The sequence below is a fragment of the Lutra lutra genome, chromosome X, assembly GCF_902655055.1.
Source record: "Lutra lutra chromosome X, mLutLut1.2, whole genome shotgun sequence".
In the NCBI taxonomy this organism is placed as follows: domain Eukaryota; kingdom Metazoa; phylum Chordata; class Mammalia; order Carnivora; family Mustelidae; genus Lutra; species Lutra lutra.
Window position 1 is genome coordinate 34020319 of NC_062296.1, and position 576716 is coordinate 34597034.

Sequence of the window (576716 nt, forward strand, 5' to 3'; positions counted from 1 at the left end):
CAGAGCCAATGTTCAAATGCAGGATTTCTGGCTGGATTCTGCACATTTGTGTTCTTTCTACAATTTCATGCTGTGCTTTGTACAGTTCCCCATGTGCTGTGGATGCTCAACAAATAATCAATGACATCTACTGCCTGGCTCCTGACCAAGAGTAGAACACAGTGAAACTGTGCTCCATGCATCTTAAAACATGGGAATATAAAGAACAGATAAATGAAGAGAAGTGTAAAGTGTGTGCCAGGTGCTTAGTATTCACCATTTAGCATCAGCAGCGGGCGTCAATGTTGAGGCAATTCTATTTTCAGATGCCGCTAAATAAATTCATCTCCTTTCCCTGGTATGACAATAATAGTAATAAATTCTTCTGACTTTTCAAGATGAAACTCTGTCTCCTTACACTCCACTGAAGCAGAAAATACTAAGCAAAATTGGAGCAAAATCAGCAGCAGAAATTCTTGAATAAACTACATTTAGGGGAGGCTTGTCTACTTCAGATGGCAAAGGACATGAAATGAATCCATGCATTTCTGAGATGGAATCAATGATAATTAACCATAATAAAGGTCTCCTAGTAGATGAGTACTAAAGCCACTTTTTGCCCTGAGGTTTACCCTCTCCCATAAATTTTTTAAAAATATTTATTCATTTGAGAGAGAGAGAGAGAGAAAGAGCATGAGCAGGAGGGGCAGAGGGAAAGAGAGAATCTCAAGCAGACTCATGTTGAGCATGGAGCCTGATACAGGGCTCAATCTCACAACCCTGAGATGACAACCCTGGGGTCACGACCCTGAGATCATGACCCAGGTGGAAACCAAGTGTCAGAGGCCCAGCCAACTGCGTCACCCAGGTGCTCCATCTCTCCCATATAATTTTATCTAAAGAACTATTTCAGTTTAACCAGGACAGGTCAGACCTCCTAGAAAATTAGTGGTAGTAGAAAGTACTGTGGGCAGGAGTTTCTAAACCAAATTCTATCACTAACGATGTCAGGCAAATCATTTCTCCTCTCCTAAATGCGAAAATGTTGCCAGGTTAATGTTTTTTTCAATTGGAAAACGATTGACAGTTTTTATCAGTTTTAGAACCAATCATGCAAACACTGTCCCTATGATATTCATCCCCAAAACTAATCCACTAATGAGAAGAGTGGGAAAAAATGGAAAGGAGAATTTTCCTAGATGCTACGAGCAGAAAATCTGCCTCCTTGGAGGGCAGTTTGTTGCCCCACAATGATTTTCTTCAATCAGGATTGATACAAAGTGCAACAATTTTTCATACAGTTGTAATTGTTGTTTTAAGTTTTTCTTTGAATTCCAGTTAGTGAACATATAGTGTAATATTATTATTGTTTTGTTATTATTGTTAAACCAGATTGATTTGGTTAATTGCAGATCATATGCCTGTGATACAATTGTTTAAAATTTTTCAAAACCTTCTCTTTTTTTAAATTTTTTATTATGTTATGTTAGTCACCATACAGTACATTATTAGTTTCTGATGTAGTGTTCCATGACTCATTGTTTGTGTCTAACACCCAGTGCTCCATGTAATTTGTGCCCTCCTCAATACCCATGACTGGGCCAACCCATCCACCCATCCTCTTTAAAACCTTCAGTTGGTTTCCCGGAGTCCATAATCTCTCATGATTCATCTCCCTTTCTCATTCCCCTCCTTCATTTTTCCCTTCCTTCTCCTAATGTCCTCCATGCTATTCCTTATGTTCCAGAAATAAGTGAAACCATAAGATAATTGACTTTCTCTTCTTGACTTATTTCACTTAGCTTAATCTCCAGCTATTTCTAAAACTCTATCCTGTTGAAGCTATTATAAAAGTTGCTGGTTATAAGGAAATGACCCTAGCAAGTCACATTTGCATGTGGAAGAAAAGGTGTTAATCAGAAAGGTGAGGGGGATATTCAAATGGATTTTCCCTCCAAAGAAAGAAAGAGAGAAAGAAAGAAAGGAAGGAAGAAAGGAAGGAGGGAGGGAGACAGAGAGACTGGGAGGGAGGGAAGGAAGGAAGGAAGAAGGAAAGAAAAAGAAAGAAAGAAAGAAAGAAAGAAAGAAAGAAAGAAAGAAAGAAAGAAAGAGGGAACAGCAACTTGGCAGAGTAATCCTGGCAAGCACGAGGCCTCATGGTCCTCTGAACCACATCAACCAGGCTGTCTTCTTTGGTCCATAGAAAGGGAGGAAATAAAAGATGAAATGTGAGGGCATGCATTTGCCAACAAGCTGCGTAATGATTTTTTAGGCAGAAATACCCTAGTTGGTTTTTTCAACTCCACTGTTATGAGATTCCAGCACTGAAGTTCCAACAGTCTTTCATATGAATTAACATGAAGATAGGATTCAGCATAGATTCTAAATTTCACTGATGTCTGGGGCAAATTTCAGGGTAGATTAAGCTATAACTCATAATGGTTAAGGATTAATAAGGAATCATATTGTATCTCCATGTTTAGTACTTGCTCTGAATAATTAAACTATTTGTGCTATGTTTAGTTGTTTTAAAGATCTAGAACTAGAGATAAGACATAGACAGATATTGTAAAGGAAAGCTGTAAAAAATAATAGCTGTAACTGGACCTCAAAGAACATATGCCTGTTCAAATACTCTAGACCAAAGAATCAAGGTATATACTACCTACCTAATGTCAGAAGGGCAGGATCAGGTATAGAGGGATGGATTACCTTTTTAACACTCGCATTTTCAAGCTTTAGGTCACAACAGAAATGTCACATTCACAATTTGTATTTAGTCTCTAAATTGAAAATGTGAAGATCAATTAAACTGATTGAAATATTGCACTATAAGTCATTAACAAGATTTAAAAGGATTGAAAGTGAGGAACTTGTCTTCTGCTTATTGTGTTTCCCCCAGTAGTGACAAGCATGATCTTGGGCTCATGCTAGGCATCAATTACATAACTAGTAAGTGATTGGGTATAGAATAGGAGAGTCTTAGATTCGCTACTTGGCTGTTTGGTTTCTCTTTAGAAGCTGCTCTCTCTCCATGAATTATCAAATTAACATTAAGAGGAGACCACGAATTTGCAATTAAGAGTGAAGAGACCAGGCAAGAATACAGCTTGCCAAATGAAGCAATAATGTTAATTTTAGTTTCTCTTGGGGCTTACATAAAGAGAATTAGAGACTGGAGGGTGATCTTTGCCTCTTGGATCCAGTCTACTGGACATATCTCACTGTTATTTGCAGCTCAACATACCAAGTCATCATAACATTTTCTCACCACACAAAAATCACCTTCCCTTAGATATCTATCTCTGCCATTGATATTCCATTCTCCTAGTCCTCTAGGCTGAAAACCATGGTGAACATAAAATTTGTTATCCAAATCAGGACACTTAAGAGCAAAAGGGGGAGCTGTTAAAAATAATGCCAAGATAACTGGTTTAAACCAGAGCCTAGGGTCACCCTTTTCACATGACTCTTCCTCATCCTTTTCCAGATAGTAAATCATGTCACTTTTTCCTTCCACATTTATTAGACCAATGCTCTCTGACTCCAGACTAATTCAACCTTAATTCATTGTACCAGCTTGATATTCCTTAAAGCACCTTTTCAGCATGTTATTTCTCTGTTGAAGTCATCAAGGTCTAACACATTTACTGTCAGAAATACCAAGTCTAAAGGTCTGTGGAGAGTTTTCTTTCCCTCTCCCCCACTTTTGTTTTTACTGAGGTATAATTGACATACACCACAATATTAGTCTCAAGTGTACAGTATAATGCTTCAATACACATACACATTGCAAAATGATCCCCACAATTAGTCTAGTTACCATCCATCACTGTACATAGTTACACAATTTTTTGTTGTCATGAGAAATTTTAAGTTTTACTCTCTTAGCAAGCTTCAAATATTCAATACAGTATTTAACCATAGTATCCATGCTATATATTACACCCCCACAACATTGATTTTATAACTAGAAGTTTGTCCTTTTTGACCCTCTTCACCCATTTTACCCACTCCCATCCCCCATCTCTGGCAACCATCAGTCTGTTCTTTGTATCTATGAGCTTGTTTGTGTTACTGTTTTTGTTGTTGCTTTTTAGATTCCATATAGAGGTGAGATCACACAGGTGTGCCTGGGTGTCTCAGCTGGATTAGCGTCAGACTTTTGATTTTAGCTCTAATCATGATCTCAGGGTCCTGGTGTTGAGCCCTATGTCAGGGTCCATGCTCAGCAAGGAGTCTGCCTCAGGATTCTTTCTCTGTCTGTCACTCCCCCTGCTCACTGTCTCTCTATTAATATATATATATATATATATTTTTTTTTTAAGTGAGATCATACAGTAATTGTCTTTCTCTGTCTGAATTATTTCACTTAGCATGATGCCCTCAAGGTCCACCCGTGTTGTTGCCAATGATAAGATTTCATTCTCTTTATGGGTAAGTCATGTTCCATTGTATATGTACACCATACTTTCCTTATCCATTCATCCATCAATGAATACTTAGTTTGCTTCCATATCTCAGCTATTATAAACAATGCTTCAATGAACATGGGGGTGTATATATCTTTTGAGTTAATTTTCTTCAGGTAAATACTCAGAAGTAGGATTGTCAGATCATATGGAGGTTCTATTTTTCATTTTCTGAGAAACCTCCATAATGTTTTCCACAATAGCTACACCGATTTACCTTCCTACCATGGTGATGAGGATTCCATTTCTCCATGCCCTTCCCAATACTTGTTATTTCTTTTCTTTTTGCTAATAGCCATTCAAACAGGTGTGATGTGATATCTCATTGTTGTTTTGATTTGCATTTCCCTGCTGATTAGTGATGTTGAGCACCTTTTCAGGGGCCTGTTGGACATGTGTATGTCTTCTTTGAAAATATGTGTATTCAGATCCTCTGCCTCTTTTTATTTTTTTAAATTTTTAAAAATTTTTTATAAACATATAATGTATTTTTAGCCCCAGGGATACAGGTCTGTGAATCGCCAGGTTTACACACTTCACAGCACTCACCATAGCACATACCTTCCCCAATGTCCATAACCCCACCCCCCTCCCTACACCCCTCCCCCCAGCAACCCTCAGTTTGCTTTGTGAGATTGAGTCTCTGATGGTTTGTCTCCCTCCTGATCCCATTTTGTTTCATTTATTCTTTTCCTACCCCCCAACCCCCCCATGTTGCATCTCCACTTCCTCATATCAGGTAGATCATATAATAGTTGTCTTTCTCCAATTGACTTATTTCACTAAGCATAATACCCTCTATTTCCATCCACATCGTCGCAAATGGCAAGATTTCATTCCTTTTCATGGCTGCATAGTATTCCATTATATATATATATATATATATATATATATATATATATATATATATATATATACCACATCTTCTTCATCCATCCATCTGTTGATGGATTTCTAGGTTCTTTCCATAGTTTGGCTATTGCGGACATTGCTGCTATAAACATTCGGGTGCACGTGCCCCTTCGGATCACTACGTTTGTATCTTTAGGGTAAATACCCAGTAGTGCAATTGCTTGGTCATAGGGTAGCTCTATTTTCAACTTTTTGAGGAACCTCCATGCTGTTTTCCAGAGTGGTTACACCAGCTTGCATTCCCACTAACAGTGTAGGAGGGTTCCCCTTTCTCTGCATCCTCACTAGCATCTGTCATTTCCTGACTTGTTAATTTTAGCCGTTCTGACTGGTGTGAGGTGGTATCTCATTGTGGTTTCGATTTGTATTTCCCTGATGCTGAGTGAGGTGGAGCATTTTTCATGTTTCTGTGGCCAGCTGGATGACTTCTTTGCAGAAATGTCTGTTCATGCCCTCTGCCCATTTCTTGATTGGATTATTTGTTCTTTGGGTGTTGAGTTTGCTAAGCTCTTTATAGATTTTGGATACTAGCCCTTTATCTGATATGTCGTTTGCAAATATCTTCTCCCATTCTCTCAGTTGTCTTTTGGTTTTGTTAACTGTTCCCTTTGCTGTGCAAAAACTTTTGATCTTGATGAAATCCCAATAGTTCATTTTTGCCCTTGCTTCCCTTGCCTTTGGCGATGTTCCTAGGAAGAGGTTGCTACAGCTGAGGTGGAAGAGGTTGCTGCCTGTGTTCTCCTCAAGGATTTTGATGGATTCCTTTCTCACATTGAGGTCCTTCATCCATTTTGTGTCTATTTTCATGTGTGGTGTAAGGAAATGGTCCAATTTCATTTTTCTGCATGTGGCTGTCCAATTTATTGAAGAGGCTGTCTTTTTTCCATTGGACATTCTTTCCTGCTTTGTCGAAGATTAGTTGACCATAGAGTTGAGGGTCTATTTCTGGGCTCTCTATTCTGTTCCATTGATCTATGTGTCTGTTTTTGTGCCAGTACCATACTGTCTTGATGATGACAGCTTTGTAATAGAGCGTGAAGTCCGGAATTGTGATGCCACCAAGTCTGGCTTTCTTTTTCAATATTGCTTTGGCTATTCGAGGTCTTTTCTGGTTCCATATAAATTTTAGGATTATTTGTTCCATTTCTTTGAAAAAAAATGGATGGTATTTTGATAGGAATTGCATTAAATGTGTAGATTGCTTTAGGTAGCATAGACATTTTCACAATATTTGTTCTTCCAATCCATAAGCATGGCATGTTTTCCCATTTCTTTGTGTCTTCCTCAATTTCTTTCATGAGTACTTTATAGTTTTCTGAGTATAGATTATTTGCCTCTTTGTTTAGGTTTATTCCTAGGTATCTTATGGTTTTGGGTGCAATTGTAAATGGGATTGACTCCTTCATTTCTCTTTCTTCTGTCTTGTTGTTGGTGTAGAGAAATGCAACTGATTTCTGTGCATTGATTTTATATCCTGACACTTCCTGTACAAGTTGTAGCAGTTTTGGAGTGGAGTCTTTTGGGTTTTCCACATATAGTATCATATCATCTGCAAAGAGTGATAGTTTGACTTTTTTGCCAATTTGGATGCCTTTAATTTCTTTTTGTTGTCTGATTGCTGAGGCTAGGACTTCTTGTACTATGTTGAATAGCAGTGGTGATAATGGACATACCTGCTGTGTTCCTGACCTTAGTGGAAAAGCTTTCAGTTTTTCTCCATTGAGAGTGATATTTGCAGTGACCTCTGCCTCTTTTTAATCAGATTGTTTTTGTGGGTTTTTTTTTTTTTGCTATTAATTTGTATGAGTTCTCTATATACTGTGGATATTAGCCCCTTTTCAGATATATGATTTGCAAATATTTTCTCCCATTCAGTGGATTGCCTTTTCATTTTGTTGATAGTTGCATAACCTTTGATAGCTTTCATAATGATTCCTCTCTATTTTCACAACCATGTAGTCTGCCACTGTACACATGGGCACCCACCATTCTAATTTGTGAGGGTCTCCACAGTGCTTGAATACACCAGGCACTCTCATTTCTACGCCTCTACTCAAAATAATCTCCCCAAAGTCTCTTTCCTCTTTCCCAGTCTAAATCTACACAGTCTCACAGCGCCAGTACCCCAATGAACTCCTTTCCCTCTATCCTTCTAGAAAAGGAAAGTAAAGTAGGTTTCATCTTCCACACCAGCCTAATTAGCTGTTATTGACTGCAGATATATGTTGAGAAGGATTCTTAATCTGAGTCTAGGCTTTATGGGAATGAACAAAGTGATAGTCTATCCACATCTAGTGATGGGCGTGAGAGAGTGGAGTGGAGACATACAAACCACAGGTTAAATATCCCTACTCTAGATTCTTTCTACTATTTCATGCGGATTGGCCTAATCTCTCCCATTAGGACTATAAGCTTCTATAGGACCTAACACTGTTCGGGGACAGAGTAGAAGCTCAGTAGCAATGGCTGATGAAAGGTCTACGGAATAAATGAGTGCAAATTTCAATTTGACCTCCCTATCAGGAACATTTTGGGGGAATATAATGTTGTTATTGTTGTTAAAAACATAGGCTTTGAAAGCAGGGAGTTCTGTATTCTAATCCTGGATTGGCACCTTCATAGGCATGTGCCCTGAGCAAATGATTCAACCTTTCTACATGCCCAAGTTTCTTCAACTGGAAGATGAGAATAATGTTCATATCCACTCTGCATTGTGTGTGTGTGTGTGTGTGTGTGTGTTTGTAGTGTTTAAAATATAAGATCAGGTATATGTACTTAGCAGAGTTCCTGGCACATAGTTGGTGCTTCAACAAATTAGTTGCTGTTGTCTGAGTTTGTGTGTTTGAGCAAATACCTGTCCATAATTACTCCTATGGCAGGGAAAGCTCTATATTCCTGCCCTCCAGGGCTCCTTCCCCTCATGTTGTTCTTTGCCACCCCTCAAGAAAAAGCAGAACTAAATCTTTCATTCACACTGAAAGCTAAGGGGCCTAATGTGTTTGCTACAGCAGAGGTACTCCTATTTTGAAAGAAGGATGATGGAGAGAGGGGAGTGCTTTTCTCCAAAGAATGAATCCCAGTTGTTAACATGTTAAGAACTGACATACTAAAAAGTTGGGGAGAAATTTTTGAGGTGGGCTTAGGGGCCGCATATTTTTCACTGAAGCAACAACAAGAACATTGCAACTGCATGATTTCATAGTTTACCAAGCTCCTTTACGTACACACACTACACAGGCGCTTATAAGAGGCAGTTCCCCTTTTATTTAAATTTCTTAAAAAGAACATGCTTTTTTATTCACTCCTACTTAACATTTCCTTTCTCATTCTACACAATTAATGTTGCAAACCTTTATCTCTTTCCTCAAATTCCTTAGCATAGCATTCAAAGCCCTTTGTAATCCATTTCTAACCTATCTCTCATAGCTTTCCTACTCTCCCACTTCCTCCCAAAATATACACACAAGACACACATAGACACCCACCCTCAGCTCTGTAACATATTCTGATCAGTTATGCTTTCTCTCTCCCTCTATCTGCTACATCTATAACCAACATACCCACTCTTAATGTCCACCTTCCTCAAAACTCTCCCTTAAATTTCCCATGTCCCACCGCTCTCCAAGCTGAAAGCATTTAAATAGATAGCGCTTGCTGTCTGATAAGCCCTTTAGCGTGACTTTCCATTCCATTTCCATAGCAATCTGCACATGTTTTCACTATTGCACTTATCACATTGTGTTATAAGGAGCTGTGCACATATATGCTTTTGGAGGTCAGAACCTAATACCATGCATCTCTTTATACCCCATGCCAAGCACATTGCCTGACACATAAAGGCTTGTAGAAGGAATGAAATGCCCAAGGTAAACTATTAAGTTTTTGTCAGAGATAGGTTTAGAGCCTAGGTCTACCTCTCCCAAGGGACCATGACTTTCTTAAAGGCACAAACTTTTCAGCACTTAGTAAATAGAGGCACACAGTAAGTGCTTAATATATATTTCACTGAAATGGTAGACTCCACAAATACCAATGAACACCTACCAGCTTATAAGCCTTTGCCTCAGGTTATCCCATACCAACAGACAAAACGTACTCAGGTTCTGTCCCAACCCTCAAGACAAAACCACATGAAGTCCTAAGACATAGGACAGCGCGGGAAAGACTAAAGTAACAGAGTGTGTAGTCAGACTTTAAGATATGTGAGAGGGAAAGGATCTATAAAAGCTGAGATACAGAGGCTCACTTGGAGGAAGAGTATTGCAGATGTGGAGAACAGTACCATCACAGGTATTGCTACAGAGAGGAACACACTTAGGATCACTGAGGAGACCAATTCGGATGGAGTACATTTGGCACAATGGAAAGAAAACAGCACGTGGCTATGCAGAAGCAGATTACTGAGGGTCTTGAATGACAAGCTGGGGGTCTGAGCATACCTGGGGACAGTAGAGAGCCCCCAGAGGTTTGTGTGACAATTAATAAAGTAACAATCGAAGAAAGCGACAAAATGTTTGTCTTACCTTATACAGTCAATTATTAAATTATTAAATATATAAATTATTAAATTAATTTATTATTAAATATATAAATATATATTATTTATATATCTTATTATATATAATATATAATATATAAATATATAATATTTCTATATAATATATAAAATATATAATATATTATAATATATAATATATAATATATACATTATATATACATATATACATATGTATTATAATATACATAATACATAATATATTATATTATATATATAATATATAAAATAATATATAATATATAAATATATATTTTATTATATATTTATATATTTATATATTTAATATATAATATATTAAATATATAAAACTATATAAAACTGAGATTTTGGAATTATTTGAATTATTTGAATCTAAATACATTGGCATGAAGAGAGGTATTTTCACTATTTCCCCTCTGGATCTCTTTGGAATAGTAGATTAATAATTTAACATAACAGTATTTGGGAAGATGGGTGTCACATCTTAGATCAGCCATGGAAGTTCACAATGGTACTGGGTAAGCCACTGAACTCTGGGACTTATTTTCAGGCTCTCAAATATGTCTACCCTGCCTCTGGCTCCAACAGAGATTTATACTGATGCTGAAATAAAAAATGAGCAAAAGATTCTTCTCCTGCAATAACTAAAATTATCTATGATGGCTGCAGTGAAACCACTTCATATCTCTACCTTAAACAAATCTCATTATAAGATGCTACAAATCAATGTGACAAAGACAAACACACTAATAGAAAAATGAGCAAAGGATACAAAAAGGCAAAACACAGAAAAAAAATAAATACAAGTGGTCAATAAACAGAATGTAAATGAAAGCAAGGATAAATACTATTTTTTCTAACAGATTGTTAAAGATTTGTAAGACAAAAAAAAAAAAAAAAGATTTGTGAGACAGATAACACCCAGTGTGACAAGAGTTCCCAGAAGCAGGCTTTCTCTTGTATGCAGGTTAGTGTGTTTATTTGTGCAAATATTCTGAAAATCATTCTGCTATGCATCTCAACGACTTTCAAAATGCATATTCTTTGACTCAATATTTTCATTCCTAGGAACTGAGCCTCAGAAAATTATCAGAGAACAACACAAAGATGTAGCTACACAGATTAATTACATAATTATTTCTAATAGTAAAAACAAATGCAAATAATTTGTATGTCCAACAATTGAAGAATGTTAAATTATATCTTAGTATGTGTACAGTAGGTATTATACAGTCATTAAAAATGTCATAGAAGAAATATATAGTGACATGGAAAGATGGCCATCATATATCATTGAATGGGAAAACATACAGAATCCAGTCATATTTGGTAAAAAAAAATCTACTTGTGTGCAGTTGTATGTACGTATCTGTGTGGGTGCGTATATATGTGTGTGTGGGTGTGTGTGTATACTTAATGATTTTCATAGTATGAAGAGAGAGAGAAGACCAAAAAGGTTACATCCAACATGTTAGTAGTCATCTCTCAGTGGTGGGACTGTAAGTCCTTATTACCTTCTTTTTGCTTGTCTGTATTCTATATTTTATGTAATAAATATTACTTGTATTTTTTAAAGTTCTATTATAAAAATCACATTAGATGTCTAATAAATGTTTCTTTTAAAATGGCTTGTTTTTTAAGAGACATGAGCTCATTTAGAACCATTTCTGGTCTAGGCTGAGATTATGAGGACTTCTTGTTTTGTCAAAGGCAGGCAGTTTCCTTTCAACATTGGATGCTGGGGCCAAATTCTATTCAAGTTACCTTTCAAGGCAGCCACCTAGGAAGCAGTGGGTCAAGGCAGGTAAGGTCAGGCCAGTGTGGTAAAATCAAGAGAAGTCACAAGAGCCATTGGGCCACAGGGAAGCAAGGGGAAAGTTCAGGGCAGTCAAGAGGGTACCATGGATCTAGAAGAAATGAATAAAAGGCAAGATCTCAGCATCTCAGCAGGGAAGCCTGGCAAAGATCGGTTTTTACAGCACTAGACTGTGCTAAAGCATAAGGGTGGGAGCAGAGTCTGCATTTAAGGGGAGGGCCAGACAGAGGCTTCAAATCAGGCAAAAAGGAATAAATGACGAAGAGAGACTCCTCAGAAAGAATGAGGGACAGCAGCTCAAGAAGCAGTAGAGGAGGGCATGAGTGCTGAGGTTTTCATGCTGGATTTAAGCAGCCCTCCCGGCATGGTGTGATTGTTTCCCTAGGGCATCTACAGAAGTAGAATGATAGGTGTTGGGTGTTGAAGACCTTCTAACTAAATAGCATCTCCTTTCCTCACTCAGGTTATCAATTAAGAGATTTTTGGCTTTTTCATTTTAAAAATAAGGAAAAAATAAGAAAGATATTAAGAAATAAAGCTGACATTAGGGAACGTGTTTATTATCAGCCAGGTATACTTTCTCTTTCTAAAACCAAATTTACCCCCACTCAAGTCACAAGCAACATTAAACAGTAAAACTTACATCTCAGAGAAGTACAGGAAGACAGGTGCTCAACCTCATCCTCGCCTCCTAAGAGGAAGGAAAGGTGGAAGGGCTGGCCTTCACTGACTCAGTCCTGCTTCCAAACTCACCAGTAAAAATCAATCACTTCTCTCCCCTGGAGAGGAGTGAGTGAAGGAGCAGAGACAAGCCAAAAGTGCTATACTAATGGGACTCTCTTGGAGTGAAAGGAGATATCCAAAGTGAGGAGGAAGCATGCCTTCCCTAACAGCAAGATCATACGATCTAAACATCTCCAGTTTGACTGGACCCTGGCAAATCGCTCATTAAAAATATCTGTGCCAATTTGCGCTCCCTTAGTACCACTTTCTTCACATTTACAACAACATTTGGAATCCTTGGACTTTTAAAAATTTGCCAATGTATAGGTAAAAAGTGGTGTCTGATCATTTTTATTTGCATTTCCCTCCTAACTACTGAAGATAGGCACAATTCTCTTTTTTTTTCTAGTTTTTATTTAAATTCTAGTCTGTTCAAAAAAAAACATGGGTGCCTGGATGGCTCAGTCAGCGAAGCAACTGACTCTTGCTTTCTGCTCAGGTCATGATCTCAGTACCATGAGATCAAGCCCTGCTTCAGGCTCCACACTGGGCATGGAGTCTGCTTAAGATTCTCTCCCTCTTCCTCTCCACACCCCATTCATCCATGCTATTAATTAATTAGTTAGTTAATTAATTCTAGTTAGTTAACATACAGTTTAATATTGGTTTCAGGAGTAGAATTTAGCAGTGATTCTTTTTTTTTTAATTTTTTATTTTTTCAGCATAACAGTATTCATTATTTTTGCACCACACCCAGTGCTCCATGCAATCCGTGCCCTCTACAATACCCACCACCTGGTGCCCCCAACCTCCCACCCCCCACCCTTCAAAATTCTCAGATCGTTTTTCAGAGTCCATAGTCTCTCATGGTTCACCTCCCCTTCCAATTTCCCTCAACTCCCTTCTCCTCTCCATCTCCCCTTGTCCTCCATGCTATTTGTTATGCTCCACAAATAAGTGAAACCATATGATAATTGACTCTCTCTTAGCAGTGATTCTTAAGCATTCAGATTTTCTCTTCTTTGAATTGCATGCTTATACATTTTTAATTTTAATTCTTCTAATCGGGTCGTTAGTCTTTTTTTTTATATGTGTGTATATGTTCCTAAAATATTCTGGATCATTTGCCAGCTAAATGCTCTGCAAACATCTTACATTCTGTGAGGTATCTTTTGATGCACAGAAGAATTGATTTTAATGCATTCATCAATAGCTTCATTTATGGTTTGTCCTTCTTATGTCATGTTTATGAAATTCTTCCCAGCTCTGAGATTATATATTTGGCTACACAAAAATTATAGTTTTGCTTCTTCTATTAAAGTCTTTGTGATATCAAGTCTTCTGGTTACTAAAATGGAATATCCTTATCTTTTTCTTCAGGACTATTTTTCTTTCTTTTATTAAATGTTTTATAATTTTACAGTGTCTGTTACTTTTGTGAATGTATTTCTTTCCATCACATTTTTCTAAATTTAATTACTAGCATGTAAGTATTCCCTTGATTGTTTTTAAGAGAGGAGGTGGGGAGGGTCAGACGGAAGGAGAGAGAGAATCTCAAGGAATCTCAAGGCTCCATGCTCAATCTCACCACCCTGAGACCATGATCTGAGCTGGAATCAAGAATCAAACACTGAACTGACTAAGCCACCCAGGCACCCCTCCCTTGATTTTTAAATATTTTTCTTGTATCTAGATCACTTATTGAAGTTTCTTATTAATCCAATCTGATGGGTCCTTTCTTATAAAAATTTTGTTTAATTTATATTGGTTGTGATTAATGATTTTTTTTACCTGCTTTTGGCATTTTTTTTGCATTTTACCAACTTTGTAACTTGGCTTTTGTGTTTGTTCATAACTAGTTTTAATTATGTTAGTCACCATACAGTATGTCATTATTTTTTGATGTAGTATTCCATGATTCATTGTTTGTATATAACACCCAGTGCTCCATGCAATATGTCCCCTCCTTAATACCCATCACTGGGCTAAACCATCTCCCATCCCCGTCCCCTCTAAAATCCTCAGTTTGTTTCCCAGAGTCCATAGTCTCTCATGGTTCATCTCCCTCTCTGATTCCCCCCCTTCATTTTTCCCTTCCTTCTCCTAATGTCCTCCATGCTATTCCTTATGTTCCACAAGTAAGTGAAACCATATAATTGACTTTCTCTGCTTGACTTATTTCACTCAGCATAATCTCCTCCAGTTCCATCCATGTTGATGCAAAGGTTGGGTATTCATCTTTTCTGATGGCTAATATTCCATTGTATATATGGACTACATCTTCTTTATCCATTCATCTGTTGAAGGGCATCTCGGCTTTTTCCACAGTTTGGCAATTGTGGACATTGCTGCTAGTGAACTATGGGGTGCATGTAGCCCTTTTCACTACATCTGTATCTTTGGGGTAAATACCTAGTAGTGCAATTGCTGGGTCATAGGGCAGTTCTATTTTTAACTTTCTGAGGAACCTCCACACTATTTTTCCAAAGTGGCTGTACCAACTTTTATTCCCACCAACAGTGTAAGAGTAGTCCCCTTTCTCCACATCCTTCCCAAAATTTGTTGTTTCCTGTCTTGCTAATTTTTTCCATTCTAACTGATGTAAGGTGGTATCTCAATGGGGTTTTAATTTGAATTTTCCTGATGGCTAATTTTTCATGTGCCTGTTAGCCATTTGTATGTCTTCTTTAGAGAAGTGTTTGTTCATGTCTTCTGCCCATTTTTTGACTTGATTATTTCTCATTTGGATATTGAGTTTGAGAAGTTCTTTTTAGATCTTGGATATCAGCCCTTTATCTGTAGTGTCATTTGCAAATATCTTCTCCCATTCTGTGGGTTGTTTCTTTGTTTTGTTGACTGTTTCCTTTGCTGTGCAAAAGCTTTTGATCTTGATGAAGTCCCAAAAGTTCATTTTCGCTTTTGTTTCTCTTGCTTTTGGAGACGTGTTCTGAAAGAAGTTGTTGTGGTCGATGTTGAAGAGGTTACTGCCTATGTTCTCCTCTAGGATTTTGATGGATTCCTGTCTCATATAGAGGTCTTTCATCCATTTAAAGTTTATCTTTGTGTATAGTGTAAGAGAATGGTTGAGTTTCATTCTTCTAGACATAGCTGTCCAATTTTCCCTGCACCACTTATTGTCCATTCCTACTTTTTGTTGATTTTCTTTCTTTCATTTTCCTCCTGCTGGTTGGAAATTATAGCATATATTTTTTAGTGAGTAACTTTACATCATTGTTGCCTGTATCCTACTCCTTCCTTTTGGGTTCACTTTCTGTTTGTCAAAATATAATATTAAGTAATATTATATGCCAACTACACATCAATTAAAAATTCTTTTAAATGTAAATAAAGTAGTTCTCTTTTTGTATTTTAAGACTATATTTTTTAGAACATTTTTTGGTTCACAGAAAAATTGAGAAGAAGGTACACAGATTTCCCATATAGCCCCTAACCCCACACATGCAACTTCCCTCATTACAAACATCCTCCTCCAGAGTGGGACACCTGTTACAAATGATGAACCTACATTGATACATCCTTATCACTCAAAGTCCATACCTTACATTAGGGTTCACTTTTAGTGTTCATTTTATGGGTTTGGATAAATGTATAATGAAATGTACCTGTGATTATGGTATCACACAGAGTATTTTTACTGCCCTAGAAATCTGTTTGTCTTCATCCCTCCCTCCCCACTAACTCCTAGCAACCAATGATCTTTTTACTGTCTTTATAGTTTTGCCTTTTCCAGAATGTCACATACATAGAATTATATAAAGTGTAACTTTTTCAGATTGGCTTCTTTCATTTAGTAAAATGCACTGGGTGTTCTTCTTGTCTCTCACATCTTGATAACTCATTTAGTTTTAATGCTAAATAGTATTCCATTGTTTGGATATACTATAGCTCATATATCCACTCACCTACTAAAGGATGTCTAGGTTGCTTCCAAGTTTTAGCAATCATAAATAAAGCTGCTATAAACATTTGTGTTTATAGTTCATGTGTGCATGTAAGTTTCAACTCATTTGGATAAATACCAAGGAGTATAATGATAGCTGGATCATGTAAGAGCATGTCTAGTTTTGCAAGAAACCACCAAAACATCTTCTAAAGTAGCTATATCATTTTGCAATCCCACAAATAATGAATGGAAGTTCCTGTTGCCCCACATCTTCAACAGCATTTGGTATTGTCAGTAGTCTTGATTTTTGCCATTCTAATGGGTATGTAGTGATATCCCATTGGGCTTTTTTTAAATATCCCATTGTTTTAATTTGCATTTCCCTGATGATATATGATGAGGCACATGTATTCATATGTTCATTTACCATCTATATATCTTCTTTGATGTGGTCTTTGTTAAGGTCATGGACCCATTCTTCAATTGTTTTTTTTTTAATTGCTGAATGTTAAGCATTCTTTATGTATTTTGGATAACAGTCCTTTTATCAGACAGGTTTTTTGTAAATATTTTCTTCTAGTCTGTGTCTTGTCTTTTTATTCTTATGATAGTGTCTTTTGCAGAGCAAAATTTTTTTATTTTAATGAGGTCCAGTTTATCAATTATTTATTTCATCAAAACACTGTACTATTGGCAAAAGAATAAACAAATAGATCAATAGAACAAAACAGAGAACCCAGAAATAAACCCACATAAATATAGTCAACTGATCTTTCTCAAAGGATTAACAGCAATAGAATGAAGCAAAGATAGTTTTTTTCCAAAAAATGGTACTGGAACAACTGGACATTGACATGCAAAAAACTGAATCTGGACACGAACCATACTCTCTTCATAAAAAATAACTCAAAATTGATCACAGAACTAAATGTAAAATTCAAAACAATTAAATTCCTGAAGATAACATAGGAGAAAACTTAGATGACCTTGGGTTTGGTAGTAGCTTTTTATATACAACACCCAACCAAACTGAATCCAACAATGAGAAAATTCAGTTTGTCCAAAGGAACCAACTGAAGAACCATAATGAGATACCACCTCATACCTGTCACAATGGCTACAGTGAGTAATTCAGGGAAAAACAGATGCTGCTGAGGATGCAGAGAAAGGAGAACCCTCTTACACTCTTGGTGGGAATGCAGACTGGTGCAGCTACTCTAGAAAACAATATGGAGGTTCCTCAAAAAGTTAAAAATTGACCCACCCTATGACCCAACAATTGCACTATGTGGTATTTATTTAAAGGATTCAAACTTAGTGATTTGAAGGGGTGCATTCACTTCAATGTTTATAACAGCAATGTCTACAATAGCCAAAATATGGAAAGAGCCCAGCTGTCCATTGACAGTTGAATGGATAAAGAAGATGTAGTATACATATACAATGGAATATTACTCAGCCATCAAAAAGAATAAAAATTGCCATTTACAACAACATGGATGGAACTAGGAGATATTATGCTGAGCAAAATAACTCAGCCATTTGTTTTTAATCTTTATGTTCTTATGTTTAAAGGGGGCCTTTTTGTAGACAACATGTAGTTGGGTGTGTTTTTTTAATCCACTCTGACAGTCTCTGTCTTTTGATTGGTGAATTTAGACCACTGACATTCAAAATGATTATTGATATAGTTCAATTTATTATCATATTTATATTATTGTTTTCAATTTTTTGCCTTTGTTCTTATTTTTCTTTCACTCTTTTTTTGCATCTTGTGGTTTTAATTGAACATGTTATATAATTCCATTCTATCACCTCTCTTAAAATCTGTTATATTTATTTATTTTTAATTTTTTTAGTGTTTACTTAATGTTTGCAATATACATTTACAACAAATCCAAGTCCACTTTCAAATAATGCTGTACTGCTTCACTACTAGTCTGAACACTTTATAATAACAAAATAACCCCAATTCCTTCTTCTCTTCCCTTTTATCATTGCTTTCAATCATTTCACTTATATATAATCATAAATTAGCATACATATACATACACATACATCAAATATATTCATAGGAATACATAAATAATAACTTGTTGCTATTATTTTTGAACATGTTTCTGTTAGATCAATTAAGAATAAAAATAAAAATTTTTGTTTTACCTTCATTTATTCCTTCCTTAATATTATTTCTTTTTATGTATATCTGAGTTTCTGACTTAATATTATTTTCTTCTCTCTAAAGAACTTCTTTTACTTTTAGTTTTATTTTTTTTAAGAACTTCTTTTAACATATCTTGCAAAACAGGCCTACTGGCTACAAAACTCTCAATTTTTGTCAGAGAAAATTTTTTTTTTCAATTTTTAAGGGTAATTTCACAGAATACCGAATCATAGGTTGCTAGGGTTTTTCTCTCAACAATTTAAATATTTCATTCCCCTCATGCTTATATGGTTTCTGATTAAGTAGTTCTTTCTAAAAGGTCTTGTAAGTGATAAATTCTTTTAGTCTTCTTATATCTCAAAATGCCTTTATTTATCCCTCACTTATGAATGGTAGTTTATCTGGTTATAGTACTCTAAACTGGTACTTTTTTTTAGCATGTTGAGTGAAAATCTGCCTTCTACTACTCTCTGTGGCCTAGAATTTATTTAGCTTTTTCTTAAATTTAAATTTCTGTATTTTTATAGTTCCAAGATTTCTAACTGTATTTTTTTGTTTAATTTATGCCTGGATTATTTTTTAATGGATGTCTTTATGTATATTTGAGTATTTTAAACAAGCATATTTTAATATCATCTTCTGATTATGATATTTTCATCAGAAATCAATTCATTTCCTGGTTGTTTACCTTCCTTAGGTTTATTTTTTCTCAATTTTGTAATGTTAATTTGCAGGCTCAACTTGAGGATGATCAGCCAATCTTTCTCTTTCATCAATACTCTGTATAGTATGTTTTTAGTTGCCACTAATCACAAAACCCCCACCCCCCTCTGTAGTTCAGAACCAGGTGTCTTAGGCCCCATGTTTTGATATGATATTGGTGATATTGTAGATACAATTGTTGAGCTAATCAGAGATTTCGCTTAAGTTACAAATGCTAGCATATGTCTGCTTCTTCCCACTTCCTTGGTATACAGCTTTACACAAGTCAGAATCCCAAGCAATGAAGAACCTGTTTTCAACCTTCTCTCAATGCAGAGAAGTCTGACCTTCAACCCCAATTCAGAAAAGACTAATATCAGTCCCTACTTCTGAGTAGAAAGCCTAGCTCTAATTCTTAATCCTCCTATGAAGCGCTTTAAGTTCTGCTATTCCAAAATAGTTGATCATCCACCTACCTGTGTTTGCATCTAGAGTAGGATTGAAATAGACCTATGATATTAACCTTACCTTCAGGAGTGAGTTTTGTGTGTGTATGTGTTTCTGTTTAGTTTCCCATCCATGGAAATTTTTACCTTATTTGGGGAACAGCTGTGTTTTTTACATCTCCTCATTGCTGTGTGTTATGAAAGGAAGAATTCTTCATGAACTAACCATGCCATTTTGATCAAATGACTTTTGAAGTGTCTTTCATTTACTTTTATTTATGCTACTTGGTTTTTAAATAATTTAACTCTGTGACCTCTGAGGCACAGGTGATACAGGAAATAAAGAAAAAAGTACTCCTGGAGTTTTTATTAGAGAAGAGGACATTGTTGTCATTCTCTTCAGGAAAAGTGAAACAGAATGAAAAGAAAGTCTCAAATAAAACAGCAGAAGCCACTCTGCCTCTCTATCTGCCCTTCCCCTCCCTGCTGTTCCCTCCTCTCAGGGCTGCAGCTTACAGCTGGGCACTGCACAACTCAATGGACCATCAGTCACATGATTCAATGGAACTGGGGCCTGTAGAATTGGGCCATGTGGTGGCCCTGTGGCCCTGGATCTTTTCACCTTCACTCTTATCTCCATGCCTCTTCTCTCTGGAAGGAAAAAGAAAGTGAAAAACTCTGGTTTTATCTTTTCCTTTTCTTTTCTTTCTTTTCTTTTCTTTTTTTTTTTTTTTTTTTTGCCAGATGTTCACTTTCAATGTCTGAGCTATGGCTCTAACCCCTAAAGCTCAGTTTACAGTTATAGCACACTGATAGCCTGAGAAGATGTGTGTGTATGCATGTGCACACCTGTGTGTATATTTTGGGGAGGGGTGTTTATTATTAGTACCCCATTCTGGGGTTCCATAATGTAGTATGGGTGTGCAAACATGGTACCTTCTCAAGTGTAGTTCTTTCAAATATAGTCAATACCAGAAAAAAAATGAGATGCACATATTGAGGTTTTAAAAGTTCCAGTATATTCTTAAGGATCTAAAAGGCCATACAAATGGGTAAGACAATGTCCTTCCCCTGAAAAAAAAAAAAAAACTTTAAAAAGCCCTAATCTCTCATCTCTGTCTTATCTTGAGGCTCTGCATGTGCAAATAGGAGATAAAGGGCAAGACCTTATATTCCTTATAAGTTGGAGGGCTAACAGCATGCCCCCAAAATCATACAAGGACCCTCTGCAATGATTAAAAGACAGTTTGGTTCAAATAATTTAAGGAAATCACTGTTCAATCATTAGCTGACCACTAAGATAACTAATCAGAAACTTCAGTGACCATGCATGAAAAAGAATAGAGACTATACAGAATTAATACATGAAAGTCACTAAATAAACAAACAAAACCAGTATGCTAACAATAATAACCAATGACAACAATAAACACTGGGGTAGTGGGAATCCAATTTACAGATTTGACACATTATATTATTGAAAACATCCACTTTTCAACAAAAACTTACAATACATGCAAAGAAATAAGGAATTATGACTTATAGATATAAAAAGAAACACTCGGGCGCCTGGGTGGCTCAGTGGGTTAAGCCGCTGCCTTCGGCTCAGGTCATGATATCAGGGTCCTGGGATCGAGTTCCGCATCCGGCTCTCTGCTCAGCAGGGAGCCTACTTCCCTCTCTCTCTCTCTCTCTGCCTGCCTCTCTGTCTACTTGTGATCTCTCTCTGTCAAATAAACAAATAAAATCTTTAAAAAAAAAAAGAAAGAAAAAAAAGAAACACTCAATAGAAATTATCCCTGAGAAGGCTCAGATGTTGGATTTATTAGATGAAGATTTAAATGAGCTACTTTATTTTTTTTTTTAAAGATTTTATTTATTTATTTGACAGAGAGAAATCACAAGTAAGCAGAGAGGCAGGCAGAGAGAGAGGAGGAAGCAGGCTCCCTGCTGAGCAGAAAGCCCGATGCGGGGCTCGAACCCAGGACCTGGGATCATGACCTGAGCCGAAGGCAGCGGCTTAACCCACTGAGCCACCCAGGCGCCCCAAAATGAGCTACTTTAAATACCTCTTTAAAACACTATGTCTAGAGAACTAAAGGAAAGTATGAGAAGGATGCCTTATCAAACAGAGAACATCAATAAAGAAATAGGAATTATAAAAAGAACCAAACAGAAAATTTGAAATTTGAAAGTACAGTAACTGAAATGAGATTTTCATGAGAGGGGCTCACCATCAATCTGAGAAGGCAAAAAGAGTCAGCAAATTTATAAAAAGGTCAACTGAGATTATCTAGTATGAGAACAGAAATGGAAAAGAATACAGAAAAATGAATAGACCATAAGAGACCTATGGACACCATTGAACACTAAAATATACCTAATGAGAGTTTTAGAAGAAGAGGAGAAAGAAAGGAGGACAGAAGGAATTATTTGAAGAAACAATGGCTAAAACTACTAATTTGATGAGAAATCTTAATCTACAAGAAACTGAACAAATTCTAGGTAGGATAAACTCAAGAATATTTATACCTAAATACTGCTAAAACACAAAATGGAGACCAGACTTGAAAATTCCCTGAGCAAACAAAACCATTTAAGTCATATAAGCGAAACTTAATTAAGCTTGTTCTGCTAAACAAGCAAAACTTAACTTGGGCTGCTCTTGCAAATGCCTCTTATAATCATGAAAGAAACTTAAAATGGTACAAGGTAATTGCTACAATGGCACAAGGTAATTGTTTTTAATCTGGAAACACCCATCGTAATAACCAATCATAATAAAGATTAAGCAAACTCCTCATTTTTCCTTTATATGCCATTTTGTAACATCATGTCCCTAGCTTCATATCAGTCTTTGAATCTGAAAGCTCTCAATTTATGAAATGTTCTTATATACACAATAAATTCTGGCTAAATACTCTATTGATTTGGTGATTTTCATTTTGCTTTACCTGGAATTTTGACAACACATTATAACCAAACTATTTGAAAGTCAAAGAAAAAATCTTGAAAGTATTGCACGTAGTTGTTTCTACATTTTTTATTCTAAAATGTTTGTTTTAGGGTGAGAGGTGGTAGCTACACTTGTGGTAAGCATAGGATAACACAGAGAGAAGTTGAATCACTATATTGCACACCTGAAACTAATGTAACATTATGTCAATCATACTCAAATAAAAAAATAATGAAATGTATGCTTTAGGACTATTTATGTCGTCTCATATTCAAGTAGCCACACACAAGCATTAGAGTTTCATTTTTTTTAGATTATTTATTTATTTATTTACTTGACAGACAGAGATCACAAGTAGGCAGAGAGGCAGGCAGAGAGAGAGAGGAGGAAGCAGGCTCCCCGCAGAGCAGAGAGCCTGATGTGGGGCTCTATCCCAGGACCCTGGGATCATGACCTGAGCTGAAGGCAGAGGCTTTAACCCACTGAGCCACCCAGGTGCCCCTAGAGTTTCATTTTTATGGAAATGAATACCTATATGGAAAATTGTACTTATTTCTCTGTTACATTAGCTTACAGAAAGACTGATTTCTGAATCTTGAATCCATAATCAAAATGCTTACAGGCAAATTATTTCAGAGGAAAAAAACTTGATTATTAAATAAATCAAAATGTAAAAAGCTATTACAGAAATATCTCAACAATCAACTTTCATTTAGTCAGTATGATTGGGAAATGGCGTATTTCTTAATTGATCACTCTGGGCAACTAAAAGTTATCAGCCCTTTTTATTTTCTACATAAATTGCCATTTTTTTTCAATTAATCAAGATAACATGAAAAACACAAAATCTACTCTACTGAGAATGACCATTTTTTCTTCAGTGATTGAACCTTGTTTATAGCTTTAATGTTCCCATGGAGATTATGATGCTCATTATCCAGTACTAGAGATATGACTGGTTTTAGAAACTTGAGTTGGATATGTACCAAGTCCTAACCAGTCCTTGGATGTTGCTTTTTAAAAAATCAATTCCTTATGTCAGTTTTCTTATTCTTTCTCATCAAAGCAGGAGGTAGAAAATACCAAATAAATCTGCTTATTTGACCTTTGTATGGTCTAGACTTCAGATACATAAACAATTGTTTTACCTGGTTGTAAATGAAGTACTTTGAAAGCTATTGAGCACTTTTTAATGACTGGGGAAATGTTCAGTAGGCTTCTTCATAGGCTTTTTAAGGTCCTCTAGGGACATGAATAAGTTCACCCAATTTTCTAAGAAACCTTTCTTAAAGCCAGTGAGACTTTGCTGTAACAGAAGAATCTGCTTCAACGGTTTGAAAGGTCTGTGAGCTTGATTGAAGAAAAAGCCTATAAAGACCCAAAGTCTTATTTTTCTTGAGTCTAACTCTCTAGAGGAGATAAGAGTAGTACAAATCTGTTGGGGAACAACTTCAGAAAGTTTATTGGACATGGAAGAGGGCAGAGACCACTTCTTCTAACCTTCTTTAACAGGACTGCTACATAGCTGGGTTAATCTACAGAGCAGTAACTTTCTTTCCTAAAGGCCTGTGTGGCTGGGGCAGGAGAGAATACAAAGTCAAGTCACTACCAGGGTGGTAAGTCATTCATTCATTCATTCATTCATTCATTCATTCATTCAACAAGTATTTAATAGAAAGCTACCATGAACCAGGCACTGTACTAGGCCCTAGAGATACTACAGTGAACGTTAACAGACACAGATTGCATTGTTATGGAGGTTACAGTCTAGTGAAGAAAAATTATTATCCAAGTTCCCAATTATAAAAACTTTCATTAAGGGTTTCCTAAATGTCTTTCAAAATCCACTCCAAATTTATGTTAGCCAGTGAAACTTAGAGTCAATAATGAAGTGGTTTTTTTTTTTCAGCATTTTCCAAATTGCAGAGCACTGAGAAAAAATTAGAAACCTCCACCCCTACTTCAGCCCCATTTATAGCCCTCAAGACCATAGTACTATATCCTATGAAGCTGTTAGGGGCAACTACGGCCATTTAGGTTGCATTTGTTCCTCTTTGGCCCAGTCTGAAAATAGCACTCTTGATTCACCTAAAGAAGAAAATAGGGGCAGTTGGGTGGCTCAGTTGGTTAAGCGACTGACTCTTGATTTCAGCTCAGGTCATGATCTCAGGGTCATGAAATCAAGCCCCACATTGGGCTCTGTGCTCTGCCGGGAGTCTGCTTGAGATTCTCTCCCTCTGCCCCTCTCCCACTCATGCTTTCTCTCAAATAAATAAATAAATCTTTTTTTTAAGAAAAGAAGAAAGTACCCTGGGAAAGATACTATAACTTTATTCCCTTGTTTCTGTTTGGTCCTTAAACGTCTAGAAATCTGTTGGAAGAACCACTTCCTCCCAAATGGTGTTTTGTTTTATGGATTTGGTTAAATGCTCAATAAGCACATTAAAATATGTGTTGACCTACAGTTGCTCTCTCCTTCTCCTCTGTTTCCCTCTAACATTCCATTTGTAAACCTGCATGAACATTAACATGGAGATTTTGTGATCAGAGGAGTTATAAGGTCAGGGATTGGAACTGAATTGCTACAAAATAGTTTGATTAGCCATTGCTTTGAATGGATTAAAGCAGCATGAACACCTGCCTTGCTGAGAGGGACAAAAAGTGAGACTGTAGAAACAAATTAAACTCATTTTGTTTCCAGGGGAACATATAGACCATACTGAACATCATCCAATCTGTTTCTTTCTTTCCCGGTGGCTAATGAAAAGAAATTATGAAAAGGCATTCATCATTGACATGAAATCATCACACTTCTCACTAACTTCAGTGCTGGAGAAGTGGCATAAATGGCTTCATTACTGATATTTCTCTACACAATGCAGAGGTGATAAAGGCAAACTTTCATAATGAGCCAGGATAAACTGAACGGTCAGTCCACACCAGGTTATGAGGCAGGGCTGGAGAAAGTGGTGAAGAAGCAAGGAAAAAAAGCATCTCCAAATAATTACCACTTATCAATCTCCAGCTCTATAAGTGCTTCATAATTGCATTTGGCTCAACGCTGAGCTTTTTCCATTGAATATGTGCTGAGAGGCTTAAAAATCATGCACAAAAAAGGGAAGCTTACAGACCAAACAAACAAACAAACAAACAAAAACCAAACCAAACAAACAAACAAACAAAAAACCCATTCCCAATGGGACAAATCTCTGCAGGACCATGCACTGACATCAACATTCACAGCCAGTCAGGGGCTCTCTTGTATGCCTGAACCTGGTCAAAAATAACATCCTTCCTTTTGGAAGAATTAAAAAATGAAAGATTTAGCTTTCTTGATGTATCCTGACTACTTTTTTTCCTTGACTTCGTTCCAGACAATGTGGTCAGATCCCTTCCCCACGGGAGGGTGAGAAAACAGGGGGCCTCTCAGAAGTCCCTGCCTGACGTCCCTCTGAATCCCATGTGTAAACCAGATGGTCAGCACTGAGAAGAGTGGAAAGAAAGAGTGCTTTTCAGAGTCCAGAGAAAATGGGTAGGTGGGAAAATAACCTCAATTAATGTTATCAGAGAATAGTTTCCAATTGTTTCTTCCCATAGTCTTCCATATTCCATACTTGCCTTTATTAAAGCAAAAACCCAGATTGATCTCTTAGTACAGTTATTTAGCCTGAATTTAACCTGAATTCCAGGTTCCTCTGGAACCAGCATCCATGAATAGGCCTAAGAGGGTCCATTAACTTATGGAAATGGGCAGAAATTCACAGTCGTATGTCTATACAACTTGAAAAACATATTTCATAGCTATTATCAGATTCTCAATGGAATCTACATATTTCTTAGCTATTATCAGATTCTCAATGGAATCTTTTACTCTAAAAAGGTTAAACACCACTATTGTGAATCCTGGCACTACCGAACCATTTTCTGTCTTCCCTCTTGAATTTCAGTATATTAAAGCAGTGGATAGAGAGGTAAAAGAAAAGTGGCTATATATGCTCAGGTGGTGGGGGGCAATTTGTTTCAGTCAGGAGCAATTTATTGGAATTGGAAAAGCATCTCCACTGCTTAGGTTTCTGCCATATCCTTTAACCTCTTCAAGATTACCTGCCTTCTCCATTTTTATCTGCTCCTTCCGGAAGTGACAAACCATCAAACTCCAACTTGAAAAACACAGACTAATAAATCTATTTTAAGAACCTCATCTGTTCTAAGAGCCTGGCCCCAAGATTCTTTTACGTATACATGGAAATACTGTCCACACTTGGAATTCTTCCCATCTCATAGTCTTTATATTCTTTTTCATGTACCAAATTGAAATTTTTGTTTCTAAGAAAAGCTACCAAGTTATATCTTGACAACTTCTAAAACACAGATAACTTAATTAGTGCTGGCCTAACATCATTCTAGCTTCCTGGGCAGTGCACATATCCTTTGCTTCATAGGGACAGTAGAATTGTCCCGCCAAGTTTTAGAGATAGCAATTTTTTCAAGGTTCACCAACATTTCCTTCAGATGAATAAAAAGCAAATTCTTTGCAATGGACTACACAGTTGAACGTCCCCCTTCCCCAGTCATTCTCACTACTTTTCTGACCTCATCTTCTTCCATATTCTCTTCCTCTTTCACGTTGCTCTTTGCATATTGGACTCCTCATTGTTTCTTGAACACACAAGCACACTCTAGCCTCATATCTTGTGTACTGGTTGTTCCCTCTATCTAGAAAGGATTTCCCACCAGAAAATCCCATAGTTGGCTCCCATGCTTGCTTCAGGTCTCTACTTCAATATCACCTTATCAGAAAGACCGTTCCTAACCACCGTATTTCAAGTAGTGAGTAACTGCCACCCCAGGTTTCTCCTTATCCTTTACCTTCTTTTCTTTTTCTTTTTAGTATGTCTCACCACCTAACGTATGTTTATATTCTCCCCTCACTAGGCTATAAGTTCCATAAAGGCAGGAAATCTATCTACCATGTTTCCCACACTTTTTCCCAACACCTAATGCAATGCCTAGCATATAATAGGTACTCAAATATTTGTTGAATGAACAATGAACAGAGAGCTCAGAATAAAAGCTCTCAAATTGGGCTTCTCATTGGCAATTTAGGGGAAAAGAAAAAGTATCTGTATTAACCATGCACTTCATTTCTATTCAAAAGTGAGATGAGACCTTGAAGTATGTTTCACTGTCACACACTCCAATCTAAAATAAACTCTCATTATTCTTTGTCAAAGCTCCTTACCCTTTTATTTCATAGCACTATTCAACATGTGCAATTGTCATGTATTTATTTTTAAAAGATGTTCAACATGTTCTCCTTCTCATTAGAATGAAAGCTGATGAGGGGTCAGGGACACAATCTGCCTTGTTCACTACTTGTATTGCTAGTGCCCAAGTCACAGATGGGGACTTGCAGGACTCTCAATAAATGAGTTGAAAGAGTAAAGGAACAAATGAAAAGAACTTTATAGAAGTTAAATCCTCTTTTTTCTTAGCTAGACTGTTCCAATGCCAATGAAAAGGATACAGTTTTAAAAAATGGATAACACCCTCAAAATCACTGTTTAAATATTTGGAGTTGAAGTAGGGACATATAGGAAAGTAAGCCTCCAATTAATATGAATATTTTACTTTCCATTTTCGACCTATTTATGTGGAGCCTGGCTACAAATTTTGAAAAAGGAAAAAAAAATACCTGGTCAAATAGGAGGACGTGGGAGAGGATGTTTTCTCATATTTGGTTTGGTAAAGAAAACATAAACACAACATATTGCTAATGTTTTATTCTCCAGATCTATGAAAGAAGATAACATGTAGTACAGTCACAGACTTGTTTTAAATTTGGCAATTCTGTTTACTGTCTTGAATTCAAATCACTCAAAGCTCATTGAAACTTTATTTTCAAAGATAGAGCAGATGCATGAGAACAAGCATAAAACTTCTCTCATTGTTTCCTTTGGAGCCACAATCAAGTAAAACCCTACATTTGCATAACTATCCACAGCTGAACACTTTAACCTATATGAATTATTTCATTTAATGCTCACTACTCTGCCTGATGGTTACTAATGATATCACCATTTTCCACATGAATCAGCTATGACCTAGCAAGGAGTAAGGAAATTACCCAAGTTACATGGCTGATAGATGACAGAGCCAGGATTTTAAAGATTTTATGTATTTATTTTAGAGAGAGAGAGCATGGGGGGGAGGGAAGGGAGGGGCAGAAGGAGAGGCAGACACCCTGCTCAGCAGAGAGCCTGACCCCAGGTTGATCTCAGGACCCTGGGATCACGACCTGAGCTGAAGACAGATGCTTAACTGACTGAGCCACCCAGGCACCTCAAGAGTAAAGACTTTAATCTAGATTTTTTAGCTCCAAGTTCAGTGCTCCTTCTATGACATCCTTCTGTTTCCATATTTTCCCCATATGGAAGCTTTTTTTTCTAGGGTGACAAATTTGTCCTGGTTTGCCCAGGCCTTTCCTGCTTTAACACTGGAAGTCCTGTGTCCTAGGAACCCTCCCAGTCCCAGGTAAACCAGGATGGTTCATCACCCTAGTTGTCATTCAGACTGTATCTACAAATTCACCCTCTCTTCTACCTTACATTGCCCATAACTATAACCTAAATTTGATGTCGCCAAACTTGATATTTATTTTATCCCTGTGCTCTTATTTGTCATATGTTTATCCTTTGCATATATAAAACAAAGATTTAGAGAAAACAGCTCTATGTACTTTTTGCTTCAAGCCTAGTATAAACAGGCACTTAATAAAATCTGTTTAATAATCCTGTGATGGGCACCATGATTCGTGTTTAGGAAGGAGCATTGAAGACTAGATCTAAGATATGGGTCTACTCTTTGTTTATGCACAAGACCCTTCCCCTCTTCTGGATCTCAATTTCCTCACCTGAAAATAAGCATAATAATCCCTGCCCTGCTCACACCATAATGATGAAATAAGATGTGTGAAAATAATCTAAAAAGGGCTAAGTATACTAGCAATGTTGTATTAGAAAAGCAGGAGGCAATTGATGAACCTTGCATCCTGGGTAGTGTATATATGGAACAGCCTGATTCATGTCAGCCATTTTTTTACTCAGCACTGCCCTGGACGGCAAGCAGTGGATCATTAAGGCAGCAGAAAACAACAGATTAGCTCTGCCACATTCATATTATTCTGCCTGCACAGACATAACCTTAGCTTTGCCCTTATTATGGGCACCTGATGGCTGAGAACATAGCACACTTTCATCCTTCTTGGAGCCTGTTTACCTATTTACTGAACTTGCCAAATATGTTCCCTGCCTCTGGGTGCAATTAGCAATAGGCCAGATGTCACATCCTACCATTAGTACCTAGACCACTTCTCAGATGACAGGAAACTTAGAAATAGCCCCATGTTCATATTTCTAGATATTCAAAGTAAATGTAATTTTAAAAAGTGGACAATAACAAATGCTTGAAACTTGGAGAGCTTGTAACACACAATCTCTTCATCCAAAGAAGTAATGACATACGCCACAAACTTCCCAAATCTCTCAACACCTAGTTGTTTTTAACTAAAGAACTTGGTGATGAATACATGGCAAAAGTCTGAGATTAAATCTGAGGGGGGAAAATTATGCAAAAAAGACACAGTAGGGAAGAGGCATTCGCAGTTTGGCATTTCACCATATGTTTGAGCCTTTTTACAGAGCCAGAGTGAGACCCAAGATGAGGCTTTTGTCACAGTGACCATGACAGTTGAGCTGAGGCAACATCTTAAGGTTGGTGAGACTGTCCCCCCACACCTACTATCAGGAAAAACCAGATAACAGCAAAATTGTTAAATCAGTTGGTGCTTTAATACACTGCTACCTTCCTTTATGCTCCCCAGCTACATCCTCAAGTGGTGATTATTTCATCAGACCGACTGACAGGCCAGTCTCCTCCTCTCAAGAAAACTTTTTCTTTCTACCACCTTCTTTGCTGATGACTGTGGGTAAAACAAGTGGTAACCTCCCAAAGTAATATTCTACCCCTACTTTTTGCCTCCACCAATGTCTAATCTTCACACAGTAACCAGAGATATCCTTCTAAATTCTCCATAGATCCTATCTCATGCTGAGTAAAAGGCAAAGTACTTAAGTATTACCTATAAGATTCTCACCATCTACCTTCCAACTCCCCAGTTACCTCTCCAGTCTCTTATTTATTATTTATTTATTTATCCATTTATTTAAGAGAGAGCAAGCAAGCCCATGAGTGGAGGGAGAGACAGAGGACAGAGGGAGAGGGAGAGAGAGAACCCCAAACAGACTCCCCCACTGAGGGTGGAGCTCAACACAGGGCTCAGTCTCCATGAGATCATGACCTAAGTCAAAACCAAAAGTTGGACACTCAACCAACTGAGCCACCCAGGTGCCCCTCTCTGGCCCAATTTTTTACTGCTGTCCTTGTTCATTCAACTCCAGCCACACTGGCCCCTTTGGTACCCTGTATATGCATTAGCCACTCTTGTGCTTGAGGATCTTTGAACTTGTCCTGTACCCTCTGTATAGAAGTCTCCTCCCCATATTATTTGCATTTCTTCAGCCCTTTACTCAAATGTCACCTTTTCAGTGATCCATTCCCTCCTATCCCCTTCCCAAACTGAAACTTTCACTTAGGATACTCTCAATACTTTCTATCACATTTTCCTGCTTTATTTTTCTCCCTGGTACTTAGCACTGTCTAAAGTACAGTGGCATATTCTACTTACCATTTTATTGATCATCACCCTCAGAAATATTGTAAGTTCTAAAAAAGTGAGGACTTATGTCTTTCTTATATCCCTAGTACCTATAAAAGGGCCTTATTCATAGCAGGCACTTATTAAATATCTGTAAAGGAATTAAATGAGTGAATGAGTGAACGAGATTAATCCTATAGGATAAATTGCTAATGTAATCATCAGTTGAGTCTTTTTCTTTCCAGGAGAAAAGAATGACTGAACAGCTTAAACAATGAAAATACATGTCTCCATTTGCAGATAGATGAAGTATATACTGAGATACTTAAGGGCAAGGAGACTGCCTTCCCTACCTGGCCTCAGAGGTGCCATCATCACCCACTCCTTGCCTGGGATACTTAGCAGATAAGACTCATTAATACAATAAGATGCAGGGACTACTTCTGGCATAGGTAAAACTAGTTTGATTTTTTAAGCTACTCTAAATTGGGAATTTACTATATCCATACGCTTTACATAACCATCAAACTCATCACACAAACTTATCAAAGTATACATCATTATTCTTATTTTTATAAGATTGTATTTATTTATTTATTTGAGAGAAATAGAGAGAGCAGGAGGGGGGCAGAGGGAGTGAGAGAGGGAGAGAATCTCAAGCAGACTCCCCAGCAACTGTGGAGCCCCATGTGGACCAAAAATATAGAGAACCGGGTTTCAAACCCAGGTCAGTAGTGCACAGAGACTCTGTTCTTTCTGTTCTACCATACTTCTGTAGTTGAAGGGAGGACATGTACCCTTATCCAAGATTTTCATATGAACAATATGTCAAAATCTTCAGACTTGGCATTACTTAGCAACTGCAGAGAATATTTTCCATTCTCAGCTACAGACGGCCTTTGCACTGGCACAAATTATTTTTTGCCCTGCCCCGCCCCCTGCAGCACATGACAACAAATGTCAATCTTGCAGGCTGTTGACTGTATTTGCCTGTATGTCCCTCACTATATTTCATTTCTATTAGCACAGCTGGAGCTGGAAGGCCAAAACCAGAATTTCACACTTCAAGTGTCACATAGCAGTCTGATCGTGTTGGGAGAAGTAGAACACATGTACTCCTTCTTGTTTATAATATGCTTATAGGCACTAAGGAATTCCAAGCCTATATGACTGTACATTGCCAGTTTCCAGAAACAAAATGTTCCAATGAACACCAAATGAGCGGAAGGCACCAGTCTCCCTTGAAGTCTGCCAAATGATTTTCCTTCCCTTCTTACAGCCACCCTCTCCCAAAAAGGAAAGTCTGTTATTCATTCAATGTATGTTGGATGAACATAAAGGTCAGGCCCTGTGCTAAGTGCCAGGATGAATGTGATTTCATCTAGTAGAGGAGACAGACATAATCAGATCATAAATGACATCTGAGTGTGGCAAAGACTATAATGGGGATAGAAAGAGGATCCAGAGAGTACATAAAGAGGAGAAAGTTTGACTTTTTCTAGAGGATATAGGGAAAATTTTCCTAAAGAAATGTCAAATAACTTCTCAATTCTTTTTAAATTAACCATTTTTGGAACACCCAAGTTTTCAAGTTATGATGTTAAGCCCTATTCATCTAGATGTTGACCTCAAATGGGGGCAGTGAAGAGCTTACATTATGGTCAGTTCATTGAAGAGCAAGTGGTCCTGACTTCACCCCACATGTATTGATGGGTCTGTGGTTTGTAGCCCAGAGGTATGGAAGAATTTCCTAACATTGACCAACAACCCTGTAATACCAACCCTTGGTCAGAAGAAGGGCAAATGAAAATCTAAATCTAAATTCTAGAGGGCAGAGAATCCAACCAATTGAGTGGTTTGGAAACACAGGGCAGAGAGCAGGGGTCGGGGGTGGTGAGTAGAAACCCAGAATATGGGTTACTGACCTTATACTAAAGTTCAAAATAGTGCAACTCTGTGATTTTTTAAAACTGGGTTTCTGCATCTGCTTTTGCTTTCGATGAGCACCCTCTTGCTGAAAAAAATTGAGTAAAATGATCAAAACTTAAATAAAAATTTGGAGAAAAAAACTAATCTACTCACTCATTTTACAGATAAGGGAAACTGAGGCTCAAAGTAGGGAAATAATTTGCCCAGACGCCACTGCAACATGGAGCAAATGATTTTACCTCTAGGAGCTTCAGTTCCCCCTCTGTGAAATGGGAATTATAATAGTGTATTCCTCACCATTGTTTTGGTAATACACTGAGCTAATGTATTCAAATATGTAGGTCAGGGGCGCCTGGGTGGTTAAAGCCTCTGCCTTCGGCTCAGGTCATGATCTCATGGTCTAGGGATCGAGCCCCGAATCGGGCTCTCTGCTCAGCAGGGAGCCTGCCTCCTCCTCCTCTCTCTCTCCCTGCCTCTCTGCCTACTTGTGATCTATCTGTCAAATAAATAAAAATCTTAAAAAAAAACATGTAGGTCAGTGCCTGAAACAAAATAGATAGGGAAAAAATTGATTACTACCAGTATGATAATGATGATGGTGATGATGGTGATTATGATGATGATGTAATTAGTTCCAGCTAATTATTTAAAATTCAAGTTTCCTGCTTTGCAAACCAGCATTCTATTCTCTATATCAAATTGGCTCAGGACAAGCCTCTAAGCAGCACTGGTTAGCATGATTTGACACAGTTGATCACTCCTTTCTCCTGGATTTAATTTTTACATTTGGATTTCTGGGATAGGCCTTCACTGAGTTTGTCCTCCTACCTCACTGGCTGCTCCTTCTTTTTATTTATTTATTTATTTTTTTGGTAGGACATACCATATTTTTTTAAAATTTTTATAAACATATAATGTATTTTTATCCCCGGGGGTACAGGTCTGTGAATCGCCAGGTTTACACACTTCACAGCACTCACCTTAGCACATACCTTCCCCAATGTCCATAACCCCACCCCCCTCTCCCAACCCCCCTCCCCCCAGCAACCCTCAGTTTGTTTTGTGAGATTAAGAGTCACTTATGGTTTGTCTCACTCCCAATCCCATCTTGCTTCATTTGTTCTTCTCCTACCCCCTTAACCCCCCATGTTGCATCTCCACTTCCTCATATCAGGGAGATAATATGAGAGTTGTCTTTCTCCAATTGACTTATTTCCCTAAGCATGATACCCTCTAGTTCCATCCACGTCATCGCAAATGGTAAGATTTCATTCCTTTTCATAGCTGCCTAGTATTCCATTGTATATATATATATGTATATATATATGTATATATATATATATATACATATATATATACATATATATATATACCACATCTTCTTCATCCATTCATCTGTTGATGGATTTCTAGGTTCTTTCCATAGTTTGGCTATTGAGGACATTGCTGCTATAAACATTCGGGTGCACGTGCCCCTTCGGATCACTACGTTTGTATCTTTAGGGTAAATACCCAGTAGTGCAATTGCTTGGTCATAGGGTAGCTCTATTTTCAACTTTTTGAGGAACTTCCATGCTGTTTTCCAGAGTGGTTACACCAGCTTGCATTCCCACTAACAGTGTAGGAGGGTTCCCCTTTCTCTGCATCCTCACTAGCATCTGTCATTTCCTGACTTGTTAATTTTAGCCGTTCTGACTGGTGTGAGGTGGTATCTCATTGTGGTTTCGATTTGTATTTCCCTGATGCTGAGTGAGGTGGAGCATTTTTCATGTTTCTGTGGCCAGCTGGATGACTTCTTTGCAGAAATGTCTGTTCATGCCCTCTGCCCATTTCTTGATTGGATTATTTGTTCTTTGGGTGTTGAGTTTGCTAAGCTCTTTATAGATTTTGGATACTAGCCCTTTATCTGATATGTCGTTTGCAAATATCTTCACCCATTCTCTCAGTTGTCTTTTGGTTTTGTTAACTGTTCCCTTTGCTGTGCAAAAACTTCTGATCTTGATGAAATCCCAATAGTTCATTTTTGCCCTTGCTTCCCTTGCCTTTGGCGATGTTCCTAGGAAGAGGTTGCTACAGCTGAGGTGGAAGAGGTGGCTGCCTGTGTTCTCCTCAAGGATTTTGATGGATTCCTTTCTCACATTGAGGTCCTTCATCCATTTTGTGTCTATTTTCATGTGTGGTATAAGGAAATGGTCCAATTTCATTTTTTTGCATGTGGCTGTCCAATTTATTGAAGAGGCTGTCTTTTTTCCATTGGACATTCTTTCCTGCTTTGTCGAAGATTAATTGACTATAGAGTTGAGGGTCTATTTCTGGGCTCTCTATTCTGTTCCATTGATCTATGTGTCTGTTTTTGTGCCAGTACCATACTGTCTTGATGATGACAGCTTTGTAATAGAGCGTGAAGTCCGGAATTGTGATGCCACCGACTTTGGCATTCTTTTTCAATATTCCTTTGGCTATTGGAGGTCTTTTCTGGTTCCATATAAATTTTAGGATTATTTGTTCCATTTCTTTGAAAAAAATGTATGGTATTTTGTTGGTTTTTTTTAAGATTTTTTTTTGTATTATTTGACAGAGATCACAAGCAGGCAGAGAGGCAAGCAGAGAGAGAGAAGAGGAAGCACACTCCCCGAGGAGCAGAGAGCCTGATGCGGGGCTCGATCCCAGGACCCTGGGATCATGACCTGAGCCAAAGGTAGAGGCTTTAACTCACTGAGCCACCCAGGTGCCCTAAATAATGGATGGTACTTTGATAGGAATTGCATTAAATGTGTAGATAGCTTTAGGTAGCATAGACATTTTCACAATATTTATTCTTCCAATCCAGGAGCATGGAACATTTTTCCATTTCTTTGTGTCTTCCTCAATTTCTTTCATGAGTACTTTATAGTTTTCTGAGTATAGATTCTTAGTCTCTTTGGTTAGGTTTATTCCTAGGTATCTTATAGTTTTGGGTGCAATTGTAAATGGGATTGACTCCTTCATTTCTCTTTCTTCTGTCTTGTCGTTGGTGTAGAGAAATGCAACTGATTTCTGTGCATTGATTTTATATCCTGACACTTGACTGAATTCCTGTCTAAGTTCTAGCAGTTTTGGAGTGCAGTCTTTTGGGTTTTCCACATATAGTATCATATCATCTGCAAAGAGTGATAGTTTGGCTTCTTCTTTGCTGATTTGGATGCCTTTAATTTCCTTTTGTTGTCTGATTGCTGAGGGTAGGACTTCTAGTACTATGTTGAATAGCAGTGGTGATAATGGACATCCCTGCCATGTTCCTGACCTTAGCTGAAAAGCTTTCCATTTTTCTCCATTGAGAATGATATTTGCGGTGGGTTTTTCATAGATGGCTTTGATAATATTGAGGTATGTGCTGTCTATCCCTACACTTTGAAGAGTTTTGATCAGGAAGGGATGCTGTACTTTGTCAAATGCTTTTTCAGCATCTATGGAGAGTATCATATGGTTCTTGTTCTTTCTTTTATTAATGTGTTGTATCACATTGATTGATTTGCAGATGTTGAACCAACCTTGCAGCCCTGGAATAAATCCCACTTGGTCGTGGTGAATAATCCTTTTAATGTACTGTTTAATCCTATTGGCCAGTATTTTGGTGAGAAATTTTGCATCTGTGTTCATCAAGGATATTGGTCTCTAATTCTCTTTTTTGATGGGATCCTTGTCTGGTTTTGGGATCAAGGTAATGCTGGCCTCATAAAATGAGTTTGGAAGTCTTCCTTCCATTTTTATTTTTGGGAACAGTTTCAGGAGAATAGGAATTAGTTCTTCTTTAAATATTTGGTAGAATTCCCCCGGGAAGCCATCTGGCCCTGGGCTTTTTTTGTTTGGAGATTCTTGATGACTGTTTCAATCTCCTTACTGGTTATGGGTCTGTTCAGGCTTTCTCTTTCTTCCTGGTTCAGTTGTGGTAATTTATATGTCTCTAGGAATGCATCCATTTCTTCCAGATTGTCAAATTTGTTGGTGTAGAGTTGCTCATAGTACGTTCTTATAATTATCAGTATTTCTTTGGTGTTAGTTGTGATCTCTCCTCTTTCATTCATGATTTTATTTATTTGGGTCCTTTCTCTTTTCTTTTTGGTAAGTCTGGCCAGGGGTTTATCAATCTTATTAATTCTTTCAAAGAACCAGCTCCTAGTTTCGTTGATTTGTTCTATTGTTGTTTTGGTTTCTATTTCATTGATTTCTGCTGTGATCTTTATGATTTCTCTTCCCCTGCTGGGTTTAGGGTTTCTTTCTTGTTCTGTCTCAAGCTCCTTTAGGTGTAGGGTTAGGTTGTGTACCTGAGATCTTTCTTGTTTCTTGAGAAAGGCTTGTAGCGCTATATATTTTCCTCTCAGGACTGCCTTTGCTGTGTCCCACAGATTTGGAACTGTTGTGTTTTCATTATCTTTCTTTCCATGAATTTTTTCAATTCTTCTTTAATTTCCTGGTTGACCCATTCATTCTTTAGAAGGATGCTGTTTAATCTCCATGTTTTGGGTTCTTTCCAAATTTCCTCTTGTGATTAAGTTCTAGCTTCAGAGCATTGTGGTCTGAAAATATGCAGGGAATGATCCTAATCTTTTGATACCAGTTGATTTAGGACCGAGGATGTGATCTATTCTGGAGAATGTTCCATGTGCACCAGAGAAGAATGTGTATTCTGTTGCTTTGGGATGAAATGTTCTGAATATATCTGCGATGTCCATCTGGTCCAGTGTGTCATTTAAGGCCTTTATTTCCTTGTTGATCTTTTGCTTGGATGATCTGTCCATTTCCGTGAGGGGAGTGTTAAAGTCCCCTACTATTATTGTATTATTGTTGATGTGTTTCTTTGATTTTGTTACTAATTGGTTTATATAGTTGGCTGCTCCCACGTTAGGGGCACAGATATTTAAAATTGTTAGATCTTCTTGTTGGACAGATCCTTTGAGTATGATATAGTGTCCTTCCTCATCTCTTATTATAGTCTTTGGCTTAAAATCTAATTGATCTGATATAAGGATTGCCACCCCGGCTTTCTTCTGGTGTCCATTAGCATGGTAAATTCTTTTCCACCCCCTCACTTTAAATCTGGAGGTGTCTTCAGGTCTAAAATGAGTTTCTTGTAGGCAACATATAGATCGGTTTTGTTTTTTTATCCATTCTGATACCCTGTGTCTTTTGATTGGGGCATTTAGCCCATTAACATTCAGGGTAACTATTGAGAGATATGAATTTAGTGCCATTGTATTGCCTGTAAGGTGACTGTTACTGTATATTGTCTCTGTTCCTTTCTGATCTACTACTTTTAGGCTCTCTCTTTGCTTAGAGGACCCCTTTCAATATTTCCTGTAGAGCTGGCTTGGTGTTTGCAAATTCTTTCAGTTTTTTGTTTGTCCTGGAAGTTTTTAATCTCTCCTTCTATTTTCAATGATAGCCTAGCTGGGTATAGTATTCTTGGCTGCATGTTTTTCTCATTTAGTGCTCTGAATATATCATGCCAGCTCTTTCTGGCCTGCCAGGTCTCTGTGGATAAGTCTGCTGCCAATCTAATATTTTTACCATTGTACGTTACAGACTTCTTTTCCCGGGCTGCTTTCAGGATTTTCTCTTTGTCACTAAGACTTGTCAATTTGACCTATTCTTGTTGATTTTGAGGGGGGTTCTCTGCACCTCCTGGATTTTGATGCTTGTTCCCTTTGCCATATTGGGCAAATTCTCTCCAATAATTCTCTCCAATATACCTTCTGCTCCCCTCTCTCTTTCTTCTTCTTCTGGAATCCCAATTATTCTAATGTTGTTTTGTCTTATGGTGTCACTTATCTCTCGAATTCTCCCCTCGTGGTCCAGTAGCTGTTTGTCCCTCTTTTGCTCAGCTTCTTTATTCTCCGTCATTTGGTCTTCTATATCACTAATTCTTTTTTCTGCCTCATTTATCCTAGCAGTGAGAGCCTCCATTTTTTATTGCACCTCATTAATAGCTTCTTTTATTTCAACTTGGTTAGATTTTAGTTCTTTTATTTCTCCAGAAAGGGGTTTTATATCTCCCGAGAGGGTTTCTCTAATATCTTCCATGCTTTTTTGAGCCCGGCTAGAACCTTGAGAATCGTCATTCTGAGCTCTAGATCTGACATATTACCAAAGTCTGTATTGATTAGGTCCCTAGCCTTCGGTACTGCCTCTTGTTCTTTTTTTGTGTGTGTGGTGAATTTTTCAGCCTCATCATTTTGTCCAGATAAGAGTATATGAAGGAGCAAGTAAAATAGTAAAAGGGTGGCAAAGACCCCAGGAAAATACACTTTAACCAAATCAGAAGAGACCCCAAATCATCGGGGGGACAAAGGGGATAAAAAAAGGTTCAGGAAAAAAAAATAATTAAAAAAACGAATAAAGAAAAAATATAAAAAGGAAACATATATATATATATGTATATATATATATATATATATATGATAAACTAGAAAAAACGTTAAAAAAGAAAAAGGTAAAAGTTTAAAAAAAATTAAGAAGAAGAAAAAAATTGAAAAAAAAATTAAATTAACTGCAAGACTAAGGAATCATAGGGAGAAAGCCATGAGTCCTGTGCTTTGCTTTCTCCTCCTCTGGAATTCCGCTGCTCTCCTTGGTATTGAACCTGCACTCCTTGGTAGGTAGGTGAACTTGGTCCTGGCCGGATTTCTTGTTGGTCTTCTGTGGGAGGGGCCTGTTGTAGTGATTCTCAAGTGTCTTTGCCCCAGGCGGAATTGCGCCACCCAAGGGGCCGGGCTGAGTAATTTGCTCGGGTTTGCTTTCGGGAGCTTTTGTTCCCTGAGAGCTTTCCATAGAGTTCTGGAGGATGGGAATGAAGATGGCAGCCTCCCAGTCTCCGGCCCAGAGGAGCCAAGAGCTCGGGGACCCTCTCCTCAGTGCGCCCTCAGAGAATAGCACCCAATCACTCCCGTCTCCCTGGCCTCCGGCCGCGCTCCGAGATCACCCATCCTGCGACCGGTTCAAGGTAACCCCGAGCTGAGAGCTCACTCCTTGGCTCTGTCTCTGTAGCTGGCTTCCCCCTTCTAATACCTGCAAGCTCTGCGATACTCTGCGATACTGCGGACACCCTCGGTCCTTCTGTGACCCTGCTGGACCTAGGGCCACGCTGACCCCGCGTGGGCTTCACACTGGTTTAGCCTCTGGAGCGATGTCCCTCAGTGGAACAGACTTTTAAAAGTCCTGATTTAGTGCTCCGTTGCTCCGCCGCTTGCCGGGAGCCAGCCCCTCCCCCCACGGTCTATCTTCCCATAGCTTTGGATTTACTTCTCCGCCAGTCCTACCTTTAGACAGTTGTTGATTTTCTGTTTCTAGAATTGCTGTTCTTCTTTTTGATCTCCCGTTGGATTTATAGGTGTTTGCAATCTTTAGATAAGCCATCTAGCTGATCTTCTGCTACCTGATGTAGTCTCAGCCTGCTACTTCTCCACCATCTTGACTCCTCCCCCCTGGCTGCTCCTTCTTAATCTCCTCCACATCCTCCTCATTTCCCCCGACTGTTAACCACAGGGTTCAGGCTTCAGATCTCTCCTCTCTTCTACACTCATCCCCTGGGACATCTTATTTAGGCCCATAGCTTTAAATTCCCTCTATATGTTGAAGACTCAAAAATGTATATCACCAGTTCAGACCTCTCTCTCCTAAACTCCAGATTCATATCAACTGATACTAACCAACCATTTCAATATAGACATCTCAAAGTAAATATGACTAAAATAGAATTCCTGAGTTTTCTCCCAAATTTGCTCTTCCTCCCACCATTCCCCATTTCAGTAAATACGCACAACATCATCCCAGTTGTTCAAACCAAAACCCAGGCACATTTCTCTTTTCCTCTCATTCCATAGCCAGTCCATCAGCAATTCACATTGGCTGTGCCTATAAAATTCATGATATTCATGATAATCACAAATTTATTCATTTCTCATTATTGCATTGTTAAAGTCTTAGGCTCAGCCACCTCTACACTAATCACCCTGTATTCACTCTTGTCATCTTATAGACCATTCTCTGTGTAGTAGCCAGAGTGATCATTTTAAAATTGTTATCCAGAAAATGTGCTTCTGCAATGACTTCTCATTGGACATCCTTAGGTATAGCAGCATAGCCTTGCCCTCACTCACAACGCACTCTTTCTCACTATCTCACTTCTTTCCTTCATAGGAAAGTATTTGAAAACTTATGTACCTACATATGTAATATTTTTACTTGTTTACATTTTTAAATGTCTTCTACGTACACACTGGCCAATGGAATGTCATTGCCATGAAGAAGGAACTTTAACTTCTCCATTGCTATAGCCCCAGAATTTAGAACACATAGTGTCTGGCACAGTAGACTTTCAGCAAATAATTTTTGAGCACATGAATGAATATAGAAAACTGAACTAGAGACCTGACTTCATTGGGTTCCAACATTCCCTGCCTGTCTCTGTGAAGCTCCCTTTCCAAATGGAGTCCACATTCTAGGTAAGACCATAGGAAGTTTGGGAAGAAACTGCTTTCCACCTCATCTCAACTCTGACAGACAAATTAAACAACAATATAGCTCTCAGGGAGTTCTTTTTGTGGCAAAGCTGTGATTTCTCCAGTCTACAAATGATTTTAATGAGAAAGGATCCATCATGATCAAAAGTACTATTCCTAACTATGCTCATGATGAATGTGCAATAATTAAGATATTCCAACTAGTGTCACTTGCTTGGCACATTCCAATTATGGAGGATGCTAGAAATAAAAAGATCAAGAACATCACATGTTGCAAACATTGTATAGAGATGAGCACCTGCACAGAACCCTTCGGATAATACCTCTGATGATGAATTGTTTATTGCAACAGAAAGAAATTGACTTGTAAAATTATGGACACAGGGAAGGAGCATCAGGATCCTTGGCAACAGATCAAAGTTGGGGTTAAAAAGCAGTATTGTGGGGCTCCTGGGTGGCTCAGTGGGTTAAGCTGCTGCCTTCGGCTCGGGTCGTGATCTCAGGGTCCTGGGATTGAGCCCCGCATCGGGCTCTCTGCTCAGCAGGGAGCCTGCTTCCTCCTCTCTCTCTGCCTGCCTCTCTGCCTGCTTGTGATCTCTCTCTGTCAAATAAATAAATAAAATCTTTAAAAAAAAAAAAAAGGCAGTATTGTCCCTAGGCAACAATACACAATGTATAATTCAGGAATCTGTCCAGTGGAGGAAGTGATAAGTGCAAGGGTTTTTCAACATCTCCAGTCATTATTCAGTTACATGGGAAAGAAGTGAAAGAATAGAAGGAAATTTGGCCTGGAGTTTATAGCATGGTATGTTGCAACACTGAATTCACATTAGAATCACCTTTGTATATTAAAGCCACTCACCCCTAGGATTCACTCGCAGTCATTCTGATTTACTTAACCTGGAGCAAGTCCCAGGCACTAGTATGCTGTTTAAGATTATCAGGTGATTACAATCTGCAGTCAGGTTTGAGAACAGTTTTTAGCTGATACAAATCTTCAGAAGGCATCCTGTTTCTTTAACTCTGGTTCTCAAAGTTGGTCCCCAGATCTGCAGCAACGGTATCACTCAGAAATATGTTAGAAATGCAAATCATGGGGTCTCAACTCAGATCTACTGAATCAGAAACTCTGGGGACAGGGCCCAGTGATCTGTGGTTTAACAAGCCCTCCAGGTGATAAAGCACCCCTAAGCTGGAGAACCACTTCTTTAACCAGCAGTAACAGATTAAGCAAAGTGAATATATTCCTCTAACTGTAATAGAGTTAAACAGCTGAGGTGCAAGGAGCAGCTAGAGGCACTTTGACTACAAACTGGACTGAAGCTCTACAGCTGGAGCAGAGTTTTTGTGTGGCTCCCACTTCAAGAGAAAATGTTAGTGAGTTAAGACTGAACACTGAACCAAAATGTAAATCAAAGTTTAGATTAAATCTAATTATTTAGATTAAATCAAAGTTTAGATGATACCTGGAAATATTTAGGAATTAACAACAAAGGTACTGGTTCATAAAGGAAGATTTTCCTTTAAAATATATTAGTTCTATAGAAGTGCTTTAAAAAAAATTAGTGTACTACAGAAACCTGTGGGCAGCTTGTTAAAAATATAGATTCCTGGGCCCCACACCCAGAGATTCTGATTTACTTTTTAAAGATTTATTTTATTTATTTGAAAGAGAGAGAGCAGGGGGAGGGGCAGAGAGAGAGAGAGACAAGCAGACTCCCCACCAAGTAGGGAGCCCAGCACAGGCTGATTCTGGAAGCCTGAGATCATGACCTGGGCTGAAATCAAGAGTTGGACACTCCAACGACTGAGCCACTCAGGCACCCCCCTGAGATTCTGATTTAGTAGGCCTGGAGTGAGACCCATAGATTTACATTTTCAGTGAACTTTTTAGGTGATTCTTTAGTAGGTGGTCTTCTTACCAAACATTAAGAAATGCTGTACTGTATGAACTTGGTTTTATCAATGGGCTGATCTGGGGCACCTGGATGGCTCAGTGGGTTAAAGCCTCTGCCTTCGGCTCGGGTCATGATCCCAGGGTTCTGGGATCCAGTCCCATATCAGGCTCTCTGCTCAGCAGGGAGCCTGTTTCCTCCTCTCTCTCTGCCTGCCTCTCTGCCTACTTGTGATATCTGTCTGTTGAATAAATAAAATCTTATCAATGGGCTGATCAAAAAGAATTCTGATTGAATCCCAGTGTCAGTGGTCTAGATGGCAGATGAAATGTGTCCCTTGTAGAATTAATCATATGACCTTGCAAATAAACATACCTATTGACATCATTCTGGTGGCTATATACTAATTGGGAAGAAAATAACTGCAGAATTTAATGGCCTCTTGAATGCTGAATCTACCTGTCCAGAATTGCAGAATAACAACAATAATGCCAAAAACAAGACCCATAAAATGGACATGTGGAAGCTGACTGCAGCTTATTTTATATTTTCAATTTAATTCTTGTTTGGGACCTACTTATTTTGACTGTATGATCTAATTTCCTAAGTTCATCTCATAATAATTTTAGGAAGCCTTAGAATACCTATCTTGGCATGTAAAGTAATGGAGAGGTCACAGCTTTGTGACTGACCTATCCTATACCAGCCCAACACCATATATCTCTAGTCACAATCCATAAATATTCAATGATAGTAATGGCATCAAAAATTTCTCCTCTATTTCCAGACTATGAAAGGATGTATGCTTAAAATAGCCATAAATGGCAGATGAAGTAATCTACTATTCAGCTTAAAACAACATATACTGTGCATACACAAATTATATACATACACATACGGAAACACATTCATATTACAGGACTTTCAAACTCCACCTAGCTTTTTAGTCTCCTACCCCATCGTCTGGTTGAACTTATTAGAACAAAGACTACTCATTTATTGTTGTAGACCAAAGGCATTGTTTAGTCTCCCCAGGCCCCCGCCTTGGGCATGACTAGTCCAGGCAATTGTACAGGCCCTGATCTTTGACAGAAGGATCTATCTTCAGTAATAGGAAATAATTAGTTACAGATTGAACATAAATCTAGTTCTGCCTAACAAACCTAAAAGTAAGAACTGAACATATTGTTCTCTTTCCAAGTGGTGTCACTATGCTCCAGAACAAAACTCAAGAATATTTATAGAATACCAAATATATATATATATATATGTATATATATATATATATATATATATATATATAGCCAACTCCAACAAAGTAACAAGACTCACAATATCGGATATCAAATAAAAAATTATCAGGCATGCAAAGTGGCAGTAAAAGATGAGCCATAATGTGAAAATAAATCAACCCACCAAAACTGGTCCACTATTGGCATAGACATTACTATAAGCAGAAAAGGATACTTAAAATATATTATAACTGTATTCTACTACATTAAAAGTTAAAGATATGGAATATATAAAAAAGACCTAAATCAAATTTGTGGAGATGAAAACTACAATGTATGAGATGGAAAATGCTACTAGAAATAATTAATAACAGATTAGGTATGGAATTTAAAAAGGTCAATACACCTAAATCCACAAAAATAGCTAGTATCCAAAACAAAACACAAAGAGTAAAAAGGAGAAGGAAGAGAAGAAAAATATTTGAAGATGATGCACAAAAATTTTCACATTTGATAGAAATATAAAAACACAGACCCAAGAAGATCAAGAAAACTCAAATCAGTAAAACGAAGAAAAGAAGAAAACCACACCAGTTTACATCATAATCAAATTTCAGGAAAGCCAGTGATAAAAAGAAAATCTTAAAAGTAGTCAGAGAAAAAAGATACCTACGTAGAGTAAGAATGACAGATTTTTTTCATTGGAAACAATGCAAGTGAGAGGACAGTGTAGTATTATCTCCAAAACACGAAAAGAAAAAAACTGTCAAGAGAAAATATCTTCCATCAGAAAGGATGAATACCCAACTTTTGCATCAACATGGATGGAACTGGAGGATATTATGCTGAGAGATATAAGTCAAACAGAGAAAGTCAATTATATGGTTTCACTTACTTGTGGAACATAAGGAATAACATGGAGGACATTAGGAGAAGGAAAGGAAAAGTGAAGGAGGGGGGAAATCGGAGGGGGAGAGGAACCATGAGAGACTATAGACTCCAAGAAACAAACTGAAGGTTTTAGAGGGCAGGGGGGTGGGGAAATGGGTGAGCCTGGTGGTGGGCATTATGGAGGGCATGGATTGCATGGAGTACTGGGTGTTAAACAATGAATCTTGGAACACTACATCAAAAACTAATGATGTATTGTATGGTGACTAACATAACACAGTAAAAAAAAAAAAAAAAAAAAAAAAAAACAAGAGAAAATGTCTTCTGAAAATAAAGGGGACACAGCCCTATACTTTTGAGTATATACCCAAAAGAAGTAAAAGCAAGGACTTGAACAAGTATCTGTACACCCATGTTCAAAGCAACACTATTTGCCATAGTTAAAAGATGGGAACACAAATGTCCATCAACTGATGAGTGGATAAACAAAATGTGATATATACATAAAGTAGAATATTACTCAGCCTTAAAAATGAAGGTAACTGACACATACTATAACATGGCTGAACACTGAGGACTTTATACTAAGTGAAATAAACCACTCACCAAAAGACAAAAAAAGTGTGATTTCACTTATATGAGGTACCTAAAGTAGTCAGATTCAGAGACAGGAGAAGGGTGGTTGGCAGGGGCTGATAGCAGGGTAGTGGAGAGTTAGTATATGATGGGTATAGAGTTTCAGTTAAGAAAGATGAAAAAGGGGGCGCCTGGGTGGCTCAGTGGGTTAAGCCGCTGCCTTCAGCTCAGGTCATGATCTCACGGTCCTGGGATCGAGCCCCACATCGGGCTCTCTGCTCAGTGGGGAGCCTGCTTCCTCCTCTCTCTGCCTGCCTCTTTGCCTGCTTGTGATCTCTCTCTGTCAAATAAATAAATAAAATCTTTAAAAAAAAAAAAAAGAAAGATGAAAAAGTTCTGAATATGCATGTTAGTGATGGTTGTACAACAATGTGAATGTACTCAGCGTCACTGAACTGAATAATTTAAAATGGTTAAAATGGTAAATTTTATGTATATTTTACCACAATAAAAAAAAACTTTAAAAAAAATCTTTAAAAGGGGTATTAAAGATGTTTTCAGACACACAAAAGCTGATACAACTCATCATCAGCAAACCCATGCTTCAAGTTAACGTCTCTTAGAAGAAAAATTACACTAGATAGATACATAGATCTACAAAAAGAAATAAAGAACACCAAAAATGGTACACATAAAAGTAAAAGTATAAGAGAATTTGCTCTTATAATTTTAATACTGTAAGAGATAATTTACTGTTTAAAAAATAAAAACAATTTATTGTGATATTTGTTGCATGAATAAAAGCAAAATGCATAACAACTGTAGTACAAAGGCTTAGAAGAGAGAAGTGGAATTATACTCATGTAAGTCTCCCATACTATATGGTAAGTAGTATAATATCACTTGAAAATAGATTGTAATTAAAGATGTATATTATAAGCAACCCCCAAATACTAATAAAATTAGAAAACAAAGACAACATTAATAAGACAATGAAGGAGATTAAATGGAATTAAAAATTTCAGTTAATCCAAAATAAAGCAAAAAACAAAAAGGACAGGAAAGAGAACAAAGAACACATATGACAAATGAGAAAAAAATAGCGGGACGAAAGGATTAAAGTTAGCCATATCAACAATTACATTAAATGTAGATGGTCTAAACACCAGAAATGACTCAATTGTCCATCCACATATGAATGGATAAACAAAATGGTATTTCCATACAATGGAATACTGCTCATAAGTAAAAAGAAATAAATTGTTGATATACAACATTTAGATGTATATCAAAATAATTACATTGAGTTTAAAAAGCCAGACCAAAAAAAGGATATAGACTATATGATTCCATTTACATAAAAATCCAAGAAATGTAAACTATTATACTGTGACCAAAAACAGTTTTCTGGGGCTGAGAGGGGATTCCCAAAAGGCCTGTTAAAACTTTGGGAGATAATGGATATATTCACTATCTTTATGGTAATAATGGTTTCATGGCTGTAGACATATGTGAAAAAATTAAATTATATACTTTAAATATATAGTTTATGTATGCCAGTTATACCTCCATAAAGCTGTTATGGTTATTTTTTTAATGTACTGTGGGAGTTCTGAGCAGATAGACTCAAAATGGATCACAGTAGTAGGGCACGGAAGCTACATTTCTCATCTCATGAGTGTTAAGAATGATCTCTAGGGGTAAATTATTTTTTTCTAGGATCTGTATTTTCCTTGTAATGATGGGAGTATGGAAAAATCTCAAATTGTATGCCCACATCTGAAATGAATTAGTTCCACAGAACATAAGATATAGAAGGGTCTTAGAGGTCCAGTGGTTTTCAAACATTGCTCCACAGAGCACTGGAGTACTTCTGAGTTCTCCAGAGTGTGTGAAGAGGGTGGTGTTGCAGGAGTTGAGAAGACATAAGAGGGACTCTTCCATCCTGACTCAATTAGAGCAGCTCTACTCTTACGTGTTTTACATACTGAATTGCAGAGTAGTATTTTATTTTTTTCATTTTTTTTTTAATTTTTGGGAGGAGGGAGGGGCAGAGGAAGAGAGAGAATCTTAAGTAGGCTCCACACCCAGCATGGAGCCCAATGTGGGGCTCAATCTCACAATCCTGAGATCATGACCTGAGCTGAAATCAAGAGTGGGAGGCTTAACCAACTGAGCTACCCAGGCGCCCTGAGTAATAGTTTATTTAAAAAAAAAAAAACACCCCATGACTAAAAAGATAAAAATGGAACATCACAGGTATAGCTCAAAAAATGTGCTATGTGACTAATAATTTACTACATCCATTTATTGTACTTATTGTAGTGTAGCTAAAATGTTAAAGAGACTGGGAGGTCCTGCCTACTATGCTAGTTTCTCTAGTTATAGCATAACATAGGAAGGAAGAAGTTATTGAGAAAGAAAGCACAATGGGAAAGCTAGATGACTTAATTTTTCATGATCCAAGTCTTTGTTTAAAATGATACAGATAAATACTAAATCTAATAACAGATAAATAACTAATATCCATGCACTGGATAATCACTTTGTATGCATTAAGTTCCTAAATCTTCCCAACCATCTTATGGAATAAGAGCTATTTATCATCCTCAGTTGTCAGATGTGGAAATTGAGGCATAGAGGGATTAATTATTTAGCTGAAAAGCATAGAGCTATTAAGTGGTGAGGAAGTCAGGAACAGAACCCATATATGCATGACTCTAAAGCACATTCTCAACCATTACATGCTATTGCTCTCCGGTTCAACTATTTTCAAACTATATGGAATTCATTCATGGATGTTTTGGTGGTATAGAGAGAGAATGAGAAGGGGGGAGGGAATCTGACTCTTTGCCATTACTATCATCACTTTGTGATCATAGTAATTCTACCTCCATTTGTTTATATAAGATTTCCACTGAACACACATTTTCAATACTATAAAAATTTAAATAGGTTTGAAAAGCACTGACAATAGTATGATCCCTTCATGTTAACAAATGAAAATACTGAGGACACAAGGGGAATGTGCTCTACCTTTGGTAATAACATAGCAAGTTAGTGGCAGGCCTTGACTCTGTCCAGCATTATTTTCTCATATGCCATTATTTCACCATGAACCCCAACAAGGTCTTATCAAAATTTTAGTGGAATATATGAGTTTTGAAAAATCAAAATTGAAAGTAAGCAATGTCTAAAGAGAAGAACTTATTCTGAAATTCAGAGTGAGCTGTACTCCAGGAAGTGACAGCCATCTCTAACATACAGTACTCTAAGCAAAATATTTTTCCTTGACCACTAGTGGGTACTGAAGTGCACAAATAATTTAGTGCTTTAATGGAACTTTCTTAATGCATATCAGGTACAAGTCTGGGTAGGAATTTAAACTTAAGCTTCATGCATCAAGCTTTTCCTAGGGATATGCCATAAAACTGAAGAGAAGATAATCACAGCCAACCTTGCATTTGAAAATGACTCAACCAAGTTCTGGCAGAGCCAAGTTCTAGGCTTTGTGCTCATCCTCCGTCTCAGATTTCAGGGTCATTTTTTTCAGTTCCAGACCCTAAGACCTTTATCTCAGATATAAACCTCAGAACTTTGAGGGGGCCTACGAAATTCCTGAATTGTTCCACAAAATTTTGCATGTATGTGCATATTTCTAGAGAGTGAATACTTAATTTTCTTTAGAATCTCAAAGGAGTTCATAATGCCTAAAAGGTTAAGAAATGCTAGTTTAGACTGAGTTTCTATGAGTGCACTGGGCATTATGCCCTTTGTGAGATCAGAGGGAGGTAAGCTATCTTTTTGACCTGAAAGCTCCAGCAATAGTAAAAACTGAAGCTGGAATTTTATGTTTCTCCCTGCCTGCCTGCTTAATCTCCTTTGTGGGGAGTATGAAGAGAGGTAATAAAGAGAAACAAAAGCTAGATTATTTCTCTGTGTTCTGTTTATACGATGCCAGATAACCTATTTAGCATAAACTCTTGCCTTTTAACATGTTGTTTCAGTGTCATGCAGAGCTAGTATGATACAGTGGAGGAAAGTATAGGCTTTAGAGACAGACGCTGATTCAAATCCAGACTCCACCACTTTGCGAAAATTTAGTTAACTTCTTTAGGCCTCTGTTTTCTAATTTGTAAAATGGGAATTAAAGGAACTACTTCTTAATGTTGTAAGGTTAAATGGTATAAGGCAAAGAGCCTAGTAAATTGAAAGGGCATAATAAATAGTAGAAAATTTTTAAGTAGAATTCACTATTACCACCATAGGCACAACCTTTCTACTCCAGTTTTTTAAATTCCTTCTACATATTTCTCTCTGTTCTGCTAAATCTATTTGTTTCCTGGTTGGCCCCTTTCTTCCATCTTCCTTGCTTCCCCTCTTTCTTTCCCAGTATCTTTCTACCTTCCTCTCTTTAATCTCTCTCCTTCTCTCACTATACATCTGTCTTCCCTTCTATTCACCTAACAGGAAAGAGAGAAATATGAAGCAACTTGGAATTAAGACATGAATAGTCAAGGGAAAATAAAAGCCAAATTTCAAGGATATCAGGTCTCATTATTGAAGTTCTGCATCTTCACCTGAAATCTCATCTATAAATACATAATTACCTCTAAACTTACCATGTCCCCTTGAATGTTTCAATCTCAGCCTAAATCAATGTCAGGTTTCCTGTTGTACTCTGAGCTGAAAATAAGTCCCTGGGGTGCCATGGAGAGTTGAAGTTCTCCCTGAGCTCTTGCGCTTTTACTTAATTGAAAAGCCAAACATCTGAGAAATATTTACCCAAGAACTTGTTTGCTACATTAATTAATTAAAATATGATGCGAGCCCACTTACCAATGCCATAGAGACAGATAAGAGAGTTGACTAATTTTAAAACCTCCTTTAAAAAAGAGAAAACAGTAAAAGAAAGGATACATAAATAAATGCCTTAGATATTTTATTTTAACTTAAAACATAAATGTACCTTCCTTTCCCAATATTCTGATGTTGGACCAAGGCCAGCATTATAATTTTTCTTGTATAAAACTCATCCATAAGTGTCATTAATGATTTCTAGTTTCAGCTCATTTGACATGGAGTAAGAATCTATAGGCACTTGTAAAGCATACTGAGTGAAGAATCCTATATTGTGTAATCTTATTCCCAATTATTTATCAATGTAGTAATCCCATTTGGCTTGATAGTCCCATTTTTAGTGACATGGATTTACTGAAGTTTTCCAAATCAGTTTAGTATTTTGTTTTTATTATTAAATGTATCATATAAAAATAACTTATAATGGGAATGTAAAATATAAAGAATAAACATTAAATGGAGATCCACATACTCACAACCTAGCTTAAGAAATATATCATCGGGGTGCCTGGGTGGCTCAATGGGTTAAAGCCTCTGCCTTCAGCTCAGGTCATGATCCCAGGGTCCTGGGATCGAGCCCCAAATCGGGCTCTCTGCTTGGCAGGGAGCCTACTTCCTCCTCTCTCTCTACCTGCTTCTCTGACTACTTGTGATCTCTGTCAAATAAATAAATAAAATCTTAAAAAAAAAAGAAATGTATCATCACAGGCTCTACAACTGGGGATGCTTGCTGCTCTCGGCGCCAGGCCCAGCTTCCTTTAAAATGTCTACTGTTCACGAAGTTCTCTGCAAGCTCAGCTTGGAGGGTGATCACTCCATGCCCCCTAGTGCATATGGGTTGGTCAATGCATATACCAATTTTGATGCTGAGCATGATGCTCTGAACATTGAAACAGCCATCAAGACCAAAGGTGTGGATGAGGTCACCATTGTCAACATTTTGATCAAACGCAGCAATGAACAGAGACAAGATATTGCCTTCACCTACCAGAGAAGGACCAAAAAGGAACTTGCATTAACGCTGAAGTCAGCCTTGTCCGGCCACCTGGAGACAGTGATTTGGGGCCTATTAAAAACACCTGCTCAGTATGATGCTTCTGAGCTGAAAGTCTCCATGAAGGGACTGGAAACTGATGAGGAATCCCTCATTGAGATCATCTGCTCAAGGACCAAGAGCTTCCGGAAATTAACAGAGTCCACAAGGAAATGTACAAGACTGATCTGGAGAAGGACATCGTTTCTGACACATCTGGTGACTTCCAGAAGCTGATGGTTGCCCTTGCAAAGAGTAGAAGAGCAGAGGATGGCTCTGTCATTGATTATGAACTGATTGACCAAGATGCCCGGGATCTCTATGATGTCAGAGTGAAGAGGAAAGGAACTGATGTACCCAAGTGGATCAGCATCATGACTGAGCGGAGTGTGTGTCACCTCCAGAAAATATTTGATAGGTACAAGACTTTATGACATGTTGGAGAGCATCAAGAAGAAGGTCAAAGGAGAACTGGAAAATGCTAAACCTGGTCCAGTGCATTCAGAATAAGCCCCTGTATTTTGCTGACCGACTGTATGACTCCATGAAGGGCAAGGGGATTCATGATAAAGTTCTGATAAGAATCATGGTCTCTCACAGTGAAGTGGACGTGTTGAAAATTAGGTCTGAATTCAAGAGAAAGTATGGCAAGTCCTTGTATTACTACATCGAGCAAGACACAAAGGGCGACTACCAGAAAGCGCTGCTGTACCTGTGTGGTGGGAATGACTGAGGCCCAAGACGGTTGAGCATCCAGGAGTGGTGCTCCTTTGTTTCCAGCTAACAATTCTAGAAAATAGCTTGTGATTAATAGTCCCCTTGGGCCCGTCCCCGCAGGGATGGCATTAGTATCACCTGCTCCCCATTCTTATTGCAGTTGCCTAAGCATTGCCTGCCTCTTACGTCTAGTCTCTCCTTTTAGCCAAAGAAATGAGCATTCCAGGAGTTGGAAGTGAAATCTATGATGTGAAACACGTTGCCTCTTGTGTACTGTGTCATAAACAGATGAAAAAACTGAATTTTTACTTTATAAAAAAAAAGAAATATATCATCACAAATAACATTGAAGGCTCTTGTGTCAAGAACTGTCAACTGTCTGAGATTTTACCTTACTTATAAACTGATAAGTTGGCCTGCCACAGTTTCACAGATGTTGGCAAAAATCAATCTAGTTGTTTATCTTTATGCCAATACTACACTGTCATGATACTGTAGTATTATATTAAGACTTGAAAGTCAGCTAGTACAAGTCCTCCAAATTTTTTCCTTTTTTTAATTTGTTTTAGCTAATTTCGGTTCTTTATATTTCCATGTAAATTTGAGAACTATCTTTTCAATTTCAAAAAAAATGCCAGCATTTTAATTGGGATTGAAATAAATCTGTAGATAAAATTGTAAATAATTAACATTTTAATAATATCAATCTTTGTTCTGATTCATGGAAACAATACATGTCTCTACTTATTTAGGTCTTCTCTGATTTTTCTCAGTTTTACATATCTTTTCTCATATTAATCCATAAGTATTTAACATATCTTGATGCTACTGTTAATGGCATTTTTTCCATTGTAATTTTTGATTGTTGCTAATATATAAAAATACAACAAATGTTTATTGATGTACAGTTGACATGCAATGTTACATTGGTTTCAAGTGTACAACATAGTGATTCAGCAACCCTATATGCTATATTCACTACAAGTATAGGTACCATCTGTCACCATACAACACTATTACAATACCGTTAGTTATATTCCCTATGGTATAACTTTCATTCTTGTGACTTACTCATTTCATAATTGGAAGACTGTACCTCCCACTCCCCTTTACCCATTTTGCCCATCTGCCACCACACTCTCCTCTGGCAACTGTCAGTTAGTTTTCTGTATTTATGGATCTGTATCTGTTTGTTTTGACTCTTGGATTCTACATATAAGTGAAATAATAAGGTATTTGTCATTCTGTCAGACTCATTTCACTTATCATAGTACCCTCTACGTCCATCCATATTGTTTGCAAATCCAATATCTCATTCTTTTTTATGCCTGATTAATATTCCATTATATATATTTTCATCCATTCATCTATCCCTGGACTTTTAGGTTGTTTCCATAACTTGGCTACTGTAAATAATGCTGCAATAAACATAGGGATGTATACATCTTTTCAAATTAGTGTTTTCATTTTCTTTGGGTAAAAACCCAGTAATAGAAATATTGGACCATATGGTACTTCTATTTTTAACTTTTTGAGGGACCTCCATACTGTTTTCTACAGTTGTTGCACTGATTTTCATTCCCACCAACAGTGTGTTTGGAGGATTACTTTTTCTCCATACCAACATTTGTTATTTCTTGTCTTTTTGATTCTAGCCATTCTAACAGGTATAAGGTAATATATCATTATGGCTTTGATTTACATTTTCCTAATAATTAGTGATGTTGAGCATATTTTCATGTGTCTGTTGGCCATAGCATGTATGCTAAGAAAAATGTCTATTTAGGTCCAATTAAGTGGTATTTATCCCATGGATATGAGGATGTTTCAACATGCACAAATCAATGTGATATATCACATTAACAAAACGAAGTATAAAAAACATATAATTATCTCAATAGATGCAGAAAAAGCATTTGACAAAATTTAACATCTACTCATGATAAAAAACTTCCAACAATATGGGTTTAGATGGGGCATACTTCAACATAATGAAGGCCATATATGGCAAGCCCACAGTTAACATCATACTTAATGGTGAAAAGCTGAAATCTTTTCTTCTACAACCAGGAACAAGACAAAGATGGCCACTCTCATCACTTTTATTCAACATAGTACTAGAAATCCTAGCCACAGCAATCAGAAAAGAAAAAGAAATAAAAGACATTCAAATTGGTAAGGAAGAAGTAAAACTGTCGCTGTTGCAGAGGACATGATATTATACACAGAAAACCAGCAATAAACTACTAGAACTAATACATAAATTCAGTAAAGTGCAGGATACAAAATAAATGCACAGAAATATGTTGTGTTTTTTTGTACACTAATAACGAAGTTGCAGGAAGAGAAATTAAGAAAATACTCTCATTTATAATTTCACCAAAAAGAATAGAATTCCTAGGAATAAACTTAACCAAGGAGGTGAAAGACCTGTGCTCTGAAACTATAGAATACCAATGAAAGAAATTGAAGATGACATAAAAATGGAAAGATATACCATGCTCACAGATTGAAACAATTAATATTGTTGAAATGTCCATATTACCTAAAGTAATCTACAGATTCAGTACAATCCCCATCAAAAAACTAATAGTATCTTTCACTGAACTAGAGCAAATAATTCTGAAATTTGTATGGAACTGCAAAGACCCCTAATAGCCAAAGCACTTTTGAGAAAGCAGAATAAGGCTAGAGGTTTCATAACCCCAGATTTAAAGATATACTACAAAACTATAGTAACTAAAACAGTATGGTACTTGCACAAAAATAGACATACAGATCAATGGAAGAGGATAGAGAGCCCAGATACAAAAGCATGCTTATATTGTCAATTAACCTCTCACACAAGAGGCAAGAATATACAATGGAGAAGACAAGCTCTTCAAGAAACATTGCTGGGAAAACCAGATAGTTGCATGCAAAAAAATAAAAGTGAACCACTTCCTTACACCATACACAAAAATAAACTCAAAATGGATTATAGACTTAAACATGAGACCTGAAACCACAAAAAACCCTTAAAGAAAACATATTCAGTAATCTCTTAGACATCAGCCTTAGCAACATTTTCTAGATATGTTTCCTCAGGCAAGGGAAGCAAAAATAATTGAGACTACATAAAAAAAAATTTTTTTGTACAGGAAACCAGCAACAAAATAAAAACGCAGCCTACTGAATGGGAGAAGATATTTGCAAAGAATATATCTAATAGTGGGTTAATATCCAAAATACATAAAGAACTTATACAACTCAACACCAAAATAAATCAAATAATCTGATTTTTGTATGTTGATCTTCTATCCTGAACCTCTGCTAAATTCACTCAGTTTCAGTAGCTTTTTTTGATAGATTCCAACAGATTTTCTACATAGAAGATCATACAGTCTTAAAATCATAGCAGTTTTAGTTTCAGTTTTTCCTTGCCTATCTGGATTTTTCTTTCTTGCCATATAGCAATAGACAGAACTGCCAGTCTACTGTTGAATATAAGTGGTAAAAGATGACTTCCTTGCATCGTTTCATGATCTCAGGGCAGAAACATACTTTCACCTTTGCTTACAATGTTAGCTATAGTTTTCTGCCTGGCACACTTTATCAGGTTAAGATTTCCTTCTATTCCTAGTTTGCTGAGAATTTTTTATCAAAAATAAATGGTGGATTTTGTCAAATGCTTTATCTGTGTCTATTATGATCATACATTTTTCTGTTTTCATCTGTTAATTACATTCATCTTTGAGAATGAGCGTGTCAGTTTCCAACAACAACAACAACAAAAAAGATACAATACTCTGCCTCATGAGCCCTAATTACCCTTGCCTCCCCAGACTCTCGGCTTCCTCTCCTCTAATTACAGTTTAGTGGGCTCAGCCTTGGTTTCTCTCCCTGTGCCATTGTCTAAATACTCTCTCTAGACAGTAATCTAGGACTCACCTTTTTTTTTTCCTGTTTCTCAGGTATTAACCACCCTTCCTTCAATGATACCCAATGTCTTGGAAATTAATATTTTGTATGCTTTGCCCAGGTTTTTAAAGTTGTTTTAGGCAGAAGTGCAAATAAAGTTCCTATTATTCCATCTTGGTTGCAGGCAGAACTCTGTGGGTATTGAATTTTGTCAAATGATTTGCAGCATCTATTTGAGAAGAATCGAAGATTTCCTGCCTAGTGTCTATCAATGTTGTGAACTACATTGCTTGATTTTTCAAATAGGAAATCAAACTTTCAATATAGGGATGAAAATAAACCATGAGTTACTATCCTTTTTGTATATTGCTAGGTTCTATTTACTAATGTTTTGTTATGGATTTTTTGTTCATGAGGTATATTGATCTATAGTTTCCTTGTCTTTTATTTTTCTGATCTTCATATCAGGGAAATTCTGGCCTTATAAAATGTGCCATGAAATGTCCCCTCTTCCTCTATTTTCTAAATGACTTTGTGTACAGGTGATATTATTTCTTAAATATTTGGTAGAATCTACCAGTCAAGGCATTTGGGATTGGTGTTTGTACAGAGGTTTTGTACAGAGGTGTTTGTACAGAGGTTTTTCATTATAAATTCAATTTTAAAAAATTGATGTAAAGGTATTTAGATTTTCTACATCTTCTGTAGTCAATTTTCATCTACTGAATTTTAAACTTTAGTTACAGTATTTTTATATTTCTAGAAATTCTGTTTCATTACAATTCAAATCTGCTGGTTTATTTTTATACTTTCTTGTTCTCTAGAGATATTTTAACTTTATCTCTTACTTTTTAAAACATACTTTATAAACAGTTTAAAGAAATAATTTGTAACTCATAAGACCAACATCTGAAGACTTTTGGGGATACTACTGTTTTTTTTTTCCTTGCTGGTGCTCATTCATGGTGCCTTGATATATTTTGTGTGTAGTAATTTTTTCAAAGATTTCTTATTTATTTATTTGAGAGAGAGAGAGAAAGCATGAGGTGGGGAGGGTCAGAGTGAGAAGCAGGCTCCCCACTGAGCGGGGAGCCTGATGTGGGACTAGATCCTGGGACACCAAGATCACGACCTGAGCCACAGGCAGTCGCTTAACCAACTGAGCCACCCAGGCATCCTGTGCATAGTAATTTTGAGAGTGGGTTACTAAGTATTCTTAGAAAATTATTTTGGGACATTCTTTTTATTTTTTTATTGAGGTGAAAATCACATAGGAATAATCATCTTGAAGTGAAGAATTTAGTGATATTTACTACATTCACAGTGTTATACAATCACCATATCAATCTAGTTCTTAAATATTTTTGTCAGCCCAAAATTAAAACTCATGCCCACAAAGCAGTTAATCCCCTGGCAAACATTAATCTGACTTTCGGTATTGATGGATTTATCTATCCTGGACATTTTACACTAATAGAATCACACAATATGTGGTCTTTTGTGTCTGGGTTCTTTCACTTAGCATGTTTTCAAGCTTCACCCACGTTGCAATATGTATCACAATTTCATTAATTTTTATGGCTGAATAATACTCCCTTGGGGGGATGTACCATAATTGGCTCACCTACTCATTTATTAATGGGTATTTGGATCATTTCTACTTTTTGACTATTGTAAATACTGCTGCTATGAACATTCAGGTGCAAGTAGTTGTTTGAATACCAGTGTTTGATTATCTTGGGATAACAAAAAAGTGAAACTCCTGGATTGTCTGGCAATTATATGTTTAACTACTGAGTCACTTTCAATAGTTTATATTTTTCTAGAAGTCTATTTCTTCTAATTTTTTAACAGTATTATTATGAAGTGCTTTATAATATTCTTATTAATCTCTGCTATACCACTGCTTAAGTCCTTTATTTTATTCCTAATATTGCTCATTCAACTGGTTTTCACAAAAATAACAATTTTACTTTTTTTTTTTTTAAAGATTTATTTATTTATTTGACAGAGAGAAATCACAAGTAGGCAGAGAGTGAGGCAGAGAGAGAGGAGGAAGCAGGCTCCCTGCTGAGCAGAAAGCCCGATGCGGGGCTCGAACCCAGGACCTGGGATCATGACCTGAGCCGAAGGCAGCGGCTTAACCCATTGAGCCACCCAGGCACCCCACAATTTTACTTTTGTAGTCATGTTTCATTTATTGTCATAATATTAAAATTAAATTATGGAATTACAATAGCAAGTTCAATTGGCATAAACAGGTTTGGGGAAAAAAATACAGCCCTATCTTGTCTCTTTTACCTCTCCATTGGTGGCAGGAAGACTATTCTAATTTAATAGAGAGGAGTTTATCAGCTGCAAGCATTTAGTAAACCCTGGACATCAGTCAATATGTTTTACTAGAATGTAGAGATACAATTTTTAGTGTATATCAAATTCTCTCTATGCAGGATGAAAAGATGTATGTTTCAATTTGCTGAAAAGCATTTTAAAAATTTGAGTATAGTTGACAGTGTTACATTAGTTTCAGGTGTATGATACAGTGATTTAATAAATTTATACATTATGCTATGCTCACCACAAATATAGCTACCAAATACACTTTTCAATCCCTATGATCAGGTATGTAGTGTTTTTCATGTTCTCTGGTAATACAGAATTTTGGGTAGTTTTTGTTTTTGTTTTTGTTTTTTCAGAAAATGAGAAACTGTTAAGTTTGAGGGCTTCTCTTATATATTAATGAGCTTACAAGTTCTTAAAATTCTGTTTCATACACCCATGTGCAAATTCTTGACCTATGTAATGAAGACTTTTCAAATTAAAAATAATTCATGCCACCTACATAAAATAACCTTGCAAAAATTATATTTTGATGTCCATGCTATTAAAAATTTTTATTTGTGTATTTTTAAATTCCAGTATAGTTAACATATGTTATATTAGTTTCATGTGTAAAATATAGTGATTCAACAATTCTATACATTACTCAGGGCTCATCACAATAAGTGTACTCTTAATCCCCTTCACCTATTTCACCCATCCTCTTATCCACCTCCCCTCTGGCAACCACTAGTTTGTTTTATGTATAAAAAAGTCTGGTTTTTTGTTTCTCTTTTTTTCTTTGTTTTCTTAAAGTCCACATATGAGTGAAATCATATGGTATTAACCTCTAGATCCATCCGTGTTATTGCAAATGGCAAGATTCTGTGTTTTATGGCTGAGTAATAATGTGTGTGTGTGTGTGTGTGTGTGTGTGCGCGCGCGCTCTATCCATCCTTCTACAGATGAACACTTGTGTTCCATATCTTGGGTATAATAAATAATGCTGCAATAAACATAGGGGTGCATATATCTTTTTGAATTAGTGTTTTTGTTTTCTTCAGCAAGGAAAACCGAAGCAAAATTAAACCATTGGCACTATACCAAAATACAAATCTTTTGACAGTGAAGGAAACCATCAACAAAACAAAAAGACAACCCACTGAATGGGAGAAGATATTTGCAAATGATATATCCAATAAAGTGTTAAAACCCAAAGTAAATAAAGAACTTATACAACTCAATGCCAAAAAAAATCCAATTAAAAATGCTTCATGACCAATTTGAAAAGAAGACCAAAATTTTGCTTGTGGTTTGGCCCCAAGTGGGAACAAATAACAGTCATCCTAAAACTGAAGTTAACTAGATCATTCACTTTCTATAAACGTAATTCAAGAAAGCTGACTTGGTAAGCAGTAAAGAGAAATGCTGTGAAAACATCTTATATCAGCTCATCATTTTTAAAAGATTTTATTTGGGACACCTGGGTGGCTCAGTGGGTTAAGCCTCTACCTTCGGCTCAGGTCATGATCTCAGGGTCCTGGGATCGAGCCCCGAATCAGGCTCTCTGCTCGGCGGGGAGCCTGCTTCCCCCCCTCTCTCTTCCTGCCTCTCTGCCTACTTGTGATCTCTGTCTGTCTGTCAAATAAATAAATAAAATCTTTTAAAAAAATAAAAGATTTTATTTATTTGGGAGAGAGAAAGAGAGCATGAGCAGGGAGGAGTGGCAGAGGGAGGGGGGAGAGATGAGCATTCTCACTGCTGAGTGGGGAGCCCAATGCAGGGCTCCATCCCACCCTGAGATCATGACCTGAGCCAAGGTCAGACACTTAACCGATTGAGCCACCCAAGTGCCCCAACACATCATCATTTTTATTATTATTTTTATTTTTTAAGATTATATCTATTTATTTGACAGAGAGAGAGAGAGAGAATGAGAAAGGGAACATAAGCAAGGGGAGTGGAAGAGGGAGAAGCAGTCTTCCTACTGAGCAGGGAGCCCAATGCCGGGCTCAAGCCCAGGACCCTGGGATCATGACCTGAGCCAGAGACAGACGCTTAAAGACTGAGCCACCCAGGCGCCCCTCATCATCATCTTTAAAGAGATATAAACCACACCAGAGGCTGGCCAATAACAGGTGCAGCATAATAGGAATATGTATTTGGTCTCTTCCCTCTGCTTCTGAAACAGAGCTCCAAACTGTGGAAGGGGCCAGGATGCCCTTCAACCAATGAATGGATAAAGATGTGGTTCGTATATACAATGGGATATTACTCAGCCATCAGAAAAGATGAATACCCACCATTTGCACTGATATGGATGAAACTGGAGGGGATTATGCTAAGTGAAATAAGTCAAGCAGAGAAAGACAATTATCATATGGTTTTACTCATATGTGGAACATAAGGAATAGCACAGAGGACCACAGGGGAAGGGAGGAAAAACTGAATGGGAAGAAATCAGAGATAGAGACAAACCATGAGAGACTCTGGACTCTGGAAAGCAAACTGAGGGTTACAGAAGGGAACGGGTTGGTAACCAGGTGATGGGTATTAAGGAGGGCACATGTGGTGATGAGCACTGGGTGTTATATGTAACTAATGAATTGTTGACCACTACATCAAAAATTAATGATGTACTATATGCTGGCTAATTGAACATAAGAAAAAAAATACTTAAAAAAAAAAGGAAAAAGAAACAGAGTTCCTAGAATTCTTATAATTTCTTGAGTGACAGGTGTGCTGGGAGCACTGTTATCTCTAATATTTGGTATTTCACCATGGTTCCTGACACAGAATTCCTAATTCTTGTAATTCCTGAATGATGAAGGTGATAGGAGCAACTTAACACAGAGCTCCTAAATTCCTTGGAATTTTAAGGGTAATGGGAGCACCTTTTATTCTAACGAGGAGACTCTTGGTGTACTCCTAGATAGCTTCAGAAGGAAGACTGATACCAGAAAGGTGAAGCCATAATTAGAAGCTTGAAAATTTTACTTCCATTACCATCCCATGTGGAGGGAAGAGAGATTAGAGATTTCATTAATATCTGATCATGCCTACATGATGAAGACTTTATGAAAATCCCTAAATTATGGAGCTTAGAGAGCATCTGGCTTGGTGAACACATCCATGTGCCAGGAGGGTGGTACAGCCCAACTCCATGGAGACAGAAGCTCTAGCACTCAGGACCTTTCCAGAACTCATTGTGTGTACCTCTTCATTGGGCTGTTCACTGTATCCTTTATAATGTTTATAATAAACCAGTAAATGTAAATAGATGTTCCTCTAAGTTTTGCAAGCTTTTTCAACAAATTATCAAATCTGAGGAGGTTCACGTGGGGACCCCTAACTTTGTAGCCACGGCAAAGAGATGTGTGGATACCCTAAGGAACCACTACTTGCCAATGGCATCAAAAGTTAGGGCAATCTTGTGGAATTGAACATTTAAACATGTGAAGTCTGACATTGACTCTGAATAATTAATATCAGAATTTAGTTAAATTATAAGACATCCAGTTAGAGTTCAGAGTTGGAAAATTTGTTGGTGTGAGGAAGAAGAGCTATATATTTGGTATTAGAAGTGTTGTGAGTAGAGAGTAGTAAGTAGTTTTAGTTTTTAAGTGAATAGTTTTCTTTAACATGAAAGGTAGCAAGTACTGTAGATAATCAACAGATGAGCATTATTACACATTAGAGCTAATAACACTGTTCTTTGAGTTTAAAGATGACATAAGAGAAACACAGATAATATCATCTGGGCTCTCAAGATTTCTATACAATCCTTTCTCTGGTTGGCAAACTTTCCCATTCCTAACAACTGCTGTTTTAAGCTTGCACAAATTGCTCCCATCATAGCCAAACTCAACAGAATGTCTTGCTTCCTTTATCAGAGGGGGGGAAAAGTATCATTAAGTGTAAAATCCATCAAATTTCCTGCCTTAACACTCTAATACTTCTAATAATCGCAACCATATTTTCCTCCTCTCATATTTCAGAGGCCCATGTTTCCCCCACTCCAATTAAAGGCTGTCGTGGCCAAAGCTAATGCATCTTTTCCAAGACTTACACATTTTCACATCCAATGCCAGCTCTTTCACATATATACATTTTCATTATCACTCCTGTGATTATGACAATGGCCACCTCTACACTGGAGTGCACTCCCTTCCATATTCACCAGAACTCCATTAATGGTCCCTTCTCTCTCCTGTGCCTCCCTGTCTCCCATTGATTTCTTTAATAAAATGGATTGATTGGTTGCTGATTTCATTGAACATCAATAATTGTGGTCACTATAAAAAATTGGAAAATAGACAAAAAAGAAAAAAGATACTTTAAAGATACCCATAACACGCAGAGATAGATATTCTTGATACTTTGATGTCTTTTTCCTCCCCATCTCCCTAAACACAAATATATCCATATTTGTTGTGGTAGCTAGCCTCCAAGATGGTCCCCAATGATTCCCACTTCCTTGTATTCACACCCTTGTATAGTTCTTTCCCACATTGTAACAGGGTTTGTCTGTCTGACAAATATCAGATGACAGAAATGATAGTATGGCATTTCTGAGATTAGGTTAAAGAAGACTGTGGGTTTTTTTTCTTTGTCTCTGTCTCTATGCTCTTTTGGATCACTCACTCTAGGAGAAGTGAGCTGACATGTCATGGAAACACTCCAGTAGCTATTGGTTTTCCTGTACAGTAAGGAAAAGCAGCCTCTGGCCAATAGCCGTGAAGGAACTAAGAGATGACAACAACCATGTGAGTGAATTTGGAAGTGGATTCTACAATCCAGTCAAGCCTTGATATGACCACAGTCAAGCCTTGATATGACCACAGTCCTATCCAACAACTTTTCAGGAAATATGTGAGGGACTCTGAGCCAGAGCCACTCAGGTAAGCAATTCTCATATTCTTGACCCTTGAAAACTATGATACCACAAATGGTTTTTGTTTGAAACTATTAAGTTTTGGTAAAATTTGTTATGTAGCAATAGATAATTATCACCATAGTGTTCAGGAACCAGCTTCTTGCAAGAATATATTTCCATGTACATAAATCTGTTGCATTTCTATACACTAATAATGAAGCAACAGAAAAATAAATTGAAGAAAGAAATCCCATTTACAAATGCACCAAAAATAATAAAATACCTGGGAATAAACTTAACCAAGGAGATGAAAGACCTGTACTTTGAAAACTATAAAACACTGATGAAAGAAATTGAAGACAACACAAATGGAAAGATATTCCATGCTCATGGACTTGAAGAACAAATATTGTGAAAATGTCCATACTACCCAAAGCAACCTACAGATTTAATGCAATCCCTATCAAACTACATTTTTTTAACAGAACTAGAACAAATGATCCTAAAATTTGGATGGAACCACAAAAGATCCAGAATAGCCAAAACAAACTTGAAAAAAAAAGCTAAAGGTATCACAATTTCAGATTTTAAATTATACTACAAAATTATAATAATCAAAACAATATGGTACTGGCACAAAAACAAACACATAGATCAATGGAACAGGATAGAAAATACAGATACAAACTCACAATTACATGGTCAATTAGTCTTTCACAAAAGAGGCAAGAATAAGCAATGGGAAAGTCTCTTCAACAAATGGTGTTGGGAAACGTGTCAGCTACATGCAAAAGAATGAAAGTGGACTTCTTTCTCACACGATACACAAAAATAAACTCAGAATTGATCAAGGACCTATGTCTGAGACCCAAAACCATAAGAATCCTAGAAAAGCACACAGACAGTAATTTCTCTGACATGGACCATAGCAACAGTTTTCTAGATATGTCTCCTGAGGCAAAGGAAGTAAAAGCAAAAATAACTATTGGGACTACATCAAAATAAAAAACTTCTGCACAACAAAGCCAGAATCAAAACTGAAAGACAACCTACTGAGTGGGAGAAGATATTTGCAATTGACATATCTGATGAAAAGTTAGTATCCAAAATATACAAAGAACTGATACAACTCAACACCAAAAAACCAAATAATCCAATTTAAAAGTGGGTAGAAAACATGAACAGACATTTCTCCAAGGAAGACATCCAGATGACCAACAGACACATAGAAGATGCTCAACATCACTCATCATCAAGGAAATGCGAATTAAAACAAAATGAGATATCACCTTACACCTGTCAAAAACACAAGAAAGAACAAGTGTTGGCAAGGATATGGAGAGAAAGGAATCCTCTTGCACTGTTGGTGAAAATGAAAACTGATGCAGCCACTCTGGAAAACAGTATGGAGGTTCTTCAAAAAATTAAAATTAGAATGGCTCTATGATCCAGTAATCACACTACTGGGTATTTACCCAAAGAATACAAAGACACCAACTCAAAAAGGTACATGCACCCTATGTTTATAGCAGCCTTATTTACAATAACCAAATTATGGAAGCAACCCAAAAGTCCATCGATAGTTGAATGGATAAAGAAGATGTGGTATGTATATATACACATATATACATATGTACATATATATGTGCATATATATATACATATATACTATATATATTAGAAAACAGTTAAATTGTCTCTATTTGCAAATGACATTATATATATTATATGTACAAAATATATAATGGAATATTACTCTGTCATAAAAAATAATTAAATCTTGCCATGTGTCACAATATGATGGAGCTAGAGAGAATAATGTTAAGCAAAATAAGTCAGTCAGAGAAAGACAAATACTGTATGATCTCACTCATGTGGAATTTAAGAAACAAAACAAATGAACAAAGGAAAAAGAGAGAGAGAGAAGCCAGGAAACAGGTTCTGAACTATAGAGAACAAATTGATGGTTACCAGAGGGGAAGGGGGTGGTGAGGGATGGGTGAAATAAGTGACGGGGATTAAAGTATACAGTTATCATGATAACACTGAGTAATGTATAGAATTGTTGAATCACTATTCTACACCTAAAACTAATATAACACTGTATGTTAACTACACTGGAAGTAAGATTAAAAACTTAATGAAAATGAAAAAACAAAGTAAAACAACAGGAATATGTTTCCATATATGGCAATCCCATAGCTAACATCATATTCAATGGTGAAAAGCTGAAGGCTTTTCATCTAAGATCAGGAAAAAGACAAGGGTACTCAGTCTCACCACTCCTACTCAACATAGTACTGAAAGTCCTGGCTAGAGAAAGTAAATAAGAAATAGAAATAAAAAGCATCCAAACTGGAAAGAAAACAGTTAATTGTCTCTATTTGCAAATGACATAATATTATATATAGAAAAACTTAAAGAGTCCATTAAAAAACTGTTAGAACTAATAAATTCAGTAATACTGCAGGATACAAAATTAGTATACAAAAATTAGTTATGTTTCTATATATTAACAATGAACTATCAAAAAAATTAAAACAATCCCATTTATAATAGCATCAAAAAAATAAAATGCTTAGGAATAAATTTAACCAAGGAAGTGAAAGATCTATACACTGAAAACTATAAGACATTGATGAAAAAAATTGAAGACACAAAAAAAGAAAGCTATCCCATGTTCCTGGATTAGAAGAATTAATACTGTAAAAATGTCCATACTACCTAAAGCAATATACAGAGTCAATGCAATTCCCATAAAAATTCCATGGTGTTTTTTTTTTTTTTTCACAGAAAAAAAATTCTAAAATTTGTGTGGAATCACAAAAGATTCCAAGTAGACAAGGCAATCTTGAGAAAGAAGAACAAAGCTAGAAGCATCATCACACTTCCTTATTTCAAGTTATATTACAAAGCTATAGTAATAAAAACAGTATAGTACAAACATAAAAACAGACACAGACCAATGGGACAGAATAGAGGACCCAGAAATAAACCCACATGTATATGATGAACTAATCTTTGACAAGAATACACAGTGGGGAAAGGACAGTCTCTTTAATAAATGGTGCTGGGAAAACTGGAAATCCACATAGAAAAGAGTGACATTTTACTCTTACACTGTACACACAGATTAACTGGACATGGATTAAAGACATAACTATAAGACCCAATACCATAAAAATTCTAGAAGAAAACATAGGGGGAAAACTCCTTATCATTGGTTTTGGCAATGAATTTTTGGGTATGACATCAAAAACATAGACAACAAAAGCAAAAATAGGCAAGTGAGACTACATCAAACTAAAACACTTCTGTGCAGAAAAAGAAACTATTAATATAATGAATAGGTAGCCTACAGAATAGAAGAAAATATTTACAAACCATATATCTGATAAGGGGTTAATATCCAAAATATATAAGGAATCCACACAACTCAAAGCAAAAAAAAAAAAAAAAAAAAAAAAAAAAAACCCTGAACAAAAAGTGGCAAATGACCTAAATATACAATTTTCCCTCAAAAAGACATACAAATGTCCAGCAGGTATATGAAGTGGTACTCAACATCTGTAATCACCAGGGAAATGCAAATCAATGAAATATTATCTCATACCTGTTAAGATGCCTATTATAAAATAATATGTTGGTGAGACTGTGGAGAAGAGAGAACCCTTGTGTACTGTTGGTGGGAATGTAAATTGGTACAGTTGTGGAAAACAGTATGGATGTTCCTTTAAAGTTGAAAAACAGAACTACCATATGATTCAGCAATCTCACTTCTGAGCATGTATCCAAAAGATATGAAGTCAATATCTCAAAGATATAGCTGCCCTCCCATGTTCATGGTAGCATTATTCACAATAACTAAGATATGGAACCACTTAAGTGTCGTCAAACTATGGATAAAGAAAATGTGATGTACATACACATGACGTAATATTATTTGGCCGTAAAAATGAAGGGAGTCCTGCCATTTGCAAAAATGTGAATGAACCTGGAGGATATTATGTTAACTAAAATAAGCCAGAAACAAAAAGACAAATATTGTATGATCTCAATTATATGTAGAATCTTAAAAAGTAAATCTCATAAAACCAGAGAGTAGAACACTGGTTGCCAGGGGTTGTGGGGGTGGCAGGGAAGGGAGAGATATTGGTGAAAGCATACAAACTTTCAATTATAAGATGAATAAGTTCTGGATGTCTAATATACACTATGGTAATTATTATTAATAATATTTTATTATAATAAAATTACTTAAAATTTGTTAAGAGTAGATTTTAACTGTTCTCCCCACACACACAAAAAATGGTAACTATATGAAGTGATGGATGTGTTAATTTACTCAATTATAATTATTTACTTAATTATAATAATTGAGTAATATTTGTAATAATTTCACTATATATATAAAATCATCACTTTGTACACCTTAAAAATCATGCTGTACAACTTAAATATATAATTTTTATTTGTCAATCATACCTCAAAAAAGCTGGGAAAAATTAAAAAGAACATATTTCCAGTTCTATAACTAAGAGCTTTATATTATTATATTTAATGCCTGTGTTATATTTTATTTTAAAGGTAAACCATAATTTTCCCAGTTGATTCCCCTACCATTTCATGCTTAGGTTGCTTCCAAATTACAAACAATATTATGAATATAATTGATGTATCTATACATTAAATATTATAGATAAATAGCATTATTTCCTTAGAATAAATTACTGAAAGTAGAACTGCTCATTTAAAGTCTATAAATGTTTTTAAACTTTTAGAGTACATAATTAAATTCCCCCCCACAAATTTTTTTTTAAAGTTTGAAAGAACTCACCTATGAAACTCTGTGTAGTATTATTTCTCTTTGTTTTTATTTTGTTTTGTTGTTTGGTTTGTGGTTTTGTATATATATAGTTATTTGACAACATTTTCCATAGTTTCTAACTTTCTACCTTTCTTGGGTCAATTTGTATAATTTTCTCAAGATTCAAGATTTTAAATATACAACATCCTCTCTCTCTCTCTTTCCAATAGTGTGTACACTATGTCTGAGAAGATGTTAATTGTATGATTTAGACCCCAGGCCCTGAAATCAATCTACCTAGGTTTGAATCCTTTAACTTAGGCAAATTACTTACACTCTCAATATTTTCATTTGTAAAATAGCACCTGCTTCAGCACCTTCCCCAGGTGTTGTATGGATGAAATTAGTTAATATATGCAAGCATGTGGAACACTTAGAACAGTCCCTATAATATATTTAGCCCTCAGTTTTTTAAACTGAGACATATATTTTTCCCCCTGGGGCTGCCATTACAAAGTACCACAAACTGGATGACTTAGAACAACTGAAATTTATTCTCTCACAGTTTTGGAAGCTAGAGTCTAAAATCAATTTTCTGTAAGACGCTATTCTCTCCAAAGTTTCTAAAGGGAGAATCTTTTCTTGCTTCTTTGAACTCCTGGGGGCTCCTGATATTCCTTGTCTTGTATCAGCATAACTCCAGTCTCTGCCTCCATCTTCACATGGCCCCTTTTCCCTGTGTCTCTCTGTGTTTTTCTGTGTGTCCACCAATCACTGTGTGTGTCATTCTGTCTGCCCCCTCTTCTGTGTGCTCACCAGTCATTGGATTTAGGGCTCATGATCTTTCAGTATGACTTCACTTTAATTACATCTGCAAAGACTGTATTTTCAGTAAGGTCACACTCTGACATTGTGAATGAACTTGAATTTTGAGGGCACACTATTGGACCACTACATAATATTTCTAATGTTGTGCCTTCTTCTTTATTTCCTCTTATATTCTTGATTACTCTTGATTTCAAGAGTAAATCAGGATTTTTCAACTTATGTGTCATTTCAACATTTGATGCTTACTCTTACTTATCAGTTTTTCTGGGTTTCTATTTTCTTCTTTCATCTATAATCATTACTCATGCCTTCCTAATTTTCTTTTTCCTTTTCTAGCTTTGTGACTTATTTTTCTCCTTTGACAAAAAAAAGTATGTGGATTTTTCTTTGAATAAAACATTAAGAGTGCTCTCTAAGTTTTACTATATTGTACTCATCATTATTACATAAATAATATGTAACTGAAGTTTTGATTTTATCTTTGATCCAAAAATTATTTATTAGAGAAAGTTTCCTAAATGTTCTGCCTGCTTTGATTTTGTTTATGTATTTACTTTTGGATTTTAATAACTAAGCACATTGACTTGTGATTGGAGAATGTGAGATTATGACCTAAACTACCTCTGCTTTTTGTAATATATTTAAGTTTCTTTTGTGGTCTTTTTAATATGAAAACATTATTGTAAAAGTTTCATGAGCATTTAGTAAAAATGTGTGTTCTGTGTAGTATGCCAAGTTGTAGATATAGACCTATGTATAAAGTTGAACTTACTAATTTCTTCTTTGTCTAGTTGATCTGTCAATGACTAAGACAATTATAATGCACAGACTGCTACTTGTCAACCCAACAACCATTCTTTAATTTCTTCGTGATAGCAGAGACCTGTCTGACTTTAAGCTGGGCATAATGTCACCCAAATAAAAGACCATAATTTCCAGCTTCCCTTGCAGCTCCCAACTGACTACGTTCTGGCTACTGTGATTTAAGTGATGTGTGTGTGGCAGGGAAAGCTCTTCTTCAACCTTTCTCCTACATGGAATATAGCTATGATAGCTGAAGTTCAAGCAACAATTTTGGACTATAAGGCAATACACTAATGATGGTTGAACAGCAAGACATAAAGCCCTGGAATATCTATACCCAGAATTCTTTCCATAAGGGAGAAATAAGACTTTATCCAGTTTGAGCCCCTGCTATTGTAGTTTTTTCTACAATAGTTTATAAATTTGTAGTTTTCTACAAATAGTTTTTTCTACATGCAGCCAAAAGTAATTCTGATTAATACAGGTAGGTTAGTGTCTCCCGCTATGATCATTATTTTGTCAATTATTCCTTTAATAGCCTTTGTTTTATAAACTGTCATGCTACACTAGGTGGTGCATAAAAGTTCATGACTCATGTTTATTGTAGATATTAGCTTTTGTTAATAAAAAATAATGCTTTTTTCCCAACTAATTCATTATGCCTTACTTTTTTAATTCATTTGGTATTAATTTTACTCTTTTTATTATTTGACAATCTCTTTGTTTTTAACTTTTTTCATCTAAACTTCAAACCAGTGTTCCCACCACAGAACTGAAATCCCTCTTGTTAATGTCTCTTTATTGCTGAATTCCCTTGGTCTGTTTTCAATCTTCACTATACTTTATCTTTCTAGAACACTTCACACTTGTTTTTTTAAGATACTGTGTTTTGTTTAGTTTGGTTTGCTTTGCTTTGGTTTTCTTTCTGAAACCCAGAGCCACATTTCCAACCACATAGCTGAATCTCCCACAGCTGTCTCAAAATTGAATTCATCTTATTCCCATTTAAGCCTGTTTCCTTCAATATACCTCATTTTGGTTAATATAGACACAACCAACCTTAGCATGATCTTTCACTCTTCTTTGGGCTTTACATGTATTTCCAATTAGTTATCAAATCTTACCAATTTTACCTCAAAAGTTTCTCTTCCATCCTTCCTATCAGAGTTATTGCTTTAGTTCAGATGTTCATTGTCCTTTATTTGAACTATGGAAACAGTTCCTGACCCCATTCACCTCTAGTCTCTCCTTCATCCTCCATAAAGCTATCAATCCCATTCTCTGAAAATAAAACCAAAAATATTTGATTACATATCTACCTTGCTTTGAAAACATCTTTGTTGATTCTGCTCTGCCAAATTCCTTGGCAATCTGATACACTCCCTCTTCCATTTCATCCCCTCCCACACCTTCCCCACACACTTCCTATGTTCCAGCTATAGTAGAGTTCTCACATGACTAGACAATATGCTTTCAGTCAATCTTTTCACGGCTTCATATTTTTGTACATGTTGTTCCCTCTGCAGAGAATATCTTCTCTCTATTCTTTCTTCAGCACACTCTCATTAATCTTTCAATCTCCAGTTAAAATATCACCTATTCCATGAAGCCTTCCCAGACTCCCACAGAGTTAGTGATTAGTCGTTCTTTCTCCTCTATACATATCCCACCACTTTGCCCACACCACTGATACAGCACTAATCATGTTGTGATTATCTTTTGCAGTGTTTATTTCTCTCCTACAGATTTAAGCCTTCTTGAAACCAAGAACTGTCTTACTCCTAAATCTAGGATCTAACATGATGTCCGGCTTAAAAAAGGAACCCATAGCCATGGCCAGAATGAAGATTCCTGGTCTTCAAATCACCTAAACCCTCTCAGCTCATTAATGTCTAAAATTCTACCATTCCACCTCTGACTTAAGGCACTCACTACTGTGGAGATGTGTCTCCCAGATGGGCCAGAAGTGCTCATAGTTATTTTACCAGACCTTTTACCAGACCAGAACACATTTAGAGATATATAAAAACTGCATTTTCAGTACTAGGTACTTACAGGGGAAATGGGAGAAAAATCAGCATGCTTTGTTTGCAGAATCTTTGTTTTTCTTTCAATATAGTCCTGTGTCATCTTGGTAGAAAAAAACGAAGTAACTCAACACTTTTAGAATAAATAACCATGATTCTTTTGGTCAAATACACTGCTATGTGTTCTTTTCTCCCTTTCTCCTCCTGGAAATTCCATAAGGGTAGGAATCTTTGCTTTGTTTACTGATCAATACCAATCAATAATTATTTGTTAAATGAAAGAACAAGTGTATAAGAGAGTAGGGGTAGGGATGGTTGTATTACTTGGATTCAGAGTTCCTACCCTCCTCCAACTATTCAAGAAATCATAACCCACTGAGCCTGTTATATAACATTTATCATTAATGCCTCAATTCTAAGGCCTTTTCCACATCTGAACCTGTGATTCTATTAGAATCACCTGATATTGGCATATCTGGGTGGGATGGGGAGAATTAGAGAATAAATGCTTGCTTTGGACATGCATTAAAATGTCAAATCATGTTGATATATCCTCCAGCTTTACCCTCTAGGACTACTAAGTATTTATAGGGATATGTAACTGCCTCTGACAAGATTTTCCTAGGAATGGCTTTACCCTCTCATCGTCCCACTCTACATTGCTTCCCTATGCAGTGTGAGGCTCTTATACTGTGGGTCTGGCTGGTTGGTTTCTAGTTCCCAAATAGGAAAATGTTTATTTGTAGTGGTTACACCACATTGTTTTATGTGGCTTCGAAGGCACTGATGAAGCTCCTGTCAGGTCACTCTGCTTATAAGTCTAATGACACTCATTACCAACACAACTTTGAGGACACAACTGATATATTCCCCATCAGCCTCTTGCTAAACAAAGTGGGCTTCAGAAAACATGGCCTCTCTGTTGATGACCTGGTTAAGTCTGATGACCTCATTACTGAACATAGCCTTGGTAAGAGTGGGTCACAGATGATAAGAATAAAATCACTCAGGCTGACAAATGGGCTGTCTACAGGTGGTTGAGATCCTATATCTGAAAATTATCAGAGATGAGTACCCAGCCTTATGTAAAGAGAGATACTACATAAAAGTATAACTACAGGGCAGATGCTATTTTAAATATTCTTCAGCTTTTAACTTATTTGATCTCTTTTTTTTTAAAGATTTTTATTTATTTATTTGACAGAGAGAGATCACAAGTAGGCAGGCAGAGAGAGAGAGAGGGAAGCAGGCTCCCTGCTTTGCAGAGAGCCCGATGCGGGACTCGATCCCAGGACCCCGAGACCACGACCTGAGCTGAAGGCAGCGGCCTAACCCACTGAGCCACCCAGGCGCCCACTTATTTGATCTCTTAACAAACCTATGAGGTAGGTAATATTATCATTCCCACCTTACAAATAAAAAAAACTGAGGCACAGAGATTATGTAACTTCACAATCATCACTCTGTGGTGGGATCAGAATTTAAGCTCAGGCAGTCTCGCTCCAGATTCTATATAATCCCTGATACTTTAAAACTCATACCATTCTGCTAAATAGCCTTCTAACATTCTTGTTATACACCAAATTCCCAGTCACTGTATCACCACCATCCCCACCCTCTTCCATTCACTGAAAATTTTGGGTTTTCAACTTTGTCTACACACCAACTCCTGCCATCACCTTTAGTGACATCCGTGGCTGTATGGATGATGCAACCAAGACCCTAATCCTTCAGTTCTATTTCCAATTATCTTCTCCTCCTTCACTGTACCTCAGCCATCCACTCTCACAGCCACACCGTTGACTTTGTCAGGCTAGAAACTGCTCCTTCTCTAAAATTAATTTCTGACCCCACTCTCTTACCACAAGTCTCTCTATCCTTCTGCTGTGTGCACTTCATTCTCAAGATAATGAAGTTCTTCAACCTCACTGGGACCACCTGTTCATTGAGCCCTCTATTTTAACCACAACCATAGCCTCCACTTGCCTTTACTTCTCTCTGCATGGAGCTTGGATTCAACCATCCATCACATCCCCCACTCATTGGATCCACAATACTTCTATCACACCCCCTTAGCAAAATCCTGAATAATTTAACCATCTCCCTTCTCTGCATCTGCACTCAGTCTGCTGAGCAGGGTTAGAAGAAAACCAATTTGCTCTCAACAGTGCCTGGTGGTTTTAGTTTACACACTTAGCTGGATCTCCCGTTCTCAAAATTATTTTCTACATGCTCCTTAAACCTCCATACCCTTACACCTTGAGCCCTTCCTCTCAGTAAATGGTCTCATTTCCCAGTACTTCACAGAAAACATAAAAAGGTCAGAAGGAAACTCCCCCACCTTTGTACCATGAAATCTACAAACTTATTTTAATTCACACTGATGCTTTTTCCTCCTTCATTTATATTACAGTAGAAAAGATGCCCCCCACCTCTCTAAAGCTAATTCTGTACCCTTTGGGGACTCCACTATATTGATTTTCTCCTTTCTCCTTCCCTCCTTTTTTATTGGTTTCTTCCTATCATGATTTAAACATCTCAAAGGCTCTCTCATCTTAAAAATAAACAAAGAAAACCACCCTCACTTGACTCCATATGCCCCAATTAATCCCTCTTTCATTTCCTCTTTTCTGCCAGCTCTCTTGAATTCCCTCTTGAAATATTTATCCTTTGGCTACCACCCTCAACTGTTACTGGAATATCACACTATTCTGATTTTCCTCCTATCTCTCTAGTATTTTCAGTCTCTTTTGTGGCCTTTACTTCACTGCTTGATCTATAAATGTTGGAGGACTACACACAACTTAGCCCTCTGCCCTCTTCTATTTATACTTTCTCCTTAGGTGATATTAAATCACATGGCTTTAGATACTATGCACATGCTGACAATTTCCAAATCTTGTCACCGACCTTGACATCTTTTTGGAGATCCAGATTTATATGATCAACTCTGTAACATCTCCCCTTGGATGTCTCACAGGCATCTTAATTTCTTCCTATCCTGCCTGAACCCACATTCTTCCTCTCAAATATGTCTATCAGTTTTCCCACTTCAGTAAAATGGTATCACTATTCACCTACTTGCTCAAGCCAGAAGCTTAGAGATTGTCTTTGACACATTCTTCTTCCTCACCCATTACAGTCAATTCATCACTAAGTCTTAATGATTATATTTTGTAACTATCTGATGATTCTGTCCTCTTCTCTACAACCTGACTGTGACTGCCTTATTCTAGGCCACTATTACTTCTTTCCTATATTTCAGCACCCTCATAGCTAATCCTCCTGCCTCTAGTGTTCTTCTCCTCTATCGAAACAGAGTGATCATTTTAACATCATTTTAACATGGATTCCTGGTCACATAACTCTCCTCTTCAATGGCTTTTCATTTTTCTTGGGATAAATTTCAAAGTCTCAAGCATGACAAGTCGTCACATGATTTTATATAATTGCATAATCTAGCCTCTGACTATTATATGACTTTATAATTGCATATATGCAATATATGACATATAATTATATGACTATATAATTGCGTAATCTAGCCTCTGACTATTCTGTTTTTATTTTCTTTCTCTTCCTAAAACATATCATGTTTTGCCCAGAAATCCTCACATACTATGACCTTTGTCTGGAATTTTTCCCTCAAATCCAAGTGACAAGGAGAAATTGCCAATAGATGTTAATGATTTTATGGAAGTGGAGGCCTAAGGGAGAGGGAAGAATCCACAATAAACTTAAGTCTGGAGGACCGAAATAATAAAAATTCCTGATTATGTTTTACTTATTAAAATAAAATGGGTTTTCTGGGGAAAGTAGTCCATTTCAGAACTGAGTTTGAACTGATGTTTGAACATTTAAGTAGATAAGTATGGCTATAAGAGATAGAAACCAGAGAAGTTTATTTGCATGCCTATGAAAGAAGATGAGAAAGTAGGTATAGAGGGAAGTGAGGGTTTTCTATTTCATAGTTATCACATAAATACATGAAGAATAGATTATTAATTTTCCCATAATGGTCATTTACCATACAAAATGCCAAAGCAGAAAGGGAAATCAAACAAAAAATAAGGTATAAATAGAGGAATTAGGAAACAAAAGAGATAGATAGAAAAAGAATAGTAACATGGCAATAAAAAGTTCTTCCTTATCAGTAATTACTTTAAATGTGAATGGATTAAAGTCTAAAATTAAAAGGCAGAGATTGGCAGAATAGATTTAACAAACAACATAATCCAAGAATAGTCTGCCTTTAAGAGACTCACTTTAGAGCCAAAATACAAAGAGTTTGAAAGTGAAAGAATGGAAAGATATTCTATGCAAATAGCTACCAAAAGAAAGCTGGGGTGACTATACTAATTACAGAAAAATAGACTTTAAGTCAAAAATTGTTGTAAGGGACAAAGAAAAATACTATATACTGATAAAAGGTTCAACTCATCAAGAAGATCTAACAATATAAATATACATACACCAAACAATAGAGACCCAATATATATGATTCAAGAATTAAGGGAGAAAAAGTTCTAAAATAATAGTTGGAGACTTCAGTACCCCATTTTCAATAATGGATAGAAAAATGAGACCAAAAAAATGAATAATAAAATAGAAGATTTGACTAATACTATAAGCCAACTAGATGGAACAGATATTTGCAGAATACTCCACCCAAAAAATGTTTAGACCACAAAACAAATCTCAACAAATTTTAAAATATTGAAATCATAGAAAGAATCTTCACCAATCACAATGGAGCAAAGCTAGAAATAGAAATCAGTAAGACAAGGAAAACAGGAATCTCACAAACATAGAATTTAAATAGCAAACTCTCAAACAACAAAAGTATCAAAGAATAAATCACAAGCGAAAATTTTAAAATACATTAAGAATAAAAATGAGAATACAGCACACCAAATCTCATGTGATATAACGAAAGCTGTGTTCCAAGGGACACTTATATTGCAAACATCTGTGTTAAAAAAAAGAACTCAAGGGGCGCCTGGGTGGTTCAGTCATTAAGTGTCTGCCTTTGGCTCAGGTCATGATTCCAGGGTTCTGGGATCAAGCCCTATGTCAGAATCCCTGCTCAGCAGGAAGCCTGCTTCTCCCTCTCCCACTCCTGCTGCTTGTGTTCCCTCTCTCACTGTCTCTCTTTCTGTGTCAAATAAATAAATAGAATCTTTAAAAAAAAAAAGTAAATCAACAATCTAACTTTACACTTTAAGGAACTAAAAAAAAAAAAAAATTAAGGGGCGCCTGGGTGGCTCAGTGGGTTAAAGCCTCTGCCTTCGGCTCAGGTCATGATCTCAGGGTCCTGGGATGGAGCCCCACATCGGGCTCTCTGCTCTGCGGGGAGCCTGCTTCCCTCTCTCTCTGCCTGCCTCTCTGCCTACTTGTGATCTCTCTCTGTCAAATAAATAAAATCTTTAAAAAAAATTAAACCCAAAGTTAGCAGAAGGAAGGAAATAATAAAGATTAGAGAAGAGATAAAGCAAAGTGTAGTTCTTTAAAAATATCAACAAAATTAATAATATTTCATTAGACAGATTAAGAAAAGGGGGAAGATTCAAATTACTAAAATCAGAAATGAAAGTGGGGACATTTTACTCTCAATCGTACAAACATAAAACAGGTATAAGAAAAAAATTAAATAGTTGTATACAAAGAAATTAGATAACTGGAAATAAAATGGAAATATTTCTAGAAATATGAACTATCAAAACTGAAGAAGAAATAGAAATTCTGAAAAGATCTGTAAAAAGCAAAGGTATTCAGTCAGTAATCAAAAATGTTCCATAATCAAAATTGTTTCAAAGAAAAGCTCAGCACCAGATGGCTTCACTTGTGAATTTTATCAATTCTACCAATAAATTCTATCAATAAAGAATTATATCTATAAAGAAGAATTAAACCTAATCATTGTTAAACTCTTCCAAAAGATAGGAGAGAATACTTCCTAACTCATGCTTTGAGACCAACATTACTCTGATACCAAAGCCAGACCAAGACCTTAAAAGACAAAACTACAGTCCAGTATCCTTTATGAATACAGATGTAAAAATCCTCAATAATATACTATAACCTGAACTCAGCAGTATATTAGTAGGATTAGATACTATAATTGAGTGGGAATTAACCTAAGAATGTAAGGTTGGTTCAAGAAAATCAATCAATGTAATATATACCACATTAATAGAATGAAGGAAAAATTACATGATCATTTCTACTAATGAAAAAAAAGGGACATCTGATAAAACTCAACACCCGTTCATGATAAAAACCCTCAAAAATTAGGAATATAAAGCAATTTTTTCCACTTGATAAAGGGCATTTATGAAATACTCACAGATAACTTTATACTCAATTACAAAAAAATTGAAATCTTTTCCTCTAAAATCAGAAATAAGACAAGAATGCCCACTTTTTCACTTCTATTCCACATTGGACCAAAAGTTCTAGCCAGGGCAATTGGGCAAGAAAAAGAAATAAAAAGAATCCAAATTGGAAAGGAAGAAATAAAACTATCTCTACTTACAGACAGTATGAACTTATACACAGAAAACATCCTAAAGAATAAACAAACCAACTATTAGAGCTAATGGACAAACTAGACGAAGTGACAGGTTATACAAGATCAATGTGCACAAATCACTTATGTTTCTACACATTAGGAATAAACAATCCATAAAGGAAATTAAGGAAACAATTTAATTTTTCAATAGCATCAAAAAGAGTAAAATACTTGGGAATAAACTTAACCAAGGAGGAACAAGAGTTACACACTGAAAACTATAAAACACTCCTGAAAGAAATGAAAGAAAACCTAAATAAGTGGAATGATTGTGTGTCATACTTGGAGGACATTATTGTTAAGATGGAACTACTCTTCAAAGTGGTCTACAGATTCAGTATAATCACAACTAAAATCCTAATGGCCTTTTTTGATGAAATGGAAATGCTGATCCTCAAATTTATATGGAGGTGGGAGTCCCTGGATACCCAGATCAATCTTGAAAAAAGAAGAAAAAAAAAAAGAAGAAGAACAATTTTGGAGGTCTCACACTTAGTTATTTCAAAACTTAAGACAAAGCTACAGTAATTAGGAGTGCAATACTGGAACATAGTTAGACAAATTAACCCAACTGGGATAGAACTAAGGTTCCAGGGGAAACTAAGTGGCTCAGTCGGTTAAGTGGCCGTCTCTTGATTTCAGCTCAGGTCATGATCTCAGAGTTCTGGGATGGAGCCCCACACTGGGCTCCAGGCTCAGTGAGGAGTCTGCTTGAGGATTCTCTTTCTCTCTCCCTCTGATCCTCCCCCACTCTCATGCATGTGCTCTCTCCCTCTCAAATAAATAAATAAATCTTTTCTTTTAAACGAATTGAGGGTCCAGAGATAAACCATGTATCTATGGGCAAAATGACTTTTGACAAGCTGCCAAGACTCTAATGGGGAAGGAATCATTTTTCTCAACAGCTGATGCTGGGACCAGATATCCACATGCAAAAAAAATAAAATAAAAAAAATGAAAGTGACCCCCTATCTCACATCACAACAAAAATTAACTCAAAATCGGGGCACCTGGGTGGCTCAGTGGGTTAAGCCGCTGCCTTCGGCTCAGGTCATGATCTCAGGGTCCTGGGATCGAGTCCCGCATCGGGCTCTCTGCTCAGCAGGGAGCCTGCTTCCCTCTCTCTCTCTCTCTCTGCCTGCCTTTGTGTCTACTTGTGATCTCTCTCTGTCAAATAAATAAATAAAATCTTTAAAAAAAAATTAACTCAAAATTAATCAAAGACCTAAACATAAGAAATAAAAGCATAAAATGTTCATACAAAAACATCAAACTTGATCAAAATTATAGCTTTTTTTTTTTACAACTAATAAGACATGGAGCTGGAATTAAAACCAAAGTCTGTTGACTCCAAAGCTTACATTTTCTAATAGGACCCACTCTCCAAGAGACTTTCATAGCTAGTTCCTCACTACTCTGTCCATTAAGGATGTGTATCATTGATCAAGAATAAAGCACAGCTCACCAGATACTCCTTCACACCAACCAATCCTCCAGAAAAAAAATACTCAAATTAAAGATTTCATTTTTGTACCAAGCCCTTCCTGAAAAAAAAATCGCCTATTCTTGAAAAGGCAAGAGAAACAAACTTTCTCTGTCCTACCTTGTCCTCCACATATTTACAAAGCCTGACCTGCAACTAGGGTGCTTTTAGATCTCTCAGGAAGTCTTTATATGAAAAAAAAATTACCATCCCCTCATGCTTTCACTTTCCTTACTATGTAGATAGAGGCTTTACTTCTTAACAACTAGGGGAAAAAAAGGCTGAAGACAGAGCTATTCCTGAGAGAGAGAACATTCTGGTATTTTGATGAGGGCAGATCATATCACTCCGTGAGGGCAGGTTTTTAATAAGCTAAGGGGATGGGGGCAAGCAGAATAAAGACTAAACCTGCCCTTGCTGAGACCACACACAGAGTCAGTCACAAGGCAGCAAGACTTGACTGGGGTCTTGTCTCTGTCACTCTAAAAGAAACTTAGGCAAGGCCCAGTGTTCCCTAGGTGTTCTGTGATGCAGTAATTCCACTTTACAAATTTGCCCAGGGATAGCTGCATTTGCATTCCTATTAATGGTAGGCACAGCAAAGCCCTTAACTAATCCATGAAGTACAGTTCTGTTTACACTTTTATTAAGATGAATCACTATATAAGGCCTTATGCCATGATTACAGGGAACCTGTTATGATATAAGAATCTGAACACCCTTTTGAAATGTGAAACATGTTTTCAATTACTCACAGCCATTCATGGTCCCAATTCAGGCAAAACTTTCACTTAAAAAATTAGCCTTGGCAAGAGAATAGTAATTCACGAATATATAAAGTTTAAATGTCCCGATTGGTAGTGCCTGTGTTGGATTTTCACAAGCGACATATTGCCATCTATATCTGCACTGTGTTGACCTAGGACTTACTCAAAGCAAGTGACACTGGTGTAGGTCTGGCTCACCAGAAACTCATTTTCTAAGGCAGGCACTCAGCTGATTTTGAAAAGATACTCCCACTTCCTCCTCTCTTTTCCTTTGTTGAAATCCTGAGCAGGATCCTACAACTCACATTAGTGTTCTTTGACTTCCTAGGGCAACAAGAGACAGAGACAGCTGAGTTAAAACCTACAATCAACACTCCACAGAATTTTAAGAATCACCCCTTTTTCCATTCCATTCCTGTCCTTTGTCTTTACCACTGCTGAGTATTTCTCTAATGTGCAGGTGACTAGAAGCCCTTTCCTTTGTAAAGAAAAGCCTGCCTTTCAAACTGTTCAATTTGTTAAAGGCTTTGTGATGCTGTGGTAATGTCAATGCTGGATACATTGTTATGGTGTCCTATGTGTCACAGAAAAAGAAGTCACAAAAAATTCAACTTACAGCTATGGTGCTTAGCAAGACAAAGAGCAATCTCCCTAAGGCAGAACCTTAAAGAATAAGTCACTGTTTGAGGACAAAGGAAAATAAAAGGAGGAGAAAGCTGGGTTAGATTCAATCCAGGAACTAGTTATCCATGAAAATCTGTAACGCTTTCCCTTTAGGGACATAAAGGTCAATAGTTTCTTAGTATACTGAAGGCTGGAATTGTGCCTTTACAGGTCTTTGCTATAATCAACACCCCACTTACAGTGAGTACTCAACAGAAGTTCCATGTTGAATATAACAATGAATATAACAATGAATTTAATCATTTGTCAAAGTTTTTCAATTTGTCAGAATTCTCTGTTATGCTGTTTCCTCGCAAGCTATTCCATACTTTCTGAGATTCTGTTCAATACAAGATCTGGACAGGCTGTGTGGGGAGAATTACGGTAAAATACCGTCTTTGAGGTAGGACACTACTTTAAATGGCAGTGGTTCTCAGTGGGGAGGCCGATTCTGCCCCCTAGGGGACATGTGACAATGTCTGGAGACATTTTGAGTTGTCAAAAGGTGGGGAGTGTTACTGGCATCTAGTGGACAAAGGCTAGATATGCTGCTAAGCAATGTATAATGCCAGGACAGCCCTTCACAATAAGGAACCACATGGCCCCATAAGGTCAGTACTGCCTACATTGAGAAATCCTGCTTAAGGGGGAAAAGAAAATGCCTTTACTCTCTGGGTCTCTCACATCAATCTCACTGTGCCTCTGATATTACACCAAACTCTGATCTACCTGTCCCACTTACCACTCTAGTCAAGGCTGTGAGAAGAGTAAAGACAGCGCCCATGAGTGTTGAAATCTCAATTGCATTATGAAGTCATATCCAGATGGTGTTTGAATAGGCCAGGGCATTAGGCCAGCTAACCTCCCCTAGAAGCCAGGTAGATTTAGCCTCCATTACTCATACTCACTTCCACTTTTGGCTTTGAACCACTTCTGCAGTTGTAGCCTTTGGTTGCAAACTGCCTTAGGATAGTTCAAACAGACATACACTCTCAGCTACCAAGTAGAAAACTTGAATATTTCCATATTCACAGAGAAGATGAGCACCCCCCCCCTCCAAGGCTGACAAGCAACTGAGGCAAGCTTGGGTTCCTGCCCAAGTCAGCATACGGCATTAAAAGACTCTCCAGTGAGTTTGACCTAGAAGTCACATGGTGGTGCCTGACATTTGCTTGGTGTTTTTAACTTTAGAAGAGATTATATATCCTTGATCTCCTGAAGAGGTTAGCAGGGTAGGGTGAGTGCAAGAAGAAAATTTGGGGTCTTATCCACAATCCACTGGGAAAGCATCAAAATTCAAAAACACCCATAATCCCACTACGTTAAAAACAATTACACTGTGTATAAAGCCTTTGAAGGAGCAGGCTCACAAGAATAGGGTTCTCCTTCTCTTCCTGGGCACTGCTTCTTGTTACATCTTAGGCTTGGCTGGAATGCTCAGCTAGACCACACTTTGGTCAAAGAAAAAGAGACACCCCACTTGTCCAAGGCCTTGTCCAGAGCCACTTATCCTACTGACCCCTCATGCCAAAAGAGAAACCAGATTAATCACAACATTGACCTCGCTTGTTTGGGAAGCTCTGCATTTGAGGATTTTGGCCACAGTAGAACTGCCTTTGAATGGGAGAAAGGCAGAAAGGTTTCCAGAATCAAGTGATTTTTTTTTCTTGTATATCATTGCCCAATGTTTAGAAACACTTCCTGAAGTGTTTAAACCCTATGGGGAGGGGTCCATCTTCACCTCCCCAAACACACACACAAATACAAACTCTTCATCCCCCAAGGCAATACTTTTCTCAGATGACTTGCTCCCACACAAAGCTTAATATTCTCCAGAATACTGGGCCACCTCAGGCTGAAGGGGACTGAGGACAACAGAAAAACTTTTCTTGCTTGGTGCCCTGAGGGACTTTCCCAGGGTAGCCTAGGAGAGTTGCTAGGGCTCCCACTAAACATAACGACGCCAAGCTTCAATGACAAGGCAATGGAACACTGGGCTACTTAGACAGGGCAGAAGGTTCTGGCTCCTTCTACAGCTCAACTCAAGCTCACAGTGTGTGTGCAGGCAACACCTGGAAGAACAGTGGAGCATTCTCTGAGCTCCAGATTACTCTGAGAATGGGTAGGGAAAAGGGTTTCAAGTACCAGCCCAGCGTTCAAAAGGCAGAGAGCCTCGCACCCCCGCCTTTCTGAAGAGAGGAAATGAGGGAGATAAAAGACAAAGCCGCCGAGCTTTCGGGCTGTGAGGTCCGGCCACAAGATGCTGCCAGCTAGTGGACCTAAGTGCCTGCAGGTTGCAGGTAGTAGTCTCAGGCTTGGGGGCGGGGGGTGGTGGCGTGGAGCCATTCAGTTGGTCCCAAGAAGATTCAAGAGGATCTGCATTTGGGATGTAAGAGTATGGGGGGAGGGCTCATGGGACACAGAGGTACAAAAATCAGCGAGTCGCCCAAGTGTCCGGTGACACTGCCCTCCCCACATAGACGCCACTGCCACCACGAAGCAACTTACTCCCACATCCTACAATACCACTATCCGTCCCCACTCCCACCTCCTTTCAATCTAGGCTGGTCTTGGGAGACCGACCCTAAGGGTGAGAAGGACACAATGCGAGAATCTGACTAGTTCCCGGGCTGCCTGCACTGGGTTACACTAAATCCGTCAGGGATTAAAACCAGACCAGATGACCCCAGGTCAGCCCCTGGCGACTCAGGGTCCCACTGTCCCGCTGTCCGGCTGTCCACCGGTCGCTAGCCCACGCTCTCATTGGCTCAACTCCCCTTCCCCCGGGATGACGGGTGGCTGCCAGTGCACCCCCACCACCGCCAGCACAGAGCCTGGGCTGTGAGGGGTGGGGGTGGGGGTGTCACTGTCCAAAGCAGGGGGTACTCAAGCCAAGGGGCAAAAAGAGAGTCTGCAAGCCAACCTCCCCGAGGCGTTCCGGTCCCCTCTACCCGCACCCGCGCTCAGCCCCCCAGTCTCTGCCACCACCCAGGGGAGGGGGAGGCCCAGGGAGAGCATACGAACGAAACAGAAAATTCCGTACCGAGGGGGGAGAGATGAGGCGGTGGGACAGGGCAGCGGGGGGTGACTTGGGGTTGCGGCTGCGGCTTCCTTCCACCCCTGGCCACCGAGCTGCAGAGACGGCAGTAGCTGCTGCCCCTGCAGGCTGCCCCGTCCTCCCTCTTTCCCTCCTCCTTCCCCGCCTCCCCCGCCCCGCCCCGCCCGCCCCTGCCGGGAGCTGGGGGTGTGCGAGGCCTGGCCGGGGCTGGGGGAGGTGAGAGGTGCTTTCGCCACCGCAGCTTTCTCCCCCCACCCCCATACACACCATACACCACACACCACACACACACATACACACACACACCCCTCAACCGCGACGGGTTCTCCGCAGCTCGCAGACACCCAAAGGGAGGGAGAAAGGGAGAACAGGAGCAGAGGGAAGCCGGGAGCAGATAGAAGGGAAAAGAGCTCAGGGTTGGACATTTTTGGAGCTAGGGGTGGGGAGGAGAAAGGGAGCGCACCTCCTCGATTTTCCCCTCCCCACCCCTCTTTGCTTTTCTCTCCCCTTCGTTGTACAGCATTTTCCAGAAGCGGCAACAGAAGGGGACAGAAACCTCTAGTCGAGAAAGATTTGGAGGGGTGGCGGGGTCTCCCGCCAGCCGCTACCTGGCAGCTGGAGCTTGAGTGTGCGTTTGTGCATGTGGGAGTGTAAATGCGGTTCTCTCTCTGTGGCTCTCTCTCCCTGTCTCTCTCTCCCCGTCTCTCCTCTCTCTCCCCCTCACAGTCCCGTGTCGGCCGCCCCTGTCAGTTTGCCCCTGTCAGTTTCTTCCCTGGCTCTTATTGTGTGGCTGGCTGCGCGAAGGGAGTGCGTGTGTTTGAAGCGGCCCAGGCTGGGTCATACAGCCCGGAGAAGCGAGAGAACAGGCAGGGGGCGGGTGGAGTGAAGAGTTTCGGGGCGCTGACGGAGGCGAAAGGTGAGGAGGGCCGGCCAGCTACAGGGAAGTTTAGGGATAACTGAAGAGCGGAGGGAAAAACCAAGGTAGGAGCCTGCACTCGCGCCTCTCACCACACCCCGCCCCTTTCCCTGTGCTCCTCTGCCCGCCGCCGGGCAGCCTCCAGGCCCGCGGCTGTCCCAGGCGGCTGCTGTTTGCGCGCCGCCCGAAGACCCAGTCCCGCAAGGCGGCCGCACCGCGCGCCCTGGTTCGCCGACACCAGAGGACACAGATCCGGACGAACCACTTGGCCCCGGGGTAAGTCGACAGGCGGCCCTGTGCCTTCTGCTTCGCTGCTCGAGCGCTGGAGCGCTGCTGTAAGGGATGGCGAGGTGCGGGTTAAGTGAGGGTGCTGGGATGCTGAGGACTGGGAGGCGCTGGCTGTCGGGCTGTAGGCTGAGGTAGTGGGGTGCAGAGCAAAGCCAGCAACAGATTGTTTTTTGGACACAGGGAGAGAGATGCGATGGGGTAAAGCTCTAGGGGTGTCAGGAAAGGTGGCTCTTGTCAATGACCAAAAGAATCGTTTCTTTCCGGATATTCTACACCAGAGCTTTGCCCTACCCTGGTCAGTTATCTGCTCCATCCCTGGGTAGGTATCAGGCAGGTAAGAATCTGCTCCCAGGCTTCCTCAAAAACCACCTGGGAGGTAGATGGGCATGGGAATTAGGACACTGGCCTTGTTGCCAAACCCACTCTAAGATGCAGAGACCTGAGGTGAACTCATGAGAGTCCATTTACCCTTCTTTCTGTTTTGTATCTTTCAAACTTAAGAAATGACCAGATTTGTTTTCCTGACTTCCTTAAATGAACTAGGAAATTCAAATAGGGGGACCTCAGTCAGATCTCTGCTCTAAAGTAGACACCCCCTCCCTCCAAACACATATACTGACTTGGACATTATCATACCCCCCCCCCCACACACACACACACACGCAGGGGTACTGAGCTGTATTTGCAGATACTGGTATTTCTCCATGGACTCTAAGAATGTGACTATGAGAAGAGCTTCTTCCCCATTGCCAACCTGGGTTTCTGGCCATAGTCAGATATGCTGTGATGGCTGAGTGGCTAGCAAGGTTATCATTTCTTCGTGAAAAGCCTGAAGCCAAGAAACCAGCGGGGAAGACAGAATCTGTGAACTTTACCCGAGTTTATTATATGAGTAGGAGAGACACAGACGAATCAATAATGCTCCCTTTAGAGATTGTGCATACGTGTCAGCCCTACTTCAAATGAGAAATTACTACATTGATATGGTACCCAGACCCACTTGTCTATTGCCATGTAATTTATCTTCGTGGCATTTAGCAAATATGACAAGTTTGTATATCAGCATTCATTATTGTCTTTTGTCTGTCTCAGACTGGATTTTGGCGGTTTTGGTGTTTTACAGATGATTTATATCATGTCTCCTTTCCCATAGATTCTTACAAAGCTGAGATATAAATGGTGCCAAATAGTACCTTTCACTCACTCTTTAAAATCTTCTTATTGTAACTCAAAAGGCATGAAAATACATTCACATAGTAGCAAGTGGTTTCAAAGCAAATATTTAGCCTGAAATAAAGGAAACCCACAGGGTCAAGAGGAGCTGCTCTTTCTCTGTTTGCAAGATTGAAGGAAAAACTCAATGCCACTTGAAATCTATGTTTTGATTCCTTGGAGATGCTGCTCTCATGGATGGAGATATATATATATATATATATATATATATATATATATATAAAATCACATGGGGTGTGTGTGTGTGTGTGTGTGTGTGTGTGTGTGAGAGCGCGCGTGTATATTTTTTTCAAGGACTCAGATCAACCCCATACAATAAGGGCTCTGTGCTGCTGTAGCAGAGAGGGGAATGTTTGAATTTGTGCTTCCAAAGCACCCAGGCTCTTGTGTTAAACTTTCTATTTATTACTATGTTACCGGAATACAATGAATTACCTCCTTCCAACTCAGCAAATGAGAGAAACAGATTCTACATTAAGTGAAACTGTTTATGTTGTATTGGGCAATTTGTTCTAATGCTCACTGCTTAGAGACAGAACAGAATGAGGATTACTCAAGTAGGATCTGAAAATGTGCCCATTCTGTTACCTTTTTTAGGCAATCATAAGCAAATATCTTCTTAGATGGGTTAAAATTATACTTCGCCATAAATAGCAAAGACCGGGTTGCAGACAGGTAGGGAAGAACTGGTAATTTCATAATGGGGAAAAACTGAAAGCATCCACAGGGATGGAGCCTACGGAAGGCATAGGTCTCTGCTCTGTTCTTGGTGATGTGAGCATCTGGCTGCCACGGTGGGTCCTGATCCGCAGTTACTCAGGGAACAAGGAGGTAGGTAGTGAAGGGATAGAGAGCCAATATAGTCCTCAAATGTGTTGACAGAGGTTCCCCTGGCTTCAGTATATGCTCCAACATAGAAACCTGCACCAAATATCTCTCATCTCTGCCAACTATATGAGCCACAGTCCTAAGATTCCATTCTTTCTAGAATTCACAACCAGAATGACACACAGAACCATACAGGCTTGGAGAAGGATGGGCCAGAAAATTAAAGATATGAAGGAAGAGGAGAGGGACAGAAGAGAACCCAAAGATGTTTTGAAACATGTGGAAAGAAATCCATCCAGGTGTTTGCTTTCTTTTGCTCAGCTGAGGAGAGAATTAGTCCAGATAATTGATTCTGATGTGAAGCATGCTAAAATTGCATGCAATTTGTCTTGTAAACACTGAGTAAACAATAATAGAATTCCTTAGAACCAGAGAATTAGGAGCAATGGAGTACATTTTCTCTTTTGCCATTTCATTTCACTCCTTAGCATATTAAATTTCAATCTCTGAGCCATTCAGTTACTTAATTATCGAATGGATATTTCAAATGTGTCATGCTATTTCTTTCCAGCCTACTTTCAAATATTCTAATTTGTCTTTTGCCATGGCTCTATCACTGAAGGAGAGGCACCAAAGGATCTCTACCTGCTTTATTCCTGCCAAAGATGCTTGTTTTTAGCTAAGTACACTAAGCTGTTCAGAAGCCTCCTGTTAGCTGAAATATGAGGGACAGGACCTTTCTCCCCAAAGCACCCTGCATCCTAAGGTGCCACCAACCTAACCTGGCCTGGTCATTTTCCAGGTTTTCATGGACGGGTATGACAAAGTTTGCATCCTATAGGCAGAAAGGATGCCTCATTCTAGGCAGAAATTGCAGTAATCTGTTCTAGATCAGGGCAAAGCTGAGGCTAGCCAGTGAGCCCAGAGCTTAGTAGCTGAGATTTCCATAATGTCATTCTTTCTAAAACTCCATAGCTTCCCTTCTGTTGATGGGTCTCTCAAGTCCTCTGAGCCGTGAGACCAACTGACCCATCCTGATCACAAAGAAGGAGTCCTGAGTGATTCAGCTGTGGTCTCATACACAACATGTGCATCATGCTTGATTGAGCAACAAAAGATGATTTCTAAAAGAGATAAAAGCTGGTAGGACAGAGCAAAAAATTGCAGGTTCCCTAGGTTGGGCTCTCCATCACTCACTGTGGGGTTAGCACTTAGACGCTGGTAGCCAATGCAATTGCCCTAGCTTTTCGCTAGGAAGAGTTGATGGTAGAAATCAAGCAGGGATCAGGGCAGGGCCCAATGCCCTCATTTCACCTACACAGAAGTTGAGGCCCAGAGAGTAAAAATGACTTTCCAAAGTCATACAACTATGTAGCAAGAGAATCAAAGCCAGAACCCAAGACTGCCGGCTAGTACTGAACACATTTCCTAAAGCTCTCTGGAGATCTCTCCAGGAAGTCAAGAGGAAACTAAAACCACGTTTGCCAAGATTACAACCCTCTACTTCCTTGTCATGTTTATATTTACCATCTTTACTGCCATATCCTTGTTACTTGCCTTCTCACCCTCTACCTGCCCCCAATACACACACACACACACACACACACACACACACACACACACACACACACACACACAATTCTATACTGGCAGCTAAGAAAACATAGCATATGCCCAGCTAGCATATTCAGGTGGAGGGCAGAATTAAACATGACAAAGATTTAACTGCTCACACTTATCTGATCTAGCTCACACCACCAACAGCAAGGCATCTAGAAAACCCAGACTGTGCTTCACTCTGTTATTCTGGAGAATAGAAACCTATGGATTACAGTAACTATGGTTCTGGCTTTGTATAGTCATTCTCAGAACCAGCACCCATAAAAATGCACACACACACGCATTCACACACTTACTGAAAAATTAAGACAAAAGAAGCAGAAAAGACAGGCAGATGGTTTTCACAGTAGAGTCTGAGAAGGAAGGTTTGCGGGGGGGGGGGGGGGGGAGGAGGAGTGTTATTTCCTGTCTCCATTCTTTAGCCTTGATACCTGGTTTCAATTAATCCCACACTAGATTTTTTTTTTAAGGATCTGAGAAAATAGGCTGATGCAAGCACATCTCTTATAACCCAGTAGGAAAGATGATATGAAGAACTGCTATATTATAGTGAGGATATCACAAGGTTAGGAAAGAGAGGCTAGGATGGAGAGGGTTAGGGTCTTGCTACTCCCCACTGTTGTCCCCACAGCAGTAGCCTCACCATGCCCTGGGAGCTATTTATAAGTATAGACTCTTAAAATCTTCCTCGGACCTAGTGAATTGGAATCTGATTTTTAAGATTCCCCAGTGATTTGTTTGCATACTGAAGTCCGAGAGGCAATGGACTAGAGTTTATCCCAAAAAGCATCTGAAAGTCATTTGAAAATAAGCAATTATCCCCAGGGCATGCAGGGACAGTTCAAGTGGCTTATCACTTAAAAAAAATTAAAATATAAACTTTCCCCAGGTCCACTTCTTCCATTATCCAGTGTAAAAGTCTTAAATGTGGGCAAGAGAGTTGATTTAAAAGGAGTCATACCATAGGACTGTTTTGCCTACCAGGAGGACCTGGACTTGGGGGATGCACACAGACCTGAGTTCAAATCCAGATCCTGTCCACAAGTAACTGACTGTGTAAACTTGTACGAGGTACTTTGTCTCTCAGCCTCAGATTCCTCATCAGTATGATGGGATTAATAATAACATCTGCTGAGATTGAGTTGTTATAAAGATTACATGAGACACTATAAGACACTGACATACTGTGAACAATCAATACATGGAAGATATTATTATAATTAATATGTTTTGGTCATTAATTTTAGTTTGCTAAAAAACTAGTCATTGGATGTGATGTCATAGGGCACCTAGCACTTATTTCTAATTTGTGTGAATCACATTAGGCTTTCCACAAATAGAACATTAAGAAAAACATACAAAAGTAAAATATATTTCAACAGAATGGGGACCCCAAAACGAATATTATTCAGAAAGAATTAAAGGTGGTCCTGATGAAGGTCCTGATGAAATCACTTCATAGAAAAAGACTAAAGTCAGAAGTGACCCTATTCAGGGCATCTGGTGGCTCAGTTGGTCAAGTGTCTGACCCTTGGTTTCGGCTCAGGTCATGATCTCAGGTTGTGAGATCAAGCTCCATATCAGGCTCCACACCTAGAGGTGGAACCTGTTTGAGATTCTTTCTCCCTTTCCCTCTGCTCCTCTCCGCCACTCACACGCACATGCATGCTTTCTTCCTCTCTCTAAAGCACACACACACATACACACATACACAAGAATGGCCTATTATATGGCATGTCTCAAAATTACCGTTAGAAAGTGGTGAGGCTCTTTCTGCATGTTGCACATATGTGCTGTAGGCACACACATGTACACACACACACACCCTTCAATGGACCAACTGTGAAAAAAATCAAGGCTGAAATAGCATTCCAGGGGCAGAACTAAATATTACTGATTTCTGGCCTGATAACAACCTGTAAAATGGGTGAATAATAACCCCTACTTCATAGGGTAGATGTGAAATGATGCAGGCAAAAAAAAAAAATGATGACGGTAAAAGCAGAGTGGAGAAAATCAAAGGATATATTTTTTAACCTGAACTCACAAAAGGAACTAAGACATTATATATGAAGCTACGGTGATTTTTTTCCCCTAGAAAGTCATGATTTATTATTAGATAAGAAATACTTTTCCTTATCAACACATCTTCCAAAGGGCAGCTCAACAACAGTTAACACTTAGAGAGTGTGAAGTTATGTGCTAAGCGTTTTACATGCAACCTCTCATGTAAACCCTCAGGACAAGTCCACAAAATAGGTACATTATCCTCTTTATTGTACAGACAATACTAAAGCTCAAAGGAACTAAGTAACTTGCTCATTGTAGACTTTAATGACTTAGGTAAACACCATACCTATCACTATTTTACAGGTGAAAGAAATGGGAAACTCTTACCTTCACCCAGATCTCTACATGTTCAATTTTCCCACCCATAAAACATGATAGGCATATCATGAATTCCAATATTTCTATGAATTCCAATAATTCTATGAATTTTAATAAATTTTATGCATTCCAATAAAATCAATAAGCACTTGATTCTCCAAAACTTCTTAGTTGGCATATGGAGTCTGGGGCAGCCTCCATACAAAGACAAGAAAACAGGTGCCAAAGCCTCTGGGTCCCAGTCCTTTGGCATGTTTGCACCCTCCAGCTCTGAGGCACTGAGGTTGCCCAATAACCATTGATTTTCAAGAGGATCCAGATTAGTGAAGCATCAATAATCTTATAATAGATAATACTGATCACTAATTCTAAGATTTCTGTGATCACCCTAAATTAACAATAGCAATTGCTATCAATTATTGAACATCTTTGTATTAGTTCTCCATTGTGTCCACAACAACCATAAATTTAGCAGTTTCAAACAATGCACATTTATTGTTGTTATAGCTCTGCGTGTCAGAAATGGAGATCACTGGGCTAAAAATCAAGATGTCAGCAGGGCTGCATTTGCTTCTGGAGGCCCTAGGGGAGAATCTTTTTTTTTTCTTTTTTCTTTTTTTTCTTTTTTTTTTTTTTTTTTGCCCATTCAGGTTGTTGGCATAATTCACTTTCTTGCAGTTGTGGGACTGAAGTCCCAATTTCTTTACTGGTTGTCAGCTGGAGGTTTCTGGGAGCCCCCCACATTTCTTGGTCTGCTGCCCCATTCCTCCAACTTCAAAGTCAGTCAGGACAGTGAGTCCCTTCACACTCTGAATCTCTCCTGCCTCTTCTTCATTTGCATCTCTTTCTCTGACCCTGCAGTAGTAAATGGTGGAGGCAGGATTGGAAAATAGGTCTCTCTTCCTCCACTTTCCCACTTGGCCTACATTATACTGCCTCTTCATTGTCAGAAAGCTCTTTTGGTTGTTATTTTTTGTTGTCTTTGTTTTTTCTTTGTGCTTTCTCTTTTTTATTAAATTTTTGAATAGGTATTTTTTATCCATTTCTCAAAATCAGAATAAAAGGATATGCAGTAAAAAAGCTTGCTCCCACTCTGTTTACCATCTACTTGGTTGCCACCATCCTTTCCTTATTTTATTTTAATTTTTCATCTAGAACTTCTGAATGCAAATGCAAGAAACTATGAATTGATGTTCAGAAAGATCTTTATATCATAACAAAATCTCTGAAACAATAGCTCAAATCTGTCTTGTCCTTTTGCTGTGTTCTTACTACAGTGTAACTTTGGAAGAACTAACATCGGTATTAAGGGACAGAATTTTGAGCTAATCGGTTATCCAAGCAACTGGTGACTACACTCAGTTTCTAAGATACTGTACAGTCCCTTTGGCCCCATGATGCTTACCTGAATACCCTGTACACTATATTACCCTAATGCCTCAATATTATTATATACCCCACACTGGGGGAAAAACCATAACCATAACAAATTCATGAAACATAGCTAATATTATTCCATATAGTAATAAGATGACCATATTTTCAAATAAATAAGCACAATATCTTATTTATGAATAATCTTTGAAAAATTGCCATAGCTTTCTACCTAACTTGCAAAAGAATGTGGAATTCTTACATAATTGTAAACATTGAAAGAGACTACCATATATTGGGTAGCATGCTATGCAGTGACAGGCACACACACACACACACACACACACACAAAAGAAAACCATGAAAAATTACATTTAATTTTAAATAAAGAATTGTGCAAAGCTGATAACAAAATCAATATACTACAGCTAATTATTTTTGTTATCCCTGCTGTGGGCATTGGTCTTTAGCTGTGATTTAAGAACTGACCCCTCCCAGTGTTATCAGTTGCATGCAATATATACGTGACCTCTAGTAGCACAAAACAGAACATCTTTTTTTTTTTTTTTTTGACAGACAGAGATTACAAGTAGGCAGAGAGGCAGGCAGAGAGAGAGAGGAGGAAGCAGACTCCCTGCCGAGCAGAGAGCCTGATGCGGGGCTCTATCCCAGGACCTTGGGATCATGACCCGAGCCGCCGAAAGCAGAGGCTTTAACCCACTGAGCCACCCAGGCGCCCCCAAAACAGAACATCTTATCATCTCTTTTTGTTTCATCCTTTAAACCAGTGTTTTTCAAAATGTGGGCAATGATTCAAAGTACTTTGAAATCAGTTTAGCAGATTATCACCACTATTTTAAATTAAATCGATTAAAAGAGAAAAATGTGAATCATGTGTAGTAAGAGTAAACATTGTTTAATGACATTTTTGTTCAGTAATGCATGTGTGTGTGTGTATGTTAGTGTGTATATGTTTGCAAAGGTGAAGCCTTCTTTTTTTTTTTTTTTTTAAAGATTTTATTTATTTAACAGACAGAGGTCACAAGTAGGCAGAGAGGCAGGCAGAGAGAGAGAGAAAGGGAAGCAGGCTCCCCGCTGAGCAGAGAGCCCGACGCGGGGCTCGATCCCAGGACCCCGGGATCATGACCCGAGCCGAAGGCAGCGGCTTTAACCCACTGAGCCACCCAGGCGCCCCAAGGTGAAGCCTTCTTAAGATGTTCTCTCTCCCTCTCCTTCTTCCCCTCCTCCCATGTTCACTCTCCCTCTCTCTCAAAAAAAAAAAAAAAGAATCTCTGCTTAAACATAAAAACCATAAACTTCTGAACTATAAAGGCATTCCATGCTGTACCTTGACATTGTGGTCCCTAATCTGTGTCAATACTCAGAAAGCAGCAAGGATCTAAAACACAAACAAACAAAATTTTTAAAAATCCAATTAAAACAGAAATGCTTTCTCTCTGGGATATAGGACATCTGGAGATTTATAATACTTGCATTTGGAACTAAGCTTCCCAGTGGTCACTTCCTTTGCCATCTCTTAGATAACAATCACTCAGGGGCCCTGACCAGTGCTGAAACTAACATGAATGTCTGCAGTTTACATAAAATATTCTACCCCAAGATTCACCAAAGAACTCTGTGCTGTAGACTGTGTTGTCATCTTCACACAGTGGTCATCTCCAGAAACTTTTCCTAGATGAGTAAAATTTAGTTTAATGGTAACTACCAAGCAATGAAGAAAGATTGACATGAAAGTATGTTTGGGGATAAACTGAGGAAAAAATTGGTGGCATGATGATGCACAGGTAAAGGTTTTCCTAGGATGTTGATTTCTCAGAAGAGAGGATTTTTACATTTTTTGTATGGTAATTATGCCAGAGAACGGAAAAATGAGAGGACTCATGGGAAGAAAGAAATAGGAGAGTATTAAGGAACAATTAAACAATCCAATCTCCAAGTGGTAACTGAGCCCCTACAATCAAGCCCTTGACATATACTCACTAAGTATAGACTAGATGGAAGACACTGTAGGGTGCAAACATGCATCCCCATCCTTTTCCCTCTAGGAACTCACAACAGGGTCAGGAGTGAGTGGATGATAGGAGCAAACATGAAATGAAGTCACAATATGGCTTAGTAGAACATTGTGGTTTAATTCACTCATGGATTAAATCCATGCTTCCAAGGGATGGAGCTGGAAAGTTGGGTTGTGGTAAGATTGTGGAAGATTTTATCTATTAGGCTGTGGCTAGATTTAATTTAGAGGATAAAAGGGAGATAGAAATTGATTTGGAGATGAGAAATGAAATAATGGTAGCAATGTTTGGGGATGATTATTTCGTAAATGGTATGTAGGAAAGACCAATGGAGGAGCAAGAAATCACAGGCATATCAGTTAGAAAGAAATTATAGAAATTTAGGGATGAGGAATAAGTAGCACTGTGGTTAAGTAAAGAATCTAAGTCCAAACCCATTCTGGTGTGATTCTAGCTCTGCCACTCTGAGCCTTAGTTTTCTCACCTATGGAAAAAAAAATAGAATACCTACCTCATAATGCTATGAAGAAGTAAATATAAATTTAAAACACTTAGCCCGGTACTTAGCCACAGCAAACACTCATACACATTAACTGTTATAGTTATTATTATTGTTGTGGTTACTATAGTAGTGGACCTGCAAAGGATGGTGCATAAAGGACACATAAAGGAACAGTAGATACACGATTGTGATTGTGGTGAAGGTGGTCAAAGATGACTGTAAATTTTATCCGGTGACAGAAAATGGTGATGCCTTAAGCAAAGATGAAGGTGGGGTGAGAAAGGAAGATGATGAGTTAAGATTTCAATATCATGTTAAGTTTGACGTCAGGCAAGACATCCTCATGAAAATGTCCATCAAAAAATTTGAGGTACGGGAATGCAGCTCATGAGAGAACTTAGGAAATGAGATGAAAATTTGAGAAGTCACAGGTATAGGTATAAAAAATTACCTCTAAAAAATAGATTGAAAAATCTCCAAGGAAGAAAGTCAGAAAAAGGAGAAAAGTGAATAAAGTAGAATTTTTTGATCCATGCTTATTGGAGGGAAAGGAGCCAGAGAAAAAGTGATTGAAGGCAAAAGGAGACCTGTGTGAAACACTATGGAGAATTCACAAAAGAGAATATTCTATGCTCTGTGGAGACAAGATGTTTATAATCCAGTTGAAACAAGTTGACTTATAGACTTGTGATGGAAATCTTTATAAAGTATGAAACATGTAATAAATTCAATTTAAACATAGAAGCTCTCAGTTCTAAAATATACCTCATCTTGTTGACTAAAGAAGTCAAGATGATTTCATGGGTGTTTTAGCTCTTGAATAGCATTTGTTTGGAGATATGGGGGGTGCCTTTCAGATGAGAGGAATTGTGTGATCAAAGGTGAGAAGTTAGAAATGGGCACATCAAGTTTAAAGCAGAGAGAGATCATTCTGACAGGAGTGAAGGGGAGAAGATTAATAAAGGGAAGAGAGGAAAAAATTTTCAAATCAATCACATAGCTAATCTCAAGTTCCAGTGGAGGGGAATTTAAAATGTTCAGTCTCTTCTTGGTTTTAAAGCTGGATGTTTCATGTCACTTGTTTCTCACATGAAACTGGACTCCCAGCTTTCTTAGTTAAGGACTGAGTGGACAGCCTTGCTGTTAACAAGAATAATAATGTATGGAAGAAAATAACAAAGTAGGGTGAGGGGATGTGGGGGTGGGAGTGAGATGATGTGTTGGGTTTGGAACATGTTGAAGTCAAGATGCCAGTGGGACATCTAAGTACAGATGTTAAATAGGCAGTTAGATATATGGGTCTAGGACTCAAAGGAGAAGAAGTCTGAGCTAGAGATACAGATTAGGAAGTAAATATCTGATAATAGTAGCACAAAAATAACATGATGAAAATGAATATTTTATTAAACATATATTAACAACATGGTTCCAAGTGTTTTCCAAATAATAAATCATTTAACCTTCACAAGAACCCTATGAGGTCACATAAGTAGTATTTATTGGAGCCAGGATTTAAACCTAAGCAAGGAAACCCAAAAGCCCATGCTCTGAGTTACTACATTAACAGTAGGTGTTAGCCATGGAAGTAGAATAAATTACTCTAGGAGAGTAAACAAAGAAATAAGTCAACTATTGATCCTGGGAAATACCAACATTTGAGAAGTAGATAGAAAAAAAGAGCTTTCAGAAGAAGACTAATGGATCATAAAGGTAGAAGGAAAGCTGGAAGTGAGTGTTGCCATCAAAATCATGGGAGGAGAAAAGAATGGGGGTGTATCATCAGCATTAAGAAGTTATCCATGGTGGGGGAAGAAGTTATCAATTGGATTTGAGAACGTGAGGAGCCCTGAATAATTTAATGGTTAGAGCAGGGGCCAGCAAACCACAACCATTGGCCAAATCCAGGCCATTGCCTGTTTTTATGTGGACTGCAAGCTAAATATGGTCCTCATGGGTTTTTTTATTTTGTTTTTTATTTTATTTTTGAGGGAGAGTGTGTGTGTATGAGCAGGGGTGGGGTGAGATGGGGCAGAGGAAGAGGGAGATAGAGAATCTTAAGCAGGTTCCATGGCCAGCACAGAGCCTGCAACAGAGCTCAATCTCACAACCCCGAAATCATGACCTGAGCAGAAATCAAGCATTGGTCACCTAACTGACTGCGCCACCCAGATGCAACAGTCTTCACATTTTTAAATGCCTGAAAAAACTCAGAAGTAGCATAGTTCATAGCATGTGAAACTTATGACATTCAACTTCAATGTCCATAAGTTTTACTGAAACACAGTCACTCTCACCCATTTATTTATATTATCTATGTCTGCTTTCACACAAGAGCAGAGCTGCACAGTAACACCAGCAATCATCTGGCATGCAAAGCCTAAAACCTTCACTATCTCGGCCTTTAAAGAACAAGTCTGTGGGTAACTGAGTTAAAGTATGGGCTCTATGTCAGATTATCTCTGCTCAAATCCCAGTTCTACTTATTCATGGGACTATGTGACCTCAAATAAGTCACTCAAAGACTATCTATCTTGTCTATTAAATGGAGATTATCGTAGTATTTAGGTCAGAGGATTGTTGTGCGGATCGAATATGACTATTGCTATAATGTGCCCAATACAGTGGTCTGGTTCATCATAATAACCGAATAGATATTAGTTGCTTTTAATGTTCTGATGTTGTAAAAATGAGTCATGGAGACAGAAGATCAACTATAATAGGTGGCGAAAGGAATTGGAGATGAAAACTATACAAATGCAAGCTATGCTGTTGAGAATTTTCACAGTGCAGTTGAGGATGTTGGCAGAAATAGCTTGAATGGGAATTTGTATTTTGGATGATGAGATTCAAACACTTTCAAGGGCTTAGAAGGGGAGAATTGAGTGAAGAAGACTGAGCATCTGGGAAAAAATATGGTGCAACATACAGCAGAATTAGGGGGTAGAGGATCAAGAGCAGGAGTGCAGAGATTAGCCTTAGAAAGGAATAGGAATGCCTCAAAAAGTAAAGTCAAATTGGATACAGATAGAAGATCTGCCATGGAGGGAGGAAGGAAGGCTTTTTTCTGTGAGGTAGGAGACAAGGCAAGGTACAGGGTAACAGGATGGATCCCTGTCAGTGGGACTTTCAAAAGAAAGTCAACCCAAGAAATTAAAGAAAAGAAGTATGTATATAATAGCACCATGAGGTTGGCAGAGCTTAGAAAACCAGAACTTGGTGACACCAGTGTGCACAGCCAATGTGACTTTCTCTTCAGGTACTCAAAGCCTGAGAAATAAGCCTAGGAAATAAAGGTTTGAGTGGACTCAGGACTTGAAAAGTGTTGAAAGTCTTGGAAAATGCAATGTTAACCCGGCCCACTTGAACCTACACCAGCCTGTCCTTGGAACCACCAACTTGTCAGTAGACTCTGAACCATGCTCATCTGTATCCTGTCTGGTGTGGTACATGTGCATGATGTGTGTACATGTGCATGATGGCACAGCCTCCCAAACATTCCTGGATTTCTTTCCCTGAGGTCTCTTTGTAACATGGTAACAGAGACAGTGCACTGGAAAAGTCTGAGGAGGAACATAAACTGTGGCTTTTATGGAGAGAGAATGATACTGCTAATGGGAACTAGTGCCAGAAGTGGCTTAAGCATCTAGCAAAACTCCCATGAGCCTGACAATAAAACCCTTTTAATTTACGAGATGCAAGACACAGGTTTTATGCTGTCCCAGCACATATCCAAATAAAATGCTACAACAGCTAGTTTATTAGGTTTGGTTCCCTCGAGACCCCAAAGGTAAAGGCAAGGCTAACAGGCCAACTCCTGTCTGGGCAAAACAAAGGCAGAGCAGGGATGGGAGAAAGGGACATGTCTCCTTAGCTGCTGGAAGAGGCTAGAGATGAAAGAAATGAATGCTTTGGCTAAGAGTCAGGGTGGCAATGAAAAAAATGGAACAATGGGTGCTCCCAAAGAGGTGCTCACTTAGCTCATTTTGTGATGTGCAGTTCAGCTGACACAACAGGGTAGATCTGAGGATTCTGTACACATTCCCTTCCTGCTGGTGAAAGAGCTTCTCCTATAGGCATTTCTTCATCTTGCCTGACCTTTTGACCTGGGGCCCAGACAAGTGTGCTTTCCCCTTGGAGGTTGCCAGGCTCATTTGGTGGACCTATTAAAATGATGTAGAGAAGTTTGCAGTCACGTAGCATGGCACAGGACATTTCCCAAAGCACTCTCTCATTTAGCATTTTAAGCAAATGGGTGCGGTAACAAGAGCACTGACCCAGAAGTCAAAAGAGTCCTAGATTTAAGCACTAGATCTGCTACTTTCTAGTGGTGTAATCTTAAGACATTCAACCATTCTGGGCCTCAGCTTTTAGCATTTCTAAAATGAGGATAAGAGTACTGTCCTTGTAGATATGTTGTGGTGATTAGCACAGTGTCTGGATTATGATAAGCATTCATTGGCTGCCATCATTGTCATCATCATTATTTTCATTTACCATATAAAGACCCTGAAGCATGACTTCCAACAAAATTGGGCTTAAATCGGCCCCGCCACATAACCTTCCTGAGCTGGTTTCCTCATCCTAAATTTAAATCAGACTTCCTGATCAAACAAGATACTTTGTGTGAAAAGGTACACACTACTATTCAAATGCTCATTTTTCTGTTTGAGAGTGCTCCTCCTCATTTTATAGACAGAAAAAGCGACCTGAGTGGTAAAGACATTTACTGAAGCAACAACAAACCCGGAATGAGAACCCAAGGTCCTCTACTCTTAACCCATGGCTCTTCCCACTTGTATTCTCTGGGAGCAGTTGGTTCTGTATCCAGAATAAAGGGTCCCCACTCATGCCAGCAGTGGAGGCTCTGCTATTATGCTGACAGAGGCCCTTTCAGGCAGATGTCAGGAGCAAGGACTTCACACACTTCTTTGCCCTGGTTGCAACCAAATAGTATTTAAAAACACAGAGCTCTAACTACCATCTCTCTCAAAATACTTTCCTTTCCCCACTACCCCCTGACCTTGGTGTCTGAATTTCCATCAGGTGAGCTTTGTTCCTATAAGATTCAGCCCTGGCTCAAAAGATAAACTCCCTAGAATCTGCATACAATGCTTGCTACTTAGGATCAGTCATCAGTTCAATAGTAGGAATCAAATCTTCAGCTCTTTTTCTCTCTGGGAAGGGGAAAAAAAGAAAATCTAAGGTATAGGGGCGCCTGGGTGGCTCAGTGGGTTAAGCCTCTGCCTTCGGCTCAGGTCATGATCCCAGAGTCCTGGGATCAAGCCCCGCATCGGGCTCTCTGCTCCGCAGGGAGCCTGCCTCCACCTCTCTCTCTCTACCTGCCTCTCTGCCTACTTGTGATCTCTGTCTGTCAAATAAATAAATAAAATCTTTAAAAAAAAAAAAGAAAAAGAAAATCTAAGGTATAGGACACTATTCAGGCCTCCCGTACAGCTAAAGGATTCTAGAGATAACAGGGGAAATACTATAAATGGAGAGAGAGGCACATGAAGGGTAGGCTGTTAAAGCAGCCTCTCTGTACCCTTTCTGGGAATGGAGGGACAGGAAGGACCAAAAAGACATCCCTGAAATGTGGAAAAGAGTATGAACTTGGAATGGAAAGGTCAGGGTTCCCATATTACAAGCACATTTCTTAATCTCTCTAACCATGGTTTTTTCACCTGTAAAATGGAATGATAATTCTATCTACTTCATCAGATTGTTTAAAAAGTAAGAGAAAAACTATTTGTGTAAACATGCTTATAAATCCCTGCCCAGGTATAAAGGATTATTAAGATGCTGGCAACTAAAGGAACCTAGAAAACTTCTCAAAAGAGGTTCAAGGTTGCAGTGACCTTGACAACTAATAGCCAGATGAGATGCACGAGGTTCCTCCCAGCCTCTCTGCCATTCAGTGGAGCATCTCATGTACCTGCCATGCTTCACCTCTGAATCCCTCTCCCTCCCTACCTCTGGCAAAGGGGAGGACTTCACCAGCTTTCCCCTGGGGCTGGAACTAGGTCTCAGGAGCTTTGCAGAATGGACAATGGGCAGAAGGCAAGGTGGTTGAGACTGCATGCTTTCCCCCTGGCCAGCCACAGCCTCCAGACAGACACAAAGCCTCTGGCACCAAGCTGAGGAGGCAGAAACAATTAGGATGACCTCTCAGGGACACGGCCCTAGAGTCATTAAAACAGTGACATAACTGGCCTGCCAAATCTGAGACAGCAGACACACATTCTAGCAATATGGCAAAACAGTTGTCTCGACAAATAAATAAAGCAATATAAAAATAATTACCAAGACTATTAGCAATGTTTTCATCTCTCCTTTCCCTCTCCCTGACCCTGCTGGGCTCAGAGGCCCCACAAAGGTGGGAGCCAGTGGAAGAGTGGCCACAAAGGAAAGAATGGCTGGGGCCAAGGATCCTATTCAGCCAGAGATTGTCAAAAGCCCTGCGAAATGTCTGCCTGCGAGTCCCAGGGATCCTCACAGTCTTCTCTGTGAGGAGAGCAAGTAGAGATAGGCTGAGAGCCACTCCCAAAGGTGGATGGAAGAGAGATGAGACTGGTAATAAGACAGAGAAGTACTTAAGGCCCACTAGTCAGGGCCCTAGGAATCAGCCCTTGCCACACAGGTGACAGACCCTAAGCAAGGCTGAGGCGCCCAGTGTGTGAGGTAGCCAAGTAGAGGGAATGGCAGGATGCTGGGCTTCACACTCCACTCTCAAGTGGCATCCTCACCATGCCTTCCTCTTTTTTTTCCCTAAATAAGCTCTGAACCTAAAGTGACAGGCAGGGGAAAGGTCATTATGAGAGGTAAAATAAGAAGTGGTAAGGAAGAAACAAGGCTAGTCCCATTATGCTTTAAACCAAGCAATTTAGGTTTCTTGTGCTCTGCACTAGATGTCATTTAATTTATTTTATTGAATATTTGTTATTTGTCAGACACTAAGTGTTTTACAAATACTCACATAATCCTCAAAATAGTTCTATAAGATAAAGACTATAATAATGCCTCTTTTACAGATAAGGAAAGCAAAACACAGAGACATTAGGTAAATTGCCTAAAGCAACACAACCAGTAAATGATGAAACCAGTATTCAAACCCAGGCTAGCCCAATTGTAGAGAAGAGATTATGCTCTTTGTCTGTATTTTATGCTGTCTGACAATGTAAATTCAAACTATACACCTACCATGTTCCCCATTGGAATTCTGCATTTATTTCTGGATGTCCTCACCATCTTAAGCATTGATCGTAGGCCCTGTGAGAGCCAGGGACAGGCCTTGCTGGTGTAGCACCAAAAACCCAGGACTTAATATAGGTGCTGAATGATTGAGTGTTTTTATTAATGAATTACAGATTCAGTGAGTATTCTCTGCAAACCAACTAAGTACCAAATACTATGCAAAGTGTGTAGGATGGTGAGGAGAGTAGAGAAGACCCATCTCCTTACCCCCAAGCTTATTTTATTTGTGAAAAACAAATAATTGCAATACTTTGTGACAGTGGCTATTTTCAATGTATTTACAGAACTATCGACAACTCTGGGACCATGGGATCAGAAAAGCAGCAACTTTGGGTTCTAAATATAGCACTTAGAGAGAGCTATGAGGAGGGGAAGTAACATTTAAGCTGGAACTTAAAGAAGTAGGTATTCATAAGCAGAGCACAGGTTATCAGGTGAAGGCATCCCAAGCCAAGACAAAGGCATAAGGAATGTCAGAGGTGTGCCAGAGACAGATAGCAAGTATGCTGTGGATGGGGTCCAGGATACTTGAGTAGGCATACCAAAAAGTACCTTTGGAAAGCCAGGTAGAGGTCTACTGATCAAACTTGATCAGAATAAAACCAGAATAAAACCATCAGCAAGCTTTTAAGTAGAGAAGAGATGTGATTGGATTTGTGCTATGGAGATCTCATAATCACTAAGTAAAAGATTGAGGAGAACATGAAGTCAGGAAGACCATGAAACAGTAAGGTGCAATGGCAAATCCAGATGGAAAAGTCCTGAACCCAGACAACAAGAATGGGAATGAAGAGAAGAGAATGGAGAGTAGAGGTTTTAGAGGCTGTACTGATACTTCTTGGGGTTAGGGTGTGGGAGAGTCATAGAAAAGTGGGATTCAAGAATGACTCCTAATTTCCTAGCCTGGGAAACAAGATAGATGGTATCACCAAAAACAGATATGAAATATGTGAGGTAGGTTAAGATAGGGGTGATGATGAATTTGGTATTAGACTTGTTGAATTTGAAGTATGTTTGGAAGGATTACATTCCATTGACAGTGCTCAGTAGGCAGTTTGATACATAGATCTTAAGTTCAGGAGAGAGAAGTAGAAGGAGATGGAATTGATATTCATTGCTGTATAAATCAGTCATTGAAACTATGTGCATGGGTGAGATTGGTCTTTGTTTAAATCACCTAGACCATGACTTGATTCATCCTTGATAAGGAGACTATTCCCCATACAACAGTTCTGGATGCTTAGGAAAATCGATCTGTTGCAAAGGACAAACAGTTCGTTCCCATTCTGAGGGCTTGAGCCAAAGACCCTAAGTGCTTCCTTCCTATTTCTTTTTTTTTTTTAAGATTTTATTTATTTATTTGACAGACAGAGATTACAAGCAGGCAGAGAGACAGTCAGAGAGAGGAGGAAGCAGGCTCCCTGCTGAGCAGAGAGCCCGACGTGGGGCTCGATCCCAGGACCCTGGGATCATGACCTGAGCTGAAGGCAGAGGCTTTAACCTACTGAGCCACCCAGGCTCCCCTTCCTTCCTATTTCTTAAGTTAGCTGCCAGAAGTGTGTGGGGCTGCTACAGTGAACAGCAGTTACATGATCTTTACGTTGCAGGAGGGAATTCATCTATCTTCCAGTTGTCCCTTGTCCCTGTTGACTGATTGACTATTGAGACCTAGAGCAAAGCTTGGCAATAACCTTTCCTTTACAGAGGAAAATAAAGAAGAAAGAGAAGAAGGAAATGAGGAAAGGACAGAAGTGGAGGAAAAGAAGGAGGAGGTGAAGGAGGAGGAGAAAGTGAAAGGGCATTGATGTTATATTGCTTGGTGACCTTGAATGAGTAATGTCTCCTCTGTGTAACTTGGGAAATAATGATATCTACCTGATCTACCTCATAAGAGAGCTGTGAGAATCAAATGAACTAAGGAGTATGAAAATGTTTTTTAAAATAAATGGTAAATGAGGGGCACCTGGCTGGCTCAGTAAGAAAGCATGTGACTCTTGATCTTATGGTCATGAGTTCAAGCCCCATGTTGGATGTGGAAATTACTTAAATAGATAAATGAAAACTTTTTATAAAATACACTATAAATGAAATATTGTATAATTCCAAGCACCAAGATCCATGAGATCCACTTTCCAATTTATCATTGTTCCAATAAAAAATGTTACTTACACCCATTTACTTTCCGATATATGATAGAAGTGACCATGGAACTTTGTTATTTTGGAGTGTGCATATGTTTGGGTGTGCTGAGGAATATGCTGGCTTGTAGACAAACTATTAGAAATGGTTTTGGAATAAGTAAATATTTAAAACATTAAGTTTTTATATACTACCTGACATTATTCTTTTAATCTTTCATATATTTTCCTTCAGTATCTCTTTTGCTTCAAGGAATTCATTCAAGCATACACTATTGAACCCAATCCCCTGTGAGGAAAGGAAAAACAATGTTCCTCTGCCTCTTAGTCTGCTTTTCAGGCAAAAGGGTTCCTTTATTTAAACTGATAAAATAAAAATAAAAGCAGCATTAGTTTTCTAGGGCTGGTGTCTTCAGTTGCATAAAAAAGCAGCAAGCATCAATCCCTGAGATGTCTGGTAGTTCTCAAAGTCTGAAAATGAGCATGAAGACATATGCTAATATCAAGCAGAAAGACAGTGCTGCACAAGGGAGTAAGGAGGAAGACACCTCAATGAATAAAAGCTATTCAGCCCCTACTGAGTACCAAAAAAGGTAAGTCCAGGTAGAACCAGCAAAGATGAATCAGGACACAATGGAAATGATCTGTCATAACTTCAGTTGGCCCTGCCTATAGTCCAGACTTCAAACATGTCAGTCTAGAATATCTAGGATTATTCCAGAGTCCCAAGATACAATACAAAATGGACTTAAACAGACAATAAAAATAGCTCCCTGAGTCTCATGCTTTTGCAAACTAGCCTAACACAGTTTAAACAGGTTCTAAGCAGAGAAAACATTTCTGGTAATGCCTCTGTTTTCAATCTTGTGGACTAGAAGCCTGAGTCATCTTACTGTCCACTTTTCTTTGCCCCATATATGAAATCAAGTCATTAAGTCCTGTCCATTCATCTTTAACATGTTACTCTATATCTTACTACATTTTCACTGCTACTACTATAGTTACAGTCCTTATTACTTCCTGTCCATACCACTCTAGTAGCCTCCTAGCTAGCTAGCCCAACTGCCTCCAGTCTCTCCCTGTCAATCCATCCTGCACAGTATCACCAGATGCATCCTCCCTTGATATAATTCTTTTCTCAAAACCTTCAGTTGTTCTGTACTACCTACAGGATGAAGCTCATACTCCTTTGCCATGTACCCTAGGCCTTCCATCATCTGGCACCAGACACATTTTCAATGTGATTTCCTTTCATAAACCCTGTATTCTAGAAAAACTACTACTGTAGTATCCCCAGCACAATCTATGCCTCCCCCACATTTGCCTATACCATATATATTATCAAGAATATTGTTCCTCCACTAAACTACCCATCCTCCAAGAAGTTATTATCCATCCTTCAAGATCTATCTCAAATTCTATTTCAGCCAACAAACACATTTATTCCACGTCTACTATGTACGAGGCATTCTAAAGACTGCTAGTCTTCCAAGTCTTTGGTAATTGTTTTCTCCTCTGACTTCATAAGATAGTATCTGAATTTCACAAGTGACCCTTTTAAATGATTCCCATTTTATTATTCTTAGCCATAGTTTTCTGTCTAAACATTTACTCTTCCCAAGTAGACTCAGCTCCTTGAGAGCAGGGACTCCATTCTGTATTTTTTCCTATCCAATCCTCACTCCACACCCTGAAAATTACACATTGCCTTGCATATGATAGGAAGTCAATAAATATTTTTTCAATTATTTTTTGTAACAGCATATTTACAATCAGAAATCTTATTGCTTTAGGAGAGAGTTGTCAGACAGCATCAAAACAGTCTAAGTGAAGCACAGCAAAAGTAAAGTAAGTTAGCTGTCTCTGTCACAACACAATTAAATTCCAAGTCCAGATGGAAAACAGATCTTGCTGATTAAACAGAATGGCCTGGAGATACAAAGAATGCCTATATCATATAGGAGAAATAAAAAGATGACTATAACTCATAAAGGAAAATCAAACCATTATATTATTAGAATAAACTATTGCTGGTTTTAGGCAAGAGAACTAATTCAAAGTTCTCAGTAACTTCCAGTTAGGAATTCACTTTAGGCTTCCTTACAGATCGTGGATTACTGTAAAAAAAAAAAAAAAAAAAGAGCAGAGAGGTGAACCAGCACCAGAAGAACCTGCTTCTGGACTTCTTCCTTTACTCTCTTTCCCTCCCTGTCTTACACTATCTCCTCCCTGCTGTGTCCCCAACTGCTCCTAGGGCCCCTACACACACTCTCTCTCTCTCTCTCCCTCTCTCTCTCTCTCACACACACACACATTCAAATGTGAGTGTGGAGGAGGGAGAGAGAGAGAGAGAGAGAGAGAGAAAGGGAGGGAAGGAGAGAGAGAGATATGGAATGGGAGAGAGGGAGAAGTGGGAAAGAGAAGCAGGAGGGAGAGAAAGCTAGCTTCCTTGGTAAAGTTTGCACTTCCCTGCCTCCTTGGAGCACTCAGATTCAGCTGGTGAGTATGGGACTATAGTCCTAGCCCCAAACCAAATGCCGGAGACTCTCAGGGAGCTTGCTTCCTGACCTACTCTGCCTTCAAGCAGCTCCTCTTCTTTTGCTTCAGCTCTGATTTCAGGCCTCACACTCATCTCAGATCTGAAGACTTCTAATATGGTCTTGTTTCCCCCTGCAGCATTCCTCCTCAGACAAGGTTTGCATTCTCCCTTAGCCTCAACTTGTGTCTGGCCTCCCAATGAAACAAACCTGTTTTAATATCCAGGAAGTTCCAAGTATGCCCTAGAGACTTGCACAACACAGGGGATATAACAGGGTTGCGTGCTGGTGTTCAGCAGGTGATGAAGGACACCTTCTGTCAACTTTCTTTTTCTTGTTTTGCCCCCTGCCCTGTAGCTTTCAGCGCAGATTTGATCAAAATTGAACTTGGCTATAGAGTAGCAGAGTTTGGTACAGCCCAAGAAACCCTGTGGGAGTTTAATTAATAAGCAGTTGCTGAGCAGTTTCAATTGCCTATACACTGAATCAGACACAAATCAGAATTGAGCCAACCCAGGAATATTTTCCTTAGCATTGGAGGAAAGTTTCTAAAGAAAAAACGGATTTAGGTCCGGGAAATGGCCAATTGTTGGGAGATTCAAAGGGAAAGCCAAAATTAAGCCATCAGGCATTTTCATCTAGGAGTCCACAAAATAAGAAAATCAAGAAAGAGGTTTTATCTTCCCCACTTCACAGAGGATCTCTAGAGGCATGAGTTTAAAGAGAAAGCAAATTGCACCTAACAAACCAACCCTTTCTTGGGAAGACTTTCAAAATAGGCTCTGTCAGTAGTTTTCAACCATTTTTTTTGTTTTGTTTCTACAGCATTCATACAAACAACATACTCCAATTAGCAACATATTTCATGTACAGAGTGTTTTACTGTGAGAGCTTCCCTTGGGAAGCTCTGATGTTTATGTGCTCCCCCATAGTAGAACCACTGAGCTAAATTAGGGTGATCAATGCAACCAAACACAGGAATCAGAAAGCACCAATGTCTTTGACACAGGGACTCAGATAAGGTTATTTTCAATTTGTTAATATCTAAGTAATTTATTATGCTAATATATTATACTGATAAGAACACCCTCAATGTGCATCAATATTGGAAAATGTTAGATCCTAAATGCTTCAAAAAACATATTACTAGTATTATTTGCAACCTCACTTGAATTTATAAGAGTAATATTTTCATTCTCTTTTGTTTCAAGTTCTGGACAGTTGTATATGGCCCTGGGTGGCCACCCCTCCCTTCAGAGTATATAATTTCATCATTCTGAGGTAGTTTGGCAGAGGTTGCCAATTTAAATGTCTTCAGGGGCCAGATTAAACAACATAAATGTGTAAAATGATTGGACACAAGACAATTGGGAGTGGTGAGAACTATGGTAATCAGGAGAGGACATGCCCACCAAAAGATTTAAATTCAAAAGTTTATGTTCAATTAGCCAACATATAGTACATTATTAGTTTTTGATGTAGTGTTCAATGACTCATTAGTTGCTTATAACACCCAGTGGTCATCACAACACATGCCCTCCTTAATACCTATCACCCACCTACCCCATACCCCAACCCCTCCCTTCGGTAACCCTCAGTTTGTTTCCTGGCATGCAGAGCCTCTCATGGTTTGTCTCCCTCTCTGATTTTGTCCCACCACATGCCTGTCAAACACATATTTCTGAGTTTTGGACTCAACTTTGGGCACCTCCTTTTCTGCCCTTGGTTAGAACTGCAAGGGAAGTGGGATGGGCTCAATAAGTCTTCAGCATCTTTCAGATAGATTTGGTTATTTTGTATTTAAAATTGCAAATCAATCAAAACTCCTTAAGGATCAGATTCTAAGTGAGTTTTTGTAAAAATCAATTTTCTTATATTAAATACCACTTCCTATATTCTATCCCCCAAAACAAAGTTTTGCATGATTCTCCTTTGACTTAAACATCTCCATAAAGTTTCTTACATTTACCATCAACATTGTCCCTAATTATTCCTTGTGGGAGCTACTTGGCATTTTCGAGAGTATGGATCTGATGCCCTATCTTGGCCCTGAGGCCAAAATGGATGAAAACTCTGAGAAACAGGCACTCTAAGGCAAATTTATGATGATAAGGATGGGCATGGAGCTCTTGAGTTAGTAGAACACTACTGGCTTGGTGGTTGGACTCTGTTTTCTACATCTTCCTAACCTTCTATCCCTAAACTCTAACATAACTCAGAAGCTCCAGAGAGCTACCTTGTCCACTAAGTGTCTACCCTGAACCATGCTCCTTGAATGGATTTAACATAATCTGAAGAGTTCTAGAAATGGAACTGCATCATGTGACAGAGACTTCAGCAACCAAAATAGCAATATGCAATGAGAAACTCTGCTGACCATGACAGCTACAGAAATGCTTTAGATGTAAATTTTCTTAGAGGGCAGAGATGGTTCCATATGTTGTGAATAGAATAGCACCAAATACATTTTAGTAACGGTGAACAGCCACCTAGAAAGGCAGAATGGGCTTGGAGAGATGGTAGTCTATGAGTAGTCATGCAAAGTGTAGTTGGTGTGTTGGGATTCTTATTTCACCATTGTTGGAATTCTTCAAACTTCAGTGAAGCTAATCAAGAATCACTATTGTTTTAATCAGAACCTAGTGTGGGTCTTTGAACAGGGAACTGATGGGATGGAATAGTTTGATGAAGATTATTTTGGTGATCCTGCCCCTTGTGTTTGAGTGACAGGATGAATAATGGTTAAGCTCATAGTCTCTGGAGCCAGACTCTCTGGGCTCTGATCACAACTCTAAGGCTATCTGTGAGGTCATGGGCAGTTTGTTAAACTTTTCTGTGCCTAGTTCCTTCATCTGTAAAATGAGGTTGATAGTAATATTTACCTTACAGTGTTGCGTTGGTATTAAATATGAAGCAAATGGAACTGACATGTAATACTGACATGTGCTGACATGTAATACTCAAATAGATAAGGCATTATTAATATGCTTTCCTCTTAAAAGCTATTAAGAGTAAGCTGAGGGGCCCCTGGGTGGCCCAGTGGGTTAAAGCCTCTGTCTTTGGCTCAGGTCATGATCCCAGGGTCCTGGGATCTAGCCCTTCATTGGGCTGTCTGTTCAGCAGGGTGCTGGCTCCTCCGCACCCCCTCCCCCTGGCCTCTCTGCCTGCTTGTCATCTCTCTCTGTCAAATAAATAAATAAAATCTTTTTTAAAAAAAGAGTAAGAGCTGAAATCGGTGCTAAATATATAAAGGTTTAAAGAGACCTTAGCAAGTGACATCCCTTCTCTGGGTCTTAGTTTACCCATCTGTTAAGTGAGATGATGGAAAATATCTTAGTTTTCCAAGAATTTTTTGGTAGTACAACATTTTATTCAAAATTGGTTGATGTTTCTTTTAAAAAATCTATACCTTAGTATAAGGGAATGATATTCTGCATATTTCGATCCTCTTAGTCCCTGAAACTAAGAGTGGTCCTATCTACTCTGCCTTAACTCTGATATCAGAATTGGGAAATTATAGGCTCCTGCTCCCAGCTCACATGCTCACCTCAGCTGCTGGGGGACAGTAGAGATCATCCTTTAGCAGTGAAAGCTACAGCAAACATTTGACAATATTTTGTTCCTTTTTTTCTCTATCAACCTAACACTAATCAATGGAATTACACAGACCAGCAGGTAAATAAAAAGACTAAGATTAGCACATTGACTTTCTTCTCCTCCTGACCTATTGTCATGCTGAATGGCAGGGTAAGACTGCTCTAAAAAGTCCAGCCTAAGAGATCAGCATCTATCTAGGAGAGGAAATTCCAATATTGTTCTTTCTTCACTGGGTGGGGGCTCTGGAGAAGTCACTTCACCTCTCTGAACCTGGAGAAAACAAGAGTTTGCAATCACTGTCCCTCCTCTCACAAAAACACTGCATGGGGAGCAGAAACAAGATCAAATGGGGTCAAAAGGTACAAACTTCCAGTTATAAAATAAATGTCACGGGGTTATACTATACACCATGGTGACTCTAGTTAATAACATTGTGTTGTGTATTTGAAAGTTGCTGAGAGTAAACTTAAAAGTCCTCATTACATGCACATGTAACTATGTAAAGTGACAGATGTTAACTGGACTTAACTGTGGTGATCATTTCACAATACATACAAATAATGAATCATTATGTTGTATACCTAAAACTTAATATAATGTCATATACCAATTATACCTCAATTAAAACTAAAATGCTGATGAGCTGGTACAAAACATCACCAAACTCCTCAGATCCATGGTTACAAAGCAAAAATATTAACCAGTGTGTTTCATGGCTTGACTGGAGTCAGTGCCCTACACATACACTTTCTTAATTCATCAGAGCAGCTTAGGCTGATCCTAAGCCTGCTGAAGTTACCCCACAGAACTACTCTCAAGACAATGGTAACACATAAGGTGAACAGAGTCTTTGCTGTCACAACACTAAGCCATTGTGTGGCTTTAGTTTTACCAGTTTTTCTCTCTAGGTTCGTTTTCTAATCTAGAAAGCAGTAACTTGGACTGGAAACAAAGAGATAGGCCAAAAGCTAGAGAAATGACAAGTAGTAACTGGCTTTAGTGGTCTCTCTCCATTACTGTCTTTTAAGGAAGTTGTTCCTCTAATGGTGGACCACTGGTTACCTACAATGAAATCTTCTGGAGTGCTTGTAAAAATGTTACATTCCTAGGCACTATTTAGACCCACTGGCTCTAAATCTGTGGTAGTAGGGCCCAGGAATTTGTTTTAGTAAGCTCCCCAAGTGATTCATTTGTTCATTGATAAAGTTGCTTATGAACCAATCACTGTGTTGATTTAACCAATCACTGGTCTGACCAATCATCAGTTTCCTGAATCCAGTTGTAGCTGAAGAGAATTATACTGGGGAAAAGATTTTCCAGCAAGGTATGTCAGGCAAGCACATAGGAATGTGGAACCAACAATAGCTGTGGAGACTCATAGTACATATTTCTGTTTTTAAAACGAGGTGACTAGGTTTGTTCATTCAGGAAAAATCCTGAGCTACATAAAGCCTGAACTACCTGAAGGGAGGTTTGTATTTCTGTCTCCAGAAAGAATAATAAAAAAATAATGAAAAAGATGTCTTTGGTTGTGCTCTATGCATTTCTTGAGCTAAACGAACACAAATGAACTTATTTTATAACTGAAGAAACTAAGGTTTAGAGATGGGTAGTCATTTCTCCAAGGCCACATAGCTAGTTAATTGGTTATATGTCTTTATTAAATCAGTCATTAATAGGAAGACCAAACTTACTTGGTTTAATTGCCAATCTGCCCACATTTCCCTCTCCTCCCCCCAAATCTGAGAAGAAAACATTTTTCCCACTGTATTTTTGTCCTCTCATTAGTATTTATTGCTTATTGGCTGAAGCAGAAAACTCTTCTGAGATTTTGGGCAGAGCATCTAAAGGAGATCTAATGACACTTTGTGACCAAAAATGAAAAGATTCCAAGAACACTGTTCACAGATCTTCAGCTGCTCTGATCAAGCCTTCAAATTGATGACACTAAACCTTTGGTTTCACAGCTATCTACGGGAGCAGCCAGGAAAGAAACGGTTTGTTTTTGTTTTTAATAATTTCCAAGACATACGAAGGACGACCCAACAATTGTAGCTGCCACTCTATGGTTGGCTGTAAATGCTGCCCATGAAGCTACCCCACTTTAGAGATGCCTGCAAGACACTGGCAAGAGGAAGACAGTGTAATTAATGGTAAAAAAATGGCCCCTCTCTAAAAAGCAGAGTTAGAGTGAACATATGCCTTCAACCCTCTCAGGAAAATGAGCCAAATTCAGCCAGTAAAATGTAGCTGCACAGGCTGCCTGGCAGAGAATTTTCATACATCGCTAAGCAGTAAAATGCACTAAACATACGGTACTATGTCTGGAAAGGATCTTCCAGATCATCTAGTTCAACTCCTTTCATTTTAGAACTGAAGAAACAGGCTCAGAGAGGGAAGGTGAGTAGCCCAGGGTCCTCCAGCTAGATTACTAGTTATAGACATTCCCTAAATCAGACTTATTGGTGGGAAGGCAAGTTTCATGAAATGAAATGTCAGAAATATATATATATATATATATATATATATATATATATATTTGATAGATAGATAGATGTATATATATACACATATATATGTATCAGAATTATATATTTTTTAAAATTATATTTAAAATGCTTCTCTCTTAAGAATTTTACAGTTTATAGAATAAATAAGTAAACTTGTTATTATATAGACCGATAGTTTATAACTTTGGCTGGTCATCAGAATCACTTAGGGAGGCTTTTAAAGTGGATATGCCATTTATTAAGTATTCTCACACAGGGCCACTGTATACAGTTGTTCAGGTTATGTACTGCACAAGAGTGATGGGAGTAAATGGAGGCTCAACTTGAGCCGGTAGATAGACTTTCCAAGCTATGGACTCTGGTGTGAAGCTGCATCTGCTTGAAGGAAGGTGAACCTTTTTCTAGCTTGTACAAAGGCACAATATGGATCAGCAGCAGCTTTAATATCCATAACTCCCACCTCTTACAGGTATCATTGCTACTCCCTGCTCTACTTTCCTGTGATACACTAATATTCTTTTAACCTCTGATCTTAAAATATTAAAATCCCAAACTTAAAAACGCTTAATTTGGTAGTTGCCCCTACCTTGTCTCTGAAAATAAAAAGCCCTTTCAGTGGATGGTACCCTTTCCCTTTCCTTCTCATTGTAAATATGCAGTTGCTTAATACAAAGCTTTTCAAGTTTTCTTGATTTCTCGGCTATTAAGAGAAGTCTGATATAGACAGATAGATAGATAGATAGATATACACACACACAAACTACCATACTGTATACATTACAAAACAAACACAAAAAAGAAATTTGAAAGTATACAATTTAAACATATTTAACTTCATATAAGATGAAATTAACTATATTTTGAAATAATTTATAAATATATTAACAGTTCCAAATCCTCTTTATTTTCACTAAAACAGTATTAAAATAATATCTTTAGAAAGAGTAATATTTTTAAAATCTTAGTTTAATCATTCATTATTTAGCAATCTGCAGCTCCAATTCTGAGTTCAGTACTTTCAACTTTTGGTATTAAAGGTTGTCAAACACCCCCCTCACCAAAAAGACAAAAATGATATTTCACAAAGACCTCTAGATAATTTTTGTAGCCCACTTAATAATAGTTTATTAATTAGATTGTTGCTGGTTTTATTTGGCAATATGACTGACAATGAGCTCATTCTATGAGTAGAACCTTCTAGGTTTAAAATGGCATTGGCTCTGCCATTTTCTTATTATTCTCTTGTGCTTACACTAAGTTTCTGTAATTGCACATAAGCAGGGACACACAAACTGCAATGTGTTTCAATTATGTGGAGAGTGAGTGAGGATGACATCATAAACCTTCCCTTGTCCTGTAACTTCCATCCTCCCTTCAAACGCTTCCCTTATTCATGATGTGCAACTGGCTGAATTCCTCCAATTCCCCTATGAACTCTAGTCCTGTGGTTTTCTTGTATCCTCTCCCAAAGTAATCACAGGAGAGATCACAGCAGTTGGGAGAAAGAGACATGGACCAGGTTAGCCTCCTCAGGGGTGGCTACATCTGAGCTGGGTCTTGAGTAATGGGCAGAATTTTCAAGATAGAGAGAAAAGGCATCCCAGGAAGAGGAAGCAATATGAGAACTTTCAAAAAGAGCAGGTGGTTTTGCTTATATATATTGAAGGACAGTCAGGTTTTGGGGTTCTGATCCCTGGTTCTGGCCGTGGTCCTCACCTCTGTCACATGTCACCATTGATTCCCTATGCCCACCTATCTCATACCCACCTGTATTGACATCTGTATTTTTCAAGCCAGGTTTGGGAACCACCAAAGTATACCATAGCCACAATCATGGTTATGGTCTTTTTTTAAAATATTTTATTTGTTTACTTAACAGAGAGAGAGAGAGAGACAGTGAGAGAAAGAACACAACCAGGGGGAGTGGGGGAGTGGGAAAGGGAGGATCGGGCTTCCCCCTGAGGAGGGAGCCTGATGCGGGGCTTAATCCCCTGGATCACAACCTTAACAACTGAGCCACCCAGGCACGCCAGTTAGTCTTTTAACTCACATCCTGTCACTCCGTATTGCAGTATTTCATAGTGGTTCCCTATTGTCTATGCAGTTAAATCCAAGCATCTTAGTCCAGCCTCCAGCATCTTCACCTCAACCACCTCATCTCTGTGTACCGATTTCTTGAGACCTTCATCCACAAAAGACCTTGTCCCTCTATTATTAAATATATGACGTTCTTCTCTCTCGACGATTCACCGCCCCCCTTTGCTACCAATCTACATCACTCTCTTCAAGGCTCAGCTCAGAACATACTGCCTCCAGGAGATATTTCCCATATTCATCTACCCCACCCTCATTACTTTATAGTACTATATCACCTCAAGTTATTGGTAATTTTGTACCACAGTCAAACCTCAACTAGTTTAGATTGGTTGAACATTCCAATATATGAAGAAAAAGGTCAAATTTGAAGAATGTGGAGCTCATAATACTTTTTAAATGCATGTATCCACCTAAACTGGTGACTCTCAAAATATTACCACATAGCAACCTTGCCAGGTCTGCTTTATTAAGATTTGTGTAAAATTATGATGACTACAACAATTGGAATCATGTAGGCTAGATACATGTGAGCTAATTTGATACATGTAAGCTAACAGGTTACTTAAAAACAGTTTTAAGTACATTAGGGACTGTCATATATAGAAAGACTGATACCTGGTGCCATGTCCCCTCCCCTGCCATCTCCTTTGTCCAACCTCAGGGAAAGTGTACACTTGCAGTGCGCTCCATTTTCCTACATTTTGTTATCACACCAGGAAATTGTTTCATACACATGCACACTTTCTTCTACCCCCTTCCTATATCTCCTCTCTAGGCTAGCTCTTGATCTGTTGTACCAGAATAACTCTCTACCAGTTTCCCATATAGCTCCACTTATCATTCCTCTATTAAGGGTATAGGGATGGTGCTATTGATGTACCAGCATCAGAAGTGGTGTCATTAATCTCCAAGGCCCTTTAAAGTTGAGGGAACAGCATTTGTTAAACACTTACTATGGTAGGTGTCCTGGTAGGTTCTAAGCACACAGAATTTCATTTAGTTCTCACTCCAATCCTGAAAACATTGGTACTGCTTACCACCATTTTATAAATGAGGAAACTGAAGCTCAAAGAATCTAAGTCATACAGGCAAAAAGTAGCAGACTTGGATTATCTGATCTAAAAGTCCTTCCCTTACCATTCTGATCCACAGTTTGTCAAAGTCTCTTCAGATTCTCCAAGTCTTCACCATTCTCCTCTCTGATTTCTCAAATTAAATTTGCTTTTACTTCAGGACTAGCTTTTAAAATACATCAAGCAAATTGTGATCTCTATTCGTTGTCTTTCAAAGAACAAAATGGTCTATATTGTACAACAGAAACTAATATAATACTGTATAGTAACTATAGTAGAACTAAAATTAAAACTTAAAGAACAAAACGGTATTTGAGCCTACCATTTTTTTTATTAGCAATAGCTATTATTTCAAACATATTCTGGGTTAAATAGTCTTTTATGATTCAGCTTTAGAAGGAAGGCACCATATATAACTTTTCCTACAGGAAAATGCAAACCAAGTTCCCAAAGTTGATTTAAATGTCAGCTTCTGGAATTGAACCACTAAAGGCTTTGTACTCATGAGTGACCTCATTGGTAAAGTGTTTCCATTTCTGCAGTTAGAATGCTTTCTACTTGAATACAGGAATGGTAATGTTGCCATTTGCTGACAGGTTTTCTTCAGATTGCCTGATATTGCCATCTGATTCCTGTTTATTCATTTTAAAATTATTTTTAATTTTTCAGTTAAATTTAATTTAATAGACATATACTGTATTATTAGTTTTAGAGGTAGAGTTCAATGATTTATCAGTTAAATACAACATCTAGTGCTCATTACTTCCAGTACCGTCCTCAATGCCCATCACCCAGTTACCCCATTCCCCCACCCACTTCGCTTCAGCAACCCTCAGTTTGTTCCCTATGGTTAAGAGTCTCCTATGGTTTGCCTACCTCTCTATTTTCCTCTTATTTCATTTTTCCTTCCCTTCCCCTATGGTCATCTGTTTTGTTTCTTAAATTCCACATACAAGTGAAATCATATGGTATTTGTCTTTTTTGACTGGCTTATTTCACTTAGCATAACATCCTCTAGTTCTATCTACATCATTGCAAATGACAAGAGCTCATTCATTTTGATGGCTGAGTAATATTCATATATATATGTGTATATATATATATATACACATATATACACACACATCAATGTTGTATATATGTGTGTCTGTGTGTATGTGTGTGTGTGTGTGTATACACACACACCACTTATCTTTATCCATGGACATCTGGGCTCTTTCCATATTTTGGTTATTTTAATTTTTTAATTTTTAATTAATTTTTTAAATTTTTATTAATTTAATTAATTTTAATTATTTTTTAAAATTAAATTAAATTTTTTATTTCTTAAGATTTTATTTATTCATTTGCTAGAGAGAGAGCACAAGCAGGGGGAAAGGCAGAGGGAAAAGGAGGCTCAGGCTCCCACTTAGCAAAGAGCCCAATGTGGGGTTCCATCCCAGGACCCTGGGGATCATGAACTGAGCCGAAGGCAGACACTTAACAAACCAAACCACCAAAGAGCCCCTGGCTATTGTAGACTCCACATTTAAGTGAATTCATTTGGTATTTGTCTTTCTCTGTCTGACATATTTCACTTATAATAAATACTTTGTAGTTCCATCCATGTTGTTGCAAATGACAAGATCTCATTTTTTTAAATTCTGTAATTTTGTTAAATTCTGTAATCTCTCCTTAATTTTTTTTCATCACAGTATGTGTACTCGTTAATCTAAATCACCTATTTCACCCATTCTCCCACCCACCTCCCAGCTGGTAACCATTAGTTTGTTCTCTATAGCTAAGAGTCTGTTTCTTGGATTATCTCTTCTTTCCTTTTGTTAGTTTTATTCCTTAAATTACACGTATGCATGAAATCATATTGTATTTTTCTTTCTTTGCGTGTTTTTTGTTTTGTTTTGTTTTGTTTTTGCTTAGCATTATATGCTCTAGCTACAGCCATGTTGTTGCAAATGGCAAGATTTCCTTCTTTGTTATGGCTGAAAAATATTCCATATTATTAATATGTATATAAAACATATGTTCTTTATCCATCCATCTATTGATGGACACGTGGGTTGCTTCCATAGTTTGGCTATTGTAAATAATATCTCAATAAACACTGAGGTACATATATTCCCCTTTAGAGTTAGTGTTTTTGTATTTTCTGGATAAATAACCAATAGATCATAGAGTAGCTCTATTTTTAATTTTTTGAGGAATCTATATACCGTTTACCAGAGTGGCTGTACCAGTTTGCATTCCTACCAACAGTGCATGAGTGTTCCTTTTTCTCCACTTCCTTGACAACACCTGCTGTTTCTTGTGTTGATTTTAGCCATTCTCACAGGTGTGAGGTAATGTCTCATTTATTTTGAATTTGCATTCTGTGCTGATGAATGATATTGAGCATCTTTTCATGTGTCTGTTGGCCATCTAGATATCTTCTTTGGAGAAATACCTGTTCATGTCTTCTGCCCATTTTTTAATTGGATTATTTGATTTTTAGGTGTTAAGTATCAGTTCCTTATATATGGATACTACCCCTTTATTGGATATGTCATTTGCAAATATCTTCTCTCATACCGTATTTTTGTATTTTAGTTTCATTGATTATTTGTTTATTTGTTCATTTATTTATTTAGTTAGTTTCATGGATTATTTGATTATTTGTTTTACTGTGCAGAAGTTTTCTATTTTGATACAGTTTATTTTTGCTTTTTTAATTTATAATTTAAATTTAAATTTAATTTTAATTTAATTTAGCTAATTTAATTTAATTTTAATTTTAATATTTATATTTGCTTTGGCTAAGGAGACATACCTAGAAAAATTGCTATGGCCAATGTCAGAGAAATTACTGCCTGTCCTCTATTCTAGGACTTTTATGGTTTCAAGTCTCCCATTTAAGGCTTTAATCCATTTTGAGTTATTGTTGGTATGGTCTAAGAAAGTGGTCCACTTTCATTATTTTACATGTTGCTGCCCAGTTTTCCCAACACCATTTGAGAAAGAGACTATTTCCCATTGCATATTTTTGCCTCCTTTGTTGAAGATTGTCTATGTAATCATTGGTTTATTTCTGGGCTTTCTGTCCTGTTCCATTTATCTATGTGTCTATTTTTGTGCCAGTACCATACTGTTTTGATTAGTACACATTTGCACTGTAACTTGAATCTGGACTTGTGATGCCTCCAGTTTTGTCTTTTTCAAGATTGTTTTAGCTATCTGGGGTCTTCTGTGGTTCCATAAATTTCAGGATCATTTTTTCTAGTTCTGTGAAAAATGCTGTTAGTATTTTGATAGAGATTGCTTTAAATCTGTAGATTGTTTTGAGTAGTATAGAAATTTTAACAATACTTATTCTTCTAATTCATGAGCATGGGATATCTTTTCATTTGTTTGAGTTGTCTTTAATTTCTTTCATCAATGTTTTATACTTTTCAGAGTATAGGGCTTTCACCTCCTTGGTGAAATTTATTCTCAGGTATTTTGTTATTTTTTATATAATTGTAAATTGGATTGTTTTCTTAATTTCTCTTTCTGTTGCTTCATTAATAGTATATAGAAATGCAACAGATTTCTGTACATTGATTTTATATTCTGTGGCCTTATTGAATTCATTTATCAGTTCTAGTAGTTTTTTGGTGCAGTCCTTAGGGCTTTCTATATATAGTATCATGTCATCTGCAAATAATGAAAGTTCTACTTCTTTCTTACCAATTTGGATGCCTTTTGTTGAAGGTTTTTATCATGAATGGATGTTGTACTTTGCCAAATTCTTTTTCTGTACCTATTGAAATGATCATATGGTTTTTATTCTTTCTCTTATTGATATGATGTGTCACATTGACTGATTTGCAAATATTGAACCACCCTTACATCCCAGGAATAAATCCTATTTGATCATGGTGAATGATTTTTTTAATATATTATTGAATTCAATTTGCTAATGTTTTGCTAAGGATTTTTGCACCTGTGTTCATCAGACATATTGTCCTTTAGTTCTCTTTTTTTGTATCATCATTATCTGGTTTTGGTATCAGGGTAGTGCTGGCCCCCCAGAATGAATTTGGAAGTTTTCCTTCCTTTTCTATTTTTTGGAATACTTTGAGAATAATAGGTAATAACTCTTCTTTAAATGTTTAGTAGAATTCACCTGTGAAGCCATCTGGTCTTGAACTTTTGTTTGTTGGAGTTTTTTTAGATTAATGATTCAATTTCATTGTTGGTAATTGTTCTGTTCAAATTTCTATTTCTCCCTGCTTCAATTTTAGGAGGTTATATGTTTCTAGAAATTTATCCGTGTCTTCTAAGTTGTTCAGTTTGCTGGTATATAATTTTTCCATAATATTCTCTTATAATCTTTTGTATATCTGTGGTGTTGGTTGTTATGTCTCTTCTTTCATTTCTGATTTTGTTCATTTGAGCCTTCTCTCTCTTTTTTTGATAATTCTGGGTAAGGTTTTCAATTTTGTTGGTCTTTTCAAAGAATGAGTTCCTGCTTTCATTGATCTGTTCTATTGTTTTTTTGGTTTTTCTTTTTTAGTTTTTGTCTATTTCTTCTCTAATATTTATTATTTCCTTCCTTCGACTGGTTTTGGGTTTTGTTTATTGTTCTTTCTTATGGTTCCTTTACATATAAGGTTAGGTTGTTTATTTGATATTTTCCTTGATTCTTGAAGTAGGCCTGTATTGCTATAAAATTCCCTCTAGAACCACTTTTGCTGCATCCCAAAGATTTTAGACCATTGTGTCTTCATTTTCACTTGTCTCCATTTATTTTGCATTTCTTTTTTGATTTCTTGGTTGACCCACTGATTGTTTAGTAGAACATTATGTAAATTCCATGTATTTGTGTTCTTTCTAGGTTTTCTCTTATGGATGATTTCTAGTTTCATAGAGTTGCGGTCAGAAAAGATGCATGGAATGACTTTGATCTTTTTCAATTTGTTGAGACTTGTTTTGTGGCCTAATATGTGATCTATTCTAGAGACTGTTTCATGTGCACTTGAAGAGAATGTGTATTCTGTTGTTTTAGAATGGAATGTTCTGAATATACCTGTTAAATCCATCTGGCTCAATATATCATTCAAAATCATTGTTTCTTTGATTTTCTGTTTGGATAATCTGCCCATTGATGTAAGTGGGGTGTTAAAGTCTCCCACTATTATTATATTAGTACCAATTACTTCCTTTGTACTTGTTATTAACTGCTTTAAGTATTTGAGTGCTCCTATTTCAGGTTCATAAATATTTGCCATTTTTCTATCTTCTTGTTGGGTTTTCCCTTTAATGATTATAGAGTGTCCCTCTTTGTCTCTTGTTATAGTTTTTTTTAAGTCTATTTTATCTGGTATAAGTATTGCTACACTGGCTTTCTTTTTTATCCATGTGCATGATAAATGCTGCTCCATCCCTTTTCTCAAGATCTATTTTTTTATGGTTGAGTCATATTCCATTGTGTGTGTGTGTGTGTGTGTGTATTCTCACATCTTCTTTATCCATTCATCTGTCAGCAGACACTTGGGTTGCTTTCATATCTTGGTCTTTGTAAATAAGGCTGCAATAAACATAGAAGTTCATATATCTTTTTGAATTAAGGTTTTCATCTTCTCCAAGTAAATACCCTAGATATGAGACATAAAACCATAAAACTCTTAGAGAAAAACAGGTAGAACTTTCTTTGATATCAGCCATAACATTTTTCTAGATATATTTACCCAGGCAAGAGAAACAAACACAAAAATAAACTAGTGGAACTATACCAAAATAAAAACCTTTTGCACATATGGTGAGTGCTGTGAATTGTATAAGACTGATGATTCACAGACCTGTACCCCTGAAGCAAATAATACATTATGTGTCAAATAAATAAATAAATAAATAAAATCTTTGCACAGCAAAGGAAAACAAAACAAAAAGGCAACCTACTGGATGTGAGAAGATATTTTCAGATGATATATCTGGTAAGGGGTTAATATTCAAAAAATATAAAGATCTTATACAACTCAACAACAAAAAAACCCACAAATAATCTAAATAAAAAATGGGCAGAGGATCCGAATAGACATTTTTCCAAAGAAAACATACAGATGGACAAAAGACACATGAAAAGATGCCCAACATCACTCATCATCAGGGAAATTCAAATCAAAATTATATTAGGTATCACCTTACACTTGTCAGAGTGGCTAGAAAAATAGCAAGTGTTGGCAAGATATGAGGGAATGGTGGAAATATAAATTGGTATAGACACTGTGGAAAACAGAATGGAGGTTCCTCAGAAAATTAAAAATAGAAATTCCATATGATTCAGTAATTCTACTACTTGATATTTACCCTTATTATTTTATTGGTTTTGATAGTATTATAAATTGGAACAATTTATTTGTTTTTCAGAAATTTTGTTGTTAATATATAGAAATTCTACTGGTTTTTATATGTTTATTTTGTATCATGTGACTTTACTGAATTCATTGACTAGATCTCACAGTATTTTTATTCTGAGTCTTTAAAATTTTCCATATATAAACCCATGTTATCTGCAAATAGATAAATTTTACTTCTTATTTTCCAACTCAGATACTTTTATTTTCTTTCATACCTGATTGATCTATTTAGGCCTTCCAGTATTATGTTACATAGGATTGATGAGAGTAGGCACCCTTGTCTTATTCCTGAGCTTAGAGGAAAAGCTTTCAATCCATTCACCATTGAGTATAACATTAGCTGTGGGTTTGTCATTTATGGTCTTTATTTTGTTGAGATATATTCTTTCCATGCCTAATTTGTTAAGAGTTTATATAATAAATGGATGTTGAACTTTGTTTCATGCTTTTTCTGAATCTATTGAGATGATCATATAATTCTTTTCTCTCATTCTAGTAATGTAATGTATCGCATTGATTGATTTATGTATATTGAACCATCCTTGTATTACATTGATAAATCTCACTTGGTCTTGGTGAATGATCCTTTTAATGTGATAGTAATCAGTTTACTTGCATTTTATTGAAAACTTTTACATTTATATTCATCAGGGATACTGACTTGTAGTTTTATTTTCTAGTACAGTCTTTTTCTTATTTGGTATTAGAATAATGCTGGTTTTATAAAATGAGTTTGTCAGTGTTTCCTCTGCTTCAATTTTTTGGAAGATTTTGAGAAGTATCAACGTTAATTCTTCTTTAAATGTTTGGTAAAATTCACCAGTGAAGCCTGGGTTTTTCTTCATTGGGAGATTTTCAATCACTAATTCCATGTCCTTGCTAGTTATTGGTCTATTCAGATTTTGTTTGTTCCTGATAAGCCTTGGTAAGTTGTACATCTCTAAGATTTTTCCATTTCTTCTAGATTGTCCAGTTTGTTGGCATATGGTTGTTCATATTAGCTTCTTATGATCATTTGAATTTCAGTGGTATCAGTTTTAATGTCCCCTTTTTTCATTCATAATTTTATTGATTTGGGTCTTTTCTCGTCTTGCCTTGTTTAGTCTCACTAATGGTTTGTCAATTTTGTTTATATTTTCAAAGAACCAACTCTTAGTTAATCTTTTCTATTGTTTTCTGTTCTCAATTTCATTTATTTCTGCTTTAATATTTGTTATTATTTTTTTTTCTTCTGCTAACTTTGGGTGCAGTTTGTTCTTCTTTCCTGTGTTCCTTAAGGTATAGAGTTAGGTTGTTTATTTGGGATCTTTCTTGCTTCTAAACATAGGCTTTTACTGTTATGAACTTCCCTCTTAGAACTGCTTTTGCTGCATTCTCATAAGTTCTGGTATGTTGTGTTTCCATTATTGTTTGTCTCAAGAAATTTTTTTATTTCCCCTTTAATTTCTTCTTTGTTCAGGAGACTGTTGTTCAATTTCCATGTGTTCATGAATTTTCCAGTTTCCTCCTGTTATTGATTTCTAGTTTCATGACATTGTGGCCAGAGAAGATACTTGGTATTATTTCAATCTTCTTGAATTTGCTGAGACTTCTTTTGTGGTCTAGCATAAGGTCTATCTTAGAAAATGTTCCATGTGTATTTGAGAAGAATGTGTATTCTGCTGTTGTTGGATAGACCATTCATTTGATCTATACAGTGTTGCTCAATTTTGCTGTTTCCAAATTGATTCTCTAGATGATCTATCAGCTGTTGAGAGTGTGGTATTAAAGTCCCCTACAATTATTGTATTACTGTTTATTTATCTTTTAGTTCTATTTTTGCTTTATATATCTAGGTGCTCTGATGTTTGGATACATAAATATTTATAATTGTTATATCTTCTTGATGTATTGACCCTTTTATCATTATATAATGACTTTGTCTCTTTTTACCATTTTTAAGGTCTATTTTGTCTGATATAAAATAACCATTCCTACTTTTTTTGTTGCTGTTGCTATTTGCTTAAAATGTCTTTTACATCTGACTCTCATCTATATGTGCCTTTAAGGCTACAGTGATTCTCTTGTAGGCAGCATATTCTTGGATCTTGTTTTTTTAATTCATTCAGTCATTGTTCCTTTTGGAGAATGTAATCCCTTTACATTTTAAGTAATTTTGATAGGTAAGGACTTACTATTACCATTTTGTTAAATATTTTATATACTTTTGTACCTCCATTGTTCTTTTGTTATCCTGATGTGTTTTTTGTGTTTTAATGTTTTTTGGAATCGGTATGCTTTGACTTCTTTATCGTGATCTTTTGTGTAATTACTACAAGATATTTCCTTGTGTTTACCTTAAGGCATATATAAAATATCTCAAACTTATAATACCCTATGTTCAACTGATAACAAATGAACTTCAATATAATGCATATATTTTATCCTTTTACTTCTTCCTTCACATTTTAAGTTATTTCTGTTACAATTTACTTGTTTTTTATATTGTGTAACTAACAGGTTATTGTATTTATGATTATTTTGCTATATTTTTTAACTTTTAAACTAGAGTTGTGAGTTATTCATTACTATTACCATTGTAGAATGTAATTAAGACTATATATTTACTAATACCAATGAGACATATACTATGCTTTTATGATGTTAACTAGTGTTCTTTTACTTCCCTTCAAAGAGCTTCCTGTAGAATTTCTCATAAGACAGGTATGGTGGTAATAAATCCTACAGCTTTTGTTTGTTTGGGAAAGTCTTTATTCTTTCTTTGTTTATGAAGAACAGCATTGCTGGGTATGGAATTCATGATTGACAGTTATTTCCTTTCAATATTTTGAATATGTCATCTCGTTCTCTCCTGATCTGAAAAGTTCATGGTACAAAATCTGTTTATTGTCTTATGGGAGTTTCCTTATGTATAACTCCTCTCTTTTCTATTGCTGATCTCAAAATTCTTTGACTTTTGACAATTTAATTATAATGTGTCTCAATGTAGCCCTATTCAGGTTCAATCCATTTGGGATTTTTGGGCCTCATGGATATGCATGTTCATTCCTCTCCCCAGGGTCAGGAAGTTTTTGGCCCTTATTGCTTTAAATATACTTTCTGTATCTTTCTTTTCTCTTCTTTTTCTGGAATTCTAATAATGCTAATTTTGTTTCTTTTCATTGTGTCCCATAATTCCCATAGGATTTATTCATTCTTTTTTTCTATTTTCTTTTTATTCCTCTGACTGGGTAATTTCCAATGTCCTAATCTTTCAAATTGCTAATTCTTTCTTTTTCATGATCAAGTCTACTTTTGAAATTCTCTACTTAATTCTTCAGTTACTATATTTTTCAATTCTAGGATTGGTGTGTGTGTGTGTGTATTTGATGGTTGCTATTTCTTGTCAAATTTTTGTTTTGTTTATACATCTTTTTCCTAATTTCATTTAGTTCTCTGTGTTTTCTTTACCTTACTAGATTTTCTTAAGAGGATTATTCTGAATTTTTTGACAGTTCACAGATGTGTATTTCCTTAGGGTCAGCTTTTGGGAGCTTTATTAGTTTTTTTTTTTTTTTTTGGTGGTGTCTTATTTACCTCTTTTTTTATTATTTTTGATTCTTTATGTTGGTATGTGTGCATTTGAGTATGGGGCTCCTCTTTCAGACTCTATAGATCCACTTTGGCAGAGATAGTTCTTCACCAGTCATTGCAGTTTGGTTTTCTGGGTATGTCTGCTAGTAACGTCTTTGGATAGGTGGGTCCTGCTTTTATGGTCTATTTTGGGGTGAGGCAACTATTTGAGCTCCGAGAATAAGGATAGGAGTATACCACTGGCTGAAAACAGTTGGATAAGACTACTGACTTGGTTCCCTGCCCAAAGATGGGCTTTGCAATTGCCTGAATTCTCTGATCAGGTTTATTAGATAGACAGGACTGGGTATTATATTCAGTAGTAGAGGGAGTTAGGATTTAACTTCACTGCAGTGGAAGGGCAGCAGGCCAGAGCCCAGGGCCTATATAGCTCATTTGGAAGTCCAAATCAGGCCTGAGTTTACACTATATTTTCTGGTCAGGTGAGGGCACCAATTTTGCTCTGCAGAGAGGAAAAGACATGAGCTGTGCTCTAGTTTCAAGTGCCATGGTACATAGGGCTGTTAAATGGGGTTTGTACCTTCCTGGGTGTTCTGGTTAGGTTCTCTGTTTGGACAGGTTAAAGGATGTATCAGTGACAAATAGGGCTATGAATTGAATTCTCTACTTGGGCACAGCAGGAAAAGCAGCTCTAAAACTGGTAAAGCTATTTGTTGTCTTATTTTAAGCTGACCTATACCCCAAGTTCCTGGCCAAACTGGGCCACTGGTTTTGTACCACAAACTATTGGCTCTGTCTGTCCTTCTCTAAGCTCAGGTTCCCCAGGGACACAGAGCCCCCAGGAGTTGTCACCAGCCCTTCTGGTCAGATGGAGTGGGAAGATACTTTCCACAGTGGGAAAGGGTGCTATGACTCAGCACCTTGCCTGTGTATGGACACACCAGGCTCTAGGCGTAGCAAAATTTTTGTATAGGGATCTGAATCATGTAGATCTGCACCCTGCTGAGTGCACCCCTGACTTTCTTCTATAGAAGAACAAAAGCCACTGGTTAGGATTACTACTTGGGCACAGCAGGTATGAATTCAGTCTGCCAAGATCTGTGTGCTGGTTGTTGCAAGCCATTCTCCCCTTTTCTATTATAGTCATACTCTTAGTGGCTGGGCCCTGCAGATTACCCTGCAGTCCTTGTTGTCCAAGATCAGAATAGAGGCTCCCAAAAAGTGACACATAGTGCTAAGGTAGGCTGGTTCTCCCTCCTGAATTCTCTTTCCCACTGAAAGAACAGGCAAATAAGTACTGCACTGTCCTGGGGGAGGGACATTGTGGTCAACATATAGCCATTTCTCTTACCCTTCTAAGATAGTCTCTCTTGGACTCTGAGATGCAGTGGGCCACTTCAGCCTTGCCCCCATGTTCTAGGATTCTCTCAGTGGTGTTTCATTCTTAAATATTTGTTTTTCAGGGGAGGGGTAGCAAAGTCAGGAATAACCTATGCTGCCATTTTGGTGATGTCACTCTCCTCAACCCCTCAACCCCAGTTATTCTTTTTGCTTTTCGTCAAAGCAATATTGCCATCCATGAGAATGGGAACCAGGATGTTAATGATTACTTTGTCTTCTACATTACACTATGTAGGAGACCAACTATCCTATCCCTGAGATAATCATCTAAGGCAATTATTTTGCCCATTTTACAGATGAAAAACAGCAAGTCTATGTATACATTTTAAGTTTACTCAGCAGAGCCAGGACTCAAAATCATATCTAGACATTTCAAATCCAGTGCTTCTTTTAATACCTTGCAATGATCCAAACTCAATAGGTACTTGGTGCTAAGCATTCCACTGTTGGGACAGGAGTCAGGGTTGAGGATTTGCTCTTGTTCTCGATTAACCTCCAAGAAGAAAGGAATAAGCATGGTATCTTTAAAGAGGTTCCCTTTTATTGCCAACATTAACCATACTCATTACAAAAGGTCAGCAACTGCAAATAAGCAAAAAGAAGAAAAAAATCAAAATACCAATAAACACCCATAACTATCTATCCAGAAAAAAACTACTGTTGACACCTCAATGTATAATGTTTCAAACCCTTTTCTGTGTATATTAGACTCTATTATGCATTTTCTTTCATATGCTTGTGATTTGGAATAGGACTGTGTCTTCCAATGGATGTTCACAGTTGATGTGGTAGTGCTTCCCACACAAATATGGTTAGGGTTATCATATAGATGATGTGTCTTAAAATCATGGCATCTTAGAGTCAATTAGAAATCTTTTTTTTTCCAAAATCATGTCAGATTGCTGTTTTGGAACCTGCTCTTATCATCTCCCATATTTCTTGGCATCATTACATGTCAATAGATATATTTCTACAAAAATATATTTCATAGATGCAAAAACTGTCCACTGACTGTACCATATTTTTTAACCAAACACCTATTGCCTGTCATTTAAATCATTTACAACTATAAAAAATAAATAATTAAATTGTTTACAACTATAAACAGCACTAAGCAACAGATATCGATCAAGTAATTGAGGTCTTACCAGATGCCAAACATAGTACTGCATGCTAGAGATAGGGCAATGAACAAAATAGATATGGACACAACCTTCCAGGGACTAGTATAGTAGGGATAGCAAGCATTAATCAGTAAACACATTAATAAATATTCACAGAGGTTTATAAAATATCAAACACTATGAATGATAAGAACAATCTTTCTTTGGATTAGGCAAGCATGAAAGTCTTCTGTAAGGAAGGGACAATTAAGCTGAGATCTGAAGGATAAGAAATAGACAGTGAAGGGAAGGCTGTACCAAAGTCGACTCCCACAAGTCAAGTAAGAAATACCTACTTTCTTACCATTATGGAATGGTCTCCTTTTTTTTTTTTTTTTCCCTAAACTGCTCTGCTGGGGAGGAAGACTCATTTTTTTTTAATTAGCATTTTAAGAAATATTGGTAAAGTTGAGCACTTAATTTTACTTCATGCCATTTCCTCTCCACCAGAAGAGCTAATCAATAGCACTGTTGTTCTCAGCTGTGACAAGCTGTGTCTACTACACAAAACCATAGCATAAACTTCGGGCAGTGGTTCCCAAAGTATGCTGCCTCTGGGCACTTTAGAGTACACTGGAATCACCTGAGAACTTGTCAGAAATGTGAATTCTCAAGCCCCACTGAATCAGAAACTCTGTGGGTGGGGCCCAGCAATCAGTGTTTGAACAAGCCCTCTCCATGATTCTGATGTCTGATTAAGTTTGAAAACCACTTTCAAAGGGATACTCAGTGGATATTTGTGGATGGATGTCAGTCATCTGACCAACAGAATCACCGAAGACAAACCAGAATATGGGCCTCAGGTACAACAATGACAAAAAATTTAAAAAAAAAAAAAAAAGACTTGAGAAGAGAATTCATTCATTCATTCTCCAACAAATATTTGAGCACCTACTATGCAGCAGATGCTGCACAAAGTGCTGAAGATTGAAGAAGTAAGACAAGGGTCCCTGCCCTCATGAAGCTCATTGTCTGGTGGAGAAGTTCCTCGTTAAATGAATTAAATGGCCAAGAAAAGTTCTAGCTTGCACATTCTTTTTAACTCTTGGAGAGCAGGAAAAGTGGGGCAAAAATAATATGGTCAGGATAAGGTAGACAAAAGTAGAAGGAGAGAAGTGGACACAGTTGGTCCTTCTGACTTGGTCCTGCTGAATCTCCTTTACAGACTTCCTTCACAACCGAGGTAGATTCCAGATGGGAAAGACGCCAAGGTTCTATACTTCTACACAGTTCTCATTATCCATGTTATTTCTCTAAATTGCATGCATCTTTTTCCTTTTCTAGGCAGTATAGCTATGACTTCCCTTGATTCCTAAAATGTGCCCCCAAGGATTTACAGTTCTGTGTTAATGTGATACATAAAATAGAGTCACCTTGACTTGGCATTTATCTGGCTTATGTAAGCTCTAACCTTTTACTGCAGTGCAACAGAAATGCCAGATCCACTTTGTCTAGGCACGTAAACAAACATTCTCATTCTAAATAATATATTGGGGGCCCTGGTGACTGTAAGAGCATGACAACCTGCAGGGGGTTGAGAATGAAGCCACTGATCCAAGAACTGGTATAGAGGGAAACTCCAGGCTCTGGCTCAGCTCATCCTCCCAGGAGAGCTGTTCGTTGTAATGAGAACTTTGGAAAGAATGCCAAAACTTTTCCTTCCACTGGCTGTAAGCCAACAAAGCCATCCAGATGAGGGTTCTAATGAGCTCACCATCCCACCAAGCCCCATAGTATTGAATGAACTTTTTAAAAATATTCTTTTCTAATCCAGAAGTAAATTTTAAAAACACAGAGAACAGCTTAGTCTGCTACTAGTTTTCTTTCTCCCCAGAGCAGGATTTCTCAACCTCAGCACTCTTGATATTTTAAGCCAGATAATGATTTGTTGTGGGGCCATCCTCTGCACTGTAAGATGCATAACAACATCCCTGGCCTCCACCCACTAGCTGTTAAAAGCTCGCTCCCTCCCAAATCATGACAACCAAAAATGTATTGAATTATCACTGATGTTCCTTGCCTCCAGTTGAGAACTACTGTCCTACAAATAAGTTCAGTTAGAGATCCTGGACATTAACCCTTGGGGAACCACACAGACTATATTTTCCAAGCCTGATGGATCCAAGTGGTCTACATATAGAGGATACCACTTCAGTTTTCACATAAATAATTTGGATATTTAATTCTCTCCCATATATAATATTTTTTCAATTGCCTCCCTTGACTTTAAACAACCCAGCATTATTGGAGCACTATTTCTACTCTCTAAAGATGAATTCCTGAAGGCCAATGTTTAGGGGCTCCAAATTAAGTTATGATGACTGCTCCTTACAAACATATGGCACTTTATATTTTTCACATCTGTAACAGATTTGAGCTCAGTGTAACATTCATTGGTTATTTTCTATGCACCAGGAGCCTATAATCCTCATACCACCTTTATTAGTTTCCTGTGGTGGCTGTTATGAATCACCACATATTTGGTGGCTTAAAACCACAGAAATGTACTCTCTCACAGTTCAGGAGACCACAAGTCTGAAATCAGCATTACTGGGCCAAAATCAAGTTTGGCAGGGCCACACAGCCTCCAGAGGGTCTAGGGGAGAATCTTCTGTTCCTTAACTCTTGCAGCTTCTGGTGGCTACCAGAAACCCTTGACATGTGGCCACAACACTCTAATCTCTGACTCTGTAGTCAAGTTACCTCCCCCTCTTCTCTGTGTTGTCAAATTTCCTTCTGCCTCCCTCTTATAAAGATGCATGTCATGGGGCACCTGGGTGGCTCAGTGGGTTAAGCCTCGCCTTCGGCTTGGGTCATGATCTCAGGGTCCTGGGATCAAGCCCCACATTGGGATCTCTGCTCAGCAAGGAGCCTGCTTCCCCCTCTCTCTCTGCCTGTCTCTCTGCCTACTTGTCATCTCTGACTGTCAAATAAATTTTTTTTAAATCTTTTAAAAAAAAGATCCATATCATTGAATTTAGGGTCTCCCAAATAATCCAGGATAATTTCCCCATCTTAAAATTCTTAATTTAATCACATCTGCAAAGACGTTATTGTGCCATATGAGGTAACATTCACAAGTTTCAGAAATTAGGACATGGGGGGCGCCTGGGTGGCTCAGTGGGTTAAGCCGCTGCCTTCAGCTCAGGTCATGATCTCAGGGTCCTGGGATCGAGCCCTGCATCGAGCTCTCTGCTCAGCAGGGAGCCTGCTTCGTCCTCTCTCTCTGACTGCCTCTCTGCCTGCTTGTGATCTCTCTCTATCAAATAAATAAATAAAATCTTTAAAAAAAAAGAAATTAGGACATGGATATGTTTTGGGAGGGTTATTGTCAGCCTACCACACTACCCTTGTGAAACAGGTAAAATGCAAAGATTATAACTTCTGTTTATAGATGAGGAAATATTGGCATAAAGAAGTTAAATGACTTGGGGCGCCTGGGTGTCTCAGTCAGTTAAACGTCTGCCTTCGGTCCGGGTCATGATCCCAGGGTCCTGGGATTGAGACCTACGTTAGCCTCCTTGCTCAGTGGGGAGCCTGCTTCTCCCTCTCCCTCTGCCTGCTTCTCCCTTTCCCTGTGCTTGCTACTCCACCTTCTTGTGCGCGCTCTCTCTCTCTCTCTCTCTCTCTGTCGCATAAATAAATAAAATGTTTTAAAAAGAAGTTAAATGGGGCGCCTGGGTGGCTCAGTGGGTTAAGCCGCTGCCTTCGGCTCAGGTCATGATCCCAGGTCCTGGGTTCGAGCCCCACATGGGGCTTTCTGCTCAGCAGGGAGCCTGCTTCCTCCTCTCTCTCTGCCTGCCTCTCTGCTTACTTGTGATTTCTCTCTGTCAAATAAATAAATAAAATCTTTAAAAAAAAATAAAAAAAATAAAAAGAAGTTAAATGACTTATAAGGGGTTGCATAATGAGAGACTGGCAAAGATGGGGCAAAAATCCAGGGCTCCTACTTCCTCTTTTTAATTAACTATTGGCCCAGAGGGATAGTCATTTTTCCTTTTCCTTCAGAAAACATAGTTAAAAGCACTGTGGAGTTTGTACAATCAAGAGGGATTAGGAACTGGAATATTCTAAGCTAGGGAAAATTCTGGCAAATGTCATATCATGCTGAGGGGCTTAGGGGTGGGCAGCCACATAGAATCTCCCAAGATATTGGAACAGCACAGGGGAACCAAAGTAGATTTAACCTGGTATTGGAGGAAGGTGAACTGTAGCATTTTAATATTCATTGAACCCATGACAGCATGTTGTTTCATTTCCTATTCAGCATTTACATTGGCAACACAGAATAGGCATATGGTATACACAATCTTACCAAACTTTTCCACACAATAGTCTCTGGTTAGATTCTCAAAACACCCCTCTCTGAATGTAAGGGCAATCATTATCATTATCCCATTTTATGGATGAGGAAACTGAGGTTTGGGAAGTTACATGACTTTCCCAAGCTGGGATAAAATCCAAGCTTTCTTCCTCTTATCACAATTTTCTCTTCCAAATGCTATCTCTCCCTTAAGAGTGAAATATACAGATGTCTCATAAAATTATCAAGATGTCAGTATAGGTGGCAAATGCCACGTTACATATATGGTTATGTAGTTCAACCCTCAAGAGACTCAAATACCCTTCAGGCACTTTTCATGTAATTCAGATACATGAACAACAGGTGGCAGTAAGTTCCTTGGGTAAGTGGTTTGAATTATGAAATTTAAACCATTATGTGTGTGCTTACCTTAGATCACAACAAAAACGGTGGATTTCTAGGACTTTACATTTTATAAAGAATATTGTATTCTGCTGGTCTATCTTACTTTAGGCAATATGATCAGACATGCTTAAAGATCAGGCACATAAAATCATTTATAAAAAGATACACATATATTTGGTGTCTTTCTAAATAATCCGTTATCAACTACAGTTTAAAGCATGGTCTCATCCTCAGATTATAATTATGGTGCTGTATTCTACTTCAATCTGAATCTTTATTTTTAAATCAAATTCCTTCCTGACTAGTACATGGCTTCAAGATTTCTATTTGCCTTACCAACAAAAGAACCATAGGTTCTTTTTCTTAGGTGGACAAGTTTTTATTCTTACCCAGTTTCTGTCTAAGACTTCATGGAAAAGGCTTCTAGAATGAGAAAAGACTAGTTCAGAAGTTTCTCCTTTTGAGCTTCCTGTCTATCTTTTCTGCCTCTTCTCAGCAGAGAAACTATCAAACAGCTATGTGTTAATTACTGAAAGCACAGAGCCCCATAGCTTTCCTCACTATAAGAATGAGGTAAATTTTTATTCTATCCCTAAAAGATAGTACCTTAGTTCATCAGGGCTGCTATAATAAAATACCATAGATGGGGCCTTGTAAAAAAAAAAACCAAACATTTATTTCTTACAGTTCTGGAAGCTGGGAAGTCCAAAATCAAGGTGCCAGTAGATTTGGTGTCTGGTGAAGACCCACTTCTTGGTTCATAGACATCTATCTTTTCACTGTATCATCACATGATAGGAAGGGTTAGGGAGCTCTATGGGGTCTCTTTTTAGGAATACTAATCCCATTCACAAGGACTTCACTGGCATGACCTAATTACTTCCCAAAATTTCCACCTCCTAATAGTGTCACACTGGGCATTAGCTTCTAACATATGAATTTTGGGTGGACACAAGTATTTACTCTATAGCAGATCAGAACATTCCTCCATCTAATAGTTATTTCCAAAAGTAAGGGCTGTCTTAGTGTAACTTGAAATTTACATGTGATGACTTTCCTTAGCAAATTGCTAACTACCTACAACATCCCCATTGTATCTTGTACCATAGGTAGGTTCTTTTTTCTTTGCAGGCTATGATGTCAACCCAAGCTCACACTAAAACTAAATTGAAGAACCTACACATTTAAGCACTTTTTATATGGATGTGTTTGATGGCTGTATCAAAGATACACTGGCACATTGTAGTTAACAATGTCTAGTTTGTCACCAACCTTAAAAGTGAGAATATCGGGGCGCCTGGGTGGCTCAGTGGGTTAAAGCCGCTGCCTTCGGCTCAGGTCATGATCCCAGGGTCCTGGGATCGAGCCCCGCATCGGGCTCTCTGCTCAGCAGGAGAGCCTGCTTCCCTTCCTCTCTCTCTCTGCCTGCCTCTCTGCCTACTTGTGATCTCTGTCTGTCAAATAAAATAAAATCTTTAAAAAAAAAAAAAAAAAAGTGAGAATATCTAGGCTTGGCATTCTGTAAAGAACTGTGACAACTCAGAAGAAATATACATCACAGTTCTTGTCTCAAGAGGTTTACAATCCAGTTAAGGAGATGAGATTCTTTTTTTTTTTTTTTTTTAGATTTTATTTATTTATTTATTTATTTGAGAGAAAGAGTGTGTGGGGGCAAGTGCACAGAGGGAGAGAGAGAACCAGACTCCCCACTGAGCAGGGAGCCCAATGCAGGGCTCAATCCCAGGACGCTAAAACCATGATCCAAGCTGAAGGCAGACACTTAACTGACTGAGCCACCCAGGTGCTCCCAAGGAGATAATATTCTTTTTTTTTTTAAGATTTTATTTATTTATTTGACAGACAGAGATCACAAGTAGGCAGAGAGGCAGGCAGAGAGAGCGAGGAAGAAGCAGACTCCCCGCTGAGGAGAGAGCCCGATGCGGGGCTCCATCCCAAGACCCTGAGATCATGACCTGAGCCGAAGGCAGAGGCTTTAACCCACTGAGCCACCCAGGCGCCCCAGGAGATAATATTCTTAAATGAAGCATTTCTATAACATAAATAAAGTGCACACATAAGTACTTATCAAAAAGAATGATTGCAAATAGTATGAAGTATAGTATGTTATAGAGAAAGGATGGTTTTGTGGAGGGGAACACTGGGGAGAATTCACATGAGCATATATAAGAGGCAAGAATAGTTCAGGTGGAGGGACTAAGGCTCACAAAATCAGAGGTGAGAACAAACTTGGTAGGCTTGCAGACCAGAAGAGGGATTTACCTGAATGAAAATTGGGGTGGAGAAATATAGTCAAGTTTTACCATGTATGGTTTTAAAGGCGGAGACTTTGGAAAAGATGATCAGCCTATTAATACTTTTTGACTGCCCAGTGTGGAGACTGGGCTTTAGCAGTGGGAATAAAGACTCAGGTGGGACAAACTCTATAGTTAGGATTAGTGATAGAGGAGAAGCCAGGTGTGGGGGACTGAAGAGGACCAATCCATGAGAAGAAAAGAGAGGGACAATTACCTTCAGGAAGTAAGCCAAGGAAAAGGAGCAGAAAGCCATCAGCACTAATAGAAGCCCAAAAAGAGTCAGAGAAAAGATATGAGTTGTGTTTGGAATGGTTAGTCTCAGAGGGTGATAAGTATACACACAGAAGAGACCATTGAAGATCGTTGACTCAGATAGAGGAAGAGAATTAAAGGAAAAACATTCCTGCTTCTTGGAGCAACTGAGCACAGCCCATCAATAACATCAGAGGAGTCCTTGTGTCCAATATGGCACCTTCTATTTTTCCTCCAAATGTACATCATCATTTATCTTCCCTTCCCACAGATCATACATTTAATTGTTGTCACATCACTCAGGAAACTTGATTACAACACTGTCATTTCATGGACATCAGTTAGAAGGTTTATACCAAAGTCTTTGCAGAAGACAGTTTTCAGATAAGATATGCACTCGTCATATCTGTATTGAGCATCTGGCAGCTTCATCATAGGCTGCAAATAGAGAATTAGTTTCTAATCCTCAACACTACAGCTTCCCCATGCTGCTTTTCTGGAGTGGATTGAGACATGCAAATAAAGCTTGGTTTATTTGATTTGCATTTGAGTAACCATCCCACTGTCCATAAGGTGACAGGTAAAACAAAAAAATATTTTCCAAATTGACCAGCTTGCTAAAACCATTGAGGATGAGAAAAAGAGTCAAGTTATAAAATATCTTTCCTCAATAAGTGGAGCCACATTCATAAAACATATTGATTTCTTTCCCATTACAGAGCTATATGCAATATAACCTGTAAAAAGTAGATCAGAGGTCCCTGTCATTTTCAAGGCACTGGTCCAAAAACCAACAAAGGAAACCTCAGTAAGATATCTTCAATCCTCTTTACCAGCTGAAATGAGGCAGTTGATAATAAAGGAAACATTAAAGACACAGAATCTTCAAGGTCACCAAAGATGCAGTTCCACCCCTTATCCCCAAGGTTTTTAAGTAAAATATAGTGATCTTAACAGTGTGGGATGGCTTGTTTAAATGCCAGGGTTCAAACCCAGGTCTGCCCCTTATTAGCTCTATGACCCTGAGCAAGTTATGTTAGTTATCTGAACTTCAGTCTTACAAGATGGAGATAATTGCAGTATTTAGCTCATAAAGAGGAGTAAATGGGTCAATGTATTTAAAATACATATCATGGTATCTGACACACAGCAAGTATTTAATAGATGGTATACTCATTATTTCAGTTTCTTTCCAACCGTATGGAAAGTCATCAGGTTCATGGGTATTAGCAGACAACTATAATTCTAATGCTTATCTCTATTAAAAACTTTTATTTATACAAAAATGCCCTTGTACTGAATGCAGCAGATGCTATCATGCCCATACCTCTTCACACTCACCACTTCAAAGCATATTACCCCAGCTTCCTACTGCCAGCATTTTCATTTCTTTTCCTGAGGACTTTCTCTAGATGCCAAAACTTGTTTTGCCAACCTGTGTGACAGGTTGGACATGACACAGCATTAATGTTCCTAAACAAGACTGACAGGAGTTAGTATCACCTCACCTCTCGGGTGGGATAATCCTGAAGCAAATGACTTACACTGCCTCTCAGACTTTCCCCTGAAGGCTAAGGCACCAGTCACTCTCTGTGGTAGCTACTTTGATAAAGCTCCCTTTAAAGCCAGCTTTCTTCCCTTCCTTATTTTACTACCCCATTCTTCTGTCAGCATCCCTTCAACTCTAAAACTACTTACACTTAAATCCTTGTCTTAGTTTAGGTAACCCAAAGATCTTCTTACAAACCTGTGAGATAGGTAGAGGTAAACATAATTTTGCAGTAAGTAGAGTTAAGGGTATGTGAGTATTTAATGGAAGAGTTGGCCCTAAAATGCAAGTCTCGTGACCACCTACATTCTTTTTCTGTTACCAAAATATGTACATTGTAGCTTTTTCCAGCAGCACACAGATTAATAATTTCAGTAATTCCCCCATTATCTTCCTCCTCATTGTGTATCAGTTGATCTCCCAGAAGTATGTCTGCACAAGACAGGAAAGGGTCATACTCTAACTGACTCATATTATTGAACTTTTCCATGTGTGACATGCATAATTATCAGTTTGTTCTTTAAGGGTGTAAACTTAACTAGCCATCTACCTAATGAAAACTAAGTTATCTGTCAGAGTCTGGAAATGGATTGTTCTCAGTTCATCAAAGAGTCTAGCTAGTAGAGAAGTTCTGAATTAGCTAAAACATTTTTAAAGTGACATTTGGCACGGTGGTTACACTGAATACAAATTAAGGTCCTGTTAGTGATTTGGAAGGAAATTGGGGACCTAGAAGGCCTAAGGGTCATGTACATACATATCAATTCTAATTACAGTGGGAGACATACAAAAGAGCTGGGTGCTGATGGTTCCCCAACTAACACACTACTGGGTAATAAGGATTTACCTATGTGAGGCACCATCTTTTCTGGGCTGTCTCTATGTTCTGTATGTTCTACTCAAAAGGAAAGTACCCCATAACCCTGGGTACCAAAACTGAAGCTCATTAGACTGAGCATCTGTTAGATGTAGAGCACAAGAAGGTTCTGTACACTGGGGTCTCTTATTTGGAGAACCTCCTTAATTAATGGCCATCTGGTCCTGCATGAAGGACTGTAATTAGGGAAGCAATGTATGAACAGATACATCAGTGAAAAACTTGTTTGTGCTTGCCTTCCCTCCAAGACATTCAGTACTCAGGTGAATGCCAAGGTCACATTGGGCTATTATTCTTCTTCATAAAAAATGATTTGGGTCTAGAGGTTGGGATAAAATAAATCATTGATTGAATTAAGTGACAGACACAAGACTTACTAACATCTGAATGCTCCTCACTGAACCTGATTCAGCACAGATCTGCTGTTTTCATTGTCCCTGTTTTTTCCAGTTGATTTTAGGCTCTGGAAGATAGTAACAGAGGCTCCCTGCAGCTCAGGATACATAAAAGAACCAAACAAGACACTTAGCTTTGTCAAAAGGATCTGCAAATGTCTTTTTCACTACAAACATGAGTGAAAAACTCCTAATAGTTATTACTTAAGAGAATAATCAAAGGAGCGTTTTTCATTTAAGCCCTCAAAGAACATTTGCCCAGGAAGAAATCATCTCTGTTGCAATATTCAAACCAAGGAATGTGATCAAACCAGATGCTTCTATTTTCATGCAAAAATAAAAATAAAAAATAGAAAGGGGCTTCACCCTGACCCTTGCTGTCTATCTCATCTCTCCCATCTACAGGACCTATAAGTGAAAGTTTTCAGAGTCCTCAGCTTTAAGTATAAGATGCTCATGAGATCATAAATTGAGGTTGCAGCAAAGAGGCATAACCTACTGGTATGCTTAAATTATGGCCCTCAGCTATGGCTTAATGTATTTCTCTGAAAGGTGAAGTAATAAGGGTATCATTTTAGAACAGCAGAGTGTAACATGAAGTACATTGTCAACTACCTTCTGGCTTTACAATAACTTGAAGGTTACTGTAAAAAGCAACCTTCCACCTTTCCCAACCTCACCTTTTAACTTCACAATATCACTTAACTGTCATGTAGCTAAGAACCAGCAATAATGCAAAGAGAGTATCTGAGCACTGCATTCATGCATTTTACACATGTGCTTCTCTCAAGGTGAGCTGTGATAGGACTTGATTCAGGATCCCTACACTTGTATTTTATGCACAATTGTAACCAAGTTTAGCTATTTTATTTTTAATCCTACAAAATATTAGGAACATCATGATATAGTGGATGTTAAAACAAAGATAGGAGAACACTTATAGAAAAGAGAGAGAGGGAAAAAAACTAGGAAAAAGCTGACAAAATAACTCTCTGCAGTCTGGGAACATTTAGTGTTGGAGCAAACATTCTTATAGCCTGTAATAGGCCCTGAGGGTATCACTGGATACAGCACATTGAGAAGCTAAAAATCACAGCATGGACCCTGAGTCATCAAGAAAAGATGAAATTATATTCAATATACTCTACTTAAGGAGGCAAGGAAGTATGCAATACATGTTAGAAAACATTCTAGCCAAAATGATTAAATTAAAAATCATCGAAATGCAAAGAGATAAATTTGAACTCCAGAAAATTCTATTATCCAGAAAAATTCCTTTTTCAAGAGCTCCATGTGTTGTTGTGGCTTCATTCCACATCATTCTGACTTCATATTTTATAGCATTGGTCACCTCTTAAAGAAAGTGATGATTTTGCATTTGGTACTCCTTTTTGCAGTGGAAAAATATGTGCACCTGGTTTTGCCAAGCTTTTCAACTCTTAGAAGAAGGGGGGATCTTTATTTTTAATTTCATATTTTTGAATGTTTCTAAGGGGTCACAAAATGTCCTGAATCTTATATTAGCAGTGAATTTCCAATTAAAATCCAGTACAAATATAGACAGCCCCCTCCCAAGTAGAAGAAAATTACCTACAATGCATCTTTGCCATAGAATGTTGGTCCAGTTAGATTACAAGGCAATTATTGTGATTTCTCATCTGTACACTCAAGCAGTTAGTCTCCATTTCACCTATAGCAACTGCAGCTTTGACAATTTGTCTGACAGAACCATAACCTACATTTTCTGAAAATGCCAAAGAAATGGAAGCTACCTGTTTGTAAGGTACAGTTCAGAGATTTTGGAAAAAAGGTAAGAATAAATGGATCCATAGCAGAGAGAGAGAAAAAAACTGAGATGAAGAGGAAATTGTATGGCTTAGTTCTAAGAGCTACTACTAAGGGCTAAAAAAGGTACCTATCATGGAGGGCAATGCTGCAAAAAAGATTTAGGAGAGGAAAAAAGGTAAAGTCAAGATGGCAAAAGAAAATTGTCATGAATTTCCCAATAAGTAAAAGGGTTAGATTCCAGAGTAAATAGCCAGTGTAATCTAGATAGGGCAAATCTGATTAATGTATTATTTTGCCTGACCTTTGGTGGCAGTAGTAGGAGGGGAATTAAAGAAAAATCTGGAGCAGACTTTGAGTGGATCTGAGCCTTCAATGTTAAGGAGTCCAGACTAGGAATGGTAGATGAACTGCAAAAATTGCGAAGTGTAGACTGAGAGAAGAGGACCGATCAGGTAAACCTAGATACCAGAGAAGTATCCCAACATGGTGAGTATGTAATAATATTTCAGAGGTATGTTTAACAAAAAATATGTCTTCCACTGGACAAAGGGATTTACAATTGATGGAGAAAGAAAGGAGAAGTAACAAAGAACAACCCAAGAGGATACTAAATGCATCAATGAAAGCCATTTTGGGGGACATATTTTGAGGGAAGACGAATACGGCCACTTGACTGAAATGTTGCTTGACTTCTCTTCCCATTGCCTTAATAATTAACAGAGTCTTTTCCCATCATCCATCAACATTCAAATACTTGTGGGTATCCTCTAGGCCTAACTATAAGACTATGTGGGGTAGGCATATGGAGACCAGAGTTCCTTTTAAGTGTCACTGCAGAGAAGTAACTGTGGTGGGCAAATGTAATAGTCTTCTCAAGCCAAGCCTTCCAGAACAAGCCCTGGACTCAATAGCCCAGATAAAACTTTGTTGGTGAGAGTGATATCAGGAAAATATCAGAGTAGGTAGATCCAAACTCCCATCCCTCCCTAGAAACATTGATAAACAGCAGAAACTGGCATAATCTATTTTGTCAGGATTATGGAAAATAGTCAAAGATTTATAGAAACCAAGAAAATGCTGAATCCAGAAGAAAAGCAACTTCCACACTCTAGGAATGCTTTATGGCAATTTTACTTGCCCTTTTACCAACCCCCTCCCCAGCTCAGCTGCAGTCTTGAAGAAAACAAACTCCATTCCTTGTATGAGACCCTGGTTCCTGGTTCTAGAGGGAGTAGAGTAGATCTTATCTGATTATTATTATGTTTATCTCTTCTAAACTGTCTGGGAACTCCCTGATGAACTGATGTAAGGCACTCCTCTTTGTTTCACTTAACTCGGAAATCACTCAAGGCAGAAAAATAGTGGAGTTTGCTCAAAAACATTGTTCAGGCAAATAAAGAAACTGCACCCACCTGGGGTAAAAAATATGGTTCAGAAAAATAATAGACTGCTTAAAGACTGAAAGATTATCTGGGAAAAGAGTTTTTTGGGAAAGGAAGACATTCAAAATTACCCATGTATACTAGGAAAATTAGAAAGCCACACATATTCCTAGGGCAGGATATATGTTCAGAAAAGACCTAAGAAGATCCTAAGTTTTCACCTCTGGTTGATCTCCAGGCTCAGTATGAACAGGAAGTGAAGGCCATGACAGAGCTGTAAACACTCTGGCTAAGTGTTGAAATTGAATTGTCCCAACACAGAACCAATCTGCAAAGACTGGGATATGTGGGCTTTTGGGGTTTGTGTTTTGATGTTGAAGGCTGTGTGTGTGTGTGTGTGTGCGTGTGTGTGTGTGTGTGTGTGTGTGTGTGTATTCTGGAGTTCAAAGAAATCAAAATACTATTTAAATCAGTCGGTCAGAGAAAGACAAATACCATATGATTTCACTAACATGTGGAATTTAAGAAAACAAAACAAACAAGCATAGGGAAAAAGAGAGAGAGATGGGAAAACAAAGATACAGGCTCTTAACTATGAAGAACAAGCTGATGGTTACCAGAGAGGAGGTGGGTGGGAGGATGGGGGAAATAGGTGATGGGGCTTAAGGAGTGCACTTGTGACTAGCACCTGGCAATGCACGGAAGTGTTGAATCACTATATCATACACTTGAAATAAATATTTCACTGTATGCTAACTGGAATTTAAATAAAAATGTAAAAAAATAATAAAAAATAGAAACAACAACAAAAAAACTACACTGGTTTAAAAAAATACTAGTTAAACACAACTAAAGAAAAAGTGACTTCACTGAATACACATGACAATGAATACAGTCTATGCAAAAAGTTTGAATTTTATAGACCTCTATGATCAAAAGTAGTGAACTCTGTACTGGAATTAAAGTAAAAATTTTCCAAAAAAAATAGCAAACTCTGTAGAAGTTTGATTTCTAGAGCTATATAATATATTTTATTCAATATCAAGTTTTCAACAAAAAAATCACAAGGCATACATAGAAACAGGAAAGTATGGCCCATTTGCCAGAAAAAAAGCCGATATAAATTACCCCCAGGGGAATCCATTGTTAAGAAATAAATTTAGAGTTGTAAGCTCCTATACTCCAAAGAAGAAAATTATCAAATCAATAACATAACTTTATACCTTAAAGAATTAGAAACAGGAGAAAAATAAATACAAAGCTATCAGAGGAAAGGAAATAATGATCAGAGTAGAGCTAATCAAAATAGAGAACAGAAAACTAATACAGAGGATAAAAGAAACCAATGGCTGATTCTCCCAGAAGAGCAACAATATCGACAAACCTTTGGGTAAAACAAGAAGAGAGAAGATGCAAATAACTAAAGTCAGAAATGAAAATGCAAACATTATTACCAGCTTTATAGAAATAACATGAATTGTAACAGAATACTATGAACAGTTCTATGACAGCAAATTAGATGACCTAGAAAAAATGGACAAATTCCTAAACACTTACAAATTAACCAAACTGAAGAAGAAATATAAATACTGAGAGATTAAATTAGTAAAAAGTGAACAAAAAAATTCCCTCTCAATAACGAAAAGTTCACTGGTGATTTCTGCCATATATTTGAAGAGTAACTAACACCAATCATTCAAATTTTTTGAAAAGATAGGAGAGAAAATTTCCTACATCATTGTAAGGTAGGATAAAGACATCACAAGTAAACTACAGAACAATATACCTTATGAATACAGATGTAGAAATCCTCAACAAAATACTAGCACATTGAATCCAACACCATATTAAAGGATTATATACCATGACCAGATGGGATTTAACCCAGAAATGCAAGGGGGTTCAATATCAGAAAACCCATCAGTGTAAAACATTACATTAAAAGAAATAAGATGAAACACCACATCATCTTCTTAATTGATACATAAAGACATATGCATCAAAGGACATTATCAAGAAATTGAAAAGATAAACTATAGAATCATAGAAATGTTTTATAAGTTAGATATCTAATAAGGGCCTAGTATCCAGAAAATATAAGGAACTTTTGCAACTCAACAACAGAAAGATAAGAGCCCAATTAAAAATGAGCAAAAATCTTAAGTATGTACTTTTCCTTTTTTTTTTTATTTTATTTTATTTATTTATTTGACAGAGAGAGATCACAAGTAGACAGAGAGGCAGGCAGAGAGAGAGAGAGAGAGAGAGAGGGAAGCAGGCTCCCTGCTGAGCAGAGAGCCCGATGCGGGACTCGATCCCAGGACCCTGAGATCATGACCTGAGCCGAAGGCAGCGGCTTAACCCACTGAGCCACCCAGGCGCCCCAAGTATGTACTTTTCCAAAGAAAATACACAAGTGGTTGACAAACACATTAAAAGATGCTTAACATCATTAGTCATTGGGGAAATAAAAATCAAAACCACAATGAAGAACTTCACAGCCACTAGGATAGTTTATAATTAAAAGAAAAATGACAGGGCTGCCTGTGTGGCTCAGAGGGTTAAACGTGTGACTTGATTTCTGCTCAGGTCATGATCTCAGTGTTGTGAAACCGAGTTTTATGTTGGGTTCCACACTCAGTGGGGAGTCTGCTTCTCTCTACCTTTTTTGCCTTCTCCCTCTGCCCATCCCCATCTCATGAACTTGTGTAGTCTCTCTCTCTAAAATTTATAAAGGAAAAAGACAACAATAAGTGCTGGCCAAGATGTGAAGAAATTAGAACTTTGTACATTGCTGATGAGAATGTGAAACGGTTCAGCTATTTTGAAAAGCAGTTTGGTGTTTCCTCAAAAAGTCAAAGACTAGAATTGTAATATGCACCTGCATTCCACTTTTTGGTATATACCCCAAATAATTAAAAACAGGTCCTCAAGCAAATATATGTACATACATGTTCATAGCAGCACCATTTACCACAGCCAAAAAGTGGAAATGGCCCAAATGTCCACCAGTGAATTTATGGACAAAGAAATTGCAATATATATAGGGAATGGAATATTACTCAGCCATAAAAAGCAACGAAGTCCCAATAAATGCTACAATATGGATGAACTTTGAAAACATTATATGAAGTGAAAGATTCCAAACAAAAAATGTCATATATTATATTATTCCATTTAAATGAAATATCTAGAATAGATAAATCCATAGAGACAAAATGCAAATTAGTGGTTGCTAGGGGCTGGGATAGAGTTGGGGATGGAGGTACAAATGAGGAAGAACTGTTTCATGAGTTAGGGATTTTACTGTCTTGATGGGAATGTTTCAGAACTAGATAGAGGTGACAGTTGCCCAACATTGTAAATGTCTTGATTGCCAATGAATTGTTCACTTTCAAATGGTTTTATATTATGTTAATTTTATCTAAATAAATTATTGTTTTTTAAAAAAACTTTGTTGGTATTCAGTGCATGTTTTAAATGTTAATATTTTAAATAGCTTGCCCTATTAACATAATTAAGAATACACAAGCTTCATCAAACTGAAAACAAAATTAACCAGTTAGCAGGTGCAGGAATTGGAAACAGGAGGTTGGAAGAAATGCTAGCAGTTAAAATGACAATAAAAACACTGTCTGACTTTCATAGTCCATCTTTGGTTTGACTAGAGTCAGGAGAGACATACTTAGACCTTTCATCCACGCAGACAGGAGGAAACAGAAAATAAACTTTTAATTCCACATCTGAAGGAGCTGTGCTTTCTGCCCTTTTCCTTTCTGAGAAAGATGGTAGATGATGTTCATTCAACTCCAGAGAAAACTCCAGAGAGGGGGAGCCAGAATTTAAGACAATTAAGACTGAGATTTCTCAGTTCATCTAGACTCTTACAGAAAGCAGTAACCATGTTTTAAATGAAAGTTGAGTAGCATAGTGGAATAGACCTTGGATTTTGGAGTTAAAAAAAAGACCTGGGTTCGAATCCTAACTCTGCCTTTTGAACCCACACTATTTACCTAGACTTCTCAAACTTCGGTTCCCCCTTCTTTCAAATGTAGATATATAACTGAAAGATTGTTGTGAGGATTGAGATAGATACAATATGCTCATCACAATCCCTGGCACAGGTAAATACTTGATGCTAGTTATTTTTCTTCCATCAAATTACAAATGCCTTCTCCTCCCACTTCACTTCCCCTTCAAAAAAAGTAATTAGAATTGGTTGATGAGAAAGGACCAATAAACCAAAACTTCAGTTACAAAATATACAAAGACAATTTATCAAGTGATGAAGTAGAGTATCTAAAGCAATGCTTTTTTTTTTTTTTTACCTAGTAAAACATCCTGCATGAGGATGGCTAAAGCATATTCCTCCAAGAGAAATCAGCAGAATGAGAGAAAGATGAAGCTGATGGACAATTTAACCCCAGAATCCTTGTCTTTTCTAATGACTCTGTAAGAAACCAAAAGTATCCACATCCCATAAACAAAGGGAAATACAGCTAATGAATGGATCACAATGAAATCATTTGAGTAGGAAGAGGAATGGTTTTCTTATCCTTCGCAGAGCATGCCAGGATTCTGAATGCTATAGTAGCTAACAAGAATGTGTGTGCAGATTCAGAGAGATCCTGGTTCAATTCTCAGATCTCCTGCTCACCACCCATGAACCTAGGCCACTCATTTTCCTTCTCCGAGGCTTGGACTGCTTTCTAAATTATGAGTAAATACTTACCTTGTAGGTTTGTTGTGTGTATTACACAGGATAATATATGTAAAGTGCTGAGCACATACTCAATAACCCATTAATATTCATTCCTTTCCTCATCCTATCACATAAAATTCTATCATATCTTACAGAAAGGGACTACTTTTTAAAGATGAAGCTGCCATGAAAATGAAATCATCTCCACCTTTCTTTTTATTCAAATGATCAATTCAGGGACCCGACATTAGGCTATGTACATCCCTGCTGGCTCACTTTAGAAGTTGAGAGATGAGAAGGTTTGTCAGTAAGGAATACAACACACTACTAAATTTAGCACTAACTTTTCTACTAACTAGCACACCATCTTTCTGGGCCTATGTTTACATACATTGAATGAGGAGCTTGGACTCAGGTATCCCTTCTAATCAAACTTACATGAAACTGATCACTAAAGCTGATAGTGAATGACAAGTCACAACTTCTAATAGCAAGAAGAAAAGAGTAATGGACCTATGGATATTTGTAGGACCTCAAAAGTTCAACTAGTTTATTTAATTTAAGCCCAGCACCTAGGACGGAGACCATAAATATTCCCTTGTTGGCTTTTTTTGAAGTTTATTCTCTCTGAAAGTAAGCCTCTGTACTTTACATGCATAAAATGATGAGTATACAAATAACATGGGTATGTAATAGTCACTATGTTAATGCAATGAATGAACATATTTTCAGACACATGATGACAAGTTCTTTGGTATAAAATGGTTTTGAGAAAATGATAAAAGGGTACCTAGAAAAGAGAATTTTGTTATTTGATCTAAAATATCAACATAGCCTACTTTCAGATCTGAAGACATTTTTTCCTAACATCAAACTACTTAGTTAAGCTTTGACCCCTGTACTTCAAAAGATAAAACATAACAGGACTTATAAAACTTCATAAATATTCACAAACATATGCATACACACACACATACATGCACATACATTCCTCTTCTCCAAAAAGAGGTAGAGTCTGTCTCTCAAATTATAGAATTAGATGGGATTCCAAAGAGACTTGAATAATTTTTACCCAGTAAGTCAAGCAGTCTACCAATGCTACCAAGTGTAGAGGTCCTAAGAAGATAAAACTTAGATAAATTTACTAAAGGGCAAATTCAATGAATCAAGGTCAAGGTCAGAATGTGGTAACTATTGCCTCTATCTCCTTAATCCAGGAAAAAAAGCAAAAACTTCCTCCGACTATTGAACAGAAGACTACATTTTACTCCAAGGGAGCTCACCCTTTTTGTTGTCCCACATATCTCAAGGTAGTATCTTCTTTCCACAGACAATATATAATTTAGAAATCCAATGTCATACACAATCACTGCCCTTTAGAAACTTGTAATCCAGCCAAAACTGGATGGCAAATATGCACAAAGAGTATAGACTACAGAGGCTAGAAAGAGTCTTTAGAGATCATCTAGTTCAGTGGCTTTCACACTCTCTCACGGAGCTTTTAGGATTCCACAGAAGGACCTCAAACCAGTATTAAGAAGGGTCTAAGTTTTTTATTTTGGTTTGACTTTATTAGTTTGGTTTGGTTTGGTACCCAGAAGACTCTCAGTCCATAGCCTTGTTTTTAAAAAGAAACCCCCTTTTTTGTCTCTGTATTGTGTATTGGAGTTCTACAGATTTTGTTGCAAGAAGGATTCCATGACCAAAACAAAAACTGAAAACCACAGCTCTGATCCAAATTCTTCACTTCAAAGATGAAGAGATGGAGGTCCAGAAAAGTCCGGCAATCTGTCCAAGATTTTGCTGCAAGTGTTTAGCCAAGCCGTGAAGTGTTGGAGAGGAGAATATATACTGCCTTGTGGTATCTGTGCTACCACCAAGTGCCAAATTAGTGCTGGACACAAATCATGTGGGTAGACAGAATCGCAGGCGGGGATCTAGTGGGCAAGGACTGCTTCCTAGGGGAGACTGGACTTAAACTGGGCTATGGCCTGTGGGGAGGGTTTCAACAACTGGAAAGAGAGGATATCCTGATAGAGGTATAATCTGAGTAGAGGTACAGGGGTGCTGATGCATCCAAAATGGTCTCCTGGGCATTCTTTGTGGAAATGGTGTCAGTTACCTATGTCTCCTGCTCACAAAATTTTTTGATTCCTATTTTGACAAAACCTGTTTCTATTGACCCTTTTAGAGTGGTGTCAGTAATGGAGGAATCTATAAAATAAGCTTTAGTATGATCCCTAATAAGTTGCAGTTTTGACAATTGGCATGTTCACCTAATTGCTGTTTTTATCTCCAACAACAAACTTGGAAATAAAGTATCAAATCCTATCCCATAAACTGAAATACCATAATTCATAGGGCTTTTGATTATATGTGGCTAGACTTTTTAAATAATATCTGGACACCTATTTCCTGCACATAATTTTGTTGAATTGTTGCAACTATACACACACAAAATTCTTTCTGGAAGACACTGTACCTCTACTTCTATTTAAAATACACAAAAGAAAGCAAGTGCTTCATATTGCCCTTAGTATAAATAGCATCTAGGAGAATTATAACATATTGTTCTTGGTTAAAAGGGAAAAAATGTTGGGAGTTGATATTATTGCTCATTGACAATAATTAAGTTACTTGACTTTTTTTTAAAAAAATTTTTTTAATTTCTTTTCAGTGTACCATAATCCATTGTTTATGCACCACACCCAGTGCTCCATGCAATATGTGCCCTCCATAATACCTACCACCAGGCTCACCCAACCTCTGACACCCTGCCCCTTCAAAACCCTCATATTGTTTTTCAGAGTCCGTAATCTCTCATGGTTCATCCCCCCCTCCAATTTCCCCCAACTTCCTTCTCCTCTCCATCTCCCCATGCCCTCCGTGTTGTTACTTGACTTTTTAATAGCATATTTATGTCAGAGTATATGGTCAACATTCATTACAGTTGTTCTTCTCACTATATAATGGAAGTAATACAAGGGAAATGACTTACCAAAATCATGCCACAAGTAAATTAAGTCAGGTTTACAATTTTGATCTCTTGATTCTTAAACAAAGCTTCCTTCCTCCAAACTTACCCTAACTTAAAATATTTTCTCAAGAATAGTAAGATTTCCAGGGCACCTGTGTTACTCATTCAGTTAAGCATATGATTCTTGATCTCAGCTCAGGTCTTGATCTCAAGGTTGTTAGTTTGAGCACCACATTGGGCTCCAAACTGGGAGTCCACCCAACAAATATGTATAATAAGATTTCTTAGAATTTTGTCTTACCTGTTATTCTTCATGGAGCAGTCAATGTATAAGGAAATGTATATTAGGAAGGATTCTCCAGAGAAACAAACACAACAACATGAGAGTGATTGGTTGATTGATTGATTGATTGATTATAAGAAATTGGCTCACATGACTATGGAGGTTGTCAAGTCCCAAGATCTGCAGGGTGAGTCAGTGAGCTGGGAACTTAGGAGAACCAGTGGTATAGTTCCAGTCCAAGTCCAAAGGCCTGACATCCAGGAGACCAATGATGTAAGTCCTAGGCCCAAAGCCAGGCAAGCTTGAGACACAAGAAGAACCAATGTTTCAGTTTAAGTATGAAAGCAAGAAAAGACCAGTGTCCAGCTCAAGCAGTTGGGCAGGAGGAGTTCCGTCTTAATCAGGGGCCAGGGTTTTTATTCTATTTAGGCCTTCAACTGATTAGATGAGTGCTATTGACATTAGGGAGGGAAATATGTTTTACTTAGTCTATCAATTCAAATGTTAATCTCATCCAAAATAACCTCACAGACACATTCAGAATAATGTTTAACCAAATATTGGTGCACAAATACTGCCCAGTCAAGTTAACACATAAAATTAACAATCACAGCAAGGATGGAAGAAACTTTATTCTTCTTGTCTGAGGAAACAGGGCTTGGGTAATCATTAGTCATCTCCATTTCTGCTCAGAGATGGACCATCATCACTAAGAAGGTAAAGTTCATTTTTAAGATGACTTAGATTGAATGAAGCTTCCAGGACCAGAATTCCTATGGAAAAGATGAGGACACCATGTCCCTGCCTATATAAATAGAGGAAAGGTGTAAAATTACTGGTTGAAACTGCCCTCACTCCTTTCACAAATTTTCTTTTATTTTGACTGGTCCCACCTTGCATTTTCCCCTAAGTACTTAGGAAGTACTTAGAGCATCAAGAATATGAGGATATCAGGCAAAGGCACTGAGCTACATAAAAACTTGGAATTATAGCTGTAGATAAAGGTAGATTATAGAATCAGAATATAGAAACATATCAAGAAAATAGTCCAGCTCCAGGGAATTCATGAAAACTGTAGGTCAGAACAAAATGACAAATCAGAGCCAGGGAAGTAATCAATAGAAGACTCCAGAAGCTAGATGGCAAGACAAATGCAAGGAAATAGAATAGTAGAGACTGACACAAGGATCCAGAGACAAGAAGACTTGGAAACCAGATAAATCTATATCTGACGGGAAGCCTCTTAAGCTTTTTCACAGGAGCCTGAGACCTGCTTGCCAAGATCTGGCCATTCCAGGACCAACATGTCCACAAGTCACAGAATCAGGATTTTCGGCAAAAGGATCTTCTAAGGACTGTGAGAGGCTGGTGGTTGGGAACAGATTTCAGTGGCAAGTGGGAAGATTGCAAGGAGAAGGCCAAGAAGGAAGAAGACAATGAAGAATTTTAAAGTAACTAAGTCCTGTTTGTAATAAATCTTCCCCAATCCCCAAGGATGGGTTTAATAGAGAACCTCACGGTATTGGAATTGGTATACAGAAATGTTAAATAATAAGAATATAGAAAGTGTTAGTCTTGCTGTCAATAACTCCATATCAGTAAATCCTGCTCCAGTAAAAAAATTATTTCCAGTAAATCCCACGGTGATTAACACATATTTTTTCTCTTTTCCTAAGCTTATTCCAAGTTGGAAAGACTTACCAACTTAATTTTCTTTTTGTGGTTGTAATTTTGGAACTACAAGGCCTTTTCTAGATTCCATACTCTCATTCTGTGACAATTAACTAAAAAGCAATATATAGGTATTGGTTACAAGGTCCTATCTGGAACAATGAATGAGCACTCACTCATCCATTCAATGCATGTATTGTGTCAGGGATTTTTCTAGGCACTAGAGATACAGCAGTGAAACACACACACACACACACACACACACACACACACACACAGAGTCCCTCACATAAAGCTTGTGTTCCTGTGAATTGTGCTTGTGTGGGGTTTGGTAACTAGGACTTTTGACCTATCCTGGGACACACACAATGAATCTGAGGCTCTTACCTCCCTGACTGTACTTTAATGGTTTAGTGGAGTATCTGAGTCCTAGAAAAGTACTCCCATTTCCTAGCAAATATGACAGGATTGGGGTAAATGGAAATCTGAATGTGGCTTAGAATAACCAATTCTTACAGTATAAAGACAGTAACTTCTTCCACTAATTCCTTATTTACTTATCTTCTCCAAAATGTACACCTCTGCTTACTGAGCTCCTGGGCTTCTTAAGCCTGACCCCTTAGATTCATCATTCAGAATCTACAAACTTTTACTGAAAACCCATTAAGTACCAGGTGTTTTGCTAGAAGTGCTCACATAATTATTCCATTTATTCCTCACAACAACCCTGTGGGAGATGCAAAATGAGTATTCTTCAGCAACCTAGACTTTGTGTTTCCCAGCAAGATGTGTCAATAATTTACCCAAGATCATAAGCTAGTAAGTAGTTCATTTGGAATATAAAAATTATTCTTTTGAATCCATGGCTCTTGCTCCCTAGTGTCCTTATGGAGGGACTCTTTTTCCCTATTAGTCCCCCTATGTGCATGAAACATGGCCACAAACACAATGCACACAGTGGCCTTAGTCCTTGGAGCAAGTAAACTCAATCATCTTGATGGTTCAGTAGCTATTATTCCCTTTAGAGTTTACATTCACATGGGGACACGAAGAAAGGACAGGGAGGTAGTGGTGGTAATGAAAGATTCATTCACCAGCATGTGACTGAGAGTCTGCACTTCTATTCCTATTCAGTGTGGGATTGGAAAATCAGAGGTTACCACAGTTTCACAATAGAGGTTAACACAAAAACAGAAGAGCAGCTTCAGCTATCAGTATAAATGGTGAAATTTATGGATACTCTTTTTCATCATTGGTTGGTGGAGAAAACCTTCTTTTTTTGAGTTGGCTGCAAAGAGGTAATTAAATGTTTGCACCTATACTGATCACCTGGAGGCTTTTCTGTGTTGTTTTTTGTTTGTTCTCTTCTTGTTTTTTAACTGCCTATCACACTTACTCTGTGGGTTGGCAGAGAGGACACCATTTAATACTGCAAACCCAGAGAGTTTCCTGGATCACTAAGTCAGTTCTTGGTTATATGTAAGGATGGGGCAGACAGGGAAACCAGAAAAAGGGATAGGTGACAGTTAATTCCCCATAGCCCAGTAGAATCAATAGTGTGTTTCTACGCCCAGCTTCTCCCAGACCTTTCCTTAAAGCTTCAAACAACAAGAATGTGAACTGATTTTCTGCCAGTACCTTCTATCCTCTTGTGACGCTGTGGTAGAGGTGGTAATAAGGAGAGTAAAGACCCCAAAGGCCGGAAGCAAATTGAAGTCATCAAACAGGTAGCCTGAAGCATCAGGCAAGTAGATAAACATCCCCGGAAGAATTAAGAATTGACTGCAGTCGTGAGTGGGAAAAGTCAGCTGCCATCAAGCTATTGATTATTTTGCAGTAGAAAAATTATTCTCAGTGTCTAAACCCCTGGAAACAGGAATAATGAGAAGAAAACATTTTCAGTGAATTATCTAAGCTGATCTGACAGGGATCTGAAACAGGCCTCAGCCTAAATCCAAAGGTAAAGAACACAGGAGGCAGTTGTCTTTAAATTCAGTCATGCCGGGCAGACCCCAGAGATTCCATTTTTTTTTCTCTGCCTCTGCAAAAAATAATATTTGCTCATCTCCTCACATTGATAACGTACCGTCAGCACTGGAGGAACAACCATATGTGTGCATTTTTAAACTTTGGGCCTAAGAATGTCACTCAGGTTAATGTTCTTCTGAGACCCCAGGGAGTTATGTTCTCTTCAGAGTTCCTCATCAGATCCTTTTGGAGGAGTCAGAGCAAGAGGACTTTGGGACTCAAAGGTTATTTCCATTCAAACTATCAAGACTCCCAGCCTGCACTTGCCAGGTCCTCTAAGTCCCTGCCCTTAAAATCCTGTCCTCAAATAATTCCATCACTGTAGCTCGTCCTGACCGAGACATAAAACCACTTCTTTTTTCAAGTTCCTCATCATTTAGAGCCTCTCTAAAAAATGAGATGGCTCAGTGGGTTAAACCTCTGCCTTCAGCTCAGGTCATGATCTCAGGGTCCTGGGATGGAGCCCTGCATTGGGCTTTCTGCTCACTGGGAAGCCTGCTTCCCCCTCTCTCTCTCTGCCTGCCTCTCTCTGCCTGCTTGTGATCTCTGTGTGTGTGTGTGTGTGTGTGTGTGTCAAATAAATAAATAAAATCTTTAAAAAATAAAGAGAAACACTCTTCTGAAAAATGGGAAATTCAGCACAATTCATGCCACGATGTTAATGGCAATCACCCAAGGAAAAGCCTATCCGGAGGGCCCAAAATAGTGGTTTTACAGTTCCCCCCAATATTTAAGTTATGTTGCCACTACTATGGGCTTCTCTGCCTGCTCCAGATGTCTCTCTCTTCCTCCATGAAAGTAAAGATAATGATAACAACAGCTCACATGTATTAAGTCTTTATAATGTACCAAGCTGACTGCTTCACATGGATTATCTCTTTAAGTCTCACAATGGGCCTCTATATTAGGCTCTTTGGTTATCCCTTGTTTAAAGACAAGAACAGAAGCATAGAGTGGTAAAATGATTTATTCCAGGTAATGCAGCTAATAGGTGGTATGGGTGGATTTTAAACCCAAGGAATCTGAATTTGCATAGTTACCATTAAGTTATAGTGCATCTTCATGTCCTTCTGCACATGCAAACACAACAAAAGTCTAGCCCTGAGAAATATATGGTTAGGTTGGACCAAGCTCTCAAGGAAGTGAGCTGGTAGTCATTCTGAGGGAGGGACCCAGAAGGATGGAGAGCATCCTATTCCTCATTGTCTGAAGGTAGTAGAATGTGGGACCAGGAACAGAACAGGGATCAAGACTGACCTACCAACACTGCTTTCTGAGTACCTCTAGCTAGGCTAACATTTATGCCAGATCATCCCTATTCTGGGCTGCACCGGAGATAAATTAGTAAGAAAGACTCAATATTTAATAAAATAGGTGTTGTACACACACACACACACACACACACACACACACACACACACACACACCGATCTCCCAGAGGTGCTTCTCTTTAAAGTGTAATGTAATTCATTGGTGTCTCAGGGCTGGATTCATTTACCACCTCTCTTCTTGTCTCTGATCCATGATGGTAAATGCAAGAGATACACTATCAGTCATTCCAAGCTAATGGAAAGACTAACCAATTCCTTTCCAACCTTATCAACCCTATCTAGCTACCCTCCCCAACACCACCATCTTTGTAGAGAATAATTAAGCTTGCAAGCACTGAGCACTGTTAGCTAGAGCCAACTGTAATATTCAAAAGCAACCCAAAACATTCTTCTTTCTGATCTGCTGCCCTGGATTAAGAATGGCTTTGATTCGTTTTGTTCTTTCTAGGTACCTGTGATCTCTAATTTGCCCTTGCATTTTAAGAATAAACCCACTCGTGGGGTGTCTGGGTGGCTCAGTCAGTTAAGCATCTGCCTTCGGCTCAGGTCATGATCTCAGGGTCCTGGGATTGAGACCCGCATCGGGCTCTCTGCTCCATGCAGAGCCTGTTTCTCCCTCTCCCTCTGCCTGCTTCTCTGCCTACTTGTGCTCTCTCTCTATCTCTCTGTCAAATAAATAAATAAAATCTTTAAAAAAATGAATAAACCTGGTCCTCCTTAAATGGTAAAAGAGGGGCACCTGGGTGGCTCAGTCCATTGAGTGTCCAACTCTTGGTTTTGGCTCGGGTCATGATCTTGGTGTTGGTGTCGCAAGATCAAGCCCCACATTGGTTCCACACTCAGCAGGGAGTCTGCCTGGAATTCTTCCTCTCCCTTTCTATCTTCCCTTCCCCCACCATGCATCCCCTCTCTCTCTTTCTCTCAAATAAATAAATAAATCCTTAAAAAATAAATGGTAGAAGAAAGCTCTAACCATGGCAGGTGGAGATGAAGCGCAAGCCGTACAGAGACTGAATCAAGATAAACAACCTCATGATTTAACTCTTTCCTCAGCCGTTGGCTGCCTTCCATTACGCAGGAGAATATTTGCTTAGTTCTCCAAATGCAGTCCATTTGCTTTCACTTGTCTTTGCAAATGGACAATTGACAACTTTGAGACTGCTCTCCCCAACACACCTCTGTGAGTGTAAACACCCTTACAGTGCTCAAAAATTGTCTTGGCGTTTGAGGGTAAAAAAAAAAAAAAAATCACTCATTACTACTGTCTTTTAAAAGAGTACTCAAAAAAAAAAATAAAATAAATAAATAAATAAAAGAGTACTTGATGAAGAGAATTGTGTCCCTTCCCTTAACAACCATGGTTTGCAAAGTGTGGTCTCTGAACCAGCAGCATCCACATACCACATGGGGAACTTGGTAGAAATCCAGATTCTCAGGCCCCATTCCAGTGCTACTAAATCAGAAATTTTGAGGGTGAAGTCGGAAGTCTTTATGATGCAGGTGATTTGAAGCATGCTAATATTTCAGAATGCAGTGCGTTACCGCACTGTGTTACCCTTCTATAGCAAAGACTATAGTTGGAGAGACTCTGCTTAAAAAGGCAAGAAGACAGAGTAAAGGGAAAAGTGGCTTTGGTTTTAACAGTAGTTCTCAAACTTGGATGAACATTAGAATCATCTGGAGAGCTCTAAAAATACTGATACCCAAAGGTTCAGACTCAGATGATCTGACATGGGACATAGGCATTAGAATTTTTTTTAAAGATTTTATTTATTTATTTGAGAGACAGAGATCACAGGTAGGCAGAGAAGCAGGCAGAGAGAGGGGAGGAAGCAGGCTCCCCACTGAGCAGAGAGCCTGACGTAGGGCTCGATCCCAGGACCCTGGGATCACGACCCGAGCTGAAGACAGAGGCTTTAACCCACTGAGCCACCCAGGCGCCCCGGCATTAGAATTTTTTAAAAAGTTACCCAGGTGTTCTAATGTGCAACCAGGCTTGAGGATCACCATTTTTAGAAATAAAAGGTCAGGTGTCATCTGGAGGGCTTTCCCCTTTCAGTTATCACATGATAAACAAAGCAGGGGAATGCCAGGATGGCTCCTGAATAATAGGAAGGTATTACCAGTTTGAGAAAGGGAAGGCAAGGGAGCTAATGCACCTCAAGTGCCTGCTATGCACCAAGTGCTCTGAGAGGCACTAGGCCCACACAGGCTTGGGCAGGTAGATTTCCTGGGAGCAATCATTGTAGAGCATCCAAGGAGAGGTATTAGGATAAAAAGATGATTAGTTCACAGGACCAAGCAGAGGAGATGCTCATCATAATCATTCAAGGCATAAATGAACAAAAAAGGTAGAAGGAGCCAAGCATATATTTGGAATGGGTTAGGTACATCACAGCACAGATGAAGGTGGCTAGACTAGATGACCTAATAAGTCTCCCTGATTTCTTCTAGAATGCTATGGAAAAGCATAAGGACAGATGATTTGGAAACTGTTTCAACACATTCAAAATGATAGAGAAAAAGTGAGGTAATGTGTCCAAAACCATTCTCATCTAAAAGTTTGAGATGATTCAGGCAACCTTAGGTAGGGACAAGGTCAAATATCATGATACCCGTTTTGTAGACTTGGACAGTGATTCTCAATGAGTGTTCCCTTGAACTTGATAGAAATGCAAATTCTTAGACCCACCCCAGTCCTACAAGTTGGAAATTCTGGGGGTGGGCCCCCACAATCTGTGTTTTAACAAGTTATCTAGGTAACCCTGGTGCATGCTCAATTTTGAGAACTACACCTCTAGTGAGTTCATTCAATTGATTCTCAAAGAAGTCTTTGATTTTTCCTTTTTTCACATCAGTAAGTATTCACCAAGGACCCTGACTATTGAGTCCCTGATCATAAGCTCCTCAGAACCACACTGGAAAACGCTGACAGAGGTACAGGGCTGAAGGAGAACTCACAATGTGGTTTGTAGGAAACACTAGAGAGGGCCTCTGAACCTGACACATGCTCATAGCATGACACTAGAACGGTCACCAAATATCTCTGACTGAGAATCTGGCACACAGCAGGTTCTCAGTAAATATTTGTTATCTTAGGGACACCTGAGTGGCTCAGTCAGTTACGCATCCAACTCTTGGTTTTGGCTCAGGTCATGATCTCAGGGTTGTGAGATCAAGATCCAGGTCAGGCTCCACACTCAGCAAGAAGTCTGCTTGAGATTCTCTCTCTCCCTCTCCCTCTCCCTCTGCCCCACCCACTGTTCCAGCTCTCTCTCACTCTCTTTCTCTCCCAAATAGATAAATAAAATCTTTTAAAAATATATTAGTTATCTGAGTACCTTATAAACCAAGGATAATGGTGCTGAAGGAGGCAGGGTATAGTGAAGGGAACAGGAATGAGATATATCTGAATTTGGGTACTGGATTTGCCTTTATTTTTATTTTATTTTATTTTTTCAGTGTTCCAAGATTCATTGTTTATGCACCACACCCAGTGTTCCATGCTGCCCTTAAACCCATTTTTTTGTTTTTTACCTAGTGCAAGGTATTTTCCCCTTCAGCCTCAGTTTTCACAGCTGTAAAATGGAAGAAAGATATTCTGATTGCAAGACCATCAATCATTCTAATGACATCTAAATTGCTCTGTTTAAAGATCTGTCCAGTGATACTGAGAGAGTTTAGTGACCCAGACAGTTTTTACAAAGATAGGGCCATATAAACACAAAATCTTCTTTCAGCCTCAGAATGTGTTCTATATACATCATCAATATCCAGCACCCAGTGAATGATTATTACTACTACTATAGGTGGTAGTTTAATCATTATGTGTGACAACCTGCAACCACCTGATCAAACACTGCATCAAACCATTTAATAATTAGAGCTTTCCATTGTCTAAGTAGCACACAGGAATTCATGTAGGAAGATGTATGGAGTAGCTAACACTTTGCACAAATGAAGGCAAGCTGCTGGGCTCATTAGGGTTGTAGAACTGGGTGAATCCCTCAATTGCCCTTAAATAGTAGAAGATGAAAATATAACAAAAGATCAAGGAAAACCTCAATACAAATAAAGAGGGAATGCAATAGGAAGGGATGCCAGAGACCAGCACTGGGTGCAAATCCCTGCTCCACAGTAGCTGTGTAGAAGCTTAGACTTGTCCTTTAATAGTTCTAGGTATTTTCAACTAAACATCTTTGCTATAGGCATCTTTGCTGCAAGCATTTCACTGCACACATTTGTGCCACATACCTAATTGGCCATAAGGCCTTTCTGCCATAAAAGATAAAATAACTGGTTGACAGTTTGGTTTCATTTCTCCATTGACAAAGTTCCAATTTTTATATTATGTAAATCTTACCCCTCATAATGGTCTGTATAATTCTCAGCTAGCCCTCATAATGGTCTATATAATGCCAATTAGATATGGTAGTCTTAAAAGAGTGGATAGCAACTATGTATATTGACTTGATAGAAAATATGGTGACAAAATTTACTGGAAGCGTGAAATAAGAGTATAAAGCCAGGTTGCATATGGTATACCCAGGAAAATCATAACATATCAGTGACAATGGTAACAAAGCTCAGTTAGAAATGCATTACAGAGCTAGCATTTCCTCTAGAACCTTGGAATGTCTATCAAAAATCTGCCAAGGGCGCCTGGGTGGCTCAGTGGGTTAAGCCGCTGCCTTCGGCTCAGGTCATGATCTCAGGGTCCTGGGATCGAGGCCCGCATCGGGCTCTCTGCTCAGCAGGGAGCCTGCTTCCCTCTCTCTCTTTCTCTGCCTGCCTCTCCATCTGCTTGTGATCTCTCTCTGTCAAATAAATAAATAAAATCTTTAAAAAAAAAAAAATCTGCCAAGGGGGGGGAGGAGTCAAGATGGCGGAGAAGTAGCAGGCTGAGACTACTTCGGGTAGCGGGAGATCAGCTAAATAGCTTATCTAAAGATTGCAAACACCTACAAATCCAACGGGAGATTGAAGAGAAGAAGAACAGCAATTCCAGAAACAGAAAATCAACCACTTTCTGCAAGGTAGGACTGGCGGAGAAGTGAATCCAAAGCGATGGGAAGATAGACCGCGGGGGGAGGGGCCGGCTCCCGGCGAGCGGCAGAGCAACGGAGCAAAATCAGGACTTTTAAAAGTCTGTTCCGCTGAGGGACATCGCTCCAGAGGCTTAACTGGGGTGAAGCCCAGGCGGGGTAAGCGCAGCCTCAGGTCCCGCAGGGTCGCAGAAGGATCGGGGGTGTCTCAGTGTCGCAGAGCTTACCGGTATTAGAACGGGGAAGCCGGCTGCAGAGACAGAGCCGAGGAGTGACTCTCAGCTCAGGGTTGCCTTGAACCGGTCGCAGGCTCGGTCAGCTCGGAGCGCGGCCGGAGGCCAGGGTGACGGGAGTCATTTGGCGCTGTTCTCTGAGGGCGCACTGAGGAGTGGGGCCCCGGGCTCTCGGCTCCTCTGGGCCGGAGACCGGGAGGCCGCCATCTTTATTCCCGTCCTCCAGACTCTACGGAAAGCACTCAGGGAACAAAAGCTCCGGAAAGCGAACCCGAGCGGATGACTCAGCGCGGCCCCGGGTAAGGGCGGTGCAACTCCGCCTGGGGCAAAGACGCTTGAGAATCACTACAACGGGCCCCTCCCCCAGAAGATCTACGGGAAACCCAGCCAGGACCAAGTTCACCTACCAAGGAGAACGGCGGAATTCCAGAGGAGAAGAAAGCAAAGCACGGAACTCATGGCTTTCTCCCCATGATTTTTTAGCCTTGCAGTTAATTTAATTTTTTTTTCTTTTTCAATTTTTTTTTCTTTTTCTCTTCTTCTGCTAAATTTTTTTTAACTTTTACCGTTTTCTTTTTTTAACGTTTTTTAAATAGTTTATCTAATATATATATATTTTTTCCTCTTTTTATATTTTTTCTTTATCGGCTTTCTTTTTTTTAATAGTTTTTTTTTTCTTTCTTTCTGAACCCCTTTTTATCCCCTTTCTCCCCCCTCACAATTCAGGATCTCTTCTGATTTGGCTAAAGCATATTTTCCTGGGGTTGTTGCCACCCTTTTAGTATTTTACTTGCTCCTTCATAAACTCTTATCTGGACAAAATGACAAGGCAGAAAAATTCACAACAAAAAAAAGAACAAGAGGCAATACCAAAGGCTAGGGACCTAATCAATACAGACATTGGTAATATGTCAGATATAGAGTTCAGAATGATGATTCTCAAGGTTCTAGCCGGGCTTGAAAAAGGCATGGAAGATATTAAAGCAACCCTCTCGGGAGATATAAAAGCCCTTTCTGGAGAAATAAAAGAACTAAAATCTAACCAAGTTGAAATCAAAAAAGCTATTAATGAGGTGCAATCAAAAATGGAGGCTCTCACTGCTAGGATAAATGAGGCAGAAGAAAGAATTAGCGATATAGAAGACCAAATGACAGAGAATAAAGAAGCTGAGCAAAAGAGGGACAAACAGCTACTGGACCACGAGGGGAGAATTCGAGAGATAAGTGACACCATAAGACGAAACAACATTAGAATAATTGGGATTCCAGAAGAAAAGGAAACAGAGAGGGGAGCAGAAGGTATATTGGAGAGAATTATTGGAGAGAATTTCCCCAATATGGCAAAGGGAACAAGCATCAAAATCCAGGAGGTTCAGAGAACCCCCCTCAAAATCAATAAGAATAGGTCTACACCCCGTCACCTAATAGTAAAATTGACAAGTCTTAGTGACAAAGAAAAGATCCTGAAAGCAGCCCGGGAAAAGAAGTCTGTAACGTACAATGGTAAAAATATTAGATTGGCAGCAGACTTATCCACAGAGACCTGGCAGGCCAGAAAGAGCTGGCATGATATATTCAGAGTACTAAATGAGAAAAACATGCAGCCAAGAATACTATATCCAGCTAGGCTATCATTGAAAATAGAAGGAGAGATTAAAAGCTTCCAGGACAAACAAAAACTGAAAGAATTTGCAAATACCAAACCAGCTCTACAGGAAATATTGAAAGGGGTCCTCTAAGCAAAGAGAGACCCTCAAAGTAGTAGATCAGAAAGAAACAGAGACAATATACAATAACAGTCACCTTACAGGCAATACAATGGCACTAAATTCATATCTCTCAATACTTACCCTGAATGTTAATGGGCTAAATGCCCCAATCAAAAGACACAGGGTATCAGAATGGATAAAAAAACAAAAACCATCTATATGTTGCCTACAAGAAACTCATCTTACACCCGAAGACACCTCCAGGTTTAAAGTGAGGGGGTGGAAAAGAATTTACCATGCTAATGGACATCAGAAGAAAGCAGGAGTGGCAATCCTTATAGCAGATCAATTAGATTTTAAGCCAAAGATTATAATAAGAGATGAGGAGACACTATATCATACTCAAAGGAACTGTCCTACAAGAAGATCTAACAATTTTAAATATCTATGCCCCTAACGTGGGAGCAGCCAACTATATAAACCAATTAATAACAAAATCAAAGAAACACATCGACAAGAATACAATAATAGTAGGGGATTTTAACACTCCCCTCACTGAAATGGACAGATCATCCAAGCAAAAGATCAACAAGGAAATCAAGGCCTTAAATGACACACTGGACCAGATGGACATCACAGATATATTCAGAACATTTCATCCCAAAGCAACAGAATACACATTCTTCTCTAGTGCACATGGAACGTTCTCCAGAATAGATCACATTCTTGGTCCTAAATCAAGTCTCAACCGGTATCAAAAGATTGGGATCATTCCCTGCATATTTTCAGACCACAATGCTCTAAAGCTAGAACTCAATAACAAGAGGAAATTTGGAAAGACCCCAAATACATGGAGACTAAACAGCATCCTTCTAAAGAATGAATGGGTCAACCAGGAAATCAAAGAAGAATTGAAAAAATTTATGGAAACAAATGATAATGAAAACACAACAGTTCAGAATCTGTGGGACACAACAAAGGCAGTCCTGAGAGGAAAATATATAGCGGTACAAGCCTTTCTCAAGAAACAAGAAAGGTCTCAGGTACACAACCTAACCCTACACCTAAAGGAGCTGGAGAAAGAACAAGAAAGAAACCCTAAACCCAGCAGGAGAAGAGAAATCATAAAGATCAGAGCAGAAATCAATGAAATAGAAACCAAAAAAACAATAGAACAAATCAACGAAACTAGGAGCTGGTTCTTTGAAAGAATTAATAAGATTGATAAACCCCTGGCGAGACTTATCAAAAAGAAAAGAGAGAGGACCCAAATAAATAAAATCATGAATGAAAGAGGAGAGATCACAACGAACACCAAAGAAATACAGACAATTATAAGAACATACTATGAGCAACTCTACGCCAACAAATTTGACAATCTGGAAGAAATGGATGCATTCCTAGAGACATATAAACTACCACAACTGAACCAGGAAGAAATAGAAAGCCTGAACAGACCCATAACCAGTAAGGAGATTGAAACAGTCATCAAAAATCTCCAAACAAACAAAAGCCCAGGGCCAGACGGCTTCCCGGGGGAATTCTACCAAACATTTAAAGAAGAACTAATTCCTATTCTCCTGAAACTGTTCCAAAAAATAGCAATAGAAGGAAAACTTCCAAACTCATTTTATGAGGCCAGCATCACCTTGATCCCAAAACCAGACAAGGATCCCAACAAAAAAGAGAACTACAGACCAATATCCTTGATGAACACAGATGCAAAAATTCTCGCCAAAATACTAGCCAATAGGATTCAACAGTACGTTAAAAGGATTATTCACCACGACCAAGTGGGATTTATTCCAGGGCTGCAAGGTTGGTTCAACATCCGCAAATCAATCAATGTGATACAACACATTAATAAAAGAAAGAACAAGAACCATATGATACTCTCCATAGATGCTGAAAAAGCATTTGACAAAGTACAGCATCCCTTCCTGATCAAAACTCTTCAAAGTGTAGGGATAGAGGGCAAATACCTCAATATTATCAAAGCCATCTATGAAAAACCCACCGCAAATATCATTCTCAATGGAGAAAAACTGAAAGCTTTTCCGCTAAGGTCAGGAACACGGCAGGGATGTCCGTTATCACCTCTGCTATTCAACATAGTACTAGAAGTCCTAGCCTCAGCAATCAGACAACAAAAGGAAATTAAAGGCATCCAAATCGGCAAAGAAGAAGTCAAACTATCACTCTTCGCAGATGATGTGATACTCTATGTGGAAAACCCAAAAGACTCCACTCCAAAACTGCTAGAACTTGTACAGGAATTCAGTAAAGTGTCAGGATATAAAATCAATGCACAGAAATCAGTTGCATTTCTCTACACCAACAACAATACAGAAGAAAGAGAAATTAAGGAGTCCATCCCATTTACAATTGCACCCAAAACTATAAGATACCTAGGAATAAACCTAACCAAAGAGACTAAGAATCTATACTCAGAAAACTATAAAGTACTCATGAAAGAAATTGAGGAAGACACAAAGAAATGGAAAAATGTTCCATGCTCCTGGATTGGAAGAATAAATATTGTGACAATGTCTATGCTACCTAAAGCAATCTACACATTTAATGCAATTCCTATCAAAGTACCATCCATTTTTTTCAAAGAAATGGAACAAATAATCCTAAAATTTATATGGAACCAGAAAAGACCTCGAATAGCCAAAGGAATATTGAAAAAGAAAGCCAAAGTTGGTGGCATCACAATTCCGGACTTCAAGCTCTATTACAAAGCTGTCATCATCAAGACAGCATGGTACTGGCACAAAAACAGACACATAGATCAATGGAACAGAATAGGAGCCCAGAAATGGACCCTCAACTCTATGGTCAACTCATCTTCGACAAAGCAGGAAAGAATGTCCAATGGAACAAAGACAGCCTCTTCAATTAATGGTGTTGGGAAAATTGGACAGCCACATGCAGAAAAATGAAATTGGATCATTTCCTTACACCACACACGAAAATAGACTCAAAATGGATAAAGGATCTCAATGTGAGAAAGGAATCCATCAAAATCCTCGAGGAGAACACAGGCAGCAACCTCTTCGACCTCAGCCGCAGCAACATCTTCCTAGGAACATCACCAAAGGCAAGGGAAGCAAGGGCAAAAATGAACTTTTGGGATTTTATCAAGATCAAAAGCTTTTGCACAGCAAAGGAAACAGTGAACAAAACCAAAAGACAACTGACAGAATGGGAGAAGATATTTGCAAATGACATATCAGATAAAGGGCTAGTGTCCAAAATCTATAAAGAACTTAGCAAACTCAACACCCAAAGAACAAATAATCCAATCAAGAAATGGGCAGAGGACATGAACAGACATTTCTGCAAAGAAGACATCCAGATGGCCAACAGACACATGAAAAAGTGCTCCATATCACTCGGCATCAGGGAAATACAAATCAAAACCACCATGAGATATCACCTCACACCAGTCAGAATGGCTAAAATTAACAAGTCAGGAAATGACAGATGCTGGCGAGGATGCGGAGAAAGGGGAACCCTCCTACACTGTTGGTGGGAATGCAAGCTGGTGCAACCACTCTGGAAAACAGCATGGAGGTTCCTCAAAATGTTGAAAATAGAACTACCCTATGACCCTGCAATTGCACTGCTGGGTATTTACCCTAAAGATACAAACATAGTGATCCGAAGGGGCACATGCACCCGAATGTTTATAGCAGCAATGTCTACAATAGCCAAACTATGGAAAGAACCTAGATGTCCATCTACAGACGAATGGATAAAGAAGAAGTGGTATATATACACAATGGAATACTATGCAGCCATCAAAAGAAATGAAATCTTGCCATTTGCGACGACGTGGATGGAACTAGAGGGTATCATGCTTAGCGAAATAAGTCAATCGGAGAAAGACAACTATCATATGATCTCCCTGATATGAGGGAGAGGAGATGCAACATGGGGGGTCGAGGGGGTAGGAGAAGAGTAAATGAAACAAGATGGGATTGGGAGGGAGACAAACCATAAGTGACTCTTAATCTCACAAAACAAACTGAGGGTTTTGGGGGGAGGGGGTTGGGAGAGGGGGGTTGGGTTATGGATATTGGGTAGGGTATGTGCTATGGTGAGTGCTGTGAAGTGTGTAAACCTGGCGATTCGCAGACCTGTACCCCTGGGGATAAAAATATATGTTTATAAAGCTGTAAAAAAAGAAAAAAGAAAAAAAAAAAGAAAGAAAGGATGAATCCCCAAGTTTTGTAGCAACATGGACGGGACTGGAAGAGATTATGCTGAGTGAAATAAGTCAAGCAGAGAGAGTCAATTATCATATGGTTTCACTTATTTGTGGAGCATAACAAATAGCATGGAGGACAAGGGGAGATGGAGAGGAGAAGGGAGTTGAGGGAAATTGGAAGGGGAGGTGAACCATGAGAGACTATGGACTCTGAAAAACGATCTGAGAATTTTGAAGGGGTGGGGGGTGGGAGGTTGGGGGCACCAGGTGGTGGGTATTGTAGAGGGCACGGATTGCATGGAGCACTGGGTGTGGTGCAAAAATAATGAATACTGTTATGCTGAAAAAAATAAAAAAATTTAAAAAAAAAATCTGCCAAGAACAAACAACAAAAGGTTTTTTTTTTAAAGATTTTATTTATTCATTTGACAGAGAGAGATCACAAGTAGACGGAGAGGCAGGCAGAGAGAGAGGTAAGCAGGCTTCTTGCTGAGCAGAGAGCCCGATGTGGGACTCGATCCCAGGACCCTGAGACCATGACCTGAGCCGAAGGCAGCGGCTTAACCCACTGAGCCACCCAGGCACCCACAACAAAAGGTTTTAACAACACAGTACAAAGCTCAATTATAAATATGTCTGCTAGTATTTGGAAACTGATACCTCTCTTAATGAAAGAAGAAACTTAAGCAAAAAAATTCAAAGTGTGATGCCAAACAAGGAAATGATGAATCAACAGGAAAAAAGAAAAAAAAAAGTATAATCCTTTGAACAAAAAAACTGAAGACAAGGGCTTAGGTATAATCCACAAAACAAAATCAGTTATTTGCACAGTATTGCCGTAAATCTATACACATTTTTAATGTATTCAAATATTTTGTATATTACAGTGATGTCTTTTAAATTTGTTATTCCTTTTTAGTGTTTCTTATGTCCTTTTTAATGAATGTCCCTCTTTAATTTTTCATGGTTTTATCTTTTACAGCAAAATTGCCTTATGGCCAATTTGTTATGCAATGAAAATGTTCACAGCAAAAAGCTTGCAGTGATGCTGTCTGCAGCAAAGATCCATATGGCAAAAAGATCGGACACACCATTTAACATCTCTGAGCCACAGACTCATCTGTGGAAATAAGACAATGACACCTGCTTCATAAGGTTTTTCTCAGGATTAAATAGCACAATGGACTATGTAAATGGCCCAGTATAGAATCTAGTGCAATCTTAAATGGTCAGTCAGTGAGGGGATGTTATTACCCTAAATGACCCTTGCATGTGAAAGCAAAGGGAATTGTGAGATCCTGGTTACCCCCAATTTAATCAAATAGAAATAGGTTTGACAAGTACCTGCTACATACTGAGCTCTATGTAAGTTACTGACAGGCATAGCCAAGAAATGGCAGGCAGAATCACACAAAATTGCAACACTCAACCATTTTTCTGATCTCACCAATGTTATATGAGCCTGCAACTCATTTCACATGAAGTCTGATACCACAGAGGAATGACTGATGTGCAGGAAAACAATATCAATCCTCAAATGTTTAACCAAGTGCTGAATTGGATATAATGCAAAATGTACAGTGCACGGAGGCAGTTAGTGGGCCTAGGGACAGCCAATGAGCTATCTTTATTGGCTGAGTAGCCTACTGAGACATCCGCACTTTCTGAATCATTGTTTTTTTGTTTGTTTTTGTTGTTGTTTTCTTAAATACCTTCCTTTCCACCACCCATCTAGCCCCATTCCCTTCCTTCCTGTTAGCTCATGAATATGAGGGCAGTGGAGAACTCAGCTTCCGCTGGAGAAGCCCTGGCAAGCTCAGCACAGCCAAAGTGAGATTGAGCTGGGTAACAGGTTTTTTTCCCCTGCGTTTCCACAAGCCTCCAGCCTCCACCAAGAAGAGGAAGCAGCAACAGATGACTCTTTCCAAGTCACAGTCATGATAATGCCTGTAATTATTTTCATTATAAAAATATACGCATATCCCCACAGAGCCCTGCCATTTCCACCTTCTTTGGGTGGCTGCTGGGATTCACACCCACCAGATTAGATACATTATGACTTGTTCAGGCACTGCCAATTTAGCTCCCTTGGTCCTGGAAGCAATAAAATCAGCCAAGGGGATTAAGGCCCACTAAATCTAAGGAGAAATTGGAGCTACTTTCCCAGGCAGGGGTTTCCCAAAGGCAGCTGCATCTCTCAGCTGATGATGGAATCAGACTCATCCTTTTCCCTAGACTACCTCCTTAGGCTTAACCTATCTTACCTTTGTCAAATTGGGGACAACAGCACTTCCCTCTGTTGAGGACTAAGACCACTCTGTTTCCAGCCTGGACGTTCCTCATGCTCTCCCCTGCATGAGTCGGGGGTTGTCTGGCCAGCTCTCTCTGAAGCAGGAAATTTGGCTGCCAGTCATCTCTGTCCCCACATTTATTTCACAAATATTTATGTAAGCCTTACCATGTGCCCGGTGCTGTTCTAGACACTATACACATAGTAACTCACTGACTATTCCCATAACAACTCTGTGCAATATGAACAGTTATTACGCCCATTTTGCAGATGAGGAACCTGAGGCACAGAAAGATGAAACAATCTGCCCAAGGTCACAGAGCCGGTAAGTAGGAGAGCTGGGATTTAACCAGATAGTCTGGCTCTAGAGCCTATTCTCTGAGCTACTAGAATATCCCACCTCTTGAATTAAGGTCTTTCTAAGGGGTAAATGGGCCAGAGAGAAGGCCAGAGGTCATACTCAGAGGTATTATCTCCTCCTTGCCCTGCTGAGTCACAGTTCATTCTCTGCTCCTCCTCTGAGGCATCCAAAGCCCTTCCTGAATTGTGAATAAAATTTGGCAGGTATGGGGTGCCTGGGTGACTTAGTCATTAAGTGTTTGCCTTCGGCTCAGGTCATGATTCTGGGGTCCTGGGATGGAGCCCCATATAAGTAAATAAAATCTTAAAAAAAAAAAACTTGGTGGGATAACACAGGCATCATTGATTATCAACACTCAGGTGCAAAGTGTGTTATCATATTCAAAGCCAAGCAGAATCTTGAGAATCCCCATCCCCAACAGGCAAGTTTTAAAGACAAGGAAGGGAGTTGAGGGAAGGTATATGGCTGGAAGTATTGCCCAAGAGTGAGAAGCCTGAGAATGACCACAATGAGGAGTCCTGAATATTTAGGGATTTCATGTGAACATACTGGGTACCCGAGGCACAAAGCTATGCCCAAACTCAAAGTTGCCCTCATCATAGCTGTGACACTCCTCAGTCAAGCCTGCCCCCAGCCCACCCACCTTGTGGCAGCATTTGCAAGAATGAAGTGACAGCAAAGCATTCAGATCATTCAGATCAGAAAGCCCTTTAATGGTCTGAATAAGCCAGGGTTGTTGACTGTGGCAGTGACAGGCAGATCCCCTAGAACAACTTGCAACCTGGACTTGCAGATTTTGGTGGCTGCACAGCCCACACGCCCAAACCACACAGCTTCTCTCATTATGATTCAGATTATGATGAATCTCCCCTTTATCGAACATCTGATATGTGCCAGACACTGTTGTGTTTTAAGGGCATTAATTCATTTAGTCTTCACAGTAACTTTATTAAGTAGTTATTATTATGTATAAGAAAACCAAAGCCCTGGGAAGTAATTAGTAAAAAATCACATGGCTAGTAAGTAGCAAATTGGGACTTTCTGTCCCCACATCTAGCTTCTCTGTTTCTAAAATACAGTCAAGTCCATGCAAAAGTTGGCTTCTGCATGAAGTTCTACTAATCTTCTATTTCTCACATAGATGTATAAAAGATTCTGAGTTCTGTGGCAGACCAAGGACCCCATAGATTGGGCAGCAGGGAAGAAGTGGGCCAGTGCCACTCACATCATCCACTAAGGCACCCATCTCCTCAATTATGTCCAACCCAGGCCCTCTTCACTAGGACAATTAACACATGAGCATGTGTTTGGTGCTTTTCACCTTGGATGGAGGGCCTACTTTCTTTGTAGGGTACCTTTGGAGTACAGGCAGACACTTTGAGACAGGAGATTAGCAGGGAATAAATAAGATGTGGAATAAATAAGATGTGGAGCAACAATTCCTCTCCCCTATCACCCAAATGGTTAGGCCACATTAAGTGGACTCCTCCATTTTGGTTCTTTAATATGGAGCTGCCCAAGCACTGGTTGACAAGCACACCTGCCCTGCTGTACTGGGACTGAAACCACTCTGATTCTTTTGGTTCAAACTGTTCATTCATCAGAGTGATCTGGTTGGAGAACAAGTCTACCTACTGTAGGGCCACTCAAAGGCTTTCATCTTGGACTGGGATGGCCCAGAGTGCCTCTGTGTCCTAATAAGCAGATTAGGTGGAACAGGGCCAAGGAAATGTTGAGAACATAGGGGAGGTTGTAAGTCAAGAAATGAACCCGTTACAAACTTGCCACCCCTCCTCCCTTGTACCAGGAAAGATCTTCCAGATCTGAGGACTCTGGGACATGGAAGGAGGGAGAAGTTAATTATCGTGTTCTCTCTAACTCCAGCCCATGTAGGAACTCTATTTCTGGTCCAAAGGGAGCAGATTGAAGGAGAGTTTACTTTGCTTGCCTCTATTCCTGAAAACAAACTTTAAGTAAATCTCACAAAGGAAGCAAAACATAACTTCATGGCTAAGCCAGAGACCAAGTCACTTATGAGACAGCAACTGATATGAATTAACATTCAGACTCATCTAAACACCAAGCACACAGGTGAAACTACATAGATTTCCAAAACAAATTTATCAATTTCTTTCTCAAATTAGCTCCCTTTCCTGATTCTTCCATTCTGTCATCCAGACTTGATCTCAGAGTTGTCACTAAATATGGGAGGTCAAAGAGAGAGGAATATTCATGAAATCTCATGGATTCTAATTTCCCAATGTGACTTGCATCCATCCTTTTCTTTCTAGCCCAGACCACAACAACCACCTGAGTCCCTGAATTTGTCCACACTCCACCCCCTCCTCCTCTCAATACCTTCCAGACTGTCTTTCTTTATCCAGAGCTGGCTTCATGGACATGCTATCTACGTACTCTCACAGGGACTCACAGTTGGTTTAACACTCTGCTGTTACTACCATGAAATTCTAAATAATTTTTTGACAAAGGACCCTGCATTTTCATTTTGCAATTGGCCTTGCAAATTATGTAATAGTCCTGTCTCTCCCCATCTGGACCCATCTTACACATATTTATTACCAGAGTGTTTTTTGGATTTTTGTTTTTCCTAATGCCAATAATAATGCCAATAATGTCTCTAATAGCTCTCCAGTGCCTCTAGAATCAAACCCAAATCCTACATCCTGGCTTCTTTCTAATCTTCCATCCATCCCATACAAATTCAATCCAGTCCAAAATTGGGGATTGTTTTTATCATGAACTACCTGCAACAGAATGGTTAATGGCTCACATTTTGGAGTCAGAAAAACCTGGCTTACGGTCCTAACATTATACTTCCTGGTTGTGTGCCTCTGGGCAAATGCCTTAACCTCTCTGAACCCACACTTCCTCATCTGTAAAAAAGGGATACCAAGAAAGCCTATCTCATAAGGTCAGTATAGGAATTAAATAATATAGTAGAAAAAAATCTCTCAGCACGGTGCCTGCCTCCTAGTAAACTTTCAATGAACATTACCTCCTAATATTGTTGTTTGTTGTGATGGTTGAGCTGAGTGGTTCTAGAAGTCACCATGTCTTTGTTCCAGTCTAATCAGCCACATTATTAGCTGGATTTCAGGTATCTCATGGTGACCTGCCATGTTCCTCTACTTCTCTCTCATATACACCTCAACTACCTTCCTCTGGTTTTAGATCATCATAATTTGCATGCTGTTGAACTCTCTTCTCCCTCTGCTAGTGTGAAATCAACCTGATGGGTCAGCAGAAGCTGCAGAGGCAGGCATGGAGAAGAAGTATATTTGCCAGTGAGGACTTCCATGGGAAGGAGCTCTGGGAACTGATATTCAGGTTTTGAGGACCACTGCTCCTCCCTGCCAAGGCCTATTCACCTCTCTGGCAAATCCTGTGGTGGACCTTGGGAGAAACATAGAGATTTTGGATGAGCTTTGTCCAAGCATCTGCATGAAATGGCTCTGGAAATTCCCCTAAATCAGATCAACTCCAGCTTTGCAGCACAGATTGATCCTGAGCTTCTGAAGTCATTCACAAAGTAATCAGGGAATTGGCTTTGCCTATATGAAGAGTAAGAGCCTAGCTTGGGCCTTCTGCATGGGTCCTTTGCAATAGCCCAGCTGTGGTGAGAACAGCTTCCAGCAGTCACTCCCTGTTCTTTCCCATCCACTTACAGATGTGTTTTATCCTTGTCTTGGAACAGAGGTCTTCAACCCTACCAAACTTGAGAATCACCTGTAAAATTCCTGAAACATAGCAACATTGGGCCACCTCAAGGCCCATTATATCTGAAGGTCTGGCAGAGTAGCTGTTGCTGATGATGACAAGTTTTCCATGTGAGTCTAATGTGCAGTCAGGGCAAAGAACCACTGAACTAGACAAGATTAGCAGCCTCTTTTTTTTTTTTTAAAGTTATCTCTACGCCCTATGTGGGGCTCAAACTCACTGCCCTGAGATCAAAAGTCACATGTTCTACTGACTGAGTCAGCCAGGTGCCCCCACCCCCCGGATTAGCAGCTTCTTAATCAATCTCCTGGTTTCGATGTCTTTCTTCTCTTTGAACAACTCTATGCCAGCTATTGTTTAAAATATAAAGTCATAGAGCCCCTGAATATGACCATTATTTGCTTTCCTGTGACTTCTACCCATGTACTTTATCCGTTAGCCACATCTGGTTCTTTACAGTTCACAGAGGTACCACCTAGATCAATCCCATTGAAATTTTGCTCACATTGTTTCCTTGACCTAGAATGCCTCCCCTTCTTTGCTTAAACTAATGGTTCTCAAACATGAGTGCTTATTACAACACAGATTGCTGGGTTCCACTTAAGAATTTCTGATTTTCTTAGGTCCAAGGGGGACCTGAGATTTGAATTGGTAACATTCACAAGTGATTCCAAGGCTACTGATCTAAAGACTACATTCTGAGAACCACTGACATAGTAAAATTTACCTTTTAGGTCAGGCCAGTTCAAATGCTACAAAAAACTTATTTTCCCACCCTCACATCCCAGATGAAAGCGAGCATTTCTGTTCTTACTCCCATGGAGTTTTATCAGTGCCTCTGTTCATTATATTTGGTTGCATTTCTGTCTCCTCCATTAGATCATCAAGCCACTGAAGGTGACTTTATATATTGCGGGCATGCTTGCTTCCTCTTTAATGCCTAATGATACATTCATTCTGAAAGCCCCCTGTAAATATGTCTTGAATGAAACCATACACTCTTAACAACTAGAGGAAGCCTAGCTGTGTGGGTAGTATCTGCAAACTGAACTCAAGGCACATGGGATAACAGCATTCTCCTCTAAATGCATAGTGTAAGCCCAAAGGACTTTAGCTTTCCCCTAAAACTCAGTAAAAATTGCTCTCCCCTTCCATAATTTCCAGAAGTCCTCTTTCAAATTGACACTGCATTACCAGGGAAGAAATGACTCTAGTAGGATTTGCCCTTGGCACACATTAAAGGAACAAATTTGTCTTCAGCCTCTTTCCATCTCTCTTTAGTGTCTTCCTATCCCCACCCTGGTATCCCAAGCACCCAGAGTTTTCATGCTGGTCACTAGCTCTTCAAAATGCTCCATAGTAAAAGGTCTTGTGCTCCAGCCAGATTTTTCCGCCCTCTTCACTTGTCCTTTGGTCTCTGTGCTCTGCTAAGATGCTCTCTTGATAATACAGCATCTAGATACAACACCATGGGTAAGAGAATGGGCCCTGGGACTGAACAGTCCTTATGGACTCATGGATATACCATTTATTTTCTAACACTGGGAAAGTCACTAAACTCCAATGCAACATTGTCTCATCTGTAATATAGGGATAACAGGCATACTTTGTACTGTTACCACAGGAATAAAATAAAATAATTTGTGTAGAGCACATATCACACATTTGGCACATAATAAGTACTCAGTAAGTAGTTGCTCTTACAAATGCATTAACATGCTACTATTAATATCTGATGAGAGCTTGTCAAGTTATCCCCTTTACCATCACCCTGATCCTCAGACAGCCTTTGCATTCTAACAACAACCTAGGAAGGGTCTCTGGGTAATACCTTTTTTTTTTTTTTTAACACTGCAGCCAGAATAATCTTTTTTTAAAAGGGACTTTCTCCTTTTTAATTTCAAGAATATTTCTGAATTGGATCTTCACCTCTTACCTTCAATATTTGGACAGTGATCCTTGTGGCCTTCCTTTACTTTTTATTTTAAAAATAGACTTTATTTGTTAGAGCCAGTGTTAGGTTTATAGCAAAATTGAGTGGAAGGTACAGAGACTTCCCATATACCCTACTCAGGCATAGCCTCTCCCATTATCCCTTTCCAGAGTGGTACATTTTTATCACTAATGAACCTGCACTGACACATCATAACAACCCAAAGTCCACAGTTCACATTAGGGTTTACTCTCTGTGTTGTACATTTTGTAGGTTTGGACAAATATATAATGACACCTATCCACCATTATATTAGCATACACCATAGTTGCACTGCCCGAAAAGTATCCCCCGTGCTCCATTGATTCATTCCTCCCTCCCTACTAACCTCTGGCAACCACTGATCTCTTTATAGTCTGCATAGTTTTGCCTTTCCCAAAGTGTCATATAGTTGGAATTAAACAGAATGTAACCTCTTCAGATTGGCTTCTTTCATTTACCAATATGCATTTACAAAATGACCATTCCAGAATATAAATTTTGTCAATTTCTTCTTCTGCTTAAACTGTTTCCTGTTATTTCTCCTTTGCTTGTAAGACAAAGCTCTAAATTCAGCAGTTCTTAACTGGGGGCTGTTTAGGGACTTCTTGGTTGTCATAAATGCCAGGGGAACAGTTTGACATTTAGTGGGCAGAGACCAAAGAGGCTAAACTTCCTGCAACTTTGTATATATGAACTGGCACTCCCCACCCTCATGTACAATTGTAGTATTCCAAATCAGTAGCACTCCCATTGGAAAACACCCCCACTGAATTCTCCAGCTTCATCTCCCACCACTCCCTCACTGTCTGGACCCGTCACACTGACCTTGTTTCTAGTGCTCCACAGCACTTTTGACCTGCTATTCTTTCTACTTAGAACACGTTTTTCTTCCTGTTGAGTCATTTAACTCCTACTCACCCTTCAAATCTTGATTTAATCAATATTTCTTCAGGAAAGTCTCATTAACTCCCCATTATAGTGTACACTTCCTTAGAACTCTGTTGCTTTACTTCAGAATATTTAACTCAGTTTATAATTAAATACTCATTTGTGTAATTATTTAATTAATGTCTATCTTACCCATGAGATCAGAAGCTCCAAGAAAGCAGGCATCACATCTGTTTTTGCTCACCACTGTATACCCAACACCTAGCACAATGCTTGGCTACAAGTAGGCACTCACTCTCTCTGAAATGAATACCTACATAATTACCCCTAGCCTCACTCAAGTCCTAAGAGAGAGAGAGAGTGGTTAACTAGATTCCATGTTTCAGTGGTCTCAGAACAACTGGCTTGCACTGAACTCTCTGAGGAGGAGGAGGAACTGGAAAGAATAGAAACAGTTTTCTTTTTAGCTATTTTGCTTGCATTCAAACTTATTAGAATGGAATCACAATGGCTATGTTTCCAATTTCTTCCTGATTCCAAAATGCTACACATAGACATTCTGATTGATTGCCAGCTCCCAAACCTAATTATATTAAAACAAATGAAGGAGTATTTAAAGCATGTTGTTTACTCACTCTCTTGATACTTTCAAGATATGCAGGGTACCTGTCCAATTTTTGGAAAATCTGGAAAACACTCTGTTAAGGGTCTAACGGTCTTGAAACATGGTACTATAAGAGGTGGAGCCACATACACCTCAATTCTCTAGTGAGCTCTGCATTGAAAATCAATGCAATGAAGACTGCTTCATCTCTATGTGGTTTCGAGGTGGTTTCTCTTTTTAATTTGATAGTCTAGGCAATCAGAAAGAAAAAGAGCAACAGGTACATACAGGTTTGCAATGGGAGAGGAGCTGCTGAGAAGAGCAAAAACATACTTCTTAAGCACTGGAGCCAAGGAATAGTGGTGCCAGTCAGTGGAGAAAGTGGTATCACAGGGCACAGCAGGTCTAATCCTGACAGTCTTGCTGGGTGCAGGGGAGGCTGCATCTGCATTATGCTGTCATTATTGGGATGTCTGTTATTTGAGGACACCTCCTGGACCTCTAAGAAGTAGCACACAGCTGAGGTCAGGATTAGGAAAGTCAGCTTCTACTTGCTGACCCCTTCCTTACTCCCAAGACTGAGTTTTAGATGACTGTTTGTCCTTCTTTCCCAGTTCTTAGGTTCCGTTTTGGGCTAGAACCAAAAGAGCTGGAGTGAAGATCACTTGGATAGCCTAGTTCTACTTCCTGACTGTCAGCCAGTGTATCGAAAATATACAAAATGGCTCAGAGAATTCTGGTGGATTTGTGCTTTGTAAAAGCAGAGAGCTTCCCCTCCCCCCAAAAGATCACTGTGACTCATCTGATTATATGGATTTAACACAGATGGGAAAACCAGAGTCGTCCTAATTTTTAAATCCCCTCCACTTTAGAACATAAATTCACAGCCCCAAGCAAAGATCTGTGAATTAAACATTTTATATGAGGTGGCAAGTAGACAAACCTAAATAATCCAAGCTTTACTAACCTTGTCTAGAGCTTTTACATTTTTAAATTTTCCTATACTTGCCCACTATAAAAGTTTTTTGGAGGTAGAATGTTATCAATTTTTTTAAAATAGGAAGAATTATCATCAGTTGATAATTTCCAAGGGAAAAAAAAAACAGAATAGAGAAGATGTTTTTATTTTAAAAATGTAACTCTTGCTCCACGTTAAAAAGATTAATAACATAGAATTAAGTAAAAATAAAAGTCTACTTTTCCCTTCCCTTGTTTCCATTTTCCTCTGCCATGAACCCACCCCACCCTGAAAAAAAAAAAAACACAATTCCCAGAAGACACTGTTAACAGTTTGAGTCTTTTGAAAGATGTTATTTTATGGAACTAAAAGAACAGACTTTTCAGAATGATTTTTAAATGCAGCCACAGGGAGCTGGTCCTCAGTATTCAGCACCTCAGACTGGGAACATTTTGACCAGACCCATACCATGGAGAGGTCACTGTCCCTCCAAATTGTCATCCCCAAGGGCTTTTGTAAATGTTTCCCCCATAAACCCCAGTTTTCCTATATTTTGCTTACCAAACTGGTTTTATAAAGGAAAAATTCATTTTCCTTCTCTCCAATAATCCAAGTCGAATATAGTTGTATATCTAAAGGAAGTTATCATAGAATATAAGATGCTCCTTAGAAGATGCTAATGAGGGACATTACTTTATCTTTCTTTTTTTTCAAATTTGTACTTAAATTCTAGTTAGCTAACATATGGTGCAATATTGGTTTCAGGTGTAGAATTCAGTGATTCATCACTTACATACAACACCCAGTGCCCATCATAGCAAGTGCCCTCCTTGATTCACGTCACCCAGCTAGCTCATCTCCCACCCATCTCCCTCCATCAGCCACCTGTTTGTTCTCTATATTTGAGTCTCTTATGGTGGTCTCCCTCTTTCTTTATTTTCTTTCCCCCTCTCATTCATTCATATGTATTGTTTCTTAAATGCCACTCATATGTGAAATCATATGGTATTTGTCTTTCTCTGGCTAACTTATTTCACTTAGCATAATACACTCTAGCTCCATCCATGTTGTTGCAAATGGCAAGATTTCATTTTCGACAGCTGAGTAATATTCCATTGTGTATATATACACACCACATCTTTATCCATTCATCAGTGAAAGGACATTTGGGCTCTTTCCACATTTTGGTTATTATTGATAATGCTGCTATGAATATCAGGGTGCATGTGGTCCTTCAAATCTCTATTATGTACTTTTGGTATATACCTAGTAGTGCATTTGCTGGATCATAGGGTAGCTCTATTTTCAACTTTTTGAGGAAACTCCATACTGTTTTCCAGAGTGGCTGCACCAGTTTGCATTCCCACCAATAGTGTAAGAGAGTTCTCCTTTCTCCACACCCTTGCCAATACCTGTTGTTTCTTGTATTGTTAATTTTAGTCATTGTGACAGGTGTGAGGTCCCATCATGGTTTTGATTTGTATTTCCCTGATGATGAGTGATGTCGAGCACCTTTTCATGTGTCTGCTAGCCATCTGAATGTCTTCTTCAGAAAAATGTCTATTCATGTGTTCTGGAGGGACATTTTTTTTTAATATCATCTATTCATTCAGCAAATAATTACTGAAAAAACAAAATATTCCATACACCATTCCAGGTGCTGGGGATACAGCAGTGAACAAAATTACCAAAGTGCCTTCCCTGGGGGAGATGACATTTTGGTGAGGTCAGAGAGATCATAAATAACAAAAATATAACAGATATATCAGGTGGTGGTAAATGCTATGGAGACAACTAAAACGGAGGAAGGTGGTGAGGGAACACTGGAAGTCGGGATGCTGTTTTATATAGGATGATCAGGAACAGTCTCTCTAATGGCAATATTTAAGTAGAGATCTGAAGAAAATGAGGAAGTGAATGTAGAACACTCTTAGAAAAAGGTACGGCAAGTGCAAGGATCCTGGGGCAGGACTGTGTGCATGGTATAGTAAAGAAATACTGTTCTATTTCAGTGTGAGTGAAGCACAATAAGCAAAGGGGAAAGTAATAGAAGAAGAGAACAAAGAGGTAAATAAAATCAGATCAGATACAATTTTTTTTTTAGATCAGATACAAATTTTGCCTTTTCCTATGAATTAGCTGGGGATTACAGGAGGGTTTGAGCAAAGGAGCAGTGTGATTTAAGCTAGGCTTAAAAAGAACCAGTCATCTGTATGGAAGTGTTGAATCACTATATTGTATACCTGAAGCTAATATTACACTGTATGTTAACTAACTGGAATTTAAATAAAAACTTTTTAAAAAATGAGTTAACAAAAAAAAAGGATCAATCACCTTAAGTGCAATTTAAAGAAATGATTCTGGGCAAGGAGAGAGAAGGCCAGTTTCTGGGGAGCATAGACAGTGGCAGTAAAAGAAAGAAAGACCAAGGTCAGTTAGGATGATATCGTAATCATTCTGATGAAAGGAGATAGAGGCTATTGACCAGATGGTAGCAGAGAAAACAGGAAAAAGTGGTCGATTCTAGATATATTTTGAAAATAGAACTGATGGGTTGAATATGATGGTTGAAAGAAAGGAACTAAAGATTCATTCATTTATTCAGCAAATATGAGCACCTTCTACAGGTACCAGGTACTGTTCTGCATGCTTGGGACACAACAAACAAAAATCCTTACCCTCATGGAGTTTGTTTCCTAACGGATAATAATAACTCACATTTATTAAGCCCTTCCTATGCTCTAAACTCCGCTTTCTTAACTAATTTAATCCTCACCACAAGCCAATAAGGTATGTATGGCATACAATGTGATGAGCACTGGGTGTTATATGCAACTGATAAATTATTGAACACTACATCTAAAACAAATGATGTACTATATGTTAACTAATTGAATTTAAATTAAAAAGGTATGTATGTATGCATGCATGCTATCTTCTCTGTCCATTTAGCCTCACACAGAGAGAGTGATGAAGTTTTTTGAAGTCTCACAGCTGGTAGGGAGCAAAGCTTTTCTTCAAAATCAGGAAGTTCTGCTCAAGAGTCTGACTTCCAACCACTATACTCCAATGCATCTTTACCAGGCCAGTATATCCACACTAAGGGTAAAATCTGGACCACCCGAGTGCAAACCATGATCCTAACTGCTAGGTGGCTCCATGTATTTGGGCCTAAAAAATGCAAGAATGCACTAGCCATTTACATAATTATGAATAGAAAATACTAACCCATGGACTGAATTGTGTATTCCCACAATTCATATTGAAACCCTAACCCCCAATGTGATGCTATTTGGAGATGGGGCAGTTGGGAAGTAATTAGAGTTGAATGCGTTCATGAGGGTGGAGCCTTCATGATGGCAATAGTGCCCTTAAAGAAGAGATATCACACACTCCCTCCCTCTCTCACATGATCTTTCACTGTGTGTGTATGTATATGTGTGTGTGAATGTGTGTCTGTGTGTGTCTCTCTCTCCCTACCATATGAGAACACAGTGAGAAGAATGTTGTGTTCAAACGAGGAATGGAATCAGCAAGCAACTAGACTTCCAGTCTCCAATAGTATGAGAAATAAATTCAGGTTGCCCACAATATTTTGTTATGGAAGTCTATGCTGACTAATAATATACCTGGGCACAGAAATATTTGGACTAGTGAATCATCTCTCTTAAATGTCCTGTATTATTTGACACAGAATATTGTGTCATAGTACCATGTAAGTGTTAGCTCTAATTATCCAGTAGAATGGCTAAGTGGAAATCAAAATGGCAGAGGTCACCAGGCCTCCTGAGAACCTGACATACTGCCAGACAAATCAGGAGGCTTTGGTCAATGAAACTGCCCTGAGATTCTTCTGTGGAAATCTCCCATCAGTCTGGTAGAAAGAAACATGTAGGAACAAAAGTAGAAAAGAACCCTGAAATTTGGAGATATAATTATAGAAATTGCCCTCATTTTTGTTGAATTCTTACTATGTTGTAGGCTCTGTGTTAAGGGCTACAAATGCATTATTTCATCTAATCATCACAAAACCCTCAGAAGATGTTAGTATCTCTATGTATGAGACTAAGATTCAGAAAGGCTCAGCGACTTACCCACTTTTTCCCAACTAATAAATGGCAGGGATGGGACTCAAACCCTCATCTGTTTGACTGCCAACCAACACTGTTCCCCAGTAAGCCCTGCCAAATCATCCACTCACTAGTCCTTGTATGGCTTCCACTACTTAAATCAGGACTTCTTTGTATATTTCCATACATGCCATGGCACAATCTCATTCATACATGTGTCATATCTCTCCTATTCATTTAATCAGCTCACTGAGGTCAGGGGCTCTGATTTGCATATCTTTTTACTTACCAGCAATTTCAGTTATGGGGATCTGCCCACTAGTGAGTGTCTAATAAAGGTAGCTGACTGGAATCAATAAACTGCTTTAGGAATCTGCTGGGGATTCTGTATGCTTTCACCCAAGACAAGGTTAATATCACACTTGCAGGTAAAATAATAACTTCTATTTCTTTAAGGTTTAATTAGTGCTCTATGCTGTGCTAAGTACTTTCCACACATTCTCTTATTTAACCCTGAAAGTATGAATTAGGTGCTTTCATTTCAATCTGTAATTTTCAGATGGGAAACTGAGACTCAGTGAGGTTAAAAAAAAACAAAACTTCCCAAAGTCACTAAACTACTAAATGATATGGGCACACATCCATCCAACTCCAAACACATTTTATTAACCACTGGGGTTAACGTGGAAATTATGAGCTTCAAGAATTTGTCTCAGAAGGAGGAGCAAGATGGCAGAAGAGGAGACCTAACATCGCCAGGTCCCAGAAGTTCAGCTAGATAGTTATCAAACCATTCTGAACACCTACATACTCAACAGGAGATCAGAGAGAAAAGCAGCAATTCTAGGAACAGAAAAGTGACCGCTTTCCAGAAGGTAGGACATGCAGACAAGTGAATCCAAGGTGATATATGGGAAGATAAACGACAAGGGGAAGGGCCAGTTCCCAGCAAGTGGTAGAGCAGCAGAGCACAAAATCAGAACTTTTAGAAGTCTGCTCCACTGAAGGGCATCATGCCAGAGGCTAAGCATGGGGTGGAGCCCTCACAAGGACTGTGTGGTCTCAGGACCCGCAGGGACACAAAAAGACCAGGGGTGTCTGAGTGTGGCAGAGCTCCCAGGTATTGGAGCAGGGAAGCCAGCTGCAGAGATGGAGCTGAGGAGTGGGCTCTCAGCTCGGGGTTACCTTAAACCATGATCTGAGGCACAGTGGGCCACTGTTCTTCAAGCAGTGACTCCACAGGCAGCAGATTCGGGGATACTTACCTTCCTCCTCCAGGAGGAGTGGCACAGGAGTACACTGCAAGAATCTGCTGGTTTTGGAGACACCAAATGGGGCCATGCACCGGAGATAGAAATGCTTGGTCACAGGCCACATGAGCACAGAGTGCGGCTGGAGGCCAAGGAGACAGGAGGGATTGATGGCTTTTCTCTGAGGGCACACTGAGCAGTGGGGCCCTGAGCTCTCAGCTCCTATGGGACCAGAGATTGGGAGGCCACCATCTTCACTCCCATCCTCCAAAGCTATATGGAAAGCATTCAGGGAACAAAAACTACCAAGAGCAAACCCAAGCAGATTACTTAGGCTGGCCCCTGGCAAGGGTGGTGCAATTCCACCTCAAAGAAAGACATTTGAGGGGCACCTGGGTGGCTCAGTGGGTTAAAGACTCTGCCTTCAGTTCAGGTCATGATCTCAGGGTCCTGGGATCGAGCCCCGCATTAGGCTCTCTGCTCAGCGGGGGAACCTGCTTCTCCCTCTCTCTCTGCCTGCCTCTCTGCCTACTTGTGGTCTCTGTCTGTCAAATAAATAAATAAAGTCTTTTAAAAAAGAAAGACATTTGAGAATCACTGCAACAGTCCACTCCCCCAGAAGATCAACAAGACCATCCAGCTAAGACCACATTCACCAATCAATGAGAACTGCAAAATCTCAGAAATATGGGAATACAGCATATGGAATTCATGGCTTCTTTCCCATGATTCTTTAGTCTTTCAAAGTTAAATTTTTTTTAATTTTATTTTTTCTTTTTCTATTTTTTAAAATTTTCCTCTTTCCTATTTTAATGTTTTTTAACTATTTTATCTTATCAATACCTTAAGAATCTTTTTAATTTTCATTGTTGTAGTCATATTCTATCCCTTCATTGTATTTAGCCTTATTTTTTGTATACATATAAGTTTTTCTCTCTTTAAAATTTTGGGATACAGTTTCTTCTAACAGATCAAAATATACCCTAAATCCAACGCATGGCTTTGTTCTAGTCTCCAGCCTAATCATATTCTTTCTTTTTTTTTTTCTTTTTTCAACCAACTTCTTCGCAGTTTGTTTTTTAGAATCTTTTTTGATCTTCATCTTTACAGTCATATTTCATCCCTTCATCAAGTTTACCCTTATTTCTTGTGTGTATATATAAGTTTTTCTTTCTTTAATATTTTGGGAAACAGTTTATTCTAACAGACCAAAATACACCCAAAACCAAGTGTCTGGCTGTGTTCTATTCACCAGCTATATATAGAGAGAGATATATATCTCTATATATCTATATCTATCTATCTATCTATCTATCTCCCAGTTTCAGCCATCTTCTGACTTGGTTAGTGTATATTTTTCTGGGGTCATTGCTACCCTTTTAGTATTTTGTTCTCTCATTCATCTCTTCTTATTTGGACAAAATGACAAGGTGGAAAAACTCACCTCAAAAAAAAAAAGACCAAGAGGCAGTGCCAACAGCTAGGGATCTAATCAGTATGGACATTAGTAAGATGTCAGATAGAGTTCAGAATGATGATTACAAGGTACTAGCTGGTCTAGAAAAAAGCATGGAAGATACTAGAGAATCTCTTTCTGGAGAAATAAAATCCCTTTCTGGAGAAATGAACTAAAATCTAACCATGTTGAATTTAAAAAGCTATTAATGAGGTGCAATAAAAAATGGAGGCTCTTACTGCTAGGATAAATGAGGCTGAAGAGAGAATTAGTGATATAAAAGACCAAATGATGAAGAATAAAGAAGCTGAGAAAAAGATAAACAACTCCCTGTCATGAGGGAAGAATTCGAGAGATAAGTGATACCATAAGACAAAACAATATTAGAATAATTGGGATCTCAGAAGAAAAAGAAAGAGAGAAAGGGGCAGAAGGTATATTGGAGCAAATTATATCAGAGAATTTCCCTAATTTGGTGAAGGGAACAAGCATCAAAATCCAGGAAGCACAGAGGACCCCCCTCAAAATCAATAAAAATAGGCCAACACCCCATCATCTAATAGTAAAACTTACAAGTCTCAGTGACAAAGAGAAAATCCTTAAAGCAGCTTGGGACAAGAGGTTTGTGACATATAATCATAGAAATATTAGATTGGCGGCAGACCTATCCACAAGACCTGGCAGGCCAGAAAGGACAGGCATGATATATTCAGAGCACTAAATGAGAAAAATATGCAGCCGAGAAAACTATATCCAGCAATGCTGTCACTAAAAATAGGAGAGATAAAAGCTTCCAGGACAAACAAAAACTAAAAGAATTTGCAAACACCAAACCAACCCTATAGGAAATATTGAAAGGGGTCTTCTAAGCAAAGAGAGAGCCTAAAAGTAACAGACCAGAAAGGAACAGATACAATATACAGTAACAATCTCCTTATAGGCAATACAATGGCACTAAATTCATATATTTCAATAGTTACCCTGAATGTAAATGAGCTAAATGCCCCAATCAAAAGACACAGAGTATCAGAATGGATAAAAAACAAGACTCACTGATATGCTGTCTATGAGGAACTCATTGTAGACCCAAAGACACCTCCAGATTTAAAGTGAGGAGGTGGAAAACAATTTACCATGCTAATGGACATTAAAAAATGTCAGAGTGGCAATCCTTTTAACAGATAAATTAGATTTTAAGCCAAAGACTATCATGAGAGATGAGGAAGGACACTATATCATACTTAAAAGGTCTGTCCGACAAGAATATCTAGCAATTTTAAATATCTGTGCCCCTAACATGGGAGCAGCTAATTATATAAATCAATTAATAACAAAATCAAAGAAACACATCAACAATAATACAATAATAGTAGAGGGTTTTAACACCCCCTCACTGAAATGGACAGATCACCTAAGCAAAAGATCAACAAGCAAATACAGGCTTTATTTTTTTAAAGGTTTTATTTATTTATTTGACAGACAGAGATCACAGATAGGTGGAGAGGCAGGCAGAGAGAGAGGAAGGGAAGCAGGCTCCCTGCTGAGCAGACAGCCCAATGCAGGGCTCGATCCCAGGACCCTGGGATCATGACCTGAGCCAAAGGCAGAGGCTTTAACCCACTGAGCCACCCAAGTGCCCCTCAACCAGGAAATTAAGGAATAATTTTAAAAATTCATGGAAACAAATGAAAATGAAAACACAACTCTTCAAACACCTTTGGGACACAGCAAAGGTGGTCCTAAAAGGAAAGTATATAGCAATACAAGCCTTTGTCAAGAAACAAGAAAGGTTAAGTACACAACATAACCCTATACCTAAAGGAGCTGTAGAAAAAACAGCAAAGAAAGCCTAAACCCAGCAGGAGAAGAGAAAGAATAAACATCAGAGCAGGAATCAATGAACTAGAAACCAAAAGAACAGTAGAACAAATCAATGAAACTAAGAGTTGGTTCTTCAAAAGAATTAATAAGATTGATAAACCTGTGGCCAGACTTATCAAAAAGAAAAGAGAAAGGACCCAAATTAATAAAATCATGAGTGAAAGAGGAGAGCTCACAACCAACACCAAAGAAATACAAACAATTTCAAGAACATATTATGAACAACTATACACCAGTAAATTTGACAATCTGGAAGAAATGGATGCATTCCTAGAGACATAAACTACCAAAACTGAACCAGGAAGACATAGGAAACCTAAACAGACCCATAATCAGTAAGAAGATTGAAGCAGTCATCAAAAATCTCCCAACAAACAAGAGTCCAGGGCCAGACAGCTGCCCAGGAGAATTCTACCAAACATTTAAAGAAGAATTAAATACCTGTTCTCCACTCCTATTCAACATGGTACTAGAACTCCTAGCCTCAGCAATCAGGCAACAAAAAGAAATAAAAGGCATCCAAATTGATAAAAGAAGTCAAATTCTCACTCTTTGCTAATGATATGGTACTTTATGTGGAAAACCCAAAAGACTCAACTCCAAAACTAGAACTCACACAGGAATTCAGTAAAGTGTCAGGATATAAAATCAATGTGCAGAAATAAGTTGCATTTCTATACACCAACAGCAAGACAAAAGAAAGAGAAATTAAGGAGTCGATCCCATTTATAATTGCACCCAAAACCATAAGATGCCTAGGAATAAACATAACTAAGAGGCAAAGAATCTATACTCAGAAATCTATGGAATACTCATGAAAGAAATTGAGGAAGACACAAAGAAATGGAAAAACATTCCATGCTCATGGATTGGAAGAAAAAATATTGTGAAAATATCTATGCTACCTAAAGCAATCTACACATTTAATGCAATCCCTATCAAAATATCATCAATGTTTTTCAAAGAAATGGAACAAATAATCCTAAAATTTATATGGAACCAGAAAAGACCCTGAATAGCCAGAGGAATGTTGAAAAAGAAAACCAAAGTTGGCAGCATCACAACTCAGGACTTCAAGCTCTATTACAAAGCTGTGATCATCAAGACAGTGTGGTACTGGCACAAAAACAGACACATAGATCAATGGAACCGAATAGAGAGCCCAGAAATGGACCCTCAACTCTATGGTCAACTAATCTTCGACAAAGCAGGGAAGAATGTCCAAAAGAAAAAAGACAGTCTCTTCAACAAATGGTGTTGGGAAAATTGGACAGCCACATGCAGATGAATGAAACTGGACCATTTCCTTACACCACACAAAAATAGACTCAAAATGGATGAAAGACCTCAATGTGAGAAAGGAAGCCATCAAAATCCTGGAGGAGAACACAGGCAGAAACCTTTTCAACCTCAGCCACAGCAACTTCTTCATAGAAACATTGCCAAAGGCAAGGGTAGCAAAAGCAAAAATGAACTACTGGGACTTCATCAAGATCAAAAGCTTTTGCACAGCAAAGGAAACGGTCAACAAAACCAAAAGATGACCGACAGAATGGGAGAAGATATTTGCAAGTGACATATCAGATAAAGGGCTAGTATCCAAAATCTTGGACTTACCAAACTCAACACCCAAAGAACAAACAATCCAATCAAGAAATGGGCAGAAGACATGAACAGACATTTCTGCAAAGACTTCCAAATGGCCAACAGACACATGAAAATGTTCTCAATATCACTTGGTATCAGAAAAATACAAATCAAAACCACAATGAGATACCACCTCACACCAGTCAGTGGTTAAAATTAACAAGTGAGGAAATGACAGATGTTGGCAAGAGGCAGAGAAAGGGGAACCCTCCTACACTGTTGGTGAGAATGCAAACTGGTGCAGCCACTCTGGAAAACAGTATGGAGGTTCCTCAAAACATTGAAAATATAGCTACCCTATGACCCAGCAATCACACTACTGGGTATTTACCTTAAAGATACAAATATAGTGATCCAAAGGGGCACATGCACCCGAATATTTATAGCAGCAATGTCCACAATAGCCAAACTATGGAAAGAACCTAGATGTCCATCAAAAGATGAATGGATAAAGATGTTACACACACACACACACACACACACACACACACACTCACTGGAATACTATGCAGCCATCAAAAAAAACCCTGAAATCTTGCCATTTGCAATGACGTGGACAGAACTAGAGGGTATTATGCTAAGTGAAATAAGTCAATCAGAGAAAGACAATTATAATATGATCCCTCTGATATGAGGAACTGAGAAGTAGGGTAGGAGGTCGTTGGGGGTAGGGAGGGAAAAAATGAAACAAGAAGGGACTGGTGAGGAAGACAAACCATAAGAGACTCTTAATCCCAGGAAACAAACTGAGGGTTTCTGGGGGGTTGGGAGAAAAAGGATAGGGTGGCTGGGCTATGGACATTGGGGAGGGTGTATGCTATGGTGAGTCCTTTGAATTATGTGAGACTGATGATTCACAGACCTATACCTTGGGGCAAATAATACATTATATGTTAATAAAAGAATTTGTCTCAATGATGGAATGCAAATTCTTTTAAATGTATACCTTCAAATTATTTTTAACAGCTTTATTGAGGTATAATTGAAATACAATAAGCTCCACATATTTAAATTGTATAACTTGATTAGTTTTCACATATGCATACACATATGAAACCATCACCACAATCAAGATAATGAGCATATCCATCACCTCAAATGTTTTCATGCTTTTTTTGCAAACCCTCATTCCACTCCTTTTCCTCCCTCCACCCTGTCTCCAAGCACATATTATTTTTTGAATATGCAACGCAGTAACTTATCAGATATTCTGCTTGCCAATGATAGTATCAGCTTTGTCCCAAATAACTGGGTTCATTTGATTTGTATCATAGTTTACTGATCTATAACTTGGAATTCTCAGTGCTCTGCTTCAGCTTCAGGCTGACATCCAAACTAACTACAGTAAGAAAAATTATGATAATTTCTCCCTGAGTTTGAAATCTAATCTAAAATGTCAGCTGGGCTGATTGATTTCTTTTTAGAAACAAAAGATGCAGATTATTTATCAGATAGACTGAAACCTTAAGGATCATTTTGGGCTTCTGTGTATTGGGGAAAATGGGTTTGGTATTTATAAGCTTTTGAAAAATCTCTGATTTACCCAGTAGACAGTTTCTCAGGTTATGACAAAGGTAGCTGAGCCAGTCAACACATAATTTCATTTTTAAATAAAGCCTACACAACACATTTGTTTGATGAATGGATCTAGAAGTGATAGATTACTGCATAGTTCTTACAAAAATAATGCATAGGGGCCCTAAAGGCCTTTTCTCTATCAAATTGATGTATCTATCAACTTTGTTCATTTGCTCAGCTATGTTCTCCAACCACACATTGACCTAACATTTTCACTCTAAATGGCGAGAAAAAAACTGGGAGTAAAAAAGGATCCTATGACCATTGAGGCCCTAACAGACCACTGCCCTTGGCCACTGTCACCCATGATCCAATTCCAAGCCCTTTTTATAAAATAGAATGACAGGGAAAGAAGATGAACATCATTTAAATGATGAGAGAATTCAAAGCAGTATAAGGATTAATCTATATGGTAAGGACGATATGCCATAGTGGACAGGGAAGAAAGGTCACTGTGCAATGAGGTGGTCAGGGAAGGCTTTGTGAAGGAGAGCTGGACATAAGCCCAGAGGAGAAGGGGGTAATATTCCAAATCTATCTAGCCACTGGGATAACTACTGAGTTAGAGGCTGGAATAAGTGTGTAGTGGTATAGAGGGAAAGAAAGAATCCCCAGTGTTCAGGGCTGAAGGTACCTTAACAGCCCTGCATCACTGTCCTAGAGGGGATAGAACCACAAGAAAGGAAAAAGGAAAGAGGCAGACAGTTGGTGGGGGCGAGAGAGTTGCCAATTAGTTCTTCCATCTTTTTACCACAATAAGTAACAATCAGATGTCTGTGTTTTTTAAACTTCAGACAAGCCCTTGTCTACTCATCAAAGACAAAGCAATTCTGCTTAAAGCAGCTTCTATTAACAGCAGCAGTTAACAGAAAAAGTAAGCAGGGGAAGAAAAGTCTACAGGGAAAACATCTTCCCTTGATATTCATGTCAAAAGATAGAAGTATTCAATGGTGGAAAATATCCAAGATAATTTTACCTCTCTGTAGTAAGCCATCTTGTAGCCAAGCCCTTCTGATCTCCAACTCCTACACTGAAGTCAGGACATAGTTCATGCAAGAGCCTAGAAAGCAATCAGTCATATAACAGAGCTTAGTTTCTCTTCTCTTATTTCCATAGACACTCAGTGTTGGAACAGATCTTAAAGGTGGTCTGCTCTGATCTCCCTGGGAAGAATTTAGCCAAAGTGAGCTAAGTGAGACTGTTGCAAGCTTCCATTACTGAATTCTTTCTTTTATCTTACAGCACTAGAATTTTAGAGCTCAAAGGGACCTTAGAGCTCAAAGGTACCTAATCTAATGTTTTCCTTTTTTTTTAATATTGAGAAATTTATTTTTAAAATTTAGAAAATGAAAAGAAATTTTATTTTTAATTCAGGACAGAACATTACAAATAAATCTGATGGACCTCCTCACAATCTGGGACACTTCCTTGTGCCCTTCCATTCCCCTCAGATGTAAGAATTATTATTAGTTTGCTGATTTTCTTTTTGGATCATATTTGATAATTCTATATACATATAAACATGTAGTAGTATTTTTCTGTTTTGTTTCAAAGTTATCATACAGTACATATCTCATTTTCTTCACTCAGCATTGTTTTGAGATCTAGGCCAATCCTTATTTTATTTTATTTTATCTCATAGAGAGTGTGTGCGAGTGGGGAGGGGGAGGAGCAGAATAGGGGGGAGAGGGACAAACAGACTCTGCACTGAGCATGGAGCCCAGTGGGGGGCTCAATCCCAGGATCCTGAGATCATGACCTAAGCCAAAACCGAGTTGGACACAACCAATTGAGCCACCCATGTGCCCCTCAACCATTCCTCTTAACTGCAGTTCAACATTCCATTGTATAAAGCACCACATTTTCTTTATCCTCTTCCACCTTGATGGAAATTTATAAATCTTTATGGAGAGAGAATTGCATCTCAGAGAAGGTATAGGATTGGCCTAAGTTAAATTTTAGCATAGTTGGAAGTAGAATTCACATCTTAGATGAGAGGTAGATGAGTTTCTCAAAAAGTTGTCTGTCCAGGCTCATTCATGGAGGTCTTACTTGGTTTAACATGATGTTGGTGCATCAGATTGGAGAGTATGAAAATTCTAAGCATTCAGATCTCCCAGAGCTGGTAAGCCAGAGTTCCCCAACCCATGGCCTTATGTGCTGAAGAGCTTCAGAGCTCATAAACATTTCCTCTACCATTGCTCATGGGAGTCTGAAAAACCTTCCTTTCAGACCTTATAGCTTTTGATCTTGAAGGGTCTTCCATCCATAGAAGTTCCCTAGACCCACCTTGAGAGTTAAAGTAATGTTGGCCATCAACATGGTTGATAATTTGGTTTATCAGTTCACATGCTAGAAAAAGTCATTATGGAAAATGGTCTCAGGACATGCATACAGGTAGGGGGGTGGGATGGAGCATGGAGGAGAAAGGAAAAACTTGGACATATATTGATTGCCTGCTATGTGCCAAGCAATGCGTTAGGTACGTTACATGTATATTATCACAATAAGATTACTAATGCTATTTTCCATATTAGGAAACAAGAGCTGAGAAAGATGGACTTTCCCAAAGTCCATTTGTTTTTTCACTCATTTGTCCACTCAACAAAATTTTGCCAAGATACTACTGCTATGTGCCAGATGCTATGCTAGGTGAGGAAATATATTGATGAATGTGACAGACCCAATTTTTGTTCTCATGAATTTGAATCCATAAGAAGTTGTTTACCATTAAAATGCAAGGTAACTAACCATGGTCAAGCACATTGGTTTAGGAACTATGAATATAGATAGTAGCCAAATCATAAGCACCATGTGGTCTCATTTATTGCTTCAGGGACAATATAGTGAGTGCCTTCTATATGGAGCAATGTGCTAGGCACTTTGGGGGGAGTATAAAGATAAATAATATAATGCATACTCCTAAGAGTGTTCAGGACATAGTAGATGTTCACTTGATATTTGAATACCAGCGTAGAAACTTTAAGTTCAAGAGTAAGTGACAACCTCATGTTTCCAAGCTACTTGTCATTTCAGGTATAAGGGAAATTTTGCATCAGGATGAAGAACAAGAGAGGGTAGAAAATGACACAGTATCAGCTACCATCCCATGAAACTGTAGTGCTATGTAAAATGTTTCAATCAACAGAACTAAGGAAAACAAAGTAGTTTTCGTCACCATCTGACTGACAGGCAGATAGCACCTTATTGACACAAAGATTAGCAAGTTCTTATTCTCTGACTAGAAGCAAAATGGCAAAGGAATTTCCAGTGTGTCTTGATGTGGGTTGTTTTTTTATTCCAAAGATGCATAGGAGAAAACTATCTGCCTTAGAGGTAGAAATCCTGCCACATAGGAAACTTGAAATGGTATACTCCCATTTTTTTCTATCCCAGCATTGGTGCTATTGCTGTCAAAGGTTTTACTTTTTGTTATAAACGCTGCAATACACTGTTAAAATCATTGCTAAAATAGTCCATTACATTCAAGGAGACTTAAATAAGAAAAAATATCTTGTATATTTACCCATGCAGCTTCCAATTTTAGTGCTCATCATTCTTTGTATAGATCCATTTTTCTTTCTTACATTATTTTCCTTTTGCCTGAAGGTCTTCCTTTAATATTTCTCATGGTGTGGGTCTGCTGGTAATGACTTATTTCAAATTTTGCAGTCTGAAAAACTCTTTATTTCATTTTTCTTTCTTAAGATTTTTTTTCTACATATATATTTCTATATATATTTTTATCTATATTTGCTGATGATGACAGGTGAAGGATTTGTCTTTTTTCTTTCACTACTTTGAAGATGTTTCCCCACTTCCCTCTAGCTCATATTGGTTCTGAAGAGAAATTTGCTGTCAATCTTCCATCTTTGTTCCTCTGAATACAAGGTGTTTTTTGTCCTCTGATAACTTTTAAGATTTTTTTCTTTCATCAATAATTTTGAGCAATTTGATTAAGATGTCTCTTGGCATAGTTCCCTTGATGTTTCTTGTACTTGAGGTTCTTGGATGTATAGGTATATATTTCATCAAATTAGAAAAATATCTTAGTTACTATTTTTCAAATCCCTTATTGGCCATCTCCTCTCTCTTCTCCCATGGCAACTCCAGTTACACATATGATGAAATTGTTCCATAGCTCACTAATACTCTGCTTTGTTTTCTTTTGTGTCTCTGTGCCTCATTTTGGATAGTTTTATTGCTGTGTATTAAAGTTAACTAATGTTTTCTTCATCATCTAATCTCTTCTTCTTCACTATTAATCCCATGCAGCATACTATTTACCTCAGATACTATACTTCTTATCTCTAGAAATTCAATTTGGATTTTTTGTATCTTCATTGTCTCTAATTTATATCTTAAAATAATTTTATTGATAGATAATTCATATATGGTTTGTGTATAAATAATGACTTAAAATATGTAATTCACTGTTTTTTAGTATAGTATATTCACAGATATGCACAACCATGACTATAGTAGAAAGCAACCACAAACCCTAGAACCAAGTCCCCCATCTCTCAGCAATGACTTATGTACTTTCTGGCTCTATAGATTTGCTTATTCTGAACATTTCATAAAAATGAATCATATATTATGTGGCCTCTTTGACTGAGTTCTTTCACTTAGCATAATGTTTTCAAGGTTCATCAACACCGATGTATGTATCATACTTCATTCTTTTTATGGCCAAATCTTTCATAGTATGGATATAACTCTATTTTATTTATCAACTCATCAGTTGATGGACATGTAAGTGGTTTCCACCTTTTGTGTATGATGAATAATGCTGCTATAAACATTTATGTGTAAGTTTTGTGTGAACATACACTTCCATTTCTTTTGGATATATACCTAGAAGTGGAATTGCAGGATCATATAGTAACTCTATTTATAACCATCTGACAAACTGTCAGACTGTTCCAAAGTGGCTGCTCCATTTTACATTCCCAGCAGCAGTACATGAAGGTTCTGACTTTTCCACATTGCCATCAATGCTTGTTATTATCTGACTTTTTTATTATAGCCTTTCTGATGGGCATGACGTGGTATCTCATTGTTTTGATTTACATTTCTGTGATTCATGATGAGCATCTATTCATGTCCTTATTGACCATTTTTATATTTTCTTTGGAGAAATATCTAGGTCCTTCACATAGTTTTAATTGGGTGATTTGTCTTTTTATTACTGAGTTATGAGAGTTCTGCATATGCTAGGTACAAACCCTTTATCAGATACATGATTTGCAAACATTTCTCCCTTTCAGTAGGTTATCACTTCACTTTTCTGGTAGCACCTTTTGAAGCATAAAAGTTTTCAACTTTAACAAGGTCTAATTTATCTATATTTGCTGAAGATGCCTGGACAGCAAACCTTTGCCAAATCCAAGGTGAGGCTGTATGAGCCATCTACAGCACACTACTGCCTCTGTCTCGGGATATTAGAATCACTGTGGAAGCATCATTATAATATGTATGCAAACAGCAGAATTCTTCTACCTAGGGACATGTGTGTGTGCTCCCTGCCCACTAAGGGTGTTGGGCTACCCTAACAAATACATAAAGCACTTGGCTACCTTTTTCTCTCCACAACAAAAATAGTTACTGTGAAAATTCCATTAAAAATTCATTATTATGGTTCTTAAAGTATTTTTTATTTCCAAGAATTCCCTTTTTAAATGGCAAGGTATTTTCCTGTTAGCAGTAATATTTTCAGCCTTTTAATCAGCTAACACCTTTATGGATATTAGACAGCTAAGTGACAAAAAGGTCCTGTTTCATTGGCCTGTATAGGCTCTGTGCTTGGTGCAGGCAGTAGAAGTGGAAAGGAAATAAAAAAGGAAAAGTAGAAATATGTCCAAAAACTGCCTTTTTCATAGTCTTTCAGAAGGTCAGCTCTATTGTATTCACACGTGGGATTGTGTTTTTAAATATTGAGAGAATAGCTGGTGTTCTTCTTCTATCTTGGCCTTTGTATACACTAATAGGGAAAGCTGCTGACCATTTTGTCTTGCCCATCCTCTCAAGACCATTCTTACATTGGGAAAAAAAATTGAAAGAAGAAAAAGACAACAAGACCATCCATAAATGTCAAAGGTATAAAATAAAATAAAATACCCCTCCAACAGCAGCCATGTCAAAGTACCAAAAAAATCTAGGGATGTTCAACAGTTCATGTAAGTAAAGGAATACAATAATGAGCAGCCAGAGAAAAATGAGGAAGGAGAAGTTGCTATATAAAACTGGGTTTGTGATGAAACTGTCATTTTGACTTAAGTTCAAAATAATAGTTTTGCTCAAAGTATAAAGTATATGATAAATATGTATAATGTATGTAACATTTTTAACACCTTTGAGTAAGAAGAGTGTTAAGAGCCAGATCAAGCCCCTCTAATCATAAATTATCAATTCCTATACAAAGCTGTAGGCCAATCCACTGAGCAGGCAACATAAATTCCTGGTGTGCTACACTGAGATTCAAGGGGTAGAATACTACTGACTCCCTCCCCTAGTGAAAAAAAAAAGTCATTAACAAAGCTCCCTCAGTTCCTTCTAACTCCAAATCCAGGGCAACTTCTCAATGCCTACTATCAGTGGGTTCTGTTCATTTAAATGTATCCCCTCAAACAAAATAGGTATAATCAATCTGTCCCATATACACAAACAACTGTTAGAATGTTGTTGATACCTTTTTTTTTTTAAGATTGATTTATTTGAGAGAGAGAACGTGGGGAGGAAGGGCAGAAGGAGAGAGAAAGAGATTCTCTTTTTTTTTTTTTTGGTTCATTTTTTAAATATTATTATGGTATGTTAGTCACCATACATTACATCATTAGTTCTTGATGTAGTGTTCCATGATTCACTGAGGGAGAGAGATTCTTTTTTTTTTTTATTAATTTTTTATTTTTTCAGCATAACAGTATTCATTATTTTTGCACCACACCCAGTGCTCCATGCAATCCGTGCCCTCTACAATACCCACCACCTGGTGCCCCCAATCTCCCACCCCCCACCCCTTCAAAATTCTCAGATCATTTTTCAGAGTCCATAGTCTCTCATGGTTCACCTCCCCTTCCAATTTCCCTCAACTCCCTTATCCTCTCCATCTCCCCTTGTCTCCATGCTATTTGTTATGCTCCACAAATAAGTGAAACCATATGATAATTGACTGGGAGAGAGATTCTTAAGCTGACTCCATGCTGAACATAGAGCCAGGTGCAGGGCTTGATCCCACAACCCTGAGATCAAGACCTGAGCTGAAACCAAGAGTCAAATGTTTGACTGACTGACCCACCCAGATACCACCAGTGATACCTTCCTTAAACTTTTTAATTTTTCCAAGGTAAGAAGAAGCCTACAGCAGATGTCTTAGTCTGCTCAGGCTGCCATAACAAATAAAAACAGACTCGGTGGCTTAAACAACAGAAATTTATTTCTCAAAGTTCTGGAAGCTGGGAAGTCCAAAATTAAGGTGGTGGCTGATTTGGTTTCTGGAAATAGCTCTCTTGGCTGCAGGTATTCTGTCCCGACATGGCGGAAAGAGTGACTGAGTTCCCTGATGTCTCTTCTTATAAGGGCACTAATCCTATCAGGGCCCTAACCTCATGATTTCATTTAATTTTAATTACTTCCTTAATCTAAATACAATCACACTGGACATTAGGGCTTCAACGTCTGAATTGAGTGGGAGGGCATATAGTTTAGTCCATATCAGTGAGGAAAGTTTCTGTCACTTAAAATGATTTATAAGCATAGTTCAACTTGCTAAAGGATGTAAGGGCAGAATCTTCTTTGGATCTCAGCAGAAACATGGTAACTATCTTCAAATACAACGTGCAGTCCTGGGATCACTGCAGAGGTCAAATAACACAAAGGTTTTTGTTTAAATTGCTGTATTTCATAGGGTATTCCTCACTTTTCCATTTTACACTGAATGGACCAGATGGGAAAGCCTAGAACATGGAATTAGACTTGGGTCTTATAGACTTATAATTCTAACTCTGCCACCTACTAGTCCCTGGGTTGTATAGCAAACTCTTAATTTCTGTGATGCTGAAAATATTCATGTACAGTAGACTCTTGAACAACATGGGCTTAAACTGCACAGGTCCACGTATATATGGATTTTTTTCAATATAGTACAGTACTATAAATAGATTTTCTCTTCTTTATGATTTTCATAGCATTTCCTTTTTTATTTTATGTTAGTCACTGTACAGTACATCGTTAGTTTTTTTTGTTTTTTTTTTAAGATTTTATTTATTTATTTGACAGACAGAGATCACAAGTAGGCAGAGAGGCAGACAGATAGAGAGAGAGGTGGAAGCAGGCTCCCTGCAGAGCAGAGAGCCCGATGTGGGGCTCAATCCCAGGACACTGGGACCATGACCTGAGCCAAAGGCAGAGGCTTTAACCCACTGAGCCACCCAGGTGCCCCACTTCATTAGTTTTTGATGTAGTGTTCCATAGCATTTTCTTAAACTTAATTTACTGTGAGAAAACAGAGTATAATACATGTAACATGCAAAATATGTGTTAATTGTTTATGTTACTGGTAAGGCTACTGGTCAACAGTAGGCTATTAGTTGTTAAGATGTGGGGGAATCAAAAGTTACACATGGATTTTTGACTGCATAGATGGTCAGTACCCATAATGCCTGCATTGTTCAAGGGTCAACTGCATTTTAAAAAGTAAATGATAGGGTGCCTGGGTAGCTCAGATGGTTAAGCATCTGCCTTCAGCTCAGGTCATGATCTCAGAATTCTGGGATCGAGTCCCACATTGGGCTCCTTGCTTAGTGGGGAGTCTGCTTCTCCCTCTGCCTGCCCCTACCCTTGCTTGTGTTCTTTCTCTATCTCTCTCTGACAAATAAATAAAATCTTTAAAAAAACAAAGAAACAAACAAAAGTAAATGATAGCAAATCAGTGAGGTAGACAAAGATATGTAAAATAACTTGATGAGATAGTATATATAAAAGAACTTTGTAATCATAAAGACCTTGATAAATATTAGGGACCATTAAACTAAAGAGCAAGCTTAAAAGCCTCCTGACTTGAGACATAGGTCTTCTGGGAGAGACAAGGGCCAAGAGGAATATTTTTAATAAATACTAGTATCGTAAGATGCTGGTATTTGAGAAAATTTGAGAGTTGATAAAATTCCCATATTGTACAGTAAGCTGTAAACATAACTTACAGAACTGCTTACTATTAAGTAGTAGTACAGGATGACTAATTATATAAATAACACTCAAAATGTTCTGATCAATTGGTATTTATCAGATTACAGGTCCACAAATCACTGGTGCTCTTCAGGTTGAATCAAAGTATTCTACCACCAAAATCAATCTGTGGAAGTCATTTCTTAATTTGCAAACATAATTTTAGTTCATTGGGAGAATTTTCTCCATTTCAGGTTTTCAGTCCAGATTCCTCTTAAATCCTTTAGTGACTGAAGCAGACAGCAAAACAATGAACATGTAGCAGAAGAACACCTAGGACAACCACACCAGGTATCACCAATGACTTGCTATTATTCATTTGTGGTCACATACTTGTGTCTGCACTTTAAACTGCCGTAGTCATATGACAGTATGAAACATACTGTCTCAATCTCACTTGTAAGAGCCACTTGCTCACAAAGGAAAATAGTAGGGGGAAAACACAGGAGATACAAGACAAGGCAATTGTAACCTGAGGCAGTTCTCTAATGGCAAAAAAAAGTCTGAAAAGAGCCAAAGTTTGAAGCCAAGAAGAATACAGTTTACATCAGCATTTAATCCAGAGAGCAAGGTATAGATAGAACAGGTAGCTGGATGGACAGGGTTGAATTGAGTTGAGAACTGAAAAGTTTGCTGAACAGAGCATTTGTATGTATTAGTATGCCCCTCTGTTTACATGGTGCTCAGTGCATATTGAGGTAGTAGATGCAAATACTTAAAGAAATTGGAATACATTTATAGCAATATTTTATAGGGTCCACAGAGAACATTCTGACCTCCAGGTGATCTGCTATCCAGATTTCAGAAGCTGTAATGTTAAGTTGTGGATAACACAGCCATAGGGGATCATTAATAGGCAATAGAGATACTCTGGCAATAGTCTTAATTTTTGGAAGGGGCATAGTGGAGTAAAACCCTCCTTGGAGTCTCTATTAGAGGAAAGATCTTGGGCTGTTTCCCCTTATGATAAAATTACTAGGACTCTTTAAGATGGCTCTGAGAAGTATGACTGCTATTTCTGGGAATCAGCACTCAAAAAGCTATAGGCACAGACCTCAGAAAATCAGAGCTACCTACCTTTGGGTCCTATTCTATTCTACTTTAGGAGAACTAGCATATACTGTTGGATTGACCCCAGAGCCAAAGGGAATGGTTATTCAGTCTGAATTATTTAGTTTATTTCATCTATAAAAACAATCCAAACCAGTAACTGAGTCTCAAATTTCATTTCTGTTAGCCTGAATCATCCTATTTTCCTATCTTTATGGAGTGAACATATTGGTGCTGTACCTAACACAGTGGTCTTTAAGTATCATAAATGTTGCTAGTGCTGTGCAACATAGATGATTTTAGGGCTGGCATTGACCTTAGCAGTCATCTTTTTTTTATCTTTCTCATTTCACAGAAAAAGAAACAGAGACATAAAGAAGAGATAAATGTGACTTGTTCAAGTTCATACTTCAATTAGCAGAAGAGCTGAGACTAGAATTCAGGTCTCCTAATTCTCTGGGCACTATGCTTTAAACTGCACCATTTCACACATACAGGTATGTACCATTATTTCCAGGGAAGTCCCCTGAGAAATTTTTAACTCTTGTTTTGAAACTGTACTATTGTAACAATTCAAGTCCTAATCTTAAATTTTGCGTCAGGAAAGGAGGTGGAAATCTATCCAACTTTGCAGAAAATGTATCCTTTCACAAAAGTAAAACTCTCTCAGTAACAACAAGGGTGACCTGGTTTTAAAGATCCCAATATGCAAAATGAGAAGGTTACAAAACAGTCACACTGAAGAAGATTGCATTAGAAGGGAATACTCAGCAGAACTTCTTGAGTGCATCTAAGCATTTATGATTATTACTTGGCAGAACTCTCTGGGACAGAGAAACAAAGTTAAAATGCTAAGAGCCACTGCCAGATGAAGACCAAGAAGAAGGCAAAATAAGCATCTTTGAAATAAAATGGAGGTTATGAAGAAATGGAGTCTGACATAAATTCAGTTTCCGCTGAAAGTATCAGGGCCCCAGTAATCAGCCTAGCAAAGAGCCTTTCTCAGTCATGTGGATAGTGGCACTACCAGTCCTATGGTCACTCAGGCTTGAACTTGAATATCATCTTGAGGTTTTCTCTATACCTCATCTCCTATATTATATCCATTACCAAGACCTGCTTTTCTCTTTCTTTGAAATAACTCTTAACATTCTTCCCTTCTCCATTCCGACAGCCAGCATTGGATATGGGATTCCATTATCTTATGGAAAAAAAATCCTATTCTCTCCTACTCTGATTTACCACTGGCACAGCCATAGGAGTCATCTTATACATCTTTCTTGATCACGTCCTGTTTAAGAACCTAGAGTGAGGGGCTCCTGGGTGGCTCAGTGGGCTAAAGCCTCTGCCTTCAGCTCAGGTCATGATTCCAGGGTCCTGGGATCGAGTCCCACATCAGGCTCTCTGCTCATCAGGGAGCCTGCTTCCTCCCCTCTCTCTCTCTCTCTGCCTGCCTCTCTGCCTACTTGTGATCTCTGTCTGTCAAATAAATAAATAAAATCTTAAAAAAAAAAAACAACCTAGAGTGACTCCCCAATGCCTATAAGATCAAGACCTATTTTCTCAACCAAATGCTCAGTATCTTCCAACTAATGGACCCAGCTTAGCTACTCCTACATGATTCCCTCTCTTCTCAAACACTGCTATACCCAAGACAGTGCTAATTTGAACCTTTGACTTCCATCCCCTTCCCACATATAAGAGAGGTGGTTTCCCAACTCCCACATCTGCCTATGTAAATCCCACACAGCCTTTTCAACCCAGCTCAGGTTTACCTCTTCCACATACTTTTCCTAACCACCTCCCCAAAACTCCAGCCAATATTGATCTTTTAATTAATTTTAATTTTAATTAATTTTAATTTTAGTTAGTACCAGCTATCTCAAGGCACTGATCTTTTTGCTTCTTCCTGTGTACCCCTAACTTATATTCCTAAGTATTAGCCTAAATAAGCATTTATTTATTTATTTACTTACTTATTTATTTATTTATTTATTACAGTCTTGAGGTCTTTTATTTTTCTTTTTTTACACTTATCATGGCATGAATTCATAGAGAATGAGTTCCAGCAGCTCAGGCTCCTTTCCATTGGTTCTCAAGATGTTTGCTGCTCTGGGTGGAGAAGGCTGGTGCTTCAGTTGAACCCAAGTAATTTTCTGTTTGACTTCCTTCTTTTTCTGATCATTTTCCTTCACATGCTTCAGAAAGCTATCTCAGCTCTTTGAGTGCTTAATATGCTCAATACATACATTAATTCTCTTGGAAAGAATCTCACCTTGTTTAGCAATGCCAATGGCATGCTGGGTAATACTGTAGACTCTTCCAGTTTTGCTGTGATAATATTTATGGGGCATTCCATTTTGAACAGTGCCCATTCCCTTAATGTCCACAATATCACCTTTCTTGTAGATTTGCATGTATGTGACCAAAGGAACAACTCCATGTTTTCTAAATAGCCTAGAGAACGTGTAACAAGTACTTCTTCTCTTTCCCTTTGTGTTGGTCATTTTGGAGAATCACTGGAAGATGGCGATTCCTGCTGAAAGCGATAAATAAACTTTTAAAGAAGTCCTTCTGCCCCTTTTAAGGATCATTTGGCCAATAAGCTCCTATGTGAACACTGTCACTTTAGATTCCAATGTGATGGGGTAACACAAAAGAGACACTCATTTCTCACGGCCTGTGGAATCTGGGATGAAAGCCAGTCCCAAGACTAACAATCAAAACAAGACTTTTAACCAATTACACTGCCTATTATTTACAGTAATCAGTATCATCCCATTCTGCCTTTCCCTTGACTACTTTGAGGAACATCATGCAAAGTGATAATGAGTGTTGAGCAATAGATTTAAACTTCCCGATTCATATGAGTGACTTGAGGGAGGCAAATATATACTTTTTGTTCATGCCTTCCCTCTGATGAAATGAAAAGCATCGATTTAATCCAGCTGCCAACAGTTCTACATAACTCCCCTGGACATCAAAGAGAAAGGAATAAAGACTTGAGGACCTTACAGAAATTAAAACACCACATGTCCATAGCCATGCAAATGCATTATGGAAATGAAAGTACCCACACTTTAGCATAGATACTATATATTTCTACTCTGCATTTGAAAAAGTCCTCTGTATTATAGACATTGTTGAGGTAGAAGAGACATCTAGGTCATCTAGCACTGTCCAGTCAGACTTCTGATAATGATGAAAATGCTCTGTTTATGCTGTTCACTGTGGTAGTCATGGGTCACCTGTGGTTATTAAGTATTGAAATGTGGTATAATGCAGAACTGAATTTCTTATTTCATTCCATTTTAATTCATTTAAATTTACATAGCTACATGTGGCTAGCAGCTACTATACTGGACAGTGAAGATCTAGACCTTTCTCCACTCTGAATAGAAATTTCCTCTCCAGTTCCCCTGATCTCTTTGCATTCTCACTGAGGATCACATCCATGACCAATAGCTCCAGTAACCTTATAATGATGGTACTTAAACTTGGCTGCGTATTATATTCACCTGAGGTACTATTCTTAACCAGCAGTGTGTGGTGGGGGGTATTATGACCCAATCACAGATATTTTTTAAAAGGTCCTCAGGTGATTCTAATGTGCAGTCAGATTTGAGAACCTTTGATCAATATGCTGATGACTCCCAACTCTATCACCAGATCTCAGTGCTGTGCTACACATGCTGACTGGATCTTTACTTCCTGATTCCCCTCCAGTACCCACCCCCCACAAAAAAACCCTCAAACACCAATATATCTAAATGGAATAACATTCTGTAGTATTGCCCTCACCCAAATCCTTCAAACTTTAGTTACTGGACTTATTTCTGCCATTTTGCTATTTATTTTTTATACATCTTATGTATTTCTCATTTCTTAATTTCTTCATTACAGCCTTCTTTTGTGTTTGTTTTTTTTTAGTAACTTATCATTCCGATTCACTTCTCATTTCCTATTCTATATATTTTTTAAGTAAACTCTACCCCCAACAGGGGACTTGAACTCATGACCCCAAGATCAAGCGTCTCATGCTCTACTGACTGAGCCAGCTAGGTACACCAAGAGGGAGTCTTTTCTAAATGTTTTTAATTATTTTCTTAGTGGTTATGCAGGTGATTAAAATCAAAATCAAAATCTTCAATGTATAGCCAGCTAGTTTCAATTAATAACTTAGTTGCCATAGTATAAAAACTCTGTTCCTATGCAGCTCCATTCTTCCCCCTCTATGTTGTTATTGTCACAACTTACATCTTTATAGGCTATGTGGCCATTAACATAGATTTATAATTTTTGTTCTATGCATTTGTCTTTTAAATCATATATAGAGGGGCGCCTGGGTGGCTAAGTGGGTTAAGCCTCTGCCTTCGGCTCGGGTCATGATCTCGGGGTCCTGGGATCGGGTCCCGCATCGGCCTCTCTGCTTGGCAGGGAGCCTGCTTTCTCCTCTCTCTCTCTGCCTGCCTGTCTACCTACTTGTGCTCTCTCTCTCTCTCTCTCTGTCAAATAAATAAATAAATAAATCTTTTTATAAATAAATAAATAAATAAATAAATAAATCATATATAGAGGGGCACCTGGGTGTCTCAGTGGGTTAAGCATCTGCCTTTGGCTCGGGTCATGATCTCAGGGTCCTTGATTGAGCTCCACGTCAGGATCTCTGCTCAGCAGGGAGCCTGCTTCTCCCTGCTTGTGTTCTCTCTCTCTCTCTGTATCTCTCTGTCAAATAAATAAACAAAATCTTTAAGAATAAATAATTTATAACTGGAAGCAGACCACTAGAATGATCATAATTCTAGAGAAGGGGAGACTCAGAGTCGAGAAAGACATGAAAGCTGAAATTGAACATTTGAAGGGTTGTCATGCAGAAGAAAGAGTTTTGCTCAGTATTGCTCTAGAGAAAAGAACTAGGGCAATGGAATAGAAGTTGTAGGCAGGTGATTTCAGCTCATCATAGAAAAACATTTGCTGAAAGTCAGCATTCACTGCAGAGGTAAGAAAGTGGTGAGTTCCCCATTGGTGGAAATTTTCATTAACTGAATAATAACAAGGATATTGTCAAGAGACTTTCTCGTTGGGGAGGGGATTATTCTAGATGACCTCTGAGATCCCCTGAAGAAGGTTCAAGATATTGTCCGTTCTGGGAAAGATCAGTATCACTACATTAAGATTAGACAATTCTCAAAGTGGTACTATGGAAGGAGCCAAAATGCTCTCAAAATCATTACCCCACCAAATGCACATACATGCACACCCACACACACATCTTGCTCTCACCACCCTACTCCTGTGCCTTTGTACATAAAATTTCACTTTAGTTACTTTTTGGATTGGGCATTTAAGGTTCTTCTTTAAATGTAGTTGTTTTCCTAGAATAGGTGTAGCTTTAAGCCACCCAGCCATTTTCATCAGCTTCTATCACCGTGCCTGGTACATAGTCATTAAATCTGCTCATTATCCACCATTTACACTTGAGATTGTACAAGTTTGTCAGATTAAATCTGCTTGACTTAAAGGGTTCTGAAAAGATGCAGAAGTGGATAGGTAAGCATGGATAAGGGTGAGAGGTCACAAGGGTTTCACTATTCAAGCTCAATCCTCATGGCACAGAGTGCAAGCCATGCACAGATACCACATCCCACCAAAAGCAAATTTTTTTTTAGTTAGGTGGAAAGCAAGGCTTTCCTCCTCACAGACAAGGTCCAGGGCTGGGCAGTTATCTGGACTGGGATTTGCACTCTGGCTTTCTGTCCAGCCCATTGATTTAGCTCTTTAAATTGCATCATTTAAGCCTACAAATGTCACAGATCCCATTAGACACTCTCCTCTGGCTAGCAGCACAGAAAAGAGAGAACACAATAAGCCCCCTAAGGCAGCCTGTTAGACCATTCCTAATGTTCCTTACTTGGTGGACTACATTGGGAGTGAAGCTCACTTGCAGAAATGGCATAAAGTGCTGGTTGGTTTTGTTTTGTTCAGTTAAGAAAACACCTCAAGGCCAGTGCATAATGATGGGAAAGCCAACCTCATCTCTTGGCTTATATTAATGGCAAATGAGTGCAATCTGCCAAGTATAAAGGTAAAGAGTGACGGGAAGAAACCTTCTCAATAATACATCCTCAAGAGATGCCAGAAACCCTGTCATTACCTATTTGTTCCCAGAATAATGGCAGAATAGGACTAAGAGCATATGAAGAAAGCATTGTTCTCAGCCTGGTAGAAGGCTGAGGCTAGAGCTGTAAGTAAGGGTCAACTGGCACCAGCTGTGGGGAATGGAAGAGCGGAAGGCATTAGGCAAGTCACTGATGTCTACATAAGCCTACATGTAAACAGACAGTGCAGGGAACCCATTTTACATCATTGTCAATGAGTAATGTCAAGGTGGGCATGGATACATAAAAGAGATTCCCAAGCTCCCAAGGCCACAGCAAATTTCCTCCTCAAGGAATCCACATTAAGGTGTTAATAGCTATTAGTCACATGATTTTTTAATTCCTTCCAGGGGTAGTTTTAGAGATGTAGTGCCTTAAAACAAAGGACTGATTCCCTAATAGTACATTCTCAGGCAAACCTCTCGAGGAGATATTTTTCTCTAGGGGGTATTCTATGAGGTTTCTCATAGCACAGTTCACTGGATATGCAACAGACCAGATCAATTTCAAATGCCAGAGATGAAAAGTAAATCTAGACTCTGAATTAACCTTATATAATCCAATTATACTTACTTCAAGTCTAAAATTACTGTGATTTTACTGTCTTCTCTCTTCACTACTATAACCCACACATCTGGCACATAGTGAAAGTTCAATGAATGGTACTGCTTGTCACCTTCATTATTACTACGATTAGCACAGGAAGCAGTAGTAGTAATAGTGTTGCCCTGGCACAGTGCCTGGGACATATTAAGTATTAAAACTCTACTAATTATTTCGTTGCACCAGCTCCTGGCACAGTGCCTGGCATATAATAGGGCACTAGTTTAGTTAGTTCCCTTCCTTCTCATCTTGCACTAGGATACATTTGTCTTCAGTTTATCACACAGCCTTGCCTTACAGAAGTGGATAAGATCTTCCTGCCGCACAGTGCCTAGCACAGCACCACCTGTGACACCATCTGAAAAGACATCTAACTTTTTTTCCCATGGTAACCTCTTAAGTGGCAAATGGGCAGCAAGTATTTAAGATCATTTTTCCAATGGGAAAACTGAGGTTATGAGCTCTTGCATTGGAATTTTAGCTCACCTTGTATCTTAATCCTTGTATCTTATTGTAGCCTGAAAACTATGCCCCCCCCCAACTAAGCCATGATCAATCTTACCACTGTTGTTCTTATGCTCTATGGTGCCTGGACTACCCTCACATTTTCATATTTAATTCATCTTCCAAAGACTAGCTTAAGAACTACCTCCTCCATGAAACCTTTTCTGGTATCTCCAGCCCTCACCAAGCCCTTTCTGAAATTCCAAAGCATCAGATCAATGCCACACAATTTAATACTTAATTCTGTGAGCAAGCCAACCCTCCTCAGCTAGTTTGTATTTGTTAAACTTTAGTTTGTCGAGCACCCATCACATTCCAGATCCTGTGTGACTCCTCAGAAGGCAGGAATCAAGGTACTCCTACCCTAGCGGCAGAAAGACAAGCACACAGTTAGATGACATTGGAGAAATGTCATCCAAGTATCAGTGGAGAACTCAGAGGGAGATTGGCTAACTTTATGAAGGTGTTGGGGGAAAATTTCACAGAGAAGGAACACTATGAGCAAGGTGGTGAAGCCGAGAAGGAATTTGTTAGGAGGAGAGTGTGGGATGAGGCTATGTATAAAGACATAGTCATAAAAAGGCAACTTAGAGAGCACCACTTAGTATGGGTAGAACTTAGGGTGGGATGGAGAGAAAACCATGGAAGCTTTACTCATTCATTCATCAACTATATATAGGGCATCCAGGCATGCCAAGAACTTGGCTAGGTACAGGTGTTATAAAAACAGGACAGATGCAGTCTCTGAACTTGAGCTTTAAACCAAATTGGACAAAAGAGATGATTATCCAGTAAGACAAATATGTAACTACTAATTGTGATAAGCATTAAGAAGGAAAAGAATACAATGGAGAAAAAAGTATGAAGGAACTACTTTAGACAAGGTGACTAGTGAGAGCTTCTCTGAGGAGGTGACATTTTGTTGAGGCATAAGAGATGAAGAGAGCTGGAGAAGAGCATTCCAGGAGGTAATCAAAGCTGTTGAGGTGCCAAAAAAGTTTGGCACATTGGGAGAATCAAAAGAAGTTTCATGAGGCTAAAGAATAGTGGAGAGGGTGAGAAGTTGGAAAGGTAAATACAAACCCAGACCTAGGAGACCTCAAAAAGGAAAGTTGATTTCATCACAAGAGCAGCAAGAAACCAATCAAGGAGGAGTAAAATGGAATCAGATGTATGTTTCGTGAGATAATTTGGAGGTGGTGAAGAAGACCACAAAGAGGGAAGAGAATGGTCTGGATGACCAACCATAAGGTGGTGGAATGGTTTAGGCATGAGATGATGAACGCATGGACCTATTCTTTCATACCCTCCCAAAGTGACTAGCATAGTGCGAGGCACACTGCAGGCTTCCAGTGTGCTCACATTGATTAACTAAATAAATATAAACTGAATCATATTGTTGATTCTCTCTTCAGGAGATCACACTATCTCTTCTTCCTCCTCCCTGTTCATTTATAACATAGAAGGGGAGGCAGGGAGGCAGTCTACAATTAGTATTATTAAAGTCATTTGCTGTTTAGTGACAAATGCTTACTCTAAGTGCCACTTCCCTTTAGTCACTGCTGAGTTACTTGAAAGTAGCACAGGAAATATCAGTGCTTCTTGATATAGCCAAGCAGTACCCTGCTCTCCTGAGACTTGGATGCAGAGGAAAAATTTATCATTTGGGCCTGTTCAGAACAAGAGGTGACACTCACCTTCAAATACCAACTTCCCAGAAGATCACAAGCACATGAATTGCAAATGTCACTTGGTATAATATATGCTTCTTCCTTTGCCAAAGCGGGGATGTCATTACCTGGAAAAGTGAGGCAAATTTTTGTGGAAGCTTCATGTCTTCATCATCTCTTCCATCCAAGAGATGAGACAAGTGGCCCTTTATCACATTTCCATTTCCTTTTGCTGGCAAAACAGTTTGGTAATGAGACATTTAAATCGGTCCAGCCCAACTCAGCCTCCAGAGGATCTTAGAGGTCCCAGGGATGAGAGGGGAAGGAGAACCAATCACCTTATGGATCTGAGCCTCATCTTCTCCCCTGGGGAGGATAACCATTCCTATCTCACCGGGCTAGTACAAGGAGTCAGTAAGGATCATGCATGAATTTGATCTGTAAACTATGAGGCAAGAACTCTATACTATTATTCATTCTATACAATTGAAGGCAAAGACTGTCTTTTACTTCTTGGTTTCCCAGAGAAAGTTAAACACATTGTAGGAATTCAATAATAGGTTTTACTTTAAAATAAATTCCATTAAAATCTGATTTTAGATGTGGTGCTTATAAAATAGACCATTCACTTCACAGAACTGAATCAGATTATCAGATCCATTAGCTTCTTGGTTTCAAGTGGTAGAGGAAAAAAATCATGAATAGGCAGAGGGGATACTTGACTTTGGCCTATTGGAGCCAAGAGCTGTTCCCCAGTGAGCAGCAGCTAGAAGCAGGGTTTCAGTTAGCATGAAAACCAGATTTCAATCCAGAATCTACACCTGGGACAGCTTCAACTGTAACCCTGAAAATTAGCTCAGGTTCATGGGCCCAGGGCCTAAAGGAAACTGGCCAAAGGTAACTCCAACTTTGAATCATAAATCAGAAGTATTATCATGAGTATCTTCAGGCAGCAGAAGGGAAAGAAGGAATTAATTTGTGCCATGTTTTAGGAGGTTTACACTGTGCCAGTTGCTTTGATAATATATTATCTCATCTGACTCTCACAAGAGCTTTATGAAGAAGGAATTAACCTTTAGCACAGGGCCTGGTACACAGTAAGTACTAAGTAATAACTGTTATTGATGTTATTAATATTGATAACCTTAATAATAATAAACCAAAATGAAGTGGGATTGAATAACTTATCCAAGGTCACAAAGCTGGTAAAGTAAGGATTTGAACCTAGTTCTTTCCCACCCAAAAGCCTGGGCTTTTTCTGCTATACTTCTTTGCAAGTAGAGAAGGATGGTGGTATGAAGACGGTTGATTTTCCAACCCCTTAGCCAGACTTCCCCCATAAACTGGACACTTGAGAACTTCAGGCATCTAAGACTATCTTTGATTTCTCTCTCTCCTACTCAGGTTGCTAAATGCTATGAACCATGGCCCAACTGTACTACAAAAAAGTCAACTATTCGCCATACAGAGATCGTATCCCCCTGCAAATTGTGAGGGCTGAGACCGAGCTCTCTGCAGAAGAGAAGGCTTTCCTCAATGCTGTGGAGAAGGGGGACTATGCCACCGTGAAGCAGGCCCTACAGGAAGCTGAGATTTACTACAATGTCAACATCAACTGCATGGATCCTCTGGGCCGGAGTGCCCTGCTTATTGCCATTGAGAATGAGAACTTGGAAATTATGGAGCTTCTACTGAACCACAGCGTATATGTAGGTGATGCATTGCTCTACGCCATCCGCAAGGAAGTGGTGGGCGCTGTGGAGCTTCTGCTCAGCTACCGGCGGCCAAGTGGAGAGAAGCAGGTAAGAGAAATCCCTATGGACTGGGGAAACAGCTAGGAACAATAAGGCCCCAGGATCAGAAGCCTGAAAACTAGGGAAGGTTAGATAGGTTGGAGTTAAGAAACCCTATCTTGACAACCCTTTGCTCTCAGAAATAGCATCAGTGATCTCAGGTGGTATCCTAGAGCTATCCTGTTTTTTCTACCTAGAGCTACCACACGGTTTTCCTCATTTGCCTTTTCCTTGTGAGCATTCGCCCATATACATTCAATACTTAGCCACCTAAGGCTGCCTGGGTGGCTTGGTCAGTTAAGCCTCTGCCTTCAGCTCTGGTCATGATCCCAGGGTCCTGGGATCAAGCCCCACATTGGGCTCCCTGCTCAGTAGGGAGCCCGCTTCTCCCTCTCTCTCTCTCTCTCTGTCCCTCTCCCCACTCATTTCTTCTCTCTCTCTCAAATAAATAAAATCTTCAAAAAATACTTAGCAACCCAAAAGTGTACATTCCAATTCCAGAATATCCAAGCTCCTTCGACCCTTCCTACCTTCTGCTCTCTAGTTTCATTTTCTTCCTCTACTCAAAGGTTACATTTTAGAAAGGAAGATACCAAACATAGATGTGGGATTTGTCCTCACTAGCCTCTCTCCTGGAGAATGGCAAAAGGCCTTTAAATGTGAATGCCTCGGTATAGATGCAGACACATACAGAGGATCATGTATTTTCCCAGTACCTGTGATGCAACTGTATTCTACTCCTAAGTGTTTAGTGTTTTGCCTCTGTGACTCTCCTACACTCCAAGGAACTTAAGCTTAATACTCTTGAATCACCTTTGAGTCCTTCCTTTTCCTGACCTTTGTGTCCAATCCCCCAAGCCCTATGGTTTTTTCCTCCCCAATCTCTCTTTCATACTTTCTTTCCTCCTACCACTCTGCCTGTGCTCCTCATCATCTCTCTCCTAAATAGGTGATTCTCAAAGTGTGGTTCCCAGACCAGCATCATTAGTTAGCATCACCAGTGCAACCTGTTAGAAATGCAAATTCTCAGGCCCCACCACACACTGATGGAATCAAAAACTCTGGGGATGAGGTCCAGTACACTGTGCTTTGACTAGCCCCTCCAAAGGGCTCTGATGAACATTCAGGTTTAAGACCCACTATCCTGGACTAACGTGAAAATCTTCTAACTGGATTCCCTGCCTATAGAACACTTCCTTTATCACAAGCCATCCTGAGAAACAATGCTAACTTATTCTCCCCAGCACAACAATCCTGTTATTGCTGTCAATGCTTTCAGTAATTACAAGGTCTCATTACAAGAGAAACCAACACATGAAGTCTAACACTCTGTACCCTTCGGCAATGGTCTTTTCCAGTCCTGTCTCCCACAGGTTTCTCCTAAACCCCCCAAGTCAGACAGGTTTCTTTGCTGCCTTTCTTTGGAGCCTAGTATGGACAAAGAAAATACAGAGTCATCAACTCTGGGATACCATAATACACTAAAGAGCAAAAATAGTACAAATAAAACTCCAAATTGCAAAGTACTCAGTTAAGGAAAACACTTGACATCAAACCATATGAGATACAACCAAAGCTTGTTTTAAGGAAATTCATGGCTTTACTACTTGCCTGCCCAGTTAAACTGAAAGGAACAGAAGTAAGCTAAGTGATAACTCATAGACTAAGCATTGGAATGGAGAGAGCAGCAAGACAGGCAGTAGATTAAAAGTTCTTTGAGTAAAGGTCCTGAATGTCCCATTCTCCATCAGCACTTAATACAGTGCAGCTGTATCCCCACACTATGAAAGTACCTGTAATATCACAGGGACTCAATAAATACTTATTTTAAGAACAAGTAGTTCATAACAGTTTGTTTGCAGTCAGCACTGTGCTGAGAATGTTACACCACTGAGCTCATTTAATCCCCTCAGCAACTCTCTTAAGTAGACACTACTATGACTACCCCTCTGAAAAATCGAGTAATAGTCGAATCAGTTGTCCAAGGTCACAGTGTCAGAGCCAGGATTCGAACCCAGGCAACTGAACTCCTAAACCCACCCAATTAACCACTTGATTATACTGCTTCCGAAGCAATCTAAATCTTGGGATTTCCAACACAGGAATTCTGAGACTAGCGTTGATCAGTGAAGGATAGAGAGCTCTCTGGAAAGGACAGGCCAGAATTTGGATGAATAGCAAAACAGAGAGGTATAAACATGTTGCCTACTCAGTCTGTGTACCAATTCCCATCAAAACTGATTTGTTCTGTGCCCTATTTTCCCATAGTCCTGCTAAGGTCCTGGGTGATTAACTGTGTTACTCTGAACTAAGGCTTACCCAGATACGCTGCTCTATGATGACCTTGCTCACCTCTGAGATTGTGTAGCCATTAGCTCTAACCTTCCATTGACACCAATTACATGCTACTATGTATTATTGGCCAGCAGTTGACATCAATTGCATGCTACTATGTATTACTGGCCAGCCTTGCGTAAATGTCTTATTTCTGTAACTAGATTGTTTCTTTTTCTTTTTTTTTTTTTAAAGATTTTATTTATTTGTCAGAGAGAGAGAGAGAGAGCACAAGCAGGGGAAGGGGCAGAGGGAAAGGGAGAAGCACTCTCCCTGCTGAGCAAGAAGCCCGATGTGGGACTCCATCTCAGGACCCTAGGATCATGCCATGAGCCAAAGGCAGATGCTTAATCAACTGAGCTACCCAGGTACCCTAGATTGTTTCTTAAATGTCAGACATAGACTAATGCCTAACCATTTCCATGTTTCCCCCAATAGTACCTAACTAGTTCCTAACTAGTTCCTAGTATATAATGAGTGATATATAAATATTTGCTGATGGATAAGAAGGAATTACATTTATCCCTCAGAAAAGTATATGGCTAGCTGATTGAACAAGACATCCTGGACTTTCATATTCAATCCCATTTATCCTCATAACTATAGTGAAAGATAGGAGAGCACAGGGGAGTTTCCAAAGAGGAGGCTAGCAATACTAACCCTATCTGAGTTTTGAAAGTAGGCTATGTCCTTATTTGATGGCCCCCTTGTCCCCAATCTTTCCCGTCCTCTGGCAAACTCTGAAGAAGAAAGGCACCAGTAAACTTACTCTAAAGTACAATCTAAGGCATGACCTCCCTCAAGAAAAGCAGTGCTTAACTCACAGGAATGAACCACTAATGGTAAAATGTCAGGCATATGGAACAGGGGTGAAACTGTTTGGGACAGGCTGTCTGTTCCCAAGATCCTTTCAGACATGCTGTCAATGTAAGACCTCCTTTGTCCATACTCCAGTATCACACCATATGTACAAATGCACAAAGCCATCAGGCCATCCCCAAGTCTTTTCTGAAAGCTTTCTCTTCCCACTCTCTGCTCTCTCCCAACCCCCACCACCAGCCTCTGCTAAATTTTATTTTCTCCCATTGCTCTGACAATCGCTACAATAAGTCATATGTCAGTAACTATAACAACAGGCTGCCACAGTGCTGGAGTTCTGCCTTTCTGGGAGATAGAAACAGGATTTGTTTACCTGGAAGTAATCAGGAATGTGAGCAAATGTAGGCCTCCTGAACGTCCATAGGTCCAGCTGGGTAGGCTACTCTCAGAAAGGCACACCTCCCACACACAGATTCCAAACACCTGGCCTTTTTCCTGGGTCCTCCCCCATAGCTCCAAGGGATGGGCACAGCTGACCTCCATCTGTATTGGGTGGATAAACGAGTGTCCTTTTTGGCTTTATTGGGCAAAGAGTTTGGTCTCAGTCTAGCAGTAAGAAACCCTCTGCTCAGCCTACCGTGCTCTTCCCTGTCTTCTAGCCTATCAAATGTCCTCTCAGATAAAGATCAGATGCCAGGCATAAATGCCTGACACTGGCTTTGAGGATCAACACTCACTTGGAAATCTGCATTTTTTTTTAAATGGGATCAAGTAAGATGATTCTTTTTTTTTAAGATTTTATTTATTTATTTCACAGAGAGAGATCACAAGTAGGCAGAGAGAGAGGAGGAAGCAAGCTCCCCACCGAGCAGAGAGCCCAAAGTGGGGCTCGATCCCAGAGCCCTGGAATCATGACCTGAGCCGAAGGCAGAGGCTTTAACCCACTGAGCCACCCAGGCACCCCTCTGCATTTTTAATAGGAACCAAAACTCAAAGTAAAAATGGCGGTGCTTTTTCAGAATTTCCTGCACAAGACAAGTATAAGACTCGTGCGTGTGTGTGTGTGTGTGTGTGTGTGTGTGTGTGTTTGGTGTTAGTCTTTTGTCTTATTGTGTGTGTGTTGTTCTGAGGTCTTGCTGTTCTGGAAATCTGACCCCCTTGGCAGCATCCACTCCCTGACCACTACAGCCTATTTCCTCAGTGGCAGATTTTGTGATTCCTTGGGATAAATATTCTTTAATAACTCACAGAATTCAAGAGCTTTGTACCACAGAACATTTGACACTCCCCTATTTCTTGTATATAAAGCCCTTTCCCTTTGGCCCACTGAGTCCAGGAACCACTAGAGGAACATCAGCAGCCTGAGGAGCCAAAGCAACTACAATCCAGAGCAGTCTTATACTTGTGTCTGGTCAAAACCAGCTCAAAGATTAATCATTGCGCATACAGAGAATTTGTCAAAACACAGATGCCTGACCCCCTACAAAATCAGAATCTTGGGGTTTGAGTCTGGGACCAACATTTTAATAAGCCCACCCTCACCCATTTCCAGGTAAGAGGCCTATGACCCTCTCTGTATTTGTTTCCTAGGACTGCCATAATAAATTTCCACAAACTGGGAGGCTTAAAATTGAAGAAATGCATTCTCTCCTCGTTCAGGAGGTCAGAAGTCTGAAATGAAGGTACAACCAGGGCTGGCTCCTTCTGGAGGCCATAGGAGAGAATTTGTTCCATGCCTTGGCTTATAACTGCATCGATCTCTGCCTCCATCATCACACACAGTTCTCCTCTGTGTCTTTTCCCTGTGTCTTTTGGTCTTGATCTCCATCTCCTTTCTCTTATAAAATACCAGCCATTGATTTAGGACCCACCCTAATGCAGGATGACCTCATTTTAACGTGACATCTGCAGACCCTTTTTCTAAATAAGGTCGCATTCACAGGTACTGTGGGTTAAGACTTGACAGTATCTTTTGACGGGATACCTTTCAACCCACTATACTCTCTATGAGGAATACAAGTCAGGTAAGTGGTTTTCAAACATTTTCAGAAACAGAGCCTTTAATTAAAGGAAATCCTGCCCAGATGTAAAACAGACAAACAGGCCCACACAGAGCTGGCCTGGTTTATGAGCATATCAGGGCTCAAAGCCCTACTTGTTCACACACACACACACACACACACACACACACAATCCTTGGCCTCTAAGGAGCAAGCACAGCTGGAAAACCACTCATCTCAAAGACAGAATGACAGACTCGAATTCAGAGTTTGAGGTGCTAACCAACTTGCAGGTAACAGGATGACCTTGGGCAAGGTACACAATCTTTTACACATGTCCAGTTACAGAATCACCCTATGGCTTAGTTTCCTCATATATAAAGCAAAGCTGATGATACCAGTCCCTACCTAATCTGGGGTAGGAGGAAAGAAAGAAGAAAAAGATACATTAAAGTCTTTTGGGAAAAAAAATGTAAATGCTAGACAGAGGTCAAGAACTGTTATTCTTGGCTTCATTCCATCAATTTGACTTAGCCTATCATACTGTGTGGAGAGACCATCTGGCAAGTGGCACACGTCACAACGAAGCACTAGTACAATGAGAGAGAGAGAGGCTGGTGAGCAAGCTGGCCCAGTTCACGGATTACCTCCTTCTGCCTGGCATTGATGACAATGGTCTTCCTTTTGCTGTTAAGCAAGCTGTATAACCTTAAAGTCATCCCTTTTTGTTCACTGGTGTCTTTAAGGATTGAAGCAACAGGGAGGTAGAGCTGCTGGCCTCTCCATAAGCAGCTTACCCAAAGAATTTTCTTTCTTGGTCATTTGCGTCAATGCAGGCAGGCAGAAAGAGACTAAGCCAACCTTCTCTCCAAGGCCCACCCCTCTGGGCTCTGCCATAATTACTCATTTGTCTGTGGCAGATGGCTCCAAATTAAAACTGGTCTCACAGATGAGCTAGTGAGATTAAGTTTCAACAACACTGATAAGTATTTGTATTAAGATTGTAGAAAATCAGCAAGAAGACTTTCCATTTACTCCCTTCTATCTGACTTATGGTCTCAGGGAGAGATTGCACACTGTGGAGGGCAACACTGAGGGCCTGGGCAAAGGTGACTAGGGCCCAGAGAGGGGAACTAAAGAGCCTAACCTCTAAGTCTCAAACATTCAATAAGAGAGCTGAAAGTAAAGGGAAGAATGGCAGAAGTCACCTTGCTATTCACAGACAACCTAAAGTGGTAGAAAGAAAGTAAGCTTTGCAGCCAGCCACTTATTAGATGCGTTTCCTTGGACATATCAGTTAAACATATCAGTTAAGAAACCTTAGATTCTTCATCTGTAAATGGGAACAACAATGGAGTCTACTTCATAGAGGTAAAGTGAGATTAAATGGAATAATGCACATATATTACTTAGAACAGCGCCTGACACATAGCCAATACTCGGAAAGGGTAGTTAGTACTATTCCTACTCCTATTAGTTTGAAACCCTGCTGATATCACCTTTTGGTGGTAATCTCATGTAACCATTCTTTCAAAAATGTGGTAAGAACCCACTCGCAAGAGTTCAGACTGAGTGACCTTGACAAAGTTACTTACAGAGATTGAGCATCAGTTTCCTTACCTATATAGTGGGGATAATGATACTGTCTATGTCACAGATTGTTGCAAGATTTAAATGAGAATTATTTTTTAACATTTGGCATAATTTGTGGTACCTAACATTCAATATGTGATACTTATATTCTTAGCATTAATATAAAATAGTCTTATTATGAACTCTGTTACCTGAATTGCCCAATCTAACAGAAAATATTTAATCTTGTCATAATCGGAGGAACAGCTTTAATTCTCTGATTTTCATTCTAAAATCAAAGTTCTAGACCCAAAAGCTGGAAAAACAAATAGCAATGAAGAACCTAGGGTAAAAAGGAGACAGAAATGGCTGCCTTTTAGACAATCAGTATGAGGCACAGGAGGAGTGGATGATATCACAGGCAGATGAGTTATACCTGCACTGGGACAGAGGAGAATAGAAAACTTCCTAGCTGGACATGTGTATGTCGGTTAGGGCTATGCTCAACCATGAGCACAAAGCTCTAGAAAGGAAGCTTGAGTTGATGGTAGCTCTGGGGAGCTAAAAACTCACATGTGTTTTTATTTGGTAGCTCTGGGGAGCTAAAAACTCACATGTGTTTTTATTTGGTGATTGACTTTTTATATTATATTATATTTATATTATACTATATTTATATTTGTATATTTATATTTGTATTATATATATATATATATATATATATCTTCTTTGCGAGGTATAATGCAGCCAGCTATCTTGGTTTTCTTGAAACCAAGTTTAAGTAACTACGTTTTTTGTTTTTTGGTTTTGGTTTTTTTTTCAGAGAGGTGAATATCTTAAATCTTTTGTGGCTCTTGGAACACAAAAGGCCATGCTCACTAAGAGGGGAGGGGGCTGGAGGGACAGCATGTGCATGTTTGTTCTCCACACAATACCATACATTTCTTGAGGGCACTCACTGTATCTTTCAATTTTATTGTGAGGCATATAATTAGCAGTCAAAAATACTTAGACAACTGAATAGAACTGAAGCAAATTAATCATTTGCTGAAACTCTATCATCAATGAGTTGTTCCAGAGAGACACTACTTGGAGCTGCTTTGCTTATTTTCAGCTTTGTTGTAATCGTTAGCGCTTCTGATGGTCCCTCCGAGGCAGAGTGGAATAATAGAGTAGCTTGGGAGACCGGAAGCTTTGTGCCAGTTCAGACTGAGCTGAGTGATCTTGGACATGTTACTTCAGGCCAAATAATCTCTAAACTCTCTACAGTTGTGCTTTGAGAGTACAGTAGGCCTTGTCCATTGAAAGTCAGCACAAACACCCAAGAGGAAGTAACTCAGTGTATCAGTTTGTCTGCTTTGATATGATGCACTCATTATGACCTTCTCCTCCCAAGAAGTGGTTGATTTATTATCTTGAGTTGATTGGCACAACCCATTTTTTGGGTCTAGAACTTTGATTTTGTAAAGAAAACCAGAGAATTAAAGCTGTTCCTCCGATTATGACAAGATTAAATATTTTCTGTTAGATTGGGCAATTCAGGTAACAGAGTTCATAATAACCCAGGGGACTGGTTGAACAGCACTATCCCTCAGCAAGTGTTTGTGAGGAGCTGGCCATGTTGATCTTTAACTCCTTCCCCTTTCATCTACCTACTTCCCCAAATGACATTCTCTTCTGCCTCTCTTCCAATCCCTCCCCATATACACAGTTTCAATGTTGATGTCCCACTTTAATCTCATTGGTTTGCAACTCTCTTGGCTTCCACGATATCATGCCTACCTGGAGCCTCATCTCCCTCTGACCACTGCCTTTTAGTCTTTTCTTCAGAGTCCTTATCTTTTTTCCCCTTCAATACTGGTGCTACACAGAGCTCTATCATTTCTCCATTTTTGGCTCAGTATCTATCATGAGATCCATAATTTCTTTTCCAAATTTCAGCTATATATACACACCTAGATGTACCCTAGACCCTTATAATCTACTATGTCTAATAATAAAAATAGTAAACACTAATTTGCACTTACTATGTGCCAGGCACCATTCTAAGTACATAATATACATTAACTTGTTTGAGCCTCACAACCATCCTATGATGAAGGATAATACTCATTCTTACAAATGGATGCATTAGGCACAAAGAGGTTAAATAACTTTCCCAAGATTATAGAGCTGGTCAGTAGACTAACTGGGATTTAAACCTAGGCAGTCTGGCTGCAGAATCTGTGTTCTTGCCTGTACTAACCTTGGTTTGCCCTCCATGTCCTCCTCTTCATCCAGTGTATCCTCTCCTAGGTGATGGCATCCTTATCCCTCCAGGTATCCTTCCCATGTTCTAGATCTGAAACCTTGCAATGGTCTTCACCTTCACCCTCTCCTTCAGCCACTCACACCAAGTTGGTTACCAAGTCCCTTTAAATAACTTAACTGAGGTGAGGAGGCAAAGATATAATCAATTAGTCAAAATATAAGTGCTGTTAGAGATAAGAAAGGACTGTATTTTGAGGAGCATAGGTATCTGATCATGTCACTCAAATGGTCAGGGTTGCTTCTTATTTCCTGTAGAATAAAGTTCAAAATACATGTGCATTGTTGATAGTTTGAAGAAAGAGGCCTGGCAATTCATGTCGAATTGTCACTGATAAATCCAGCCCTAAGCTTAGATGGATAGTGAGTTCCATTGGACAAGACAGTATAAGGGAAGTGGTTTCTTCTTCTGTCCTCTCCAGAGTCAGGACAGCTACCTTAGTGAGGGGCATCCTGGATTCAGGGACCTCCTGGTAAATGTACACTTAATCTGGTAGCTATTCTCTATTCTAAAATGTATGTCAGGGGTGCCTCGGTAGCTCAGTGGGTTAAGCCTCTGCCTTCAGCTCAGGTCATGATCTCAGGGTCCTGGGATCGAGTCCCACATCGGGCTCTCTGCTCCACGGCGAGCCTGCTTCCTCCTCTCTCTCTGCCTACTTGTGATCTCCGTCTGTCAAATAAATAAATAAAATCTTTAAAAAAAAATTTTTAAAAAAAGTATGTCAGCCCTCTGAAGTCCTCCACAGAAGGAAGGTAATCAGCATATTATTACTAAGATCTTGAATCAGGGAGTTTCCTGTTTCACCATACTATCAGTGGATTGTTATTGCTGGTCCGTTAGTTTAAAAAAAAAAAAAAAAAGGCTGTGAGCCAGATAAGGAAAAGGCACTGAAAGAACTTTCCAAAGAAATACAAATCAGAGAAGGAAGAGGAACACATGGTCACAACTGCAAATCTCCTGCATGTCTACCACCTTTACCTCCTCATCTGGAAAAGGGAGATGATGACCTACAGCAAACACTTCTGAAACTGGAGAGTGGAATTTATAAATCTCCCTCTACACTTCAAGGACAGCCTGGAGTGATTTGATGTTTGTGGCCACCATCAGCTCCATTATTCATATGAGAATTGCAGATAGAACTTTTGAGCTGCAAATGACCTCTAGAGATCCTCCAATCCATCCCCTCCTCAAATAGCCAGGTAGATCTTCCCACCTACCAATGGGCCTACATAAGGAAGGTTTCAATCCCTACTGAGACAGCCAGAATTTAGAGCAGTTTGGGCTTTGTCTACCCAACCAAAATGAAGATGTGTCATATTTACTCAAGCAATTTTCCCCCTTTCCCCTCTCCATTATTTCTTAACTCTCAAACTGAGGTTATTCAAGTATCAGGGACCCAGATTGCCACGGCCCTTCTCCACAGCCATGTTTATTTTGGAGCTTTTGTTTTAAAAATAATACATGTTGTTACTCTCAGAACCCACTACCTGGAAGTCATCATTATGAACAATATAGGTGTGTCCTCCTATGTATTTTGTATGCATATTCAAACAGAAACATATACACACAAATAAACACACAGACTTCTTTTCACAAATGTTCAGCAACTTGTTTCTTTTTCCTTAACAATACATTAGGGACACCTTTCCCTAGGAAGATATTTATCTTTACCATATTCTTTTTAATAACAATATTACGTTATATCATACAGATTGCCATATTTATTTAACCAGTCCTCTATTAATGAACATATAAGTTATTTCAAGAATATCTAGGTTGTTGGATTTTGCTTTCCTAAACAATGCTGTGATGAATATCAGTGGGTTTGCGTGTATGTGTGTGTCTTTGAACAGTTGTGTGATTATATCTGTAAGGCAAATTCTTAGTAATGAGATTATGGAATCACAGGGTATGTGCATTATTTAATTGCAATAGCTATTGCCAAATTGCTCTCTTACCAACAGTGTGTGAGAATGCTTGTTTCTCACATCCTTGGAATCAAGATTGCAAAAAAGTCAATGATTTGGGGAAATTTTTGTCAACCCGACAGTTAAATATGCTATCTCATTATTGTTTTACAGTTAAATTTTTAATTTCATATCATTTAATATTGTATTGTAAGCAATGTGTTTTATTCTTCTGTGAATCAGCTGTTCATTTTTTAACCCATCTTCCTAAAAGTCTTCATCTTTTTCTTACTGATTTGTCTAAACTCCTTGTATATTAAAGTAATTAACACTTTATTCATTCTTGAAAATGTTTCACTATGATTTATTAGAGAATAGTTATTTACTCAGAGTTTTATAGCAAGTCTAGAGGAAAGAGCAAAGCTAAATGTATTCTAGATCTTTTAACCTTTTTTGCATAAAAGTATACAATTGTTTTAAGTGATGCTTAAAATGTCTTAGTGTCTCTCTGGGATAAGAAAACCAGGGTGAAAGACTATTGATGTTTAATCACTTTTTTATTTTTAAGTTGCCAGTTTAGTGCTTAAGTACCTTTGTCCAAAGGAAAGAAGGCTATATGGTTGTTAAGGCTAGAGTTTACCAAGTTGAAGGCATAGAAAAGGACAAGACAGGCCTACGCATCAAGTGCATGGGAAGTAGAAATGACACAGAAACAGGCAAAAGGGTGGGTCTTTAGCCGAGGAATGAGTTCTAACACTCAAGCAATGACAAAAATCCATTTAATACATTCTTTGCCCTGGCTTCATTGGCAGCAGAATTGCTACTCCAGGGGGAAAAAAAAAGGAAAGTATCAAATATTACAGGAAAACATTTTCCTGAATTTCCTCAATAGGAAGGAAACGTATGAGAGAGGAAATACGACATGACAAGGCTATACTGTTTCTGGTCTAACTCTCCAAATTGTCTACAAGGATCAGATAAATAGGATAGATTCCAAATTCTTACTTTACTTGATGACATACTGATATAATCATCTAGATTAAGAACGTGTTTGGGACACTGACAGAGTAGACAAATACTTGTGTCAAAAATAGGATGCTCGGACAACCCTAACTGATACGCCAGAGAGATTCTTGATAATGTAGAAGCTTTTAGTGTCTTCCTGTCCTGCAGTCAATAAAATGTCATTTAACCCTGGAATAGAACAACCTTAACAAGTTCAGAAGAGGAAAAGCCCTCTCTAGACTGGTGGTACCAACAACCTCCACTGTCTGTTACTCAGCGTATTTTTTCCCTACTTTGATTTGAGATGAGCTAGGAACTTAGGGAATTCACAAAAGGGATAAACAAAAAAATTATTGTGTTTGAACTATGTGAACTGCAATTATAGACTTATGATATCTGAAAGGGGCACAAAGAATAGAGGAAATCATGAGATTTCCATGACAAGAACCTTTACAAGCCTTGAATCATTCCAGACCATCCTAGATCTGACCATATCTCACCACCCCCTACCACCTCACGATAGTCCAAGCCACCATTACCTCTTAACTGGATGATTATCAAGGCCTTTAACTAATCTCCTTGCTTGCCCTCTCAGTCCCCACATAATCTAGTCTTTTCCCAGCTACAATCAGTCACACTTTTAAGACATAAATCAGACCTTTTCACCCTGGTCAAAGCCTCCCAAGCCCTTTCCAATGCCTTTAAGGCCCTGCATGATCTGGCCCTCTGCTCTTTGCTCTCATCTCCTATCACTCTCCCTCACTTGATCTGCTCTAGCCATAGTCACCTCTTAAAAGAATGGTCTAGCCTCAGTGCCTTTGCCTGAAATGTTCCTCATCCAAGTAGCTGCATGGCTGGCTTCCTTCTTTTGTTTAGATATTTACTCCAGTGCTACCTAATTGGGCAGGCCTTCCTTGATCTCCCTATATAGAAATAACATCATCCATTTCCCCCAGCTCCCACCCTGGCAACCACCATTCTATTCCCTATATTGATGAGTTTGGTTGTTTCCTTTTTAAGATTCCATGTATAAGTGAGCTTATACAGTATTTGTCTTTCTCTGGTTTATTTCACTTGGCATAATAGCCTCACATCCAGTCCTATCATCATACATAAGTAGTTATTGAATGAGTGAAAGGAAGAGAATGTCAGACCTAGAAAGATTGTCTAGTCCACCTCCTCCCATCTTATCGATGGGGACAGTGAGACTCACAGAGAGAAAGTGATTTCTCCAGGCTCAAAGGACTGACTCATATAGAAGAGTCAAGATGCATAACATCTGACTTTCCACTGAGTGTTGCTCCCAGTACATTAAGTTAAGTACTGTCTTGAAAGCTACCCAGAGTAAATTCTATGACATTCCATAGCCACCCATTCTGGAGTCTGTCTTCCTTGCCTCTAACTTAAATCCTTCATCTTATAGGCTAAACAATTTTCTCTACTTCAGCTCTTGGTAAAGAAGAAAGACATTCTAAAAGATATACAAACCTTCTTTTAATCAAATATTTCTTATTTCAGGAAGCTAATATTTGCTATGAACAAAATCCAAGGCAAGGTTTCTGATGTCCATGGTGCCCCAAAAGACTTATATCAACTCCATGAACCAAGTCTCTCTTGTTACATGACAGGGATCTAGAGACCCAAGGAAATAAGACCACGTAAATGTCTAAGTGACCATATCTTTGACTCCAGGTTAGTGCAGTTACTGCAGGAGAACATTAAAACAAAAACAAAAACATATTTGTATCTAAAAAACAAACCTAATAACCCTAATATTGCATCCGAAACATTCATCTGTGATATAGATGTGGTCAAATTTCCTAACTTTTGCCAACCAAACAGCCTTCCCTTGAGCTACTAAGGGGCTACAACACAGTGGTGAGCCCTGGCTCGTCTTTGATGCAGTTATTTTTCTGCCTTCCTTTTTGAGAGCTTGATTTCTTTCTTTCAATGTTAGAGTCTCCAACCTTTTAATCAGAGATTGACACGATTTCTAAATTGGCCGATCCCATTTGTAAACCGGAAGCAGGAAAAGGTAGGCTCCTACATCCTGCTGTCAGTGCTAAGTTTTTCTGGGTAATAGCTTGTCTGATCAAAATGGGAACTGTTCTCTGGATCCTAGAACTGACTTGAGAGAAAATGCTATAGATCTCCTTTGGGGAAAGTGACTCAAAGGAGCTAGGTTATTTTTACCTGGAAATCATTCTTTGGCCATCCCCACTATTTTTTCATTCAAACTATCTGAGAGGAATCCTGAATTCATAATTTCAACCAAATGATTCAACTAGTAATGTCAATTCCATCCCCCTTGATCTTCAGGATTGGAGAACACAACACAGTAGCCAGACAGAACAGTATGGCCTGATAAGAACACTAGGCTGACACTCTCAGTCTGGAGCTCTTTCTTTGGAACCAGGCTAAAATATTTCCTAAAAGACCCTTGAACCCAGCATCCATAAATTTATCAGATGAGCAAGAAGCCACCTTGTACCTTTAGGGAATGAACTAACTATAAGATAGAAAATCATGTTTGTTTGTTTTTTTTTTGTTTTTGTTTTTATTTTTTTAAGCAGGGTAGACCAAGTGGCTTTATTCCCAAAAACCTGTATCGCAAAGCACTTAAGAGTTAACATTGGTGAACTTCTTGCCAATGGTGTATATGATACTGATGAAGCCACAGTACCACATCCATTGCAGATGCAGCCCATCATCATCTCCTCCTCCTCTCTTTAGTCTTCCTTTTCTTCCTTTTGGGTTACTCTGAGAGTCTGGCTTCTCACTTTCCCAGCACAGGTCAGGGTACCATGGACTTCCCCTCCAAGCATATGGTCAGCTAGCTTTGGAGGACATGGCCAGGACCTCCACCCGACACTGACCAAGAGTAGCCTCAACCGTCAGAGGTGTGTCTGCCAGAAATACCACTTGATCTTCCAGAGTGATGCCCTTCAGTGAGGTTCCATGAGCCTTGATCCAGGCAACTGTCTCCTGGCCAGTCACCTTGAAGATGTGTAGCTCCTGGGCATGGACAAAGAACTACATGTGTCTACTGAACCAACCACAGCCATAACTGCCCCTACCATGAAGCTAAAGTCAAGAAATAGGAAGGAATACATCCTCACCATCTGCTGCATGCCATGTCACTACTACTCAAGAAAGCATTCTTAATAGAAGGTTCCATGCTAGTACCCCAGAGTGAAAGACGTCAGTGAAGCCATAAAGCATGTCCGGTTACATGTGTCCTTCAGAGAGAAGGAAATGTTTTGCAAATGACTGGAAGGTCATCCTTACATTTGAAATGTCTTTTGTCTTTCCATGCTTCAGATTTGGGGAATGTTTGACTTTAGGGACAAGGCAGCTGATGTCTTCCTAATTTGGCAGCGATCAGCACCTAGCTTACCTTTCTCTGGGAAGACAGCAACCTGCTCCTGTAGCCTGGGAGTGCATGGGAGAAAGACAGGCATGAGACAGGAGAGACAATAGCCCTGGGGTTAAAAGCCCAAAGTAGCTCTCCCTTCTCCCATCTTCAACCAGAGGCAGCCAAGCTCCTGCCCCTTTCCTTTAATACTGGGCCAGTTCTGACATGAATAAAAGCCATTCTACTTGAGAAGGCCCTATTGACCATGCAGCTGTCAGTCCAAAGGAATAAAATTAAAAGTAATGTCAGAGAGAGGAAGAAATTATGGTGTGGGGCGGCGGGGGGGGGACATTTGTCTTGAGTTTTTTTCTCTCAAAATTCAATAGAGGGAAAATATATGAGTAAATGCAGAACATTATATGGATATTAGTAAACATTTGCTTGTCAAAGACTGTGTTTGGAAAGAATTTGCTTGTGACTGATGGTGTCAACACGATGGACATTAAGTTCAATCATACAAAAACCTAAGTAGATCTTCCTATCAACCAAAAGTTACATACTTTTTAAAATATGACCCATTTATTATTATGACCCCGTAATTTAATTCTGGCCATTGTATACCGAAAAATCAGCTATTTCTCATGATGTATCCTGCTATAGCCATCAGACTCTATTTTAAAAGATTTTATTTATTTATTTGAGAGAGAGAGGGTGCATGAGTGGGGGGAGGGGCAGAGGGCGAGGGAGAAGAAGACTCCCCAGTGAGTAGGGAGCCTAATGCCCAATGCCCACACAGGGCTCAATCCCAGAACCCTAGGATCATGACCTGAGCTGAAGGCAGCCTACTGAGCCACCCAGGTGCCCCACCATCAGAGATTTTGAATCCTGTGGTTCTGCTAAAGAATAAAAAATATTCTTAAGAATTTTTTTTTAATTGGGACACTTGGGTGGCTCAGTCAGTTAAGCATCTGCCTAGTTAGTGATCCCGGGGTCCTGGGATGGAGTCCCGAATCTGGCTCCCCTCTCAGCGGGGAGTCGGCTTCTCCTTCTGCCTCTGCTCTTTCCCCTGCTCATGTTCTTTCTCACTCTGTGTCTCTCAAATAAATAAAATCTTTTTTAAAAAGAATTTTTTTTAATTTTTAAAGATTTTATTTATTTGCGAAAAAGAGCACGAGTTAGGGGAGGGCAGATGGAAGGGAGGGGAAGAGGGAGGGAAGGGGCAGAAGGAGAGGGAGAAGCCGACTTTCTGCTGAACAGGGAGCCTGACAAAGAGCTTGATCCCAGGATCCCAGGACCATGACCTGGGTGGAAGGAGAGGCTTAACTGACTGAGACACCCAGAAGCAAAAAAAAAAAAAAAAAAAAAAAAAAAAAAAGAAAGAAAGAAAGAAAATTATTTATTTACTTATTTGAAATGATTTTTGCCAAGATTCTTGTTCTAGGTAGACCTAAGCTTCTTGGCATTATCCAGGCTCAAGCTTCAAACTTCTTTTCTTAAAACTTCCCAACCTCAGCCAAGTCCTGCTACAGAGTGAGGGACTCCTTATTGCATGGGTGTTTCTGAGAGAACCCACCTGGAAATCCCAGGTCAGAAATTCAAGAAGAAAGAACCTAACTACAAAATTCCACAGGTGCCTCCAGCAATGCCAACCATAAAACATGTTTCCTGCCATGAATGGCAATCATTGTAGATTTGTCTCATGTTTGCCTGGAATATTCATAACTCATGGAGTTTCCATTTGGATAATAACCAAGGGCCCTGACTATGCTGGTACCATGAGATGTATGGGTCCTGACTTCTTTTCAGTGCTGCTAAGGATAGTAGAATAATAGTATTGTGCCATGAGAAGATACTCCCCATTATGAGCTGCCTAGTTCCCTGCCACTGTAGCCCTTGGATACCACCACCTCTAGATAAAGATACTCCATTCCCATGGGGTGATTCTTCCAGTCCAGACTCTGGGACTTGTCTTATTCCTATTGATGGGACTCTTAGATCTGGGGGCCAACAGCTCAGCAGCTCAGCATTCAGTCAGCCAAGCTGCTGGTCCCCTCTGAGTCTTGCATTTTGGTAGCTATACCTATGCCCTTGCCTTCTTGTCACTTAACCAAGGCTCTGCTTTTACTCTCTGCTTTTCTAAATTGCAGGGGATATTTGGCAATGTCTTGAAATGTTTTTGGTTTTCACACTTGGGGAGGAGGTGCTACTTGTATCAAAGGGGTAGAGGCCAGGAATACTTCTAAATATCCCACAAAGAACAGAAGAGCCCCCCACAACAATAAAAAAATCATCTGGACCAAAATGTAAAGAGTGCCAAGGTTGAGATACCCTGGACTAACTCCAGTAACTGAGTCTCTATCTTATATCCTGCCTAGCACCCCCAATTCATGTTCCCAGACTACAATACCAAGCACCTGCCTCCTAGACCTCTGTGTACAACCACACTCTCCAGATACACTGTTCTGCCCACATATTAAAAAAGCTTTCTTGGGGTACCTGGGTGGCTCAGTCAGTTAAGCATCTGCCTTCAGCTCAGGTCATGGTTCCAGGGTCCTGGGATCGAGCACCACGTCAGGTTCCCTGTTCAGTGGAGAGTATGCTTCTCTCTCTTGATCTGCCCCTCCCCTGCTCATGCTTGCTCTCTCTCTCTCTCTCTCTCAAATAAATAAAATCTTAAAAAAAGAAAGAAAGAGGGTGCCTGGGTGGCTCAGTGGGTTAAGCCGCTGCCTTCAGCTCAGGTCATGATCTCGGGGTCCTGGGATCGAGTCCCGCATCGGGCTCTCTGCTCAGCGGGGAGCCTGCTTCCCTCTCTCTCTCTCTCTCTCTCTGCCTGCCTCTCTGTCTACTTGTGATCTCTCTCTGTCAAATAAACAAATAAAATCTTTAAAAAAAAAAAAGAAAGAAAGAAAGAAAGAAAGAAAGAAAGAAAGAAAGAAAGAGAAAGAAAGCTCTCTTATCCACAACTAGCATGTCTGGGCTACTTCTGATGCCAGACACTTGTCATTCTACTACCCTGAGTCCATATCACATGCCTGTTAACAATCCAAGCTCTGGATCGAAACTGCTTGGATTTAAGTCCTTGCTCCTCCATTCCAGGAGGAGCTGTGTAACCTTACACAAGTCACTTTACCTTTCTGAGCCTCAGTTTTCTTCTCTATAAAATATAAATGATGACTGTTCTGACATCATAAATGAGATAATACATATCAAGTGCTTAGAAAAATTTCTAGCACATCTTTAAGAATTTACTAAATGGGGGATTTGGGTGGTACAATCAGTTGAGCATCCAACTCTTGGTTTCAGCTCAGTTCCTGATCTCATGGTCAAGCCCTGTGTTGGGCTCTGTGTTCAGCATGGGAGTCTGCTTGTGACTCTCTCTCCTTCTCCCTCTGGCCCTCCCCACCAAAATAGAAATAAGTAAATCTTTTAAAAAAGAAGCATATGGTAAATATTTGTTATTAACCATTGCTAAGGCATTTCTAGATTGCTTCAGCAGGTCTGTCTTATCCAGTGATTATCAATTCTCCATAGCATTGCTGTCCAGTAGAACTTTCTACCATGACAGAAATGTTTTTTATCTATGCTGTCAAATAAGGTAGCCATAATATGGCTGTTGGGTAGTTGAAATGTAGATATTGTGACTGAGGAACTAAAATTTTTAAATATTACATAAAAAATAAAAATAAAATATTACTTAATTTTAGTTAATTTAAATAGCCAGGTATGGCTAGTGGTCATCATAATGCACAACACACTTCTAGAGTTTTTTAAACCTAATATACTACTGAAAATAAAATTCCAATAAACTGTCCAGGGGATAGGAGTGGCATTCCCACTCCCTGTCCTTCCAGCCATGGAGAATTATTGGCTTAGCAAACCACTGTACTGATGGGAGTGTGTTGCAATCCTCAGGTGGATTAGGACAGATGAGCCTAAAATTGGCATGATTAATTCTAACTAGTTCTGCTTCTCCCTGCTCCAGTCAGCCCACTGCCAAACAGGCCTCATACCCTAGAGCAGTATTTCCCAACTGGGGTGATTTTTGTCTCCTAGGGGATACTTGGCAATGTCCAGAGATATTTTTGGTTGTGAAATCTGGGGGAAGGGAGAGCTAATAGTGGTGTCTAGTGGGTAGAGACCAGGGATACTGCTAAATACCCTACAATGCACAGGATGTCCCCCCACAACAAAGAAGTCTCTGGCCCTGAATTTTAAGAAACTCTGCCCTGTAGGGTGGGGGGAGTCTAAAACAACTTCAGACAAGAAAGCATCTATTGTGCTCTTAAAGGTCTCCAAGGACAAGGACACCTCGGTGGTTCAGTCAGTTGAGCATCTCACTCTTGATATCAGATCAGTGTCTTGATCTCAGGTTCAGGAGTTAGGTCCACAGTTAGGTTCCATGCTGGGTGTGGAGCCCACTTAAAAAAAAAAAAAAAAAAAAGGTCTCCAAGGATAGAGATCTCTAACCTTCCTGAAGAATTCAGTGCAATGTTCATACTAACCCCCGTTTACTCTCTTCAAATTACCTGCAAGGAAATTGTTCCTTTCCATATTAGGGACTGAGTTTCAAAAACCAATTTTTCAATCTGAATTGCAAAGAAATCTCTAAGATGATGGAACCTATAGCGAAGGAAAACTGGATCTAGTTTGCCAGTGAATAGGATATGGGAACGAAGAGAGCCTTTGAACGTGCCAAAACTTTAGGATGAATGACAGATTATGATTTCCACAGTATGTAATAAAACAGCTGACCACATTACCCCAAAAGGTGATATGGTATAAAAGAGTAAAGACAGTCTTAAAAGTTGTTGGATTTCCCTATGTTTACAGCTTCTGAAATCATAAGGGACTATTTGGAGAAGCCTGAAATACTAGGGCCATGCCTCTTCGAAATTGATAGCATGGAAGGTATTCATCCTGTGCCTCAGAGACAGAAATTTTGGGTATAAGGCCCACGAGCCTGAGACAGTCATTGGTTTAGATCTTATGCTTTAGGTCTTCTGAATTTCTCCATGCTGCAGTTTAGGTACATTTTCTCACATATTATCTCCAGGGAAGAAGTTGAAAAGCCTCTGTTTATTTTAGAAAGCCAAACTGGATAATTCAGATTATCAACCTATTTTTCTTCTTACTCTGAGCTTGGGAAAACTCTAAACTATTCTATGTAATGGTCTCTTACCCTGCACTTCACTTTGTCTAGCTATACATCAAATGCCTCCATGTAACAGCAATCCTCAGGGCCAGATATGCAAAATTCAACCCTGACAATATTTTACCACTAGATGGAAAAGAATTGATGACCTTATAATGTTGCCTTTGCTAAAAAGATTGAGGATAGTCATGTAAAGGGAAATTATCTCCTCACCTCCTCAGGACCTCAGCCCATACTTAAAAGTAGCTGTTGAGCATTAGTATTCTACTTCTGGAGACTAAGGCCAGCAGCTCCCTAGCTTGTCTTAGGTGTGGATAACCAAAGAAAGTAGGAATGTGGGGTCCATAATTGCTTCACAAATGTGACATAATCTCTTCTCTCAAGCCTTGTCCTTCAATTATATAACCCTTCACTCTGATGCCTGCATATCAACTGAGCAACTTTAAAACAAAACACCATTTGGCACCTGTATGGAGCATGAGATGAAAATCATTATTGACAGAGAGAATACTTTTGATAATATTTAACACAAATTTGGCCTCTAGATTTCCAGCCTCGTTTTCTTTATACCATTTTAAGAGGTCTCTTACATATCACAAACCAACATGAGGCCCTTTTCTTTATCCAGCCTTATTCCACACTGGTTTTGAGAGTAATAGTGAGAATTACCCTTTTATAACTTTGTTATTTAGTCTGAGAACCAGCTGAGCCTAACTTTAATCATGCAAGCTCTTCTAGGCCTAAATTGGCACTTCTGGTCATACCTACCAATTTTCAATTGCATGGCAATGAACATACTTTTCAAGTGTATGGCTGTGAGCTACTTAAAAAGAAATAGAGATTGTTGGCTCCGTTTTTTGTTTTTTGTGTTTTTTGTTTTTTGTTTTCACAAAAGACTTTCTTTTGGTTCATTCTGATTTTGTTTTGCTGGTAAATGTGTTCCTATCAAGATCAGTACCCATGGTCAGTACCTGGGTGGCTCAGTCAGTCAAGTGTCTGACTCTTGATTTCAGCTCAGGTCATGACTTCAGGGTTGTGAGATCTAGCCCCACGTTGGAATCCATGCTGGCTGTGTAGCCTGCTTAAGATTCTCTCTCTCCCTCTGTCCCTCCCCACTTCTAAAAAAATTAAAAATCAATTTTTTAGAGATTTTATTTGTTTATGTGACAGAGAGAGCAAGAGAGCACAAGCAGGGGGAACAGCAGAGGGAAGGAGAGAGCAGGCTTGCCACTGGGTTGGGAGACTGATGCGGGGCTTGATCCCAGGACCCCAGGATCATGACTTGAGCCATAGACAGACACTTAACCCACTGAGCCATCCAGGTGCCCCTAAAATTTTTTTTAAAAGATCAGTACCCATTGGAAAAATTGGAAAATAATCAATGTCAATATGTATCGAATTCTGATATAGATGATGCCAGTTTAGTTTCCCTCACATGGTCCTCTGCCTTGGTTGGATCACTAAGGTTTCTGCAACCGGATTCTCAGCACTGTCCAGAAACCATTACCATGCTACCCAAACTCACACCAGTCATGTGATAAGCAATGACATGGAAAATTCTGAATCAGCTTGGTAGTATCCTTTTCCCAATAAAGCAATCTACAAGAAAATTTTAATTTAAAAATTACTTGGTAACCTATAAAAAAATGAATCAAGAACAATGGCTTTCCTAAAGAGATATTTGTATCAATTTCCACCATAGGACTATCTGCCAAGCTAACTACACTCACATTGGCAGATTGGGGCTCCATTCCTCTGTGTGGTCTTAGAAACACAATAACCAGCCCCTTCACTTCTGACCTTTTTCCCACTTCCATAATAACCTACATCTTCTGATTTACTTATTTTTTTTTAAAGATTTTCTTTATTTATTTGACAGAGTGAGAGAGAGCACAAGGAGGCAGAGAGGCAGACAGAGGGGGAGGGGGAAGCAGACTCCCCGCTGAGCAGAGAGCCCGACTCGGGACTCGATCCCAGGACCCCGAGATCATGACCTGAGCCGAAGGCAGAGGCTTTAGCCCACTGAGCCACTCAGGCGCCCTGATTTACTTATTTTTAACTCATTGCATCATTTTTCACTATTTTCCTGGGAAGTATCATATCTTAACAGTGCACAGAATGCCTTCACAGAGGGCTAGCTCCCCAAAAGCCACCCACAGCATATGCCCTTCCTCCTTCATTTCTAGTATCTATCCAAAGGTGTACCTTACTTTTGGAGTCGATGACCCCCATCATTCGATATACCTGTATTTTGAAAAGGAAAGTGTATGGAATAATTCATTTATAGTTTGTGACCACCTAGATTTGAGAAGAATGACTTTCTAAGTTTCCTCTACCTAGAAACCTAAATTTATAAACTCTCACCACCTATGGAGTTAGCTATATTTATTTTCTCATAGACTTAGCTCTTGTCTTTTTGAAAAATTAAGAGCCTCCATCTGCTGAGAAATCGAGAATGGATTTATAGCCTTCCAAACCTTGAGCAATGTTATATAATGTTTATCTGGGTTTAAAGTAGAACATTAGCTGATGAAATCAATTAGTACCCAATAAAACCTATACTATATACTTATGATATATCTGAATATTCAATGTGAGGATTGTTATAGATTTGTTTGTTGATGTAATGAAATCAAATAATTGGTCTTTTGGTGGTTGGAGGTGAAGTAGTATAGTGGTTAACAGTATAGACTTCGGAGCCAAACTGCCTGGGTTCAAGTGCTGGTGACTACTTCCTAGCTATATGACCTTGGACAAGGCACTTACCTTTTCTAAGACTGAGTTTCCCCGGGTGTAACTGGGAATAATTACCATGTCTATAGCATAGAACCATGGTGAGGACTAAATGAGATGCTCCAGCATGGTGCCTGGTGATATGGAAATGTTGGGGTTCAGAGCAAAGAGTCAAGAAAGAATTCCTGAGATGTCTTCAGTGTAAAAAGGTGGTTTTCTTAAAGCACAGGGACAGAATCTGTGCGCAGAAAGAGCTGCACTGGGGTTGTGCCGGCTGATGGACTATATGCTTTCAAGTTCAGCGAGGGTTAGGGACAGCACAACCCTCCAAGGTATTTTGGAAGGAAGATTTCCTAGATCCTGAGGGGGCTAGCTATGGTTGGGAAAAGGTCATTTATTACTGTTTAATAAAATCTCTGTCATGAGACCCTTCAGATACAAAACAGTGGGCCATCTGCTTGGAGGAGGATGCCAACATACATCTTGGGGGGCAGAGATAAAGGAAGGAATGTCTGTATGTTTCAAACAGACACACAGGATCCTGGCAGTTTGGGACAATGTTAAGCCAACATTGCATTTTGCTCTTAGCAGAGTGTCAATATCCTGGCAGCTGAGTTCCCAGAGGAAGGTCAATCTGCCTACTTCAAGGCCTTGTCAATGGTCTGTAAGTAGTAAGGAAATTTAATTTTTCTTTTGCCTTTGCTTCCCACATCACCGGATATACGGAAAGTGTTCAATAACCAGTAGCCATTAGTATTATTTTTATCCTATGTTAATCAAGTAATGCTATGCATTGTTATACACATTATTGATTTTTACATATCAGTACAGACTTTTTTAAAAAGATTTTCTTTATTTATTTGGGAGAGGGAATGAGAGATAGCATGAGAGGGGAGAAGGTCAGAGGGAGAAGCAGACTCCCCATGGAGCTGGGAGCCCGACACAGGACTGGATCCCGGGACTCTGAGATCATGACCTGAGCTGAAGGCAGCCGCTCAACCAACTGAGCCACCCAGGCACCCCCAATACTGACTTTTTTAAAATACCACGTGGGTTCTGTAACATTATTCCCATATAGGTTTTGTCTTCCAATCTGGATTATAAATACTTTGGCCTTGAAATTAGCGGAGACCTAGCAAATCTTAATTCTGATGGTTCTGTTTTTATCAGACTCTGGGAAACAGATTATTTCCCATCTGATGCAAATGGCTGCTCCAAAGTAGCTCATGTATTGTCACCCCTACTGGCTAACTGACCTTACAGGTAAGGCAGAGTAGGGAACTGGTAATGTGATGTGATTAGATGCCCGTGTTCTCCATTTTTTGAGTAATACAGAGAAACGAAATTTCATTTCCAGCACTGCTGAAAAAGATTGAACATTGATTTCATCTGGCATGTTAGGGACAGGGGAGGAGGAGAACCTGTAGGTAACAAAAGAAGTATTGCAGTTTCACTAAATCCAGGCTCAAGGTGGGAGATTTGTTTCCAACATGATGCTATCAGGCCAGCTGCATGAGGAAGCACCAATTGGAGAGGTTTGGCCTATGACCAGATGACATTGTGGGTACAAATGAGGTAGCTGCTGATAAGGGTCTGCCCATTAATTACAAATTTCAGAAACTTGTGATAAATTCCAGCAAGGGTGGCTGCCTAAGGATATTAACAATAGGGTTCAGAAAAATTCCTATTAGCAGATTATGTCCAGTGACAAGTTAATGAAAATGAAATGTATCATTTGGGCCCCTTGACTACAACAACTTTGTAAAAGCCTCAGCCAGTCCTGAGAGTGGGGAAGGTGGAGTATTGTCTATTCCTCTGTATCCTCTGGCAATGGAAGTTAGGTGAAAATATAAAGAAGCTGATTTTAGTTCATTCTGTTCACTCTACTGAATTTTATGAGATGAGCTCTGAGCCTAACGACTCTGTTCTGTGCTCATTAATCCTAAAGGATCCGAGATTATAATGCTCGCTTTTCAACAGGAGACCTAGGGCAGATCCAGGTGCAAACTCATTAGTGTCTGAATGCAAAGCCCCAGGGAGAGGTGGACAAGGTAACTTCTTTAGTGGCCTTTCCCTAAACCCACAACATTGCAAATTTTAAAACTCATTCAAGTCCATTTATGCACCAGGTTTCTTTAGAAAGAGAGCAGTAGATAATGTGAAAAGAAATCTAATTTCTTGGTGTGTTGATTTCATTCCCCTCCCCCCTTTTCCTTTTAAAAATCGTAATTCTTAATGGGAAGCGCAATATCATTCAGTATAATTTTGGAGTTCAAAAAGAAGACAAAACTTGGTAAGAAAAGAATGAAATTGAATTTTCCACCTTATCTCAATCTGAACACAAAATGGCTGTTGAAGGATAACTAAAAAAAAAAAAAAAAGTTTAAACCATGATCCTTATACAAATTTAAAGTAAACACGTGTTAAAGAATTTATTTAATTTATTAATTACTGAGGGATGCAGGAGTCCAGGGGTCTGTAAACTATGGACTACAAGCCAAATTCTCCCTATCAGCCATTTTCGTAAATTAAATGTTATGGTGTACAACCACACCCATTCATTTCCATATTGCCCATGGCTGTTTTCCTGCCACAAAGGCAGAGTTGTTTGGCTCACAAAGCTTAACCTATTTCCCATCTGGCCTTTTACAGAAAAAGTTTACTGACCCCTGATATAGGCCATCAGGAATGCTGAAAAAAAAATTTACAAATATTTACAAACAGATGCTTAAGGCAATGATCAATTGCTTGTCACCAAACAAGAAATATTTACATGACAATTTACAGCCTTGTAAAATAGTTCAAAGACAATGAAAGCATGGATAATCTAGAAAATATACCAGACCTGGAGTATTAAACCAGTTACATGAAACTCAGATTAAGATCCAGAGAGAAATTTTATTTGACAAATGAGGGCACGAGTGGGGAAGAAGCTGGGATTCAGAAACTAACAGAACAAAGAATGCCCTGGTTGGAATTTGGGATGGAGGAGGCTGAGCACCGCTACTTGAGCACACCCTACCTCAAGCTTTACTTGCTCTGGAAATGGACTGGGCCCAGTCTTTAGGGTAGATCAGCAGGCAGAGCTGCAGGAGAGCTAGGGCAGGCTGAGGCTGATCCTGTTTACTCCCTTGGTTTCAACTACTTTTAAAGGCAGAAGACTCTCACACTTGTATTTTCAGCCTTGACCTTTCATTCAGATTCATACCAGAGTTATACAATTTCTTGCCACTGTTCTGGCAGGTACTTCAAATTCAACATGTCCAAAATTGAACTCGTTTTAATGTCAAACCTGCTCTTCCTCCTGTATCAGCTATCTCAATTAATGACACCACTATTCAACCAAGCATGCAACATTCTTGATTTCTTCTTCCAGTACTACCTGACACATCCAGTGAATGTCTTAAATCTACTCTCTCCTGTCTATCTCTAGAATTACTATCTAGTTTAAGATCCCACCATCTCTTCACCTGAACTGAGATCTTTTTGTAAGGGCCTATTTAGCCAGAGTGATTCCATCTTGGATTAAACAATGATTTTGTTGTTTATGCAGTAAAACTTAAACTGATCCTACCCCCCCCCCCCAGGGGACTTACTTAAAAACAAGTCCTGGAAACCAGTCCCAGGTAACAAAGCCCAAATACAAGGGTGGGTCAGGCCAGGTGGAGGTATGCAATCAGTAGGGGTGCATACTGTCTCCCTAGCTACCAAGGAGTATGGGCCCCGCCTTTTGGGTACCTTTTGGGTGCCAGTTCTGACCAAGGTGATAGGCTAGTTCAAATAGCTACTATAGGGTAAATTGTAATTCAATTGGTCACTTATGTGTGACCTAGCATGACTGCGTAGCTTTCTCTGTGTGTTACAATCTCATTGGCCACCTGTGCGTGGCCAGGCCCAACCACATGGCCCAACCACATGGCCTTTGCCCTTAAAAGCTAGTCTGTAAGGCAGAGAGAGGTCGCCTCTTTGTAAGAGATGGCCCTGGCCAGTCAGTTTGATTCTCGATGCTTGGCGCAAAGTAAAGCTTTGCTTGACCTTCGCTTCGTATCAGTCTCATTCCTTTGACCATGGACCCAACATTTTAACTAGTCTTATCTTTCTGAAAGTCATCCAGTGATAAGCTAGAGCTGGCTTACACTGGGTGGTGAGAGCTAGTTGTACATACTGCTTCCCAACTCTGGGTTCTATGTTGTCATATTGGTAGCTTGAAATCGGCCACAATGAGAATACTTAAACCACAGAAATTGGCAAACACTACAAATCAAGATTTTTTTTAATGGAGAGATTCTTATTAAACATTTACCAGCATATTTAACTGCCCAGTCTTGGGCCAAACTGATCTTTGTAAAACACTTGTTCAACTATGCCACTCTCCTTGATTAAAACTCTTCAGTTAGGGGTCCCTGAGTGTCTCAGTTGGTTAAGCGTCCGACTCTTGGTTTCAGCTCAGGTCATGATCTCAGGGTTGTGAGACCGAGTCCATGTCAGGCTCCTAGCTGGGCATGGAGCCTACTTAAGATTCTCTTCTCTCTCTCTCTCTCTCTCTCTCTCCCCATTTGCCCCCTCTCCCCCTCCCTCTCTAAAAAAAAAGAAAGAGAAAAACAACTCTTCAGTAGCTCCCCATGGCCAAGAGATAACATTAAATTCCTTAACATATGAGACCTTTCATCATCTGGCCCCTGCCTAAATGTCCACCTTCCTCTCCTACCCCTCCTTCATCCCATAAGTTAAATGTTAGCTCAAAGGTCATAAACTGGTTCACTCAAGCCTAAATTGCCTCATATATGTATCTTGTTGGAACCGCATACTATCTTTAAGCTTTTTTAGCCAACATTTAAAACTTTAAGAAATTCTCCTCTGAAGGGGATTAAGAGGTACAAACTTCCAGTTAGAAAACAAAGCATGGGAATGTAATGTACAGCATAGGGAATACAGTCCACAATACGGTAATAACTTTCAATGGTGACAGATGGTAACTATACTTATCATGGGGATCTTTTTTATCACGTTTCAAAATATCAAATCACTATGACATACACCAGAAACTAATAAGATATTGTCTGCCCATTATACTTCAAGTTAAAAAAAGATGTTATTCAATAACAAAATAAGAAATTCTACCACAAAATCCATTATTTCTGACTTCTCTTAAGCACAATACTGAGCCCTTACACATGCTTATAACAATTTTATAACGACAAGGAACACAGCAGCAAATACCCCCCTTTCAGAGGGCAGGTGCCCTACAGTTCACTAGTTCCTATCACACATTTATCCAAATTATGCATATGCACCCACATGTAGCCTTCATTTCTATTACCTACTGTTGTAGACCATATCACAAAGTCTTGAGTATTATCAGAATTGTCTCACCCTCATTATAAAATTTCTCTACCATGGCTGGCCTGATGATAACTCATGGTGCCTTCCCTAGAAAGGCAGCAGGATGAGAAAAGAAGCAGAGAATGGAAGAGCAGTATAAATCTGTGGACTTTGGGTCAGAGTCTCCACATTAAAACACCAGAATAGAGAAAATGGCAGGCAGGGACTATCCTAGGTTGGGGAGACCTCAAGATATTCCCTATAAAGCCCATTTGCTAACCCTCCTTAGTCTTGGAATGTCTACTGCTTTCTCAGATGGACATGAGAAGGAAAGACCCAAGGAGATTATCTCACATTGACTCAGATCATGGGAGCCAGCCAGGTTTGTAAATGAGTCAATTTCTTAATTTGAGAACAGAAAACCTTTTTTTTTTTTTTTTGGCCCAGTGCATGTTGTGTGTCTAGCACTGTACTAGATGCTAGAAGGAAAACAAAAGCAGTCTAAGACAGAGCTGTCTTAGATCACAATCTTACTGATGAAGCAAGAAATGTGTATTTGAAGTAATTAAAGAAAAATATAAGGGGGCAGCATCAGAAAAGTGAGATCTTTGATGTAACCTAGTGCCCACAACATCTGGGTAGTCAGTAAGGAGTAGGATCAAGTTAAGAGGAGGAGCTATTGAAGAAGCCAAGCCTCACAATGGCTCTTTACTGGCAGAGAAATGGGGAGATCCCTACATACACGGGGGTTCCCACAAGGCTATATACCCAGAGAGTAGTGAGTGAGATGGGTGTGGCAACTTGTGAATAATAAGGTTGACTGGAGGGTGGGAAGACATATGTGGTCATTGTAGACCAGTTTTCTTTTAAAAAGATTTCCTCTTGGGCGCCTAGGTGGATCAGTTGTTAAGAGTCTGCCTTCAGCTCAGGTCATAATCCCAGAGTTCTGGGATTGAGTCCTGCATCAGGCTTCCTGCTCCATCGGGAGTCTGCTTCTCCCTCTGACCTTCTCCCATCTCATGCTCTCTCTTACTGTCTCTCTTTCAAATAAATAAAATCTTTAAAAAAAAAAAGATTTCCTCTCTTGTGTCACATACTCAGTAAGTCAAATAGAGAATCAGAGACTCCTTGTTGAGCACTACGTCAAAGACAATGGAATCAGATTGCTCCAGAAAGCATGTCAGCTTTTAGCATAGACAGCAACCTTTCAGTTCCATGACACAAGTGGTGCTAAGTAATAGTTACATGTACTATTGTCTGTCTTGGGCAGGCTTGTCACCACTGGCATAGAGAGACAGAAAGAAGAAAGAGAAAGAGTAAGAAAAGAGCAAAGAAAGAGCAAAGAAGTAGGGGGAGAAAGATGACAGGAAGAACACCATGGCAGGGAAGACAAATTCCTCCAATACAACCCAGGGAATCCTGTGCTACAGGCTATCCTCCCTCCACCTGCCACCTCCTGCCTCTGGAGCATAGCAGAGATTGAGAAATGCTTCTGTCCACAGGAAAGGGGCAGATTTCCAGAACTGAGCTCCTTTCTTCTGAGTGGACTGTGACACATTGTTCACTTACCATCTCCCCCAACTCAAGGCTTTATGTCGGTTGTGTTTACATTTATTAATGGGCCCACTCAGACCTACTTCTTCCTTAGCCTGTAGGCTTGTGTTAATTTTGGAGATTATTCTTTCCTGTGTCCAATTTACTTTATGAGACAGTTGCTCACTTCCTGCTGTCTTGTTTGTAGCTGCTTCCTCTAAATGTTTAACAACAACTAGCTCTCAGCTATTCAGAGGCTGATGCAACCACTCCATGAAAGAAACAAATTTCTTGCAAACTCCTCCCCCTTCTTCTTCTCCACCCCTCTCCCACTCCCTGTTTTCTGATCACTTTCCTGTTTGTGAATCCTTCATCCCAAGGTGAGAAGGAGGCAAAGAACACATCTTTTTGTCTGTTCATCACGAACTTCAATGTTCTAAAAAGGGTTTTTTAAGAGTAAAGAGAAACTATTGAGTAAAACAGTATTTGTCTATTCCATGAGAATCTCAATTATCCATGTTTTGTTCTCCCCAATTCAAATGAGTATTTGGAAGTATTTTCTTCAAAGTATATTAAGATCAATATTTCACAATTTCCTGGAATCCTATCCATGCTTTCAATACTCAGCTCCATCCCTCCATGAAGCCTCCTCTGACTATTCCAGTGCTCCCTATTCCTTTGCTCTAGATCCTACCACACTGAGACTCTTCTGTGAGTACAGAGCTGCCCTCATTTCCCTATTACACTGAGAACAGACTGGGTCCCAAAACACAGATTTTAAAACCAAAAGTTTTTTTTATTCATTAATCGGATTCTGCAAACTCACCTAAAAATTCTCCTGAATACCCAAAGGACCCCAGATCTTTCTCCAATCGCTGCTATTAACACCAAGCATTATTACATCATAGTCAGAATGATGCTATCAAATGTCCCTTTTGCTATTGGTAACCCCTCACCCAAGCCAAGAGGTCTTCATTTACAGAGCACTTCTTTCTGACAATAACAGATTCTCTTTACCTTGCTGGGACCTACAAGAAGTTGGTCTTTGGTCCCCTGAAGTCTTATATACATATAAAGTCAATTGGAACGACCTGAAATTGTCTTTTCTTCAACATCTGGGGCTTGATTTAGTGGCATGGTCTTTAAAATTAATGGTTGTCATTAGACTTTCAAATATTCCTTCAGTCTCTACTGCTCGTTTGGAACGGAACACATGCTACTACGTACTCCTACTTACCAATTTTATGTAAGTCTGATCCACCCAAATAAGCGCCAGAAAGAGAAAATGCTCCTTACTTTTCTATATCCCCCATCATGTCTCAGACAGAACTGGGCATATTGTGGTTGCATAATTTTCAGAACCAACCTCTAGAGTCCTACTGCCTGGGTCTGAATCTTGGCTCAGTTACTAAAAGGTATGTAACCTTGGGTATGTTCTTTAACTTCTGTGTGCCTCAGCTTCTTGATTTGGGGAGAATATTTACCTCACAAGGTCATGGGGATTAAATGAGTAAATACAAATAAAGTGTCATGTGCCTGGCATATGGCAGGTATTCCACAAGTACTTATGGCAATGAGGGGATTTGACAAGAGAATGGTGACTCCAATTCCTGAATCACTAACATTGGATGGACTCTATGCAACCTCTCTCTCCCAGACTTAATCATGCCCTTTATGATTTTATTTTATTGTACCTAGGTCCCCACCCTGATGATGGATACCCAGTTCTCTGAGTTCACACCAGACATCACTCCCATCATGCTGGCTGCCCACACCAACAACTACGAGATCATCAAATTGCTTGTCCAAAAACGAGTCACAATCCCACGACCCCACCAGATCCGCTGTAACTGTGTGGAGTGTGTGTCCAGTTCAGAGGTGGACAGCCTGCGCCACTCCCGCTCCCGGCTGAACATCTATAAAGCTCTAGCAAGCCCCTCACTCATTGCCTTGTCAAGTGAGGACCCTATCCTAACTGCCTTCCGCCTAGGCTGGGAGCTCAAGGAGCTCAGCAAGGTGGAGAATGAATTCAAGGCCGAGTATGAGGAGCTCTCCCAACAGTGCAAACTCTTTGCCAAAGACCTGTTGGACCAAGCTCGGAGCTCCCGGGAGTTGGAAATCATCCTCAACCATCGAGATGACCACAGTGAAGAGCTTGACCCTCAGAAGTACCATGACCTGGCCAAGCTGAAGGTGGCAATCAAATACCACCAGAAAGAGGTAAGCTGAGCTTTTCTCTGCTTTCAGGAAAGCTTAAGCCCTCCGAAGTCCAGTGCAGCAGAGTGAGTGAGAGTCAACATTGTTTCTACCATTTAGTCTTCATAATTGAGTGGTTCAACAGGACTCAAGAAAACAGTGAGGCTCATTTATCCAAGATACATACAGCCTCCACATATTTTCTTTATAGAGAGATAAGTAGGGGAAAATGCTGACCATCTGATTTGTTGATAGGAAAGTACTCATTGTTTCAAAAAATGCTTATTCAGCACTGTTCTAGGTGTTTGGGATACAAAAAAACAGGCACTGACCCTGCCTTCATGAAGCTTACAAGCTAGTTGTAGACATTACATAAATGATCACATTAGTGAATATGTAATTACAAGCAACATAAGTGATCTGAAGGAGAACTTCTATAAGAACACATAACAAATGAGCCCACCCTACATACTGGGGCCATGGTGGTCAGTAATTATGGAGGGCTCATGGTCTGGATGCTTTTGGAAATGAATTATTATTGTTAATAACATCTTTGATTAAAGGAATCTGAAACACTAGGAATATGGAATATTCAAAGGAATATGAAACACAGGTCATATTTCATAACTGTGGCTCCCTGTCTACTTTACATGAATACTTATGTTAATCTCAAAAATCCCTCAAGATGCTTTCAGCATTTTACTAAGGCTTTTAAGATGAAATTGTGAGGGACAGAGAATTCAGTGGTTTTCCTTACCTTGCTAAAGTGAAGTTCCATCCTTCAGAGGTATAATGGAGATCACCTCCAAAGATTCTTTATTACCCTGAAGAGATGTGACCTTAAGACTGATGGATATTTGTATCTGTCAATACAAATAACTCCCAAATAACTGAAGAACTAGGGTTTTTTAATTTTTTTTTAATGTTTTGTTGGTTGGTTGGTTAGTTGGTTGGCTAACTGGCTTGTGAGCTAAGGGATATATAGGCAGAAGAAAAACAAGTTTTAAATACGGACTGGAGAAATAGGGTCCTTGAAAAAATAAATATAAACCCAATACAATGGCTCAATACCTCTAGTCTATTGAAATAAGGCTATCAATACAATAACACAATAGTTGGGGTGCCTGGGTGGCTTAATTGGTTAAGCATCTGCCTTTTGACCAGTCATGATCCCAGGGTCCTGGGATAAGGTCCTGTGTCAGGCTCCCTGCTCAGCGGGCAGTCTACTTCTCTCTCTCCCTCTGCCCCCCACACCCCACTCGTGCTCGCTTGCTCTCACTTGCTCTCTCTCTCTCAAATAAATAAATAAATAAAATCCTTTTTTAGAAAAAGAATACAATAGTCAAGTTTGATATAAAAAAAATCATTGTAGAAATCTAGTTGGGTAATAGTGGGTTAATAGTGTTCAGAATTACATAACCCCTCAGGAACAAAATCTTAGCCTGAAATGGAATATAATTTACTGTTTCCTGGAGATCTTTTTCATTGTTGGTTTTTCCTCATTATCATTCCTATTTGCACTGGAATAGACTCCCAAAAAGAGTCCACGTGGTTAAAAAAAGAGAGAGAGAGCTCAGAAGAATGAAACAAAAGGTGATTCCAAACTATAACCTTTACATGCAGTTAAGTAAGAAAGCCTTAATCTCTCAGAAAACAGGTATAAAACTACTAGATAATCTTTATGTGTCACATAGACCCTTGGGATTTATCACATGGACATTTTTCAGATATTTCTAAAAAGTCCTGATTTCCTATACCGTCCCATTGTCAGATATACCATACCAAAGTCTTTGAAAACTTTATCACTGTATTTCATCCTTATTACCATTGAAGGTAGGCAGAAAAATTATTTTAACTCATTTTACAAACAAGAAAGGACTATATTTCAGAGTTTTGTTCAGGATCATAGGACAAAGCCAGAAGTAGAACTTTCAACTCCTGGTACAATACTGTCTCTGAGTGTACTCCATCTTCTGCCATGTGGGATTCTTTTATGCTCATTTGGGACCTCCAAATTCACCACCAGGTAATTTAAATGAACACAAATTCTTTGATTTATGAATGAAAGTTTATTAGTTAAAATATGTTAAAGCACATAGCAATAAAACAGTGTAGATCGGTAACAAAGATGATATTCAATTCTAATTTAATGACTGGCATTAATCATCACATAAGGATACAATTACATAGTTGCAGCCTCTCATGCAAGTTAGCCAAAACACACAAGGATGAAAACTAATCCCTCCCAGTTCATTGCCATCTCCAACCTATCTCCCTTGGTTTTCACATTCTCAAGCTTGACTCAGAATGATGAGCCTGTCTCCCTCTCTATCCCTCCACGCCATACAAGAAATGGCTTTGGTGTCAGTCTCAAGAAGATTCAGAAAACGGCTAGTTTAAATAAAGGACCGGCCATTCTCTCCACTCTCCTGGAGGAGAAATCCAGGATTCCAATCAGAGGCATTCAAAGGTGGACTGCCAAATTAAGTAATATATCTCCTTCTAATTGAGATTTTAAGTGCATGACCTATGTCTATCGATCGCCAATCAGCGATTTCTATCACTGTCAAAGACTTAGGGTTAGCTGATTTGCATATGATAAAAACAGGGCTTTGTTCATAAACCTGCTTAAGAACTAACTCATACCATGGCTTTCCACCCTAAATAGCTGCATGACTATTCTATGCAACTTACTGCTTTTCTTTCAAAAATACTTCCTTATAAGCTCTTATTCTTAACTATGTTGTTACAAACACTACACTTAACTTCTTATCACTCACTCCTGAAAATACTACCTTACTAGCTCTTATTCCTAAGTATTTTATTATTGCCTACACTTACTTCTTATCACTTTCTCATAAAAATACTTCCTTACTAGCTCTTATTCCTAAGTACTTTATTATTGCCTACACTTACTTCTTAATCACTATCAACTCTAATCATACTTAATACAACAACCCACTGTTTGGAGTGGGTTTACATCTTAACAGTTCTTAAATACATGTAATCACACAATCAAAGCAAACATCACAATATATTTTATCCAATTCTGAGGAGCTACTGTAGTACAATCTTTCCACATGACTCATCTAGCCAGAAGGCTAGCCAGCTTCACACACTACGAGTTTGCAGCATCTTCCAGCTTTGATATATAAGGACCATGTTGAGTATTAGTTGCATTATAGGCTGGTTCAAGCTTTATCTTGTTTCAAAGTCTGGAGTAGTCACAAAGATTTCTCTTGATGTATTTTGATGGTCACCTTTAGTTAGTATGCTTGCTTGCATTCTCTAATAGTAACAGTTTTAATGAGCTCACACTAATCCATTGTGGAATTGTTAAAAAGTCTATATTCCAGAGCTTTACATAGAGGAATAGCTACCGTTGGTATCAATCATATTTGAGGAGCACCAGAACTGTCCATTTACAGTGAAAATACTTGCTGAATAGAATTTGTAGCAGATTGATGGTCTGTCCTTGGATGTTTCCTGATCTTGCCCAAATACTCCTGCTCTGGGTTTTATTCTGACACAAAATTAAAGCCAATTTCCTAAAGTCCAAATTCCTAGTGGAGAGTATATATCTTTCCCAGCTGTTTCCAAACCTTTAATTAAAGCATAGATTCTATCCTTTAACTTTTATCCAATTCCTCTGTGATTCTTCTTGGTTGCTACATGTACAGATTTCCTTGTTTAACTCTGATCACTAGTCCTCCTTATAAAACTGCTCCAAATGGAATGGTGGGATAAACCGTTTCTTCTTGTTTTCCCAGTGCTATATTTTAGTTAATTTCATATAGTGCCTTTGCACCGCATCTCTTATTTGCCATTTTGGACATACCACAACAGCTAGAGTCCCCTACCCTAGGAAACTAAGGCTTGATTTGTCCAATTAGTACAGCAGTGAAGTCCTTTAATCTGCTATCTGGTCTGACTTGTAATAACCCACAGTAATTTCCTGGTGATAGAAATTTTATTTCTCCTCTTTGTATCTTTGGGCACTGGTCTAAGTGTCCTGGATCCTCATCTACTCCATGTAGCAGTCTATTGTGGAACAGTATCATAACATGTTTGAGTATCTCCCTTAAGTTCCTCTCATTTTCAAAAAGATATGTGGTGTTTTTTTTTTTATACAGAAGTCTTTTTCTTTAATTTGTTACGTATACTCAACCTGAAATTCAGTGGCAAAACTAACTTATGCTTCTCTTGCTACTGCTTATCCACATTGGATCTCTAGCTTCCCCCACATTTACCTTTAAAAGCAGCTAATTATCCCTGTATATAGACCTCACTTAGGATTAGATGCAGCATCTGTCATGTTGGTTAGTTCTGAAGCTATCTGTATTCAGTGTATTTTTAATCTTTTTGCTAATAATATACCTTAGGACTCTATACAAATTGGGTATAGTCTGGTTTTCACCAGAGTGGATTGACTTCTACTTATCATTTCTTCACAATATGAATGCACCAATCTGTCGTAACTACTATGCCTTACCCAGTTGTTGCCCATGTTTTAAGATGCAAAGGCCATTCTCTAGGAAGGAGGACCATCGTGTCCATGGGCTTGTTTAAAGGGTAGCTATTTGTCCAAATGGAAGCAAGATTACTATATGGCATGGAATTAGTATGAGCAGTGAACTTCCCACACATTTATTGGGTCTCTTTCTATTTTAATATGGGTAGAGGAGTCCTCCAACTATTGCATTTTAGCCTTCTGGTATTTGTAGAATTATTAGGGCTAAATACCAATCCATATTTTATTCAAATTCATTATTGCTGCCATTTGTCAACAGTTAAGATTTTTATGTCAAGGTGGCAGCAGGTTCACTATAATAAGCCTATCAGCTATTCTTTATAACTCTAGCTATACCCAAGAAGATATACTTTATCCACTTCTATTTGTGGACTGTCATGTCTGAGCCTTTGACTGCATTGGTGAACAGTCTTCCTGGGGCTTTGTTTAGACCTGCTAGTACTAGTACCACTCTCATTGTTATTTGATATAATTTCTCCTCCATTTGTGGAACAATACTGAAGACTAGTTGTAGTATGGGTCATCATTTGAGGGAATACTCCTGCATTGGAACTTCTTCACCTCAGCTTTCTCAAAGGTTTCCCTGGCAAAAGTTATCCAAAAAACAGTTATATTATCCAATAGATGGTGCTTTTTCAAAAATTGCTTCCCCTAACATCCTTTGGTTGACAAATCTTCTCCCTAAAGGCCTATGAAGAGTTCTATCTTTTCAAGTAAAAGTGTCCCAATGCTGTCCTGTCAATGTGATGTATTCATTATAATACCATCTTGGGGAATATTCCCCTTTTGGTTTCCACTTGCATGACAATGACATTGGGTTCCAACCCATGATAGAGTCCATGAGGTCTTAACTCCATTGTTAGGTGAGGAGTTTCTTTTTTTGGTATCATTTGCTTCTGTTATTAGAAAACCCAACAGAAGAACAAGAACAGGTAGAGAAAGGCTAAAGTCGCAGCTTTTAAAAGAAACATAAAGAAGAAAAGAGACCAGCTTCTACTGGAAGTAAATCTAGTATTAACTTGTTCTATAAGGTGTTAGTAAGGAAAATGTACAGAACTAGGAGAAAACATTGTTAACACTCAGAAAAATCAGAATCTATTTAAAACAGAAAAACTATCAGTTCTCACATGCTGCTGGGGGCAAATTTGGTCTTAACCACTTCTTAGGTCATCATTTATACTGGAGAGTACATCTTCATATAAGTCTTCTATGTCTACCATCGCTTGATCTATGTCAAGGACTAGGTCTTCATCTTCTCTTGGTATAAGTATTGACTCTAAGTCTGAGAAATCAGCAAGGTCTGGGAGCGAAGCCTCCTCAGGAGAAGATGCATCCACTTCTATCTCTTCTGCTCTATCATTCTGCTCTACACAAGGAACTTGTTCCTGTGAAATCAGCTGTAAAAGCTCTTCAGCTATTCTTATTAACTGGGCTACACAATCAACAAGTCCAGCAACCAGCACGGGGACTGATGTGGACTCCATGCCTCAGTGATCTCCTGAGTAGATAAATATTACTGAAAGCTGTAGCAAATGGCCTCTAGGTGATAATGGATCCTGTGGGGCTGGTAATGGTTCTATGGTTGGTTTGGTTGAGAAATGAGGCTGTTAATATGATCAAGTACAGAATAAGACCAGTAGTCCTATAGCACTTTTTGATAAAGTTGGTGAACCTCCCAGAAAACTTACATATGGCGCTCTTGTTTTTGTTGGCAGTAAACTGCAATTATAATGACCACCAGAGAGACTGCCACCACCAAAAGAAAACAGCAAAGCAGATCTAATAATAGAAAAGAAAAATATAAAGATTAGTATTCTTGAGTCTTTATCCATCCTACAGGTTCTGGCTATAGGATAAGGTTGAAAGAGTATCCCTAGCTATGGATCCTCCTTTTTGATGGCCTTATGAGGATCTACTACTCATACTCTCTTTCCTTCATACTTCTCATCATGATCTCTTCTTACAAGATTTGAGAACAAAGTAAGCGTAGATTTTTTTGCCCATCTTTCTTGAACATCTCTATTGAAGAAGTTACACTCACTCAGAGTCTCTCAATTAATTCTGTCTTTTTTAGCACCTTTACTGCATTGCCATTTATACCTGGTGCTGTTAAATTCTTTGTGTTTTTAGTCTTCAATTCTTAAGGTTTCCAATTGGCCCTGCAGCCTGGGGAATTTGTGAAATGAAAGTTCCACAGTCTATGTCTTTTGCCAAATTTTGGACAACATCTGTTGTAAAATTAGTTCCTTGGTCATTTCCTATTACTGCCAATACTGCATATCTAGCAACCAGTTCCTTCAATTTTGTCTAAAGGCATGAACATATTATTCTCATCTGTATGCCTGGTATGCTCTGCAAACCCTCTTCTTGAAGAAATTTATACTTTTTTAAGGCAAGGAAATTTATACTTCTATAAGGCAATATTCTTTGTTTAAACATCTAAAGTTTGGCCCAGTATCATCTACTTCATACACTGGTCTGGTTTAACATGCCCCACTCCTCTTAAAAATGAGTTTGTTGGGACCCCTGGGTGGCTCAGTCAGTTAAGCATCTGCCTTTGGCTCAGGTCATGATCCCAGGGTACTGGGACTGAGTCCTGCATTGCGGGGGGGTGGGCGTCCTTGCTCAGGGGGGAGCCTGCCTCGCCCTCTGCCTGCTGCTCCCCTGCTTGTGTACTCTCACTCTCTGACAAATAAATAAAATCTTTAAAAAAAAAGAAAAAAATGAGTTTGTTAGTAATTTGACATGTCTCATATTGCTTACTCACTTGTTTGTTTGCTTCATACATTTTTCCCCCTACTCTTCCCCCTCTGCTTACCTAGGATATTCATGTCCAAATGCCATAAGGCTTCATGGGCCCATTCTGTGACCTTAAATTGAACTGACAAGGGAGGTGATTTGGGACTTGGGAGTCCCCAGGACTGCAGAGTCCACATTAGTTTTAGGGGTCAGATTGTCTCCTCTTTTACTCTAAACAGATTATTGTGTCTTCCTGTTCTGATGTGTTGGTACATGTCCTATATGAATTGCTGAAATTCTTTCAACAATTTCTTATCTCCCTTCACCAGATTATTTTTCCTGCAATAGTCCAGTCTGTAATGTTCCATTTATTATGGCATACATCTTCAGTCCACGGCTGATCAGTTTAGCTATATATACCTTTGACCAATTATTTCCTTAGGTACATATACACATTGAATTTCTAGCCACCAGTCCTACAAATGGGGCTGGTTTTTTTCTCTAGCCTCAGTCGAGCTTTTCCTAGTGGAAAGTATTAGGAAGCAGCCACCCACCTCACTCCTTTAGGATATTGCCAAATTTATCAATGCCCTATTTACAGCAGTTCTGACCAGAGTGGGGCCCAGCAAACCAAAGGCACTATCTCTGACTAACTGTACTCCTTAGACATTTATTGGAGTACAGAAAGATTGCCCAGATGATCTGTGATTTTCACATGGAACTTGCTGGTCTCCACGGGACCTGCTTTTACCCACTCAGTTATATACTATCTTCACTTAACATAAGTTCTTTTAGAACCACACTTTTTTTTGGGGGGTCCAAAATCCTGACAGTAGACGTGAAGTTTGCCCCAAGAAGAGTCACAACCATGATGACCAGAAGGCATGATTATGGTTGTATAGGTAACTTTTCATCTGAAATGTAGGAGAATGGGCAGTGGAGGTTATTTTATTAGCTTAAAAAATATCTGCATTTTGACTAGAGGAAAAAGCAGTCTGGTGGAAAGAAATAATGAAAAGAAATTATGAGAGGAATCTGGTATTAATGTAGAGTGTGGATCAGAAAGGAAACACAGAAGAAAAGTGTATGTTATTACTAGAGAGTACCATCACATTTTTCAAAGGAAGCAATAGTCTACTATGGTACCCATTACCCAAGGGCACAAGAGAAATACGCTCACACAAAACTGATTTAACTTCTGGCTTCTCCTTCACCTAGGTGTTTTGTTTTGTTTTGTGTTCTCAGCATCTCTACCTCCCTCGAGAACTCTGTTATTCCTCTTCTTGCTCAATAGATATCCATTTATTCATCTATGTGTTTCATTCTATTTTACTCTCTCTGTATCTCCATCTTCCACTATCCCTTCCCACCATCTTTTCTTCTATCTCTCCCTAAACTGGGGGAAATTTCAAAAATAAATTATATTCCACTTATTGAATTGATATTGTATTGAAAAAGTTTTACATTATACAATCTGAATGTACAAAGCAGAGAGGTGGAACATTTCATAGTTTTCTGTTTTATAAAGATAAGTGTAATTGCTTTTTACTTATGCAAACCTTGATTTATTTCTTCAATCACTTGGTCACCTTTGAGGGAAAAAAAATACCAGACTTAGCCTTAACCCTGTTGACCATTGTGTTAACTAATCCAAAATTCCTAGCCTCAAAGCATCGTGGAACCTAGGACCTGGGGTGTTGGGGAAGACAAGAAGGGTGTTAAGAAACTGCTAAGTACTGCAGTACTAAGAAAGAGTAAGACTATAGCATCAGCTTATTCCAGTTTTGATAATTTTTTAAAGCAAGTAACCTCTGACACCTTAGTTTGCCTAAAAGGGGTATGCGGGATAGTTTGTGCCTACCCCCAACTTATGTTAAGGGCCATTTAAAAAAAATATCTCTTAAGTCTTTTTGTTTTTATTTTTATTTCTTTTTTTATCAGTATATAGCATTAAATTAGTTTCAGGCATATGACATAATAATTTAATATTTGCATATGTTAAAAGTGATCAACACAATAAATCTAGTTGCCCTCCATCACCATGCAGCTAACCCCCTTCACCCTTTTTGCCCACAACACAATCCTCTTCTGCTCTGATAACCACCAACCTGTTCTCTTTATTTATGAGTTTTGTTTTGTTTTCTTTATTCATTTGGTTTGTTGTTTAGGTCTCACATATAAGTGAAATCATATAGTATTTGTCTTTCTCTGCCCAACTTATTTCACTTAGCATAATACCCTCTCTAGATTCATCCATATTGTTGCAAATGGCAAGATATCTCTTTTTAGGGCTGAGTAATATTCTGCTGTGTATATAAATCACATCTTCTTTTCCATTCACCCACTGATAGACACAGAAATTGCTTCCATACCTTGGCTATTATATAATGAACATGGGGTATGTGTATCTTTTCAAATTAGTGTTTTTTTCTTCAGATAAATACTCAGATGTAGAATCACTATATTATATCGTAGATCTATATTTTATTTTTTGAGGAAGCTCCATACTGTTTTCCATAGTGGCTACACCAATTTATATTTCCACCCACAGTGTTTAAGGATTCATTAAGGGCCCTTCTATTAGCTGTTCCCTCTACCTGGGATCCCTTTTCCCAGGGGAAAAAAATGGCTTCTTGTCATTCTGGTCTCAGTTTAAATATCATCTCCGATTTCTCACCCTCCAACCTAAAACAGCTCCCCTAGCCATCCTTTCTTGTTATGCATTCAGTGCATTTTTGCATTATGATACCTATAGGCTAGAAGACAACTTTTGGCTTTTTCATTCAGAAAATATTATCAGGTTGCAGCTGTGAATAGGCATAGCATGGAGTACAAAGTTAAGCCAATTCACCAAAACCATGGTAAATAAAATGAGCAGCAGTCCACAAACTGAGAGAAAATATTCACAAAACATATATCTGACAAAGAACTTGTCAGAATATACAAAGAGCCTCTACTGGGAAGTGGGCAGTGGGTGAAGTGGGTGAATGGAGTCAGAATGTACAAACTTTCTATTATAAAATAAGTAAGTTATGGGGATGTAACATACAGCATGGTGACTACAGTGAATAATACTGTACTGCATATTTGGAAGTTACTAAAAGAGTAAATCTCAAAAATTATCATAGCAAGAAAAAATGTTTTCTAACTCTGTATGTTAATGGATGTTAATGACTTTATTGTTGTGATCATTTTGCAATATATACAAAGATCAAATCATTCTGTCATATACCTGAAACTAATATACTGTTATATGTCAATGACAACTCAATTAAAAAATAGTGCCCCTACACCTCAGTAAAAAAAAGATAAACCAATTAAAAATAGGCAGAAGATCTGGACAGACATTTCACAAAGGAAGAAAAATAAATAGTTAATAAGCACATGAAAACATATTCAACATCATTAGTCATCAAAGAGATACAAATTAACATCACAATAAGACACCACAACATACTAACTAAACTAGTTAAAATTAAAGACTGACAACACCAGATGCTGACAAAACTGTGGAGAAACCAGAATTCTCACACATTGCTGGTGGGATATAAAATGGTACAACCCTTTGAAAATGTCTGGCAGTTTCTTACAAAACTAAGCAAGCACCTACCTTGATTACCAGCAATTTCACTCTGAGGTATTTAACCAAGAGAAATGAAATTCACATAAAGACTTTTAGAAGAATGGTTATAGCACCTTTATGCGTAACAGAAAAAAAAAAAAGAAAGAAAGAGCCCAGTTCAATCAAAAGGAGAATAGATAAAGAAAATGTGGTATATTCATACAATGTAATACTAATCAGCAAGGAAAAGAAAGCCACTACTGATAGGGACCACAGCATGAATGAATATCAAAAACATTATACTTAACGAAAGAAGCCAGACATGAGAGAATACATACTGTAGGATTCCATTCATATGCAATTCTAAAAAATGCAAAATGACCTATGATGGAAAATAAATCAGAAAAGTGGTTGCATCTAGGGGAGAACTGATTGGGAAAAGACATAAGAGAACTTTCTTTTATAATATATATGGTACATATATATTATATGTATAATATATATAATATTCATATATTATATATATAAGTTTCTTATATAATATATGATATATAATAATATAATGATTATATTTTAGATAGAATTTTGGGTTACAAAGGAATATGAATACACATTTGTCAAAACTCATTAAATAGTACTCATAAGATGTGTACATCTCATTGCATGTAAATTTTATTCCTTCCAAAACTGTAACCAAGCATAATCCCAGTCTCAAGAACCATATATGAGATGAGATGACATGCCCATAAATAATTATTCTAATAAACACTCACATGTGTAGACCTATTAGGTCTCTGGGAAATCCACTTGTCTTACATTAGGACGTCTATTCCTCACAGTAACGCTATGAAGTTATAGATAGAAGAATTGGGAATCAGAGAAATTAACAAACTTGCCCACAGTCACATGGTCAAGTAAAGATGCAGAACCAAAAGTCAGCCCAAGTCTGACTCCTAAAGTCCTATGCCAGAGGGCACCAATTCAGGTGCCTACATAGAGCAAAATTTGCCTTGTTAAGACCAGGGCCAACATCTCATTCTGAGCAGGGATAGAACTGAGAATGTTAGTCCCATTTGCCTTCCCTAGAAACTGGCTGAATTCCAAGTTGACTGTGAGCCCTAAGGCAGAGGGATGGAGACAACCTGATCAGTGCCCTCAGGGATCCTCATCATCTGTAAAAGAAATGCTGTGGCCATTTTAACTGCCCTTCCACTGACCTACTGAGTTGGCCCAAACACTCAAACTACTCACCTGTGATAGAGCTGAGATGGATGAGAAAGTCAAGGTTCCAACCCGTGAATATTTTCTGGACTTTCACTTTCAAGCGGGAATGTGAACGCTCCTGTCACAAACTAAAAAACAAAAAGAAGGATAAACTGCAAAATCAATATGTAAAGATATTCCTGATCTGTGGAACAAGATGAACAAAAATTTCTGACAGCACAGAGCCTTTCCTAAGTGAGCTGGTCATCCTGAGCTTTTTTCATGAAACATTCGCTCTTTCTGGGCACAAGCTGAAGATGAAGTTTGGCGCCAAGGCAGAAGGACGCTATTGTGGAAAAGGAGAAATCTCCGTAACATTTGAGGTTGGTGTAATGGATTGGAATTCTGAGAACCCTGAAATTCAGGATTAGTTTTCTTCATCTGAAGTCAGCTGAGCTCCAGGCTCCTTACTAAGCATGGAAAAACTGGGTGAAATTGCCCACAGTCTTATGGTATTCCAAGACAAATTCTCATTAGAGGGAAGAGAACTGCCACAAACACACTACCAGTCCCTCCTTCAAAATGGTACCTAGATTTTGTAGCTGGGAGGCTGTGGGGTTGCTAATGAGTTAATAAACTCAAAACTATCCCCAAAGGGCACTTTGGACAAAGTGATTCTAAAACATACAAGGGTTTTCAAAGAGCTCAGTATAGCCAAAACATCTTGAAAAACAAAACTGGGAGACATATACTGCCAGATATGAAGGCTAGCTATGTAATTTAGAGCTATGTAATTTTGACAGTGTGGTACAGGCACAAGGACAAACAAATCAACAGAACCATGACCTTATCTCATATCACATACCAAAATTAATAATAATAATAATAATAATAATAATAATAATTGTAAATGGGTCATAGACCTAATATGAATGATAAAACAATAAATCTCCAACAGCAAACCATAGGCAAATATCTTCTTGACCTTCTTATTTGACACAAAAAATATTAACTATGAAAGAAGACTGATAAACTGGACTTCATAAAAATAAATAATTTCCATTTATTAAAAGACCCCTTGAGGGTGAAAAGGCCAACCACAGACTAGAAAAAAATATTCACAGTATGTATGTGTATATCTAACGAAGGACTTGTATCCAGTATATACATAATTTACAGTCTTTCAAATCAATAAGAAAAAGAGAATTCAATTTTAAAAAAAAACAAAAAAAAGTTTACAAGAATTAAATGGCACTTCACAGATGAGAACATCCAAATGGCCTACAAGCATATGAGTAGGTTTCATTACTGCACATCAGAAAAATGCAAATTAAAACCACCATAAGTCAAACAAAACCCCACCAAAGAATAGCTAAAATGGAAAAAAACCTGACAGTACCAAGCGTGGAGAAGAACATGGAGAAACTGGAACTCTCATACATTGTTGGTGAAGTGTTAACTGGTATATGTACTTTAGAAAACTGTTTGACAGGGATGCCTGGGTGGCTCAGTTGGTTAAGCATCTGCTTTAGACTCAGGTCATGATCCCGGGGTCCTGGGATGGAATCCTGCAGCAGGCTCGTTGCTCAGCAGGGAGCCTGCTCCTCTTTCTGCCTGCTGCTCCCTCTGCATGTACACACACTCTCTCTAAATCTCTCTCTGATGAATAAATATCTTTTTAAAAAGGAAACCTTCTGACAGTATCTACTAAAACCAAACACACCTCTATCCCATGACCCTGCCATTCTATTCCTAAGTATCTAAAAGAAAAATGTACAAATGTCCCTCCCAAAAAAATGTACAAGAATGTTAAAAGAAACCAGATGCATAAAAGCACATATTGTATAATTCCATTTACATGAAATTTTAAAACAAGTAAACAAGTCTATGGAATGGAAGTGAATGAAGTGGTTACCTTTGGGTGGGGGTTATTGACTGGCAAGGGATATGAAAAAGCTTTCTGGGGTGCTAGAAAGCTTCTACATAATATGATTACATATGTGTTAAAAAATTCAGTTGTACCCTTAAAATTTGTGTGCTTCACTGTATGTGTGTTATATCTCAAAAAAAATGTTTCACTTTTAACTTTGGGTCTCTATCCTGGTAAAACCAGTAAGGACAGCAAGACGGTGATGAGAGCCTTGCTGGTGTTTAGCAAACCAGTCATCACAGCCAATGACAATGGAATGACATCTGAAGGTACAGAGCAGAGTCCATTTGGCTCATGTGCTAAGTAAAGTAAGAGAGCCTTATAGCTAGATACAGTTATACCCTGACACAAGATGAGATGACTCACATCTTACAAGTAGCTCAGAAACACAGCTGGCCCAGAGAGCAAGCTGGCCATCTGATAACTACGGTCTTTAACCCCATAGGTTTTTATTAATCTCACTCTTAGGACATTTTTGTCAGCACAACTAATCAAGAGTCATCGTTTTTCTTTTAGCTGATAGTCCTACCCCGGTATTTTGTGATGCTTATAACTAGCAAACTGACAATAAGTGTCTAACAGTAGGATGGAAAAGGAGCAAAGGAATCCCAAATCCTCTGGGTCTATGTTTATAGTCGATAAGCTTCTCTGCATCAGGCAAGGTAAATTAGTTCATATCCAAGGGGAACAGAGGCACTTATGTGGCAGAGATTAAAATGCACCTTTGGTGAGTATAGGTGCCAGGTTCCTATCTACAAACAGTAAATTTTTTCATAATGCTCTCTTCTCCGGTGCTGCAGTACCATTTGAATACATGCATTCAATACAGATTTAAAAAAAAAAAACACCCAGATATCCAGACATTACTTTTCATTGCTGTCCCCACCCCTGAGGAAAACATCAAGAGGTCCTTGTTCCCAAAGGCCAAATCTTATAATTTTTAAAAAGATCTTATTTATTTGTTTATTTATTTATTTATTTATTTATTTGACAGAGAGAGCAAGAGCTGGGAAAGGAACAGAGGAAGAGGGACAAGCAGGCTCCATGCCCGGTGCATAGCTTGACACAGGGCTCGATCTCATGACCCTAAGATCATGACCTGAGCCGAAATAGAGAGTCAGACGCTTCACTGACTGAGCCACCCAGGCACCCTGACAAATTTTATGATTTTGACATAGCTGGTGCTCTCTGGGGGGTTACAATGAGCACAACAGTGTTTACCCTTTAAACTCTTTTTTTAAAGTGACAAACCTTTGCCTTTAAAAAAAAAAAAAGCTGTGTGCAATAAGGCATTTGCCTGTTATAGGATCTGACATTTAAAATCCCCATGAACCATCTTTAATTTATCAAGAGAGAAAGGAAAGAATTGTGCAGCTGAAGAGCTAAACATGGTCCCTTCTTGAAAATATATGAAAAATTCAAAACAGAAACTGGAAAGAGAGGGAGTAGGAAACGTCCTTATGGTCAATTTAAACTGAATTGTACTGAATTTCTTTCCTCCTCCTCCAAATTTGTTCACTGCTGCAGAGAGAATCACAAATTCTTGCTTACCCTTCTGAAAACCAACTTAGTCACTGGAGAAAAACAACCACTTTTGAAAATGTATCTCTTGGTTATTTTCCTAGACAGACAAAGAATTTCCTCAAAACTATTCAAACAGGAGAACAGCTCCCCATCTTGACTTGGTGGGACCTAGCATGGAATTGTCCCTAAATCTTGGCTTCAGAGCTATACTACTTCTAGAAAGATTCTTGGCTTTTAAATATTACCAGTGCAGAGGACAGGGTCTAAAATAAGGGAAATAAGAACAAAACTTGGAAGTAACAGGAAAAGAGATTCTATTTTCACATCTTCTCTCAGCTTTCTGAGAAGGAAAAAGGCAAGTCGCCATTGTTTGTATATTTTCTTTGGGAGAAACAGTCACATGATGCTAGTGGTTGTAAGGGTAGGCTCTGTGTCAAAGAGATCTGTGTTTGAATCTCAACTTTTCCACTTACTACCTTCCAGGTAGAAGGTAGGGTACTAGAGTACTGCCTTACTGTGGTAGTAAGGCTACTCTGCCTCAGTTTCTCATCTGCAAAATGAAGGTAATAACAGTAGTGAGAACAACATGAGTTAATATACACAATGAGTTTAGAAAGGTGCCTGGTATATAGGAAGCTCTTAATAAATGCTAGCTAATGTAATTGTTCTGGAGAAAATTCTGGGATCTGCAAAACGGTGTGTGGTGCATCCCAGGTACTGACTAGTGACCCCCTGACGGTAGAAGGGGAGGCAGCTGCAGATACTACAGAAACTGAAAGGAAGGACCAGAGATAACAATTTATCTCATAGAACTAACATGACTCTGAACTTGGATAAAGGTATGACGGAGCAGGTTGTGACTCTTGCTCACAGGTCACCCATTCAGAAGACCTGAGGCCAATCAGGTAAGGCTCCTTGAGGATTAGTGGATCTTCCAAGCCTAACTCCTTGCTTTTGAAGCACACACTCACTTTGGCTCCTAGTTCTGGCAGGGAGAAGCTGGCTACACATCAAGACTGCTCATTGGCTATTCCTCCAGTAGCACCAGCTGCGTGGAAAGGGCCCTCTGCTTGGTCTTATGACAATGGATCTTTCAAAGCATTAACTAGCTTATTCCTTGGAAACATTTACTTGGAAAGTAATTGGCAAAGTCATTAAGGCAAGATAATGAAGGCCATTACACTGTGTCTAGCATGACTTCACCTGAACGAGCCCAGACTTCGAGATCTTCCTGCGTGAATTGTTTGGGTAAGAAAAGGAGCATTATACATAGATCTTTCTATACTTTTTATTCTCCACCATCCTAGCCTGGATTTCACCCTGAGTTTCAAGAATACATCTCAGAAATTTGACAAGAGCAAGACTGAGCACCAGTCGTGGCCTCCTCTCTGTTTCTGTGGCAAATGCCAGCTTGCCAGGAGAGAACCAGTTTGTTTCTTTTTCCACCTGGAACAAAGATCAGAGGCCATATAGTTCTTCCTTCTGTCTGCAAATGTACTTACTACTTATCCACCAAAGGAGAAGTGCTTCTGTTTTTAATGATCTCAAAATGGGATTCCATACCCTCCCTTAGTAGTTTACCCGTATTTCATAGTTTCTGTCCTCTGCTAATTATATCCTCAAGTACCTTCATATACATTAACTTATTTATCCTGATAACATCCTGTGCAAAATGATTATTCCTTTTTTATGATGGAGGAAGTGAAGACCCAACACAGATAAAGGTCTTGCTGGGATTACACAGCTGGTTAGTAGCAGAGCAAGAGTGAGAATCTGATTCTTTGGCCTCTCCACCCTCTGTGCTGTCCCTTACACTGTGGTCCCCTAGTGATATTCTGGGCCACTCCTAATCACCAACAGAATAAAAAACTGTTAAGATGGCTTTGCGAACAGCATATGGCCATCGTATGTGTCTTACCAAGTGACTCATAGGCCACAAGTCTCCTTGAGGATAACCATCACATTGTCCTCATCCTGTTGTTCCCAGAGTGTACCTATAGTCGGAACATTCTAGTAAGAAGGAAAGATACCAAAAACCTATATGAACATTAAAATCACCCAACGACTATATGTTGCTCCATGGAAATAAAAAATAAGACTTCTCCATTTTGGACCTCTGAGATAAATACAATCAGAATAAACTGGAAAAAGGGAGGCACAGAAAACATTTCTTAATATCCTATACAGAAAAATGCTTTGCCCTTGGACATGAATTTATTGTTTCCTTTCCCTCTGAAGATTTCATTCCTCTACCTCTCAAGGTTCATAAAGGGGCCAAAGGTTAGCAATTTAAACATGAGTGAAGAGCTCATCCCATTACCTATATGCTTGGGGCTCAGAAAAGCACATCAGGGCCCCAGTTCTTTGGTCTGGCAAGAGCGCTCAAATGGATGGAGTTGTCCTTTCAAGATTCAGGATTCAGGATTCTTCAGTTTTCTTTTTTAAATATTAGCTAGAGGCAGGGGAATCTCAAGACAGTTTTGCTCGATGAGAACAAAATCTCTCTACCTCATGACTGATATTACGAGGTTAAATATTTCTGTTCTAAAACACATTTTGGGGCACGGGTGGCTCAGTCGGTTAAGCATCTGCCTTTGGCTCAGGTCATGATCCCAGGGTCCTGGGATCAAGCCACACATCAGACTCCCTGCACAGCAGGGAAGTTTGCTTCTCCTTCTCCAGCTGCCCCCTGCCTGCTCATGTGCTTTCTCTCCTGCTCACTCTGTCTCTCAGATAAAATCTTTAAAAACAGATAAAACACACACTTTCAATGGAATGTAATGGCGACTCCACTTAAGTACCCTTGCCCAAGTCCCCAGTGGCCTCCACACTTGACATGGTTGATCACTCCCAGGTCCTCCTCTGTTCCACCTATAATTACTTCCTTAGTGATCTGCAGGCTGAAAATAATACCTATAACACAGATGACTCCCCAGTTTATTTAGCTAGTTCAGACCTTCCTCCAGAATTTCATCCTTGTTTATCTAATTGCTTTCATGATGACCTGTGATATCTGAAACTCAGTATATCCAAAACTGGATCCTTGGTCTACCCTCCAAAACTTACTCTACCTACACCCTTCTCCAGCTCGGTAGATGACAACTCTTTCTCACTACTTAGGCAAAAAAATCTTGAGTTTATCTTTGACTTTTTTCTTTTCCCCACAATCTACAGCCAATATCCTTTTGGCTCTGCCTTCAAAATACATTCAAAACTAATAACTTGTCATTGTGAGCCACCAGCATCTACCTCTCACCCTGATTATTTCAACAGCCTCCTCACAGGATTCCCTTTGCCTCACCCCAGTGTCTTCTTAATACAATGGCCCAAGTGAGCCCTTTAAAATGTAAGTCAGAATTAAGCATCCAACTCTTGATTTCGGCCCAGGGTCATAAGATTGAGCCCTGAGTTGGGCTCTGCACTGGGTGTGGAGCCTACTTAAATTTCTCTCTCTCCTTCTCCCTCTGCTCCCCCACAAGCACACTCTCTCAAAAATAGAATAAATAAAATAATAAAATAAAATAAAATGTAAGTCAGACCATATCTACTCCTCTAATAGTTCTGCATGTCCTGCAGAGTAAAGCCCAGATCCTCATAATGGCCTACACAATATAGTCTATAACTTCATTTCTACTTCTTTACCCCTCCCTCCATTCCAGCCACTGTGGCCACTTTGCCATTCCCCAAACTCACCAGGAACACTTCCTCTGTACGCCCTTTACACTGGCTATTACTTCTGCCTGGAATGTTCTTTGCTCAATATCTGAATGGCTAAACTCCTCACCTCCTTCAAACTCTTTGCTTACATCTCTCCTTCTCAATGAGAGCTACACGTACCATCCTTTTGAAAACTTAACTTCCCCCTCCCCACCTGGCACTCCTGAGCCTTCCTTATTCCTTATCTATTCTGTTCTACCTTTTCCTTTTTCTTAGAACTGGTCACCTTCTATATATATTGTATAGTTTACTTATTTATTATGATTATTATTTGTTTTATGGCTCCCCCCTTCAGAAGGTAAACAACAAAATAGTGATCTCTGTTTCACTTAAGCATGCACAATAACTATTTGTTGAATGAATAATAGAACTAATAATTCCTCACATTTTTTATAAGACTTTATACTTTTTCTACTGTTTTCACATTGTATCTCATTTGATCTTCACAGTTACCATATACTATGGACAGGGCAACACAGAGTTCATTTACCTTCATCTTACATTTAGGAAAACTGACACCCAGAGAGGCAAAATGATCTATCCAGAGTCACATAGCTGGAATGTGGTAGAACCAGAAGACTAGTTCTGTGCTCTTTTTCCATAGCCCCCAACATTGTACAGCAAGGCCCCCAGGCCTCAAGCCAAGGCCTTCCAGATCTTTTGTTAGGACAGAGATATGGTCTGCTTAAGCCATTAACCCAATGCCTTGAAGCTGAATGTTCTTCACCAGCTCATGGAAATACAAACACATGAAGTCATCTAAAGCTTATGCAGGGAGTCACCATGTGCATGTCAGAGAAAATAATGTTATTCCCACATGGCGTCCTCTCCAAGAAAGAAAGCAACGCTTGAATCTACCAGCTGCTCAGTGGAATAAATCATTCGCCTCTTCCCAACCAGCTCTGTCTTCCTCTTGTATTACACAGTGAACCAAACAGTTCCCCAAAGCAACCTAACAGCAAAAAGCAGGAAATTGCAGTCCAAGAAGGCACTACCTAAAGTGCATCCTAATGGTCTCATCCACTGTGCCACCACTTGAGCCACTGATTATCCATGCTGAAACCTCTCCCCCTTTATCACTGCCATACGAGCAGAGTGGAGGCTGTCCCTTTAAATGTACCACTGAAGAGGAAGCTGGTGTTTATTTGGCAGGGGTAAGGGGAACAGGATACTTCATGCTTGGCACATTGCTACCATTGGCATCCAATCCAGAAGCTGCTACATTCTGCAGGGGTGGCAACTATTTTGTCCTCGGGATAACATAGTGGAAGATATAGCTATATTTACATACAGGCTTTTTAACAGAGACACCTGTCACCCCTGGTAAGCTTACAAGAGGCAAAAGAAATGGCACAGCCAGGAAAAGGCAAGCCAAGTTCTCAGTGCCTTCTGGCAATGGAATCCACAGTAACAGAGAGGGAGGCCTGATTTCTTTCCCTGGTCCCCAAAATGTCATTATAACATGGATGTATCCAGTAACTCTCCCAAGAATGCCTAAGGAGACCAGGTTTGTCTTCAATGTCTTCATCCTTTGATAACAGAAAATCAAGTGGTTGAGGTTTGACTCTAGTATCAAGTCAGCTCTGCTGCCAGGCTCAACAGACTTCCCCTAATGAGACAACGAGCATCAGGCCAGTACATAAACCTCAGGCTGCAAACAGAAGTGTCAACGCAAGTGCAGTCTACCAAATGCCTGATGGACTTCAGATAACATATGCATGGAAACAGCTCTGAAAGCTACAGACACAGAAACAGTCTCAGCTACACAGACGTGTACTGAAGTATATGACACTGAGCAAGTAGGCAAGATGGAGGGAAGAGATTCTCTTTAAAGGGGAAAAATAAGGGATTTGGAGACAAAGAAACCTGAGTTTAAGTTGAAAAGTTTTCTTACCTTCAGCAGGTCACTTAAGTATGCTGTAACACTTTTCCTGGTCTGAAAATAGGGTGATGGTAAGACCTTGAGCAAGTATTACTTATGTAATTTCAACAACTTTTAATTGTGGGGAGAGGCCCCTTTACTGTAGCTTAAAAAATAACAGCATGGCTTTTGAATTCAAACATTCTGAATTTTGGTTTAAACTCTACCTTTGACACTGACCATATGGCATTAAGGAAGGCACTTCTCTCTAAACCTGAGTTTATTCATCTGCACATCAGGGAGGATGGTAACACCAATCTCAAATAGATATAATAATCCAATGAAATAATGTGAAAATGTGTTTCATAAACTATAAATGAAACTATAGACTATAAATGTGCTTTTTAAGCTCCAAGGCAAAGAAAAGTTTTCTTTAAAAGGCCTTGACTAGAGTGTCCAGTCAGTCTGGTTTGCCAGGGACCAAGGGATTCTCCAGGACCCAGAACTTTCAGTGCTAAATATGGAAAGTCTTGGGCAAACTGGAATAAGCTGGTTAGCCTAGTCTTGACTAGTCCTTAACAAAGTGAAGGGCCTAAACAGGCCTTAACTGGGATGATGAGGCCTTAACTAGATGTGAGGACTTAACTAGATGTAAGGCCCTGGCTTCACCTTAACTAGGTTTTAACCAGGCATTAACTGGTCTTAGGCTCTGGCTAGGACTTAACTACACTCTGACTAGGGCATAACTAAGTTTAACCCCTTCTGGGCCTTAACTGGGCTAAATAGACCTTAAACAGACTTGGGTCCTTGTTACACCTTAAATGAGACTCTGGCTATCTATGCCTTCTCTAGACCTAGGGTTCTGGCTAGGCTTAGTCCATGGCTAGACTTTAATTGGGATTCAAATAGAACTTAACTAGTCTTGGGCCCTGACCAGGACTCAGCTGAGCTTATTAAGCCATAACTGAGCTGACTGACTTTAACTGGGTTGATTAAGTCTTAACTGGACTTAGAACCCTGATATCCCCTAACTAGATTCTGACTATGGGTTCTCTAGATTTAGGCTACAGGGCTACAGCTAGGACTTATTGAGACTCCAACTATACCTTTACATTTTGACCCTGGCTAGGGCTTAAGTGGGTTCTAGCGAGGCCAAAACTATGTTTAGACCCTGGTTAGGCCTTACATGAACTAGATAAGCTTTAAGCAGTCTCAGGCTCTGACTAGGCCTGAACTGAACTCTGACTAAGCCTCAGCTGAGCCCTGACTATGCCTTAACTGGGCTGATGAAGCCTTAACAGGGCTTTGGCCCTAGCTGGGCCTTAAGTTAACTAACTAGGTCTTAATTGGACAAACTATCCCTTAACTAGTCTCAGGCCCTTGCTATACATTAACTAGACTCTTAGGTTCTGGCTAGACTTTCACTAGGCTCTGACTAGGTCTGAACTAGGCTTTAGCCCCAGTTAGGCCTCAGTTGGGCTGACTAGCTTTTAACTAGGTTAAGGTTCTGGGAATACCTTAACAAGACTCGGCCAAGCCTTAACTAGGTTCTGACTAGCTTTGAATAAGCTTAGGCCCTGGACCCTAACCCTAACCCTAACCCTGATGAGATCTAAACCATGTTGGTTAGCTTTTAACCAGTCTAGGCCTTAGCCATACCTTAACGAGATATTGGCCAGAGATTAACCAGACTCTGACTAGAATTTAACAAGCTTAGGTCCTAGACCTACCTCAAGTAGTTTCTAACTGAAATTTAAGTAGATTTTGGCCCTAACTGGTCTCTGATTAAACATAAACTAGGCTTAGGACTTGGCTAGTCCTTAAAATACTCTGATGAGATTTTAACCATGTTGGTTAGCTTTTAAATAGGCATAGGCCTTGATATAGTTTAGCAAGACTCTGGCTAGGCCTTAACTGGGCTCTGACTAGGTTTTATAAGTGTAGGTCATGCATCCACCTTAAGTAGTTTCTGACTAAAACTTAAGTAGATTTTGGCCCTAAATGGTCTCTGACTGAGCATAAACTAGGTTTAGGCTATGGCTTGTCCTTATCATACGCTGATGAGATCTTAACCCTGTCAGTTAGCTTTTATTTAGGCTTAGACCGTTAGCTATACCTTAACAAGATACTGGTCAAGCCTTAACCAGGCTCTGACTAGAATTTAATAAGCTTAGGGCCTAGATCTACCTTAAGTAGTTTCTGACTAAAACTTAAGGAGATTTTGGCCTTAACTGGTCTCTGACTAAACATACACTAAGCTTAGGACCTGGCGGAACCTTAAGAAAACTCCGATAGGTGCTACACCTGCTTTGGCTGAGTCTAACTGTACTCTGACTAGTCATTAACTAAATTTAGGGCCCTGGCTACGTCTTATCCAGACTCTGACTAGACCTTAACTATGTTTAGGCCCTGGCAAGGTCTTAACTGTGTTATCTAGACTTTAACTGGGCAACTAAGCCATAAGTAGGCTTAGGCTCTGGTTACATCTTAACTGGGCTGACTAGCCCTCAACAGGGATGACTAGGCCTTAACTAGGCCTTGAACCTGGCTGTGCCCTGGCCAGGCCTAATTATGCCAGGGCCATGGCTTCATTGGGTTTCAGCCCCAGCTAGGCCTTATCTAGACTGTGCTCCTTGATAGACCCTGGGTTTGCCTTAATTAACCACTGCTTAGGTCTTGGCTAAATTGCAGTTAATAGGACTGTATACGCCTAAGGCTTCTTTACTAAGAGTAACCTCAATCAAAAACTCTTTTAGCCCTCACCTCCCCTAGTTTACATGTGCCATTACCTCAGTTACCCTGCGGTTTCAGGCAGCCCTCTGGGTCGTAAAAAGGAATGGACATAATCCCACCTTATCCAACTGCAACAGGAAGTAAGCTACTTCTAGCCTCACTGCAGCCAGATGTATTTAGTGTCACACAGAAAGCAATCACTCAATTGATAACCCCCAAGAAACCAGGGCAAACTCTTTCAGATGACACTCCACCTGGAAGTAAATCTTTTCATTCAGTCAAGATGGTCATTCGACTGCTTCCAGGACACCTGCATTTTGTAACAAGTTTATAACAGATCTAGAAGAATGGCTTCCCAAGGGCAGGAGATATAACTACAGCTTTTTCCCATAATGTACAATTGGGAATTAAAAAGAAAGATAGCAGAGTGCCTGGGTGGCTCAGTCAGTTAAGTGTCTGGCTCTTGATTTTGGCTGAGGTCATGGTTGCAGGGCTGTGAGACAGAGCCCCACATTGGCTGTCCCTCCCCCACTCCTGACCCCCCATCAGAAGAAGGAGGAGGAGGAAGAGGAGGAGAAGGGGAAGAGGAGGAGGAGGAAGAGGAAAGGAAGAAGAAGAAGAAAGATAGCTAACATACCATAACTGCAGTAAAAGGAGTATAAGCTTCCTAAGGCTGAAGTCAGAGCATTGTCTATTTTGGCTCCACTAATCATTTTCATCATCCTTATCAACTTAAATAAGCCTGTAGAGTCCTATTAACCCCTTCAAGTACAGGATGACTCAGGATCAACCCTGAATGAACTGACTGAAATTTGTGGATACTCTTCCGGGCAAAGTGGGCAAATAGCCCTCCTCAAAGGATAGTGCCTGAATAGGGCCTGTTCTTGTAGGATATAATCATTTCTTACATTAGGCTGTGTGTAGTAGTAGGTCAAAGGAACTGATCTGAGCAACAGATCAGGAAATCTGTACATTCATTCATTCATTCATCCCATTAAAATGTATTATTTACCTGCTTTATTCCAAATATGGTCCTAGGGCATGGCGATATGATGATAAGCACAAATAACCACAGCTCTGGCCCTCATGGGGTTTTCATTCTACAGACAAAACCAAGGGAAGGTCTGCACAGCCATTAGTTGAAGCCTAAATTAAAACAATCTACAGGGATGCCTGGATGGTTCAGTTGGTTAAGCATCTGCCTTTGGCTCAGGTCACGATCCCAGGGTCCTGAGATTGAGCACCATGTCCAACTCCCTGCTCATAGGAGAGGCTGCTTCTCCCTCCTCTCTGCCTGCTGCTCTACCTAACTGTGCACGCTCACTCTCTCTCGCTCTGTGTGTGTGTGTGTGAGAGAGATAAATATATAAAATCTTTTAAAAATTTTTAAAAATAAAACAATCTACAAAATCACAGGGCAAAGGCAAAAGCAATGGGCACAACTCAAAATGAAAGAATAGGTGTAGGAATTCAGGGGCAAATGGCCAGGTGGTCAGAAAAACGGACAGCAGCAACAAATGAATATCATCCTCACTTTAAAAAGAAGGAAACAGAGATTTGCTAAAGATCACCTGGCTGTAAGCTGCAGAGACAGGATTCCAACCCAGAACTGACCTACTCCAGAGCCGAAGGGCTTTCCAGGGCCACCACACTCCAGGACTGATGTCTGGCCTTAGAAATCTCAGGAAACAAAGAAAAGAGGCTTAAGGATCTTCAAATTCCTCTATTAAAGCCGCTCATCACCAGCCTAGTCCTTCTTCAGTTCTGCCTGCTTCTGGATGATGGGGCAGGCAGGGATATGGTTTTTATGGGAAGGGGGCAGTGAAAATCTGGTGATAAGCCTCAAGGGGTGTGGCATGGACAACGGCCAAAAATAAAATGATGGTTACAATTGTATAAAACCTCTGGGCTATCACCACTTTTGTGGGAACAGAGGCAAACAAATGAAAAAGGATACTTTATGAAGATTTGTAAGTTACTGAGAAAGGGTAGGAATAACCAGAAGGCCTGTGACTATTGAATGTAACAAAAATCTCTGAGGGATTTACAGTAATTCCTAGGGTTTTTAGAAATGATAATGCTAAATAGCCCACATGCTGCCAACAAAACAGATCATTCTTGCATGTAAATGTGCTATCTATATCAAACAAAAATAAAATTAAGTCTCTTGGAAACAAGAGACTAGTCCCATCCCTCTGATTTATTCACCTTGACCTGATGATGAAAGGGAGTTTATTGCACACGGGAATTCCAACTGACAATAGGAAGACAACCTGCTTCAAGGTCAAGGACTTCCCAAAGTTATTCTAGACTTGGAACCATCACTCAGTTAAATCTTGGAAGATGCCAATTGGTTCTTCATTTCTCCTCCTCCTTGGTCCTCAAAGTGACTCAGAAGCAACTTAATAATGTTATAGCAAACCTCTCCTTTTGTGGCAGCCAGATTCTCTAACCCAGCTCCCTGGTCAAGGTGTGTAGTATATATTCTTTCAATATTTTCTCTTCTCTATTTTATATATTCAATATATTCTTCAATCCTCCTGGAAGATCCTGAAGGGATACAATGTACTCCCCACTCAAAGCCTATTGGCAGGCTAACTATAGCTGATGACCTCCAATATCTTTGGGAAAGAAAATGGCTCCATCATCTGATTTGTCAGTATCACAGAATTCAGAAATTCAGTAACGCACAATTAACTGCAGACTTCTTTTTCTAGTCTTTTCATTGTTTCCTAGAATGAGAGGTGTCTTGTCTTCTAAACTAGAAATAATGCGATAAGGGAAAAAAGCTCACACAATAAAAGGAAGAAAATGTGTTTTCTAGCTTCTTCCACTCCTACCCCTATCATCACCACCAGCATCACCATGTCATCCTAGGCAATTCATTTATAATTTCTGGTCCACAGTTCTTCCTTTCATAAAATGGAATAGCTTACTCATTTAAAAAAAAAAGGACAAGAAGTGGACCAGATAAATGAATCCCATTAGCATAGTGGATAAAAATATAGACTTTGGAGTTATATAGAATGGGCTGGAATCACAGCTCTACAACTTTGTAGCCATATGCCTTTGGCATGAAAAGAGGCCAGATACTAATAATACCTATTCCACAGAGCTGTCATGGGGCTAAAATCCAAGAATATACAGAAAATTCTTAGTTCAATAAATTAACATGCTCCATTAAGAACCAGGAAGAAAGAGCTACACATTGTGCAACCTTACTCCTTTTATCCACACCACTTTTTGGTATCTTAAGGGTATTTATCATGCACTCAATAAATGTATCCTGACTGGTTTATTGGACTTTGCCATAGAGCAGCAGTAGGAGGATTTACTGGGCACTACCAAGGAACCTCAGAAGTCTGGAAAATGGTGGTAGAACAAGGCAAGATATCAGAGTGTTTTTTTTATTCTCACCCACAGTCCAGTTCAACCCAATGAAATGTCTTTTAGGAACCACAAGCCCCACTGGGATGATACATGAAAATGTCAGGAAGAGGGGTGCCTGGGTGGATCAATCGGTTAAACATCTGACTCTTGATTTCAGATCAGGTCATGATCTCAGGGTCATGAGATTGAGCCCAGCATCAGGTTTCATGCTAAATGTGGAGTCTGCTTTGGATTCTCTCTCTCCTTCTCCCTCTGCCTCTCTCTCAAATAAATAAATATAGTGGGGTTTTTTTAATGTCAGGAAGACACTTCAGGTTTAACCTAAAGAATGAGAGCCCAGGACTCCTGGGTTCTCCACTCTGCTCAGGCACTGAAACGTTCTGTACGTCTATTTTATACATTTTCTCTTTCTCCAATTTCCCCACCCTCTGGCCAATCTCTGAGGAGGGTACCAACAGAGTTATAATATAATATTTGAAAGATACTTTGAAAAGAAAAGCATTATTAACTACTAGTTACACTTTGTGAAAAATTAATAAATGCCTTCCTTACAGTTGTAGAAACATTACAAACTGCTGCTGTAATTAGATGTCTCTGTGGCTCTGCTTTGATATTCGGGATCATAAGGGAAGCATGTTGGCATCATTTCAGCACTTTGTGTTTAAGTGCAAGTACTGAGGCATTAACTCACTCCAGGGAGAGGGAGAGAAAGAAATGAGTATAAGGGTCTCAGAACTGAAAGCAAGTAACCAGGGAAGGTTATACATCCCTTTCTGGAGGCTGTGAACTGGACACCCATGTTTCTCAATGGGAAATGGCTTTGGACTGCCCTTGCTGATGGACAAGGGGGTAACTAAGCTAGGCTCCAGTCACCTAGGCAGTGGGTGTCTACTGAGTTGATTCCTGTGCCTGCATGTGTGCATGTGTGTGTGTGTATGCGTGTACATACACACACACACACACACACATATACGGGGAAACATTTGGTAATGTCTGGGAATATTTTCAGTTGTCACAACTATAGGAGGGTGATAGGGAAGTGCCACTGGCAACTAGTGGGTAGAGGCCAGGAATACGACCAAACACCAAACAGTGCCCAGGACAGTCTCCCAGAACAAAGACTTATCCAGCCCCAAATGCAAACACTGTGGAAGTTGAGAAAATGTGAACTGGAGAATCTTTCCATCCTTCCCATCCTAACAACAAGCAAATATTCTTAAAGGCCTTTCTTGTTGGCATGATGGTAGATCTAAGCTGCGGTCTCTGCCCCTCAGGAAGCTTAGAGTTTAATAGGAAGACCAAACAAGCACACTAGAAGTTACCAGAAAATGAAGTATATCACACATAGCTAATATGCTTTTCTTACAGAGCCCCTAATGCTGTAGGATCTTTGAAAAGGGGTAGAACAGCAGGCATGGCAATTGTTCAGGGAACCTTAAGAAGAGCTGAGTCTTGAGCTGGTATTTAAAGGAGAAAACTACTCTTTCTTTTCCCCTCATTGTTGAAAGAAAGATGAATCTCTGCTACCCATACTTCCTTTCTTTTCTTTTTCTATTTCACCAGCATCTGATAATCTAATTTCAGAATGCCACAGACTCTAGGATGCCACAGAAAATGTTCTCTTGTAGGTGGTCAGTGACATATTAATTACCTGAGCCAACTGCCTATCCTCAATATTAATCTTCCTAACCCACATGCCTCTGAAATTCTCTTCCTCCTTGACTTTTTTGATACTGTCATCCGTTCTGGTTCTCTTTTCTCCTCTTGTGGCTCAGTCTTGGATTTCTTTCCACAGCCCACCTGTATAGGTAGGTGTGCCTCAAAATGTGGCCTGCTGTCTCGTTGTCAGTCACCTCTTACTCTTCATTAATTATTTGATTCATTCATTCACATTCACAAGGATCTAGAGTTCCACAGGGGATAAGAGGTAGGTATAATCTCATGCCGTGTGTTCTCCCTTAGTTATCCTACCCACTCCTGTGGGCTCACCCATTTTCTGTTACAAGCAACTTCCCAAACTATACCTCCGACTCTGGTGTCCTTTCTAACGCCACTCCCACATGCCCAACCACCTCCTGGACACTGTCTGCAAACACCTCAAATCCAACGTGTCCTAAACTTAGTGCAATGAACTTGTCCTGGTCTGCCCAGGACTTACTTGGCTTTAGTTCTGAGAGTCCCATGTTCTGGACATTCCCTCGATAGCAGACAAAGCTAGACTGCAAGTCACCATACCTAACATGAACTCATCAGTATCTGTCCTAAACCCAGTCCTCAGCCTGTTCCATTGTATCATGTAATAGCAGAGGTATCCTCAGCTCCCCTTTATTTTCCACCCTTTCATGCAATCCATTCCCAAATACTGTCAGTTCCACCTCAAAAATATCTCCATTACCTCAGTGTCATTTCTACTCTCATTGCTCTAACTCAGGCCCTGTTACCTCTTACTTGGAAAGTTACAACGGACTCCTAATCAACCCCTCATCTCCACCCACTCCCCTTTGCCAATTCACCCTCCACACAGCCATGATTGATCATTCTGTAACACACATCTGAGCACACATAGGTAATCATCTCAGCAATCTGGAAGTCTCGTGGAACTGAATCCTAAGACCAATATTAAACCAAAGCTCCTGGGTATTCGAGCATGATGACTACACAGTATGATACCAGTAATAATATGAGCTGTAATGAAAGGGAAAAGCAAAATAAAACCAACCACCATATGCTTGAAAAACTGGGAATTCTGAGTCTGTTGTTTATACTTTTGCATCTCATTTCTTCAGAAGAGTATATGACAACCACAGTTAAGGCAAGTAAACATTCCTAGGGAAGTCCCAGTAGTATATAGTATATAGTATACTATATATAGTATAGACCAGTTATGGCCTTGACCCTCATCTGACACAGAATCAACTGGAAATTACAGTATGCAGAAGCTAAGATAGTTTGAGAGAGAATCCACTTGTTCCCATAGGCTGTTGGGTTTTTTTTTTAAGATTTTATTTATTTATTTATTTGACAGAGGGAGAGAGAGCACAAGTAGGCAGAGCGGCAGACAGAGGGAGAGGGAGAAACAGGCTCTCTGCTGATCAGGGAGCCCAATGTGGAGCTCAATTCCACGACCCTGGGATCATGACCTGAGCTAAAGACAGCCACTTAACCGACTAAGCCACCCAGGTGCCCCAGGCTGTTGGGTCTTAACTGCTCCAAATTATAGTTGCTTGCAAGAGCCATCAGCTTTCCACCCTGGACTGGCAAGAGAAAAGGGAACTGGCTTGAAAGATGTTTATATCAGTGATAGGAAATATGTGTTCTATTTGAATAACGGACATGGGACTCCAAATATAGATTATGAGAAGTGAAAACTGGCATCCAAAGGAGAAGGGCAGGTGCTTCCCCCAGAGGGGAAAGAGAGCTCATCCCTTCCTCCTTCGGTAAAACATATCTATGTTCCATGTCTTCTCTGCCACTTGCAAATGGTGAATTGTTTATGAAGGAACTCACTTTGGGAGTGAAGGGTTGACCTTCCCAGAGACATCAGAAAAAGATGGCTCTCAGAAATAGAAGGGCCATCACCCAACAGCTTACCTGTCAAATGTAGGAATTTCTATCATTTGAAGGTAACTTCTTTCATCCGGATAATTGAGAGATTGTAGCCACCCAGCAGAAGGTCCCCTCGTGTGGTTACTGACCTTTTTTCCCCCCGAGTTCATGTTCTAGTTCTGTTGCTTAAGAGGATACTGAAACATTGAAACATTTCACTTATCTTCCAATGACCTTTGCTTCTGAAACTCATTTTCCTTTCTCTATCAGAGACCTCTCTGGTCAGAAACACACATACACACACACCCCGCAAACACATCCTTTCATTGTTTAATAGTAGCAATCCACTCCTTCTCCTTGAACCTGGAAGATAGAGCCCATGGTATCCGCCCTACAGGAGTTAGAGGAGTCTAATCAGGGAGACAAACCAAGCATAACTGAGAACAGAATGTATCCCAGAGTCATTTTTTTAATAGTTGCTACAGGAACTTGGAGTTTGGGGAGGTTAGCACACACACTGGAATCTTGAAGAAAATTGCAAAATTTTCAGAGAATGGAATCATTCACTCAAGTGTAACACAGAGAGGGATTTTGAGGATGTGAGAAAAAACCCCACAGAATTGGAGGTGTAATCCCTCTCTCTCTTGTTCTTTCTCTTTATTACACACACACACACACACACACACACACACACACACACACTTTGGTCACATAATATGGTTCATGCTTATTCAGGCTTAAAGCATTAAACCACTTATTCCAGAGTAAATCCTCTGCTGTCAACCAACCTCTAGGCCAAAACCACTGTGTTCACTGCCCTGCACTACTGCTCCCCACTTCTCTACCTTCAGCCCCAAACTTAAGTGTTTTATTCAGCAACCAAAGGCCCTAGAAAAGACAACAAGAATAGGAAACAAAACAAATGCAGAGATTTGATATTGAAGTGACACTCACTCATTATTACTCCAAATAATTTAACTCCCATTTTCTTAAAGATTTTACTGATTTATTTGATAGAGAGCGCAAACATGAGCAGGGAGAGGGGCAGAGAGAGAGGGAGAAGCAAACTCCCCACTGAGTAGGAAGCCCAATAGGGGGTCAATTTCCAGGACCCCAAAATCATGACCTGAGCCGAAGTCAGATGCTTAACGACCAAGCCACCCAGGTGCCATTTTTTAAGAGTTTACCCTGTGCTAGTTATCCAAACACTGTGCTGAGAACCTTCCATGCATAGCACCTCACAACAATCCTGACAACAATCCTAGAAGATAGGTAATATTATTATTCCCATTTTACAGATAAGGAAACTGAGGCACACAGACTTAGAAGGACTTGTCCAAGGGCATACTGTTCATAAATGGCAAAGCCAAAGTTTGACCTCAGCTCTAACTCTAAAGTCTACATACTAGAGACTGTGTATTACGGTGAGGAGAGCCAGGTCTCAGAAAGTTTGTCTGTTTTTTGGGGGGTTTTGTTGTTGTTGTTGTTGGGTTTTTTTTTTTAAATGAGGGCCAACTAGTGAATATTTTAGGCATCATGGGTCCTAGGGTCTCTGTTGTACTCAACTCTGCCACTGTAACACAGAAGCAGCCACAGCTAATGTGTAAACCAATTAGTATGGCCAGATCCCAGGTAAACTTTATGTACACGAACAGGTCACTAGCTGGATGTGGCGCCCAGGCTGTAGTTGGATGAGCCCTGGGTCAGAGTATCTGGAGTGTACTTGGGATGGACCAGGCTTCAAGACCTGGCTCTCACCACTTACTAGGCAGGTTTTTTCATCTCTCTACGTCTCATTTCTTCCTCTGTAAAATGGTGATGATACCTCCCCTGTCAAGTCATTGTGAGAATTCAGGGTTAAAGGAATGGAGCCTAGTAAAATACTCAATAAGTTAATAATAAAAGCCCACACTAAGGCCGGTCCCTAGAAGGAAGAAAAAAGATCAGGGGTTAGGATAGGTACTGCTGTCTTTAAAATTGAGCCACCAAGGCTCCAATGGCCTTGATACTCAGCAGCAATAAATAACTCGCTCAGGATTCCAGCTACTTCTCCTGCCCTTCAGCTCCATAAACCTTGTTATTTTAGGAGTGTACGTTCCTGTTAGAGTCATTAGTGAGAAAGTCTCCCAGTCTCATTTTAGCACTTGACAGGCCCCAGAAACCCCATCATGGGACGGCAGGAATAGAATTTTGTCTTTATTTGTTAGGTGTTTCCTGCAAGGATGAGATTCTGGCTGCCGGAGTCATGCCTGTGTCCCGAGGACCTAGCACAGGGCCTGGTGCAGAGTAAGGGGCTCAGGAAATGTTGCTGGTTTAATTGAACTGGCTTTAGAGTAACCCTGCCAGAAAGCAGAAGGAAAGTGACTTCGTAGAAGCCCTCCAAGCACTAAGGATCCTTGTTTTCTCCACGAGAGGGAGAGAGAACATATGTGTGTAGGGGGGAGGGTAGAGGAGTGTGAGGGATGGTTGAGAGGACAGAGAAGTGCAGAATATCCTGCCCTTGGATGACATTAAGCCACCCTGCAATGGTCTCTCTGAGCCATTCTCCTGAATTTCAATCACCCAGTGCAAGCCACCCAGAGTAAGTTTTTTGCTTAGACCCAAATCTTCCATCTTGGCTTTAAAGAACCCCCTGAGATGCCTCAGCTTGTCACTTGCCAGTCTGCCCCCCAAAAGTCATGCTTCCGGCAATCCTGCCTTGCCAATCTTTCTCAATGAGAAATTCCCTCCTTTATCTATGGAGTTGTCTCCCTTCCTCTGAAGTGTGTCTTGTGTAATAATCCAGTTTTTCATTCTGGAATTTGTTACAGTTATTTATGGGATCTGACTATACAACAAGGACTGTACTAACTACAACTGGATGTACTGTCTAGGTGAGGTCTGTGTTGAGTCTCATACAGAGTCACTTTGAGACTATCCAAGAATAAATGATTCTCCATCTCATAATAATGAGAGCCATAACGATGAAAAAAACAACATTTGGGACACCTGGGTGGCTCAGTCAGTTAAGCATCTGCCTTTCAGCTCAGGTTATGATACGAGGGTCCTGGGATTGAGTCCTACATTGGGCTCCCTGCTCAGTGGGGAGCCCGCTTCTCCCTCTACCTCTGCCACTCTCCCTGCTTGTGCACTCACACTCTTTCTCAAATAAACAAAATATTTTAAAAAATAGTTAGCATTTATTAAATTTTTTGGTCTATTTCCCACAATAATCCACAAAGAGAATGACAATAATAATATTTCTTTCCTGTTGCCAGGCACTGAGTTAACCCTCTTAGTCTTTAGAATGACCCTATGAAAAAAAAATTAAAAATTAAAAAAAATTTTTAAAAATGACCCTATAACATGGGCTACTAGTATAATCCTCATTTTTCAGATGGGGAAACTGAGGGTCAGAGAGATTAAGGAACTTGCACAAGGTCACCCAGCCAGGAAGTTATGGAGCTGGAATTTGAACCTCAGATCTGTCTGCCTGAATACAGAGACCATGCTACCACTCTACCTTATTAGAAATGTCTTCATGTATAAAGCCTACATAACACTGATAAGCTAATGAAGATGTATGAAGAACACCATCTTCCTTTTGTTTGGTGTTGAGAATGTTTCAAAGCATTTTCCCACCCCCATGATCCATCTGATTGGTCAGGGGAGCCCTATGAGGAAGGCCAGGTGGGTGGTGACCACCAATTGCACAGATAAAGATCCAAACACAAAGACACATTCCAAGTCCCACCACAAATCACAGGCCAAGAGAGAGTCAGAGTTCAAGATATATGTTTCCAAAAAGTGTTCTTTCAAGGGTTAAGTTTCCTCCATTCTCTTTATTCTGATTTCATGCTGAAGATTTCAAAGTGGGCTGCTCACAGCAGGTCATGAAACCTCCAGCCAAGCCTTCTTATAGACGTGAAAATTTTTTGGGTGCACCTGACTTAGTCTCCTTTTTTGCCCCAATGTTTCAGGATCTGCCATACCTGCACAAGTCTTGTGACCTGAGAAAAAAGAAGGACCCAGGCCCTTAAGAACTGGATACCCTGCAGACATGAACACATCTCACCACAGATCTTTCCATTGTTTTCTTTTATTAATTGAAGAGTTACAAGTCCACAATTCCAAAATCTACCAAGTCCTGAAAACAAAAAAAAATTAATAAATTTCCTATCAAAACTCCTATGATGGCAAAACATGAGATGAACTGATGTGGGGCAATTTATTGTCTTTGTTTATCCCACTGAGTCTAAGTATTCATAGGTTTCACTGCTGTGATATTAATGTGTTTGACTATAGTAGCATTTCTAGATAAAATACCAGACATCTGTTTACATGTGAATTCCAGATCAACAGTGAATCATGTTTTAATGTAAGTATGTCCCAAATATTATGAAGGGATACGCTTATACTAAAATATGATTTACTGTTGATCTGAAATTCAAATGTAACTAAACTTCTTGCATTTTTATTTGCTAAATTTGGCAACCCTAATTATGAATGCTGCCTTAAATCCCACTGGGGGTGTTACCTAATACATGGTACAGATGGCCTATTATTGTTCTGAAATCTGACAGATTTAGAATTCTATAACACATCTGGCCACAACGGTTTTGGAGTAAGTACTATGGATCTGTGAACCTGTAGCATCCTCCCAGCACTAGGCTTGGAAATGCCCAGGACACCCAGCTCTCAAAAGACTAAATGCCGTCAGAATTGGTTGCCTCTTTGGCTTTCATTATATTTTGCCACTGTTCTAGTCCATGGGCCATTAGCTGACCTGATCACACCCCGTCTGACTTCTTATTTGGCTTTAGTGAGTTTCCAGGCTCTCCTCTTCAATTGCCCTGACATGCTGTTTCACTTGCTCCCTCCCAGATGAGTTTTCCAAGACAGCCTCCTCTTTCCTTCTAAAATTCCCCTCTTCAAAGTAGGAAGTGCGTTCCCACTGCTCTCTGCTGCCATCCTATGGCTAGAATAAGCTACCGCACTGGACTTAATTTCGCAGCACTAAATGCTTTCAGAGCCTATCACCTCCAACAAGGGGGATTATAACATCAACTGGGAAACCCCATTAAGCAAATTCCCACTGCTATATATAGAAGCAAATGGGAAACTATATTTTTTAAATATGTATTTAAAACCGAGTTTTCAGCATCTAGCCTCACCTTTCTTCAGTTAGGTCAAGTTAGTAAGCCTTGGCTCAAATTTGAAATTAGAGGTATGACTGCCAGTTGAGTTATTTTATGACTCTGAACTTCTGTTGCCATTGATATAGGTAGACAAGTTCAGGTACCAAGTGTACCAGGTAACTGCAGCAACAGCCAGATGAGTACAAAATGCCTCAGTAATAATCCTTAGGTAAGCAATGCATCCCCTTCTTTCAAAAAAAATTCACTGTGGATTATGTTCTGAGTAAGTAAATATCAAAGTGTTTTAGACAGAGACAACATGTAAAATGTAGGGGCCACTTTGAATTATGACCTGGGCCTAAGCTACTTGCCAAAACCTGTTCTTCGTCTCAAATTTCTCCTGCTGTGGTAAAAAGCTGAACCACTTCATAACAGTACGGCCTAGCAAGCTCATTGTAATGGCAGTGAAGGAAGGGGTTTTGCCCATTTTCCCCTCTTTGGAAAATTTTGTCTTGTCCTTGATTTCCTTTTTGAGTATTTTTCTCCTCAGCAGAGCCCAGCTTGATTGGCAATTACAAAACAAGCCAACAAAACTTGTTCTATCTCAGATCATTTTTGCTGGCTGGCTTTTAAAATACACCCTTACACACAACTGGACTCTTTTGAAGAACCGACATCTGAGGCAATGAAAGTTGGGTCTATTCTATTGTGCAGCTACTCACTGAGGGAGCAGAGGAAGGTTCTAGAAAGATCAGTAGACTTTTTCCAACCTCCCAGAAAGACTCTTAGCTCAGAGCCTGCCATAGCTGGGAACTCAAGTTTTCTTCCACATCCTTGCCTTCTCCCCTAGGGGATGTGGTGGGAGGGGGGTCCTTCTTACCTTTCAGATTTTGTTTTCCTCCAAGTGTACTAAAGGAAGAAGTGTTTACAGTATAAGGCCCCCAGCTTGAAGTCAGATGCTCTTTTAGAAAACACACAAAGGTAACTCAGTGCCAACTACTTCAGGGAACAACAGGCCTGAGCTGCTTAACAAAGCTCTGAATGTTAAACATAGGTCAAGGTGATCTTTCTTCTAGTCTCATCTACTGCACTTTATACATACCCAACAGTCTAAAATCATGTGCAAATCACCAGTGAGTTGACTCAATGTGGGACTGACTTGTTGTATACTGACTTTTCTCTTGCTAACAGATTCCATGGCACAGAACAGAGTGGATTGTGAGAGTTAGGAAAGATTTTTCTCCTCTGACCTCATTGCCCATTCCTAGAGGAGCCACTGGAAACTCACTGCTACTGGCTTTTTTTTCTCTGCCTCACACCCCTGGTTTCCTTTTCAAGAGCCCACCCTTCACCCCCAGATCCTCTGCTCCAACCGAGGGATTTCACCCCATTTTCCACTGTCTCATCAGAGACAGGTTCTTGGTCACTAACCAGGGAAGTGTATCCCGGGCTCACTACTCTCAAATGAGCACTCACTATAGGCCTTGACACACAGTGAGCATTCAAATGTTCATTGTTGCAGTTATCATTAGTATTTAACCTCTCTGGGCATCAGTTTTTCTCATCTGTAAAATAGGTATATATCCTGGGTTGGTTCATACATATAAAGTGCTTTTAAAAGTATCCAAAACACAGGAAGTTGTATGGATATTTAATCTGTGACTATTATGACTAGTACTAAAGAAATACCTTGTGGGTACAGAGAATATAGGGTGAAAGAGAAGTGGGGGGAGCCTTTGGGGGAGAAAGTTCCATTTGGAACTTTGGAATTTGGAATTTGAAATGCCCACTAGATAGTGAATATTCAGGACTGAAGTTTAGCAGGAAAGCAGAGAAGAGAACTTTCTCACTTTAACAAGTACAGTAAATGTCTGCAAAGCCCTCTGGGCTATGAAATGTCATACAACATACTAAATTGTCCCTCCTCCTCAGAAGCTTACTGGGGTAAGAAAGCCAAGTCACAGGCTCTACATAAATGTAAGTATAACACAGGTCAGGCTCTAAGGGGTACCTTAAGGAAGAAGCAAAGTGGTCCGGGCTTGAGGAGGAGAGATCACCTCTGGCTGGGGCAATCAGGGAAGGCTCCGAGAAGGAAGTGAGATTCTCTGATTTAAGGATTCTCTGTAGCCTTTCCTTCTGACTCTAGTGCCTGCTGATTCATCCCTTCTCTGAATGCCCCGAGTTCCTAAGTTGCTGTGCCTTATAACTATTTAGTCAATTTTCCCGAATGCTAAGTGGATCCAGTTTGAATGACTGTATTTTATTCTGATCTTTCTTCTTACGAAGTGGTGCTAACAGAAGAATCAAAGGGGCGTGGGTTTGTTGTTGTTTTTAATCACATCCTTACTTAGCAAAATCTCCTGATTTGGAAGGGAGTAGCCTTTACCAGTCTGTGGCCACTACCCAGCTGAGAACCTGACATTCTTGCCTGCCTGCACAGTTATCTGAACACAAACATGGCTGTCCTATTACTTGTTTCATGTGAGTTTGACTGGTCTCTCAGTGAGATCCTACAGGCCAGAATCACTGTGGGTCTCTCTTGTTGTGACCCACTCTCCATGAATCCCACAGAATTGGACACAGAGCAGGTGTACGGAAATACTTGTTGAAATGCCGGAATTGAAGCACATTGATCTTGCTTTCCCTTAGCCATGAGCAAGTCAAATTCTGTTCTGTTTTGGGTTCGGCATGTGAATCGAGCCCTAAAGCCACGTGATTATTTAGACTGCTGTAGGAACAAGAGTTCACATATGATGTACCAGTGGGGAGTTAGGGAGGTAATTCTCCTCGCTGAATGAATGAAGTCAGAGCTCTTCCCAGGTGAAATAGAAACAGTTTTGCTAGTGGTTTAGGGGAGAGTCTGGCTCTTTCCAGTAGAACCTGACATTATTCCTATCAAGAATTACTCTTTCAGAGGTGCCTGGGTGGCTCAGTCATTAATCGGCTGCCTTTGGCTCAGGTCATCATCCCAGTGTCCTGGGAATGAGCCCCTAATCAGGCTCCCTACTCAGCAGGAAGCCTGCTTCTCCCTCTCCCACTCTTCCTGCTTGTGTTCCCTCTCTCATTGTGTCTGTCAAGTAAATAAATAAAATCTTTTAAAAAATAGAATTATTCTATCAAGGGGCAAAGAGCTATTGAGCCCCTCCACTTACAATGCAGCTTTATAGCAAAGGAAAAAAGCCACGGCTTTTTCAAAAGTCCTATACAGTAAGGAAAAAATTCATTTTCAGCTATTGCCCAAGAGCATTGGAGAAATGAAGAATCGTAGATTTTTAAAAACAGAAAGAACTGCATGGAGGGCCCTAGTAGGTTTGTGAAGAAAAGATCTGGACAGTTGTCAAGGGAGGTCCTATACAGCTAAATCAAGAAACTAAGATCTTCAGCATCTCCTCCTCCTATCCCTTCTCCTGTGTCCTTTAGCTCTGCATCTTCCCGCCTGCCTTTCCTAGCTGCCACTCAGGAGTCTAGACCTGGCCTTCTGACCATTGCTCTTCAGCTTTGGTGGTGTGCAGACTTCTTATATAGCTAGGTAACTGGCTAATATGATACACTCACTTTAATCTCTCATTTAGTTAATAGCATTATATGTTACCACATCCTAAAAACATGGATATAATTTCTTTTTTTTTTTAAATTTTATTTGAGAAAGAGAGAGAGAGGATTAGCAGGAGGAGGAACACAGGTAGAAGGAGAAACAGACTGCCTGTTCAGCAGAGAGCCTGATGTAGGGCTTGGTCCCTGGATCCCAAATCATGACCCGAGCTGAAAGTAGATGCATAACTGGCTGAACCACCCAGGTGCCCTATAAAAACATGAATATAATTTCAACACCTTGATCCAAAGCAATAAATGACAGGAGCATTTCAATTACTGTGGCCACGCCAGTAGGGACAATACTGGGAAATTCAGCTTTCTGCCAGCCTCAGCTCACACCATCCATGACTGCCCAAGTGCAGTGTTGAAGGGCTTGTTCGATAGCATCAGCCAAACCAGGGCTTCAGTCCTGGCCCCACCATGTACCACAAATGTGATCGTGGGCTCAGTTCCATCATCTGTGAAGGGAGTTTAATGCTAATACCTGCCTTTAAGATTGTTGTGAGGTGATGTATGTGAACATCTGACACAGGGACACCTGGGTGGCTCAGTTCGTTAGGTGTCTGGGATCGAATCCCACATCAGGCTCCTTGCTCAGCAGAGAGCCTACTTCCTCTTCTTCTGTCTGCTGCTCCCCTGCTTGTTCGTTCGTTCTCTCTCTCTCTCTCTCTTTCTTTCTCTTTGACAAATAAGCAAATAAAATCTTTAAAAAAAAAAAAAAGAAAATCTGTTACAATGTTTGGTACATTATAAGAGCTCAATTCAACTTCCAGGAGGCCCATTTCAACTTCCAGGAGGCTTGTCTTCACTATCACACATCACCCCCTATATACAGTAAGGAAAGAAAGCTTTGGAAAGAGCATTCCACCAAGGTTCATCCATCATATACCTAGTTACTCAATCACTCATTTAACAAATATTTATTCAGTGCTTACCTTGTGCCAGGCATTTAGCAAAATACTGGGAATATAATGGAAACTAAGACATGCTCCTAGACCTTGACCAATACGCAGCCCTCTGGCTTTTTTTTTTTTTTTAAAGCCTCCTGAAGAGGAAATTGGGAAAGGGCTCTATCCTTTGCACTAAGCCACAATCCAACAATCCCAATACAATATCACTTCCCATGAAAAGTAAAAAAGTCACAAAGGGAAAACACTTCCAGAATGGTGGAGTAGGGACTTCTGAAAATCCACTCCTTCAGAAACGCAACAAGGCATAGGAAAATTATTCCAAATAAACATTTTCACAATTCTGAAAATTAACCAAAGATTTGCAACAACCAGAGGAACATGTATTCAAGAAAAACAGCTGAATCTTGGTAAGAATAGCAAGTTTTGTGATATTTTAACTTGCCTATTCCTCTCCCCCTTTACCTAGCCCCATAGTAGTCTTGAAAACCAACAGCCTTGGAACCACAGCAACTGTGAAAAGCAACAGCTTGGCAGCTTCTCCACTGGAAAGGAGAAGATTGGGTTTGGAGCTCCCCCAAAAGACCCATCCCCAGAAAATCGTCATTATATGACCTGTCTGGCAACTCCCTAGAAAAGCTCCATTTACAGAGCTTGTGTTTATGTGATCTTATTCAAGACCAACAGCCCTTTCCCCTAAGGGCATTTGTTGAAAAATTCAGCAGCAACTGTTTCATATCACAGCTGCCTGAAACAGTGGATAGCAGTTGAGGTAAATAATAGGCTTATCAAAAAAATAATCTGAATCCAGAAATATATAAAAAGGGTTGTAGACGAGGACCTAGTGGAATTCATCCCAGTAGTGTAGGAGTGATTCACATAACAAAATCAATGTATTACATTATATTCACAGAAGGAAGGGAGAAAAACATACATAATCTTTCCATTGACATAGGAGAAGTATTTGACATAATCCAACACCCTTTCATGATAAAAAAAAAACCCTCAGAAAATAGATAAGAACTTTCTTAACGTGATGAAAGCCATCTATGAAAAAGCCATAGCTAATATCACACTTAATGAAGACCAACTGAAAGCCTTTTCCCTAAAATCAGGATCAATAAGTCTATTGATAAATGGAATAGAATTAAGAGTCCAAAGTAAACCCTTACATTCATCATTAGTTGATTTTCAACAAGGATCCAAAAACAATTTAATGGGGAAGTAACAGCTTTTTCAAAAAATAGTGCTGGGACAAGTGGATATCCACATGCAAATTAATGAATTTGGACCCCTTTCTCACACAATATGCAAAAGATAATTCAAAATGGATCAAAGACCTAAATATAAGAGCTAAAGCTATAAAATACAGAGAAGAAAACCTAGGTACAAATCTTTGTGACCTTGGATAAGGTGATGGTTTCTTAGATATCGCAGCAACAGCACAAGCAACAAAATTAAACACAAATTGGACCCCACCAAAATTTAAAACTACAGCTCTAGTCTCTACAGTTTGGCTCTTAGTGCAATGAAGCATATGATGCATACACACTCTGCTGTTTTTCCTGCAATCTCTCCTTCTGAAGCATTCTTAAAATCGAGTAGAGATTGATTAAATAACCCATCAAATTTGAACTTCGTTATGCACACAGGAATCAGGACTGTGCTTTCAAGGTTCACAGATGTTTTGGGTTTCGATACTACATGGTATCTTAACAAAAACTTCCTTTATAATATTCTAATTGCAGTTTGTTCTGCCAGAATCCACACCACCCTACACTACGCTTATCAGATGTAAAAACAGAAACTAAAAACCCGTCCAAACTTTAAAATCACCATCTTCAGCCGAATCAAAAATCAAAGCAGAGGCAGTGAAGACAGAGGCTGGATGGTAATATCCTATGTTAAAAGAAGCTTCACCTCTGTACTTTATGCCTAAAGGAAAGTGAGTTCTTTTTTTTTTAAAGATTGTATTTATTCATTTGACAGACAGAGATCACAAGTAGGCAGAGAGGCAGGCTTCCTTCTGAGCAGAGAGCCCGATGTGGGGCTCAATCCCAGGATCCTGGGATCATGACCTAAGCCAAAGGCAGAAGCTTTACCCCACTGAGCCACCCAGGTGCCAAGGAAAGTGATTTCTGGGGTCAGAGTTCTTGGAGATACATGACAGGAAGTCCCAGGCGGTCATAAAGACCAAATATTTGGTCCTAGCAGCAGTAGGGAGCAACATCATAGTACAGGGATTGGCAAACTACAGCTAAAGTGTTAATTGGCACAGGGCACCTGGGTGGATCAGTTAGTTGAGCATCTGACTCTTGATTTCAGCTCAGGGCATGATCTCAGGGTCATGAGATCAAGCCCTGCATTAGGCTCCACACTCAGCAGGGAGTCTGCTTGAGATATTCTCTCTCTCTCTCTCTCTCTGCCCCTCCCCTGCCTCTCTCCCAAATAAACAAACAAATAAATAAATCTAAAAAAATTTAAAAATAAAAATAAAGTGTTACTGGCGCACATACAGCCACACCTATTCATTTACACATTTACATATTGTTTATTGCTGAATTTCTACCAGAAGAGTTGAGTAGTTTCTACAGGAACTATATGGACTTCAAAGCCCCACTTACTTACTATCTAGTCTTTTGCAGAACAAGTTTGTCAAACTTTGCTGCAGAACATCAGTACATCAGTCCTGATATCTCCATTCAGCATTGCACAGCGTGCATCTCCATAAACCTGTTCCAGCTTCAGTGTTCCCACTCTCAGCTGATGACATTAATAGCTACCAATTCTCCCAAAAGAGAAGTCCCTCTCCCCTTTACACTTAATCCCCATCTACTATTTCACTCCCCATCCATCACCACATCCTGCCACTTCCTTCCACCTCCTCACAGCATTTTGCATCTGGGCATGGCTTTCCATGTCCACTGCCATTACCTTAGTCCAAGTCACAATCATCATATGCCAGATTCCTAACCAGTCTTCCTACCTCGAGTTTTGTCCACTTTCTGCCTCCCATTAATCTCTCACTTGATCCCCAGAAGGATCTTTCTAAAGTCTAAGTCTGATCCTATCATATGCATAATCATATCAGCAGCTAAGATGAAATGAGCCCTAACTACGTGCTAGGCATAATTCTGAGTGTTTTGTATGTAGTAAGTGATTGTTTTCTTTATTCAAGAGTTATTTATTTTTTTAAAAGATTTTATTAACTTATTTGAAAGAGAGATAGCAACAGACAGAGCATGAGTTAGGGGAAGGGACAGAAGGAGAGGGAGAAGCAGACTCCCCACTGAGCAGGGAGCCTGATACAAGGCTCGATCCCAGGACCATGAGATCATGACCTGAGCTTAAGGCAGACACTTAACCAACTGAGCCACCCAGGCAAACCTATTTATTTATTTGAGAGAGATAGAGAGAGCATGCATGCATGGGGGGGAGGGGGAGAGGGAGAGAGAGAATCTCAAGCAGATTCCCCACCAAACACAGAGTCCAATACAGGGCTCAATCCCACAACCCTGACATCAGGACCCAAGCCAAAAATCAAGAGTTGGACGTTCAACTTACTAAGCCAAATAGGGGCCTGATAAGTGATATTCTTCTTTTTCTTTTTTAAACAATGAAACAACATACTCTGATAAGTAATCTTAAGTCTCACACCAACCCTAGCTGGTAGATCCTGTTTTTATCTCCATTCTTCAGATAAAAACACTGAAGAACAAAGAGAACCAATGCAATCTAGCTCCAGATTCTACAGTGAGGGTCTTAACTACTCTGTTACTCTAAACACACACAAATACACACACTCACACTCACACACATAAAAAACATATTGCTTATGGCTCCCTGTCTCTCTTTAAAAGAGCCATACTATTTACAGTAGCCAAAGGTTATCATTTTCATCTTCTATAACCCTTGTCTACTTCTCCAGCCCCATCTCTTGCCATTCACAGCTTTGCAGTTCAAGCTCTAACCACCCCAGATGGCTCTAGTTCCTCGTACAGGTCATGCCTTTAGTCATGTCATCTCCACTATTTTCACTCTTCACTCCCTTTCCCTCTCCATAATTTCCTTTCCCTCCCTACACTTAACCAGCTTCTACATATCATGTAATGCTCCACTCAAGTATCACCTCCAGCAGGGAGCCTTGGCTGAGCAGTCCAGATTTGCTCTCTTTTGTGCTCCCATTATGTTTTGTTCATATCCACTTTAATTTTAAGCCCTTACTATACTGTTTTAAAACTGCCTATTTATATATCTGTCTCCCTCACAAGACTGTGCACTCCCAGTGCCCTTCCCACAGCATCCAAACATCTTGCTTTACCCTTCTACTTTTCTGTACTTTTTAAAGGACTTTTTCTTTTTTTTTTTTTTAAAGATTTTATTTATTTATTTGACAGAGAGAGACCACAAGCAGGCAGAGAGGCAGGCAGAGAGACAGGAGGAAGCAGGCTCCCTGCTGAGCAGAGAGCCCGATGCGGGACTCGATCCCAGGACTCTGAGATCATGACCTGAGCCGAAGGCAGCAGCTTAACCCACTGAGCCACCCAGGCGCCCCTTAAAGGACTTTTTCATCCCAGCCTCTGGCATAGGTTATAATGCCAAGAAGAAGTCATAAGAGACTATAGGATTGTGTCTTTCTGTGTGATACAGGACATGTTGGGGATCATAAGCATCTTTGAACAAGATGAGATCACATAATAAAAAAACTTAGAGGTTATTTTTGGTAGTTTCATAATAGTAAAGTGCTTTAGGGTAGTCTAGACTTCCAAATATATAATGGCTCAAACATACTAAAATCCTCTCAGGCATGTAACAATTCAAGGCAGATATCGGCAAGGTAGTTCTCCTCTATATGGTCACTGACAGACATGAGCTGACAGAAACTCATAGGTTATGCTGGTTACCATATCCTAGTCAATCAGAAGCAGAAGAAAACATGGAGGAACACACATAAGACCTCTATAAGCCAGGCCTGGAAGTAACCCATCATTTCTCCGCAATCCCATTATTAAGAACTTAATCATGTGGCCACATCTCACTGCAAGGGAGACTGGAAGGTGTAGTCCGGCTGTGTGCTTAAGGAAGAGCAGAATGGTTGTAGTGGGAAGCCAGTGACCTTCACAGATATGCCAACAGTAAAGTTGGGTTAGTCTACCTTGGGTGTAATTGATGGAAGAATTTGATTTCCTTTGCCCTAGTAAGCTATATAGTACAGCTCTGTTTAAACTTTCCCATGGGAAGCTGGGAAATATGGGCAGTATTTAAAATCACGGCTGACGGCTGAGCTCCCTATTGAGTTGCTTACCAGGAAGTGGCAGTTTGATGATGACTTGCAATGCTGATGATTCCTTAACTATTAATCACTGACACTTTGGAGATTGCCTTTAAGTAAAATCCCAGCTGGGTTAGTACACAGTGCTGCAGTTTGGGCCCCTGAATACTGTTCCCTCTTCTGCATGTCTAGACTTGCGAGGGTGTTAATAGATGGCAAAGCAGCAAGCTGATTCACTGCTAGCCAACCAAAAGGTGCTCGAAACCAAAGTGGGAAAGAGATAAAATCAAGCAGGGAACTCATTTCCATTCTAAACCATAGCCACAGGCATGAGCTTATTCTCTGCCAGTTTGTGTTTTCCAAACATAGTGCATGTTTGTTGATGACCTCACGTAAGCTTAGGGAATGAGTAAAAGTGAACCAATTTGAAATAAAATGTCCCCATGATTCTTTGCTAAGAGACATGGATATTCCCAGAAAAATTATGTAAAACAGCTGCCCAGGCTCTATTCCCAAGGGATGCTCATTTAGTCAATCTTTGGAGTGACCTGGGAATCTGAATCTTTTAATGTTCACTGGATGATTCTGATGGAAAGCCAAAGTTTGGGAACCATTTCTCTAAGATGATGGGAGGAAGAATAGGGAAGCATGACAAAGCACAAACCCAACAGAGTGATTTTGCCTAATGTGTGAAACAAATAACCCTATGGAAAATCCAGTCTCATAGCTTGACATGTAGAGCTGTCTCTGGGGTTAGATCCATTCATGGAAACCTGGAAAATAGGCTTCTTCTGGGGATTAGCCATGCAGCTTCCTGTAAACTAGGGGAAGTATTATGAATGTAGACTTCCACCTGGACATCCAAGATGCCTAACTTGTTCTCTTTCTTTCCCAGTTTGTTGCTCAGCCTAATTGCCAACAGTTACTTGCCACCCTGTGGTATGACGGCTTCCCTGGATGGCGACGGAAACACTGGGTAGTCAAGCTGCTTACCTGCATGACCATTGGGTTCCTGTTTCCCATGCTGTCTATAGCTTACCTGATCTCACCCAGAAGCAACCTTGGGCTGTTCATCAAGAAACCCTTTATCAAGTTTATCTGCCACACAGCATCATATCTGACCTTCCTCTTCATGCTTCTCCTGGCTTCTCAGCACATCGTTAGGACAGACCTTCATGTACAGGGGCCTCCCCCAACTGTCGTGGAATGGATGATATTGCCTTGGGTTCTCGGTGAGTCAAAGAAACCAGGAGCTATGGCTAGACTGCCTGCTGCTCCTGTTTAAAGACAATAAGTACTGGAACAGGCAGATGGACCAGCCCTGAATTAGGACATCTTTTCTTTGTGCCATAGGAAAGCCCTTTGTTGGGAGTCTCAGAAATGTAGTTCCTTCTTCCCCAGACCCCAGTCTCTTAGTATTACCTGGCCCACAGTGAGATTGACAGTGAACCCAGGGCTTAATTCTGCTAACCTAACATCTTCAAGGACAGGAAATTATCTGTCAGTTGGTGTGGAAGAAAAACCAAATATCAGTCAAAATGGGTTTCAGCTAAGCTAGGCAGAGCAATTGTTAATCAGTCTATTCAGTGCCCTTCCTATAACTCCAGAGCACTTGAACCTGTTGCTTTCTTGAGGCTACCCCACAGAATCCCAGTGCTTATTCAGGGTCCACATCTTATATGGGTAATGATTCCACAATCGGGAGGGGAACCTGAGAAATTCACACATTTCATGGTAAAAGTAACTTTACCAGTAGTCTCCAAGCATGGCTAGATTGCATTGGACCCTCCAATGCATTACTATCCTCCAAATCTTTGCTACTCAAACTGTAATTCCCAAATCAACAATGTCAGCATCACCACTTAGGAACTTGTTAGACATACAGAATCTCAAGTCCCACCCTGTATATAGGGAATCAGAATCTGAATTTCAACATGATCCCCAGGTGATTGACATGCACTTTAAAGTCTGAGAAGCACTGCCTTAGACCACAGCCACACCTTTTACTGGTTTCTCAATTCCAAAATTCAAGAAACATCTACGTCATCAGGCAGAATTCCACAAACTCACACACACACACACACAATGAGAGGAGAAAGGAGAAAAGAGGATTCTAAATTATTTGGGGCCCCATTGCCTAGTGTCAGCCTCAACATCCAGTGATTCAGTTGGCAGTTAGCTAGTTTATCTCAAAAATTACTAAGTTTTCCCTCCAGCACATGGTGGAAACTAAGGACTACAGGATAATATTGACCTCACTAGTTTATTAACGAAATTAATGTATTTCCTACTTCAAAATGGGAATAGGTTAGAATCAAGCACCCAAAATTGCAGCAGCATTCCAGTAACTATAATAGCAACACTAAAAGTGAGTAGCATCCAGAAAAATGTAACATATGAGCATCTTCGGGTAAAGCCTATCAAGTTTGGTGAGTCCACAACTGAGAAGTGACGCAGGAAAGAAAAAGAGGCACATTATTATCATCATCTCTGGGGGCTTCACTCCAGTGATCTCAATTCATTCATTGTTTTTGCCTATCTTTACTCAGGGGAATCCTACTCTGATGACTATGATGACTATTTTGACCCTGTCTAGAAATAAACCTCTTGCCTCCATTTTTTAGGTTTCATTTGGGGAGAGATTAAAGAAATGTGGGATGGTGGATTTACTGAATATATCCATGACTGGTGGAACCTGATGGATTTTGCAATGAACTCACTCTACCTGGCAACCATTTCACTGAAGATTGTGGCCTATGTCAAGGTAAATTGGAATGTTTGCCATTTTTCTTACGCAATGATTTGGGTTACATTAAGCTTTATCATGGGGAGCATGAAGAGTTTAGGGGGAAAGTGCCTTTGACAGTCCAATCCATGCAGGAAAGTACCATATATATAGACATTCCTTCAATAGTTTGTAAGTAGTTTCCACTTAAGAATAGAGCAATTTGCAAATGAATCTTTAGGTTCTTAAACCCTGACAGTAGAAGGATCTTCAGCCACGCACCCACCCACCCAGTTAGTGTTTGTCCTTTCTACAGTATCCTTGCCAAGATGGTCCACCGATGTTTCCACAGGTCAGGGACAGAAAACCCAATGAATTCACAATCTCCGAAAACCTCCATCAACACTTGTCACTTCATTAAAAAGTGCTATTTTATGTTTTTCTAATATTATTTTCCCTGTGACACATCCATTAATAATCTTTCTTCCCTGTGCGGTCAAACAGAACAAAGCTGTTCCTTTTTCTGAATAGTGCTTGCAGTGTGAAGCCATCTCTCCCTAACTTGCTGATTTGACTCTTCTCAAAGCTAAGTATTCACACTTCCCTCAAGTGTTCCTCATATGACAGGTAGGGGAACCCTAGAAACTTCACTGCAGGAGACAGAGATCTTTAATCATCTCTCCCTCCCTTATTATTTCCGGCTCCAGGATGATCATTCAAGCTGTTATAAATCCAGCTTTTTGAGTATCGCTCAACCTATGCCTCTCTACCAATTAAGATATTGAATACGTGCATGTGCACGCGCACACACACACACACACACACACACACACACACACACACAGGTTATCTTAATGCTTTTCCCACATAATGTACAGCCTAAATTATCCTGAAAAATAACTCATGTCCAACATCTCATATTGGGTAGTCCCAGGCTCTAGGTTCAGATTTGGTGCTCATTCGATGATAGAATAGCTGGCTCCTTCTACCCTGAGTTGAACTCCTCCAGCATGAGGAAAAGCTGACAATTCAGTCTCCAAGATTGTCTAGTCAGTCATGCTTTTTGGCACTAACTCCCACATTAAGGAGTTTTAGAATGGAAATATGGCTGTCCCCCAAATCTCCAACAACTTATTTTTATACCCTTAATATGCATATTGTATAAATTTGAGGACCTTGGGAGCTAGTTATGTGGAACATGAATATTGAATGCAGTCATGAAACATTTTTGAAAAAAGCCAAAGAGTAGGCCTTATACTTGTGGTGATCATTTAACACATACTTACAACTTTCTTACAAGAAAAAGCTGGTGAGGAAAATGTTTGAATCTCTCTGGTTAATGTGCCTGGATGAAATCCATGTGATTTTGGCACTCTGCTGACTAAGTAACACTGTTTGCCTTGGAAAAAAAAAAAAACTCTTCCTTTGGAAGTGGTAGTTATTCACAGGAAGGACAACAGATTATCAATCTAGAAACTGGTGGGTTTTGCTTAAACAAGAGAATTTAGAATAAATGATCAAGAAAAGGATTTACTCTTGGGGATATAAACATGTGTCTATAGATTCCCAACATTAGCTAATTTTATAACCTATTCAATTTCACTGGCAGGGATTTCAAGGAGCTAGAAATTCCCCCATCACATAGTGGAAGGATAAATCAACTATACTAAGCTGAATAAATGCCTCCCAACTGATAAATACTTAACCCAAAGGAAACAATTGCCACAAAGTTGGAGTTCTTCTCAAAAAAAAAAGAAGGAGAATTTATGAAGCAAGGCATGCCACATGCAGATTTGGATTTGCAATGAGAAACTGCAAATGGTCAGTCTGGTCTACTCATCCATAGAGGCATACTAGTCTGAGATGAACTTCTCCAAGTAGGCTGAGACAACCTCTATGAGGTAAAGCCACAAAAGCTGGTACCTATGCCCCTTGAACCATTTCTGGTCACTGTTGTACTAAGGCAGTACAGAAATGCCACAGGATAAGCTGTTCTTAGAGAAGATCCTTTATTAGAGCAAAAACAATAGTCAACGATATATATATATTCCACTGCACGTGGTCTGCAACAACAGAAACCAAAAGGCAAAGGCACATACCAAAGTACTCAAAAGGAACAAATACACATAACATCGGCCCTCAGTGCCCCCCAGATAATCCTACAAATGGAGAATAATTATCCTTGTGTCTTCTAGGATAGTACCACCTAGATTTATCCCAAGACCACCTTATCTGAACTTTGATACCCATTGAGTTATGGCCCTTTCTTCATCCAGTATGTGGCTGAAGACACAATCTCCCACTCTGTCCTTATTATTATTAAGGCCCTACCTTAGGCTGGCCCTCTTCATATTTGGCTTCTGAAATGATAGACTCCAATTTATACCCCTTTGAAAGACATGGAGACCAATTTTTAATCTGGATTCTATCTCAAAGAATATAAGAAAAATTACTTGCCTCCCAGTATCACTAAGTAAAGAATCAGGAAACCTGAATGTAATCCTTGTTCTGATACAATATAGATTACCATAGGTCATCCTTCTACCTCCTTGAGCCTAAGATTCTGCCTCTACAAAATAAGCAGATTGGACTAGATCAGTGGCTGTCAGCCTTTTAACTTTTTTCCATGAAACAATATCTTGAAGTTAAAACTTATTCAGAACTTCAATATATGAGAGAGCTCAAAGATTGAATTTGGATTGAGGAATTAATCTTCCAAGCCTTTTCTTTGGCTCCCAGAGTGGCTACAAAATGCTTCTACTAAACCTTCAGGCTTCAAGGAACACAATTTGCAAACCACTTGTGTTAGACCAGGGGCCATCAAAGTATGGTCTGCAGAACAAATTTGGTCAGCTGCCATATCCATTTGTTCACTTATTCCCTATTATTTCTACAACAAAGAGTTGAGTAGCTGTAAAAGGGACCATATAACCCACTAACCAAAAATTTCTGCTATCTGGCCCTTGACAGAAAAAGTTTTGCTGACCTTGACACTAAAAGAGCTCCAAGTTTATTCCTTGCTTTCATATTCTATAATATCTTCCTCCAAAGGTAAAGATGTAAAACACAGATTTGCCATAAGAATCCTTTTTTATACTTCTGAATGTTCTACAAATCCAGATTCACTGGCCCCTGGGCACCAGACTTCCCTGTGCTTATAGCTGTGATTACAGAGGGAGGAAAATCCTGAATTATGAGCTGTGCAGGTTCCAGTTGATAATATCTAGTTCTAAAATATAGGTCTGTTTCATTATTAATATCTCCATGTCTCAGAGCTCAGAACTTCTAAAGACCCATCTAACATATATGCTGTGATATCAACTATCATTTGAGTGAACATTTAATAGAGATAATACTAGACCAAGTGTGTTGAGATCACAACGTTAGGCCTGGCTCTGCCACCAGCTTGCTGTGTGATGAGAAGCAAGTCACTCTGCTACCTGGATTTCAGTTCTCCCACTTGTAAAATAGGCCTGAAGTTGCCCACCCCTCACAGTGATGCAGCCAATGTGGGATATTTTTGGTGCTGTTATTTTGGGAAGGAAAAATGCAGGGATATAAGATTTGGCCAAGAGTATATAAAACAGATTAGCTACCTAAAGTTCATCTGAAACGGAAGCACAAGGGTGGCAAGGTTTCTCTCAACTCCTCTTGGATACACACAAATGATTTTAACAACACCAGTTTTGTCAGTTGTTGGAACTGAACCACAGTTTAGAAATGCTAACAATATAATTTGGCCCCCAATGCAACATTTTCTCAGAAAAGTTGTTTACATTTAGTCCTGAGAAATTGTGATATTTAGATGAGAGCTCAAGGCAATATGCTTTGGATTGAATTCCAGGCAAAATCTACTTCTGTCTTGGGGAAGGTAATAAGCAAATTCTTATATTTCTATAACATCTCTCCTTATGGAGTACACACTCTCTCACATATGGACACATAATCACAAACCTGTGCAGTGGACAGGAGTAGATACTATCCTCATTTTACGGTGAAATGGAGACACAGGCAGTTTTAAGTTAACAGAGCCCAAATCAGTTATAAGGCCTCACAGTGAAGCTATCTTTCTATAAAGCTGCTCCCAACGTTCCAGGAGCTGGAAGTCCAGGATGGGGCTGAAAAATGGGTAACCAACCCCAGAAATACTGGCTCTTCCTCTCCTTCAACCCCCGGCTCTTCATTTGTACTAGAAGGACATGTGGAATTGTAGGGCTGTCAAAGGAACTATAAAATACATGCCTATACCACCATGTGGAGCAGTACTAAATTCACTACCTGGAAGGCTTACATGCTATTTGTAATAGAATGAAATACATTACAGACTGCTAAAATCCAACAGAAAACTGAGTAATGGCCCTCTAAGGTTGCTCTAACAGCCCCAAACTGCAAGTCAGCAAGGAGGGCAGGATGAACATTGCACATCGAGGAGGCAGAACCTATCCCTCATCCTTCAGTAACTACAAGTTGTCTGTGGTACTCAGAAGGAAATGGGGGACTGGGGAGGTAAATCTGATTTGAAATCTCATTAGGAAGCAGAGTAATTTGTCCCCACTACCTTGGGCATACCAATGGCTCTGTTCCAGTGACTCTCCCCAACAATCTGGTAAACTCATAGTCAGAAAATGTCTGTGGATAAACCACAGGTGGTTGCTCCAGATGATTGCTTCAAAATTCATTTTTCCCTGTGTATATGCAGGGAATATATTTGGGTGAGAGTGGGAGGAAAAGAGTTATTAACATCATATATTGATTGGATGGGGAAGGGAGACAAACAGTGCCATGCACAAGGCCTGTTGTATAAATGAATGCTTGATGCTTACTTTGGTGGCTTTGTTTGGGTACTAGACAGGGAGAAAAGAAGAAAAAATTTTGTAAATGCTCACTGTACCTCTCACCTTGTGTACTTGTTTCTTGCAGTATAATGGTTCTCGTCCAAGGGAAGAATGGGAAATGTGGCACCCGACCCTGATTGCAGAAGCGCTCTTTGCAATATCCAACATTTTAAGTTCGTTGCGTCTCATATCCCTGTTCACAGCCAACTCCCACTTAGGACCTCTGCAGATCTCTTTGGGGCGCATGCTGCTTGATATCCTCAAATTCCTCTTTATCTACTGTCTAGTACTGCTGGCTTTTGCCAATGGATTGAACCAGCTTTACTTTTATTATGAGACCAGAGCAATCGATGAGCCAAACAACTGCAAGGGAATCCGATGTGAGAAACAGAATAATGCCTTCTCCACGTAAGATCCCCCTCCCTGGCCTTTTTCTGCTCTTTCTTTGTTCTATTTTCAGTCGGTCCATAGCTTTATCACTGTTTCTTGACAGTCCACACAAAGCTTACTTATGGATCAACCCAAAGGATTTCTCACTATACAAACCTTCTTCTCGCTATAGAAAACTAAGAGAGGAAGCAGTTAGGTGAGAGAAGAAAGAGACACATACATGGGCTCCCAGGAACTCCTCTAAAGAGCTAGTTCTGAACAATTTTGGTAGCATCTCATATTTTTAAAGGAATCTTTGAAGAGGGGGTAAATAATTCCTCATCCTAAAAGCATCACTAACCAAGGAAATGAAAGAGCAAGGCTATTCCTCTGAACAAGTGATTACCAAAGCTAAATTACATATTCTGAATCAAGAACAAAGAAAAAGGAGGGATGCAAGAATATCTTAATGTAGACTGGGATATTATGATGTACGATAAGAAATGTGTATTTGGCCTTCCTGGTTCTGGCACAGAGCTCCTAAAAGCCTTGGAATTCCCTAAGGGCCAAGACTGACAAAGGTGTCTTTTGTTGTGTTAAGAAGGTGACTTTAGGACCACAAACGAAGGATGGAGGCTGGTTGCCAGGGGAATCAACCTTATGTGACTAAAGGGTTGAAACATTCAGTCCCACCCCTCAACCACCAGGGAAGGGAGAGGAGCTGAAGACTGAGTTTAATTTAACCAGTGGCCAATGAATCTAATCAATCATGACTATTCAATGAAGCCTCCACAAAAACCTTAAAGGACAGGTTTTGGAGAGCTTACAGATTGGTGAGCACATGGGGACTGGGGGACAATAGGGTGTCTAGAGAAGGCATGGAAGCTCACAGATTTGGGTCAGTCTGAGTTTGGACCACTAGACTCAAAGTCACCCCTCAAGGTAAAAATTGTAGAGGACAACAGAAGGACCCTGTAAGACCTCTGGTCACCAAGAAGGTGGTCAGTGTGGGGGACAGCAAAATCAAGGAATTGTTTTCATTTTGTGTATATCATCAGCTTCCTGAAGACCCTTTAGTAAAACAGATTATGAGAGTAACCAATTTAGGAGCTGTGCCTTTGGTTTTGAATACTGTAGAGTGGAAGGGCATGTTTGGGTTGATACAGGAACCATAGCTCATGACTAAACAATCACAGATGACTACATGTGATCCAGATACAAAGGAGGCTATTCCTAAGGGAATGACCAGCCGAGTTAACTGGATAAAAGCCCCTGTAGGGTGTGTTTACCCTGAGAGGGTGGACTTCTCAATTCCCCCTATCAATGCCAAGTGGAATACCCCAGATGAAGCCGCTGACATGCTTCCTATGCAAGATACATGGAAATTACTTTAAGATGACTGAGAAATCTGCCTGCTGAATATGCCCATTACTCAGGTCATAGTAAATGCTGTGGTTAAGGATCCCCTTTCACACAGGCACCCCATATAACCTTACTGCTGCAAAATCAAAAAACACTCTGGGAAACCTTTGCAATTTGATGTCTCAGCTTTCTCTCATGGGTCTTAATAAAAACATTAGGTTAATTAACAGTAGAATAGGAAGAGGCCACAAAGTGGAAGCTTTTAAACAGTTATTAAGGAATAAGGTGAATAAAGCAAATATTGAAAGGAACAAAACAAAGAGGAAACAGAGAAGAGTCCCAGGACTTATCCCACAGGATGGAAATCTTTAGATGGTTATTAAGAACTGAGATAAATAAAACAGACTTTGACAGGGTTAAAGTAAAGACTTTAACACAACACTCTCAAAGGTTTGGATGGCCAAAGGGACTCCATACTGGTCCCCCAACATTAAGGGGCCCAAAACAAGTCTACTTTATTTATCCCAGTTTGGAGAACTTTAAAAAAAAACCCAGCAGGCAAAAATTACAATGAGAAACCTAACCAGCAATCATCTGAGGCACTGTTTGGACAAAATAAGTTAAAGACTGATAAAAAGGCCAGGGTTCCTTGGCTCAAACTCTAGCTGGGAACCCAAAGTCTTCTGTACAAGAGTGGGTAAAATGGTTAGAGGGTGGAAAAGAGAAGTTTCTGGACTCATTCATACAGAACTCCTCTTAACTGTAATACCAAAACCCCTTGGTGATGCCCTGACTCAGGCTACAGTTAAGATTGAGAAAATATAAAAATGTAAGGATAGGGACACCTGGTTGGCTCAGTATATAAAGCATGTGACTCTTGATCTCAAGATCATGAGTTCAAGCCCCATTCTGGGTATAGAGCTTACTTAAAAAGAAGTAAAAAATTAAAAATGTAAGCATCAGGGCACCTGAGTGGCTCAGTTTGTTAAGCAACTACCTTCAGCTCAGGTCATGATCCTGGAGTCCCAGGATCGAGTCCCACATCGGGCTCCCTGCTCAGCGGGGAGTCTGCTTCTCCCTCTGACTTTTCCCCTCTTGTGTACTCTCTCTCTCTCTCATTCTCTCCCTCTCAAATAAATAAATAAAATCTTATTTTAAAAATGTAAGTGTCAATAGGATCATAAAAGTTAGAATGTTTGAACAGGCTTTATGTAAAAACCCTGTGTCTCCTTTACCTAAATGTTTTTATGGGAATGGATATTATGTCTGGCTGAGGAAAACCTCCCCTATCTAGTATTACAAAACCAACGCCTGTCAGTGAAATCCTAATAGAGACTGGAGGTAAGACCATAGGAGTTGATGGAATTAAGGTAAAAGTTTATAGGAGAACTGGTATGTTTGAACAGGCCTTATGCAAAGTGGTTGCATCCCTTTTGCCTGATTGCATTGTGGGGATGGACATTACATCCTACTGGGGAGTGTTTCTCCTACCTAGTATTCCAAGACAGAACACATGCAAATCCACCCTTCAAGCAATATTAATGGGGCATGCTTCATAAGAACCAGTATGACTGCCTGAGTCCACACAGTGTGGAATAGAAGATGGAATGCTGGGAGGGACAAATTCCCTGGGCCATAGGCCAAAGCAGAGCATAGACAGGGCTTACAATAAAAGCCCATGAGCACCTCCCAGTGACATCTATATGTCCTTTCATAGGAGTAAGCTAGAGACGGGACAGGCTGAAGGCAAGATTAGAATCAGTTCACCTTCTGGGATTAGTTTAGGTCCCTTAGCAGGGATCAGAAATGTCTCCCTTTTCCCATTTGAGACACAAGGAGGCAGCTCATGAAGCTGTCCATGAGTCCACTGCTGCCAGACACACAGAGTTTGTGTACCTTTTCTTTATAAACTCAACGTCTCCTTCCTTAGGACCTTCAAGCCTCCAAGATGGCTGTTATTTTCCGACAAATCACTGTTAGGGGAAACAAACAAGAAGAAAATAAGCACATGATAGGAAATTTGTTAGATTCCAAGAGAGGTCCTGGGCTTACCCTAGACTCAATGTCCTGTAACATGTCCATCTCAACCCCCCAGTTCTGGAAAGTGCCACTCAACACTGGTATTCACAGTAATGACCCCAAGCTCATGAGAGGGTTTTAGTCATTAAACTAAACTACATTTTTCCCCTTAATCCTATAAACTAAGGCAGTTCAGTGCCACACAATTCAGATGTCCTAGAAATGTGTTCAATAACAAAGACCAGAGGAAAAAATGAGTTTCTGCTCACCCCCAAGTTGCACCAATAGAAAGGGGAAAAAACAATGCTATGTAGCCTACCCCTATTATTTGTTTCTAGCAGCATTTCCTAAAATGGGTTATAAATAACCACAGTTCACGGGGACGTTAAGAGACATAAATATGATCCATTGACTTTTGGAAATGCTAGGACAAATTTTAAAGGATTTCTTAACTGCGGGTCTCCTTAGATACTTCATTGTGAATCCACGATGTAAGGAAAGATGACCCCAAATGCATTGGCCAGGATGACGTACCAATGAACAGAGTTTGAAAAACGCTGGCTCACTCCATTGCCCATTTTCAGTCCCCACCCCTTCCACTAGGCCACACCCCCTGCCTCTTTTCCCAGAACTCCAGGGAAAATCTTGCATGGGGAAATGACACTCATGTGAAAGGAAAAAAAGAAATCAAATGAGTTGATGAGAAGAGAGTGGGATTTTTGGTTAAGCCAGCCAGGAATGTGTAACGGCAACCGGTCACCTTGCTAGTGCCTCTTGGCTAGGCCCTGCTTCCTCTCCTGCATTACTCTAGAGGCAGAACTCCTATCAACCTGTTTTCAGTATGAAGAGCAATGCTGTGGTAGTTTGAGCACCAAGAGGCTGCATTTGTTCGCATCAAAGTGTGCAACAGAACTGAACATCTGAATGTGAGGTGCCTTCCAGGAGGCCAGTTCCCCTGTCAATTGCTCTTTCATGTAAACTCTGTTGAAGAAGTTTATGAAATGCCTTCTTGCAAGTTTGTATAGTCATTATTAATACCCCTGTTGCCAACTTACATTCTGCTCCCATCGCTTGCCCAGCAGGGACAATAAACAAGAATGGGGACCTGGCACACTCAAAATTATACCTTGGGGCATCAGGTATAAAGAAGCATTGTCATGCTGGAGCCAAATCAGCAGTAATACCACCTCAACTTTTCTTCTAGGTGTTGATTTTTTTTCCTCCATGGAAGTCTGGCTCAGCTTAACGTTTTTCTTTAAACATCAACTCCGGCATTTATAATACCTGCTAAAATATACACTATTTGGTCAGAGCATCAGGAAAACTCATCTTTTAAGACAAAGAGAAAGCAAGCTCATTTATATATCTGACATAAACTATGCCGTCAACTTATTGTCATCCATTTCCTTCTGATTCTCCAGAGACGCCTTTGCTATTCTTTGGCTTAAAAAAAAATTTTTTTTTAAAAAGATATTTTTCCCAGGCACACATTTCAGGAAGACCTCACCATCCTTACTGACAACCACATGACCGTACTATCGGCGGTTTTAAGTCTAGTACTCCATTGTGGGGACACCTCGCCTTCATCTACTATTAAGAAAAGCAACCGAGAAAGCATCAGCATTCTGAGGGCATAGAACCTGCGAAAGAAAAACAGTGGAAGTGGCAAGAAGCTAACTTGCCGATCTTATGTCTCTTTCTGAGGTTCCAGCCCTCAATTCCAGATACCTCCCAAACGCACATGGCTGTGCCCCCGGCGTTTCAAGCACAAAATGGCCACAGCTAAATTCCGATATCTCCATATCCCCACCCCAAACCTATTTCCCCTTCAATTCCTCATCTTATTAAATGCCACCAGCCAGAATCCTAGAAGTCATTTATGACCCTTACCCTCTTACCATCCGCAACTCGTCCAGTCTCTCACCAAGTCCTTCAGCTGAACTTGGTAAATCTCTCTTGAATTTAGCCTTTACGCATATGCGCGCTCATGAGTGCACGTGGGTGCGGGCTCGTGCACGTGTGTGCGCGTGGGTGCGTACACGTACACGCATGCGCACATACCCCACCCTACCCCCTTACCCCCACCCCCCCACCCCCACCCCTTCACCCCCCCCACCCACCAACCTGTCTTCCTGCTTCGAGTCTTCTTTCTCCTCCAAACAATTTCCCAACTGCGTCACCCAGTCTTATCTTTTTACCACCCAGCTTCATACCTGTCAGGTATTGAAATCTTCCCCAGTGTAAAATCCACTTCTTTACCACAACATACAGTACCTTGATAATCTGGACCCCACCTTTCTAGCCTCTCACTGCTCTTCCCCACAGGCAACACCTTGTTCTTCCCAACTACAGGAGAGCATCTTGGCCTATGGGCCTTTGCACATCCCACACCATTCCCTCTGCCTGGCTGGAATGCCCATCCCCACCTGGCCAGCCTGGAAAACTCTAACCCATCTTTCAAGCCTCTGCTGAAAAATAACCTGCTCTTCTAAATCTCTTCTTACCCGTTCTAACCCCACTCTCAGTTACAGTCTCCTTCTGTGTTTGTTTCCTATGGCATTCTAAGCACATCTCTGTGACAATATAACTTGTATGTTAGTCGTTGTTCACTCTTTCATCCACCAGATTGAGATTACCCCACTTTAGAAGCCTTGTACCTACCACAGAGGCCTAAGACATAATGATGTTCGATATGCCCATCGTATCTTCAATCTAGATTTACGTCTGCACTGTCCCTACTCATATGGCTGAAGTATCTGGCCATACTGGAGATCTGAGAATCAAATATTAACACATGCAAAGCACTTAGCACAGTGTCACTCTGCTGATCCACTTTTAGCTTGCTGTCAGAGAAAATCCTTGGCATTTCTCCTACATCCCTCATCCTGAATTTGGGCACTTGGCCCAAGAACAAAGCTTTACATTGATCCCTATTAAATTTCCTCTTGTTAGTTCCAGCCCATTGCTCCATGCTCTTGAAACCTTTCTGAATCTTGGTCTTGTCATTCCATCTATTAGTTATCGCTCCCAGTCTTGTATCATCTGAAGATCTTAGAAGCTTGCCATCTATTCTTATCAAACGCATTGATAAAAATGTCAAGACAGGCTTAATATTCACTGGGTGAAATATTGGGCAGCTATTAAAATGATACACGTGCAGATTCTATATATACACAAAAAGTAACATACCCCAAATGTGTAACTCTTAAAAACACAAAAATTGTACACACTATGATTGCAGCTATGTACAACTAGATATCCAAATGGATGACAATCTGTAAAGACAATAAAGAAATGTAAAGGTTGACAATAATCATGAAAGTATCTAATATTTACAGAATGTTATGTCTAGACACTAGTACAAATGAGTTTTACATGAATTAACTCATTTAATCCTCACAACCATGCTATGAGGTAGGCATTATTTTTTTTAATTTATTTTCAGCGGAACAGTATTCATTGTTCTTTATATGGAAAACCCAAAAGACTCCACCCCCAAACTAGTAGAACTCATACAACAATTCAGCAACGTGGCAGGATACAAAGTCAATGTACAGAAATCAGTGGCTTGCTTATACACTAACAATAAAAATACAGAAAAAGGGAAATTAGAGAATTGATTCCATTTACTATAGCACCAAGAACCATAAGATATCTGGGAATCAACCTAACCAAAGAGGTAAAGGATCTGTACTCAAGGAACTACAGAACACTCATGAAAGAAATTGAAGAAGACACAAAAAGATGGAAGACCATTCCATGCTCTTGGATCAGAAGAATAAACATTGTTAAAATGTATATACTGCCTAGAGCAATCTATACTTTTAATGCCATTCCGATCAAAATCCCACCGGTATTTTTCAAAGAGCTGGAGCAAATAATCCAAAAATTTGTATGGAATCAGAAGAGACCCCGAATCGCTAAGGAAATGTTGAAAAACAAAAATAAAACTGGGGGCATCATGTTACCTGATTTCAAGCTTTACTACAAAGCTGTGATCACCAAGACAGCATGGTACTGGCATAAAAACAGACACACAGACCAGTGGAACAGAGTAGAGAGCCCAGATATGGACCCTCAACTCTATGGGCAAATAATCTTCGACAAAACAGTAAAAAAGACAGTGGAAAAAAGACAGTCTCTTCAATAAATGGTGCTGGGGAAACTGGACAGATATATGTAGAAGAAAGAAACTCGACCATTCTCTTACACCATACATAAAAATAAACTCAAAATGGATAGGCATTATTATTATTACCCATTTTACACATAGAGAAATTAGGGTACAAAGCAGTTACACAGGTTGTCTCCAGTCACACAGATTGTAAGTGGCAGAGTCAGGATTTCAATCCAGGCATACAAGCTGCAGTCTGTTCTTTTATCCAGGGATGCAGGTGTAAGACTTGTTTGTGAAGTTATACAAAATTTGTGGAAAATTGAAATAATCACGAATATATACAAAGCCATAGCAGGTCGTAGCAGTGACAGAGCAGGTCACTTGGGACCTCCTCATAGACCAACTCCATTCATTTGTGGCTATTCCTACTTAATCAGTAGAGATTTCTCTACCCAGCATTCAACCCATATTGTCCCATCTTACTGCATGGATACAAACTCAGTCCCCATCAAGGGTTCTTTATGTTTCTGGCCAGGTTTTAAATATTGTTGTTGATTGTCTCCTGCTTTTCCCCCTATTTTAAGTTCACAGCCTTCCTGCTACTCTTATCACAGGAGGGTGCCAATTATTTGTACTTTCCTTAATACTTCTCCCATGGGTACATCTCCCATCATCTTTAACAGATTTATTCAACAAACATGTATTCAGCAACTGCTATGTGCCAGCCAATGAGGATACTAAGAGGGTGTCCTTATCCTCAAGAAGTTCATAGTCTAATGAAGAATATGAGTAAACAATTAGAATAGCTGCCATTTTTATTAACATGGAATGAATTATTTGTTTCAGCAAAATAGTTGTCATTTTTAAAGCCTATGCCAAACACTGTGCCTAGTGCATCATATATGGTATCTTATGTAATGGGGAAAATTGGTTAAGCATGTGGGCTCCGGGACCAAAAGAGTCTGGTGCAAATCCTACCTTTGCCACTTCCTACCAGTGTGGCCACTCTTCGCTTTAGTTTCTCATCTAAAAAAAAAATAAATAGTAGCTATTTCGTAGGGTTATTCCAAGAATCAAATATTACAAGATAAGCAAAGCACTTAGCATAGTGGCTGACACATAATAAGGGCACAGTAAATGTTAGTAATTAGTATTTATCCTTCTGATAAACTATGGTGTGGTGTGCATAAACAATAAATCTTGGAACACTGAGAAAATAAAATTAAATTTAAAAAAGCCATTTTAGAGATGAGGAAACTTGAAGTTTGAAGGTATTTAAGTTTTCCAGTCAAATAGTTGATAAGGGCAGGAGTCTAAAAGTTTGCTCTTAGCCACTCCCCCATACTGTCGCTAAACTGTGATATACGCCTTTGTGGAATCAGGCTAAGGTACTGTGGGAGAACAAAAGATGGACATCTAACCCAGCCTCATAAGGAAGGAGGCAGGGCAGGACAAATAAGAGGTGGGCAAAGAAGGAGACAGGATGAAAGTGGAGGCTAGAAGTTGAGAGCATGGCAGGAGCATTCCATCCAGAGTTAGAAGCTTAGGAAATGCATGATAGAATAAGAAATTGCAAGTCTGGGGGACCGCAGAATGGGCATGTGAAATCCAGGATGACATGACTGCTCGATCCCAGGACCCTGGGGTTATGACCTGAGTTGAAGGCATACACTAAACCACCTGAGCCACCCAGGCACCCCTTACTGAATGTTTTCTATGCTCGAGGTCATTCAACTTCCAGACCCTGGTTTTTCAAGCTACCTTTCCAATTTTCTGCAATTCCTTTCTGTTTTTCTGAACCACACCCATCCTGGCTTCTGCTCTCCAGCTACCAGCTAGCTGCTTGTGCCATTGCTGGCCTCCCATCTGTCCGGATTTCAGGTGGCCCCTGGCACATCCTGGTTGTGCCATCTTAGTAGAACCAGACTCCTGAGCCCCTTATCTTTCCCGTTTTTAATCCTCTGCCTGACTCTGTAATGCACTGCATTTCCTGGCCCTGACTTTTAGTCTCTCCTGGAAATTTGGATCCTGTGCTAAATCTGACTTGCCATATTCTGGTTCTTGTGCTAACCGGCCCCCTGCACTCCAGTCTCTCATCTTACTTTTGATTCCTCAAATGCTTCACCAGCTGGCACTTATCTTCATCAGATAAAAAGCAAATTTCTTCCTTCTAGGCTAGCCAGGCGATGCTGGAAAAATCATGGAAGTTACCTATGATGATAAAGAGAAGAGCCATGCAACTGGTTGAAAAGGGCCATGTGCACGTTGCCCAGACAGCCCTGAAAGAGACTCCATGAGAGTCAGACCAGTGCAGACAGAGCACAGCCTTCATCAAAATGACTAACCCCATGGTGCTGCCTACTGGCTGGGCAGTTGTCAATGGGACTGGAGTCTTCTAGACTTTAATCCACTGAGAACAGTAATAGTAATAGCTAATAAGTATTCATTCATTTATTCAACAAGTATTATCCAGTGCCTATCATGTGCCAGGTACAGAGTAGCTGTATGTCTCTGCCCTCCTAGAGTTTACATTCTAGTGAGGATGGACAGAAAATAAACATTTAAATGAAAAATTACTTCTTATAATTTTACGGAGTTTTACATGTTACAAAGAATGTTAAATGAGACGGGATGCCTGAGTGGCTTAGTCGGTTAAGCATCTATCTGCCTTCAACTCAGGTCATCATCCCAGTGTCCTGGGATTGAGTCCTGCGTCAGGCTCCCTGCTCAGTGGGGAGCCTGCTTCTCCCTCTCCCTCTGCCTCTTCCTCTGCTCCTGCTCTCTCACTCTATCTCTCTAAAATAAATAAAAATCTTTTAAAATAAGACAAAAAAAAAAAAAACGGTGGAGCTACTTTTGGTAGCGTGACCGAGGAAAGCTTCTTTGAGGAAGTGACATCTGAGCTGAGACTCCAGTTACGTTAGGGAGATGGTCATGCAAAGATTTGGGGAAGACCACTTCCAGATAGAGGCAATCGTTAAAACATTTCCCACATACCCTCTAAGTGAACCCAAGAACAAATGCCTAAGCCTCTCAAAATATATTGTACCCCCAAAGCAACATATATGGAGGGCACATGGGTGGTTCAGTCAGTTGGGCATCTGACTCTTAATTTCGGCTCAGGTCATGATCTCAGGGTCGTGAAATTGAGCCCCGCATCAGGCTCTGTGCTCAGCAGGGAGTCTGCCTCTCTCTCTCTCTCTCTCTCTCTCTCTCTCCTTCTTCCTCTGCCCCTCCCCCTGCTCATGCTGTCTTTCTCAAAAAAAAGTTTATTTAAATGAATAAATTTTTTTAAAAAATTGAAACAACATATTTTGAGCCATAGAAAAAGGGCATCAAATCTTAAAAGTAGCATTTCTTATGTTCTGCCCCTCATCTGTGTGCTTGAGAAATTGTCGATTTCTGCTACCCAGAGTTGGCTGCCTTTTATTGCTACCAGCACAGACTTCTGAATATGACGTCAAAGAAACCCTAGACACTGAAAACATATCACTGCAAACTTACATATTTGGAGACTAGAAGCGGAAACAATAATTTGTAAAGCCATCTAATATAAAATAATGCAGTGGTTTGGGGAGGTCAGATGGAATTGGATTTGAATTTTGGCTCAGCACTTACAGCTGAGTGACCTCTGAATCTTTGTTTCCTCAGCCGCAACAATAAAGTTTTATAAGGATAATAATGATCATGTACGGAAAAGTGCTTAACATGTTTATAGATAGTAAGTTCTCGGTAATTGTTAGTTAACATAGTGTTTAAAATAATCTACACAGTGTGTTAGTTCAAGGATCCCTAAGCTCCTCTACTGAGCTTAGCACCCCCCTGGGCACTGTCAGAAGCATGAAAGAAGTATCAGTAATGGTAACTTGTTCACATTCACTCAACTAGCAAATGACATAGCTGAGATTTTAACCTAGAACAATCTAACCCAAGCCCCATATTCTTAACTACTCATTTACTGCCATTATGTAACTAGGAAGGTGAAAAATCACATGGTCTCAAGATGAAAGAGAAAGTTTGGCAAAGGAAGGATCCCTGGAAATAACTCTTAGAAAAGCATAGGCTCTGTGTAGACTGAGAAGAGAAAGAAGGTATTCCAGGTGGAAGGGGAAAGCCTAGGAGACAGAAAGGGTAACAAACAAATGAACCCACCTGATTGCATTGTGTGGGGAAAGAGACCAAAATAGTGTGACATCATCAGTCTCCCTGTTGGGACATAAATCTGACAGGCCCCTTATTAAGCAGATTCCTTCACATTTTCTGTCTCTTTTTCTTGCCCTTCCTAGAGAATTAACTAACCTGCTCTTCGACCTCTTTCAGGCTCTTCGAAACCCTCCAGTCACTCTTCTGGTCTGTCTTTGGCCTTTTAAATCTCTATGTCACCAATGTAAAAGCCAGACACGAGTTCACAGAGTTTGTGGGAGCTACCATGTTTGGGACATACAACGTCATCTCCCTAGTTGTGCTGCTGAACATGTTGATTGCCATGATGAACAACTCCTACCAGCTTATTGCCGTGAGTACCTTTGCTTTACAGGGGGATTGCTTCATTGCAGGAGTGGTCACATTGGCCCCAGAGCCCACTGGAAGCTCAACGAAGCAGTGTGTCTGCATTGAGTATTTTCCATTAGCTTTCCCAGTTGTTAGAGTGAACTGTTTCTCTCGAAGGCAGCTGGGTTTGGAATCTGAGTCCATTGAATCTCAGTCTTCTAGAAGAGGATGTTCTAGTTAATAGGACTTTCTGGTAGCCTCTTAAAAATATGTTTAAAACTCTGAATCCATTTTCTTGCCTTAGAAAGGAGAGCTCGGGAGGTATGGGCACAGTCTGGCCCCACTAATCTCCAGGGTGGATTGAGCTGATTGGATCCTTTGGCAAAAGGGTCTTCTTTCTCTCTTCACTGCAAACATGTTCCTCACAAAACTGAGCATTCCATTGCCAAAGACAAACTTCTCAGACAGAGACTGACTATTTTTTGATCAAGTATAGATGAGTAATTACAATCCACTATGCGACCCACTTTAGTAGAGTCAATCACTGAATCTTTTTTGACCATCGTGCTACCATTTAGATCAGCAATATTACCCTAAATGAGAAATGGTGAAGGTATAGAACAAGGGATCAGCCCAGGCCCTGCTCTGGTTTTTGATACCAAGTAAGTATCAAACCTTAGTGTATTTTCTTATGATTTGCCTATCATATTTAGAAATGGAGTATTAGTAAAGGAGTTCTGGCTATCTGAGATCCTATTTAGTTGAGAATCAGTGGATTTGGATGCTTAGTTCATATTAAGATAATAGATCAATCCCATGGGTCTATCTGTTGCTAAAAGTTTTTGCTCTAGCATGGAAGACAGACAAAAAGACCTGACTCCTCTCTTCCTTCATTGGTATCATTTCTCAGGTTTGGTCTGCTACTGAGGAATCATCTAGCCTACAAAAAACAGCTTAAATTATTGGTTATATAAATATAAGTATGCATATAAATATATACATAAATATACACACATTTTTACACACATAGGTACGCACACATATTGTCCATATTTCTTACATATTCCTGGTGATAGTGAACATCTGTGATCCATTTTAATTAAGGACAGACCAAAGAGAAGTGGGTTTATGTTGTAGCAGGTGGATTTTGAGTTACCTATTAGGAGAAATTTCCTAATCATAAATAGCAATGCCATGTAGTCTTCTAGATGGGTTTGTAGAATATCTCTCACTGGACAGTTTAAAGAAATCAGAACATGAAAGTACCCATTAGGGTGGTTTAGATTTTAGGTGCTTAGGTGCTGGTGTATAGTGAAAAAAGATATTAGGAGTTAGAAGACCAGGAACTCTAGTCCTAGTCCTGTTATTTATAACTGTGACCTTGAATAACTTACTTTCCCTTTATGGGCCTCATTTTCTTCATCCGAAAAGTGAGAGGGTTGAAATGGATTGTCTTTATTGAGATATAATTGACATATGGCATTGGGTAGGTTTAAGGTGTACAATGTGATGATTTGATACATATATATTGTGAAATGTTCATCATAATAACATTAGTGAACACATCCATAACCTCACATAAATGACCTTTTTTGGTGAGAACATTTAAGATAGCAACTTTCTTAGCAACTTTCAAGTGTACAATACAATATCGTTAACTAGAGTCACCATATAAGACATTATATGGTGACTCTAGTCACTTAGCAGAACTTATTCAGCTTCTAACTGTAAATTCATACCCTTTGACCAATATTCACCATTTCCTCCAACCCTCAGCCCCTGGCAACCTCCCTTCTACTCTCTCTCTGCATTTGACTTTTTCAGATTCCACATATAAGTGAGATCAGATGATACTGGTTTTCTTCTGCTTTACTATTGGTCTTAGTATAATGCCCTCCAGTTTCCATCCCCCCAGGACTGTCTCCTTTCTCATGGTTGAGGAATATTCTGTTGTATATATACACAGCATATTTTCTTTATCCATTTGTCTGTCAAGAGACAATTAGATTGTTTCCATGTCTGGTCTGTTGTGAACAATGCCACAATGAACATGGGAGTGCAGATATTTCTTCAAGATGATGGTTGCATCTTCTTTGGTTATATACCCAGAAGTGGGACTGCTGGGACATATGGTATTTCTATTTTTAATTGTTTTGAGGAACCTCCATTCTGTTTTCCACAGGGGCTGCACCAATTTCCATGCCCACCGATAATGCACCGGGGTTTCCTTTTCTTCACATTTGCACCACACTTGTTATCTCTTATCTTTTTGATAATAGCTCTTCTCTAACAGCTGTGACATGATAGCTCATGGTGGTTTTGACTTACATTTATTTCCCTGATGATTACTGATGCTGAACACCTTTTCATGCACCAGCTGGTCAAGTCTGATGCAGTGGTCTTTAATATCCCTGCTGTCTCTGCCATCTTGTGAGTCTGGATGTCTAGATGAACAGGCTAAACTCACAAGGTCCCTTCTAGCTCTGCAATGCTGTTCATCTGCTGCTTTTGAAATGGGATATCACTCCATTTTATACTTCTCTCTCTCAGTAGTTTGAACCCAACCAGAATAAGAACTCTGGAATGATCTATGCTCACTCCAAGTCTGTCTGTATAAAGGGGACAGGCATAAAATCTCAGGGGGTTATTTTTCCACCCCCATGCCTAGTATCCTGTTACCCTGCCAAAGATGGCAATATTCATGCTGAGGCACTTGTCATTTTCTCCCTGGGTGTCTTGCAGCTGATCACTCCTAAGGCAGTGGAAAACAAAAGAGATTTTCTTGTCACCTAATACAGGTCTGTGTTGTCTCCCACTGAGCTCAGTGACATTTTGCTAGGAAGGGTGGAAATGATCAACTCCGCTCCCTTGTCACCACCTGCTGGTAGCAAGTTGTGATTTAATGTAACTGACTGTTGTACCTGAGGAAAACACCTTAGCTTGAAGAGAGCTTGGGAGCTGAGGGGTGAGGGTTTGCTGGAACGATGGCCTGAATAGGGTCTATACTATCTCATACCTATAGACTCATGGCCAACCCTTCTGAATACTACCTCCTACTTTGGGATCTTCTGGTAATGTGTCTTTATCATTTGGAACTGGATCCAGGGGGGTCCTGATATTGAGCAAACTGATTACAAAAACATCTGGATCTGTCTGAGCAGTAAAGACAAGCAAGCAGATTTGATTCCACTTGCAACATCTCCACTTCTGTAGTCAACGTAGTGTGTAGAAGGGCCCTGATATGGAGGAAATGTCATAGGAAGGGAAGCCACTGAAGATAAGTCTCTCATACTTCAAAAGGGATCAACAAGCTGACTCGGTCTAAGTGGAGGCTCAGTTGTTGACATGCTTTTACTGGGAATATATCTTGTGTACATCATAAGAGGGGGCTCAGGAGCACCGTTTAATAGCAATCCCTTGGAAGGTCAAGCTCCTTCTCGATGCTCTGCCCAGGGTACAGAGCTGCTGGTGGAGTAGAGATATGGCTCTTAAGAAATACATATATCTAAGCCAGAGGAGGCTCCAAAGCTGTCATAGGTAGTCAGCTTCAAGATACAGGGAAGCAAGGATCACTCCAGGCCTGTGCTCTGTGGTCCCAGCCAGCATCATCAGGCAAAAAGCAGGCCACATTTTATATTATTGTTTGTGATTAGCATTGATTTCCTCTTCTCTGTTTAGGCTTTTCTCTTCTTTAAGCTGCTTATTTCTCTCTGTAACACTTCTCTAAACACACCCACCTTGTCCCTGCTGTTCCCCATGTGTATGTGCCCAGTTCCATCAAGTGAAGCTGCCCTTGAGACCATTTTCATCAAATTCACCCTTAGGAAAACACAAGGTCAGAGGGACAGACAAGCCCCACAACATTCATTTACCTTAGGCCCTATTCCTACCTCCAACTCACCTATAAGGGGAATCTCTTTTGCCTGAGGCTGGTCCTCACAAAACATGAGGCTTGTAATGATCTGTGCGATATAGCCTCGTGTGGCAAGTTACTAAGAACCCTCAGTTTCTCTGGCTACCGTTCACTCTAAAGCTTAGATTAAGTAAATAGCAGTTGCCTCACTCAGCCACATCTGCTGTGAGGCTTGGGGAGAGCCCAAATACATAGAATTGATTATCTCCCCCCGGGTGGCAGCATTTGGAGTCTCAGATAATGGATGAAGTCTCCAACAGCAAAAGACAGCTATGCCCATGAAGACATTCATCAAAACAATCCCAGCATGGCAAAGACAATAAACAAGGCTGGAAAGGGCCATCGCACACCCGGGAGTGCCAAGGGGGGCAGTTGGTCTTCCCGCCCACCTCCAGTCACCCGGGACCAACCTCAGACTTTCAAAGCACAGAGAAGAGGAAAACTTGCACACTACATGGAGATTTGCAACCCTCTGACCAGGCAGATAACCAACTACTAATCACTGATAGGGCAACCAGTTGGGAAGACATTGAAATAGTTTCATGTGTGTTGGTAAATAGCTGCCACTCCAGCTGTTCCCTCTGGGATGCCCCTAGATCCCCTCACAATCCAGCAGGTGAAAGGTGATGCCTGGAACAGCAGGTATTTTGCACACTTCTGTTCCAGTGCTATTGCTGGCATACATTCTGATTGGTTGGTTTCTTTTTTTTTATTGTTTTATTTATTGATTTGAGAAAGAGAGAGAGAGCACGAGCACAGCAGTGGGGAGAGGGAGAAGCAGGCTCCCTGTGGAGCACAGAGCTGGACATGGGGCTCGATGCCAGTACCGTGGGATCATGACCTGAGCTGAAGGCAGCCGCTTAACTGACGGAGCCACCCAGGAGCCCCTGATTGGTCAGTTTCTTAAACAGTCTGAATCTCACTGTAGTAGGCAGAATCCTAAAATGTTCCCCTAAGATTTCCTGTGCTAATCATCAGAGGACAGTGAATATGATGAGATGGCACATTTGTAATTACGTTGCATACGTGGCAAAAGAGATTTTACAGATGTAATTAAGGTCACTAATCAGGGAGATTATCCAGATGGGCCTAATCTAATCATATAAGTCCTTTAATAGCAGAGTTTTCTCCAGGTGGTAACAATAGAAGATGTTAGAGATTCGAAGTGTGAGGAGGGTTTCCTGTGCCATTGCTGGCTTGATGATGGAGGGAAACATGGGAAGAAATGCAGGTGGCCTCTAGGAAATGAGAGCAGCCCCCAGCTGACATCCTGCAACAAAGTGGTGACCTCAGTCCTACAACCATGAGGAAGTGAGTTCCGCCAACCATCTAAATGAACTTGGAAGCAGATTTTTCTCCAGAGCCTCGAGATAAGAGCTCAGCCATGCTGACTCTCTGATTTCAGCCTTGGGAAGACCAGTGTGACTGGAGTGGAGTTTACAGGTCAGAGAGAAGTAGGAGATGATTTCAGAGAGGTAAGAAGGGTCAACAACAGGCTGAGTTGGGTCTGGGAGACCTTTGTAAAGACTTTGGCTTCTACCCTGAGTGAAGTAGGGAACCATGCAAGGGTTTTGAGCAGAGGAAGTATATGATCTGACTTACACTTGAATAAGAATATGCTGACTGAGGGGCATCTGGGTGGCTCAGTCAGACTAGCATCTGCCTTTGGCTCAGGTCATGATCCCATGGTTCTGGGATCGAGCCCCGTGTTGGGGAGGGAGCAGAAGCTTCTGGAGCTTGCTTCTCCCTCTGCCTGCCACTCCCCTGCTTGTGCGCTCTCGCTCTCTCTCTCGCTCTCTCTCAAATAAATAAGTAAAATATTTTTTAAAGGATATGCTGATTGAGAAAAGACAGAAATGACGCAGCAACCAAGACAGAGATACCAATTATGAGGTCACTGCATTAACCAAAATAGGAGCTGATGGTGGGAAGTCGCCAGATTCTAGGAATATTTCAAAGCTACATCGAATTCTGATGGATCAGATGTGGGGTATGAGCAAAACAGAGGAGTCCTGGATGATATCAAGACTTTGGGCTTGAGTAACTGGAAGGGTAGGGTATTACCTTACTGCAATGGGGAAGAGTAGTAAAGGAGAAGGCTTAAGCCTGGGACAGAGATCCAGAGTTAGGTTTTAGACATGTGGAGTTGGAAATGGCTGTTAGACATCTGAGTGGAGATGTCAGGCAGGCAGTGGTCTACATGTCTAGCAGAGAGGTCCAGACTGGAAAGAAGAGATTTGAGAGTCACTATGTGAGAGTCACATTGAAAGCCATGGGACTCAGAACAATCACTAAGGGAGTGAGTGTGGATACAAAAGAGAAGAGATCCAAATGTGAGGAACTCTAGTGTGTAGAAGTTGAAAAGACAGGATAGTCACCCAAGCTGATTGAGAAAGAACCAACAGAGAGGTAGGAGAAAATGAAGATAGTACACTATATTATAATACTTTATTATCCCCAGGATATGGATAACCTATGCTAAAGAGTGGTAGAACCTGGATTTGAATTGAGGGAGTCTGACACCAGCACTCATTCATGGAAGGAACTGCCACCCCATCACATAGACCTTGAGGCCAGGAAGCACCTGAACTTCACTTTCACTGCCAAGTCCCCAGCACACTTTCTCATCTTCCCTAGCTATATGGCAACCCTGAACCACCAATCTACTTGTCCTGTCAGTTCCGGTGACCAAAGATTTCATGAGCATCAGAAAAATGGATACTTTATCTAACATACCTGTATCCCTCATCTTGCTCTCAAGAACTGCTTCTTAAGAAAACAGAACAAAACATAACCCTGCTAGCTTTCAGTCCCACAAAACAATCCAACTATGGAAGCTATAAGTCTAAGGGATAGTAGAGCCTCTTTCCAGGTGAAGAAGCTGCTCGATTCAACCTGTAGAAATTTTATGACATTGGAGCAGAGCCATTTCAAATTTTAGTAACTGTCTCTTTCCTTTGGGATACCCTCAAGCAACCTAGACATTGATTTTTCTCATTGTAGCTTGTGCTTTTCCCTATCGCCAAATGATTCTCTGGAACCTGATCTGGGATTGCTAACTTTCACTAGCAAGAAAGCAGACATTCAGAACCACCAAGGATGTTTTAATAGTGCCCCCACTTTGGCTGATATGGAAACTATGAAGACCTGCTAATAATACCAGATCAGTGAACAACTTACATTTCTTGGTAGGTTCTGAAAAATACACAAGGACTTGGTGCTCTAAGTGATATAAAGGTAGACACAGTTGATGCATTTGGGGAGCTTAAAGTCTAGTTCAGAGAGAGAGGTCTGACATGGGTAAAATAATAATAGTAGTATTATCATGATGATATAGTAACAGTGATTACAGAGAAAATAGGCATAGGAGAAGTCAGACTGCCTGAATTTGAAACCTGGACTATAGTGTGGTTTGAGGCAACTTGACCTCTTTCAGCCTCATATGACTTCTCTGTAAAAGGATGATAATTAAGGTTTTTTCTCTCCTTCTGACTCTCAGACCCATTCTGTTCATTTCCTTCTCTGCTTTGTATGAGCCTGCCCTTTGGCTTCTGGGTAGGTTTGACCAACCCAAAGGTAAAAAAAAATTAAAAAATTTAAAAAAAAAAAAAAAGGAGGAGCTTGGATATTTCTTCTGCATCCCAAGCCCCACTTTTTGTGGTACGACCAGCAGCGGCTGTATTTCCCATGGGGTTTACGTCCAACTACCACCAAGTATCCCCTTTCTCCTTGGCCCCAGCTTTTGCAAGGCATCCCCATCTTCACTCTAGCTCCCACCAGATACCCCATCTCTGGGCTCTGGTAATACCACTTACCACCTCTTCCAGTTTTCCTTCCAACTCTAGGGATAAGACGGGATTCCTATTGCTGCTGAGTTGATAACTCTCTGAGCTGTCTCACTGTCCTGTTTGGCTTCTTATTTCTTCCATCATCGATATACTAAGCCCCATTTTAAATTTTCTGCTTGAAAGACCTAGAGTGATTTCCATTTGTCTGGCTATAACCCAACCTATCCGTACCTCTCTGATCAGGTTGTTGTGGGGTTGGTTTATGAAAGACAGATGGGGCTGAGACTTGAAGGTCAAATTTGGAAAGACAGAAAAAGGCAGATAACTTTCAGATCTCATTTCTAGCAGGGAAATAGTTTGCACATCAGCAAGGATCAGCCTGGTATTGATTGAAAGCAACAAGGGTATAGGAGATGGCTTCTTTCTTTTCTGCCTCCTCTTCTTTGATTTCCCATGAAAATACCTTCAAATGGGGGGCACCTGTGTGGCTCAGTTGGTTAAGTGTCTGCCTTCAGCTGAGGTCATGATTCCAGGGTCCTGTGATCAAGCCCCAGGTCTGGCTCTCTGTTCAGTGGGGAGCCTGCTTCTCCCTCCCCCTCTGCATGCTGCTCCCCCCGCTTGTGTTCTCTCTCTCTCTTTCTCAAATAAATAAATAAAATCTTCTTAAAAAGTTAAAGAAAATATCTTCAAATGGGAATAATGTCCTCCCTGTGCAAATAGGGACTACGCCCCAGCAATGAGGAGAAGCATGTAGGGGAAATCGTACCTCTAGGAGCTGGATGACCAAGTTCAGAGCCTGCCTTTAGGAAAATAATTTTAAAAGATGAGGTCTGCTCTTATGGCTTCTCACATCTCCACTCTGAGTCTTTATACTGCCATCCACCTGACTCAGCATAGCACCCCAGGCTAATTACCTTGCCTTATGTGGACCTTACCTCGGACAAGCCCTTTGACTCCACCTCTAGGCCTGAGCCGAGCTCTTTCTCAGTGCCATAAGGCTTGGAGAAGTCAGTAATAAGCATGCAATGAATATCTAGGATACCAACAGACTTAATTAATCTGATAGGCATTCAACTGTTTCCAATCTATTATCATTATAACTACCATCAATAATAACTACCATTTATGGAGCACTTATTATATGACAGACACAATACAAAGCACGTTTCATACATATTTTCTCATTAAATTTTTTACAACAACTTTGTGAGGTGGGTACTATTATTAACTCAATTTTATAGGTGAGGAAACTGAGGCCCGGAGCGCAAAGTGACTTACCCAAGGGCACACTCTTAATAATGGCACTGGCAGGTGTCTCTAATCCAAAGTTATCACAATACTATACCCACCCCTTTCCCTGCCTGCATTCCAACCCCCCCAGACCTGGATGCACATTCCTCACCCCCAACTTTGGACTCCCTCAGCTTTATCCTTCTACTTGACTCACTGATTCAGACGATCTCCTGACTTCTAACCAGAGGGCTAGCCTCTAAGGAGTCTTTCCCTTGGTTCTAGAGACTCGGGGCCTTCCATTTCCCTGAGCTGAGATTCCCTGCCCTTCTCCCCCCCAAAACACACACACACACACACACACACACACACGTGCGCGCGTGTGCCCTGGGTCTCTTTTTCTCCTTCAGTGTGCCTGTGTGCACTTCGAACTTCCAGTTTCTTCCTAGCTCTGCCCTGAATACCACCTGCCTCCTCAGTGAACAATCACACAACCCACGTGAGATAATCACACCCACAAAGGGTAAAAAGTTCAGCGCTCTCAAGCTCATTTGCATGACAAGAATTCCTCCTTCAGCTTACACAAACTGCCTTGGCACCTCTCACACGGTCGCTTCTCCTCCCCAAAAGCCTCTCTTGAAAGTCTGTCCTCACAAGCGAGCGGGCTTCAGGAAGTCTCAAGAAGAGGAGCATTCTCTCTGCTGATGCTGCAGGGGGCACCAAAGGCTGACTTTTCTGATCTCTGCATCTTGCCTGGGCCTGGCCTTCCCCCTGCTGGTCTAACACAGAGACGGATTCCTCCGTCGCTCCGCGTCAAGGTACACTCCTCGTTTTGTCGGCCAGCTGTCTGAGAGCCCGCATCTGCTGACAGCTGTCTGAGAGCCCGCATCTGCTGAGGACGAGAGCTCTCCACCTGAAAATGCTGAAGGTCTACTTCCAACAGCAGCAGCAGCCTTCGATGCCTGCTGCTACCTAGTAATGATCTTGGTCACTGACAAAGAGGAGATGGGGGCAAAAGGGAAGAAGGCAATGAAGGGAAGTGGCTTTCCTTCCTCGTGCTAAAAGGCAACCAGACAGGGCAGACGGCCACACTGCTCCTCTGCATCCCAGATTCTCCTGTCCTGGATATTCAGCAAGAACATCTGTAGTTGTTGTGGTGACTCTTACCTTGGTGACTCAAACCAAACAAGACCAACTATGCAAGTGACAGGAAGGGCTTCATGCCCCAAGAATTCCTCTGTCCATCTGTGGGCTGATGTCCTTGACTCTTTTACCCATTCATTTAACAAAAAAATCTCTCCTGGGGGGATAAATGAATACATTTCACAAATATTTTTTAAGAGACTATACCGTACTATACTACATTCTTGTTACTGGGGGCACAGTAGGTGACAGGTGAACAGGACAGACACCTCTTCTCATGGGGTCTACAATCACGGAACCACAGTTTCAGATTTCTCTTTGCAATTTCATTTCTTCCTTGAAGAATTCCTTTAACCTTTTTAGGGTCATGGATTGCTTTGATCATCCGTTGAACATGGATAAGAAAAGAACAAAGGTGATCAAATTTAGCATAAAATCTCAGAGGATTCACAAACCTCCTCCTGCTGTCATCCAGAAATCCCTAACCTAAAGACCTGTCCCCAGTTAGCAGGCAGATATGTGTTAAGCTATTAGGAGGTCACTTGTGACTCAGTGTAAATAAATCTGATCCCTTACTGAGATCAGGTTTGCACAGGGGGCCAAGCGAGTGAGACAGACCATGAGGGAATAGTGCCCAAAGACTGTGGAAGGGACACCAATAAGGAAAAGAGATTAGAGGCACTGAAGGAAAATGTCATCATCATCACAGCTTTGCAAAGGATCAAGTCTGTGCAACAGTCCCTAAGCCAAAGGTGTCTTCAGCCACTCTAAAATAACAACTATCAACGGATGATCTATGTCCATAAAAATGACCATGTTTGTATTTCCAGCGATTTCAGTGCTTAGCCTTGGGAAGAATAGCTCCTTGTGGAAGACCTCACCTCCCTACGGACTGGTCAAAGGCCCGTGGCCAAAGGGCATTGTTGGGACATAGGGTTCTTCTTGGATTCTGCTTGTTCCCATTACCATTGTTTTGGGCACCAAGAGTCAGTTGACTGGAAAGCTAAGTGGTACGAATAATCTGTGATTTCTGAGCAACTGAGGTTTAGAAACCAAACATGAGCTCGGAGTGATCACTATTAATAAGGCCTCTCTCTTCCGTGGTCATCGGCACCCTGTGTTGTAGCCCAAATCCATGTAAGAGACAGCACAGGCCAGGAGGTGTCTTTTAGCTACAACACAGAAGTCACAATACCCAGAAGGAGGTAACAACCCGCTGCATTACTCTTTCTTTCACTTGAGGCCTGACAGCGAAGTTATATTACATCAGCTGTCAAAGTAAATTTGTTTTTGTTTGAAAGAGAAAAACAGAGGAGTTCTGAGAGTAAAACTGAAGAGAAGGGTCATTGTATTTCTTTCTTATCCTTCTTTCTTCTGTCACAGGATTCTGCTTTTTTCTGTTTTCTTTCCCAGTTTCCCCTGGGGATTTGACCTTATATAGAAGTACCTGGGCCTATAAAATTGTGAGCTCATCACAAAAGCTTTATGACAAATATTTATCTCTTAGCTGCTCTTAATAAATGTGGCAGTTCTGGAAGATCCCATAGTTAAAGAAAAGAAAGTATTCTGGATCCCCTAATTCATTAGAAAATCAACATTATTAAAGAAGGTTTGAACTATCAGAATTAGAATCCTCTCAACTAACTCCACCAAAATTCCCATTGGCCTTGCCCTAAAGATTCCTGGAGGTACAAAGAAGTTTCTAACACCCAATAAATCTTCTGGGAGATTTTGCTACAGGGTTTTTCTCTTAATATCTCATCTCATACAGGAAATCTAACTAATGCAAGATACTTGATGCTGGAGTTCCTCCATCCTTAACCAGGATATGGGTGTCTGACACATAGTAGGCTCTCACTTAATATCTATTGAATAAATGAGCAAATTCGTGAATTCCTAATGCATGTGACAAAATATTTTAATGTGTGAGACAGAGCAACTGACAAAGCTGACCAAAGCTAAGCTCCTTGTCCTTGAGTTCAGGGGTTGGCCAAATTTTTTCTAAAAAAGGACAAACAGTGCATATATTAGGCTTTGTGGACTTTAAGATCTCTGTCACCACTATCCAATTCTGCTATTATAACACAAAAGAAGCATAAGAAATACAAAAACAAATGGGCATGACTGTGTGCCAATAAAACCTTATTTATGGGTGCAGAAATTTGAAATTCATAAAGTTTTTATGTTAAAAAAATTACTCTTCTTTTGATCTCTTTTCAATCTCTTAGAAATGTAACAACCCCTCTTAGTTCTCAAGCTGTTCTAAACCAAGTGGCAGGCCAGATTAGGCCTGCAGGCCATAGTTTGCTTACTGTTCTTCTAGTTGTTTCCATATGTATCACTCTTCTACCTTTGTAGACTGAGGGTCTATGAAGACAGGGGCTCTGCTTTAGGTTTTCTTTATATTCCCCTGCTGCTTAGTAACATGGAACCCATCTCAACACATACTTTTTCACTGACTGACAGGGAGAAGCTTGAGGAAATTCCTGATCTATAGTTTGTCAACCATGTTAAAAAAATGCGTAATGTGGATTTATATCCATTACAAGGATTTGGTGTTTGGAGATGAATACATTTCTATGGCAATGGGTGGAAGCATTAACTGACTGAAAAGAAATCTGCCTACATGATGGATTTCATTAAGTATAGTAACATAGCGCTTTATACTTTCCAAAGCATATTTGCATATATTGTCTTATTTGATCCTCATGAGCACTTTTGAGTGTAGACAATATTATCTGCATTTTATGGATGAGGAAATAGGCTTCCAAAGGTTGAGACTTGACCGGGGCTACATGGCAAGCCCTTTCTTTCTTCCTTCTTTCCTTCCTTCCTACCTTCCTTCCTTCCTTCCTTTCTCTCTTTCTTTCTACAAGGACTTGAGAGGCTGCCGTCTGCAAGCAATTAGGTTAAGGTGAATGCAGGGCCCATGACTCCTCAGGTGATGTTAAGAAGCAATGCAGAAATAGAAGTGTGCCCTGGCACCTGGGTGGCTCAGTGGATTAAGCATCTGCCTTAGGCACAGGTCATGATCCTGGCATCCTGGGATTGAGCCCCATGTCCAGCTTCCTACTCAGCGGGGGTAGGGGGGAGGCTGCTTCTCCCTCTGCTCCTCCCCAACCCACTCATACTCTCTCACTCAAATGAATAAATAACACCCTCAAAAAAAAAAAAAAAAAAAGGAGGGTGGTCTAGAGAGTTCTGTAAGTCCTGTAAAGGACTGGTAACGTCCTGATAAGTGAGGCAGATGGAGACAGACAAGTAGATTTCCCACACCCACGTGATCAGGCACACCCCTCTCTTCTGCCCAGGCTCAGAAATGGAAGGCCTGACTGAATTAATCTGGTTATTTCTGAAAACTGCAGGGTGAGCTCAGCCGGCCGCAGTCCTTGCCGCCATCTGATTGCTTCTGTCCTCTGAAAGGAAAAGGTGCCCGTATTCACCGAATGAAAGATACAGGCAGGCAGAACAACCTGTGTCTCCTTTCAGTTTACATTTCTGGGGACCCCCAGAAAAGGTGACAGTTCAGTGAGCTTCTGGACCACCACGTCTGCTGTGAACGGTGCTGCCAAAATTGTGCAGTGTACAACCTACATGGCTGAATGCAAGAGCTCTGCAAAGGGCTCTTCAGAAGCAGAAAAAGCTGAAGGAAACAAGTGGAAAAGAAACTTGGGTTGACAGAGGCCTGGCCAGGAATGTGCTGGGGTCTGTTTTCAAAATCTCTGAGCTTGATCAGCAGGCTCTGTCTCTGCACTTTTTGCAGATACCTTTCTGACGCACAGGAATAAACTTGCTGCTTTTTGCAAAATCTCAATTGGTGCACTTCCCAAAGAGATGGTACACCTTAGCATCTTAGTGGTTAAGAGCTTGGGTGCTAGGGGTGTCTGGGTGGCTCAGTCAGTTAAGCCTCTGCTTTCAGCTCAGGTCATGATCTTGGGGTCCTGGGATTAAGCCCCACATCACTGGGCTCCTTCTTCAGTGGGGAGTCTGTTTCTCCCTCTCCCTCTGCTCCCCACCCTGCCCACTTGTGTGTGCACATGCACTCTCTCTCTCTCTCTCTGTCTCTCAAATAAATAAATTTTTTTTTTTTTTAAAGAGCTTGGGTCCTAGCATCATCCCAACCCAGATTGGAATTATGGTCCACCAGTTTCTAGTGGTATGTCCTTAGACATGTTTCTTGACTTTGGTGAGGCTTATTTATAAGGAAATAGTAATAAAACCTACCTCAGTAGGGTACAGTGAAACCAATAAGATGATACACTTGAAAAACCTTACTGATGCTGCCTTCACTGACATATTTGCCTTTGATTTCCAGCAAATTCCTTCTACAAAAATCTGTCATAAGGGTGCCTGGGTGGCTCAGTCAGTTAAGCGTTCAACTGTTGGTTTGGGCTCAAGTCACGATCTCATGGTTGTGAGATTGAGTCCCACATCAGGCTCCATGCTGGGTGTGGAGTCTGCTTAATATTCTGTCTTTCTCCCTCTCCCTCTGCCCCCCTCCAGCTGCTTACAGGTTCTCTCTCTCTCTCTCTCAAAAAACAACAACAACAACAAAAATCTGTTGTAATCCAATCTGTGCCAGGCTCTAGAGCTGCAATAGTGAATAAGACAAAAGTCTCTAACCTCAGTGAACTTTTCTTCTAGTGGAGAGCCTAAGAATAATTAAATGGGGACAAGTCTGTTAAAGTGAGTTGTGATTGTTGGTGTGAGAGAGCAGAGCAAGGTGCTGTGAAGAGAAGCCCAATCTAAATTGCTTGTTCAGAGCAAGTCTCCTTGAGGAAGTGATATTTAAGCTGAGAACTGACAGATAAGAATAAGTCAGCCCTATTTTCCTGACTAGGAAAAAATACAATTAAAACATAAACAGAAAAAAGATTTTCCCCAAATCCCTCCTCTTTTACCCTGGTCGTTATACCTTCAGTCATTCTGTGGAGACCCCTGGAGAAGTAAAGCCTTGAGTTGCCAATTTAATTGGAGATGTGAGAGAGGATCTAAGGAGCCCACTGGGTATTGATGACCCCACACTCAAGGCTCAGAAGGGCTAGCAAGTGGGGCACCTGGGTGGCTCAGTCAGTTAAGCATCTGCCTTCAGCTCAGGTCATGATCCCAGGGTCCTTGGCTCAAAACCCACATCGGGCTCCCTGTTCAGTAGGGAGTCTGCTTCTCCCTCTGCCCCTTCCCACCCCCACTCATGCTTGTATGCAGACTCTCTCTCAAAAAAATTTTTTTTAAATCTTAAAAAAAAAGGGGGGGTGCTTAGCAGGAGAGTGAGGAGCAGGGAATGAGGACACAAGAAAGTCACGCTACCAGGAGCTTCTGATGTGGATTGGGTGTGGCCAGATGTTATGGATGTTTCCAGACATTATGCAACTGAATGCTTTTTGAACACTATTCCCATAGATAGTAAGTGAACCAAGTAAGTGGCCGATCTGAGTGGAAGCACAGGGTCAGAAGACTCAGATTCTAGATGTGCTTTACCACTAACTAGACATGTGACCCCCAAGAAGAAATTTCTCCTTCCAGACCTCATTCGCCACACACAGAATAACAACCAGTGTACCACCAACTGCATGGGTTGGGTCTGAGAATCAAATGAGAGAATATGAAAAGTGCTTAGAAAAGCATAAAGCTCTAGACAGGTGGGAAGTTCTGGCTGTCTGATGTCCCTTTCCCAGGGGCAAGCTAAAACACTTAGCATTTTATTTTCTGGCCCGTTGTGTTTGAAACTGGCCAGAAATCACTTATATAGAGAAGACAGTGGCTTCAGAAAGCACTAACAGAGTCCCCATGCCAGGACCAGCCAGCACCCCTTGTCAGGATGGAGGGTGGGACAATTCTTCCAGCAATGGAACTTAGTAGGATCTGAGAGTCCAATTAGAGCTTATTTTCTTTGAGGACCACTGGAGATATCACAAGAATAGTTGGGTTTGTTGTTGTTGTTGTTGTTGTTTTGCAGTGATAAACTGGAGGCCTAGAGAAAGAAACATGGTTTGTTTCCATATGAGCTACATATTTTATATTACCCAAAGACTTGTACGGTGCCATTCCTCAACCAAAACTTACCTATGCTGAGGTGTCTGAGTGGCTCAGTGGGTTAAGCATCTTGATCTCAGCCCAGGTCTTGATCTCAGGGTGGTGAGTTCAGTGGAGTGTGGAGCCTACCAGAAACAAACAAACAAACAAACAAAACAAAAAAACCCAGCAACAAAACAACAACAACAACAAACTTATCTATGCTTTGTTCTACTCTACTATGGCCCCACCTTCCTCACATAACAACAGATAGTGGTCAGTGGTGTCCACTAGGAAAGAAGCGCATCCTTAATTTCCAGCATCCAGTTACCCTGAGCCCCCCCTTGTTTCTTTCCCCCACCATTACACCCCCCACACACACCTTAGGGTAGGACAGGGAGGACAAGAAGAGGAAGATAATTGAAACCGGCAAGATGACAGCAGAGGAGGTAGTAAGGGATTGCTATCCCACTGGTTGATTTCACAAGAATGTAGGAACTTACAACTGCCCAAATGTCATTCTGAATCTCCAGAGGTAGATGATTTCTTTGAAGGCAGTAGAGTGGGTCAGAGGTGGATCACAGAGGAGGGATTTCGAGTGACCAATTTGTTTGCTGCTTTCCCTGCCATATGCCTTGGAATCAGAGAAACAGAATGACAGTCCACTGATTAGGACCTATCTTGTTTTACGAGTGTGCTTGTGTTCCATAGACTAAAGGGTCTTTATTTTTTTTTTATTTTTTTTTAAAGATTTTATTTATTTATTTGACAGAGAGAGATCACAAGTAGGCAGAGAGGCAGGCAGAGAGAGAGAGGAGGAAGCAGGCTCCCTGCTGAGCAGAGAGCCCGATGTGGGGCTCGATCCCAGGACCCTGGGATCATGACCCGAGCTGAAGGCAGAGGCTTTAATCCACTGAGCCACCCAGGCGCCCCACTAAAGGGTCTTTAAATAAACCCCTGTGATACTTGTGAGAGCCTTGCAGTACCATTCTGGAAGGTGGAAAGTGGATCCTTCTGCAGTCTCAGGGACCGAGGACAACAGATCAATTTGCAATTGTCTTTTTTTCCTGCCAGTTTTATTGGCCTCAGTACAGGAAGAATTTCCCTCCCTACATCCAGACAAGGGATGCTGGCCGTCATGGCATGGGGACTCTCTAATACCTTCCTATAAGATAGGCAACACACATGGACCTTGAAGGCATTATGCTAAGTGAAATAAGTCAGGAAGAGAAAGACAAATATCGTCTGATCTCATTTATATGTGGAATCTTTAAAAAAATAAAACTCAAAAAGAAAGCCTCATAGAAAAAGAGATCAGATTTGTGTTCACTGGGGTGGAAATTGGAGGAAGGTAGTCAAAAGGCACCAACTTCCAGTTCTAAAATAAGTAAGTACTGGGGATGGAATGTGCAACATGAGGACTAGAGTTAACACTACTGGTATATATCGGCGTGTGTGTGTGTGTGTGTGTGTGTGTATGGTATGTGTATATATATGTATATATATATGGTATATATTGAAAATTGCTAAGACAGTAGATGTAACAAGTTCTTATCACAAGGAAGAAATTTTTTGTATCTTTATGCAGATATTAATTACACTTACTGTGGTAAACGTATGTAGGTCAAGTCATCATGTTGTACACCTTAAACTCATAGGTGCTATGTGCCAATTATATCACAATAAAACCAAGAGAAAAAAATAATAATTCCACAGTGTTAAACATTATCAACCTCCCTCACCCCTGCCCAAAAGAAAACCCAGAGAGTACCAAGCCTCAGGGACCACCAAATATCCTCTCCAGCACCTTTCAGCTCTTTGGCTATATTGTGCACACATTAAGAAAGGCTAGGGAACACCTGGGTGGCAAAGTCAGTTTAGGGTCTTGCCTTTGACTCAGGTCATGATCCTGGGGTCCTGGGACTTAGCCCAGGATTAGGCTCATTTCTCAGCGGGGAGCCTGCTTCTCCCTCTGCCTGCTGCTCCCCCTGCTTGTGCACTTTCTCTGTTTCTCTGACAAAGAAATAAATAAAATCTTAAAAAAAAATAAAGAGTAGAGAGCTGCCTTTGTCCCTCGTCCCCCCGCCCCCCCGTATTCCTTCCATAGAAGCCTGATAAGTCAGCTTTGCTCATTTTGCTGGGTGGCCTCATCACAGTTATCTTTGGGGTGTAAAGTTCCCGCTGTCCTGTCAAGACAGGGATGGAAGGAGGGGTGGCCATGACAGTTATCTTTGGGGTGGACAAACTTCCTGCTGTCCTGTCAAGAGAGGGATGGAAGGAGGGGTGGCCATAGGAAGATAGGGAGGAGGCAGAGCTTCGGACTGCTGAGTACACCTGAACTAGCAGGTAGAATCCCAGAACCAGTGTTTCCAAAAGTGCGGTCAACCACCACCTGCATCCAAATCAGCCAAAGAAGCTTGCTAACAATGTAAATTCTGGATCCTCCCATCCCCGCAGCATCTTCAGTGTTTGTAGGTCTGAAGGGGGGCCCAGGAATCTGCATTTTGGCAAGCACCCCCAGCCAAGTCTAATATTCACTGACGTTTGAGAACCGTTTCTGTCAGCAAATCCTAAGTAACTCATTTTACTTCAATGGCCATGCTCAACAGCTCTACTATTCCTCACTTTTCATAGTGTTGCCCTTTTCTGGAAAGTTCTTTCCCTCTACCTCTGCCTACAGAAATCCTGCTGATCTCTCAAGGCCCCGCTCAAATATATCCTCTTTTGTCGTGCCTTCCCTGCTTTCTGGCCCCCATTTGCAAACAGCTGGGAGCACTCTGGAAGCACTGAGACAGGATAGTGTTTGCTCTCAGTAGTGGAATGTGAAGGGAGCTGAGAGCAGGAGACTGAAGCCAGAGCATGGGTGCTGAGGTTGAGCAGCTGAATTTGTGCTGGAAGCTAGGTAACCAGGAAAAGAGTAACACGCACCAAGCCCCTGAGTCGTCAGAGCAGTAGTCATTCCAACCACTTAGCAACAGAATGGAGGAGAGGGATTCACAGTGGTTTCCTGCCTGGGGAGAGGCTGAAGGAGGGGTGGGGAGGGACAGACACAATGGCCACCCACCAGACAACTGCATATGTTCAGTTGGGAGAAGGACATGTTTGTAACATCCAATGAGGAGGATCTTGCAGTTTGAGAAGGGTTAATTGGACTACTGAGGGGGCACCAGTCCTCGGGTCGGAGGGACACTGGGGACAATGGTTGGCAGTGAGCTGGCGCTGGAGAAAGGACTCTGTTTTATACCCTGATGTTTTGCTGCTGAGTTTGTGCCCTTGAACTGAGGTCGCTATGAGGGCTCTAAAGTAGAGAAACTGATATCAAAGTCACTCCCAGCAGGCCCCAGAGTGATGGAAACAGGGCATTCTACCCACCCAGCCACCTTGGGGAAGAGAGGAAGACGGCCGATTCTTTAGAGATGGGAACTGGCACCCCTCTAGACCACCACACATGCGTAGTAAGCCAGAGGTCAGGATATGGAAGGGAATGACTATACTCACTGAGGGGACTTTCTCCACTCAGGACTTCCAAGAGACCTGGACTACTTCCATATTCTGAAGATTCCTGTATGTTTTTTTTAAACTGAATACAAACAAAAATGGAGTAACAAAAACCATGATATATTTTAAATACTTACATCTTTTTTAAAATGGCATTTTTAGCCCAGAGGCAAAACCACAATACAACGTATAGCATTGGGTGAGGTCCAGAAATCTGCATTTTTAACAAATGCCCCATATGCACACCAACCTTTGAGAAGCATGCCCTGAATTCTACCAGAAAAAGAAAGCTCTCCAAGTGAGATAGGCTTCCCCTGAAATGCCAGGGAAGTGAATTCTCTCACTTCAGTTTGGGGTGTGTTGCTCTCCCCTCGCAGAGAAACAGAGCTGGGCTTCTGCCCAAATGAAGTAAGCAGCTACTAGTTAATGTGAAAAAATGCCAAAATATCCCCTTACCCGAAATCACCCTCCAACCAGCCTGCTATGGGGCCCAAGATTCCTGGGAGAAACTTTTCTCCTTAAAAATTATTATTAGCTCTGCTCTACTGTGTCGATGCCTGCCACTCTCCCTTTGCATTATGTTATAAAGCTTTCCAATTGGCTAAGGCAAGATGGTTGCTGGCAGGAGATCTAAGAGAATGCGTAAGAATTTGTCAAAAGCTGGTAAGAAATGGGCCTCATGGTTTGACTGCAAGACAAATAACCTTGAGCTCGGATTAGTTGAGAAATATGAAATTGAAGAGACATGTGCATTTGACCTTGCTGTGGCCATGTGTCCAGAATCTGAGCTAGTCAACAACATTTAAGGGTATGTTCTCCAGTCACAGTGATGTACATTGGGACAGTGAAAGGGAATAAAATAAGTAGAAGCCCCGGCCTGCTCTACAGGACCTGATAATCTCAAAGGCAATGCATGGTACACATGTGAACTAGAACACATATGTAAATCCATGTGTTATTAAAAGCACATTATGGGGGCACCTGGGTGGCTCAGTTGGTTAAACATCCGTCTTCGGCTCAGGTCATGATCCCGGAATCCCGCATGGGGCTCCCTGCTCAGTGGAGAGTCTGCTTCTGTCTCCTTCTACCCTCCCCCCTGGCTCGTGCGCTCGCTCTCTCTCTCGATCTCTCTCTCTTTCCCTCACTCGTTCTCGCTCTCAAATAAAATATTTTAAAAAATTAAAAATAAGTAAATAAAAGCACATATGGTAGCACAGAAGTCCTGAAATTTGGGAAAGTATGGAAGAGGAAGAACTGCAGCCCATGGTTGTATCGACTTTTTGTTTGTGTTTTAAACACTAAGAAGTTATGCCCCTTTAAAAAAAAAAACAGCTGTCTAAAATGCTGTGGGAAAAAAGACATTCGATCTCAACAAAGAATAGAGTCATACAGTGGGCCAAGTGATAAACCATAGACATCTTTTTGAGATTATTAAGCTTATACAATCTTCTTATACAAAAGAACCCTCCCAGGGGCTGATCTCGGAGAATGTTCAAAAGTAATAGTTGAGCAGAAAGGGTAGGGCAGAAAGTAGAAAGCTTTGCCACCAAACACTGAAAATAACCAATGAAAAAGACAACGTCTGATTTGTCCACCACACAAGGTGAAAGGCTAGCCCCGTGCAGATGCATAAAAACATTTGGTGCCTCATACATTCAAGGAGGTTTAGACTAATACAACTCCAAAAGCCACAGCTATAATCTTGCAATTCAAATTAGATCAAGGATTGAAAATAAAACAGATTTCTACACTCCAAATCATCTTTTTGTCCCTGTTGTTCACTGCTACAGTCCTAACATCTAAGGTCTATATATACTTGATAAATGAGTGAATATTTGAATGAATACTTACTAATCACTTCATGGCTCACATGGTTTAATCCTGCCAGGTGCTCTATTATTTCCAGATCTTCAGGTTTCGAGTTTTAATTCTGTACACTAATCACGTTCCGTTTGATATTCCTACCACCACTGTTGGACAGTCATCTCTCTCTACCCAACACCTAGCACATTGTCTGGAATATTCTGGAATCATTTCTCAACATAGGAACCAAAGAATGGAGGTTAGGTAGACCATGATTTAATACATGATAAATTAATGGAAAAGCACTATCAAGACAGTAATTTGCAGTAACCTCTCTGCTCAATTAATACATAGAAATTCCTAGCCTGAGCCCACCTGAGTACTAGGGGCAGGAAATGGTAGCAGTGGGCATCCTTTAGCTGTTTTCAAAATGCTTAGCCAAAATCATATCCTCCATCTAAATGGACTAGGGGCAATGAGGGACACCAGAAAGCTTCCCGAGCTCGTAAAGATGTCTATGGTTTATCACTTGGCCCGCTGTATGACTCTACTCTTTGTTGAGATCAGATGTCTTTTTTCCCACAGCATTTTAGACAACTATTTTTTTTTAAGGGACATAACTTCTTAGCGTTTAAAACACAAACAAAAAGCTTAACTCACACAGGAATTAAAAAAAAAAAAAGAAAAGAGCATTTCCAGATACTGGGGTACCTAAGCAAGTTTGAAAATGTGACTCAGTTAATCTGAGGAAATTCTTACTGAATAGCTACTTCATTTCAAGAGCTATGGAAACATTGTGCGGATGAAAGTTTGGCTATTTGGGGCCATCAAAAGTTAAAATGAGGGGCGCCTGGGTGGCTCAGTGGGTTAAAGCCTCTGCCTTCGGCTCGGGTCATAATCCCGGGGTCCTGGGATCGAGCCCCACATGGGGCTCTCTGCCCTGCGGAGAGCCTGCTTCCCCCTCTCTCTCTCTGCCTGCCTCTCTGCCTGCTTATGATCTCTGTCTGTCAAATAAATAAATAAAATCTTTAAAAAAAGTTAAAATGAAAATTCAAGGTTTGTTTCTGGTGTTATGGGCTCAGCAATGTAGTGGAAAGAACCCGTGTCCTCCTCTACATGCCAGCTTGCCTACAGCACCTATGTCTCCCAAGGCAGGATTTCAGGGCAGTGATGGTTACTATACCTATAATTGTACACACATATATAAAATATATTATATCATAATATATATTATATATAATATATGTATTATATGTGTGTGCACGTGCGCACATGCATGCATGTGTATGCACTTAATATACTGAAGCTGTCTTAGTCCTGGGTCTCATTAAGGGCATTCAAATGCTTTTCCAGCGTACTCTCTTATGAATTTGGAGGAAAAAAATCTATACATCCTTTTATATTTTTTCAGGTTGACATCTAGATATGTCATCCTAAGTTTAAACCATTGCAAATGACACCATTTTTGGAATAGGGTAAATACTGACATTTAAAATAAAACTATCCAATCACTCATTTAAATGTATCCGATGGAATCTGAATCCCATAGTGATTTGTAACTCATAACCATGTATTTAAAAAGTAAATGGCAGGGCGCCTGGGTGGCTCAGTTTATTAAGCATCTTGCCTTCAGCTCAGGTCATGATCCCAGGATCCTGGGATCTAGATCAGCATTGGGATCCTTATTCAGCAGGGACCCTGCTTCTCCCTCTCCTGCTCCCCCTGCTTGTGCTCTCTTGCTGTCAAATAAATAAATAATATCTTTAAAAAATTAAAATTAAATGGCTAAAATCTTCTTTAAAGGCAGGAAGTTTACGTCATTCCTTTTCTCCTTGAATTCTTATTTCCATTCACATCCCCACAGGATTTTAACCTAATGCTATAAAATTTTTGTTCTAAATATTTTATTACTATCGATCACACTATAATAGTTCTTCATAACAAAACTATAAATTAAATTTTAATTTTTTATTTCCTGTGGCCAGAAGGTAATAAATGTTAAAGCATTTCCTTTGAATTAAGTTATGATTCCATGATTAGCAGTACAAAACAGCTGAAGAGAACACAAATATATTTACAAATTCTGATAAATAAGTAGGACATAAAAATACATTTTTACTAGAAATGAATTGCTTAAATATGTGAATAGGGTTTTCCTCTAACTAGTTATTATATCCGCAGAATATCCGCAGGAACAAAATTCAGCATCAACTATATTTTTATATTTTTATAAAATTAAGTGCTAAGAAACCTTCTCATATCAATAAGTATATGTGAATGGACAGTTTTATTATGCCATTGTCACTCAATTTTCTTGAACTCTGAGTTACATGCCAAAAAGTCATGTAATGATGTTTTGTAAAATAATATTTTAATAATCTATCATCTGACAACTTGATTAGGTTTGCCTTATATTTTATCAAAAGCAAGGAATTAAAAACCATATGACTTAGGAAAGGATTTGTTACTCAAGATTATAGTCATTCAGTCTCTCAATTTCTGGGAAGTGATACCATGTGGTAAGAAGCCCCTGAGACACCACCCCCCCGACCCCCACTTCTAGTATTTGAACCCTTATACAATCTTTTCCCCTTGACTGTGGGCTAGTGACTCAATTCTAACACCTGGAACATGGCGAAGTGATGTCACTCACTCAGAGTCCTGAGAGTGGCTCTACGTTTAGCACAGTATCCGTTTAAGAATTCTCCCCCTCCTTCTCCCTCTGCTACCCCCACTCCCTCTCTCTAAAATAAATAAATCTTGAAGGTATTTTCTAATTAAAGTGTGCACATTGTTTTTTGAACATAATGTTATTGCACACTCAACAGACAGCAGTATATTGTAAATGTAACTTTTATATGCACTACAACAAAATTCATTTGACTTGCTTTGTTGTGATATTTGCTCTACTGTGATGGGTCTGGAACAGAGACCACGATATCTCTAAGGTATGTGCTCTCTCTCTCTCTCTCTCTCTCTATATATATATATATATATATATGAATTCACCTGTAAGAAAACAATGCAATAAAAATGGGTAAAAGATCTGAACAGACACTTCTTTGGGTGGCTCATCAGTTGAGCATCCGACTCTTGGTTTTGGCTCAGATCATGATCTTAGGGGTCTTGGGATGGAGCATCCCCCTTCCTCCATCCCCGCCCCGTTGGACTCCACACTCAGCAGGGAATCTGCTTGGGGGTTCTCTCCCTTTGCCCCTTCTCTCTCTTTGAAATGAATCAATAAATCCTAAAGAAAAAAAACAAGCCTGCCCACCCCAATTCCATTCCTTAAAAATAACCGCTGTTGACAGTTTGGTATGTACCTGTCTAGAACATGTAAGCATGTCCTGTAAAGGGTTCTTCAGGTGCATAAATGGCATCATTGTACACAATAGAGGCTTTATGTTGCTTTTTTCACTTCCAGGTCTTGGAGCTCTTACAGATATTTGGATCAGCGCATATGTACATACATATGTTCTATCTATAAAATGGTGATAGATCTACTATATTTGTAATAGCTATATTGAAAGCCATTTTGTGGACATAATATCATTTACTCAAGCAAGCTCCCACTGTTGGATATTTAGGTCACTGCTAGCTTTTTTGCTGACAAGCGACGGTGCTAACAGCAAAAGACCCTGTGCATACCTCTTTTTGCAAATATAATGATCAGATAAACCACTCAAAGAAGGATTACTGGGTCCTGGGGTATGTGTAACTTGAAGTTTTATACCTACTGACAGATTGCCCTCTAAAGAAGCAAGCCGAACTTTGAGAAGGAGGCCTGGGTGCATTTTGCAGTTTCCCATTCCAAAGTCTTGAACTTCCCTTTCACAGGATCATGCCGATATTGAGTGGAAGTTTGCAAGGACAAAGCTCTGGATGAGTTACTTTGATGAAGGTGGCACCTTGCCACCTCCTTTCAACATCATCCCCAGTCCCAAGTCATTTCTCTACCTTGGTAACTGGTTTAACAACACCTTCTGCCCCAAAAGAGACCCTGATGGTAGACGGAGGAGGCACAACTTGAGAAGCTTCACGGTAAGGCTTTTTAAAATTCCATTTCTTTTTAAAAAAAAACTATTTTCTGGCTTCCTCCCTGACTGCCCCCCCTTCATGACAGTCCCCATATTAAACAGCATAAAATCACTCCAACCTACAGAAGTGTGGGGGGTTGTCAGGCAGGAGCTCCTGTGTTGTTCTCCAGTCCTAATATTTAGAAATATATTCGAGTGGATGGGCTGCTGGGAGACCACTGATGTGAGCTCTCTGTCCTTTGTCAATTACAGGAACGCCATGCTGACAGCCTGATACAGAATCAACATTATCAGGTAAAGCTCATCCCAGGGACTAAACAAAATCGTTCTTGGTCAGTGGTGTGACCTTGGACAAGTCACTTAACCTTGCTGAGCCCTGGTTTCCTCATCTGTTAAACAGGGGTGCTATAACTTCACTCACAGGGTTGCGAGAATCAAATGATGAACATGTATGCATAATAGTGTGTGTGCGTGTGGGCGTGTGTGTCCTGGCATGTTTAGTGGTAGCTATCATCGTCACCCTTACTGACACAGAGTGACCACGTGTGTGCCATTCCCAGGAGGCTAAGTAAAAAGAGGCCATCCCGAGATGGCCTGGGTGGCTCAGTCAATTGCGCTTCCGACTCTTGATTCAGGCTCAGGTCATGATGTCAGGGTCATGGGATCATGCCCCACACACCTGCACCAGCCTCTGTGATCAGTGGGGTGCCAGATTCATTTTGTCCCTCTCCCTCTTCCCCTCCCCCACTCTCCCTCTAAAATAAATAAAATCTTTTTTTTTTTTTTAAAAAGAGAGCATACCTGTAAAGGAGAAGTATGCATTGACTTTAAGAAAAATATCTGGATTATGTAATTAATAGACACTGAAATCAGCAGACTTTGTGACACCGAAGAGTGACTTTATCAATTCTACAAGAGAGAAGAACAACTCTCATCTCAGTGGGAGGGTTGTAGTTTAGTGTAGCCCCAAAGGGAGGTACTGGCCATGACTTTCCAAGGATTATTCCACTCTCATTATTCTATAAATGTGAATATGTGTTTGCCTTCTTTGTTGGCTGAAAGGTTTCTTGTTGGGTGAATTTGATTTTGCTGGCCTGCTCTGCCAACACATTTGGACACACAGTCACTCTTTGTTTAGCCAGCGCATTTAACTGGATTTTTGCGGAAAATGACTGCATCCCAGGAGGATTTCCTATTGCAAAGACAGTCTGAGCATGTTTTATTTCTTGAGAGTGTTTCTTATTTTCCTGAGAGCCTGAGAAGAAAACTGAATGCCCCCCGCCTTTTTTTAATTTCCAGGAAGTCATCAGGAATTTGGTCAAAAGATATGTGGCTGCTATGATAAGAAATTCCAAAACAAACGAGGGACTAACAGAAGAAAATTTTAAGGTAATTGAATCACGAAGTGGTTTAATTTCTCACTTCACATTTCTTAAGCATTATGTAATCTTCACAGCGTTTGAGGTTTCTGGCGATCGTTTGACTGCCTATAATACAGCAAAACCAGTTATGATTTTTATGTTCTCTTAGAATGGTCTGTCACTGGGGCACCTGGGTGGCTCAGTTGGTTAAGCGTCCAACTCTTGATTTCACCTCAGGTCATGGTCCCAGGGTAGTGAGATGGAGTCCTGAGTCAGGCTCTACGCTCAGCACAGTCTCTGCTTGTCCCTCTCCTTCTGCCCCTCCCCCTGCCTGCTCATGTTCTCTCTTTCAAAAATAAAATAAAATCAATAAAATAAAATAAAATAAAATAAAGTAAGAATTGTCTCTCATTCAGTCAATGGAGAGATTTCATCAATGTCTGTCACCACAATCAGCTTTATGAACAAAAGAAATTTGCCTTATGCATCCTTTTCATATTCTGGGTGTCTCCCAGTATGGGAATTGAGGGCTCTAAGTGTTGTGACACGGATGCGGGGTGAGGGGCAAGAAAGCAAAAGGAAGATGCCTGTAGATGTAAAGGCCTTCTTTACTTCAAAGATGAAAACCAACTAAACCATTATTAAATCTAAGATTTAATAAACCCTACCACGAAACATAAAAATTTTCCTGATACTAGCATTAGTCTAAAATTGTGGTTCTCCATCAGGGGTACTTTTGTTCCCTAGGACACATTTGACAATGTCTGGAGACATTTTTCGTTGTCACACTGGATGTGGGTGCTAGTGGCATCTAGTGGGTGGAGACCAAAATTGCTACTAAACATCCTACAATGCACAGGACAGCCCCCCACAACTGAGATTATCCAGCTAACATGTCAAGTGATTGAGAAGCCCTACCTTAGAACACATTCACATTTTCTTTATTTTTTAAAGATTTTATTTATATATTTGTCAGAGAGAGAGAGAGCACAAGCGGCGTTGGAGGGGGGAGGAGACGGGGAGCAGAGCTGGCAGAGGGAGAAGCAGGCTCTCCCCTGTGCAGGGAGCCCAATGCTGGACTCAATCCTAGGACCCTGGGATGGTGACCTGAGCAGGTAAGGCAGACACTTAACCAACTGAGCCACCCACACGTCCACACATGCATATTTTCTAAGGAACATAAAAAGGCCATAATCCTGGGTACCTGGGTGGTGCAGTTGGTTGAGGCTCTCATTCGTGGTTTTGGCTCAGGTCATGATCTTAGGGTCATGGGATCGAGCCCCGTGTCAGTCTCCACATTCAGTACAGTCTGCTTGGGTTTCTCTCTTCCTTTCCCTCTGCCCCTCCCTACTCCTCTCTCTCTCCCTCAAAAAAATATATAAATCTTTTTTTTAAAAAAGGCCATTATCGGGGCGCCTGGGTGGCTCAGTGGGTTAAGCCGCTGCCTTCAGCTCAGGTCATGATCTCGGGGTCCTGGGATCGAGTCCCGCATCGGGCTCTCTGCTCGGCAGGGAGCCTGCTTCTCTCTCTCTCTCTCTCTGCCTGCCTCTCTGTCTACTTGTGATCTCTCTCTGTCAAATAAACAAATAAAATCTTTAAAAAAAAAAAAAGACCATTATCCTAAGCCATAGATGTAACTCATCTATTGAGGGCTTGCTATGTGCCAAGCACTCTACTGGGTGCTGGGGTACAGTGATGAGCAAGATATCACCAGCCCCCACTCTCATGGAGTGACACACAGTAACAAGAGAAGGTGACAAATGACTGAGTATTGTGACAGGATAAACACAGGGTGCTGTGGGACAGAGAGGAGGGACACTCAACTAGGATCTGGAGAGTCAGGGCAGCTTTTCAGAAGAAGCTGTGTTTAAGCTGAGGCTTCTAAACAGAGAGAACAGCACGGGCAAAGGCCCAGAGGCATAGAGAATACGTCCATGCAGGTGGACAGTAAAGAGCCCGAGGAAAGAGTGGGAAGAGCTCACATGGGCCCTTGAAAGACCTTGTAGTCCTTGGAATAGCATTTCTACTTTTATCCAAGGTCAGTGACAAGTTACTAAAGAGTTTTAAGCAGGGGAGCAATAGGATCCAACTTAAGCTTTTAAAAGGTGGTTTTTAAAGGAGCAATCTAGCATCTAGGCAGCCGGCTAAAGATAGAAGACATTTCCTGGGGATGCCTGGCTCAGTCAGTTAAGCGTCTGCCTTCGGCTCAGGGTCCCGCATCAGCTTCTTTGCTCAGGTGGGGAGCCTGCTTCTCTGCCTGCCACTGCCCCCTGCTTGTACCCCTCCCCCGGCCAGCTGACAAATAAATAAATAAAATCTACGACGACATTTCCTGGGAACTTCAAAGAGCAGTCTCTAACCTGACACGTTCCACTTCCCTACTTCTATTCCTTAGGGTCCTAAAAGCTTTTCTGTCTTCCATAGTCTTCCTATATGCAGATATGCCTATGAGAGCTAGTACCTTATTTGCTGGTTAGCACTTTAGCAGGGACAAGTCTGTTGGTGTCCTCCTGATGAGGGTCGTCTGAAATCAACTTTGCCAACTGCACAATTTTTCCAATGGCCAGCCCTGCCCACAGAATTATTAGTATGTTTTTCTTGTGCTGGAATAATGTGAGATTTTGCTGGTAGTCTGTGTACTTTGTGATTTGCCATTAGGCAAAATCCAGGACATTCTGAAGGACACCCAATGAGCCTATTTTGAACTAAAGATCAAGCTTCTTAATGTGTCTTCTCTCTTGCCCTAGGAATTAAAGCAGGACATTTCCAGCTTTCGATATGAAGTACTTGACCTCTTAGGAAACAGGAAACACTCAAGGAGAAGCTTTTCCGCGAGCAGCACTGAACTCTCTCAGAGGGATGACACCAATGATGGCAGTGGTGGGGCTCGGGCCAAATCCAAGAGTGTCTCTTTCAACTTGGGCTGCAAGAAAAAGGCCTGCCACGGGCCACCTCTCATCAGAACCATGCCAAGAGCCGGGGGTGCCCAAGGGAAGTCAAAAGCTGAGTCATCAAGTAAACGGTCCTTCATGGGTCCTTCTCTCAAGAAACTCGGTCTCTTGTTCTCCAAATTTAATGGTCATATGTCTGAACCCAGTTCAGAGCCAATGTACACCATTTCGGATGGCATCGCTCAGCAGCACTATATGTGGCAGGACATCAGATATTCTCAGATGGAGAAAGGGAAAGCAGGGGCCTGTTCTCAAAGTGAAATTAACCTCAGTGAGGTAGAATTAGGTGACGCCCGGGGTGCTGCTGAGAGCAGTGAATGCCCCCTAGCCTGTTCTAGCTCTCTCCACTGTGCATCCAGCATCTGCTCCTCAAATTCTAAACTTTTAGACTCCTCAGAGGATGTATTTGAAACTTGGGGAGAGGCTTGCGACCTGCTCATGCACAAATGGGGTGATGGACAGGAAGAACAAGTTACAACGCGGCTCTAAGTCTAAGCCCCTATCCCCTGTTGTGGAACACAAGAGAAAATTTGTAATTTCCTTGCTCTCAGAGGTGACATAGCATCTGATTCCTTCATTGCCCACCGCCCCCACCAGAAAGGAGAGTGAAACTCCCAGTATCTTCACTGTCTTTTATAGCCACATTTTCCATTTTTTTTTTTGTTCTTGTTAGTATGATTATTATTATTGCTATTGTTTGCCTTTTTATGCCTATTAACATGAAGTCCATCTCACAATCAGCTGCAGGGGTGTTTGCCCCGAATCAGCAGAGGTGCAGTCGGGTGCTTTACCCTTTGGCTTTGCTTTTCTTCCCCTTGCTTCCTTGAAGCTCCAGGTGCCACTTTGCTACTGTTGCTGCCGCGCAGAGTCCTGACCTTTCACAGGATCTCATGCCATTTCCCCACGGGGCTGAGGGAGGTGCTCGGCAGTCCCCACCAGCTATCAGATGAGGCAAGCCAACCTGCCTATCGATGTCTGTTGCCCATTCCAGTTCAACAAACAGCATCACAGGGAGACTGAACAGACTCCAAAGAATTGTCAGCTTATGGTTTCTGGGTAGAACTGGCCTTTCTCGTTGTTTTTGTTTTTAAACACAATGATTTCTCCTTATCGTGGGGGCTGTTGAGTGTTTCGTTTCTAAAAGATGTGTTAGTTTCCCCATGTGTGCCAGTGAATATTTACCACATAGTATGTGTCCTATCTAATAAGTTAGTGAATTCCTTTCCTGTGTTTGTGTGTTTCAGTTGACTTACTACCGTTTAAAATGTGATAGTATTGAGATTAGTATTTAGGATGTGTGCTGTTTTTAAGACCCTCCTCCTCTGCACTCTAACCAGTAGTCGCTACATCTCATACATTGGCAAAAAAAAAAAAAATTAGCTGGTACATTTATAGGGACCTATCTACTGTCGATAGTTTTAGTCATCATTGCTATCAAAAGCATTTCTAAGGTGAAAGTCTGGGTTTGAAAATATTTTTTTTATCAGAAAAATTACATCTTGCTGAGGTGTCAGAATCCAAAAAGAGCACCTTCATTTGAATTCATTGCATTCTGATGAAAAAACAACTTTAGGTCTAGATAACCTAATTCAGGTTGCAGTTTTAATATTCATTGCAGACAGCAGAATTGCATGTGTCAACTTATGTTAGATACATAACATAACCCTAGTGACTTCATGGAACCATAAATGTGATCCAAATTCTGTCTTCAAAGAAAGCAGAATTTATAGATACAAATTCTTTTCCACAGCTGAAGAGTACCTCATCAAAATCTGAACGTCCAGGCTAAAAACGAAGTCTATGATGCATATGGTCATCATTTTGACCCAATAACCACTGAGTGATAACCTGCTCACCAAGGGTGGGATTGATTTTTGGGTTTTGGGGGTTTTTTTGCCTCTGATTTTTGTGGTTTTGTTTTTATTATTTTTTACCAACATTAGCACAGAGTTGTCCCCAATTCACACTCTAACATATGACCCAACCAGCCCTAGGTGTGGGTCCTAGAGAGTAAATTAATAGTGCATAGCTCAGAAAAGTAAGAAAGTTAAGTGTTTTTCTGTTCTTGTAAATATTAACAGTAACAGAAATCCATCTAAATTCATGTGTGTACTTTCTGGTACAAGTAAAATGAAGCATTTTCAAAGAATGCATATATGCGTCCAAAATAGCTTGGGACAGTGTAGTTTCTGGGTTATTTGAATTGATTCCTATTTCCAGCTCTAGCTTGATACCTGATGGTCAAAACATTGCACATGAAGAGACAAATTGGTGGGGAGGGGGGAATCTGAGGGGGTGTTGAATAAAGCTCGGATCCAAGGAAAAGTGATCAAGAGAACAAGTTGCATCAAAACCCATCTGATAAGAGATTGTCCCCAGATAATTCTTTGATCATAGCTGAAGTGATTATTTACTCAACTCCCAACTTCTCTACCGCTTCCCTAAGTGGGGCAATCATAAATGACCTTGATATCAATAACAGGTGATTTTCCAGAAGGAAGGTTTCTGAATTTATGGATTCGAATTTTCCAATTGTCAAATCTACTTTTGGTAATAAATAGCGCTCGGGCTACCTTCCTAATTCATACTGATAGCACCAAAAACCAATACATGGCCCTATGTCATCAAAAGAAAATGATACCTCTTTCTCACAAATACATGTACTTGTGATAACCTAAGTATAATTGTTCTGGCAGTCACTGTATCAATTTGTCAGAAAACAAGGGTAGCCATAGAGCCATGCTCCAAAATTTCTCAGTTACGCTCTGAGGAGAAAATATGTATAAATGATAGCAGCCAATCTCGATGACTAAAAGAAACCAGTGTCATATTTTATGGGCAGTACATTCCTTTTCAGATCTTTTCAGGGTTATTGTCTTTATGACTTGGGCTTACAACTGCACTAGGTACCTTGAGGCCTGGTTTTGATAGGGATTGAGGCCAGTGAGCTGTTAAAGCTGGACAGCTATTGCCTGCCGTAACTTCCATGTTGGTGACATAAATATTTTTATTCACTTTAACTCAGAAAAGTAGGAACTCTTAACATATAAATAGAAAGGAAAACAGATTTGTGTTCACCTCTGGACCTCTATAGACCCACCAGACCAGCTACTATCAAGAAAGGTATTTCAAATACAGTGCTTAAATGTCATCTGACCCCAGAGAAGGTATAAGCCGATGTGAGAGTGAATTTGTGAGCAGAGAAAATTGGAGCTAAGAGAGTACCTTAGAGAGAAACCACTCTATCCCAACCCCTATTCCAACCTCTTATTTTACAAACAGGAAAAAAAAAAGGCCCAGAGAAGAAGAATGACTTGCTCAAGGTCACAGAGCCAGCCAATAAATCCAAATCTACTAAGTCATACAGAAGCAAGACATTTATTAAGCATATATATGATATAGTATATATAGGAGATGTGAAAATGGAATGGCCGCTATACATATATTTTTGTCCATTTGCTCCAAAACTTAAGGCTGATATATTTAAATGTAAAGTGAAAAATGTACCCCGAAGTCAAATATAGTGATACATGGTGTAAGAATCATTTACTACTTGTACAAATATCTATACCATGGTTTACCTCCATTATAGCTGGCTTTCTTGTAACTTCTAGATACCTGTATTCATTTGTTTGATTCCACCACAATTCCATCAGTGTGTCCCTGATAGTAAGGGCAGATCCCACAAAGAAAATGTCTGAATTATATTAGAAAATGACCACTGCTAAAGAATCCCTTCCACTTCCAACTTTAAGTCCAGTGGAGTACAAAGACAAAGGAAAGATTTCCAATTCAAAGTCACTGTTTTTTGAAGATGCCAAATTTTACAAGGGTATAAATGCTCCAAGTTATATTTTTGTCCACTTACATCAGATTATTGCAGATTTCTCTCTGCCTCCCATAGTCATTTTTTATTCTGCTCTGACCTAATTTAGGCTATTTCAGCTAAGCTCAAAACATCTAAACATCTGCCTGCAATTTGATTAAAGAACTGGGAAAAAAGTAGGGCCTCTACCTTTTGAGTGACTTAAATCATTAACAAGTACTTTTTCAATAAGAACTTTATGGTTGTTATGGCAGTCCAAAAGCTCTCCTGCAAATTTCATTGAATTTCAGTGATAAATATGAGCGGATACCTTAACCAGAAAATACCAATGACCATTTGATGTTCCTATTTATTAGGTCTTGTGAGTGAGACTCAAGTGGTGTTTTGACTAACAGTTTAAGTGGCCCAGACCTTGCTTGGTTTATTAAATCATCAGATAAAAAGTACTTGAAGTTCGGCAGACATTCTTTCCTATTTAAAAGTACATAAGAAAAATTGACCATATTATTCTGGTAATCGAGTTTTCAAAACAGTGCTAACAAACAGATTGCTTGTATAGACATAGCCAATGTAAGTTGATGTAATTGTTCAGATCAGTTAAGTAACTTCTTCATACCTATCTGTCAGCTCCCTCTAACCCCTGTGGCTTTGCCTAAAATCTATGGGCATTTTAGATTGTTTCTCTGGCTTATCTAGATAATTGTTCCAAATATCCACTTTGCTGGTGAAGAATTAGCCACTGAGAACCGAGTACCGCAATTCAATGCGACCATAACTTTAGGAAAGAGAAATGCTATTTCTACTGGATTTCCAGCGACCTTTCCCAACACTTTGTATCCAACAGATAGGAGTTTTGGCTTGCATTGCTTTTAGGGGGATGTTTGTAAAAGTGAGATCCTTATCTGTGTTACACACACATGCACATGCACACAATGAAAATTAATAGCATTTGATCGTTCTGGCCTTGGCCCTTCATCTTTTTTGGTAATTATTTAATCATTTTGAAGGGAGGGGGAACAGGAATAACTTCAATGGAAAGAAAATAACTTCAATGGAAAATAACTTCAATGGAAAGATATGGTGAGGAATTTCTAAAATAAATTGCCATGACAGTATCTGCTGTAGCACAACTGTTAAGACTGAAAGCTCTCAGAATTTTGGGTTTCTTTATTTTTTGAAGAAAAAATAAAGCATTTAGGCCAGAAGGAAAGGCCCTACCTGCAAAAATAAAAATGCATTTTGGTGAATAAAATTAAATCTGCATACCTTGGATTTATTGCATACTTGAGATATTATTATTCATATGCTGATATGTGGTCTAGGATTTCCACCTCTAATAGGCTGCATGGTGGTCCAGAGAAGAAGATTCCAGTAGGTGGTTTTGACAGCTTTATTTTTAGAAAATGAAATAAATGTTCAGTAAGAAACCAAGGAGGGAATTGCTTGGGACAATACAGGCAGCAGGCCAGGCTGCTTGCTCTAGCATTTTTCAGCTCTGTATTTGTTTTATTCCTACTCTAGAGTGGACTTGTATCTTGTACTTGTTAGTATATTGGATCTGAGTTGTGGTCTTTCATTTTTTAGACACACCATCAGTGCTTGTGGTATTTGAGAGACATGTACATATCAAGAATGATGTTTAAATATAAAATTAAGCGGAATGCCCTTAATGCCAAAGCTAGCTCTTATCTGGTGTGAAAAGTTGTGAAGTTGTGCAGGGATTTCCTGTTACTACACAATGAAAGGCAATTTTTGTAGTAAATGGGACGATCCCATCACTTTTGACCATCGTAGTCAACCTTCATAAATCCGTAACTGTAACACACACCTACCCTACCCTCATTCTTCACCCTCCAAAAGAACAGCCTTTTTTACAAGCATCCAAACAACTTGATAGAATCAAAAAAGGTAAAAAGAGCCTGCAGTGTGAAGGTCATTTTCACCAATTTGCTGCCTATTTTGCCAAAATAACTTTAGGTCCATATTTGGTAAAAAGTTGGGTGATCAAGTGAAGTTCTACTTTTTCCGGTTCAAGTGCTAAGACCTAATAGACACTTTAATAGGCAAAAATATAAACAAAATGGTTTCTTGTGTGATTTGTAAAGTGATCTGAAACTGCTCTTTGAAAACCAGTTAAATTTTTTTATCAACTTTATTGAGGAATGACCGGTATACAATTACCTGCATCCCCTTAAAATGTACAATTCGGTGAGTTTTTGCAGTTGTATATAGCTCTGGAACGACCACCAACATAAAGATACAAAAATTTCCACCACACCCAGCATCCCCCTTCCTCTTTGCAGTCTGAAATCTAGTCGTAAACCTGCTGACAACAGTGAGTGGCAGCCTTACTGAAATAAGTGCATACAAAGCCTCCCAAGGAGGAAACATTAAAGAGCACCATATTTAGTATACAACCTCCATTGATTTGGCAACAACCATGAATTAACCCTTGAAACATTTGTGTGTAATTGTAAAACACATCCCAAGCGCCAATCGTTTGTCACGAACAAATCCAGAATTGGCTTCCCAAACCTTATTTGAGCCGTAAGAAATGACACTTTATGATGCAGAGGTTCTGACAACTAAGCTGTTAGCAGGAAGAAGCCACAATAAAGAAAAGCCCCAGCCTTTGTAGAAAAATGGAGGGCGGTGAGGGTTGGACCCAGGAAGAGCTCTGGTAGCAGAACTAGGAGGTGGCTGTAAAGGGAGGATGGCAGCAGCTAGATGAATGTTCAAGTCATTTGAAAGTCACATGTATTTCCTGTGTATGGTCTAGTTACAATTTAAGGTAAGGTTTTGTCCTTACCTTTTGACCTGGTGGTCACGCCTTGCAGGACTTCTTTTATGACAGATATTCAGTGATCAGTTTAAATAACCAAAGCAATGTAGCCTGTAGTCCAACAAGCACAGTGATAACTGTACGTAGTATACATGGACAGGAGAAGCAGAAATCTCAAGTACCTAACAGGATCATTAGAACCAATGACACTAAAATGAATGTCCTGTGAGCTCATGAGGAAACCTCTAAACCCAAAGGGGTTAACACATTAGCCTCTGGCTTTCTTAATGTTAAAGGGAATCCAATTTGATAAATTATTAGCTTTAAAATTTTTAACTGTTGAAACTGCTCCTGTAACAAAGCAAAAGTAAACCCACATGTTTTCTTATTTCAACTGTAAAGGGGAAGACTTTCTCAAGGACATTTCAGTTAAGTATAAGCAAACACATCCTTCTCAACTGAAAACATTTTGTCTTTTGCTTCTTGTAACATAGGAATGCACACCAGTGGTAGTAATCAAGAAAATACCAATATTTAAACCTTTCACACAATTATGTTTCAAGATTTCTCAAAAACGAGGTTGAAACGGAGGTTGAAACAATGAATGCAGTTTGGAACTCATATTTGACACAAGACAAAGAATAGTAAAACACACAGGTGGTGTTTAATTCACTTTTCTTAACCTAGTTTGACAGCCCCGCTCACACATCACCTTACAGAAAATATTTGCATCAAACTTAAGGTTAAAATTAGATCTCCTCATCTAATTTTTCTCATGAAAAAGGGAAAAATCCAAATGTGTTTGTGTAAATGGCATTTTGGCTTTGCAGACTACAATTTTAAAAGCTAAAACCTCCTTGAGGAACTTTACTTTCATTCAAATACTTTCTGTAAGAAGTGCAAAGTTGGTGTCATCTTTAAATGTGTTAAAAATATTGTACAATAAAATAATTTTGTGTATTTTTAGCTTCAGTATGAAGAAAAATAAAGCACTGAGTTTCTTCCCCCTGAAGTGTCTGGCTGCTCAGAATCAAGATGTTTTGTTTCTCTGTTTTCCCATCATTTATAGCTAGCTATTATTAATGAACGTCTGTGAACAATGGACTTTACAGAATTTAACCACCATACATTTAAGAGAGACCTCTGCAGTCCCACCCCATATATTCTAAAAAGCAGATGACTGAGAATAAACATTAATATCATCCTTTTACCATCAGAGCTGTGACTATCAAATATTTGAAAACTGAATGAGCATTCATAAAGAACTTTGAGGTAATGACATAAAGGGACTGAGACAGTTATAAAGCTCGAGTTTACACACTGAGCAACATTACAGGCCTTATCCTGAAAATTTCTTACTCTTTATGGAGTACCCAAAGTGTAATACGTGTTGTGCAGAACAGTTTGAATCTGCGGGCCAGCGAAAAGACACATAAACTGAGGTTAAGCTGGTTGTTATTAAACTAGTACATTTGGGCAATATTTCCTCACGTATCAGTTAATATTGTAAGTTTTGTTTTGTAATGGGGCACCTGGGTAGCTCAGTTGGTTAAATCTCTGACTCTTGATTTAGGCTCAGGTCATGACCTCAGGATTGTGAGCTCAAGCCCTATGTAGGCTCCAGACTGGGCATGGAGCCTGCTTAAGATTCTTCCTCTCCCTCTGCCCCACCCCACTCATGCTTGCAAGCACATTCTCGCTCTCAAAACAAAAACAAAAAAACCTTTTTTAATAATAGACTTTTCAGCAATTACTTGTCCCTAATTAATTCAGGTTCGAAGTTTTGTTTTTATTTTACTAACACTAACTTTAGGCCACCAGAGAACTGGTTAGCATACCAGAATAGCTTAACTTTCAGCCAAATAACTTGCTTGCAAATCCTGGCCTAATTATTTAAAGTATGATTGGCTGTATAACATCTACACATTAGTTAGGTGAGTAAGGACAATTAAATAGGTAGTAACATAGCTGAAAAAAATCTGCAACTGTCAATATGCAATGAACTCCTACAACTCAATAACAAAAACACAACAAATTTCAACATATCTCAAAAAGGAATAAGTAGAACTGGCAAATAAGCACATGACAAAGTGCTCAACATAATCTGGGAAATGCAAAGTAAAATCACAAGAAAGAACTTGTTACACACTTAACTCAATGGCTAAAATCATAAAGACTGATGCTACCAAATGTTGACAGGGCTGAAAAACAAGTGGAACTCTCATACATTGCTGATGGGAGTGTAAAATGTATACTCAACTTTGGAAAAATGTCCTTCAGTTCCATACAAAACTAAACATACACCTAAACTATAACCCAGCAATTCTATTCCAGAAAGAATGAAAATAAATGTTCAGAGGCTTCTACAAAAATGTTCATAGCAGCTTTATTCATATCTAAAAACTGGGAATGGCTCAGGTGTCCATCGATAGAATAGATTAACAAATGACAGCACATCCATACAATGAAATGCTGCTCAGCAATAAACATGAACTACTGGCACACACAACATGAATGAATCCCGAATATATGTGCTGAAAGAAGTCTTACACAAGGGAGTGCATCCCCCGATTTATACATGTATATTTTGAAAAACTAATTTATGGGGGAAAAATCAGAAGGAACAGTGGTTGCCTAGGGGACAGTCTGGGGTGACAGAGATTGACTAAGAAGGAGCATGAGGGAATTTCCTGGGGTGATGTTATCTTGAAAAGGGCTTCAGTTTCACAGATGCAGGATTTATCAAAGTTCATTGCATCAAACATAAGATGTGTGCATTTCATTGCCCGCAAATATTACGTCAAAAAAGAAGAAAGTGAACCTTTAACAAATACTCAATTCTAGTTAACATATGCATGCTGAAATGTTTAGTAGGAGTTAAGTGTCCTGGAGTCTGCAATTTTTTTTGTAATGCATTAAAAAACAAAGATTTATAGATGGATATGTGAAAAGCCAAGTAGATAAAACATTAATTGCAAAATCTAGATGGTGAATAAACAGATGCTCACTATGCAATTATTTCAATGTCTCTGATGTTTGAAATTTTTCATAATAAAATGTTGGGAAAAAATAAGCAGTGAGTAAAGGAAAAGAACAAAGTTAACAAAAGCCAAATCTATACTGCGCTTCAAAACTAGGAGGGGGAAAACCTCTTAGGTAGTTGAAGCTATTTTGGCAGAGCAAAAGGAATGAAAGAAAATTAAAACAAAATTCAACTGCTGAAGCAGGCAAAACAAGTATAAAATCGGGGGGGGGGGGGCTTGTTCTGCGGAGGGGGGGCTTGGTAGAGCCACCCATATGGTAGAACTTTTCTATTTTATTGTGGTAAGAACACTTACCATGAGAGTTACCCTTTTAACAGACTTTTAAGTGTGCAATGCACAAGTGTTATCTATAGCCACAATGTTGTAGAGAAGATCTCTAGAACTTCATCCTGCATAAATGAAATTTATCCAGATAAAAGCTCACTTTGATCTGGCTAATGTACCAGTAAGGAAAGAAAACATTAGTTTTTTTTAAGTCTAGAACTTTAGTACCCTAGTACTAGGGTAGAATTTTTTTTCTATAATTCTGCAAATGATTTGAAAAACCTGTTTTGTATAGTTTGGAAAAAGCCATTAAGGTTTGCCAGAAAAGATCCACTACTTGATTAGGTGAAGGGACTGACCGCCTACAGAACACCAATAAACCAATACTATTAACCAGCAATGTTTGCTAAGATAGATCTTAACATTTTTATTCATGAACTAGCCTGAGTTTTCACAGGAAATGATGCAGTTAAACCTCAATACTGCTGAATCACTTCTCTCAGCGCCCTTTCACAAAAAACCTTGCCAGTAGCGTGGACCACCACCAGAAAACCCCAAAATACAACAGCTGTTCAACAGTAAAGGAATTCCTGATTTCCAAGCTCCCCTCTGGCAGTCATAAGCAGTGAACTCAAAAAGTGTTATTAGGGAAACAGTGAAACCGTAAAACCTGAAATAGTTCACTTACCTCAATTAGTTTCGACTACAAATGTGTATCACGGTTTAACAAAATTTAGTTTTACGGGTAGCTAGTGAATACTCTTGAGAATTACAGAGTTTGAAGAATCTGTTGCCAATACTATAGGCTTCTCCCAATCCCCAGATGTACCTTCTTATCCATGGACCTTATGTGATGACTTCTCTAAAATTGTTTTTCAGCAATTAAGACAACATTTTTTAAAACCCCAACTCTAACTTTGTAAACATTTATTCTCCGTATTGCCAGTTGCAAAGACAGGTTTTTTTTAAACTATTAGGAAAATCTTCAAACACAAAAGTAGAGGGAATAGCATAATGAACCCAAGCTTCAACAAGTATTTAACAATTAACACACAGCTCATCTTTTGTCTATAAACCCTGCCTCCCAGATTTTGAGGTGATACCCAGATTTATCACTCTAAAGTGGTTTTAGTCCCACTGTAGTTACCTAAACTCAGGCCCATCCTTTCCTGAACCTGTTATCACCTCATGCACAGGGACCCCACACACAGCCCTGTAACTGCCTTTGATAACTGAAACAGAAGACAAGTGTTCTAATCAACCTGCTCCAATTAAAACTTAACATTCTAGGTGACATGGGGGAAACAAGAGGTTGTCTTTTGTTGTAGTAATTCTCCTAAATTTAGTTTTTATGACAAATGGAAATAAAAATGGCTTCAAAGGTTTCATGCAAAGTGAACATTTGTCCCAGATTTAGAAAAAGCCTGTATTAAGTTGATGTACAGCCCTCCCTCAATGGGATATATATTTCATTATTCATAGAGATTTAGGTCTAAATTAAGTTCTTAAAGTCTGGTGTTCACCTAAGAAATGATTTGTTCCTACTTTTATTTTGAAAGCAAATTAAAAGGTTATGCCTTGATTATAGGTTCCAAAGGAAATTAAAGATGTTTGAAAAATTCATAAGCCTTGAATTTCAATAGTAAAGCAGATTTTTTTTTTAAAGATTTTATTTATTCATTTGACAGAGATCACAAGCAGGCAGAGAAGCAGGCAGAGAAGCAGGCAGAGAGAGATAGGAGGAAGCAGGCTCTCCGCCGAGCAGAGAGCCTGATGCGGGGCTCGATCCCAGGACCCTGGGATCATGACCTGAGCCGAAGGCAGAGGCTTTAACCCACTGAGCCACCCAGGCGCCCCTAGTAAAACAGATTTAATATTTTCATTTGTTCTTAAACCAAGGCAGAAAACTGCAATTAATTTTGAAAATAAATGTACACAGCATAAAAAAGAATTCTAATTATTTTCCTCACTATGGAAATGATCCATCTTTCTACCTTTGCTTTGGTGTAATCAGATCTATCTCAGGAAGAGAGTAGAAGTAAAGGGTCAAGAAGGAACCATAGTGCCTTTGCAGTAGAGGAAAGACAGGAAGTTTTTTTGTAACATTAAGGGCCCTAAAGAGGTTATATGTTGGGGGAAAAAAGGTCTACCATGTTTATACAATAGGTTGATTAAACACATTAAGTCTTAGGACTTTGTAATTACCAGAAAAACCACTTCCTTTTTACCTAGAAGCTACTTTCAAGAACAGCAGTACAGGTTACCCTCACCCTCTCAAACCCCAAAACAACAGGAGAGTCAGGGTACATGCTTGATTATTTCTTTGAGAAGAATGATTATAATACATCAACAAGCAGACTATACTTGTACGATTTTAACAGACCATAATACTGATTTCCACACTGGTGACAGTTAACAATTAGGTTGATCTAGTATATACTACTGATCTCTGGTTTTCTGGTTAATAAGAAGTATCTCATTAAATCACTTAAATTAGTAATGGAAATCAAAGGAAAGCAGCAACCCCAAGCTTAAAATAAAAACAAATCAACTGGAAGCCCAAGGCAAACATGCTTGTCTCAAAACCACACAATTTCCAGGACCACATTCTCAAGATAGACTATAACCTTCTAAAACAATCCTTACGAGCTAATTAGTAAACCTTTGAGAGTTGCAGATACAGGAAAATCACTTGCTGTGAGTTATATATATTCCAGAAATGTCAGCATATTTGAAAAATTCTGGAGACAGGTTGCTCCATGTTTTAAGCTTGACCAAAATAAACCTTTACTTAAAACATCAAACAATTTGTAGGCTGCACACACTGAGGATCCAGGAGGTCAGGAGAGAAGAAGCTAAAACAGTAATACAGAGAGTCAGGTTGTTACAAAGATCAGCACACTGTTGTCCTATCTTTCTTTCCTAAAGTCTGATGTCAATTTGTACAGTAAGGACTTCTCAAGATGAAGGATGTAAAAACAAAACACAACCAGTTCCCTAACTATTAAGAAAGAGGAGTCTTAACTAGTTCAAGGATTTAGAATTCATTAGTATCAATTATCTTGAGAACAGTACATTGAAGATAGGATATCTTCTTTAAAATGGATTCTCCTCCAGTATTTTAGGCTGCTAAGGAACCTGGAGCCTGGAGGTTCTCAATGGTTCTTTTTGCCAGGGTATAGCTGAAGGTGGGAAAAATGGACTAATTCACAAGCATAAATAACCTTTAAAGATGGCAATATAAATAAGTTTTGTGGCAACCAAAGAATACTTTTTCAATAGCTGTTTGTCAGGTGAGATACAGCAAAGCGTTCATTATGAATAACCCCTTACAGGAGAACTGATGAATACAAGGATTTTGTGGTCTTTGGGTAGATAAAAGGGAAAAGATGAAATAGGTCTCACAGAAAGTCAGAGAAAAGATAAGGCAGGCCTACAGAGATGTAAGGTAAGTCTAAAAATAAAAACTAAAAGATACAACTATTGAAAATATAGGACAATGAGAAAGTTAAGTCTAGATTAAAGTTCCATAAGGAAGTTAAGATTAAAAGAACCCGGGGCGCCTGGGTGGTTCAGTGGGTTAAGCCGCTGCCTTCGGCTCAGGTCATCATCTCAGGATCCTGGGATCGAGTCCCGCATCCAGCTCTCTGCTCAGCAGGGAGCCTGCTTCTCTCTCTCTCTCTCTCTGCCTGCCTCTCTGTCTACTTGTGATCTCTCTCTGTTGAATAAATAAATAAAAATCTTTAAAAAAAAAAATTAAAAGAACCCCCACAAGCTAAAAAGGGACATATTCAAGGGAAAAGAACTAGAGCTGGTACTATGCATCATAACATCTTGAGACTGAATAACGTTTCAATGCGGACCCACCAGTTCATGTCATAAAATCACATTTTTTTTTTGCCACCAAAATAGCAGGGGAAAAACATTAGAACAATCAAGTATCTGGTACTCTTTGTTGCCATGAAAAAGAGAAGAAAACCCCACTCATTTTAGCAATTTTAAATGCTAATTTTTATTTACTGCTAACTGTGCAAAGGACAACAATTCAATACTGTGCAGTAAAACAGTTACATAAATCCAATATCAAAGAGCATATGGAATAAATCTAAAGCAGAGCACCATGTGCCTTCAAAACTGATTAATATCACAGAACATAACTCAGTTCAGACAATTCTTAAGAAACCCGAAAAACTCTCTCATTTAATATTTAGTTATCCAGAAGCAAATGCTCATTTTTTTATTTTCTAGAAAAAAGTCGAGTTATTCCAATTTTGCATGGTTTATATGATGTGTGACATCTGAACCAAGGAAATAGTTTGTAGGATTTATTCCTTTTATCAACTGGAACCATCAGCTAATACAAAGTTGACAAGCTGGCTGACAGGAAAAGAGCTGATGAAATATGTTCAATATGGGGCTAGCCTGTACATCCATCTCAATTTCTTTATCCACAACCCAAAGTAATATTCCTTTATTTAAAGTAATATTTTAAATCAAAAGATAAAATAATCTTAAAGACAGATAAGATACAACAGTAATCACCCTAACCACCTAAATCATTTAAACACTAACATAAAATACTTTTAAAAACTAAAACAGCAAAAAATGGCAGTGCAAGAGTACTTCATACTGCTCAATCTTACATATTCTGAGGTAGGTAATGAGAAGCTGAGGGAGGTGAAGCAATATAGCCAACTGGCCCAGGATTCATAGCACCATGAATTTGAGAAGAACCACCATATGCTGCACCAACTGGATGCCAAGGGGCAACATAGGGATAATCTGGCACAACAGGAAGACAGGAATCAAAACCTGGCAAAGGTGGTGGCCCATAGGGATCTGACATCATTGGATAATAGAATGCTCCATGAGGGACAGATGCAGGGTCAGCATTTGGAAAAGTACCTGAAACAAAGAATGCATAATATAGTACACACTTTATATACAAAGATTTACTAAAACATCAACATAAATGGATGTTCAGGTAAAAGTGAAACTTAGCACTAACTATAGGAAAGATCCGCAGCAAATGTGGCAAGAATACTTTTATTTAAATTAATTAATTAATTAATTAATTAGTTAGTTAGTTAGTTAGTTAGTTAGAGAGGGAAAGAGGTGGGGAAGGAGCAGAGACAGAGGGGAAGAACCTCAAGCAGGCTCCATGCCTAGCACGGAGCCCAACGTAGGGTTCGATCTCTTTGACCCTGAGATCATGACCTGGGCAGAAATCAAGAGCTGGAAGCTTAGCCGGCTGAGCCATCCAGGCATCCCAGAGTACCTTTGATATGAACATTAAGGACTAAAGCAGGCTGCTAGAAGATTATATGAAAATTTTCTAATTATAAAAATTTAAATGTATGTGTGTGTATAATGGGTCAAATGTAGTCTACCTAGAGATAGCTATCTTTCTGGGATGATTTAGGTACCTACAGACTAAATACATACAAAAACATTCTCTAGAGTCCTTCTAGTCACTTAAGTTCTCATAAGGGTAATTCCCAATTAAGTCATCCAATAGTTTTCCCACTGTGACACATATTTTCCAAATAACCATTATGTGTTACTTTAGCAATTAAAAACTCTGGTGTGTATACAATCTGGTCTATACTTGAAGGTTCTTAAGAGCATCCTAAAGACCAAACATTTAATGCTGAATGTCATTAAGATCCTGGCAACGCTTTAATTTTACACCACTTTTGCTACCATGAGTCAGTTTTAGTGGAAACAGATGTAGTTCTGTCCTTGCTATAGTGACTATGTAAATATTAAAAAGGAGTCCTTCATTACCTGGGATTATGTAGGTGAGCACACTCTGTGGAATGAAGACTGCCACTGTCTCATGGTTTACAATTAAAAATAGTTCTATAGGGGCGCCTGGGTGGCTCAGAGGGTTAAAGCCTCTGCCTTCAGCTCAGGTCATGATCTCAGGGTCCTGGGATCGAGCCCCGCATCGAGCTCTCTGCTCAGCAGGGAGCCTGCTCCCCACCCTCTCTCTGCCTGTCTCTCTGCCTACGTGTGATCTCTCTGTCAAATAAATATTTTTTTAAAAAACCCAAATTACTTTAAAAAAATAGTTCTATAAAAGATACATGGTACAAAAATGCAATGAAGGTTGACACTTTAATTTTTATTACAATGGGCCATATCACATGAACACTAGGTAAACAGCAGGGCTAAGATCTGTAGTACTAATATTTCCAAACCATTAATAGGCTTCAAATAAAGGGAGAAACAGAAGGAAATTCACATTTTTCACATGCACCAGGCACAGTATACTTCTATATACATATAATTTATCTCATTTAGTTCTTACAGCAACCCTGGCAAGTCAGATTATTTCCCATTTTACAGAAAATCAGGCTTAGGGAGGTAAAGTAACTAGCTGAGATCATAAGTATTAAGCAGCAGTACTGGAATGTGAGCCAGATGTGGTTTGATTAGTCTACATAATTTTTTTCTACCTCCTGCCGATTCCTTCCAAGAAGGGCAGTCAAGATCCCATTCTAAACCCTTTAAAAATGCCTCTCCATCTATACTGTTAACTCATACAGCAACCACCTTTATGGTTTGGCACAGTGGTCTCAAACTTTTTGGTCTCAAGATCCCTTTACACTCTTAAAAATTAAGGATCTCAAACAGCTTTTGTTTATGTGAGTTATTTCAATATTTACTGTATTAGGAATTAAACTGAGAAAGTTAAATTTATTAACTCCTATAAAAATAAGTTTATATTCCAAAACAAAAATATTGTGAGATAAGTGTCATTGTTTTATATTTGTGCAAATCTTGCATGTATGGCTTAATAGAAGACAACTGTATTCTCACATCTGCTTCTGTACTTAACCAACTGTGGTATGTTGTTTTGAAGTATATGATGAAAATATGGCCTCATACAGATATGCAGCTGGAAGAAATCTTTCAATAATCAGTCTTTTCAGATAATTAGATATTCTTTGATGCTACACCAAAACTAGGTAAGTGGTAGTTGCCAAAGTAAGTAGCAATGTGGACTTTTCATACTCTCTCAACATTGAAATCCATAGTTTACCTTATGCTTTGAATTTATCTTTTACAAAATTATACATAGGTAACACCATGCATTGGTAATTGGAAAAGTATTATTTTACTGTGGTACACAGATCTCCCAAATGTTAACACATTTTATTATACAATGTGAAAAACCACATTCAGTAAAAGCCCCATCTTTTTTTTAAGCTTTTTTAAAAGTGATCTCTCCACCCAACATGGGACTTGAACTCACAAGCCTGAGATTAAGGGTTGCATGCTCTACTGACTGAGCTAGCCAAGCGCCCCAATAGCTCCATCTTATTAGAAAAGTACTGAGAAGCTGTCAAGTTCATTGCAGCAGATATAAGTTTTCCAAAATTCTAATTTTTATTTGAAAGCTGAGATTTTTATCTTTGTTTTTTTTCCAAGATTTACTTATTTGAGAGAGAGAGAGAGAAAAAGAGAGAGAGACTGTGGACAAGCGTGCATGGATGGAGGGGTAGAGGGAGAGGGGAAAAAAGCAGACTCCCCGCTGGACATGTAGCCCAAGATCCTGACCTAAGCTGAAATCAAGAGCCAAATGCTCAACTGACAGAGCCACCCAGGCTCCCCAAGGAATTTTTATGTTTGACAACAAATACTATCAGTTGTTTTTTTCTTGAAGTGACAGGCTCATGTTATTTGAGAAAATGCCTACCAGATCCACAAGTCTAAATAACCCTAGTTTGTCTATCATTCAAGTAAAAATAGTCTTGCATGAAAAAAATTAGTTCAGCTCATTAGTCAACCTCACAAATTCTTTTAAGTTAATCATATTTCAGTATGTATGATACTTTAGGAATAGTCCCCATTTTGTCACACAGAATATTACATACAATTATTCAAAGATAAATATTTAGTAAAAATAAGAACGTTTTTGATTAAAACCAAAAGTTACTGACATCTTCATATCAGGACTGTATATGGTAGTGAAGGCACTGTTCAGTGACCCTCCCTTGATTTGTGCTTGGGTGGCAGCAGTTTTACTACTGATTTTTGAATCCTCAATGCAAAATGTGACAGTAAAGAGACAAAATCTCTAAGATATGTGTAATATATGATGAATACTTTTGGCTTCATGGATCCCTTAAAAAGGTCTGAGAAACTCCAAGGGTCCACATACCATGCTTTAAAAAAACATGAGCCTAGTGGCACCTGAGTGGCTCAGTCAGTTAAGTGTCCAACTCTTGATTTCGGCTCACGTCATCATCTCAGGGTCATGATATTGAGCCCCGCATCAGGGTCTGCACTAAGCGCAGAGCCTGTTTAGAATTCTCTTCCTCCCTCTGTCCCTCCATCCCTGCTCACACTCACTCTCTAAAACAAACAAGAAAACATGGGTCTAGAATATGGACCAAATGAGATATCTGAAGGTTATTATTAAATTACACATAATAAGGTCTAATTGTCCTTCTTGCAGGCACTCTCATTACATACTCACCATTTGTTGATGCTTCCACCTGTGTGCCTTCTTGTCTCCCCACCTCACCATACAACTGAGGAACTGTCTGCTCTACCAGAGGAGATGGCTCAGAATAGACTGGATAATTCTCTACATGAAGATGCTGCTGCTGCTGCATCTGTGGCACATAGACCATGGAGTGCCAGTAGTTGTGGTGATAGCACTTGGGTGAGAAAGAAAGAAACACTTTACTATCTCTTTTCTTAAAGTAGTACAAAGTTCCTCACTTAAAAAAAAAAGTTGGGCTATGATTTTCAGGTAGAGTAGCATTTTTGACCTAAAAGAACATTTGGAAAATCTATTCTCTACTACAACTTTAAGACCTTTTGCAGCATCTATATCTCCTATTTGAATACATGAATTCTTTTAAGAAGGCATCCTAAGGAAATTACAGATATACACAATGATCTGTATACCAAGATGTCTTTCCTAGCACTATTTTAAAAAACAAAATAGGGTGGAATATGTTACAGGGATGAAAGGTACAGCATAAGACATATATAACCCATGGTACTGTAATAGCGTTGTATGGTGACAGATGCCTACATATGTGATGAGCACAACATAGTGTATAGACTTATTAAATCACTACACTGTACACCTGAAACTAATATAACATTGCATGTTAACTAAAAAAATAAGAGTGAACCACCCAAATATTCAACAATAGGGAACTGGATGAATTATGACATACCCGTGATGGGATACAATACAGGCAATTAAAGAAATTATGTTGTTAAATAATTAAGGAAAAAATGCTCATATTGTTAACTTAAAAAAAATTACAGAGCCTAGTCAAATATTTTGTAAAAGAGATAAATAAGCTATAAGGAAATGTATCACAGTGTATAGTGGTTGTACATATGATTTCGATTTTCTTTATACTTTAGTTTACAAGTACTATAATGAATGCTATTACTTTTAATATAAAATGCCTCAGACATCTAATATGACTTACAATGTTTCCACATGTAATTGTAATAAACTTACATAACTGAAGGTGCAAGTAGTTTATATTTTCAATTCTTGAAACTGCATTTGGGAAATAGTCTCAAAGAACAAAAAACCTATTCACTATGCTTAATTTATAAATGTGTGCCAGTTGGAGAAGATAGTTTTCTGGAAATGAAATGCCCAACATTTTAGTGAAATCAGAGTCTGGGAATACGAACTAATCTAAGCATTATCCAGGAGTCTGTCTAGTTTACTATCATCTGCCAAATCTTAAAATCCATCATTGCATTTTAGGAAATATGCCATCTTGTTATATCAGAAGTCAGGTGTATTTCAGGGAGGAAATGACGTCTGAAAGAATAAAATAAAAGAGCTCTTACCTGAAATCAGAGACACTTTTCAGGGTATTAAGATATTTGTCAGTACCCCACCCTTCTACAATTCAGGGGAGTGGTGAAAATCAATGTTTGGTAAATATCTATGAACACATAACTGCTTTAAAAATAATAGAGCCCTTTAAATATCTTTGAATCAGTCCAATTACTTTTCATATAACATGTAGAAACAATCATAAAAATGTTTCAGGCAAGACAAATGATCCATTTATTACTGAAACAGAAAAACACAGTGAAGGGTTGGCACATATATGATGCTAAATATGGAGGTCAATAAATGCTTAAGTTGTGTTGCTTAGAGCCCCCACTTGCCATAATTGAACAACTATTTTATAAGAGGAACTGAAGCACTGGGAGGGTCAAGAACAAAACTGATTTATATCATCTTCAGAATTATCTTCTAAAGACAACTTTTAGGCTCCTCACAGTGTTCGTGGCTTTTAAAGTTTGAGAGTCTGATTATCAAACCAGCTTACATTTTTAATCTAGAGTTTGTCAAAGCAATTTTATCATGACTTACCTGCAATCCCAGATTGAAATAGTACTGCAAAACTTTTGTATCTAAAATTAAAAATCTTAATTTTAAAAACTAGAAGACAAAAGCAATTAGAACTACCACTTAAGAGCCTTTTTGAGTATTAGTTATAAATGTAGTCTTCCTGCATCAACATCACCCTCAATTCTACCTTATAGTAAATGACCACTTACCTGCCACTACGGGTAAGATCATTTTCTGATGCAAGGTTTAATTACCAAATACATATTTTATTTCTAGTCTTAATATTGGGCAGAAATACTACTCTGCTAATATTTAGAAAGAATCCAGTAAAGCCATTCTCTTGCTTATCTCAAGAGTAAAATCAAGACTTTATTCTTGAGACAAGCAATTTAGTACATAACCAGTCATAATGGTCTTCTGTTAATAGAGCTACTACACAGTACAAACTCATGCTCTACTAATGCCATGATTAATGTTGCCTAATAATATAACTAGCACTGTATGAAACAATTCACTTCGCTTTTACTTAACATGACTAACATACCATACCACTAGAACTCCAAAAAGAGGAGGCAGTAAGAAAGGTAACTCAAAACAGTTTATATCCTAAGGTGATAAAAACTTCTCCATAGAACTTAACATTTCACAATAAAAACTAGATGTATGGGAGAAGAGGGAATAATCGTAGCATTCTAATTGTATCTCTAAATGTGTTTTTATTGATTGGCCTGGGATCTATACATTCTTCTAAGTAACTTGAGTCCCACTAACAAACTTCAAGTAAACCCCTCTTTCTTAAATTGGAGACCTCTGATATGTAGAAATATATTTACTACCATTTTAAAACAATCAACTTTTATATTTTGAACCATTATGTGGGAGTATAAAGACTCCACAGTAAATAGGAGTATAGGAGTATAAAGGTTAAACTAAAGAATATCAAAAGATAATAGCAGGAAGCAAATTCACAAATGGCACAGTATTCCATTCCTTGGTGTGTATATGTATGTTCACACAGAATTTGTATACAAATGGCCATAGCAGTATTATTCATAGCAGCAAAAAGGAGAAAACAACCCAAATGTCCATCAACTAATAGATAATAAAATGTGGCATACCCATACAATGGGATATTATTCAGCTATAAGGAAGAAGTACAGATACATGCTATAACATGAGTGAACCTTGAAAATATCATGCTAAGTGAAAGAAGCCAGTCACAAAAGACCACATATTGCATGATTCATATATGTCAAATGTCCAAAAGAGCCAAATCTTTAGACACACAAAGTAGAAGAGTGGTAGCCCAGGGGAATGAGAAATGACTGCTAATGGGTACAGGGTTTCTTTCTGGGGTGATGAAAATGTTCTAGAAATAGTGGTGATGATTGCACATATTTGTGAATATACTAAAAACCACTGAATTGTACACTTCAAATGGGTGGCTTTTATAGTATGTGAATTAGATCTCAAGCTGTTTTTAAAAAAGGAGCACAGAAAGGGACTATAAAAACTCAAAAACATCACTTTGAAATATAATGGAGGATATCATGAAAATAACCAGATTTTAACAGAAAAATGGGAGACTGGAGGGGGAAGAATTTGAGTAGATCACATGTCAGAAGATGTTTAAAAGTAAAATAATCAGGCGCAGAATTCTTACAAAACTAGCAAGAGATAAGGGGCGCCTGGGTGGCTCAGTCAGTTAAACATCTACCTCAGTCATGATTGCAGGGTCCTTGGATCAAGCCCTGCATTGGGCTCCCTGCTCATCAGGGAGTCTACTTCTTCCTCTGTCCTCCCCGTGCTTGTACTCTCTCTTTCTCAAATAAATAAAATCTTTTTTAAAAAGTAGAAAAAGATACAACTTTGGAAAAATGACCAGCAGTTCCCTGTATAACTAAACACACACCTTTCTATGACCCATAAATTCCACTCCTAAGTACCGCCCAAAGGTAATGAAAATATAGGTTCATAAAGACTTTTTCTAAGAATATTCACAGCCTTATTCACAAAAGCCCCAAAATGTAAATACCCCAGATATCTACCAACAAAAGAATGAACAGGAATTTTTTTTTAATTATTTATTTGACAGACAAAGATCACAAGTAGGCAGAGAAGCAGGCAGAGAGAGGAGGAAGCAGGCTCCCCGTTGAGCAGAGAGCCCGATGCGGGGCTCGATCCCAGGACCCTGAGATCATGACCTGAGCCGAAGGTAGAGGCTTTAACCCACTGAGCCACCCAGGCGCCCCTGAACAGGAATTTTTAAAGATTTTTTTTTTTTAATTTGGGGAGTGAATGGGTGGCTGAGTCAATAAGTGTCTGCCTTTGGCTCAGGTCATGACCCCAGGGTCCTGGGATCAAGCCCTGCCTCAGGTTCCCTGCTCAGCAGGAAGACTGCTTCTCCCTCTCCCACTCCCCCAACCTGTGTTCCCTCTCTCGCTGTGTCTATCAAATAAATAAATAAAAATAAAATCTTTTTTAAGTTTTTGTTTTTTTTTTTAAATTTGAGAGGGCGAGAGAGAGAGAGCATGAGCTGGGGGAGAGACAGAGGCAGGCTCCCCACTGAACAAGGAGCCCAACATAAAGCAGGACCCTGGGATCATGACCTGAGCCAAAGGCAGACACTTAATGGACTGAGCCACTCAGGTACCCCTAAATGGGAATTTTTATACAATGAAATACTGAGCAATAACAGCTAATGGACTACTGATACATGCAATGATATGGCAGAATACCAAAAATATAAGGCTGAGTTTAAGAAGCCTACCATAACAAGTATATACTGTATATTTATATGAAATTTCAAAACAAGTGAAACTGACAAAAAAAAAATCAAACAGTGAGTACCTCTTGAGGTTAAGTAGAGGCAGGGGTAGAAAAAGACTGGGAAGGGGCACGAGTTAACAGTGAGATAATGGTATTATTTTATATTTTGATGGGGATGTGGGTTACACAAAGGTGCATCTACTCATTTCTCAAAACGCAGCAAGTACACATTTAAGATCTGTACATTACAACTTTACATCAAAAGAAAAAAATAAACTCCAAACTCTACTTAATGATGTGTATGCTGAAGGTTTTTTTTTTAATTACTTTTCTATTAACATATAATGTATTATTTGCCCCAGGGGTACAGGTCTGTGCATCATCAAGCTTACACATTTCACAGCACTCAATGGTGAATAGCACATACCCTCCCCAAAGTCCATAACCCAGTCACCCTATCCCTAACCCCCACCCCCCAGCAACCCTGTTTGTTCGTGAGATTAAGAGTCTCTTAAGGTTTATCTCCCTCCCAACCCCATCTCATTTCATTTTTTCTGTCCTTAACCCCCATGACCCCCCACCCTACCTCTCAAATTCCTCATATCGGAAAGGTCATATGATATATGCTGAAGTTTTTATGGTGAAGAATGTTGATGTCTGCAATTTACTTTGGAATGCACCAAAATTGAAATGGATGACTTGATGGACAAGGAGATGGATGGAAGGAAAGACAGGCAGATATGTGATAAAGCAAGTACAGTTAATGGATAGAATCTAGGTGGTGAATACATGAATATTCATATTGAAATTCAAGTTTCATGTATAGTATATTTGAACATTTTCTTTCTTTTTTAAAAAGAATTTATTTATTTATTTGAGAGAGAGAGAGAGAGAGAGAGAGAGAGCGAGCACGATGAGCACAGAAGAGAGGGAGAAGCAGGCTCCCCACTTAGCTGGAAGCCTTACATGGGGCTCCATCCCAGGACCCCAGGATCATGACCTGAGGCAAAAGCAGATGTTTAACCTACTGAACCACCCAGGTGCCCCTGGTTTTTTCAAAATGAAATGTTGGGAAATGCAAAATCACCATTATGTAGTCACACAATAGATCTTGGGCAGGGATAGGTAAGTGAGAGAAGAGGAGTGAAGGGATTAGGGTTTAGATACTGGGTAAATCAGGCAGAAATGAAGCACTATTAACAAAATAGAAAGCCAAGGAGTCAGTGTTTTGCCCAGCCTGGAAAGAAGAAAGGGAGATAAAAGATGAGGAATTTCATTAAAGATAAGAGTTTGAAATGAAAGAAAAAAAGCCAAGTGAAAATGTCTACAAAGTAGCTAGGGGTAAGTAACAAATTTCAGAGGCCAGGACCAGATAGATTTACGAATCATGTATATAAAGATGATAATGAAGTTGTAAGGTAGAGAAAAAGAACAGCATGGAATTGAAGATTTTGGTTACTACGCAGGAGTTAAAAAATAAAAATAGAGAAGCAGCTAGAAAAATCTAGAGAATTTTACAGCAAAGAAGTATAAACAAGCTACAAACAACTTTCAACTACAATTCTCTTGAGAGACAATGCCAAACTGAGGAGTAACAAAGAACTTTCAATGGAAAGCTACTTCTTAGTTTAATTAAACAAGACCACATGACTAAAATCTGAAGCAAATCAGACCCCCAATTCCTCAAAAAAAACCCACAAACTTCTCAAACTTCAAAATTCACTTGGAATCCTAAATATCAACGGGTATAACAATTTCATACACTTATGGTAGGAATTTAAGAAATGGAGAAATTTTGGTATCAATTCCTGCTTTTCAAAAAAAAAAAAAAAAAAAAAAAAAAAGTAGTTGAGAGAACAAAGAGAAAATGCTCCAGACAGACTTGTAGCTATCCAAAAAACCATCCACTTCTTGACTATGGAGAAGTTTTTATCAGCTTTTAGTTCCTTCTTTTTTTAGTCATTTACCTGACATTATGCTCTCAGGTCAATTTCCATTTGGACCCTACCCCCAGTAGACAACGAGAGAGAGATATGCTCTAAAAAAAAAATTCAGACTAAATAACCCTCACACAAGCCTCAGAATCTCCTTACCTTGAGGCAGATCACTGCCACTTGGATCACAGGAATAAGGTGGAGGTGGTGGTGGTAAGTTTGAAGCCTCTCCCACCTCAAGAGGAGGAGGTGGAGGTGGTAAAGAACCAGCAGCAGCCGAAATAGGAGCAGAAAGGTATGGATAGGATGGTGAAGCAATCACTAAAAAAAAAAAAAAAAAAAAAAAGTAGCAAATGCACAACTGTAACACCTTATAAGGAGTAGTTCATCTTCTACTTTTGTGTCCCCAATATGGTCAAACAATTCTAATTCTTATGGTTTGACTTAAAAATTTGGAAGGTGAATTGCCCACATTCTTAGACATGCCAGTTGAAACTGGGAGCTCCTTACAGGTTATTTTGAGTTAAAGTAATTACTTGAAATTAAAAGGAATAAAAACTGGAAGTTGCACTTTTGACCATCAAGACTTTAAAAAAACATCAGCTAACAAGTACATAAATGAAATACCATTAAAGTAAAATTTTTACTTAGCTTAACACAAAGTTAAGGATGTTTTCAGCCTTCTGCCATCCTTAGTCAAATCACAAGATGTAGAAGCTAATAAGAGAGACTAAGTTACACATATCACAGATTTAAGTAATCATTGAAGGTTTCTACTTCATAGCATCACTGGAATATTGGGCATTCTAAACCATGACAGTTCTAATTCTAAGGACACACAGAATCTAACACAGGCTAGATGAAATATCTTATCCCTTTGACTTTCTATACCTGTGGCTATAGTAAAAACAATATTCATTCAGGAGTTTCAATTTTTGACGTAAGAAATTCAAATATAATTATGTTTAAATATGAATACATTCTTCCTCTATGAAGATAAAGGAAATGAAACTGTTCCAACATAGTAAAAACAAATATCTCCTATACACACACCAGATAAATTTGTTAGATTTGATGATACAACCATTCAATTCAATCATTTTAGCCAACTTAGACATTTAAGTACTGAATTTATTGTGTTACCTGCACTATAATTTTAACCCTGAGAAGTAGAGAAACCTTAGTCTCATTGTTCAATAAAGATTTAAGTTCAGAGTTGTAGAACACTTAAGTTTAGTACAGGAACAGTGTACATAAGCTGAATTTGTGATTCTGATAATTTAGCAAGGGGAATTTAAGGTCAAGTATTAGAAATAATCCTTGTTTTTATTCACCAACATAAATACTTACAATAGCCTTTATACAGTTACAGGCTAACAGCGATAGGGGATGTCTTAGGGTGATTTAAAACTTGGATAAACAACTCTACACCTTGTCCAATCTCAGAAATGGGCACCAAAAAATGATTCTTACCGTATCTAAATTAAACAGTAAAATTTTAAAACATGCTCAACTGTTTTTGGAGTTTTGTCATGTATGTAGAAATCTCCACTTTCACAGATTTAGAAGAGGCATTTAATTTTTAGAATTTATCTCCAAATATTCAAAAGGGTTTATAAATTTGTTTTCTATAAAGTAATGGCTTTTTCAACAAAGCTCCACTTATATTCCTTTTAAACTAGCATTCAAATCACACCATTTAAAAAAAATAAATTAGGAATTACCTAAAGATAGCAGAATGTGATTATGATCACTAGGAAAAAACCAACTACTAGACATGGATAGCTAAGTAAGTTCTCATGGGCCTGAGAGAATCCAGAGCAGAAGAAATTTGGAGATTATTTTATTGGAACTCACTTTCCCTGAAAATGCATATTATAGTACATCCCCGAAGAAAAAGCTTTTATAATTTCCAAATGCTCTAGACATACATGAGCATCTCATTTGTAAACTTAACAGGGCTCTATGGGTTTAACAGTTAGAATCTAAGGGATAGCTCCACAACAATGCAAACTTCCCTAAATTATTAACGGAAACAAACGTAGTGCATTCAAAACGCTTATTTCCCGTTTACGAAGCTACAGTCCGCTTCAAGACGTTTCAGAAGAGCACATGAATATACAAAGTAAGGTGTGACTTCTCTACAGATCAAAGGGCTGGGTGGGGACTTAGGTGCAGTGAGGTGCAAAATTCAAGGGGCCACCAAAATAATGCCTCCAAAAAATCCACTATTAGTAAAATATCAAAATTCTAAATGAAGACAGGATCCAAGCCTGCACCTGCATGATCCAAAGAGTTCCTCACTCAACTCACCCTAAGCCTGGCCCACAGACCCTGTCTTTATTTAAAATTTTGATCCTTTACCATGGATTTTTTGGAGGGGGATTACTCTTGGTTTTTAAAAAATTAGATTAGGGGCACCTGGTTAAGCATCCAACTCTTTTTAAGATTTTATTTATTTATGTGAGAAAGAGAGAGAGAGCTTGCACACACATGCAGGGGGAGGAGCAGAGGGAGATGCAGACTCCCTGCTTAGCAGGGAGCCCACTATGGGGCTCAGTGCCAGGACTTCAGGATCATGACTTGAGCCAAAGGCAGACAGTGGACAGAGCCACCCAGGCAACCCAAGCATCCAACTCTTGATATCCCTCAGGTAATCTCAGGGTTGTGAGATCGAGCCCCGCATCAGGCTCTGTGGTGGGCATGGAGACTGCTCAAAATTTTCTTTCTCCTTCTCCCTCTGTCCTCCTACTCCCTGACCTGGCTCCTATGTATATACATGTTCTAAGAAAAATAAAGTACATTAAAGTTTTATTTACCTTGATTACTGTGGTTTTTTGGCACTCTCTTAAATTTTCACTAGTCTTGGCCCTGAGAAAAGCCTTGGGAACAGTTACCAAAGCTCAGTTAACAATATTTAATGCCTATGAGGAGATTCATATTAAAGGCAATCATCACATCTAATCACCTGGCAGGTAAGTGACTTCACAATGGAGGATGGGTTGGGGCTGCCAGAGAGACACATGAATAACACAATGGGAAACATGAGCTGTTTCATCTAGAGGAGTGAAAGGAATGTTAAAGACCGATTAAATAGCAGCCATGACCTAGTAGAGTTACAGCTGAGGTTGATAAGTGACTCAAAGAACAAGAAGTAAAATACATTTTTAGAAGTATCTACACAGAACACAACCTGGCATTTAAATGGTAAGCTTTCAAGGACTGCATAAATGAGGTACTCCAATGCTTGATTCACCTGTCATTTCATCTTATGCTCAGTAGTCTCCAAAGCAGACATCTAATACTTTTCCTTGCAATTAGCACAAAGTAGTAAAACCAGGGTCTACAATAACATTTTCAGTGCAAACTTTCTATGCTCATTAATGAACATATATTGAATGTTTTTATTCGAGGAACTATGCTAAGCACTTAATTTTTAAATTATAAGTGAATCAGATACAGAAAGCAAATCACAACAAATTGTTTTAAGGTGGACACTATCCAGGCCAAGAAATAAAACTCTGCCAGTCACTACAGAAAACATCTTTGTGTCCTATCCCAATCACAACCCTCCCTCCCACCATAATATAACCATTACCCTGACTTTCACAGTAATCACTCGTTTGTGTTTTTAAGAGTTTTGTCCTCCAAATGTGCATCCCTAGGTAGCTTTTAAAAGTTGACGTCTTGAATCTCTTTTACTATTGGTCTTTTCTCCATCTCTGTCATTTCCTTTCAGTTTTTCTTTTGAAAAATCTGGGCCTTTTGACCTATTGATTTTCCCACAGTCTTTAATTTTCCTGATTATATAGTCACAGTGTTTCAATATGTTCTTCTGTTATTTCTTGCAAATAGGCAGCTAGATCCAGGAGACTGGATCAGACTCAGGATTGATTTAACACATCTATAGATAATGTTTCTGCAATCTTCACAGCTAACTGCTATTTAATACCTATTCAGTAAGGACTGCAAAATAATTATCTTCACTGATCAGATAGAACACTAATATACAGAAACTTCCCTTCATCTATTTGGTTACCCAGTGGTACAGTTCATATAGGTAGGCAGGACAAAGGCTTTATTCTTTCACTTTATTTTCCACTTAGGAAAATGAACTGGCTTACTTCTCCTAAGGTGACCAATTTTTAAAATATCATTAAGAACTTTTAAATCCAATATATTTGATATGTTCCCATCTGCTGTAATTATCATTGTTGAGACTCAAACTGCTCTATCTTTGGCCAATGGGTACCTCTTCAAGATGGCTCCTGAGTTCTTTTGACATGGCCCCAGGAGTCTAATAGCTTCTTCGCTCTCTGGTATGAGAAAATGATATAGGCTCATTGAACATTTCCTGCCCAGACCTGGAATCAGCAGCCATTTCTCCACAAAGCTGCTTGGTTTTTAAGTGAGAAATGTATTTCAAGACCACAAAATGAGTGCTAAGAATATTCATTGTTTCTAGGTCTTTTCAGTGGACAGAGCTGGGAAACATACACATATATTTAAAGATAAAACACCGGAAGTTATATTGATACTTCCAATTCAAATTTGAGACCATAAAAGCTTTTCTTTAGCCTTATTATATCCATATTACCTTTCTTCCATAGTTAGACTCCTGGTTTGCAAGGGCACAAGGAGATAAAATTAGAATATCCCATACTCATTTGTTTTAGGCGACATTACACAGTCTCAGAATAACAATCTGATTATCTAGATAAAAGAATCTCATGTAATTACTGAAAGGATTAAAAAAATGCTTGGCACATGGTCTCTCAACTCTATTTCAAAGAACAGCCATACAATATCTACATTGTCCAAACATAAGGTCATTGCTATTATACAGTGTATTCTCTACCTCTTAACCCTCATTGTCTTAACTCTTAAGGTAATTATACATTTAAAACTTACCATTAGGTCTTATGTTGATGCCTTTGTTTTGGTAATCTAAAAATCAACTCATTCTCTGGTACACTGATGTCCATCTAATACAACTTTCCGTGATAGTAGAAATATTCGGTATCTGTGCTGTCCAAGACACTAGCCACTGGCCACATGTGGCTTTAAGCACCTGGCATGTGGCTGGTGCAAGTGAGCAACTGAAGATTTTATTTAACTGTAATTAATTAAAACTTAAATTGTCACATGTGGCTAGTGATTACTTTGCTTGATAGCACAGTTTTAGTAGATTCTTCAGGAAGGGCTCAGGCAAGTAATATTCTCTGAATTCTTACTGCCTTTTAGGCTTGAAAATCAGTTTTGGTTGGATATAAAATCTTTGTTTTACACATTCCGTATTTTAAATGTTATTCCGTTTTCTTCTAGCATGAAGCACTGTTGTCAAAGTTTGATGATTATCATTTTGTTTTATACTCCATACGTTCTTTTATCTAGATACTCAAAGGACCTTCTTTTTCTTTAAAGTCTGATCATTTTACTAGAATTATCTTGGTGTTGGCTGTTCTGGGTCAATATTCTCAGGTATTCAGAATGTTGTTTCAGTATATACAGTTTTATTTTAAAGTTTTTTAATTCCAGGAAAAGTTTTCTGAATTATAGTTTTCAATATTTGTTCTTTGTCCTTACTTTGGTTTTCTTCTTCAGAGACTTCTATGACTGTTTGATCTCCTTTGCCTAACTTTAACAAGTCACTTTTGAATCTTTATCTTCCTCTTTTTCATTTTAGATTCCCCTCCTTCTTACATCTTTCTTTTAAAGCATTATCTGTTGTATATACTTGGTCACATTCTTTACAGTTTAGTCTTCGTACCTGAAATCACTTTCTGCCATTTTTAATGCTTTTCTGAGTTCTGTCACTTCATTTGAGTTTTTCTAATTCTGAGTCGTTATTCTTTTTAAGATTTTTAATTCCAATTATTCTTTAATGTTTTATATTATTTATATCTTTAGCTCATTCTGAAATAGTTATTAGTTTGTTTCACTGGCATATTTCTGACATGCTTTTATGGTCTTTAGGGATATTATTCTTTTTTTGTTCTTAAAATATCTTTGTATAGGGTTTCATCTTAGTGCTTTTCCTTTGTTACGTGAAATTATTTTTCATGAACCTTAGAATGAGGTAGATACAGGGTAGTTTTGTTTTTGTGTAGCATTCAAAAACATGGCTGCTTTCTTGGATTCCATAGCTCTATTCTCCTCTGCTTTGGTCTGGACATATCCTTTTCCCAATTCCAGTCAATTCTGATTCCACTCCCAGCAGTTTCTCCCCAGTGAGGAGTACTATCCTAACAGGGAGCCCTGGCAGGTCACTTTTGAGGGTTCTTAGGGGCTGGATTGCTCCAAGCCCTTTAAGTCCCTTTACCATGTCCCCCAAACACTCATCTAGTACTGGTGAGGTCAAATCCCTTCCCAATCTTAGCTGTTCCTTCCAAACTGGCCGCCCCACTTTCCAGTGAATTCTTATTAGCTTTTGGGGTTCTTCTGTTCTCAGGTCCTTCAGACAACCTCCCTGATGCTTCTGTCTTCTTGTTCCCACACAGACCCTGATAGCATGCGGGTCTTGTGACTGGTGATTTGTCCCTCCCTGCTTAAGTTTTGGAGTTTGTGGGGATACCTTGTCACCTAGTTCATTGTAAATGCTGTCCATAGGTTTTGGATTTGCTATTTCCATTTTTATTTGAGGACTCAGATTAAATAGCTATGCTGTTGTTGTCACCAGCTTTCCAGAATTCTGAGAATTCTAAATTATGTTAATTCACTGGAATTTCATGACCATTTCATAAATTGGTACTCCAGTACCCCCAAGCTCATAAGTGAGAAAGGTTCAGTAACTTGTCCAAAATTACAGAGGTAGTGAGTTGTAAAACCAAAATTCTAACCTAAGTTTCTTAAATTCTAGAGCCTATATTCTTTCTTACAACATTCATGGGAAAATGATGTATATGGCAATGTATTTTACAGCAAACTTTTCAGGAATTACTTCTGTGAAGCATGAAACACCTCTACTTTAATTCCTGTATAATAAACTTAACTCACAGTTTAACTAGTAAAGTCCTCTAAATTTTCAGTAGGGTAGCAAAACAATAGCTACAAAATCATCTCAAAGCCAAATCTGCAAGAAAAAAATTAGAAACCCTGGCTCTCAAATCTCATGGATTCCTCAAATACAGAACATACTTTATTAAGTAGGTTAAACAAATTTAATACTAGAAATTAAAGTAATCCTATCTAATCACTAGAACTGTTGCATGTGCATGTTCATGAACAGGAGTTTTCCCAAACTAAGCAACCACTAATAACCTACCTGGCCTGCCTTGTATAGGTGGAGATACAAATAGAGGCTGTATAACATTCTGTGAGGAAACTGAAGTGGTACTACTAGTTTGATTAGCTGCTGCACAGTTAGGTAAAACTGAAGCTGGAACATTACTGGCACAGGAAGCTGCAATTGCTGAAGAATTTACCATCACCTGTAAGTGTAGAAGAAAAATTTAGAAAAGTTTAGTGATTTCTCAAACACTGTTTCTTATCTGAACCTAAGTTTCAAGATACAGTATTTAGATAACTACAACACTGAGAAATCAATCTTTATGTAAAACCTATACAAGGTTATTTCCTTCAAAGACTACAATTAACTTCAAGATCTTAATTTTTAAATGTATTTTTGTGAAAAAGTAATACATTAATATGATTCAAAGATCAAGTATAAAATTGTATACAATGAAATGTTTCCTTCCAACCTGTATCTTCCCTCTGCCTAGTTCCCCTCCCCTCTCCCCAAACAGGTAACCTCTGAATTTCCTACATATTATCCAGAGATTTGTATGTTTGTTTTTACATGTGTATACATTTCCCCACACTAACACATACTTTTTTTTTTTTAACAGAAAAGATGCTTTGCTTTTTTAAGTGTAAACTTCACGGGACTGCAATTTGTTTTTCTGATGAGGCCACAGCACCCAATACAGCACTGGGCACAGAGAGATGTTCACTACATAGTAACAGACACTTGAACATGCTGTTCTCAATGCAATCTCCATTTTCTTATCACCCACTGCTGTGTGGCTGCTACCCATTCTAGTCCTCAGAAACTGCATTCAGTCACCAGTGGTCTTCATGGCAACAATTCCCAATACTCTCTTGCTAGTGCTTATGGTGCTTGACCTCTTGGTAACAACTGACACTTGACTACCCCTTGAAACATGCTCTTCCTGGGGTTCCCACAGTAATACATTCTCCTACTTTTCCTCTCTCCTTAACTATTCCTTCTCTAACCCTTTGCTAAAATTTGGTGATCTACAGGCTCTGTTCTGGATGCCCTTCTCAATCTCTTCCTTTCTCCAGGATTATCTTATTCACTTCCATGGTTTCAGCAACCTTTCTGACACAGCTCCCTATTCTTTACATTTCAGTTTCAATAAATGAAAGAGACCTGACCAGTAATTTATATTAATTCACTCGTTACGTAAGAGGTTCAGAACAGAAGGACTATCAGTAATCAAACACCAGCACATAGAACAGTGTCTGGAAAACAGTAGATAATCAATTTGTTGAATTTTACTAATCACTGTGCCAGGCACCACAAAGCACAATAATACTTAAATATGATGAAGGACAAGGAGAACAAAAAGAAAAAAAGTCAGTTCCCCCCATTTGATTGCTTGGTAACACTATTAAGATTACCTTCTGGGGGTAGTTGTATGAGGTAACTGTGTCCTGAGGAGACATAGAACATGGTCTTCTGTCCTGAAGAGACTTTAATGAATACAGAAGTATAGTTAAATAAGGGTAAATCAAGAAACATGCTTTGTTTCAACATCTTCTAAAATTAAGTGAAAAGTGATCTGTCCTGAAAGTACTCAGATTTAGAAGCAACTACTGAGATAATGTTCCAAAAGCTATCACCCCAGTGCCTGATTTAGGTGACTATGCTATTTCCCATCCACAGAGAACCTGATCATATCCAATTCTAGTCCAATGTAGATACTAAAATGTAGTGGAAGATCTAATTTGAACACTTTTTCAGTGGCCTTTCTTGCCTTAAAAGCCTCAAAATCAGTAGGACCAACAACAGTTTTACTAAACAAAAGCATTCCATCTAAAAATGTAGCTTGGGACAAGGGTGAATATCTGGTTATTCAGCTATATCCTATCTAAGCAGGATGGAGTATAATCCGAACACTATGCCCTTCTGGCTCAAGGTCTTTGTGAAAGGAAGAATGATTTTAAAAGGCACAGTTATAGGGCACCTCAACCCCCTCAGTGGGTTGAGCCTCTGCTTTCGGCTCGGGTCGTGATCTCGGGGTCCTGGGATCGAGCCCCACGTTGGGCTCTCTGCTCAGCGGGGAGCCTGCTCCCCCCCCCCCCGCCCACTTGTGATCTCTCTCTGTCAAATAAATAATTTTTTTAAAAAAATTAAAGAAAAAACTTATTTAAAGGCTCAGTTATTCTTGACAAATTGTTGTGACAACAAAAACAAAAACCTAGCAGCAGAAATTGGTTTAACAATAAGAGCACAGAGGGAATCAAGGGAAGTGATCACAGAAAACAAGAGGAATCATACGGATGATGAACCCAACTTACCATGGATTGCACTTTTCTAAAGTCAGTTTTCAAGTACAACCAAAGCCCCTGCTAAAAAGTAAACTTTGGCTTTGATTCAGAGGGCCCAATGTGAATGCTGAACAATTCTACAGAAAGATTTAGTTGAGAGTTGGGCATAGAAATAAACAGCAATAAATATTTGCAGGGTTTTTTTTAGGAGGCTCTGTGCCTAGACATTAAGTCCTGCATGGTCCTCTCCCCACAGCATGCTGTGAAAAAAAATTACTTAGAAACTTGCTATAGATTTGGTGCCTAGGGAGTGGGGAGTGGAGCACATCCTGAAGAGACTGGAAGCCAGTGGGGATGTATGATAAAGTTAAGTTCAAAACAAAAAGGAATATGTGACAAATGAAATTAAAGGGATAGAAAGAAATTAAGTATCAAAAAAAGAAAGAGGGAATTAAATATCTACTCTTGTCATCCTTAATGGTGAGATTTTTACTTGTTTTTTTCACTGGGGTGGCTATTTCAAGAAATGGCATAAGAAGCATACGACATGAGAATAGTAATGGCACAGTGAGAAGAAAAACTATTCTTCTGGAAGGGGTTAGGAAAGGGAAGGGGAAATAAGGAGAAGAGAGTAATGTATCATAGTTTTCTTCATTCCTAAGATGTACTGCCCAAACAGTGAAAATGAAAATTTAGTATGTAAGATTAAGATTAACCATAGAGAACAGAGGATTGTTATTCAAGCTTTTACAAATATTCCAGTTCTCCTGGGTACATGGTAAGTTGTTCTTCCTGGCCCCAACTAAAGTTAGGTGTGGCCATGTGACTTACTTGGTCAGTATGAGCAGAAATATTAAAAGCCAGTATTCAATCACCTTATCTCTGGTCCTGAAAAGTGACTGAAAGTACACATGTCCATCGGCCTGGATGCCCCGAGTAACTATGATGAATAAAAACCTGCTACCAACCTACATCAGACACAGAACATGAGCAAGAACAACTGTCCTGTGTTAAGCAGCTAAGATTGGGGGGACGGGTGTTACTGCAGCATAACAGCTTGACTGTAACAGTAATTTGGTAATTAGAAGTGGGATGCTACTCTAACAAAAACCTAACTTGAAAAGGAGATAATGACTTGTGTTTCTTAGGGGAGGTTTGGAAAACAATGTTAATTTTGTGTTTTGATTACTGTTGGCAGAGTTTAGCAACATTTTTTAAGACAAGATGTGTATAGAAAAGGAGTTTGTAGGCAAGAACGAAAGGAAATAGAGAATCCTTGAATACAGGGACTTACAAGGTTGAAGACACAGCTGCTTCAACCAAAGCTGTAAAATATAAAATGGGTAAGTACTTTGAACAATGAAGAGCAGTTAAAACTTGGCTTTGAAGCAAAAACCAAGTTGTTAAAATCTGATTGCATGAAGATATTTCAAATGCAACACCCACTGAATCCTTCCAATTGGACAAAATGGCTCATGGAAAAGCCTCCACCAAAAGTATGGCTCCTCCATCCCTGATAAGCTCAAGGTACTTGCAATCAAATAGAGACACAGGGATAAGAAAGTGAATTATAGCAAATCTAAGTAGTTTATCTATAAAGAAAGAATTGTCAGTATGGCTATTGGCATATGAAACTAAGAGGAATCATACAGAGAAGCAGAATAAATTAATCATGCAGCCAAAGAAACTATGAGCAGAACTAAAACCATCCAACTGAGATAAAATGACCCCTGGGCTCCCAATTTTCTCCAAGTAAGAAGCAGGTTGAGAGAGCTGCTCAGCTGCCAAGAAGGATTTTTCCCCAATGCCTGCTTCAAATATGACCAAGGAAAGAAGGGCCTTGCAGCAACCAACAGCCCCAGAAAACAATGAATCAGAGAGCCCCTCCAGAGAACAATCCCCATGCCTAGGCTGGGGGCCCCCACAGTGGCTGTCCATGATGTCAGGATTGCTACGGCCATTAACTTTTTCTCCCATTCCCCCACCCCCTTCTGAATGGGAATTTTTACTGCCATTTTTCAGACCCTGCTCCATGATTATAAACTGGGTATCTAGTGGTTAAATAACTCTGTGTCTTTGGTTTTAGTCAGCCACATCTGGACCCAATGCACAGAGTACTACACATTTCCCAGAAACCTTGGCCTTTAAGTTTAATTACACTGAATAAGATTTTTGGATTGCCTCCCTTGAGGTGGAAGCAAGTATTTTGCTTGTGGGAGGGAGTCTGAGTTCAATGTCGTGGTCCTTAGTGCTGTTAAAATATTTCCAACTTTTTTGACTTTCAGGCAATAGAAGTTAGATACTTCAGTGGAACATACTCTGGCTAATGAAAAAGAAAGTGACAGGTGTTATCTCCAGGTGGAAGCTCTAAGAGCCAGGGCACCATTCACTACCTTTTGGTTCCTCCCTTGGCAACCATGAATGGAGCTTCTATCAGCCTGAGTCCCTGAGCAGAGCCCTCCTGTAGACCTCCACTGGACACAAAGCATAACCAAGAAACAAACTTTTGTTATATGAAGCAATGACTTATGGCCCATTCTTACCAAAAATAATAATAAAATCCTCTTAAAAATCATCGCTGCCAATGTCTGAATTTCCTCTTCTATCGACACATTGAGAGTATCATTAAATAGATTAATTTCCGGGTCTTAATTTCTTCATCTACAAAATGGGAATGAAGCCCTAACTACCTCATTAGATTATTCTAATTTAAATACATTTATATATATCACTCTTAGAACAGTGCCCTAGTACACAGTAGGAGATATAAGTGCTTGCCATTTTTATTAAATACCTACCAAGTTTGCTGTAGATTCAGTTGTGCTATAAACACCTGAAGTTTCATAGTCTGGTTCTAGAGAATATAGCCAAAGTGAAGTAAAAAATGAGCATTATTTTATAATTTAAAATTATATAAACAATGATGAATGTCAGATTATATCTAGATCTCACTGACCTGAAGGATAAATATATTCTTCATGATATCTCCCTATAAAAAAAAGACAGAAGAAGTGTTTATGTAGGGCTTTTTAGCTCAGCAGAGCCAGATGGCCAGCACTTGCTTTTTCTCAAGTTTTATGGATATATATTAAGAACTAAAATGTATACGTCCTTGAAACAAGTGATCTGAACTTTCATACTAGTGATTAACAGATATTGAAGCCAGATACTGACTGTAAACAGGACAAATTTCTCCTCTGAAAATTCCCTCAGCTCTTAAGAGTTCAGGCAGAAGTGAAAAACCAGCTGTATCCAATTTTTCCAGTCAAGCAGTAGAGTATGGCGATTAAGTTCACAGGTTCTGGAGTTAGGGATGTCTACATTTGAATCCTGATTAATTTACACCACTTTAAGTGGGTTATTTATCTTTATGCCTCAATTTCTGCCCTATAAATTAGGGATAATAATACTAAGATCATGGGGGGGGGAGAACATAGTATGGTGCTTGATATATAGTAAATGGTGTCTATAAAGTAATTGAATATAACCCATATTATGCTTAGGTGGACATTAAAGGGGTATATCATGCCTCATCCATTTCTCAGCCTGTTTTAAGTAAATAACATATTTTAAAATTGGTTTGTTCTCAGGAGAGCTCAGTGGTCTAAAGTATTTTTATCTAATACTACTATACCATTGAAATGTAGAGAAAGTTAATCATCAACTGGACGCTTTCCACCAAATAAACCCCACAGGTCAAAACTGGATTTGATTCTTACACATGTCACTTATCAAACACATACATGCAACCACTCCAGACAGCAGGATTTAAGGTGAGAACAAAGATTTGGTTACTTTGAATACGGCACTACAGGTGAGCAGTACATCTGAAGGTACCCACCAAGCTAAAGGGAAAAGACAAAAGGGTCATGCTGAGTAAAAGAGCAGAGAATACACATCCTTGAGCACATGCATGCACATGCATGGGGACGAAGTCTTCACAGATCTTTCTTGTGCTGGATGTTTTGTCCTCAGTAAATTCCTAGAAATACCTATTTTCTTCTACATATATAGAAAGAAAAAACATAATAAGAAAATAAAGAACCTGATTGTTACATCAAGCCAGTGAGACTGCCTCATACCTCCTTAATCGACCCAATTCCTCCAGAATTGCTTCAGTAGAATTGTCTGTCACTCATACATCATTTTACAGTAAAATGGTAAAAATAAGCACACCCCATGGTGAGGGGCAGTACAGCAACTGTTAAGGACATACACACAGGCAAACCAAATTCAAAATTGATCTCTGCCAATCACAAAGGACCATATATTGCATGATTCCACTTAAATGAAATGTCTAAAATAGGCAAATCCATTAAGATAGAAAACAGACTTGTGGTTGCCTAGGGCTGGGGGGAGGGATGGAGTGGCTACTACTGAGTACAGAGTTTCCTTTGGGGGTGATAAAAATGTTCTAAAATTGATGGTGGTGATAGTCATGCAACTCTCTGACTATATTAAAATCATTGAACAGTACCCTTTTTAAACAGGTGAATTATACCATTATGTGGATTATATCTAAACAAAGCTGTTACAAAAAAGTTAAATCTCTGCCACTTACCAAAGGGTATGACTTCGACCCTGTCATTTGCCCTTTGAACCTCAATTTCCTCATATATGAACAAGGATTCCTCATATATAATTTCCTCATATATAAACAAGGACTCCTTAGAGGGATGCAGAATATTAAATTATAATATAGTTATTTAGTCCAGTGGATGACCAATCAGATAAAATAAAGAGTAACATCCTAACGAAATTATTTTATAGCAGTCTCATAAAATAGCAGCTAGTCACGGAAAAGTCCAAAGTAGTTCCATAAACAAACGGTCCTCACCATAACAATAATAAGGAATAGGTATTTTCCATACTAAAATCTCAACAAATCAAAACTCACTAGAAGACCTATGCAGAGAGCAGGAAGTAAGCTGTGACAATGTGGTGGCCTATAGAAATAGAAGTCTGTCCTTCTGAGAAACTTCAAACATCTTGAAGAAATATCCTCAAACACCTAGCAAGCTCTGAAACGAGAACTGATAACTCATTCAAAATGAGCTACCAGAACACTATGAGACCCCCTCAAACCAAAACTTTAAATCCTACTTCATAGCCCTGATGTACTAATCCCACAAGAATCATCTTTTAAAGAAACATTTAACTGTAACTGACTCACCACTGTCAGTCTGGCCACTGCCCTCCTCTGAATTCAAAGTCTGTTTGCCCGAGCTATGTCCTCGCCTTGCAACACAGTATCTCGAAGCAGCAGGAACCATTGTAGTGGGCCCTCCATGATTCTGTACCAAACACACACACATATACATGCAGTTCAGGAAAAAAAAGCTATAAATATATCTTAATGTACTTTAGAATCAAAAAACGTGAGAAAATGATGAACAGAAAATATTAGTCCATACTATGTAGGGCAAGATTATTGGTCCACCTCTACCCCTTTTCTCTAGAATTAGCTTTAAAAAAGTTTTCCTCTTCCATCGTTAAAAGCTCCTAAGATAAAAATTCATGTCTTCCAGAAGTGCTTGATTTGGTGGTTTGTCAAAAAGCTAAAATTTATTCACACTGCCTTTACTTTAAAGAAAAAGAGAAAGCGAACAGCTTTTGAATAGAATTTTACCTACTTACAGGTAAAGGTGGATAAGCAGTTTCATCCCCTTCTTCAACTTCATAAAAGGTAATGGTTTCTTCCAAGCCCCTGGGCATCTGTCCACTCTCTGGGGCAAAGCTATACTGGCACTCCTTATTCATACAATGCATCTGGCGGTGACTACGTCGGAAGGAACTTAAGTATCAAGTAGTTCAGAGAAAAGGGGAAAATGATAAAATTTGGTGGCAACTTATTTCTAATTTCTAAGTAACAGTTCAAACATCTCAATGTTAACACTTTTTTTTTTAAAGATGTTATTTATTTGACATAGAGATCACAAGTAGGCAGAGAGGCAGGGAGACAGAGAGGGGGAAGCAGGGTCCCTGAGCAGAGAGCCTGATGCAGGGCTTGATCCCAAGACCCTGAGATCTTGACCTGAGCCGAAGGCAGTGGCTTAACCCACTGAGCCACCCAGGTGCCCCAATGCTGACACCTTTAAAAAACTTAATCCATGTATTTGTTGTTTAGCAGTAAAGCCAAATTCACCCATTTTCTGATTTTCAACATTTAAAACTCACTTACCGAGATCTGTAAGAGAAGTTATCATAGCTCTGGCAACATCTTTTACCTGGGCCAGGGTAAAAACCAACTTTAGGGCCCTCCATGTTATGCCTGTTTATAAAGCGAGATGAATCCCTAAGAATGAAGGGAAAGGAAAACAAAACTCTTTACTCACTAGTGCTTAAGTCATCAATCCTTACACTTAAATAGAATTAACACACCTTTGTAAAAATGTCCTAATAGAAAGAGCTATGCTCTCCTCACTACTGGCATTAGGCCTATCCATTATTTATGGATACAGAACCATATACATGGCACACAACTTGATAGCCCTAGCATGTCTGCATGTCTTCAACCATTCCATATTTCCTTAGACAGTGAGAATACAAATCTCCCAATAAATTCATTTGACAAAAATTTAAGTATACATTAGTTCCATACTCTATGCAGACATTACAAAAGGGAGCTAACCTGCTAAGATATTTCTAAATTGTACTGTAATTCTCTCTAGGAATTATTCACAGAGATGTACATTATCTTGAAAGTCAGTTAAGCCTTACCTAGGCATCCCACATCCCCGACCTTGTCTCTGAGATGCATGCTGAGGATGAAAATGTTCATTAGACATAATACTGCCAGCTGTCTGTGGGTAGTGCATTGGAGGGTCATGCCCATAATGCATACTGTGCTGAAGCCTGGGTGGGAGGAGGGTGTCTCCCCTGCTGTAAGCCATAGTCATATAAACCTCTTTTCCTCTAACTTTTTTGAACATCTTCTTCCGTTGTTTCATGTCCATCTCTGAAACAGCTTCCAGAGAAACAAAGAAGTAGCCAAATAAGCTTCATAACCAAAGCAAAAGATTCAGTCCTCCCCTCCCCCAAATGCTCAGATCTTTTTTTTTTTTTTAAAGAGAACAAACCAAATAAATACAGGGAGGGAATTTCTGTATTCTTTAAGGATGTACTATTAGATCTTCCATTTGGAAGGGCAAAACCAGCAGGTAATTTCCATATCAATGGACATCTCAGCACTATCTTTAATACAGGGGACTCTGATCATCAAAACATAGTCATTTAGTCACCTACATTACTTGTTTTCCAAGAAATTATGCCTAATGATGTCACTGGCTGCTTCTGTGAGGTGTATTCCTAGTTCTTTGAGAAATCTTTTCGCTTGCAGTTTTAGAGTCTAAAATCTACCCCCCTCACCTTGAGGCACCTTTGGCAATGTCTAGAGACATTTCTGGTTGTTGCAACTGAGGGAAGGATGCTACCGGCAATTAGTGAATAGAGGCCAGGGATCGTAATCAACCTACAGTGCACAAAATACACAGGACAGCTCCCCACAACAAAATTACTATCCATCCCAAAATGTCAGTAATGCCTAAGTTGAGAAACTGAGAACAAGATTTATCTATGTTGTCTTTTTTTTTCCTTTTTAAAGATATAATGTAAGTACAAGAAGAAGGATATAATAAAAACCTTCAGCATACAAACCCATTTCTGGGACATAGCCCCCGGAAATTTTCTGGTAACCTCTTCCTTTCCGACTGGGCATAGCATTCCAGGCAGGAACAGGTGTGACTTGAGTAACTGGTTTTAAGTTAGCCAGCGGAACCATGTGCCTTTAAGTTAAAGATACCACCATAAAGCCACTGCAACACAGACTTAATTCTCACTGGATATACATACCCTCACCCATCCCACTTCATTTGCAAGTGTATTCTACTCAAACTTGTTGACACTAGCTATTCAAGAAAACCTAAGAGTAGTTTTAACAATTTCAAAGCCACTTGTAGCACATACCATGTTCCAGAGGAAATACTGTGACAGACTAGTCTACAAATATTTATCACCTTTCCTTAGAAGAGGATTATATTTTCCCATCCCATTGACTTCATGCTCAGCTATGTAATGCACTTTGGCCAATGAAACATAAGCAGATGCTTTAAGAACCAGCAAATGGTTAGTCATGTTCATTTCTTCCCTCTGATCATGGAAGACTGTGTCTAGATAAAGCCTTTGTTGGCCTGGGTCTCCCCTTTGTTTATGCACTATGAAATGCTAGAGGAGCAAAAATGAACTTTATTGTTTTAAGCTACTGAGATTTTTTTTGGTTATAAGGGCAGCATAACAAAGTTTAATGGTTCTTCAAGTGGACCAACAGCATCAGTATCACCTCGAAACTTGTCAGAAGTTCAAATTCTTGGGCCCTACCACAGACGTACTGAAATCAGAAACTCTGGGGATAGAACTCATCAATCTGTTTTAACAAGCTCTCCAGATAATTCTGGGGGATGTTAAAGTTTGAGAATGACTAGATTAGTTTATCTTGGTATAGGCAGAGGCTCAGTTAGCAAGCTAGCTTTCCAATTAGTATGAACAGTTTTTTTTTTTAAAGATTTTATTTATTTATTTGACAGACAGAGATCACAGGTAGGCAGAGGCAGACAGAGAGAGAGGGAGAAGCAGGCTCCCTGCTGAGCAGAGAGCCCGATGCGGGGCTCAATCCCAGGACCCTGAGATCATGACCTGAGCCGAAGGCAGAGGCTTAACCCACTGAGCCACCCAGGCGCCCCAGTATGAACAGTTTTATACGAGAATTCTGTTGTATTTAATATCTCTAGTAAGTTGGCTAGGGCCTAGGGATTTGAAAACTTTTCATGTATGGGTGTATTGAGATTTCATACTTCAGCATGTGCTTTTAATTTAAGGTAAGTCATCTTAAGCTGGTACCAGATGTAACTGGATTTCTTACTAGCATCCTGGTAATTTTCAATTTAATACTACAAAAAGGCATCAAGAGCCGAAGATTTTAGTAATTTAACAAACTATTGTATTCTTACTTTTCTGCCAATTCTTCAATGAAGACTGTTACAGAATTATTCTCATTTCCAACTTCCTGAATATGAGCATTGTAGTATCTTCCACCTGATTCCAAGCGAACCTGAAAGAAGGTAGGAGACAGTAAAAATACATCTAATCTTGAATCTATTGGCAGATATGTCTTTTACCAAACAAAAATACAACTTCTCCCCAACTGGAATTCAGTATCTACTTATTAAAGTGGTTGATAATCAACACTGCCACCCGTCTGATTTAAGAGAGGTGGCACATACTAGAAGATCTTTACATGTTTTTTTTTAAAGACCCTTACATCTTCTCACAGAGGTTTGTAATTAAAATTTAAAACAAACTTAAAATTTTTTAGCATTATGTAAATTAGCTTTATTAAACTTATATTAATGACTAAAACCACAATCTTGGAAAACAAATTACTGAGTTTTTAAAAGACAAACTAACCTGACACTTGTCTCCCAGATAGTAATGTTTCCCAGCATACTCCATGTAATCAGACTTTTGAAGTTCTATTAAAAGAAAATGAAGATTCAAGCTCATCCGAACTGGTTCCTTTCCCATTTTACATCATTTAGTTTTCTAATTTACTTTTACCAGTGTTTCTGAAAATGCCACTACTATAACGTAAAATTGGGGGCAGGGGGGTTCCTAAAGGGCCATTCTCTTACACTTGATAAGGACATTTCTGTAGTCAATTTAAGGAGACCTACCCAAAATAGTTTTCTGCTATAAAACAGAGATAGGTGGGGGGGCGCCTGGGTGGCTCAGTGGGTTAAAGCCTCTGCCTTCGGCTCAGGTCATGATCCCAGGGTCCTGGGATCAAGCCCCACATCGGGCTTTCTGCTCAGCGGGGAGCCTGCTTCTCCCTCTCTCTCTGCCTGCCTCTCTGCCTACTTGTGATCTCTCTCTCTCTCTGTGTGTCAAATAAATAAATAAAATTAAAAAAAAAAACAGAGATAGGTGGAAACTGGGAGGCTATAATCTTAGTTGGTCAAACACCAGTAAGATACAATTTTAAGTAATACACCTCAATTAAAAAGAAAAAAAAAAAAACACTACACAGCTACTCCAAAGCAACCTGTTATTTTTAACAACTTATTGTGTTCCACAGGGTCTTAACCTCATTATAGATTGTTAGATTGTTAACTATACCTAAGTTCACCAAGGTTCAAGAAGTTGAATATGAAAAATTAAAGGCTACCTTGAAAAGAGAGCTTTAAGGGCTAATTTCATCAACTTCTCTTAGAAGGAGATAACAATTACCTATTTCAAAAGTTGGCAAACTTTCTCTGTAAAGAGCAAGACAGTAAGTATTTCAACCTTTGTGGGCCATATGGACCCTGTCAAAACTACTCAACTGTGCCATATATCTATTTATGGACAGTAAATTTGAATTTCATATAATTTTCATGTGTCACAATACACTGTTCTTCTACATTTTTTTCTGCCATTTAAAAATATAAAACCATTTTTAGCTCACAGGCTCATACAAAAACAGATAGCAGGCTAGATTTAGTCTGTGGGCCACAGTTTGCAGACACCTGACCTATTCATTTATCAATGAGGAGAGTCTTAACATTTTAAATTTAAGATAAGATTATTTGCAGTTACAAGTTTCAGGTACTCTTAAAGTTACCTAAAAGTTATTTCCACACAGTCTTTGCAAAACTGAAAGTCATGGATAAACATCAGATTCTGAAAGATCGCTTCCCACTTCTAAACCTATTTGTTTCCTCTTTTGGATTTAAAATCATGAGGATATATGGGGTGCCTAGGTGGCTCAGTTAAGCAGCTGCCTTTGGCTCAGGTCATGATTTCATGGTCCTGAGATCCAACCTGGAATATGGCTCCCTTCCTTGCTCAGCAGGGAGCCTGCTTCTCTGTCTCCCTTTATCCCTGCCCCCACCCCGCTCATGTTCTCTCTCTCAAATAAATAAAATCTGTTAAAAAAATAAAATAATGTATCAAGTAAGCTAAAAAGTACCAGGCAACTTTTTTTTATAATAGTGCATTAAGAACATCTCATCAGAAGCAATATGCAAAATTTTCCCCTGGATCTGTCAGGATTCAAAAGTACACTGTCAGTATTTCATTACCTTTTCTGCTGTCCAACCAAACATCAAATTCTACATTACGATAGATTTCTGGATCCAGGGCTTTGAGCACCTTATAGGGAAAGAGCATCTTTGATGGGCCTTCTGGAGACTAAAACAAAAATAATCATGCTACAAATTCAACATCCTTAGCTTTAGTGTTTCTTCTACGAAAAAAGAAAGTTCTTTTTTGAACTACATACATATGCCTCCTTTTTAATTAAAAAACTAAGTGCCGTTAAGTTTTATCGTGTATCTTAAAAATCAAGAGATTAAAGAAGCAATATGCAAATAATCTAAAAGGTTTTAGATGGAGGAAGGGAAATATTGTCTAAAGCAGCCAGCAACTCACGATACAGCTCATATCAATCAGTGCAACACAGACAGATTAAAGATTCAATCAGGCTACTCAATAAATCTCATCTTGATATACAATACAGAGCTGCAAGTGTTTCTATACCTTAAAATCATCTGCAAAAATCTGAAAATTTCCTTTCATTTTGGTCAGAATCTATTACAACTTCCAAAGAAATTACCTTGTTCTTCTGCTTTCCTAGAATTTCACCATGTCCAATACTGTTACTCTTCCCAAATTACCAGCAACTGAGGCATACATAGAAAGTACTGTAATAGTATTTATTTAGCAAGCCTCAACCTAAAGGTCTGCTTGATTTTAGGCCTATAAAGATAGTAAACATTTTTCTAGTTTTTCTAACCAGGATTATTACCTATTTTCTTTGAATAGAATAGGACAAGCATATTCTTTAATGGCAAATAGAAACCTTAGCATCAGAAGACTGATTACAAACTATCTACTGGATTTGTAATTTTACTTGACTTTAACCTGAAAAACAGAAGTTTCTGAAAATTCTAAAGTGTTCAGAGTTTGCTCGCAAATAATCTATACAATTCCATTAAGAATAAAAATTCAGAGAACATTAAGCACCTGTTTTACATTTTCAAATTAAAACTTCCACAAAGGCAAACCTGAACTCCACCTTCACACCATACAACTAGAATGGACCACCTCACCTTAATTTGTTTAAGTTATGATGCTACAAGCCAAGATTATGAAAATTCTTTGCCCTAGAAAATCTCAAACCTTTGCTTCTTCTGTTCCTTGATTGTACCCCTCTGGGATATTTTCAGCGTTGCAGCAGGCACCCAGCTCTTCAGTCCTAATTGAAAAGATTTTTTAAAAAGAGCTTTATATAAATGCAGTTTTTAAGTCTAATGACTATATCACCACCTAGTGGTCAAGTAGCTCAGGTCTAAAAATGAGGCAAATACTTTTTTACCCCAAGAGTTACATTTATGCTTCCTTTTTCTAAGTATGTGCTACAATATGCTTAGCAGATTATCTCCGATATTTCATACCTCCATCTCTTAAGATGGTCCTTATGATTCTTACCTCCTGGAGTGCACATCAATGTATGATTCCCCTAACTCAAGTTTGCTTCTAACCAATAGATAGGCTATATGTTATTATAGAGCCTAATAATGTAGTGCCTGTACTGCTGGCCTCTCTCTTGCTGACTGTAAGGAAGCAAACTATCATGTTCGCTAAGCCCATGCGGCAAGGAGCTGAGGGTTAGTTACCTATGGCTGACAGCCACAAAAAATATAATAATAATAAATTCTCAGTTCTATAGCTGCAAAGAACTAAATGCTGCTGCCAAGAACTATGTGAGCAGAAAAATGGATCCTTCTTCAGTCAAAACTCAAAATACGAACTCAATCCTGACCAACAACCTCACTAAAGTTCTGTTGAGACCCTAAGCAGAAGACCCAATTAAACTATGCCCAGATTCCTAACCCATACAATTGTGAGATAAGTGTGTTAAATTGCAAAATCTATGGTAACACAATCACACAGCAATTCAGTAACTAATACATCTCACCTTTTTACTACTATAGTTTCCATAAAGCCTAAAATCCTTAGGACAACTCATCAGTGAAGAACGAAGCAACTTCTACCCCTGCATTCCCAAGTAAGTTTTAAAAACCTCTCCTCTACCAAAAAAAGTGCAAGCCACAAACATCCAAGGAATAAAATTGCAAGCAAGACCAAAAAAGACAAGGTGACACCTGACTGGCACCAAGCCTATCTGAATTTCCTAGACAGAAGTAGGAATCAAGAAGAAATATAAGACAACACCCACTTTATTATCTCTAACACAAAATTTTTGACCAAATCTGTTAACAGCAATTTCCTCAGAGGCCACAAACTACCTTCCTAGTGAGTACCAAAGGCAGACACTTTGAAAACTCCTAAAACTTCCCTTAACCGAGAGATTCTTTTCTATTAGTTGGATGTGTGTGTGTCAAGTAACCACTGTAAACCTCAGTTACCACAAAAATGATGGTACTGGTTTAGAACCAGTTTTTTCTTAAAGTATGGTCCACAGCCTACCTACATCAGAACACTTGGGGTGTACTTGTTTTTTTTTTTTTTTAAAGCAGATTCCTAAGCCCCACTCTGACCTCAAATTTTGTGAAAGTTAGCCTAAGAATCTGCCTTTCTAATAAGCACTATGAAGTATACCTCTGTATAGAACTGAAGTTTGAGAATCATGGGGTTAGGTAGTTCTAAAATCACTTCCAGCAATTAAAAGAACTGATTCTGACTTGGATCAAACCTCCAAAGCCTGAACATCTCAAAAAACATGTCTTCTTGATAAAGTTTCTCTTCCCCCATCAAAAAATGTTTATCTAGATACATACGTGTGTGTAGTATAAGTCATAAGCTTGTCAAGCCCCTTCTACTTTCAAATGGTGATGCACAGAAACATTAAACACTGGGTGTGGTACAAAAACAATGAATACTGTTATGCTGAAAATAAATTTTAAAAAAATGATTTAAAAAAAATTAAAAAAAACATGGTCATGTAGTTGACACCCCCTTTCCCTGTATTACCTATCCTGAGTTGAACTCCTGTAGTCAATATTGACATCTTCACTGCCAGTCAGAGCATTGTTTCTGTTCTTTTTGGAACCACTTCGAAACAATTCAACTGCAGTCTTCAACTCTTCTTCATCCACAACAAACACATCTTTATAGAGAATTTCATACAATACAGCTAAAGGAAAAAAACAGCCAAAATTCCAATTGTCAAAGTAATATCTCTTTAAAACAATGTGAAAATAGCCATAAACCAGTATACAATTTCAATAGGTGCCAACAAAGTCTTAAAAGAGCTGTTTATGGTGGGTCCCTCAATTTACAGATGGGCAGAAAAACAAAAATCATCTGAAATACAGCTAAGCATTTACAAAGCCTTCACATACCCTGACAAACAGCTGCACTTGACTGAAATTGTTTTGAGTATACTGAATCATAATGGCCATTACTTGAATAGCAGAGTAGAATCTGAAGAAAAGAAAAACACACAGAACAATTAAGTGAATGTTACATCTTACAACCATGAAATACTCGAAATTAAATTGCTAACCAGAAACTGATTAACTGTTTTTAAAAACATGTTTTTAGATTCCACAGATTAAGTGTTATCATACATTACTTGTCTCTGACTCATTTCACTTAACATAATGCATCAATTGTATCTCAATAGAGATGAGGCAAAGTGATCTTTAAAATTTAAAGACAGATAAGTGCAAGCTAGAACTCAAACAGATTTTAAAACTGACTTTTAAATGCCAAGATTAAAATCACTACAAAGGCAACACTGTGAGCCTAAACCATATTCCTACTAATATACCAAATACTGATCTATAAATTAACAAAAAATGGGAACTTTTACAAACTGAGTAAATCAAGTCAAAAGACCAGCTTAACTTCAAAAAACGACTAGAGAAAATAGGTCAAATACCCAAATATTCTAAACTCAGACTATAGGGGGAGAGACTTAATTTACTCAAAATGTTATCCCCCGTACCAAGTAGCAATATATGAATATACCATGTAGGAGCAATACCGTTAGAGAAACTTCCTTAATGCATTAAGGCACTGAGATGGCTACAAAATGAGTTAATTTCTTTGATCTTTAATCTCTAGTTTTCCCAAACAATAATCCAAAGCCATGCTAACTAACCAAAGTATTTTAGTAAAAATGCTTGCAGGCTCTATATAATGAAATATGTTTGAATATCACCCAAACCTTTTAAAATTTTTGTTCAAAAATTCATCTTGTGTAAAGGATTAATACCTAGTGACTAAATCTATTTTATTTTGAAGCTACCTCTGGTACCAGGAGCCTAAGGTACCAAAGATGATTCTCTGTGTTCTATGGGATGATGTTGCCAGCAAGCTTCTTCGGCAGAAAACTATAAGCACCCTGTTTGCTGCCTTCCTACCTACTCTGGGCTAACTCCTTTCTAATAATAAAGTTCTCTATCCCGGGTCTGTTATTCTTCCCCAGACTTTTTTTGGAAATCACAATTCTAACTCCATCAGTATAATTCATTTCAGAGTACTGAGGGCAAGCGTCAAGCTAAAGTAACACACGCTAAAGTTTAGGTTATGAAGTTCCACATGCCCCAAGGGTTATTTGCCTTTAAGAGTTTATTAATCCGAAAGAACAGTAAACAAGATTTTGAGCAGAGAAGCCCTTTGTACCTCAGACTAGAAAAACTTGAAACTCCAACTAAGAAAGGTTAATAACTGGAGACAGTTGTTAAGGAGTAAAGGAATCCAGCTAACCAGAACTGAATAAACAAGGAGGAAAAAAACCCCAGAGATAATGATGTAATTTATTCATGTGGCGAGAAGTTCCACTTTGAGTATAAGAGGTAAAACGAGACATGATGGCTTTTATGTTCCTGGTGGTATCTCAACATAAAATAATAGTTCTCTGATATATACTTATAGGTAGGTAGGTGGGATGTATGGCATTAACCTACGGAAAAAATGAAGTAGATCTGTAGTACTGATGAGGATAGGTGAAAAGAACAAGGAACAATATATTTAGTATGAGCCCATCTACATTAAAAAAATAAATGCAAAGAGAATGATACAGGATACCCACTCAAACTTAATAGTTATTTTGAAGCACAGGAGAATGAAAAGTAAAAATGGGGGCTTTTTAAGTTTTGTTTTTAATAGAAGTACATCTATTCTTTCTAGATAAAGAGGCTAAGTGAAGATGGATGGCTACCTTCCAATGGTATTCACTTTGTTACTGAATAACTATGTAAAATGCAAAGTTAAGTCAATAATATTTACTGCTTTTAATGAAGTCATTTTTGAAAACTCAAATAATTCAGATATAAATCCTTAGAAGCCTGAACTGAGATACAGTAACCAAGTTTTAGAGAAAGCAAGGTGTCACACAAGTACCCTGCTGCCAAATGGCTTTTTCATAATTAAATTTCAAGATAAACAAACATACTTTATACACTTGCAAATCATACATATATACACTATCCTGTGCATGCAAATGCCCAACTACCGGTATTGTATTTGTGTGCATGTACAAATTAGAATTACACATGATATTCTCATGGCTGCAAACACTCTAATTTCTATTCTTATGGTTCCCAATGGGTAAGGTTTTCCCCTTAGTTAGCTCAAATAATAGCTCTGTAAAATATACAGGACTCACTTAAAAATGGAGCTATATAATTGTAGGAACTAGGTGATAGGGATTATGGATGCTCACTACACAAGTCTTTTAATTTTTCTCTGTATGAAAATTTTCACAGAATAAAATGTCAGGGAAAAAAACTGAAGTGCAGGCTTAGAGTCCTGGTAAAGATCTAAATGTCTAGATCTCCTCTCTGGCAATGCTGTATATAATTGCTAAAATAACAAAAGCTACCACTCCTCCTTCTTCAAAGAATTTTGATTATGTCACACCCTTACTTAAAAACTTTGAATGAGTGTTTAGGAGCAATTATAGAGAATGTCTGAAATTTACTCCAAAATACACCAAAAATTAAGATGGACTGATGAATGGATAGAAAAGTGAAAAAATAAGGATACTAAAAAGGTGGGAATTAGAATGCTCATTATAAATTTTTTTAGCTTTTCTGTATTTTGTTAAATCTTTATAACAAAATATTGGGGAGAAAACAAACTATTCCAAAAAGCTAAATTCTTGGAATGGACTGCTCATTATCTAGCCTATCTTCACACCATTGGCCTCTCCCCCACCCAACGACTGGAGTCCGAAAGCGTCTGCTGCTTCCATGTCTTTGCAGAAGTCCTCTGAATAGACTGCCCTTCATACTTGTTGGATCCATTGTTTGATATTCCATTTAAATACCTCTACCACCATGAAACTTTCTAAACTCTCTGAAGCAGAGCAAAGGACTTTTTCTTCTATGCTCTTCGTACATACTTCTATTTTAACACTTATCACTTCACTGTAAAATTAACTATTTGCATGTCTGCCTTCACAGTCCATGAGGCCCTTAGAGAACAGGTATATTGTTTTCATTTTGGAGTCCCTAAAGCCCAGTGAGCTGCCTGGTACACTACAAGAGCTTAATGTTGCCAAACAAATTAGATGGCAGTACCACTAATAAAACAAGGTGCCCCAATTTATACTTATTTTCTAAGTTATCTCTTGCATTCTACTCTATTCCTAATGCCACTTGCCTGGTTCAGGTCTTTTGTCTAGATTACTTTAATATCCTAACAGTTCTCCCAGTGTCTAGTCTTGTCCTACTATCATCAAAACGTTGCCTTGGGGCGCCTGGGTGGCTCAGTGGGTTAAGCCTCTGCCTTCGGCTCAGGTCATGATCCCAGGGTCCTGGGATCGAGCCCCGCATCGGGCTCTCTGCTCAGCATGAAGCCTGCTTCCTCCTCTCTCTCTCTCTGCCTGCCTCTCTGCCTACTTGTGATCTCTCTCTGTCAAGATAATAAATAAAAATCTTAAAAAAAAAAAACGTTGCCTCAATTATGGTCCATGGTGTGAAACAAGACTTGCAAAATGCAATTACTGTATAGTCTATACTCACTAATCAAATAATTGGGATAAAAGGCTTTTCTTAAAAGCTTTTTGGAAGAAAAATTATATGCTGAAGAACAATCTATTTAACTGCCAAGAGTGCTCACCCAACAAAACAACCTCCTATTATTTTCCAAGTACCTTACTAGCCAGTAATAGCACACTGTCCTGCACTCAAGAAACTTTCAGAATAATGAGAACAGACATGAAAACAAATACAGTGTGATAAATACCGTAATTACTTGGGTGATGCTAGAGGAACACAGAGGAAATAACTCCAGAGGAGTTAGGAAAGTTTCAAAGGAATTAACATTTGAGATACAAAGGAAAAGAAAAGAAAAAAAAAGCTATACTTTTTATAACTTTTTATAAACTTTTAAAGGAAAAGAAAAAAAAGTTATACTTATTGGACTATCTGAAATCATGGTATACAAGGTTGTAGGATAGTGAAGATGAAAAGAGAGTCTGGGACCCCTTAGGGGACACTAAATGCCTAACTTCTGAGTTTGAACCTTACCTTCTAGTCAACAAGAAGCCAATTAGGGTTTGGGTGGGCTTTTTTGGGGGGGGTTTAACCGATCTCAGGAGTGGTAAGATCAGGTCTGTTCAGAGGATGGCTAACAGAGAATGGAGAGGAAAAGGCTGGCGGTAGTGAAGCTTGGCATTTAGACTATGCTTTTTTCCCCATTAATTTGGTAACAAAGGATCATTTCTCACTATTTTGATAAGCCAGCAGCATCTATTTCTTTTATTTTAGTAAACATTCACTCATCTTACCTTGTCTTCATAGCCATTATCTGTGACGTAAGTTGGAGGCTTTCCGGGATAGCGATAAAGAATGAAATCCCGACTACAAGGGAAGAGAATATAAGTGGTTGAATAGAGATAATTTAATATATGCAGAGATAGTTATAAGAACAAGTATTTGGGCTTTTAAAGTGTCCACCTTATTCATACAAAATAATCAAATGTTTAAGAGGCTAAATAATGTTAATTCAAAGTAGACCACTAACTGCCACTAAATTTCTATGGATTTTTAAAATGAACCTTACCTTAATGGCGGGGGGGGGGGGGGGGGGGGGGGCTGGGTGGCTCAGTGGGTTAAGCCTCTGCCTTCAGCTCAGGTCATGATCTCAGGGTCCTGGGATTGAGCTCCACATAGGGCTCTCTGCTCAGCAGGGAACCTGTTTCCAACACCCACCCCACTCTCTGACTGCCTCTCTGCCTACTTGTGATCTCTGTCAAATAAATAAATAAAATCTTTTAAAAAATGAACCTTAATTTGGGGAAAGGAGGAGTAAAGAAGATAGACTACCAACTGTATGCATGTTTGTTGAGTGTTGGGGGCTCCCACTTATTTAAAGCACTGGACGGCAAATTTTACTTGGTAAAAGATCAGATAATAAGCATTTCAGCTTCTGTAGGCCAATGGTTTACTCTGACTTTATAGCATGAAATCATGCAGCCACAGATCATGATAAACAAGTACACATGACTGTTCCAATAAAAATTTACTTATGGACACTGAAATGAGTTTCATATAATTTTCACATGCCATGAAACATTATTCTACTTTTGATTTAACTATTTTAAAACTTTTTATAAAAATTCTTAGCTCGAGGGCAATACATAAACAGAAAGAAGGTCAATTTAAAAGCTGGCCCTTGGGGCGCCTGGGTGGCTCAGTGGATTAAAGCCTCTGCCTTCTGCTCAGGTCATGATCCCAGGGTTCTGGGATGGAGCCCCGTGTCAGGCTCTCTGCTCAGCAGGGAGCCTGCTTCCCTTCCTCTCTCTGCCTGCCTCTCTGCCTACTTGTGATCTCTGTCAAATAAATAAAATCTTAAAAAACAAATTTAAAAAAATAAAAGCTGGCCCTTGACTTAAAACCAACTGATTAGCTACTTGCCCAACGCCTCTTCTATATGACTTCTTGATGGATTTAGTGAGAAATGAGCAGGCTGCAAAACACTAACTTGAATGAGTACCATAATGAGAGGGTTTGGACTCTACCGCATATGCCAGCTCACTATCCTAAAAATTGTGAAGGAGTCTTACGTATAGAAATCAACTTCTTCAAATGAATAAGATTCCCATGAGCCTCTAACCTACATTATAAAACTATTTTTCAAAACTGCACAGCTTCCAGAAAGCCATTTCTGCTATTTTTAAAAAAGATTTTATTTGACAGATAGAGAGACAGAGAAGGAACACAAGCAGGGGGAGTGTGAGAGGGAGAAGCAGGCTTCAGGCCAAGCAGGAAGCCCAATGCAGGGATCAATCCCAGGACCCTGGGATCGTGACCTGAGCCGAAGGCAGATGCTCAATTACCGAGCCAACCAGGCACCCCGACTTTTGCAGTTTTAAAGACCAAAGTGATGGAGCAATGTTTCTCAAAATGTTCAATTATTATGTCCTTAAAGAGTCTTCTTTTCGTAATTTCCTTCTGAAATTTTAATACCACAGATAGACTGTGTATCTGTTTAGGTACTATAACCCTTTGAACGCCCACAAAGCACTGCAGTATTGCCCCAGTGAGGTCACATACAAGAGGCATGAAGTTAAATACACAAGAATTCTAAGAAACACATTCTGATTTCCTATAGGAACACCAGCAGTTCTTAAAGTCCTTTATTTCATTCAAATGGACACAAATGCTAGAGGCTCTCCACCTAAAAATTAACACCAATTAACTGTGCTTAGACCTCTTCATTCTACATATCATTACATTAAATCCAAATTTCCCAAATCCCAGAGAGACTTGAATAGAAACTTTACACACAATCACATATACACTCAGTCTTTAAAAAACAGATTTAACTTACTTATAAATTAGAGAAAGAGCTCTTATTTCCAGCTGGCCAGCACTTTCCTAAACATAAACAGTACATAAATGTTTTAAAAACACTCTGTAGCTATGATATAAAAGTTTCTGCAAGTTCAATATTTGTTATTTTAGATGCTTAGCACTGTTTTAGATGAAGAATTTGTAGAACACACTATAACTTGCTTTGAGGTTTGGGAATATTGTTATTCTTAACATAAACTTATTCTGAAAAAAGGGGTCCTAAAGACCTTCTCAGTTAGCTATTAAGTAACAAGGACAGTTAATATAAGAGATTTAAAAGGCACAATGAAAATGGAATTAATGATAGGAATATGAAGTTAGCAGGGTACTTAGTAAATGCTAAGTCCAGAACTATGGAATTAGTCATATAAATTATTTTTAATTAAATATGTGTTTATAGAGCTTACTTCTACATAAAAGGATTAATACAAATCAGGGAAACTTTTGAATAAAAAAATAATGACCTCCTTGTAACATTCATTACTATCCCTCCTCCCCCATTAAAGTGAAAAGGCTTAGGCTTGTCCTGTTTGCAAACAGTTTATGGATGATAAAATTGTTGACACACAATTCTCAATATTCAACACAAAACAACAGATCAATTGCCAGCCTCTAAACTTTTGCAAGAACTATTTGATTCAACACAGCTGGCTACTTAAGAATATAGGTTGCGTCTAGCTAAAGCGATACCACTGAATGAATATTTAGATTTACTATTCCAAATACTCTGAAAAGATTAAACCCCCATATTTGATCTTACCTTGGGATCTCCCAACCGTTCCAGGTATTTCTCAAAAGATCCCTCCACATACTTCAAAAATAAAACAAACTTGACTTAACCAAATACATAGCATTACTAAAAATCTGATTATATTCTGCAATATTATCCTCCAATGGGTTTTTATTCAGCTCAATAATTATGGTATTAAATTAATATTCTGCACAGCACCTCAAGAAGATTTGCACATACATAAAAGTTGAGTGGAGAAAGGCTGGACTGTAAAATTATTTTAGGAAATGGTCCTGGCTTATCCAGATATGAGTGCATTTCATCAAATATAACACCTCTGAGTTTCTTTTGAAATGCCAATTTAAGTTAACTTGACAATTTTCATAAATCATGCAAGCCCAATAATTTCAAGGATTTTAAATCTGATAGGAGACATGCATTTGCAAAGCTAGACTGAGGAACTTTAAAGGGAATTTTATTAGTTTCAGAAAAGCCCAGGGCACAAGCGAACTTCTTAGGGTAACAGAAATCTTCTGTATCTTTATTGCAGTGGCAGTTGCATGACTATATATTGCCAAAACTGAAAGTGCTGAACTTAAAATGGTTAATTTTATTGTGTGTAAAATATACCTCAATAAAAATAAAATTAAACCTGGGTAACAGAATATATGTCTATTTCCATGTACATATATCACTAGATAAAAGTTTCTTAAATTTTTCTTAATACCCTTTCAAACAGCCTGAGGTATAACTGGCATAGAGCAAGCTGCTCATATTTAAACGGCACAAATACATTTCGACATATGTATGCACCCAAGAAACCATCATGACAATTGTGACAGTGAATAGATCCATCACCCCCTTAAGTTTCCTCATGTCCCTCTGTAACTCTACTGACTGACTGCCACACAACCACTGATCTACTTTCTATCACTAGAAACCGGCTTGCATTCTTCTAGAGTTTTATAAAAATGAAATCATACAGTATGTACTTTGAGGGAGGGTCTACCTTCTTTGGCATAATTATTTTGAGATTTATCCATCAAAGTTTTAAAATTTGACACAAATCTTTGTTACTCAAAATGTGGTTACTATTACTCGATCATGAACAAGGCAAGCATCACTTGGGAGCTTTGTTAAAATGCAGAAATCTTGGGCCCCAGCTCAGACCTACTGAATCAGAATCTGCACTTTAACAAGGTCCCCAGGTGATTTGTATGCACAAAAATACTTGAGATGCACTGTTTTACACCATGGTCTTGCATTTGAAGTAATTTCATGAATAATCCTTTCCCCAGATGTAGTAAAGACTGTAATTAACTCCTAGGTAATAAGCTTTAAAGTCAAGAAGCCTTCACAAAGTTTTAAAATTCACTGAAATCTGTTGAGAAAATTAAGAGTAAACCTCGAACAGCAGGCAAATACCCAGAATATACACTCAGAAAAAAAAACAAATAGTACTGAAAGGGCTAAGAATGTCTTTTTTTTAAGCCACACAAAAGGGCACACTACAAATCAGATCTTGATAAAACCTCATTCTGTTAACAAGAATTCAAATATTTCAAAATATTCAAAGATGTCTTCTACAAGTTGTTTTAAAGCCAATCATTAGTGGCAGAGCACCAATTACCAGTTTGTCACATAAAGATAAATGTTTAGAACCTAATTTGTTTCCTTATAATTGGGTTTTATAAGATTCTTCATATTGAGTGATGATTACTGTGTACAGAATTAAGAGTACAGAGGGGTTTTCCCATTATTACATACTTGGGAATACACATTTAAAAACATTAACATAGCCAAACTTTCTGTGAACTATGACTACTTGTTCCAGAAAACAGTGGTATGGATAATACAGAACCGTAGTCAAAATGTAACTTTTTAGGGCTTGCAAGATTATGGAGGGTATATGGGGAGTAGAGAGTGGGAGAGTAGAGAGTGGGAAGGATACAGATGAATTGTTTTTTAACTTTATGATTAGAGTACAGAACAATCGAATTCTGGAGGTAATCCAGAAGCATGCTAGCTAGGGGGAAGGCAGCTGAAAATTAAATATTTGCCACTGAGAGGAGATTGCATGACATAATTTTCATTATGTAGATGGCTCAAAATTCACTTCCCATTTGCTACACACTCTACTAACATCTCTACCTTAGGTTATGTATTCTACTTACAGACTCAAAAGTATGTTGGTTTTCTCTCATATATGAGACACAAGCCTTCCTGATTTGCAAATGATGGACCTGGCTGCAAAACAACTAAAAAGAAGAGAAAGACCAGCTGTCAACAGTCATTGGAAATAGCTTTTAAATTAAAACGATGAACTGGGCACTAAGTCCCCCTTATTCAAAACATATGTAGGAAATTGGAAAATTAAGTCCTAACATTTCTAAAATCTTTTTGCCACCTTTGGTGGGGTTGGGAGAGAATGGTTGTCTTACCACCCCCACCCTTTCTTCTAGTTCTTATGGGCATAACCTATAAATTTTTCCTTAGGCACTAAATTTAGAAAAGTAGGGGCTGCTTCTAAAGGATCAAGATTCATTTCAGTTTTCTATAATTCCATTCTTACATTCTAAACTGGCATTTAGAAAATAGAAAAAGACAGCAAAGGCAAAGCAATATATTTGGACTCATCAACAAAGGCATACACCAAGCTACTAAGTGGCAGGCAGGCCTGGACATCTGTCTTTACTAGGAAAGAGAAAAGGGAATTTTTTTCTTTTCGTGTACTACAGGTCTTCTAGCTCCAGTACCATGCCACATGTCAAACCCTGAAAACTCAGTATAGGGAAGATATATTTGTTTTCCTTTTACCTGCTCCGAAATAGCCCGAAAGAGGCAAGAGGCATCCTTGGCAGTCAGCTTTCGAAACAGCCCTAAGCTGCCTAAATATTCATCCATTGATGCCTCATTCAGAGACTTCTGGCCGCAGTACTTTTTCCATCCTTTATGCATTTTGGCAGAGGTGGAGGTGGGGAGGGGGGAAAAGGAACACAAATGTGGCAAGAAAGAAAAAGCAGGATGCAGGTAGAAATGGGTAGCAGTGACAAGGGCTTGCTTATGCAGGTATCCGGAAAGCAGCCCAAAGTCTAGGGATGAGAAGGCAGTTGGAGTCAGCACTGCAGAATCTTGGCACTTCTCAGGAGCAGAAGCAAAGGGCTGGCTTGCCCAGGACAAGTCGGGATCCTGTGAAAAGAAGAGGAAGAGCCGATGCTCCTAGGAATAGAGAACTGGACTTGAGAAGACATGGGAGAAGGCACTTGGGGAGCTACCTTGCTGGGGAAGGATGGTATTAACGCAATCAGCCCAAGGTTGAAAGAAATATGCACAAGCAGCTGAGCTTTGGGACCAAAAAAGAAGCTGAGCTTGCAGCTTAACTCAGGGCAACTGTTGCAGGAGGCTCCAACAGAACTGCAACAAGACTCAGGTGTATATGATGCAGCCTGGCCCATATTATATCGCTTTAAAATTTCTGCTGCAAATTTTCAACTACAGTCTCTGCCCAAGTTCCCTGCTCCCCTCAATGGAGAGGAGAGAAAAAAAATTATAAACCTAATTAACTAGCAAACTTCTGTATTAACACCTCCAAAAACTAAAAAAGTCCAGGGCCCGGGACATCCTTGATCTATAGGGACAAAGATCACAGTTCAAAATAAAGTGCCAAAACAGTTTTCCGGGTATTTCAAGTACAGGGTTTTAAGTAATTTCATTTGGTTCTCCTAGATAATAATAACCCTCTGCTAGGATCACAGAAACTAAATGCATTAACTATACTAGGAAACAGATACAATTCTTAACTAATATCCCCAAATTATTGTATAGCATTAACAAAAAGAGAAAATGCAAGAAGTGTTTCTTAAAAACTGGAAAAAATTAAAGTTTAAACTGAAGCAGCATAAAAGAAAATGTCTTACCCACTAACTTTCTAACAGACTGCATTTAAAATGCTGTGGCACAGCATTAGAGGTGTTGAACATGATAATATTTCCATGTATTATTAGGACAATTTTCTGGAAAAACTACTCTGGATTCTAAGAAAGCCAAAGAAAATACAGCTGTATTTTTAAGGTTCAAAAACAGGACTGATCACTTGCATTACTTGATGCCACTGTCAATGGCCTCCTTCTTATTTAAATGCCAAAAGCAAGTTCCTTTCTTATTTAAGTTTTGAAACAGATCAAAAGATGGCTTTGGAGAAGATGCAAAATTAACCTGCTTTAAAAACTGTTTTTCTTGTATCTGTGAATCCAGTAGTTATCATGACTGCCCTGCCTATTAGAAAAGGATCAATAATCTAATAATTTAGGAATGAAATAAAAGCATGGTAAAAAATAAAAGAAAATCTTGACTTCCTTTAGCATATTAATTTGAAATTACCTTTTCTTAAAAAGAAACCAGAACACCAGGGAAATTATGCCTTTTGAAAAAGTCCTGAAACATGGTTTGGGAAGAGGGATCACCATCTTTTTCAAAGGCCACAAATTCACTGAGAAAAATTAAAGGTTATAATGAAAAGGTTAACTCATTTTTGGCAGTTTTTTTCAGATAAGAAATGCCAATTCTTCATATTTATTGCTACTGAAACTAAAAATAAGCTACATAAAACTTAAATACTAATCCATGTACTTCATTTTGATGAAGGAAATAAAAGGGAAAACTGGACGAGGAAAAAGAATGAGAAAAGTAATACAAGAAAGAACAGGAAACAAAAGTCAGAGACAAAAAGAGGAAAGAAACAGAAGAAAAGACAGAAAAATAGAGAAAAGAGACAGAAAAACCAACACAAATATGGTTAATGGATTATTGACAAAGGTTCAAGAGCAGTACAACAGAGAAAAGACAGTCTTTTCATCAAATGGTGCTGTACAATCGCATTCACACATAAAAAATTACCTTCGCCCTATACTTCACATCTTATACTATAATTAAAATAGATCAAAGGCCTAAATGTAGACCAAAATTTCAAAACTTTGGAAGAAAGCATAGGAGAAAAATCTTCAAGACCTTGAGTTAGGCAAAGAGTTCTTAGATATGATATAATAAAAATAAAATGGGTAATTGGACTTTATTTAAAAAACAACTTTCACTCTACAAATGGCACCGTTAGAAAATGAAAATGCAAGCCATAAACTGGAAGGAAATATTAATATAGCCCACATCTGACTAAAAGGTTCTTTTTAAAGATTTGAGACAGAGCATGGTGGGGGAGGGAGAAGTAGACTCCCTGCTGACCAGGGAGACAGATATGGGACTTGATCCCAGGTCCCTGGGATCATGACCTCAGATGGAGGCAGCTGCTTAACTGACTGAGCCACCCAGGCCTGATTAAAAGCTTTGTATAAAAAATTAAAAAATAGTTTTAAAAAACACAACTAAAAAAAATGCCTAAATGATTTGACTACACATTTTACCAAAGATATAGGAATGGCTAATTAACTAAAAAGATGTTCAACTTCACTAGTCATTAGAAAGGTGAAATATCAATACATACCGACTAGAATGGCTATAATAAATACAGACAGTAACAAGTGTCAACAAGGATGTGGAGAAACTGAAACCTAAGTAAAAGAATCTAGGTCCAAAAGGAGTTTGATTCCAAAAGATGGAAGATTCCATTTAAATGAAATATACCGGGTCGCCTGGGTGGCTCAGTGGGTTGAGCCGCTGCCTTCGGCTCAGGTCATGATCTCAGGGTCCTGGGATCGAGTCCCACATCGGGCTCTCTGCTCAGCAAGAAGCCTGCTTCCCTCTCTCTCTCTCTCTCTCTCTGTCTGCCTCTCTGTCTACTTGTGATCTCTCTGTCAAATAAATAAATAAAATCTTTAAAAAAAAAAAAAAGAAACATACCAAAAAGGCAAATCTACAGAGATAGAAAGCAGATTAAGAGATAGATAGCTGCCTGGGGTTGGGGTATGAATACATATTAACTGCAAACAAGCACAAAGTATCATTTTTGGTGATAAAAAATGTTCTAAAACTGTGATGTTTGCACGTTTCTATATATTCACTAAAAATTATTAAGCACTCGGGGCACCTGGGTGGCTCAGTGGGTGAAAGCCTCTGCCTTTGGCTCAGGTCATGATCCCAGGGTCCTGTGATCAAGCCCCGCATCCGGGCTCTCTGCTCAGCAGGGAGCCTGCTTCCTTCTCTCTGCCTGCCTCTCTGCCTACTTGTGATCTCTGTCAAATAAATAAATAAAATCTTAAAAAAATTATTAAGCACTTAAAAGTGGTGATTTTTAACAGCTTTTTAGTTCATATACAATTCAAAGCGATACATTTCAATAATTTTTAGTACATTTACAGAGCTGGTACCCATTGGAAATCAATTTCAGAATATTCTCATTACATTCAAATGAAACCAAACCCCATAACCACCAATATCTAGTCCCCCATGCCCATCAACTCCAGGTAACCATCAATATTCTGTCTCTCTATACTTGCCTATTCTAGACATTTCAATAAATGCAATCATACAATATATGGTCCTGTGTAGCTAGCTTCTTTCATTTAGCAGGCTTTAAAGGTTCACCCATGGGCAGCTCTTTCTGCCAATGGGTTCTCTCCCTGTACTTAAATAAAGCCACCTTTTTGCACTGAAAACAGAATTAAAAAAGGTTCACCCATGTTGTTGTAGCATGTATCAATAATTCAATCCTACAATTAAACTATATTTTATTTACCCATTCATCAATTAGTAGACATTTAAGTCGTTCCCACTTTTTGGCTTTTTATGACAAATGCTGTTATAAACATTCATGTGCAAATTTTTGTTTGGACAGGTTTCTATTCTTTTGGATAATACCTAGGAATGGAGTTGCTGGATCTATGTTTAACTATCTGAGCAACTGACAAGACTATCTTCCACAGTAGCTGCACCATTTTACAATCTCATCGGTAGCATATGAGGGTTCCCATTTTGCTACATCCTGTCCATAATTACTGTCCATCTCTTGACTATAGCCATCCTAGCGGGTATCAAATGGTACCTCATTGTGGTTTTGTTTTGCATTTTCTTGATGACTAACAATGCTGAAAACCTTTCCTGTATCTATTGGCCATCTGTATATCTTTAATTAGATACCATAACATACATCTTAGAATGACTACATTTAAAAAAAAAACTTGTAATAACAAGTGTTGCCAAGGACTTGGAGCAACTGGAACTCTCACATGTTGCTGGTATGAATAAAATAGTACAGCCACTCCAAAAAAATTTGTTTAGTAGTGTCTATAAAGAGAGTTGCCACATAACCCAGCAATCCCACTTCTAGTTATCCACCCAAAAGAAATGAAAACTTCAGCTCACACAAAAACCTGTGCATGAACGTTTATAGCACCTTTATTCATATTCATGACCCCCCCAACTGGAAACAATTCAAACATCCTTCAACTGGTAAATGAACTGGCACATCCATACAACAGAATACACCTCAGTAATAAAAAAAATGAGATATAAATACACAAAAGAACATACATGAATCTCAAAGGAATTGTATTCAGTGAAGATTCAAAAGGCTACATACTATATGACTACATTTATGACAAACTGGAAGAAGAGTAAAACAGATCAGTTGCTACCAGTGGCCAGGATTGTAGGAAAAGGTTGACTACAAAGGGTTGGAAGAAAGGGGATGTATGGGGGTGATGTAAGTAATTTTTATCTTCATTGTGGAAGTGGTTACACAATTATACATTTGTCAAGTTTTATAGAACTATACAAGAAAAATGCTCATTTTGCTGTATTTAAATTGAAAAATAAAAGAAAAAGCAGCAGAAAGAATTTAGAGTTGAGGAACTCACAGAACGGACAAGATTGAAGAAAAAAAAAAGTAAGAAAATCAGAGGATCACTACTGGATGGCCAACATCTAACACAAGAGGCCCCCAAAAAGATAAAGTGGAGGGGAAGAAATGATGATGATAATGATGAAAAGAAAATACTAGGGGTGCATGGGTGGCTCAATTGGTTAAACAGCTGCCTTCGCTTGATCCCATGGGTCCTGGGATGGAGCCACGCATCGGGCTCCCTGCTCAGCTGGGAGCCTGTTTCTCTGCCCCTCACCCCTGCCCATACTTGCTCTCTCACGCGTGTGCTCTCTAACTACAACAAATAAAAAAATCTTTAAAAAAAGAAAAAAAATTCTAGCACTGCAGAATAGGAGTACCTATATTTAGCTTGAAAGGGTACATGAAGTAACCAGAACAATAAAAGCAAAAAAGATGATCAACAATGCACATACCATTTCTGAAGTCAGGGATAAAGATTCTAAAGCTTTCAGAGATGAAAACTGGGTCATATACAAAAGATCACACATATGATAACAATAAACTTCTCAACAGAAGAACTAGAAGCTAGAAAAAAAAGTTCATTATGTGAGGAAAACTATTTCCAACCTTGAACTCCATATCAAGCTATCAATCAGATGGGAGTAGAAGTGTTTCCAAATGAAAGATTAAAAAAATTACCATCCTTCCTCAGAAAGCTATGAAGGGTATTTGAAACCAAAATAAAGTGGTTAAACCACAAAAGGAGGGGGGGCAGAGAGTCCTAGAAACAGAGATTCAATGCAAGAGAGAAGCAAAAGGAACTTCTAGGATAAGGGTGAAGGGGAAATCCCAGGAGGGCAGACATTTGGCAGGACTACCGAATGAATGACCAGTTTACCTAAAAGGGTATGAGAACTTCAGCAGACATTTCAAAAATAAATTATAATTAAAGTTACAGATAACCTTATTTAAACATACTAGAAAAGATGTATACCTCTTTTGGAGAGTTTGGGAGTATTTTTATAGAAAATCGAGCAAATGAAAAAATTAAAAATGATGTAAATAGGGGCACCTGGGTGGCTCAGTGGGTTAAGTCTCTGCCTTCGGCTCAGGTCATGCTCTCAGGGTCCTGAGATCCAGCCCCGGGGCTCTCTGCTCAGCAAAGAGCGTGCTTCCCTCTCTCTCTCTGCCTGCCGCTCTACTTGTGATCCCTCCGTCAAATAAATAAAATCTAAAAAAAATTTTAAAAATAAAATAAAAATAGGGATGTAATCAACAAACACTGACTACAGGACTCAGATGTGAATACTGTACTTAAGTAATCATGTCAACACTGTAAACAAATCTCACAAGAACTAAAATAAATTATTTTCTCTATTTAAAATTATCCATTAAAAAAATAAATAAAATCATCTGGACTCCCTACTGTGAAAGAGGAATATAAAGTGTCCTCCTCCATACTAGCAAATCTATAGATGGTATTTAAATTTAAAAAATGAAAACAAGTTTGAACATACTTACAAAACATAAAATGTATTATGGCAAACCACAGAAAGTTCATCAGAGATGGGAAGAAGTGGGACACAGAACTGTTATACACACTGTCGAACTAGTTAATATTTTATACTATTTACGTATATTATCTTAAGAAATAAAATTTTTTAAAAAACATTAAGTGAAGAAACAATAGCATAATGAACTGGGAAAATGACAGAATTTTAGATTAGAGCTACAAGGGATCTATTTTACAAATGAAGAAACAAGTTTCAAATGACTATGAAATTTGTCCAAGTTTTCACATCCTATCAATAATAGTACAAGAACTATATATTGTCTGATTCTTACACAATTATTACAAAGAGGAATCACATACCAAAAAAGAAAAGATGAACAAAGGCTCAGGTGTTAAGTGCAAGTTATATTCCCCAAATCAGTACAATAGACTTTTCAAAAAAGACCTGCAGGACAATAGTAGACTTCATCCTGTGTATAATAGCTATTTCATATTATTTAATACTGTCTTTCAAAGTATCTATTACACTTGAAATCCCAATTGGCTTACTATTCTTCTATAGCAAATTACTTTAATCCTGTAAACCTCTAGAACAGTGAAAGGGCTCCATAAAACAAATTACCCCATGCCCAGAGATTCTGACCTCTGGCGTGTGTCCTGAGACTGTGTATTTCTAACAAGTTCTCCAGTGATGCTGATGCTGCTGGACCACGCTTTGGGAACTAGCATCCTCGAATGATGTTGTTTCACAAGTTATTAATAAGTGTCTCTAAAGAGTTCTGAGATGAAAATTTCAGCAAATACTGCACACTATAATCCAATCTTTGAGGTTCACAATGCCCATTAGCAATATTAAAGGCTCTAAGGAACCCTAAAATTACCTGCTTAACTTTGAACTGGCCTTTTCATGGGGGGGGGGGTCTTTTTACAAAGATTTTCCAAATCTTTCTGATTTGGGAAAAGCCAGATTCAAAGTTAAGCAGGGAACTTTGAGCATTCAAGTTAATAAGCTGCTAATGCACAATAGCTATTCCTACTAAATTGTTTCAAAGTTTGAAAAATGATGCTGTACAATTTTTTTTGTCATCTATACCTAAGGCTGCTGGAATAATTACATAAGATACTGAATGTTAAATGTATAGTACAGAAGTGTACATATTGATTGCTGTTAGGGGCTACCTGACAAAACAATTCACTAAGAAATTCATTAATTAAAAAAAAAAGGTAAGAACTAGAACAATTTCACCTAAATTCTGGAAATCAAGCCAAAGTTCAAATATAGCTCTGCAGAGCTTCCCCCAACCCTGATAAGGCTTCTTTCACTTCTGAAAATGATAGAAAGAAAAATAATTGCCTTAAAAACTTTTAGGCACTGTACTCTGGGTACAGGTTTAAAAAAAAACAGATTTAAGAAAATAAAATTAACATTTGACTTACTATGAAATCAAAATGCTTTACTACATTTTATATTAAAATTTAACCTGCAAATGTGACTTGTTTTAATTGCTAGAATTGTCTTATTTCTTCACTGATCACATAGGAAAATTCTTTATAGTACAACACATGAATACTATTAGTTTAAGTTCTGAGTTAACACTCCATGTTTTAACTAATTAAATGCGGTACATGCCTCAAAACTTTTTTTAAAGCATACAGTATCTGTGACATAGGTTTAGTTGTTAATGTATATAGGACAGGAGTTATTAGTTTGAGAGGCAACATGGTACCATGAAAAGAATATTATGAACTTGATTATGCTACTTTCTGAGTCTGTTTCCTCATCTCTGAAAGGAGATACGCTGCATTTTTAAGCTCTTTCAGGTCTAAGGAACTATGATTCAATGGTGGATAACATATTTGCCTTCCCTTTAGATGATCAAATTTGTGATCAACATTAACCATAAAAACAGTCCCTAGGGGGATTAACCTATTATCCTGGCAAATTGTGGGGTTGACTAACCCACATAAAGATGAGTAAATCTTACCTTAGAAATGAAATACAGACCTAGATTTTTAAAGGCAATAAGATATATAACCATGTGTGGTGATAGATATTAACTAAACACTGTGGTAATCATTTTGCAATATATACATGTATTCAATATTATGTCATATACATTAAACTTTTAGTTATATCAATTTTATCCAAAACTGGAAAAAATAAAAATGACAATCACATGTATGTAAAGACTTGTGGGAAACTGGTAAAAGGCAATCAGTATTAAAAAAAACTTAGCACACAGGGGCGCCTAGCTTCCTTTGGCTCAGGTCATGATCCCAGTAGGGATGAGCCCCACATGTGCTCCCTGCTCAGGAGGAAGCCTGCTTCTCCCTCTCCCACTCCCCCTGCTTGTGTTCCCTCTCTCACTGTGTCTCTCTCCGTCAAAATCTTTTAAAAAACCCTAACATTAAATCATTTATTTCACTTATTTTTAGTACCAAAATAACATGGAACCAATTGGGGTAAAGAACTCAACCCTATAGGACCTCTTTTTAAGGTTTTTCATTTCTGAAAAATGTGATGGCAAACATTTTGAAAACACTTTTAACAGCACACTGGCAACAGAACCTGTTGCCTTTTTTCATAGTAGACATTTAAAACAAAATGAACAAAGCAGGATTCATAAGGGAAGGGAACACAATGGTTCCAAAACAAAATCTGGCCATTTGATCCTATTCACCCTCCCTCCTCAAGCTTTAGGAAAGAGACAATAAAGAATTGATTTCCCAGAGCAGTGATCCTTCAGATATGCAAAGTAAAAGAAACGCTACCAAGACCCACTTGCTTTCATTTCCTACTCTTCCCACTTCCATCTAAAGCACTCTGATATAGATTTTTTAAAAAAAGAAGAAAGTAATGCTTTGTTTAAAAATGAATACTAATGGCACAGAAATACTAGGGGTTGGTTTATTATTCAAAATACAGTTTCTGAACAGTCTACCAACATACAGGGGATTGAAGGAAAGGAGAATATAGACCAGAACACTCTTGTTTTGATGCACTTAAAATTCTAAATCATCTTTAATTCTCTAACTCTAACCCCAGCTAGAGACGGACTATGAATTTGAATGACATTCAATGAAGACTTTGCTTTCTGTATCACTTAGGAGTATATACTGTAAATTCCAGGGAAATCTAAGTCTACTCCTACTTCCTTTTTTTAAGATTTTATTTATTTGACAGAGATACAGCGAGAACAGGAACACAAGGAGGGAGAGTGGGAGAGAGAGAAGCAGGCCTTCTGCAGAGCAGGGAGCCCAATGTGGGTCTCAGATCACCCAAGCCAAAGGCAGCCGCTTAAAGACTGAGCCACCCAGGTGCCCCTCTACTCCTACTTCTTAAAAACTCTAACCGAGAAAATGCACTATTTCAGTGACATTCTTTTAATTTTCAAACATGTCACATAATTGGTCTTGTGTCTTAGAAATCACCTATGAAGGAAATCATTAGCTTTACTAATTCACAAATGTGAAAACAGAGATTCAGAAAATTACTTGGGCCAAGGATTTAAGAATGTTTTTCACTCCTAAATTTGGGAAGTGTACTATCCACCCACTGCACACTGGCAGTGGAGAAACAACCAGTATGTTCTGTACAAAAGGAGAAATGAACAGTAAAAAAAGATGCAATATATGGCCTCACGGACATCATTCCAACAGTGACTATCAGTTCAGCAAATTCATTAGAAACACACTTGACAGTTAACAAGGTACAGAACTGTACTGCTTTTCCAAATAGCCTCATCTAGTATATCCTAGAACTAGTACAAATGAAAAAATTCCATTTAGTTCCATTTATCAATTAGAAATAGTGCTACATAAGACATTATGGGTTATAGACAGTTAATAAATATTAAAATTTATTTCAAATTGTGTTTGGCAGGTGTTAAACTTGGTAAGTTTCTAATTTGTTATGTGATAAAACTGGGAATTGCTAAGCTTAAATGTATTTAATCAGGGACTTCCTTATAAAGAAGTCTAGTACTTATCACCAGAGTACTAATGAACAATGAATGAGGAATGAAAATACTTAAATTGGCCATTCTGGAGATTCTTAACCGTACCTGGTAAAAACTCCCTGAAATTCACTGCAAAATATAAGTGTCAGTAAAAGAGAGAGGCTATAGTTTTAAAAATTTTGAAGGGTTCTAAGACCCAAAGAGGGTTATACTACTGCCTTAAATAGGAGGACTATATAGCCATCAAAATAAAATGACAGTGTCAATCAAAATAAGTTTGGTCTGGCTGTGGCAAAAATTCATAAACACAGTAAAAAGCTAGAATTAAAATACCAAAATAGAGGGGTAGCTGGGTGGCTCAGTGTTTTAAGCCTCTGCCTTCAACTCAGGTCATGATCTCAGGGTCCTGGGACAGAGCCCCACATTGGGCTCTCTGCTCAGCAGGGAGCCTGCTTCCCCCCTCTTTCTGCCTGCCTCTCTGCCTACTTGTGATGCCAGTCTGTCAAATAAAAATAAAATCTTTTTTAAAAATCTTTAAAAAAAATACCAAAATAGATGGTATTTAATGATACAAAAGACCCTAAATATGTTCTGAGAATCAATATTATCAGAGTCAAGGAGCACATATTCTTCAGGAAATTCCTGTTTGAAGCAAGCTAGGTTTGCTCACCTTCTATATAGCCACCTACAAAAATTATAATTTAAAGAACTATTCAGTATAAAGACTGTGCTAGAATATTCACATAAGGAATTAACCATTTAAGAAGGAATTAAATTGTTGTTTGGTAGTTATCTTAAAAACCTTTCTCCATGTAATCTTTTACTGGAAAACACTATAGCTACTGCTTTTAACAAACCTCTTTTGATTTTTTTTTTAAAGATTTTATTTATTTATTTGACAGAGAGAGATCACAAGTAGACGGAGAGGCAGGCAGAGGGAGAGAGAGAGAGGGAAGCAGGCTTATTGCTGAGCAGAGAGCCCGATGTGGGACTCGATCCCAGGACCCTGAGATCATGACCTGAGCCGAAGGCAGCGGCTTAACCCACTGAGCCACCCAGGCGCCCCTCTTTTGATTTTTAACATGTTTTACCAAAAATCTCCAATAGGTTCCCTTATTTGACACACACTTAAATACCATTAGGATATTACATACAATCAGTATTACTGTTTTAATGACAGTCCTATAAACGTTTAAGCCTACAAATTTCACCATACAATGTGATGGTCACATCTTTCTTCTGAACAAGAGACATACTAGACTCTATATAATGACTGTATGCAAGATGACAGTGCTTCCTAAAGACCTAATCCCAATCAAGAAAATGAGAAAAAGTGCATTTATCATTTATGGAAAGCCTACTGTGCTACAGGCAGAGGATTCAATGAGTAAGACAGTTCCTCCTCAACTAAACTGTTCCTCCGGAGCACGAATCAATGTCTTGAGTGCTGATACAAAAAGTAGATGCTTATTACACATTTATGTTACAAGACGAAGTGAGCAAATAAATGGGCTCAAGATATTTAGAAAGTAAAGCTAAGAGAACCTGGTGATCAATCAGATATAATGGGTTAAAGATATAAGCCTAGAGGACTAAATGATAATATCATCAACACAGGCAAGGATTTCAGAAGGATGGAAGGAGAAATAGATTTTAGGTCAGGTAACTGGAAATATATTCAGGAGCTCAAATCAAAGGGTCAGGGAATATAGATAGGAGCATCAATGGTAGCTCTGAGAGTAATGAAAATAACAAGAAAAAAATATATATAAGGAGAACAGGACCAAAAATAGAACCCAAAACAAATATTTAGAGAAAAAAGAGCCAGTAAGTAACTTGCAACCAGGCAAACCATTTGGGAGAGTTTCTCCATGTGGATTTTGATTAACAATGTAAAGACTAAAATATACCTGTGGTTATCATACAATCAAAATTTCTTGGAATAGTCCTGACTTTAAATATTGTCCTGTCACCATAAATGATGGAAGAAACACAGTGGAAATCAGCATTCTAGCAATTAAAATTCCCAGTCCATCAGACACTTAAGTAGCATAAAACTTCCTTTTTGTATTATGCTGAGCTCAGTTTCCCCATCCACAAAATGGAAGAATACTAACTACTTCATAAAGTTATTGTAAAAATTAAGTAACTTCGTACCTGTAAACTTTTTTTTAATATTTTTTATTTATTTGAGAGAGCAAGTGAGAATGAGCACAAGCAGGGGGTAAGGGAGAGCAGACTCCTGGCTGAACAGGGAGCTAGACATGGGGCTCAATTTCAGGGCTCTGAGATCATGACCTGAGCCAAAGGTAGACCCTTAAATGACTGAGCCACCCAGGAACCCCTAAACTGCTTTAAATAGCATGAGACATACTAAGCAAGTAACAAGTGTCAATTATTTTTCATTCCCCACTCCCCCACAAAAACATAGTATTGTACAGCAGAAAAAAGAGATTAGTATACAACTATATGGACCACCCATTCCAAACCTTTTCCCCAAATCAGTTTCGAAGTCTGCCCACACACTTCACTTCTTACACTGTATGCAGATTTTTGGTCTGAAAATTTTGCAATTTGAGCGAAATCAGACTGATTAACTGCTTATACCATAATAAAGGGCCAAGAAAAATGTCTACATTACTTGTAGTAATTAGACTTTTTTTTAGTCTTAGAAAACTCTTCCTCGATCTATCAAAGTGGTGGTACACATTTTTATATTGCCCTTTTAATCTACATGATTTACCTTTAAAAGCAGAGTAGTACTCTCAGGTGTCTAAAATCAGACACTTGACAGTACTTTCAGATAATGACTAGCTGACCCTTGAACAACACGGACTTGAACTGTGCAGGTCTACCTAAACAGACGTTTTTTATAATAAAGTACTGTAACTGTACCTTCCTTGATTTTCTTTACATTTCGTTTTCTCTATACTTTATTAAGATTATGGTATATAATACACATAATATACAAAATATGTGTTAATTGACAGTCTATGTGATCAGTACGGCTTCCAGTCAACAGCAGGCTATTAGTCCAATCTTTTGGGAGTCGAAATGTATATGTGGATTTTCAACTGTGCACAGGTCTTGCACCACTAACCCTCCACATTGTTCAAGAGTCAACTATACCTTTTAAGGTTCCAAAATCCCACATCAAGTTCATCAGTTGCACTATCTTACCTCCCACCAAATCCTTCCAGCTTTTTCCTCACAAATCATGAGCAGTCATCTGAACTCCCTACTTCCCAAGGTCATCCTATAACCTCACATTGCTTTTCATGTACTCCAGAATCAAGTTTCTGCTATTACTTGTCCAACTTTGAACCTATACATGATACCACAATTTCTCAAAATACTCTTTTGCTTGATTATCCCTGGAAATTTAAATAACTCCAACAGAAAACTGCTAAATAAACTACATTCCACTTACCCACTGACTTCAAGAACCTGAAGCCCTGCCATGCAATGAAACCAAATAACTTCATTCAGAGCAAATATTCCAAATAGAATCTTGATTACCATTAATTTTTCCTAAGACCATTAGCAGGTACATTTGGCAATTAATTTATCTTAGCCTTCTTCCTCATCTATAAAAAGAATGGTTTGTACTAGGTATGTTTAAAATTCTCTTCCAACTCCAAAAATCTACAATTCTGTCTTAAAGTCTTCCTTTATTCAATCTAGTATCAATCCTACCCATGGAATTTTGCTAGATTCCAAAAACTGAGGAATCACAAGTTTCTAAGTCTAAGATAAGTTTATCAAACACCAAAGAAAAACCCAATTAAGTGTGAAAATCCTACCAAAGTAAACAACTTCTAATAAATGAACAAAACTCTCTTTGGAAGGAAGTAACTAAATACTAGACAAACAATTATGAAGAATCAAAAAGCTTACAATATATATTATGGTGTGGTAGAGAGAGTATAAGACCAGGAGTCAAGAAGCTGCTTCTCCAGTGGAAGCTCTCTGTCAGAGGCTGATAGACAACTGCAAACCTCTGGCCTTCTTCATCTATGAAATGATGGGATTGCACTAGATGATCCCAAGAATTCCTGTCGAATCAAATTGATTCTGAGAGATCCCTGGGTTTTTAAGCTGAACAACTGATAAAAAAGATTTCAGAGGTATATAGTTAAGGGGTATCACTACACACAATATCATTGACTTAAGTCTCTGCTAAATGAAATAATGGAGTCAGGGCTATATACTCTTGTAAGAAAACAGAGGATTTGCGGTCTCATACCACTTCACAGTTCCCTGATGTTTAAGCAGACCCTTTGTTTCTGATTCTGTGGTTAGTCCTTCATGACTTAAAAACCAAGTGATCAAATACATTTTAAGCCACAATTTTTCTCAAATTAGAGCATATAAAAGAGCCCAGGAAATTCTCTCCATATATTTGAAAAGGGCCTTTCCTATATAATATTAGCAATTAGACTAATGTACATTTATGATTCCGGTGTTGTGAATTCTCAACTATGCAGATGTAAATTACTCACTTGTTAGATTAGTCTCAGCAAAATTTTAATCCAAGCTGGCTTCCTCCTGCTACCCAGAGTATTTCTCAGCCACCACCTTCTATTACTAGTTAATAATTTAATATTAACCTAAGTAAAACACAATCAGGAAAATAAATCTATAGAAACATTATATAAAGCATCTCAAGTAAAATGCTTAGAATAGCCAACATTTTGGAATATTATGGAAAGTATGTCTGTATAGTGAAAACTAATTTTAGAAGTACATAAATTATAAATTACTGTTACAATAAATGTTTCAGTACTGCTATGAGAAGGGGCCCTTAAAAATAACATCAAGTCCTATTAGCCTAAGTCCTTTTTGACTTATTCTTTTCAAACCAATAAAACTTTGATACAGAACAAGATTATTTTGTCATTTTCTATTTGCATTTTAGAGGAAAGAGAACAAATCTACTCCACTAAAATTTCTCCAAGTACCATAATCAACTGACTTGATATTTAATCTTGTTAACCTTTAATTAACCTTTTTAAGGTAATTATTTAATGTTTTATTTCTCAGATCATAACTCATCATTTCTGCTTGTTTTTTTAAAAAATTGGTTCTTTAAATTGTACAGCTAATGAACTTGACTCTCAAATGCCTTTACAAATTTGTTACTGCTTCATTTTTTTATTCTAAGGAACACCAAACTAATAACTACGTTTGAGGTTCTTATGAAAGTTTCCAGATTTAACTCATCTTTTTTTTTGTGATTTCTAAATCAATTTGGGTTTCTAGAATAAAACCTGTGAATGCTCGCTACACATTTTAACTAAACTATAAAGTAAAAATCTACTGAATTTACTAAATGGCAGTAAGGATTTGGACCCAAAAGCTAACATTCACACCATTAAAATTTTCTATACATTCTATAGATGTATAAGTTTATTAATTTATATTATCTGTAAATATATACTATATATTTAATTTGATTTAACCACATTCCATAGGTTGGATTTGGGGGGTGTTTTAAAGTGTTCAGAGATTAGTGTTTATTTTTGTAATCCAACAACTTTATCCAAAAATGCAGAAAATTTTTCTGGCTGGCCAGGAGGAAAACATTTCAGTGTTGATAAGTCCATTGACTGTAACAGCCCAGGAAGCGTGCTAAAACAAAAGAAGAAAAATATTAGGTAACAAGGGAGAAAATCCTGTAATTCATCTGCTGCCCACTTGATGACTGAATCTAACTTCCAAAAATATTGTGATGCTTCTCAAACTGTACATGTGAATTTTAATATAATTTTATTTTAGGTATAGTTGACCCTTGAACAAGGTGGAGTTAATGGAACCAACCATCTGCGCAATTGAAAATCCATATACAACTTGCAAGGGCACCTGGGTGGCTCAGTCGGTTAAGCATCTATCTTCGGCTCAGGTCATGATCTGAGGGTCCTGGGACGGAGCCCCATGTTGGGCTCCCAGCTTAGCAGGGATTCGGTGTCTCCTTCTCCCTCTACCCCTCCCGCCCACTCGTGCTCGCTCTCTCTCAAATAAATAAAAAATCTTAAAAAAAAGAAAATCTATATACAACTTCTGACTCCCCCACACCTTAACTACAAATAGCCTACTACTGCACAGAAGCCTTACTGTTCACATAGTCAATTAACAAACATTTTGTACATTATGTTATGCATTGTAATTCTTAATACAGTAAGGTAGAGAAAAAACATTATGATGAAAATCATAAGGAAAGCACATTTACAGTACTGTACTGAAAAAACATCCATGTATAAGTGAACCCATGTCATTCAAATCTGTGTTGTTCGAGGGTCAACCATACATACAAAGATTAAAGCACTATGAATAGCACTATGTAGTACCTGCCAATACCAATTCAACAGATACTATTTATCATGTCAACTGAAATATTACAGAAATATTATTTCATGAAAGATGTGATCACATGGCTCTTGAACATTTCTCAGGACTGGGCAGATATAAACCGAAGCAAAATTAATTTATAAAAACAGAATAAATGAAAACAAAAGTAACAGCTGCCAGACAAGAACAATAAGCTGGGGAGAATACTGGACCATGCATGAAGGTAGTAAATTACTGGCAAAGGAAAGTTATTTCACAATCATAAATCCATATATAATTAAGCAATATACAATCACCACGCATGTTGGAAGTAGATTCCAAACCATGACATCAAAGTATTACTTCAGAAATTTAAGTAAAGCAGCCACTTAAATTAGAACAAGATATACCGCTACCTAGCCTAGATTTGGGGGAATAAATAACAAACCTAAAATGAAAATACAACCAATTACTGATTTTTACAGCATTCATATGTGTGACTTTCTTGAAATTAATATTAAGAAAAAGACTTCTAAAACTGTAGAAAATAAACTGGGAGACTTGTAGAGCTTCCTTTTCACCTTGAGTAAAGAATCAGGATGTTTCTGGTATCAGTGCTTTCTCCTTTTAAATGTACGGACATAAAATCAAAGCTGAATTAACATGTAGAATAAAAATACTCATTAAAAGTGTCTGGAAAAATTGACTTGCGTGCACCCTTTAGGAGGAGGAGTTTATTCTTCTTTTAAAAATGTTAAACCCTAACAGTCTCAACTACCCAAGGACAGCTATACCCATTATCTGAAGCCTACATAATGTTTACTACCGAGCTTCTCCAGATTCACAATACTTTTAATAATGGCTTCTGTGTTGCACAGCCACCCTGATATTTCCTCTCCTCCAATCTCATACAGGGATTAGGACACCAATAATTGTCCCTGAAACAATCAATGAACTTGCCTCCTCTCAATGAGAACAGGAATTGTCGGTTTTGTTCACCAATACATGACAAGTACCTAGAATAATGCCTGGCACATCGCAGATGCTCAATAAATATTTAATGAAAGAAAAAGTATTTACTGAGTGCATAAGAGACACACGCAGTGAAGTTAAAAGACAAGCTTTTTATGTTCTAACCAGTTTAAGGTTTTTCACTTTAAAATTAATTTCAATTATTAAAAGACAAAAATAAGTATTTTATAATACTTCTATGAGGTCTTTACTTTTTAAAACATCAAACTAGGATAGCTTTTAAAGTCAAATAATTGGGAATTACTGACCTGACCCTTTGGCAAGCTTCTAATGTCTCAAGAAGAATAGAAAACCAACCAGCAATTTTCTTCATCCTTCTACAGTGATGTTGATCAGTTCTTGTTGAATTTGAATATACTTCTAGAAAATAATACTCCTTACCATTGTAATTCCTCTGGCTTAAAATACTTTAATGGCTTCTCACTAAACACAGAATAAAATCACAACTCTTATGTGAGCTATCTCCACCCAGTCTTATCTTACACTATCTTCTCCCTTGCTTGCCATACTCCTGCCACACTTAACCTTCCCTCTGCTCCTCAAACAAACTCCAAGCTCTTTCCTAACTTAGGACCTTTGTAGTTGCTGCTGTTCCTTCTTCCTCTAGAGCTTCACATGATTAAGTCTTGTCTTTTAGGTCTCAGCTCAAATGTCATTACTCAGTCCTGCCTTCCCTGACCAATCTAATCTTCACTTCCAGCTATCCTGTCACCCTGCCTTATTTCCTTCACAACACATTTCACCACATGAAATTATCTTCCATCACTTATTTATGAGCAGTATTCTATCTCCCACCACTGGAACCTAAGTATCATGAAAGCAGGGGCTTTACCTCAAGTTTATCACTGTATCTCTAGCACTTAAAAACAATGCCTATGACATATTAGGTGTAGTTTAATTAATGAGTGAGTAAATTTCACTTAGGGATCCAAATGGATTTACTAAAGGCAAAACCTTAATTATAAAAAATAAGCAAATACCTTCTTTGAATAATGAAAATCTAATGAACTCAAAAATTATATTCTCACAGACTTACACTCCAGACAGAACTTACATACATGCGTACACACAGAGATATTCACATGAAATGAAGCAGGCACAGACACAGAAAGAAATATAACAGAGATCCCACTCACAGTGGAAGACAAATAAGAGGGCTTCACAGGTGAGAAAAATCAAAGTATATTTGATAAGCAGAAGGTAAGAGGTTCAAAAGACAGACAGGTTAGATAAGTGGATAAGAACAGCTAGGGAGGATTTAAGGTAAGAGGTCAAATTATCAGTCTGTAGTATACCTGCAGGTACAGTAGAAGAGATGCCCGTCTTTGTGCAGCTGCTTTGCCAATTCCAACTGATGATTGTTCATCAACTTTTCGTTTACAACCACTACAAGGGGCTTTCTTTTTTCCAGAGTCTCCAAACAGCTTCCTGCACCTAAGTCAAAATTGTTAACAGTTAAAAAACAAAAAGACCTAAGGTGCTCCACCAAGCTTTATAGGTAGAAATGAAGATGATAAACTTAGCTGGCAAAACTACAAACCCAGCCTTTTAATTACACATTCAAATGACAGAAAAATGTAGTGATCAATTGCTCTATGTGTTATAAACTTGACTTGAAAAATACATTCTTTACCACTGCCACAATATTATGACCTACGATTCAGTGCTTTGCCACTTGCCCTCCACTAGTATGCCCTGGGCATGAGCCTTGAATTCAATTAAGATTTAAGTTCAAGGGTGCCTGGGTGGCTCAGTGGGTTGAGCCTCTGCCTTAGGCGCAGGTCATGATCTCAGGGTCCTGGGATAGAGCCCTGCATCGGGCTCTCTGCTCAGCCAGGAGCCTGCTTCCCCCTCTCTCTCTGCCTACTTGGATCTCTCTCTCTCTGTCAAACAAGTAAGTAAAATCTTTAAAAAAAAAAAAAAAAGATTTAAGTTCAACGTACTATACGTGAAACTGTACTGCACTTCTATTCAAACACAAGTGGAAAAAGCCAAATCTTCGACAGTGAGAGGCACCAAAAAGAGAAATTCTAACCACCCTTAAAAGTCTGCCTGTGAGGTACCATCCCCAAAATGTCAAGAATAAATATCCATAAATGTGCATATATACAACATTTGGGTCAATTCAACTCTGAAATCTAAAACTCTTTAGGTATTTTAAATGGGAGTGACCAGGGCGCCTGGGTCACTTAGTCAGTTAAGGGGCTGCCTTTGGCTTGTCTCAAGGCACAATCTCGGGGTCTAGGGATGGAGACCTACTTAGGGCTGCCTGGGCTCCCTAATCGGTGGGGAGTCTGCTTCTCCTTCTCTCCCTTTCCCCCGCTCATGCTCATGCTCTGTCTCAAATAAAATCTTAATAAACAATAAAAAACTTTAAAAAGTAAATGGGAGTGAGGAGACGGATAAGTAGACCAACGTTTTTAGGTTGACTACTTTAGACTCCAACACCAGACTTTTATCTACTAACTTGACTGGACAAGTTAATCTGTGTCTGTTTCCTCATCTGTAAAACAGGAATACTAATAATACTCAGCTCATAAGTCTGGGAGGATTCAATAACTTATACACACAAAGCACATAGAATGGTACCAAGAACTGTTAAATATTACCCTATATGCTACTAATCACTAATGTGTTAGTAATGTTTATTTCTAATAACTTCTCCCCCTTCAAACTAAACCTCTTAAAGACCAGGAAGCTTCCTCCCTCACTTACCCAGTAATCGAAATCACAATGATCCCCAAAAACAGTTCTTGTGAAGGTACTAGTAGTCTAACTAGATCAGAATGGTTTTTGAAGAGCAGGCAATGATTTACACAACATCTGGTTAAAGAATATTTTTGACTGCATTCATTTCATACATTTAAAATATAAAAAAAAAAAATCTTTCAAAGCCAATTTCTCCATGTCCAATCCAACCAATTAGCTGGCTGAACATTCCTGCAATTTTTTTTCATTTTTTTTTTCATTCCTGCAATTTTAAGCCCAAATACTAATTTCAAATTTGACAACTCTTTACGCACAACGTTGGGTAAATTATTTTGCCCGTGTTTGGAGTTTCTTACTTTAAATTTGGTCTATGTTGTTAATTTTCTTTCCTTGTATCACCCAGAAATAATAAACTCTCTAATAATGTTCTCAATAGGTACATTCGAACAAGTATTATACTCAAAAGGGTTACAGTGCCTTACCCTAGCAATTTTACTTTACCTCAGAAAATTTCAAGTTTCTGTTTTTACTATCAAAACCCAAACCGTGGTCCTCTAAGGCACTTTACCTGCGTGACTAATAACAAGATCCGCTTTCTGAAGATCTTCTTTCAATGAATCCTTATACCTGTAAACATCCAGAGCAAATGACTCAGTACTGAATGGTTCAGGTACCACCTTTCCTCTACCTATCTGAAGGACAAGTCGGTTGTAGCCCAGGCTCTTGAAGATCTGAAAAAGAGGGGGGGAGAAAGAAAGAAAAAGCGGGACTTTTAAACAAGCTACTGTAAAAACAACCCTAAAGTCGGTGTTCAGACCGGAGCGCGGGCCGCAAAATCTACCTGCAGCCAATCTTACTTTTCCAGAACGACGCTTTGCCCCCGTACCGGGCCCCAACAAGGTACCTCATAAGTCCTAGCGGTAAAATTTACGAGACCCTGCTCACCAAGCCGTTGAGAGGACCGGCCACGCCACAGGCAGAAGACCAGGCGAGACCCTGAAAAAGGCGTCAGAAACTAGAGGGGAGACGAAGAAACGGCCCCAATCTGCCTCAGGTCTGAAGCTGCGCGAACCACCGGCCAGGAAGAGCCGCCGCAGCCGGAGGACGCCCGCCTAGAGAGCCCCTGAGGAGACCGCGAGGCGCGGGCTCGCCGGAGCGCGGCGAGTGTAGAACGGCGACGGCGCACTGACTGGGACCGGCCGGACTTAGCCGAGCCAAGCCGGGCCGGGATAGGCGGGGCCGAGCGCGCGGAGGTGCCCGACACCGACCACGCTACCGCGAACCAGATGGAGGAACAGCTGGAGGGCGGCCCGGACCGGAGAAGCCCCACTTGAAGAGGCGGAGCAGCGGGAAGGAGGGGCGAAGCCCGAGGAAGGAGAGGCGGGGAGTCGGAAGGGAAAAGCCGGGGAAAGGAGGAGCCGGAGAAAGGACGGGGAGGAGCCGCCCAGAGGGCGGCGGGAAAGCGGGAAGAGGAGGCGGAAGACGCTGAGGAGAGGGAGAGCAGGAGGAGGGCCCAGCCGAGCGCAGGGCGGAGCCTGAAAAGGGGCGGCGGCACCTGAGGTAGAGCTGTGGGGTTTCTTCCCGAGAGCTGCGGTCAGGCAAGGTTACCGAGGCTAGTGGTAGGGCTAGCGGCGACGAGCGGCGAAGGAAGCCGCCGCGCGCCCGCACGCCCGCCTCCCCCACTCACTTGCAGAGTGTCGTGCGCCGAGACACGCGCAATGAGGTCGTCAAAGCTGGTGGTCCCTACAGTGACAAATACGCACTTCATCGCGCGGGTTCCCAGGCCCGACTCGCAAGGGCCGGATGTGACGTGGCAGGGTCCACGTGGGCGGCAGCGGCCGCGCTCAGTGGGGAAGACGGAAGTCGACCAGGGCGCCAGAGGGCGGTGGGAACTGGGGGGTGTGGCGCGGGGGCGGGGTGGGGCGGAAGAGTGCCAATGTCTACGTGTCACAAACTTAATGCGTTTGTGAGTTCACCGGGCCGTTACAACAGTAAGGTGGCAGTTGACAGATTTACTTTTTCCCCAAAGGTAGTTAAGAAAAACGTTGAAACCTCACACCTAAGCCTGTGCTGGCGTCATTGCTTGGGTACCACAAATCTTTTGAATGATACAGGAGTTTGGGACTCTTTATTTGCTACCCTGTTTTGCCAATATTCGTTTGAGCTATGGTTTTACCTCGAGTCTGTAGAGAGCATGTGGGGAAAAAAAGGCCTTTTCAAGATCGCTCATTAGCATAGGCTCTTCAAACTAGTTCTCAGGAAGCCAGAGAGCCCTACAGGGTCCCTTGGAAGTTGTAAGAAGTCGGTTGCCTTCATTAGCAAGCATTGTGTGTAAAATAGAGGCACTAGGGCCTGAAGCCTGCATCTATAATTCATTGAACCCATCCATTGAGCCCTTTAAAATGTAAAATTATGGTAAATTTAAATTATGATGAAATGTAAAGTTATATATTAGCATGAATAAATACTACAGATACATTATACTGAGTAGTCAAGTATCCTGGAGGTAATTTCTCAAGACTCCCCTTTTTTCTCCTACGATTACTAAGATGATTTATTTCATTCTGTTTTCTGTATTTCCTACTTAAAAATCTCACTTTGGTTCATATTTGTTTTCCCCTGCCTGATTATATACAGAAGGGAAGTTGTGAGAAGAAAATAAAGAGGAAAAGGATTAGAGGTGAATTAGGCCTAGAACATAAGCTGAAGAAAAAAAACCTCTAAATCTTGTAGCTTGAGTAATTGTCTTTTTGAGGAGCGATATGCTGTTATGCCTTTCTTGATAACGATTTTCATGAATTAATAATATGGTGAAACAAACTAGTCTCATAATAACAAATGTAGAAAGGTCGTGGTTAAATAATAAAACATAAGCATAATCAAATTTTCTGCCCAATAAAAGAAATAAACTATGAATATTTATTGAAATATGAAGAGAAAATATTCCAAAACCTTCTGTAATTCAGAAAGACCTTTACCTCTTGTTGTATCTGTGAAGTCTTTCCTATATCTAGAAGATACTAAATTAAAGGAGCACTGTTCTGATTAGCAGAGAGAAAATAAGCACACATATAAATTGAATATTCTTAAATTCCCAGAAAATCAGAAAATTGAATTTCTAATATTTTAAATGTGCTGGACTTTAGTAAAGCATCTTCTTGCAGAAACTAATCCAGAAATGCTTTAAGGACCCAAGATTACATAATTAATGTAAAATTTTGGCAAGTGAATCTTTTCTCTGTTTTGTCAGCGTTAAGTATAATACCAGAATGCATTTTATCTTACTTGAGTGTGTTTTTCCTAAGCGTACACAGGCTTACTGATCAAATAAGTTAACATTACCTGTAAAAACGTTTACAGTTATGAAAAATGTAAGTGTTTTCAGCTACATTAAGTCAGTATTCTGACAGACTTTATTTAAGCTGCAAATATGCTTTGTGGTATGCCAGCTTGAAGATAATTTTCAAGATCTTTAAACAACTTAAAATCGTGGACTGATATTAAATTGAGTTAATGAATGCATAATCATTGCACCACTAGATGCTCTTGAAGTAAAATAGAATATTGAAACATTGGTTTGAACTAAGCATAATTCCAGTATAATTTTTTATGTAATTTTGCATCTTATTTTGAAATGCTATAGGGAAGCTATATCTTGGAGTTGTATAATGTACTCACTTTTGCCACTTTGGGAAGTTTTTAAAAAGGATTTGTGTGGCTGTGGGAAGTTTTGTCACATGTATTCTTAAGCCCTGCTAGTCTGTAAAAATGTTTGTATATGCCATATAGTTCTGTTTTCCACCCTTCACTTTTCTCTTAAAATAGAAGTTAGTCTCTTTGGTCCAAAGCTATAATTAATATGGAGGCTCTCCAAAGAGTAGCAGTGACAATTATAATACTATATGTGCTTTCCTTTTTCAAGGAAAAAGAATAGTTTTTGCCTAAAGTAGCTTTTTCATTTTCAGACCCTTTTATTTTTTTTTTTAAGATTTTATTTATTTATTTGACAGAGAGAGACAGAGAGAGAGGGAATACAAGCAGGGGGAGTGGAGAGGGAGGAGCAGGCTTCCTGTCAAGCAGGGAGCCCAATGATGGGGGGCTTGATTCTGGGACCCTGGGACCATTACCTGAGCCAAAGGCAGACGCTTAACGACTGAGCCTCACAGGCGCCCCTTCAGACCCTTTTATACTATAAAAAATTACCAAGAACCTTGAAGAGCTTTTGTTTATGTGGATTATAATGTGCATTAAACTATTGATGTTTACCATATTAAGGATAAAAATGAGAAAATTTAAAAATATTTATTGATTCACTGAAAAGTAGCAATGATGAGCACATTGCATGTTAACGTAAATGACTTATTTTTTATGAAAATAGCTTTTTTTCCCCAAAAAAAATATTTTCATGGAAGGAATAGCATTGTTTACTATCTGGGCTAATGGAAGAAAGCCAGATCTTCAGATCTTTGTATCTACTTCTGCATTTAAACCACTGCATTGTACACATTATATAGCCTCTGGAGAACTCCACTGTATACTCATGAGAGGAAGAGAGTTAAAAAGACAGATAATATCTTAGTATTGTTATGGAAATCATTTTGACCTCACAGATTATCTAAAAGAATATGAGAGTATTAAAAAAAAAAAGACAGAACTTAGAAAGTGAATTTTATTTGCTTTGGCTTACAATACCTGAGTCCGAAATGCAGCTATGAAATATATTCAAATGTTTACAGTACCCCCTCAGTTTAGATGATCCTGCTTTCCTCATCTAGTAATTAATTCCTCTACCTACAATACAAAAGTTTATTCTTTACATGAAGTCTGCCTAGATAGCAGAGATTCTGTGTCTCACAAGAATAATTTTGTATTATTTAAGTTACCTTTATTAGGTACTTGATTATTTAAAGGGGGAAAACCCTACTTAAACAATAAACACTTAAACAATAGTGTTACCTTCCGTGTTTGTTTTCAAATGCTTTATTTGTACAGGAACACCCCCCCCCCCCCTTATGAGCTGTTTCTCTTTCCAGGATTTCAGTTACCCGACTCAATCTTCAGTCCAGAAACAGAAGATCTTCCTTCTGACTTCTTTCTTATCATCAGAAAGTCAACAGTAGCCTAACGCTGCATCACAATGCCTGCCTAGGTCAGTCACCTCGCTTCATCTCATCACATAGGTATTTTATCATCTCACATCATCACAAGTGTGGGTACAGTATGTTATTTTTAAAGAGAGAGAGAAAGAGACCACATTCACATAAATTTTATTACAATATACTGTTTAATTATATTTTATCATTAGTTATGATAATCTCTTGTGCCTAATTTATAAATTAAAGTTTATCATATGTGTCTATAGGTATGAAAAACAGTATATATATAGGGTTTGGTACTATCTGCAGTTTCAGGCAGCCACTTGGGGGTCTTGGAATGCATTCCCTGTGAATAAGGGGAGGCTGCTGTGCTTTGATTAAATAGGTAAGTAAGTATTGTTTTTTAGTCACTCATGACCCAGTCAAATGCACAGATCTCTTGTGACAACTCTTGGTTTTGCTTTCCCAAAATCAGTTCCTGAATTTCAAACAAATAATATTTTCAAGATATATTTTGTACCTAAACTTTTAGGTGTAAAATGACTAAGATTTCTCAGAGGGCCTTTGGAATCACAAAGATTTGCTCTGTCACCTTATAAAGAAAGATACTGGAAATAGCTAGGTTTGTTTAATGTGTTCCTACTATAAAGTTGCATGGGAAGAGTTATTAGGGCAGAAAGTACACAGCTGTCCCTAAATTAAGATTTTCTGGTAAATATTATTAATATAAATATTTTAGAAATTGTATGATTTCTGGGAAGTCCCTGGTGATTTGTCAGTGCCCTTTCTGCCTATAATACTGTTTTACCTTTGGGGATAACCCTCATCAAAACTCTGAAGAAATAATTATATACTGTACTCTAGTATAGAGTTTTGTCTCTCTCTTTTGAGGATTGGCAATATATAGAATTGGCAATAGTAATAAATTGACCACAGCCATTAAATCTCTTAATGTTCTTGTTTTACTCTAAAGCTTATCTGAAGGTTCTACTGTAAACTACAGGCCAGAATTTGCATCTTCAACAAAGAACAATCTCAGAACCTCATGGAAAGAGACCATACCAGGTGCATCACATGATTGCCACTCCGAAGAATATACTTCAGGGTTCAGGCTCCTGAGCTGACATCATTTCGATAACTTTCAGACCATACCAGTGGACTGAGGCAAGATTTCCAGGGCTCATTTTAATCCAATGAAAGGCACAGATAGCATAGCATCAGATAACCAGGAAGGATATGCTAAACAATACCTAGTCTCCCATCAGATGCCTAGTAATCCTTTTTTTTTTTCTTTTTTTTTTCTCTTTCAAAATATTTCAGAATTTTTCATCACATGAAACCCAGATATCCTGACATGGATTTTATTTTATTTTATTTTTTAATTTTATTTATTTGTTTAACAGATTACAAGTAGGCAGAGAGGCAGGCAGAGAGAGAGGAGGAAGCAGGTTCCCTGCTGAGCAGAGAGCCCGATGCGGGGCTCGATCCCAGGACCCTGGGACCATGACCTGAGCCGAAGGCAGAGGCTTTAACCCACTGAGCCACCCAGGTGCCCCCTGACATGGATTTTAGAAAAAAAAATCATATATCCCTTCCCAGATAAACAAACAAACAAACAAACAAACATGGAACTGTTGTTGAGAATCTAAAGGAAATATGGAAAATAAGGTAGCATTAGTTACCCTATGATAAGTGTGGTCTCTTAATTATTTTATATAATGAAGAACTATTTGTTTTTTTAAGTAATTCAGGAATTATAATGAATGTATGCCATATCATTTTATTCATATTCTTTGTATATGCTTTGTTTCTGCTCTTGCTATTTTCTCTGCCTCTCCATCATTATGGATAACTAATCCTTCAAGATTCAGCAGAGGTGTGATTTCCTCCAGGAAGCCTTTCTCCGAAGCCTTTCTCCGACCCTTGTAATTTATGTCCATTATGTAAAATACTACTTTACCTACCTCAGTCATAATTCTTGAGGTTTAAATTACCTATATACTTTTTACTTCCTCTGGACTATAAAATCCTAAAAGGTAGAGACCACGTCTACCTCATCTCTGAATTCCCAGGATTCAGTGCTATCCCTGGAACTTAGACGATGGTCAATAAATGTTTATTGAATGAAAGTTAAATTATTAGGGACCATGCTAGGTCCTGTGGGTATTAGAGGTAATTAAAACATAATTCCTCTTCTGTTCCAATAATCGAGTATTTGTTTTGTTCATTGGCTGACAAATGGTTTGTGGACTTTTAGAATTAAGAAACCATGGAATCCATTCTTTTTATCTTACGGACAAGAAACGGAGGTTCAAATAGATTGTAATTTTTTCCAGTATTGTAATAGCAGAGTAAAGGGTTAAACCCAACCTTCCAGATGTCTGGTAAGTGCTCTTCTATACTATGCTCAGTTATCCTTTAATGATGAGCCTACAACAATGAGATATGCATTATGATATAAAGCAGTAACAGCAATATAATTTTTAAAGGAAGATAAATCAAAAGTCTTTCTTCTTAATCCTTTCAAACACAGCCCAGCATAGAATCTTTGAGCTGGCTAACTTATGTTTAGATTTCTTTAATTTTTCATCATTCCTGAAAGGTTTGTGTCTACCTTTTCTTTATTATTATGGTAAATATCTTACCAAAGCTGAGAAGTCACATGTTATAAAACATTTGTTTTTAATCTCTGCTTTGTGGATCCATTGTATTCTTGAAAAGTTGCCAAAACTTGACTCTCCCTTTCTTCTTGCCCTTCCAAAATGTTATTGACACAACTGTCTTACTTTTAGGGGTACCAAAATAACTATTTCTTGGCTACACTGGTCAAATCTTGGATTAAAATTATACTATAATAGAGTCAATTTTTAGAGAACCATAAAGAAATGGGGTAGATAATTTTAAAGGGTAGGAGACCACGCCACCCCAAAAAATGCACTTTGACATAAGAATTATTTCAGATTGATGGCAACTGAAAAGCGGACAGCAGAGAGAATAAAATGGAATAACCATTGCTGAAAGAGTTATTTAAAATGGAGCTGGGAGGACATTTAGATGGGGCTTATGCATATCTTCTGTCTCAAATTCTTGGAATTTTTGCTGAACTCAGCTAAAAGCCAAGGCATCTGCTATATGTTAAAATGGACATAATTGGACTTTCTGCCTAACACCAGCCTTAGCAACCAATCACATACAGATTAGTGTAATTGTAGAGAAACCAGCACCAATCACCTTTTCTTCAAAACAACTTATGTAAATCCCCTGTTTCCTCTTTAAAAACTCTAACCTCCTTTGTCTCTCTGGAGCATGCTTTCGATTTCAGGCGAATCTGTCTCCCGGATTGCAATTCCTAAAACCCCAAATAAACACACATATTTTATTTTGCAGCTTGCAGTTTTGTCTTTTTCTGACTGACAGAGCAGATACAAGAAAAAGTCTCTGCCTTCCCGTTTATGCCTAAAAGTAGCTGTACAGGTGTCCTCCCCTTTGTACCAGGAAGGACAGAAATTAACCACCAGAGACAATTTTACACCTTTATAAACCTGGAGTCAGCACTATAGGATCTACACAACAAACTACTAATTCACCCTTATGGTGCATTAGTTCCCCTATATCTTTAACCTTCCTACAGTTTGCCACCCAGGAAACAAGTCTTTTTTCCTTTGTCTTGTCACTTCTATAAAAAGTGTCCTTTTGTTAAGATGCTATGTAAACTCAAGTTCTAACTACCCCTTTTGGTTACTCATCATTGAGTACTCCCATGTGCTATACATGATGCACATATTAGTAAACTTCTGTTAGTTTTTCTCTTGTTAAACTGTGTTTTGCCAGTCTAATTTATAAGGCCCAAGGTAGAGACTCTAGAAGGGGAGAGGACAAAAAAGATCTTTTTCCTCTTCTATGGTTTATTAATCAATATTTTTATCTTAACAGTGTTTAAAAAATTCAGACTAGGCTGCCTAGTTTCTTCAAGATCCTAGTGAGTAAAAGAAAGGACTTCATTTACCCAAGGGTATACAAGGCAGCTGATAAAATCAGGATTCAATAATATATTTAAAAAGTTATGAAAGAAAATAGGAAGAAACAGAAACAATGAGTTCAAATAAATCAGATCAAAGTCTTAGGCTAAGGTTAAAAAAACACTCTATGAATATAAAATTGGGGTTTTAATGGACTGTAATGAATAATTGGCTGATCACTACTTGAATTATCAGTCAGAGAAAAAAAACCCTAATTTTTATTGAATGTTCCTAATGTGCCAAGCACTGTGGTAGACATATGACATGTCTGATCTCTTTTTATTAGGCTTAAATAGTAAGATTTTTTGCAAATCTGATCTGTACATGAAATTACTACTCATAAAAATTACACTAGAAATCATATGAAAGCTACAATATTACTGGAAAAATTAAAATGAACCTTTGTGAGTTTCACCTCACATTCACTCCCAGACTACAAAGACAAAGATCAAAAACCATGAAATTCTCTCTTTAAGTAAAATCCAATTGAGTATGGAACAAGTCACCTAAATGAAGCATTTAATTCTATTACAGTGACTACAAGACTAAGTTATACGTCTCATTACCATGTATTTTCAGAAGAAGGAAAAGACATTTATGTGATTCTGATTATATGGGTATGTGCCTCCTGTGTGGATCAGTGATGTTAATTAACCCCTTGTTGTATAAAATTATCATAATCAGCTTAAGTACAAATGATACAATGCTTGATTAAAGGAGACTGTACTGAGTAAAATGTAATTCCAGACATTGCTTAGAATCCATTGTATAAGAGCAGGCCAGCGTTTAGATGAACCAAAAGTGTTAAGGTTTTAATGTTTTTCAAGGACTCAGGTTTTGGGTACCTGGGTGGCTTAGTGGGTTAAGCATCTGCCTTTGGCTCAGGTCATGATCCCAGAGTCCTGTGATTGAGTCCCGTGTCAGGTTCCTTGCTCAGTGGGGAGGCTGTTTCTCTGCTTCTCCCCTGCTCATGCTCTCTCTCTCTCTCTCTCTCTCTCGCTCACTCTGTCTCTCCTCAAATAAAGAAAATCTTAAAAGAAATCAAGTTTTCAAAAGGTCTAAATTATATTAGTTTTTATTTAATCTCTTTATCTAGTTATTGGTAATATTTAGCAAAAACTACAGAACATAACATGCCATTGTTTATAAATGTCAGACATGGATATATCACTTATAAGAAATTCATTAAAAAATATTTATATAGGGGCGCCTGGGTGGCTCAGTCAGTTAAGTGCCTGCCTTTGGCTCAGGTCATGATCCCAGGATCCTGGGATTGAGTCCAGCATCGAGGGTTCTTTCTCAGTGGGGGGACCTGCTTTCCCTCTGCCTGATGCTCCCTCTGCTTGTGGAAAGAGAGTACTCTCTCTCTCTCTCTCTCTCTGACAAATAAATAAATAAAATCTTTTAAAAAAATATTTATTGAACACTTACTATATCCAAGTCCCTCTGCTACACACAGCTACACTAGACAGCTTAGAATTTAGTGAAAACACACAAATATGCATACAGATATGTTTTTACAAATTGTGGTAAAATGCAATAAAAAACAGCAAGAAAAAAAAAACAGAGCAAGGCATGAGAGAATAAAAGGAAGACTGGGGGTGGTGTGGAGACCTCCATTAAATTCAAGGTCAGAGAAAGTGTCTGCAGAAGTGACATTTAAGCTGAGACTTGAAAGATAAGAAGCCAACCAGGAAAAGATTGAGGGAATAACCTTCCAAGCAAAATTAATTGATTGTGGGCAGGTAATCAGAAAGGGTGCTTGTTTGAACAAAGAAATGAAAAAGGACAGTGTAATGTAGAGTGAAATAAACAAAGGAACCATTGGCATGCAGTGAGATTAGAGAGTTCAAATACCCTTGTAGGTTGTGGTAAAGATTTTTTTTTAACATTTTCTTTATTTATTTGAGAGAGAGAGAGAGTGAGAGAAAGCATGAGAGGGGAGGTCAGAGGGAGAAGCAGACTCCCCATGGAGCTGGGAGCCTGATGCAGGACTAGATCCCCGGACTCCCGGATCATGACCTGAACCAAAGGCAGTTGCCTAACCAACTGAGCCAACCAGGCACCCCGTGGTGAGGATTTTTATTTGTGTTCCTCGAGAACTGAGTAAATGACAAATGTGCCACTGTATATATAAGAGGATTTTTACCTGTCTTAAGAATTGTGATTTTTCAATTAGAACATGTACACAATGTATCTCAGAAGAATTAAGTTAAGCCCAAAAATGCATTGTTCATAAGAATAACTCATCTTTAAACTAAATGTTTAATTTTACTAAATTGATATCTTGTACAGATTTTTTAAAAAATAGCACAGCAAAAAAACAACAGTCCTCTATCCTATCCCTCTCCATTCCTGATTCTCACTCTGGAAGAGCAATAAAACACTTTTAGCTGTTCCCTATAATATTTACTACCACGTTTTTATGTAATATTGCTATTTCTTGACTTTTCAGCTTTTCAGATAATATCTAGTAACTATTATTCAGCTTTTTATTATTCAGCTTTTCAGATAATATCTAGTAACTATTATGAAAGGTGGCAGTTTGGCTTTTATGTACCCACAAACACACACTTCCCCTCCTTCCAAAAATTTTGGTGAAATCCATATTCAGCAATGATGTTCCTATGACTTTGTAAACATTATTCAGAGTTTAACCAAGTATTGAGTATGTTGTTACATTTCCTTTCCTCTAAAAATTTTGTTTTGACAAATTAATTTTTATTTGTGTAGGATTTTTTTATGCTTCTATCACTTACTCATCCCCAAATAGGTTTGTCCAAGAAATCTCCACATCTCCTTTCTCTGTGTTCAAATACATCAGGTTATCTATAACTTTCATTTTTAAAAAATTAAAGATGTCTGTGTTGGGGATTTTTGTCCTTCTGTTCCAATGTGAACTGGTTTAGTCTTTCTGAATAGCTTATCCCCACACCTTTATCCTGAAAATTCCTTTTGCCTTTCTCTTGTGTTGGACCCCATTTTATGGACTCTATGTTTCCCTCACTTTTGCTTTAACTCCCTCATTTTCGTGGACAGATACCCTCCAGTAATTTCTTGAGAAACACGGTACATTTTTGGAGCTCTTGAATGTCTGAAAACACTTTGTTCTAATCTGTTATCTGATTGTTAGTTCAAGTGATAGAGTTCTAGGTTGATGTATTAGGTGTTCTATTGCTGCTGTAGTAAATTATCCCAAACTCAGTGGCTGAAAACACAAATTTATTTTCTTTGGATTAGAAATCTGAATTCAGTTTCAATGGGCTAAAGTCAAGGTGTTGGCAAGTTTGGTTCCTTCTAGAGGCTATAGAGGGGAATCTTTTTCTTTGTCTTTTCCAGTTTCTACAGGCCACCTGCCTTCCTTGACTCGTAGCTCCTTCCTGTATCTTCTAAGCATATTATTCCAACCTCTGTTTCAGTTTTCACATCTCTTTTTCTTACTTTGATTTTCCTGACCCCTTTTTATAAGGACCTTTTTTATTATATTGGGCCTACCCAGGATCTGGGAAAATCACCCCATCTCAAGATCTTTAACTTAATCACATTTGCAAAATTCCTTTACCATGTTTTACCATGTAAGGTATCAGTCACAGGTCCAAGAATTAGAATTAAAACATCTTTCTGGGAAGGCATTATTTATGCTACCACAGTTGGAAATTATTTTCCCTGAAAATTTATCTTCTTGATTCTGGGGTTACAGTTTAGAATTTTGTTCCTAATCTTATTTGTGATCCTTTGTATATGACCTGTCCCCCCCGCCAGAAGTTCTAAAACCTTATCTTTATTCCATCTTCTGAAATTCCACTGTAATGTACATTACTGAAAATCATTTTCTCATTCACCGTTCTGGAAACTTGGTAGACCTTTTTTTTTTTTTTTTTTTTTTTTAAAGATTTTATTTATTATTTATTTGACAGAGAGAGATCACAAGTAGACAGAGAGGCAGGCAGGCAGAGAGAGAGAGAGAGAGGGAAGCAGGCTCCATGTCGAGCAGAGAGCCCGATGCGGGACTCGATCCCAGGACTCTGAGATCATGACCTGAGCTGAAGGCAGCGGCTTAACCCACTGAGCCACCCAGGCGCCCCTTGGTAGACCTTTTTAATCTGGATACTTATATATTGTGGTACTAAGAATTTCTGTTGTATTATTCCTTTAGTAATTTCCTCCCTTCTACTTTTTCTGTATCGTCTTTCTAGAATTTCTGTTGGTCTAATTTGACCCTCCATTACTGAATCCTTGAATTTTCTCATCTTTATTCTATTTTCCACTTCTTTTTCTTTCTATTCTACTCTTTAGGAGAGCTCCTGAATTTTAAATTTTTATTCTTAGAATGATTTTAAAATCACTACAATAATATTTTAATTTCTAAAAGTTCTTTCTCATTCCTTGGAATTTCCATTTTACAGCATACTGTTCTTATATCTCAAATGTAGTATCTTCTCCTATCTCTGAGAAATATTGATTGTAGTTTTTTTGTTTCTTTTTGCTTTGACTTTTGTTACTTTTGTAGTTTTGGTTTCTGTGTTTAATTTTAAAATTTTATTTAAAATCAATTAATTAGAGGCACGTGGGTGGCTCAGTTGGTTAGGTGTCTGCCTTTGGCTCAGGTCATGATCCTGGAGTCTCAGGATTGAGCCCCTCATCAGGCTCCCTGCTCAGTGGGGAGTCTGCTTCTCCTTCTGCTCCTCCCCTATACCCCCCCCACTCATGTTCTCTCTTTCTCTCACTCTCTCTCACAAATAAATAAATAAAAATCTTTAAAAAAATAAAAAAATAAAATCAGTTAACATAGAGTATATTATTAGTTTAGTGATTCATCAGTCTTATGTAACACCCAGTGTTCATTCCATCAAGTGCCCTCCTTAATGCCCATCACCCTGATACCCCATTCCCCCATCCAGCTCCCCTCCAGCCACCCTCAGTTTGTTTCCTATTGTTAAGAGTCTCTTATGGTTTGTCTGTGTTTCATTTTAGAAACTTTTCTCAAATATTTAGGGATTTGGCTGCCCATAAATATTTAAGAGTGAGGCACAAAAAAGTTCTGTCTCCATTGTTGGCACTTTTGAGTTCTTGAGTTTCAATGGGGAGTAAGTGGGCAGTCTTTTCAATGGGAGAATCCCAGATATCAGTGTCGGTAGGGCTTTATACTAGTGCTTAGTCAGCTTCTCCAGAATGCTCAGCTGACAACATCCCAAAAGAACCAAGCAGCACCAATATCCCCAAAAAACCAACCCCTGTTGCCGGAGGAGTTACTATTTAGTACATAGAGACTCCATCCTCATTTTCATTAAAGTTCACACCCCACCCTTCAGCTATGCCTATTGTTTCCTAGACTAGAGCTTTTTTTCCCTAGAAAGTTGTCTCAATTACTCCAGAAAATAAAACTTGAATCTCTTGTTGGAATAGGTAAAGGGCTTTGAGAATCTATTTTTTCCCCCTAATATCTACTTGTGGTCAATTGTTAAGTCTCCTTTTTAAAACCCTCCCTTCATCCTGTACCTAAGCTGTACCTGTACCTAAGTGATGGGACAAACCCATCACTACCAGCCTTAGGTTTCAGCTTTCTCTAGTTTCTTAAATTAGCTTAGCACTCATTTCATCTAATGCTTTCCAACTTCCACAATTTTGTTGACTCCATCTATCTGCTGTCATCTCCTCTCCTCTTCTCTTTGCCCTTCTCCATTTATACACTTAAAAAATTCCTTTCTGTCATTTTAGTGGTGCTTCATGATGCCACAGAGATAAATGCATGTGTCTCATCTGCCTTGTTTAACTGAAAGTCTTATAGCACACACTGTATCGACAAATAAGACATTCCAAAGTTAATAACATTGAGGGTGGGAGATTAAGAGGCCCACTTTTGCAACAAAAAAGTAAAAATCTGTTTTGCAGAAACTGAAATAAGCAGTTCTATGATATGTAAGCCATATATATGACTATTCACTGCACTGTGAAAAAGTAAGTTCTGTTACTACAGAAAACTGAATTATATCAACTGTCAAACACTTACAACTATAGATAATTTAAGATAATACAGAAATATAAGACACACAGGCTTGTCTAGACAAATCAAAACCACAATGAGATACTACTTCACACCAGCCAGAATGGCTAAAATTAACAACTTGGGAAACAATAGATGTTGGCAAGGACGCAGAAAAAGGGGAACCCTCCTATACTGTTGGTGGGAAAGCAAGCTGGTGCAGTCACTCTGGAAAACAGTACAGAGGTTCCTCAAAAAGTTAAAAATAGAGCTACTCTAGGACCCAGCAATTGTACTACTACGTTATTATCCAAAGGATACAAAAATAGAGATTAGAAGTGCCACATGTGCTCCAGTGTTTATAGCAGCAACATCCACAGTAGCCAAAGTATGGAAAGAGCCCGGATAGCCATTGATCTTTATCCATTCATCTGTCAATGGATATCCAGGCTCTTTCTATATATATAATGGAATATATATATTATAATGGAATATTATAATATATATAATGAAATATTATAATATATACGATGGAATATTACTTAGCCATCAAAAAGAATGAAATCTTGCCATTTGCAATGATGTGGAACCAGAGGGTATTATGCTAAGTGAAGTAAGTCAGTCAGAGAAAGACAAATGCCATATGATTTCACACATATGTGGCATTTAAGAAACCAAACAGATGAACACAGGGGAAAGGAAGGGAAAATAAAGAGGGAGGCAAACCATAAGAGACTCTTAAATATAGAAAACAAAAAGGGTTGCTGGAGGGGAGGTGGGTGGGGGGATGGGATAATTGGGTAATAGGCATTAAGGAGGACAGTTGATGTAATAAACACTGGATATTATATGCCACTGGATGAATCACCAAATTCTACCCCTGAAACTAATGATATACTGTATATTAATTAAATTGAAATTAAATTTAAAAATTAAAAATAAATAAATGGGAAAAAAGATATATTGGCTTGTCTAGTGTTTTTTGGATACAGAATCCCTTTTAATAAAAAACTACCTTTAGATATTAACTGTCCTCATTAAGGAACTTCAAGAAGCATGCCATTTACTGACTAGAAGGACCAGCTCCTGACTGGAGTTTAATGTTGTGGATTTCATGAAATGGGTGATTTCAAGACACAATTTCAAAAAAATTATTCAGATAAATCTTAAGTATTAAAAAAAAAAGTTCCCCATTGGGCTCAAGCATGGAGCCTGCTTGTCCCTCTGCTTGTTCTGCCTGCTTTGCCTGTTGCCTCCCCTACTTGGGCTTGCTCTCTCTCTCTGACAAATAAATAAAAAAATTTTTTTAAAAGTCTGCATGATCCCTCTCTATACCAGCCCTGACCACACATCCTAGCTGTATGTAAATTTGGGAAAGGAGGTCATGGTAAAGGAAAAGATGGGGGGATTGCACACAATAATAATAATCACTAAGATTTATTTACTTTTACTAAGTGCTTACTATGTAATGGTAACCACAGTAAACACTTTTCATGAACCATCTTTTTAAAGAAATATATTTATTTGAGAGAGAGAGAGAACATGAGCGGGGGTGGGGGGAGGAGCAGAGGGAAAGGGAGAGGGACAAGCAGACTCCCCACCGAGTGGGGAGCCCAACACAGGGCTCAATCCCAGAACCCTGAGATTATGACCTAAACTGAAATCAGATGGTTAACCGACTGAGCCACCCAGGTGCCCCTCATGAATTATCTCTTAGTAAATTGTTAGTGATTATTTGACAAATGAATTTAAGCAGTTAAAAAGGAAGGACAGGGGCGCCTGGGTGGCTCAGTCCTTAAGCATCTGTCTTCAGTTCAGGTCATGATCACAGGGTGCTGGGATCGAGCCCCGCATCGGGCTCCCTGCTCTGCGGGAAGCCTGCTTCTCCCTCTCCCACTCCCCCTGCTTGTGTTCCCTCTCTGGCTGTCTCTTTCTGTCAAATAAATGAATGGAATTTAAAAAAAAAAAGGAAGGACAAATGAATGAGAAGGAGGAGGAGGGAAGAATGCCACCAAAGATTCCATAATGTTCTCATTTCCTATTTCTCCCCCATTCCTCCCTTTCTCACCTATACTCTAGACTGACTTATATTCATAGCATAATTTTGTATACTATCCCTACCTTTGGTGTTTTTTCAGTATGTTAATATTAAATAGTTTATCTTAGATACTTGAATTTGAAGGTTAATGATTTAGAACTTCAAGCAGGAGTTCTGGTTTAAATAGTTCACTGTTTTGCAAAATATACCAGGAAATATTTTTTAAGAGAAGATACGGAATAAAACAAGACAAGAAGAAAGAGTAACCTGCCAAGGCATTGCTATAACTTTTAAATCTGTTTTTATAAGTAATACAGTTGATGTTTCCAAGTGACCAAGTTTTTAGGAAACTTCTTGATAATGGGAACCTGTAGTGATTTAATATATATTCAGTCAAATTACCAAGAATGCATCGGTCTGAACATGTATAAGAGTGGCATAGGATCAAAGGAAATAATCTAGATAGAGGAAATGAGACTTTAAATAATAACTCTCCCGAAGTGCCTGACTGGCTCAGTAGAGCATGCAACCCTTGATCTCAAGGTGGTGAGTTCAAGCCCCACACTGGGCATAGAGCTTAGTTTAAAAAAATAATAATTCTCCCAAAGACTAATAAGATATATTTGAGCCTGCAGATTATTTAAAATTAAAAATCTTGCATTTTTAAGATTTTTTTTTAAGAATCTCTACACCCAAAGCAGGACCTGAACCCACAACCTTGAGATCAAGAGTCTCATGCTCCCACTGACTGAGCCAGTCAGGCATCCTGAAAGTTTTGCATTTTTTATTGTAAAAGAACAAAATAGATTTGTTTTTTACTTAATTGGCATGTACGGTACCTACTCTGTGTAAGAAGTTGTGATGGATATTATGGAAGAGAAGATATAAGAACGTCTTGTTTTATTAAGAAGGTCATAATTTAGTGTTCAAGATAAGACATATGCAAAATTACTACATATGGCATTATGTGACAAATGCCACTTGAATGACTAAAAGTATTTTGATTTTTTGTTTTGCCAAATTGCAATATAAATGGAATGAATTATGTAGTGAACTCCAAATATATGTTTCTTTGTATAATATTTACGTGGTGACCTTTGACAACAGTTGTAAAACATCATTAAAACCAGTTCAGGTAGGGCTCCCGGGTGGTTAGATCAGTTGAGCATCTAACTTCAGCTGAGGTCATGATCTCAGAGTCCTGGGGAGCCCTGCGGTGAGCCCAGGGCAAGCTCCATCTCTGCTTGTCCCTTTTCCTCTGCCTGTCCCTCTCTTAGTGCTCTCTCTCTCTCTTTCTCTCAAATAAATAAATAAAATCTAGAAAAAAATTAAAAAAAAAACAGGTCAGGTTCAAGTCCAGAAAAAGAACTCCCAGCTATGGTACACTACGAGAAAAAAAATACTAGGTTTAAAGAGATACATATGTGTGTTTCTTTTAATGGAATATATATCCTATTGATTGTTTACTAGATTCCACTCAACCAAGTGCATTAAATATATATATTTCATTTACTTTTCACAATAGGTCGGTACTATTTTTATCCTGTTTTTCAAAAGAAGAAATAGGCTCAGAGAAACTAAGTAACTTGTCCAAAGTTAAGTAGCTCGTAAATGATGGAGTCAGGAGTTGAATCCAATCTCTTTCACTCCTAATCTGCACTCTTAACCATTTGTCTCTGCTGTCTCTCTTAAGGAACATGCCAGTGGAGATATCTGGGAAATACTTAGATGTCTTAGTCTGGAGTTCAAGAGAAAGAGGCTAGAGATACAAATCTTGCAGTCATCAGCATGTATTATATTCTCAAATATAAGGAGACCTCAGTAAGAAGAAATGAAAAAGATTTTCTTGTCAGGGCAACTGGGTGGCTCAGTCTGTTAAGCGTCTGCCTTTGGTTCAGGTCATGATCTCAGGGTCCTGGGACCAAGCCCCATGTTGGACTCCCTGCTTAGCAGGAACTTGACTTCTCCCTCTCCCTTTGCCCCTCCCTGTACCCCCCATGCACTCTCTCTCTCTCTCTCTCTCTAATAAATAAAATATTTTTAAAAAATTTTTCTTGTCAACCAGATTATAACAAGTTTTAGAGATATAGATGAATGAGTCAAATATCTACTTGTAGCACTTAAAATTTCCCTTCAGTGAAATAACTATAGCTATATTATAAAAAATGTTAATTTAGTTTTATTGATTTTTCTCCTCATATTTCATGATAACCTTAATTTTCCAGATGCATTTTTAACATTAGTGTCTGCATCATTACTAGAGTCTATTCTTGCCATCTGTTTTCCAGAGCTCAGTGTCCTCACTTCTAACATATGAATCTATTTGCATCATCTTACCATGAAGGAAATTTTATCCCAAGTCATAAATACACATTCACATAACATCACATTTGCAATTGTGATGTCATATTCTCAGTACTTACCACTACATTTGAACTAATATTTCTATTAAATTTGTATTGATTTTTTAAAAGATTTTATTTATTTATTTGACAGAGAGAGATCACAAGTAGGCAGAGAGGCAGGTGGAGAGAGAGAAGGAGGAGGAAGCAGGCTCCCCAGCGAGCAGAGAGCCCGATGCGGGGCTTGATTCCAGGACGCTGGGATCATGACCTGAGCCAAAGGCAGAGGCTTTAACCCACTGAGCCACCCAGGCGCCCATTTGTATTGATATTTTTATGTATATATGAACATATGTATTTGCTTGCTCATTTATTTTTTAAAAGTTTTTTTAAGGTTGTATTCATTTATTTGACAGAGAAAGAGAGCACAAGTAGGGGGAGCAGCACAGGGAGAGGGAAAAGCAGACTCCCCGCTGAGCAAGGTCCCGATGTGGGGCTTGATCCCAGAACCCTGGGAGCATGACCTGAACCAAAGGCAGACGCTTAACTGACTGAGCCACCCAGGTGCCCCTGTCTTTTTTCTTAATGTAGGCATTTTTTGCTATAAACTTTCCTCTCAGGATTGCTTTTGCTGCATCCCATAAGTTTTGGTATGTTCTGGTTTTGTTTTAATTTATCACTTTCTGATTTCCCTTTTGATATCTTCTTTAACGCATTGGTTTTTCAGGAAAGAGTATGTTTTGTAATCACTACATATTTAATTTTTCAGTTTCTTCCTGTTACAGATTTCTATTACTTTAAATTTTTTTTTAATTTTCCTAAAGATTTTGTTTATTTATTTGACAGCGAGAGAGAGACAGCAAAAGAGGGAACACAAGGAGGGGGAGCAGGGAGAGGGAGAAGCAGGCTTCCTGCTGAGCAGGGAGCTCAATGTGGGACTCAACACAGGACTCGATCGGGGACTTGATCCAGGACCATGGGATCATGACTTAAGCTGAAGGCAGACCCTTAACAACTGAGCCACCCAGGCTCCCCTCTATTACCTTTTATTTTTTTTTTAATTTTTAAAAAATATTTTATTTATTCATTTGATAGAGATCACAAGTAGGCAGAGAGGCACGCAGAGAGAGAGAGGAAGGGAAGGAGGCTTCCCGCCGAGCAGAGAGTCACCCAGGTGCCGCTTTTATTTTATTTTTTTGAAAGATTTTATTTATTTACCTTTTAAATCCAAAGCTTTATTGTACTTCCTTTCCTGGCGTTTTTTTACTCATACATAAGGTACAAAAACTGGTATCCATTCAGCACAAATCATAAAATAGACATCTAATAAATGCTTGCTAAAAGTAGCAGAATTTACCCACCTAGAATAGGATTGTGCTGTGTATACCTACAAATGTTAGCTTTTAGTTAGAGAAAATCCACCAGATGGCAACCTCATCTGCATGTGAAACATGATGTGCAATCCTCTGCAACCCATTACAAGTCCCTTGAGCCAAATGTTCCCAGATTAATGGCTGATTTCTATAGTGATCCCAGTAAATGAATACTAGGTAGTCACTTGGCAGTGGGGGATGTGCAGAGTTGCATAGAGCATCCCAACTGTGAAATACTTCTAGTGACATTCTTTTATCATTAATATTGAAAACAAAAATAATAGTAGCTATTTCCATGTTGCCTTCTAAACATATTTCTAATTTGAAGCTAAAGGGAACCATATTTATTTCTCTAACGTACGAAGCTGCAGACAGGATTATTTCTTCCTGAATCACAAGTTATTCTAGTTGGATTCCTTGTACTTAATGGCAGTCTGTAGCTAGCTGGTTTATTGTTTGATATGCAAACCGTCTTCCTTCTTTCTAAACCTGATAGTATGCAGAGAGTACTGCTGGGGATATTTAATATGTCCCTTATTGTTTTCTGTTTATCAACAACCTGCCCTGAGGTACTAATTAGATGGAAGATACTGCATAGACTTAGCAAATACTGTTGTGTTTTTCCATACAAATAAATCTGTGACCAAGGTGAAGTTTGTTGATGTGTTGGTTACATGTGCTACAAATCTCTGGAAATATGCGTGATGGTAGATGTAGTAGAAAAAGGGAAAAAAACTGATTCATTGAAATTTTTAGTCCTGAGTAGCTGGAATTCTAACTGCAAATGACATTTCATTAATAAATCCTTTTCAAAAGTGGCATATTTCACCTACATTAAAGTACAGCTGTGTAAGATATCTGTTTGAATTAAATATCTATACCACCTAACAGATTGCCTTTTTCTTATGGCTGTAATTGACTTTATTTTGCATTTGTGTATTTCCAAAGTACATATTTGAAAAATATGCTTTTTTCTCAGTCTTCTGGGTACTTTTAATAACTTTATTGAGGCATATTTTACATATCATATAACTCACCCAGCTCAAGTGTACAATTCAATGATTTTTAGTAAATTTTAAGTTTCCTGTGTATTTTTCCCCTGTGCATTTTTGAAATAGCATAGCTGTACCTAGATGCAGCTCCTCATTACATGACAAAGTATGCTGCATTTTGGCAGCTCAGCTATCTTTGGTTTCTAATATGCCTACTTTTAGATATTGTTTACTTAAATGAAGTTCAGAAAATCTGGGGTGCCTGGGTGTCTCAGTCATTAAGCGTCTGTCTTCGGCTCAGGTCATAATCCCAGGGTCCTGGGATCAAGCCCCACATCAGGCTCCCTGCTCAGTGGGAAGCCTGATTCTCCCTCTCCCACTCCCCCTGCTTGTGTTCCCTCTCTCTCTCTCTCTCTCTGTCAAATGAATAAATAAAATCTTTTTTTAAAAGATTTTATTTATTTATTTGACAGAGAGAAATCACAAGTAGGCAGAGAGGCAAGCAGAGAGAGAGGAGGAAGCAGGCTCCCCGCCGAGCGGAAAGCCCGATGTGGGGCTTGAACCCAGGACCTGGGATCATGACCTGAGCCAAAGGCAGCGGCTTAACCCACTGAGCCACCCAGGCGCCCCTAAAATCTTTTAAAAAAAGAAAATCTGACTCTTGTGTGTCTGAAGTTTTGTTAGTATCAGTGTCTCAGTCCCCCATCTTCTAGATTAGGTAGGGACATATTTACATCACATTACAGATGAATTTTGGAATTTTGACTTCATTGTCATATAATACTAACAAATTTATCCCTCAGTATGACCCAGACCACTGGAGCTAGTGACTATTATTTTAATTTAATACACGTGTAATACATTACAGTAACACATTTTACAGCACATAGAAAACTATTCTTGCTCTTAAAGGACTTTTTTTAAAGATTCTTTTTTAAAAGGTTCTATTTACTTATTTGACACAGACAGTGAGAGAACACAAGCAGGGGGAGCGGCAGAGGGAGAGGGAGAAGCAGGCTCCCTGCTTGATCTTGTGACTTGAGCCGAAGGCAGCCACCCAACTGACTAAGCCACCCAGGCACCCCTTCTCTTAAAGGATTTAAAAGTAGTTAAAAAATTGATCTGGGTATAAAGAGCCCTCCGGAAAGATCATTAAGACCTCATTCATATTTTCCCTTTCTTTCCTAATTTTTCTTTCTCATCCCTCAGACATATGACTTTCTGTTCTCTTATTCTGCCATCTAGATTTGCCCACACGGCTCCAAGTTCAAATCACAGTAAAAGCTGATGTCCATCTTCTATTAAATATTAGTTCCCTTCTTTATATGTTTGGGTCAAAGGCTATATTGTGAAACGATAGAAAAAGCTCCAGGTCAATATTACTATTGTTTCTTGCACTGATGGTCACCAAGAACTGATGTCTCCTTCAGTTAGAAGAGTTTCTTTGACCTTAATGGAAGAAATTTTCCCATATTTGAATAATTTGAATAATTGAATAATTCCTGAGTTTGAGGAATTTATGCCAATGTACATAGTAACTAAAAAGCTGAACAATTTATTAAAAAAAACAGCCATTTCAACACTGGAAATTGACCCAAGGATACGACAAAGTGAGAAATTCTGAACTTTGGGGTGCCTGCGTGGCTCAGTGGGTTAAGCCTCTGCCTTTGGCTCAGGTCATGATCTCAGGGTCCTGGGATTGAGCCCCACATCGGGCTCTCTGCTCGGTGGGGAGCCTACTTCACCCCCTTTCTCTGCCTGCCTCTCTGCCTACTTGTGATCTCTCTCTCTCTGTGTCAAATAAATAAATAAAACCTTAAAAAAAAAGAAATTCTGAACTTTGAGTAAGAAGAGAGCAAGTCTATATGGTATTCTTAGCCTTTGAATCAATAAATTGAATAAAGAAGGTCACTAAGATCACCCTCACCAGTGTAGGTAGATATCATCCAATCCACTGGATGGAGGGCCCAAAAGGCAGAAGGGCAAATTTGCTCAGCTTGAGCTGGAACTTTCATCTTCATCCCTCAGACATTGGCATTCCTGGTTCTTGGTCCTTCAGACTAAAACTTGGATTTACATTATTGTTTCCCAGGATTTTGGGTTTGGATTTGAGCTATGACATTGGTTTTCCAGGACCTCCATCTTGCAGATAGCAGGCTGTGGGACTTCTTAGCCTCCATAATTATGTAAGTAAACCTTCATAATACATCACTTCCTATATATCTTTCTATATATCCTATTTGTTCTGTTTCTCTGGAGAATCCTGACTAATACACTGGGCTTACTTCAATTTCCTACTCACCAACACCACCCCCTGCTATTGGCAAGTAGTTGAATCAAGGTAAAGCAGGCTGTAAAATAAAACCCAGCAGCTTTGCTGCTGCTGCTGCTGTAAAGAACTCACTTGATTTAGAGCAACAATGGTTCAAGTAGTGATCTCAGTGGCAAGCAGATAAGAAGGCCTGAGAGCCTGAGATTACAGGACTGTTTAGGGCAGGCAATGGACTAGCAGTGGACATAACAGGGAATTCCAGGAAGTGAGACAGCCATAGTGGACTTGATAAGCTATCCACATATCCTGTGTGCATTTCCACAGATCCCTGGAATTCGGCACCTTTGTGAATATACAGAGGAAAAGCAAGTGAGACCAACAGAAGGTAAAAGCTGGAGCAAACGTGGGGCGCCTGGGTGGCTTAGTCAGTTGGGTGTCTGCCTTCAGCTTGGGTCATGATCCCAGGGTCCTGGGATGGAGCTCCGCATCAGGCTCCCTGCTTGGCCAGGAGCCTGCTTCCCCCTCTCCCTCTGCTACTCCCCCTACTTGTTTTCTCTCTGTCAAATAAATAAAATCATTAAAAAAAAAGCTGGAGCAGATGTGACAGCAATTTAAAGTATGCATATGCTCCCCAATCAGATAATGGCTACATAGTGGCTTGAGTTGTTTGAAGCAACCTCTAGCTAAACACTGTGCAAGGTATACATGTACCCCTAGGGAGCTAGTTTTTGAAAATAAAACAAAGGGAAAAAAATCTGAGCAGAGACATCAGTAGCCACACATTGTAGTAGAGACAGAGATCATAAACTTAGTTCAGGTAAGTTAGTAAAGAAACAAGCAAACAATAAAAATAACAAACATCAGGAGGCAAATCAATTCAGAGCTGTTAAAATATATTATCTAAAATGTCTGATATTTTAAGACATGTAAATTGACAAAAAAGTACAGAAATTGATTCAGCAATTTAAATTCTCCCCCCCCTTCAAAAAAAAGCCCAGGCCCATGTGGCTTCTGTGGTATATTTGATCAAATATTTAAAGAAAAAACTCACATCAATCCTTTACAGACACTTTCAAAAGCAGAAGAGGGAATGCTTCCCAACTTCCACGAGGCCAGCATTACTCTGATACCAAAGACATCAGAAGAAAAGAAAACTATAGACTGATACTCTTTGTGAATACACATGCAAAAATTCTTAATAAGTATTAACATACTAAATTCAGGACCATATTAAAAGGATTATAAAGCATGGCAAAGTGAGATTTGTTCCAGAAATGCAAGTTGGCATAATAATAAAAAAATTAAATGCACCATGTTAATAGAATAAAGGACAAAAGCACATAATCATAGACACAGAAAAAGCATTTCACAAAAGTTAACACCCTATCATGATAAGAACACTCAACAAAGTAGGATTAGAAAGGAACTTTCTTAACTTGTTAAAGAGGATCTATGAAAAACCTTTAGCAAATATATTATGTAATCTGAATACTGAATGAAAAACTGAATACTTTTCCTCTAAGATCAGAAACAAGACAAGACTATCACCACTTATATTCAGTGTTGTACTGACGATTCTAGCCAGTGCAACAACAACAATAAAATTAAAGCCATTCAGATTAGAAAGGAAGTCATAAAAACTAAGTTTGCTGATGACACAATCTTATATTAAGAAAATTCTAAGGAATGGGGCACCTGGGTGGCTCAGTGGGTTAAAGCCTCTGCCTTCGGCTCAGCTCATGATCCCAGGGTTCTGGGATCAAGCCCCACATCGGGCTCTTTTCTTGGCAGGGAGCCTGCTTCCTCCTCTCTCTCTCTGCCTGCCTCTCTGCCTCCTTGTGATCTCTATCAAATAAATAAATAAAATCTTAAAGAAAAGAAAATTCTGAGGAATACACACAGATACACAACTAGTAAAATTAATAAATGGATCTAGCAAGGTCACAAGACACCAGATCCATATACAAAAATTAATTGTATTTCTATACACTAGCAGTGAACAATCAAAAAATGCAATGAAGGGGGCGCCTGGGTGGCTCAGTGGGTTAAAGCCTCTGCCTTCGGTTCAGGTCATGATCTCAGGGTCCTGGGATTGAGCCCCGAATCAGACTCTCTGCTCTGCAGGGAGCCTGCTTCCTCCTCTCTCTCTGCCTGCCTCTCTGCCTACTTGTGATCTCTGTCTGTCAAATAAATGAATAAAATCTTTTAAAAAAAATGCAATGAAGGAGGCACCTGGCTAGCTCTGTCAGAAGAGTATGTGACTCTTGGTCTCAGGGTCATGTTAGGTGTCGAGACTACTTAAAAATAAAATCTTAAAAAAATGCGATGAAGAAATTAGGAAAACATTTCTAATAACATCGAAGATAATAAAATACTCAGGAACGAATTTAACAAAAGAATTACAAAGTGTGTGCACTGAAAACTACAAAACATTGCTAAGATAAATTTTAGAAGGTCTAGATAAATGAGAGAGACATTCTTTTAAAAAAAGATTTTATTTATTTATTTGAGAGACAGTAAGGGAGAGAGAACACACGAGCAGGTGCAGAGGGAGAGGGAGAAGCAGACTCCCCACTGAGCAGGGAGCCTGACATAGAGCAGGACCCTGGGCTCTCCACCTGAGCTGAAGGCAGACACTTAACAGACTGAGACACCCAGGCACCCCTGGGAAAGACTTTCTATGTTAATGGATTGTAAGTCTCAATATTTTTTATTCAAGTATAATTAACATACAGTTTCATATTAGTTTCAATATAAATGATACATAATGATTCAACAATACTATACACTACATCATGATAAATGTACTCTTAATCCTCTTTATTTCACCCATTCCTCCACCTACTTCCCTTCTGTCAACCACCAGTTTGTTCTCTATATTTAATTTTAGTATATGTGTTGCCAAAGTGAGCACTGTTCTCTATGTTTAAGAGTCTGGTTTTTTGTTTGTCTTTTTTCTTTGTTCATTTGTTTTGTTTCTTATGTTCCTCATATGAGTGAACTCATATGATGGTATTTGTCTTTCTCTAACTGGCTTATCTCACTTAGCATTTTACCTTCTAGATCCATCAGTGTTGTTGAAATTGGCAAGATTTCATTTTTTTTTAATGGCTGAGGAATATTCCATTGTATATACCACATCTTTATACATTCATCCATCAATAACTTGGGTTGCTTCCATGTCTTGGCTGTTGTAAATAATGTTGCAATAAACATATGGGTGCATATATTTCTTTGAATTAGTGTTTTTTTTCTTTGGGTAAATAGCCAGTTGTTTTCCTCTATAAGGTTTTTCACAGTGGCTACAGCAGTTTGCATTCCCACCAATAGTGCATAAAGTTTCCTTTTCCTCCAAATCCTTGCAACACGTGCTATTTCTTATGTTTTTTATTTTAGCCATTCTGATGGGTGTGAAGTATCTCATCATTATTTTTATTTGAATTTCCCTAGTGATTAGGGATGTTTAGCATCTTTTCATGTGTCCGTTAGCCATGTGTATATCCTCGTTGGAAAAATGTCTATTCAGGTCCTCTGCCCATTTTTAAATTGAATTATTTGCTTTTTTGGTGAGTTGTATAAATTCTTTATACATTTTGCATATTAACCCCTTAACAAATACATCATTTGCAAATGTCTTTTCCCATTTAGTAGGTTGTCTTTTTGCTTTGTTTATCGTTTCCTTTTATTGTGTAAAAGCTTTTTGTTTTGATTTCATCTTAATAGTTCAACTTTGCTTTTGTTTCCCTTGCCAGAGGAGACACGTCTAGTACAATATTTCTGTAACCAGTGTCAAAAGAGTACTGCCTAAAGGGGGACCTGAGTGCCTCAGTCTATTAAGTACCTACCTTAGTCTCTGGTCACAATCCCAGAGTCCCAGAATCAAGCCCTGCATGGAGCCCCACATCAGGCTCCTGCTCAGCTGGGAGTCTCCTTCTTCTCTGCCCCTCATCCCTTTCACTATTTCTCTCTCTCTCAAATAAATAAATAAGATATATATTTTAAAATAATATTGCCTATGTTTTCTTCTAGGAATTTTATGGTTTCAAGTCTTATATGTAGTTCTTTAATCAATTTTTTTAAACTTTCAATTTTATTTGTAATTAATTTCTACACCAGATGTGAGGCTCGAACTCACAACAGTGAGATCAAGAGTCCTATGCTCTCCCAACTGAGCCAGCCAGGCACCCTAGATCTTTAGCCCATTTTGAGTTTGTGTATGGTCTAAGAAAATAGCCCAGTTTTACTCTTTTGCATGGTCCAGTTTTCCCAGTACCATTTGTTGAAGAGACTTTCTTTTTCCCATTTCCCACTGTATATTAACTAACTGGAATTTAAACAAAAATTTGGAGAAAGAAAAAAAACCCTACAGTAATCAAGACAGTGTGGTACTGGCCTAAGAATAGGCATGTAGATCAATGGAATAGAACTAGGAGCCCAGAAGTAAATGATTTTTCACTAAGACTCCAGGACCACTCAATGGGAGGAGGATAGTCCTTGCGACAAATGGTTCTATGTTAACTGAATATCTATATTATGCCAAAAAACAATTTAGATCCTTACACTAGAAACAAAAAAAATCTAAATTATGGACTTAAATGTAAAAACTAAAACTATAAAAATTTTAGGTGAAAATATTTGTAAGCTTTGGTTAAACAGAGCTTTCTTAGATATCATAACAAAACAAGCAGCAACAATGACAAAAAAGTAAATAAATTGTACTTCAACAAAATAAAAAACTTTTGTGTTTCAAAGAATACCATTAGGAAAGTGAAAAGACAACCCACAGAATGGGAGACAATATTGCAAATCATTTAACCATTAAGAGATTTAATATAGAAAATAAAAACTCTTACAACTCAATAATAAAACTACAAATTTAAAAATGGCCAAAGTGTCTGAATAGAGATTTCTCAAAAAACCCCATACAAATGGCCAATGAGCCCATGAAGAAATGCTCAACAGAATTAATCATCAGAGAGATGCATATTAAAAACAGTAAGATACTACCTTACACATACTAGAATGGCTATATTAAAAAAGAAAGAAAACCAAGCCAATAACAGTGCTGGGGAGGATATGGAAAAACAAGAATGTTCATGCATTGTTTGTGGGAAGGTAAAATAGTATGGTCCCTTTGGAAAACAATTCAGCAGTTTCATAAAAAGTTGCAATAAACTTACTATATGATCCAAAAGAACCTCTATATGATCCGGTGATTTAGCCCTTAGGAATCAACCCAAGAGAAATGAAAATATGTCACATGAAGACTTGCATGCAAAAATTCATAGCAGCATTATTCATAATAGCCAAAAACTGGAAGCAATTCAACTGTGCATTGTTGGTGAATAAACACAATGTGGTATATTCATACAATGGAATATTGTTGAACTATAAAAAGAGTGAAATAATGATGTATGCTATAACATGAATGAACCTCAAAAACATGCTAAGGGAAAGAATCCAGATACAAAAGGCTTCATATTGAATGATTCTATTGATACAAAATTTCTAGAAAAGACCATTTATAAAGTCAGAAAGCAGATCAGTGGTTGCCTGGACTTGGGGATGGGAGTGGAAATTGACTGCAGGAGAACCCAAGAACATTTTTGGGTGTGATGGAAATATTCAAACACTAGGATTTGTGATAGTTGTGCAATTCTATAAAAGAACTAGAAATCATTGAGTCATACACTTAAAATGGGTTGATATTATAGCTTATAAGTGATAACTCAGTAAATCAGAAAAAAGTAATGCCCACCATATTTCAAGGAAATAACTAGTAAGATTCCCTCATCAGTTCATTCAAGCCTGTGTCATTAATTCTTGTTCCACTTGTGTCCACTACATCATGGATATGCAGTTTGCCTTCATGAAATACATCTATTTCTGGACTATAAAGAGTGGAAACTCTGACTCACTCTATTCATTCAGTCTAAAACTCATCTAAGCAAAGTCAGCTCAGATGCCCGTAGCCAAGAGTATATTCTTTTTTTTTTAAGATTTTATTTATTTATTTGACAGACAGAGATCACAAGTAGGCAGAGAGGCAGGCAGAGAGAGAGGAGGAAGCAGGCTCCCCACTGAGCAGAGAGCCCGATGCGATGTGGGGCTCCATCCCAGGACCCTGAGATCATGACCTGAGCTGAAGGCAGAGGCTTAACCCACTGAGCCACCCAGGTGCTCCGCCAAGAGTGTATTCTTAAAGAAGCAGTAGTTCACAGTATCTGGTTAAGGTCTCATCCCCAAGTCTCGGCAACAGTCCTCCTTTGTTGTAGACACAAATTCCAGCCAGTACCTTATAGCAAAGATTTCAGACATGCATCAGGAAATAGAAATCTGTTTGATGAGAGACTAACAGACTATGGTTAATTTATTATAGCCACCAGTAATAAAAGAATGGAGGAGAGTAAAATTCTCTGTTTACACATAGTACAAAACGATTTCATAAGAGTTGATCAATGTTTTGGGGCACTTGGGTGGCTCAGAGGGTTAAGCCTCTGCCTTCAGCTCAGGTCATGGTCTCAAGGGTCCTGGGAGTGAGCCCCACATCGGGTTCTCTGCTTGGCGAGGAGCCTGCTTTCCCCCCTCTCTCTACCTGCCTCTCTGCTTACTTATGATCTCTCTGTGTCAAATAAATAAATAAATAAAATCTTTTTTTAAAAAAGGTAAAGTTTAAAAAAGAAAGAGTTGATCAAGGTTTTGCCTAGGTATAAGAACATATTTAACAGCAAAAGACACTGACAAGTCTCTAGTGCCTTTACAAAATTGTACAATTTCTGAAATATTTACATGGGTACCTGAGAAACAACACTTGGCTATCAATTTAATCAAAATGATAATATAATGTTCTAAAATAACCATAGGGCAAGGTAACAAGTTTATAGGAAAACTTAGTTTTTCTGCCTTTGTTCTTTGCACTTTGGGGTACTTTTTTTTTATATTAAGAACATGAAAAAGGCAATAAAATGCAGACAAAATTATTCTTGTGATATATGAAATCTCTGCTATTGGGCAGATTACACGGAAGGTAGATATAACCTCTCATTGCCTCTTGATAAGAGCATGGAACCAAATTATCATCTTTTAATGTTTTTATTTTGTTCTTTTTCTTTTTCTTTAAAGATTTTTATTTTTATTTATTTGACACAGAGAGACAGCAAGAGAGGGAATACAAGCAGGGGGCATGGGAGAGGGAGATGCAGGCTTCCCATCTAGCAGGGAACTCAGATGCACCCGTTCCCAGGACCCTGGGATCATGACCTGAGCTGAAAGGCTGGTGCCCAGTGACTGAGCCACGCAGGCATCACAATGTTTTTACTTCAAAATAATTATAGATTCATAGGAGGTTGCAAATAAATATAGAGGGAAGTTCTGTGTATTTTACTACCAGCTTGATAATTCAGTTGTAACATTACATTAATGATTGAGGTGGTGGTTACATAAGGCTAAACATGAGATAAAACTGCACACACACACACACACACACAAGTGCATGTCTCATTACCATGAGACTTCTTCATGTTACACATTTATGTCATACTCATTATGTCATTATGTCATAGTATCGTCCACCTCTAATTACTGGCAACCATGAAACTCTTCTCCATCTTTATAATTATATCATTTCTGTTACGTAAATAGAATCATGCAGTATATGAACTTTTAAATTGGCTTTTTTTTCCCCACTCAGGATAATGTCCTTGAGATCCATTCAGGTTGTTACATGTATCAATAACTCATCCTTTTTTACTGCTGAGTAGTATTTCATGGTATGGACATACCACAGTTTATTTAACCATTCATCCAGTGAAGGCCTTTTGAGTAGTTTCCAGTGTTTAACTATCACAAATAAAACTGCTTTGAACATTCATGTTCAAATTCCTACATGAAAATAAACCTTCATTTCTCTGGGATAAATGCTCAGAGTCCAGTTGCCAGATCATATGTTAGTCCATTTTTATGTTTGAAAGGAACTATCAAACTGTTTTCCAGAGTGGTTATATCATTTTACATTCCTACCAGCAATCTATGAGTGATCCAGTGTCTGTACATCCTCACCAGCATTTGGTGTTATTATTACTTTTAATTTTGGTCATTCTGATAGGTATACAGTGATATTTCATTGTAGTTTTAATTTGCATTTCTCTAATGGCTAATGATGTTGAGCATCCTTTCTTGTGTTCATTTGTCATATCTAATATTCTCTTGGGTGAAATGTCTGTGCATGTCATCTGTCCATTTTCTAACTGAATTGCTTTTTTTTTGTAATGTTGAATTTTGGGAGTTCTTTATATATTCTATATATTTTATTTTATTTCATTTCACTATTTTAAAAGATATTATTTATTTATTTGACAGACAGAGATCACAAGTAGGCAGAGAGGCAGGCAGAGAGAGAGGAGGAAGCAGGTTCCCTGCAGAGCAGAGAGCCCGATGTGGTCTCAATCCCAGGACCCTGGGATCAAGACCCGAGCCGAAGGCAGAGGCATTAACCCACTGAGCCACCCAGGTGCCCCTATTCTATATATTTTAGATGCAAGGTCTATGTACATATCAAATATGTAATTGCAAATATTTTTTTCCAGACTGGAATTTGTCTGTTCATGCTCTTAAAATAATCTTCCAAAGAGCAAAAGTTTTTTTGATTTTGATCAGGTCCAATTTATCCATTTTTCATTTTATCAATTGTTCTATTTGGTGTCAAGTCTTAGCAGTTGGCCTACTTCTATGTAGATCCCAAAGATATTCTCTCATGTTCTTTTCTCTATAAGTTTTAGAGTTTTGTATTTGACATTTATGCCCATTATCCATTTTGTGTTAATTCTCATATAAAGTTAACTTCAAGGTGGGTTTTTGTTGTTGTTGTTGTTGTTGTTGTTGTTGTTTTTGCCAACGGATACCAATTTCTCCACCATTTATTGAATAGGCTATTCTCAGGGCACCTAGTTGGCTCAGTTGGTTAAACATCTGCCTTCGGATCAGGTCACAATCCCAGGGTCCTGAGCAAGGAGCCTGCTTTTCCCTCTCCCTCTGTTTGTTCCCCCTTTGTGCTCTCTCTCTCTCTCTCTCAAATAAATGAATAAAATCTTTAAAAAAAACTTAAAAAAAAAAGAAAAGGCTGTTCTTCTTCCTCTGAATTGCTTTTGCTTTTTTGTCAAAAATTATTGGACATATTTGTGAACAGTTATTTCTGGGTTCTATATTCTATTCTTTTGATCTATGTGTCTATCCCTCTACAATTTGTCATTTTAACAGAAAGAAAATCGAGATCCAGTTTTGCATTAATATAACATTTGTAGAAAATTTCAGAAGTTTTTGTTTTTTCCGTATGAACAAACCCATCAAAACTAATCCAAACCTTTGCAAAATTTCAACACATTTTATTGCTGTTTTTCATATTCAGTATATAAATCAAGGCCAAAAAAATTTCCCTTCCTGAAAATCTTCTACAACTTTGTACAGCCATTAAGGCTTTGTCTTTATTCTTTCTTTTACATTCTGAAATAATCAGATATTTTAAAGAAAAAAACCTAGTCTCTTTATACATTGATAAGCAAAAATGAAAGCATTACCTGATGTACCCAAGTTTATTTCTTTATTACTGTTGTTCCTAGTATATGCATATTGTAGCTTTTAACCAAAATAACCAACGTATATTTCACGGAAAACTCTGGGAGGTAAGTAACTGAAACCTGTTGTACACTAAAATTAAGTAGAATAGCAAAGCTTATAAGTACGTAGCTTTCTATAGCTTCACATATACACCTTAAAGTTTCAAAAAGGAGCATGTCCGTTCACATGACCATGACCAAAGACATAGCCTATAGCACATTAAAAAATATGCAAATGTACATTAGCTTGAAATTATGCTCAGTAATAATTTTTTCAGTATTCCATTTTACTTAGAAATTATCTAGCAATCAAAGATTATTCATTAATTAGTTTGATTTGATATTAATCCAATGACTCAATTTACTTAAAGATCTTGAAAATTATGTTCAAGCTACAAAACATAATTACAGCTGATGTTAAAAGTTTGTCAAAATAATTATAAAATTTAGTAAATGACAAATTTACATTTTTCACAATCTTAAAAATTATGCAGGAGTTATATTAATTTGATTGGTAAACCAAAATAAGAAGCTTAAGAAATTCACATTAAGTACTCTTTATAAAAGATAAAAATTTTATAAAAATAAAACATAAATTTTATTATACTTAATATACATTTGAGAAAAAGACCAGGGATTGTTTTCTTTTTAAAAAATATTTTATTTTTTTATTTGAGAGAGAGAGAGAATGAGCAGGGAGGAGGGGCAGAGGGAGAGAGAGAGGAAAGCAGACTCTCCACTGAACGGGGAGCCTGATGCAAGTCTTGATCACAGGACCTGGAGATCATGACTTGAGCCAAAGTCAGACATTCCATCTGAGCCACCCAAACATCCCTCTTCTCTTCTCTTTCCTTCCTTCCTTCCTTTATTTCTTCTTTCTTTCTTTCTTTCTTTCTTTCTTTCTTTCTTTCTTCCTTCTTTCCTTCCTTCCTTCCTTTCTTTCTTTCTTTCTCTTTCTCTCTTTCTAGATTTTATTTATTTGAAAGAAAGAGAGAGAGCACAGAGGGAGGGTGAGAGGGAGAAGCAGACTCCCTCCTGAGCAGAGAGCCCAATGCCGGGCTCCGGGGCTCGATCCCAGGACCCTGGGATCATGACCAGAGCTAAAGGCAGACTCTTAACTCATTGAACCACCCACGCCTCCCCTATTTCTTAAGCCTAAATTATCAAACCAATCAAAATTGTCCAAGGATTCTTAATAATGTAAACATGATTTATTAAAATGTTTCTCAGCCATTTCTGTAAGGATTTCATAAGTGTATAATACATTTGAAGTATCTCAAGTTCATTTTTTTGTTAACAGAAATAAGAGATTTATACAACTGCTTATTTATCTATAAGTAGATTATCGTTGACCTTTTTTCCCCTAAGATTTATTTATTTTAGAGAGGGACAGCAAGAGAGAGAGCAAGAGCATGCTCGTGTGGTGGGGGGAGGGGCAGAGAGAGGGAGAGAGAATCTCAACCAGACTCCCCACTGAGCACAGAACCTGATGAAGGACTTGAACTCAGGATCCTGAGACCATGACCTGAACTGAAATCAGGAGTCAGAGGCTTAACTGATGCCCCACAGTTGACCTTAAAGAAATGTTACAACCTTACTTCTTATTACCCATCATAGGTAGGAAACTATTTCACACCCACATGAGAGAGGGAAGATTCTTAGATTTATAGAAACAGAGATATAGGGAGAGTTTATTGCTTCTGCCACAGATTGAGAGTAAACACATAAACACAAAAGTTCATAGGTCTGGATATGAAAGAGCTGTTCTCTTTCACAGTGGGCACAAAAGTACTTTATTGATTTTAATTCACAAATAGATAACAGAAAGCCCAAACAAACTGGATTCTCTGTTTCTCAACCAACAGAGAATAGCTCTCCACCATCCAACCAATAGAAGTCACCAAATGATCAGACAATAAACACAAATTTCCAATCATTGCTACCACCAAGGGGGAATAGCTTTTTTGTCACATGCAAACAAGAAACAAAAACATAAAAATATCTAGAGGGGAGAAAATAAAAACAGAATAAACAAAATTCAAGTTCTATTGCTGCTTGGAATTCATGCTGACAGCCAAGAAAAATGTACTTGGGCTCAAACAGGCTTTGAGGTGCATTTCTAACAAAATGCCCTTTACTTATCTCCATCAGGTGGGTCAATTTGAGCATCTTAAGGTACCTCCTCCAAAACTGTCAAGGTACAATTTTCAAATGAGTAAAATCATAACACTCATATGTCAGATTTTATTTAACACATTAATTAATAAAGGAACCATTAAGATGCCCCGAAAGGGTCAAAGACCATTTTTTTAAAAGATTATTTATTTATTTATTTGTCAGAGAGAGAGGGAGAGAGAGCGAGCACAGGCAGACAGAATGGCAGGCAGAGGCAGAGGGAGAAGCAGGCTCCCTGACGAGCAAGGAGCCGATGCGGGACTCGATCCCAGGACGCTGGGATCATGACCTGAGCCGAAGACAGCTGCTCAACCAACTGAGCCACCCAGGCGTCCCTCAAAGACCATTTTAAAGCAGAGTATTACTAGGAAGAGAAGATTGCTGGATTAGATAGGAACTGGGTAATGTCCAACAGTGCTATAAAACTTGGGAGTTATCTGTCCACAAACAAAAATTATTTGCATATGGGGCACCTGGGTGGCTCAGTGGGTTAAAGCCTCTGCTTTCAGCTCAGGTCATGATCCCAGGGTCCTGGGATCGAGCCCCGCATCGGGCTCTCTGCTCCGCAGGGAACCTGCTTCTTCCTCTCTCTCTCTGCCTGCCTCTCTGCCTACTTGTGATCTCTGTCTGTCAAATAAATAAATAAAATCTTTAAAATAATTATCTTTAAAAAATCTTTTAAAAATTATTTGCATTTAGAATAGACAAAAATCTACAAGTGAACATGAAACTTTATTAAATTTGAAACCTTAAATAAATAGTCAACAGTAAGTTGAATGAGTTATTATCCTAGGTCCCCTAGACCAGGGATTGGCAAATTACTTATGGGCCAAATCTGGCCACTCTCATTTGTTTACATATGACATATGACTGCTTTCCTGCTGCAACAGCAGAGTTGAGTATTTGGTCCACAAAACCCAAAATATTTACTCCATAGACATTGACAGAAAACATTTTCTGATCATTCCCCTAGACCATCCTTGGGTGGCCTTCACTTTCTTATGACATTGAAAATTCATGGCCCCACTCTTTTTGCATTATTTCTAAGTTCCAGATAAATTTTTAAAAGATGTTATTCATTTATTTGAGAGAGAGAAACTGAGAGAGAGAGAGAAAGAGACCACAAGTAGGGGTAGTGGCAGAGGGAGAAGCAGACTCCCTGCTGAGCAAGGCCCACTGCCCCACAATGCAGAGTTCTATCCCAGGTCGCTGGGATCAAGACCTGAGCCAAAAACAGATGCTTAAGTGACTGAGCCACCCAGGCACCACTAAGTTTCAATTTTTCTGAAACTGCTTTGATTCTGCCATGGTGGAAGTGTCCTTTTGTGTTCACATATTTACTTGCATCTCTTATAATATTATACTGTGGTATTATGATCTTTACTAGATTTAAGTTTATTGAGAACATCTTATTCATCTTTGTATCTGCACTTAGCACAGTGCCTTGCTAAGAGTAGATATTCAATGCATTTTTGTGAAGATGAATTGAATTAAGACTAAAATGTGACTGTGAAGCTCAGGGAAGCCTGGAACCTGGGATTGCTTAGGGAGAACCACAAGGAAGGGTAACTGAGGTGAATGAAGTCATATGTAAACTTATATACATGCAAAATATTATAAATTCTTCTGCTGAATTTATTATCTTGAAAAATACAATCTCTTATCTATAATGCACCATAGTGTCTTCATCTCTGTGATATGAATAGCCACTCATTTGATTATTTGGAATCTAGGATAAATAGCTTGCATTTTATTAGCACTTATTTTTGCTAGAAATCAACACATAGTAAACATGTGACAAAAGGAGTTTTTGTTACTTTCATGTATAACATGTAGTCTAGAAGATATAGTTTAGATTATGAAATTTCAGGTTGTCCAGGATGTTTAGATGGTTTATGCAGATAAGCAGACTGAATGTTACCTTTACTGTCCTAAAAATTTCAGGTTACCATGAAAATTGTACTCTACTCAATAAATACCATCTGAATTAATTTCAAATATGGTTTTATTTTATCATGGGAGATTAGGAGATAGCTTGGGAGCATATGCTATTATTTTTATTTTATATATGAGAAGGTCAAGTATAATCTTGGTCTTGACCCTGGCTCTTCTGACATTAGGCTAAATCTTTCTGCTAAGAAACCCTCAAAATATGGAACATAGCATTTCATCTTGAGATATTTGTAAAACGTATGATTTTCTAAAAGAAAGTAAATTTAAGTATACTCAAAATATTGTACTGCCTCTCCAACTTTAATGGAGCCTATATTTTCATCTGAAGTGTTTTAAAACTTTATGTCCTAAGGGATTGTTCAGTTAATGTCAGATGACTAGCTTTTTTATATTTTAATCCAGCATCATTGGCACCCTATTTTAAAAATAATCTCTACACCCAGCATGGGACTCAAACTCATGTCCTTCAGAGCAAGAGCCACATGCTCTATCAACTGAGCCAACCAGGCTCCCCATGACTAGTGCTTGTAAAAAAGCAATTAAAAACACCAGCTATTCAGATACTTAAGTGAGAATATGATTTAGTTGATTTCACAGTTAACAACTTAACTTCAGTAAAAAGTGACTCCCAGTTTTCTCCATGGGCTTGTCTAACACAAATGAATACCAATTAAAGTATGATCTTTCCACTGGGGTTTAAACTATCGTTTTTCTAATTATGGTATAAATTCCTCAATGGAAAAAAAAACCTCTTCATCTGTAAAGAAGTAATTCCCACCAGAAGTCTTATATATTATAGAACACTAATTATTATGCATGTCTCAATACCTTTGCCAAAGGAGTCATGTACCAGTCAGTGCATTAAAATAAGGGAGGTTAAAGGAAAGATAACTACATTGGGAATAAGTAAAAGCATTAAGCATACAAAATAACTCATTTAGCTTTATATAATCTTGATTTTGCTTCACTAAATTTGAAGTGTTTTTAAATCTGTTTTCTGCTATTGGGAAAGTTAAATGAACTTTCCCTATTTCATAAAATACATTGTACTCTTGCTCACTCTCCTTTAGTTTGATGTCTGTAAGAAATGGATTTATCACCCATAATATAATTTGGGTGGTGATGTAATCTAAGCCCCTAGACTATTGGCTAAGGTTACACATTACGATTTAACCAGACATTAATGAAGCCATTTCATTCATACTGATCACAATAGCTTAATTATTTGTGTGGTGATGTAAAAATTCATTAAGTTGGCTTAAATGAATTGACCTTCATGCTGTAATCCATTCATCTCATTCTCTTAGACATGGAATATAAGTTCCTCAATTAGAATGAAAGCATGTCACATTTATTTTGTGGAATCTACTTTGAATAAGTACAAATACAATTGCTACTCTAAATACAGTGTCTATTCTGAATATAATATGTATAAATAAAATTCAATGATTATTATATAAATGACTATTATAAGCTCCAAAAGTAGTAATCATCATGTATCACTTTAAGTCAATGTTTGGCATGTTACCATGGCAGAAAGTTATTAATTCCACTTACACATGTTGCTGTACTAGCTATTATTCAGAGGTTGTAAGACAAAATGGTTCATGACCCTAGACATTTATTAGCTATGAAAATCATCACTGAAAGAGACCTAAATGCTTCTTTACATCAGTGTCATCATAATGTCTCAGAATTGGAAGGGAAGTCATCTAGTCCAATTTCTTACTCATTGCAGAAATCTCACATGTAATTTGACTGATAGGTAGTGTCACATGGAAAACAATGGGCTTCAGAGTCAGGCTTGAATTCAAATTCTAGCTTTATCATTCCTGAGCTGTATGACCTTGTCCCTGTTCCTTATCATGACCCTTCATCTCCTAATCTGTAGAATCAAAATGATGATGTTTACCGTGGCTGCTAATTACTGAAGCAATCACTATAAGGTAACACTTACATATTAGTCACATTTTCTCATCTCTCATATTTAGGGTTTCCTAAGTTACATGTGTGAGTTATCTGGCATAAGCTGAAATGCTTTGTATTTATCAGACACAGTTCAGTAGGAGAGTGACTAAAAAATAGAAGGTTGAAGTTTGTCTTTAGCACCCTCAGTTTCCCCTTCTTGGAAAGAGTGAACAGGCAGGAGGGAAAAATAATAATTTTGGCCTAATGCAGCGCTCTCTGGAGTTTTCATTGCAGGTCCCTAACAGTGAAAATACTTGGAGTACTCCCCCAAATTTAGTTATAATTAATGTGCAATTATTGTAGTACTGTTATGTTCATTATAAAACATACTCAAAAATGAAACATTGTAAAACAAGATAAAAATAAATATAAATACAAGGGACTGGTATCAGAATGCATAAAGAGGGGCGCCTGGGTGGCTCAGTGGGTTAAGCCGCTGCCTTCGGCTCAGGTCATGATCCCAGGTCCTGGGTTCGAGCCCCGCATCGGGCTTTCTGTTCAGCGGGGAGCCTGCTTCCTCCTCTCTCTCTGCCTGCCTCTCTGCCTACTTGTGATTTCTCTCTGTCAAAAAAAAAAAAAAAAATCTTAAAAAAAAAAAAAGAATGCATAAAGAACTCTTACCACTTAGCAGTAAAAAGACAACCCAATATTAAAATGGGCAAAGGATCCGAATAGATAGTCCTTCAAAGAAGATTTAAAAAAATAGCCAATAAATACATGAAAAGCTGCCAAATATTGTCAGTCATCAGGAAAACGAAAATTAAAACCACAATGTGATACCACTGCACACTGACTAGGTGACTATAATCAAATAAATAAAAATAATAAGTGTTGATGAGAATGTGGGGAAAATGGAACCTTTATACATTGCTGGTAGAAATGTGAAATGATACAGTGGGTATGGAAAACAGTCTGGTGGTTTCTCAGAATGTCGAGCGTAGAGTTCCCATATGATCCACAATTTCACTACTAGGTACATAATCAAGAGAATTGAAAACTTGTGTCCACACAAGAACCTCTACATGAATAGCGGCATTATTCATATTAACCCCAAAGTGGAAACAACCCAAATTTGTATCAGCAGATGAATGGATAAATACAATGGGGCATATCCATACAATGGACTATTTTTTGGCTTTTAAAATTTAATTATTTAATTTTTTTAAAAAAATTTTTTGGCTTTAAAAACAATGAAGTGTCGATACATGCTACAATATGGATGAACCTTAAAAACTGCATGCTAAGTGAAAGAGCCACCTATTATATGATTCCATTTATGTGAGGAAAATCTATAGAGACAGTAGATTAGTGGTTTCTTGGAAATGGGGTGAAGACGGAATTGGGGTGACTGCTAATGGGTATGTGGTTTCTTTTTGGAATACTGAAAATGTTCTAAAATAAGATTCTGGCAATATTTGCACAAATTTGAATGTACTAAAAACCACTGTTTAACACTTTAAACAGGTGAATTTTATGGTATGTAAATTATATCTCAATGAAACTATTTAAAAAGTAAAATAAATAAATACAAATTTGAAATAAAAGTTCCGGTTTTCCTTTCCATGCCCCATAAATCATCTTGTACATATCTACTTTGGAAACTGCTGGTCTAATAGCACTTCTCAGTGATCCTGAAAATAATATTGTATTCATTGCCAAAATTGCAGGTACTTAAAATATAATCTCTTCCCTTAATGATTGAGAGCCCAATAGTAAATGGTTGGGGGAGGAAAAACATCAGTTTAACAATTCTCCCAAAATACTGATTTGGCCTTCAACTGACCATCATTTCATTCCCTCTTGTGTCTATTTTCCCAAAATAAGTTTGTTTTTTTTTTTTTTTTTGAGAATATTTTTTAAACTAAGGATATCATTGTAATCAATTCTATTCTGGTCAAGGGTATTGAATGTGACCTGAGGCATAGTAAATCCATGACCATACTTTTGACTTATGATTTCTCTAGCGGGTACTCAAAATATTCAGAGACTTTAAATGACTCTGGTTCCTATACCAAACTCACATACATCATTTTTAGTAGTAGTCCTCATCAAGGTTGACATTGAATTTTACCATTCATCTCAAAGTATCTCTCTCTATTACTAATTTTCTTTTGGGTCTGTTGCCACTACAGTGTTTTTATACTGAATTTTTCTCATTGGCATGAATAGGACCTTGCAAAATTGCCAAATGAATCTAAGTATATTTATATAACATTGCTGAAAGCTGGTAGAAGATATATTTTAAAAACATCTACTCAAAGTTCTTATAAATTCTAGCAAAATGGACAAGTATATAATTATATGTAAATTCTAATCACTAGTAGTACATTGTTTCATTAAAAACATAATTTCAGGAGCACCTGGGTAGCTCAGCCAGTTAAGCGTCTGCTTTTGGCTCAGGTCATGATCCCTGCATCCTGGAATTGAGCCCCACATCAGGATCCCTGCTCAGCAGGGAGTCTGCTTCTCCTTCTGCACACCACCCCCCAACTCATGCTCGCTTGCTTTCTCTCAAATAAATAAAATCTTTAAAATTAAAAAAAAACATAATTTCATTTGAGGGAAATATTGTGAAATTAATGAATTTCTTTGAGCAGAGAGCTATGCCAATCTCACTTTTGCAGAGAAATAATCATTTTAAGTGTATGTGTGTCAGACATTAAATTTGTAACCATAAAGAAAGTAACTGCTATCCAGGAGAATTATGCTCAACCACCTGTATCCTGACCAATGTCTAGGTGCCTGGAGCTTTTTTCCTTTCAGTTTGAGGCTTCCTGGAGTTAGAAAACCCAACATTATCCCCTTAGCCTAGGTCATACCGAACTTCAGTTTGAGCACATAAACTATGAAGGTGTTATTACATATGTACACCACTGGCATTTTGACCCTGGACAAGTTCCTTAGGGAACTTGTAGACTTTGCAATTCTAGTTCATACTAATCCCAGCTATTATAAGGCTTAAATTCAACAATAATACCATTTCATTTACTCTCATGAATATTTTTAGATACATGTAATATATTTTAATGTTTTTTATAACTTACAATTATGCACTGAATTTCTTCATTTATTTTATTTTTATTTTTTATCTTTTTATGCACTGAACATCTCTTCTTTTTTTTCAGATTTTATTTACTTATTTGACACACAGAGAGAGATCACAAGTAGGCAGAGAGGCAGGCAGAGGGGGGAAAGCAGACTCCCCACTGAGCAGGGAGCCAGAGGCAGGGCTCCATCCTAGGACCCTGAGATCATGAGCCCAAGGCAGATGCCTAATGACTGAGCCACCCAGGTGCCCTCCTATGCATTGAATTTCTAGCTGTAGATGCATGTAAGCAAATTTTCCAGAAGGTAAAAAGTTGAGGAAAAGCTAAATGATTGAAATATACCTTTTATCCTTTGATACTCTATCTCAGAAGGGTCTAAGATCCATTTTTTAAGGACCTGCCTTCCAAAAGTTGCTAACTTCTCTTTCTCACACATTTTTAATGGGTGACTGCATACTTTATTGAAGATCTACTAATTGGTATTTATTCTCACATATTGTATAGAATGCTAACAAAATTATGAGGAAGACTTTACTACCACTATTATATAAATGAAGAAAATGGTTCAAAGAGGTTAAATAATTGTAACAAAATAGTAAAAAAAGATAAGAGAAAACATAATTCGTGTGAAATAAAATCTAGTTGTCTTTGTATATTAAGGAGTGAGATAAAATGGCTGTCCAATAGGTCCAATAGATAACTTCAACTGTGCACTAAGGGGGGTAGGGGAGTGAGGAAAGGAGTGAAAAAAACATAAGGGAATTTTCCTACCCAGAAACAGAAAATCAGAAACTAACTGAGTGCATGTTATAGGGATAGGGTTATCTAACAGGGGATCAAATAACTAGAAGGAATAGGGCAAGGATTTCCCATTGAGAAGTAAATGGAATGGAAGTCACTGTAGTGTTTATAAGTGTTAGAGCAAAGATTAAACTTAAGACCTTCCTTTTTTCCTCTAGGCTTATACAAATTTTTAAAAATATTTTTCCTTATTTCTAGAATATTATTTCCCTCTGTCTTTTCTTGCAAAATTTTTGCCAATCCATCAAGTGCCATCCCTAATGCAAACAAAAGCATTTTATGATCCATTTTCTTTTCCTAGGAGATGGGATCTTTTTTTTTTCTTTGGCTATGGGGTATGATATTAAAAGGCATCAGTCCTGGGGTACAGGGGAGTATTAGGGTACTGAATGGGATTGGAGTTGCTTTGGACATCTTTGGCCAGCTGTCTTGATCAGCTTTTCTGAGACAATAACATCATGGTCCAGAATCCTCACATTGACCCTAGTCTCAGCTGGCAGAACCAAGAGAGAGTTGGGCAAATGTCATCTGTGCAGTTAACCATCAGGGACCAATGCAATAGTTTATATCTCTTACTATGTCTTGCTGAATGTAGCTATTTCTCTACTTGGAGAAAAAAAATCAAAGGCTACAGTTGATCTACATAGTTCAGCTTCATGCTTGGATGTTATTAAGGTCTATGCTCAATTCACTTGGATTTCAGAATACTAATCTCATTTAACAAAGACTTAGCTGAAAGAAGAAATGAAAAGATGAAGAAAGGAAATATCTCCAATACTCAGCCAGATGCTCCTTTATGGCTCCTACATGGAAGGGTTAGTCCTGCACTATCCATCATGATAGCCAACAGCTAAATGTGGCTAGCAAATACAATGAAATGTGGCTAGCACAAATTGAGATGTGCTTTAAGTATACACACTGATTTCAAAGATATGATATGAAAAAAGGAGTGTAAAATGTTATCCATTTTCATATTATATTTTTGATATTTTGGGTTACATACGTTATTAAAATTAATTTCACCTATTTCTTTTTACATTTTAATGTAGCCACTAGATTTTAAAATTATATATGTGCCTCACATTTGTAGCTTAGATAGTATTTCTATTGTACAGTGCTGGTTTAAACCCTTGTTATCAAAGTGTTGTCCAAGGACCATATTTATTAGCATCAGCTGGGAGCTAGTTAAGGTTTACCCAGAAATACTGAATCAGAATCTGCATATAACATGATCCACAGGTGATTCCTTTGTGAATTAAAGCTTGAGAAGCACTGCTCTGGACACTTCAACAAAGAGACTGATTCTTGCCCCAACTGTAAGCATATGAAAAAGTTGTGGGCTGTATGATGGTTCATTTTATGTAGCAACATAACTAGGCTATGGTACACAACTATTTGGTTAAAGATCAGTCAAGATGTTGCTGTGAAGGTGTTTGGTTTTTGTGAAGATTTTATTTATGTATGTATTTATTTAAGAGAGAGAGTAAGCATGAGCAGGAGGAGGATCAGAGAGGGAGGGAAAGAGATGGCAAAGAATCTCAAACAGACTCCATGCTGAGTATGGAGCCAGATTCAGGGCTCAGTCTCACAACCCTGAGATCATGACCTGAGCTAAAGCCAAGAGTTGGATGCTTAACCACCCAGGTGTCCCTTCTGTTAGGTACTTTTTAGGTATGATTAACATTTACAATTGGTAGACTTTGAGCAAAGCAAATTACTCTGTATAATGTGAGTAGTCCTCATTTAATCAAGTGAAGACCTTAAGAGCCAGACTGAGGTTTTCCAAAGAAGCCATTCTGCATTAAGACTGCAACACAGAAGAAACTTTGTAGGAGTTAACCTGCCTGCTGGCCTGCATTGCAGATTTCAGACTCAAGACTGCAATATCAACTGCCACCTGCATTTTCAGCCTTCTTGTTCGCTCTACAAATTTCAGCCTTGCCAGGCCCCATAATCATGTGAGTCAAATAACTCTATTTCTGTTTGCTTGGAGAACCCTAATACATCCTGCTTTGTTTATCATGGTCCTAGGTACCTAATTTCAAATATGTTCTTTTTCTTCACCCTTTAATTCCGGCATATCACTCATGTAGATTTTCAACCAAGTCTCATGTCTTTTACTTCTTCCATCCTAGGGTTGACTCGTCTCCCCAAAAGATCATCAGTGTTAAAGGATAACTTCAAAAGTAAAATCACAATTTATACAAATACAAAATAACACCCATCAAAGATTTTACTTAAGGGATGCCTTGGTGGCTTAGTGAGTCAAGTGCCTGCCTTCTACTTGGTTCATCATCCCAGGGTCCTGGGATCAAGTCCTCCACTGGGCTCTCTGCTCAGCCGGAAGCTTACTTCTCCCTCTGCCTGCGCTCCCCCTGCTTGTGCACTGGCTCTCTCTCTCTCTCCCTCTGACAAATAAATAAATAAAATCTTTAAAAAATGCTGTAAAGGGGGGCGCCTGAGTGGCTCAGTGGATTAAGCCACTGCCTTCGGCTCAGGTCATGATCTCCGGGTTCTGGGATCGAGTCCCGCATCAGGCTCTCTGCCTGCTTCTCCCCCCCACTCTCTGCCTACTTATGATCTCTTTCTCTAAAAAAAAAAAAAAAGAAAAAAAATGCTGTAAAGGTTTTATTTAATTCACTCAATAATTGAACAAGGGAGAAGTAAATAATAGTTCAAAGGACAATCCAAAGAACAGAGACATATATAATCATATGAATTCTCTAACCATTACAAAACTGATCAACACTCACAGGGAAGTAAAAATGTAATGTGTGGAATCATCTCAATTGCATCCCCAACCAGAAATAAACAAGATTTTCTTGCATCTCTATGGATAAAAATAGTTTGCATTATTATCAATTTTCTGTTACATACAGAATAGTAAGATAGACCAAAGAGAGTGAAAAGCATAGCTCTTAATAGTATCAGAAAATCCCTAATAGTATTAGATAAATCCCTGTCTGCTAGATAACACCTAACATTTCATTGAAAGGACAACTAGTGATATTTTTCCCATTTTTGTTAGTGTTTCACATTTTTTATTTAACAACCTGTTGATCAAGTGATGCTACGTTTATTAGACTTACTATGGTATAAAAGAAAAACACCATGCCAATCTTAGTATTGTCCCAAGATGGAGAAATTAAGGAAGGGCTTTAGAGGCCTTAGAGCCTGGAAAGAATGATTTTAAGGTAATTTTGAAGGCATGAATCTGCTATAGATTGGGCAGAGTTTATGACAAGATAGTTTGGGGTTGATGAGGATCTTGAAATTAATCTTGATGATCAAGCTATTTAAGTTGGCTTATCTTCCAAGAACAAATATTTCCTGCAGTAAGAAGCTAAGATTTTATGCCTGGTTCCAGTTTAAGGAGAGGAAAGTATGTTTGGTGTCAGTATAATTTAACAGAGGGACAAGAAAATATGCCTGCTCTTAGAGTTGTTTAATAAAGGGATGGGGAATTACACTGGTTTCCGTTCTCTCTAGTGTATGATAACCAATGTGCCTTGCCCAGTTATTTGTATACACTCTTGCTCTGTTTCCCTGTTTTACTTTTTAAAATTTTTAAAAGATTTTATTTATTTATTTGACAGATAGAGATCACAAGTAGGCAGAGAGGCAGGCAGAGAGAGAGAGGAGGAAGCAGGCTCCCCACTGAGCAGAGAGCCTAATGCGGGGCTCCACCCCAGGACCCTGGGATCATGACCTGAGCCGAAGGCAGAGGCTTTAACCCACTGAGCCACCCAGGCGCCCCTGTTTCCCTGTTTTAGAGCAAAGATACATGGTCTGACTTTAAATAGTTGAACACAGTCCATTCAAAAATGGCTTCTTACTGTGTGTAGGACACACTCGGAACCCCATAGTTGGTATAAAGATTATTTTAAGCTGAAGACATTTGAAATTCAGCAGATACAGAAAGAAGCCTGCCTTTTCAGAACTTCCCTTACTTGCTTCCCTTAAAAACAGAAACTTCTGAGAAATGAAGACTGCCATAAATTCCCTTTCGGGGGAAGCTTCTACTGCCAAGAGGGAGATCAATAATAAACCTACATAAATCTCCTCTCGGGGTGAGTTTCTTGGCCATGAAGAAGACAGAAAGACCACTCACAGCTGCATAAACAAAATTATCACAAACTTTCTTCTCTATTATTTGTTCTTTTAGAAACTCATTTATCTTTCCTAAAGAAACCTATTTGTTCTTCCCATAGAAGCCTGTCCCCCATTCCCTTTCCTCTACTAAGTTAAGTATATAAGCCCCAAATTATAACTACCCTTTTGAGTTACTCATCACTAAGTACTCCCTTATATATGTACATTGCATGCGTACTGTTTTTTTCTCTTGCAGATCTGTCTTTTGTCAGTTTAATTCACATATCCCTAGAAGCAGAACCTGAGCGGTTAGAGGAAAAGCTTTTCTTCCCCTACACTTGCAAATTGAAACATGGTGTTACCAACTATTGTATATAGCTGCCTTTTTCTTTTTCTTAAAATGCTTTTTTTTTTAAATTTTATTTGTTTATTTGATGCAGGGAGAGAGAACACAGGTTGGATGAGCTGGACAAAATGTGGGCCAGGGAGGCTGTTGTGGTGCTCCATCCCATGACCTTGTGATCGTGACCTGAGCCAAAGGCAGATGCTTAACTGCTTAAGCCACCCAGGCACCCCTTTCTTAAAATCCTAAGAATCATTTTTGGGTAACTATGTATTCTGTGAATTCTTATTCTTACTAAGAAATAAATTAAAATAAAACAATTTTGAACTTTTTCTTTTTACCCTTTCTCATACTGTAGGTATATCTTTTTTTTTAATTTAAAAAAAAAAATTTTTTTTTAAAGATTTTATTTATTTATTTGACAGAGAGAGATCACAAGTAGATGGAGAGGCAGGTAGAGAGAGAGAAAGAGAGGGAAGCAGGCTCCCTGCTGAGCAAAGAGCCCGATGCGGGACTCAATCCCAGGACCCTGAGATCATGACCTGAGCCGAAGGCAGCGGCTTAACCCACTGAGCCACCCAGGCGCCCCTACTGTAGGTATATCTATAGTTAAGCCTGTCTACAAATTTTTTAAACAATTAATTTGCAATTGCTTCTCAGTTCTGTGGTGATCTAGGAAGCAAGTCTGCCTTAGCTTCACCTTTAGGCCAAATAAATCAGTAGTATCTAAACATAACCTGAGGAATTGGTAGAAAGTACAAATTCTTGTGTCTCCCCTCTTGTATTTGTGACTCACTAAGCAAGAGTGTAAAGGTTTGTAACAAGCACCCCAGGTATGAAATTTAAGCTTGCTATATTTTATTTTATTTATTTATTTTTTAAAGGATTTATTTATTTATTTATTTATTTGACAGACAGAGATCACAAGGAGGCAGAGAGGTGGGCAGAGAGAGAGGGGGAAGCAGGCTTCCCACTAAGCAGAGAGCTTGATGCAGGTTTGATCCCAGGACCCTGAGATCATGACCTGAGCCAAAGGCAGAGGCTTAACCCACTGAGCCACCCAGGTGCCCCAGCTTGCTACATTTTAGAAGGGGAGTCTGAAAACCAAAATTACTTAGACCAAATATATCTAGATAAGACATTAAGAAAATAGGGGTGCCTGGGTGGCTCAGTTGGATAAGTGACTGCCTTGGGCTCAGGTCATGATCCCAGGGTCCTTGAATCCAGTGCAGCATTGGGCTCCCTGCTTAGGGGGGAGCCTGCTCTCCTCTCTCTGCTGCTCTCCCTGCTTGTGCTCTCCTGCTTTCTCTCTGTCATATAAATGAATAAAATTTTTTAAAAAAGACATTCAGAAATAAAGTCATTTTTTCTTTGTTAATCTCAGTGTTCTTTCAAATACTGGGGAAATTTGTAATATGGTTGTTATCTTGAGAATAAAACTATTAAAGTAAAAAAGTCAACACTGGTTATATTAACATTAACATCTTTTTGTCAACTAAAGTAGCTATGGCTAGTGCTGGTTTGGACTACATGCATATTTAATTCTTTTTTAAAAATATTTTACTTATTTCAGGGGCGCCTGGGTGGCTCAGTGGGTTAAAAATATTTTATTTATTTATTTATTTATTTGAGAGAGAGCAGAGAGTACAAGTGGGAGCAGGAGGGAGAGGCAGAGGGAAAGGGAGAAGGAGACTCCCCATGGAGCAAGGAGTCCCAAGGATCCCAGGAGTCCTGGGATCATGACCTGAGCGGAAGGCAGATACTTAATAGTTGAGACACTCAGGTGGCCTGATACCTATTTAATTCTCTATTCAAGACGTAAAAGCATCTTGCTTATGGACCTGCTGAAGTGAGAAAGCAAATCCATTAACCCCTTTCAAGGGGCTAATGGAAACGTGTATTTTTTGCAATGCCAATGGGAAAAAATGTACATTTTTTTGTTGTGATGTAAAAGTCAGTGTTACATACATTTTACTTAAGCTGTTCCCTCTGACAGAAATGCCCCTTCCCTCTTCCCTGCTTGGTAATTCTTTGACCCTCCTCAAAAGCTGCCTTTTCACATTTTTATTATCCCTCTATTTCATCATAATCACTCACTCTGTTTTTTCCATAGCACTTCGTGTATGTCCACATTATATGTTTTGTATGGTAATTAATTTCTTATATATCTGTCTGCCTGGTAGGTTGTAATCTTCTGCAGAGCAGAAGACATGGTGTGATTACTTTTTTGTGACCTCAGTCCTTAACTTATTAATCAAGTATTTGTTATCTATACACTTAAGCATCTCTATCCACAGGACACCAAACCAGCTTCGTGAATAGAATCTAAGACCTCATCAGGCATTTCCCCTAACAGTGATAAACTAAAGATATATGCATTCTAACAATTTTTGTTAATGACTGGATAAGGGATGGCTTTCAAAGCATTGCTAGACATCTTTGAAAATTGATGAAATCTAAGAGATAATTAAGTTCCCTCTTTTAGGTTTTAAGTACTAATGAAGACAGAAAACAAAACAAAAAGCCTTATATAAAAATTACGTAGGATAAAGGGATGATTGGCTGAATCTTTTGTGTTCTTAGTCTTATTAGGTGGAGTTCAACAATATGGCATTTCTGTCACCTTAAATTTTCTCAATGCTGCTTTGATTCTGCTGGCTAATGGCAGTGTTCATAAATTAGGCAGTGTTGTTGTTGCTAGGGAACATAGTTATTACCTACTACTCCAATCAATTTCGAGAAAATAATCCAATATTAAATTTTACTTGTGAGTGCATGCTCCACACATTTTAAGCTGAATAAAATCATAATAAGTGCTTTGTAAAACATTATGATTGTGACTAGTATATGTCAAGGATGTGTGAGTCTGTATTACTCAGATGCCACTCCAATTTACTGCTACATTATGCTGTGACAGAGGTCAGCCAGGAAATGGACCAGGGCCTTTTAAAAATCCCAGTGTTTGGCCAATTCTATTAGTTCCAAGTGCTTTGCTCTTTTCCTCTGCAAGGATACATCAACTTAGCATAATAGCTCCAATTTTCAAAAAGCTGCATTTGATTTATTTCTTTTGGAAATTCAGCTTTCAGTGTATAAGTATGTATATATATATATGGCCAGATTTATACAAGCATATATATACAAGTGTGTGTGTGTATGTGTGTATATATATATACTTATACACTTATATACTTATACACACACACACACACACATATATATATGGCCAGATTCCCTATACCATACCAATTCCCCATACCAAAACTGGTAGATGGAATTATGGAGTCAGAAAAGACTGATTACTGAAGCACATTTTAAATAATGAACTGTGAAGGAGAATTAACATTTATCCCCATTATCCTAATGTTAAGAATTAAGATATAGAATCTTAGGGGAACAAATTCTCTGATTTCTTAAAAGCTTGCCTTCCAGGTTTTAATGCAATCATTCCTTTACCAACATGACTTTACTTCAAGTATGCATGATTCAAAAATTAAAAACAAAGAGAGGCAGTTTTTAAATATATTGAGCAAGGAAGCAGCAAAATACTTGCCACTAAACAGATAATCAGCATCACAAAAGCTGGCTCAGGACCTGAACAGAAATCCTGTGCTATGGCTAATTATCATTGCTGAAACTGAATATTTTAAAAAATTCTTTGGAATTTGAAAGGTAGGTAGTATTAAAGCCTATTTTTTAGAAATCATGATGATCGTACAAATGTAAAATGAATACGTGTCAAAGATTTTATTTAACCATTATCCAATGAAAGAGCCAGAAAGATGTTATTAGTTCAAGGCTAATTCAAAGAACAGGGATAGCTTATGAAATGAATTTACAAATAGATTCAAAACTGGCTTTGTCCACAGAGGGAGAGGGAAATCAATTGTCTTTCCACTAATAGATTTCATTTGCATATGGAAAAATTATTTGTAGTGCTTTCAGTAACCCACAACTTAGAATTATAAAACAATTGAAAGACAATGAAAGGTGGAGATAACCCTGATGGATAAACTGAACAAGACACCAACTAATAATACTTCTTTGTTCCTTTTGATCTTTTATAATTTTTCATGACAATGGAATTTGTATATACAAGAAATAGCTAATTTCATTATAAGGATTTAAGACTTCCCTTCTTCAAACATAGTCCTATATTGCTATTGTAATTCATAATTTTATTGTTAATTTTGTGTGTGCAGTTAATTTACAGAACACGCTTCAGTTCTTCTTATGAGTGAATTGAAAGATAATTAGGAGAGCTTATAATCCTTTAAAGAACTCTTCTGTGGTAGGTGAAATTCTAAGGTAGCCCCTAAGATTCCCACCCTCTGGTATATACACCCCTTGTAATAACCTCCCCTTGATTGTGGGTGGGCTCTATGAATACAATGGCAAAGGAATTTTGCAGATGTGCTTTTGAGTTGGTCAAAATGGAAATTATGCTGGGTAGGCCTGATTTCATCAAGTTAGCCCTTAAAGGAGAGAAAAACAAACAACAGTTGTGCTCCTTCAGCTGGCCTAGAAGACAGTCATCGTAAGTTGTCTTCTGACACCACGGGATCTTGGAGAAAGCCTACAGCCTCAGGTGAACCGTCAGCCCTTGCCAAATACCTTGATTTCACCCTAACAAGATGATGATGTGAGAAACCAGCTACTCTGTGCCCAGAATCCTGATCCGTTGAAATAACAGTATTTTTTTAAGCTGCTAAATTTGTAGTATTTTGGTACACAGCAAAAGAAAACTAGTACACTTTCCCTTTCTTCTAAGAATTGCCCCCTCCTCTGATGAATATAGATATAAATAAATAAATAAGCAAGCAAGCAAAAACAAAACAAAATAAAACAAAAACAAAAATAAGAAAAAAAAAACCCTACAAGAATAACTTGAGATCTTGGTTAAGATAACTGCATGTTCTTTTTTTTTTTTTTAAAGATTTTATTTATTTATTTGCAAGAGAGAGAGAGATCACAAGCAGGCAGGCAGAGAGAGAGGAAGAAGCAGGCTCCCTGCTGAGCAGAGAGCCCGATATGGGGCTCGATCCCAGGACCCTGAGATCATGACCTGAGCTGAAGGCAGAGGCTTAGCCCTCTGAGCCACCCAGGTGCCCCATAACTGCATGTTCTGAATGACAGTTGAGCCCCCTCCAATCAAATAAAAATAATATCTAGAGAAAACAATTATGTTAGTCTTCTTGTTTTTGATTTTTTTAATGACTACATGAAAGGAATATATGTTCATTTTAGAAAACTGAAAACCACAGAAAGGCACAACATTACATTTTGGAGGCTTTTGTATCAGTTGTGTTTGTATGCATCTTTTTCACATACCATGATCACCCATGCCTGTCACTGATCACGAGTTCCTAGAATAGTGCCTGGTACATAATGGATTCTAAGACAATATTTATTGAGTATAGAAAACATAGGATGAACAAACAAGTTCTTTTGTTACTACCTAGGGACATTTTATAGTCCTAATTCCTGTGATTCTCTCTACATCACACATAGTGAATCTAACTTCTGAAACAGTAAGCAGTAATCTGTACTGTGTGCGGTAGAATTTCCTGAGAGCAACTCACACAAGCCTGTGGCCTCAGCTTCCTGCTCATTGCTACCTCCCTTCCCTTTCTTGTAAACAGACTTTTTTCATGGTTTTTAATTTTTTTTATTTTTAAAGATTTTATTTATTTATTTGTCAGAGAGAGAGAGAGAGAGCGCACACAAACAGGGGGAGGGGCAGGCACAGGGAGAAGCGGGTTCCCTGCTGAACAGAGAGCCTATTGGGGACTTGTTCCCAAGATCCTGGGATCATAACCTGAGCTGAAGACAGATGCTTAGCCGACTGAGCCACCCAGGCGTCCCTGTTACATCTTTAAAAAACAGCTTTATTGAGATATAATTCATATAAACCTTCAATTCACCTATTTAAGGTTACAATTCAGTGGCTTTTAGTATATTCACAGGGTTGTGCAACCATCACTATAATCTGTTGTATTTTTCATTTCTTTTTTTGCTTTTCATTTTTTCATTTTTTAAAATTCCATTATAGTGGATATACAGTGTTATATTAGTTTCAGTTATACAATACAGTGATCACACAATGTTATACATTCCTCTGTGCTCATCATGGTAAGTGTATTCTTTAATCCATATCACCTATTTCAACCCCCCCCCCCACTCACCTCACCTCTGGTAACCATCAGTTTGTTCTCTATACTTAATAGTCTGTTTTTCGGTTTTGTCTTTTTTTTGTGTTATATTTTTTAATAAAAAAAGAGTATATTTTATCACCAGCGTAAATGTGATTAGGCTCCTAGTATCCTTGTGAACCCACTGTCTTGACTGGAAACTGCTGATTTTTTTTTCTTGAAGAATTTGACTTTTTTTTTTTTTTTTGTAGCATTAGTGTGTCTAATATAAGTTGAAAGCATTTTCCTTAAAATTATATGGTGTTTACAGTAAAATGTCAATAGGCACTAAAAAGGACTAAAGTACAGATACATGCTATAACATGGATGAACTTTGAAAACATCATGATAAGTGAAAGAAACCAGCCACAAAAGACCAAATGCATAATTCCATCTGTCCATTTATATGAAATGTTCAGATAAGCAAATCCATAGACACAGAAAGTACATTAGTGTTTGTCAGAAAATGGGGAGGGGTATGTAAGGAGTAACTGCTAATAGGTATAGGGTTTTTTCTGAGGGTGATAAAAATGTTCAGAGCGGCATCTGGATGGCTAAGTTAGTTAAGCATCTGGATCTTGATTTTAACTCAGGTCATGCTCTCAGGGTTGTGAGACTGAGCCCCATGTTGGGCTCTGTCCTGGGCATGGAGTCTGCTTAAGATTCTCTCTCTCCCTTTCCCTTTGCCCCCTCTCACCCCTGCTTGCAAACCCTCTCTCTAAAAATAAATGAAATAAAATTAGATTATGGTTATGATTGTACAACTCTGAATATATTAAAAAGCACCGAATTATATAGTTTAAACAGGTGAATTTTATGCTCTCTCTCTCTTTCCCTCTACCCCCCCTCTATATATATCCTATCTAGATACACTTACTAAAAATATATTGAGTGGACAGGAGTTTCATTCTGTCTGATTGAATACAGTGAAAACTAATTATCCTAAAGGACAAATTTTGGAAAAGTTACGGCTATATGTAAACATTAACCAAATCACAAAAAGCCATTATGTTTGTCTCTTATATTTGTTTATGTTAAAAATATTTATATGAAAAAAATATGATTACTGGTGAATTCCATTAAACATTTAAGGAAGAAATAATATGCATTCTACGAAAACTCTCCCCCAAAATGGAGGGGAAGTTCTATGAGGCCAGAATTACTCTGATCCCAAAACCAGACAAAGACATTACAAACAAAAAACTACTGATCAGGGGCACCTTGGTGGCTCAGTCCATTAAGCAGCCAACTCTTGATTTCCACTTAGGTCATGATCTCAGAGTTGTGAGATCAAGCCCCAAGCTGAACTCCATGCTGGGTATTGAACTGCTTAAGATGATCTCTCTTCTTCTTGCTTTGCCCCTCCCCCAAGCTCACTTGCTCACTCTCTCTAAAACAAGACAAAACAAAAAACTACTGATCAATATTCCTATGAACCTAGAGGCAAACATTTTAAACAAAACTTTAGCAAATTAATTCCATAAAAAGGGTAATACATCACAACAAAATTGGGCTTATCCCAGGAACACGGAGTTGATTTAACCCTCAAAAGCAATCAGTGCAACTCATCATACTAACAAATACATACACAAACATATTGCGATCTCAGTGGATGCAGAAAAATCATTTGACACAATTCAACATCCATTCCTCATTAAAACCCTCAGCAAAACAGGAATCAAAGGAAATTTTCTCAATCACATTAAAAGCAACAATGAAAACATATAGGTAGCATCATATTTAAAGGTGAAAGACTTGGGTCTTTGTGCTGCTAACTAAGGTGAGGGTTGAATGTGGGTAACTGGATCTATCAGTTAGTTTCTCTGTTAGTGTCTTTATCTCTGCTTTTCTCTTTCTGCCTTCTTTAAGAGACCGGGGATTTCCTGCGGCCTAGCTGTGGGAATGAACGAGATGCCTAGACCTATTTCCCTTTATTTCACTAAATCACAAAATTTAGTTGAGACTTTAGCAGTAAACAGCACTTTATTTTCACTAACAGAGGAGCGAAATTTGGTATTGAGTTCAGAGAAGCGCTTTGAGCTGATGAAATACTAGAAACCAGTTTAGTTTTTTTAAGAATTTAAAAAGAAAAAAAAATTAAAAAAAAAAAAAAAAGGTGAAAGACTCAATGATTTCCTCCTAAGACCAAGACTAAAACAAGAGGATTTACTCTCATTACTTATTTTCAACATTGTACTAGATGTTCTGGCCAGTGCAATCAGGCCAGATAAATAAATAAGCAAAAGACATCTATGTTGGAAAGGAAAAAGTAAAACTGTTTTTATTCATAGACAACATGAAAGTCTATACAGAAAATCTGATGAAATGCACAAAAAAAGCTACTAGAACTAATGCATGAGTTTATCAGGTTTCAGGTTATAAGATCAATATGCAAAAATCAATTTGCATTTGTATATATTAGCAGTGAACAATCAGGAATTGAAACTTCAAGAGCAATGTTATATGTGATAGCACTTAGGGGTCAAAAACACTTAAGGATGGTTAGGGATGAATACTTAGGGAGGGATAAAGCAGACAAAAGGTGTGTGAGATGAGACTATAAAACATTGCTGAGACAAATTAAAGATATCATTTAATTAATAGAACCTGTGCATAGGTTGGAATATTCAATTTGTTAGTAGGCTAGTTTTCCCCAAGTTGTTCTATAGATCCAATGCAATTTCAATTAAAATCTAGGTTTCTTTTCTGCAGAAATTGACAGGTTGATTCTAAAATGATTATGAAATGCAGAGGACCTATAATAGCTAAAGCCACTCAAGAATAACAAAGTTGGGGGCTAATGGTCTCTGATTTCAAGTCTTATGAAACTACAGTACTCAAAACAATGTGGTCTTGGCATCAAGCTAGATAAACAGATCAGTGGAACAGAACAGAGTCCCAAAACAAAGCCATATATCTAGGGGCATCTGGGTGGGTCAGTCGGTTGAGCATCAGACTTTTGGTTTTGGCTCAGGTCATGATCTCATGGACTGTGAGATCAAGCCCTACATCAGGCTTCTGGATCAACAGGGAGACTGCTTGGAAGATTCTTTCTCTCTCCCTCTGCCTCTCCCCCCTCTCACTTGTTTTTTTTTTTCTCTCTCTCAAATAAATAAATCTTTTTTAAAAAGCCACGTATATGGAGAACTAATTTTAGACAAAGTACAAAGACAATTCAATAAGAAAGATTGAAACAAGTGACTATCCATATGCAAAAAACCCCTTCAATCTAAACCTGATACAATACACAAATTTAACTCAAAGTGGACCATGGACCTAAATGTAAGCCCTAAAACTACAAAGCTTTTAGAAGAAAACAGGAGAAAATCACTGTGACCTTTGGTTAGAGAACAGTCTCTTAGATTCAACATCATAAGCTCAACTCATTAAAAAATGATCAAAGACTTCCAGGAAAATAATTTTTGCTCTTCAAAAGATAATATTAGGGGGCGCCTGGGTGGCTCAGTGGGTTAAGCCGCTGCCTTTGGCTCAGGTCATGATCCCAGGTCCTGGGTTCGAGCCCCACATCGGGCTTTCTGCTCAGCAGGGAGCCTGCTTCCTCCTCTCTCTCTGCCTGCCTCTCTGCCTACTTGTGATTTCTCTCTGTCAAATAAATAAATAAAATCTTAAAAAAAAAAAAAAAACAAAAAAAAACCAAAAGATAATATTAGGAGGCTGAAAAGCTACAAACCGAGATAAAATATTTGCAAAGATATCTTTCATAAAAGGCTTGTATCCAGGATATATAATGAATATTCAAAGCTTAACAAAAAACAAACAATCCAATAAAAATAAAAGCCAAAGATTTAAGCAGACATTTCATCAAAGAAGATACATGGATTACAAATAATCACATGAAAAATGGTCAACATCATTAGTCATTAAGGGTATTGCAAGTTGAAACCACAATGAAACACCACGTATGCACCTCTTAAAATGTATGTATTGACATGAATATGAAGGAACTGGAATTCTCATAACCCTTCTGGTGGGAATGTAAAATGATACAACCATGAGTTGGGCAGTTTCTTAAAAACTTAAAATGCACAACTACCATCTGATCCACCCTTTCCATCTCTAGATATATACCCAAGAAAAAAGATGTTCATACAAAAATTTGTACATGAATGTTAAAGAAACTCTCTGTGTAGTAGCCAGAAAGTGGAAACAACCAGATATCCACCCAACAAGTGAGTGGGTAAAGAAATGGTGCATGCCCATACCATGGAATACTACTCATTAATAAAAAGGAATGAACTGTTGATACAGTAATATGGATGAACATAAAAATAATTTAGGTAGATGAAGGGAGCCAGCCCCAAAAGAGCGCCTTCTCATGATTCCATTTATACAGATCTTATGAAAATGCAAACTAGCCTATATTGACAGGAAGCAGATCAGTGGTTGCTTGAAGAAGGAGAGTAAAGAAGAATAAGAAAAGGATGACCAAGGGATAAGAGAAAACTTTGAGAGTTATGGATACGTTCACCATCCTGATTGTGGGGATGGTTTCATATGTGTATACATATGTCAGCAACTAATAAATTGTGTACTTTCAAGATACAGGGTTCATTTTATGTTATTTTCTTCAATTAAGCTGTTCTTTTTAAAAAGATTTATTTATTTATTTTCAGAGAGAGAGTGAGAGAAAGCATGGAAAGGAGGGTCAGAGGGAGAGGGAGCAAGAGAATCTTAAACAGACTTCTCACTGAGCCTGGAGCTGGACACTGGGCTCAATCTCATGACATGAGATCACGACCTGAGCTGAAACCAAGAGTCAGACCTACTGAGCCACCCAGGCAACCCACTAAAGCTGTTCTTAAAAACCTCATTGAGCAAACAAGTGTGATTATCTTCATTCTTATTGGCATCTGCAATAATAATAATCAGATTTTAAATGATCTATTGATCACAAGCAAAAATTATTTTCTCCCTTCTTTGGAATAGCTGAACATATAGAAGAATCAATAAATTAGGGGCTTTTAAATATACAACCATAAAGAATTTTTAGCCAGAATATCTCATGAGTTTAGTGGTGATATTAATGCAGTTAAATCAAGCAAAACAATCCTAATCCTGAAAGTGTAAAATCAGTTTTTTTTTCAGAATACACATATACAATGTCAATGCAATCCTTACCTTAGCCCCCATTTATGAAGTTATTTTGACATATACCAATCTGTTTTTCCCACTTAGTCATTTTAAGTAAACCTTCCAGGTGTGAAAAGGTTATGCCTTTCCTCTAAGGTGAAGGGAAGCTATTTCATGGGTAGGTTTCTTACTAGCAAAGAAAAGAATTGTGACAACAAATGGATAACTCAGAAAATCTGTTTTATCCAACGAAAGGATATCAGATTAGTAGGGCTTAACATGTATGCTTATCTTTTTTTCTTTCTGATTCTGACATTGTCAATATCAGGTTTTAGCATTTTAGTCATGATTCTACTTCTGGCTGATTATCTATCTAGGTTACAGAATTCATGATTTATTGTCCCATCAATTATTGCACTGTGCTAGAAGTGATTATTTTGCAGAAGCAACCCATCACACAGCCCTTGCAGTACTCAGTAGCTTCTAATGTGGTGGGCGGGGGGATTTCTAATTTCTTAGGTAGGGAATATTTACAAGTAACTTGTTTCTGGGAGCCCTGAAATATGGTGCTTTGGAAAGGTGGGGTAAATGGTCCCAGATTTTGAATTATATTTTCCTATATATTTGAAGTTATAGGAAGAAATTACCCATAATTAAAATCCAGAAAATATGAGATTAGAAGGCTATTTTTTCATTTTATTTTATTTTATTTTTTTTTCATTGTAGGAAGCTATTGATATGATCACATACTTAGGAATTTCTCAATATACTTTCATCTTTTATGTACTTTTTGTACCCAAATATATTCACTGAAAGGTTTGTTTTTAAAGGTCAGAAAACTTGGACCAAGATAGAAGGAAATAACTTCTTGCATATTTCCCCAATTACACGTTGTATCCTCAAAACATAAGGTTTATAGGGAAATCCTACTTTGTTCCAAAATATAAACACCAGGACTGTGCTATTATCATAGCACTGATAAATCAAGAAAATTCCTATTTTTATCTGCACTCTGACTACCTCAGTCAAAATCAAAGTTTTCTCTTCATTCAGATTTTCAAGAAAAAGTTAGCTACACAGACCTGTCCAGATTTCTGTGGGCTGAAAAATTAATATAGATTTTCTTTTCTATAAATTTGATATTGAAGTAAAGGAGAGAAGGAAAGCAAAAACCTTGATGGGAATGTATAGGTGAGGACAGACTGAGGATAGAGAGAAAGTAGACAGTGGAGGGGTGATTAAAAATAGATTGAACAACAGTGGATGGAGTCAGCTACTGAAAATTCAAGTAGTAGGATCAGAATTGCACTTTGAAAAGAAATAGAAACATCCCTTCTTCTGAGAAGAGAAGAAAAGATCAGTTGAGACAGATACTGTAGAGTGGCTCACCCAACGTACTTCTTGCTGAAATCTTTATTTCTCATCCTTGGAGCTAGAGTTTTTCTTGGAGTATAAAGCAAGTGTTAACCAAGGCTGTAGCATTAAGAATAATGGTGGGGGGGCATGCGCCTGAGTTGCTCTATCAGTTGGATATCTGACTCCTGATTCCCACTTGGGTCATGATCTCAGGGTGGTGGAGTCCAGCACTGAGTCAGAGCTGGAGTCTGCTTTGTATTCTCCCTCTCCCTCTACCCCTCCTCACTCTCAAATAAATAAATAAATAAAATCTTTTAAAAAATCTAAAAAAAAAAGAAAAATGGTAGGAAATTTCAGAAGTTGGCATGTACTGGCCCCTTCTTTTGGCTTTTTGAAAAGCTTCATAAGAAAGTGATGAATTCTGGCTGCAGAAATGGAAGGAACAATAAATGTACTTAAGAGAGATGTTTTCAGCCTTCAGCTTGTAATTTAGGTTTGGTAGTCAGAGTAGTGGTCTAGAGCAGAGAATACAAGATGCTTACGCAATATCTGTTTCCCTTTCTTTTTTTCACTAACAAGCACTAACTTTTGGGAAACATTTTCCAATCTCCCTGGCAGGAACAACTGTATTTCTGGTCAAAGGTATGATGGAGAAATTGTTGGTTATAACTTAAAAGAGGTAGGTGATCTGACAACAAAGCCATACCCTAAGGATGGTGGTAAGCCATACCAGTCCTGGATTGCCCACCTCTGGACTTCTAAATGAGAAAACAAAACAAAACAAAAGAATTTGTTTGAGCCATGGTTGTCCATGTTCTGTAACTATCAGCCAAATGTAAATTCCTAATTGATATGCTAGATAAGACATGAGTAACTGTACCCCCTATTTACTTCGTGAAACTTAGTAATCTGTGTTCACTATTTACTCAGTGAAGTAGATGTCCAGGTCGGTCTGTTGAGAATGATATTATTCGAATAAATTCAGTAAGAATGATATTGGGGGCACCTGGGTGGCTCAGTGGGTTAAAGCCTCTGCCTTTGGCTTAGGTCATGATCCCAGGGTCCTGGAATCGAACCCCGCGTCGGGCTCTCTGCTCTGCAGGGAGCCTGCTTCCTCCTCTCTCTCTCTGCCTGCCTCTCTGCCTACTTGTGATCTGTCAAATAAATAAATTTTAAAAAATCTAAATAAATAAAATCTTTTTTAAAAAGGCACATAAAAAAATAAGAATGATATTGAATGGCTATTGTGTGCTTGGCACTAATATTTATTGAAATAAATCTTTACTGATAATACCATAACCCTTATATTATACTTCCTCTTTCTGGGATAATTTTGAAGGTCTGCACCCTGGTATTCATCTCCTTTCCTGCTCTGCCCAGTGGTCTGAACTTTGGAGGAAATTTTACAGCTGCAGACTGAAAACTTGCCAGGTTGACAACCCAAATCCTGCATTTTTACACCTCAAAATCAAGCACTTTATACTCCCAAGACAACACATTATATTTAACTTACATTATGCATCATCATATACTGAGCTAAAATACACGTTTTTCATTACAAATAAGATTTATTTCATAAGTTGTCTGCAGCTACTTGCTCTCATGAGTATTTCTCGATGGCCTGCCCAGCGTCCATTTCCTCCTTTTCTGTTTATAAGGGAACCCAGATTTCAACCAGGTAGCTGCCCCTCTTCCATGCAACTAATATATGCATACACAAATTCGCACCTATGCGCACATATTTGTGCTTTCCCTCATCTATGAGCCTATGTCTGTGAAATGATTTCTCTCTTTATACAATTAAAAGGCCTTTGTAGATAGTAAATAAAGAGGCTGCATATGGGAAAGCATTTGTGTGAAAAATGGATGACTAACAGAACAGTAAGGAACAGTTCTGGTGGGTGATAGTAGGCTCCCCTCCAAATGCTAATTATCTGGTGTTGAATTCTCTGACAACAGAACCATGCAAAAAAAGGACAGGTCCCAAGAGTGCTTGGCTGCCCTTACCTGGACTGACTGTGGCAGGCAGTTAATAAGAGAGGATCCTGAGGCTTGGCCAGAAAGGATAGATCCCAGGAAATCATTCTGAGCAACCAGAAGGAAGAGAGAGAAGGAGAGCAGGGATCCAGGAGACAAAGTAGAGCAGATGGTAAAGAAGCGGTAACACCAAGATACCAAAGAAGTGGTAATAGGAGGCTGAAAAGTTCAAGGTGAGCATCAATGAAACAGGCTGGGATAGAGCTTGGTGGGTGTGTGCAGGATAAGGGTCATTCAGAAACTCATCTCAAAGAAGTGGGAATGTAGTTTCAGACCCCTTATTTGAATGTTCTGGCTGCTCCCACCAACAGGGGTGAGTCTTAAAGGAGCAGATTACAACCAAATAGTATTTCGTTGAAAATAAACATCGTGGCAGAATGGATTACCTACACTCTTGTTTTTAACTCCATGACCTTATCATATAGCAATAAATTCACCAAGATTACACTTTGGGGCCACCAGGTGCCAGGCACTCCTAAGAGAATTTAGCACGAATTATCCCGGCGGACTTTTAGAATAGCCTTAAGAGATAAATACTGTAACTGTTCCCATTCTGAAAATGAGAAAACAGGGTTCAGAAATGGTAAGCCATTTGCCCAAAATCATCCAGCTAATAAGTGGCACAGCTGGACTGCAAGCCCAAATGTGTCATATTCCAGAAAGTATGTGCTCATGAGTGCATGTTATCCTGCCTGCCTGATATCTCCATTGCTGTTTTCGGAGAAATAGACCTTCTGATCTTTCTTATTAATAGTTTGCTTGGCAGTAGGGGCACCTGGGTGGTTCAGTGGGTCAAGGGTCTGACTTCAGCTCAGGTCATGATCTCAGGGTCCTGGAATTGGGCTCTGTGCTCCTCAGGAGTCTGCTTAATCCCTTTTCCCCTCCCCCTGCCCATGCTCCTGCGCATGTGCATCTGCATGCATGCAGCCTGCCTTCTCGCCCTCCCCAACGTGTGCACGCATGCGCACATGTGCACATGCACACGTGCATGCACTCTCTTCTCTCTCAAATAAATAAAATCTTAAAAAAATTAGTTTGCTTAGCAAGTAGATGAAGGTGCCACTTCATCCATTCAGCAGTGTAGAAGAAATACATGGAGAATAACAGAATGAAAAAGACTCAAGAAAACAGGAAATAGCTGAGCTATGGGTAGAAGTTCCCTCCATTTCATAAGATTCACCTGGAAATGATGAGCAAATGGCAACTTCAGTGAATTGCATGCCACCAGGAAGCTATGCTATAATAAATCAAAGATCCTTTTTTTTTTTCCTTGAAGAAATGTATTTTTGCTGATGTGGTCTTTTGGAATGTCTGTCTTTTTTAGGAGGCTCCCAGGGATATGGTAGATCAGCACTTGAAATTCTCTGCACAGCTCATGGTCTGATGCAGGATGTTCTTGGCAAACTCTGAAGAAGCTTTGAACTCCTCCTCACAAAGTTCAAGTGGCTTTCCTTCCCATTCTTTTGTGAACTTCTCAAGACTCTAAAAAGTAAAAATGGTTTATAGCAACACCAACTTGCAGTGATTATTCCATAAGCGGTACCATTTCAGAAGGCTTATCAGTTAAGTCTTTCAAAATGAGGAATGAGGCAAATTCGACTGCAGTTTGAGGCAACATAATCCATAAAACAAAAAAGATCCCACATAGCCAAAGCGATCTTGAGAATGAAGAACAAACCTGGAGGTATCACAATTCAAGATTTCAAGATACACTACAAAACTATAGAAACCAAAGCAGTACTGGTCCAAAAAAGACACATAGATTAATGAAACAGAATAGAGAGCCCAGAAAGAAACCCATGCTTTATATGGTCAATTAATCTATGACAAAAGAGGCAAGAACACATAATGTGGAAAAGACACTCTCTTCAATAAATGGTGCTGGGGGGACGCCTGGGTGGCTCAGTTGGTTGGGCAGCTGCCTTCGGCTCAGGTCATGATCCCAGTGTCCTGGGATCGAGTCCCACATCGGGCTCCTTGCTCATCAGGGAGCCTGCTTCTCCCTCTGCCTCTGCCTGCCATTCTGTCTGCCTGTGCTCGCTCTCTCTCCCTCTCTCTCTCTGACAAATGAATAAATAAAATCTTTAAAAAAAATGGTGCTGGGGAAATGGACAGCTACATGCAAAAGAATGAAACTGGACCACCTCCTAACGCCATATACAAAAATAAACTCAAAATGGATTAAAGACCTAAATGTGAGACCTGAAATCATAAAAATCTTAAAAGAGAACATAGACAGTAATTTCCTTGACATCAGTTGTAGCCACATTTTCCTAGATATGTCTTTTCAGGCAAGGGAAACAGAAGCAAAAACAAACTATTGGGACTTCATCAAAACAAAAAGTTTTTGCACAGTGAAGGCAACCATCAACAAAACAAAAAGGCAGCCTACTGAATGGGAAGAGATGTTTGCAAATGACATATCCAATAAGGGGTTAATATCCAAAATACATAAAGAACTTATACAACTCAACCTACACACACACAAACAATCCAATTATAAAATGGGCAGAAGACCTGAATAGACATTTTTCCAGAGGACGCATACACATGGCCAACAGACAGAAAAGATGCTCAAAATCACTAATCATGAGGGAAATGCAGATCAAAGCCGCCATGAAATATCACTTTACATTTGTCAGGATGGCTAGAATTAAAAAAAAAAAAAAAAGAAATAACAAGCATTGGTGAGGATTTAGAGGAAAAGGAATCCTTGTGCACTGTTAGTGGGAATATGAGTTGGTACAGCCACTGTGGAAAAAATATAGGGTTTCCTTCAAAAAATTAAAAATAGAAATATCAAATGATCCAATAGCTCCACTACTGGGTACTTACCCAAAGAAAACAAAAACACTAACTTGAAAAGATAAAAGCACACTTATGTGTATTGCAGCATTATTTACAATAGTCAAGATATGGAAGCAACCCAAGTGTTCCTTTGACAGTTAAATGGTTAAAGAAGATGTGGTATACATATACACAATGGAATATTACTCAGCCATAAAAAAGAATGAGATCTTGCCACTTGTGACAACATAGATCTAGAGGGTATTTTGCTATGTAAAATAAGTCAGACTGAGAAGGGCAAATACTGTATGATTTCACTCATATGTGGAGTCTAAAAAACAAAGCACATGAATATGTAAACAAAAAGCAGAATCAGACCTATAAATACAGAGAACAAACTGAGGGTTGCCAGAGGGAAGAGGGTGAGTGAAACGGGTGAAAAGAAGTGAGAGATATAGGCTTCCAGTTATGGAATGAATAAGTCATGAGAATAAAGGTACAATATAGGAATATAGTCAATGGTATTATAATAGTGTTGTGTGTGACAGATAGTAGCCAGTGTGTGACATATAGCAGATAGTGTGACATATAGAGATGTTGAATCACTATGTTGTAGACCTGAAACTAATGTAATATTGTATGGCAACTATACTCAAATAAAAAAAATAAATTTTATAAAGAAACGGTAGCTGGAGCAAACAGCAGAGATCAAGATGGCTGCTCCAAATGGAACAAGCAGCCTGGGTCAGCCATTTTCATAAGCACCACTGAGGTGCAGCGGGGATAGCAAAGCTGCTAACCCCAGTCATTCCTCTTTTTCAGGAAGGGAGAAGCAAGTATTTTCTCCTTAAACATGTTCTTGATGGTCTTGTGCTCTTTCATGGCTTTTCCCCAGTCGCTGCCACTGAATTTCTCAGTGCTCAAACTCCACACAGCATCCTTAGCCAGGCAGTATGGAATGATTCCAAAGCCTCCACGTTTGATGGGGGAGTGTAAATCTCTGAATGCCACATCTCTTATGGAAGGTGTGCTGTGCTTTGTGCTTGCTGAGTGTGTATGTGGTTGTGCCCTCAGCTTCCTTCAGGAGCTTGAAACGAGAAGCCAGTACAACGAAGGGTGTATTCCGCTTCTTGCAGATGCTGCAGTAGTGAAGATGTGCAAGTCTTCTGAGGCCTAAAGTTCAAAGTGAACTGCTCCATAGTGGCAGCTTCCTATGTGGTTCACCAGGGCCTGGTACTCCAAGGTGGCACCCTCAATGATGAGCCTCTGCAGCTTCTGGAACACCTCTCAGACTCCCACCAATCACTCAGGTACAGCTTGGCCACCAAGGACATCAGAGTTTCTGGAGATGGCAGAGGTGGTGGCCATGGGAGTAGCATGAGATCTGACAGTGGTGGCTCACCCGCCCTTGGCTGAGGGCTGCCTTGCTGTGGTCTGGCTCTCACCCCTGGCCTTGCTTGAGAAACATGGAGTGGGGCCTTGGTGACTGGGCAGGAGTGAGGCCATTGCACATCCCTCGGCTGCTTCTGTCCATGTGGCTTGGTGGTCACACTGTTTCTCACACACCACATTGTTCTGTACAATTTTTTTTATAGTACCGTAATGTATTTTCTCTCCCTTACAATTTTCTTGATAACATTTTCTTTTCTCTAACTTACTTTATTATAATAATATCATGTCTGATACATGTAACATCTAACATATGTGTTAATCGACCACTGATGTTATTGGATGGCGTCTAGTCAATAGTAGGCTATCAGTAGTTAAGTTTTGAAGAGCTAAGAGTTACATGCAGATTTTCAGCTGGGGTGGGAAATCAGCAGCCCTCACCTTAACCCTGTTGTTCAAGGCTCAACTGTAGTACTAAAAATAATAGCAGCTAATATTTATATAGAACAAATATTTTACTTGTGAAAATTAATCAAGGGAAACCTCATTTAGAATGTGGTTGGGGATCCAGCGCGGGGAGGCCTCATACCCTACCACTGGTGGTCAATATCAAACTAAATAGAAAGAGACATACCTTGCAAATTAATACGACTTTAGCTACTACCTTACTACCCCAGCAGGAGAAAAAAGTTTTCCTCTTCCCTGGCAACAGCCCAGCCAATGAAAGACTGTCACAACATAACCAATGAAAAGCCACTATACTTCCAATTTCCAGTTTACTCCAATGGATTATTTGTTTTATAACAGTCCTTGTCAACTCCTCCCTTTCCTTCATAAGAGAGGGATCCTTTATTTTGTCCTCTGGGCTTGTCTATGATTTTGCCATGGCTTACTTGTCCAAATCACAATGTTCTATTCCCTAATAAACTTATTTTCACTGGTAAACGAACTGGCAGTTTTATTTTTAAAGGTTAACATACTTAATCCTTACCATTATTAATATCTCTATTTTACAGATGAAGAAAGTGAGAGACAGAGAGGTTAAGACTATTAACCAGAGTCATATGGCTAATAACTGTAGAGCTGTGGAGCTGGGAATATGAGCTCAGGCAGTCTGGTTCTAATGTTCATGCTCTTATTTAAAAGAAAAATTGGGGAGAAGAGGTAAGGATGCCTGCATGGTTCAGTTGGTTAAGCATTCAACTCTTGGTCTCAGCTCAGGCCTTGATCTCAGGGTCATGAGTTCAAGCCCCATGTTGGGCTCCACATTGAGCATGGAGCCTACTTAAATTTTTGTAAAATTGAAATATAATTGACATATTATATTGGTTTCAGGTGTACCACATGACCATTTGATATATGCATACATTGTAAAATGATTACCACAATAAGTCTAGTTATCATCTATCACCATACAAAGTTAACTTCTAAGATTTCCAGAGTACGTGCTCTGAACTACACATCTAGGAGTCAGAAGAAATCCATGATAAAGAAAAGCAAGAAGAGCACATGATATAATAGCAGTCTAAAGTCTAGGAAAGATTCAGACTGATAAAATGTAGTTCAGACGTAGCTTAGCGCAAAGAAAGAGAACAAGATTACAGAATCCTCAGGGAGCAAAAGAAACCCTATACAAAGAACAGACTGGGATCAGGGCACTGACTGAAGGAACTCTGTATGTATTGTCACTTAAAATGAACAAGATTGAACTTTGTATGTATTCTATTGATCGGTAATTGTCCAAATGTTCTAGAGCCATAGTTTATTATTTGGCACTACCTACGGAAGTATAGAATTTTGTCATTGATTATAGCTACTATTTTTTGGTAATGTAAAAAAAATGTTGTTAAATGAGGGGGATACCTTTATAGTCTTAGCCATTCCAACTATTAATAGATCAGCATGCCCCCTGGAAAAATCATTAAATCCCTCTAGGACTTAATTTCTTTCTTTATAAAATGAAGGGTTATCAGACACTATGATTTATATAACATTCAGCTTAAAAACCTTGCCTGGAGCACTTGGGTGACTCCATCTGTTGGGTGTCTGAATTGTGGTTTCCACTAAGGTCATGATCTTGTAGGTCGAGAGATGGAGCCCTGCATCGGCCTCCCCACTCAGTGGAGAGTCGGCCTGAAGATTCCCCTCCCTCTGCCCCTCCCCTCACCGGGCACACACTTGCACTCTCTCTCTCTACAGTAAGTAAATACATCTTTAAAAAAAAACAATCCTTGCCTACTTTTAATATGCTAAGCACAGGGGCGCCTGGGTGGCTCTGTGGGTTAAAGCCTCTGCTTTCAAATCAAGTCATGACCATGTCGGGCTCTCTGCTCAGCGGGGAGCCTGCTTCCTCCTCTCTCTGCCTGCCTCTCTGCCTACTTGTGATCTCTGTCTGTCAAATAAATAAATGAAATCTTTAAAAAAAATATGCTAAGCACATTATAGCAAGTAAATCAATATGCATATTGAAAAACCCATAATGTAACTTAGAGAAAAATATAAATGCAAATGACGAAAAGAGGAAAGAAAGGGAAGGGCACACACTTATCAGTACTATTCATTTGGCAATTATCATGCATCATTTTGTGACATTACCTCTACCATTACTTGAATCATGTATTAAGTAATTTATTATGCTCATTTGATTAATTGAACAAATAATTATCTAGCACCTTCTAGTGCCAGAAACTGTTCTAAGCTCAAGGTATACATTGGTTAAAAATCGAGTCTGGTTTTGCCAAAGAAATTAAGATTACTTTTAGGATAAAGATTGTCATAGGTATTTCATATTTGCATTCAAGGATGCTCAGCTCTGGGTATATCCTCATTTAATTGTTTTGATGCAGTTTTAGCTTTCTGCATAGACAAAACCTAATCTTTGTACTAGAGACTAATTTTTACTAAAAATAAGCAGGTCAGTATTTTTTTTTAATTGAAAACACTGCAAAAGGGGTGCCTGGGTGGCTCATTCATTAAGTGTCTGTCTTCAGCTCAGGTCATGGTCCCAGGGTCCTGGGATAGAGCCCCCTGTTGGGCTCCCTGCTTGGTGGGAAGCCTGCTTCTCCTTCTCCCACTCCCCTTGTTTCTGTTCCCTCTCTTGCTATTTCCCTCTTTCTCTTTCTCTGTCAAATAAATAAATAGTCTTTAAAAAATAAAAAGAAAACACTGTAAAGGATATGGTGAAATTCTAGAAACACCCCACTCTGGCACTCTGCTCTTATGATCATAATAAGATTATCAGATTGTCAAAAATGTCCTGATCACCAAATATATACAGGGTGATGTAGGAACTGTAAAGAAGAATAAAGAGTGCCTGGGTGGCTCAGTCATTTAAGTGTCTGCCTTGGGCTCAGGTCATGATCCCTGGGTGCTGGGATCGAGCCCTGAATCTCCCTGCTCAGCAGGGAGTCTGCTTCTCCCTCACCCTACTATTCGTGCTCTCACTCCCTCTCTCTCTTAAATAAATAAATAAAAAACCTTAAAAAAATAAGAATAAAATATCGTCATTCTTGGGGCACCTGTGTGGCTCAGTTAAGCATCTGCCTTCAGCTCAGGTCATGATCCCAGGGTCCTAGGATCCAGCCCTGCATTTCCCTGCTCAGCAGGGAGCCAGCTTCTCCCTCTCCCTCTCCCTCTGCTGAACCCCCTGCTTGTGCTCTCTCTTTCTCTCTTTCTGTCAAATAAATAAATAAAACCTTTAAAATGTATCTTTATCCCTGATTCACTTATCACAAAATTAAACAGAAGTTATGGTAGATCTAATTAAAAGTGGCTAAACAATAAAGAAACACATTTATTTCATCTCATGTAACAGGAAATCTGGAAGGTAGGGCAGTTTCAAGAGTGACTGCTTGACTCGATAATGTTATTAGGACTCAGGTTCATTGTATCTTTCCAATCTGTTTCCTTAGTAAGTTGGTTACTTCCCACGTAGTCACAAGATGCATGCAGCAGCCTCACATGTCTCCTAGTCACCAAAAATACCTACAGACTGGAAGAGAGCAAAACAGTGCTCTGTTCTCTATGTCCTCTTATAGCTATAAACATAAAATAAATAACTTCTCCATATCTCATTGTCCAGAACTGCCTCACTAACCTCTGCTTAGCTCTGGCAAGGGAATGACATTAACATGGCTGGTTTATACCACTGAATATTAAACCTTTAAAACCAGACCCACAGTAAGAAAATAATTTACACATTACATAACACACACATGCACAAACATGCACATGCCTGCACACACTTCACAAAATAACTCTTATCCATGATTCACACAACATGTCTTGATGTTATTTATGATATTCTATTTCTTTAATTTAAAAATGTTGATGGTAACCCTTCCAAAAAAAAAAATGAAGAAGCGGGAACAGCTACAAACTTATTTGTTGAAGCCAGCTTTAGCCTGATGCCAAAGCTAGATATACTAAAAGAAAACTATAGATCAATATCCCTGATGAATATCAATGCAAAAATCCTCATTAAACAAATTCAAAAGCACATTAAAAGGATCATAGCCCATGACCAGGTGGGATTTATCCCTGTGATATAAGGATGGTTCAACATATGAAAATTAATCAATGTAATTCACTACATTAACAGAACAAAAGATAAAAAATCACATGTTAATCTCAAATGATGCAGAAAAAGCACTTGACAAAAGTCAGCACACTTTGATGATAAAAGCTCAACAAACCAGGAATGGAAGGAAACTATCTTATCAAAATAAAGGCCATAAAAAAAGCTTACAGCTAAGATCCTACTCAATGGTAAACAACTGAAAGCTTTTCTTTTTTTTTGAAGATTTTATTTATTTATTTGACAGAGAGAAAGAGAAAGATCACAAGTAGGCAGAGAGGCAGGCAGAGAGAGGGGGAAGCAGTCTCCCCACTGAGCAGAGAGCCTGATGTGGGGCTCAATCCCAGGACCCTGAGATCATGACCTGAGTTGAAGGCAGAGGCTTAACCCACTGAGCCACCCAGGTGCCCCAGCTTTTCCTTTTTTATGATAAAGAACAAGGGAAGGATGACTACCTTTGCCACTTCTATTAAAGTATTGAAAATTGTAACTAGAGCAACTAGGCAAGAAAAAGAAATAAAAACCATCCAAATTGGAAAGGAGAAAAGTTAAAATTATTTCTGTTCACAGATTATATAATCTTATATGTAGAAAAATTGAACTTTTACAAGGACACCAAGGTTACACAATGGGAAAATAGTCTCCTCAATAAGTGGTCTTGGGAAACGTAGATATCCACATGCAAATGAATGAAGTTGGACCTTTACCTTATGCCATATACAAAAATTAATTCAAAATAGATTAAAGACCTAAATCTAAAATCTGAAACTATAAAACTCCCATAAGAAAACATGGTGGAAAATCTTCATGGCATTGAATTTGGCAATAATTTCTTGGATATGACACCAAAAACATGGGCAGCAAAAGCAAAAATATTCATATGGGGCTACATCAAACTTACAGACTTCTGTGCAACAAAGGAAACAATGAACAGAGTGAAAGGGCAATATATGAAAGGGAGAAAATACTTGCAAATTGTGTATCTGAAAATTGGTTATTATCTAGAATATATAAAGAACTCCTACACCTGCCTGGGTGGCTCAGTCAGTTAAGTATCTGTTTTTAGCTCAGGTCATGATCCCAGGGTCCTGGGATCGAGTTCCACATCAGGCTCCTTGCTCAGCAGGGAGCCTGCTTCTCTCTCTGCCTGCTGCTCCCCCTGCTTGTGTGTGTGTGCTCTCTCTCTCTCTGACAAATAAATGAATAAAATCTTAAAAAAAAATTACAACTCCACAACGAAAACAAACGAAATGACTTTGAAAATGGGCAAAAAACTTGAATAGACATTGCTTCAAAGAAGATATATACAGAGCCAACAAATATATTGAAAAGATGTACAATTTCAGTAATCATCAGGGAAATACAAATCAAAAACATAATGGGCTATCTATCCCTTCCTACCCATTAGGATGGCCACTATAAAAAATAAATAAATTAAAAAAAAACAAAATAACAAGGTTGGTAATAATGTAGAGAAATTAGAACACTTTCACACTGTTGATGAGAATATAAAACAGTGTAGCCACTGTGGAAAACAGTATGAAGTTCCCTCAAAAAGACTGAAAACAGAATTCCATATCATCAGCAATATCACTTCTGGATATACATATCAAAGAAGTGAAAATTGGATCTCAAAGAGGTATTTTTGCACCCATGACTATTGTATTACTCACGATAGCCAAGAAATAGAAGCCTAAATGAGCATCAGAGGATGAATGGAAAAAGATAATGTGGTATATACATACAATGAAATATTATTCAGCCTTAAAAAAGAAAACAATCCTGTTATATACTACAACATGGATGAACCTTGAGGACATTATGGTAAATGAAAGAAAACAGTTACAAAAAGACAAATATGGGGCACTGGGGTGGTTCAGTTGGTTAGACATCTGACTCTTGATTTCGGCTCAGGTCATGATCTCGGGGTTGAGAGATCAAGTCCAGCATCTGGTTCTGCACTCAGCACAGTCTCCTTGAGATTCCCTCTCTCTCTGCCCCTCCCTCAACTCTCTCTCTCAAATAAATAAAATATTTTTAAAAGACAAATACTGCATGATTCCACTGATATAAAGTGTCTAGTCAAATTCATGGAAACAGAAGGTATAATGGTGGTTGCCAGGGGGTGGAGGAAGGGGGAAAATGGAGAGTTATTGTTTAATAGTTATTGTTTAATAGATTTTCAGTGTCATAAGATGAAAAAGTTCCAGAGATCTGTTGCATATTAGGTAAATAGCACATCCGTGCTATTTACCTAAAAATGGTTAAAATGGTTAATTTTGTATCATGTGCTTTTTTACCAAAATAAGAAACATGTTGACTGTGGTTTCATGACTCACTAATGGGTTCCAGCCTGGTTTTGAGAAATCCTAGCTTGAATTAATTAAGATTGACCATCTGTGATGTGACCTACCTTGACGTATAAGCCTGTTTTATACATGATCAAAATCAGGGTTCTGTTAGCAAACAGAAGGTAGAGAGAAATGGAATATTGTTTGGCAATAAAAAAGAATGAAACACTAATACATACTATACCTTGGGTGGACCTTAAAAACATGAAGGCAGTCACAGAAGACCGGATATTGTATTATTCTATATGAAATGTCCAGAATTGGCAAATCTGTAGAGACAAAAAGTAGAGTAGTGGTTGCCTAGGGTTGGGGTGAGGGGTTGGGGGAAATGGGGAATGACTGCTAATGGGTACAGGTTTTCTTTTTGGGAAAGTAAAAATGTTCTGAAGTTAGATTCTAGTGTGGTTATACAACCCTTTAAATATACCCAAAACATTGAATTATACACTTATTTTATGGCTACAATGTATGGTATGTGTATTCTAGTCCAATTGAGCTGTTAAAACAGGGAGCAAATTGGCAGAGAGTTTATATCTAATGAAATAAGAACAATAATTCAACATAGGGAAAATGTGTAAAAACAAATGCAAACAGCTTTAAAATACTAATCATATATGTGCCAATGTAACAACTTTGAAATGGGGAAATCAATGTCAGAATTATAGAGAAATAGGAAGAACTCTTTACCCATGGCATTGTAAATTCATTATATAATGGCAATATGTAACAAGAAGTATCATACTCAGTTTTGAACTAGTAAAAAAAGTCGGAAAGAAAAGCTGATGAGTTAGCAAACAACAGTGTCTTGCACAGGAGATACTTTATTTAGAAACTTCCTTAGTTCTACATTTTTAGTTTAGCGTCAGAAAGTAGCCCTTCCTAGCTCAAGTATTTTTCTACCTGATTCAGAAAAATCTGGATTCTCTTCCTATGAACGCTATTTCTCCTATTAAGCCATGTTTGAATGCAATTGTTTTAGTTAGCCCTCTGGTAATTTTGTCATCTTTTTTTGTCTTCCACATTAGATAATGAATTTTTTGAGTCTCTGGACTGTAATTTCCAGGAGTGGCATTGTATTAAGAAATTAACCTGGGAAGATGGACATAACCAGCAAAATTTGACCACTGTCACTTATGGATTGCAAGACTTTTTATTGTCTTGAACTGAAACTCTGTATGATGGGAATCATAATGTATTTCAAGGTGGTGTTGCAAGAACTAAATGGGATGAAGTTACATGAAGTTTCTATCATGGAGCCTGGTATATGGTAGATTTTCAATTAACATTAGTTTCATTCACCTCTCTTTAGCCCTCTGCTCTGCTGTCCCAGTTCAGGTGAAATGGTCTTTTTCCCTAATTCTCCTCATTACATGAGCCCAAAGACACTGCTAATTCTAAAACTTAGAGGGATCTTACCAAGCTTCTGGTTTTTACTTCTCATACGGTCCTTACTATTTCCTTCATTTTATTCACTTTTATCCTTTCCTTGTGTATGCCAAGATCTATATTGATTGTGTCATTTCCTCTCTCTGAGTAGGTAGTGGATATCATGACAATGTTACACTAACAAACAAGGAAATTTACATAAAACATTCACAAAAGATTCGTGGCTACTATGAAAAGGGGGGGGACATGTGCTACATCTACATGGAAATTGAGCTATTGATCAGAAGGTAGTGCTAAAATTGAGAAAACAGTGGTTATGGCTTTAAACTTAGTAATTAAGATAGAGTTACCCATCACGTGCCCTTAACATCTAGCCCAGTCATCAATCTGTTATGTAAGCAGAGATTCAGGAATCTACAACAGAGTTCAAGGAAGCTTCTGAGTATCCTCTGTACAGATTAAATTACCTGATATATCTTAATAATATTGAGATTAAATGCATAATTTTGAAAAGTATGTGCTGAGGAAAGTGGGGGAAAGGAACTAGTATAAAAAGACCAAAATGGGGGTGTTTTGGGTATATTCAGACCTTGGAGCTGATACCACACAGTCAGTTACATCAATGCCCTCCAGCCAAAGGCCACCAGCAGCATACTTGTAATCAAATAATTTGGGTTTATTGCTTGTAGCAGGGAGGGAGAATGCCCACCATGGGGATCCACGGGGCATCTCATTAAGAGAGTTCAGAAAGGGCTTTGGGTCCATGTTAGGTGATTTGGGGAAGTGTTGAAGGAAGTTGTCTTTTCTCTGGATATGCAGACATCCATATGGGATGCTGTCAAGAAGTGGGGGTAATCCCATGATTAAGTATTTTAATATATCTTACTTACAAGAAAGGAAGACTAGCCCAAGGGTGAGCTGTAATTGGTAGAGAAGCGTCAGTCACTAATATCAGCTAGGATAGGGGAATGTTTAATCATTTGCATGGCTTGAACAGTGTTCTTTTTTTTTTTTAAAGATTTTATTTATTTATTTGACAGGCAGAGATCACAAGTAGGCAGAGAGGCAAGAAGAGAGAGAGAGGGTGAAGCAGGCTCCCCGCTGAGCAGAGAGCCCGATGTGGGACTCGATCCCAGAGCCCTGGGATCATGACCTGAGCCGAAGGCAGCGGCTTAACCCACTGAGCCACCCAGGTGCCCCCCCACTTTTTAAAAAAGATTTTATTTATTTGACAGAGAGAGAGTGGGAGCACACAAGCAGGGGAGCGGCAGAGGGAGAGGAAGAAGCAGGCTCCCCGCTGAGCAGGGAGCCTGACCTGGGATGAGATCCCAGGACTCTAGGATCATGACCTGAGCCAAAGGTAGATGCCCAACTGACGCCACCCAGGTGCCCCTTGGAGAGGGTTCTCATTTCGTTTAGGTTCAAACATGATTACACAGCAGTCTTTTTTTTTTTTTTTTTGGCCTTGATACACTGTAATCACAGAATGGCCTTTTTGATGTGTATGATCTGTAAGACCGTTTATGTTCAGTAGGAGAACACCAAGATCTAGTTGTCCCTGGTGGCCAGGGACCTGGATGTCAGGGCTTTCTTTCCTCTTTCTGTTAGAAACATTATCTGGCCCTACCCCATTTTCTCTGTTTCCTTGTTGACTTTTCACAGTAAAATCAGACATTTCTAAGATTATTGCTATAAAAGGGAAGGGAAGGGAAACTAACATTTACTGAGTACTTACATATTAAGCACTATTGTACATATAATGACACATCTCATTTAAAAATAATAACAACCCTTGGGCGGATCAGCATTTACATTTTACAGAGGAAGAAACCAGCTCAGAGAGGATAGGTAACTTGCTCAAAGTTAATGGAATCTGATTTTGAATCCAGATCTATCTCCTAAGCTTTATTTTCTTTTTTGCTCTACCATTGTTTTGAAGGAATTTTAAGAATACCACCTATTCCTTATGTCTGTCTGTACTGTTTACTTAAGAAAAATATTGGGGTGACTGGCTGGCTCACTCGGTGAAGCATGTGACTCTTGATCTCAGGGCTGTGAGTTCGAGCCCTGCGTTCGGTGTAGAGATTACTTAAAAATCTCTCTTACATTGTTGGGGGAATGCAAGTTGGTACAGCCACTTTGAACAGTGTGGAGGTTCCTCAAAATGTTAAAAACAGAGCTACCCTATGACCCGGCAACTGAACTACTGGATATTTAACCCAAAGACACAGATGTAGGGAAAAGAATGGCCATATGCACCCCAGTGTTCATAACAGCAATGGCCACAATAGCCAAACTGTGGAAAGAGCCGAGATGCCCTTCAACAGACAGATGGACAAAGAAGATGTGGTCCATATATTCAATGGAGTATTATTCAACCATCAGAAAAGATGAATACCCAACTTTTGCATCAACATGGATGAGACTGGAGGAGATTATGCTAAGTCAAATAAGTCAAACAGAGAAAGTCAATTATCATATGGTTTCACTTACTTGAAGAACATAAGGAATAAAATGGAGGACATTAGGAGAAGGAACAGAAAAGTGAAAGGGGGGCAGAAACCAGAAGGGGAGACGAACCATGAGAGACTGTGGACTCCGGGAAACCAACTGAGGGTTTTAGAGGGGAGGAGAGTGGGGAGATGGGTGAGCCTGGGGATGGGAATTAAGGAGGGCACATATTACATGGAGCACTGGGTGTTATATGGAAACAATGAATCTTGGAACACTGCATCAAAAACTAATGACGTACTGTATGGTGACTAACATAACATAATAAAAAAAAAGAAAAGAAATCTTTTAAAAATCTTTTTTTTAAAGATTTTATTTATTTGTTTGTCAGAGAGAAAGAGAGAGAGAGAGAGCGAGCACAGGCAGAGTGGCAGGCAGAGGCAGAGGGAGAAGCAGGCTCCCCACAGAACAAGGAGCCTGATGTGGGACTCGATCCCAGGATGCTGGGATCATGACCTGAACTGAAGGCAGCGGCTTAACCAACTGAGCCACCCAGGCATCCCTAAAAATCTTTAAAAAAGAAAAATACTATATTCAGAATTGAAATATGAAGTAATAATTCCTTGAATTTATAGTTTTATTGACTATTTTTAGATTAGATTATACAGGTCAGATGGCAGAACCTATGGGAAGTGCATGACATTATAGTTCTTTTCCACCAGACACTGCAAATACTTTGGGTATGGGGGGGGACAAAGCAAGAAAGAATTAAAGTGTTGGAAGCCATATGTGTAGATTCTCCATCATAGGGGAACTTTAGGAACTGGACATCTAGAGAAAAAGGGTTCCTAGAGGTGAGCTTCTAGGTTCCAGTTTAGCTCCTATAACCTCTGTCACATGCCCAGACATGCAGGCTCAACCTTGCCCCAGTCTCTAGGAACAATCTGGTTGTCAGGGAGGGAAAAGTAAAGAATCCTCTACTCACATCTCGGTCAGTCACTCAGCATAAAACTCGTCTTCCTACCATGTCCCTTTCTGACCTGATAGCCTAGTCTAATAAATGGGCTCTTACCTTTCTCCTTATGAATACGTTTCTACTTTATATTCCAGTTCCAGTAAAAAGTTCTCCTCAGAGGGAGTCCTCACAAATAGTTCTTTCTCCATGACAGTGGGTGAAGAAAGCAAGTTTCAACAGGCACATTCTTCTTTTCATTTTGAGCTAAGTTGCTTCAAGGATTTTCATCTAAGTGGTGGCTGACCATTCCCCTTTATGGACTTCTATTAATATTCAAACCTGGAAATTGGAATCAGATAGACTTAGTTTGAACCCCTACTCTTCTACTAAACTACCTTGGGCAAAACACTCAACCTCAGCTTCCTCATCCTGGAAACGGAAATTAGAATGTTTGTCTCGGAGGATTGTTGAGAGAATGAGCTGCTGTATGATAAGGTCAAGCAAAGTATGTTTCAGGAATGGGTGGTCTTTTTTTTGTTGTTTTTTCTCAATTCAGGTCAAGTTCACGAAGAATTAACCATTTGAAAGTGTACAATCCAGTGACATTTAGTACATGAAGGATGTTATGCAACCATCTCCTCTTTCTAGTTCCAAAACATTTTCATGGTGGCCAAAGGAGATCCGGAGTGGTAACTCATTTATAGCTCAAAAATGCTTTGAACCCTGTGGGTGGTAAGGCGAATGCATCACAATGTGAACATTAAGATCACAATCTAAGGCTAAGTACAGCACTCTAGTCATTGTTCTCTGATCTCTGGTGTGATGCTATCGGGGAAAGCTCAGCAAAAGAGAGATATAATTCCTAGTCTACTGGCTTTATAGTCACTTGCAGAAATTTTCATCTCGCATAAAATCAACCTGCAGGGTTTTTATAGCTTGGTTGCCCTTTCCACCCACCATCATACCGTGAAGGTTCACTAAAGCACATTACTCAGCTAGGTTCTATGCCAACTTCTTGTCACACAATTTATCATCGACCCAGACTAGGTGTTTGCTAATTCACTTGGAATTAATTGTGCATTTTAATACTTTTCATTGAATCAGTTCTCGTGTCTGTAGCTTTTGTAAGTACTGGTTGCATACCAATTAAAAATTTCCCATCAGTTGTATATGAGGTATGGTTATAAATTTTCTTTTTAGCTTTCCTTCTCTGACTCAAAAACTGGCTCAGAAGCAATTTCAAAAAGAAGTAAAATGTTTGCAGGTGATATGGCATCCATAGAATAAATATTCTTTTTTTCCCCCTTAGAAGAACACACAAATGTGTACATTCTTATTTGTTAAAATGGTCTTGTTAGGGGTGTCTGTATGGCTCAGTTGGTTAAGGGTCTGCCTTCGGCTCAGTTCATGATCCCAGGGTCCTGGGATGAGCCCCTCATCGGGCTCCGTGCTCAGTGGGGAATCTCCTTGGCCTGTGCTTGCCTCTCTGGCTGCTTCTGCACTCACTCTCTCTTTAAAAAAAAATAAAATGTTCTTGTTATACTGTTGCCACCATTAATACTTCCCATTTCCACATTGATCTTAAACTCTTCATTTTCTATGAGAATTTTTAGCACCTTTTTGATTTTTAGAGTACGATAGGATGTAGACTTTTTTACTTCTTATTTTTTTAAAAAAACAATTTTTAATGAGACAGTCATGTGTTGCAACAGGGAAAATATTCTTCCACAAATGGATACTGAGAAGAGCAGCTTAGTGCCATTGTTGGGTCCATGGTCAAAGGAACGAGACTGATACAAAGCGAAGGTCAAGCAAAGCTTTATTTCGCGCCAAGCATCGAGAATCAAACTGACAGGCGCCAGGGCCGTCTCTTGCAAAGAGGAGACCTCTCTCTGCCTTACAGACTAGGTTTTAAGGGCAAAGGCCATGTAGTTGGGCCTGGCCACGCACAGGTGGCCAATGAGATTGTAACACAGAGAAAGCTGCACAGTCCTGCTAGGTCACACACGGGTGGACAATTGAATTACAATTTACCCTATAGTAGCTATTTGAACTAGCCTATCACCTTGGTCAGAATTGGCACCCAAAAGGCACCCAAAGGGCGGGGCCCATACTCCTTGGTAACTAGGGAGACAGTATGTACCCCCACTGATTGAATACCTTCACCTGGCCTGACCCACCCTTGTATTTGGGCTTTGTTACCTGGGACCAGTTTCTGGGACTTGTTTTAAGTAAGTCCCCTGGGGGAAGGGGGAGCAGGGACACTTTAAGTTTTACTGCATAAACAACAAAATCACTGTTTAACCAGATGGCATCGCTCTGGCTAAATAGGCCCTTACATCATTCATAACCGTTGTCAGTTACTTGAATGAGGGAACATGAAACTGGATGTCTGTTGGAAGCATGGCTTCTAGTCCTCAGCCTTAAACGAAATAGCTCTGTAGTTTGGGGCAAGTACAACCTGACCCAGGGACCACATTTTTCTTGATTTATCACATCATCACATCTCTCCTATCTATGTCATCAGGATGCTGTAAAGACAAACTCAACATGTCCCAAGATTAACTGATTACAACCACCATCTCTTTGCCCAATTCTCCTTCCCCCAAATCTTGTCTTTTATGCTCCAAATTATCTCACAAGTCTTTCTTCTTTATTCCATTTTCATTAGCTCAGGTCAGATCCAATTTATCTCAGTTTTCTAAACAGTTGCAATAAACTAGCCAGCCTCCCCTCCTTCTTGCCCTTTTCCAAGCCATCCTGTCCTTTATCAGAGTTATATACTGAAAACACAATTGGTGCCAGTCCCTGGCTTAACACTTGAAATGGCTCCCTCTTGCAAAATGATAAAGTTTACTTATCACTTAGTTACTTACTTACTTAAGCTTCATTATACCTTATTAACAATGAGCCCCCATGTAAGATGATTCATATCATTCAAATCATCAGTAACTGCACGGTGGCTGGTGCTTCTGGTCCACCCTGCCAGATTGCTGGATCCATCTGATTTTAGCTCAGCATGGTAAAAGCTTGCTGTTTCACTGCTAATTTCCTGCACCAGGCACGAGTCATAGCATTTCTCTACTATTGCTTTCTTGGAAGCTGCGGAAGTCTTCTAAACTGTACAGGTGAAACCTAAAAGAATGTGGAGTTAATGTCCCAGGGATGGAGGACAACACTCAAACAAAGGAAGGCAAAAGTCAATGGATAAATGCCCCAGTTTCTCTGTTCTGTGATGAGCCCATCTGAGGCCTGCTCTATTGAAGCTGCTCAGAGAATTGCTGACAGGATTGAGCTCTAGGTGTCCACAGTGGTTGCACTCTGTTTCTTTGGAAGTGATTCTTGGGACCACTTCCCAGATAAACTACCCACACTGAGTCCTGCTTCAAAGTCTGCTTTATGGGTAATCCAACTTAAGAGACCTTATTTTTGTCTGCTTGGTTTTTTGATCACTAATATACACAAGGTGAAGTCGCTTAGCATGAGAGTGATTTCTCCTTAAGTTTCTATTATATTTCACTCCTCTTTTATTAGATGCCTAAATGTTCATGACTATTCTATCTTTTTGGTGGATAAAACTACCATGATGTATGCCTCTTTGTTCCATTAAGTTTATTCATCTTGGATTCTATTTTGTATGACATTAATATTGATACATCTGCTTTATTTTCATAACTTTTGCCTTGCATAAGTTTTTTGATTTTTAATTTTTAATTTTTATTTTATTTCAGGAGAACAAAAAATAATTGTATAGATGTATTAAAAGCTCCAGTCTTATGGTGAAAATAAAAAGTATGTCAACACCTGCTATTAGTAAGGCTGTGGGGAAACAGTCACTATCAGACACCGTTGGTGGGACTACAAAGTAGTACAATCGTTTTGTAGAGATGTTTGGAAATATCTAACAAAACTACATGTGTATTTGTCTTTCAACAAAACAATCCTGTCCCCAGGAGTTTACCCTGAGAATAGACCTACAACAATATAAAATATATGCACACAAGGTTATTCATTATAGCATTGTGATTTCAAATTACTGGAAACAACCTAAATCTTCATGCAAGAGAGTGATTGAATAAAATAAGGTACATCACAAAATAGAACACTGTGCAGATACAAAAAAGAATGAGGAAGACCTTTACAAACTGACATGTTATAACTGACATATATTCCAGAATATAATGTAAAGGGAAAAAAGCAAAGTGCAAAAGAGTATGCTACCTTTCACACAAGAAATAAAGGGGGAGATAGGAAAATATCTCCTGTATCAGCTTATTTGTGCAGAAAAAACAGGAAAAGAAATTAGAAACTAATGAGATTAGTTACCTACAATGGTTGGGCAGTAATAAAGTAGAAAGTAGGGGATATGGAAAAAGAGTAGAAGAAATATGAATGAGTTATATTTCTCTGAATGTACATTTTGTCTAGTTCTGACTTTTGGAACCATGTTAATGTTTCACATACATAAAAATAAATAAAATCAACAAGGATGGGCAAGACAAAAATGGAATAGAAATAGGAACAAATGAACCTAACTTTATTTCAAATGAATAACATGACCACATCAAAGTGTTTGTGTGTTTTTATGGGCATCTAAGACTTAACATAAGTAACTGAAATGACAGTATTTTGATGATACACTACATGAAGACTACAGGAAAAAAAATTGGCCTCCCGATGATGCATAATTTCCAGCCAGCAACCTCTAAGGTTCATTTCCTACCTGTGTCTGTCACCTCCTGCAGGATTCTGAAAAGATTTGCCCCTTAGCACCCACATATCCCATAAGGTCATGCATCTTTTGGCTGACTTTTCTAAATCTTGTGCCACTGGGACTTTCTTTTTATAAAATGCCTGTGCAGTGTGCTATTCATTTTCTTTCAGTTCTGAACTTTTTCCCATACAGCCATCCACCCCAACTTTTGCCTTGGAGCTTCCTTACCTTTTTGAACGAGACAGTTTCATTTTATTCATACTAAAAGGCTACCATCATAAGTTTCACCATTTGAACCTTACCTTGGGAGGGAGCTTTCCCATGACACGGTGAGGTTACTATGCTTGCTATAACTTAAGGATAAAAGTAGAATTGGAAACAAATATTGTACTCTTGTTGGTAGATTTGATTTTTACAGGAGAATGGGTTAGCAATTCTGCGACTACTTTATATGCATTCGGGGACTGAGCAAGTAAGTGAATATATTGTCAATAATGAGAAGCAATAAGTGGAAACAATCCAAATGTCCATAAACTAATGGAAGGGACAAAAGTGGTATAGCTACTAAAATGGAATATTATTTAGCTATGAAAAAGAATAAAGTCCTGATGTTATCTCTGACACTGATGGACCTTGAAAATACTATCTTAAGTGAAAGAAGCCATATATGTGATCCCATTAATATGAAATGTCTTGAATAGACAAATCCATGGAGACTAAAAGTAGATTAGTAGTTGCTTAGAGTTGGGAAGGAGGTTTTGAAGAGAAATGGGGAGTGGCTACCAATGAGTATGGGGAAGACTTTTATTAGAGTACACAAAATCATTCTGGAATTAGATGGTTGCACAATCTTGTACATATGCTAAAAAAACATTGAGTTATACATATGAAAAGGTGAACTTCATAGTGTATGAATTATATTTCAAGAAAGTTGCTTAAAAAATTATGTCACTGGATGCCTGGGTGGCTCAGTCAGTGAAGCATTGAAATCTTTATTTTGGCTCACATCATGATCTCAGGGTTGTGAGATCATGGGATCGTGGGACTGAGCTCCAAGTTGGGCTCTGCACTGGCTGTGGAACATGCTTAAGACTCTCTCTCTCTCACTCCCCTTCCGCCTCTACCCCCTCTAAAAAATAATGCTACTTTTTGAAGCTTGTACTTCCATTATAATAATTTATTTTTCATTTTTGGTTGAAAAAAATCATGTGCACTAGTAAACTAACAAAATAATAATGTAAAATGCATTTTCTTTTTTAAAAAATGTAGTTGGTTCATAGCTTTGCAACAAGTGTTCTCATATGAAAAAGATTCCATTTTTGGTTGAAATGATTCTATTATCAGTGATAGTTGTTAATCAAGTAAGCCAGAAAAATGCCTAAGTTTACCATTCCTCCATTCTTTTTCTAGAGGACTTTTCTTTTTTTTCTTTTCAAAGATCCTATCCATTCATTTGACAGACAGAGATCACAAGCAGGCAGAGAGTCAGGCAGAGAGAGAGGAAGGGAAGCAGGCTCCCCGCTGAGCAGAGAGCCCCATGCGGGGCCTGATCCCAGTACCCCAAGACCATGACCCGAGCTGAAGGCAGAGGCCCAACCCACCGAGCCACCCAGGCGCCCTCTAGAGGACTTTTCTATCACACTGCACTGTGATAGTTGATAATCTCTCTCCTACTAGGGCTGTGAGCTTTCTTTAGGAGACAAATCAAGTCTTATTATTTTTGTTTCCTTAGGGCCTAGCTTAATGCCTGAAGCATCACAGAAATTCATTAAACATCTGTTGAATGATCGAATGAATAAGGGATGAATTATAAGCTCTATCTTAAACAGTCAGTGAAAAATTTGCAAATTTATCAGTTCTCTTTTCTTCAGGAACAGCAATCACTGATACTTCCTAATTCAAAAGTGCTCTGCCAGTCATCTAAAAGTCAGAGCCACATAATGGTAGGCAATTTTTGGAGAAAATAGTCTATTGGAATATACTCTAGTCTGCCTAAAATGCCTTGAAATTACAAATAGGAAATATTAGTCCTCTAAAAATCAGAAAGTTGAAGTTTCCTTTCTATCCTTATTTTTTAAAATACACACCTCATCTAGGGTAAATTGTTATGCTGTTAACATTGCTGAATGAACAATTTGGAAGCTGTGATCACAGTGTCTATGATAAGAAAAGCTGCATCCCATTGGGATTCTAATTTCAACCCATGGGGATTTCGTTTTGGGCTAGGCTACTTGGTTTTCTTAAAACATGATCAGAGGTAAGCCAGGATCCATGCCCTAAACGGGTTTACAGTCCAGTCAAATGGGGACAATCTCTTCTTTCAGTATTTATTGAAACCTACTATGCTAGGCTCTGTTCTAGTACCTGGGGATACAGCGGCGAACAAGAACAGCCCCAAAATCTCTGCCTCACAGAGCTTTTTTTTTTTTTTTTTCTCACAGAGCTTTAATACCCCGCTGCATCTCATGGTTTCCTTCCTCCACCTAACCTGCATTAAACGTGTTTTTTTTTTCTGTGTCTCTAGCCAGCAGGCTTCTAAGTAGTGCCCTGACTATTAATCCCTTCGATGATCAGGAACCGGTAAGAGCCCATGTGAAAAGACAGAGTTACCCCTTTAAAACAAGACCCCTTTTTCTCTTGATGGTACAAACATAGAATTGGATAATTTGTCAACTGAATAGTAAGGAATGAGCATTTGTTTAAGCAACCTTGTCTTTTTTCATTATCCTCTCCCTCCTGAGAAGTATGGTTCATCTCTCACCACAGAGATGGTGAACTCTACCATTGCACTACTCTGATGGACTGACAACCTTAAATCTGAATTTCTATAAAGGGTGGTGACACAGAGCTTCCAGAACACGCTCTTCTGATTGTTCTTGTGGCTGCTCTCCTTAAACCAGGGAAGTGGGTATAAATGAAGATGATTAAGGAATACCATCTCCACCATCTCTTCCAGTCTAATGTGCTAAATTAGAGATACAATAGAGGAATATGTGGGAAATGTATAGAAGGTGCTGCAAGTTGGTTAGCATGTCAGGTAACACACCACACACACACACACACACACACACACCCATATTTTATAGTCGGAGTGGGACTGTGATGCTGTTGTCATTTACTACACAGAACTGAGGATTTTTCTTATTTCCAAGATTTTATGATGAAAATGTTCAAAGATACAGAAAAGGTAGAAGTATTAGACAGTGAACCCCCATTTTCCCACCACCCACATTCTATGATTAACATTTTCTTTTACTTGCCTTATCACATGTTCGTCTACCTATCCGTCCCTCCCTCTATCCATCCATCAATTTAGAACTGAAGGTTTAAAGTACTTTTCACAGGCTTAGACAAGGGATCAGACGCACGAATAGACCTCCCGATTGCTAGACCCGTGCCCTATCCTCTGCCTTGAATTTACTCTCTTTCATTTGTCAAATTGAATTTAGTTTTCAAATACTAATAGCTCTGTAAAGACTAATCTTTTCTATTAAGCTTTCGTCTAATTAAAGGGGATTAACCTGGGTGGAAGCTTCTAATGATTTATTTAAGCATTCTCGTAATTGCTCAGTATGTGTTCAGAAACTCAGATAAAACATGTATTTCATTCATCTTAATAAAATATGCTTACAATAATTCTATTAAATGTCATTTCTAATCCCTGGACTGTCTTGATTTAATCCAGGAAGTTTCTATTGCTGCCAGCATCTCTTTGTGTACTGTACATGTTAAATTAATTATAAGATTTAAAACATGATTATCTTTACTCATATTTGACTTGATCTTTGTCCTTTTCACCCTTTCAATTTTCTTTTGTACAGTCAGTTCTTTTCTTTTTTAAAAGAATTTATTTATTTGACAGACAGAGAATGAGAGAAGGAGAGAGAGCACAAGCAGGAGAGAAGCAGAGGAAGAGGGGGAAGAGGGCTGCCTGCTCAGCAGGGATCCCGATGTGGGACTGGATCCCAGGATCCTAAGATCCCGACCTGAGCCAAAGGCAGAGGCTTAACCTACTGAGCCACCCAGGTGCCCCTGTACAGTCAATTTTTATCACCTCAGTGATATCACTGAGTGTGAAAGGTGTAACGGAGAGGATTAAACATGGAAAACTTGCAAAGATTGTCAACTACACATCCTTAGGATTTTTAACACATTGAATGAACTTAAAATTTAAGTGGAGAAGTAGTCATGGAAATCATTTGGCGTTGGAGCATCTCTTGCTTCCTTAAGTAATTACTATGGGGTTTTTTTGGCGGGGGGGAAGCAAATAGATGAGCAAATGGATTGACCCAAAAACTTTTCCCGGGAGAATTTAGACCTTTAGTTGTGGTATTTTGTTTTGTTCCCTGTTGTAATAAAACTATAATATTCCATAGCAAAGCTAACTGTTCAGTTGCATGAGAAAAATAATAAAAAGTCATTTTGCTCAAGGTGTCTCAGATTTACCAAAGTGCTCCTTGAGAGCAGGAACCCAATCTTGTTCACTATTGTCCACCCAGCAGCTATCACCTGGAGGTAGTATAGTAGGTACTCAGTAAATATTGTTTGAGTATTTTTAAATAAACAAAAATGTGACCCTTCATATTTAAGTTTTTGTATGTGGACCATATTTAGTCACAGTGACTCTATAGCTCTAGATAAAGGGTCTGGAAACTATGGAGTGTGGGTTAAAAAATCTGGCCCACTCCCTGTTTCTGTAAATAAAGTTCTGTTGGAACATAGGCAGGCTCATTTGTCTACAGATTGTCTCTGGCTGCTTTCATCCTACAGCAGCAGAGTTGAGGAGTTGTGAATGAGACTGTGGCCCAGCAAGCCTAAAATATTTACTGTCAGTCCTTTACTGGGAGAGTTTTTCAAGTTTGCTCTAGGAGATATGCTTAGGCACAGCTAAAGGGGACATTTGGGGGAAAACAAATAGAAACCACAGTGAGATACCACTTTACAACTTCTAGAGGGCTACAATTTTTTAAATGAAAACAACAGGGCGCTTGGGTGGCTCAGTCCATTAACTGTCTGCCTTTGGATCAGGTCATGATCCTGGGGCCCTGGAATCAAGTCCCGCATAGAGCTTCCTGCTCATCTGGGAGTCTACTTCTTCCTCTACCTCTCTCCCCTGCTCAGGCTCACTCTCTCTCTCTCAAATAAAGAAATAAAATGAAAATAACAAATGTTGGCCAGAATGTGGAGAAATTGGAACCCTAGTATGTTGCTGGTGGGACTGTGAAATGGTAAAGTGCTATGGAAAACTGGTGGTTCCACAAAAAACTAAATGCAGAATTACCAATATAAGCCAGCAATTCAGTGTCAAGGTATATACCCAAAGGGACTGAAAGCAGGGACCTCAGATATCTGTAGACAGCATTATTTACAATAGCCAAGAGGTGGAAACAATGTGTGATATTGTGATTTATAAGAAGAAACCTATATTTGGTCTTCCTCATGGTTTTGAGAAGCACAGGGCTCCTAAAATCTTTAGAATTTCCTAAGCAATGAGAATAACAAAGGTGTCTTTTGTCATGTTAATGTGTGACTTTTGGACCACCACCTAAGCTTAGAGGCTGATGGCCAAGACAACCAACTCCTGTGATTGCAGGCTTAGAAATTTCAGCCCCCCTTCCCTACCTCTGGGAGAGAGAGGGGCTGGAGGTTGAATGAATTGCTATTGGCCAATGATTTAATCCATCATGCCTCTGTACTGACAGGATTCGGAGAGCTTCCAGGTTGGTGGATACATGGAGGTTCTGGTAGAGTAGCCCCCCAGTAGCTTCCACACCCCTTCCCACAGGTCTTGCTCTACACATCTCTCCCATCTGGCTGTTCATCTTTTTTTTTTTTTTTTTAGGATTTTACTTATTTATTTGACAGAGATCACAAGTAGGCAGAGAGGCAGGCAGAGAGAGGAGGAAGCAGGCTCCCTGCCGAGCAGAGAGCCCGATGCGGGGCTCAATTCCAGGACCTTGAGATCATGACCTGAGCCGAAGGCAGAGGCTTTAACCCACTGAGCCACCAGGCGCCCCGAGGCTGTTCATCTTTATCATAACCTTTAAGAAACTGGCAGACATAAGTGTTTCTTGGGTTCTGTGAGCTGCAGTAGCAAATCAATCGAACCCCAGGCGGGAGTCCTGAGAACCTCTCCTCTGGAGCCAAAACGGACGGAGGTTGAGGGTAACCTGGAGACCTACTACTTGTAATCAGCATCTGCAGGAGAGGTGGGAGCAGTCTTGCAAGTTGGGGCCCTTGAATTTGGGATCCAACACTATCTCCAGGTAGGTAGTGTCAGAATTGAGTTGAATTGTAGGACACCCAACTGGTATAGGAAACCCAGCTGAGGTGGGTGGAAAAACTCACACACATTTGGTGACCCGAAGTGTCGTAAGTGAAGTATTATGTGTGAGTAGCAAAGGAGACACACGGGAGAGAAACACAGGTAATGGAAGACTGAGCTTTTTCCTTTAGGTAATCTAAGTGAGCATCCACAAATCAATGAAGAAACAAAATATGGACTATTAATCATCCATAAAGAAGAAAAAACATTCTGACACATTCTATGACATGGAGAAATCTTTTTTTTTAAGATTTTATTTATTTATTTGACAGAGAGAGATCACAAGTAGACGGAGAGGCAGGCAGAGAGAGAGAGAGAGAGAGAGAGGGAAGCAGGCTCCCTGCTGAGCAGAGAGCCCGACGTGGGACTCGATCCCAGGACCCTGAGATCATGACCTGAGCCGAAGGCAGCGGCTTAACCCACTGAGCCACCCAGGCGCCCCAGACATGGATAAATCTTGAAAATATTATGCCAAGTGAGAGAAGTCAGACTCAAAAAGACAAATGTGTGATCCGACTTGTATGAAATATCTGGATTAGGCATATTGATAGAAATCAAAAGTAGATTAGAGATTATGGTGGCTGGGGCAAAGGGAGATTGGGGAGCTATTGCTTAATGGTTGTAGAATTTCTTCTGGGGGTAATTAAAAAAAGTGAGAGGCAAGCCAAGAAACAGACTCTTTTTTGTTCTTGCCCCACCCTTTTTAAGAAACAGACTTTTTCATTTTCTATTTTTAAAGATTTTTGTTTGTTTATTTGATACAGAGAGAGAGAGAGAGCATGAGCACAAGCAGGGGGAGTGGCAGCAGATGGAGAGGGAGAAGCAGGCTCTCCACTGAGCAAGGAGCCTGATGCAGGGCTCAATCCCAGGATCCTGAGATCATGACCTGAGGTGAAGGCAGATGCCTAATTGACTGAGCTACAGGTACCCCTCTTTTTTTTTGTTTTAAGATTTCTTTACTTTAGGAGCACCTGGGTGGCTCAGTTGGTTGTGTCTGCCTTTGGCTCAGGTCATGATCCTGGGGTCCTGGGATTAAGACCCATGTCCATCTGCTCCCTACTCAGCAAGAAGCTTGCTTCTTCCTCTCCCTCTGCTCTTCTCCCTCACTTGTGTGCTCTCTTTCTCTCTAAAAATAAATAAATAAAATCATTTAAGAAAATAAATAAAATATCTTTATTTTAGAGATGGGGGAGGGGCAGAGAGAGAGAGAGTCATAAGCAGACTCTCGGCTGAGCACAGAATCGTGAGATCTTGACCTGAGCTAAAACTAAGAGTTGGATGCTTAATTGACTGTGCCACCCAGGCGTCCCAAGACTCTTAACTATAAAGAACAAATTCATGATTACCAGAGGGAATGGGGTGGGGTGGGAGGGATGGGGAAATAGGTGATGGGGATTAAGGAGAGCTCTTGTGATGAGCACAGAGTGATGTATGGAAGTGTTGAATCACTCTACTGCACACCTGACACTGATATTACACTGTATGTTAAATAAATGGAATTAAAATAAAAATAAAAAATAAAAAGTTTTGGAAACAGTGATGATTGCACAGCATGTGAATGTGATTAATACCACTGAATTGTGCAATTAAAATGGTTAAAATAGCAAATTGTGTTATACATTTTACCACAACTTTTAAAAAGTTGATGTAATATACCAATAAATATTGAGTTGTACACACTACATGGATGAATTGTAATGGTATGTGAGTTATATCTCAATAAGGCTGTTTAAAAAAATGAGCTTGGGCACCTGGGTGGCTCAGTCCATTGAGTGTCTGCCTTTGGCTCAGGTTATGATCCCAGAGTCCAGGGATTGAGCGGCCACATCGGGCTCCCTGCTCAGTGGGGAGCCCACTTCTTCCTCCCCATCTGCCCCTCCCCACTCATGTGCTCTCTCTCTCTCTCTCTCACACTCAAATAAATAATATCTTAAAAAAAACTACAGTGTGGGAGAATAATGAATGCTTGGGGTCCTAAAAACTTGGTAAGTCTGAGATCACTCAAATCACATGATTTATTCAATCAATTTGACATTTACATTAAGATGTTAGGGGAGAGAAATGGAGTAGTTAACACACTTAGGATAGGATGCCAGCGAGCTGAACCACACCTGGCTTATGCAATGTTTGTATGTCCTATTTCTCTCATCCCTCATCAGCCTCGTGCACTGATGGTGTGATTATGAAGACCAGCAGTGAGGTTTGAGCAAAGAGGCTCTGTGAATGAAAGAAGCGTGAAGCCAATTAGGCACACATTCTCTCTTGGAGAGTTGTAGGGCCGAGTGTACCTGTCCACAGCTGAAACTTGCCATAGCCCCATGAGCAGTTATTTTTTTGTTTCCTCGCCAAAGCATACACTGGCACAGAATAGATGTCCCTTGTGGGCGGCTGATTTAGGTCCTCATGAATACGAGTGCCTCATATATTTAGTGTGCTGTGAATATTTGGTGTCTCAGGGGCCTGATGTATATTTACTGCATCATGAATATTAGGTGCCTTCCGTGCTTCATGAATATTTAGTGCCTACTTAGTTTTTCTATCCCTTCTGATTTATGTTTTGTACACATACATCCTACCTTACATCTAAAATGTCTTGTGGGTTAACTAACTTCATTGTCTCAGCTTAACATACATATGAATTTCATTTCTCCCATTTGTTTTCTTGTTTACTATGGCGGAATTAAATATTCTCGGTCAATACGACATATTCCTATTATAGTGAGTTTGCTGTATCCCCATTTTACAAATAAAGAAATTGCACAGAGTAGTTAACTAACTTGTGGGACTTGCCAAGGTCACAAGTGGAATTAGGATTCACAATCTGGTAGCTTGAGTCCAGAGCTCATACTTTTTCTCCATTTGATGTGATTTTTTAAATTACGTTTTTAATTTTAATTCCAGTCTAGTTAACATTGTGCTATATTAGTTTCAGGTGTACAATTCAACAACTCCATGCATCACCCTGTGCTCATCACAATGAAAGCACTCCTTAATCCCCACCTGCAATTTCCCTATCCCCCCCGCACACCTCCCCTCTGGTAACCATCAGTTTGTTCTCTACAGTTAAGAGCCAGCTTCTCGGGGCGCCTGGGTGGCTCAGTCAGTTATGCATCTGGCTCTCAGTATCAGCTCAGGTCTTGATTGCAGGGCTGTGAGTTCAAGCACCACCCAACATGGAGCCTGCATAGAAAAAAGTCTGTTTCTTGGTTTGTCTCTTGTTCGCATGCTTTTTCTTTCTTTCTTTCTTTCTTTTTTTTTTTTTCCTTTGCAGAGCTCATGCTTTTAACGGGCTATGCCTTATTACTAACTCTGAGGATCAGTGTGAACTAAGGTACTATAAGGGCTTAAGGTGGGCATCATAAAAGAAGTCCTCAATGCAATAGAAGCTCACAGGAGAGAACTGTGTAGAAAGACTTTACGGAACAATCATCTGAGATGACCTAGGAAGAAGGAAAGGATAACTACAAGTAGAAGTCAGAGAACAACTGTTAGGTTACTTGTGAGTTAGAACACTTCAGCCTAACTTTAACAGTGTGACATTGTTTGTGTGTATTAGTTGATGTTACTAACCCAGATGCAAGTAGTGTTCTACTTGAGAGTTCACAGTTCGGAGAGCCAGATCTTTTTAATGAGGAGTTATCTACCCCTAAAGTTGCTCCTACAAGTGCTTCCTTTATTTAGAGCAATGCTATCTATAGCAAAACCAGGTGTTTTTCTAATTAGCAATTGTGACTATTGGAAGCTGGATTTTATTGGGGGAAATGTGATGCTTGTTAGTTATGGCATTTTTTTCTTTAAGTTTCAACATTGTAACAAAAAGTATTTTCTGGGGCTCATCAATGCAAACGTTTCATGGCATTTTTCTTTAAATAAATTTCAATATTGTGTTGCTTGTTAATTAGCCTAATGAATGTTAGAAATGAGTTCTCATTGTTGAAATTAAAGATATTCAAAGTACATGGATTGGCTAAAATATATTGAAGACACACTTCATTCTGGTATGAGTAGGGTAAAAAAAAAAAATCCGAACTGAAATTTCAGTGGGGTCCAGTGTCCAGCCTTTGGTTTGGAGAATTTCTTGTTGCCAGAAACACACTATAAGGCTCACAGAATTCTGTCTTTGGAATGTAATCACATCTTGTATTTGTGTATATTTTGTCAATTGAGAAAACATTTCTGTGCATATGGATTCCAGAATCTCTCCTCCAATTGCTTCTTAGGGTCCCAGGGGTCCAGAGTCTACAACTTGGAAACCACTGTTGTATGTATGCGGAGAGGGGCAGTTTCACATCATTGGAGCTTCATTTTATTTTATTTTATTTTTATTTTTTAAAGATTTTTTTCTCTTGATTTTTTTTTAAGATTTTATTTATTTGACAGACAGAGATCACAAGTAGGCAGAGAGGCAGGCAGAGAGAGAGAGGAGGAAGCAGGCTCCCTGCTGAGCAGAGAGCCCAGGGCAGGGCTCTATCCCAGGACTCTGGGATCATGACCTGAGCCGAAGGCAGAGGCTTTAACCCATTGAGCCACCGAGGTGCCCCTGGAGCTTCATTTTAGAAAGATTAATTTGACTTTGGGTGGGGTGAATTGAATGGGGGGCGGAGAATCCTCCAGAAGAAAAGTAGTAAGAGCGTGTGAGAACAGAGCAGAGAGGCTGGGTTGGAGAGGCATGGTAGAGAAAACATATGCATGGCTCAACACCTAAATAAAGATAGGGAGCAAAGGGAGGAGGGATGGTATTTATAATAATCACATATTTAGGGCTTACTGTGTGCCAGGCATATTTTGTGGGAAGGAGAACAACCACATATATACGTATGTACTGGTCAGACATTCTGCTTTCTTTTTTTCTTTCTTTTCTTTTTATCCTTTCAGTTTTATTGAGATATAATCGATGTATAGCACTGTGTAAGTTTTCTTGGTTTGTTTTTAAGATTTCATTTACTTTGGGGTGGGAGAGAGAGTATGAGCAAGGGGGAGGGGGTAGAGGGAGAAGGAGAAGCAGACCCACACTGAGTAGGGAGCCTGACATGGGGCTCGATCCCAGGACCCTGGGATCATAACCTGATCTGAAGGTAGCCACTTACTGACCGAGCCACCTAGGTGCTCCAAGACTTATGAAAGTTTGAGGTGTACTTCATGACTTGACATACATATGCTGTGAAATGATTACTACAGTATGTATAGTTAACATCTGTTTCCTCATATAGTTACAAAAATTTTTTTCCTTGTGATGAAAACTGTTAATATTTACTCTCTTAACCACTATCAAATGTACTGTAAAACATTGTTAACTGTAGTTATCATGTTGTACATTATACCCCCAGTACTTTATCCCCAACATGTATTTTATAGCTGAGAGTTTGTACCTTTTAACCACCTTCATCAGATTCTCCCACCTGCACTCCTGGTAACCCAAAATCTGACATCCTCTTCTATGAGTTTTTTTTTTTTTTTTTAAAGATTTGACATATAAGTGACATCATGCAGGATTTGTCTTTCTCTGCCGTATTTCACTTAGCATAATGCCCTCAAGGTCTGTCTATGTTGTGGTGAATGGCAGAATTTCTTTCTTCTTTTGTGACTGAGTAGTATTTCTATGTGTGTGTATACATCATATTTTCTTTATTCAGTTCAAATATTCTAAATGTAGTAAAACTAAAACCTCTGGAATTCAAAAGTGTCATGAATGGAGAACCATTATTAATACTATTGACTCACAGAAAGCTTATCTCATTTTTAAAAAACGATTTTAACTTTATTTATTTGACCGAGAGACAAAGTGAGAGAGAGAACACAATTAAGGAGAGTGGGAAAGGGAGAAGCAGGCTTCCTGCTGAGCCGAGAACCCAAACCGGGACTCAATCCAAGGACTCGATCTCAGGACCCCGGGATGATGACCTGAGCCAAAGGCAGACACTTAACAACTGAGCCACCCAGGCAACCTGAAAGCTTACCTTAAAGGAACCATTCCAGTGCAAGCTAAGTGACAACACTCAGAGAATGATAGAATGTGGAAGGAAATTAAAATATGTCATCCTGAAATATGCCTCTTTGACATAAGAAATTTTTTGATCTGAAGGCAGAGTTAAGAAGCAGTAAACACTGAAAAAGCTCCCCCTTTTCAGCTTAAAGGTAGGATATAAATTCTCCTTTTACTGGAGAGATTCTAATCATCCCAGAGAGCAACAGAGAAATCATATAAAGGAAATTTGTTAAACTAACCCTTATCTTCCTAGTTACTTCTTCACCATTAACGACCCTAGCCCAAACCCCTTTGTCTTATCAACTCTTCACAAATTTCTTTGTCTAAAATGTATAAAAGCATCCTGTTCCAACCACTTCCTTGGGTCTTCATTCTCTTGTGAAGGCTCCCATGTACAGGTAAAAATTAATAAAACCTAAATGCTTTTCTGTTCATCTTTCCTTTTCTCCTGTTAATCTTTCCCTGTCAGTTTAATTTCCAGACTCAGCCAGAGACCCTAAGCAGGTGGAGGAAAACTTTTACCTCCCACCACAGAAGCAAGCCACTGAAGCTAAGAAATGAAGGACAACATAGCCTTTATGTTCTTAGAACCCCACAGACGCCCTTTGACTTATCACAATGAGTCTTAATCATGTTGACTTTTTCTCTGGTTTATTCCCTTTCCCCATAACTAGGCTGTGATTTCCTTGACAGCAAGAATCTTGTCTTACTTATTTGTTTTTTTTTAATTTTTAAAAAGTTCTATTTATTTTATTTATTCATTTGAGAGAGCATGAGCAGGGTAGTGGCAGAGGGAGAGGGAGAAGCAGGCTCCCCGCTGAGCAGGGAATCTTATGAAGGCCTTGACCCCAATTTTTGACGTATAATTGTTCACAGTAGTCTTTTATGATTCTATACATTTCTGTAATATCAGTTTTTTTTTTTAAAAGATTTTATTTATTTTATTTGACATAGAGATAGAGAACACAAGTAAGCAGAGCGGCAGGCAGAGGGAGAGAGAGAAGCAGGCTCTCTGATGAGCAGGGAGTCCAATGCAGGGCTCTATCCCAGGACCCTGAGATCATGGCTTGAGCTGAAGGCAGATGCTTAACCAACTGAACTACCCGGGCACTGCTTGCCTTACTCATTTCTTAACTTACAGCACACATTGCATCTCATGATGCTCATTGGTGCTCAGATATTGGTGCTCAGATATTGGTGCTCAGAAAATCTAAATTAGTACATCAAGGCCTATTTCTCCTAGGCTAAACTTCTGTTACTATTTGAAAGGGCTTAGTTATAATATATTAATTTGATAATAATGGCATGATGGCACTAAAATTAAGAATGTTCCCTACCCTGATTATTTTCTAACTGTAGTGATAAATTAATATGGCTAAAGAGGAGTTTAATTCTTGCCAAATCAGCATTTTCTCCCTCATAGATAGACAGTTAAATAATTAGGTCAACCATAGTCACACAATTTCAGGAAGCAGGATTCATATGGACTAAGAGTTGGCAATTTTTTTTGTAAAGTAAGTATTTTTGGCTTTCTTGACTATAGGGTCTATTGCAACCAGTCAACTCTGGAACTGTAGTGGAGAAAGTGATCACAGTCAGAATGTAAAAGAATGAGTATGGCAGTGTTACAATAAAACTTTATTTACATAAAAAATGGCTACAATCTGTATTTACCTCCCACTCCACCTGGGTTATAGATTTCCAAACCCTGACAGAGAATACAGTGTAAATGGTGCCTCCTGTACTTATACAGTGTGGTAGCTGTGTACATAATTTACATAGAATAAATCAACTCAGGAATTTTTTATTTTTCTAGAAAAGACCTTAGGGACTATCTACTTCCTACACATTTTACAGATGAGGAAGCAGACTGAGAGGTTAAGAGAGGCATGCTTAAAGTAATATAGCATGTCAATGTCAAAACTCGATATAAAACCCAGGTATCCTGATTCCTGAGCCAATGTTCTTTCTATTATATCAGTTCATCAGGAACTAATATTAAATTATTTCTTATACAGTTATAGCTTAACATGTATTTTATTGTATTCTAATTCTTTGCAACTCTATAACCCATGTTAGAAGTAATTTGTAACTCATACCACACAGCAATTACTATAAAATGGCAAAGTAAAAAAAATATTATATATGTGTATATATATATATGATATATGTTGTATATATCATATATATATGATATATGTTGTATATATCATATATATATATATATATATATATATATATATATATATATTAGTGAGAGGAATCCCTTATCCCATTGTTAAGTATTACAATTTATTAGCAGTAATTAAGACAGCATGGTACTACTGGCAGAAGGATAGACATATAAATCAGTGGAACAGAATAAAAACCGAAAGAGATCCTTGCAAGTATACCCAATTAATTTTTTACAAATGAGCAAAATCAATTCAATGGAGGAAGGATTGCCCTTTTAACAAATGGTGCTGAAGCAGTTGGACATCCACAGGCAAAAAGAAAATGATTCTTCACCTACATTTTTTTTTGAACTTTAAATTTTATTTTTTATAAACATATATTTTTATCCCCAGGGGTACAGGTCTGTGAATCGCCAGGTTTACACACTTCACAGCACTCACCATAGCACATACCCTCCCCAATATCCATAACCCCACCCCCCCTCTCTCAACCCCCCTCCCCCCATCAACCCTCAGTTTGTTTTGTGAGATTAAGAGTCACTTATGGTTTGTCTCCCTCCCAATCCCATCTTGTTTCATTTATTCTTCTCCTACCCCCTTAACCCCCCATGTTGCATCTCCTCTCCCTCATATCAGGGAGATCATATGATAGTTGTCTTTCTCCAATTGACTTATTTCGCTAAGCATGATACCCTCTAGTTCCATCCACGTCGTCGCAAATGGCAAGATTTCATTTCTTTTGATGGCTGCATAGTATTCCATTGTGTATATATACCACATCTTCTTTATCCATTCGTCTGTAGATGGACATCTAGGTTCTTTCCATAGTTTGGCTATTGTAGACATTGCTGCTATAAACATTCGGGTGCACGTGCCCCTTCGGATCACTACGTTTGTATCTTTAGGGTAAATACCCAGCAGTGCAATTGCAGGGTCATAGGGTAGTTCTATTTTCAACATTTTGAGGAACCTCCATGCTGTTTTCCAGAGTGGTTGCACCAGCTTGCATTCCCACCAACAGTGTAGGAGGGTTCCCCTTTCTCCGCATCCTCGCCAGCGTCTGTCATTTCCTGACTTGTTAATTTTAGCCATTCTGACTGGTGTGAGGTGATATCTCATGGTGGTTTTGATTTGTATTTCCCTGATGCCGAGTGATGTGGAGCACTTTTTCATGTGTCTGTTGGCCATCTGGATGTCTTCTTTGCAGAAATGTCTGTTCATGTCCTCTGCCCATTTCTTGATTGGATTATTTGTTCTTTGGGTGTTGAGTTTGCTAAGTTCTTTATAGATTTTGGACACTAGCCCTTTATCTGATATGTCATTTGCAAATATCTTCTCCCATTCTGTCAGATTTCTGGTCTTTTGGTTTTGTTCACTGTTTCCTTTGCTGTGCAAAAGCTTTTGATCTTGATAAAATCCCAAAAGTTCATTTTTGCCCTTGCTTCCCTTGCCTTTGGCGATGTTCCTAGGAAGATGTTGCTGTGGCTGAGGTCGAAGAGGTTGCTGCCTGTGTTCTACTCAAGGATTTTGATGGACTCCTTTCTCACATTGAGGTCCTTCATCCATTTTGAGTCTATTTTCGTGTGTGGTGTAAGGAAATGGTCCAATTTCATTTTTCTGCATGTGGCTGTCCAATTTTCCCAACACCATTTATTGAAGAGGCTGTCTTTTTTCCACTGGACATTCTTTCCTGCTTTGTCGAAGATGAGTTGACCATAGAGTTGAGGGTCCATTTCTGGGCTCTCTATTCTGTTCCATTGATCTATATGTCTGTTTTTGTGCCAGTACCATGCTGTCTTGATGATGACAGCTTTGTAATAGAGCTTGAAGTCCGGAATTGTGATGCCACCAACTTTGGCTTTCTTTTTCAATATTCCTTTGGCTATTCGAGGTCTTTTCTGGTTCCATATAAATTTTAGGATTATTTGTTCCATTTCTTTGAAAAAAATGGATGGTAATTTGATAGGAATTGCATTAAATGTGTAGATTGCTTTAGGTAGCATAGACATTTTCACAATATTTATTCTTCCAATCCAGGAGCATGGAACATTTTTCCATTTCTTTGTGTCTTCCTCAATTTCTTTCATGAGTACTTTATAGTTTTCTGTGTATAGATTCTTAGTCTCTTTGGTTAGGTTTATTCCTAGGTATCTTATAGTTTTGGGTGCAATTGTAAATGGGATGGACTCCTTAATTTCTCTTTCTTCTGTCTTGTTATTGGTGTAGAGAAATGCAACTGATTTCTGTGCATTGATTTTATATCCTGACACTTTACTGAATTCCTGTACAAGTTCTAGCAGTTTTGGAGTGGAGTCTTTTGGGTTTTCCACATATAGTATCATATCATCTGCAAAGAGTGATAGTTTGACTTCTTCTTTGCTGATTTGGATGCCTTTAATTTCCTTTTGTTGTCTGATTGCTGAGGTTAGGACTTCTAGTACTATGTTGAATAGCAGTGGTGATAACGGACATCCCTGCCGTGTTCCTGACCTTAGCGGAAAAGCTTTCAGTTTTTCTCCATTGAGAATGATATTTGCAGTGGGTTTTTCATAGATGGCTTTGATAATATTGAGGTATGTGCCGTCTGTCCCTACACTTTGAAGAGTTTTGATCAGGAAGGGATGCTGTACTTTGTCAAATGCTTTTTCAGCATCTATGGAGAGTATCATATGATTCTTGTTCTTTCTTTTATTAATGTGTTGTATCACATTGATTGATTTGCGGATGTTGAACCAAACTTGCAGCCCTGGAATAAATCCCACTTGGTCGTGGTGAATAATCCTTTTAATGTACTGTTGAATCCTATTGGCTAGTATTTTGGCGAGAATTTTTGCATCTGTGTTCATCAAGGATATTGGTCTGTAGTTCTCTTTTTTGATGGGATCCTTGTCTGGTTTTGGGATCAAGGTGATGCTGGCCTCATAAAATGAGTTTGGAAGTTTTCCTTCTATTTCTACTTTTTGGAACAGTTTCAGGAGAATAGGAATTAGTTCTTCTTTAAATGTTTGGTAGAATTCCCCTGGGAAGCCATTTGGCCCTGGGCTTTTGTTTGTTTGTAGATTTTTGATGACTGTTTCAATCTCCTTACTGGTTATGGGTCTGTTCAGGCTTTCCATTTCTTCCTGGTTCAGTTGTGGTAGTTTATATGTCTCTAGGAATGCATCCATTTCTTCCAGATTGTCAAATTTGTTGGCGTAGAGTTGCTCATAGTATATTCTTATAATTGTCTGTATTTCTTTGGTGTTTGTTGTGATCTCTCCTCTTTCATTCATGATTTTATTTATTTGGGTCCTTTCTCTTTTCTTTTTGATAAGTCTGGCCAGGGGTTTATCAATCTTATTAATTCTTTCAAAGAACCAGCTCCTAGTTTCTTTGATTTGTTCTATTGTTTTTTTTTGTTTCTATTTCATTGATTTCTGCTCTGATCTTTATGATTTCTCTTCTCCTGCTGGGTTTAGGGTTTCTTTCTTGTTCTTTCTCCAGCTCCTTTAGGTGTAGGGTTAGGTTGTGTACCTGAGACCTTTCTTGTTTCTTGAGAAAGGCTTGTACCGCTATATATTTTCCTCTCAGGACTGCCTTTGTTGAATCCCACAGATTCTGAACCGTTGTGTTTTCATTATCATTTGTTTCCATAAATTTTTTCAATTCTTCTTTAATTTCCTGGTTGACCCATTCATTCTTTAGAAGGATGCTGTTTAGTCTCCATGTATTTGGGTTCTTTCCAAATTTCCTCTTGTGATTGAGTTCTAGCTTCAGAGCATTGTGGTCTGAAAATATGCAGGGAATGATCCCAATCTTTTGATACCGGTTGAGACTTGATTTAGGACCAAGAATGTGATCTATTCTGGAGAATGTTCCATGTGCACTAGAGAAGAATGTATATTCTGTTGCTTTGGGGTGAAATGTTCTGAATATATCTGTGATGTCCATCTGGTCCAGTGTGTCATTTAAGGCCTTGATTTCCTTGTTGATCTTTTGCTTGGATGATCTGTCCATTTCAGTGAGGGGAGTGTTAAAATCCCCTACTATGATTGTATTCTTGTCGATGTGTTTCTTTGATTTTGTTATTAATTGGTTTATATAGTTGGCTGCTCCCACGTTAGGGGCATAGATATTTAAAATTGTTAGATCTTCTTGTTGGACAGTTCCTTTGAGTATGATATAGTGTCCTTCCTCATCTCTTATTATAGTCTTTGGCTTAAAATCTAATTGATCTGATATAAGGATTGCCACTCCTGCTTTCTTCTGATGTCCATTAGCATGGTACATTCTTTTCCACCCCCTCACTTTAAACCTGGAGGTGTCTTCGGGTGTAAGATGAGTTTCTTGTAGGCAACATATAGATGGTTTTTGTTTTTTTATCCATTCTGATACCCTGTGTCTTTTGATTGGGGCATTTAGCCCATTAACATTCAGGGTAAGTATTGAGAGATATGAATTTAGTGCCATTGTATTGCCTGTAAGGTGACTGTTATTGTATATTGTCTCTGTTTCTTTCTGATCTACTACTTTTAGGGTCTCTCTTTGCTTAGAGGACCGCTTTCAATATTTCCTGTATAGCTGGTTTGGTATTTGCAAATTCTTTCAGTTTTTGTTTGTCCTGGAAGCTTTTAATCTCTCCGTCTATTTTCAATGATAGCCTAGCTGGATATAGTATTCTTGGCTGCATGTTTTTCTCATTTAGTACTCTGAATATATCATGCCAGCTCTTTCTGGCCTGCCAGGTCTCTGTGGATAAGTCTGCTGCCAATCTAATATTTTTACCATTGTACGTTACAGACTTCTTTTCCCGGGCTGCTTTCAGGATCTTTTCTTTGTCACTAAGACTTGTAAATTTTACTATTAGGTGACGGGTTGTGGACCTATTCTTATTGATTTTGAGGGGGGTTCTCTGAACCTCCTGGATTTTGATGCTTGTTCCCTTTGCCATATTGGGGAAATTCTCTCCAATAATTCTCTCCAACATACCTTCTACTCCCCTCTCTGTTTCCTCTTCTTCTGGAATCCCAATTATTCTAATGTTGTTTCGTCTTATGGTGTCACTTATCTCTCGAATTCTCCCCTCGTGGTCCAGTAGCTGTTTGTCCCTCTTTTGCTCAGTTTCTTTATTCTCTGTCATTTGGTCTTCTATATCGCTAATTCTTTCTTCTGCCTCATTTATCCTAGCAGTGAGAGCCTCCATTTTTGATTGCACCTCATTAATAGCTTTTTTGATTTCAACTTGGTTAGATTTTAGTTCTTTTATTTCTCCAGAAAGGGCTTTTATATCCCCCGAGAGGGTTTCTTTAATATCTTCCATGCCTTTTTCAAGCCCAGCTAGAACCTTGAGAATCATCATTCTGAACTCTATATCTGACATATTACCAATGTCTGTATTGATTAGGTCCCTAGCCTTTGGTACTGCTTCTTGTTCTTTTTTTTTGTTGTGAATTTTTCTGCCTTGTCATTTTGTCCAGATAAGAGTATATGAAGGAGCAAGTAAAATACTAAAAGGGTGGCAACAACCCCAGGAAAATATGCTTTATCCAAATCAGAAGAGATCCCAAATCGTGAGGGGGGAGAAAGGGGATAAAAAGGGGTTCAGAAAGAAAAAAAAAAGAAACTATTAAAAAAAGAAAGCCGATAAAAAATATAAAAAGGAAAAAATATATATATATATTAGATAAACTATTTAAAAAACGTTAAAAAAGAAAACGGTAAAAGTTAATATAATTTAGCAGAAGAAGAGAAAAAAAATTGAAAAAGAAAAAAAATTAAATTAACTGCAAGGCTAAAGTATCATGGGGAGAAAGCCATGAGTTCCATGCTTTGCTTTCTTCTCCTCTGGAATTCTGCCGCTCTCCTTGGTATTGAAACTGCACTCCTTGTTAGGTGAACTTGGTCCTGGCTGGGTTTCTCGTTGATCTTCTGGGGGAGGGGCCTGTTGTAGTGATTCTCAAGCATCTTTGCCCCAGGCGGAGTTGCACCGCCCTTACCCGGGGCCGCGCTGAGTAATCCGCTCGGGTTTGCTTTCGGGAGCTTTTGTTCCCTGAGCGCTTTCCGTAGAGTTCTGGAAGACGGGAATGAAGATGGCGGCCTCCTGGTCTCCGGCCCGGAGGAGCCGAGAGCCCGGGGCCCCACTCCTCAGTGCGCCCTCAGAGAACAGCGCCCAATGACACCCGTCACCCTGGCCTCCGGCCGCGCTCCGAGCTGACCGAGCCTGCGACCGGTTCAAGGCAACCCCGAGTTTAGAGCTCACTCCTTGGCTCTGTCTCTGTAGCCGGCTTCCCAGTTCTAATACCGGTAAGCTCTGTGACACTCAGACACCCCCGATCCTTCTGTGACCCTGTGGGACCTGAGGCCGCGCTGACCCCGCCTGGGCTTCACCCCAGTTAAGCCTCTGGAGCGATGTCCCTCAGCGGAACAGACTTTTAAAAGTCCTGATTTTGTGCTCTGTTGCTCCGGCGCTCGCCGGGAGCCGGCCCCTCCCCCCGCGGTCTATCTTCCAGTCGCTTTGGATTCACTTCTCCGCCAGTCCTACCTTTCAGATAGTGGTTTATTTTCTGTTTCTAGAATTGCTGTTCTTCTTCTCTTCAATCTCCCGTTGGATTTGTAGGTGTTTGCAATCTTTAGATAAGCTATTTAGCTGATCTCCCGCTACCTGAAGTAGTCTCAGCCTGCTACTTCTCCGCCATCTTGACTCCTCCCTCCCCCTTCACCTACATTTTACACCGTATCCAAAATCTGGTCAAAATGGATTACAGATTTAAATGTAAAATGTAAAAACTGTAAGACTTGTAGAAAAAATATGATAGGAAACCTTTGGGGACCAGCGCTAAGCAAAGAGTTCTTAGACTTGAAACCAAAAGCATGGTCTATAAAGGTAAAAAATTAAAAAAGGATAAATTGGCCCCTTAAAGTCGAAAACTTTTGTTCTGCAAAGGACCATGTTAAGAGAGATGAAAAAAAACTACAGAATGGAAGAAAATATTTGCAAACCACACGTTTGACAAAGAGGTGGTTATCTAGAATATATAAAGAACTTTCAAAACTCAACAGTTAAGGGGCGCCTGGGTGGCTCATTTGGTTAAATGTCTGTCTTCAGATCATGTCATGATCCCAGGATCCTGGGAGAGAGTGCCCCTCCCCCCCATAACTTTGGGCTCCCTATTCAGCGGGGATTCTGCTTCTCTCTCTCCCTCTGCATCTCCTGCCCCCACCCCTGCTTCTGCTCTCTCTCGCTCATGCTCTCTCTCTCTCTCAAATAAATAAATACATAAAATCAATCTTAAAACAAGTTCAACAATTAAAACATAGGCAAAATATAGGAAGAGACATTTCACTGGAGAAGAGATATGCAGGTAGAAAATAAGCACACAAATAGATATTTCATATTACCCATCAGAGAATACAAATTAGAACCACAGTGAAATATCACTACACAACTGGGGTGCCTGGGTGGCTCAGTCAGTTAAGCGTCTGCCTGCAGCTCAGGTCACAATCCCAGGGTCCTGAGATCAAGTCCCATATGGGAGCTCCCTGCTCAGCGGGGAGCCTGCTTCTCTGTCTCCTCCCTGCTCATGCTTTCTTTAGCTACCTCTCTTGCTATCTCCGTCTCTCTCTCAAATAAATAAAAATAAAATCTTACTAGAAAAAAGGAAATATCACTACACAACTATCAGAATAGCCAAATGAAAAAAAAAATATAACGGGAGGATGCAGAGAAATTGGATCTCACATACATTGCCAGTGGAAAGGTAAAATGGTACAGCCATTCGGGAAACAGTATGGCTGTTTCTAACAAAACTAAACATGAAACTTACAACCTAGTAATTACACTGCTGGGCATCTATCCCAGAGAAATGAAGACATTTTCAAACAAAAACCTTTGTATGAATGCTTGTAGCAGCTTTAGTTATAACAGCCAAAAACTTGATACAGTGCAAATGTCCTTCCGAGGGTGAATAGTTAAACACACTGTGGTATATATATGCAAGCCATGGAATACTACTCAGCACTTCAGAAAAATGGATTATTGAATCACACAATTTGGACGAACCTGAAAAAAATTATGCTGAGTGGAAAAAAGCCAGTCTCAAAAAGATAGTGCATAATTGCATTTATTTAACATTCATGAGGTAGCATAATTAAAGAGGTAGAGAACTTATCAGTTAGTAGCCAGGTGTTGGGGATGGGGAGGAGGGGGACAAGTGGGGCTATAATGGGATAAAGTGAGGGAGTCTTGTAGTAATGACACAGTTGAGTATCTCAATTGTGGTTGTGGCTCCAAAAGTGCACATGTGATAATATTTCACAGAGTTCCCTCAACCCCCTACATACGTACACAAATTAGTGCATGTATAACTGTTGAAATTTGAATAAGCTCAATGGATTGTGCCAAAGTCGTTTTTCTGGAGATTTGATCATGTATTGTAGTGATATGTTAGCTTTGGAGGAGGCTGGGGAAAGGGTACATGGAGCTTCTCCATGAATTTCTTTTGCAAACTCCTATAAGTCTATAATTATTTCCAAATAAAATTGGATATATTAAAATACTAAATATATTTTATTCAAAATAAAATCACATATATGTATATACAGAGATATATATGACAGAGAGCATGAGAAAGAGATGTGAGTGTTATCTTCAATTTTACAATAATTTATTGCATGCCTTCTATGGCTAAGATTCTGGTTAATACAAAGTTGAATAAATACATTTTCAAAGACTATCCATTCCATTAAAGAGAATCTTCTTGAAAGGTTCCAATCAAAATGCCCTTAATCTTTCAAAGGGAAACCTACAGAAACATAAAGTAACTGAAATCTATTAGGCTTCCTTTGAAATAGATTAATTATGAGGACTAGTAATTTATTCTTCCTTCCACCGCTCTACTAAACCATTTTTTCTGAAACTACCAAGGATGTTCTAATTTGCAGAATGCAAGCCCTAGCTGACCTCTGGGCAACATTTGTTTTCGTTAACCAATTTCTCCTTTTTTTAACATGTTCTACTTTTCCAGTCTTTGTGACATCACTTTCTTTCCTAGTTCTTTTCCTATCTCTCCAGACATTTTTATAGTTTTTCCCCTCATTTTTATGTTATCCCATAGCTTTAGTAATAAACTCCATGCTAATGGTTCTCACATTTTCCCCCCAATATCAATGTCTTCTACGAACTTCAGAGCCTTATCAACTACTCATTAATTTTATCCACTTGACTGTCCTCCAGGAAACTCTCATTTAACATAACCCCTCCCACCATTGTATTCTTCCTCCTTACATGTGCCCTACATATAGTAGCTGTTCAATAAATTTTCACATAAAAAATAGAAGTATTCCTGATCTTTTTTTTTCCAGTGATTTTATTTTTTAAGTAATCTCTCTACCCAACATGAGGCTCAAACTTAGAACCCTGAGATCAAGAGTCATATGTGCTACTGAGCCAGTCAGCTGTCCCAAAGTAATCTTGATCTTTTTTTTTAAAAGATTTTATTTATTTGTCAAAGAGAGAGAGAGAGAGAGCACAAGCAGGCAGAGTGGCAGGCAGAGGCAGAGAGAGAAGCAGGCTCCCTGCCGAGCAAGGAGCCCAATGCGGGTCTCGATTCCAGGACCCTGGGATCATGACCTGAGCCAAAGGCCTCGGCTTAATTGACTGAGCCACCCAGCTGTCCCTAATCTTGATCATTTGAATGACAGATGATTCTACCATTCTTGAAAATTAGAAACCTCAGTGCAATTCTTGGCTTTCCCCCCTCACTCTTAAATCTAGTTAACTAAAAAATGTTATGGATTTTATCTTAATGTTTTTTTAAACATTCTCTCCCTCTATTCCTATAGCAGCTGCATTAGTCAGAGTCCTCACCATTGCTCACCTGGATTATTGACATAGGTTCTAAACTGGTCCTTTCAGATTCAGGTCTACAAATAAATAACTAAAGATAAGTATGTGAGTGAGAGAGATATATGAAAAGCTAACCACGATATGAAATCACAGTCCCCAACTGTGCAGCTTGAGTTCCAAAAAACACCTTTGGAAAGCCAATTCCTGGTTGCAGAACCAAAGACCTCGTGAGAAATATCAAGCTAAGGAAATTGAGCTTATAAAAGATTTGATGAACGTTCTTGTTTTAAACATTGGTTCCCTAAATATTACAAACTGCTTGATGAGACAAGGGTAAGCTTGTTCTCTCCACAGTAAGGGGAACACCACCTCAACAGATTTGATATCATCTATAAGTGGAGAAGGTGAAGTCAGGAGATTGATGAGGTTTTTGAAGTTCATTATAAGGCAGGCCTTTCAATTGGGAAGGGGCTTGGTTATGACTAAGAATCATGATACAATAGTTTAAGATTTGTGGACACAGCAGTCCACCATTGAACTTTCAGGATTCAGTATCTACAAGTTGAAGACTATAGATCTTCACGTGCCCAGCTTTGCTATCACACTGCATGTGACAATGAATGAAGTTCTAAACTGAATTACCCCACACACATATTTATTACTAAGCAGGCACAAGAAAGTCTTACAACCTGTTAAAATAAACTTGGGAAAGACACTGCTCCATTTTCTTGAGCACTTTAACAAGCATCTTGCATGGAAATTACAATCCAAAGCAAATGTTCTCATAGTAGGCTTAGCTAATCTATTTGGATCATGGAACAAAATCCCTTTTTATTAGTGTGTGTGTGTGTGTGTGTGTGTGTGTGTGTAGGGGGAGTACATAAAGGAAAGGAGTTTCAGATGTAAGTTGCGAAAGACAGAATGTATCAGACAATTATAGAAATTATTTTATTCAGGCTATTGTGATAGGGAGAATGTTTATACATAAGGAACATCTCAAACAAAAGGAATGGAACCTGAGGTTTTATACAGGCAAGTAAACAAGGGAGTTATCCAAGAGGCATATGGGAGTTATAAGGGAGGAGGAGATGGGTCTTACCTGGAAATACATGAGAAGAGAATGGTCCTTTGATGTTAGTTGAAATATAAAGGAGTTTATTAACTGTTGCTAGTGAAGGAGTTCAGAACACACTACAACAAAATATTGCACCTTAGCATATTGAATATTTTAAGTTGAAGGAATTTGAGAAATGGTAGGTCAGGAAGGACTCTCTGACCTTTCCCTGAAGTAGGTCATAAGACCCTCATGTGAAAGGTGCCTATTTGCCATATACCCAAAGGAAAGCAGGATCCTTATCTCTGAAGATAGAGAGAATCTGACCAAAGAGCCCTTGCTAAAATTTCCCCCAGTTAACTACCCTTGGCTTTGTGAAAATTAATAAAAGGAAATGTAATTTAAAATGGAGTCGGGAGGCTAGAAGGGGGAGGTCTCACAACCTACCAAGAGCTGTCAATTGCAGACCCCAAAAGGAAGAGACGTACCTCTCATTCCCCCAGGAAAGAGTCTATACTTCACTACCCCAGCAGGAGAAAGAGATTTTCTTCTTGTCCAGCAACAGCTCAGCTGATGAGAGAATGCCACAACTCAGCCAGTGAAAAGCCACTACATTTTGAACTCCCAGTTTACTCCAACAGACTTTTTGTTTATAACAGCCCCTCTCAACTTCCCACTTTCTTCTATAAAAGAGTGTTTCTTTTCTTTGCTCTTCAGACATGCCCATGGTTTTGCCATAGCTTTCCTGTCCTGGATTGTAATTCTTTGCTAGTCATGAATAAACTAATTTTGCTAGTGAAATAAATGACAATTTTATTTTTTATTTTTTAAAATTTAATTTAATATTAAAAGTATTTTATTTATTTATTTGGTTGTTTATGTATTTATTTATTGTTGGGGGGAGCAGAGGGAGCAAGAGAGAGAATCTCCAGCAGACACCCCACTGAGAGAAGAGCCCAACGCAGGGCTTAATCTCACGACCCTGAGATCATGACCTGAGCTGAAATCGAGAGTCAAATACTTAACCAACTGTACTACCCAGTGCCCCTTAATTTAAATTTTTAAGTAATCTTACATCCAACATGGGGCTCGAACTTACAACCCTGAGATCAAGAGTCACATACACCACTGAGTCAGCCAGACACCCCTGTCAGTTTTATTTTTAAAGTTAACCCTTTTATTTTATCATATTTCCCCAGGACTTTTCATTCTTCATCAAGCCTAATATAAAAACACTCAGGTTTAAGTGGTTTTTTTGGGGGGGAGGGGATGTCTTAATTTCCTTATGAAGTCTCCCATGTTATGTAAAACTTAAATGTGCATGCTTTTCTCTTATTAATCTGTTTTTTGTTGTAGAAATCCAGCCAAGAACCTGGCAGGGTTGAAGGAAAAATATTTTTTCCCCTACGTTGACTTCCAGGAACACAGAGTTCAGATACATTTCAGCGTTGTTGTAGGTACTCCTTATGTGTTAGGCTGTTGGGTTCACATGGGCTTTATACGCCTTTTTATGCAAGGGTAGAACTTCCTGTAGAATATTTCTAGTCTGTACATATTTTTTGAACATCAATGATTAGAACCAATGGTTTCAAGAAGAGTATTTTAGATAGGACAACCAGGAGAGATCTGTTTGAGGAAGTCATTTTGGAACAGAGATCTGAATTCATGAAGTAAACAGCCCATGTAAAGTGGAAAAATATTCCAGGCAGAAGATACAGAAAGTGCCAAGACCTTGAGGCAAAGATGAACATATGGACATAAATGAGACCACCCAAATGAGAAAAAGCAAAGGGCTACTCAAAGGTTACTATAGCAAGGGAGAGAGCCACCGTTACTTGTGTTTGACAGAGATTTAAAGGCAGGTAAGGAGTAGGAAAGCCTTATTGTGGGAGAAAAGACTAGCGTCAGGTATCCTCTGATTGAAGACTGTTCACATGGGAAGTTAGAGATATATATTTGGCTGTCTCTGATTGGTCCTACATTGGTTGCCAGGACAAAAATTAGGAAAGCTGTCATTTATACATCAAGTCTTGGCTGTGTTGGGCTGATTGTTACAGAGTATGGTCTTGCTTCCTGGACTAGTTGCTAGAGCCACTAGTATAATTTCCTACCAGTCTAGCTTGTAGAAAATAAGTTGGGTTCTTGGGCTGGTTTTTGCAGATTGTCAGTCAGATTTCCATTTTTTTTTTTATTATTTATTATGGAGGTATAACTGACATACAATGTTATATTAATTTCAGGTGTACAACATATTAATTCAACAATTCTATACATTACTCAGTGCTCATGATGACAAGCGTAGTCATCTTCTGTAACTATAAAACATTATTATATTACTGACTATTCGCTATGTTGTAATTGCCATCTCTGTGACTTCTTTATTTTATAACTAGAAGTTTGTACCTTTTAATCCTTCTTATCTATATGCTCTGTCCTCCCACCCATCTCCCCTCTAGCAGCCACCAGTTTTTTCTCTGTATTTAAAGTCTATTTTGGGGCTCCTTGGTGGCTCCGTTGGTTAAGCATCCAACTCTTGGTTTTTGGCTCAGATCATGATCATAGGATCATGAGTTTGAGACCTAGGTCAGGCTCTGTGCTCACCATGGAGTCTGCTTGAAGGTTCTTTCCCTCTGCCCCTCCTTGCCTCAATCAATCAATCAACCAATCAATCTTTTTAAAGAGTCTTCTTTATTTGTTCATTTGTGGGTCTTTTAAGATTGCACATATAAGTGAATCATATGGTATTTGTCTTTCTCTGACTGACTTATTTCACCTTAATATAATATCCTCTGAGTTCATCCATGTTATCACAAATAGCAAGATCTCATTCTTTTTTATGGCTGAGTAGTATTCCTGTGTGTGTGTGTGTGTGTGTGTGTGTGTGTGTGACTTCCTTATCCACTCATCTATTAATGGACACATAGATTGTCCTGTATCCTTTCTATGGTAAATAATGTTGCAATAAATGTAGGGGTGCTTTTTGAATTAGTGTTTTTGTTTTCTTTTTTCTTTCTTTTCAGTGTTCCAGAACTCATTGTTTATGTACCACACCCAGTGCTCTACACAATACATGGAACTCTCTTAAGCAATCAGGGTGTGCTGAGTCATGTCAGTCAAGGTTTTGGTCATGTATCTATCTACCTATTAGGTTAAAATCTATTGCTGATGGCTTTTTTTTTTTTTTTTTTTTTTTGCTGACATCTGGGGGCTTAGGTCTTAGCTGCCCCTTGCCCATGATACTGACAAGTGCTTTTGCGGTTACTTGTCTTATTTTAGGACGTTGTGCAGAAGTCATTTCTGCAAAGGCTGCAAAGCAGAATGTCAGGGCTCTTTTATGTTAGCTGTCCTGACTCCATATTTTCTTGTTGGGGACACCGGCCCTGACTACCTATCTGTCCAACTAACTCCTAACATTACTGATGAAGAAAAAGTTTGTGAATGTTTTAGGCTCCCTCATGAAATCTTGTCTACCTATGCAGATGACATATGCTGCTTGAGGATAAAAGTGGCGCTTAGTCAAGTTTTCCTTCCACTGTGCTTACCAGAGGATTATATATCCAGGGCAAACTTAAGGGAATATTTCTGACTGATTCTGCTAAATAAATTGAAAAAAAAAAAAAAGTTTTAATGCTAGGTCACCAGGCAGTTTCTAATTGAAGTGCCTCTGTTCTATTACTTCCTCCCCACTCTTGCTACTTGAGTGTGAGAAATGCTGAACACTTAACAAATCTACATTTTCCTTCAGGGGATAAAATGACCCGTTTATTGATGTCATTCTAGGCAAATTGGCCAGATGTCATCACTGGATGCAGATATTTACATTCATCTGAATCTAGAGTTAAAAAAGTACTTTGCACATTTTGCTCCTGGAGAAAAGGACAGAAATCAATACCCACCAGAGAATTGTAGTTGAATTGTAAATTAGATACAAATCTGTTGGTTGCGGTCTCATCCTAAACTATTTGCTAAGTACCTGTAGGAAAGATCTGGTATAATTTAAATCTGGAGTTTGTCCTTCTTGTCAATTTGCAGATGTAACACAGGGACCTTTTCTCCCGTTATTCTATCATGCTCTTCCTATTAACTACAATGTTATATGGAGATACAAGAGAACAGTAACGTTCTGTTAGTGATGGGATTTACATATGAAAAGCCAGTGATGCATATTCAATTGTCTCTGATTCCGAATCTCATTATTATTGCATTAGTCACTGCTGTGTAACTACCTTGTTCAGATTGATTATATACATGAATCTAATATAAATGAGCACAGCTGTCATGGAAAAATTTCCTTCCATTACATTTTGAAGAAACAGTCATCAGTATATTTAAACTGCTTTTTAAACATTTCCTATGGTTCTTTCCCTAATTATCACATGTATCTGAATGGCAGCAAGTTTTCCTTTGTTATGTCCATTGTCATTTCTTCTACCTTCAAATTTGTGCTACAAGGCTGCATTTATGACAGCACCACTATTCCCATCACAACCTGCTATGATAGCAATAGCACACATATCATTTAATAATGATCAAGCAAAATGAAAAACTCTGATTAAAAATAAATGGAAGGGGGCGCCTGGGTGGCTCAGTGGGTTAAGCCTCTGCCTTCGGCTCGGGTCATGATCCCGGGGTCCTGGGATCGAGCCCCGCACCGGGCTCTCTGCTCGGCAGGGAGCCTGCTTCCTCCTCTCTCTCTGCCTGCCTCTCTGCCTACCTGTGATCTCTCTCTCTGTCAAATAAATAAATAAAATATTTTTAAAAAGAAAATAAATGAAGGGACACCTGGGTGGCTCAGTCAGTTGAGCGTCCAAATGTTGATTTTGCCTCAGGTCATGATGTTAGGGTCCTGGGATTGAGGCCTGCATCAGCCTCTGAGAGGTACAGACTCAGCAAGGAGACTGCTTGATATTCTCTCTCCCTCTGTGCCTCCCCCAAAGCGTGTGTGCATGCTTTCTCTTTCTCTCAAGATAAATATATAAATACATAAATCTTTAAAAAAATAAACGGAGACATTCAAACCTGAATTCCTACTAACAAATGAAAAAGATTATAAAGCGGTCCTAGGACATATGCTAGAAGAAAGTGTTTGTTTTATTCCAAAATTATTATGATTATCCTTATTTTCCTCAGGTAAAGTAAAATCTTCCTAACTTAGGTTCTATCAAATCAGAAATTTTCAGAATTCAACAACTGCGAAGAACAATGAGGAAAAACTTTGGTAAGTAAATGAATACATAAAAAACAATGTTACTATCACATTTAGGCTGTAGAAGTGAACAACTTGTTTATTAAAGCAACCTCCCAACTGTTAAAGGAGACTACCCTCTCTGTAATGAAAACTAAAATGTTCACAGTATGTATCAGTCTTTGATGTCTTTCAGCATCCCGTTGTGGGTAACCAGGATGAACTGCTTCTGGTTGGAACAGAGTAGGCGAGCCAGGTTATGGAATTAGATCTGCCCCCTGAGCAAATTCAGCTAGAGGCCCCAGAGGAAATGCAGTATGAGAGTCAACATATGGTATTTAGCTGTTCAGTCAGCTATCCATTATGACTGGACATCTGCTAGGCACCAGGTTCTGTGGTAGTCACTGAGGATGTAAAGATCAATGTCTTCCATCAAGGAGCTCACATATATGTAAATGAATAGATTGCAGTGCAGTGATTAAATGCAAGAATATAAGGGGTGCCTGGGTGGCTCAGTGGGTTAAATGCAAGAATATAAGCAATAGCATCCACCGAGTCACACAGAAGCAATAGACCTTGATATTGGGGACAAACCAAGCTATTTTGATGAATGAATGGCAGTACATTAAAGGTACAGAGGTGGAAGGGGTTTTCCAGGTGGAGGGAGCAGAATGTGATCTGGAGTGTATCATGAAAGAGAAAGTAATGGCTTGTTTTTCACTCTCTTACCATTGTCTTTTAAAGAGCCAAGGTTTTGGGGACACCTGGGTGGCTCAGTAGGTTAAGTGTCTGCTTTCGGCTCTGGTCATGATCCCAGGGTCCTGGGACTGAGTCCCACATGGAGCTCTTTGCTTAGCGTGCAGCCTGCTTCTCCCTCTTCCTCTGCCCTTCCACCCCAATCATTCTCTCTCTCTCTCTCTCTCTCTGGCAAATAAATAAAAATCTAAAAAAAATAAAGAGATGAAATTAGATGAAATCCAATTTATCATTCTCTTCTGTTATGGACTGAGCTCTTGCTGTCAAATCTAAGAAATCTTTGCCTAACTCTCTCCTATATTTGCCTTTAGGAGTTTTAGGTTTGTACATCTAGGTGCAAGATCCATTTTGAGTTAATTTTTTATATGGTGCAAGATATGGATCAGAGGTGATATTTTTGCTTATGGATATTCACTGTCATTTATCAAAAAGGCTTTTCTTTATTCACTGCTTTGACTTTGCACTTGTCAAAAATTAGTTGTCTGCAGATGTCTAGGTTTATGTTTGGACTCTGTTCTGTTCCATTGATCTATTTGTTTACCTTTGTGCCAATAACATACTGTCTTGATTCCTATAGTTTTGTAATAAGTCTTGGAATCAGATGTTAGCCCCCAACTTTATTCTGTTCAGAATGATTTTGGCTATTCTAGGTCTTTTGCATTTCCATATTGTAGGGGCCCAGGGCAGGCTACCCTCAAATACACCACAATAGCATACTGATTACTTTGAATTGAAGCTATTCAGGAAAAAGCCAGTGCAAGGACACTCAGATCCCCTCTCTGTCTCCTTGAAAGCAGGAAACAAATCACCCATATGAAAAATACCCTCCCCATATTAAGAAAGAAAAAAACATTCTTACCACCTGAGATAGGGACTTTAAAGTTGAGAAAGATGTAGAAATAAACCTTGTTACTTTTTACTAATCTACTCCCTCAGCCCAAATTCTGCTTAGAATTTCTTACTAATTAAAACTCCCAGGGTGCCTGGCTGGCTCCGTTGGTGGAGTGTGCAACTCTTGATCTCAGGGCTGTGAGTTTGAGTCTTGCACTGGGTGTAGAAATTAAGTAAAAATAAAGTCTTTAAAACAAAACAAAACAAAACAGGACTCCCAAAACCCTGTTTTCCTTATCCTGTAAATTCCTCATACATCTATTGTCTATCTAAAATGTATATAGACCGCCTGTCTTAGTCATTTCTTTAGGTCCCATTTTCATTATTGGGCCTCCGTGCATATGTAATAAAACTTTGATTTTTTTACCTCCTGTTAATCTGTCTCCTGTCAATTGAATTCTTAGTCCAGCTGGAAAACGTTGAGGGCATGAGGGTAAGAAGAATTATCCCTTTCCAACAACATGAACTTTAGAACCTCCTCATCAATTTCTTTAAAAAAAAAAAAGCTTACTGGGATTTTGATTGATATTGTTTTGAATTTATCAATCATTTTGGGGGAGTCACATAGTAACAATATAGAGTTCTCCAAATAATGAACAGGAAACATCTTTCTATTTATTTTGGTTTTCTATAATTTCTTTCAGCAATTTTAGTGTGCAGGTCATTCACATCATTGGTTATATTTAGCCCAATAGCTTGTTACTAATATACAGAAATGCAACAGATCTATATTAATCTTATATCCTGCCATTTTGCTAAACACCCTTATACGTCTTAGCAGCTTTTTTTTTGGTACGTTCCGTTGGATTTTCTACATAGACCATCATGTTATCAGAAAATAGTTTTATTTCTCCCTTTCCAAACTGCATGCCGTTTATGTATTTAGTTTTTCTTTCCAGATTGCACTGATCAGAGTGTTGAATAGAAGTGGCAAAGCAGACATTCCTATCTTGTTTCTCACCTTTGGAGTGAGGCATGAAGTTTTTCACCATTAAATATGGGATTAGTGGTAGGGTTTTGGACATGACCCTTAATGGGTTGAGGAGGTTCTCTTCTATTCTTAGTATGTCAAGTGTTTTTACCATGAATAAATTTTGTCAAATACTTTTTCTGTGTCTATTAAGATGATCATATTCTTCTCTTTTTAGTTTGTTAATATGATGAATTACATTGGTTTGTGAATGTAAATCTAACCTTGCGCTTGTGGGATAAAACCCACTTGATAATGATGGGCTATATTTTTTATACCTTGCTAGATTCATTTCCTAAAATATATTATAAATTTTTATGTGTATGTTTATGAGGTTATTAGTTTATAATTTGCTTCTCTTGTAATGTCCTTGTGTGGTTTCCATATCAGGGTAATGATGAGTTCAAGTATTCCTTCTCTTAAATTTTTTGGAAGAATTTATATAAAATTGTTATTATTTATTTTTTTAAAGGTATGATTGAATTCATCAGTAAAGTCAGAAGGGCTGGGTTTTCTTTGTAGGAGGATTTTTACCTGTTTTATATATATATATATATATATATATATATATATATATATATATATTACAGATTATCTTGTGTGATTATTTGCTTTATCTTGTGTGAACTTTGGTAATTTGTTCCTTTCAGTGAATTTGTTCATTTTGCCTAATTCATCAAATTTATGGGAATAGAGTTAAATTATTCCCTTATCACATCTTTTAATATCTGTAGAATCTGTCATGATATCCCCTCTCTCATTCCAGCTATTTCCAGTTTGCATCTTCTCTCTTTTTTCCTGATTAATCTCACTAGTTGTTTTCCAATTTTATTGGTCTTCTCAAAGAACCAGCTTTTGGATTCACTGATTTTTCTCTGTTGTTTTTCTGTTTTCTATTTCATAAATTTCTGCTTTGATTCTCATTATTTCCTTTCTTCTGCTTACCTTAGGCTTAATTTTTTATTTTTCTAGTTTCTTAAGGTGCACAATGACATTATTACTTTGAACCCATCTTTCTTTTTTAATAGAGGCATCTTGTGCTATAAATTTCCCCTAAGCATAGTTTTAGTAGCATCCTATAATTTTTGATAAGTTGTGCTTAAATTACATTTAGTTAAAATTATTATTTAATTTTCCTTTTAATTTCTTATTTGATACATGCCTTATTTAGAAATATTATTTCATTTGTAAATATTATAGGAATTTCCAAAGATCATTTTGTTACTGATTTCTTTTTTTTTTTTTTTTAAAGATTTTATTTATTTGACAGAGAGAGATTACAAGTAGAGAGGCAGGCAGAGAGAGAGGGAGGGAAGCAGGCTCCCTGCTGAGCAGAGAGCCCGATGCGGGACTCGATCCCAGGACCCTGAGACCATGACCTGAGCCGAAGGCAGCGGCTTAACCCACTGAGCCACCCAGGCGCCCTTGTTACTGATTTCTGATTTAACTCCATTGTAGTCAAAGGACAAACTTTGAATGACTTGAATCCTTCTGAATTTATTGACATTTATTTTATGGCTCAGAATATGGTCTGTCTTGGTAAATATTCCCTGAGCATTTGAGAAGAAACTGCATTCTGGTGTTGTTGGATTGTGTGTTCTATACATGGCAATCAGGTCAGGCTAGTTGATAGTGGTGTTTAAGTCTACTATATCTTTTCTAATTTTCTACCCACTTGTTTTACCCATTATTCAGGAAGGAACATAGGGACTCCTAGATTATAATTGTGGGTTTATCTGATTTTCCTTGCAGTGCTATCAACTTTTGATTCATGAATTTTAAAGCCCCGTAATTTAGTGCATAAACATTTAGGATTGTTATGTCTTCCTGATTAATTGACCCCATTGTCATTACAAAATTAAATACTTAATCCCTGGTAATATTTTGTTCTGAAATTGACTTTGATATTACTATAGCCACTCCAATGCTCTTTGTATTTTTTTAAAAGATTTTATCTATTTGAGAGAGAGAGAGAGAGAGAGAGAGAGAGATCGAGCATGAGCAGGGGGCAGGGGCAGAGGGAGAAGCAGACTCCCACTGAGCAGGGAGCCTGATGTGGGGCTTGATCTCAGGATCCTGAGAACATGACCTGAGCAGAAGTCAGACACTTAACCAATGAGTCTGGGTGCCCCCTGCCCCCTACCCCCACTTTCTTTTATTTATTGTTCTCATGCTATATTTTTTCTATTCTTTTACTTGGGACCTATTTGTATTTTTAAATATTTAAAGTGTTTTTCCTGCCAGTAGCATATCATTGAGTCTTAACTTTTTATTCTTTTTTAAAAAATTTTAAAAATATCTTTTTAAAAATAATTAAAAAAAAATTATTTGACAGAGAGAGAATGAGTTGGTGGGTCAGAGGGGGAAGGAGAGAGAATCTCAAGCAGACTCCCTGCTGAGAATGGAGCCCTACATGGGGCTTGATCTCATGACCATGAAATCATGACCTAAGCCAAAACCAAGAGTCAGACACTTAACCGACTGTGCTACCCAGGCATCCCTTCAGTTTTTTATTCTATGTGACAAATGTTGCCTATTAATTTAGATCTTTAGATCATTTGCATTCATATGATTATTGATTTGGATCTCATTTTATTTCATTTGTTGGGTATATTTAAGGGCAGTCCTCTGTTGGTCTCTGGGGTCCTGCTTCTTCTTATTAAGTTTTGTTGCATTGGTGTCTCCAGACTCAGCCATATCAATAGAGAAAGTCCACTGGCCTTTGCCTCAATACTTCCCTATGCTATGGCTTTGAAAATCTCTTAAAGCTAAGGCCATTGTAGGAGTCATTTCATTTGCTTCTCATATCTACAAACAACTGTCCTTAACTGCCTGATAACCAGTGTCTTGAAAACCACTGTTTCATGTGTTTAACTTATAAAATTATCCACATGTATAATTTTATTCATCGTTTTATAGTGGACATTTTCAAACATAACCAAAAAATTGAAAGTACTGTATAGTATGCAAATGTATACCCACCACTTATATTCTAAAATGAACACTTTGCAATATTTTCATCATACAACTTCCTATTTATGTATCCCTTTATCCATCCCTCAAATCTTCTTAGTTTTTGATGCATTTCAAAATAAATTGAAAATAGCAATATAATTTACACTAAATAAACAGTTTAGCATGCATACCATTAATTAGAGCTTAAAAGTCTAAATTTTGACAAATTAAAAACCTGTGTAATGCTAACCTCCATCACTATGTAAAACATACCTATTACCATAAGAAGTTTCTTCTTGACTTTCTCTATTGATACCCACCTCCATCTCTCCAAAAGAAACTACTGTTTAGACTTTTTTCACCATAGGTAAGATTTGCTTCTTTTAGAATAGCACTCTCAGATAGAAAAATAATGTGAGTCAAAATTGTAACCACATGTGCAATTTTAAGTTTTCTATAAACCATGTTACTAAAAGTAAAAAGAAACAGATGACTAAATTAAATAATGTGTTTTATTTAATCCAAAATTTCCAGAATGTTCCCATTTTCAACATGTAATCAGCATAAAAATCATGAATGAGATATTTTACATCCTTATTTTCATGGTGTGTCTTTGAAATCCAGTGTGCAATTTACAGTTATAGTACATCTTAACTTAGAGTAATTATATATCAGAAGCCCCATGTAGCTTAGTAACTCCCTGTGCTCAGTAGCCCTACATAGCCAGTAACTATTGGATTGGACAGCACAGTTCTAGAAATTAATATAAATGTGATCATAAAATACCTACCATTTGTCTAAGGCTTTTTTTACTCAAGATGTTTCAAGAATTTTAATATTTGTTCACAGATTACTATAATAAAAATGAAAAATAAAAACTCAAATGATGGAAATAAGATGTTTAAAAAGAGTAGTATAGAGGATGAGAGAAAAGAAATTATACTGAAAAAATTCTACTGCTCATTGTATTATGAAAGAGACTAGATATGCTGATGAACTTTACACTTTACACTAAGTAAAATATCTTAATGTTGTAAGGTGAATCACTAAAAAATAGAAATAAAATACCTAATTTCCAAATTAGTAGAGAGAACAAAAAAACAATAAAAAATTAAGCCACTGAATGAAATATGGGAAGGGAGAAGCAAATAAAAACCAAGAGAAATAATACAATAATAATGATTAGTCAAAATATATTGGTAATCCCAGTAAATATAAATGGGCTGAATTTACCAGTTAAAACACACAGCTTTTAGATGCAATAAGAAAGCTAAATCTAACTAATATTGTACTTGTAAGGTTCAAAGCTTAAAAAAAAATACAAAGTTAAAAAAAAAACACATACTGTAGGTAAAAGTATGTGAAAATATACCTGGCAAATACTAACCACAAGAAAGCTGTTGTACTTCTATAATACTACAGTAAACACTCATCAAGGAAAGTGGATAAAGGAAGTGTGATACAGTAGTTTCCCCTTCTCCATGGGGAATACATACTAAGAGCCTTAGTGGATGCCTAAAATCAAGGGTAGTCCTGAACCCGTATGTACTGTCTTTTCCTATATGTGTGTACTTGTGATAATGTTTAACATATAAAATTAGGCATAGTAAGAGATTAACAACAATAACAGTGAAATAGAAAAATCATAACAATATATTGTGATAAAAGCCATGTGAATGTGGTCTCTACATGATGAGATAAAGTGAGGTGAATGATTAGGCATTGTGATGTAGTGTTAGGTTACTATTGACCTTCTGACTGTACATCAAAAGGAAGATCATCTGCTTCTGGACCACAGTTGACCATGGGTAAATGAAACTGCAGAAAGCAAAACTGTGGATTGGGGGGGGGAGCTGCTGTATATTTATACAATGGAACACAACAGTGAAAATTAATGATAAATATCAGAAACCTAATAAGCATCATCATCATCCTAAATTGCAGAAGGATATGTACATTATAGTATATTCATATGAAGTTTAAAGGCATGCATTTTAAAACAATATTACATATCATATGGACACATACCTATGTAGGAAACAAATTAAATCATGCATTGTAATAATGAATACCAATTTGAGAATAATGTGTCAAATGCTGGCTTCTCAAATGGCATAAACACAACTTGTGGAGTTCATTTGGGGAGAATACCACCTTCCTGAAGCTTTGGTAGTATCTCAGAGGGAGAAAGGAAAGGTCAGAATTTATTGAGAATTGGAAGTTTTGTTCAATGTGGGTCTTATAATGTGGGATCTTGATTAGGACTGGATAAGGACCATGATATAACAGTGCAGGACTGGTGACAACAGCAATGGGAAGATTTTGAGAATAGTTAGTCAAAGAATCTTAGGGCAAAGCCTGCCATTGAGGCGCGCCTGGGTGGCTCAGTGGGTAGAAGCCTCTGCCCTTGGCTCGGGTCATGATCCCAGGGTCCTGGGATTGAGCCCCGCATCAGGCTTTCCGCTCAGCGGGGAACCTGTTTCCTCCTCTCTCTCTGCCTGCCTCTCCACCTGCTTGTGATCTCTGTCTGTCAAATAAATAAATAAAAATCTAAAAACAAACAAACAAACAAACTGCCATTGTCACTTTCTATTGAAAAGTTGGTGAGCCTTTTTGGAAGTTGCTAATAACAAACAATCAAGCCATGTGCTTGGACAAGAATCTACTGAAAGAGTCATCATATTAATGTCAAGAATAAAGCATTTGCGGGGTGGGGGGAGGGTAAGTCATTTCAGTCCTCAGTGTCCAAAGAGAGTAGTGGTGATGACTTCAGTTCTCAGTAGTTAGCTCTAGGGCAGAGGAATATAATTAAGTGGGAGAGCGCAGAAACGTCAACTCTGCCTATAATATTTTATTTCTCTTAAAAAAGCTGAAGCTAAAAAAAAAAAAAAAGCTGAAGCTAGTATATGGCAAAGTGTTAAGACTTGCCAAAGTGTAGTAATGGGTTTACAAGTAAAATGCGATATCTTTTCTAGTATTTCTTTGCACGTTTCTGTAGGCTTAAAATTTTGAGTAAATTTTTCTTACAGTAAGTTCTATGCCCAATGTGGAGCTCGAACTCACAACCCTGAGATCAAGAGTTGCATGCCCCACTGACTGAGGCAGCCAAGTACTGTTGTGGGGTGCACGGTTGGTTCAGTCAGTAGAGCATGTGACTCTTGATCTCAGAGTCATGAGTTCAAGCCCCACACTGGGAGTAGAAATTACTAAAAACAAACAAAAAAACAAACAAACAAAACTTTTAAAAAGGTACTATTGTTTCATAAACAATGGCCAATTCTTTGTGTCCTTTTTTTCAGATGCCATATAGATCTTTATTTTTCTGATTCAACATCAGAGATGGTCCAATTATATTACAATTGAAGTAGTTGATGTTTCAATACATTCTAATCATGGTTCTCAGGCCATCTAGTTCCACCTTGGTCAACTTCATAGGACTTCATCACTTCCCATGTCTTGTCAACCAAAATTTTACAACCTCCTCTCAATTTGTATCAATGTCAATTTATGTTGATTTTTTTTTCTATTGAGAGGGTCATCTTGTATTCATATTTTCCATGGATTAAAGAGTGTCTTTATGTAGAGATGTACACACACATACACACAGCTCATATGTTGTATGTACATATTTATACACATGCACACATATAGAATCTTACAATTAGAATTCTCCCAGGCCATCTTCTTAGCCAATATATGAATTGCTCATATAGAATTAAGTAGGAAGTAGAGCATAATGGTAGCAAATGGCTTCTGGAGTCATTTGGCGATGGGTTAGAATGTCAGTTCTGTGTCATTTATTAGCTGCATGACCTAGGGCAAGTTATTTAACCTTTGTAAGCCTCAATATTCTTCTAGGTAAAATGAGGATAATGGATTTTGTTGTTTAATGTGGATTTTGTTGTTTAAATAAGAATGGATTTTGTTGGATTTTGTTGTGGATTTTGTTGTTTAGATAAGAATGCATGTAGAATATTAAACATATAGCTTAACATATAATGAGTCTTCAAAATATGTTAGTGATTTTTATTATCATTATCTCATAATGGTCATTAGCCTTCTTGACCTGCTTCAAAAATAGCCTACTCTACAAACAACAAACAAACAACAAACAAAAACCTGCTGTATTTTGGGGAATCTTCATTACTAGAAGCGCAATAAGCTAAAATTCTTTGTCTGTAAACCCTACTCCCTTTATTTATTTTATTTTATTTTTCAACTCCACTCCCTTTAAATTATAAACACAGGGCTCTCTGCTCTGCTGAGAGCCTGCTTCCACCCTCTCTCTCTGCCTGCCTCTCTGCCTACTTGTGATCTCTCTCTCTGTCAAATAAATAAATAAATCTTTTAAAAAATTAGCTAGCAGATTTCAGCATCATCTGCTTATTTATTAGACTGGTAAACAAGTATTGGATATTCTGGTAGTCTGAAATGTTAAATTTTGAAGGGCTTGATTTAGGTGTATAATTAACCTGTTTCTAGGCATCTAATGAGTTTTAGTATCTAAGGTTTGGGGTAAAAGAAAGTCTTATATTTCTTTTATTAACCTTTGTTTCCAAGTTTCTGCTTTTGCCAAATTCACCATTTTCGCTCTGTTTTGCCTTCTGTGTTTGTAGTCCATCTTCTGCCCCTTCGCTTACCAAAGTACTGATATTTCCAGGCAGCATGAGTTGCAGACTTTAATGGAGGTTTGGGGGGACATTAAGGAGGGTTAAATTTTAGGCTATCATAGCAAAAGGCTTAAAATTGAACATTAACCATTGCTGTTCTTCAAAGTTCTTCTAAGGGAGACTCTTCATTTGTTCTCCCTCTTGCTTGGCCCCTAGCCTCCTGTCATGTTGCTAGGTCCCCTTGTCTACTTTGTACTTTTTTTTACCTGTCATGTCTAGTTCATGCCCAACAATCCTTCAAACACATGTTCATTTCTTATGTTACAGTTTATCCATCTATTTCTTGCTTCTAGCTCAAACCAGCTATACTCTGAGTGTTATCTTTCCACAACTGAAATGGCCTATTAATAAGTGTTCTTCCAGATAAGGACAGTTTTCTTCCTGAGAGGAATTCTGCTTCTAGCTAGCTCTTACAGTAACACTCTACCCATGCTACGCAGACATGGTATAAGGAAACATACCAATGTCCATAACAAAAGATCTATGGCACATATGTTTCCACTAGCCTTTCTGCCACAGAAGACATGAATCAGCCACAACATGCTTTTCCAAAAATGGCTCAAAATCTTTCTCCTTCATGGTTGTAGCTCCTGCCAAAGATCCCTTTCCATTAGGGTCCCAGATTCTACCAGATAGCCCCTTCTGTGGTCCCATGATTTTGGGGACCAAAGAGGGTCCCAGCTGCGAAGCTCTGATGATATTACCTCTTCCCATTACTTCTTAAGCTTTAGGATTGGTGGTGCCTTTCTGCTTCTGCTCATCTGTAGGTTGTTTCACTCTTCCCAGTTTTCTTCTATCATATGTATCAAGTCTTTGTATTAAATTCCCTCCATTGGAAAGCTAGAGTGGTTTTGGTTTTTCTGATCGGACTGAATGATATAACTACTTTCAAAGCCAGTAGTATGCTTTATTGCTTTTTGGTAACATCTTATTCAGGAAACCGCTAGTCAGATCTTCAGGCCATCCCAATATGGCTACTTACTTCTGTGCTGGAGATTCCCTGTCTTCTCCACGTCCATGTGCATAAAGCTTCTCCACTCTGCTCTTTGTTTAGGAGGCTGACCTCTACAAACTGCATTACCTGGGCTTGTTTGTCCTGTGGCATCCAGGTAGATTCTGTCTGCAACAGCAGAATGGAAGGTGGAGGACAAAGTGGGATATTTAATTCTTTAGCCCCCTACTGGCTTTGTCTCTTTATCTAAGGCCATAGGTTTTTGGTTTCTTCCTCATGGCTACATGTCAAGCCAGATTCCAATCATGATTCCCTCCCCTTGTCCCCTTCAAGCCCAGGAGTGGTCATAGAATCTTCCTGTTGCTGCTAGTCCTTAGGTGCTCTGCCATCTGTTGTTAGCCCTTAATCTTACCAACCCTTTTGTAAATACTCCTTTCCTTAAGGTTTCTTTACTCTCTCTCCCTTTTTGAGAATGCCACCTGCTTCCAGCTGGAGCCATGATCTAGACAATCACATTCTTGTGTCTGCCAACCCATGCTTTGTCACTGCAGACTCCTGGGATCCTTTTTATATTATTCTATACCTGTACCTACACTGCTCCATTAGTTTCTGGCTTCTGATTATTGGCTCTATTTCCGTCTTACTTCTGGTCCTGCTCTGAACCTTTGTACTTACTGTTTGATTTTGGTCTCCGCAGGCTGAAGTCCTCCCTCTCCCCAAAGGACTTTCTACTTCTGCTCCCAAGCTTCTCTGGGCAATCTTAGTTTGAAAACCCTTAAGCCTAATCTTCTTTCCAACCTGCTTGATAAGTCTCTAATCATCCCCAAACAGGGAGGAGCATATTTGGGCTTATTCTGTATATGTGCTGCCGAAGCGAGCACATATTTGGGCTTATTCTGTATTACATTATTGTCCTTTCTTCAGTCTACTCTACAGCCTCCTCCCTCGGCAATCACATCCACGAACACCTCTGATGTTTATGTTCGTGTGAGCTCCAGACCTGTATATTCAATGGTCTATTCAGCACTGCTTATAGATGCCTCAGAGGTACATTAAGTTAAACATGTCTGAAACCAAATTCACATCTCCTTTGATCCAGTTTTCCTCCAGTGTTCTGTGTCTCAGTGAATACAGCCACCATTCTTGTTCAAACCAGTCATTCTAGACTCCTCCTTCTTACTTACCCCACTTACTGCTTATTTAATTCATCACCAAGTAATGCTGATTTTATCTTCCAAGTCTATCTCCAAGCTACCCACTTCTCTTTATCCCTACTTACTACCACTTGTTGGTGGCAAGTCTAAGGTATTACCTTAGACTTATTACCCTTCTGAACCACTGCCATGGTCTGTCAAGTGGTCACCCTACAACCACTCTTGCCACTCTTCAATCTGTCCTCCATAGTCCTGCAAGAGTTCTCTTCCTCTTTGTACTAAAAATAAAACAAAAAACCCTATAGCATTGTCCACAATAGAAGGTTTGCCCCCTTCTCTCCTTTTACACATCCTTTAGATTTTAGTTTAGATAGTATCTCCTCAGTCAAATCTTTCCTGACACTCTAGGCCTGGAAAGGCAGCATCCCTGCCATTTTATCTGTACCCAGGCACTCTATGCCTTGTCTTTATAATATAGTATCCCCATAACAATCTGATTGGTGGTGTCTATCTCAGTATGCTATAACCTTCACCAGGGCATAAGCTGTGCCTTGTGTTCACAGCTAGTGCACACAGGAGGTGCTGAATAAACGTTGAATGAGAAAATAAATGAATGAATGAATTTAGGTACTCATTATCTTTGCCAGATTGCAAACTTGCCCACTGCAGATTAAATCTGCAGAACCTAGTCTAGTACACTGTACAATCTGTCTCTTTTATTCTCCTCTGTGTTCATATATGATGTCCTCAATAATTACTTGATGTGAAAATGAATTGGAATACCTAGAATTGCTCAAGTTATCTTTCAAAATCTCCTCACTTATATTTAATAGGTGTACTTCCCTGTCCTGCCATACCTATGTTCCATATTTTTGTCTCCTTTTCCTACAGGTACAACAATTCATTCTTTGTGGCTGGAGGACACTCCTTTAGCCAACAATTCTCTCCCTTTTAATGTCGTTGCATCTATTATAGAGCACAAATAGAACTGTTGTTTACACGTAGAACACTATACAGTTTTTTAAAAGTGCACTATTTTTACCTAAGGGGGGGTGTTCTCTTTTCTAGGGGTGAGAGGAGAGATAATCATGCATATGAGGGATTGGCATTGACTGTGGGCCAATCCCTCATATGCATGTACTGATCAGAGGATTGGGATTTGCATTGCGGGTGATAATCCATCCATATTTCTGCCTCTTCCCTTCATTCATGTAAATTAAAGCTGCAGGATCTGCCTTTGTGTAAACTTTCCTACAGTCTGTTAATATGCATTGCTCTGGCTATAAAATTGAGGAGATGGAGGAATTCTGCCCATTTGTTTTGAATTTGGGCACAGGGAGTTAATCATCTAGAGAGCTCAATTGTTGCTGGCAGAACTTGGAGTATTCCAGCATGGAAAGCTTTGAAATATCTATTCAGTGCTCAGAAAGCAAAGCATGGTGGGATGAGTACTAAACTAGGAGTTCAAAGACTGACAGTGTTGTCTTGACTCAGCCTGTGTGTAACCATGAATGCCTCCCTCACCTCTGTGTTCATGTAACACAGACTATAATACCTCCACCCAGTTACTCACAGGGTGGCTGTGAGGATCAAATAAAGAAAGCACAGGGAAAGTACATTAAGAATGATAACCTATGAGGGGAGGGAAATGTTGAAAGACTGATATTTTAGATGCCTTATCTCACTCTTGGATCACTTTCACTGGAAGCTGGCATTCATTATCTGTTTTTCACATCTTACTACTTTAGAAACAAATGCGTCAATAACTTTGCAAATCAGAAGAAAATAAAGGCTGGGAAACTGGAGAATAAGAAGAAATAACGACATCTCAAAATTATGAATCCCACAGGGCGTCTCAGTCAGTTAAGTGTATGACTCTTGATTTGGGCTCAGGTCATGATCTCCAGGTCATGAGATCAAGCCCTGAGTCAGGCAATGTGCTGAGTGCGCACGTTCTCTCTCTCTCTCAAAAATAAAAATAAAAAATTACAAACTCCACAAATTACAGCTGTTCCAATTTATATCAGGGTGAAGAGACTAATGTTCTTTACATTCTTCAGACAATAGATATGTGTTATCAGCAAACCAAGAAGTTTATTTTCTAGGGATCAAAAATGACATGCTAAATAGTAATTGAAATATTAGGGTTTGTTTTTATACCATATGAATCTATCTGAAATATTGGCACTTCAAACAAAAGAAACCAAATTTTTTTTACACAGTTCTTCATTTTGTTAAAAAAAAGTTCCTTTAGTACAAATGCAGGTGAATAAATGTATTACTAAATATAGCCATTTCATTGAATCAAGTGGACCTCTCTGACCTACATAGTAAGTACAGTGGGGTCTGTAGCAGTCAAAGTCACTTACGAGTCCAAAGCTTCAGATTTGGCATGGATGGAAAGGTTAGGCTGGATGAACACATCTTTACTTGATTAACCTTAATATTTCCTACATACATAATACATGTCTTTTTACAATATACCTTGTTTTATACAACCCATGATTCTGAAATGTATGCAAAGTACATTTTTAGAAATTGAATTACTTTTAAACATATTAGGAGAGTGTACCATTTAGAAAGTTCATATGTGAGTCTTCTTTTTATTAAGTTGAATTACATGAAATTGTGGAGAGTTGAGCACTTTGACCTATGGAAATGACAATTTCCTATGGGTCCGCATAATAAAAAGTAAAGAATCATTCTTTCACCTTAAAACAGATCTACACATAAATAACCTGTTTATATACATTTAGGTTATCATGCAACTTTTGGAGAGTGGGGATGGGGGAGGGAGTTGCCAAGTCAGCATTTTGGATAGATGGATAAATTCAAATTATGCCCACTGATTGCTCTAGCTGCCTCTTTGAGTAGTAATATATGTTAATTAATATATCGAGGGATAGAATAAAATTAATACAAATGGAAAAATTATTGTCTTTACAGTAATTTTGCTATGATGAAATCATTCGATTTATTTTCCTAAAGATTAAATACCATGTGAGTCACCATAATGACACATCTGCTTAGATGCACCTCCATTTATGTTATCACTAGAAATTGCGTGGGGGGGGGCATTGGTTAGGTCACCATTTTAGTGCAACTGTGCTGTGGGTTTTGGTTAATGCTCAGTGAAGATCTGGGTCCCATGGGGGCAGTTGTGATGAAAGAGGGTGGTTGTTTTCCAGGTGAGTAACCTAGTCATAAATCAGGACTCTTCATCCAAGTCAGTGATTAAAGAGCAGTTTTAAGGTCCAGAAATTAGGGTTCAGGAGGTCAAGTGGACAGGAATGAATTCATAGCCTGTCTCTTCATCAGCTCTGGGAACAAGGCATTGAGTATCTTGCTAGTCACTGCTGTTGAAAGTCTCATCAGTTCCCTCATGTTATCCAGCCAATGACTTCCTAACCGTAAAGTGCATTCAAATACTGCGAGCACAAAAGGGAGAGCCTGGAGCAAGGAGATATTTGTGTCCTTAAGAAATTGTGGGAAACATTGCCAGCCCTCGATGAAGTCCATGTAAGGCTGCTAAGAACTAAAATGTTGAAGGGTATGTGGAGTCTGGCTGTTGAAGGCAGACACAACTTGAACCACCAAATGTAATAATATCAGCGTCACTATGCGTTTTGGAAAATGTAATGACTAAAAGGAAGTACATGCCCTATTGGAGTCTTAGCCTGCCTGCTGATCTCTTCTTTGGTGCAGAAATAAGCTGCCAACTCTCAAGGTCCGCTTAATCGTAACAAGTGAGCCAGAGGCAGCAGACTTGCTGCTAAGTTTAGCTCTGCATGTGGGGATTTCACACTTTGCAGCCCCTTGGAGAGAAGAGTATTGGCAAATGACTCTGTATAAAAGTAGAAAGCACTTGGGAATTTCACCACCAAGCTAGATTTAGATCAGAGTAAAGGGGCCAATCTAAATTGGTAACAGACTAGAGAGCTGCATGTCTGGCGGAGGGGGCATTAACCTGCGGTCCAGTCCAGGCCATTTCTCCCTCACCACACCCGCAGTTCCCGAAGGAGCACCCTGTGACATTTGATGACCACCCTTTAGGGGCCAGAGAGAACTGACTATTTTTAAGGCGGGTAGAATTATTTTAAGCAGGTAGAAATTGATACCGTGTGTGTTCGTTTTTTGGCGGCAAGTAGATGACCCGCCTCTCATTTCTAATTTGTAAATAGGACTCATCTCCTTTGGTTCCCTTTTGGAACATTCATTTTTTAAAAAAATCAAATTCTGTACTACTGCATACTAGGCTACTTATGAGAATGGAATTTTTTAAAAATATATTCTCTTATAGGTAATAAGCAAAACACTTCATCTTTTGGCAGGGATCAGGAAGGGAAACGCCTTTTCCAGGAAACACAAATGTGACATTTGAGGACATTGATCTTAATAAGGATTTGCAGGAGGGTGGTGTTTAGTCTTTTCCTCCTTTGTCTTTTTCTTACACTCAGATCTAAAAGGAGCCCTGTGACTAAATAGCTCTCTGATCATTTTTCAGAAAGAAAAACCTGGCACCCAGAGGCTTGAATGTTTTGTCCAAAGCCACAATCATACAATGACAGAATACCAAGATTATTTCATTTCTGCTTTAAAGTCTAGTTGGGTCTTTTTTACAGGGCCATCTTTAAACAAAATTCATATTTTGGTGCAACTCAATCCTGGAATGTGACAGGGAGGGAGGAAAAAGATAAAGAAACTGCACATATAATGGAAGTTTCATTGTCATGACCGCATTTGGGCTTACTTTTCCCTTGGGTTGGGGGGAAGCTCATGATTCCGGATTTTTGTAATACATCTGCCATTATCTAAGTTTTTGAAAGTCTGGTAATAGTAATAACACAGATATAAAATGCACATTTTCCCTCTCTAGATGAATTTGTTGACTAGCAACTTCTTTCTGCAAACTTGCTCTTTAAACTTCAACAGTTTCTTTAAATCTCTTCTTTGGTTTGGGACAAACCCAATGGCCTTGGATGATAAAATCATAGTTTCTTTGGGAAAAGGGTTTGTGGTCCGTCTATTAACCTCTGACATGATTTAGCTTCATGTCAGCAGAGGCCAGTCTTTAGGGTCCAAGTGCTCAATTAAAGCTTGTCCTTTCTCAGGGGTACTCTCTTTGAACCATTAACCCCTGTGAAAGCAGATCTTTCTTGTTCTTGGGACTTCCAGGGATCCTGTGTTTTTTACAATAGCTGCATATGAATTTCTGTGGTCTGAGTTTGCTCAGGGGCCCAGGCTCTCTTTGGTTACTATGGCAACCTGCCCTCCCAACCAGCTGCCATTTCCTTTATTCCTGGCACAGAACGAGTCTTAAGCCTTTTAGATATCCCACAAGGAGAATCAAGATAAAGAACAACACACAACACACACACAAAAAAAACCACGAACAGCTTATTCAATAAACAACTTGTTGACTTCCCTACACGAGAAGCCACATGCAATAAAATAAGCTTTTCCGGACATCAACATCCAAGGGTTTACTGAGATCCACTAAAGCCTCTCGTCAGCCTGGCTTTAAGGAGTGGGGATTCGACTCTGCATCTCTACATCTGTGAACTGAGGGACGCTTTCGGTGCTCTCAGAAGTGATGGGTGAGATGACATGTTTGAGCCGAAGGAGCATCGTGAAGAGCAGATGAGGAGAATGGCCAGGAGGCTCAGGAATAAGCCCACATACATGTAGAGGTTGGAATACTTATCTAGGTGGGTGTCAACCTCTGTTGCCAGGGTGGGGAAATGGGCCCGGCCAGGTGAGATTTCCATGGTACCTGAAATGCACCTCCGTCATCACTCAAGACTTCTGTGGGTACCTGTTTCTTTTGCTTTCTATTGCCCTCAAGGCATTCCACAGTCACTCAGACCGTCTCTGATACACTGGAGGTGTTCTAACAATCTTACACAAAGCAATCACGACCTGAACCAAGTCAGCGGTGCACAAGCAAGAAAATGGTGATGTTCTAGTTTGGCAATGGCTACACTCTGTCTGCCAGCCCAGCACCCCTATCCCTCATAGGTTTTGTCAGAAATTCTTATCATTAAAAAAATATATATATAAATAACTCTTTATTTTCCACAGTCCTACTCTCATACTGATTAAAACAAATAATGGTGAAACTGCTCTATAATACTGGTATGGGCACAAGAGATCACCGAGTGTGAAATCAGGCTTTTACTCTACTTTGACGGTGGGAGAAAGGTTCTTCTTTTACCTATGGCTCATCTAAGTGTGCACACTAATCACGTGGTTATTTAACTGGGTTCTTCTGTGAGGAGACTTTCTAAAGGCTTTTGTGTATTTCAGGCTCAGCATATCTGAATTTTCATGCTTCTTGTCTCTCAGAGTCTCCCCTCAGGATGGAGCTGGTAAGGTTCCTGCCCAGCTGCCACGGCTTGAGGGCTGTAAGTCGAGAGAACATGTGTTGACGTCCCTCACTGTAGGCTGGAGGGAAGTGTTGTCAGACCTGGTAATTCTCAGAAGGAGGTGGCCTCAGAGATGCCCGCAGCACTCTGTCCAGGCTCAGAAGATTTGACTCTTAAGATTCTTCAACAGATTTATACTCCTGAAAATCAAAAACAGAAACAGAAGATTCAGGTATCTAAGAGAAACAGATGGCAATTTCTTTTGGGATACAAATTAAGGGACATATTGCAAAAATGTTTGTTAAGGGCAAAGTAGTTTTAAAATGATATCCTGAGTTTTCAATTTGAATGCCTTTTGCTATGTGGTAAATGGTTATTAAAGAAAGGAAAAATTCAGATCACTGTACAGAACTAATAACTAGCTAGATTAGGATGGTATTTTCCAAACTAATTGGTCATAAGATTTACCCAAGGTACTTAATAAAATAGAGACCAAGGGCCCCAAAGTAGAATTCCTAAATCATAACCTCCACAGTAGGGGCCTGGAAACCACTCTAGAGAGTCAGATTTTATCGGTCTGGGGTGGGGTCCAAATACTGGTATTTTTTAAGAGCTCCCCAATGACTCTCACATTGCAGCCAAGATGAGAACCACTGCTCTGGCTTAACCAGGAAATCCTAGCGCTGAAATAAAGAAGACCTAGGGGTGCCTGGTAGAGCATGTGACTGTTGATCTCAGGGTTATGAGATCAAGCCCATGTTGGGGCATGGAGCTTACTTAAAAAAAAAAAAATAAAATAAGACCCAAATCTAAGGATTCATTTTTCAAACTCCAGGTCCCCCTTCCATGACTCACTTTAATGAATCATAGAATTTTTAGGAATGCAGGCTTCCCCCAATTTTGTTTTTGGTTTTTTTCTCTCTCATTTAGGTCTGTGGAGTGGGGATGTACTTTTAAAAAAATATTTTATTTTTATTTATTTGAGAGAGAGATAGCAAGAGGGAGCAGAGCAGGAGGGAGGGGCAGAGGGAGAGGGAGACGCAGGCTCCCCACTGAGCAGGGAACCCGATACAGGGCTCAATCCTGGGACCCTGGGATCATGACCTGAGCCAAGGACAGATGCTTAACTAACTGAGCCATCCAGGTGCCCCAAGAACGTACTTTCTTTCCCCAGTATTTGTAGATCAGAAGGAATTGAGAGGGTATGTCTGTTCCAAACAAATAACTATACCTTCCATTATTGGTAAAGACAGAGCCTTGTCTTTATTGGCAAAAAACATTGCAGTGTGTGATTGGGGTCAACTACTTAATGTTGACATCTTCCAAAATGATTTAGCTTGTCATGCTGAACATGAATTTTGAATATGGATGACTAAAATAACCAATATAAACCTCCATCACCCATCAAGCTTCTCTGTGCAGTAGTAGGAGAGAGCTGACATGTAGCCTAGTTCTGTCTCTTGTTAACATACACCAGAAGAGAGTTCATAGAAATAGCTCCCACGATCACACTACTCTTACAATAATCTGGAATTGTGCCCCTAGCCTGGGAACACTTAAAATTTGTATTCACTTGTCCATACTATACTTTCTGTAATCAGCATTCTTAGTCTACCAATCTACTGCTCTGTCTAGCAGAGCCATCTGGTTCATAAGAAACAAGGGCGAAAAGACAAGCTATCTTCCCACTGTCTTTGGACCAAAGGTCTAGGAACATTTCCACTACTTAAAGCTACATTTATTTGATTTCTGTTTCACTAGCAAGTAGAAAAGACAATCACAGTAGATATCATTTAGTTCCCTAGAAACACCATCTCTCAAAGGCAATGGTTCATCAGAGCAGCTTGTTACCAATGCAGATTTCAGGTCTGTTCTTGGCAGCTCCTCCTCCACAAACCACTTGGTCCTTGACTTTGCTTGTCCTCTTAAATCCAGTTTTCTCAAGGGCGTGATACATGGTCAACTCCCCCATGTCATTTGAAATGTAGATTTCTAGGCCTCTCCTTGGGCCTCCTGAATTCTAATATCTTGGATCATGGCCCAGGAATATGCATCCTAAGCCCAAGTTTTTCAAGCGGTTCTTTGTACACTGAGGTTTCAAAGGTAACTGTAGGTCTTTCTCTCTAGATATCCCAGCCAAAGAACATAGCTAATCGTCTTATCAGTGGTTTGGGGCCCTACTTAAAAAAAAAACAAAAAACAAAAAACAACTATTTAAAATAGTGTTCTGGGTTGAATTGTGTCTCTCCAAAACATATGCTGAAGTCCTAACACCTTACCAGGTGAATGTGACCTCACTTCAAAATAGGGTCTTTGCAGATGTATCAAGTTAAAATGAGGTCATTAGCTTAGCCCTCATCCAATATGACTGGTGTCCTTATCAGAAGGGAAGACAGAGACAGAGATTGGAGTGATGTACTGTAAGCCGAGGAATGCTGTGGGTTGCCAGCAAACACTAGAAGCTAGAAGAGCCAAGGGAGGATTCTACCCTACAGACTGCAGAGAAAACATGGCCCTGCTGATGCCTTGATTTCAGACTTCTGGCCTCCAGACCTAGGAGAATAATTTCTGTTGTTTTAAGCCACCTTGTATGTGGTACTTTGTTTATGGGCAGCCCTAGGAAACGAATACACAGAGTCATCACCCGAGTCCCTAGTGTTTTGAAACCTCTGGGGCAGTGTTTCTCGATGTGGTCCCAGGAAGTCCCTTCATCAGAATCACTGCGAGATGCTTAGGACATGCAGATTGCAAGGTCTTATTCCTTGTTTTTTAGATCAGAATCTCTGGGGCTAGGACCCTGAAATCTACATTGTGATAAGCTAACCACTTCGAATTTCGAAGCACACTCTGCAAGGAATGGTTTCTAGTCCCTGCTGCCCTCAGGATCCCTTAGGAAGAGGTTTGAAAATGTGTGTACCGGTCCTTCCCCGAGAGGCTCAGATTCAGTAGGTCTGCGTGGGGCATGAATGTTTGTAATGCTTAAAGCCCACAGGTGACTTTGATCTGTAGCCAGGGATGAGCAACACCCCTCTCCAAATACAGGAGAGTGCTTCAAATTCAGGACTCTGATGGTCCCAGGCAGCCCACATAGAGGAGAGAAGTGGAAGGAAAATAAACACTGTTAGTGTCAGCCAAGGGGAGATGCCTCTTTAGCGTTGGAGTATCTTTTTAGTTGACCGCAGACCTCAACCACACAGATTTGTTTACTTCATAACATGCATGGAAAAAAATAACACTCATGGACAAACATCTGTGATCGAACACCCACCAACTTTCAGATTGACAATGATTAATAATTTCCATGGATATCTACCTAGGCGCTTCCCCATCTTGTCCTACTACTTACTGCTCCCCCCAAAATAATCAATACTCCAAATTTTGTGAATCATTACCTTGCTTTTATTTACACACACACACACACACACATACCCCTATGCCTAAACAATATGTTGTTTAGTTTTGTTTTTAACTTCATAAAAAAAAAGTATCGAGCTCTTTTTATTATACATTCTATTACCATATGATTTCTCTACAACTTATCACATAGGATGACAAAGAGTCAAGTTTTGGAGGCCCACATATTGCTTTTGTGGATTGTTAATTGCCTTTGGACTTCACGCCATTCTCCTTAGCTTGGCATTCAAAACTGACAATGCCCTGGTCCTGGCTGACTTATATCCTTCTACTACCTTCTGTTCCCAACAAGCTGGAATGTTCACTGTCACCTACTTCCTTGCCTTCCGTTTTATTTGACCAATTCCTTTCATCTTACATATCTCTGTTTGGGGAAACGCTACCATTTTTCATGGTTCGGCTCATGAAACTGACCTTAATTTCCCACCTAAATCCTAATTTCCACATGCTTCTGTATCACTCCAAGGAATTTACATTTGTCTAATATAGTAAATATCTATTTTATGTGTTTCCCCCCAAGTGGTAATATATAAACCCCTTGAGGATCTTTTTTCAACATTCTATCCCTTAACCTTGCTCGCAGTAGCTGTTTGATAATTATTGAATAAATGCATGGGTACGAAGAAATGTACCTAGCACTGACAATTTGAAGAGAAGCATAGTTTTATTTTTGTTCTGACTGCTCATATACCTTGGAGAACAGCCGGAAATTCCCTTTTCTTTTCATTGCTCTTTCCATCTCTTACTGTGCAAAGGAAACTAGATTCCTGATTATAATCTGGAATTAAGGAATAATCACTGTGTTAGAAACTCTGCTCTTGAATTACTACTATCCGTTATATAATTTAAAGAACAACATGGGATGGGTTTATAGACTTACATTTTAGGAAGTTTAATTGTGTTCTATAGATGCTTTTCAGTAACAACTGATAATACATTGTCTGCTTCCTACACATTTGACCCTGAATCTTCAGGTCTGAATATTTATTAAATGTTTATTAGAATTCTGTAAAGCTTAGAGAAGTTGTGGAGAACAGTGATCTCATGTACAGTTGTCAATCTCTTTACACATTCCATTTGAGGGTTTGGAAAACTAATCACATATTTCTTAAAACCTCTATAGTCTGCAGGAGACCAAACACCTTGGTGAATTCAGAGAGGTCTATTGATTTAATTTCTAAAATCCATTAAGGACTTTGAGATGAGTAAACGAAGAGTGAGGTACTGAGGAATCCCCTTCGTTACTCTGATCCTGTATCTGTGACAACTTCTTGTAAGAGCTTTCCAAACAGGATTGCCATAGCTCCCATTGCTAACTAATTAATGGGTTGTACAGATAATGTGATTGCTCTGTTCAAAGCTCTGCACCATTTGTGAAGAAAAAGCACAGCACAATTTCAAAAGGAATTGAAATTCTATTGCTTCTGAAGATTTGATTTTCATGGAAAGACCCTTACACAATTTTAGTATCCTGCAGTCTTTCTTAGAAGCTTATAAAATAATCATCAGACTCCAGTCTTTGTAAAAGTGATTGAAAGCTGTGGAGGAATGAGGAGGAGAGTGAAGGATAGGAAAAAAGGGTAAGGAATTAGGGGGGAAATGGAGAGAAAGTGGGAGAAGGGAAGGAAGGAAATGTGAGGAGTAAGATGATGAGGATGTATGAATAAGAGGTGGGAGAGAATGATTGACTATGAAGCAGAGATAGAGATAGGGATGCAGGAAAACATTGGGAAAGGAGAGAGGAGGCAAAAAGCGGGGAGGGAAGTTTGGGGGAACCACAAAGGCAAAGAGATTAATTTAATAATGGTCCAACGTCCACCATTAACTTGAACATCTGGTTCTCTTCACGTTTCTAATGTAAATCAAAATACCCACAAGGGATGTGAATGCCCCTTTGGTTTTCTGATTGCATGTTTTGTCATTAACTTGGTAAATAAAACTCTCAGTAACCAAAAAAGAAAAAAAAAGAATTGTTGTGTTTTGGTCTAAACATCAAAATGCCAAGTCTTTGGTAATGTTCCACATCAACATAGTATATGTAACCTCACAGAGGTAAAATAATGTGCCCACCCAGATCATGAAGGGAATGTGGAGCTTTCTCCACCCATTTCTGAAAGGGATCCCTTGGATAAAGCTTGTTCCTAATAAGAGCAACAAAGTTCTGCCTGGACCACCTAAATCAGTTCCATATTTATTCAGCAAAGCTTTGGGTACCCACCAACTACCAGGCACTTGGCTAAGTGCTCAGGATATAGAGAGAAATGGACCTGGACCCCACTGTTGGTCCTGAAGGAGCTCCTAGTAGTTACTTTTGCTTTGTTATTTAACATGATAACGTTCTGAAAAAAATTCGCCTGGTAACTTTGCATTTTTCTGCAATTCCAAGAGATAGGTAAGGATAATGGTCAGTGGAATAATTCAGACGAGAGAGCCCAAATGATCAATTGCAACAGCTTGCAGGAGTGAACGCAGGCATTCCATTTCGTATTTATCTGCCCAGTGTGAGGGTGAGAGAACTAAGGGAGGGAGAAGCTGTTAAGAGTATCTAGTTTCACATGAGCCCATGAAAAAAAAAACAATTCCAGCAGCAAGTGCTTCTTCAATGGCTAGAGCCATAAGTAATAAGCTTTCTCAAGTGGGAGTTGCTGTATCTTCTGCTGCAGATGGTGCCTATTTGTCACACCTGCCGATAAATAAGATAATGCCGCTCATTTCACCGTGAATAACATCATATATTTCCAAATCTCTCTTACCTTTCCTGGCTTACGGGATGAATGGGGTTGGCCATTTAAGTATCTCTTTGAAGCTTGCACCGACAGGCAACTTGTTCGGGAACACCTCTGGCATATCTGGAAAATAGAAGGCAAGCCTCATTTTGCCAGAGAAGCCGGACAACGTTCGTGCAAAGTACGCTTTCTCTCTCAGTCTCCTCAAGAGTCAGACCTTTCCAGCGCAAAACCCAGAAAAGCACCTTGCATTAGTTACTTAAAATGCCAGTTGCCACTTAAAACGGCTTCAGAGCGCAGTTTCAGATGCCTGCTCCTTATAAACCCCAAAGAGCCAAGAGGGGTGCCTGTGTGGATGTGCACATACCGTCTGGAACACTTGAATGCAAGCAGTCTGAACACTTAAGTCCCCAGGTCCTCTTTCCGCAGGCAACAGTTTAGAGTATGCGGGAAAGGTAGTGAATCAGCTTTGCTCTGCCTTGGCGGTGAGTGCAGCGGAGAGGGAGGAGATAAGAGAGAAGCTGAGAAGCAAAGTTTGTATAAGCCTTCCACTTTAACCCCTTCGAGCCTCCCTCACACAGCTGTAGATTAGCGAAGACTCCCTGTCTTTGTCAAAGCTTCTCCACGTGTCATTAAGAGGATCAGAGGTCTTGCTCAAATCAGGAGGTTTTCATCCAAGGTCTGATAGTAATAGATGCTTAGAATTGAAACCAAGCATGCCGGCATGTAGTGGGATTTAAATGATTTCATCTTTGCAAACAGAGTGGATGCAGAGGTGTGTTCCCACATTCAGGAAACTTTTTTTTTTTTTTTTTTTTTTTTGGGCACCAACCAAATACTTTTATTTTGAATTCTTATGGAAATGTAACATCAGTTTTGGAATCTCGGTCTGAGTTTCTCGTTGGAGGTCTAAGCAAGTGCAGAATATCTTTATAGAAAGTGTATGTGTTGGGGCACCTAGGTGGCTCAGTGGGTTAAAAGCCTCTGCCTTCAGCTCAGGTCATGATCCCAGGGTCCTGGGATCAAGCCCCGCATCGGTCTCTCTGCTTGGCAGGGAGCCTGCTTCCTCCTCTCTCTCTGCCTGCCTCTCCGACTCCTTGTGATCTCTGTCTGTCAAATAAATAAATAAATTTTTTAAAAAAAGTGTATGTGTCCCGGGTATGCGTTCTATTATAAATGGCATGTCCACCTGTACTTGAAATGGTTCTACTGTGTTATAGATACTGGGCAGGAGGAAGGGGATTAACATTTCTTGGGTGCCTACTCTATTCAAGTGATTCATGTAGAGAACTTCATTGAACCCTCACAACAGCCCTATGACCTGGGTATTATTATCCTCACTTTACAAATTAGGAAACTGAGGCTCAAGGAGGCAGTATCTTGTGCAATTTAAGTAAGCTTGGAGCAAGTATTTGACAACAAGGCAGCATGATCTCAAATTCTCTGCTCTTTAAGCAGTGGTTTTTAAACCCTTGTGGGTCTTGGATTCCTCTGAGAACCTAATCAAAGCTGTGGGCCTTCACTCCCTCAAAAATAGGCATAGAATTTCCATGCTCCATGGCCCACGGGTTAAGAGCAGCTGAATGGACCTCATGTCACTTTTCCAATATTATAACATTAGTGCATTGTTCGTTCAACAACTCATGGTCATCCAGCAATTTTTACTACAAAATTGGTAATTAATAGTATACAATAATAATAGTATATAATGGTAGTATATAATAACAGTGTTATGCCAGTCATTAAGAAATTACTGCAGTGCTTTCCCCTTAATCCCCAAATTCTCCTAACAAGCCTTGCATCTTCTGTATTTTCCTCATTCTGGGGGTTATGGTGGGTGGAGTCTCCCCTTCAAATCCTTTTTTTTTTTTTAAAGAATTTTATTTACTTGTCAGAGAGAGAGAAAGAGAGCATCAGGCAGAGGGACAAACAGGCTTCCCACTGAGCAAGGAAGCTGACATAGGGCTCCATCCCAGGACCTGAGCTGAAGGCAGATGCTTAAACCGACTGAGCCGCACAGGCATCCCTCCCCCTCAAATCCTTAACATTTTATTGGCATAATCTAATACCTTGTGGACTCTGCTGGGTTGCTCAAACTGGAGTGGTATGTTCAAGACTCATGAAATTACAGGGGTAAACATAATGCATTTTTCTGGAGGATTAATTTTACTTGAAACTTCAGCAGGGAGGACCTAGGTAATTTGAGCGATAATTTGCGATACAGTTTTATGAAAATAAACACATATTGTAGAACAAAATCACATTTTGATAAGCATTTTTACAATCAAGTGTGAGACTTAGAAATTTTTGCACTTAGGGCGGGACCTCTTCAGGCTACCCATCTTCTCCGTGGAAACATGTTCATTCTATTCTGCCATCTGGGGTATTCAGTGGAGAACGTCGAAGGTTATAGTGTAACAAATACACCATGGATTTTGAAGTCAGATGGACCTGGATTTCAGCCTCAACTTTCATCTGTATTTTCGGGGCTACCTTGAAAAAGCCAATAAATTTATTTGAGACTAAGTTCTCTCATGTGTAAAGGTCGGAAAGACTCTCATCACGAGAATGATATGAGGAAATATCTCTGAAGCAAGCCCTACATGTAGATGCTCCGAAGAGAATAAGGCTACTTGGATACCAGGTTTCACCAAGTCTAATTTTTTTCTTTCCTAATTAGAACAAAATAAGCCCTAGGTAACATGATATTATTGAAAGTCAAGTTTCCAGGGAGACATAAAAGGTTCCCCTATCTCAGATCATCATATACAGAATTTATAGAGAAAATGTTCCAGAACAGATTCCAAGAAATTAAAAGAAGCCCGATTGTGGAGGAGAGTGGGAAGGAAAACTCGTGAAAACATTTCTTTCGAGAGATCTGTTGCCAGGCTAAGGCTTCACACCACCTTCCCGCAGGAGTGCTTGGATACATGACATGTTACACTCCTTCACTTCAACCCTAGTGAGAGGGTGTTTCACCAGACCATGCAGAGAGCTTGACATTTGTTCTCTGCAGTAAAGGCAGAGGATTAGGGCTGTCCTCCATTCTGAGAAAGCTAATGTGGCCCTTGGCAGGAGGACAGGGTTCGCTGTGTTGGGATTGGCTGGCATTCCCAAGATTTGTCAGGGCAAGGGATGTTTGAGTGTTTCCTGGAAACCAAATGGGGGTCATGCAAAAGAGAAAGCCAAGCTGGGGTCACCCTGGACCCTGTCTAATAGAACCACCTAGAGGGGTGGAGAAACCCCAGCAAAAAATAGCTGGAGATGACAGTCACATTCTCAGGGGCTGAAGAAGGAGTTGTAAACTATGAACCTGAATAGAGATGCATTAAACCAGGGCTCCCAAATTGTACAGGAGGAATCCTCAGGGATGGGGGCCTTTAAAGAACCCAAAGAAGAGCCAGAGACCCAGAAAGTGGGAGCCATTCATTCTACCAAGGAAGAATGACTAATCCTTTTACTGTCTTCTCTATTCCTGCTCTGCCCTGGTGAGGATCCAAATAGGAGTTGATAAGTGGAGAGAAAAAGAAGAAAACCCAACAGCCCCTCCTTCTCCAAAGGCAGGTGGCCATGACCTATAGGCCTTAGCATAGGGTAGGAAGGGGAACCTTATCTCTCAGTGAGCCTGAATAATTTGATTCATATCTCGGACTGAATATGCCCTGATTACCGAACCAAGTTCATGTTTGTGACTTCAAGTGATCTGGCAAACCGTTGATTCTTGAAGAAATGAACAGAAAAGTCATGTGGTCTGCCCAAATTTCTATCCAAGGGAAAAATTTACCCTAATGGAGTACATTTTCTTTGCACATCGGTAGACAAAATAAAGTTGTTTCTTGAACTTATCATAAGTTACACTTTAAAAAATATTCATTGGATTAGTTAATTCATTCTTCCATTCGATGAACATTTGAGTGCATATTATGTGGCAGGCATTGGGTTAGAAATAGGACACACAGTGAAATGAAAATTAGTTGTCACCTTCAGACTGCTAATTGTCTATGGCAGGGGTCAGCAAATTTTTCTGCAAAGACCCAGATAGTAAATATTTTAGGCTTTATGGGACACTAAAGATCCTATTGTATATTCCTCTTTTTTGAACCAATTCTGTAAAAAATGCCAAAACCATTCTTGAAGGCTATACAAAAAGAGGTCATGGATCAGATTTCACACATAAGCCCTAGTCTGCTGGTTCCTCATGTCTGCAAGAAACAAATTTTTTAAAACTTCCAATTACCATACGTACGTTATAATTGAAGTTGCGTTTTGTGAACTTGGGGAAGAGATGCAGAAGAGCATTGACTGACTCTGATCAGGGAATCGGGGCTTTCTGAAAGCGGCAACATCAATTTGGGACCTGAAGGATGAGTAGGAGTTAGGGTAAAAGGAAGTGAGTGGTATTCTAAGCAGAGGGAGCTGCCTATATAGAAACACCAAAGCTTGACAGAGTTTGGTTTGCTTTAGAAACTACAGAAAGGAATAATGAAACTTGCAGAGGTTAAGCAGTTTGATCAAGGTCACACAACTAGTAAGTGATGGAGCCTAATCTCTTAGCCTAGCTGTGTCTGACGCTAAACCCACGCTCTTAGCCACTGTAGTATACTCTTGCCCTGGTATGAAAGCTATGCCTAAGGCCCCTTCCTAATATTTCCAAATCAGCAGCTCTGTCTGGCTCACTTCTGATTCCCCTGGGGGTGAAGATGTCAAAGTTCCAAAAGGATTTATTATAGGTCTTAAAATAAGACAGTTTGTCAAAATGTCAGGTTGTCTTGATTAGAACCCTAGTGCTCCCCTTTAAAATAACACTTCCACCCAATCAAACCTAGTACATTGCTCAATTCAGAGTTTGCTCATTTTATCCTTACGGGAATGTGTTTTTTTGTTTTGTTTGTTTTTGTTTTTGATTTTGTTTTTTTTTCTGGTAACTAAGCTTTAGCACAGCGATAATATACTTTCTTACCATCTGTTACATTTTAGGCATTTAGAAGGGATAGTACTATCTGGCTTGGACTACATATGGAGACTGGTGCAAGTACTGCTCCTACCTTCATCGCTCACATGGATGACCTCGGACATGTGAATTTTCTGAGCACAGGTTAAATCTGTTAATTTTGTGTTAATTGCTTGGTGGGTTTTTATTGAGGTAGCCATGCAGCAACTATTCTCTGAAAATGCTCACCTTAGAGCCTCCCATGTCACCCGACAGTCAGCAATAATAGGGTTTAGAACCAGGAGGAATGACAATGGGTAAGGCTCAGCCTTGCCGTTGTGGGCATTTCAGTGGTCAGTGGTTCTTAACCAGGGCTATGCTTTATTACCTAGGGAGCTCTTCCAAAATATAGAATGTTGGCTCTATCCCAAATATTCTGCATGGCTGAGAACTGAGGATATGTATTTTTTAAAGATTTATTTACTTATTTGAGAGAGAGAAAAAGAGAGAGAGAGATGGAGCATAAGCAGGGGGAGGGGCAGAGGGAGAGGGGAAGCAGACTCCCTACAGAGCAGGGAGCCCAACTCATTTGGGGCTCAATCTTGTGACCCTGAGATCATGATCTGAGCCAAAACCAAGAGTGGGATGCTGAACTGACTGAGCCACCCAGGCACCCTGAGAATATGTATTTTTAACAAGCTCTTCAGGTTAAGAACCACTGCCCTGGGGGGAAAGACAAGCAATTGCCTAATGAACTGACTGTACTAAAACTTTATCAGACACCTTGGTCTATAGATAGAAAATCTGCTTATTTTTTTAAAAAAGATTTTATTTATTTATTTGAGAAAGAGTAAGGAAGAGAGAGAGCACAAGCAGGGGCAGAGGGAGAGGGACAAGCAGACTCCCCACTGAGCAGGAATCTTAATGCAGGGCTTGATCCCAGGACCTTGGGATCATGACCTGAGCTGAAGGCAGAGGCTTAACTGACTGAGCCACCCAAATCTGCTTATTTTTTTACAGAAATAGAAAAAAATCCTAAAATTCATATAGAACCACAAAATACCATGACGAACCCAACAATCTTGAGAAGAACAAAGCAGGACGTATCACTCTTCCTGATTTAAAACTATATTACAAAGCTATAGTAACTAAAACAGTACAGTACTGTCATAAAAACAGACACATAGACCAATGGAACGTAACCAAGAGCTTAGAAAAGAACTCATATAGATATGGTTAACTTATATTTGACATGGGAGCCAAGAATACTCAATGGAGGAAAGATAGACTCTTCAATAAATGGGGTTGGGAAAATGAAATTCATACACAAAGAATAGAATGTCCATATACCATTCACAAAAAGTAACTTGAAATGGACTAAACACTTAAATGTAAGACCTGAAAACTCTAGAAGAAAACATAAAGAAAAAGCTCCTTGACATTGGTCTTGGCAGAGTCTTTTTGGATATGACACAAAATGCCCAGCAACAAAATAAAAACAGAAATAAACAAGTGGGACAACATCAAACTAAAAAGCTTCTGCACAGAAAAAGAAATGACTAACAGAGTGGAAAGGCAACCTACAGGATAGGAGAAAATATTTTGCAGACTGTGTATCTTATAGGGGGTTAATATCTGAAATATATACGTGGCTTACACAACTCACGGGAAAAACAAACAAGTTACCAATTAAAAATGGGCAAAGGGGGGCGCCTGGGTGGCTCAGTGGGTTGGGCCGCTGCCTTCGGCTCAGGTCATGATCCCAGGTCCTGGGTTCGAGCCCCGCATCGGGCTTTCTGCTCAGCAGGGAGCCTGCCTCCTCCTCTCTCTCTGCCTGCCTCTCTGCCTACTTGTGATTTCTCTCTGTCAAATAAAAATAAATAAAATCTTTAAAAAAAATGGGCAAAGGACATGAAGGGACATTTTTCCACAGAAGATATAGAAATGACCAACAGACATATGAAAATGTGCTCCACATCACTCATCATCAGGGAAATGCAAATCAAAACAAAAATGAGCTATCACCCCACACCTATTAGAATGGCTATTATCAAAAGGACAAGAGAAAAGTGCTAGTGAGGACGTGGGGACAAGGAAACGCTCTTGCACTTTTGGTGGGAATCTAAACTGTGTAGCCTCTACAGAAAACAGTACATCAGGTTCCTCCAAAAACTAAAGATACAAGTACCATATGATTCAGCAATCCCATTTCCGGGTATATATCCAAGCAAAAAGAAATTACTGTATTGATTTGCACCTCCAGGTTTTTTGCATCATTATTTACAACAATGAAGACATGAAAATGACATAAGTGTTGACAGATGAATGATATCTATATCTATATATGAAATGGAATATTGTTCAGCCATAAAAAGGGGAGAATCTTGCCATTTGCAAAAACATAATGGCCTTCAGGCCATTATACTAAGTGAAATTAATCAGAGAAAGACAAATATTGTACGATATCACTTATACGTAGAATCTTTAAAAAAATGAAATCATAGAAACATAGATGGGTGGGTGGCTGTCAATGTGGGCCAGTAAGTAAAGTGAGTGAAAGTGGTCAAAGGGCACAAATTTCCAGGTAGAAGATGAATTAGTCCTGGGGATGTAATGTACAGCATGGTGACTATAATGAGCAACACTGTATGTGTGTACTTAAGAGCTGCTAAGAATGCATCTTAAAAGTTCTCACCAGCAAACTATGTGAGGTCATAACTACATAAAGTAACAGACATGTTAACTAATCTTATAGTGGTGATCATTTTGCAATATATATACCTACCAAGTCATCATGTTGTACACCTTAAATTTACACATGTTATATGTCAATTATATCTTAAAGAAACTAGAAAAGAGAAGAAAACTCTGCTTAAGAAAGGAGTATATGGAAGTTTACTGTTGTAATGTTTCAGTATCCTGTATCATGGGCTTTCGGTACTAAATCAGGTGGATGCCAACCCAGCAATGAGTATGATGCTCTTGAGTGCTGTACTCCAGAAGAAATGAGATGAATAGCACAGTGAGAGCTCAGATTGTAATGAAAGCAAGTTTATGTATTTTAATAAGTTAAAGGTGGCAGACAGATGACATGCATATGTTGCCTGTACATCCCAAAGCAACAAAGGAATACAAAAGATGTAATTTCACGATGATGAAGAGAATGGGTGAAAAAGGCCATCAGTGGAGAAAAGATGGATGAATGCTGGAAAACAGATGGAAGAGTGTTGACAGATGAAGCCACAGCTTAGGATACTTGCAAAGTGGTGAGATGGTGAAAGAGAAAGGTTTTCTTTCCTGCATAAATGCTGGGTTTGAAGAAGAGAATGAGTGAGGTATGAAGCAGCAGCGGGGAGAATAAATTAAGTCATTTTTAAAAATAGAGCTGATTTTCCCTATCCCCTCCCCACTCTGGTGGGCAGAATGCCTTCCTCCATGATGTCCCAAAGATGGGAATATTGTTCTTTAAAGATATTGGGAGGTCCAAGAGAAAAGTATTCAACATTTTTTAAAAAGATTTTATTTATTTATTTGACACAGAGAGATCACAAGTAGGCAGAGAAGCAGGCAGAGAGAGAGAGAGAGAGGAGGAGGAACAGGCTCCCTGCTGAGCAGAGAGCCCAAGGCAGGACTCGATCTCAGGACCCTGAGATCATGACCTGAGCCAAAGGCAGAGGCTTAACCCACTAAGCCACCCAGGTGCCCAGTATTCAGAATTTTTGCACTTAGGAATCCTCCCAACAAATAGTTAGCTCTGTATTCATGTATATGAAGCTTTCAATCACTTTTTCATTGCCTCATTTCTCCCATGTGAACAACAACAACAACAAAAAAATCAATGACCACCAGATATTTGAGGAAAGCTTTCAAAGTTAAATTTGATAAACAAATAGGAAAAAAATAATACAGGATCCTTGAGAGAGAGAGAGAAAAAAAAAAGAGAGGCAAACATGCTAATTAGTATACTAAGAGAGTTTCAAGAAAACATTTCATTTATATAAGAAGAATAGGATATTTGAAAATAAATGATCAGAGAAAAGGAAAGTTCTCTTGAAATAAAAATATCATTTCTGAGATAAAATCAAGGGAAGAGCTGGAAGATAGAGTTGAGGAAATATCAAAGAAAGTAACACAAAAAAGACTTAAAAAAAGTAAAATGAGCTAGGGAAAAAATGATCCATAGAGGGTAAACCTGGGAGATCCAACATTTGACTAAAAGGAATTCAAGAGAGAACAAAACAGAATGATCAAAGAAATGAAACAAGAGATTTTTTTCAGAGTATATTTTTGTGGAATTTCAGAATGCAAAGTATAGAGACATTCTCAAAGCTTTCACAAAGAAAAACAGGTAACCTAGGAAGAAATGAGAATGATATTGACATAGGATTTCTTTTTTTAAAAAATTATTTATTTAGTTTGGAGAAAGAGCGCATGTTGGGGAGGAGCATAGGGGGAGAGAGAAGAAGGGGGAAAGAATCCCAAGTATGCTGAACAGAACCCTGGAACCTGGAGCCAAATGTGGGACTCAATCCCTCTTCCCAGAGATCATGACCTGAGGTGAAACCAAGAATTGGATGCTCAACTGACTGAGACACCCAGGCGCCCCGACATAGGATTTCTTATCAGAAATTTCACAGATGAGACAACGTAGGCGCAAAGCCTTCAAATTCTAAAGAAAATGACTTTCAGGGCGCCTGGCTGGCTCAGTCAGGAGAGCATATGACTCTTGATCTCAGGGTTGTGAGTTCAAGCCCCACATTGGGTGTAGTGATTACTTAAAAATAAAATCTTTTACAAAAAGAAAAAAAAAAAGAAAATGATTTTCTTCAGCACAGCATGCTATAACCAGTTAAATTATCAGTTAAGTGTGAGTAGAATAAAAGCATTTTCAGATACAGATGTCTTCTGGAATTAATCTGCAGTAAATACTTTCAAAGGAAATTGAGGATTTAGTCCAGGAAAAAAAAGGAAATAAACCAAGAGGGAGGAAGACATCAACTCTTGAAGAGTGGCTCCGACCGAGGAAGCAATGAAGTTCCAGGATGGTAGCTGGGAAGTAAGTCTAGAGAGAAAATGGCCCACAGTGGAGTCTGTAGCTGAAGGCCTGTGGGAAGGAAGTTTCCAGAAAATAGTTTCCATTTATTGGTTATGATGAAGACTTTGAAAAGAAATCAACAACCAAACTGAAAATGTAATACAGGCAGATAAAATAAGGTGGGGAAAAAAAGCTACTAGAAACTCCAGAAAAAATAAAAAAGCTCGATAAGAAAGGAAATATAACCTAGTTCTTGGCCCTGAGGTAAATGCTATGTACATAGTCATGATAAAGTACACACTGATGACTGACTTTAAATTTCAGAATAACCTACAGAAAAAGAACAGAAGACTTAATTATGATTATAGAAAGAGTGCAAAAGAAACATACAGGCAGGGGCACCTGGGTGGCTCAGTCAGTTGAGTGCCTGCCTTCAGCTCAGGTCATGATCCCAGGGTCCTGGGATCAAGCCTTACTTACATTGGGAAGAGGGGAGGTCCCTGCTCAGGAGGGAACCTGCTTCTCCCTCTCCCTCTATGTGCTGCTCCCTCTGCTTGTGCTCTCTCTCTCTATCAAATAAATAAATAAATAAAATCTTAAAAAAGAAACATATAGGCATACCTTGTTTTATTGTGCTTTGCAAATATTGCTTTTTTTTTTTTTTAACAAATTGAAGGTTTGTGGCAACCTTGTGATGAACAGTTCTATTGGCACCATTTTTCCAACAGCATTTGTTCACTTCTCATCTCTATGTCACATTTTGGTATTTCTCACAGTATTTTTTGATACCAAAGAAAACTATATTTTAGTAAAATAATAACTTTAAACAAAATCGAACTGATGACAATCATTAGAAAAACTTTAATCCAAACAAATATCCATAATTCCATTTCAATTATTTTTATCTTTCAGACTTGGGATGATGGTTTAAGAAAGATTGCTCAAGCATGGACAACAAGTGCAAATTTGAACACAACACCTATTTAGCAAAATCATATGAATGCCATCCAACTTTTCAATATGTTGGAGAAAATATCTGGTTATGTGGATTTAGCATATGTGCACTGAAATTCTCACAATATTTTATTTATTTATTTTTTAAGTAGGCTCCACTCCCAGTGTGGAACCCAACTTGGGACTTGAACTCACAGCCTTGAGATCAGGACCTGAGCCAAGATCAAGAGTCGCATGCTTAACCAGCTGAGCCACCGAGGCTCCCCCTCATAATATTTTAAACATTTTCTTTATTATCATATTTGTTATGGTAATCTGTGATCAGTGATCTTTGATGTTACTGTTATAACTGGTTTGGGCCACCCTGAACTGTGCCCATTTAAGACAGGGAACTTAACTGATAAATGTGTGTGTTCTGACTGCTCCACTGACTGGCTGTTCCCCAGTCTCTCTCTCCTTGGGCCTCTCTATTCTCTGAGACACAACAATATTGAAATTAAGCCAACTGATAACACTACAATGGCCTCTAAGTGTCCAACTGAAAGGAAGAGTCAATTGATGCAACAAATTATATTGTTGTCTTATTTTAGGAAATTGCCATGGTCATCCCAACCTTTAGCAACCATCACCTTGATCAGTCAGCAGCTGTCAGCATCGAGGAAAGACTCTCCACCAGCAAAATGATGATGACTCCCTGAAAGCGTCAATGATGGGATGCCTGGGTGACTCAGTCAGTTAAACATCTAACTTGATGTTGGCTCAGGTCCTGATCTCAGGGTCATGAGCTTGAGACCCACATCAGCTCCACATTGGACACAGAGCCTGCTTAAGATTCTCCTTCTCCCTCTTCCCCTCCCCCCCCCCACACCCTCCTTCCCTTCTCTTAAAAAAGAAAAACAAAAGGAAAGGAAAGAAAGCTCCAATGATGGTTAGCACTTTTTAGCACCAAGGTATTTTTAAAATTAAGGTATGTATATTTTTTCTAGACATAATGCTATTGCACACTTGGTAGACAATGGTATACCTTAAATATAACTTTCACATGCACTGGGAAGCCAAAAATTTCTCTGACTCTCTTTATTGTGCCATTTGCTTTCTTGCCATGGCCTGGAACTGAACTTGCAATATCCCTGAGCGATGCTTGTAACAGATGAACACATTAGGAAGGTAAAAGGAAGAGAATGGAAGAAACCTATAATAAAGACATTGCACCCATAATATGTGAGATTCAAAGCAACTGAGAGAGGAATCAAAATAATTATGTAACTCTATTATATGAATGGGGGATGAAAGAGAATGATATAAATGAGACCGGTGGTAGAGGCATTTTATGTAGGGGTAGGAAGAGGTAACTACAAAACAGCAGAATGGGTAAATGAGGTTATCCTGGAGGGCATCACTATGGGATCTGGCATGGTGGACCAGAAGCCTGTTGCTTTGCATCAGAGACCCTCCTTTCTTCTCTTAGGTTTTAACCCTGTTTGTGTATTACCTCGATAAATACCTATTAGTTATGCAAGAAATTATGCTATCTTTTTTTCAGGTTTTTGTTTAGTGAAGATGGTCACCATGGAGAGTGGGATTTAGATCAGGGAAAAAAAACAATTAACAAACATCTATGGAACAATTATGATGGGCCCAGCACCCTGCTGGGTGCTGGAAGGAGCTCTAAGAATACTGAAGACACAGTCTCTGTCCAGAAGAAGCTTCTAGTCTGGTGGGGCAAAACAATCAGTTCATAAAACAATCAGGGAATTACAATATATAGTAAAATGCTCAATTGTTATGATGCTAAATTATGCCCACTAGTATGGCAAGGGGAAGATGAAAGTAGTTTAGACTGAAATTAGTGAAGGCTTCAGGTAGTACTGGGGCTTGTTTCTGGCCTTGGATAATAGAAAAGATAGCAATCGATCTAGAAAGGGAAGGGTCTTAGAGGAGGCCATGTGAACAATGGCTTGGAGCAGATTTTTTTTTGTCCTGCTTAGTTATGTATTATTAGGTAGAAATTTTTTTCCTTCCTAATATCACTAAAAAGCTCTTTCTCTTTAAATCTCCCTAATACAACAACTTTCTCTGAGTGGATTATTTTTTTCTTACTGACAGGGCAGTAAATTTTCTGTCGCTTTGCAGAATGGGAAGTGCCATTTACTAAATGAGCTCTTCTCTATTCTGTCCTCCTTTGGTGCCAAGTCTTAATAAAGACAGATGGGTTTCCCCCATCGTGCTGCCGCTTCCCATCTCGGGCTGATGAGTATGAGACTGAGAGCCTGACCCCATCATTGTCAAGCAATATAAAAGCTCTGTCCTTATTTATTGCCATGCTTTAATTACTGGGAGAAAAGTATCAATTAAGAAACAAAGGATTTGAAATCATTTCCACAAAACCAGGATGTCTGAGCAAATGAAAACCTTTTTTCTTTTCCGTTTTCTCTCCCTGGGAGAGAGTGAAGGTGGTGGGGTGATTAGATTTGTTTCGGTTAAATTTAATTAATAGGAGCTCATGGCAGAATATTCTGTGAAGCCTGAAAATATAAAAAAATCATGTTGTTCTAGGGCTATCAGTTCAAATATTTGGGTTCAATTCAGTGGATATTTTCGCCGAGTTATTAGAGTTCACTGGTCATCCTGGAAGCCTTTCCATTGACATAGCTTCAGTCTGTACATCAGACTTGAGAGTGGTTTCCCGATAGGAGCCCTGGAGAGAAGTTTTACAATACAGTCATTGGCTTCCTGAGCTCTTTGGGAGAAGATTTTATCTGTTCTCCATGTGTTGTGATGCAATGTGGGAACACCAGGAGCACTCCTTGCCTTCAATTCACCTGAAACGCTTCCCCTCTTCTTTCTACTGCCTCAAATCTATGCCATCCATTCATTCCTTGGTGATAGGATTTCAAATCTCTAGAGACCGTCAGCTAAATTGCATCTGCCCCCAGGTCAGACTTTTATGGCTCCACTCTGCTTCTAAACCTTCAATGTGAATGAGTTAATTTGACTGTGTATCTGTGTGTAATGGCTTTTTTCAGGATAACAGAGATGCTTTTTTTCCCCTTCTGCTTAAATTTTTAATTATTAAATCTCTCCTATAATTTCCATGCATGAAGTCTGCCCTATATATAAGAAAAGTAGATATAACATACGCATAGTGTTTAATTAATAATAATAAAATGAGCATCCATCCACCCAGCATCCAGCCTAAGAAATAGGATATAACCCAAATCTTTGAAGTACATTGGGTAATACTTCCTCCTTTCTAACATTAACCATGATTCTGAATTTTGTGTTTGCCATCCCCTTGCTCCTCTTTATATATCTCTAAACACTGTTATTTGGATTGTATGCATGTTTTGGATCTTTACATACATAGGCTCACGCTGGGTGTATTTTTCTGAAGCTTTTTTTTTTTTTTTTGCTCAATATTCTGTTTGTGAGATTCACCCACTTTGAATCATTTTACTGCTTAAGTATTTTTTTTTTAATAGATACACCAGCATGTATCTATTCTACTGTCAAATTGCTTACTTTGGATGAAAAACTTTTTTTGTAAGACAATACATGCTAAGGATTTAGAAAGAATCTTAAGCGATATATAAATATAAAAAGTGTAAGTCCTCTCCACTCTTCCCCCTCACCTTTATAGAACTAACCACTGTTAACACTTTATTTAGTTTCTCTATCTCTCGAGTTTTTCTATTCATGTGTGAATATGTGTCTCTGTATATACACATATAAGGAATGAGATTACACACACGTTGTTCTGCAGTTTGTTTTCATTTGACCATGTACTGTGGACAGCCTTCCATGTCATTAGTTACATATTCACCTTGTTCTTTTTTCCCTAAGATGTATTTATTTGAGAGAGAGAGAGAGAGAGAGCAAGTGCACGCGCATGGGGGTGAGGCAGAGGGAAGCTTGATCTCATGACGGATGAGATTATAGCCTCAGCCGAAACAAAGAGTCAGACATTTAACCAATTGAGCTACTCTGGCGCCCTTCACCTTGTTCTTTTAAAGTCTTTTATCCCTTAGTATGTAACTTAAATTATTTAGCCAATATCTTATTGATGAACACTGGGGTATGTTCAAAGTTTTACTGTTAAAACAACATTGCAATGATTGTCCTTATATGTACATATCTGGGCACAGAAAAGATGAATGGTTGGGTTGAAGAAATTTAAACGTAAATGTTTTATTGATACAGCTAATTGCCTTCCAAAAGGAGTCCCCAGTTTACACTCCCACAAATACTGTATTGGTACAACCCTTCTCTACACACTACCTCTGGTGATGGCCAGGAGGTAATAATGATTGTCTCTTCTGATTACAAAAGACTAGATTTCATTTGTATATAAAGTTGGAAAAGAGAGAAGAGCATTAAGAAAAAATGAAGCTCTCCTGCATGCCTTTAAGTCAAGAAGAATCACCATTACCTACTTGGTGTAAATTTCTACTCTTCCTTCCTTTCTTACATTGATAACTTTTCCATTCAAGAGAAATATGTCCTGAGACATTGACAACTCACCCAAAGTCTTGAATTCCTCTATGACATATTTCACTCCCAAAGCACAATTTTTGCAGTGACTGTAGTCCACTTACTGGAATAGTCTTCTAATCACTTTTATTTATTTTCATATATATCATACAGTGAACTTGTTCCTATCAAAGTTCTACACCACCATCAAATTTAAACAGCTCTACTACACCGTTACCTATTTAAAATTTTAATTTCCTGCCTCAGCATTATCTTACATGGTTTTAGTCTATCCTCACTAGCAATTGGATTAGGCTTTTCTTTTTAGGCCACCTTAAAGAAATTGAAAGCAATGCCTGTTGGCTTTCATTCTATTATTCTTCTCATTCTATTCATTTCTCTTTGAGCGTTTATGTGTTTTGGTATAATAGGACACTGTAATTCTACGTTATTCCAGATTGCCCTATTCTTTCATGTACTAGGGTACATTTTCCAAAATGCTTAGGCCTGAGGAGGTAATGGCTATTAATGACTTATCTGAATGTATGGATCATCCTTGTGTGACCCAGTAGAAAACTGCATTTTTAAAAGGATTTTATTTATTTATCTGAGAGAAAGAGAGAGCATGAGTGGGGTGGGGGAAGGTGTGGGTGAGGCAGGGTGGATAGGGAGGGCTGAGAGAGAGAAGGAGAAGGAGAAGCAGACTTCCCGCTGAACAGGGAGCCCAACATGAGGCTCCATCCCAGGACCCTGAGATCATGACCTGAGTAGAAATCACTTGCTTAACCGACTGAGCCACCCAGGCACCCCTTTATAGCCCTTTTAATAGCTGAAGTAGCTCAAGGTGCTTTGATAAACAAACACTGGAATTTAGCTTTCTAATACCTCTAGAATATAAGGGAACTTGCTTCTCCCTCTCCCTCTGCCTGCCTCTCCCCCTGCTTGTTCTCCTTCTCTGTGTCAAATAAATAAATAAAAATCTATTTAAAAAATAAAAAATAAAAGGGTTATAAAAATATGAAGTACTTGTCCCAGTAATCCATAGATGTCTTCTTGGCTCGTTTGCAGGTGCTGGGTTATATTAGCATCTCTTAATTAATGTTGAACAAACAAGGTTTCCATAGGTCCATTTAATAGGTACATGTACGGCGTCTTCTTCCATCTGAGGTAGTGCATTTCCGAGATAAGATTCTCAATATTGTTTGCCTCATGCTTTCAGTCAAGCAGCAATTAAGGAAGCGGGAACGTGTGCCTTCCAGAACCTTATGCTCATCTGTCACTTTTAAAATAGTTTCAAGGCGATTTGTTAGGTAGCACTGGCTGGATGATTGGTTTTCTTGTGATAACTGCCAGTGCAGTTCCTGTAAGGCCTGAAGGGGGAGAGGGAGAAGATTGGGGGAAACATTCTGGGCTTATTTATTCCTTATCGTCTTCTTAGATCAGGTCTTTGGGAGTTCTCGGCTTCAGAATACCACAAAAGAACAGCAATGGATCAGCCATACTGTTGTGACATAACCAAAGACCAAGAAGCTGCCTTTGAGCTTACCTATTTGACAGAGGCGGAACTGTGGAAAGGCCTGAGTCCCAAGCCAGCAGGTAGTCTGTCCCGTGAAGGGAAGCGGTCAGATTCCCCACCGGAAGTGGTCAGGTTCTCCATGGAAAGAGGCCAGGTGTTGTGGTAGAAGCCAAGATTTAGGGACCCTGAATTGAGGTCCCATTTCTGCTGAGTGGCTATGAACCTTAGCTTTTTTCATCTGTTAGATGTGGTTAATGGTATCTGTTCTACTCGGAGGGCCAGTGTAAGATAGTTGTCAAGAGCGCAGGCCACAGAACCAAAGTGTTTGGTTAGGTTGGTATCTTGGCTTATTTGTCATTTCTTTGCTGTGCGGTCTTGGGCAAATAACTCTCCGAACCACACTTTGTTAATTGGTCAAATGGGGTTAATGATGGCACTGGCATTTAAGGGTTGTTGAAGGATTGTTATGAGGCACTTCATGTGAAGTACTTAGAACTATATCCCGTGCATTTTGCCATTGACAGCTACCAGATGTCAGCTGCTATCATATATGATGCTTAAAATCACAGGCTCAAGGTCTAGTTGCCATCCAAATTCTGGCTCTGCCAATAAAAAATCTTGCAAAATTACTTAACCACTCCATGTCTCAGTATTTTTGTCTGCAACATGGGGACAGTAATGATATGACCTTCAAGGGTTATTGCAAGGATTACATGAAATCTTCCATGTGAAGGGCTTCAAGCAGTGCCTGACACATAGCTGGTGTTCAGTAATTAAATATTCTTATTTTTATCCAAGAGTCTTGAGGTAGGCCACGGTTATATCCCCTACCCTCTGGTGTTAGCCATCTTCTAAGGCCTAGAATCTTTATCATTGTTTCATCTTTATCAAAAGCTGCTTTCAGGCCCTTTGAAAATGCTGCCTAAAAGTTTAGTTGTCCTTGAGGCTTTGCAATTTAGCTGGAACTAAAGGATATTTCAGGTCTCAGATTGAAGCTGATAGGGCCTACTTAGTATTTAGTATTGCATAGTTATTGTGAGAAAAACGTGAGCTGTGAACACATGAAAAAAAAAAAAAAAAACAAACCAAAAATACTGTGCGCCAATGGAAGCGAGTGCGTGTTACCCTTCAGCTTTTGTTGATGACTCAGAAGCACAGATTGCAGGCATTACTAAATGAATGCTTTCTGGGTGCTGGGCCCTACATTATCTCAGTTATGCATTCCACTAATCCTATGCGGTAAGCATTAACTCCATTTTACTGCTTAAAAAATAGTATGTCCTTCAAAAAATTTAAGTGCTTTATCTCAGTCACATAGTTCCTAAGGGATGGAGCCAGGACTTAAGCCCAGGTTTATCTAATTTTAAAACCCCTGCCCTTTCTAACTCTACGATGTTTACAAAGTGTTTGTTCTCAGAACACAGTGTGACTGAGCACAAATCACTTTGGGGATTCAGAGGTTTGTCTGGTAGCCTGGCTGAAGAAGCAAAGAGACTGCTGAACATTTTTCTGATTCCTGCACCTCCATGGCTAATCTCTTGCCCTATCCAGCCAAGAGGACTGCAGGGACAAAAACCCTGACGTGCATTTTGAAATGCATGTTCCCAGAGTTCAAACTGGGCCCAGACTATAGACTAAACTGTGTTTCAAAGTGCTGACTTTAGAGGTTTGGTATTTGCACGAACGTGTCTGCAATAATGAAAGCAGAAAGGCCAACTGATGAGTGGAAGATGGTTCCTCCCTTGAATGTAGCACTAGACTAGAATAAGAGCCAGATCAGCATTGTACTCCTCCCAACATCTGTGGGTTGGAAATATGCAGCTTCTCATCTAACGTCACCACTGGGGATTGAGGCTAGATGGCAGTTGATGGTGAAGCTGGCTGATAGATAGGGACAGTTATGCTTTGTTCATTTTTTAAAAAATTCTTTTCCATGGAGACAGCAAGAACAGATGTCGAGGAATAGGTAATAGACACAGACATAAATTTTAGTGGTGTTTGGCTCATGGTTTCCAAAGAGTACTCCAGAGACTTCCCAGAATACTCTGCAGGTTGGATTTTAGGGGTGCATCTTAAAAAGGATTTGCTGAGTTTGCCCTACAAATAGTCCTCTGGATGGAGCACAAGATGGTCCTTTGTTAAATATAATACTGGTTCATAGCAGATTATGTCTTGAGAGAACTTTATGACTCTGTTTCAATGCAGGCTTCATTGGTGGTGAATAAAAGAAAGAATGACTGTTTATTTTTTCTTCCCAAATAATATCACGGGATGACGACTACTTTGAATGAAGAGCCATAGGCACCAAGGGATTCCATATCATGAGCAAAGATGAACTAACCTCAACTCCCAGATCTTAAGTTGCTCACAATTTAGTGGAAGGGAAAAACATGTCGATACACTTAATACAAGGTAGAATAAAGTGCATGCCAGGCAGAATTACCAGCACTAACCAAAGAGACTTGAAAGTATGGAGGAAGGTTAAATTAGTTCTGCCTAAGGAGATTAGGGATGGCTTCGCCGAAGAGTTAGCCCTTGACTGGGCCATGCAATATGAGTTGAGATTTCATAAAGACGATGCAGGAAAGGATATTTCAGGCTGAGGAAATCCTGTGATCAAAGGTAGAAACACGTGAAGGTAAACAACATGTTTTGTTTCTCTCCTTTTGACTATAGCGAGTTGTATCGCTGTGTAGTCGGAGCACATCTTGGTGTGTGTAGCCATCTCTGGAAGCTGGTCAGTCTGAGTCTGAAAGTGGGAGCCAAGCAATGAACTGCAGTGACATTTATCACCCTGCTCCTGGACTTGGCTTTGGAGGCTAATGGGGAAGAATGTGATGAAGAGTTGGCAGCCCTTTTATTATGGACTGAAAGTTTGTGTCCTTTGTGTCCCCCTGACATCCAAACTCATATGTTGAAATCCTAACCCCTGCAACGTGATGATACTAAGAGGTGGGGCCTTTGACAGCTAATGAGGTCATGGGGATAGAG

The 576716-nt window shown here is 38.9% G+C and overlaps 4 protein-coding genes, 1 long non-coding RNA gene and 3 pseudogenes across 7 annotated transcripts; 2 read left to right on the forward strand and 6 right to left on the reverse strand.

Moving 5' to 3' along the window:
* Window positions 1–51924: 51924 nt before the first annotated feature.
* LOC125092141 (annexin A2-like) lies at window positions 51925–53137 on the forward strand (annotated as a pseudogene).
* Window positions 53138–85433: 32296 nt separating this feature from the next.
* On the forward strand, window positions 85434–340005 carry TRPC5 (transient receptor potential cation channel subfamily C member 5). The gene is made up of 11 exons (XM_047716493.1): window positions 85434–86253; window positions 210729–211126; window positions 242856–243377; window positions 289876–290212; window positions 291605–291744; window positions 296626–296948; window positions 308728–308923; window positions 334123–334326; window positions 334575–334616; window positions 335622–335711; window positions 338431–340005. Exons 2-11 carry the CDS (start codon window positions 210749–210751, stop codon window positions 339121–339123), a joined length of 2925 nt encoding a protein of 974 aa, XP_047572449.1. The 5' UTR covers window positions 85434–86253; window positions 210729–210748; the 3' UTR covers window positions 339124–340005.
* LOC125092143 (60S ribosomal protein L21-like) lies at window positions 202345–202899 on the reverse strand (annotated as a pseudogene).
* TRPC5OS (TRPC5 opposite strand) lies at window positions 232870–249523 on the reverse strand. Its single transcript, XM_047716495.1, has 2 exons — window positions 246582–249523; window positions 232870–232897 (listed from the first exon to the last, which is right to left on the reverse strand). Exon 1 carries the CDS (start codon window positions 249366–249368, stop codon window positions 249036–249038), a length of 333 nt encoding a protein of 110 aa, XP_047572451.1. The 5' UTR covers window positions 249369–249523; the 3' UTR covers window positions 232870–232897; window positions 246582–249035.
* On the reverse strand, window positions 249568–302257 carry LOC125092144 (uncharacterized). 3 transcript variants are annotated; one of them, XR_007124837.1, is made up of 4 exons: window positions 302181–302257; window positions 300168–300244; window positions 255437–255537; window positions 249568–249663 (listed from the first exon to the last, which is right to left on the reverse strand). It is a non-coding gene; the product is annotated as an uncharacterized LOC125092144 (long non-coding RNA). The 3 variants fall into 3 exon arrangements; XR_007124835.1 differs by lacking the exons at window positions 300168–300244; window positions 302181–302257 and adding an exon at window positions 268768–268915; XR_007124836.1 differs by lacking the exons at window positions 300168–300244; window positions 302181–302257 and adding an exon at window positions 268725–268915.
* Window positions 340006–352537: 12532 nt separating the features above from the next.
* Window positions 352538–419836, reverse strand: ALG13 (ALG13 UDP-N-acetylglucosaminyltransferase subunit). Its single transcript, XM_047714941.1, is given in 29 exon segments — window positions 352538–353455; window positions 357039–357222; window positions 358929–358969; window positions 363770–363931; window positions 370875–371040; window positions 372254–372325; window positions 375517–375597; window positions 375922–375977; window positions 376080–376112; window positions 378297–378417; window positions 378761–378917; window positions 379305–379418; window positions 379844–380090; window positions 380780–380907; window positions 382129–382229; window positions 382586–382650; window positions 384238–384346; window positions 385337–385412; window positions 387152–387314; window positions 387523–387604; window positions 391923–391995; window positions 393968–394014; window positions 394751–394801; window positions 396895–396978; window positions 397538–397881; window positions 397884–397909; window positions 416618–416756; window positions 418600–418762; window positions 419719–419836. Coding segments are annotated over 29 exon segments (3432 nt in total). The 5' UTR covers window positions 419800–419836; the 3' UTR covers window positions 352538–353189.
* A 64557-nt stretch (window positions 419837–484393) lies between these two features.
* Window positions 484394–485169, reverse strand: LOC125091449 (centromere protein V-like; annotated as a pseudogene).
* A 64666-nt stretch (window positions 485170–549835) lies between these two features.
* On the reverse strand, window positions 549836–550208 carry SERTM2 (serine rich and transmembrane domain containing 2). The gene is given in 3 exon segments (XM_053447825.1): window positions 549836–549957; window positions 549960–550068; window positions 550070–550208. Coding segments are annotated over 3 exon segments (270 nt in total). The 5' UTR covers window positions 550109–550208.
* Between the last annotated feature and the right edge of the window lie 26508 nt (window positions 550209–576716).

Bases quoted from the DNA above. Each gene is read 5' to 3' on its own strand.
- TRPC5 (XM_047716493.1), top strand. From the start codon at position 210,749: ATGGCCCAACTGTACTACAAAAAAGTCAACTATTCGCCATACAGAGAT. The intron at 211,127-242,855 runs GTAAGAGAAATC...TATTGTACCTAG, and splicing joins GGCCAAGTGGAGAGAAGCAG to GTCCCCACCCTGATGATGGA. The intron at 334,327-334,574 runs GTAAGGCTTTTT...TGTCAATTACAG, and splicing joins ACAACTTGAGAAGCTTCACG to GAACGCCATGCTGACAGCCT.
- TRPC5OS (XM_047716495.1), bottom strand. From the start codon at position 249,368: ATGGAGTCCACATCAGTCCCCGTGCTGGTTGCTGGACTTGTTGATTGT.